The sequence below is a fragment of the Homo sapiens genome, chromosome 2 (assembly GCF_000001405.40).
Source record: "Homo sapiens chromosome 2, GRCh38.p14 Primary Assembly".
Lineage (NCBI taxonomy): Eukaryota > Metazoa > Chordata > Mammalia > Primates > Hominidae > Homo > Homo sapiens.
Genome location: NC_000002.12, coordinates 143927834 through 144383753, shown reverse-complemented (window position 1 = coordinate 144383753; position 455920 = coordinate 143927834). Strand labels below are relative to the sequence as shown.

At 37.3% G+C, this 455920-nt stretch overlaps 1 protein-coding gene and 1 long non-coding RNA gene across 68 annotated transcripts, besides 16 other annotated features; one reads left to right on the top strand and one right to left on the bottom strand.

Annotated features, from left to right (window-relative positions):
- Positions 9377 to 9426: an enhancer, noted in NCBI's record as "active region_16603". NCBI's record gives its function as "activates an Ori minimal core promoter by ATAC-STARR-seq in GM12878 lymphoblastoid cells {active_cell/tissue: GM12878}" and the evidence as "EXISTENCE:reporter gene assay evidence [ECO:0000049][PMID:35858748]".
- Positions 26269 to 26782: an enhancer, noted in NCBI's record as "H3K27ac-H3K4me1 hESC enhancer chr2:145114539-145115052 (GRCh37/hg19 assembly coordinates)". NCBI's record gives its function as "activates a minimal SCP1, AML or CMV promoter by ChIP-STARR-seq in naive H9 embryonic stem cells {active_cell/tissue: H9 hESC(naive)}" and the evidence as "EXISTENCE:reporter gene assay evidence [ECO:0000049][PMID:30033119]".
- Positions 50609 to 51186: an enhancer, noted in NCBI's record as "H3K27ac-H3K4me1 hESC enhancer chr2:145090135-145090712 (GRCh37/hg19 assembly coordinates)". NCBI's record gives its function as "activates a minimal SCP1, AML or CMV promoter by ChIP-STARR-seq in naive H9 embryonic stem cells {active_cell/tissue: H9 hESC(naive)}" and the evidence as "EXISTENCE:reporter gene assay evidence [ECO:0000049][PMID:30033119]".
- Positions 50609 to 51567: a biological region, named in NCBI's record as "H3K27ac-H3K4me1 hESC enhancer GRCh37_chr2:145090135-145090712".
- QTMAN (queuosine-tRNA mannosyltransferase) lies at positions 50685 to 445686 on the top strand. 67 transcript variants are annotated; one of them, XM_047445844.1, is made up of 20 exons: positions 51520 to 55225; positions 63052 to 63191; positions 63886 to 85925; positions 89262 to 89389; positions 148017 to 148078; positions 153432 to 153513; positions 153841 to 153905; positions 172175 to 172239; positions 172517 to 172740; positions 173018 to 173236; positions 174950 to 175151; positions 238015 to 238182; positions 241699 to 241872; positions 371940 to 372086; positions 376219 to 376572; positions 412992 to 413101; positions 426415 to 426559; positions 430911 to 430981; positions 431681 to 431772; positions 436619 to 445686. In XM_047445844.1, the coding sequence occupies exons 10-20, from the start codon at positions 173233 to 173235 to the stop codon at positions 436700 to 436702; spliced, it is 1551 nt and encodes a 516-aa protein (XP_047301800.1). In that variant the 5' UTR covers positions 51520 to 55225; positions 63052 to 63191; positions 63886 to 85925; positions 89262 to 89389; positions 148017 to 148078; positions 153432 to 153513; positions 153841 to 153905; positions 172175 to 172239; positions 172517 to 172740; positions 173018 to 173232; the 3' UTR covers positions 436703 to 445686. The 67 variants fall into 67 exon arrangements, 55 of the variants coding, with proteins under 55 accessions (NP_001363236.1, NP_001363237.1, NP_001341289.1 ...); NM_001354351.2 differs by lacking the exons at positions 51520 to 55225; positions 63052 to 63191; positions 89262 to 89389; ... (2 more) ...; positions 173018 to 173236; positions 371940 to 372086 and adding exons at positions 51242 to 51315; positions 204794 to 204919 and having other exon boundaries at positions 63886 to 64132; positions 66166 to 66275; NM_001354350.2 differs by lacking the exons at positions 51520 to 55225; positions 63052 to 63191; positions 63886 to 85925; ... (3 more) ...; positions 172517 to 172740; positions 173018 to 173236 and adding exons at positions 51242 to 51315; positions 255432 to 255508; positions 255710 to 255756.
- Positions 50968 to 51567: a silencer, noted in NCBI's record as "silent region_11993". NCBI's record gives its function as "represses an Ori minimal core promoter by ATAC-STARR-seq in GM12878 lymphoblastoid cells {active_cell/tissue: GM12878}" and the evidence as "EXISTENCE:reporter gene assay evidence [ECO:0000049][PMID:35858748]".
- Positions 59652 to 59701: a silencer, noted in NCBI's record as "silent region_11992". NCBI's record gives its function as "represses an Ori minimal core promoter by ATAC-STARR-seq in GM12878 lymphoblastoid cells {active_cell/tissue: GM12878}" and the evidence as "EXISTENCE:reporter gene assay evidence [ECO:0000049][PMID:35858748]".
- Positions 73224 to 73293: an enhancer, noted in NCBI's record as "active region_16602". NCBI's record gives its function as "activates an Ori minimal core promoter by ATAC-STARR-seq in GM12878 lymphoblastoid cells {active_cell/tissue: GM12878}" and the evidence as "EXISTENCE:reporter gene assay evidence [ECO:0000049][PMID:35858748]".
- Positions 92484 to 92984: an enhancer, noted in NCBI's record as "H3K27ac hESC enhancer chr2:145048337-145048837 (GRCh37/hg19 assembly coordinates)". NCBI's record gives its function as "activates a minimal SCP1, AML or CMV promoter by ChIP-STARR-seq in primed H9 embryonic stem cells {active_cell/tissue: H9 hESC(primed)}" and the evidence as "EXISTENCE:reporter gene assay evidence [ECO:0000049][PMID:30033119]".
- Positions 95631 to 96132: an enhancer, noted in NCBI's record as "H3K27ac hESC enhancer chr2:145045189-145045690 (GRCh37/hg19 assembly coordinates)". NCBI's record gives its function as "activates a minimal SCP1, AML or CMV promoter by ChIP-STARR-seq in naive H9 embryonic stem cells {active_cell/tissue: H9 hESC(naive)}" and the evidence as "EXISTENCE:reporter gene assay evidence [ECO:0000049][PMID:30033119]".
- Positions 105578 to 105872: a silencer, noted in NCBI's record as "tiled region #4867; HepG2 Repressive non-DNase unmatched - State 24:Quies". NCBI's record gives its function as "represses a minimal TATA promoter and a strong SV40 promoter by Sharpr-MPRA in HepG2 cells {active_cell/tissue: HepG2}" and the evidence as "EXISTENCE:reporter gene assay evidence [ECO:0000049][PMID:27701403]".
- Positions 115093 to 115875: an enhancer, noted in NCBI's record as "OCT4-NANOG-H3K27ac hESC enhancer chr2:145025446-145026228 (GRCh37/hg19 assembly coordinates)". NCBI's record gives its function as "activates a minimal SCP1, AML or CMV promoter by ChIP-STARR-seq in naive H9 embryonic stem cells {active_cell/tissue: H9 hESC(naive)}" and the evidence as "EXISTENCE:reporter gene assay evidence [ECO:0000049][PMID:30033119]".
- Positions 129106 to 129306: a silencer, noted in NCBI's record as "peak3893 fragment used in MPRA reporter construct". NCBI's record gives its function as "represses an SCP1 promoter by STARR-seq MPRAs in K562 erythroleukemia cells {active_cell/tissue: K562}" and the evidence as "EXISTENCE:reporter gene assay evidence [ECO:0000049][PMID:32103011]".
- Positions 142726 to 142805: an enhancer, noted in NCBI's record as "active region_16601". NCBI's record gives its function as "activates an Ori minimal core promoter by ATAC-STARR-seq in GM12878 lymphoblastoid cells {active_cell/tissue: GM12878}" and the evidence as "EXISTENCE:reporter gene assay evidence [ECO:0000049][PMID:35858748]".
- Positions 144253 to 144332: a silencer, noted in NCBI's record as "silent region_11991". NCBI's record gives its function as "represses an Ori minimal core promoter by ATAC-STARR-seq in GM12878 lymphoblastoid cells {active_cell/tissue: GM12878}" and the evidence as "EXISTENCE:reporter gene assay evidence [ECO:0000049][PMID:35858748]".
- On the bottom strand, positions 419598 to 446687 carry QTMAN-AS1 (QTMAN antisense RNA 1). Its single transcript, NR_110237.1, has 3 exons — positions 446118 to 446687; positions 442590 to 442740; positions 419598 to 419928 (listed from the first exon to the last, which is right to left on the bottom strand). It is a non-coding gene; the product is annotated as a QTMAN antisense RNA 1 (long non-coding RNA).
- Positions 446186 to 446385: a silencer, noted in NCBI's record as "silent region_11990". NCBI's record gives its function as "represses an Ori minimal core promoter by ATAC-STARR-seq in GM12878 lymphoblastoid cells {active_cell/tissue: GM12878}" and the evidence as "EXISTENCE:reporter gene assay evidence [ECO:0000049][PMID:35858748]".
- Positions 446580 to 447263: an enhancer, noted in NCBI's record as "H3K27ac hESC enhancer chr2:144694058-144694741 (GRCh37/hg19 assembly coordinates)". NCBI's record gives its function as "activates a minimal SCP1, AML or CMV promoter by ChIP-STARR-seq in naive H9 embryonic stem cells {active_cell/tissue: H9 hESC(naive)}" and the evidence as "EXISTENCE:reporter gene assay evidence [ECO:0000049][PMID:30033119]".

Sequence of the window (455920 nt, the reverse complement as noted above, 5' to 3'; positions counted from 1 at the left end):
TGCGCATGTGTGCGTGTGTGCAGGTTTGCTAAGTTTGTGTGTGTACATTTGAATAGCTGTGTTTCTTAAAAAAAATACTCAAGACATGGAAAAAGTCTGAAAAGAAGTGCTTTTCAGACATTTTACATTTTGTTATCTTACATCGAAGACATTTAAAATGTTGATACTGGAAAAATAAAAGGTTCCGAAGACAGCCTCACCAAAAAAAAACTATATAATTTATAAGATATGCCAACAACAAAATTGAGAAAATATTAAATTATCTTTACTCATTTTATGGGAAACTTAGATTTTAGTTAATGACCTTTCCTTAAACATGAAAAAATCACGTTTATTCATTCCTAAAACGGTATTATTATAGGGGGAAGAAGTACGGTTATACCCATTCTAGTTTTGTTTAAGAAAAGAGAAATACAGCCTTCAAATTACTTGAAAAAAATGTGGATGAATAAAAGAATGTAAATTTAGAAAGGAAACTCAAGAACAACCCTATGCTCACCGAAAACATTACGGTATATTTAGTGACCACAAGCAACCCAGACCTTGGTTTTTACATCTCTTCTGAAAGACACCACTTCCAACACAAACAACATTTCCCAACCCTGTAGTGCAGACCAGGATTGGTGCAGACATAAAGGGAGAACACCAACTATTGAATAACCCTCAACCACTTCCTGAGTCCTGAAACATTCTGTGGAGGTCTACCACTTCATTATTGAACATGCTTAGAAAGTGTGAGCTCATAGGTTTCCGGTTGAAGGTACATCTAAGCAAGAGGGGAAAAAGAGAAGTACTAACCACCCTGCCCAACTTGCTTTAACCCTTAACACACTAGTACTGGAGAGAAAAGTAGGCTTAGAAATAATCAGCCAAACACCCAAGTAGAGCCTTTTCTTTCCCTTTTCTGCAGAGTAAAGTGCTTTTGTATTATCAAAGACAATTCCATGACAAGGGAAGTTTCACTCACTTTAAAATAAATGTGGATGGAACCATCCACAAAATCTTCTGAGAACAAGAGTTCTAACCACAAGAGCTGCTTAATATGTACTTCCTTGACCTTTTAAATGAAAATCAGAATAATGATTTGTACAAAAACTTTCCCAGGAATTGTCATGGCCCCTCATGTCAGATACCTTCATTTACGAACTGGCCTGTGTTAACTCCTTTATGGCTTGACCAAATTATAACACACTTCGCGTCTACCTTAAAATTGTCAAAACTCATGTTCTCATTCTTCAGTAAAATTTTCATGTGAGTTTAGTAAGAAGAAAATCTTTATGTTTGTAACTTTTGGAAAAATAAAAGCAGTTAATTATTAATCTACTACCTGCATTTTATAGATGAGGAAACTGAAGTCTACAGATCCTTGAGACCACATAGGCTGTTTGTTTCCGTCCCACAATGGTCTCTAGAAAACAGTTAAGCATAGATTGTCAGAATCTCAGTCTTCTGCATCATTGTTTAGTGTTCTTTCCAACATGTCACAGTAAAACTCTTCTTCAAATGGCTATGGAAACATTAGAAGGAATGAGTTAGTTTCTCTACTTCCTACAAGAAGTTCGTTCTGGTCTACAAGAACTCTTCCATGCAAGAGTGCAATGAAAATAATCTACTTTAGAAACCCTTTGTTAACTCTAAGATGTCACATCATCATCTCAGGACTATTAATCGCTTGTGGGCTAGAGTCTGTTTTAACTAAGAGCCAGAGACATGCTCAGTTTTGAAAAATGCTCTTTAAAAATTACTAACTGCTGTTGCTACATGTTACCCACTCATTATGTTGAAGACTCTTGACAGTGCTCATGGCCATTGGAGAGTGGTGGCTCCATCCAACCTCTCTACCCACAGTTTTCAGCCTGAGCCCACTTTATGAGTCCTCAGTACCATTCTTTCTCTGCTCATGACCTTTCTGAACCCTGAATGCACTGAATGATCCTGACGTGGTCTGAGGAGGAAACAAGGCAGCAGGTGTACACAGTAAGAGGAGCAGTAGGAATTCATAAATCTGCAATGGGAAAATTGGAACAGACAGAAACAGACCAAAAGGTTAGAGTGTGAAGGAATCTTAGATGCTCTCTCATCCAAAGCCCTGGCTTTTCAAATTCTGGTGTTCTGAGGAAATAAAACCCTAGATCACTCCATAGTTACTGGCAGAGCTGGGACCAGAAGCCAGATCTCCAGTTATGGCATAGATGTTTTTATTGCTTCTATTGATACTTCTACTACTTGTATGATGCTTTCATTTTATTATATTTAGTGGGCCTACAAATAATACTAATAAATAACAATAGTTGCAACATCAATAATAGTTCAATGTACTGAGTACCTAGCGTGTGTAAGGCACAATACTAGGTACTATGGGCTACCCAAAAATGAACATGGCAGGATTACTGACCTCAGGCTTCTTACAATCTGGCAGAGGCAGACATACACAAATAAGGATAATACCAAGTTCCAAGTGCCTTAGGAAGGGACTAATGTGGAAGTCTCAACCATGTTCCCTTCTGTACCCTGCTGCTTCCTCTATTTAAACACAAAATGACACCTTTCTCTCAATAATATGTATATTAGTGAGTGATACTATATGAGAAGCACTTTGCATGTCCTGGGGATACAGCGGTGAATAGACAATATCCTCACCTTCAGGGATGTACATTCTAGTGGGGAAAGTAGAAAACAGAACCATTTTATGGATCACTTCAGATAGTGCTGTTTTGTTGCAGGTAAAAGAAGGTGATGTGATTGTAAATGAGATGGAAGTAGCGGACAGTCAGCTGGGGGTGGGTGCAGATCCACAAAAGCCCTTGAGGGCAGTGGTGATTGACTTGAGCCTGAAGGTTGTAAAGAGGTCAGCCATGGGAAGATTGTGCAGTGAGAGTTCCAGAAGAAGAAACAGCAGGTGCAAATACATGAGGCTGGAATGAGTTTGGCTTTTTTGGAGAATAAAAAGAAGGCCAGCCTAACAAAGCATGGTAGACAAGGGAGAAGGGTGGAAGATGATGTCAGAGAAGTAGAGAAAACAGTTCCCAGGTCATGGGAAGGGTTTATAGTGTGATCTAGTACTTAGGACCAACTCCACGGAATTCAGAGGATCTGGAGGAATAGAACCTCTTAGGTCCTTTGATCCAATGTCATGTTTCCATAGGCGAGAAAACAGTTTATAAATCTATGAGGTTCGCTCCGTGGGAGCCCGAGGCCTCCTGAGTTATTCTTCTCAGTGACTTGTCCAGAAATGAGCACAGCAACCTGTTTGTGGCCTATTCATAATTACCTCCCCTATAAAAAGAACAGTAACATGACATTCTATGCCCTTCTGATTTTAGAATGAGAGGAATCTCATTTTTCAGACTCACGCAAGACCACCTGCCTTGTGTCTGGTCACAGGCAGATCCGTCAGCCTGGAAAACAGAAATTGTTTGGCTCAAAGAAAGTTTGTATTTTGGAAACGAAAGCACTAGATACAGCAAACAGGACGCCACGGTGGTACGTTACCCTGGAAGCACCTTCCCCAATCAACATGTCCCAGCACTATCCCCGCAGTTGCCAGTTTGCTCCAAACAGCTGTGCTAGAATCAGGCATGAGCAAGAGCCTCGGCCATTTCCCCTTCCTCTGAACTCCTAAAAAATACAAAAACTCACAGAGCTGAGAGAGAAGCCAATAAGAAGTAAGGAACATGCAGCAGGTGGTACCATCTGTGCCCGGCTAATTCCAGCCAAAACAATCTGCTCCCTAGAGTTCCCAGTTGTGGAGAAGGGAAGAGAATCTGACAGCGGCGGAGCCAGGGGAGGGGGTGTGGGAGGGCAAGTGCCGAGGCTATTATTCTAACACTCAGCCAGTTGGAGGAAGTAGATTATTGATGCCAGTGTACTATTATCTCTCTCCTTTTCTCTTTACAACCACGGTGGGAGATTCCTCCAAAGTCTCGCTAAGCTGGCAAGTCTCAGAACCCACACCTGTGAGACAGACACGCAGGCATCACTGTGAGTCTGTCACCACTGAGGTGGGAGGGACAAACATTCTCCAGCAAGACTGGGAAGCACAGCCCACCCCAAAACGAAAAAAAACAAGAGGGAGGAAGATTATGTTTATTTTATTTTATTTTCCTAGCAACTGAATTCCCTTCCACGCTCGTGTTCACTCTTTGAAAATTATCCACTGTTTAAAATGGGCTTATAGTCCACATGCTTTCTCCCCAGGTTGGCATTTTCTGAAATAAAATTCTTTCGCTTGATGGACTTCTTTGTGAGGGACAAATCTCCTCCCGTAGTGCACTTAAAATCATGAAATGAATCAATGCGAGCAATTCAAAGATAGATCAAATTGTCTGTAGCAATAACTTTTCCTTAAAAGAGTAATAGATAGACAGGGCCCATCCTTTTCCCAGATTGAGGAGACAGCCATGATTACAGGGTCACAGACAGACCTATGTACTGAAAAAGAAAATGTTACCCAATGCAAAATTTCCACCAGCATCTTGAGGTTAAAGTGCTATCTCCATATAGTCATCTGTCAAATGCAAATACCTGGGAGGGGTGATATTTGCCTATTATCACCTATTATCATCTTCCCTTGGCTTAATTTATCAATTCTATAGCTGAGAGTTGAACCCTGAGGGAGTGGAGCATAAGCAAGTTTGCTTTTATCAGATGAAGAGAAAGGAAGGTCTGAATTTCAGATACTGTCCCAGAAAATGGTGCACTCAGAGGTCCCTGAAAAAATAAAGAGATAGAAACATTCAGGAATGAAAGACAGGTAGAGGTGGAGGGAAAAATGGGAAAGAAGGGGGGATGGTGATCTTAACCCTCTGTTTGGACTGACTTCTGTGCTCCACCAAAATATATGTTGAAGTTCTAACCCCTGATATCTGTGACATGACTTATCTGGAAATAGGGTTTTTGAAGATGTAATCAAGTTAATATGAGGTCATTAGGGTGGGCCCTAATCCAATATGACGGATGTCCTTATGAGAGGGAAATTTGGACACGGATATGCACAGGGAGATGGCCATGTGAAGACAGAGGCAGAAATTAGAGTGATTCATCTGCACACCAAAGAAGGCCAAGGATTGCCAGCTGTTACCAGAAGCTAGGAGTGAAAAACGGGACACATTCTTCCTCAGGTCCCCTGGAAGAAACTGTCCCCCGGAAGAAACTAACACCTTGATTTTGGACTTCTGGCTTCCGGAACTGTGAGAAAGGCTTGGTTGTTTCCAGCCAGCCCATTTGTGGGGCTCTGTTACAGCAACCCTAGGAAACTCACACACTCCCAAAACAACCCACAGCCAGGCCCTTTAGCATTCACTCTCTGGCTAGGTCAAAAACTCAAGATCAATTTCTGATCTCATCATTCTCTTGGTGCTGGGGCTTTAACAGATAGAACAAATATCAGCAGGAATATCCCTTTTGGTTTTGAGATGCATATCATCAGGAAAAAGACACACTGCCTGCTCTTTTCCCCAAATGTCCTCTATAAGGTAATCCTTTTAATTAGGATAATTAAATTCTTATTACAAAGGGCACCAAAGTGCAAGCATTATCGTCTGATTTCCTGTAAAGAGTATTTTCCTATCTCCTGTTCCACATGGTGTCCATGAACAGAAGAAGCACCCAGTGAGTCAGACATTATGGTTACAGGTTTGTGGCTCATGTCAGTGCTGAGAAGAGGGAAATGAGAAAGGAAAACATGAATTGGGAAACCATGTCAGAGGGCAGGCCAAGATAATGGAAGAACCAGAAGGCAAAGGAAAAGGGTGTTGTGTGGGAACCAAAACGTTGCTTCAGGTAGGAAATGTCAGAGAAAAATAGAATAACATTTAAAATTAAGGGGCAGGGAAGATCTAAGCAGATTTTTTTTTTTAAGTTTGAATTTGATCATAGAAACTAGTGGGATGTACCCATTCCTCTAGATTCATTACTTCAGTATGATCTTCAACTTTTTCAGCTCCAGGTTTCTGGTGAAATTGACTAATAATTCCCATAATATACTTAGGTCACCATGATTTGGGAAGGGTTTTGGGAGTTCCATGGGTAAGGCCAGAGGGGAGTAAGGCAAGTGATGTGCGTTTTGAAATATTGCTCTGGCAGCCAGGTGCTTAAAGGTGGGAAACGGTGAGACCAGGTGCTAGGACGAGTTCTCATGTGTGCCCATGAGCTCTTTTCTGCCCCATTAGTCCATGCCTGCCACTGCCCGCCCACCCATGAGTGGACAACAGAAAACACAGGTAAGAAAGCGAGGGGATGGTTCACTAAACATCTCTCATCTCTTTGCTAGAAAAACAAACCCAACCCTATGTCTTCTTCACAGAGGGCCGGCATGCCATCCTTTATATTTTCCTTCTAGAAGATAGTATACCGTCTTGAAAGCCTAGTTTAAATTGCTTTTTCTCTAAGCTTTGTGGTATTTTTTATATGCCATTAGTCAGTTATTACATGTTACTAGCAATAACAGTCCCACCTAATGTATTTAATTTGTTTTGAAACTCATAGCACATCTTTACACATAGAAGAGGCAGCTTTTAATTCCATTGATAACTTCCTCCTTAAAAGTACTCTTTTAAATTCCTAACCACATTCTTCTTGGTTTTCCTTCTACCCACTGACCAAGATCTACTTTTTCCACTCAGCCCTTAAATGGTAGCATTTGCCAGGGCCCCTCTGGGGATCTCTGCTCTCCTCATTCCAATCACTGACTTTTTCAACACCCACAGCTTCAGCTTCAACTCCTACCTATATGCCAAGACTCAAAAATGCAAAAATGCAAATGCATTGCCCCGGTCAGACTTCCTCCTGGCCACTAGACCTGCACATCCAAATGAATACTGAGCCTCGCTGCCCGATGGTCTCATAGGCACCTCAAGCCTGACCTTTACAAAATGGACATGGCAGTACCCTTCTCCCTTCCCCCTACAAAATCTGGTGAATGTCACCCACCAGGTCACTCAGGTGAAAGTCATGAGAGTCATCCTGCTGGATCTCTATGTGAGTTGCCGAGTTTTGTACATCAGGCTCCCTATTAGCTCTTCTTCCTGTCTTTCTTCCTCCATCACCATTGTCACTTCCTTATTTCAGGCAAGCATCACATCCCAGGAATTGCCTAATAGCCTCTTAACTCGCCACACTGGCTCTGATCTCACCCAAGGTGCTGCTTGGCTCTAATGTGGCAGGGAATGGAGCTAACACTGATAGTTGGTGGAGGGCTAGCAGACAAAAGCATGCCATCTTTTAGGTCCTTTAAAGATATTTCTTGATATTCTTTATACAGGCATTACTTTAACACTATTCCATCACAGTCTTAACAACTGTTATGTTTATGTATTTCCTTTAAAAAGATTAAAAATAATGTGCTCAAGAGAAACAACTGGTCTCCTCTCACCCCCTTGACACCCTTCACTATACTTTTGGTCTCATCACCTTCTAATTCATTCCACATTTTTACGTTAGCCCAAAGTGCTCTTTTGGTACTTTTTTTACCTTCATGTCTATCTTCTCCTACAGAAACCTCCTAAACCTGTAAGATCCTTAAAGTCAGGGAATGTGTTGTCTTTGTAGTCCCACTTCTGTGACTTACTGCCACCAAGTAGATATTCAATGAATGTTCACTGAATTAATTAACGAGTACAAATTTGATCATGCTGAAGCCCTACATCAAAATCACTGTGTGGTTCTCCATAGCATCCAAAATATAGTTCATATTCCTTAGTGTGGCCTTCAGGAGTTGACCCCTCCTTGCTTTCCTTTCCATCGTCTCTCACTGTTCTTCCAATTGCATCTGCCTGGGCATACCACCCTCTATTTTCTTTCTTTCTTTCTTTCTTTCTTTCTTTCTTTCTTTCTTTCTTTCTTTCTTTCTTTCTTTCTTTTTTTCTTTCTCTTTCTTTCTTTCTTCTTTCTTTCTTCTTTTTCTTTCTTTCTTTCTTTCTTCTCTTTCTTTCTTTTCTTTCTTTCTCTCTCTCTCTTCTCTCTCTCTCCTCTCTCTCTCTCTTTTTTTTTTTTGTTGAGATGGAGTCTCACTCTGTCACCCAGGCTGGAGTGCAGCGGAGCGGTGCAATTTCAGCTCACTGCAACCTCCGCCTCCAGGTTCAAGCGATTCTTCTGCCTCAGCCTCCTGAGTAGCTGGGACTATAGGTGCCTGCCACCATGCCTGGCTAATTTTTGTATTTTTAGTAGAGACGGGGTTCCAACATATTGGCCAGGCTGGTCTTGAACTCCTGACCTTGTGATCCACCTGCCTTGGCCTCCCAAAGTGCTGGGATTACAGGCGTGACCCACCACTCCCGGCCCCTCTCTCTCTCTTTTTAAGACAGAGTCTTGCTCTGTCACCCAGACTGGAGTTCACTGGTGCAATCATAGCTCATTTCAACCTTGACTTCCTGAGCTCAAGCAATCCTCCCACCTCAGCCTCCCAAGTAGCTGGGATTACAGGTGTGCACAACCACACCCAGCTAATTAAAAAAAAAAAAAAAGAGTAGAGATGGGGGTCTCCTTATGTTGTCCAGGATGGTCTTAAACTCCTGAGCTCAAGTGATCCTCCCACCTCAGCCTCCCAAAGTGCTGGGATGGCAGGTGTGAGCCACTGCACCCAGCTCTATTTTCTTTTTGTCCATCAGAACATACCTCAAGGGTCACATCCCTAAGATGATCCTCCCTAAAACCCTAATTTTAGAAATGCCCCTTCTCTGGGCTTCTGCAAAGATCCTCTACATGCTTCATTCATGCACTTCTCCAAGGGTTCGTTTCCCAAAGACAACGTGTTCCTGAAAGGAAGACACCACGAGCGTGCCGACTCCAGTGCCCAGCTCAAAGCCTGAAACCCTAGAAGAACCAAGATAATGTGTGGGTCCTCTGGAAACAGGCTGGCGGCAGCACCTAGTTCCCCACTGAATTAGGTCATTAGCCAAGTAGAAGGACAATTCAGTGACAAGACAGAAAATAGCATGGGGAGTGAGGGATGTAAACATAAGGGACTATGGGCACACCCCAATGTAAACCAGAAATTCATAATTTAATGCACCTGAAGATGTTTAAAATGATTTACAAGGCTAGAGTGAGGCACAACGTTAACCCACATAAATTAACAATTTCGTCTCTCACATAACCACTAACTGCGTGTAGCAGCATCAGCCTCCACTGCTGACATCCAGATGCTGATTGATTTGTAAAATTAGTGAGGCAAAGAGCACCACAATCTGAGTGAGGTAGGTTAAAGGGAAATGTGAATAAACAGGTCTTCTATGTAATACTGAGTTCGAGCATAGCCGTTAAGCTATTTAAGCAATGACTCAGATAAGGAACATGAACTGTATGAAAGAGGAAGAAGCCCAAAATAATCCGGGATGCCTTTTCTTCAAATTCTCTGGAGTTTTCAATTACCTCAGTTTCCTGACAAAGCTTTGCTGATGTCAGTAATTTACGGTAACAATCAGCAAGATAAGAGCAGGTTTGTGTGGGCCAGAGGTAAATTTGGGTCTGACATGAGTAATATATCCTGCAATGAAGGACAGTGGGAGGCCTGAGAAAAGGTATGGTTTTCTATTAGCAATTTTTAAACAAAACGAAAGGCATATGCATCTATTATATGGCAGGTGATTATGCTGTCCTCATCTGTTTTTTCTCATGAAATGTAACTACTTCCTTAAGTCCTAAGTGGCTTTTTAAATTAACGACTCCACCATAGATGCTACAGAAGTTCCGCATAAGAGATAGACTAGAAGATGCACTGTGTTTGTAACTGAAATGTTTATGCCAGAACATACTCTGAGTACCCTCTGTGTTTAGAGAACTGTGCATAATTACAAAAGAGGTAGCAGATACTATTCTTGCTTTGGACAGTGTACAATTATTTAAATGAAGTTAAGACAAACAAATGGAAGGTCATAGACACAATAGCCCTTTTGCCAACAGGAATCCTCTGTAAACTAAGATATACAAATAAACTGAACTTCTTAAGTCACAGACACAATTACCAAACTTTTTTCTCCAGCTGTTGTGACAGTACCTGGTAAATTTTATCAGCCTCCTTTGTCACAGAGCATGAAGTTTACAGATCCCAAAGGCCCTAGCTGGGTTGATGGAGAACTTTGCAGTTCCTCTGGGTCAGTATCACAAGCTTCACTTCTCACTGTACAGGATTGAGTGTGCACTGAACACAGGCTTTCCTTGGAAGCTGCTTTTCTCCACTCTTGCAAAATTGGTAAGATGGACTGGTACTCTCGTGATTTTGCTTTTTTCTCATAATGCCAAGTACACCAAAACCAGAACATTTAAACCGAGGATTCTGGTATAGTTTCCTTGTCAATCAAATGAGAGGTTGTAAAGGATTCTTAGATTCCTTCCCAAAAAGTCCATGATACGGGGCAGATTCTGTTTAAGAGCACTTTCTTTGTTTAACACAAAAGAAGTTCTTAGAGTTGTGAAGTAAGAGCCTAGGCTTTCTAGTGAAAAGACCTGGTTGGAGTCCCAGCTCTGTCCCTCCCTAGCTGTATGACCTTGGCTAAGTTACATCCTTAAACCTCAATTTACTTATCTTTAAAATAGGAGCAATATCAATAACTATTTCCCAAGATGGTTGTGAGAATCAAATGAGACAATATATGGCAAATAGTTTGCAAATAGCCAGCATCCCAGGCACTTGTTATGGGGCAAAAGTATTGAGAGTTCATTTATTTCATTGATTCTCCTCTGACTTCCTCCCACAGTTGTCCTTTCTTTCTTCCCTTTTGGGTTTGAGGGAAGCTGCCCTTTGATAACCTACTCCTATAGTTAGGTCCACAGAGAGTTCTCTAAAAGGAACACAATCATTTCAGTACATAGAAATTTTCCAGCATGTAATTTTTCGGGGGCCAGGACAGTCTCAATTTTCATCCTCAAAGAGACCCTTTGTTTCCTGGTGGGCGTTAGCCTAGGATTGCTCAAAGGGGAAGGAATGCTTGACAATTATCAGTCCAAGGAAGAGCCTCAGAGCATGAGAAATGAGGAGGTTGTTCTGCGTGATTCTAGGTATGTGGTTGCTGTACCACTCTAAGCAGATAATCCAGAGTGATAATGAAGTAGTCACAGGGTGAAGCTTCGTATGGGAGGCAGCCGAGGCAGGGCTCACAAATTGAACCTTCCGTTAGCCTTTTTGCATATTTTAAAGAGAGACTTTTAAATCGTGAGATAGCCTTGCCTGGCAGATTCATCGGCCCATATGGGGACCTGTTACGTAACTCGGGAGGCTCAGGAGGGGAAGCTGCTAGAGATGAAAGCTGAAGATCCAAATAGCAGGAAAAGGTTTTTAGTTTATGATTACTGTTTTCCTTCAGCTAATTTTAATTCTGATGAACACAAGGTTTTCTTTAGTACTTTTTGTTCCTCAAATCTTTTTTTTTTTCAGCTGTATTGTTCAGCCAAATATTTCTGAAGCCTCTGTGAAAACAACACTATGATAGCTCATGTAAACAAGTTTCCATGAAAATTGGCTTGAAAAATATATGTAGATGGCAACCTGAAAGACCATTCCCACTGTAAAAATGAAAAGATTTGATTGATTAACAGATAGATAGAAAGAATATTAAGGTTTACAGTTAATCAAAATGGATTAGAATTATGTTAACTCTTACCTTCCTGTTTACTTACTTTTTATTCCTCTAATAACCTAATAGGTGGTATGTCTTGATATATTTTTATACTCTAATGGCAGGATACATCTCCAGTCAAACTTTTTAAAAAGGTCATTTGTAAACAAATAATTACTGATTACCAGTAAATGCCAGTCATTGTGCTAGACAACAGGAATAGATGTGGAATAATATGTGGAAGTCCATATGCAAACAGATTATTACAGGAGGAGCAGAGAGGAAGCAGCCTTGAGTTGCTCTATGAGATCTCTGCCTAGGGGACCTAGGGCAGCTTTCAGAGAAAAGGGGTTATTTGAAGAAGAATCATGGGAGTTTATTTATCAGGTTGAAAACAGAGAGCAATGCTCAAAGGCGTGGAAACGTGAGGAGTGGGGCATGCTAAGAAAATGATGAGCTCACGAGATTCCTTGACTTTTAGCTATAAACGCCTTTGAAGGGGACCAAAAATTGACTTTATATTTAAACTATAAAATAAAAAATCCATACTATGATAAATTAAATTATATCTACACTCATCAGTATTAATTACTTATTTCTCACAATTGTTAATTAAGAACTCAGAGCAAATAGCAATATTAGGCATGACCTATGTTGCTAATGTACAGCCTCCTTGCATCATAGGGGGAAGAGGAAAGAAAACCACTTGAGTCGCCCTCTGCCCAATATAGGTAAATATGGCTGGAATGTAACCATACACGAGGCAAGTGCCTGATTGATAGGTCATTGCCACTTGGACTTTGACCTTTCACCTAAAAAAAACACCTTCTAGTGACATCCAGATGTAAATGCTTGACCATTAGCAAGCAGTTAAGACTGAATCCTTATTTCCCATAAGCTATGTATAAATGGGAAACTTATGAGGATATTTCATCTCATTATTGCAAACAACATGAAAGAAATTTGAGGAAATAATTTAAGCAATTTAATAAAGTTTTTATTCTATCTCCCATTCCTGAAAGTGGTATTTCAAAGTTAGCCTTTCTAACAGGAAATAGAATAGCTTGACAAAAGAAACCACAACTTTATCTAAACAGGCAGCATATTTGTGTGGTGTGGAGTGATACATATGTTCACTGCCCTTTACTGGTTAAACTGTATTTCATTATCGTCTCCTTATTTCCACTTCTAATTCTGGCAGAACTATTTCCTATAAACGGGTCAGCTCTCTAGCTGTTTTGAACATAAGCATTCTTTTAAAATGCCTGATCCCAACTTTATTAAGCAGTGTTTTCCCTCATTCTTAATTTTAGCCCCTCAGGCACACACTTAACAGGTCTTCTGCCATAAATGGGGAGAAAAATAAATTTATTACCAATTCCAATTGCATCATGTATAAGGATATTTATGCCATCTGTGGTTTAACAAAATAACTGCTTCGATTAGAAATATCTATTTTATATTATCGTAGTGTAATGATCCTGTAGAGTTGATCATTATAACATTGTATGAGACTACAGAATGAACACATCCTCCCAAATCAACATTATTTTTTAATCTAATTCATTTTATTAAAAGGTGCTATAATTGGTCAATGTAAAGAATGGATATTTGCATGTTCTTTCATATTACCTTATTTGGTTTTAGTTTAACCTTTACCGGAGTGTAATCTTCTCTGTATTGGCTTAGATCTGTTGAGGCTCCGTAGGTGTCATAGTGTTCCAGAGTGCTGAATCGCATGATGTGGATACTGAACAATTTTAGATAATGGACACCAGTGAAAGTGGCATTAGCCAGGAAACTATATCCAGATGCCTTTGGCAAAGTCCAAAGTCAAAGATAAAGCAATGCATTGTCCTCAGCTGCTTCTTCTCCTTCCTCTTCTTCTCTTTCCCCCTTCTCCTCCTTTGTTTTCTTTTCCTTTTCTTCAATATGGACTAAAGATGGACCAATTACTCTTTCAGGGTACTATTCTTTTCATCTGAAAACTTCAGCTAGGAAAAAGTACCATCAGGATACCTTTATATGATAAGGAAGTCCCCAGTACAGAAGGTTTTGAGAAAACCAGGCTTTGTATGCTTTGTTCTTAAGAAACCAACATCACCAGGACACAATGAGTAAGAGCTACTCTCCATCTCAAAGTTCTGTGTTCTCAAATTTAAGAATGTACCTGGCAGGAATATCCTGAGGGCTTAGGAATGTAAAGAATTATCTTACATTCTAAGACTGGATTAACATGTAACATCCAGCTTAGTTACTTCCTTAAAAAATAAAAAGCTATCCTTATTTTTAAAATAATTTTTTTCAATTTTCCTTCTCCTTCCAAATAAAGGTATAAATACTATTTCAGATTTTCTTTTAGATATAATTTGAGGCAGTAAAGATATACTAAAGTTATTAGAGGTGTCAGAGAATCAGTGTTTTGATGAAAGAGTGAGTTTAAAGTCAAGGTTAAAGAGTGTTCCTTTCAGATCCCTCTTAGAGCCAGACCTTTAGACCAAGGCCTAAAGTTAAAACAGAGAAAGGAGAGAAAGAGAGAGAGAGAGAGAGGGAGAGAGAGAGAGAGAGGGAGAGAGAGAGAGAGAGAGAGTTCAATTTCTTTAATTTTAACAGGGGTGGGTGCAGAGGTGTATAAATGGGCAGATACAGCACAGTGGGGCCACAGGATCCAACAGAGCTTGCAGGTGATCTATTCTCTGTGGGACTCAGATGCCTCAGTTGAGAACTGCAGCTAGTGAAGAACCAAGCTAGTGAAGAGGTCACTGGTCTGGAATCAGTGGTCTAGATCAGAGCTCTCAGATGACAAGAGAAGCCTAGGCCTCTTCCATTATATTAAAATTTGGACAAAATATGCCAAAACAGGATTTATACAAATTTTAATATTTTAAAATTGTTTATAAACTAATGTTTGTAACACTCACATATATAAAATGACTATATTATGATCTCATTTAGTTAAACGTGTGAAAGGTCTAAATTTAAGGAAGCAAAAGAATGATAAGCTCTGGCCAATCATGATTCACTCCCTGGAGTGGGATCCATCCCATTTTAACCATATGGCTGGGAATAGGGGTGAGATATTTTCTGGGAAAAATTAGGTTACTGTGAGGAGAAGTGGGGATAGACACTGAGGAGGCAATTACAGATTCATATGATTATACTTACGGTAGAACTATTTTGCTCCTTTCAAGAAAGAAACATTAAAAAATATAATATCCCAGCCTCCAGAAATAGCAGCTACAACCTGAGAAGATGTTCTTTCCAAAAATGTGAAGCCAGGAGTAGATTTATGGTATCTAATGATTCTCCACATTTGTGTGTGTGTGTGTGTCAGGACACCCATGTTGCACAGGATAACTATGTAGAAGGCATTTACCATACCCTAGTAAGTTAGGTTACAGGTCATATGAAATTGCTGGCATTTCTTTCGCACCCAAGGCTTTGCTTTATACTGGAAGGCAAGTGAGTCAAAGTGAGGATTTCCACCCCCTCCTTTATAAACTAAAAATAGTATTGTCAAACTCCAATATTTAACTCTTATAGATAATGGATACCTTTTGCTCTGGTTCATAATTGATTGAAACACATCAAGATGCTTCTCCACAGTGGTGAAGAACTGCTGCTCTAGAGTCAAGCTTCTCTAGGCCTGAGCAGGTTGTGGTATACTAGGATGTTTTTTGCTGGGTCACAGAACTTCAAGAATTGGTTAGGAGTTCTCTTAAGAGTAAAAATATCCCAAACTGAAAAGAAATTCTCCCTAAAACATGGAGAAAAGAGCATAGGTTTTAGAGTCACAAGGACATAGATCTCAATCTCAAGCCTGCCTCAAACTTATGTGCAGATTTGAGCAATTTTTTTGCCTTCTTGGGCCTTAGTATCCTCATCTAGATTGATGGTGCATGGATTAAATAATGTCAGATATGTTGGTAATAGGCACGCAATAAATAAACATGAGCTCTGACCCCTGTTTTGGGGTCTAAGTATCTCACAAACTAGCTCATATCTCTGGTAGAAACTGCTTGCAACAAATTATTTCACATAGGAGTTAACAGATGCTGCTGTTTTCCTCCCCAACAGCTCTTCCCCATTTCTTCCTATGGCCAGAATCCTGATGTTGTTCAAGTAGGAGACCGCAGGGAGCTAATTTAAGGAGACTTTTCAAAAGGTAGAACTCTGTTCTACTCCAAGTGGATGAACTGTGAGTGGTCTAAGCCAATCACAGTGCATGATAATTCCATTCGCCAGATGCCAGTGACATAGGGGTAACCCTTTCAAGCCATCAAAAGGAAAGGGAAAGTATTCTGAAAGACCTCTTGGAAAAATTTCCTCTCTGATAAAAGGAGAAAGATGTGTAACAAAACCCTCCCTAGCCTCTTTTTTCCTACCTTTGAAATAAGTTCTGGGAAGACAAGATTACTTAGATATGAAGCATCCATCTGGCAACCATGAGACACTCAGGAAGAAAGAACAAAGGATGCCAAGAGCCCACGTCCTTGATTATATTGTTTGGGCACCACACCAACTTTGAAACTATCTTCCCCCAGACCTCCTGTCATATCATCTCATTTAACCTTACTCTTGAAGCCACTTTTAGTTGGTTATTCTGTTACTTGCAGCCAAAAGCATCCTAAATGACACAGAGGCCTTTGCCAGTTTTGAATTAAACATTTCAAACTCATTTAGACTACAACAAAAGTTTTTAAACCATTGAGACATTGAGGTTACTTTCTTTGATGCTGGACGTATATAGAATTCCATTGCCTTTATCATCCATATGTATTTACATATGTATTTCAATAAGCATTTATTGAAGGCCTCCAATGTGCAAGACACCGGGATAAGCATCGCAGGGAGAAAGGAGGCTACAAAAATGAATGAAACCTGGATTCTGTCCTAAAGGAAACTTACAGCACAGTTGGATAGATAAGGAACAATAAAACAAAAGCAATATCCATAGTTCTGGCCTTAAAAGGAAGCTGGAATCCACCTCTGTAAATCACTAACACATGCACCTATCACATTTTACATTTTATTTTTATATGCCCAGAAACTTGAGCTAAAAGTGGAACAAAAAGGAAAAAAAAAGAATGAGGTAGTAGAATAAAATAAGAGACATTGAACAAAAGCGGCTGAATCACACTGTCACACTCAACTACTAAAGTTGGAATATGGGGGCAAATGTGATTGATGCCTTTAGCTTGGGGCCTCTGGAAAAAAGACAGTGAGAAAGGCAGTTTGCTCTACCTGGCTCTCTTTCAGCTCAGGAGTTGGAAAGCCAATACTGAACTGGATTTCTAGGTTCTCTGGCTTTAGTACAAAATAATAAATAAGACTCTGGCAAATTGTGTTAGATTCTTGTACTGGGTCAGCAATTACTATGTGTGAGAGTGCTTCAAAACGACAATCCTCTATACAACACTCCAAATGACTTTTCATATGTAGAAATATGATGCACTTTGTTCTTTGGTGTTTAAAGCTTAACTAGACAGAAATGATTCTTCATCATTTACAAAATAGCTAGAGTAAGCCCAAGACAACTCCCCAAAGTGGAATAAAATTCAGGATTAAAAGGCAGCATGTTGGCCGGGCGTGGTGGCTCACGCCTGTAATCCTATCACTGTGGGAGGCCGAGTTGGGTGGATCACCTGAGGTCAGGAGTTCGAGACCAGCCTGGCCAACACGGCGAAACCCTGTCTCTATGAAAAAAATATAAAAATTACTGGGTGTAGTGGTGCACACCTGTAATACCAGCTATTCAAATGACTGAGGCACAAGAAGCACTTCAACCCGGAAAGCAGAGATTGTAGTGAGCTGAGATTGCACCACTGCACTCCAGCCTGGGTGATGGAATAAGACTCCATCTCAAAAAAAAAAAAAAAAAGAAAAAGACAGCATGTCGTAGTGGTGAATAAAGATTACAGACTCGAGGGCCTGACAAATCTGAGTGCAAATCCTGGTTTTACTTTTTTTGTTCTTATGGCCTTGAGCAAGTTATTTATCACTCTGAGCCTCTGTTAGTTTTCTCATTCATAAAATGGGTTAGCAACATCTCATTTATAGGATTATTGCAAAAACAAATGAAGTGATACATGCAGACAGCAACTGTCCTTAGCATATATTAATGTTATTCTTCTTCCTCTATCTTGATTTTGATCTTAGATATAATTTAGATTTTTATTGGTACAGTCAACTCATAACTAGAGAGTAGCAATAGCAAAATAATACAAGGTGGCAGATAATCCTAGACTTCCTCATGTTTTCATATTTGAATGCTTATCTGTAATTATACTTGATTCAGGATAAGTTTTAAGAAAATTCACAAGACTTCAAAAAATTGATATAAAACCAATTTGGTGTTAGCTGGAAAACTTCATTTTTGTCTACTTTGTGGAATGACATTTAATAACCAACATGAAGTGCCTATCTACTATGTGTCTGATGTTTTACAAGGAAATGGGAAAACCTGGTGGGGATTTTTTTGCAAAAAAAGAAAAGGGCATCCTCAGTCTCCACAAAGAGCGCTGGTAAAATTGGAACTCTCTCCCTTTCTCTCTCCTCTTTCTCTTTTCTTCCAGTTTATGACTCACATGCCTCCAGAGAAGAAGAGCTAAGTGCTTGGTTCTGGAGCGGAACATGATCATTTTTGCCTTTCGGATTCCTGTGGTATTGTCCCCTGTGGAGGATTCAACAGGTCAGCTAATTGTCTGTAAGGAATGGGATGTTATTCAGCAGAATTTCAGGGAGAGGAAGAGATGCAGAGTCTCATAAGAAAAAAGACAGAGTAAAAAAACAGATGTCTCTTTCCAGAGTGTCAGGAGGGGCAGGCCCACCTGGGAAGTATGATGTATGAGGATGCATTGTGAGAAAGAGGTGGACCTAAGATAGCAAAACAGTGAGGGAGCTATATGGTGGAGAAATGGGAGAGACACGATTCCAGCAGGGGAAATTTTAGGGAGAAACAGAGAAGCCTAAATATTGTTCAGAAGCTTTCTGTGTGGTACATGTTACAAAACCCCTGTTTCACCTCTTTACTCATAGTAAATAGGTTCATTATTCTTCTGGACCCTGTGGCCAGACTGGAGTTTCCCTGAACATGACACTACACAGTGACCAGTCTGGGGAGGAGGGGTTACACATCACTGAAGTAGTTAGATAAATAGAAACAATATATAAGGAAAGACAATATTAGTAGATAAGGCCCCAATCCCCAACCCCATCAGTTTCTGCCTGCAGCCTGTCTGAACCCTCACTATTGCCTCCAAGAGTGTCATTGTGAAAAAATATAGAGCTTTCAGAGAAATGCTGGGCTCAGAAGTAGAGAAAAGAAGACATTTTGAAAACCATAATAAAAGGTTTTTAAAAAGTAAATATAGTACAGAGGATTAGCTTGTGTTCAAAAGGGCAGAAGGATTAGTGTGCCATTTGGTATTCCTCTCCTTAAAAATTTTCTTTCTTAGAAAGAAGGAAAGGCCAGGACCGGTGGCTCACACCTGTAACCCCAGCACACTGGGAGGCTGAGGCAGGTAGACTGCCTGAACCCAGGAGTTCAAGGCCAGCCTGGGTAACACGGCAAAACCCTGCCTCTACAAAAAATGAAAAAATTAGCTGGGTGTGGTGGCGCACGTCTGTAGTCCCAGCCACTCAGGATCCTTTGGTGGGAGGATCACCTGAGCCTGGGAAGGTCAAGGCTGTAGTGGAGTTGTAGTTATGTTCAGGCCACCACCATGCTCCAACCTGGGCAACAGAGTGAGACCCCGTGTCAAGAAAGAAAGAGAGAAAGAGAGAGGGAGGGAGAGAGGAAGGAAAGGAAGAAGGAAGGAAGGAAGGAAGGAAGGAAGGAAGGAAGGAAGGAAGGAAGGAAGGCCGGCCGCAGTGGCTCATGCCTGTAATCCCAGCACTTTGTGAGGCTGAGGTGGGTGGATCACTTGAGGCCAGGAGTTCGAGACCAGCTTGGCCAATGTAGTGAAACCTCATCACCACTAAAAATACAAAAATTAGTTGGATGTTGTGGTGCATGCCTGTAATCCCAGTTACTCAGGAGGCCGAGGCACAAGAATTGCTTGAACCCAGGAGGCAGAGGTTATAGTGAGCTGAGACCATGCCACTGCACTCCAGCCTGGGTGACAGAGTGAGACTTTGTCTCAAAAAAAAAAAAAAAAAAAAAAAGAAAGAAAGAAAAGAAAAGAAAAAGAAAAACTACATGGGAAGCTTGCTAAAAGCATACCTTCTGGGCATGATGCCTCCAAATCCTGATTTCAAAGGTTTGGGGTGGGACCTGGGAATGTGCATTTTTTCATGGATTCCAGGTGATTCTGATTCCAGTGTTACTCATACACTTAGAAACAATGGCGTGTACTACCTGGGGCCAATTGATTCATCAGTTGTGACAGTATAAATGTCCCATAGTACAGGGTACTGGACTTAGACTGCGTGCAGTCAAATGTCAGCCCTCTTCACATATCATTCTGTAGAGGTCTACCCATTTTGGTTTACACACTCTGAACAACATGACTCTGATTTTAAATGTTGGTTCAGGTTCAAATAACTCACTGTAGAATGGACTGGGGAGTTACAAAATACAGATGCGGCCGGGCGCAGTGGCTCACGCCTTTAATCCCAGCACTTTTGGAGGCTGAGGTAGGCAGATCACGAGGTCAGAAGATCGAGACTCTCCTGGCTAACATGGTGGAACCCCGTCTCTACTAAAAATACAAAAATTAGCTGGGCGTGGTGGCGGGCACCTGTAGTCCCAGCTGCTGGGGAGGCTGAGGCAGGAGAATGGCGTGAACCCGGGAGTCGGAGCTTGCAGTGAGCTGAGATTGCGCCACTGCACTCCCGCCTGGGCGACAGAGCGAGACTCCATCTCAAAAAAAAAAAAAAAAAAAAAAAACAGATACATACAGTGCGCTGGAAGTATATTGTACACTGCAATGACTAATAAAGTTCCGAGTTTCAGAAGTAGTTTTCAACAAGTATATCACAACACCTTTTTTTTTTTTTGAGACGTAGTCTCACTCTGTTGCCCAGGCTGGAATGCAATGACCAGATCTCGGCTCACTGCAACCTCCGCCTCTCGGGTTCAAGCAATTCTTCTGCCTCAGCCTCCTGAGTAGCTGGGATTACGGGTGTGTGCCACCACACCTGGCTAATTTTTGTGTTTTTAGTAGAGATGGGGTTTCTCCATGTTGGTGAGGCTGGTCTCAAACTCCTGTCCTTGTGATCCGCCCACCTCAGCCTCCCAAAGTGCTGGGATTACAGGCGTAAGCCGCTACACCCAGCCATCACGTCTTTTGATTGTGTGCTACCAAATTCAATGATCAATGGGTCATTTTTTATTTTTGCTACAATAAATGATTTTGCTGATTTTACTATATATTCCAGAAGCAATATTGAGCTAGGTAGGTTACATATTGCAGTGCAGAGCACTAGGTAAGCAACAGATAAAGTTTCAAAAGTAGCATGAGAGCAGCCTGTAATCTCTGAAAGTTACATATTTTCTGAAACACTCAAGGACCTTGCCTTGGAAATATTTTCAAGAATCCTGAAAAGACAACAAACAACTCTATGCAACCAGTGATGTAACACTGACAGGTTATTAAAGGTTATATTTATAGATGCAAAGGAATCTCTCTGAGTGAGCCACCAAATATTCTAGAATCCAAAGTGTCTGGGAACACTAAAGCTGCAAACCATTGCACTACAGTGGGATTTGGTGTTAACAAGCAATTGTGTCTCACTAGAGTATTGAATACAGCAGACTCCGCTTTCAATCCACAGAACCTGAGGACTGGGCTATGGGAAAGGGGAAGATGTAGAGAATGGACAGAGCCAGGGCCAAGAGAATGAAGTGCTGACTCCACAGGACCCTCTGTCAGTTCAGAATAACTTGGATGCTTTGGGGTCTGATGGGTAATAGGCATAATATCAAACGTCTCCAAGAAGTGATAATAGTTATAATCAATTGTAGCTAGCTTAAATTGGATTATCTGGGAATAGACTCTGAGTCTGACAGTGGTGTGCAAAATGTTCACTGGGATGTGATCTCAGCAGACAGACCTGCATGGAAGGAAGGAAGGAAGGAAGGAAGGAAGGAAGGAAGGAAGGAAGGAAGGAAGGAGGGAGGGAGGAAGGGAGGGAGGGAGGGAAGGAAAGAAGGAAGGAAGGAAGGAAGGAAGGAAAGAAGGAAGGAAGGAAGGAAGGAGAGACTAGGTGGAAGGAGAAACTGGTCTGCAATTTGGTTGCATTTGAGTCTACAGCTGATCCTACAGGGGGAGCTGAAATGGTCATTTAGAGTTTTCTCTATATGAGGAAAAGAAGCTGATTCCTTGTAGCTGCCCATTTGCCTCTCCACTGGAAAGGGCTATAACCTTGTTCTTTGCCACTATTTCCCTCAAAATAATTAACATTTTCCTGCTGAATTTGAGGTTTAGTAGTCAAATTAAAAAGTGTAGGCCAGGTGCAGTGGCTCACGCCGGCAATCCCAGCACTTTGGAAGGCCAAGCCAGGTGGATGGCCTGAGCTCAGGAGTTCGAGACCATCCTGACCAACACAGTGAAACCCCGTCTCCACTAAAAATACAAAAAATTTGCCTGGTGTGGCAGTGTGCGCCTGTAATCCCAGCTACTGAGGAGGCCAAGGCAGGAGAATCGCTGGAACCCAGGAGGCCGAGGTTGCAGTGAGCCAAGATCACACAACTGCACCCCAGCCTGGGTGACAGAGCAAGACTCAGTCTCCAAAAAAAAAGGTGTGGTCCCCTTTCTCCCCTTTTCAATCTACCTCCACTTCCCATTTAGGTTCCTTCAGAAACTTTCCATGAATTCAGTAACATTTGAATTTTGTAGTCAGAGCACAAGGGTTTATATCTTGGATATACAATTCATTCTTATGGTCTTTGCTTGTCGGTCTTGAAAAAGTCATACTAATCAATGCCAACCCTGAGTTATCACACCGAGAATTTGTGCTGCCAATTAACTCAAAATTTCCATTATATGTGAAGATTTATGATTACTCCAGTGACGTCTTGACTTGCTAAAAAGCAAGCCCCCAGATTGCTAACACAAGGTGTGTCTTCAAGGATGAAAGTAACTTCAGGAAAATGACATTAGCTCATCCTTTCCTGTGCTGATTATTTGAAAAGAAACCTTCTTTAACTGGAATATAATTCATGCATTCATTTCTTTTTATATCATTTATATGCTACAGTTTACACTCTTATTCTTTCAATAATTTATAAGCAAACATTCAAAGTAATTCTGATGTGCATTGGAAGTGTTATGTCAGTGTTTCTACTGACTAGAAAAAAAAAAAAAAAGCCCCACATGGCTTCAGTTATAATAATGGTATCTTTTACAGTGCAACAACAACAATATAATAAAGCTCATTATTTATAACACAATAATCATATATATGGAAATGTTCCTTTAAGTATTTATTTAAATTATACAATGCCGACCCAGTGTGGTGGCTCATGCCTATAATTTCAGCCCTTTGGGAGGCCAAGGCAGGAGGATCACTTGAGGTCAGGAGTTTGAGACCAGCCTAGCCAACATGGTGAAACCCTGTCTCTACTAAAAAGTACAAAAATTAGCCAGGTGAGGTGGCGGGCACCTGTAATCCCAGCAACTCAGGAGGCTGAGGCAGGAGAATCGCTTGAACCTGAGAGGCGGAGGTTGCAGTGAGCCAAGTTCACGCCTACTGCATTCCAACCCCGGTAACAGAGCGAGACTCCATCTCAAAATAAAAAATAAATAAATAAAATAAAATAAAAAATTACACAATGTATAAATTGCTAAAATATTGAACGACACATATGTGACTTCAATTTAACAACCTGTTCAGACTTTTCATATGAAAAATGAGGTAAATAAGAGTCTAATTCAGAAGAATGTTTGAGGTCTGTTTACCTTGACTAAATTCTCCAAAAAGATTAGGCATTCATCTAAAAGAATAAATAATTACTAAAAGAATTCAATTGTATCCCCATGGCTGAACTGCAGAATTCATGCAAGCAAAGTGACATTTCGCCCATGAAAAAGATTTTGTCAAGATCAGGTTTGTTCTTCCCTACATGTTTTCTCCATTTCACTCTTTTTGGAAGTGGACCAATAAATGTAATTCCTACAGTTGGCAATGTATCCCCACTTATCCTCATCAAAATTCAAGTCCTGGTGTAGGCCAAAATTCAATCCTGGTATAAAAGGAGGGAGCTGTTAACACCCCAGACTGACTCTGAGGATAATCCCACAGCTACTTTACCCAGAGGAAATGAACATTTATTGACCACTTACATTTATTGAGCCAGGCTCATACTTGCTAATGCATCAGTATATCATTTGTTCATTCATTAATTCAATCAATAAACACTGTTTGCCAAGCACCAGGAATACCAAGAAGAATGGGTCACGGTCTGTACCTGCAAGAAGCATGGTCTAGTTCTCTAATCCATATCATTCAATCTGACAATAACTGAAAGAGAAGAAACTGGAACTCAGTAAGTTTAAACAACTTGTCCCATGACAGAGGCAGCATTTATGCTGAAGTCTATGAGACTCCAAACTCTATTCTTGCTCCACTGTCTCCTTCTTGTTGCCGAATAAAACATTCTTACACTATTTAGAGTGTGATGGTGGGAACTGAAATGTCAGTAAAATACTCAATATTCAAATGCCATGATGGATAGTCTAAAATGCTTTTTTTTTTCTTTCTGTTTGTCTATTGCTTAAACAAAAGATGCCTACTGAGGGTTCTTTGCCTTCATCACAAACTAGGAAAAGAGACAAAACTATATTTTTTGCTGAGTAATGTCGTAGTCATTTGTTGTTGCTGGTTTTCACTGGAGTCCTAACTGAGCAAGCCGTAACACTGACACACAGATTCAGTCAGGGCTGATTGTCTTCAACACTGTGCTAGCTGATGTCCTTGAATGTAACGCAGCTCACATCTTCACAGTACATCTCTCCCCCTGAGGATTCTTAGTACTAACTCCTATTATCTATGCATAAATGCTGATGCTAGATCAGGACAAGCATTTAGTTATACTGCAGGGGCACTTTGAATGAATGACCTGGGGCTTGGCTGAAGACCAAGTCCATTGGAAACTCCCCTCTAAGCTGTGCATTTTTAGGCTGTGGTCATCGTTGGGATTTCCCCCCAAAAACTTCTCTGTCATGGCAGAAATGTAACAGCCCCCATTTTAGAATAGTATACAAGCCTGGATCTCAAAGTAAGTATGAAATGATTTGCTTTACATCTTGATGGTTCTATTCTTCTTAAATCCTTCCTCATTCTTAAATGTTTTTCTATTTGCATATTCTTAAATCTTTTCTTATTTGCATATTGAAGTCTTCTTGTAAAAGTGTCTGCTTTTCCCCAAAAATGATACACTCAACATTTCCTGACAGTCTATGTCCCATAGAATTCTAGGTACTTTTGGTTTATTATAACCAAGACTAAAGAGAAAGTTTCCAAATAGCATCTGACAGGCTTCTAAAGTCATAAGAGTTACAGACTAAATGTTTAGTCAAATACAATGATACAATTCATGTTTCTAGCAAGCTGTCTCTTGGTTAAAAAGCTGGACTAAATTTATATATAGAGAGAGAGCCACAAAAAAGCCATACTCAGAAACAACGGATCATGCATATTTAAGTTGTTGGTAGAAGCACTAGATGACTGGATTCTATCTGTTGCTCGGTATAATAAAATTTTAGGCCTTGGAAATGGTTCCAGGAATGGCAGACTGTTACGAAAAAGAAAAAGATCCTCACTGGTAGAAGTGTATCAAACTATCTAAATTATTCAAATTGTTTTATTTTTCCAAATAGACCTACTACCTCTAAGTATACTAGAAGACCAGAAGTATATTCAGAAATTACTGGTCAAAAACTATCTGTGACCCAGATACTGTTTGGATTTGCATGAGATGTTTCCAAAGCAGTCCGGGAAAGCCCACAAATTCAAAGCAGCCTCTTTATCCTCACCCCATTTCTGCTGAGTCCAAGAACCTTATTTCATTTCCTGCATGGTAGGCATTTTTTAGGGACTAGGTAAGCCATGACATCTGCACTGCTTTCTGAGTCATTGTCGTGAAATGATACATGCTTGGGTGTAGTGCGGCTACTTGGTTCCCAGAGAAAACAAACAAACAGAAGTCAGCTAGGAACTTGAGTCTTGCTAAAAACAAAGACAACATACAATTCCAAATTTTTAATTTATTTTTTAAAAACAGAGCCTTTGGCTTTCAAGTTTCCAAATGATATTTTCTAACCCTGGGAAAATATTTTAAATGAGATCTTTAGCTCTGCATGCCTCATTTCAGACCATTCCAATTTGTCAAAGGGGACTGGTCAGGCATCTTCTAAGCAGGTCTGTCTTTGGAAGATTAAGGCGTAAACCTCTGATTATGATAGACCAGGGGGGCACATATTCATGTAAAATTCCCTTCATTAGGATAGCTTGAAAAATAATTTCATCATTTTGTTATCTAGAAAAGGGTAAATATTTCATCTATTAACTGTCATACATAATTGTGAGCTAAGTCCTAAAGAGTTATAAAGATGAATAAGATATAGTCCCTGTCCTCACAAAAGTTAAGAGTATGGTGGCTGGGGGCAGGCGCTCACGCCTGTAATCCCAGCACTTTGGGAGGCCGAGGCAGGCGGATCACCTGAGGTCAGAAGTTCGAGACCAGCCTGGCTAACATGGTGAAACCCCATCTCCACTAAAAACACAAAAAAATCAGCTGGGCGTGGTGGCACGTGCCTGTAGTCTCAGCTACTCAGGAGGCTGAGGCAGGAGAATCACTTGAACCCGGGAGGCGGAGCTTGCAGTGAGCGGAGATCACGCCGTTGCACTGCAGCCTAGGTAACAAGAGCAAAACTCCATCTCAAAAAAAAAATAGTAAGGCGTATGAAGATGAGGATGAGGCATGAATACAGAAGTCCGTAACATTAGTAAATTATGAAATTGTAAATATAGTACATAGAGATTTCAGAGGTAGACAAAGAAAATAACGTAAGTTAAGTCTCCTATTAGAGGAGAGTAGAACGTATGTAAGGATCTTTTTCAGATTTCTTAAATCTTTGAAGGAAGAAATAGGAGCTAGAAGTATTACTGGGAAATTACTGAACAACAAGAACAAAAATTCAAGTAAATAACTAGTCCTTCATACCAACATCTCCTGTGAGGAACAAAATTTAGTAGAAAACTTTTATCAAGTGCTTATATTATGCTAGGCATTCATATCCTAGTACCATTTGCTTTATTTTTAAGATGAACTGATGAGAGATCAAGTGACTTACCCAAAGTAACACACGTAAAAAATGGTAGAGTCAGGATTAGAAGCAAAGCCCAGCTAGCTTTAACCATGCAGTCTTGCATAAGCAAAGGTTGAGGAGGAGAGGAAAACACGAGGCATGCAAAACGATTTAAGAATTAATAGCAATCTTAGGCTAGGTTATTCTGTGGTAACAAAAAGCCCTCAAGTCTTAGTGATTTATGAAAACAAAGGTCATTCCTTGTTCACATTGCATGTTGGCTGCAGGTCTGCTGGGGCTGTCTGGAGTTCTCTTCACTCTGGAGTCCAGGGTGAAGGAACTACTCCATCTTGGACACTGCTATGGCATGACAAAAGGGAAAGCCCCTTAAAGCTTCTGCTGGGAAGTGGAAAGTTATCACTTTTGCCCTCATTTTGTTAGCCAAAGTTAGTCACATGGGCAAGCCTGATGTCCATGGGGGAGGGCGTTTAGTTCCCCTTAGGGAGGAGTAACAAACATTCTGAACAAGAATGCAATCTGTCACCATCTGCCCTCTTGGTCACATAATACTACTCCCTACTTTTGCACAATTTATTCACTCTTTCCTCAAAAGAGATAATCCCAAATTCCTATTTACTCATGGGACTAAGCTTATAGTTCAGGATCTTGTGATAGTCTCTGGATTAGGTCTGGATAGTGGTTCATTTTGATCCAAATAACTGTAAATTAAATAACAAGCTATTAACCCCCTTCACAACCAATGTGCAATGACAGAATAGGAGCAAGATAACCTCACTAAACACTTCCACATGGGAAAGGATGAAGAGGAGACACACCACAATCTATGGGTCAGTGAAATCCTAAGACTCCACTCGTAAGCCACAGTGGGGGACCCCTGACCTGGGATGGGCCTCCAATTCAGGTCACTGCAGATCTGGAGGAAACCTGCACAATGGAATAAGGTCACACGCTTTGAACTGGAAACCAAAGAAAAGATTTGATTTTACCTGGACTAGACTTTTAAATAAACGAACATGAGTCTTAATCTGGACTACAGAAAGTAACTACAAGCTCTGTGATCTGCTGAAGATGTATTAAGGAACAGAGAGAGGAAATTCAACAGCACATGATTGAAAACAGTGATGGGGAGCTGCAAAATCATTACTTGTTTCTACCTTGCTGAGTTCAGGCTTTTTGTTAAAGCAGAATTGGTAGATAGAGGAGAACCAAAAAAATCAAAGATGACCACATTTTCTATCCTTGATGGCTGGAAAAACAATGATACTCTACATAGACATTGGGAAATATAGAAGAAAATATATTTCAGAAAGGAGATTTGGCATGAGGGCAGGAGTTCTAGACCAGCCTGGGTGACACAGACCCCGTCTCTATAAAAAATAAAAATAAAAATACAACAATTAGCTGAGCATGGTGGCATGTGCCTATAGTCCCAGCTACTCAGGAGGCTGAGGTGGGAGGATCACCTGAGCCTGGGGAGGTCGAGGCTGCAGTGATCCATGATTGTGCCACCACACTCCAGCCTGAGCAACAGAGTGAGACCTCATCTGAAAAACAAACAAACAAAGTGGAGTTTCAGGAAGTTAATTCCTCTTTTGTTCCTGATGGTGCAAATCCACACTCTCTCTGTCCTGATGCTGCATTTATTTATTGCTCCTAATGATGCCTGTCCAAGGTCTTTGGCTGGAGAACCCAAACGTCAGAGTTTGCAAGCAGTCCTTTCCTGGTTGCACAACATACAACCTTTATCACCGAGGAACATCCTTGGACAGGCAGTTCTCAAGGGCAGAGGGAGATTGGGGTAAAGTTGATGGCCTCAAGATCCCAAGCCACACATGGGCATATGTCTGACTGAACCATGCGTCATAGATGAGCATTCTAAAACCACTATTGTAAGAACATACTCACCATCATGGAATAGCTCATTTTCACTTTCTCCTTCTCCAAAGGTAAGTTAAAACTCAGGAAGCAATCATCTATTCTATACCATAACCATATAATTATTTTTCCAAAAAATATTTTTTATGTTAGCATGTTTATTCTTAATTTTAAACAAATGTTTTCCAAATTTCTCTGCTTTAATTTCAAATACAATTAACAATAGCTATAATGTATATTTTTAAAAGCTTGTTAGGATCCTCAATACCTTTTAAGAATGTAAAAGGATCCTGAGACCAAAAAGTTTGAGAACACCTGAGCTGTGATTTGCTCTACCTCTCCAAGCCTGCAAATCAGTTATTCTGCCACTGCCTACACTTTACCCCATAAATACAATGAATGTGATTAGTTTCTCATGTGCCAAGAACTGTCTCTTGAGATTGAGAATGACAGGACAGCCCATTGGACTCTAAGCACCTTGAGCACAGGGACTGTGTCATTTTCATCCCTGTGCCCCAATACTTAGCCCAGAGCCTTGGACATGGTAGTTGCTCAATTAAAAAAAAAAAAAGTGGGGCCGGGCACGGTGGCTCAGGCCTGTAATCCCAGCAATTTGGGACACCGAGGTGGCTGGATCACCTGAGGCCAGGAATTCGAGACCAGCCTGACCAACATGGTGAAACCCCATCTCTAATAAAAATACAAAAATTACCTGGGCGTGGTGGCAGGCATCTGTAATCCCAGCTACTCGGGGAGGCTGAGGCAGGAGAATCACTTGAATCCAGGAGGCAGAGGTTGCAGTGAGCCAAGATTGCGCTATTGCACTCCAGCCTGGGAGACAAGAACGAGACTTCGCCTCAAAAAAAAAAAGTGTACAAATGTACAGAAGTGACAGCTTGTTTTCTTGATATAAAATGGATTTCTTGGTTTGCTCAAAGTTCCAAGGAGAATCTGAAATTATATTAATTTGGCTAAAATAAGAGAGTGCTAGAGTGACTTACCACCAATAGACCTGAACACACACAAATATTTTATTTGAAAATATAGCAAGAAAAACAGTAACAACTATGAATGTTTTGTATGCCAAACACTGAGCTATAAGCATTTTACATTCATATCTTATTTATACCTGATAATAACCCCAGGAGTTAGGTGTTATTCTTCTTCTCATTGAGCAGATAAAGAAACATAATTACAGAGGCTGAAGCACACAGTTTGAACAAGGTCACACACCAGTAAGCGACAGAGCCTAGATTTTGACTTCTCTGAAATATACTCCTCCCTTAAAGTGGTTAAGAACTATTTAGTGCCCTTACATCCATTATGACATTCTATTCTCACAGCAAACCAGACTAAGATGAGAGACTCAAGTAATTATTCCTATTTACAAGTGTGGGGACAACTGCCCCCCAGAAAACCTACGAAGTCAACAAGCATTTCAACTGAACCACTGTTCACTGAGTGTGTCTCCCAGGAGCTGTCCTACTGCCCTAGATGGGGATAGACTCTGTCCTTCAAGGAGTAATTAATCCTATTCAGTACGACCATTAATAGAAGTTTTGAAAACCATTGACTGATGAGTGAAACATGTTTACATATTAGGTAAAGAGAAATGATAGCTGTGACAGGATAGGGAGAAAGAGAGTGAGAGATGATCTATGGTAAGGAAAATGGATGGCAGGCATTGTGGAAGACAGAAGCAAGAAAGATCGACTGCTTCTGCAAAGAGTTCTATCCATTGTGATTTTTCCCTGAGGTATGAAGAGAAACAAACAAGAGATTAAGAAACTGCCAGGCTGGCCAACATGGTGAAACCCCGCTTCTACTAAAAATACAAAAATTAGCTGGGCATGGTGGCCTGCGCCTGTAATCCCAGCTACTAGGGAGGCTGAGGCAGGAGAATCGCTTGAACCTGGGAGGCGGAGGTTGTAGTGAGCTGAGATCGTGCCACTGCACTCCAACCTGGGTAACAGAGCAAGACTCTGTCTCAAAAAAAAAAAAAAAAAAAAAACAGACTGGATTTGTGTTTCAGGTTTTTGGCTAATGCTAGCTACATGGCTTAGGGTAAGTCAGTCATATTATTCCTGAATCTCAGTTATCTGTCAATAAAATGAGAGGTTGGACTAGATCAGTAATTTCCCATTTCTTCCCTATACCACTCCTAGTCCCACTACCAAGAGAAAAAACACTTTCCAGAAATTGTATCCTTCCAGAAATAATAATTAATGTGTATATAAGCCATATACAAACACACATGCCCATGTAATACACACACATCCACTTTTTTTACATAAATGAGATTATGCTATGCACATTTTTTGCAGCTTACATTTTCCCCTTAATTATAGATCTTAAAGGTATTTCTCTAACAACACACACAGATTCATTTTTCCTTTAAAAAACAGCTATTTAATATTCCATTGTATGAAGGCCCCATAATTCATTTAGACAGGCCCCTGTTGAGAGACATTTAGGTTGTTTCTAAGTTTTTGTTATTACACACATTGTCTTGGTAAGTCTCCTGGATCAATTTAAATCGTCATTGTTTGGCAGAGAATACACTGATCTTTATAGAACTCCTGAAGCATTGTCACAGTTCCCAGGGTTCCAGAAAGCACAGTTTGAAAACTAGTAAACAAGATGACCTTAAATTTCTTTTTCTCTAAATTATATGAAACGCTGTTAATTTTTAAAATGTGTTTCTCTCACGTATTATTTTGCAGCATCTCCTAACAGCTTTGTGTGAGTAGATATGTCTTGTCTCTCAAACCAGATTATAATCCACTGGAAGCTACTGATTGCTTAGCATCTTTTTGCATTTCTCAAAGCCTAGCCTAGCATTTAGTGAGGCATAAGAAGTGCTCAATAAATACGTGTTGAATGACAATTAGAAGAGAATCAGGTTGGCAAAATGGAATACTTAGCTATATTTCTCTCTTGATTGTAGTTGTTCAAATAGGAGTGTGGATACTTATAGTTAACCTTGATTTCAGTGTAAAGAGCCTCAGTGGATTAGAGGCAGTTCACATTGTCACTCAGAGAAGAGGACATGAATGAAATGGGCAATTCCTCCACGCATGCTTTGCATTTTCAGGATTGCCAGCCATGCACTACTCCGGAGGTCCCTTTCATGTTGTGGTCTATATAAATGGTGCCTCCTAGAGTTGTACTCTGGGTGGCTAAATTCATGAGGAATGCAACATGAATTGGGCCCCCACGACTCATACAGGATGTTAGCAAAATACGTATTTCCCTCTTTATTATGAGGAATTTTGTTCCAACCGTCATTCTCTCCATTCCTTGAATCTCTAGTCCCTCCAATTCTACTTACTCTTTCCATATAAACATGCTTACATCTCTCTCATCATAATAGTAGTAGTCACAATGAAGAAGATGATGGTGTTAAGGTTTCTATACTATTCAATAGTATTAGTGATAGGTACCTTGACTTAGCTCAATAAGCGTTTCTTAGTTTTTGTCCCGTTTATCTCTCAGCTTCATTCTCCCACCCTCTCTTCCATCTCATCTTCCCTGTGTTTACACACTTAATTTCTTCTTCTTGAAATACCTGTCTCACCTTCCCCTACTTTTCCTACCTTTACACCTTCTTTGTAATACCAACTTTTATCATTCTTATACATCTACCTCAAGTATCATCTGCTCCAACATGGATTGATTTTTCTCCTCTCCCTAAATTGTAAACTTCTTGCTGTCTTTTTCTACTTTGTATTTTTAATATTTAGAACAAAGAACAAATATTAGTTAAATGAAAGAATAAATGAATAAACTGTATTTTGATGGGGTTGTCTTGAAGAAGAGTGCCTATTTTAAATCTGAAAGCCCAGATTTTGAAAATGTAGTAACTGTACCTTAATACTCTTTAAAGATTATTATGAAATGGTAGATTTAGTTATAACTGGTATAAAGTACTTTAAAGCAAATGAGAATTAATTTTTATAACATTTCTCCTTCTACTCAACCCTTCTTTATTATATTATTAGAACAAACATGGAAAATAAAACATTTGGATCCAGAAAAAACATGAAGCTGATGACCATATTTGTTAACAAGTTGTAACACTGCCAAACAAGAGTCAATAAAAATTGCTCAAGAGAAAATTGGGGGGAAACAGATCTTGTAATACCTTTTTTTCTAAAATGCAATGAAACAATTTTCCTTTTTTGTGTTTAGTCATCTATATATTCTTTCATTCTTGTTTTTCTGCATTCGAGTTTCTGCCTTGAACTCCTTATCTCTGCAAGCCCTTCTCCTTAATGTTCTTACTTTATCTCTCTTTCCACTGTTTTCCTCCAGGTTTTCTAAGTCCATCTCCTCCCTCTCCAGGCTTTACTTGCCCCCTGACCCCTTCTTCCTCTCCCAGGACTGTATTTCCCCTGCCTCTCATTTGCCTCCCAGCAACCTAAGCAGAACAATACTGGAAGTCGCACTGGCACTCTGACAAAAAGGAGAGCAGCTGGAAAGAAAACTTTACTCATAAAGAAGGAGACAAGTATCTTAAAAATATCTGTGGGAAGGTGTTTGCTAAATCATCTGCATCAGATACGGAACTTTCATCAATATGGTTTCCACTTGGGTGGAGGTGGGCCAGAAGCACCTTCTTGGGCTAGATGACTAAGCAGACACAAGGACTTACAGACCTCAGTAGCTTAGGCTTGAATAAAATTCAAGATCCCCCGTCCCCCAACCCCCCTTATTTGTGTTTTTTCTTTTTTTTCTGAAAGCCCCATCGCAGGAATTCAAAGGGCCAAATTCTGCCCTCGGTTGTGAGTCATGATTCCCTTGAAGCCAAGGAGCTCATATGTATGTACTCAAAGGAAGTATTGGGCCTTGGGGACACAGGTTAAATAACAACAGCCCGGTCGTTTGTTTGCTTATTTGCTTAAACCTTTATAAAAGAAGCACAAGGCCTGCTGTACCTGAATGCCTTTTAATAATCATTTTTAAAATACGCAGTAGAATTTAAATTCCCACAGTGGATCTCCTGCATTACAGGAGAAATAATAACAGTCTATCTTACCCTATGCCCATGTCCAGGAGAGAGCCGTAAGCAAGGAGGCAGGAATGAATTTCTAACGTGCCAGTCTTTCACTGAGAAAGTTCTGTTTTTATCCCCAGGGAACTCAACACAAGGGACTGAAATCCAGTGTTCCTTGTAAACTGCATGAAATACCTAAACAGCTTTTATTTTTTCTGAGCTAGGTTGGAGGTAACAAGGGCCACTCCACTGGCTTTAGGAAAAACAAAGATGTACAAGCTGGAATTCCACCCCCAGACTTCTCCCTTTAATGCCTTCCTCTCCTGATTCACGTGCCCTTTCCTCCTGTCTCCTGGAGTCTCCTCCCACAGAAAATCAAAATCGTATCAGGTCCCTCTCCCAGAGGGTTTTCTTTTTCCTACCAGTATAGAATCAATGTGTTCTATTTCATCAAGATAACAACTGTATCAGGTATTTTTTTTAAAACCAAGGTAATTTCTCTCACTTTTAAGATGTGTAAAAATTTTATACTCTGCCATTCCTGCTATAATGTATTTTTTATTTTAAAAACTTTTATTTATATTTTATTTGTTTAAAAGATGTAATACCCCAGTGATTATAAAACAGTAAAAATACAGAGACAAAGCAAAAAGTGAAAGCTTCCTCCAATTTTTTTTCTTAGAGGCAACTACCATTCACAGCTCCCAGAGTATTATTGAAAATTATTTTTATTTTTTAAATAAATTATCTTCTTTTATTTCTTTTTAGATGTTCTTATATTTTTTCTTTATTCCTTAATCTCTGCATTTGTTTCTGATATTTAAAATTTTAAATATAAAATGAAATATTGAAGATGTTGAGCAGATAGTATATACTGTTGTCTGTCTTCCAGACCCTTCTCAGTTCCCCACTCCCCAGGGAGTTTTTTAGGGGCAGACATGAGTGTCTAGACACCTCTGGGCTTTTTCTAATATCAGCCCTGGAATGTGGCACCTTCTCTGCCCAAGTATAGATCTGCCTGCTGGCAAATTCCTTCCCTCTAGCTTGTCCTTGTTTTTTGTTTTACAGGCTAAACACAAGTGAAAATGTCTTCCCCTTCGTGTTAACTCCAACTATTACTTAGATGCTCAAATGCCAGTCTTCAGAGTTCATTCTCATCCTCCGTCCTTTTTTTTTTTTTCCTTGGTCTGGGACTTTACATTTTGGGTCATACGGTGAAATTAGGCCCATGTTTGTTTCTGTGTATACAAAGGAGTAAGCTGAACCAGCATTAACCGAACAAGCAAACAAACAGAACTTAACAACATTGACATTGTTTACAGATACTAGAGAACTGAGAGGAAAAAAAAAACTTACTAGGGTTATGTAGTAGTAATATGAACTATATTATTTCTGTGAAACAGTTATTATTTATATCTAAATCCTAAGGTAGACGATATTAACAAACTCTGCCATTTGTTATGTGTTATTCATTTATCCCACAAGCAAACGTTTGTTGCCCAATGAACTTTAAATTTTGTTGTAAATATAATTTGATTATGCATGCATTAGACATTGTTTTATAGGTTCAGCGCCCTCCTTCTAGAAACATCATCTCCATTCTTTGGAATGATTTCTGTTTCAAATGTACACCATCCAGCTGACCAGCCAGTATGAGCTGCCATATTTAATTGACCCCCCAACACATGACCATTATCAGTGGATCCAGGGACAGGCACCAGACCCAACCTAAGCCAAAAAAATTCCTTCCCTGGGAATTTTTGAATGAGAACTGACAGTGAATCCATTTTTGTTCAGGCGGAAGCTATGAGGGTGGGACCTGAAACCGGAGCTTCTGGCTACTTTGTTTCCAACCCCATGGAACAGTAGATCTCTACCCCAGCTGCACAGTAGAATTACCTTGGGAACTTTTCAAAAAATGCCTTGGCACCAACCCCCAGAAATTCTAATCCGCTTGGTCTGGGATGGGACCCAGGTGTCAATATTTCTTTAAAACTCCCCCAGGTGATTCTAATGTGCAGCTAGTGATGAGAATTACTGAACTGGAAAAAAGTTTACAGTGAGAAAGAACAGGGTCATGCAGAAGAGAGGGCCAGAGGAGACACACAGAAACACACACTGGTGGCAAATTAACCCTTGTTTTAGGTATTCCACGGGGCGAACTGCTTCCAGACTTTTTTCTCATTGTTCTGTTGACGGAGTCTTTTTTCAATTACCTGAGATATTCCAGTGTCTTTCCAATAAATCCTCCTCTTTTATCCTAAGCTAATTTAAGTTGCATTTATGTGATTTGCAAACAGAAAAGTCCCTACTAGCTCTCTGTTTTTGTGTTCTCGGGCTTAATAGATTTTTACACTTGTAGAATAGTTTCTCTCCATTCATGTACTCACTAATTTAAGCAACAAGGCCCATAATATCCCAAGTTCTGTACTAGTTGCCAGGAATACTAAAGCAAAGATACTACAGTCCTTTTATGTGAGCAGCTTCTACTCCAGTGAGAAAAATGGGCATATCAGCAGAGAGCAATAGCAATATAAGAAGTGCTATAATAAATGTATTGACTGGTTACTACAAGAGCACCAAGGCAATGTATGGTCAGGTGAAATCATGGAAGCCTTTGCAAAGGAGGTGGCTCTGGTGTTGCTGGAGGAGTGACTTAGTGTCACCTGGTAGACAAGAGAGGGTCAACATGTGGAGCTACATAGCCAAGGGCTCATAATTATAAAACAGGAAGGCATATTAGGGACATTTAAGTATTTTTGTTACGCCTGGGCCTGAAGGTATATATGTGCTGCGGGAGAGAGATAGAGACAGAGGTCAGATAGGCTATTGACACCAGCATTTGCCATGTTAAATATTTGAAATTTTGTCCTGTGGGTACTACAGAGACTTTGGAATGGCTTAGCTAGAGCAGTGATCTGAACAGATTTATATCCTGGAAAGATTTCTCTGTAGAAGTAATAAGGCAAAGGCCTGATTTTCAGGAAGGAAACACATTAGGAGGCTGTTGCAATTGTGCAGGAGAGAAATGATGAGACCCTGAACAAAGACTCTGATGATAAGAACCTAGTAAGAAAAAAAAAAGAAGGTAGATTTCCCCGGATAAGATAACCAGTGGAGGTCAATTAAAGAGAATGTGTATGTGAAAGAAAGAGGGTAACAACCAAACCCTGAAGAAGGTGTGAAAGGAAAATAAATCTCAGGACCTCCAAAATCACTAAATCAAAAGGAAAAGTCAAGCTATGAACTGTGTCAGGAAAACCTGTCTCCCATTTTATTCCTGAATAAGATAGCTGCAAAAATAAAAATGCTACATACCTCCCTCACGATTTGCCCACAAGGAATTTCCTTGTGGGCCTCAAGATTTTGTATTTATTTTTATTTTTTATTTTGGAGACAGGGTCTTACTCTGTCACCCATGCTGGTGTGCAGTGGCCCAATCATGGCTCACTGCAGCCTTGACTTCCCAAGCTCAGGTGATCCAAAAACAGTTCTGTTGAATTTCACCTTGGCAACATAAATTGATAGCTTATCTCCACTGGTGCAGGAGAAAGGACAGAACTCAGTCATCCCTCTGCTCACTTGAGACAGATGCATATCTGATTGCTTCTTCTGTCCTATTGTTTTATGTAAAAATGCAGATTCACTGAGCCAGGCTAAGGTAAAAGTGACTATTCCTCTACCCACCCCCAACATGTAAATTGTGTATTCGGTGAAAGGCTGATCAAAGACTTAAAAGAATGCAACGCAACCTTTTGTCTCCTTTCTACCTACGAACCAGAAGCCTCCCAACCCCACCTTTGAGTTGTCCTTCCTTTCCAGACCGAACCAATGTACATCTTACTCATGTATATTGATGTCTCATGTCTCCCTAAAATGTATAAAACCAAGCTGTACCCCCACCACCTTGGGCACGTGTAATCAGGACTTCCTGAGGCTGTATCACAGCTTAACCTTGGCAAAATAAACTTTCTAAATTGGTCGAGGCCTCTCTCAGGCACTTCTGGGTTCAGAATATGAGAACGCAGTTAGCACTTTGTAGGTTCTGTGGCCACAGGTTCAACCAACCCCAGATCAAAATTATTCTGAAAACAAAAATAGCAATAAAACAAAAAAGTACATTTTTTTTTTTTTTTTTAGAGACAGGGTTCACCATGCTGTTGCCCAGGCTGGTCTTGAACTCCTGAGCTCAAGCGATCTGCCCTTCTCGACCTCCCAAAGTGCTGGGATTACAGGAATGAGCCACCGCACCCGGCCTTATATAGTATTTGTATTGTAAGTAATCTAGAGATGATTTGAAGTATAAAGGAGGGTGTATGTAGGTTATATTGCAAATACTATACCATTTTATAACAGAAACTTGAGCATCCATGAATCTTAGTATCCTTGGGGGTCCTGGAACCAATCACCCTTGGATACCGAGGGAGGAATGACTGTATACAGGTAGAAGAAAAATTGCTTGCAAAGGATAAGGAGAAGAAGTTAGAGAACTAGAAAATCGTGGTATTCTAACAAAGGGGACATGAAGAAAGGGGTTCTAGTAAACTAGTAGTTTCTAATAGTATTTAATATACATACAGATATATATACATGAACAAAGCCAGAGCTGTTGAGAAAGACTGGTTTTCTCAGTGACCCATCAGTAAGAGCTAAAGAACAGAGAGTCACGGATGAGAGCAAGAAGAGTTTCTACATTCTCATTCTGCCCTTCTGTGGAATTTGCCTACCATACACTCATTTTCTCTTTTTTGGTGTCCTCAGTTGATCTTCCTTTGGGAAACCACCTCTGCCTCACTGTGTGTGGTCTTGGTAAGACTGCACCAAGTTTGAAGGGGTCCTGCTATCCCTTCAAGGGTAGCACATGCCATTGACTAGCCATGAGCAGAGAAGGGTGATACAGTCAATGTTGGAGAATGCTTGGAGCCCGTATATCCTGATGGCAGTGTTCTCAAGAGACTGCCCACGAGTTTCTTTTCCATAGAACTCTCTTCAACCAGTGTGTTGGATTCCTGTCCTCTTTCAGGCTAGGATTTAAACCTTATCTTCCAGTCATTTACTTTTTAATTTTATGTGTTTGTTTACTGGCTTCATTTAGCCAAAATCGTCTTTCTATATTTGCAAAGGATCCCAGGAGAAACATCCTAGAAATTACCTAGCAGATTACTCAATGCAGTCACAGCTAGGTTATGGATTTGTTTCATTTAAAAAAATAAATTACAGTGTTTTTACACTCCATAAACTTTGAAATTTGAGCAATTTTTTTTGTTCGTTTGTTTTTTTTTGAGATGGAGACTTGCTCTGTTGTCAGGCTGGAGTGCAGTGGCACGATCTCAGCTCACTGTAGCCTCCACCTCCCGGGTTCAAGTGGTTCTCCTGCCTCAGCCTCCTGAGTAGCTAGGACTAGAGGTGCGCACCACCACGCCCAGCTAATTTTTGTATTTTTAGTAGAGACGGGGTCATACCATGTTGGCCAGGATGGTCTCAATCTCTTGACTTCATGATCCGCCCGCCTTGGCCTTCTAAAGTGCTGGGATTACAGGTGTGAGCCACTGTGCCTAGCTGAGCAAAATTTAAATTTAATTTTCTTGTGTCATGGCAATTGCAATGCAGAATTTGGAAATGGTATTAAGATTCTGAATACACATCACGCCAGAGAAAGGCATGGGAAGGGCCCAAGGAATATGGTAAAAATAATCTAATCAAGGTGTAGGATTTCTTTTGCTAATTGAGAAGGTGACTATAAAGGAGGAAGGAATAAAGTAAATATAAAAATCAAATAAGAAAATGTTAATCACTAGCAATGACTTAAGGATATGAAAATAGACATTTTGAACACACATAGGTGTGATAATTGCATTGCAATTAACATAAGATACTATTGTATTTAGGTGTAAAATAACATGATATAAGGATTTTCTTTAAAATATCCCAGTCATAAAAACAGCGTCAAAGAAGGGAATGGGACCTAAATCAAGTGTAACAAACATGGTGATAACTTCACGGGGACCCCTTTTAGTAATAACAGTCTTCTTACTTTGGTGCATGTTTGCGAATTTTCAAAATAACAAGTTTAAAAATACCTAGTGAAGCACCTTTAGGAAGTGAATTATTCTGTGTATGTGTACCATTGACATTTAGATCCTTTCATTAGCTTTGAAAACTCCTTGAAAATTGTGTCTTTTGGCAGCGGTTTTCATCCCTTCTTTTATAATCTACTCAGTCTCATGATTTATAAAATATTTGCTTATTATTGGCGACCTGCTGTCCGTAAATTACTTTATTAAGCTCTTTCTTTGAAATATACCCCTCCTTTAACATACCCATCTACATTCAAAGGAAAACCAAATGTTAGAAATGCAAAATAAAAAAAAGGTAAAAGACTATGCTTACCTAACTTGATTTTCATGGTCATTCTTTTTAAATGCTAAAATGATATGCCACTGAAATATACCTTACTAAATGTCCTTTATAAAAACGAAAAGAAACAATATTACTTTTCAAATATCCAAATTACTGTAAAGATGTAAGGGACCAGATTCCCTAAAAGTAGTCTTCTGCTTTACCCTTGATATTCAAGTATTTTTAAAAACCCAAAGCTAGCCTAGTAAAATCCTATTTTATTTTTATTGCTTCTATTTTCTATAGCAACCAATCCTGGAGAACAAAGGTCACATGGAACGAAATGAGTCACTGCCCAAACTATGAAAATGCTAGTATGAACAATTATTGTACATAAATTAGTACATAGTGTTTCATTCTCTAGCTTGGGTATGGCTAATATAGTCCATAATATGGCTAATATAGTCCATCCTCTTGATTTTTGCAATGTTTACTATAATAATGAACAATTTGGTTAATCTGCCTGTAAAAATTCATTTTGTTTGTCTTCCAATATTTTGTACTAATAAGAATTTTCCTTTAAAAATAGCTGGTTCTGCCTCATCAACCTCAGACTTTCATTTTAAAGTGAATCTTCTAATTATAAAAACATCCAGTGACGTTCTGAACAAAAATGGCATTCTGGTTAACATTCACCATGAAAGAATATGGGTGCCTGAGTTTAGGTTACTTATTTATTTATTTATTTATTTATTTATTTTTGAGAGGGAGTCTCACTCTGTCACCCAAGCTGGAGTGAAGTGGTGGGGTCTTGGCTCACTGCAGCCTCCACCTCCCGGGTTCAAGCAATTCTCCCACCTCAGCCTCTTGAGTAGCTGGGATTACAGGGGCACGCCACCATGCCTGGCTAATTTTTGCATTTTTAGTAGAGATGGGGTTTCACCACGTTGGCCAGGCTGGTCTTAAACTCCTGACCTTAGGTGATCCACCCGCCTTGACCTCCCAAAGTGCTGGGATTACAGGTGTGAGCCACTGTGCCCAGCAGAATGCCTGAGTTTATACCAATGCTTGCCCACCCCCAAAAAGGGAGAACATGATAGTTATGGCATCATTTCATCTAAAACATTTGATATGGTCTTACTCTTTCAGTACATAGAGACAAATGTGGGTGCAAATCTTTCAGAGGGGAATATAATATCTGTTAAAGAGGGTCAGATAGTTTTATGCAAGTTAATTTTCAAAAGCAATCAGATCTTGAAAAGTTCTGATGATAGCCTACACCAATTGGCATTTTCTCAAATATTCTACTAAAAGAAAAGAGGGAAGCTTGATAACATCAAGATCAGCTTCCCTTTTGTAAAGTTTTCTTAAATCATAACTTCTTTTCTATAGGAACAAAAGCAGCATGGCCTAATTTCAAAATGGGGACAAATAAATACTAAATAGAACTCAAAAAGATTTCAATGGGTGCATTTCATATGGTTCTTCCACCCGACTCCAGGAACGTTATGTGAATTTGTTCAGTGAATTATTGAAAAAGCAACAGGAAAAAGAATACAGTACATTATTTTTTTCTATTTGGTCTATGAATTAAGGGAAAGGTGATGTGTTAAAACATAAGAAATGTTATTAACTATACTCTACCCATGGGAGAAGCAAACTGTAGCTAGCTTATGTATTGTTTCTAAAAAAGATTTGAGGCCGCTATAAGATTGGTTAGTATGGACGTAGTAACTGACAAAACAGTCTCTGTAGTGCCTGAGAACCCATGAAAAGAAAATGTTCCCTGCCCTTTCTTTACATGCATATGTAGCTTTCAAACAGTGATTTTGAAATGGTTCAATAGCAAAAACTGGCCTTCTGCAGTCAGAGAGAATGCTTCAGGGGTAGACCAGCAAACAGTATAGATCAGTGACTTCTGCCAAGTGTACGGCCTCTACAGAAGTTGTTTTTCCATCACTCATCCCCTCCATCAAAGCTTTGTGATTCATCCTTCCCATAGGTGCTGGACTCAGGTGTGTGAGGGCAGAGCCCAAAGCACACAGAAGAGGAAATCTCTTTGTTTCAGCATTGCACACATCTGTGCAGTAACAAATGGAAAGAATTAGTGAATAATGTCACAGAAATTTAGTTGATGCACTTAAGAAGTACATTTTAAGCAACAAATAAAAATAAGTAATTAATCCACTTCTGATTGGCAATGGACATGGGAACCATATCCATCTGAGAACCCAGATGATGGAATGTTAATGATACACAGCCATGTTGGAGAAAAGAAGAGGATTTAGGCATGGCAAGGACAAAGATATTTTATCTAGATACAGTAGGCTAAAGATTTTACTAATTCTTTACTTTAAGCGAGGTTTGGAAAGTAAAGGCAGACCTGAACTACATAAAGAGCATTTCTTTTCGTATCATACAATATACTATTTGTGATTTCTGTATATCGATTTGTACTTAAATGATTTATTTAGTAAATTACATTGTTCCTTCTATTATCCTTTGCTACCTGTTTACACTGCAAAGTTAAAAAATGTTTCTGCAGTTGTGAAAGAGAAACAGCTAAATCAGGTTGTGTTTGCCAGGATAGGTTCCACAATGCTAGTGTAGCGAATGACACCTGAGCTCTTAAACTGTTAAAGGTTTACTTTTCACTCATCAGAAGTCTCTTGAGGGGTCTAGTTGCTCTCCAGGCCCACTCCCAGGGATGCAGGGCCACTTCTTTCTTACAGCTACACCATCTGGAAAATGGGGCTTCCAGGAACACAGAGGTGAGGAAAGGGGGAGTGCTCTTAAGAACCTACAGCTGGCCGGGCACTGTAGCTCATGCCTGCAATCCCAGCACTTTGTGAGGCCTGAGCAGGCGGATCTGTTGAGGTCCGGAGTTCAAGACCAACCTGGCCAACATGGCAAAACTGCGTATCTAGTAAATACACAAAAATTAGCCGGGCATGTGGTGTGCTCCTGTAGTTCCAGGTACTCGGGAGGCACTGAGAATGACTTGAACGTAGGAGGAGGAGGTTGCAGTGAGCTGAGATTGGGCCACTGCACGACTGTCTGGTTGATAGGGGGAGACTCTGTTTCAAAAAAAAAAAAAAAAAGAACATAGAGCTGGAGGCATCACTCTTCATTTTTCCACAAGCCCATTGGTTACTACTAGTTACATGGCCCCAAGCTAATGACATGAGAGGGTGGAAACTGTAAGGGAGCCACATAATATTTGGTGGACACCACTGTTCCTGTGGCATCTGATTACTACAAGTAAGATCTGTGCTGAGAATGGCCAGACATGGCAAGCAATACCTCCTCTAGAGTTCTTTCTTGAACTGTAGAAAGCATAAAATCATGGAGGAGCTTGTAGAAAGGGTACATTTCCAGGCCCGTATGTATAGTTCAGTTTAATAGGGTTGAGATGGGACTAGTGTTTTAATCAGCCATATCCTATTAAGATGTGTGTGCTGCATGGTACACACAGAAAGAAGATACCACATTGAGATGCAACATAAAAATTATCTTTAGGGGACTAGAATGTAAAGAAAATGAAACTAAAATTCAAAAACAAGTCTCCTGGGAAAGTCAGAGTCAACCTTCTGTTCCACAGGGAGTCCATTCTGCCCCATCGTCCTGGAAAGTTCAACAAATATCCCACCAGTCCTTTGCAGGTATGAATGCAATACTGCTAAAATCTCTATGTGGAAAATAATGATAGACCAGGGCCCTTGTCCAGGCTTCTTACTTTCTCATCAAGATGTCTTCTTCTTTTGCCATTTGCTCTTCTACTTGACTTGGAGAAAAAGCAATAATGGAAAACATGATGTCTGCTTCTTCTCAAAGCTGTAAAATAGGGTCTTTCCCTATTTTTCTTTTCCTCTCAGATTGTTACCAAGGCATCGTGCTCATTAGTAGTTATTCTTTGGAGAGAAAATTAGAAGAAAAAAATTAGATGATAATATGGGTAATTTTAAGTGTAGGCATGCACAAAAACTTCTTAAAAATCAGGTTGCGGTCTGTGTTCTTATTTTAGATGTGCCCCTGTTAACTTTTTCTCAATAAACAGGTGCATACACTTCCCCAAGCTGTCACTGGTGTTTATTTAGCCTGTATGCTTCAAAATCTACTGATGGATGATACCCAACCAGCTTGAAGCTTGACTTTCAAAAACCAGAGACTTGAAGTTTTAATGAGACTTTCTTTAAAGTGTGGTCCAATGAATTTGTTAGAATAGGAGCATCTCTCTCAAAGATACCATAAAAGTATCACATTTGTATGTTAATTTTAGTTCAACAAATAGGAAAAATGATTATGAGTAATAGCTCTCAGCTTTCAGATAGTTCTTTTCATGTTCAAAGTGCTTGACAAACACTAATTAAATCACTGGCAGTCAAATTAGATAAATATGTTCTCTGTATGTGCATAGCTGTACCTTCCATGCACACAGTCTTCTAAATCACATCACGGCAGATCAAACAATTTTTTTTTTTTTTTTGCCATCTGAACTTGGTTGGCTGACACTGATTCCAAGCAACAGATAATTGCTGGAAGGGCTAATCATGAGGAGAGATTATGTAAGCTTTCTCTGGTTTTAAACGAAAACATGAATTTATCCTTGATAAAAGGTACAGGATGAACCACAGTATGAAATGCTTCTGTCTCTAGGCCACAAGGTAACAATGACAAAGCAAATTCTCTTGCATTATAGTGTTGGAATAGCTAAACTCTAATTTAAAGAGATCATTTCATCAACAGAGAGTACATTTTATGCTTCCTGGGCTACTGATGTTTTTGGCCTCTTTCAGCACCAATAACAAGAAGGCTTTTAAGGCTAAATATGGTGTTGATTTCAGCAATATGGTAATTGTTCATTAATGCTAAGGATCCTTGGTCACTATGACTTGAGAAGCATTTGAGCCGGCAAATTAAACATAGTAAATTTCATGATTATTTTTAGAATCACTTACACTTATTTTTCCTTCATTGAATTTAATGAAGTTTTCCAAACCATCCCAAGAGATTAACTGGCCCCAATGGATCTTAAAATGAAGCATATTCCAAATAAAAAAGAGTGCTAATAGCATTTCATTTTTCAATAACACCTAACAAATTAACACACTCTACCCACCGACATCATACAATCGGGAGAAGGCATGCACATGCATGTGTGGACACAGCTTAGCCAGAGGCAGGCTTGCTTTCCTTGAGGTGCTCAATTGCATTGCTACAAATGGAGGGGCCTTAGGTTTCTCCTTTCACTCTGCCAAACTAGTTTCGTCTGTTTCTAGGAAAGAGAAGTACTCATTGTCTTGCAGTTTGCTGGGCAAAAGAACATCTAGTTCAACTGAGTTGTCTTCTTCCAGACTGCAAGAGTTGCACTTGGAGTCATGGTATCTGTATATGTGCATCTCACAGAATGGTATTAGTTTCTCTTTATAAGCCTAATGTCTGGGTGATTCCCCTTCTTTATTAATGAAAACCTGGAATTCAGTGACAATATATGATGTGTCCAAGGTCCAACCCACAGCCCACATGGTTTAGACTTAACAAATGGCAATAATGGAGCCATAACTGATATGGCTGATACTACCTTTGCCTCGGTGTTTCTATGGTTAGCTTCTTGCCATATCTCAGGAATAAAAGTAAACTTTCTGTAATTACATTTAGAGCAAGGAGTCATTGATGTGACTGCATTTTGGCCCAGAAAAGCATATCAGATACATCTGTAACACATTTGTTTTCCCCTCAGTATAGAGACAAAAAGTTAGACTTGATGGGAGCATTTAAATGGATTTAGAAATTCAACAGTATTTGGGCTGGGTGAGGTGGTTCACGCCTGTAATCCCAGCACTTCAGGAGGCCAAGGCAGGCAGATCATGAGGTCAGGAGATCAAGACCATCCTGGCTAGCATGGTGAAACCCCGTCTCTTTTTGTAAAAATACAAAAAAAAATTTAGACAGGCATGGTGGCACACACCTGTAGTCCCAGCTACTTGAGAGGCTGAGGCAGGAGAATCGCTTGAACCCAGGAGGCGGAGGTTGCAGTGAGCCGAGATTGCACCACTGCACTCCAGCCTGGGCAACAGAGCCAAACTCCAAAAAGAAAAAAAAAATTCAATAGTATTTCAAAATATAAATGGCCTTAAAAGGCAAATAAAATACGCATATCCTTTTGCACACTTTGAGTTGTACTGGTTTTTATAGTCAGAAAGTTCACTGCTTCCCTTTCCTCACTTCTTACCTCCTCATTCTATGGAAACTCTTCTCTTGGAGTTCACATGTGAACTTTGATACAAATTCTCCTTGACCTTTCTCCTACATTTGACACTATGGACTCTTTCCAACCAATACTGCCTACCACTCCTCTGAAATACCCAATACTCAATTTTGACATTTTTATCTTCCTTGCTAGCCTTGCCATCAACCTTGCCTACCTCACATCGCCACCTGCCTGGATTATTATGCAGGCTTCCATCTGGTCTTCCAGGTCCTAATTTCTCCTTCCTTGAATCCAGAATGCCAAAGTGACTAATCTTCCAAATATCTATATATCTATATATAGATATATAGAATTTTTTTTTTTTTTTGAGATGGAGTCTTGCTCTGTCGCCCAGGCTGGAGTGCAATGGCACAGTCTTGGCTCACTGCAAACTCAAGCGATTCTCCTGCCTCAGCCTCCTGAGTAGCTGGGATTACAGGCATGCGCCATCATGCCTGGTTAATTTTTGTGTTTTTGTAGAGACAGTTTCACCATGTAGGCCAGGCTGGTCTTGAACTCCTGACCTCAGGTGATCTGCCCACCTCGGCCTCCCAAAGTGCTGGGATTACAGGCGTGAATCACTGCGCCCGGCCCAAATATCCATATTTTAACCTGACCTCAAAATTCCTTCTTACCCAGAGGCCTTACTTACCTCCCCTGCTTCCTTTCCTTCACGTTCCTCCTAGCTCCGTACACTCCAGACACACTTGGCTTTGTTATAGTGTTAAATGCACAGAGTTTAACCCCTTCTTAGGGCTCTACACTGGCTTACTGTCTGCCTGAACTACTCCTCTCTGGATCATCCAAGACTGGTTGTTTCTTTCATTCAAGTGATAGTTTAAGTGTTCCTCAGAAAGGTCAGTCCTACTCCCTACACATGCATTCTGACACCTTTGCCCTTTATTTTCTTCAGAGCACCTTTTTTTTTTTTTTTTTGAGACAGAGTCTCGCTCTGTGTCACCCAGGCTAGAGTGCAGTGGTGTGATCTCGGCTCACTGCAAACTCCGCCTCCTGGGTTCACACCATTCTCCTGCCTCAGCCTCCCGAGTAGCTGGGACTACAGGCGCCCTCCACCACGCCCAGCTAATTTTTTGTATTTTTAGTAGAGATGGGGTTTCACCGTGTTAGCCAGGATGGTCTCGATCTTCTGACCTCGTGATCCGCCTGCCTCGGCCTCCCAAAGTGCTGGGATTACAGGTGTGAGCCACTGCGCCCGGCCCAGAGCACCTGTTACTCTTATAGTTGTATATCTACTTGTTCTTCTCTGTCCCTCCTGAACAGAATGTAACCTCAATAGGAATAGGAGCTTTTTATTTTACTACTTTATCTCCAATACCTAGAATGGTGCTTAAAGATTAACAAAAATGTGCTGAATAATGAACTTTATAGATCATATCACTTCCAATCCATTCAACAGTATTCCTCCCTGTTTCTATATAAACATACCTTCCAGTCCACATATGTTGTTCTTACCGTCCATGGAATTTACTCTCTATTGTGTCAGGTGCTTTGAACTTTTTTCTTCAACCAGATTGTAAGCTTCTGAAAGGCAGAGGCCCTTCCCTTTTTATACTTTTCTAGGCTTCCACACCTAGCAGAGTTCTGAGTAGAAACATACCAAAGTGCATTTGGTACTTATTTAACAAACACTTATTGATTTATTTCCTATTGTAATATTATATGCTGGATTACTGAGCACTTTTATATCAGTGGGGCTGAAGTAGAAATAAAAATTAGCTGACCATAAAACACCAGCAGGGACAGGAGCAGGGTGAGCATTTCCTTTTTTACCTTCTAATTCTATTTAAACAGTAAACTACAGTTTTCTGGAATGAGTTTGTGACGATGAGGGTCTACCTTGGGAAAATGTCTGGCTTCCTTGTCTATCAATTTAGAGGCTGTACCAGTGAGTGTTGATCATCTTCCAACTCTAAGGTGCCAAGTTCTGTATGTCCTGTTATTGACTCCTGCTACAATCCTAAAGTCATCTTGGACTTCATTCTCATCTTTGATTCTTACATATACTCAGTGAACCCAAGTCTTTCCTTAGTTGCATTTACGACCAACGATTCTTTTAAATTCTATTTGCTTCATCAGAACTGGACAAGGCTATGGTCCCCCTGTCTTGTCCTCCTTTCCCCATTGCAAGTCCACCCAGATGATTTCCTATTAGAATAAATATCTCAGGCTCAAATTTAGGCCCCTTATCAATGATCCTACTCTATTATTTCAGCTAGTTTTCTGTTGTTTCTAAAATGAATCTCCTGTTTTACCTCAGCTGATCTCCTATCTTTTTCTTGGTTATTGATGTGCTTATTTTCTTCTTAACTTCTTTATTTAAGCAATTTCCTTTACCTTTTTTCTCCATAAGGCAACCTAAATTCTAAATTTCACTTTTTGTCCTTTTTTGTTGTTATTGTTAAGAAGTCTTCCCTTAATTTACATGGATTATTTTCCATCTTAAAATTGGTAATTTACAATCGAATCCTTCGTTAGTAGTGTTGAATTATCATTTTGTGTTTCATATTTTACCTTCCCGGTGATGCTGTAATTTTCTTGGCAATAGGGTCTTAATAATTCTTACAATTAGGCAAAGACCTTGTCACCACCGAGGATGAATGCATTTGGTTGGTTCATGGCTCCGGAGGTCTGGCCAGAATTGCCTGGATCATGCAGATGAACCCTGACTGAGATGAAAGTTGTGCAACAGGAATCCTTGAAACCAGTGGGACAAAACAGCTTCGACAGAAATACCTTCCTAGCTAATGCCAAGTGCAATTTTATACATCACTCAGACCATGTAGGCAAAGCTGCAAAGTCAAGGAATTTTGATGTTGAATAGCTTTATATAAGTGTTAAATATTAACATGAGCCAGATGCTGGCAGGTATGTGAGACAGAAAGTCTGAGTTTGAACCCTGGCTTTGTTTCCAATTAAGCTGGGTAATATTGGGTAAACAACTTACCCTCTCTGGGCTTCAGTTCTTAATCAGATTAAAAAAGATTTAAAAATTTTTTTCATTTTAAAATGAAAGGATTAGACTCCCAATTATTTTAAGAACCAGTTTAATTATAAAATTATGTAATTCTATTTTTAAAACAATGAAATGGCAGCCATAAACTTTAGGATTTTTCAGATATTGTGGTTCGATTTAGAATTTTTCCATTTTACAATGGGTTTATCTGGATGTAACCCCATGGTAAGTTGAGCAGCTTCTTATGACTTATGATGGGGTTATGGTTTCTACTGAATGCACATACATTTCATACCATCCTAAAGTTGAAAATATTGGAAGTCGAGGACCATCTGCTGTGTTGCTAGCATTAAATGCAATTTTGGCTTACAATATTTTTAACCTACATTGTGTTTATTGGGAAGTAACCCCATCGTAAGTGGAGAAGCATTTTGTATTTTATTCTGTGTAATAGGATTTACTAGTTTCATGTGTAGTCAGAACACTCACTTTCAGGTTTTGGCATTTACTCTTTTCTGTTTCTCAATTTGTGTGAAAGTGGATGGACAGATGGTTTATTAGGCTTTCAAATGCTTACAATGCTGTTGTTCAATTCAACAATGGTTTTAAACTTTGAATGTCCACACAGAGCTGGATTTTGTTTGGAACGGAAGATAGTTTCGACGCTTCAATTTAAGGATAAGAATGTTTACTCACATAACTTAAAGCAACTTGTGGATATAAGTACAAAGACCTAATCGATTTCCTTTATTTTGGTATGTTTCCTAATTCATTTCCACATCACAGCCTAACTCTTCCGAGTTGCAGTTTTAAAAATGAAGTTACTTAATAAACCAGACATCCAGTTATATTTGCATGTTTTGCCTTCACCAGAGTCATTTAACCTACAACCTCCTTCCAGATACAAAAACCTTTACTTTAGAAAGGATCCTTTACTTCATAAAGGAATTTAACGAAGGGACACATTCCTCACTTTACAGTCAAGAACACCTGGGACTTCCTGGTACTCTTTCTACTATGTATTCTATAAATAAAAGAGCTAAAGTGAAATTAGGTCGCAGCGAAAAAACATCCAACATTTGTGAATTTTAAGCCCCAACAGAAAATCCCATTCCTTGAAATTCAAGTGGCAATGAGAATATTATTGCATAAGGAAAATATAGATGGAACTATGCAAGTCAAATGATGGTCTCCACTGCTGTCGCTTTGCTTTGTGATTTTTAATTACTCAATGTGACTCTCCTCGTGTAAATGGGACCGCGAATATGCAATTATTGAATACTCAAACTGCATCAGAAGTGTGTGGAGTAGTCAGAACCGAAAGGACGGGAAAAATGGAGATAAAGGAAAGCATGAGCCTTGCCAGGAGGGAATCGAGGAGGTCCAGAAGGAGGGATATTAAGAGGCATTGGCAAAGCAGCTGTGGAGGAGCTCCGGGCTGCAGAGCAGGTAGAGGTGTCGGCAAGGGAGCCAGGAACCCGCACAGGGGCCCTGAGGCTCTAGTAGGCCGGGGAGTGGACCAGGAAAGGAGATGCAACGGGCCGGCTGGAAAACTGCACGGGGAATCCGAGGTCGACCTAATGAACAGCACAGACCTTCCAGAAGGAAAGAGAAGGTGACTATGCGAGCTTAGAACAGGACTAGGAGGTTGGGGAAAGAGTACGAAAAAGCTGAAAGGGCGGACAGGGTGCTGACGAGATGGGAAAGGGCGCACAGGGAGGTGGGGAGCAGTGCGAGGCCGGGGGACAGTGGGCAGGTGCGAGGAGCCGAGCCCGCGGGCTGGGGCGGAGCGATTCGCGCGGGCGGGAGCGCCGCTGACTCAGGGACCTCGCGCCAGCGGAGTCCGGGCGGCGCAGAGAGGCGGAGCCTCGATTGCGCGGGCGGGCCGAGGGGCGGGACCAGCGCCTGACGCGCCCGGAGGCCGAGGCGGCCGCGGGCCGGGAGGGGCGGCGGCATCCGCGGCGGCCGCGGGGGAGGGGCACGGCGTCAGCGCGTCGCCGGCTGGGCCGCGCCGGTGGCCAGGAGGGAGAGACAAGGAGGAGGAGGAGGAGGAGGTGAGTAGGCTCCGGGCTGGGGAGCCGCGCGGGCCAGCGGGGAGGCGGGGAGCGCGGCCCCTCCCCTCCCCTCCCCGGCGCCCGCCTCGCGGGGCCGCGCTGCGCGGAGATCCCAGAGGGGCAGCAGCGGCGGCTGCGGCGCGGGGAGCCGGGGGCGGGGGGTGTGGGGGAGGCGGAGCTGAGAGCCGCGCGCTTCCCGGGCGCACGCGCTGCGCTCCCTGCGCCGCCGTCCGCACCGCGCTCGGAATGGGGCGTCACGCCGTGGCATTTTGTGCCTTCTGCAAACTGGTCGTGTTCGAATTGCGTTTTTTTGGTGCCTACATGTCGTGCGTGCTGGTTTTCTGCGGCCCGGCGCTCCGCTTCTTCCTCGCGCAGGCTGAGAGGACGGGTGGGGGCACGTCGCCCTCGCGCGGGAGAAGGGAGGCCGGGCGTCCGGGTTGGCCTGAGTTGGCTGGGGTGCTTCGCCGACCACCAGGCTGCCCGGCGCTTGGCCCCTTGCAGTGCGAGCCCCAGGCCTTCCTGACGGAAAGCTTCGCTTCTGGCTCCTAGTCGCCCTCAGTTACCAGACCTCCCCAGCGCCCCACTCCTCTCTGCCAGCCGAGTGTGAAGACCCTCACTGTGCCCCCCACCCCGGAATCCCTCGTCTGAGGATTAAGCACATAACTTCCCATTTTCATCGGGATCCAGACAATCCCATTCTGTCCAGGTGGAAAGATTCTCTGAATTTAAGTCTTGGGAATGCAGCAGCGAAATTTAACCTTTAGTCCCGAAGTAGTTTTTTTGCCTTCTCTCGCACATACAACTTTTAGAGTCTTCTGACAACTGTGCTGCTTTAGGTTATCTTGAGATTCTTAAGTTAATGCCTTGAGGCCGTGTGATGGGAGTTTCAAAGAGAAGGCTTTTACAGCTTTTCTTCCACCTGTATCGCAGTTTGAAATGGAAAACGTGAGTTGATGATGATTTTCCATACGAGATGGATTTCAGTTTGCAGCCCCGGCTGCCGTGGCTCACTTGGTTATTTGGTGCCTACCCCTGAAGTTGATTTTAAAGCTTAAAATAGTGGTTAGGTAAAGGAGCTGCTGAAAAAGAAGTTCAGTACAATTCAATAGAGCCATTCTATTGGCTTCTATTAACGTGTTTAACCTTAAGCTTTAACCATGACAGGAGTTTCATGTAGGAACCCACATACCAAGTGAAATATTGAATTTTAATTAGTGCGTTCCAGGTCTGACTTGGATTAGATTCTTCTCGGCTCCCACTCCCTTTTGGTATACATTTTCCTTAGGGTCCTGTACTGTATTTAATGAAACAGTTTTAGTATTGAGGATTAGAGGAGTACCTCTTGAATCACGAAACTTTCTTTGACATGCTTGAAAACAATGAATAGGTAAAATCTGAAGCATGATACTTGCAATAAGGTAGGAAATAGTAAATTTTTTAACATCACCAGTTTGCAAAGGTTAAGATGGCTTCTTTAGTCTTGATTTGAAAATTGTGTTGGCATTTTAATCTTATGCATCACAGAAATACAGAATTTTCGATGTTTAAGGAACATTAACAGTATAATCCAATCCCATTATTTTATAGAGAAATTAAGAATCGAAGACAGTTTCTTGATGAGATTTAGCAGGAGCTGAATAGAACTAGTAGTCTTCATTAACTAAACACTTAACTAGGTAATTCAGACCTCTTGTACTAAAGTTTGTTTGATTATGGTACTAAAGTTTGTTTGATTATGGTATCTTAAAAAGCCAAGTAATTAAATGAAATTTTTTTCCTTAATTTATGATTTGGACCCATTAGATTAAAATGCCATGAATTGTACATAGTTAGGAAGTATTTACATTCTGTGAGTTTAAACATTACTTTCCAGTGTTTTTGAATTAGCAATTATCTTGCGCTTCAAGAATCGATTCATATTTTTGATTCGGATAGCCTACGTCACTTCCAGCAGATTGGTATTTTAAGAGTCTTAGAGTTATGGTGTATATAAACCGTGGTTTAGTCATGTGTCATTTAATGACAGGTATGTTCTGAGAAATGTGTACTTGTGGGAGCATCATAGAATGTACTCACACAAACCTACATGGTATAGCCTACTTCACACCTAGGCTATATGGTATATAGCTTATTAGTCCTGGGCTACATCCCTGTTCAGCATGTTACCGTACTGAATACTGTGCCTAAACACACCTAAACTTAGAAAGGGTACAGTAAAAATACGGTATTATAATCTTATGGGACCACAGTTGTATATTCGATGTTTTGTTGACTGAAATGTCATGTGATGCATGACTATCACTTAGGAAGGGAAATCCTATCACATGTAATAATCTAATTCCAGCACGCCCAATCTCGCATTTCAAAGTGGACCTCAAGTGCATGAGTCCTGAAGTTCTTGCTGTGGTGCGATGAATTTTTTACATCCCAGAGTACAGTGTTTAGTGTAGACATTTAGTAAATACTTGTTGGCCTGTGCGCACTTTCCTGGTAGGCGCTTCGTGAAAGTTCGGCTATGTCCTACTCATCTGTGTATACCTGTTATCATGTGTAGTGGGTACTCTTTAAATGCTTATGATCTTGTTGGGCTTAATCTAATTTTTGAAGGTAGCAGAGTGCCTGGAAGTCCTGAATCATGATATAGTAAACTTGAACTAACTCAGTTCCTTTTTTGTGTTGAACCAGGTACGCTGTTAGGTTGAATTCCAATATTGAAAGAGGTAGCAGGTGTCAGATACTTTAGAAAAATTGGGAGAAGAAACTTCACACTGCTAATTTTGTTCTGTAACTTATGTTAGTCACTCTGATATTGGGAAAGAACATTATTTTAGTAATAGAACACCTTAGGTGAGCTAAAATAATACAATGTTTCCATGAGAGCAAAGTGTGACAACCTGAATTGAGTGACCCTCTGACTGTTACCATAGGCCACGTTTTACAATTTTGGTTTTATTTTATAAGGATATGTTTTTCAGCATATAGACCTTTATAAGGAACGTAACTTTACTTCAGAGTTTGGACTACCTTGGCAAATTGTCCCAAATGATATTTTAAATAGTTTTAGGTTGTATTTGATATGTTATGCTTCTTGTTGGTATTACATGAAGAACACTGTGTATTCTTTTACTTATATTCTTACCTCTTCTTTTTTTTTTAATATCAGAATAATAGCATGTTTTTTATTTTTATTTTTTTTTGAGGCAGAGTCACACTCTGTCACCCGGGCTGGATTGCAATGGTGTGATAGCAGCTCACTGCAGCCTCCGCCTCTCTGGTTCAAGTGGTTTCCTGCCTCAGCCTCCTGAGTAGCTGGGATTACAGGAATGCGCCACCATGCCTAGGTAATATTTTTTGTGTTTTTAGTACTGATGGGGTTTCACCATGTTGGCCAAGCTGGTCTCGATCGCCCGCCTTGGCTTCCCAAAGTGTTGGGATTATAAACGTGAGCCTCTGTGCCCTGCCTGGTTATTTTTTAAAAAAAAACTGAGGAAAATTTTCAAGTATTTCTCTTGGAAGTACAAACCAACACTCCATTCTTTGAATCTCCGGAGTAAAATTTGGGCTGAGCAGATGCAGAGCCAATTCCATAGGCTGATTCCTAGTTGAACATGTAGAGTCATAGAGGTAATAGCTTTCATAGGGACGTCTTTGAACTACTTTCTTTTTTTTTCTTTCTACTAATATTACTGAAAGCAGTTGTACGGTAGAGTAGGATGGTGTTTAATTTATAGGAAGCAAATCAGCTCACATCTGTAATTGCTGGTTCTGATGTCAGTCCTAGTCTGCCTGGCCTACTCACTGCCAGATCAGTTTCTTCTATTCAGACCGAAGATATTTTAAGACCTCTGTCACCTACAACGGGAAGGATCTGGAATTATTCTGGTGCCCTGAGCATCCATTGCTCACAAAGGTATGCTGTCTCACTATATCCTTTGGATGTACTCAGTTTGCCTGCAAGATTTTCATTTTTAAAGCACTTTTCTCATAAGGAGTTTTGAAATAATGACAAACACCTTAACTAAGTGTGTGTGAGGCATCTAGAATATTTCAAAATAGTTATAGATGGAGTTAGGATATAGAATCAGACAATTAGTAAGAATATCTAGTGCTTTTCCCCTATGCTGTGTAGGATCACACAAGTCATTTAAACAGACGATAATTTTTTTTGAGTGTTTAAAAAATAACCAGAGCCAGATGTGGTGGCTCATGCTTGTAATCTCAGCACTTTGGGAGGCCAAGACTGGTGGATCACCTGAGGTAAGGAGTTCGAGACCAACATGGCCAACATGGTGAAACCCCATCTCTACTAAAAATACAAAAATTAACCGGGCATGGTGGCACGTGCCTGCATTCCCAGCTACTCGGAGGCTGAGGCAGGAGAATGGCTTGAACCTGGGCGGTGGAGGTTGCAGTGAGCCGAGATGGCACCACTGCACGCCGGCCTGGGTGACAGAGTGGGACTCCATCTCCAAAATAAATAAATAAATAAATAACCAGAGAAGCAATTCCACAGTCTTTTCTTAGTAACTTATAAATAGTCCATAGAATTTATGTTTCTTGGGTGGTTTATTTTTGTATTCCAGGTCCTTTGTGGAACTGGAACCTTGTCTTAAGCATGTTTAGGCATCCTAACAGCTTGATCTCCCTCTCCTTGCTATCTCCCCTACCTTTAGGGGGCTGGGACCTATTCTTATCCATAGGTAGGTGGTTGGGGTCTTGCAGAGCCAAGATCCTGTGATACTGTTTTCTGGACTCACATCACCAGATTGACCCTTTAGATACTGAGATCTAGGCTCCATGGCTGCTATAATTTGAACTTTTTTGAGGGTCAGCTTTTCATTTGCATGAGGGACTCTAGGACACCCTGGATTCATCCAGTCATGAGTTAGAACGCCTTTCCTGACTAGCCAGCTGTTGGATTCTTTGCTTTCTTAGTGGAGACACTTAAGGATGTCTCCCATAAATCGGTGATTTTTATGCAGTTCAATGGTAGCTCGTTATTTTTCAAGTGTTTAATTTTCTGCCTTTTTCTTCTCTTAGTTTTGAGCTTTCATTTGTTCAGGTATTGGGGTTCTCACCACCCCGTGTTTAGGTTCTATTAATTTGCTGGAGTGACAGAACTCAGGGAAACACATTTACTTGTTTATTATAATGGATATTGCAAAGGCAAACAGATGAAGAGACGTGTGGGGTGGGGTATGGGGGAAGGGGTGCAGACCTTCCATGTGATCTCTGAGTGCATCTCTCTCCAGGAACCTCCATGTGTTCAGTTACCTGGAAGCTCTCTGAACTCAGTTCTTTTGGGTTTTTGTGAAAACTTTATGACAGCATTCCTTCCTCCAGGGTATAGAATGGGATCCTCTGTGGGTTGGGGGCAGGGCGTGTCTGTCTTGGGGCAGGAGAAGGTCAGAGGCTTTCCCTGAGGCCTAACACACCCACGTCGTAGCAAAAGACTGGATCAAGGGCTGTGGTAGTTATGAGCCAGGAACCATGCATGGAATCTTCCTCTCTCTCTCATCTTGCTCTCTCTCTGTGTGGTATATATAAAATAACATCACAGGTATCTATTACACATTCCTCAAGCAAGGTCATTATCTGTCTTTACATCTAGATCATGTGTACCCCAGGGTTGGAACTGAATCTGTCCAGTTCCCTGGAGGTGTCCTTAGCACTCAGTACATATAGCAGGTGATACATATAGATTAGATATAAATTTCTCCCAACAATAAGTTCTGTTATCAGTGTGGGAAGCCAGTGTTCATATAGAAGTTTAAAATTAATTCAAGAAGCTTAGACGTTTCATTGCCATCGTTAGTACTGGAGAGTCTGTGTTTTTTTTTTTTTTTTTTTTTGAGATGGAGTCTCACTCTGTTGCCCAGGCTGGAGTGCAGTGGCGCAATCTCGGCTCACTGCAAGCTCCACCTCCCGGGTTCACGCCATTCTCCTGCCTCAGCCTCCCGAGTAGCTGGGACTACAGGCACCCACCACCATGCCCGGCTTATTTTTTGTAGTTTTAGTAGAGACGGGGTTTCACCGTGTTAGCCAGGATGGTCTCAATCTACTGACCTCATGATCCGCCCGCCTCACCCTCCCAAAGTGCTGGGATTACAGGCGTGAGCCACCGTTCCTGGCTGAGTCTGTGTATTTTAAATTGTAGGCATATCCATGTAAAAAATGGCATCAGTCACCTGACAGGACATTTAATTAAGAAGAAAAGTTATATAATTTTCACTATGTTGCCTTGTAAGGCATTGGAGATTTCAGTTTTTCATGAATTTGATTAATATGTATATATTTCTTACAATTAGTTTTATTATGAAGAAGTGAGTTTAATGGCCCTATTTTTGTTCATTAGTAATTGTATACTAAAGAGTAAATTCTCATTAAAAGGCCTTTAAATGCCTGCTCATAAAGAAGACAGACCTCTGATTTTGTTCTCTATACAATCCCAGTTATTGTTTTGAGGCAAGTCATCAAACTCTTTAGTAGTCTAAACCTTTAATTTGGTTTCAGAACAGTAGTCATGTATTGAACACCCAAATTACCATGTCTGTAACAAGTAATGCAAACACTCCGTATTAAAAATGCAATGACTGCAACTGTTTTTGTAAAATTTCTTGTGCTAATTTTTTAAAGAGGACTTTTGAATTAAGTTTCTCATGAAGGCCAAAATCTTATACTTTTAATGGTAGTGGAGTGTGTGTATATGTGTAGAGGCGAGGGGGTGGTAATTTTTGCAGTGGTATTTTTAAGTGGACAGTTTACTAATTATGTTGAGGTAAACACTTTACAACTCTAAAAGGAAAACTTCAATTATCTGAATGAAATGAGGTACATGAAATTAATTCAGATAAGTGGGGGAATCTTTGGTGTAAATGATGCATGTCAAGGTACATGACCTCAATCTTGATTTTTTTTTTTTCCTTTTTTCTTTTTCTATATATCTGTTAGCTGCTTACGAGATTGTGATTCTTTTAGGTCATGTTAGGAATCATTGATGGGGGAGGCAAAGTTGCTCTATAGTTTTGTTTTTTCTTTGCTACACAGGAATCCAGAGTGTGGTATTCTGTGACGAGTATAATTGCTCATCTCTCCCCTGCACTGCCTGCTGTTTTAGGTGGTACACCACAGCCTTCCATTTTGTCACCTTCCTGTCAAAAGTGTGTGTGACTCCTTAAGAATACAAGTTGTTTGAAATTAAAGCCACACTCCTCTGTCCAATCTCAAGATGTTTATAATTCCTAAAAGTTGAGTTACAGCAGGTTATAAAAGATATGGGATTGAGGTAGATGAACCGTGATTCCTTCTCTGTCCTCCTTTGGGTTTAAATATTAAGCAGCTATCTTGTAGTGTAGGCCCTTAAAATAGAAACAAAGGGTTGGGGCATGATGCCTAGCCTTTATAGATCCTAACTTGAAATGAAAATTTTATGGATTGATTAGAGTTTTAGGAGAATGATTATCTGCTGCAAATTACTAAGGTTTGCAGCATTCCTGGGCTCCTGGCATCTGAAAGCTATTGTATAATCTGTGGAGAGCCTGTTAGGTGTGATGACGTTTGTCTTCTAGGCTTTTTTTTTTTTTTTAAATGGAAGCAAGCATGTCTCAGCCACAGAGATGTGTACTGACACCTTATAAGTGAATTTACTTTTTTCTTTACTCAAAGCACCTGAAAACATGGCTCTTTATTTTCAGTGTGCACCAGCTTCCTTTTCACCTCTTGGTCTTTAAGATACAAGGTGATTCATATCTTGATTACCTTGGGTAGGTGGGTATGATATCAGCAAGCTCTGTGTCCGGACCTTGTGAGCAATTCCTAGGTCATTGCCTGAGGCCTTCTTAAATATATGCAGGTAATGTGACTGCAGATTTTGGGTTTCACAGTCAGTCCAGATTGATTTTGACTCTGGGCCATTTATGAGCAGCAAGCCTTTGCGGGGAGTTAGTAACTGCTCCGAGTTTCAGTTTTCTCCTATCTGATGGGGGGGATTAGTCTTTTTTAGTGTTATCTTTTTTTTAGTAACTTAGTTGTATTAATCTGTTGTCGTATTCAAATGGTGTGAATTAATGAACTATCTAGAGCATATCATTTTAAAAGGAAGTAGGTTTTGTACTATTTAAAGACAGAGGTAATCAAATTAGTAAAAATCTTTCCAAATAGAGGTCTTACTCAATTGACTTTAAAACTGTATAAGACTCTTGTAGTTATCAGTTTATTTATATACAAATAATACACTCCTGCGTGGTATAGCAAGGCAGAGTATGTATTGTATTCTGTAGTCAGACAGACTTGTATTGGATGATTCATCACTTTCCACTTCGGTAACCTTGGGCAGGATACTTTACCTATTTGATTCAAAGTTTTAGTCTGTAAAACTACTAATGAAGATTTAAAGAATAGAGATGTAAAGAACAATAAAGGGTAATAAGGACAATAAAAAGGTGGTTGTGAAGACTTAAGAGGAAGGTATGCAAAATGCTTGGTTATGCCTGAACCCAATAAATACTGATAGTTGCTGTTGTGACCTTGGACAAGTAACTTCACCTTTCTTCATCACAGGTTTCCTTATCTGTAGCATAAGTATACAGCTAACTAATAGGTTTAGGGTGAGGATTAAATGAGATAATACATGTAAGTGCTCACTAAATATTAATTGCTGTTGTTATATAAACAAATTAGACCAATTTTTGAGTTCAAGAATTCATACACATATTTAGTATATTTATTATATGGGGGATATTCACTGTGGATTTGGGGATGGTGACTTATTCATAGCTTTTAGTGTTTCCTTAAGATAACAGTTCACAAATTGTGGCGTACAAATCCCTAGGGATCACTGAGACCCTTTCAGGAGTGTCCATGAGGTAAAAACCATTATCATAGTAACGCTAACTTTTTGCCTTTTCTACTGCTTTGACATTTGCCCTGCTGTTGTAAAAGCAATGATCGATGAAACTAAGCATTCTAGAAATTAAATGGCAGTAAGACCCAACTGTACCTAGTAATCATGGTATTCTTCACAGCTGTGCATTCACAGAAAAAAAGAAAAAGCCACTTTCACTTAAGAATGTCCTTGAAGAAGTGATAACAATTGCTAATTGATTAAATTTTGACCCTTAAGCATACTTTGTTTTAATATTTGCTGTGATGAGATACGAAATGTGCAAAAAGCATTTCTGCTGCATATCCAGAGTACATTGCCTGTCTAGAGGAAAAATCCATATGTGATTTTTCTTTTTGAGTTGCTAGTGAAACTAGCCAAATTTTGCATGAAGCATCATTTTTACTTGAAAGAATGAATACCAAACTGTGACTATTTAGACTTAGAAATTTGGCAGTCATTTTCTTGAAAATGAACAAAGTGAGCCTGTCACTTCAAGGAAAACAACTGACAGTTTGTTGCCAATGATAAAATTCAAACTTTCAAGTGAAAATTAAAATTTTAGAAAGCTTGTGTTACCTGCTGTGCTATTGTCAGCTTCCCAGTACTTAAAAGATTTTCCTGATGAGATGATGGGTGGTGATTTTTATGAATGTGAGTTTTTGCTATTATATGATGAATTGTGTCAAGATTTGTAATATCTGTATAACTCAGTGAGCCAATATTTTCAAAGGGACCAGTGTTACAAAATTATGGGTGAAAGATCTTTTCAAAAAGCAAGTAACAGAATACAAAGAGTTCATATATATGAGATTCCATATTTCGACTAACCCTTAAGAAACTCCTACTTGTCAAGTTTTGGTGTAGTATCAAAAAAGAACATCTACAATTATCTGAATGGGCTATTAATACATGTGCTTCCGTTTCACTACATATTTGTGTGAGGCCATTTTTTTTTTCATGTTGCTCAATCAAAACAACATAGCACAACAGATTGAATGTAGACACCAATATGAGAATCCAGCTGTTTTCTATTAAGCTAGGCATGAAAGAAATTTGCAAAGCTTTTATAACAACATAATTTTCACACAAAGCTTTTTTGTTTTTGAAAGCTTTTTTCTGTTTTGAAAACATTTTGTTTTCCTAAAATGTATTGTCTTATTACATATGTTATCTTACTAAGTTTTTAAAATAAATTGATAAATACTTAAACTTTTTCTCATTTAATTTCTAATACGGTGAATGTTGATCATTACAAGCCACATAAACAAAAGCTCTTGGGAGTATTCACTAATTTTTAAGAACACAAAGTGGTCCTGACTAAAGAGATTGAAAACTCTTTCTTTAAGGAAAGAAGGCCAGATTCATCAAATGAACAAAGTTCTGAAGTTTTAATCATTTGGGTATTCCTTTGGAATATGGACTTAACATGCCTCTAGTTTCTTTTTCTGGTTATAAGAATGTATCAGTGGACTACTGTGACATTTTCCAAATATTCAGAGGGTAAGAAGGTTTTTGTTTTTAAAATGGATGCTACCTATGTGGTTGCCATACCAAATTGAGATACAGTTAATGGTCATTCTTGTCAGCCTGTTCACACTTGATACCACTCTATTGGTTGTGAGGTATACCTGTGGTTTTGGAGCTGTTCACCATGGCAGATTACTTCAGGGTTGTAGTGACTCTCACTTTACAGAAGAGGCAGGAGGATTGCTTAAGCCCAGGAATTCGAGTCCAGCCTGGTCAACATAGCCAGACCCCATCTCTACAAAAAATTTAAAAAAAAAATTAGCCCGGTGTGGTAGTGTACACCTGTAGTCCCAGCTACTTGGGAGGTTGAAGTGGGAGGATTTCTTGAGCCCAGGAATTTGAGGCTGCAGTGAGCTATGATTGTGCTGCTGTATTCAGCCTGGGTGACAGAGTGAGACTCTGTCTCTTAATCAAATAAACAAATAATAAACCAATTTTCTTTGAAGTCCATACGCTAATCCGTCCTGACATTTTTAAAGCTATTTTCTAGTACCGTCAATCTACAATTTATGACTGCGTTTGTGAATTAACTATCTGCAACAATGTAATATGAATTACAGATGGGTTCTGTAGTGCCATTAATAGTATGAGTGTTTCAGCCTCATTATGGACTAATTAACATCTTTTTGTGTGGAATTATACTTTTGACTTCTAGAAATCTAGCCAAACACATTCCTCCATTGCAGTCCAGCAGTGGCAGGAAACTCTTCTTTTTCCCTCACAACAGAAACAGGGTTGTTAAAGCTTTAGTGACAGCAAGAGAGGCGTTTTGAAGCAATGCTCAAGAGACACAGATATCTTGGGCATCCCACGTGGGTGGTGGGTGATAGGTAACGCTTTCAGATGAAGCAAGTATAGAAACTTTGGGCCAACTAGCAGTGTTGGAGGGAAAAAACGGATATTCTGGATACTACTTGGTTGTGGGGGGTGATATATTCTCTTTTGGAGCAGATGCTAAAACATAAGAGATGTTTTAAGTTGGGTGTTTCTAAGTTGGGAAATCCATCTATATAGATAAAATTTTCTTGGTCTCTTGTTATATGAACTGAACTCAAATAACAAAAAGACAGGCCAGTTGGGAATGTTGAACAAGTCTTTGGCCAGAAGTTTCAATGTAAAATGAAAGTGATGAACTTCAGGGGCAATCATAACCAGGAGGAACAGTGGAAGCCAAGAGGAGTGTTGGAATATGCAGACTGTTCACAAGGTGCCCAAAACAAATCCACCATGCAGGATGGCTGTTAGAGCAGGCATAGAACTGATGATCAGCTGGCATAGTTCAAAGAATGCCGTGACTCAGCCCCTTGCCCACATGTCTTTGGCAGGAAATACTGCCAGACTAGACTGATGTCTAGTACAGGAAGTCCATTACAGAGAATGGTTGATATAAAGCAGAAATTCAGAACCAGGAGAGTTTGGGGACATGGAGCAGGCCAAAGTTGGAGAACTGGAATTTGACCTGAAGGTGAGCTCCTTGTCCTCTTCCTGCCCAAAGTCAATATTAACCCCTTGGATTGAGGCAAAACTGAGCCAAAAGGGAGACCAAAGTGACTAGAGCTGTCTGCATTGTAGTAACAGGTCTGGCCAAACAAATACTTGTTAGTTGAATGGATAGAAGTAAGACAGGGAAACATTATAGTCTTTCCACTTAGGTTCTTCATGTGACATACACTAGGTATCATGTTACCTACTCACCAAAAAAATAATTTAGGCCAGGGGTTTGCAAACTTCTCCTTGGAAGGACCAGGCAGTAACTATTTTAGTCTTTATGGACCCTATGGACTCTGTTGCACCTACTCAAGTTGGCCACTATAGCCTGAAAGTAGCTGTAGAAGCATACCTAAATGAAAGAATATAGCCATGTTCCAATAAAGCCTTATTTATGGAAGTGGAAATTTAGCTTCATATAATCTTCACATGTCACAAAATATTAGTCTTCTTAAAAAATCTGGTTTTTCAACCATTTACAAATATAAACCCATTCTTAGATCATAGATATACAAGAACAGGTTGCATGCCGGATTTTAGTGCCCAGGCAATAGTTTGTTGACCCTTTTCAGGCAAATAAATTACTATCAGTCATGATGCTGAAAGCTTAGCAGTGCTGAAATAGATGTTTTATAGGACGATGCTGTTGGTGACACTGTCTTATTTTATAGGTGACACTGATGATAAAAATCCATCCAAGAATTTATATGTGACATCTGCAGCAGGTTCAAATCTCTCAGCTATGAGACAAACTGGATACTTCCTAAGGATTGCCATCTATTATGCACAGAGAGCCAAAATCCGTTACTGAAATTGTCTGGGTGAGCCGCCTGCTGGGTCCAGTGATGCACTGGTAGACAAAGGAGTTGAAAAAGAAGTGTGGCATATTCTTTGGATGACTGGCAGAGTGTGACACCAGTATGGCACCAAGCCCTACTATGATTCCAAGGACTTCAGGACTAAAAATATATATATATATAAATGAAAAAAAATTTTGGTGGTATTGGTTGGTGTGGTTGAAGTAAATTTGAGCTTTACTTGGGGAATGTGTATTATATTATCATTCCATAATGTAATTCCTTTGGTAATCAAGCTTTAAAGATCTTATATCTATGAAACTCATATAGTTATCACCTTTTAGTATTGGGTTATCTCACTGTAAGGGAAATACAGTAAAGAAAAACATCTGTTGACTAAAAGGGTTAATTTCAGGACTATGATTTTCATGTGGAAGTGTTTGCCTGGAGGATTCTTGAAATTTTGCCTTCATCTAGAGTATTTAAAATGTTTCTATTTGCAAAAAGCTATTATACTCAGAATTTTCTAGGAAAACATCCTTTTCAGTGGACTCTTCAATAGTAAAGAGTCACACTGTATGGTGTTAGTGTCCATAGAACAGTTGAATTCATAAATTAATATTTTTAGACCTATCAACTAAATTAAATTCACTTAAAATGATTTGGCAAGCAGGTATGAACTGAAAATAAACCTATGTATTTTTGTTTTTTAGAAGTATTGAATCAGAAGAAATTGGAACATCAAAGTATTCTCTGAACCAAATTGATGTTTTATTTGGTTGAGAGTCCTTACTTTTGGTATACTATTTATACCAGTAATAGAGTATTTGAAAGCAGTGCTGGGAAATGAGGTGCATGGATTCTCTCAATGTTGAATCCCATTTTTTTCCCTCAGTGAATCTTCAACATTTTTAAATCTTAGCATTCAACAAAAACTCTACAGCCTAGATATAAACCATAGATTACTTTTTATATAGCATATACAGTTCATCAACAAACAGTAAAGTTTCCTTCATGACTTACCTTGAAATCTTTATTCAAAGGATATACTATTCAATTTTTCAGTGTGCCACTGCCACCACTGCATGTTTTTGGTCAGAGTGCAGTGCAACTAACATCGCCATCCTGCTAGGAAAAAGATCTGCAGGTTGCTGGATAGTGGAAGTTGCACACATCTAATTTACAAGTCAGATTAGAGATCAGAATCTTACAATAGCTTTATGTGGAATTGATTTCATTTCATGGTTTTTAAGCTGTTTTTTCATTGAAGCAATGCCTGTAACTGAAAGACAGGTGTGTTGTAGCATTTGAATACCTTAAACTCTTTTGAATCTGGAATGAAAGGGATGTTCTGGATTCTAAAACTCAGAGATTTTGAATTAAATGCCATCATTCATTTATTGTGCCATAATTGAACTACCTTGAGAACTGAATTTGGAATTACTGTGATTAATATTTGGAAAGCTTTGCCATTTTCAAATACAAGTCACTTTAGGAAGGACCACAATTTGTGTGTGTGTGTGTGTGTGTGTGTGTGTGTGTGTGTGTTTATTTAAATAGAGCAGCAGGCACCTTTTTACCTTATAGATAAGGTAAATTTAATAAGAAATACGTGGTTTTTAACATTGATATCCCATTCTATTTAAGAAGTCCATTGTGGCCTTTCTGGAGGCCTTCAATAAGGGGAAAGGGACGATGAATAGAACACTGTAGATTGCAGTTTATGTTTTTCCTTTTAAGGCAAACCATTTTCAAAATATAATAATGCCAATGAATACATAAATATAGATTGATAGTTTGAAGTTATTTTAAGTTTACCTGTCTATATTAAAATTGAGAGCCATCTCATAAGAGTGAGTATAAAAAAGTTGTTCATTTTAGAGTGCATAGTGCCATTTAATTGAATTAGAGAACACAGTTGCAAAAAAAAAGCATCTTTTAGATGGTTCTTGAGCCATTAATTGATTTATTGAATATAATCAAGAAGAAAAATCCAGATGTTTAAAACTAGTTTTGTATCAGGTCAGAAGAGTATTTAGCTTTATTCTCCTCCACTCCCTTGTCTGATGAGTTCTCATAAATTGCTTTCTGAAATGACAAAACATTGGGATTTGGAAAGCCTTGAGAATTCATCAGTTTTATCTTTTTCTCCAGTGTTTTTTACAAAGGACCCATTTAGTCGTGATATTTATAGGATATGAGGAAGGCAGTGATCCTGGCATTCGTGGACTCCAGAAAACATTTTGGAGAAAAATTAATGTAAGGTAAGGGTGTAGTAGGTATACATTGCTGTATTCATTTTATTGTCCCTTCCTTCCTTCCTTCCTTCCTTCCTTCCTTCCTTCCTTCCTTCCTTCCATCCTTCCTTCCTTCCTTCCCCTTGAAGATCTTGTTGCATACCAATTTATTCATTTTAGTATAGCAGTGACTATTTAAATGGGTCCCTTTCTAACCACCTTTCCCTCCAACCTCAAAATCCCTGGTTAAAATGCTTTTCTTTAAAGAGAGTCAGAGGTAATTTTTTGAATGGAGAAAGTGAGGCTATTCCAGACATTGGGAAATGAGTGGAGTATAAAAGGGAGAATGAGATCTAAATGTGTTGTGATAGATAGTAAGATCATAGATGAACACTCTATTTTTGGATTGAAAAGGGTGCTAGAGTAAGTATATCAATGGAATACAGTGGCTTGTTATCATTATGAACTGTTTAGTAAGTCTCCAGTATGCCAGACATTGAGTAAGACATTTTGCATAAATTCTGTCTTTCCAAAATCTTGAAACAGGTGCAACTATCCCAATTTCCTTATGAGGAAACAAGTTAAATGGTGTATACAAAGTCTTAGAGTAAGAATTGAAATAGAGAATCATACAGCTAGTGGCTCATTTTGTGCAGAGACCTTTTCTTTCTGGTGATTGTCTGATAAGTTATTAGTGAATAGAAAAGAAATCTGAAAGGCCAGCATACATGTAGGGAGATTTTAAGATTAACAGCTTTTAACACGAATGACTTCATGTTAGTGTTGTAGAATGACATTGGAGCCTTCTTGAGAAGCAGTGACATATTTGCGAATATTGTATCTGGACACTAGAACTCAACCATCTAATGGGTTGCCTTTATTATTAGTAAAGTATTGTATAGCTGCACTTTCAGGTGTAAGTGATGCCATGGTACAAAACTCATATACGGAGGGCAGGTGATCATGAGCTACCAAAGAAACTGCTATATATCATAAGCTGAATTGGATCACCTCCAAATAGAATCTGTAGAAAAGTACTTGAAAGAGGACTGGTTCAAGCAGTCATCTGATACAAAGCTGACTACCAAACATTTTGGGATGCAGGGATGATAACTGGATAATGGTATCATGAAGCTCATTAAAATAAGAACTGTAAATGTTTACAGGCTTTACAAGCAGATATATGCAGCTCTGTAACAAAATATCATCTTCTTGGAAAGGACCCATTTGGTTAGGAACAAGGCCTTAGCAGCAGCGTTTTTTTTTTTTGAGATAGGGTTTCACTCTGCCCAGGCTGGAGTGCAGTGATGTGAACATGGCTTACTGCAGCCTCAACCTCTGAGCTCAAGCAGTCCTCTCGTCCCAGCCTCATGAGAAGCTGGGACCACAGGCATGTGATAATACCCAGCTAATTTTTTTAGTTTCTGTAGAGATTAGGTCTCGCCATGTTGCCTAGGCTAGCATTTTTAAATACAAAAGGCAACTGTGCAGTAGGGTGTTGGAGTCAGATGATCTGGTTATGTTTTTTGAGATATAGAGCAAAATGATGTGGGATATTTGGCTTTGCTATTTGTCCCCCAGGGGGAGTGAAGTAAAGCACAGCCAAGGTGATAGTGTCATGGCAGAGCTTAAATGTGAGTACTGTGGCACCTTGGTGTGGGATGTGGTAATGAAGACAGGACAGGTAAAAATGAATGAAATCATGAACTCAAAATGTTAGAGTGAAAAATACTTTTCTAATTGTTTGAAAATACAGAAAAGTAAAAAGGCAAACAGATCATAGGCAAACAAATAAGACAGTTGGACAGAGGTGAGAAGTAGGAGGGCTATTCAAGAGTACAATAGTCCTAGAAAGTTTTTCTCAAAGAGGGAGACGACTTGGAAAGAGAGAGCAGAAAAGTGATTTAGAAATAGATGTTACTGAAATATGTGAGTGAGCTGCTCAAAGACTGCCAGGAGACAGAGAAAATACTGGATAAGAAGGAACAAGTGACCTTTAATATGAAGTTGTATTTCTATCTTATGGTGGTCAAAGGTGACCAGCTAGTTCAGGTAATGGCTTCCCAAGAAAAGACATGCTGATTGTTCCCATTTGTTCTGGGAACATTTATGGATATTTCTATAGGCTGGACTTATCCTTGTATCTTATGATACTGGGTGACTTGGATTTCTGATTTAGAATCTGACTTAGGCTATAAGTTTGTTATGATTATTATCCATATTATTTTCAGCTTTTGGGCAAGAGATTACACTTTAACTGGCTATCCTTGCCATCCTCGAGAAGTAAGGTATCAGATGTGACTTTAAAAATTAACTTTATGGGCCGGATGCGATGGCTCATGCCTGTAATCTCAGCCCTTTGGGAGGCTGAAGCGGGTGGATTACCTGAGGTCGGAGTTTGAGACCAGCCTGGCCAAAATGGTGAAACTCCATCTCTATTAAAAATACCAAAATTAGCCGGGGATGGTGGTGCGTGCCTGTAATTCCAGCTACTTGGGAAGCTGAGGCACAAGGATCGCTTGAACCCTGGAGGTGGAGGTTGCAGTGAGCCGAGATCACTCCACTGCACTCCAGCCTAGGCGACAGAGCAAGACCCTGTCTCAAAATAAATAAATACATAAAAATTAAAATTAACTTTATGGAGTATAATTTATGTCCAATAAAGTGAACCAATTTTTAAGTGAATTTTGACATGTGTGTACACCCATGTTAACTATCCCACTTTCAAAAAATAGAACAGTTTATCATCCCTAAAAGTTCCGTTACGCACTGTTTCTATTTATTTATTTATTTGAGACGGAGTCTTACTCTGTCACCCAGGCTGGAGTGCGGTGGCACTATCTCCACTCACTGCAAGCTTTGCCTCCCGGGTTCACGCCATTCTCCTGCCTCAGCCTCCTGAGTAGCTGGGATTACAGGTGCCCACCACCATGCCCGGCTAATTTTTTGTATTTTTTAGTAGAGACGGAGTTTCACTGTGTTAGCCAGGATGGTCTCGATCTCCTGACCTCATGATCCGCCAGCCTTGGCCTCCCAAAGTGCTAGGATTACAGGCTTCAGCCACTGCGTCTGGCCCCCTTAATGCACTGTTTCTATCAGGCCTTCCCTTTCCTCATCTCCCCACAGACAGCTAGTGTTCTGATTTCTATTTCCATAGATTAGGTTAGCCTGTTCTTGAGCTTCATATATATGAGATGATAGAGTATATACCCTTTTGTATCTGACTTCTTTTCCTCAACATAATGTTTTTGAGATTAATCCATGTTGTTGCATGTATTAGTGGTTCATTCTGTTTTGTTGCTGAGCAGTGTTTTATTTTATGTAATTTGTTTACCATTCTTCAGTTAATGAGCATTTGACTGTTTTTCTATTTATTGGCTCTTGCAAATCATATCACTATAAACAGAATTTTTGTATAAGTCATTTTATGAACATGTATTCCATTTTCTCTGTGTTAAATACCTGAGTGAAATTATTCTTTGATAGGATTGCTATGTTTTAATTTTATAATTATATATATAACTTTATATGTATAACTTTTCCTAAATGGTTATACCCATTTCTACCATGCATTGTTAGTTCAAGTTTGTAGATGTCTGTATTTTGTACCAAGAATATTGGTTTGTACTAAATGATTTTTACAAAGCCAGAGAGCCTGTAGGAGTATTCTTCATGTAATAGCTGAAATCTAGTATATTTTAAAGATATATCTATTTAAAAAAAAAAAACTCTAATGATAATAAGATTGATTAAGTATATATGAAATTATTGATAAGTAGATATGCAGTTATTGACCTGGTTGGTTGCACAGAATTTTTCATTTTCATTTTGCAGGTAGCATGTTTTAATCTAAATTCTAATGTGGACATTTTCCATTGTAAACAGTTGGCTCTTCATGAAATGTATATATAATTAAATATGAATAATACTAATCTTTAAGGTAAAATTTGTATGACCAGATGAAGAATCTCCTTTTTTCTTTTTCCTTGATATGTTTAGTCAGTAGCTTTCCCCCTCATTTTTTTGTAAATCTGTATTTCACATTGAGTTGCTTAAAATGAGAGGTCTCATAATAGGTAAGTGGTAAATGTAGGGGAATTATACACTTTTGATAATAGAATGATGACTAGGAATTGTTTGTTTCAGTATTTTTGCTAAAGCTCCAAAGCTGAAACCAAAGGGTAATAAGTAACCCTGCTTTCTAAAGAGGGATGTGGGGCTTAGTAAAAGAGAATAGACTTGGTTCACCCTCAACACCTGTTTCCCGCATATAGGAGAAATTAGAAGAGAGATTAAAAGTGTCATTCCGATGGAGCTGTTAATCTAGTGGGGAGTTAGTTTTGTGACATTTCCCTGTTTCTCCCCAAATGGACCTTTTTTTTCCAGCCCAGGATTTGGATTTGTCTGCCAGAAGTGTAAATTGATATGTAGTTTGTCTGGATGTTTAATGAGCTGCAGAATCTTGTTTCCTTGTGCTGCAGTGGCACCTTCCAGAGAGTTTTTGAGAAAACGTGATCATAGTCCCATTTTCACACTGCTATAAAGAAATACCTGAGACTGGGTAATTTATAAAGAAAAGAGGTTTAATTGACTCACAGTTCTGCATGGCTGGGGAGGCCTCAGGAAACTTACAGTTATGGTGGAAGGGGAAGTAGGCACATCTTACATGGTGGCTGGCGAGAGAGAAGGGTGAGTGAAGGAGGAACTTGCCAAACACTTGTAAACCATCAGATCTCAGGAGAACTCACTCACTATCATGAGAATAGCATGGGGGAAGCCACCCCAGTGATCCAGTTACCTCCCACTGGGTTCCTCCCTTGACACCTGGGGATTACAATTACAATGAGATTTGGGTGGGGACACAAAGCCTAACCATATCACGTAACATTTCTGAGAGTTGGGAGCACACTTGAACATAGACTTGTTCCTGGAGGGGAGGAGAATGACTGGCGTCAGTCGAGATGGCATGTTGAGTGAGAGAGCAGTAGGTAGAGGAGTCTGCATGTGTCCATCTTGTATGGTTAAGAAGGCATGACTTTTTTTGTCGTGCAAGTGGTCATGGTGGGAGGTAACCAGACTTGAGTTATCTGGATGGATCCTGCCAAGGAGGGCTGCTTGCCATGTGAAGGGACTGTGGGCGGGATAATGGGAGGTTAGCCTAAGAGTGTATTTCCCAGCTGGGTGTAGTGGCTCATGCCTGCATGCCTGTAATTCCAGCACTTTGGGAGGCTGAGGCAGGAGGATCACTTGAGCCCAGGAGTCTATGGCCAGCCTGGGCAACATAGTGAGACTCTTGTCTTTATTCAAAAAAAAAAAAAAAAAAAGAATGTAACTCCCACAATAGGGGACTATGAAAGATGGAAGGGTCACCTTTTTGCTTGCTGTAACTGATGACCCCTCTGCTGTGAAGTCACTTGAGAGTGACTGAGAAATAATGGAATTTATCTGGGGTTTTGAGAGATGGGGAAGTGAGATCCAGAGAAATATGTTTGAAAGCATATATTCCATTGAGTTCAGTTCACTTGACCAGTTTTTTAGTTCAATAGGATTTTTGTTCAGTTGAATAAACCTTTAGTAAGTGCTTAAACAGAATATGTAAGGTACTGTTCTAGGCATTTCATGAAAGGCAAAGATGGCTGTGGTGTTTTCTGTCCTCAGGGAGCTTCTGCTTTAGTGTAAATAGCTGAAGTTAATTCATGGCAGAATGACATAGGTACTTTAAATGTGTAAGTGGCAGTACTATGGGAATTTGGAAAGAACAGTGAATACCACTGGGGTTCAGAGGAGTCTGTGGAGGAGGCCAACTTTGGGCTGGATCTTGAAAGAACAAAAGGATATCAAGTAGGAAGAGAGGCATTCTGGCATGAGGGAATAAACAAAGCCATGGAAATGGGTGACTGAGAAGTAATTCTCATTCACACTGGAAAATGATAATTTTACTTTTTAAATAATGCTTTCAACCATCAATTAAGCTTGCTTGCCCATGTTATAATTCCAGTTGAATCTTGGTATTTTTATGTCATCTTTGCAGTTCTCTAGTGATGCGCAATGTGTCTTCCTTTATGAGCTATAGCGTGCATTATCAAGTTGGAAACGTTACTCACTTTAGTACCTGGATGGTTATAAGCATCAAAACCAAACTTCTAAGTCTAATCACAAAGCCTATTACTTTCCCTGATTTAAAACAGTAAAATGTAGAGAAGATGATGATTTTTACATATCCTAAGAAGCACTTGGCAGAGCAATTAGTTTCATAACAAGTGATTGTTTTTTAAAGCTCTCTCTAGAATAAGAATGAGTATCTTGATGCTAGTGTCACTTTTAAATAGCTATGGCTCCAGGAATGTGTCTGTTCATGTTATTATCTTAAATACACACCTTATCTATCCATATTGCTATACTTCAGATGTGAAAGTGAAAATAAAGGTGTGAAGTGCCTAGCAGACTTGTATGGATTTATGTAAATCAGAAAACACACAAACAATCCATTAGTCTCAGTGCTGAAGCCCTGATATATTAAAATCAAATATGGATTATTTCCTAAAAATTTCACGTACACACATACCATCATATCCAGTGATTTACTTGCCAAAAAAAAAATCTTTATTTCTTTGAACTCTAGACACATATCCAGCTGTCTTATGACATCTCCATATGGATATTTAAAGGAATATAAATCTTCAAATACTTAAAACTGAGCTGATCTTTTTACCCAAACTTGTTTCATCTTTAATCTTCGCCATCTAAGTCCATTGGTGTTACTCAAACCAAAAACGTTGGAGTCATCCCTGACTCTTCTTTTTCTTTCACATTCACAGTTTGTCTCAGTAGTTCATGTTAACTCTACCATGAAAATATATTTAGAATTTGAATCTTATCACCTTTCACTCCCTCTACTACTACCTGGCCAAAGCCACTGTCATTTCTTACTTGGATTATTTTAGTAGCCTCTTGACTGGTCTCTCAGCTTTTTCTCACAACCTGAAACCCAGCACATCAGTCTGGTCTCAATGCAGTATCCAGAATATTTAGGTTAAAACAAGTTAAATCCTGTCGTTCTTCAAAGCTTCATTTGTTTTCTTTCTCACTTAATGTAAAAGGTAAAGTCTTTGTAGTAGCTTATAAGGCTGTATATGATATTGCCCCCTTTGCAACCTCTTTTTTGGACTCTCTACCTAACCTTCATTCATACCTCAGTTTTTGACTCCATTTACTACCCCCCATTCCTGTTTGACACCATATTGTTTCTGGAATAGCTGGCCTTGGGGCTTTTGCGCTTGCTGTTCCCTCTGCCTGTAATGTTCATCCCCCAGGTGACTGCTTAACTTATTCCCTAATCTTTCTTGGGTCTTGAGATGTTGCATCTCTAGTGAGACCTTCTTTGGCCATCTTATTTAAAATGTCCCTCTCCCTGCAACTACTTTATGTTTCTCATTTGCTCTTTGCCAGATGAACTTACGTATATTTTGCTTTACTTTTTATGACCTTTTTCTTTCAGAATGAAAGCTTGATGAGTGCAAAGTATTTTATGTTTTGTTTACTCCTGTGCCATCAGACTTGGAGTCGTTTCTGGCACACAGTTGGCACTTAATGCATAATTGATTGAATGATAAAAGACAATGAAAGATTTATTACCTAGGGGTTAAACCTGTAGTTAGGTTGATTTGTCTTTTATTGTATCTTTGGGGAATGATGCTATTTCCAAATGGCTGAATGTTACTTCTTTTTAATTAAATCATATTTATTGGTATAATTTGCATATAGTAAAATGTGCTTATTTTAAATGTACAAGTTAATGTTTTGACAGATTTACACATTGATGTAACTACTACTACAATCAAGGTACAGAACATCTCCATCACTTCAAAAGTTTCCTTGTGTCTGTTTGTAGTCACTCCTCCCTCATTCTCATCTCCAGGCAACTAATGATCTGATTTTTGTCACTGTGAATTCGTTTTGCCTGCTCCAGAGTTTCAAATAAATAGAATTATACATTATATACTCTTTAGAGCATGATGTTTTTGAGGCTTATTATGTTATTGTATGTGTCATTAGTTTGTTCCTTTCAGTAAAGAATAGTGTTCTATTGTATAAATGTGCTCACAATTTGCTTATCCATGTATCTGTTCATGAACATTTGGGGCGTTTACAGGTTTTTTTGCCTATAGTGAATGACACTACCATGAGCATTCAAGGTGCGAGCCTTTGTGGAAATAGGCTTTAATTTTTCTGGGTTGATTACTCAATAGTAAAATTACTGTTTTATATGGTAAGTTTATGCTTAACTTTGTAAGAAATTGCTTTGAAGAACTATTTTCTTCAGTGATTGTATCATACTCACTAGCAATATATGAAAAAATTCTAGTTGCTCCACATTCTGGCCAGCACTTGGTATAATTCTTTTAAATTCAGACACTCTATTGGGTGTATACTGGTATCTCTTTGTGGTTTTAATTTGCATTTTTCTGATTACCAGTGATGTTGATATTTTCATTTATTCATTGGCCATTTATATAACTTCTTTTGTGAAATAGCTGATGAAATCTTTTGTCCATTAAAAAACGTTGGATTGTTTCTTGTCATTCAGTTACAATAGTTCTTTATATCTTTGTATATCTAGATACAAGTTCTTGTTAGATGTTTTCTCTTGGTCTGTAGAGTAAGTGTAGTTTATCAACATTTTCTTTGGTGGTCTGTGCTTTCTTTCTTTCTTTTTTTTTGGTAATATCTAAGAAATTGTTGTTGTTGTTTTTTTGAAATGAAGTCTCGCTCTGTTGCCCAGTCAGGACTGGGATTACAGGCGTGAGCCACCGCGTCCGGCAAATGTCTAAGAAATCTTTGATTAATACCAGGTTGTAAAAGATTTTCTGTGTTTTCTCCCAAGAGTTTTACAGTTTTGGCTTTTACATTAGGTCTCTGATTTGTTTTGAGTTAATTTTTATATATAGTGTGCGGTAAGGATCAAGGTTTGTTCTCTTCTATATCCACCTGTTCTTTTCCTTTGAATTACCTTGAAATTTTGTTAAAAATCAACTAATCATGGCCAGGCATGGTGGCTCACGCCTGTAATCCCAGCACTTTGGGAGGCTGAGGTGGGTGGATCACAAGGTCAGGAGTTAAGACCAACCTGGCTAACATAGTGAAACCCCGTCTGTACTAAAAATACAAAAAATTAGCCTGCTGTGGTGGCGGGCACCTGTAATCCCAGCTACTCGGGAGGCTGAGGCAGGAGAATCGCTTGAACCTGGGAGGCAGAGGCTGTGGTGAGCTGAGATTGTGCCACTGCACTCCAGCCCAGGTGACAGTGCGAGACTCTGTCTCAAAAAAAAAAAAAAAAAAAAAACAACCAATCATATATGTGTGGGTTTTTTCCTGGGTGCTGTTATATTGATCTATATGTCTATCATGCCAACATAACACTGTTTGTTCAGTAGTAAGTCTTGAAATCACATGGTTTAAGTTCTTTTTGTTCTTTTTTGAAATTGTTTTCACTATTCTAAGTCTTTTCTATTTCCATATCAATTAGAGAATCGGCTTGTACATTTCTACAAAATACTTCTGGGAATTTTAATTTCCATTGTGTGAATTCAGTGGATTGGTTGGGGAGCATTAACATCTAAATGATTGAATTATTCTAAACCATGAATATAGTATACCTCAATTTAGTTATTCTTTCATTTCTCTGAGTAATGTTTTGTAGTTTTCAGTGTGCTAATCTCTTGTGTCTTTTATTAAATTTGTCCTAGGTGAATAGGACGTGAATTATATTTCTGAATGCCATTGAAAATGCTATTTAAAAAATTTACAGTTTGTCATTGTTTCTATACAGAACTAGAATTGATTTTTACATATTGAACCTTGATAATGTAATCATTAATGCTTTTGACTTTTTTTGTGTGAATTCCTCAGGATGCTCTCTATATATGATCTTGTTAATCACAAATAAAGACAGTTACTCCTATCCAATATTAGTGTCTGTTACTTCTCTTTTTCTACAGCACAGATGAGGACAGTGTTAAAGCACAGAGTAGGACACTGTTTACATTGCACAGACTAGTGCAGTGTTAAATAGAAGCGGTGAGAGTGAACATCCTTGCCTTGTTTCTAATCCCAGGGAGGAAGCATTCAGACTTTCACTGTTACGTGTGATATTAGCTCTAAGTTTTTTGCAGATGTACCATATCAGGTAGAGCAAGTTCCCTTTTATTTTAAGTATACTGAAAGCTTTTATTATATTGCATGTGAATGTTGAATGTTTTCATATTTTTTTTTGCCATCTATAGGGTGAATCATTTGTATTTTCTTTTTTTTTTTTTTAATTGTTTTTTTTTTTTTTTTTTTTTTTTAAGACGGAGTCTCGCTCTGTCACCAGGCTGGAGTGCAGTGGCACGATCTCGGCTCACTGCAATCTCTGCCTTCCGGGTTCAAGTGATTCCCCTGCCTCAGCCTCCCCAGTAGCTGGGACTACAGGCGTGCACCACCACGCCCAGCTAATTTTTGTGTTTTTAGTAGAGACGGGGGTTTCACCATGTTGGTCAGGCTGGTCTCGAACTCCTGACCTGGTGATCCACCCGCCTCAGCCTCCCAAAGTGCTGGGATTACAGGCCTGAGCCACCGCGCCCAGCCATTTGTATTTTCTTTTAACACTTGTTAATATGGTGAATTGAATTGATTAGATTTTGAATCTTAAACCTGTCTTTGCATTTTTATGATAAACTCCATTTTTTCATGGAGTTTTATGTTATCTATGGAGGATATATTCTTTTACTATGCAAAATTTGATTTGCTTAATTGCGTTGTTGATTTGTGGATGTGTGTTTATGAGACCTATTAGCTTTTTTTTTCTGGGGGGCTCTTATGGACTGTGTGTGTTCCCTCAAAATTTTTAGGTTGACGTGCTAACTCACAATGGTATTCAGAACTGAGGCCTTTGAGAAGTAATTAAGTTTAGGTGAGGTCATGAGGGTGGGGCCCTCTTAGAAGAAGAAGGAAAAACTAGAGTTCACTCTTTCTCTTTGATGGGAGTACAGTGAGAAGGCAGCCATCTACAAGTGAGGAAGAAGGCCCTCACCAGCTAACTGAATAGGCTGGCATTTCGATCATCCCAGCCTCCAGAACTGTGAGAAATAAATTCCTGTTATTTGAGCCACCCAGTCTATATCGTATTTTGTTATAGAAACCTGAGCTGACTAACCCGGGAGTAGGGTTGTAATGTCTTTGTCAGATTTTGGTATAAAGGTCATGATTGTTTCAGTAGATGCAGAAAAAGCATTTGACAAAATCTGACACTTTTTTTAGTGATAAAATACTCTAAGAATAAAAAGGAAATTTCCTCAACATGGGAAAGGGCATCTATGTAAAAACCACAGCCAACATCTTAATGGTGAAAGAGGAACAGAGCAAGAATGTTGCTTTCACTATTCAGTTTTGTATTGGACATTCTAGCCAAGACAATTTGTCGAGAAAAAGAAATAAAGGCATCCAGATGGGAAAGAAGTAAAACTATCTCTATTTGTAGATGACATGATCTTCTATATAGAAAATCCTAAGGAATCACCAAAATGTATTAGAATTCATAAATGAGATCAACAAGCTTGCAAGGTATAATAGCAATATACAGAAATCAATTGTATTTCTATACATTAGCAGTGAACAAAAATGAAATTAAGAATTCCATTTATAATTGCATCTAGAAATTAAGAAAATAAGCGGTAAAAAAATGGTACTCTGAAACCTACCAAAAATTATTGAAAGAAATTAAAGAATTAGACATCCCATGTTCATGGATCTAGATGACTTAATATTGTTAAGATGTCAGTATTATCCCAAATGATCTACAGATTCAAGGCAATCTCAGCTGCCATTTTTCTTCTTCAGAAAAGGCAAAGCTGATCCTAAAAGTTACATGGAAATTCAGGGTAGTCAGAATTTTTAAAACAGCTTTGAAAAAGAACAACAAAAGTGAAGGAGTCACAGTTCTTGATTTCAAAACTTAATACAAAGCTACAGTACCCAAAACAGGGCGATACTGGTATAATGATAGACATATAGGTCACTGGAATATAATTGAAAGCCCAGAATTAAACCCTGACTTTTATGTTCAATTGATTTTTAAAGGGTGTCATGACAATTTAATAAAGAAAGAATAGTCTTTTCAACAGATGGTGCTGGGATAACTGTGTATCCACTAGCAAAAGAATAAAGTTGGACCCCTTTCATGTACTATATATTAAAATATTAATGCCAAATGGATTATGGACCCAAATGAAAGAACTAAAACTATAAACTCTTAAAAGAAAACATAAGAGTAAGTCTACTTGTTCTTGGGTTAGTCAAAGCCTTTTTACAAGACACCAAAAGCACAAGTGACAGTAGAAAAAATAAATATGTTGGACTTCATCAAAATTAAAAACTTTATACTTTAAAAGACACTATCAAAAATAAAGTGAAAAAAACCAACACACAACATGCAAGAACATATTTGTCAGTTATATTTGTGATAAGGGACTTGTATCCACAATATATAAAGAACTGTTACAATTCAATAATCAAGACAATTCAAAAATATGAAAAGTATCTGAATAGAAATTTTCCAACAGACAGTAGGCATATGCATAGATGCTCTCAGTGTCATTTACTGTTGTGAAATGCAAGTCAAATCAGAATTTCTCATCTGCGTCTTTGTATTTTAAATTATAAATAAAGTTTATATTTACCTCTGGAAGTTCTACTTTTTAAAATAGCTTTTATTTATTATTATGTTACATTTAGAAATAAATTCTTCTGTAATCCCAGCACTTTGGGAGGCTGAGGTGGGAGGCCTACTTGAGGCCAGGAGTACAAGACCAGCCTGGCGAATATAGTGAGATCCTGTTTCTATTAAAATAATTATTAAATACATTGTCAAGTACTGTTTTAGTATATTCATTGTTTAGTGTACTTGCTATCCTGGTATGTTTGTTCCATCATATCTGTTATTTCTGGATCTATTTTTTATTGACTGATTTTTGTCTTAGTTATGAGTCACATTTTTCTTCTTTGTATGTCTGGTAATTTTTGGTTTGCTGATGGGGATTGTAAATGTTGCATTATTGAATGTCTTGATTTTACTGTCTTTTAAAAAAGAGTTTCAGTTTTAGCAGGCAGTTTACGTTCTTTGTGAATCAGCTTGATCTTTTTGGGGCTAGTTTTGTTTGTTAGGATTGTTTTGAGTATCCTTTACTATAGAGGAGGTAAATTAATAGAGGAGGTAAACTATACAGAGGTAAATTAATCTTATTTCTAAGGTGTGATTCTTCTTTATCCTCTGCTGAATGCTGTGCATGGTCAACGAAGTCCGTCTACTCTTCTATTCCAAATCTGCCTGTCTTCCAGGCTTCTGTGACCTTTTGGAAGTGTTGTTATTGTTCTCTCATATTTGTTCTTTTACCAGTCTCATGGAATCTTAGAATATTCCTCAGAAGAGTACACATGGAACCCTTGTGTAGACATGTGGTGCTTTCCCTCTTCTTAGCTCCTTTTACGTATGTACTGTACACTTATAAACTTAAGCTACCTCAGGCTTCCTAAAACTCTGATATCTGTTCCCGCGATTCAGCTGAACCACCATGTACTTAGTGTCTCCCACCATGATGCAGAGAGTGCCTCCAGGCAGAAAGCTGGTGCAATCATAGGGTTTCCCTTTCTTTTAGGGATCATAGTTCATTGCTGCCATTATTGTCTACTGTCTGAAAATGATTGTTTTGTATGTTTATCAAATTTTCTGGTTGATTATGGTATGAAGTGGGCAAGCCTGGTGCTAGTTAATCAAAGCCAGTATTGGAAATGCCCTGTTACTCCCTTTTTAGTATTGAAATTTAAGAAAAAAATAAAAGTTTTTGCATGTATCTAAGTGTTTTATTTATACATATCTCATCACAAAAAATTGTTGAACATTTTCCACCCTTTTCTTGATGACTTCTCTTTTAATTATTTTATGATGCAGACTTATGTGCTTTAGACTTTTGAAAATACTCCTCTCCTAGTTTTCCTAATTTATCTTTTCCTCCTCCAGTATTTTGTCCATATTGAGGCCAATTTCAGTTTTCAGTGGCTCCCTTATTCCCTGAAACAACCTTTTTTTAAATAAATCATCTTCATTATTCACAAAAGGAGGTTTTAATATTTAACCTTGGTACTTAAGGGCCTGTCCAGTAAGTCTCCTGTCTGCATATTCTACGTTTTTATACTTAACATAGTACTTCACTGCCTTGGCCAGCATTACTTTACTAGCCTCTGTTTCTTTGGTAATACCGTTTCCTTTGCTGAAAGCCTATCTTCAGTGCTCTCTGTGAAAAGCTTCACCATTCTTCAAAGTCTCTCATTTCTTTATTGTGGTGCTTTTCTTTTCTTTTTTTTTGGAGATGAGTTTCGCTCTGTCTCTGTCACCCAGGCTGGAATGCAATGGTGCGATCTCTGCTCACTGCAACCTCCGCCTTCCGGGTTCAAGCAATTCTCCTTCCTCAGCCTCCTGAGTAGCTGGCATTACAGGTGTGCACAACCATGCCTGGCTAATTTTTGTATTTTTAGTACAGACAGGGTTTCACCATGGTGGCCAGGCTGGTCTCGAACTCCTGACCTCAAGTGATCCCCCCCGCCTCGGCCTCCCAAAGTGCTAGGATTACAGGCCTGAGCCACCATGCCCGGCACTGTGCTTTTCTTACTAGGATCTAGTTACTGGTTACAGATACTAGTTTTCTTACTAGGTTATAGTTCTTGAATATTTGTCAAATACTCCTTACTACTTTGTAAGCCCATCAAATGCTGTACTCATCTTTGATTCTGCCATAGGCCGGTGTTCTGACTGGCCTAGAAGTTGGCGCATAGTTGATGTTCTGTAAATACCTATTGAATATTGACTGAAACAGCCTTTAAAATAGAAATTATAGATAAATTTGGCAGGTGTATCCTGATCTTCCGTGTGGCTTTTTGAGGTAATAAGTTTATGGTACGAGTGCACTGTCTAAGTATCATGCTCTCCTAAGATACACCTTTCTGTATGGCTGTAATTCTAAGTTAGGGAACAGATAGAAATAAAGGGTCTGTTCATTTCATCTGTGTAGTGTTCAGTAAAGACAGGGAGATTGCTATGGGCAATCTATTGGTTACCCCACTTGTTCTCCAGTGTAATCGATATCTTTCTTTTTACTTATTTTATGACTCTTCTAGCTTAATATCTTTTAGTCCACAGACATATATGTGTGAGTATATATATGTATATAATTATATATATATATAATTGAGGAAAAGCAGTATTTGTGGTGGCATGGGGTAAACACAAGTAAGCCCTCAATGACTTTGGTAGACAGATATTTTCTGTATGCCCTAAGTGTGGAGATGAGTGCCATTGTAGGTAGAGGAGGAGCACTTGGATGTGTGGTGGCCCCTTAAGGTTCTCAGAGGCTTATAGCTAGGTGTGTAAGTCAGGGAGGGCCAAATGTGCTTTGCCTAGCACAACTTTCACTGACTGAGCAGTCTATTTTCAGATAGTCCTTCAGATAATGAAAGTTGTCATTGCTTAATTTTATACACTCTTCCACTTATTTATACCTACTGCCATTTACTGAGGTCATCCCTTCAAAAAATATTTCTTGAGGACCCATGATGTGCCCGTGCTGGCACTGAAAAGATAAAGAAGACATGCCTCCTGGAGGAGTGGCAGTGGCCTTCAGAGGTCTTGATTAGTGCTTTGAGGCCACTGTTTGTGGAACCTGGCGTTTAATACTTGCATTTCCTCCAGAAAGCATGTGGGCATTGGTAGTGGATGTGCTTTTAAAAAGAGCCTCTTATGGCTGTATTTTGTACATGATCCCGTGTTTAATAAGATGGATGATTCAGTTTCTTCTGTGAATTCAGGTTGTGATATTTGCATCTTTGGAAATGCTATTTAGGAAATAAATACCAGCATGGAAATTCATAGTTTGTTAATTTTCTTGAAGCTACAAGGCCTGGTGCGGTGGCTCATGCCTGTAATCCCAGCACTCTGGGAGGCCGAGATGGGTGAATCACCTGAGGTCAGGAGTTTGAGACCAGCCAGGCCAACTAGGCGAAACTCTGTCTCTACTAAAAGTACAAAAAGTAGCTGGGCGTGGTGGTGCGCATCTGTAGTCCCAGCTACTCAAGAGGCTGAGGCAGGAGAATCACTTGCATCTGGGAAGCGGAGGTTGCAGTAAGCTGAGATCATGCTACTGCACTCCAGCCTGGGTAACAGAGCGAGATTCTGTCTCAAAACAAACAAACAAACAAAAAAACAAGACAAAACAAAAAAGGTACATCTTTTTTACTAAGTTGCATAGCTGTGGTATTTTGTGTAATGGTAATTGAAATGTAAAAAATGGTTTATTGGAAGGATTTTTGGTTTTAATCAGATTTTTTTAAATAAAGATTAAAACATTGGCATTGCAATTGGCTAGGAAAAAAACCCATTTTCTTTCTTTTTTTCAATGTACTAGCCTTTGGTAAACAGATGGTCAGATTAAATGCTATATAATTGAAAGTGCCTCAGAGTAAAAACTTGCAGATATTTGGGAAAGGAAATATAGTTAATACCAAAAAATTTTGGGGGCTTCTGGTTCACAAATTTGCATTACTCATCCTCCTTAGCTGATAACATATAATCATCAAGAGGCTGGACAAGACCATTTTCTCGTTTTGAGTTATTATTTTTTTTCCTTTAACCCCTATCCCTACCCCTGTTTTCCACCCCTATCCCAGCTTCCCTTAGTAGACCTTGACTTGCATGTGTTTGGCATATTACCTTGGATTGGCACATATCTTTGAAAAATACAGAACAGTTCGTATATTATGTATATCTTAAATTCAGACCTCAAGCTTTCTTTTTTCACTTTTGACACTGTTTTTAGTTTAGACATGTTATGGTGTATATCTCTAGCTAAATACTTCTAAACATAGTTTGGTTCCTTTGTAAGTTATCCAGGTAATGGATGAATGGATTGCTTCTAAAACCACTTAGACATAATGCTGTGATAAACATCTGTACACAATTTTAATACTAGTTTTATGTGTAAGTTCTTTGGGCTGTGTATTTAGGAGTGGGATTGTTGGATATAGGATAGTGGCTTGCAATAGCATTTTTCCCCGCTTGTTCATTTATATTTTTCTCATACAATTTGTATATCATTTGGCCATTTAATTATAGATAATTAAAAAAAATAGTTTTTACTGTGGTAAAATGGACCTAACATAAAATTTACTATTTTTACCATTTTTAAGTGTATAGGTCAGTGGCATTAGGTACATTCCCATTGTTGTGCAGCCATCTCTACCATCTTTATCCAAAGCTTTTCACCTTCCTCAACTGAAACTGTACCCATTAGGCAGTGGGTACTCACTCCCCAGGCAACCTGGCAGTCCGTGGCAGACTTTGTCTTTATGAATGAGACTACTCTAGGTACCTCATATAAGTTGAATCATACGGCATTTGCCATTTTGATTGACTAGTTTATTTTACTTAGTATAATGTCTTCAAGGTTCATTCATGTTGTAGCATATGTCAGAATGTTTTTCCTTTTTAAGGCTGAATAATATTACATTGTATATACATATACCACATTTTATTTCTCCATTCGTCCACTGATGGACTCTTCTACTTTTTGGCTGTTGTGAGCAATGCTACTATGAATGTAGGTATACAAATAATCTGTTCAAGTCCCTGATTTCAATTCTTTTGAGATGTATACCCAGAAGTGGAATTGCTGGATCATAGTTTTATTTTTTGAAGAACTGCTATACTCTTTTCCATAGTGGCTGCACCATTTTGTATTCCCACCAGCAGTGTACACGGATTTCAATTTCTCCATATTCTTACCAACACTTGTTTTTAAATTTTTAAAAAATTAAAAAAGAGAACTCTATATTACAGTAGTAGCTAGCATTAAGTAAGGGCTTACTGTGAGCCCAAGTGCTGTTCTGTAAGTTTTACATGTGAGAAACTTTTAGCCTTCACAACAGGTTTCCAAAATATATATATAGAGAATACGCCATTAATAGAGTTCCTCGGATAACAGAGTGATACACTGGAACTTTGAATTGAGGCACCAGTATTCAACACATGCTTCTATATCCAAAGGAAGTGCTAGACCATATACAGAATTATAGAAAGCTGGTTTTGTGACATTTGAATCCCTTTACTCACATAGAGGCTATCAAAGTGGGGGTGTTGGGGGGGAAGATTTTGTTAGATGAATTTTTCTGCAGGTCATCAGAGTGCTGTATGTTTTACCCTTGTCTCCCACAAGTTAGGGGTCTCTGAATCTTTTGTCAAGTCTAGTGAGAGAAGTTTCAACTAAACTTTATCTTGGGGTCACAGGATATTGATGCTTGACTCATACCTGGGAAAGCTGAAGTGTTCTATAGCAGTAGTGCTGGGTTTGAGAAGTAATTGCACTCTTCTCTGTCAACAGGGAAATCAACCTGCTCTCATTTTTAAGGGGATCCTGCTGAAAAAAAAGTCTCCTGCCAGGGCAAGAAGATCCCAGCAGTAATGGGCTGTTTGTGTACCACCAGGGGTTAGAAGCTAAGGAGGCATTAAGAGCTTTTAGCAGAGAGAGAGAGCAGTGTCTCTGGCAGGATATTTGCAATTGGAGGAGTATACCATTGGAAGAGTGCACATAAGCTCCCCAAGAGAGGAAGAATTAGCGTTAAACACTCTGCCATATCCCCTCTGCCATAGCCCTAGATCATTTTGCTACAGATAGCAATCAAGAACTGTCTTATATGCCTGACCTCTCCTCCCTTTCCTGACCTTGATCCTGGTGGGCTCAGAAAACTCAGGAAGATGGTGGAAGAGAAATTTGGTGAGATGAGGAGGATCCTGTTCCTTCCTTCACTGACAGTGGCTGGTGCTGGGCAGGCCCCAGCTGAGTGAAGAACATAGATTTAATGTTACATGTACTTTGGAGTTTTGATTGTTATTTGGGTCTAGTCTTTTTATTTTGTAAAATTTCAAGCCTATTGGAATGTTGAAACAATACAATACAATAAACACCCCATACCTTTTACCAGTTATTAACATTTAGCCACGGTATATATTGTATTTATACTCTTTTGGGCAGTGGGATGGGGCTGAACCATTCAAAAGTGACGTTTTACCCCTTCAGCTTGTTTATCTTAAGAATTAAAATATTCTCTCTCTGGGCGCGGTGGCTCACGCCTGTAAATCCAGCACTTTGGGAGGCCAAGGCAGGCGGATCATGAGGTCAGGAGATCGAGACCATCCTGGCTAACACAGTGATACCCCATCTCTACTAAAAATACAAAAAATTAGCTGGGTGTGGTGGCAGGCGCCTGTAGTCCCAGCTACTCGGGAGGCTGAGGCAGGAGAATGGCGTGAACCTGGGAGGCGCAGCTTGAAGTGAGCCGAGATCGCGCCATTGCACTCCAGCCTGGGCGACAGAGCGAGACTCCATCTCAAAAAAAAAAAAAATTAAAATATTCTTCTATGTAGTCGTAATACTTTTACCACACCGAGGTCTTTACCATTGGTATAATAATGTATACTATACAGTCTATATTCAATTTTCCCTAATGATCTAAGACTTTTTTTTTCTTTTTTAAGAGATGGAATCCAGCCCGGCACTGTGGCTCACACCTGTAATCCCAGCACTTTGGGAGGCCGAGGTGGGTGGATCACGAGGTCAGGAGATGGAGACCATCCTGGCTAACATGGTGAAACCCCATCTATACTAAAAATACAAAAAATTAGCCAGGTGTGGTGGCACGCACCTGTAGTCCCAGCTACTTAGGAGGCTGAGGTAGGAGAATCGTTTGAACCCGGGAGGTGGAGATTGCAGTGAGCCAAGATTGCGCCACTGCACTCCAGTCTGGGAGACAGAGAGAGACTCTGTCTCAAAAAAAAAAAAAAAAAAAAAGACGGAATCCTGCTCCCAAAGGTCTGGGATTACAGGCATGAGACACCACGCCCAGCCAAGACTAGTAATTTTGAATTACTGAACCGAGACCTACCATTTAAATTGACTATATGATTTTCTCTTACTTATGAGGGACCAGAAAAGTCATGAGGATTATTTGAATTTTTACTATAGGCCAGGAGTTGATTTATTCTTGAGTAAGTGTAATAGACCAGAAAGAGACAAAAAGAAAGTTTTTGCGTGAAATCCATTGTTTCTCCGTGGTCAAGCTGGCAGGCACACTTTTAAAACAATGTCTGAATTCAGTATGCTCTTGGCATTATTCAAGAATAGATTTCTTGTAGGTAAAATTGACAGAGTAATGATAATTGTTGAAGCTGGGTGATGGTGGTTCACTAAACTTTTCTCCCTACTGTTGGGTATAATTGAAGATTTTCATGATGAAAAGTTAAATGATTTTTTTGACTCTTTGTGTTTTCTAATTTGTAGATTTGGAATGTTAGTAAATCACGTAATGCATTCCTTAGTATCAGAGGAAATCAATTTATAAAACTAAAACAGTAATAATAATAGTTTTCCATATGTAGGGCAAACTAAGCTAAGTCTTTTCCAAATTCACACCTCTCCAATATAAATTTTATTATTTCATTATAAAGCAATCATTCTTTGAAGTTTATACTCATTTTGAAGACTTCTCTTCATCTTTTTCTTGGTTTGTCATTTGTCTCTGAAGTGCAGGAGAGACCGAGTCCAGGGTTGGCCCTCATAGTGGTGAGGATGACCTGGGTGAAAGTGTAGTCTGGGTGAAAGTTCATGTTGGGACCAAAATTAAAGCTAAAGTTTATAAGAAATAGGATTGAGCCTGAGGGGTTTCAACATGGTACAGTGTTGGAGTGTGTCTCTGATTCAGAAATCGGGGTAATTTTTCCAAAATTGAAATAAAAATGAAGTAGTCCTGAAACAGTGTTGTTTAACTTTGTTAGAATTTATTTCTTTGGAATTTGAAATACTTTGTGTATTAGCTGTAAGTGATTGTTTTTGTGTGGATAGAATATTTTTTGTACTTTAATATTTTTTTCAGTCATAATTTTATAGCCAAAGGTAGAATCTTGTAACTTTGTCCTAAATGAACACTTTTGATGGAAGTCAATAAAATACTACACTAAATGTCCCTGTATACATTATATACATTAGTGATTTCTGAGTGTTAAAATTTTTGCCTTTCTTTTGGTTTAGTTTATCTTATAAAGGTTTTCTAAAGTGAATAATTATTAATCACATTGCACTGATAAATGACATGATTTTAGTTGGTTTTTGTAAGAGAGACAGTTTACTCATCAACCTTAGTGTTTCTTAGCAACACAAATTATTCCTATCTTGGGCATTTTCGTATCTTCCTTCAGACATACATGTGGAAATAGTTTATATGACCTGATGCTTGTCCATCTGTCCTGAGTCTCTCATTACTTCTTCGTTACCTAAACATCCTCATTAAACTTCATGTCCATACAATATATTCTTTCAGCTTAATAAACCACAGTTTGACCTCAGCATCATTTGGCTTGTCACAATCTTAAAAGTGTTCTGAAAAATAAATTTATTTTGTGTATTGTGTAGCTAAAAGTTACCGAAAATGTTATATTTTCATGTTAAAAAAAGTATAAAAATAATGCCTTGGGGCCAGGCTCAGTGGTTCATGCCCGTCATCCTAGCACTTTGGGAGGCTGAGGTGGGAGGATTGTTTGAGACCAGCCTGGGCAACATAGTGAGATCCCGTCTCTACAAAAAAATTTAAAAATTAGTCAGGAATGGTGCCACATACCTGTAGTCTCAGCTACTCGAGAGGCTGAGGTGGGAGGATTAGTTGAGCCATGGAGATTGAGGCTGCAGTGAGCCACAGTCTTGCCACTGCACTCCAGCCTGGGTGATGGAGCGAGACCCTGTCTCAAAATACAAAAACAAAAACAAAAAAGCTGCCTTGGGAGCTGGCTAACTGTTTTCTTATTGTTCTCATCCTCTAGGATGAGAGCTGAATCACTTCTGGTAGAGAAATAGGTTGACTATCTTTTGGCAAGTTGACATGTTCAGTTTAGATTATAATTTATGAAAATGCTGGATTCATAGGGAGTGTTGGCGTTCATACATCCATTCAACAAATATTTATTTAGCCCTTACAACATGCCAGGCTTTGTGACAGGCACTGGGGATACAGTGGTTAGTGAAAATATGGCATCTGTGCTCTCTATCTCTAGCAGAGGGATATGGTTGTCTGAGAGCATCAGAAAAGAACCTGCTCTGGTCAGGTAGGAAAGGCTTCCCTTAGGAAGTGAGCCTTAGCTGCTATCTGAAGAGCATACCAGTGGGAGCAGCATGTGCAAAGGCCACGTGGCAGGATGCAACAGGGCGCATTGAGAGAAGCTGGAGTGCAGAGTGAACACCTGCAAGATAAAGCTTTCAGGGAGATTGGTTTTAAGTAAAAACTTCATTCTTTATAGATGCTTTATATGAAATATGAAATCAATATTTTTATATTGACTTCTGTGTGTCATATTGACTTCTATATATCTATTTTAAGACAATAAACTTTGTTTTCAGATACTCAAAAGATTTGAAGATTTCTTCAAGTTCATTTTTCCCATTTGGTCCTTTAATCCCCTAACTAGGAATCCACTGATTATCCAACTGCTTGAGTATAACTACCCAAGTGGCAGGGTCCTCCCTTTCTTCTTTGGAACCAGCTTTATTTCCAGACACTTTTAAGCAATGGAGAGTTCTTTCTTATGTGAAGCCAAAATTCTGGATTTTACTCATTGATACTAGTTCTCAGTGGCAAAACTGAACAAGTCCAATTTGTTTATAGACTCTTTTACTTATTGAAGATTACTTATATATAGCTATAAGTCTCTTCCACAAAGAGTTTTTCACCCAATGTTAAACAAATTTCAAGTATACACACACACATACACACACACAAAATGAAACATCCTCCCTCCCCTACTCTGCGTGTACCAGTTGCCTGGCTTCAATAATTATCAACCTATGGTTTTGATTGATGGATACTTAATGAATACCATTTTTGCCCTAGGACTTGCTGGAGATATAGAAAGGGACCTGACACAGTTTCTGGCCTTAAGGAGCTCTCATTCCAGTGGGGAAGAAAAAAACTAAAATAATGATGTCCGAGAGCATCAGAAAAGAACCTGCTCTGGTCAGGTAGGAAAGGCTTCCCTTAGGAAGTGAGCCTTAGCTGCTGTCTGAAGGGCACACCAGTGGGAGCAGCATGTGCAAAGGCCTTGTGGCAGGATGCAACAGGGCGCTTCTGCAAAAGAGTTCAGAGTGAACACTTCTGGTTGATAGGAAATCAACTAAAATAATACAGCATAATGCATACAGTCATTTAACTTGTAAGAGAATTATGGGATTATAAAGAAATAGCGCAGGGAGGGCATTTTACCCTGCTAAGTGGTGGAAATGGGAGGAATTAGTATACAAACTTAGGATCTAGAAATAGATTTCCAGAGGGTTTTGGAGAAAGTAAGCAAGGTAAGCCAAAGTTCAGACATTAGGTCAGCTTCTGAGACAAAAATTCTCCATTGGCATGTAAAATCTTATGTTTATATGTACTTATAAAATAGAGCCATTGTGTAGTCCATTAAGAGATGAAGCATTGAGAATTGGACTTGGTAGCAAAGTCTTAATGGTCAGCTCAAACATTCTTGGGAGTTAAAAAGCCAAAAGAGACAGATACTCAGTAAACTTGCCTGCATGTAGTCTTTATTATTGTACATAGAAAATATTTGTACTCTTCTTTTAGCTTAAATCTGTTTATGTATATATATGCATTGATTATGTATTTTAAAATATGAGATAATTAGTTATTACGCTAAGAGGTCAGGGATTCAATACCTGGAGAGATGATATCCCCACAGCAAAAACACTGCTTTTCTCTCTAGACAGTGTTGGAGTCTTTACTTAGTTCAGTTTGAAATGCATGCTGTGTGGACACAGGGAGGACTTAATGTTTAGAGTTATGTTCAAATCTATCCTTGTCTTTAGAGCCTTACCATGGATAGGTTATTAGTGTGATCTTGTTACTGAGATTTGCCCTACCTGAATTTTGAGACCCATATAATATCTTTCAGTACAGCTACATGAGAGTATAAGCATATATATGCATGCATTCTAATGCAGTGGAGCAATTTTTCTCTTAGAGCTTTTCCAATCAAGGAAGCAGGTACTATTTACAGTGTATATTAGACAAATTGGAAGCAGGTGCTTCCCACTCTCTCTCATCTTTGTAGCCATTCTTTCTCTATGGCCTTGCTTGTATCTGTATACTACATGCATCTCTATGGTTTTTCTCTTTTTGTATGTTCTAAAATAGATGTGTGACAAAAAATCCATAATGCAGTCTTTTTTATGCACTCAATGTTAATTTATGTTTGAATACTAGAGTCGACTATTTGGTCATTCTTTTTTAGTTTATGATTTGCTTGTTTATTTCTTCTCCTGTTTACTATTTAAGAATTACATATATACTCCAGTCTGGCAGAAGTGATCAAATATTATTATTTTTTACAAAATATCTTCAAAATTTTATTGGTATGTAGCTTGGTGCCACATTTTGAACATGTATATGATCATTTGTTATGTTTGAGTGTTTCTGAAATTGAATTACTTGATAATTTGTGAGTATTATCTTTTAAAATGAAATAAAGTGACAAGGTTTATCCTTTTGAATTGATAGGACCTGTTATTAAAATCATATTATTCCCCATAAATCAGACATAAAAGTCTTATTTCTTCTTTCTGTTTCAATTATATAATTTAAGTAAGTTATAGCTTCCTTTAGACATGTCCCAGTTTATTGAACATACTCAATTTCCATTGTAAGCATGTAGATAGGATTGGTGACTCTATAAATTTTTTGGGATAAATTTTATAAATAGTATTGGAAATTAATCTTAGAATTCTAAGTGTCACTATTATTTTTCTTTAATGCTTCTGTTTGTAGTACAGGGTACCGAGTAATATAGTGGATAAAACACATAGTCCTAGCCCTAATAAGAAAGAAAGACTAGTGTGTAAGTAACTTGAATAAATGGTGTAAGAGAAGCACAAATAAAACTCAGCTGGAAAAAAAAAATTGTATTAGTTCTTAAAAGATATGATACTTGAGCTGGGCCTTAAGTAACTGTTAGAAAAATGATGGGGGAAGATTTGGGAAAAGGGTATTTTAGGCTGAGCAGATAACACAAGAAAAGAGAGTCTTAAATGCCTTGTATGATTGAAGAGTCTGTAGTGGTCTCACATAGGAGCAGAGGGGGAGCTGTTGGTGATTAGACTGGACTGTCCCAAACTGGGTTTGATGATCTTGTAAGGGTGTGCAGATCTTACTTGTTAGGCAGTGGACAGCCTTAGAAGGTAATAGACCATCTTTAATGTGTCCTCTGATATATTGATAACTACTCTTGTTGTTTGTAGTAGATATTACAGTACTCATTTTGGAGAAAAACTAACACTCAGAGGAGCTAAATGACTTGCCCAAGGTCTTGTGACAACTAGTTGTCAGAGCTAGAATTCAAACCAAATGTTCATTTGAACCCGCATGTTTCATCTCTTTTAAGTGGGGGAACAAGGCAATCAGGCTAAATTTCAGGAATGTTTCCAAAGCAGTTGGTTTCTTGGATTAGAAAGTAATACTGTAGAGGCATGGTAGCCAACTGGGAGACTATTTTAATGATTCAGACAAGTGGTAGTATGAACTTGAATTTGTGGTAGTAAAAATAGGACTGAAAAGAAGGGTTTGCATATGAGATTAAGGTAGGAGAATTGTCAAGACTGGGTCATTAAGTACGGGTAATAAGAATGCATTATTTCAAACCTATGTGGTAGAAAAATGATGTCCCCAGTGGCTGGCTTACCTGAGCTAAGAGCCAGCTGGTTTAAAAGAGAGACTGGGGCTTGCCAGGGATCCAGAATTAAGTGATATAATGTTAAAGTGATTTGATTGTGAAGAGTTAAAGGGTGAGCTATAAAAGTCACATTCTAGCTTCAGGTTAAACATATGAGCACAGAGCTGAAAACTAGAGGCAAAGCCTAACATTTTGGGTAGACTGTGAACTGAGTATGGAAGGAGTACCTGAATAAAGGGTGAGGGTGCAAAACAATTATCATGGGCTGAGACTGTGCTGACTGTTGTCCATTTGTACAAAGTTTTGCTCCCTCTCAGCTTCCTCTGTGGTTGTACTAGCTGTTATGGGTTGAACTGTATCCCCTTCCAAAAAGAAATGTAGAAGTCCTAACTCCTAGTACCCCAAAATGTGAACTTATTTGGAGATGAGATTTTCACAGACTTTAACTTAGTTTTGGAGATAATCAAATTAGCATTAGATTGTTAGGGTGGGCCCTAATCTAATATGACTGGTGTCCTTATAAAAAGGGGAAATGTAGACACAGATATTTACAGAGGGAAGACTATGTGAAGATTAACTAGAGAACAGTATTTACAAGTCAAGGATTGCCTGAGGCTACTAGAAGATGAGAGAGAGACTTGAAACAGATTCTCCCTCACAGCCCTTCTAAGGAATCAACCCTGCCGACACCTTGATCTTTGACTTCCAGCCTTCAGAATTATGAGATAACACATTTCTGTTGTATCAGCCACCCAGTTTGTGGTACATTGTTATAGCAGCCCTAGGAAATTAATAAAGCAATATATAGGGGATTGGGAGAGGTATAGGGGTCTGGTTGCAGTATTAAATAGGGTGGTCAGGAAAGGCCTCACTAAGAAGCAGATAAAATGAGGAAAGAATTGAAGGAGGTGAGGGAATAAGCCATGAGGATATTTGCCAGGAGAGCATTCCTGACAAAGGCATGTGCCTCTGATGTATTTAGGTGGAAAAAGAGGACAGTGTGTCTGTAATGGGGTGACCTGGGAAATGAGGTCTGAGAGGACATACAGTGAACATGGGCAGATTGGGTAGGGCCTTCTAAACCATTGACAGCCTTCTGACTTATATGCATTGATATGGAAAGCCAGAGGATTTTAAGCAGAGTGATCTTATCTACACTTTAAAAGGATTATCTTGGTCTTTGGGATGAAAATAGACAATGGGGATAAGGTAGAGAGACCAGAAAGGAGGATTGTGGAATGGTCCAGGCATTAGCCAGAGCTGATAGAAGTTTCGATAGGAGGGTGGCAGTATATGTGAGAAGAAATGGCTAGTACTGGATATATATGTTATTAGTAGAACATTGGGATATTATGACAGATTGAATATGGGGTATGAGAGAAAGTTTGGACTAAGCAACTGGAATATAACAGAGTTTGATTGAGCAAAGAATGATTCCTGAATAGAGCAGGACCCTCTGTTCCATCCCCTTAGCCCCCAGCCAGAATAGGTTCAGAGTGACTCTGTGCTGCTGAATTGGAGAAAATTTATGAACAGAAAAAAAAAAAAGTAACATAAAAGAAAACGGAAGTGAGGTACAGAAACAGCTGGATTGGTTACAGCTTGGCGTGCCTTATTTGAACACAGTTTGAACAGTTGGCTGTCTTTGATTGGCTGAAACTTGGTGATTGGTGCAAGAGTAGGTTACAGTCTGTTTACACATCCAGTTGAGTTACAGTTCACTACGTATGGAGAAACCTTTAGGCTGAACTTAATATATGTGAGGAGGTAGCTTTAGGCTATACTTTTTAACAGAACAATTTTTTTTCCCATTCTTTTACTTTCAGCTTATTGTGTCTTTGAAAATAAAGTGTGTCTCTTGTAGATAGCACATAGTTGGATCGTGTTTTCTTATTCATTCTGCCAATATGTGCCTTTTGGTTATAGTGTTTAATCCATTAGCCTTTAATGTAATTACTGATAAGGTAAGATTTACAATTGCCATTTTGCTACTTATAATCTGTGTGTCTTATTTCTTTTGTCTTTCTTTATTCCTCCATCACTGCTGACTTTTGGGTTAAACAGCTATTTTCTCCCCCGGCCCTCACTATCCCCACTGGATGCTTCTTACACCAGTAAATAGCTATTTTCTAGTGTACCATTTTAATTTTCTTGTTTCATTTACTATATTTTTTGTTCTTAGTTGTTTTATGCACATGTTCTCATGTTCTACACTTTGAGCTTCTAGCAGCACTTTGAGCCTATGCTCAGTGTTTTCTAGATGAGTTTCATAGGGAAATAATGCCAGGGTTCTGACTTACTAATGGTCAGGAAATATGACTGAAAATAATTTTCTTGGCTGGGCACAGTGGCTCACGCCTGTAATTCCAGCACTTTGTGAGGCCGAGGCGGGCGGATCACGAGGTTAGATCGAGACCATCCTGGCTAACACAGTGAAACCCCGTCTCTATTAAACCCTGTCTCTAGCTGGGTATGGTGGCAGGTGCCTGGAGTCCCAGGTACTCAGGAGGCTGAGGCAGGAGAATGGCGTGAACCCGGGAGGCGGAGCTTGCAGTGAGTGGAGATCGCACCACTGCGCTCCAGACTGGGCGACAGAGCGAGACTCCATGTCAAAAAAAAAAAAAAAAAAAAAAGAATTTTCTTGTCCAACAATTATATTTTCTTAATATAGTTTGAATCTTCTGTTTACTCATGTTTACAGCAGGGCATCTGTTCTCTTTCTTCCTTCCTTTTTGTTTCTCCCTATCTGTTTCCCTCCCTCTAATTCATTCAACAAACATATTTTGTATGTATGTAGTTGCACCAGGGGCTTGGGGTGTAGTAGTGTATAGAACAGATGGTCTCTTCTTCAGTCTTTGGTCAGCAGTAGATTTCGCTAACTCAAATTCTTCATAGAACATTGAAATAGCCAAGTAGTATACAGTAGGGTGTGGTGGGATCTGTAGACAATTCCAGGGATATTCTCATTCAGATTAACAAAAAAGAGAAGTTTGCAGGCCTTGGAAGACCTCTGTTTTAATGTAAACATTTCTCTGTAGTAGGAATTGTTGGAATTTCTTTAACCAGCTCTCACTTGCCACTCCCTTGTTGAGATTTGAGTAGTGTAGTTTTCCCTGTCTTGAAAATATGCTCCTGGAACCAGTGTGCTTTAACGTTTTTAGTGTTTTCAACTGTTTATTTCATATTAATTCAAATGAGCTCTGAAAACGTATTAGATTCCATAGTGTTTATACAACAGATATGAATTGTAAAGGATAGAATCACCCTAACATTTAATCGTAAAAAGTATATTTTTAAGCCTTTACTTGGGTTTCCATTGTTCTTTAAATTTATATAGAAAGATTGTCATTTTTGTGGTACAGTTTTTTTGTTCCCCTTCAAAGAAGGGGGGATAACAGATAAACTTTTGGATTCATTTTCCATTTTTTAATCTGAAGTTGATGTATTTCAAGAATATTATTTTCATCAAAGGATTGGATATAAATTGTGTTGGCTGCTGGACTCGGTGGCTCACGCCTGTAATCCCAGCACTTTGGGAGGCCGAGGTGGGCAGATGATGAGGTCAAGAGATCGAGACCATCCTGGCCAACATAGTGAAACCCCAATATGGTGAAACCCCGTCTCTACTAAAAATACAAAAATTATCTGGGTGTGGTGGTGTGCGCCTGTAATCCCAGCTACTTGGGAGGCTGAGGCAGGAGAATCTCTTGAACCCGGTAAGTGGAGGTTGCAGTGAGCCGAGATCGCACCACTGCACTCCAGCCTGGCGACAGAGCGAGACTCCATGTCAAAGATAAATAAATAAAAATAAAATGAATACATAAATAAATTGTGTTGTCAATTAACTGTATAATAAATGACATCAATTTTAGCAAATAACCTAGTGTACATATACTATATGTTCAAAAAGTTAAGGAGAATATAGGAATTTTACTTTGCTAATGATGAGGACACTACTCTCTTCTATCCTGTGTGACCCTGAATAAGGCTTTATTGGGAGGTTAAAGCTGAGATAGATCTAGGTTTAGTAGGAAGGAACAGATTGGTCTTCATTATGCTGTCAAAAAGGTCTTACACTAATGCAAACCATGCCTAAGAAACAAAGTGTTTTTTTCCTCTAATCTTTATATAATTTCTATTTGATTACCAGCCTGAGGTATTTTACAATCAAAGAACATATTATGTTCATACAATACCATTTTATAAGGTTTTTTTTTTTTTTTTGAGACAGAGTCTTGCTCTGTCGCCCAGGCTGGAGTGCAGTGGCGCGATCTTGGCTCACTCACTGCAAGCTCTGCCTCCCGGGTTCACGCCATTCTCCTGCCTCAGCCTCCCCAGTAGCTGGGACTACAGGCGCACGCCACCACGCCCAGCTAATTTTTGTATTTTTAGTAGAGACGGGGTTTCACTTTGTTAGCCAGGATGGTCTTGATCTCCTGACCTTGTGATCCGCCCGCTTTGGCCTCCCAAAGTGCTGGGATTACAGGCGTGAGCCACCGTGCCCGGCCAATACCATTTTATCATTAATCTCTGCAGTCAACCTTGGCTAACTTTTAATATGACATTGGCCACTACCACCTTAAAACTCCTTCCTGAAAGCTATAAAGTGAACTATTTTCAGTTTTTCTGTTCTATTTGCATTTAAGTTGGCTTCATGCAAACCTCATCATCGAAATGTTTTCTAGAGGGGAAAATTGTTACATTTGTATGAAAAAGGAGAATTTGTCACTTCTTTCAGCTAAGTTGATTAGAAATTACATGTGAAGCTATAAAAAAATAATGAAAGTCAAAGCAATCAGTAAACAGTACACTGGCCTAAACCAGTGGACAAATCTGCAGAGTACAGATGTCTGCATTAGGAGTGCAGTGTGATACCATTTTTTTTCTTTCTTCACTCAAATCTGTGGAGTTGTCCCCCACATTTACTCTGCATTCTCTGTTAAAATATTTTGTGGAAATATATTCTGGGGGAACACTGGTAACTGCACATCTTTCCACAAGTGTCTTTTATAGTATAAACCAAAACATAGATGCCATGACTTTGTCTTTTAGAAGGGAGTTTCTTGGCATCCTTGCTTAGAACTCACCCTTGAAAAGATGTTAACGCTAATCTTTAAATTTCAACAAGGTGTGTAGTTTGACTCTAAAAGGGGAATGAAGTAGCTCAGAATGCTTAAATCTTTAGAGAGCAACCCAAAGTCAAAGGCATTATAAGCTGTGGTTCAGCTAATTTACAAGGAGGATAATTGCAGAAAAATTATCATATAAGTTTACTGGAAATAACCACTAAATTCTTTAACTTACTGTGAGTATAGCCTAAGATACCTGCTTTAGTTATTTACTGCTATTTGACAAACTGCTGCAAAACAGTGGCTTAAAACTAGGACAACATATATTTTGCTCATGAGTCTCTAATTTGGAAGGGTTCATTTGGCATAATTTGTTTTTGCTACACTTTGTGTTAGATGATGTGGCTCAAAGGTGAGGGCCAGAATCATTTGAGTGCTACTCATGCACACCTACGGTGGTTGGATACTGGTTAGAACATTTATATGTGGCCTGAGCATCTTCTTAGTGTGTTGGCTGTCTTCTAAGGGTGAGAGGAAGGAGAGGGAGAAGCTGCGAAGACCTGTATTGTCTATTTATAATTTACTTTTGGAAGTCACACAGTACTACTTCCAAGACATTTTATTACTTGATAGAAAGGCCTGCTAAATTCAAGCTGGAGGGAAAATTGTCTCCACCTCTGGATGAGAGAGTAACAAGCTACTAGAAGGGCACGAGGGACTGGGAATATTGCTGTGGTTGTTTTTGGAAAATAGTTGGCTACATCATTTTACCTGATTATCTATATTCTCTTATTTCCGGCCTCAGATTGATTCAGTTTTCTGGGGCCAAAATGCTCAATAGTTAAGTGTAGAAAGTAGGAGACAGATTAAAATATTTTCCTATGATTAATGTAAAGCTCCTTCAATTACATTTTCTTTGTAATTGTATCTTTTTCTGGAACTCTGGAACCCTTAGGGGGCAGGGTTAAAATGGCAAAACCCAGCATTTTATGTTACATTAGGTGTACTGAAAAATGGTGTGATGTATTACAGTTGAATCATCAGAGTTCAAGTCACAGTTCTGCCACTTTCTAGCTGTGTGACAGAGGGACAGTTACTTAACCTCTCTGAGTTCACTCATCTACAAAGTCAAGGTGATGATCCCTTCCTTATAGATATGTTTTGTAAAACAGAGATACATTTAAAGGGACCCTTTCAGTGAATGGGAGGTCCTGGGGTCTCAGATATTATCATTAGGCAGGTTGATGAAAGTGTATGAGTTAAGATGTTAAATTTATAATGACCCAGAATGATAAAATTAAGAAACTTTTTTAGGATATTTAGATACTTAGAAGTTAGACCAAATATAGGTGCATGTGACTGGAAGGATTTAGAGTAGAGAAAAACCTAAGAAGGAATTCTGGAAGAATATGTTTCCATTTTGAAAGGTACATTATATCTTACCAGCTACCAATCAACTTTTTTTTTTCCTTTGTTTTCTTTATTTTTTGAGACAGGGTCTCGCTCTTTTGCCTAGGTTGAAGTGCAGTGGCATGATCATGGCTTACTGCAGCCTTGACCTCTTGGGCTCAAGTGATCCTACCACCTCAGCTCCTGAGTATCTGGGACTACGGGAGTGCTCCACTACATCCAGCTAATTAAAAAAAAAAAAAAAAAAAAAGTTTGGCCTCCCAAAGTGCCGGGATTATAGGTGTGAGCCTCTGTGCTTGGCCTAAAATTTTTTTATAGAGATGAGGTCTTGCCGTGTTGCCCAGGCTAATCTTGAACTCCTGGGCTCAAGCAGTCCTCACTCCACGGCGTCCTAAAGTGTTGGCATTACAGCCATGAACCACTGTGTCTGGCCCTTAACACCTTTTTACGGAAATGAATGTTTCAAAGATTTATTAAAATAATGAACAGTTAGTTAAGGTACTTTAATAAATGCCTTAATACCTTAGTTTTAAATGTTTTATATTTAGTGGAAAATGCTAATTTTCTTTTATTTTTATTTTTCTATAATAATTGTAGAAGTGACATACATGTTATAGAAAAGAAATTGAGGAAACAAATCACCATGATTCCATTACTCAGAGGCAGACTGTTAATGTTTTGTCATTTTCCTTTCAGTTTTTTTTAATATTATAGCCATCCATGGTCAAGATCATAATGTATAACTTAATAACTTTCCTTTTTTACTTAATTATCATAATAATTTCTCACATGTCATTAAATTTTATATATCATGTAGGTGTATCATACCATTTTAAGATTTTTATGATTTTTTTCTGCTAGACATAATGTTGTGATGAATATATATTTGCACATGAATATTATTTGTCTTTATTTTGATTTTTTTCCATGGGAGGTATTTCTAGAAAGATAATTACTGGATAAAAGTATGTGAATATTTTTAAGGTCTTTGATTAATTTGTTATATTTCTTTCCACAAAGTATTACCATTTTATATCTCTACTAAAGTAGAACAGCAGTATGATTATTTGTTTTTGTAAACAAAGTTGCCTAATTTGACAGTTAAAAGTATCCTTTGTAAAATTTGCATTTATGCTATCTTAGATTAAAATTTTCTTTCTAATATTTAGTATTTATTTCTTTCATTTTAATTCAAATAGACTTTCTATATGTTAGGGACATAATTTTTTCCATATATTTTCTCCAGGTTTGGAGAAATTTCATCACCCAGTATATTTTGTTCCTTTATAAACAGTTTAAAATTTATTTTTTTCATTTTGTATGAAAGACATACTAGAGTCACACTAACCTGCATGGTACAGTTATTCTTTTCAATGGATGGTAGTTCTCATTTTTAGTAACTTAGTTTTCTTCATCTTTTAGTTATTTTTAGAGTGTGTTGTGCATTTAAAGTGGATATACACTTAGTTTTTAATATTATGTTTGTCAAACTTCAAGTAACTATATTTTGGTTATTCTGAAGGGACTTTTTCATAAATAGAATTTATGAAATTCTTCTCACTGGCAAAATTTTAATTTCAAATGGACTATTTTACTAGGCCTTATTCAGGTTATATAAAAATTAAGATTTATTTATTTCCCTTTAAAATTTTTTTCAAGTGTTTTAAATTCACAGAAAAGTACAATACAATGTCACTCCCTCCGAGGTCTGTCAGATCTGAACCTTTTTTGCCGTGTGTATAATAGGAGAAAACAACTGTTTTTTCTTCTATGTTCAAACTCAGCACAGAATACTTCACCTCTGGTCATCAAAATGTTTATGGGGTTTTTTCCTCACTGACTGGTTGTCTGACACCAACTGGTTATCCTACAATTTAACTTAGCTCTGACATTATCTGCCTGGAGATAGTGACAGATCCTGCAGGTTAAGAGCTTGATCCCACAAGATTGTCCCCCACTTCAGACACCAATCTCAAGTAGTAGGCTATCCTCAATTTCTGTCCAACTTAGCTACAAATTGGAGGTGCCCACCAGCACCTTCTTGGGATCAGCTCACAGAACTCAGGGAAATACTTTTACCAGTTTATTAAAAAAGGATATGATAAAGGATACAAATGAACGGCCAGATCAGCCAGATGAAGAGATGTGTAGGGTGAGGTCTGGAAGGGTCCTGGGCGCAGCAACTTCTTTCCCTCTGGACTGGGGGTGTGCCACTCTGAGCACGTGGATGTATTCACCAACTCAGAAGCTCTCTGAACCCCTTAGTTCAGGTATCTTTCTGGAGGCTTCATCAGGTAGGCATGATTGATTATTAACTCATTATCTATTCCCTTTCCCCTCCGCATAGGATGGGAGTTGGGTGGAACTGAAGGTTCCAAGCTTCTAATCACGGCTTGGTCTTTCTGGTGATCATCCAGGAGCCCACCAAGAGTTGCCTCATTAGAAAAAAAGATGCTCCTATCACCCAGGAAATTCCAAGGGATTTAGAAGTTCTGTGTGAGGAACCAGGGACAGAGACCAATACACATATTTCCTATTAATTCACACCATGTTTAGTTCAGTTTTTAACTGTTTATTTCTTAAATAGAACTTTATAGATGGAAGTGAGGATCTCTGTGATGCTGATGCCTAATTCCATTCTCCTTTCCCTAGCCTCAGAGGTTTTTATACATTTATTTAATATGCATGTATCAATAATAAAAAGCCCATATAAATGATATCTGTACCTATCCCTCTGAAATTTATTCTTTTTTCACCAATATATAATTCACCAATATATTACATATATATAATATATAAATATTATATATGGGTGAAATATATAATATTTCACCAATATTATATTTTTAAACTTATTTAGGTTAAAATAAGTGTTGCTCTAGTTTAGTGGTTTTCAGAATTTGGTCCCCGACCAGCAATCTTAGTATCACTTGGGAACTTATTAAAAATACAGCTTCTCAGGCCAGGACTGAATAAATAAATTGTGCTACCCAGTACAAAATGAGAATGCTGGGCCCCATGTTTAGAAACTATTAATAATGTCAAGATGGTGACAGCAGAGCATTAAACCAGGTGCAGGGTCCTTCCGTGCTTGGTAGCTGTGAAGCTAGCCCTGTCTAGACCTCACTCCTGACCTAGTGAATAGAAACTCAGAGTAAGGACCAGCAATCTGTGTTTTAACAAGCCTTCCGGGTGATTCTTTTGAATGTTTAAGTTGTGTTAGTTTTCTACAGCTGCCATAACAAAATACCACAGATGAGGTGGTTTAAAGAACAGAAATTACAAACCTGCACATGTACCCCTGAACCTAAAATAAAAGTTAAGAAAAAAAAATTATTTTCTGAGTTCTGGAGGCTGAAATTCTAAGATCAATGTGTTGGCAGGTTTGCTTTCTTCTGAGGTCTCTTTCCTGGCTATGCAGTTGTTCACCTTGCTCATATGGTCCTCTCTGGTCTATATGCAAGCATGCTAAGTTCCTCTCATAAGGACATTTCCTCTTATAAGGACACTAGTCAGATTAGATTAGGACCCACCCACTCTAATAGCCTCATTTTGACTTAATCACCTCTTTAAAGGCCCTGCCTCCAAATACAGTTATTCTGAGGTGCTAGAGGTTAGGGCTTCAACATATGAATTTTGGAGGGACACAGTTCAGCCCATAACACCACTACTATAGTTCAGTGAAATTTTAGGGCTATATTATATTCAGTTGTATGATTATACTGTATCTTTTGTGCTGTTGCTGGACATTTAGGTTATTTTCCGTTTTTTTTTTTTTTTTTTTTTTTGCTATAACAATGCTGCTATGGAGAGTCTTGTATAAATATTTTGTATATCTTGTGAATTTCTCTAATTCTGATGATATATAATGGGATAGAATTATTGGATTGTAGCAAGTAGAATCTCTGAGCTTTAGCTGATATTGCCAAGTTGCTCAGCAATTTGGAAGTGAAGAGAATTCTTCGCTTCTCTGAAAGTGTAAGAGAATTCTTGTTTCACTCTCTCCCAGGCAACATTGATATTGTTAGACTTTAAAAAAATATTCTGGGTGGGAATTGAACAATGAGAACACATGGACACAGGAAGGGGAACATCACACACCGGGGACTGTTGTGGGGTGGGGGCGGGGGGAGGGATAGCATTAGGAGATATACCTAATGCTAAATGACGAGTTAATGGGTGCAGCACATCAACATGGCACATGTATACGTATGTAACAAACCTGCACGTTGTGCACATGTACCCTAAAACTTAAAGTATAATAATAATAAAATTAAAAAAAAAAGTTCTGATAGGCATGAATTTCATAGGGTTGTTTTAATATGCATTTTTCTGCTCATTGTTAACATTGAGCATCTTTTTATGTATTTATTGATCATTTAAGGTTTTCCTTCTCTGTGGATTACATGTTCATGTTTTTTACCTGTTTCTTTTGGGTCATTTGTCCTTTTCTTATTGATTTGTAGACTTTTTCTCCCTAGCATCTGCATTTACACCATTATTGGTTATGTGTGGGCGAAATACATTTTTCCAGTTTGTAGAGTTATTCACTTTATGAGGTCTTCTTTTCTGTATAAGTTCTGAATTTTAATGGCAAATTTATCAGTTTCTTTTTCTTTATGATTTCTTTTCCTGTTTTTATTTTTGATATGGTTTCTTAGTGTAGACTTCAAGTGCCCTGATGTCAATCGAATTACAACAAAAAAACCCCCAAAATCCTGCACTGCCTTTTGTTTAATGGAAGGCTGCATCTATGCTGTTGATTTTGCTAGTGTGTAATTTTAAATGGTGGTGTTTTGGCTTTAGGAGACAACTTTTTCTGTAACGCAGCACATGTGGTTTGGAACCATATTTTGAGCTGTTTAACAACACAAGCTTCTATTTCTGTATATGGGTGGATTTGTCATAATGATATTTAAATAAGTAAGTTTAATTGTCTGTTAGTAAATAAAAGAGAACAGTGACTCCATCTTTGGGTATGTGTTGTCTTGGGTTTTCTTGGCCTTTTGTAGCTCAGTATCATCATCTAGAAATACACTGAATACTTTTTATGCTGCTAACAGTACTAGTGTTTATTTGGGAAATATTTGTTAATGTCATTTTACTAAAAATTTCGGCCATTTATTACCAAAAAGTAAGGTTTTGTACCAGTCCAAGGCAACATTTTCTCTTTGTGCTGAGTTCCCACATACACTTAGTACATTTTTTCAAATTTTATTACCTTCTCCCAGCCCCACCCCCTTGCCACAACTTCTAACAAATGCATATAATTGTGTCACTGATAGTTGTAAATGTCTACTTGACTCATTGAGGGCCCATTGATTATTTGGATATAGACTATGTATACTCCCTAGCCCCTGCTCTGGGAACATTTTGGCTGTTTTCAGACTTGCTTATATCTCCATTACAAAGCGATGGTATATACCAAGGAGGAGGTGAATACCATCTTCCTAATTGTCATGAGTTACTTTTTGGTGGCCGAACTTGGTGGACAAAGTTCAAAAAGTTTTAGGATGATGATAATTGAAACTAGTGTGGTCCAGTGTTAGTATCAGAGCTTGTTAGATTTGCAAATTTCTCAAGCCCCAGCGCAAACCTGCTGAATTGGAATTCCTAAGGATGAGGCCAGGGAATGTTTTAACAAGCTCTCCAGATGATCTGAGGCAGGTATCTGAAGGGCTGTTCCGCAGCATTTCCTTGCTTTCATACAGTTCTCTAAGGACAGCATGGTATGAAATTTCTAACAGTGTAGTAGTGTTGATAGAGCAACTTATAGTACTTGCTTGTAGCTCTTTTTTTTTTTTTTTTTTCTTGCGGTGAGGAGATGCAGTAGAGGGTGGGCAGGCTAGAAGAGTGTGAGGGAAGCGGGGTGGGTCTGATCCTTTCACTCTTCCTGGAAAACATTGGCCTTTATGTCTTTTCACTGTCTGCCTGGACTGCTGAAGTTATATAAGCTTTTTGATGTGCATCTGATGTCCCTAATTTCAAAGTAAAATCACTGACTTATTGAATATTTATTTGCATAACGTCGTTGTTTGGCCCTGTAGAAGATAAGAGGAAATATATATAAGGTGTGATCCTCACCCACATGCTGGAACATCATAGAGACTTGGGTTCAAATTGTGCCACTGAACTTGACTTGAGCAGTAATCTTTGGCAGAGTTCTTAATCTCCCTACATCTCATTTTCTTCTATTGTAAAATGAAAGCAGCACCTACTGTGCATTTGTTACTGGGATGTTCAAAGGATTAAATGAAATAATGTATATGAAGCACTTTAAACATAATAGGCACTCAGTAAATGGTAGTTGGATGCTATTATCATTATAATCATCATCTAGTTATTTCTGTATTTGAACATCACACTTGACTCTACAGGGCATACTATATTAACGGTCTAGGTGACACTTTTCAGGAATTGCTTTCCTGGCTCTGTGATGATTCCATCACGGTGGATAATTTAATTAGCCCATGCATGCTGAGCACTGTGGTTGTGGTGCTCAGTAAAAGATGTGGTATAGAAAGAACCAGGGCTTTGGAGTCAGACAGATCTTGATCTGTCATTACTCCAGAAGTCACGAGGTGTGCATCTTGGGCAAGTTTCTCTTCTTCCATTTCTCATCAGCTAAAAAAAAAAAAAAAAGAAGGAAAACACTCACTTTGATGGATTATTGTGGAGATTAAGTGAGACTACATGTAAAGCTCTTGGCCCGTAGTAGGTGCATGGTAATTTTTGTAATAAATGTTGCCTTGTCCCCTTCCTTCCTTTCATACTACAGAATTTTAGTGTCTGTTATCCCTAATATATGTTGAGTATTCTTCCACTCTTTGCACTTAGAAATCATGAGGCTAAACCAAGAGTCTAAGTAACTTACTTGCAAGAGAAATGTTAGAGCTAGCTTAAGCAGAAGGGGATTTATTAAGGTGTAATCGTTTACTAGGTCTTTGAGGGAGCAAAAGCAAAAGACTGTAGGCTGAGCTTCTAGATGCAACTCCTGCTAGAACCACACTTTTCAGCTGTCTTACTAAGTGAGCTGCAGCCAGTTCTGGTCTCAGAACCCTAATGCTCTGCTCAAATTTGGAAGCTACTGAATGAAGAGCTTCAGTTTTTGCTGCTGGCCCCAGAAGAATCATTACCTCGCCTGCCATCATTGGTGGATCTGCCTGTGTTTGATGCTATCTTTCCTTGTTTTCTTTCTCCCTTTGGCTTCCTAGGAGTGCTTCTCCTTGGGAAACTCAGGGCATATGCAGATCCTAATTGCAAGGAGGTCTAGCAAAAGTATACTTTAGCTTTCTAGCCATTTTGGTATTGTATGACATGCTAGAATGGGATTGGGTGGGTGGTGAGGACAAATCTTCTATATCTGCCACAGCTTTCAAAAAGGAAAGGGGCATGAGACATATTGATTTAGCACCTTTGCTGTCTTAAAATCTTATCTTAAAATAGATGATAGTTTCAAGAGAGGAAAGGGAAAATGTCAATCCAGTAATGTTGATAGGAGGTAAGTTCTATAGTAAAGAAAAAAAAAATTTTGTAGGTGAAGCCCAATTATTAAAGCAGTGTAAGAATCTAAATAGATCCTGTTGTGTTTATTTAGCTTATAGTATATAAATTTTATTTTTAAGAATGTCTTGTAACTCTTTTTTAACTTCACAGTTTTGCATTAGGGTATGTGGATACAGCATTCCTGTCAGGCTATCAGGTTTGCTCATTTTTGCCAATCAGAAGAAAAGTATATATTCTTGTTGAATTGATATCTTAAAACCTAGACCCATGCAAAAATTTTGTAAATGTAAATAATTTATATTACTTTGAACACATTTATGGTGGGGGTGGAGTTGGGATTAAGGTAAAGTTTTCATAAAGTATAGCGTCTAATTTATTTTACTGTTCTGTAGACTAGTACTGCCTAATAGAAATATAATGCAAGCCATGTGTATAATTTTAAATTTTCTAGTAGCCACATTAAAAAAAGTAAAAATAAATATATGAAATAAATTTTAATATGATTAATTTAACCCATTATATCCAGAATATCATTTAAACATGTGGTACTAGCCACATTTCATATACTCAAGCTACATGTGGCTAGTGGGCACCTATTGTCTGCCTTACTTCATACTAGAACTTTTCTGATTTGAGAAGTACTGAAATATACAATATGCATGTTTATAAAATGTTCACTGTGTGCCACATCTTGATAATACCTTACTGCTTACACTTTAAAAAATAACAATATGATTGTAAATCAGTGCCACTCCCCAAATTATAAGTATTGATATAATGACTTGCTGTATTTTATGAAAGTTCTGTAAGTGTATGAACTATTAAGAGTTTAGGGGTGTGAAGTATGATACTGAGGTACACTGTTACAGGCATGGTTTTGATGGGAGGTATTAGGCCATGCGAGTGTAGACCATTGCAGTTAATCCCTACCACTTAACCAGTTCTTGATGGTGTATCCAGAGCACTGTTTATCATTGTCGTTTCCCTGAAGAAGTATCTAAATTTTTGATGAGTAAATTTTTTTAAAGCACATACAATATATATTTTTATTTACCTATAAACAATGTACATGTATGATTGTAATAATATGTCAATTCTGAAACAAATAGAAGTATTAGAAACAAAAAAAGGATTAGGTTAGATTAGGTCTGACGTGTAAGAGGACACTGACAAAATCTCAAATATAGAGGCCTGGTATGGTGGCTCATGCCTGTAATCCTAGCACTTTGGGAGCCTGAGGTGGGAGGATCACTTGAGTTCCAGACCAGCCTTGGCAACATAGCAAGACCCTGTCTCTACAAAAATAAAAATAAAAATAATACTGAGTTTTAGGCTGGGTGTGGTGGCTCATGCCTGTATCCCATGCACTTTGGGAGGCTGAGGGGAGAAGATTGCTTGAGGTCAGAAGTTGGAGACAAGCCTGGGCAACATCGTAAGACCCCATTTCTATAACTTTTTTTTTTAAAAAAAACCAGAATTTTAATATTTTCCACGCACTCCAAATAATTGCCTTGAGTAGACACCTTTCTTTGTAGACCGGTGCTCTAAATCTATGGAGCATTGACTCTCAAACTTGATTGATCACCAGGACCCCTTGGGGACATACACAAAAAGAATAATAAAAACAATGAAAAAAGTATGTCTTTACATATCACTATAGACATAAATAAAATTTCACGTGTGCATGTGTGTCTGTGTATGTGTGTGTGAGGAATATGTATTTAAGTTTTTAAATATGAGAATCCCTGTTATAGTTAGCGAGAGTTCTTAGGATTCATGGGAACTCTGTGAAATTATTTACAACATTATATATATATATATTCAGGCCTTCTTCAGAGGAGAAGATCTGTAGTTTTTATCAGAATCTCAGGTGGTCTTGTGTCTTGATAAAATAACAGCCAAGTAAACGCTAGTGTAGATACGTGAATTGGAATAGGTTGTTGGACTTGTGAGGCCAGGATGGATTCCTTCAGCATTAAGCTTCCCTGCAATCATGGGGCTGTTAAGACTGAGCAGTAGGCAGAGTTGGGAATGGTGGTATTTGTGCTGTTTCATAGATGAGGGCAGATGGATCTGGGAACTGACCTGAGGTGGTAACAGACTAGGGTCATAATTATATTTAGAAGGTCTGACATGTAAGAGGACACTTAAGAGTCTAGTGGACAAAGTCAAAGTCTGAGTCTGATGGCATAGGTCAGATTTTGAAGTCTAAGTAGACAGGCCAATGTCCCTGACAGGGAAGAGGGCTTAGGCAGAAATAGCATACTAATATTCAAGGCTTTTTTTTTTTTTTTGAGACCTAGTCTCACTCTGTTGCCCAGGCTGGAGTGCAGTGGTGCAATCTCGGCTTACTGCAACCTCCACCTCCCGGGTTCAAGCGATTCCCCTGCCTCAGCCTCCCGAGTAGCTGGGATTACAGGCACCTGCCACCACGCCTGGCTAATTTTTTGTATTTTTAGTAGAGACAGGGTTTCACCGTATTAGCCAGGATGGTCTCAATCTCTGGATCTGGTGATCTGCCTGCCTCGGCCTCCCAAAGTGCTGGGATTACAGACGTGAGCCACTGCACCATCATGGTAAGTTTTCCCAGATTCTGAGTGTAAAGGAAAAAACAAACTTTTTTTTCTTATTCTCATATAGCACTCAACACTGTTAACACCAGATTTTCCAGTAGACACCAACTGGGTGTCCTATAATTAAATTCAATTCTGACAACATCCACCTGGAGATAGGGTCAGATTCTACAGCTAAGGGCTCAGTCCCGCAGTACTGCTCCCTACAACCCACCTTCAGATGCCAATTGCAAGTCCCTGGTTGTGATCTGTGCTTCTGATTGACTGGGTGTAAGGTATAAATCAGGGTTCCCATGACCTCCTCCTCAGGTTTAATTTGCTAGGAGGGCTTACAGAACTCAGGGAAACACTTATGTTTCCTGGGTTATTATAAAGGATATTACAAAAGGTACAGACAGGCAGCCAGAGGAAAGAGATGCATAGGACAAGTCTGGTGGGGTGCAGAGCTTGCATTCCTTCTCTGGGCGTACCACCTTCCCAGTACCTCTATGCATTCAGCAACCTGGAAGCTCCTCGAACTGAACCCCTTTGGGGTTTTTATGGAGGTTCATTATATGTCATGATTGATTACATCATTGGTCATTGGTGATCAACTCAATCAACGTTCAGACCCTGTCACCTCCCAAAAGGTCAGGGATGGGGCTGAAAGTTCCAGCCCACTAATTACATGATTTGTATCCTGGCAACCAGCCCCCATCCTGAGGGTATCCAGGAGCCTAGTAAGAATCACCTCATTAGAACAATAGATGCTCCTATCACACAGGAAATTCCAAGAGATTTAGAAACTGTGTCAGATTCTCCTATCACTCAGGAAATTACAAACGTCTTAGGAGCTCTGTCAGGAACTGAGGTTGAAGACCAAATAGAACAAGATTCTCCTAGTGCCCCTATTGCTTAGGAAATCACAAGGGCTCTAGGAGCTCTATGCCAGGAACCATGGTTAGAGAACAAATATATATTTCTTTTTTTTTTGAGACGGAGTCTCGCTGTGTTGCCAGGCTGGAGTGTAGTGGCGTGATCTCGGCCTACTGCAACCTCTGCCTCCCGGGTTCAAGCGATTCTCCTGCCTCAGCCTCCTGAGTAGCTAGGTCTACAGGTGCGTGCCATCACGCCCAGCTCATTTTTGTATTTTTAGTAGAGATGGGGTTTCACCATGTTGGCCAGGCTGGTCTGGATCTCTTGACCTTGTGATCCGCCCACCTTGGCCTCCCAAAGTGCTGGGATTACAGGCGTGAGCCACCGCGCCCGGCCATATATTTCTTATCACAATGTCACACTGGGCCATTGTCCCTAAGAAGAAAGTTATATGAAGTCTTCTGTTTGGAGAGGGTTGTGACCCTCAAATTCCTGCCAACTCCAGAATTCTATAATTTAAATTCAGTAAATCCTCTTCCAATAAATGGTTACATCCAGTAATTTATGTCCTTGTCATATGTTTTACTTAGAGGCACAACTATTATGTTTCAGCATTGGTGTGTGTTCTTGATCATGAATTTACTCCATATAAGACCAGTCCTTAGAGTACTCCTCCAAACCTTCTGAACTTGAGTTCTTTTCCCTCCCCTGCCTGGTGGTGTTGATTGGGCTTTTTGAGTCCTGGGATAATGGTCAGACCGTCCTATGAAAGGTTAGTACTTGAACCAGCAGCCTTGTTTCCTGTTTTTTATTTGTTGCCGTCACAACTTAGAGGAGACTAGGAATTGTCATACCCCTTTTGTACATAAGCCAGCTTGTTAAAAGGAGTCTTGTTCCCTGAGGATTAATTGAGATCATGTTGGAATAACATCTTAGGGAGGAGTCCCCTGGAGAAGTTTTCTAGAAAAAAAAGAGAATGCATTTGTCTTGATCTAATTGAGCGTTTCCTATAATATCAGTATTTACAGACTTTTTTTTTTTAGCTTTTTGTTAATCATTTCATTTCAGCATTCATATTTTATAAGAAAATATTTCATGTGGTGAATTTGAATATACATGCGATGAAAGCGCTGGAGCTTTCTGAAGTAGAAAGGTACATAAATACTGGATTATTTATCAATTTATTAGGTATGTATATTTCTGATTGTTGCTTCAATGTTCCATTGTTTTCCTTTCCTTTTAGTGTTTTTAAATAATTATTACTAAGAATTCTTGCTGTCATTATTTTCTACCAGTCAGATCTTTGAATTGATCATATTAACAATATAAAAAATATGCGGCTTTCTGTTTCTCAAATTTCATGCAGTTCAGATGTCAGAACCTTCTATGTCTTTATAGCTAAAATGGGGATTTTAAAGAATCAAATAATGAAATTGTGATTTTAATGCAAGTTTTTAATGCCCCAGAGTATATCTGTGCCTGTATTTGCACACATACACACACGCATGCATGCACACACACACATACACACACACACATAATGTAGATTTCCATTTGCCTCAATCTTAAAATTAGCATTTGTAACAGTTCTGGTAGTATAGTTTGCCTTGTGAAGAACCCAGAGGCCTGATACTGTGTCAGTAAAACTGTCTCTTAGGTATGATTCAAACAGTTTTATTAGCAACATATGGGGTATGAAGGAGCCACAGAGGGGAGTGTGGAGTGTGAGGGTGCTGGTCTGTCTTTTTTGGCATGTAATTAGATCAGTCCTCATGCATAGTGTTATTTGTTGCTGCTTAGGGAATATGGAAAAATAACATCTAATGTAGTGAAACAAAAATCAGAATAAATTATAATTGTTGAGTTTATAGGGAATTGTTTGGATGAAAGATGTATTTTTTTCAAACCTAAATTTTGTTTGGTATTTTAAATTTTATTCAATCAGTATTTTAAATTAAAACCCACATTTTCAACAATTTTAATTTTTGGATTAACTTTATACAATAGATGCATAACTGAGTTTGATAGATGGGGAAGAAATTTGTTTTTTTCCCCCTATTGTGACAATATATGGTTCTGTTTAATTAGTTTCACTAAATATTAATTTTTCTTTGGAGTTATTTGTAGCATTTAAATGATTACAGTACGCTGATTACTAGATGCTACACAGAGAACAATATCAGACACAGCCTGTGGGCTTATGGAGTTTCATTCTATAAAAGCAATCACATATAGAGGATGTTTAAATAGTGGTAGAAGTGATACACATGTCAGCAAAGTGGTTACCTTTGGGAAAGAAGGAGGGAAATGGGATCAGGGAGGAGTATGTAGGAGCTTCATTTATAAGTTTTTTAGACTTCTCTTTCAACTAAGATTATTGATTGTCAGAGACTTTAAACAAGAGATTCAGGTTGAGGCAAAGGTAGTGGAATAGTTCGTTTCATTTTCCTTCCCTATAGATATTACCTGACTTGCTCAGTACAGTTTTTTAAAGGGAGGAGGGTAAACTGGTAGAGATTGAGGGAGAAGCCATAGTGGTGGGGGAGCAGGGAGCATTCTGGAAAGAGCCCTGTAGAAAAAGGTACTGAAATGTTTTTTAAACTTCTTCCCAGTTTTGCTCACTACCTTCAGCCTTAGGTTACATGTAATTATTTATATTATTGTCTACTCTGAATTTCACAGGTGATTTCTCAGTCTTTATGTAGGAAAGTTACTGAGAGGTAAAATTTCTTTACTCTAGATTTACATTTGGCTTTAAGACTGTTCTCTGAGACCCAGTCCTCTGAAATGGATAATTCGTAAACTAATTCTCAAATGGCTAGTCTGGTTCCTTCTGTATGCTGGTGAAAGAATATCAGAAGCCAAGCTGTTCAATATTTAGATTGTAGTGATTAAGAAAGCAGCATGGATTATATGTTTATTTCTAGAGTGTGAGCAAATAGGGTCACACTTCAAGTGCTTTTCAAATGCTTGTGACTGCTGTCATGTTTTATGACATGATGATTTTATGTAACAGCTATTTCCATGGAATTACTTTATTTGAGGAATAGACCAAACTTCTGCTTAAAAACATAAAGAAATCTTTACACTTACCCTTCCTATGAAAATTTAGTTGAAAGACCAAAAAGAGAAGTACATTTATGTAGTTTTGTTTTACTGGGGGAAAAAACTAATAAGAATTAGTTGTGTAATAGATGGGAGTGATTTTAGACATAAGAAGAGAAAATATTAAGTACTTGTAATCTTTACTTAGAGAAAGTGAACCCCGCTCAAGGAAATATAAGTAAATAGTAGTAATCTTAAGTTTATTATTTAAACCTCTCTTTCCTACCAGATCTTTTAAGAGTAGCTAAGAAATATCTTTCATCCAATTTGCATTTAAGTGTTATTATCTTTTCTTGGAAGACCACCTTCTTTTTATTTTTTTGTTTTACTTTAAGTTCTGGGATACATGGGCAGAACGTGCAGGTTTGTTACAAAGGTATACATGTGCCATGGTGGTTTGTTGCCCTATATCAACCCATCATCTAGGTTTTAAGCCCCATATGCATTAGGTATTTCTCCCAGTGCTATCCCTCCCCTTGCCCCCCCACCCCCGGCAGGCCCCAGTATGTGATGTTCCCCTTCCTGTGTCCATGTGTTTTCATTGTTCAACTTCCACTTATGAGTGAGAACATGCAGTGTTTGGTTTTCTGTTCCTGTGTTAGTTTGCTGAGAACGATAGTTTCCAGCTTCATCCATGTCCCTGCAAAGGACATTAACGCATTCTTTTTATGGCTGCAAAGTATTCCATGGTTTATATGTGCCGCGTTTTCTTTATCCAGTCTATCATTGATGGGCATTTGGGTTGGTTCCAAGTCTTTGCTATTGTAAATAATGCTGCAATAAACATACGTGTGCATGTATCTTTACGGTTGGATGATTTCAAATCCATTGGGTATATACCCAGTAATGGGATTGCTGGGTCAAATGGTATTTCTGGTTCTAGATCCTTGAGGAATTGCCACACTGTCTTCCACAGTGGTTGAACTAATTTACACTCCCACCAACAGTGTAAAAGCATTCCTATTTCTGGTAGACCACCTTCTAAACAATGTAGAAATCCTAACTGACTGGATAATCAACATTTTACTATATAGACATTCACAACTAAATATGTCCATTAGAGTTCAGAGAATAATTGAAATAATAAAATGTGGTATTATAATATTAAAAAATCTGTTAAGCTTATAGTATATAGATTAATTAAAATAACCCATCTAAACTATAAAATAATGATCAATAGTTATTGCCTTATATTTGTGAAGCTCTCTTAGTATTATAATGCGTTACAAATGTAATTTATATTTCTTATATATGCTGTTATATTTTATGATTATAACGGTTTTGGAAGTAGGTGGAATAGGTGAGTTTTTTTTTTTTACTAAATGAGGAAGTTGGATAGCATAGTAATTAAATGGGGTTTTTCCATGTGGACTGGACTAAAACTAGAGCTTCTAATTTCTAGTTTAGTGTTCTTTCCTTCTGGATCTTAGTCAGAATCAGGGAAATTTGGATTTTTCTGGCCCGTTGTATTTTTTTCTTAGGTCATTTTATTTTGGAATGTTTCATTAGAACCCCTTCCATATCTTGGAAAGCAAAAAAGAACCAACTGTATAAAATCAGTTATAATTGGTATCTTTGACCATAGATTTTTGGGGTGAGAAGGATAAAACTTGACCCAAATGATATTTTTGGATTATGTCTGTATTTATATATTATTTCTTTGGTGTAACATTTTACTATGCAAAAAATAAAAAAAGTTAAAAATTAACGATATCATTCACAGTTGTGAAATTAGGACAAAAGTTTTGGCAATTGAGGTACAAGCAGAATCTCTTTCTCTCCTCTTTTCTTTTGAAGAACTGCATCAAGCAACATCCTAGGACCCTTAAGATTCTTGGGGGAGTTTTACTCAGCTTCTCCCATTATGGTTTTTAGAATTATTATTATTTAAAAATGATTTTTTGGGATTATATTTTACTTTTAAATGAATTAAAAGTAACGGTGAATACTTATTTAAATCAAATATCAGTTAGCGTATATTATGAATGGAATCTCAAAAAGACATTTGTAACATCTTACGTAGATTTATATAGGCTTTAAGAAATGGAAACTTGGGGGCCGAGTGCAGTGGCTCCTGCCTGTGATCCCAGCACTTGGGGAGGCTGAGGCGGGCAGATCACCTGAGGTCAGGAGATCGGGACCACCCTGGCCAACATGATGAAACCTCATCTCTACAAAAATACAAAAATTAGGTGGGCATGATGGCAGGTGCCTGTAATCCCAGCTACTCGGGAGGCTGGGGCAGAAGGATCGCTTGAACCTGGGAGGTGGAGGTTGCAGTGAGCCGAGATCGTGCCATTGCACTCCAGCCTGGGTGACAGAGCGAGAGTCAAAAAACAAAAAAAAATGGAAATTTGGGGCCATTAGAAAGGAATGTTTACTTAATAATTATAACATAGCAATGTTATTTAACTGCTCTTTTTAGTAATATGTAATTTATTCACACAAAGGATACCTTGGTTTGCCTGTATTTTTTGGTCAGTTTAGGCTGTTATAACAAATACATCCTCAACTGGGTGGTTTAAACAACAGATATTTATTTCTTACAGTTCTGGAGACTGGGAAATCCAAGATCAAAGTGCTAGCAGATCCTTTGTCTGGTGAGGGCTTGCTTCCTGGTTAGCAGATGGCCACCTTCTCATTGTATTGCCACATAGAGAGCAGAGAGGAAGGAAATTCTTTGGCATCTTTTATAAGGGCACTAGCCCCATTCATGAGGGCTCCTCCCTCAAATCTTAAATACTCCTGCCTTAGTCTATTGTGCATTGCTATAAGGGAATACCTGAGCCTGGGTAATTTAGAAAGAAATGAGGTTTATTTGGCCCACGGTTCTGCAGGCTGTACAAGAAACATGGCACCAGCATCTGCTTCTGGTGAGGGCTTCAGGGAACTACCATTCATGGCAGAAGAAAGGGAGCAGGCATTAGAGGGAGGAAGAGAGAAGGGAGGAAACCATTAGGCTGTTTGTAACAATCAGTTCTTGTGGGGAATTTATAGAATGAGAACTCACTCATTACCATGAGAATGGCCACCCCCAAGCCATTCATGAGGGATCTGATTTCCTGATCCAAACTCCTCCCATCAGGCCCCACCTGCAACACCTCCAATACTACCAATATTGGAAATCAAATTTCAACATGATGTTTAGAGGGAACTAATATTCAAACTGTATCACCTCCCATTGGCCCCACCTTCAAATACCATCACACTGGGGATAAGGCTTTAACATAGGAATTTTGGGAGACAGAAACACTCAGTCCATAGCACTACAGTTGTTATTAAGTATAATGTATTGAAATACCTATTTAGAGCATGTGAATGAATTGTAATCAAAAGTTTAGATCGCTATTAGGGCTAACTCACCTCTCTCTCTTTTTGTCTTTCAGTTGCAGGAAAATTTTCATCTGTTTTACTACTTAAATATAACTTTCAGGAGATTTTTAAAAACCTAAGTCCTATTTCTCCTGTGGAAGTGTTAAAAATCCTAAGAAGCTTTCTTGAGATAAAGTTTGTCCCCTTTCAATTATTAAATGTGCTTTTCTCTTATCTGTGAATTTCACCTTCAGTTTACTGGCAACTGCTTTTTTGTGTTAGGATCATAGAATTATGATTAACTCCTTGCAATCTGGCTTTTGTCCCACCTCTGTACTGGAACTGCACTCGTGAAGGTCACTGGTGACCACATCTAGCCAAATGTAGAGGGTTATTTTTCTCAGTTCTCAATCTCCTTGACATGCTAATGTCACATGACCTTGGCTTTTCAGCTACATGAGCACTTTCCTTTGAAGTCTCTGCTGCCTACTCTTCTTCCTGTAATACCTGTCTCTGAGGTGTTAGGGTGGGTTTGTACTTTTCCTTTGCTAGGCGTTTACTTATTCCATTTTGAATCTTATAATAACTTTAGTTCTTCTTGTTTAGCATTTGTATCACAGATAAATCATAATTCTCACACTCTGATGGGTATTGCCGGTGATTCTCAGAGTTCTATTTCACATCATTGCCTATCACCTAAACTCTAGTCCTGCACTTTCATCTTAGAATAGATCCCAAATCATCTCCTTCAGATTATTTTTTTTTCCTCTAAATATCTGCATTTCTTTTAAAGAAGCATTCTCTTAATACCTTGACATTTTTAGTGTGGTGTCCTTTATGCTGTGTCCCTTACCTTCCAATACCTCTAATGTCCTTGAGCCTTTCCTGAAAATGTTTCCTAAAATTGCCCCATGTTCTTCATTTCTTTCTTTTCCCCAAAGTACTTTATAGTTTGTGAAACACTTACAAATGTATTTTTTTCTTGATTTAAAATAACCCATACAACAAATTTGTGAAGTAGGAAGGTCAGAGTTTATTAAATAAGTCTGCAGATGGGGACATATGTACCGAAAGTAGTAGTGACTTGCCTGAGTTATCATTGCTGGTTAAGGGTAAAGCCATTACTAAGGCCAAGGTAAAGTGAATTTAAGATTATACCTGTGCCCAAAGCAAGTGACTGTTGCAGTTTCCTCTTAAGAGATGTTTCAACTTCCAGTCCTCCTTTAATTCACTTTACTTACATTGCTAGATTAATGTTTGTAAAACCAATCACAGTAGCAGCTACTATCGATTGGTACAATGTCTCAGTCACTGATCTAGATATCATCTAATCTTCAAAACTACCATGCAAAGTAGATATTGTTGTATCTATAGGTAAAGAAAATTTTATGGATAAGGAAATTGAGGCTTACAGAAGTTAAATAACTTGCTAGTCATTAAGTGTGATGGGGCTGTGGGGTAGTGATTTCCACCCTGGCTCCCAAGCTCTGATTCTTTTTTACAACCACTTTTTGCCATTTTTCAAATTCTGGATGTTACCCCTCTTTCTAAGAACTTACTATTTCTTCATTTTGCTACTTAATCCTATTTACACCCCTTTATTAACCTTCTAGTATCTTCAGTAATTTGTTCATAAGTTTCCTTTCCATCATTTTCTCCAGTAACCCTCCACAGTGAACTCTGCTCTTGACCTTGTTCTCTTCTCACAATGACCTCATCTAGTCCTACTTTCTCACTTTCTTAGCTGGTTATTTTCTCCCTTTATAGAATTATTTCACCTCAAATTCTTTACGTATTCCAGCTCTTTACCTTCTACTTCTCAACTCTTAGTGAGCACTTAGAGCATACAGGGTGCCATGGTAGGAGCTGTGAATATAGATGAATGTGTGGGCCTTGTTGGAGAGGTGAGCAGTTGATGGAAGGAGTCAAACTGGATTCTCCACTCTGATTTGAGAGTGCTGGCAGAGGGTGGTGTGCCTAGGTTGCTAGGGATGTGATTAATTTTACCTGAGTAACTGAGGAAGATGTGAGTAAGAATGGACATTTGAGCTGTAACCTTAAAGGAAGAGGAGGAGGTCCTCAGTTAGAGAAGGGGTGGGAGGAGGGCATTCTTATTTTTTTATTTTTATTTTTTTGTTGAGACGGAGTCTCGCCCTGTTGCCAGGCTGGAGTGCAATGGTGTGATCTCGGCTCACTGCAACCTCCGCCTCCCGGGTTCAAGGGATTCTCTTGCTCAGCCTCCCGAGTAGCTGGAATTACAGGTGCGTGCCACCACCCCCGGCTAATTTTTTGTATTTTTATTAGAGACAGAGTTTCACCGTATTAGCGAGGATGGTCTCAATCTCCTGACCTCGTGATCTGCCCCCCTCAGCCTCCCAAAGTGCTGGGATTACAGGTGTGAGCCACCGCGCCTGACCGAGGGTATTCTTGAAAGAGGAAATATTGTATGAATACAGGAATGAAGTTACAGATATGTTTCCCATATTTTGTAATGTGAATGTTAAAGGCATTTGTTGCAAGGCCATGCAAAGTGGTGTATTGCTGCCAACAGGCCTCAAGTGACTGGACTTCCCTTGGTTGAATCATCCCAGTTCAAGGTCTGGTCTTTGACCTTATACTTTCAGACACCTGATTTGCTGAGCCCACTGGGAGTGGGTCTGTCTTAGGAGTGGGCTTGCATTAACCAAGATCTTGGAAACTGATACATGGATATCTATATATTTATATATGTTTGTCAGTGTGTCAGTTTATTAATTTCCAATGAGAAATACAACTGTCAAGTAGATTGGATTGCTTATCTTGACAAATCAGTACACTGCCTCCCTGTCTTCCTGTAGACAGGATTCTTGGGAAGCCAAGTTATTAATATGGAGGTCAATTGATTGAGAAATACAGCTGTCAAGTTTACCCAGCATTTCTGACCATTGCGCTCCTTCTCTCCTGGCAAGATACATGGGAAGTCACATTACTGGAAGACCACATTTGGAGCATGGAAAGAGATCCAGGAAGGATATTTGTTTTAAGAAGTATCTCTCACCTGAGTTAGCTTGAGGCAGTCTTACCCACTATAGGAATATCTTTGCCAAGGAAACCGTTATTGGAGTCAAGTCAGCCACCACTTTCCCTCTCATGGTAGCTTAGCTTGACCTTGTCAGCATTTGCCTAGGTGACTTCTTGGATTTCGTTCCTGACTAGCCTCACCCGTATTTCCCATAGCTTCTGGATGGGTGCATTCTCCTTTTAGATATGTTTAAATATTCTGTCAAGTTACAGGGAAGTCTCAAGAGCTAAGGAAGCAGGGGAATTTTCGTATCTCTGTTTTGATCCATGTGGTTTTAATTTTAAGTCACATTTCCTTATTTTCAGTTACTTGGGACCAAAATCAGGGCATGATAAATAGCCCCCTGAAAATATGAGATTTGGTGGTGGTGGGATGTGGGAAATAGGCTAGAAAGGAAAGTTGGAACCAGATGGTGAAGGATTTTGGGTGCCATACTAAAAGTTTCAAAGTATTCTCAATTCAATTCTCCTCCTCACCTCTCTAATTAGTTTTTTTTCCCCACAATAAGATTGTCTTTTCAGCTTTTAAGTTTTTGTTATCTGTATCCTACTATAGAATATGTGATATTGGCTCTCAGTGGACCCTTAGGAGATCATATAATTTATCCGCTTTGTGTTTTGACAAATAAATATTAGGTGTTATTATCTGCATTTTAAACATGAGGTACGAAGGCTTGCAGACTTAAGTTCTGCTTCTCTTCTTAGTTCAGGCTATTTCTACAGCTTCTTTTATCCCTCATTTGTTTTAGAAAAGGTATTTTTATTTTATTATATAGTGTATCTTTTTATATTATTATATAATGTTTCTATCATAGTGCTTATGTTCTATACATGAATAGCTCCCATTAATTAATTGTCATGTATCTGTCTCTTTTCTCTCTAGGTAGCTTGTCAGTTTTTTATATTTAGGTGGACCTCATACTTACTCTTTTTGCCTCTTATAGTGCCTAGCCCAGTTGAATTTCAAGCAATACTTAAGACAATAGAATAAAATTTTAAAGCTGGAAAGTATCTTGGTCTAGTGCAGTATTCTGATTTTCTCTTTTTTTGGAGACAAAGTCTCACTCTGTCACCCAGGCAGGAGTGCAATGGCACAATCTCGGCTCACTGCAACCTCTTCCTCTTGGTTCAAACAATTCTCCTGCCTCAGCCTCCCAAGTAGCTGGGATTACAGGCGTCTGCCATCAGATGCCTAGCTAATTTTTGTATTTTTAGTAGAGACAGGGTTTCACCATGTTGGCCAGGCTGGTCTTGAACTCCAGACCTCAGGTGATCCACCCACATGAAGCCAAGATTCAGAGCAGCTGTAATTTGCCATAGAGCACATGATTGGTAGAGCCATGACCAGGACCCAAATATAGTGACAACATGTCCAGACATCTTTGCACTATGGTACACTGTTTCTCTATTCACCTGAACGATGTTTTCCATAGGTGTAAAAGAGACCATCAGAGGTCACCCATATCAGTGTACAGTATCCAAAACCACTGTATTAAAACTTAAATTGGCAGCCTTTCTTGTTAGTCCTAGGAACAGTATAGTTTTAAATGTCTTAGATCTTATTGTGTTAGGTAAAAATTTGAGTGAAAAAAAAAAAAATGAAAGAGGGACATAGGGAAGGGAGCACATATCCTGAAAACTTGCTGTGTACCTGCCAAGCAGTAAGTGCTTTACATGTGTCAACTCGACTATGGAGATATGGGTCGTGAGCCATGGTCTACAGGCCTATGAAGACCATATTCTTCCCTCCCCTCCCCTCCCCTCCTCTGTCCTCCCTTCCCCTCCCCTCCCCTCTCCTCCCTTCCCCTCTCCTCCCTTCCCCTATCCCCTCCCCTCTTCCCTCTCCCCTCTCCCCTCTCCTCCCATCTCACCTGTCCTCCCATCTCCCCTCCCCTCCCTTCTCCTCTCCCCTCCCCTCTTCCCTTTCCCCGCTCCCCTCTCCCTGCTCCCCTCTCCCCTCTCCTCCCATCTCACCTCTCCTCCCATCTCCCCTCCCATTCCATCTCTGCTCTCCTCCCCTCCCCTCCCCTCTCCTCCCATCCCCTCCCCTCCCCTCCCTCTTCCCTCCCCTACCTTTCCCTTCCCCTCTCACCTCTCCTCCCATCTCCCCTCCCATTCCATCTCCCCTCCCCTCTCCCTCCCCTCCCTTCCTCTCCTATCTCCCCTCCCCTCCTCTCTCCCCTTTCATTTTTTTTTTTTTTTTGAGACAGCATCTTGCTCTGTCACCCAGGCTGGAGTGCAGTGGCATGATTGTAGCTCACTGCAGCCTCAAACTCCTGGGCTCAAGCTATCCTCCTGCCTCAGCCTCTTGAGTAGCTGAGGCTATAGGTGTGACCCATCACCCCCAGCTTATTTTTTAATTTTTAATTTTTAATTTTTTAGAGATAGTGTTTTGCTATGTTGCCCAGGCTGGTTTGGAACTCTTTGAATTGTGCTTCATTGTTACAGCCCTTGACCAAAGCCGGTAAGAACAGCATCTTGAATAGCAGGTACTACACTGGACTTCCTAATGAGGAGCACTCCAGCAGCCATCTTCCATTGTCTGTGGTAATGGTGGTAAATGTTGGTGCTGGAGCTGGGTGGCAGTGCCTGACTCACTAAATAACCTTACATTTTCTAACCATAGTTCATGGCTCATTTTTTTGACCTTTTATGTATATATCATTGTTGCCATTTCCATTCTGTGGGAGAAGAGCCATATTATAAGCCCACGTGTTTCTTCTGTCTACAATCTTACTTTCCATTTTGTTAATGCTCCTCCTTTCTTCTCTTTCTGCCTCCACCCTTTTTACTCTGGGTGTGGAGAGAAAATTGGATATGCTTGTATCAAAGTTACTTAAATGGATCAGTTTTAATTTTTTCCCCTCTGAATTCTTCTATGTTGATATGAAGAATCATAGGGCAAAAAATAAATAAATAAATAAATAAAAAGAAGGTGATACATAATCACATTGTCTTCCAGCAAAACAATTTTCAAAAATGGCAAGATATATGCAATTCATAACTTATATAAAGTTTATCATTCATATTTATGAAATCTGTGTTTTGGTGCTAAATGCACTTCAAGTTTCAAAGAATGGTTTTAAAAATACTTTTGAGTCGTCTCCCTGAGAACTTTCAACACTGTATAAATACTACACTTTTTAGCATTTCCTGTTGCATACCTGCAGTTTGCATCACCTTTGAGAATGCTTACCACTTTTTTGCAGGGCATATGTGGAGACTCAGCTAACAAATGTCATTATGTATGTGGGTTTCAAAAAGCAACTGGAGGAAATTATATTTAACGTTTTTGAAGAGTTGTTATCTGGGCTTTCCCCCATTTCAGAGCAAAACCAGGTGTAAACCAAGGACATGCATTGATATACATATTTTTGAAAAAAAAAATCTTTTTAGGTTTTGCTGGTTATTATTTTTGCTTAAATATCATCCCCCCCTCCCCGAAATTTAGAATGTTTCTGGTAAATAATTTAATCTGGTGGTTCCCATCACTTTATTCATTCAGTTAATTCTTAAAGATTGTTTCTTAAAAAGAGCAACACAGTTATGAGATGAGGAATTAGAAATAAGGCATTTGATTAAATGTGTTCTTAGGGAAAAATATGCTAAGAAGGCATTAGACTTTCCCCTTTATGCCAAAAAGCTTATTAGATTGGTAGGCTGTACAGAGGGAGGTAACTCAGGAGAATAGCGTGAAGTAGAAGATATTGAATAACAATAAAGCAGAGTGAGAGAAAACAGTTTTTTCTAGAATGGGAAGTATGGTTCCTTTTTCTCACTAGAAAGGCTCAAAACCTATGCCACTATGTTGAGATGCCATTTTTATTTATTTAGATTTTGCTTTAGTTTAAAGGTTGGAATAAGATGACCTCCTTTTTCTTTTTTTTTTAAATCTTATATCTACTGTATTACAAAAAAATTTATAGCATTCACTAAGTATGAATTAAATGTTTAAATTCTGTTAGTTGTATTTATGTTGTATTTATTCTTCCAGGTTTTATATTTTATGAGAACAATGCTTTTCATTTAGAACATAACATGTTTCATGTATGGTTTATAATTATCTAGTATAAGCTTTCTCTTATTAAGTGCCTAATGGCACTCACCTAAGTTTAATACAGTTTAATGTCTATTTTACTTCTACATAGTGGGCATTAGTTACTGATTGAATAAATGAGTGAATGAATGAATAAGTACAGAAATATGTGGGGGCATGTATGATTTGCTCTTCTGAGTCAGATTTATGATTTAAATAATATTGCCCTATCAAGCTCTTAAAATAAAGATTTGCATTAAATGATTATGTACTCACTATAAAAATTACAACCATTAAGGATAAAAAATTAAACAAATTCTACTACACATAAATAATCATTATATCTTGGAACATCACTTCAGATGTTTTCCCTCTTCTGCATACCCACACCCACAAATACCCACACACATACATATATTTATAGAGGGAGAACTAAGAAAAAAATGAAGGTGAAGCAGGAGTATCCTACATACTATTTTTGTTTAAATAAAAATGATGTTATTTCATTTGAACAGAAATGAAAGAAAATTAAAAGAATTACAGTAATTAAATAAGTGATTTTTTTACAATAAGGAATTCGCATTAAGTGTTTTCACTAAAGTTGAAAAAAACAATTATGAAAAAAGAGACTAGGATCATTTCATTTTAAAAGTTAACTACATATTATCTCATCAGTTTATTTCCTGCTGTGAAAAGTTAAAAATTAGCAGACTTTCTTTCTCCCACCTCCAAATTTTTATTAGTTATATTAAATTTGTAACTTGTCACGCTGTGCAACATTTGCATTCTATTTTATAATTAATTTTCACAGTTATTTAGTTTTAGTTTTATATTTAAAAGCATTCAGTGCTTACTAACTACTCTTTTATAATGGAAAATTGTCCTAAAATCCTGAGAGGTGTGGTCACTTAGAAAATTCCAGTCTGGGGAACCAATGCTCCCAAATAAATACCACTTTATTTTTGTTTTTTAAAAATAAATTTCTTTTCTTAGACCCTGAATTCCTGTAGAGTAAAATCAAATTGGCCTGTGCAGCTTAATTATAAAATAACAATTTTGTGTTTTAGTTTAAGTGTAATCCTTCAGATGTAAGAGTTTTATTTTCTTTTAGTTGTATATTTTTTAAAAGATTGGCGGATTATTTGTTCCTGAATAGCAAAACCCCAGAATGCTTGGTCGCTCGCCAAAAGAGTCATTACTGTTAGGTTGGTGCAAAAGTCATTGCGGTTTTTGCCATGGAAGTAATAAATCCAGTTGGCTTCATAAAAGCAGAGATCCTACTGGGCGGGGTGGCTCATGCCTGTAATCCCAGCACTTTGAGAGGCTGAGGTGGGTGGATCACTTGAGATCAGAAGTTTGAGACCAGCCTGGCTAACATGATGAAACCCCGTCTCTACCAAAAGTACAAAAATTAGCAAGGTGAGGTGACGTGTGTCTGTAATCCCAGCTTCTGAGGAGGCTGAGGCGAGAGGATTACTTGAACCCAGGAGGTAGAGGCTGCAGTGAGCTGAGATTGTGCCACTGCACTCCAGCCTGGGCGACACAGTGAGACTCTGTCTCAAAACAAAATACAAACAAAAAAGCAAGAGGTCTAGTTGCTATTTCACAGGACATTCAGAGACTATTGGAAATGTCACTTCTGGTGTACCTGCTGACATCCACTGACTGTCCTATCTCTGGATGATCAGAAAAGGAATAACTTGTTTCTTTGGGGTACCTGTGGCTGTAGGAACAATTCTCCCTAAATTATTCTGTTAGAATTTAGTATACCTTTTTATTCTTCTTTTCTTTTTACTTGATAATGGGAGGTAGCATTAAAGCAGCCTTGTTTATTATTCATACCCTGTCATGATTACTTTCTGTAAAAACCATTCATTCTGAGGACAAACAAGCTATTCTATGTCCATCCTGCAAAAATAAATTTAGTCTTTATACTAACACATATCTCCATTTCTTTATTTTTTTTTACTCTTTAGTTTGATTCATTTCTTAGCTGGCTGAATTTGATAGTTCTCCCTTTTGGTTATGTCTATATCTATATACTTATATGTCTGTCCTTATGTGTATACACTTCTTAAGAAGAGCTTATGGATGTTGTATTTTCTGAGTAATTGGATGCTTGAAAGTGTTTGTAGGTTGCTTTTAAGCTTTATGGTCAATTTGGCTGGGTATCACATAACTGGATTTCATATCTTTGCCTTACAACTCTGAAAGACGTTGCCTGACCATCTCCAGATAATGGTGACTGATGGTAATATAGAGAAGTCTAAGGCCAGAATTGATTTTCTTACCTTGATAACCTAAGGAATTCATGTTTATGTTTTATCTCTCTTGAATTCCGTAACATCAGAAAAATTTGTTTTAGTGTTAATTACTTTGAATTCAGTTTTTCTGGAATGGTTTCTTTTGTTAGTATTTCCTTTCTTCTCCCTAAGTAAAAGTTTTCTTTTATTATATCTTTCCTTTTTTTTCCTCTTTCATTTGTTCTGCTGTTTTTTGTTTTTGTTTTTTTTTTGCAAGAATGTTAAGTATGTATTAACTGGGTATCTTTTTACCTTCTATACTTATCTCTTATATATCTTTGTATTTCCATTTCATCATTTTTTTAATGCCTGTCCCTTCTTTTTCTGACTGTTTCAGTACTGAATATTCTGTTTTGTTGTTGTCACTTCATTGGTGGCTTTAATCTATGATTTTTCCTCCCAGTCTTCACCCTTAGCCTGCCAACTCGCTTTTCATCTCCTTTAGTTGTCTTATCTTTTCTTAGATATTTCATAATTTTCTTTGAACCCCTTTACTTTGAAGTAGCTTATATTCTTTATCACTTCTTTTAGACTGGAAATTATTTGTATGATTTTTCTGTCTCTGTTGACAGTTTTTTTCTTAATCTGCCATTTGCCTATGTTTCTCCACCCCAGTTTTTGGTAGTTCTGTGTAATTTCTTTGCTGATTTATTTCTGGTTGTTACTCATTTTTGAATAGGATCAATTTCATTAAGGACAGATATTGCCTGAAAAAAGTGTGATGTTAGATGCATGTATTGAGTATTAGGGAGAGGGGTTAAATGAAGTGCAAGTGATAAATTTGCACTTCTATTTGGGTTATCTCAAATACTCCATCACCCAAGATATTTCTTTTCTTTGAGGGACATGTCTCACCTCAGTTTGTAGTACTGTAAAGGTCACTGTGCCATTGAGGCCCACGAGTCATAGGAGCCTATGTAGTAAGTAGTCTAGTGATAGCTGTGTCCCTCTCTTTGACCCCTTTTGGCAGTCATTCTGAGCTAGGAAGCTAGGTCATTGACAATAAGAATGTCTTGTTTTGTTTTTTTTTTCTCTCTCCTTCTGTGGTATAGACATGTTTTCTGGAGAAACCTTTCCTATTCTCTCCTAGGTAGAAACTTAATATCATAACTCCAATTAGAGTTTACTGGAATGGGCTTTAGAACCATTCAAATTTTAGGGAAATCTTTATTCTGCTTGAGTTCTTAGGGAGTGCAGATAGGCTCTCAGGATTATTTCTCATTTTGATTCCAGATATTGCATAATTTGGCAGATTTTTAAAAATAGTTTGTGGTTTGTGGTTATGGCTGTGTCTTTGTTTTATTGATGAAGTGCTCATTACTTTTGTTCTGGTTTTTTTTTTTTTTCAGTTTGTTTCTGGAGTAGAGACTGTCTTCTGCTCATCTTTAAAAAATTTTTTTAGTTTATTTGCTATCACTGTATTCTTAAGAACATAGTAGTAAAATATCCTGATATTAGACTTTACTTTTTGTTTTTGAAACAAGATGTCTGTATTAAGCTCATTTAATATTTAGTGTATTTACAACTTGGCAACTCCTTTTAAAGAGATTTTTTTTTTTAACTTTAAGTTCTGGGATACATGTGCTGAATGTGTGGGTTTGTTACATAGGTGTACATGTGCCATGGTGGTTTGCTGCATCTGTCAACCCGTCATCTAGGTTTTAAGCCCTGCATGCATTAGGTATTTTTCCTAATGCCTTTCCCTCCCTTTTCCTCCCCTTTCCCTCCACCCGCCGATGGGCCCCTGTGTGTGATGTTCCCCTCCCTGTGTCTATGTGTTCTTTTTGTTCAACTCCCACTAATGAGTGAGAACATGCAACGTTTGGTTTTCTATTCCTGTGTTAGTTTGCTGAGGATGATGGTTTCCAGCTTCATTCATGTCCCTGCAAAGGACATGAACTCATTCTTTTTTATGGCAGCTCTTAATAATTTTTTATATTGAGAGGTCTTTATGCATGAATTTTTAAAATATATTCGGAGAGAAAAGCAATAAATATCAAGAGATTGAATGAAGAAATCAATTATATGTAATATGGTAAAACTGCAGAGTTAATACATATTGGTGAACATTGGCTGCTTGGTGTATAAGTATCTTTATTGGCATTGGGGACATAATCTTTTGAAACCGTCATTGTAAAAGTGAAGTGACATTGTAAAACTTCATATTTTGACAATAAGAACTGCTTCTCAACATGGGAAGCCTGTCGAATTTCTCATAAAATCACATATGATCAGCTTCTCTTGGAGAACTATATTTTTCAAAGAATCTGATATGTTTTAAGGAAAAGGTGCATTTTTTTTTGTTGTTGTTATATGAGCAGGAGAACCATTGCATTACATTTAGTATTAAACTGCACACACCAGAACCTGGACTTTATTTTAGAAATAACTTATCATATGTAATTAATTTAAAAATAATTAATAGACTTTATTTTTTAAGAACTGTTTTAGGTCCAGAGCAAAACTGAATAGGAAATATAGAGGATAGTCCCCTTCAGCCTTCCCCCAACCATCAACCTCCCCCACCCCAGTGGTGTGTGTTTGTTACAATAGACGAACCAATATTTATACATCATTATCAACCAAAGGCCTAAAATTCAGTTTTGCTCTTTGTGTTACACCTTCTATGCATTTTGACAAACAGTATAATGACATGTATTCACCCTTGTGGTATCATACAACATAGTTTTAATGCCCTAAAAATCCTCTGTGGTTTACCTGTTCATCCCTTCTTCTCTCCCTCCTTCAGAATCCCTGGTAACAACTGATCCTGTCTGTATACTTTTATCTTTTCCAGAATGTTTTGTAGTTGCAATCTTACAACTTTTGCAACCTTGTCAGATTAACTTCTTTCACTTAGCAATATATGTTTCTTGTATTAGTTCACTCTCATGCTGCTATGAAGAAATACCCGAGACTGGGTAATTTATAAAGGAAAGAGGTTTAATTGACTCACAGTTCCATATGGCTGGAGAGGCGTCAGGAAAACAACCATGGCGGAAACCAAAGCAAACTTGTCCTTCACATCACGGCCAAAGAGAGAAGTGCCAAGCAAAGGGGGAAAAGCTCCTTATAAAACCATCAGATCTTTTGAGAACTCACTCACTATCATAAGAACAGCATGGGGGTAACTGCCCTCATGATTCAATTACCTCCCACCAGGCCCCTCCCATGGCACATAGGGATAATGAGAACTACAATTCAAGATGAGATTTGGGTGGGGATACAGCCAAATCATATCATTTTGCCCCTGGCCCCTCCCAAATCTTCTATCCTCACATTTCAAAACACAATCATGCCTTTCCAACAGTCCACCAAAGTCTTAGCTCATTCCATCATTAACTCAGAAGTCCAAGTCCAAAGTCTCATCTGAGACAAAGCAAGTCCTGTCTGCCTATGAGCCCATGAAATTAAAAGCAAGTTAGTTACTTCCTAGTTACAGTGGGGTTACAGGCATTGGGTAAATACACCCATTCCAAATGGGTGAAACTGGCCAAAACAAAGGGGCTACAGGCCCCATGCAAGTCTGAAATGCAATAGAGCAGTCATTAAACCTTAAAGTTGCAAAATGATTCTCTTTGACTCCATGTCTCACATCCAGGTCACACTGATGCAAGAGCTGGGCTTCTGTGGCCTTGGGCAGCTCTGCCCCTGTGGCTTTGCAGGGTACAGCTTCCCTCCCGACTGCTTCCATGGGCTCGTGTTTAGTGTCTGTGGCTTTTCTAGGTACACAGTGCAAGCTGTTGCTAGATCTCCCATTTTGGGGTGGGGTCTGGAGGATGGTGGTGCTCTTCTTACAGCTCCACTAGGCAGTGCCCCAGTGGGGACTTTGTGTGGGCCTCCAATTCCATATTTCTCTTCCCCACTGCCAAAGCAGAAGTTCTCCATGAGTGCTCCACCCCTGCAGCAATCTTCTGCCTGGACATCCAGGTGTTTCCATGCATCTTCTGAAATATAGGTGGAGGTTCCCAAACCTTAATTCCTTTTTGTATTTTATTTATTTATTTATTTAGAGACAGAGTCTCACCCTGTCACCCAGGCTGGAGTGCAATGGCATGATCTCAGCTCACTGCAACCTCTGCCTCCTGGATTCAAACGATTCTCCTGCCTCAGCCTCCCAAGTAGCTGGGATTACAGGCGCCCACAACCACACCCAACTAATTTTTGTATTTTTAGTAGAGATGGGGTTTCACCACTTTGGCCAGGCTGGTCTTGAACTCCTGACCTCAGGTGATCTGCTCGTCTTGGCCTCCCAAAGTGCTGGGATTACAGGCATGAGCCACTGCACCTGGCCTCAAACGTTAATTCTTGACTTTTGTGCACCCATGGGACCAACATTACGTGGAAGCTACCAAGGCTGGGGCTTGCACCCTGTGAAGCAACAGCCTGAGCTGTGCATTGGCCCCTTTTAGCCATGGCTGGAGCAGCTGGGACACAGGCCGCCAATTCTTGAGGCTGCACACAGCAGGGAGCAGGAGTTTGGACCCAGCCCAGGAAACCATTTTTCCCTCCTAGGCCTCTGGGCCTGTGATGGAAGGGGCTATTGAGAAGGTCTCTAACATGCCCTGGAGACATTTTCCCCTGTCTTGGTTATTAGCATTTGGCTCCTTGTTACTTACGAAAATTTCTGCAGCTGGTTTGAATTTTTCCCTAGAAAATGTTTTTTTTTTTTTCTACTTCATTGTTAGGCTGCAAATTTTCCAAACTTTTATGCTCTGTCACCTCTTGAATGCTTTGGTGCTTAGAAATTTCTTCTGCCAGATACCCAGATCATCTCACTCAAGTTCTAAGTCTCACAGATGTCTAGGGCAGGGACAAAATGCTACCAGTCTCTTGGCATGGCAAGAGTGAACTTTACTCTATTTCCCAACAAGTTCCTCATCTCCATCTGAGACCACCTCAACCTGGACTTCATTGTCTGTATCGCTATCAGCATTTTGGCCAAAGACATTCAACAAGTCTCTAGGAAGTTCCAAACTTTCCCACATTTTCCTGTCTTCTTCTGAGCCCTCCAAACTGTTCCAACCTCTGCTTGTTACCCAATTCCAAAGTCGTTTCCACATTTTCTGCTGTCTTTATAGCAGCACCCCACTATCCTGGTACTAATTTACTGCATTAGTTTGCTTTCATGCTGCTATGAAGAAATACCCAAGACTGGGTAATTTATAAAGGAAAGAGATTTAATTGACTCACTGTTCTGCATGGCTGGGGAGGCCTCAGGAGAACCATTATGGCGGAAGGCGAAACAAATATGTCCTTCACATGGCAGCAGGAGAGAGAAGTGCCAAGCAAAGGGGGAAAAGCTCCTTATAAAACCATTAGATCTTTTGACAACTCACTATCATGAGAACAGCATGGGGGTGACCACTCCCATGATTCAATTACCTCCCACCAGGCTCCTCCCACAACATGTGGGGATTATGGGAACTATAATTCAAGATGAGATTTAGTTGAGAGCACAGCCAAACCATATCATTTCTCCGTGTCTTTTTGTGGTTTGAGAGCTCATTTCTTTTTAGCACTAAGTAATATTCCATTGTATGGATATACCACAGTTTGTTTATCCATTCACTTTTTGGAGGACATTTTGGCCACTTCCAAGTTTTGGCAGTTCTGAGTAAAACTGATATAAACATTTGCATGCAGGTTTTTGCATGTATGTAAGTTTTCTACTCATTTGGATAAATATCAAGAAGCACAGTTGCTGGATTGCATGGTAAGAGCATGTTAAATTTTGTAGGAACTGCAAAACTGTTATCCAAAGTGGCTATACCATTTTGTAGTTTCAACAAAAAGGAGCAGTGGTGAGCAATGTTCTTTTTGCTCTACATTGTCTTTAGTAATTGGTGTTGTCAGTTGTTATTGTTTTGGATTTTAGCTATTCTGATAAGTATGTAGTGCTATCTCAGTGTTTCATTTTGTGATTTCCTATTAACGTGATATTTGGGCATCTTTTCATATGCTTATTTGTCATTTGTGTATCATCTTTGGTGAAGTGTTTGTTCAGAGCTTTTGCCCCCCCTTACTTTTTATTTTATTTTATTTTATTTTAAAAGACACAGGGTCTTGCTCTTTCACCCAGGCTGGACTGAGTGCAGTGTCATGATTCTAGCTCACTGCAGCCTCAAATTCCTGGGCTCCAGTGATTCTTTTGCCTCTGCTTCCCCAATAACTGGGACTACAGGTGTGTGTCATTGTGCTTGGCTAATCTTTTTTCAAATTTATTCTTTGTAGAGACAGGGTCTTGCTTTGTTGCCCAGGCTTGTCTTAGACTTCTCACTTCAAGCATTCCTCCTGCCTTGGCCTCCCAAAATTCTGGGATTACAAGTCTGAGCCACTGTGGCCTGCTTATATGTCCATTAAATAATTGTATTTTTAATGTTACACATTAAAAAAAAAACATAGAGGCAGGTTCTCACTGTGTTGCCTAGGCTGGTCTCCAACTCCTGCCCTCAAGCAGTCCTTCCACCTCCACCTCCCAAAGTGCTGGGATTACAAGTGTGAGCCAGTGCACCTGGCCTTGCCCATTTTTAATTGCTTGTTTACTTATTATTGAGTTTTAAGAGTTTTAAAAAATATATTTTAGCTAACAGTCCTTTATCAGATATGTATTTTGAAAATATTTTCTCTCAGTCTGTGACTTGTCTTCTTATTCTCTTGAGAGTGTCTTTCACAGAGCAGAAGTTTTTCATTTTAATGAAGTTGAGCTTAACAACTTTTTTTTTGTCATGGATCATGTTTTTGGTGTTATATCTAAAAAGTCACTGCAAAACCCAAGATCATCTAATTTCTTTTATTTCTCTTCTAGTAGGTTTATAGTTTTATGTTTTATGTTTAGGTTTATGATCTATTTTGAGTTAATTTCTGTAAAGTATATTGTAAGGTCTTCATTATGATCTATTTTTTGTTAATTTTTGTAAAGTATATTGTAAGGTCTTCATCTAGATTCATTTTTTTCTACATGTAGATGTCCAGTTGTTCCAACATCATTTATTGGAGACTCTCCTTTCTCCATTGAATTGCCTTTGCTCCTTTGTCAAGTATCAGTTGACTATATTTGTGTGCGTCTATTTCTGAGCTCTCTCTTCTGTTCCATTGATCTATTTGTCTGTTTCACCATACCCACTGTCTTGATTACTGTGTAATTAATTTTTAAAATAATAATTAGTAAACTAAGTGTTAAGATTTGAGAAACAAGTTATCTCAAGCCAATTTCTGTTAAGTATGAGATAATGTGATGTTTTTTAAAAAATACATTATTTGTAATTATTTTAGCAAAATTTGTATGCAGCGGAAACAGTGTCACAATGGAAATAAAGAAAATGGTAATATTTCCACTTTAAAAGAACTACTTTTATACAAAGTGGCTCATTTTGGGTTCAAAATGGCTCATTATAAGTTCATTTTAAACTTATAATGTTTTAACTTATAAAATTTTAACTTTTAAAATTTTACATTTTTAAAACTTAAATGACAGTTTAAAAAGTTTCTTTTAATCTTCTAAAATAATATTGTTTGGAACTTGCTGCTTTTTTTTACTAAGAAAGAAAAGATAACTACTTTTCTGAAGTGTTGCGTGGTGTAAGTCAGTGTCTAATAAGCACATTTGTGAAATGAATTGAGCTAGATATTGGGGAATGCTAATAAATACATGGCACAGGTTTTTTTTTTTTTTTTTTTTTCGGCCTTAAAGAGCAATTCAGGAAAATTAACCAGTAATATAAAGTAATGTGTAGTAAGCATAGTGTGGATGGCAGTGTGTTGATCTCACTAAGAGGTTAGTATGTCTGGTAAGTGTAAAGTAATACTTTCACACAGCTGGTTTTTACTCATGGTATGTTTAACCTTGTGTCAGAAACGTAACAAATTTACATAAAAGTTTTTAGGAAATTATAATGATTATCAGATATAATCAACTGTTATGATATATTTTTATATCAATTTTATCCAGGTCTAAATTACTTAAACTACCCATTTTAAATGGCAGTGTGGGCTAGGCATGGTGGCTCGTGCTTGTAATCTCAGCACTTTGGGAGGCTGAGGTGGGCAGGCACATGAGTTCAGGAGTGCAAGACCAGCCTGGTCAACATGGTAAAACCCTGTCTCTACTAAAAATACAAAAATTAGCTGGGCATGATGGTGCATGCCTGTAAACCCAGCTACTTGGGAGGCTGAGGCAGGAGAATCGCTGGAACCTGGGAGGTGGAGGCTGCGGTGAGCCAAGATACCAATATGGCTCCATTCCACTCCAGCCTGGGCGACAGAGCGAGACTCCATCTCACAAAAACAAAAACAAACAAAAAAAAAAAACACAAAAACCACGGCAGTGTGATAAGTTTTGATAAAAGAATACAGCTTTACAACCACCACCACATTTATGATTTGTTTATTGCTGTCACCCCAGAGAGATCTCTTGTGTCCTCTTGAAATCAGTCTCCCATCTCTGTTCCCAGACAATTGCTGATCTGCTTTCTATATTTTAGATTGGTTTACATTTTCTAGAATTCTTAAGAATGTATTTTGCTTACTGTAGAGGATATATTTTTCGAAAATTGATGGTAAAGTGAATTTTTGTAAAATAAACCTTATGTTTTATTATCTTAAAATTTCTAAGATGCTCATATAAAGTTCAGTTGGTATTATCCCTGACATTTTTGGTTTTGAGTTTTCTGCGTTGTCCACTCTCTGTAATAATTTAAATCTGGATTACATATAACAATATGTAAAACCAACTGATGGCACATTATATTGTAAAGCAAGGTATCCTTTTGCAGTTACCTCCCTCCTTGTTTATTTTTAATGTTGATTAACAATTTGAAGAATAAAAGTGTACAGATCCTATTGTATTCATAGACTTTAATTCAGTCCTTTTTCCATATAATTGTCACTCAGTAGACAGTGTAACCTCAATCTGTAAAAGGCCATTTGCCTTGTCCTTATGCCCTCCTGCTCAGACCTCTGGGGATGGGAAAGTGAGGGTGGATAAATAGCTCTTTACTTCATAACATTCTGTTCTCTGTGACTCCTCTTACACATGCATGGTCTATTCTGAAAGCGTGCTGAAAAGTAGCTGTTGATCTCATGGATAAAACAGCCCCACTAGGATGGGATAGTAGAATCTTTTTATGATTTTTAAAATAAAATGTACTGATTGTTCATACCTTCATACAGAAAAGAGTTAATCCTTTGCATACAAAAATGAGCGTTTTCTGGTTTTGCCCAGAAAAGTTCTGTTTCTAGAATTTGTGCTGCGTCATTTATTAATCATTTTGAAACTAGATCTAAATAAAAACCAAACATTATGAAAGTCATGTTTGCTCCACTAAACATTTAAATTTCGACTTCATTTGGAAATCCTACACTCACATAAAGAGAAATAATCCTAATCCAAATTTATCTATAGTCAAACTGTGGGTAAGTAATGTTCTAAAAACTGAATTCTTAAGTAAATGTCATTTTGGGGTGATAAACATGGATCTGTTAAGAAATCCTGAAGGTCTACATTTGAACACTGCCCCACTGAAGGCTTCAGACAAAGGACAAAATGTTTCAGGAGTCAGTTTGAGAGACAGTATATGTGAGATGAGACTGAAGAACAATCAGAGCGACCAACCTGAGATCTTATATTTTATATGACTATTATCCCTCTCAAAACTAATCAGTCAATACTCTGTTTTTTTTTTTTAAGTTAAAAAAAGACTTTACTCAGATTGTTTTTGGAATTTCCTCATTTTAGGGGATTGTCTTCAGAAGCACAGACATATCCCATTCAGCCTACACTGAATGGTGGGTTAGACACTGTCCTGTCTTCAGCAGGGTAAGTCAGATGCAAGAACAGACATAAACAGTTACCTGCGATACAAAGCAGGTTGTGCAGCTGTGCTGATAGTGGCATGTGTAAACTGCATTGGGAGGGAGGAGTTAATTCTAGCTTGGCCATCATTAGGTGACGCTATTTAAATAGCGCCATGAGTGATGAGTTGCATTACAATTTTAATTTATTTTCTTTGTGTTTCTGAAGCTGCATTTACTTTAGAAAATTCAGCAAACCAGAAAAGCACAGAGAGAAAAAAATTCTAAAATTACCATTCATATTTTCATGTATATTTCATTGTTTTGTTCTTAGCTGTTTTTGACCTGTCATTTTTTTATTTTATAATATGAACATTTCTCCATGTCCACTAAATATTTTTCTACAGCATCATTTAAAATGACTACATAGTCTTTTTAACTATCACAGATAAAATGTAATTTATTTAACTAGTCACCTATTGCTGACCGTTTAGATTGTTTCTGTGTTTTACTATTACGTAAAACACTGTCAGAAACATCTTCATGAACATGACTGTTTCTTTTAAATTAAAACTTATTTTGCCAAAGTAATACATTCACCTAGTTTAACATTTGAATAGTTGTTAAAGGCCTATTAGAAAATACAGTGGTGGCTGGGCTCAGTGGTGCACATCTGTAATCCTGTTACTTTGGGAGGCCAAGGCCGGTGGATCATTTGAGCCTAAGAGTGCGAGACCAGCCTGGGCAGTATGGTGAAACCCCATCTCTACCAAGAAACAAAAACAAAAAACAAAAAATTAGTCAGGTGTGGTGGCGTGTGCCTGTAGTCCCAACTACTTAGGGTGGGGGCTGAGGTGGGAGAATCTCCTGAGCCCGGGAAGTCAAGGCTGCAGTGAACTGAAATTGTGCCACTGCTCTCCAGCCTGGGATATGAAAATGAGACCCTGTCAAAAAAAAGAAAGGAAAATACTGTGGTCCTTTCTCTAGAGGCAGCCTTTTATCTGTTTCCTCTAGTCATTATATATCTCCACATTGCTAAATTACATATATACACATTGCTATCTTTTGAGTTAATTTATTTTAGACATTGTTGACTTTATGTTATGGTCTTTGAAGATTTTTCACTATTACACAGCCATCTCTTTCCCTCACATTCCCAGTATAGTTAGATTCCAATTTTTGGCTTAGTGTTGCATTATTATATTATGTAGCTATTATTCATAGATGAGCATATTGTAATTAATTCTGATGAAAAGTTTGCTTCTGACTTTTCGTATTTCATGAAATTAATAATGCCTTGTTTTTTCATTTGCTTTGCTTTTTGTCCCTCTTAATAATTCTTCCTATACCTTCTATGAACTACTTATAATTTTCCATAAAGGGAATTGCATCAGATAATACATTTCAATTTTTTTCTTGAAGACATTCTTCCAGCACACTTCCATTCTCCTCCCATTACATTCTCTAGACCTGCCTCTTCTGGGATTTTTCCTTGCTCTTAACCTAGGAACTTCCTTTGCCTTTTCTTGGATCTCATAGTGTTTTCCTTCTTGTCTTACTCTTACATTTTTGTTTATGTTTCCTGTAGTATTCCTGAGAAAGGTTTTGTGACAGAAAAAATATCTTTATTCAGTTTTCTCACTTGATTGATAATTTGCTTGAATAATTAAATTCTAAGTTGGAAGTAACTTTCCTATAGGTTTTTGGAAGGAAATGCTTATGTTCCATTGTCTTCCAGCTTGCTCTTGCAAAGTCCAAGCATTTTTGATTCCTTTAACTGTAGAAGAAAACTGAGTAGAAGAATGTCTGGGTATAAGGATGTCATATTTTAAAAACTGTAAAGATGAGGAGGATGAAGAGGAGATTCAAGGCAGAGGGACTCGAAAAGCCAGGTGACAGCAGGTTGTCCACTGTGGTAAGAGAATGAAGGCATCTATGTCCATGTGAGGAGAGTGTGGGATATAGTTGGAACACAGTAAATTGAGACTCTATATTGGAGACCCATATATGGAGCTTTAAATTTGTTTTCTTTTCTTTTCTTTTTTTTTTTTTTTTTTTTTTTGAGACGGAGTCTCGCTCTGTCGCCCAGGCCGGACTGCGGACTGCAGTGGCGCAATCTCGGCTCACGGCAAGCTCCGCTTCCCGGGTTCACGCCATTCTCCTGCCTCAGCCTCCCGAGTAGCTGGGACTACAGGCGCCCGCCACCGCGCCCGGCTAATTTTTTGTATTTTTAGTAGAGACGGGGTTTCACCTTGTTAGCCAGGATGGTCTCGATCTCCTGACCTCATGATCCACCCGCCTCGGCCTCCCAAAGTGCTGGGATTACAGGCGTGAGCCACCGCGCCCGGCCTTTAAATTTGTTTTCTAGGCATTATTTCACCTAGCTATCATCAGCTATGTGAAACTTTCTTTGGCTTATGGCAGGCAAAATGAATTGGCTTCTGATTTATCCTCCCTTAGTATTAATACTTTACATGTGCCCATGTGCATATGTACTCATATATGTACACACACATTTTTATGTATCTATATGCCTGTCTCCCCCATTAGACTACATCTTTGGGGTTGGAGGAAGTGACATAATTAGGTCTGTGTTAAGGGAAGTACAGTAGATCAGTTCTTAACATTCCTGGTGGTTGAGGTGCCATTGAAAACTGCAGAATGGATACCAGGAAGAAAGGATTAAAAGGAGAGAGAACAGAAGGTTATTTCAATGCCTAGGTTTGAAGAAATGAGCATATGATGAACTAATCTACTGGGAGAGGGAGGGATACTACTTCAAATAATTATATTCCGATTATTCCCATGAGTCTAATTATTTTTAATTTTGGAAATGCTATGTTATTTTTATATATTTATTACACTTCTTACTTTAAATTTTTTCCCTTCTTGGTCCATTCCAGAATAGTCTGAAACAATTTTAACTCTTGCTTTATTGATTTTTTAAAAGTTGAATGATGTTTTGTTTACACAGCTGATGATTAATAGTAATGATGATCTGAATGAAATACCATCTTAATTCTATTTGGTTAAAGAAAAACACAAATAGAGAATTGTAGATGAAAATAATTTGTATATATCTTATATTGTCATTTCCTAGCATTTTCTTATTCTGAGCAGATTCGTTGCCTGAAAATGTTAACTTTGATTTTACCAGAGTCTTTCTTAAGTAGATAAAGTTTGAAATAGTATGATACTTTTCATTATTGTTTGAAAACAATGAACTTTTCCACAAATTTTCAACATTACAAACAGAGACTTTTCACCAAGATGAATGATCACTCAGAAAAAGTAAAGAACTAGTTAAAGGTTTTGTTGCATGTTTGTCACTGATGGATTTCTCAAAAGCCAGGCTATGTATTTATACTTAAAAAGATGTACCATATGACATATCACATATTTTGAAAATAACATCCCACTGATGAGTCTTTACTTTCCAAGATGCTTTTAGACAGGCTGATGCTCCACTAATGATAGGAGACTAATGTCTTTTGGAAACTTTCATGATGCTAATTACAATTTATTAAGCACTTACTCATGCCAAGCCCTGTGCCAAATAGTGAAGGGACACTGTCTCATTTAATAATAACCCTATTGGGGTGGGTGTTGTTTATTATTAGATGAGAAAATTGAAGCATAAAGAGGTTACATTTCTTGTCTGAGATCATGCATGTAGCAGGCAGCAAAGCAGGGAATGTTTATCTTTGCTTTGTGTATCTCTTCATTCTTAAGCTTGCTTCTTTCCACGTTATAGGAAAGATCTTAAGGAATATTAATCCTGTAGTGGCATCACATATGAACGGTATTTCTCACCTGTCCTATCATCAGATGACCATCTAATTTACTAATTTCTTATAGTGAGTAATTTCTCAGATTTTTTTTTGATCCTTATAAAACTGAACACCGTGCATTGTCTACTGTGCTTTCACAAATGAAAATGATGGTCCACTATAAGATTATTATTTGCGTTTAAAAAAAATTCTTGTTTAATGAGAATAGCCGAATTTTCTTTGAAAAACTTTCTGTACTTACTAAGACAATATTAGTATCCTAGTTTAATGTGTGTGACTGATATAGTTTTATGTTACTTACTTTTTATATTATTCTTTCACAAAAAATACAAAGCCTCCCCCAACTGTTGTTTCTCCTTAGTGCTAACTTTAAGAAGTCACACATGTTTCTTCCTGAACACCCAACAGTTTGGTATTCTGTCAGATGTTTTGCAGGGCTTTAGCAAGTTGTTACAGTGAATGTCTCCAAGAAGCAATACATTAGGCAGAGCACTGCAGAGACACCTGTAGAGATCAGCACACCTGCCCTCAAGCAAAAGACAGTAATTAGTTGCTCATCTTCCCTTGCAAACTTCCCCAATGTTGTTGTACATGAAACACGTAGATCACAGCAGTGCTGTCATGAGCTCCGCACTGTTGGAGTTGTTTATGCCCATTCAATTTTTAATGTTTCTATAAGACATTTTGATGGGAACCCTGAGCCCAAAGGGATTTGCATGCTTGATCAAACTTGTGATGATTTGAATATAGAAATAAAGAGAAACCTTTGAATTACTTTGACTGTTAACTTTTAGGACCGCCTTAGTGGAAAACATTCACATGATACTTGAGGCAAAGATGTGTTTGATCACCCTTTACAACTTTTTTGTTTCTTGACAGCAGGTATAGCGCCAGTAAATCTAAACAAGTTCTTTAATGCTTATAGATCCAAGTGCATGTGAATATCTGTATAGCATGGTCTGAATATTTTAAAAGATGATTTTGTACCAATCACTTTTATTGAAATTAAACCAGTCAAGTACCAATCTTTTAGTCCTGCCACATTGTCATATATAGTTTATATTATTAAAGAATGAGATGATAGGCGATTGAACTTTAGTAAAATACAGTAGTATATATGAGTTGGATATATTGGGGCCAGATAAATTATCACTTAAAGTACTTGGATGCCTTTTGATATCATTGTTTTAATTTTAACACTATATATGGTCTAGATACCATAAGGGATAAAAGCTAGTATTTTACCAAGTGACCTTTCAAGTCGTTTCTAACAGCTGGGATTCAGTTCTTTGATTATATTTGTGTAGGTTATTAATAAACAGCTTCAATAGAGTTTCATTACTGTTTCTTAAATTATATTGTTTGCAAAATGCTATCATTCCTAATATCATAGCAAATTCCATTCACATTTATTCTGAGAAAAAATAACCCTAGTAGTGCCTTGTTATTCAAGCATAGTCTGATGGCCATACATACATGCATCTTAAATTGGTTCTTGGAGATAAATGGGCATTATGGAGTTGTCAGATTACAGTAAAACTAAAGAAGAAGATGTTATACAGCATTGGACTGTCATTGACAGAGTTAGAAACCTTAGATGCTAATAAATGCAGTCATCCCATTGTACCTTGCAGTTTTTCCTCAATACATAGGTAGAATCTTCCTGTGAGTTTCTGAGCGTAGTTTTTGATTAGCTCTTCAGCACAAAATGGAATGAGTGATGTGAATATTTAAAGCTTACCTCTAGATTTTATGTTTGCCTGCCTTTTTTAGCCATATGTAAGCCTAAATGTGGATTAACTGGGGTTACTCCATTTGTGAGGTGATGATTATGATGCTAGTACGGTAGTATAGGCAGAATACTCTTTTTTTTTTTTTTTTTTTTTTTTTAAGTAGAGTCTTGCTCTGTCGCCCAGGCTGGAGTGCAGTGGTGCAATTTCGGCTCACTGCAACCTCTGCCACCTGCGTTCAGGTGATTCTCATGTCTCAGCCTCCCAAAGTGCTGGGACTGCAGCCATATGCCACCAAGCCCAGCTAATTTTTATATTTTTAATAGAGACGGGGTTTTGCCATCTTGGCCAGGCTGGTCTCGAACTCCTGACCTCAAGTGATCCACCTGCCTCGGCCTCCCAAAGTGCTGGGATTACAGGCGTGAGCCACCACGCCTGGCCTCTTATATTTTATATGCATAACATTTTGGCTAGCTTATACTTCATTGACTTTCGGGAATTTCACAACAGTCATTGCTAACAATTGGTCTGTCTATAGTGGCCTTTGGAATTCCTAATAACTTTATGTTAATGTTGCATAAAACATTTGGCAGTCTGTTTCTTATGTAAAGCTGCTCCATGTGCCCTGAGTCAGAAGCTTACTTTTTATCCTTGATACCTAGCTTAATGTGATCAGTCAGTGTTGGTTGGATTAGTGGATGATTGAAAATATTATGTAATGGATATGAATAGCCCATGGAAACAGTAAAGAGTGGATCACACTTAACACTTTTAATAATAGAAGTAACTTTTTCTCCTGCTTGTTTTTTTTTCAGCATAACCCTTGGTTCATATTTTTTCTAGGATAAGTTCCTATGACTTGATTTTAACTTTATCTCTTTACTATCAGTTCATCAAAAATATTCTGTGAAAAAACATTTTATACTTTTACTGTACTAAAGTTAAGCTCTTCTTATTCTGAGTCACAATCTGGACCCATTTAACTACTTTAGCTTTATTTTCTATTGTGCTATATTCTCTAGCTGTTTTTTCTCCTCCTGTGCTGGAGAAACTTTTTACTCCTTGTTTCAGAGCAAGTCAAACTTCCACTTCCTGGTGTCATGCCTTGGTCTCTGAGCTCCAATCTCATGAATTTCTGAGTTATTTCTGTTTTCCACCTGCCAGTTAAGAATGAAATCATATGTGTCCCTATGTTTTGCAAAATGGATCTATCTCCAGCTAGCTCATAGCTTCGTTACTATGATTTCTTTCTTTCTTTTCATTTTTTTTTTTGTATTTTAATTCTTTTCTTTCTGGCATGTGGTAGAATGCTAAGTACTTTGTAGTCACATAGTAAATACTGTACACACTTACACACTAGGTAATATCTAGCTTTATAGTAACAAGATAAGCTTCCTCCTAAAGAAAGGAAGACAGAAAGAAAGATGGACAGAAAGAAAGGAAGACAAAACAGAAGAAAAGAAAGGAAAGAAGAATAAAAAAGAAAGATCAGCAAGAATATTTTGAGGAATAGGGAAAGAGCAGTAATTGTGGAATTTTAAAAACTTGAGTTTAAATTCTGATTCTGCTTACTAGTTTGTGATATTGGATGAGGTTCATCATCTTTTGGTGTAAAATGGTAATGATATCTATCTGACAAACCTGTAAGGGTTAAATTATATAATGTATATAAAGTGCTTATTGGCATACCCTGGCACACATTCGACGTTAAAGAAATGGTAGCTAACTCTTTTATTTTGCATGTGAGGGAAGAAGTTTAGAGAGCTGACCAAGGGTCATATAGCTAGTAAATTGTGGAGAGAAAATTGAAAACCAGGCCATTCTTACTCTAAAGCAGTGTTTTTCAAACATAGTGCATCTGAGAATTATCTGAAAGACTTGTTAAAACACTGGGCCCCACTCCAGAGTTTCTGGTTCACTAGGTCTGGGGTGAGGCCTGAGAATTTGCATTTCAAACATGTTTCCTGTTGCTGTTGCTGCTGCTACTGGTCCAGGGACCACACTTCGAGAACCAGTGCTTTCTGGCATATTTCTCAACCCTAGTTGCACCTAAGAAATCAAGAAATCACCCTGAGTAGTGTCTATAAATTATTGATGAAACCAGAATCTCTGGTTATGGGGCCTAAGTGTGGATTTTTAGGTTTTTGTTTTAAGCTATCCAGGGGATTCTAACGTGCAGCCAGGGTAGGAAGCACCACTCTGCTTAAGTGAGGCTCTTTGCAGTTTTTTTCTTAGAACTGGGTATTAAGTGAAGCAGCTGACCCTGCACCCTCCTGGGTGCTCAGTGAGGCAAGGCCTCAGTAGTGTGTCGTTTTTATGCTGTTATGTTTTAAAACAATTGCTTTGGCCTAGAATCCTTTTACTGTTTTAACCTGTTCTACTTGTTTGTGTGGACTGTTTGCATTTCTCCATCTTCACCCTCAGTGTATCCTGAATGCCTTCATCAATCTCTAGGGTGGATTTTATGTTAATATTTGGCAAAAGCCAGTATTTAGCAATAGTAGACTTGAAGTATAAAGTAAATAAAGGAATATATCTAGTTTTTAAAAAAGCAGTCACATTACAATTTAATGTACTTTCAGAATTCTGATTTTGTTCTTTTTTCTGAGATGCTTTGGAAACCTTACATTGTGTTTTAGAGGACCCAGTTATTGGTTAGAATAGGTAATGATAATTGTGCACCCAGAAGTGTATAAGTAAAAATGTCGTAGATTAATTGATAAAGGAGTCATTTTTTCTTTATAGGATTCAGTTGGTAAATATATACAAATCAAGGCATGAAATCATTTACTGGATAAGAGTGGGCAAAATACCACATAATTTCATTAACCTTTAAGCAATGAAATTATAAATCCCTATGCAAATGTTTAAGGTTATCATTGCCTATCACCCCTTTTGATTCCTACAGACTGTTAATTCTTCTCTGTCCTGCTGAGTCTTATTAAAACTTCTGACTGATGTACTTTTATTAAAAGGTTTAGAATTTACCAATTTAAAACACTTGCTTTACACTATTACCTCTAATTTAACTAGGCCCATTAAACTGCATTTTGCAAAGGGAAGAAGTCAATTGCTGTTTCTTTAAAAAATAATAAATTGAAATGAATTTTAAACTCTGCTTAGCGGTGAGCAACTGCTATATACTACTAGGCCTTTTGATAGCTGATTTGTTCCTTTAGTATGCAAATTTTAGGTTTACAGAGATCTAATGCTTTTATTTAGGAAATATGCCCAGAGGCTAGATTGGTAGGCTTTAGGGAGATAACTAGTTTGGTGTGAAATAAATAGTTGTTAAAGGATCACATGAATTGGGTCCCAGAAGATGAAGAGTAGACTGAGACAGATTGAGGAAAACTGACTGTACTTCATTTCATTTGGCTATAAATATCACTGAATTAAAAATGAAGACAATGAATGATGGCAATACAAAGCAAATTAATGAAAATAAGCCATTTTTTTGTGGGTTTTCTGAAAAGTTCTGTCTTCTGAGCAGTTTAAAGAAAAGGGCTGGGTACACCCCTAACCAAAGAAGCTTAGTTCACATCATTCTGGGAGGCCAGCCTTTTGAGAGATTGTAGCTTTAGCAGGGAGGAAGGAATGGGTCAACTCCCCTCCCACCCCCCACCAGTCAAAGTCAGCAGCATCACTTCTGGTTAGTGAGATGACAGATGTCATAGAAAACCTTACATTCAAAACAAGAGGACTCACGGATGCTAGCTTAGGTTGGCAATTGTAGATATTCTGGCTTGCAAGTGTTAAACAAATAATAATGAACTTTTAGCTTTGGGAAGTTAGTTTTAAGAGGTTATACACTTGTTTTGTAGCATTGCTCTTTTGGAATCTCTGACTTCCAAACATTTATTTTTCCTTAAATAACTGAAAATAATGAAATACGTTTCTATATTGATAGCTTGTAGCATCCACTTTTCTTTTTTTTTTCTTTTTTTTCTTTTCTTTTTTTTAACAGTGCGTATATCTGTCTTTTTGGTTGTCTAAGCAGTTAGGCCCTCAAGAAATAGAATATTCGAATAGCCTTAGCATTTGAAATGGTCTCTGTATGCCTATTTGTTGTATGTCTCTGGTGGCAGAAGTGCAGAGGGCATGGGTGATGATGATGTGTGAAGGTGGGATGCTAGATTCTTTCATTGAGGCTGGAGGTTTATAATCTTGTTATCATTAAAGTTTCAAAGAGGTGTGGTGGGTAGGAGTGCCAATGCCACAGTCTAGTAGAGTGAGGAATGAGAATAAGTAATTGGTTCTTGCCAGCCTTAGCAATAGTGGTTTTGGTAGAGTGATGGCTAAGGAAGCCAAGTTATGGTAATTCAAGCATTGAATGGAAGTTGAAGCAAAAACAACGAGCTTATATTATTATTTTTTCATGGGGATAGTTGGTAGGGTTGGAAGAACTGTGTTATTGATGAAGGAGAAGAAAGCAGTGGAGAAGAAAGGGAGAAACCAGATAGTGCACGTTCCTAGAAACAGCATAAATGAATAGGATTCATTGTACAGGTAGAGGGTTTCATAATGGAAAAGAGGGTCAACCATGAGATAGGAATGAAAGTGTTATGAGACAGGAGAATTTTCATATGTAGAGTGGGTTCTTAGTTGCAGGCAACAGCTAGTTTGAGTTGCATACAGAGATGTATCACATGCTACTTAATTTGCAGAAGTGCCAAGGAACCAAAGTTGACTGTGAATAGCTAGGAACAGCACAAGCCATGAGAAACACCCCATGATACTATTCTAGTAGAAAACTCCACTGCCATTTGCTACTTAGAGTCTATGAGACTAGGGATCATTTAGTAGCATATCTACATAGTTGTTTCAGAAGAACAAAATGCCTTCACTACAAAATTTGATCTCATTTGTAGTTGGCTACTTCCTTGATTTGCTCATTTCTGCTTTCTAAATTTTGAATGGATTTGGTTGAACCTGGGTTCCCTGTGGAAGGCGTGATGCAAGAGCATCTGAGAAATGTTTTTAGCTTGAGCTTTGTGAATACAGGAAGTTAGAGTGCATGCTAGAAAGGGATTGGAGTGCAGCCTGGGTAATTCTGGCTCTTGGTCTTTCATAAGCTGCAATCAAGATGTCAGCCAGAGTGACAGTCATTTGAAAGTTAGACTAGCCTGGAGGATCTGCTTAGAAAATGGCTCTCTCACATGGCTGTTATGTTGATTCTGGCTATTTGGCAAGATGCCTTGTGTACCTTTCCCTAGGATGGCTTGAGTGTCCTCACAACGTGGCAGCTGGCAGCTGGCTTCCCCCAGGAAGATCCAAGAGAGTAAGGAAGAAGCTGTAATATCTTTTAGGACAGACACTGTCACTTTCACTGCATTCTGTTGATCACTCAGACCAACCCTGGTATGAGCAAAGGGATTACACAAAGGCATGAATTCCTTGAGGTGAGGATTATTGGGGGCTGTCTTGGAGGCTGGCTACCTGTACCCTCTTCTCCCCTTTCTTTGACAGCACAAGTTGATCGGATTTATCTGTGGAAGCAAAAAATGAAATTCTTTTAATAGAATGGAACTTGACAAGAATTTGGATAGAACGTGGTTCTTTATATTAAGGGTACACAGTGTGCAGTATTGTCAGCCAGGTTTTAAAGAGATAACGAAACGCTGTTCATTTACTTGTTGTCAGGTTTATATTCTACAAGCAGAGCTTGTATCGTAACATTATCATTCAATCTAGGTATATGTATTTTGAAGTGTAGAGATAATGAGGTAGTGATACTGTCTTCTAGAATAGCTACTCTGTCTTCATCTCTGAAATTCACAGGTCTGGCTAGCTGTCCCTAACGTCATTTCCTGGTCTCAACTCTTTAAGACCCTGACATACTCTGAGATTGGAGTGAAGATTTCTGTGACATGCTGGGTGGGTATAGGCTGCTGTCTCATGTCTTGGTCACATCTTATTGTTTATTTTTTCATATCATGTATCACAAATTGAAATATTGCTGATATACTTGTTTGTCACCCTGCATCCTTCTCCCATTCCCCAAAGTAAAGCTTCAGCAGAATAGGGCTTTGTTGACCTGTTCACTGCTGAGTCCTCAGCACTGAGTGCAGTGCGTGGTAAATGCCCAGAAGGTGATTGTCTAAATATGTTATTTTTTGAGAATATATACGACATGATTATTATTTGAAACAGGACACCACAAAAGGTAATTTTTCCCTTCTTCTACTTGATTTCTGTCTTTTCAGCCTTTTTCTTATACCCCACCCCTTTTTTTTGGTGGCATCTCAGTTCAGGATGTTCTCTGTGGCTGTGAATGCTTTCCCATCTTGTTCACAGTTGGTACCTGGAAGGTTCTCTAACCTTGTTTCTTTCTGATGTAGCCTATTCTGACTCTGGGATTACTATTTAAAGTAATTCTTTTAAGAGATATGTTTGGCTAATTCTGTAATTTTTTTGTTATGTAGACTGTTTGGGAGCCACATTTCCTATTGATTTGATCACACCTTATTTTTTCCTTGTCATAAATGGTCCTTTTTGGATGAGTTACTGTGTGAGTTCTGACCCTGTCAGAATTGATATTCTTAGGAATCCTGACTTTAATATACACAGAACAGGAAAAGTTTCCTTGTCATAAATGGTCCTTTTTGGATGAGTTACTGTGTGAGTTCTGACCCTGTCAGAATTGATATTCTTAGGAATCCTGACTTTAATATACACAGAACAGGAAAAGTCATGATAGGCACCCTTGGGTATATATGGTAACATGTTAGTTCTCTTCAAGACTGTGCATGGCTTACAGGGATCACAGGACTGTGTGAGTTAAGCAACAGTTTAAACCTGATGTATTGCTCTCCCAGAAAGTAGTATTCTTAAGGTATTTACCCCAGATCTGCAAGTGTCTGTGTTTCTCTGGGAGGGAACCCCCAAACCTGGAATGCTCATCCATATGCATTCCAACCTGCCTCTGAGATGTTAGGCAAGCCTCAGCAGAGGTTCTTGACAGTTTTTTGGACTATAGACCTTTTGGCAAATCTGACAAACTATTGACCTTCTCCCAGAGATACTTATTTACATAAACCCACAAATTTTACATATATCATTCAGGAGTGCATAGATTCCTGAAGGCCATCCAGTGACCAAGGTTAAACACCTCTAATCTGAATAGTAATAATAATAATAATTATTATTATTACTGAGTTACAGATGATTTGGAAAATCTCTGGAGAGACTGAAAATCTCTTATTAATTAAGAATAACCTTAGAAGCACTCAGAAAATTTCTGTTCTTGCACGTTCTTCTCCCATCTTGGAATATCCAAGAGCCAGACTAGATCATCCGAATCAGCTCTTGACCAGCTCAAGATTGAGAATTCAGGCTGGGTTTATTTTGAAGTTACTAACTATGTCTTTTGTGATCTTACAGGTATCTCTGCATTAGCCAGATTGGACATATGTAAAGGGACATCAGTATATCTGGATCATCAGGTAAGCAGATGGGACTTCATTTTTATATCTCCATCAATTCCGTCCTGTGGCAATATGCGGGCATTTTCTATCATGTCTTGTTTACTGCAGTGTGGGTCAGTAAGATGATTGATATTTCTAAAGAGAAGGAAGCAGCCTTTTTTAAGTTTCACCAGATTATTTCCCTGCTGCTTAAAGTCAGATTTCTTCATTTTTATCTCATTATTATTTCATGTATTCATACATCTATAGTAGATAATAATTCTCTACTTTTCTTTTAATGTATATTCTTTGGAGAGTTGTGGACAGCTCTCATATTGTTCCTTGGTTGTCAGCCAAGTTATAGACATTTAACTCCTTTAATCTTTCTTTGTAATTGAGTTAGCTTGGCTGCCTTTTCCAGATTTTCCCCTCGTTTTATGGTACCATTAATAAACAGAAAATCAGTCTATTGCCTGGCTTCTTCTACACCTTTCATTCTTTTTGTTTTCTGTTTTTGCCTCATATTCCTTGTTGAACTAAGGCCAGCCAGACATCATTCTCTGGACTACTTTGGCACTACATGAATGCCTTGCCTGCAACTATCAGTGTCCCATGCAGTAATACCATCAGCAGTATGTCCTAGAGAAAAAAGAAATATAAAAGGCGAGCAGCGAGGAGCAAAATAATGCATTCTTTAATTACATGGCAGACTTACCCTTACCAGCCAAAGTAAATCATTGTACCTGAGCCCTTTAACACAGCTTTTGTCATCCTAAAGTGCTGTGCATGGGCACTAATTTGAATAATAAGAGAAGCGTGTATATTGTTTGAAGTTTGCCCACTGTTCTCACTTGATTCCTTCCCCATGTTCTCACTCCCCCACTGCCTTTCTCAACACAGATCGTGACTTGTTATCAGATTCTGTGGCCGTGAACAAAACTGGGCAGGGGATCCTTTTGCCGGAAATTAGATAGGCTCAGGTGGTAAATGCTCCATGTCTCCATGTATAACATCTGAGGCAAGTGCTTCAGTTCTTGCTATTTCTATAACAGCTATTGGTCTTCTTTTAACAGCTGATTCAATGGCATTGTGCAGGAGGAAAGGACTAGTAGACGTTTGGTTCTATTTATCAACACTGTATTAGTTGCACAACTTTTTTCCCTTCTGATTGGCAGGGAGAAGCATACTGCTTCTAGATGATGCTGAGCTTAGTGTAAAATATGCCAGCATGGGATCTGAGCTGACACAGTTCATTCTTTCTTTTCATTTGGTTTGTAGAAAATAGACCTCTCCCTTTACTTATCTTGTGCATTAGAAAGAAAAAAGGTCATACATCTAGGAGCTAATGGCTTATTGGTGTCTTTTAGTCACCAGATTCAGATAGTATATTTAGTTGAAGGTTGCAGCAGCACACACTTGGCTTTCTCATTTGTGTTAGCTTCACTTCTAGTACAGAATTGAATAGGATTGAAGAGACGGTTTTCCTGTTTGTGTCTGTGGCAACTTTTTCGATGATTTGTGGTTTAATTCTTTAAACATTTTTGATCACTTATCACCTCTTTCTCTGTGAAGGCTTAAAGTATTCAGATTCTAATGTTATAATCTTTTCATCAGATTATTTAATTTTGGAGAAATCAAGGTCAGAATAGCAGCTGACACAGTTGTCTCTGAATAGTGACCTAAAAATTATAATACTTCTTTTTTTTTGGCCTGGATTTTATGGTCTGCCTTTGTGGCATCAGATTTTTAAATAAGATTATGTGATTGTGAATCATGTATTTCTTGGTCTCTGGCCTCTTAAACAGGTAACTATATGACTTGGACCCTTTTTAAGTCTGTTTTTTAAAAAATGTTAATCTCTCACATGGTTTTTAAACTGTTGACAGTATTGTACTTGACATTAATTTTGTTAGGCAGTTAATGCATTCTTCGGCATAACTTTGTTTCTTGGGTCTTTTCAAGACCTGTCAAAGAAAACAAAATGCTAACCTGACTTTAAAGGGGCAAGAAAATCCCCCCCAAACTATATCATTCTTTGTTCTCTATGTGCATCAAAGTGACAATCCTACACTGTCTCAATTGAGCGAGTCTAGCACAAAAATGAAAAACAGCCTGGCACTGTTATAGGCTTGCAGCCAAAATGTTTTGTGTAGCTTGGTTCTGGCAGTGGTTTTTGTAAGGCAGAGGGTCTACCCTCACAGCATCACCGAAGGAAGGCAGGCAGCCTTAGTCTTTCCCACTTACACCATTATTTCCCCCTCTTCTCTTCCTCTTTCTTCACACAGACCACCATTGTGAAAAGAAATATTTTTTTCTGAAATAGAAATATCATTCCCCTTACAACTTCCACATTTAGTAAGTGGCTTTGTTCCTTATAGAAGTTGGTGCTAAATTTGCCTTTTCCACTCTCTTAGATATTTTCTTTACAGTTGCATTTTTGCTACTATTGCTAACTTTGGTCATGTTGACACAGTATTTTTTATTGGTTGGAATCTTGTCTGCTTCAGAATTTATTATTTGAATGGAAACTTTTGAGTGATATTTGCCTTTATTATATGGATTTTTATGCCAAGGTATCTCTTGTTGAGACCAAAATGTCTGCCATTGTTTTCTATTTTTGTCTAAAATTCAGGGTCAGTTCATGTCTTTTACAAATTGAATACTCACTTTTAGAGTGTCTGATAAGTCTTGGTAGATAAGCAAGTGAACTTCCATTAAAATAAAGGATGTGCATTTAAAATATTTTTCCTTTGAAATAAAAAATGCAAGGTAAAACACAGAAGTGTTTTTAAGTTTACCAATTCTTGCAAAATTATAGTTAGTGCCCTACCATTAGGAGTGTGAAAATGTGGCATAATGAATTTTAAAGAGATGATTTGAGCAGGAGACTAGATTTTCACTATGAGCAAGCATTCGATGAAATTTCGTAGAATGTTCCTCACAATGTAAATATGTTTTCTGTTGTATTAAGCAAAACAAATGATTTACTTTCAGGTGATCTATTTTTAAAATTAGATTTTTTAGAGTGATCTATTTTAAAAATTAGTTTTGCAATCAAGATAAGAACAGTTAATAGTCAGAATATGTTTTTATAGAAGGAGATTGATATTATTTTGACTGATCTTTATTTTAAAAATTGTCAATGATTTTTGGCAATAAGAAAATTACTTTGAGAAGAAAAACTCATGTATTTTTGTAACAGTGTAACAAATGTGACTGAAAAGGAAGTAAACAGTGGCTCATGTTTGAATTATTAATGTGAAACATTTTTATATGCCATATATACTGGGAAATACATCTATTATGGGTACTTTAAGATAAAATTGTGCAATCTAACAGTTGTTTCTTTTGCGGGGATTTATTTTTAATTTAGAAAACACTTTAAAATTATTAAAAGGATTTGTAAAACAGAGGTGTATCAGCAGTATGCATTAAATAAACTCACCTGTTATTTTCTCTCATTCAGAACAGGCTCAGCAACATATTGGTTCACTACTTTAGCAAAACAAACAAATATTCAAATTGCTTTGTATGCATAATACACATGTAATAAATGCTACAGTTCCCCATTGCTCCCAATGCTATCTTTTTAAACTTGCAAAGTGGCTTTTTTTATGCAGAGCTACTAAAATGAATCTGGGTGGGATGCCTGTTAAGTTATATGAATTAAATCTTTAGGTCAACATTTTAAACTTCTGAATTCTGACAGTTTTGCGAAGGCATGCCAGCGAAACTTTTTTCACTTGATCCAGTTAAGTTCATGACTGTCTTGAATCCCCTGTGCCAAGGTCTGATAATGTTAACATTAGCGAGTAAAGATAACACACACACACACACACACACACACACACACACACACACACACACACACCTCTTTCATTCTGTGTATAGTGAATAATGTTTATTGCATATTAACCACTATTCAGTGACTTTAAATACACTTTCTGCAGTGGTTTAATTTTTATTTGCAGTGAAACCCTTTATTTTTTCTGTGGTAAGAATATATCTTTTAGTGATTTAGGACAATGTGAATTGTCCTATTTATTTATTCTAACTACACACAGAGGCATAGGAGAAATATTTAAGAGCCATAATGTTTAAGCAGTTTTTTGGTAAATACGGTTGAGTTTTTCATTTTTGTAGAATAGAATTTATAGACAATAAATTGTATAGTTTTAATTCAGAACACATAGCAAAGCTATTATCTTTTTAGTTTGACATTATATATTTTTTAGGAATATAATATAGTAACTTAATCATTATATTTGTAAAAACATGGAGAAAAATTTATTAAGAGATAACAGCAAAATTGAATAAACACTGTTGATTATTTTAACTAGGATTTTACTATATTAAGTATCAAGTTTATAATTATAACTAGTACTTCATTTCATTTGAATGTCAATATAGGTTTCAAACATGACTCTTGGGGAGATGATTTGAATGTCTTGTTTGATATCAAATATTGGTAATGTAATAACAAATAGTGATTTTTAAGTTTATGTGGTCAAAATGAGTAATCTTCCCTTAACCATATGGTACATACTTTAGTGTCAAAATTCAATAGATAGTATTGCATGAAAGAGTACATGTTAATTCAGTTGTTTGATTTTTCCTCTTAATTTTTGATACGTTTTAATTTCTCCCACCCTCTGACATATTATTCTGTAGAATACTTTTACAAGTATTTCATATGTTTTCTATGGCATCTCACACTGCTCACTTTTTATCTATAGTACCATATGAGTTCCTCTTTTTTAGGTTTACACTGCATATTTTAAGCTGCTGATAGTGTAAGTAGATTGCAAGGTAAAGTGACATTTAGCTTTTTGAGTTAGCTTCATTTTTAGCATGAGAACAGGTTTTTTTTCCCTGTCCTAAATCTTCTCATATTTCCCATTAAAACAATCTTACTAACATTGAACAAAGAAATTCAGGGATTTGGCTAAAGCAGCAATTGAAATGCATCAAAAAGTGGCTACTACAATACAATTTTATTAATGAATGATCTACATTGGTTCCAGCTGTGTCCATGTGATTAGGCCTTCACCAGGCAACAATGGGTATTTCCCTATTGCTTTTATTTGATTTCCAAGAATGTGTCATCTGTTACATCAGCCTCTGCCAATATGCCCCTGTAAAAGTGTTTTTTTTTCCTTCTAAATTTCTGAAGCATAAGTTGAATACCCACACATAGCCCTGCTGAAATATTGTTTCTATTGAATGGTGGCCTAGGTTTGTATGCCTGGTGTTGCATACCAAAATCTCAGAATGTAAATTAAAGTAAATGTTTATTAAGTTTATCAGTAAATTTTTGGAAGTGTGGTTGCCTGGTAATGCTAAAGATAGACTATTTTAGCTTTTACATTTTCATCTTAATATTTTATTACAGTGGTATAATGTGTTATAGAGGTGGACAAGCCTGCAGATTGAAGTGGGGATCGTCCAGATTGTTCCCTTCCCTGGACCATATGGTATAGTTCTAAAAGCCTTTTGTACGCTGTCTGTTCAGTTTATTGTAAACTCAATCTTTAGTGCGCCTAAAAAGATAACCAAATAAAAGTGAGCCTGAGAAAACGGACTTCATATCATATAGGGACCCCAGATATATATTTTTGAAAGGAGATAACTGAAAATGAAATTGAAGTTGAGATGATATTATAAACAAGGGAGATTTGTCATTCTCTGAATTTTTTTTATATCACATGGATTTTCATAGATTGTCTTTGAATACTGCTTTTAAAATGAAAGCATTTATGTTATGTGACTATAGTTATTATGCTTATTTATCCCATTCTTAGGGTTTCAGGAAAAAGAATGTAGCATTGTTCTGTTTTACAGAGGAAGCCTCTACCTGTGACTGATGGTAAGGAATATATAAACTACAGGTTTTATGAATATGTGGATTTTTTGACTTACCTTCGTGACAATTTAGGCTAGATAACTCAGTAATTTCATTCTGTGAGGAATTACCTATACCCAGAGTTGAAAGGTTTCTAATTCTTATTTGTTTTCCTTTCTTCCCCCCACGCCTAACTTAATATGTTTCTATAATTCTATTTTAGGAAAATAGAGTAAGAGATTGCTTATCCTATATGCTAAGATCCTTTAGAAGCAGGAATGAGTGATTGCTCCTGACTCTCACTCTCCTTCCCTCCAAAGTAAGCCACTGTTTGAGAAGAGCATTAGACATTACCCACTGCTTTTTGGCATAAGAGATTTGAAGTTGAAATCCTACCAAACTGGGGGATAAAAAGGAAAGCCTGTGAAGAACATGGTTCTTTACTCTATCATTACCCTGAACCACTGAAAGGGTAACTGAGAGGAACTCAAATGTTTTTGGAATGTGTAATTTTCCTTTGAATTGCCACAGTGAAATATATTTCAACAAAAAAGGCAGAACAAGTATATGTAGTGTACGGAGTTGATGGTGATTGAAATTAATGAATCTTTTCAGCACTATACAATAGGAATTATCCCAAGAATAGTACACATTTAAAATTTGTCTGAGAGAAACATACATAGAGAATGATTATTGTGTTATTATTACCTTAGGGAGATGACTAGAGATAGATGGAATATTAAATAATACAATAATGCTAGTGGTAAATTAGACACAAAGTATTTGTTGGGATATACACTTTTCAAATTCAAAAAGTTTTCTAAAACAGAACCATTGATTTCAAGTGTATGTGTGGAGTCTTCCCTATTTAAAAAATACTGTTGTTTTGTAATCTCTCATTTATTCTTTTTTTTTTGGATGGAGTCTTGCTTTGTCACCAAAGCTGGAGTGCAGTGGCGCGATCTTGGCTCACCACAACCTCCGCCTCCCGGGTTCAAGCAATTCTCTTGACTCAGCCTCATGAGTAGCTGGGATTACAGGCACATGCCATCACGCCCGGCTAATTTTGTATTTTTAGTAGAGACAGGGTTTCTCCATGTTGATCAGGCTCATCTCGAACTCCTGACCTCAGGTGATCCGCCTGCCTCAGCCTCCCAAAGTGCTGGGATTGCAGGCATGAGCCACTGCGCCTGGCCTTTCATTTATTCTTAAGCCACTTTCTAAGGTGCCCACAAAATTGAAAAGCATAGTTTACACTTTCACACAAATTAGATCCCTCCCGTTTTCTCTCCCCCCATTCTCCTTCTTTTCTCCTTTCTTCCTAACCTTCAGCTATTTACTTATATGTGTGTATTATATATATGAATGTTATATACCATACTATAGAAAAATGTTATTTTAATAGATTTGAGGGATTGAAGGTTCCACTTAAAATAAAAATCTTGTAATAACTATGCAACAAATGGATTTATATGGAGGAATTTGACCATGTTTATAGAAGTAATTCAGATTACAGAAAATTGTAAAAGTGTACATTCAAAATTCTTTTTTTTCTAGCTAGTAAGGACTGGATTATAGCTTAAGAAAGGAGGAACCATAAAGAGTCTAACTCAAGTATCTCTGTTTTAACGGTAAAAATGCCTCTGGCTCCAAGTAGTAGAAAATCTTACTGACATTAATTTAAATGAGTTAGTGTTTTATTTGTCTCATAAGAATCAGAAGGCAGTTAGTTCACAGGTAACTGATACTATCAGGGATCCAGGTAATGTCTTGCTTCCCCACCATCCTTAGCATGTTACTTTTGCCTCTTATTTCACTTTCAAGCAGGAAGAACAAAGGGAGAGCTCAGAAACTTCCTTCCCATGGATACTTTCTCTTTTTCTTTAGAAAGGGATGTTTACTCACAGGGACTTCTGTCTAATTCTCATTGGTCAAAAGTATGTCCCATATAACCACCTCTAGAATGAGGTAACAAATGTTTTCGCTTTCTAGCCCCTAGAGTGAGATAATGAGTGTTTTAGCTTTGTAGCCTCTTTTGGAGGAAGGCAAGGAGAATGGGAATTAGAATGAGTGTTGAATGAGCCATTCTAAAGTTATCTGCTGTACTTCCTTAATTCCTATGTACAGTTAGTTGTTTGGACTTTTGAAACTCTCTGGATACTTGGTTTATATAGTAACTTGCTATTGGTTGTCTTTTGAACAGTTAGTGCATATGTGTTGGTATTGTTATGTTTCCATGTCTGAGGACAGGAACTGTAATTGGGTCATCTTGGTGTCTTTACGCTTAGCACAGTGCCTACATGTTGAACCTCAATAATCCCTTCTTGAATGAATGAATGGATATTAAGAAATATATTTGTTAATATTATGGGTATAAATCATTTATACATTTAAAATATTTTTAATTTGTGAGGGTTTGTGGACTAAATTTTGTGGAATTGTTTGTTATTGCTAAGGGGACATCAGTGTAATAATGTCCAAGTTGTTTTGAAAAAAAGGTAAGTCCTCAAAATGGTTTAGTACCAATGTTTGTTGGGGGCTGGGTATTCCATGAGTAAATAAGAAATGTGATTGCTTTTAACTCTATGCATAGACTATTGTTTAAACAAAGATATTTTGTAGTACTTATATGTTAAGATCTCAGTTTTTAAAGAAATAGGCAATCGGAATTTATTTATTCAAAAGGCAAACAGGTCATTTGATAATTTATATTGCTGATGCTGATTTACAGGTCCTTGGAAGCGTCATATGGCTAAAGACATATTAAAGCAGATTTTGCATTAGTTGACATTTGAGTATATATGTTTTTAAATTCTTAGACGGGCAGCTTTATACTTTTTAATACACAAGCAAACAATTATGTACTATAGAATTTCATGTCCAAAAGAAATCTTAAGAGGTCATCTTTACATCTGCTTGTTTTGCCCTTGACTGTCTTAGAAGGATGGAGACTACCTCTTCATTTAAAATCTGCAGAAGGAATGGCTCAGACTTGGTAGGAATCAGTATCTTACAACTCCTCCAGTGTCTAAGTTAAATTCTCTTTATTGTATTTCCATTCAGTTTCTGTTATTTTAACCTCAGAGGACAAAATGAACAACTGTCTACTATCTCCCATACAACATCCCCTATATAACCCTATTTTAATAAATTCCTCTCTTTTCATTGATGATGGCAGGGTTGTTTGTACCTTAATTACTAAAACAGTCTGTGCATGGATAGAACTTAATTCAAAGCAGGGAATGTATTCAAGTGTCTGGAACTCAAATTTTCTATCTGAGCAGTTTATAGTCACTAAGAATAAAGGAAGCCCTTTTAATATTCAAAAGCAGTACTAGGAGAAGGGTTCTTACATAATCACAATGTAGGCAAAATAATTTCCTAAATTTGAACTCAGAATTGGGTATTGGTAGTTTTATTTGGCCCTTAAGCAGACCTTTTGGTCATACTTTTGGAAGTAATGAAGGTCAACACTTTGCACTTAAAAAAGTGCATGTAAAATATTAGCCCTCCCTCATTATTTTTACCTTTATTCTCAGTGATCAGTATAGTATCTGGCTCACAGTATGCACTTGATAAATGTTTGTTAAATAAATTGTAAGTATCCCTTGATAATGCTTCTAACATGGGTAGCTTTATGCTTTGCATTTCTCCATTCCTCTGTATTTCATGCTGTCCAATAAACACTCACACTTTATTTTTTACTGTCTTTATCTTTCTATTCAATGATATTGACCATGATTTAGGATTTATTTGAAGATCTGAATACCATAGTAATACCTGAACAATTCATTTTGTGATGACACTGTAATTTTCAAATTCAGGAATACCTCTTTTGTTTTATTCCTCATAAGATAGTGATCTAATTATAGCCTATTGATGAGAATTCAGAATACATTAACTGAATATTGTGTACAAAGCACTTTGCTGGGTTATGAGTAGTTACAAACATGAATTGTACATAAACTTTGCTGCCAAGGAATTGAGATCTGATTGGGAGACACACACACACATATACTGTATAACTATAGTATAAGAGGGATTGTGGTGACTGCTGTAAATGGGGTAAAAGCAAAATTTAGGGCACTACAGAGGAAAGCGTAATTACTTCCGACTAGCTGAATATGGGTGAGTAATTGACTAAGTCTTCACGGATGAGATGAAATTTGAATAGAGTCTTGAACTATATGTCTATATGTAGGAATTTGACAGGTCATGAAGGCAAAAGGTTTCAGAGAGGAGAAACAGCAGGAGCAGTATTTGCAGGTAGGAATGTGTATGGAGTGTTTGATAAAATAGAATGGTTTTAGTATTTCGAGTAATAGTGTGTCTGTGGGAGTGACAGAAATTGAGGCTAGAATGGAGCTTGGAACCAAATTGTAAGGGGTCTTATTTCTTGTTAAATAATTTTCTTTATTTCTTAGAAAAAGTATAGGTTTTTGAGTGGAAAAGTGACATCAAGATATCTATAAATTTCAGAGGAAGAATGGAAGATGTTAAATGTAGCTATAGGTAGGGAGATGAGTTAGAAGGCTGATGAATAGCTCATGTTGAAGATGATAAGGGAGGCTGGAGGCAGCAGAGCTTGGAAAGAAGGTCTGATACCAGAGGCCTGGGGTGGGTCAGATGCCCTGTGGCCTGTTGATTTGCTTAGAGGTGTGCAGCAGTGTACTGGCTCCCAGTAGAAGGTGCTTTCCAATTTTGAGTCTTCCTTCTACCTATACCATTTTGGTGGTCTGTGGAACATGCTCCCACTTGCTGCACCTGGGAGATCAAATATTGCAAATATTTTAGCTTGAATTCTAGAAGGAAGCAAAAGGAGAATTTGAATAGTTATGTGAGCTAATGATGTCTGCCACATTTCCTCAACTCTGTATTTCCTGGGCTCTTGGTTCACCTTCTTGAACTATTCGTATAACTTGCTATTGGTCCCTCTTTGAGACCCTGCTCAAATGTTCTACATTTATCATTCTGTATTAAAGTTATATCCAGGCCTGAGACCCGAGACTATATTTGGGTCATGATAATATCACAAAACAGTTACTTTAATTTTTAGAATGTAATAATTAATAAATGCTTGTTGAATAAAGCAAATTTGTTTATGTTTTGTGGTCGCACAGAGCTTCCTACTTTTTGCACATACCAAGCATGTGTCTTATCAGGGTCTTGCTGTGCCTGTTGCTTAGATCCAGATCTACATACTCCCCAATCCCCTCGCCCCTTCTTCTGATTTCTGTTTAGATGTCATCTCATTATCAGCAAGGTGTTTCCTCACAACCCTGTATAAAATAACCTCCTCACACCAGCCCTCAGTAGCTCCTATCCTCTGTTACCATGTGTTATTTTTCTTTATAGGTGCCCTCATCTGACATACATTTAATTTGATGCTGGTCTTTTTACTCCAATTAGAAAGAAATTGTTTGTGATAAGAGTCCCATTTGCTTTGTTACCTAATTTATCCCCAAGCATGCGGAACAATGATGAGCAGACACTTAGTAGGCACAATAAGTATTTGTTGAATGAATGAATGGTAGAGATTAGGCTGAAAAGGATACAAAACATTCACGTACAGGTTTGTTTATAAGTTTATCCAAGCCATGGCATTGTTGTTATAACTTTTATGATATCAAATCATTAATATTTCTCTCAGAAAATAAAAAAGAATTCTATTTTCTATAGCTTGTGCCTGTGAAATCTAATTAAGGATTAGTATTTGTTTTAAAAACATTTGAATGCCAAGCATATCCAGTCAGAAAACACTTTTATTATCCATGCCAGCTTAATTTTTAAGGCAGTGAAATGGAAGACTGTCATTCCAGTAAGCAACTTATTTTCATTTGTGAAAATAGAATATTTTGAGTATTCTAATTGATTTTTGAAGATGGTTTTACAAGAAAATAATCCTTGTTGCTGTACGTTGTACATTTGCCTTTAGGATGGAAGGAAACTAGAAACAGGCCTGGAAATTATTTGCTCAGAAAGGTACAAGCTATAACTGAATTGATTTTTGACAAAAGTATCAGGAGGAGGGTCAGTCAGGCCCAAGGTGAAAGGTAAATCTTGGGATTCTCAACACTTTAAAGAAGACCTGATTTTAAAAATCGTTTTATATGTATATTTAAAGTTTGTAAAGAGATTCCAGACTGTCATGAGCTCAAGACTATTTTTTACTGTATTTTATGTCAAGTTTCACTTGGATATTTTTCTAGAAATCTTAAGTCTATAATTGGGCAGTAAAAAAGTTGGTTATCAAATCAATATTGTTATATGGCTTTTAGTGTCATAAGAATTCCCTTTTGGAAACCCATAAAAGCTCATTTTTTCTCACTATAAACTTTATCTGTCAGTTTTCTAGAAGGTCAGAGTACTAATGTTGGAGGTGATCTGCTCTGGGACAAAGAGTCAACAAAGTGGTAGTAAAGTTAAAAAATGCCACATGGTGCTTTCCTAAGAGGAGGATTTCTTTTTCATATCAAGTTTGTGCTTATTTTAAAATATGGGAAATTATATGTCGATAAGCATAGTCTTCATACCCATCTAAATAGATAAAATAAGATTGTGTCTAGTTTTTGTATTTATATATTTCATATTTTATTAGTTTTTTTTTGTTTTCTAGAAATAACTTCTTAATTATTTGTATACTTTTAGTAGTTTGATTTCTTGCTAGATTTGTAAGTTAGGTTTTTTGGAATGGGTGGTTTAAAAATGAAATGTGATGAAATGGTTGTGTTGGAAAACAATTCCAGGAACAGAGTGATTTCATATTATTTGAAAATGAAACATGTTGTTTAGATTGTAAAAAGTACTAGAGCTTGGAGATTCCCTTTAAAAATATTTCTCTACTAAGTCTGAGTTGCCATTGGTTAATATTTATTGATTTTCCATTCACATATTACGTGTATATAAATATAGGACAAATCTGAGTGGTTATGAGAAGTCTTTTAAAATGCAAATCTCTCTCTCTTTTAGTTGACTATCCAATCAGTCCTCGCTCCGTTTTTTAACATGTGCAATACATATGGATGATTATACAATAACATTTTCCAGCTTTCTTTTCTTTTTTCTGTGACAGAGTCTCGCTCTGTCGCCTAGGCTGGAATGCAGTGGCGCCATCTCAGCTCACTGCAAGCTCTGCCTCCTGGGTTCACTCCATTCTCCTGCCTCAGCCTCCCGAGCAGCTGGGACTACAGGTGCCTGCCACCATGCCTGGCTAATTTTTTTTGTATTTTTAGTAGGGACGGGATTTCACCGTGTTAGCCAAGATGGTCTTGATCTCCTGACCTTGTGATCCGCCCGCCTCGGCCTCTCAAAGTGCTGGGATTACAGGTGTGAGCCACCACGCCCAGCCTCCAGCTTTCTTAATACAAGACACTTCAGAAATTAAGTGTGCAACTAGAAGTCCTTTTCAATTTCCTTCACCTTAATTAAATATTTCCCCTTATTTCAAGACCCATACCTAATTATCAAAGCATAACATTTTGGCATTTTACTTGAAGTTTAAAACTTTGAGTTTAGGTTGGGCGTGGTGGCTCATGCCTGTAATCCCAGCACTTTGGGAGGCCGAGGCAGGCGGACCATGAGGTCAGGAGATCGAGACCATCCTGGCTGACGTGGTGAAACCTCGTCTCTACTAAAAATACAAAAAATTAGCCGGGCGTGGTGGCGGGCGCCTGTTGTCCCAGCTACTTGGGAGGCTGAGGCAGGAGAATGGTGTAAACCCGGGAGGCGGAGTTTGCAGTGAGCCGAGATCACGCCACTGCACTCCAGCCTGGGTGACAGAGCAAGACTCCGTCTCAAAAAAAAAACAAAAAACTTTGAGTTTATATTTTACTTCTTCATGTTCCATTTCAAAACTGTAAGTACCAAAATAATTATTTTAGTTTCTAACATACTGTCAAAGTACAGCCTCAGATTCCTTATATGTAAGTAGAGACTTTGATCAGTTTACAACTATTTAATAAACAAGTACATTTTAAGATTGAGAATTACTTTTAGTTCATATATTACTTAAACAAGCAGTATTTGCAAACTAAATGATGCTGTTTTGAATCGCTATAGCACTATTAGTTTTAACCCTTGTCGATTAGTTTTTAAATGAATTTCCTTATAGCAATAGTAGTTATAATAATTTGAAAAACACTTGCAAGCTCCTGGAAGGGAGGACGCCTTCAGTAATTGGGAAGTAGTTTGTTATATCAAACAATTTGGCCTCCTTCCCTAAAGTTAAGAAAAATGTTGTAGCTTCTTTTAATTGAAGTTGAAACATATTCAATGAAGATAACTTGAAGAATAAAATGAAGCACAAAGAGGAAAACAAAATGATTCCCAGTTTTACCTCAAATGATCATTTATGTTTGCGTGTGTGCATGTACTCTTTCTCTCGTATTATGATATATTCATTTCATAATATGTTTTTATATATTCATTTCATGCAGTCATGCAATAGTGTAAACATTTTCCCATGGCAATATATATTCATTATATTTTTTGATCATTAATCATTTAATCATGAGATCCCTTTTTGTAGGATATTTTGATTGTTTTTAATTGGGGGAAAGACTGCAGTAAAGATTTTTGGTAACTTCCAGGGTTAATCCTTAAAAGTGGTATTGCTGAATCAAAAGATATGCATAGTTTTCAAGCTTTTTGTATTATGATGAAAAGTGATAGAATATTCTAATACTTTAAAGCAAAGCTAACCATATGTATTAGTCGATTGGGTAGCAGCTTTCAGTCTACATTTTGGAGACATGAGAACAGTCCTTTTTTAATTCACAAACTATTCTTTGCATCTACTGTACAGATGGTTGAAATTTCACTATCACCTGTTGTTCTCTTGTAACATACAAGTACTCCTGGGAGAGGTAACACATTGTACCCCAGCAGGCATTTACTCCAAAAAATATGATGTGGTTTATCTGATATTTTAAATTTAATTCTTGCAAGTGAAGTTTGGAAACAAGGTGGGTACATTGAACAAGGGTAATGCAAGAGGATAATAGGATACTTCAATTCTATCAAGATCAATTCAACAACTATTATAGAAAATAGAGGATATTATATGCCTAGTTTTAGTAGTTTGAGTTATAAATTCTCTCTAAAATAATTCAGGCTGTTTGTTAACTGTGAATGCTGATTAATCCAGTAGACAGACTAATGATCCCATATATGGTGTATATATGTGCTGGAGAGAGATGCAAGGGGGAATTAACTAACTCCTAAGTAACTTTACTCTGTTTGAAAACACTGTTTGCAAAGTGTGAAATTACTTTAAGAGATGGTGAGGATGCAGTGTGCAGCTTTGGGTAGTTTGTAAGGAATACTCTGGCTATAGGGTCTCTGCTTCATTAGACAAAATATTTGTATCATTGGAATGTCTCCTTGAAAAACCAGTTGATAAAGAGATAGGCAAGGCCACTAAATAGATAAAAGTCACAGTGCTTGTTCCAGTCAGGAAACTTCAAGCTGTTGATATGGGAAAGCCCGTGCTTCCTCTGCAGAAACTTTGGACAATAGTAGACCTTCTAGAAATTATACACAGTTGTCTATGTATACCTTTTCTTTATTTAATAGTTTCAATCCTAAATATCTTCAGGATTAAAAAAAAATCCCAATCTATTATTAACAGACTGACTCTTTTTCTTATAATAGTGGGTAGCTAATAATATGCCTCTTGTGATATTTAAAAATAGTGATACAGCTCTCATTACCACATCTATTAGTCCCAGATTTACTCAGCCCTGGTCTAAACTGGGTTTCTGAGCTTTTTAAACTTTAGCATTAAAGATCTCTAGACTCTGTCCAGTTTTTCTGGTGTTGCCTTTGTAAACTGTCAGCACGTGTCTTAAACTATTAGCAAATCAGAAGATTATTAAAAATATATATAGTGACTAGAAAAAGAACTCCTTCAAAAAATAAATAGAAGAAAATGTACTTTTACTGAATACTTTGAATACCTATCTGTATTCATGTAGAATGTTGGAGATGAGAGCAGTATCAATAAATATGTTAACTGATGCAGCTTTTATTTTATTGTAAATTTATTTTTTCTGAGACAGGGTCTCACTCTGTCACCCAGGCTGGAGTGCAGTGGCATGATTTCGGCTCACTGCAACCTCCACCTCCCAGGCTCAAGAGATCCTCCTACCTCAGCCTTCCAAGTAGCTGGGACAACAGGCATGTGCCACCACACCCAGCTAATTATTTGTATTTTTGTAGAGACGGGGGTTTTGCTATGTTGCCCAGGCTGCTCTCAAACTCCTGGACTCAAGCAATCCGCCTACCTTGGCCTCCCAAAGTGCTGGGATTACAGGCATGAGCCATTGTGCCTGGTCTGATACAGCTTTAAAACATGGTTTTGTTGATTTGGATGTTAAAGGACAGTTTCTAATACTGGCTTCACCTCACACTTCCTAACACTATTTAAAAAGTCTGTTACTGTAGGCCGGGCACAGTGGCTTACGCCTGTAATCCCAGCACTTTGGGAGGCCGAGATGGGTGGATCACCTGAGGTCAGGAGTTCGAGACCAGCCTGGCCAACATGGTGAAATCCCGTCTCTACTAAAAACACAAAAATTAGCCAAGCATGGTGGTGCGTGCCTGCAATCCCAGCTACTTGGGAGGGTGAGGCAGCAGAATCACTTGAACCTAGTAGGTGGAGGTTGCAGTGAGCCGAGATGGTGCCATTGCACTCCAGCCTGGGCAACAAGAGTGAAACTCCATCTCAAAAGAAGAAGAAGAATTAAAAAAAAGGTCTGTTACTGCAAAGTGATTTTTCACTGATATAAAATGAATATTAAAAACATCAAATGTGTCTAAGGTTGATCCATTTAAGGATATCTATTTCTAGTTCTTCAGTCTCTTATGGAAATTCCTCTTTCTTCTCCCAAATGTTTACCTGATATTCTTTCACCTCCTGAGATGCTAGGATTTTGCTTTTTTTTTTTTTTTTTTTTTTAGATACTTTCCCTCATAGATAAATCAAATTGAATTGTGAGATTATGGCCTTTTCATTTTTCATTAGAAGTGACTAAATCCAGTCTAAATCCAGTACCTTATACTCAGTGACATTTATTTCATCTCATCAAGGGAATGCCACCCATGTTTGCTTGTGTTACTGTACTTCAAATAGGACGTTGAGAATATTTGTATGTTAGAGTAACACTGCTATTTCTGTTTCAAAATTAACTGAAAATGTGTCTCCCACTTGGGGAGGGAAACTTCTCAATAACTTTTGTAGTTAATATGGATTAAGTTATTAAAACATGTTTGAGTATTCTTAATCAGTATAGTTAAGAATATGTTAGTCATCTTATTTTAAACTCATTTGGTGTGTATATTTATAATTACCCTGCACAAACTCAGTCTGAGTTAAATGTTGGCATAGAAGCCAGTGTAGGGTAGCAAGATAATGTTTCTGTCCAATAAAAAATGCCAGTGTAATGATTAAGCCAGTGGACTCCTTCCAGGTCATAGACATGATTATTTTTGAATTAAACATTCTTGTAGACTCCAGTCAGGTTGGGGAAGATGCTTTGCCATGGCATGGAACATAGTTTCTAAATCCCTCAGCAGGGCAGACAATTTTCCTTAGATTGAGGGGTGAAATTTTAAATAGAATTAGATGCCACCTATTATATTTACATGGTAATACAATCTGTACATAAAATTCTGCCTATGAGAGTAAATAGTAATGAGTGATAGGAAGAAGTAATTTTTTATGTCTGATAATAGTACAACTCTTGAATGAATTAGGAAGAAATCGTCACGGCCATTGCTAAAGGGTTTTACGGTTCATTGACTCAACACACATTTATTGAACACTTTCTGTTTGCTGAGTGCTAGAGATAACAATGGTAAGCAAAACAGACCTAGTCAAGTGTCTCCGTGGAACTTAATGTCCAGTGGAGATATTGACATTAAATAATTACTTGTATAAATATATCCTACGTGTGATAAGTACACAGAAATACTACAGATTGTTTTGTCAAGAGAACCTTGACTTTGCTTGATGGTAACAGTAGTAAATTTTTGAGCTAGACTGAATGCGGCTACGTGGCTGACTTCTTCACCTTCTACTCCAAACCTTTATTGGCATGTGAATCTTCAGTATTGTTTTTTTTTCCCCCTCCAGTCCTAGTTCTTAAGACCTATTATTCTATCAAAAAGGTGACTGTCCAGTGCTGAGGGGTAAAGAATAAGGGTTATATCTTCAGAGGAGTTATGATTATGTTGGACTCTGGGAGGAATCCCAAGAGATTCTAACAAAAAAATTGAAGTATTTCACTATATGATATTCAGTTACTTATATTATTGATGTCTTGGTTTTACAAGTGAGGAGGCATTATTAAATATTGTATGCAATTAATATATTAATTTATAGTGACATTTATATTCCACAAGCATATAAAACATATACCGTGTTATATATATATCATTTAAATATTAATAATTATTAAACATTTTTATTTAATCCTAAAACTCAAAGACTAGAAAATGGAGGGTTTTTTTTAACTTATATTGTATCCTGTGCCTGCAGTGAAGTATAATGGGATGCCATGTGAATATGGAGTTGGAAGACCTGGATTTTAGTCTTGCTGTCACTTACTCTATGATGCCGATATTCTTTATATTTTGTATTCTGTAAAAGAAAAGTGGTTCAACAATGGTATCAGCACTCCTTGCACCTATTATTCTGAACACACCTTGACTTCTCTGCTTGGGCATTCGTATCCGAATGGGTCAGGGAGCCCAGTTTTCTCCCACTGAGCTGGTTTACAGCCCATTTCAAGAAGGTGGAAGACTTCTGGAGAAAAGCCATCTTTGAGAAGGAAATACATTATTCATCTTGTCAAACTTTTATAAAAAGAATAATTGTTGGCAGAAAGTATTTAAAAATGTCTTTTTTTCTTCTCTGTTAAATAAAAGCCTAATTACTAAATGTGGAATGGGCTCTCTAGATTGATGGTGAGGGAATTGGCTTCTTATCCTACTTCCACTTCTCAAATTAAACTAGGATGATAATAGATCAAACAGAATAAGAAACTGCAGATGATTTTCAAAATTTATGAAATTTACAAATATTCTCTTAGGCCATTAAATGCACTTTGGCCTAGAATTCAATTGCTTATTCTGTTTCTCCCATCTCTTTAATCGGTGTTACTTCTCTTGTATTGGTAGGTTAAAATAAACACATATCTATATGGAAAAAATTATTATTTCCCATAAATTCTGCTTCTGTCAACAATAAAAAAGAATCAGTATTTGAAAGAGAACATAATAAAATGTGTCCAGATATACTTGCTGCTTGATTTAGTTTAGACTTCAGGAATAATAGGAAATCATTAGTATCAAGTACAGTGCTGTCTGACACTTGTTGCTGAGAACCTGTGTTAAGTGAAACCAGTGTTACTTTCAAGGCAGAAGAAAGCAACTTCCTGTGTCCCCCTGATTTTCACTTCAGCTCCAGAAAAACCTAGTTTGTCTGCTGTGTGTCAGGTCCTGAGACAACTTTCAGGAAAATAATAGCATAGCTCCCAGTTTTCAGATTTTCACAGCTGCATGCAGAAGCAGAACGTGTGACTACAGTGAAACAAGTATAATTCTACTATACAGAGTATAAAGGAAGTCATATTTAGGAGGAGTTCAGGGAAAGGCTTCATAGAAATGGTGATTCATGAGCAGAAATTTTAACAAAAGTTCATTAGTTGAACAGAGAGAGAAGGCTGATGGAGGTGAGATAAATGTGTGAAGTTATAAGAGTCTAAAACAGCTCTGGGAGTGTGGGTGTTTGGTATTGCTACCAAGTAGAGTCTGGGGAAGTTGGGGAAAAGGAATTGAAGTGGGAGAAGGCCAAATGTGGCTGTAGTGAAGAGAAAGGAAGGGGCCAGGAAATGAGTCTTAATTGCCATGTGTTGGGCCTTGGATTTTACCCTTAGGTGATTTAAGGTTTTTGAGCATGTCATTTTATGGTCACATTTCCATTTTGGAAAGATTATTTGTGATTAGCTTAAGGAGAATGGTGTGGTGGGAACAAGATTGTATGGTAGCATGGAGACCTACTTAAAAGGGCAATGCGATACTTTAAATGAGTGGTGAGATGATATTCCAGTGCAAAACTTTCTATTGATTCATAAATATGCTGCCACATTTGTGAATGTTGGCAAATTAAAAATATTTGTAGTATTCAGTAGAACGAATTCATTGCTGCTTTTATAGTTTGAAATCATTCATGGAATTAATAGCATTAAAAAATTGAAAGAGGGTTAATATTTTGTCAGTGGAATTAAACCACTCAGCTTCTCACAGAAAGAAAAATCTTGTAATTTTTTAATATAATGTGGAATATAACCTCACAATAATATATTGAACTTTTAATATATACTTATCCAGTTATTTGTGGAAATTGTGCATATTTGAAAACAAGTACATGACGTGCTTAGTACATGCTAAGTACTCAGTAACTATTTGCTGAGTTTGCATTTGATGCTTGTGGAGTTTTAACCAAGACACTTTACTAATTCAAGTCCTGGAATAAGTTACTAATATATGTGTGTGTGTGTGTATATATATATATGTGTGTGTGTGTGTGTGTGTGTGTATATATATATATTTTTTTTTTTTTAAAAAATAAAGACAGGACCTCACTCTGTCACTCAGGCTGGAATACAGTAGCACAATCATGGCTCACTGTAACTTCAAACTCCTGGGCTCAAGTGATTCTCTTGCCTTAGCCTCTGGAGAAGCTAGCATTATAGGCACACACTACCACACTCAGCTAATTTTTAAAATTTTTTGTAGAGATGGAGCCTCACAACAGCCCAGGCTGGTTTCAAACTCCTTGGTTCAAGCAGTTCTCCTACCTCAGCCTCCCAAAGTGCTAGGATTACAGGCATGAGCCAGTGCACCCAGCCATGACTGATACTTTTAAGCAGAAAGTTGAATTCCAAACCAACAAAAAAAGAAATGTTTTTTAGGGAAAATTAAATTATCACAAATACATATAAGATGCTAACTTTGCAAAGAGCATATATTTAAAAGATCATTGCAATTCATATAATTGGAAAAGCACATTTGAAAATAGCTTTAAATTTTCTCACAGAAAGTATGGCGTATGAGTTTTCCTACCAAATCTTGGTTTCGATGCATGAATTCTCAGTTCTTAGTCTCTACAACAAGACACAAAAATCAGAGGAAGAGATTAGCATATCCATGGCATTGAGGGGGGTATACATTATTAGCTTACCACATCTTTGTCAGTTTGAACCCAGAATTAAAGCGAAATGTTGCTATTTAAGTACATATGGTAGTACACAACTACAACATAAATATTAGACTGTATGTCTCCTAACCAAATAATGGAATAATGATCAGTATCCATCAAGTGTTAGTTATCTGCAGTTCAGACTAATGCTCCGGAAGCAGATTCATTTCTATTAGCCAAACTTTGTTTAAATTTATGTAGAATATTTTCAGTGCATAGAGTTTTATGACTGCAAAATTATTACTTTGCATTTGATACCAGATTATATTTCAGTTTTTAGAGGTTATATTCAGGTTTTAGAGGTTAAGATGAATTTGCTATGCCTGATTTTTATAGAAGAATTTAAAAAAATAACTTTTTTGTAGAATATATTTATCTTGTCTCTTTTTTCCCATATGATAATTGATTGTAGTACATTACTTTGAGGAAAGTTGTTTAGCAAAATGTATTTTTACTTCACACTCTTAATAGATTCTGTTAGGGGAATCACTGGTCACATGTTTTAAAGCAGAGATCTTTTCATGCTTATTTTTACTATTTAATGAGATTTCAGGTATATTTTAACAACTTGGGGTTTCCGTGATGAATCATTAAAATAAGTGAGTGGGCTGGAAGGTAATACTAACTTTTCTCACCCCTGCCCTATTTTACTCTGCTGGGTTGTTGGTTGCTTTTTATATAGAACCTGGGTGTGTTGGTGGGTGGAGGTGCAGAAGGGAAGGAAGAGAAAGGGTCAGTAAGAAAATACCAGGTAAACTTGTGATGACCTACTGAGAAATACCGCTCAAGTTTCACTTTCCCCAAAGTAAACCATTTAGTGTTTAAGCCCATTGTTTTTTGCTTTAACAAGCTTAAGTTTCCAAATATTGCATATAGGTAAATCAAAACTATATTTTCAACAATTGATTGAAGTTTTAAGGTATCAAGCCATATGTGGATTAGCCTGTGGAATCAATTTCTCATGTGTGTGGGATCAAAACCGTTAAAACCATCATCACTGAAACTATACCTTCCTACAACTAACTAATAACAGAAAGGTGTCTATGGAATATATTAATACAACAATTCCTCTGATTTAAAATTATTACTGGGTGTTTGGTTGGAAAATGATTTGAATATTATAGGTAACTAAATTGACGTCATATATGAAAGCTAATTATAGGTTTCAGTGTGACTAAAATTTATTTTTTTAATTGACATGATATACTTAATATTTAGCATATACTTTTCAGTAAATCACTGGCATATTGCAGATTTTTAATATCTATACTGTTAAAAACATTTCAACTACCACAGCAGTTCTAAATGCTAAAGGAGGTAGACAAAAATGTAGTTCACCTTGAAAATGATCATGGCTTAGGGAATAAAGAAATTGGGTCAAGTCTAAAATAATTGCAGGTACAGTGACAAAAAGTTTTAATAAAAATTTAAAAATATTCATAGCGTTGGTTTCAGGCTACTTTTGTTCTCTGTGATCTTATCAATGCATTATTAGTTTTTAATTGGGATGATGCTAATGGTGATTTTTCATTTTGGTCAAAATGTTTGTATGAAATACTATTGATATTTTCACATTGTATCCCCTTTCGATTATGAATATGCATTTTTGAAAAGGTAGACAATTTTTAAATAGATCATTTTGACTTCTGGTGATCTTAAATAGAATTTGAAGTGGTATGAAATTTCTATGTCACAGCTATCACTTTGACTTATTTTATATTGCCAAATTTGATGTTTAGCATTTAACCATGTATCATTAAATCATAGTATTGATAATGAATTAAACTTTCAAAAAGCTTTAATAGTATAGTAGGTTTTCATTCATCTGGTGTCATTGGGGAATAAATTGTGCTGAAGAAGTGAGTTTTTCTTTAACTGAAGCTTGTTTAAGCAGAAAAACTTAAAAATTGATTAAAATTTATCTGAAATATTTTATATGCTCTTTCAGGGAGCAAGCATGGAGTGGCCATTTACTCTTTTCTTAATGTCATATAATACTATTCTGAGCGCCATGCAGAAAGGACATGGGTTTTCTGTTTGGTATTTGTTTTCCAAACTAAGTTTTTTGTTGTTTCTTCCTTTTAAAGTGCCACATCCCTAATTCGGGTATTCTTTCGTTGTTGTTTTTGTTGTTCTTGTTGTTGTTTTGAGATGGAGTTTTGCTCTTGTTGCTCAGGCTGGAGTGCAATGGTGTCATCTCGGCTCACTGCAACCTCTGCCTCCCAGGTTCAAGCAATTCTCCTGCTTCAGCCTCCCAAGTAGCTGGGATTACGGGCATGCCTCACCATGCCTGGCTAATTTTGTATTTTTCATAGAGACAGGCTTTCACCGTGTTGGCCAATCTGGTTTCGAACTCCTGACCTCAGGTGATCCACCTACCTCAACCTCCCAGCGTGCTGGGATTACAGGCGTGAGCCACCGTACCCAGCCTAATTCTGGTATTCGTGATCAGTTTAAATGTTTCATAATTTAAGGTTTCTGGTAGTACTTGTGATAATGCTTTAAGAGGTTCATAAACTCAGGCACCAATAGGAGACATTTGGCTCTCTGCCATCTTCTAGCAAACACTTGACCACAGCCTCCTTCTACAAAGGAAACCCTGTCCTTGGTTTGGAGTTAGCACTTTCAACAGTGAGGCCCTATTACTGCTGCTTCCAAGTACTCACTCCTTATTAGCCTTTGCTAGTGGTGCAAAAATGTCTGTATTCACCCTACATGCTTCTTCTGAACATCTGTAGTATCAAGGTGACCACTTGTAGCTTTCTTTGACTATTGCTGAAATGGGCAACTAGTATATTCCCTTTATATTTTAGCAAATTCCACCATAGCAGTGAAGTGGTTTTTTTTTTCTTTTTCTTTTTTCAACCTCATGCTTATTTGTTTCAAGCAGTTTTCTAAAACAAAACTCAAGCTCAGCCAAAGTATTTGAACTGTTCTTTAATGTGCTATATGCCATTTGGTTTGAATCATATATTTAAATACCAGCTTCTCCCCATTTACTTGTATCTAATAGGAATCATCTTTCTTCCAGATTGTGCTTCAAGAAGACCATAGGGAAGAACGCATTTTCATCTTGCTGCAAAAGTTGCAATAGAAGTAAGTGGGGGAACTGCCAGGATATGTCTGTCTCCACAAAACAAGCAGAACAAATTTCCGTGAATCAAAGCCACTAAGTATAGTTTTCAGAGATGGTAGGACATAGTTATTTTCCCTAGAAAAACACCCCAAATGCAGGCACACCCATTGGCCAGCAGAAAAAATGCTCACGTAAATGCTAGTTCAAACCTGTACATTTCACTCTTCTTACTGAGCTGTCAGAGGGGTGGAAATCTACTATAGCTATAATCTTTTTTTCCCCTTTTCTGTTTTTCAGCCTCCCACATGCTTAGTGTTCAGTTCTGCCTACTGAGCGTCTTGAATCTATAGGAGCATCTACATGTACTGCCTCCATAGTGGCTGATAATTTGCAGATAACTCGTGAACCAGACCCATAAGAAACATCATGATATGTACTTTAGATTAATCATGGAAAAGGACAAGATGATGAAGAATCAGAAAGCAGTTTTCTTTTCCAATATTTATATTGCTTTCTTTGAGGTTAGATGAGTGAGATATTCTTTAGAGTGGTTTATATCACATTTCATCACTTGGGGAAATAGGTCATTTTTACAAGAGCCTTTTAGAGACCTTTTAAGTACATACAGGGCATATATTTAATACACCTTAGCATTTCCTCTGAGTAAGTCAGAGGAAATAAAGCAAGATGGTAGATATCTACGATGTGATCAAGTAAGCAAATTAATGTTAAACTGCTTATATTCTGTCTTGAAACCCTTGGTATAATTTTCAAAATTGCCTTTTATTGTTCTTTCAGTTACTTTCTAGCAATTTCCATCATTTGAAGGATTAATGGCTACCACTTTGTTGAACCTAGAGGGTGTCTGTGAACTTATTGAACACTACCTTATTAGAGCAGAAGTCTCCAGTGGACCATGAACTCTGCATGGCTGGGACTCTGAACTTACCTCTTACTCACAAAACCTGCAGGGCTCTCAAATTAATGTTTAAAATGCAAGCTACTGACAAGGAATGGGTAAACATCCACTGCAATTTCAAACACATATGTATATCCACTTTCCTCATCTATTCCTGGTGGGTAGGGGATCATGATTGAAAATTACTGAACTTAAAATGGTAGAAAATTTGAAGCGATCCTTTCTACTTAAGTAGAGTGATTTATACTAATGGTGGGATGGGCTAAATACCTTCTTGCTATTTGTAGTCTACTGTGCTTCACATGCATTTTCTAATTTTATCTTAACACATGTCTGAGGTTAGTACTGTTGTCTCTATTTTGGAGATGATGAGACTAAGTCCTACAAAATTAGGTAACTTGTCCAAGGTCATACAGCTTGGAAGTGACAGAGCTGAGGTTCAAACATGTATGTCCTTGATCCTAGGATTCATGCCTTTTCCATCTGAGGACGACCACTGATTCTTATTTTGCATATAAATGAAATATACACACACAGTCCCCCACAGCCCCCCCCCGCCCACATAATATATAGATTTATATTCCCCCATCCTCCCAAATGCTCATTGGAAAATTTAGACATCAAAAGGAAGCCTTTTTGCTTTGAAATGCAATTTAAGTAGCCATTACTTTGAACAAAGTGTAGTTTTATTAGTGAAGAACATCATTGAGTCATTGAGACTAATAATTTTGTGGAACAACATTATTAAGAAAAGCATTATGCTATTTAATGAGTGATATTTACTTAAGTCATAAAGGAAAATTCAAACATCTGGAATATTTTTTAAGCAATATAGCATTTATGCATGGAATGATGTTTTTCCCCTATGTCTTACAGGAAATAACATATAATTTGAGATGTATATTAGAGATTTTATGTTCATAGATATCTTTTTATTTCACTGAGCACATTAACAAAAATTATATTCAAATGAAAAATGGCTTGATAGCTAATTCTCTGTGATGAAATTTTATCATGTCTTTAGTAACCCCATTATTGCTACTTTATCCCTCTTAATAGGTTGCTTGTCTAAAGAAAGGTTGTAGAAACCTTACTGGTTCACACACATACAACTTTACCACATTGTTTTGGTGTTCCATTTTGGGGTGATACATTGACAAGTGTGGGGAAGTGATCAAAGTATGTGTAGTGTCTCAAGAAATTGCTTCCTAAAGTTTTTAACACTAGAAAATAGAGATTTGCATTTGGTTGATATGCCTTCTTTTAAATACGTATTCACTAGGGGCAGTTATACCTGATGAATTTAAAGATGGAGTAATACAAGAGTTACAGAATCACAGAATTTCTGAACCAGAAAGGGCCTTATAAATGAAGGACTCTTGAAGTGAAAGTCGTCATTAGAAGATGAGTTCAGTGACTGTCCAAGACTAGAGCTCTAAGTCAAGTAGTTTCTGAGATTACTGAGTTAGGCTTACAGCCGAACAAACCAGGAAGTGAGTGATCACAGCAGGTGAGGGCTTTCAGCTTTCTGATGTTGGAGAAAAAACTAAGAGTCATAGTGGAGACAATCTTATGACATGAGGAAAACAAATCAGAAAAATAAAGACACCTTTATTTCTTCTTATTAACACAAATGATATAAAACTTTAAGTGTTATATACTTATTTAAATAATGGGATAAGCCTATTTTGAAAAATAACACATTGCTAAATTATTTGTATTTTCTGAGTATGAAATTTGAACTTATTTTTATTAAAAATTTTATACATGTATGTAATGGAAAAAATATACATTTTTTGGTTGTTATTTAGGATCTGAAGGTTTGAATGGGCCAATGAGTATCCTCATCATTGAAGCATTCTATGGAGGCTCCCATAAACAGCTGGTGGATCTTCTTCAAGAAGAGTTAGGAGACTGTGTCGTTTATACCCTTCCTGCAAAGAAATGGCATTGGAGAGCCCGGACATCTGCTTTATATTTCTCTCAGACCATTCCCATCAGTGAGCATTACAGGTAATTAGAGCTCAGGATGCATTTTCAGCGTTTTTTAAAAAGTACCTGTTATGAGGATGTTGCTTCTCCATCAGTATCTTTGAGAATTTCTCCAACTATGGAATTGGTTATTATGACTATAGTAGATATTTCTTTAGAGAGAGCAGAGCAGTGGAGTATACTCATCCTCTAAGGACACCTGGTCAGTAGGAAAGAAGCTTCATTTAGAACCAACCATATGTGTTTTCTCATTGTCTTGTGATTTCATTATGTATAGGGGTATGGGTATGGGTAACAATTTTTGGCCTGAGAGAACAGTAGATCTTCTAGTTTGGTTCATTGTATCTGCTCTGTACTAGGAACCAGAGTTGAAAGGTGGATACGTCCAAGGCTTTAAAGTCTGTTGAGGTAGAGATAGGCAAGTGCAATGAGAGGTGAAAGATGGAGAGGTTGATTTGGATTGTGACAAACTGGAAGTGGCTTTGTAGAGTTGGTAACCTTTGACTTATTCTTGAAGGGTGAGTAGATTTGAGGGGCACAGAACTCAATTCTGAATTCTGGTTTGTTAGGAAGTAGGAACTAGGAGGACCTATTAGAAAGCGTCTCATGAGCTGGGCCAGTGGCATGTGCCTCTGGTCTCAGTTACTCAGGAGGCTGAGGTGGGAGGATTGCTTGAGCCTGGGAGTTCAAGGCTGCAGTGAGCCAGCCACTGCACTCCAGCCTGGGCAATAGAGTGAGACCCCCATCCCTAATAATAATAACAATAATAATAATAATAATTTAGAAAATAAAAGAGTCTTATGGGACACACTGAAAAGATGGAGGTAAATACTCATTACATTTTTACTGAGGGAACAGGTAGGATGGAATCCCCTTGAACATCTCTTCCTCCTTATTCTCCATTTGTATGTATTCCTGTGTATTCTCCTGATGGTTAAATCGTGGAAGACTATCCTATGGTGGTTAACATAGCTGATGTTCTTGCCGTTTATTAACACAAATGATATAAAACTTTAAGTGTTATATACTTTTTTAAATAATGGGATAAGCCTGTGTGTAGGACTGCATTGGTTTGGGCAGGAATGAACAGTTCTGGGCTGATAATGAATGGAGTTAGAGCAGATAGGTTCTTAGAGGAAGGGCATGTTGGAAGCTCCAATGCCCATCTTGCCTCCAGTACCTCTACCCATCTGCTGCTTCTAAAGTGGCCACAGGAGACATAGCAGCTTGTGACTTAAATGTAGCTTGCTGTTCCTAGTAGGAACTTGAGGGATTCAGAGAGTAACGATTTTCTGTATGAAAATTATGTATCGTCTCTGAGAATGCATAGTGTCAGATGGAATAGCAGTGAGCATTCCAGTTACATGGCTTAGGATTTTAAAGGTAAAATGCTGTTTTAGTGCGTATTCAGAATTTTGTATTTTTTTCGAATTTAAAGTGTATCCTTCTTTACATGATTTAATGTTTTATATTCCGATATCACTAAGTGAATATTGTTGATTCACTAATAGTATGAGGAATTTCAATGAACATGATGATATAAAAGTTGTAAAGGCAATGATAAGACTATTGCTGTGTTAAAATATGACTGTTTATGGTTGCTTTCACATCTCATTTAATTGTGTTTTTGCAGCACCAATTGTATTATATTACTTAAGGTCAAGTAATCCAGTTGACTTTATGGCACTTTTTCATTTAACAGTGCCATTCAGTATAATAAATTTCTACAGTGATTTGAACATTAAAATGAGCCATTTCTATATCTGTTGTTTGATTTCATTTTGATTATGCAGTTTTTCAGAATTACATTATTGTATCACAAATATATGTGTGTGATAGCATGCAAACACTTCTGTGCATATGGCTTCCCTACTCTCTTTGAAGCCTGAAGCATTTGAGGGTAAGTGTCACAGCATTTGAGGATAAGTTATTTGGGAGGTGGATATCTGAAAGATGGTGATATAAAGCCTTACTCTGCGATAGCCATAACCTCCACCGCCTAACAATGGTATCTGTCATCTCTCAAGGTATGCCATTTAGCCTTTGCAGTTAACTATACTAATCTAATCAGTCTTTAACCCAAAGACATGCCTCACCAGTTTAACTTATATTTGAGCAATGATAACTTCTCTACTCTTTACCAAGTAACTTTTTTGAATACTTTTAGAAAAATAGCAGTAGCATGAAAACTTGATAGCATGATACTAAGTTTACAAATGCGTGCATTCAATCCTAGATTGAAGTGCAAGAGTAACCTTTTGCTACACTAAATAAGTCTGAGCTCTGTGGAGATTTTTAAAGATATGAAAAATTTTTGCTTTCCAGTTGTTACTCTTTTTGTATATTTAGTGCATGAAATCATTAAACTCATAAAGGTAAAATGATTAAGCACCAATATTGCCTACTATGCAAAATACTCTGAACAAATACGAGTGTGTCTGATGAGAAAGACTTTGAATGTAGATACATATTGGTGTTTTTCTCAGCTTCTGAACATGTATTGTTGCTATTATAAGCTTACTCTCTGAAAAGTATTTTATTATTAAAAGAATAAATGCTTCAGCCTAATTAATCAGTTTGATTCTGCTTTATCTTGACAACTAAAAGAATATATCATGATTCATGTTAGAGCTGTTTAGTTTTATTATAGATTACGAAAGCTCAACAAGTTATTTTGTCAAAAGTAGTCAATAGTTATTGTTATTCTTAGATTATATTATAGCTTTGCCTTAGAAACTTCACAGGATACAGAAAAAAGTTTTGAATGTGGAGCTTGAGGGAAGGCATTAACTTTTGGGTTATGAAATGTTAATCATTCGTTCCAGGATGAAGCATTTCTACTTTCTTAGACTGCACCCTAAACTAGGTATCGAGGATATTTTATTCACTTTTCATTCTGTAGTGTCTTTAGTGAAGTGAAAGAATCTCTGTTATTTAGAAATCATTTTTTCACCCTCAGGTGCTTACAATTACATTTTTTGTTTCATCTGAGGTATTGTGACAGATACTGATCATTGCCCACTTAACGGCCCTTCTTCCTTGTTAACAGAATCACAGTTTTCTTTAGGATGGATAGGTATCCAGCCCTTGGGAGTGAAGCAACATTGACTTAAATTAGTTAGGATGATCCCATTCTCCTTTGCCAAATTTTCCCTACTCTCCTTGCAGCTTGGGTTGATCAGTCTCCAAGTTGTGGCAAATTAGAGTTAAGTGGGTGACTTCTGGGAGTTCTTCCAGCAAAGTGGTTTGATTTTAAATTTTACTTATAAAAGAAGAAGGCCAACTCCCCTTTCCTACATTTGACTGGTTGTGATGTCCGCAACCATGAAGTACAAGCATGAGGACAGAACCCCTGGATTGCCATAAATGGCTGATGGGAGGCTGCAAAGTGCCTGGATTAGTGGTGGATATGTGATTTGAGTTCAAGTCTGGCCACCTGCAAAGACTATATACTATTCGTTCTTCTTCTTCTTTTTTTAATTATACTTTTAAGTTTTAGGGTACATGTGCACAATGTGCAGGTTTGTTACATATGTATACATGTGCCATGTTGGTGTGCTGTACCCATTAACTCGTCGTTTAACATTAGGTATATCTCTTAATGCTATCCCTCCCCCCTCCCCCCACCCCACAACAGGCCCCGGTGTGTGATGTTCCCCTTCCTGTGTCCATGTGTTCTCATTGTTCAATTCCCACCTATGAGTGAGAACATGCAGTGTTTGATTTTTTGTCCTTGCAATAGTTTGCTGAGAATGATGGTTTCCAGCTTCATCCATGTCCCTACAAAGGACATGAACTCATCATTTTTTATGGCTGCATAGTATTCCATGGTGTATGTGTGCCACATTTTCTTAATCCAGTCTATCGTTTTTGGACATTTGGGCTGGTTCCAAGTCTTTGCTATTGTGAATAGTGCCACAATAAACATACGTGTGCATGTGTCTTTATACCAGCATGATTTATAATCCTTTGGGCATATACCCAGTAATGAGATGGCTGGGTCAAATGGTATTTCTAGTTCTAGATCCTTGAGGAATTGCCACGCTGACTTCCACAATGGTTGAACTAGCTTACAGTCCCAACAACAGTGTAAAAGTGTTCCTATTTCTCCACATCCTCTCCAGCACCTGTTGTTTTCTGACTTTTTAATGATCATCATTCTAACTGGTGTGAGATGGTATCTCATTGTGGTTTTGATTTGCATTTCTCTGATGGCCAGTGATGATGAGAATTTTTTCACGTGTCTGTTGGCTGCATAAATGTCTTCTTTTAAGAAGTGTCTGTTCATATCCTTCGCCTACTTGTTGATGGGGTTGTTTTTTTCTTGTAAATTTGTTTGAGTTCATTGTAGATTCTGGTTATTAGCTCTTTGTCAGATGACCAGATTGCAAAAATTTTCTCCCATTCTTTAGGTTGCCTGTTCACTCTGATGGTGATTTCTTTTGCTGTGCAGAAGCTCTTTAGTTTAATTAGATCCCATTTGTCAATTTTGGCTTTTGTTGCCATTGCTTTTGGTGTTTTAGACATGAAGTCCTTGCCCATGCCTATGTCCTGAATGGTATTGCCTAGGTTTTCTTCTGGGGTTTTTATGGTTTTAGGTCTAACATTTAAGTCTTTAATCCATCTTGAATTAATTTTTGTATAAGGTGTAAGGAAGGGATCCAGTTTCAGCTTTCTACATATGGCTAGCCAGTTTTCCCAGCACCATTTATTAAATAGGGAATCCTTTCCCCATTTCTTGTTTTTGTCAGGTTTGTCTATTCGTTCTTCTTAAGCCCATTGTCTTAACAACTATTCTGTCTTCATTCCAGTTAAAACATGGTAAATTATTTAATTAAATTAAACCTAAATATGTCTTGATTAAAATATATATTATTATATTTTACAATTAGAAGTAGGTATGGTACTTCTCCCAGTCTTGAGACATATTACAGTTCTTGATTCTTGTTGGAGGCTGGAGGGCCAGACACCAGGTGCTTTTCTGGGTCTGTGAATCTGTGATGTTCTCTTAATCTTCAGAAGTCACAGTTCATTTGAATTTTCCTCTTTTGAGGTCTTTGTATCATTCAGCCTACTAGCTTCGCCATCCTGTACTGCCTTGTTGTGGGTCTTCTTTTGGTTTGTTTCTGTACCAGTCTTGCTGTCCTGTCTAGCCAGCACACACCGCGGCCTAGTTCTAGACTTGCATGGCCCTTAGGGCTTCTTCCACAGTATTTCATCTCACTGGAGTTTCTTCTGATTGACAGGATTGTTTAATTTAGGCATGCTGACTTTATGTTGAAAATGTAGCTGACCACAAATCTACTGAAATAGGATAATCCTGCAAACCAAATAACCAACCATTTGGTCAGTCCCTGCCTCTTTCTGTCTCTTTGCTCTCTCCCCCACTCTTCTGTTTCTCATATGCGCATACATGTGTGCGTGCGCACGTGCACACACACACACACACACACACACACACACACACACACACTCTTCATTGTAAAACTAGAACTTAAACCTGTCATCATTGTCCCTAAAGGATGGTTTCTAGGCTTCATCTTTTCCATGTTTCTTTGTGTTCCTTTGTCAGTGTTTTCAAGATGAAAATATTCCAGTTAGAAGGGGAACAAAGTTTTCTTGTTATGGAGTTTATAGTTTATTCTTACCACAGGTTGCCAATTCAAAAGTGTTTGTGTAGTTAGTAGCATGCACTGTGAAACCACTGTTTCCCAGGAGTTAAGCGCTTCAGTGCAACTTCAAGTAGACACTTTTAATATCCTTTCTAGCTTATTTTAAAAAATAAAATATTACACGTAAGGTTCTATATGGCTCCCTGGATACAAGACATTATTCCTAACAGACTCTGCTTTAAAGACCTCTAGGATAAATCTCCTGTATATTTGCCCTTTAAAGTTCGACAACTGTGTTTTAAAAGACAAGCTGGATGTTTATTATACTTTTACAGAGGGAAGACAATCATTATTTTTAATGAATGGAATGGAAAATAAACGGGGAAAAAAACTCATCCCCAAATGGATGCAAAATATGCTATATAAAAGACCTCTGACTATAGAATAAGGAGCATCATAGTTTTGCTTTTGTAATTAATGTGCTTGTTTTTAACATAATGATTGAGACTATTAGTCTGATTTTAGAGCACTTCTTACCTAGTTGCTTTTAAGTGTTTAGTGTCTTCATGGTTAGTTCTCCATATGACAGGAAAAAAATTAGAAAAATAAAAGATGTATTTAATTCTACTTTCATCTCCAACATTTATTTGTTTATAGGAGAAAGATTTTCTGCTTTTATTAAGGTCTTAGTCAATATGTTTACTTTTGCTACTGTCTCTGATTTCCTGTACATGGGGCCTCTAGAGCTACGATGCAGATACTCTGTTGCCCTTTCCTTTCCTTATCCTTTCTTTAGGCAGCTTTCATGCTTTCTTGTTTTCTTGGGGTCACATTTGGCCAACTACCCTCTTTGGGGCACATTGTCCTTTCCATTAATGACTAATTCTTGTTCATCTTTCCTTTATTTATACTATTCTGTTGTTCAGGCCCTGGTGTTTGTTCACATCATGGACCTGCTGGTCTTCTGAGCTGCCATCCCACAAAGATGACTGCAAGGGGAGAGTAGGAGCTGAGTCACAGATGCTGCTCACAAAAGTGCAGTCATTTCATCCTTATGTCTTTCTAAAGAACTTAATTCTGTATTTCAGTGAATTTTTTCCTAAAGTCTCTGCTATGTTTTCCTTTGTTCACCATCTCATGCTGATAATAAAAATGTAACACTCCCCTTCTTTAGGAGAAATTCCTGGTTGAATATGTGTAGTTGAGAGAGCATTGAGGGGTGGGATGGCTTGGTCAAAATTCCTCCAGACTAGTTATCTTTTGGTTCTTTTCTAAGCTTGTTTTCATTATTCTTTTCCATCATTAGTATTTATTAAGAGCTTTTATGTTAAAAGCCAGTGCCTATGCTAGCACTGGTGATACAAAGCCAAACTTGACAAACATGGACATATGGCGCTAGCACACAGCAAGCACTTAGTGAACCCTTTGTTGATTGAAAGAAAGCTTAGTGCCTATATCCATTTGCTGATACTTGTAACCTTGATTAAATAATCCCTGATTGAAAGCCATCCGTGATTTCCTATTGCCTATGTAAAATCCAGAGTATGCACAGGGTTGCTGTGGTCCACGCAATCTGGGCGCTGTCTGCCTCTGCAACATCATCTCCTCCCCTGTCTTCTCGTTAATGTGCTGTGGCAGCACTGGCCTTGTTTACTCACTTTGAAACATCAAGCTTTTTCCTGCCTCAAGTCCTATTACTGCTTGCTGGTCCCTTTGTTGGCAATACTTACTCATGCCCCCAACCCACACCCCTTGTTCTTCATGGCTTTCTCAAGTCAGCTAAAGTTTCGTCATTTCAGAGAGTCCTTTCCTGAGCACCCGATCTAAAATGAGACCTCTATTTTAGCACTCTTTTTCTGCCTCTGTAATAACATTTTATATAACCTGTAATAATTTTGTTTGCTTGATTTTTTTCTCCCCATTTTATTCTAAGCTTTATGATGACAAGAGTCATATCTATCTTGTTTATCGTTTTATCCCTAATACCTAGTATGCCACCTAGCAGATAATAGCTGCTTAGAAAATGTGGTCGAAGGAATGAGTTATTAGAGTTTGAAAAATATGGTTGCCATTCACTTTGTTAATTTACTTACTTTTTTCCTGCTCTGCGCACTACCGGTATCCTCTGCCTAAAGATATCATCTCTTCTACATAGAAACACAGAAACAAGTCACTTAAGGGCTGGTGTTACTCAGTTTTACTGGATTAAACCAAAGAATTCCATACACATTTTTTTCACTTTCATGGGTTATATTAATCAGACTATGAAAGCTGCCATTTTCTGTTATGTAAATTTTGACAAAAGAAAATATGATTTTCTGGAATTTCCCTTGTATAAAAGTATTTCTAGAAAAAAAGTTTCTTAGTTCAGGAAACATTAGTCTAGAACAAGCTTGTCTAGCCTTTGGCCCAGGACAGCTTTGAATGCGGCCCAACACAAATTCTTACATTTTCTAACTTTCTTAAAACATTATGAGATTTCTTTTTAAGCTCATCAGCTATTGTTATTGTTCGTGTATTTTATGTGTGGCCCAAGACAACTGTTTTTCCAACATGGCTGAGAGAAGCCAAAGATTGGACACCACTGGTCTAGAACATGCCTGTGATATTGTGTAAAATTTCATGTGATTGTATTTTAAGGCTTTTTAGTTTTGACAGTGGCCACCCATGAACAATGACTTTTAAATTTATGGAAGAGACACTATCAGAATAAATGACAGATTAGAATTTGGCCCAAAGAGGTATTTTGCTTGGATACTGCAATTGTTTAAACTTTTTTTTAAATTAATGCTTTTAGACAGATAGACATTCTTCATTTTGGTCACAAATACTACTGGTCACCATTATTTTATAACAGCCTACTTTTCACATTTATGTTGCTTAACTGGCCCATTTAGGCCTTTGTGTTTGTAGCCCCTGGCTTAGAATCTGCCCCACAAAAATGAATCTTTAACTGATCTTTAATAAAATATTTTAAATTGTATATATACATAAAAGAGTTTACCAAAAGAATAATAATCACTTGTGTTTGAAAGAAACAACATACTATGGTAGGAGAATCAGCAGTCCTGGGTTTTAATCTCAGCTCTGCCATTAATTATTTGGCCTGAAAAAAATCACTTTGGAGTATTAGTATTAACTTTTGAGTATGTAATATTATTTTTTTCATTTGTAACTGAAGGTTTATGATTTATCTGTTCCTAAGTTTTATGATGTCATGAACAAAGAATTAACATCAAGATCAAGATTTAAGGAATTTGTCATGTCTCTCATTCAACTTTGTCAGCTCATTCACTGCTTCATTTAACTTAACTTTTTCCTAGGCTTATTTGTACATCTCCTTGAATTAAAATATATATATATTCAACTTTAATTTTTAGAGCTAGAGATTTTTGGGGAATAAGTGTTAACAGTGCTTCTATCTTCAGAGTCACTCTAATATGACTTCTTATTTGTTCAGATTTCCTTTTTCAGCCTCAGCCCTTCATGATTATTTGCCTTTTCAAAGAGAAGGCATTTGACTGTCATGTTAGCTATCTCTCTCTACAGGACATGGGACATAGGACATGTATGTATACTATATACTCATGATATTACTGTAGAACTCACACAGAATACTCAGTTCTACAGGAGGGCAGTATTCACTAAAGAAGTTCAGTAGAAGGCTGAGCACGGTGGCTCACGCCTGTAATCCCAATACTTTGGGAATCCGAGGCGGGCGGATCACCTGGGGTCAGGAGTTCGAGACCAGCCTGGCCAACATGGTGAAACCCTGCCTGTACTAAAAATACCAAAAATTAGCCGGGCGTAGTGGTGGGCACCTGTAATCCCAGCTACTGAGGAGGCTGAGATAGGAGAATCGTTTGAACCTGGGAGGTGGAAGTTGCAGTGAGTCGAGCTTGTGTCATTGCACTCTAGCCTGCGCAACAAGAGTGAAACTCCATCTCAAAAAAAAAAAAAAAGTACAGTACAGAGAAGTGGGTTTAATTCTTGCTTAGCAAATTCTGACATAGATCTAAGGGGATGTTAAAGATTTTGGTAAATAGAGATGAAATGGAAGAGCACTGTAGGAAAAGGAAGTATTGTGAACAAAAGTTCACAGGAAAAATAGAGAAATGTTTGGAAACTTTAAAAGCTTAGTTTAGCATGAACATATTCTGAGTTAGGAGGAGTTATGGGAGATCAGGTTGAGTGACAGACAAATTTTTTTCTAGTTCATATGCATTCTTAAATTCAAGATTAAGAATTTGTAGAGCTTTTACTATAGGTGATGGGCAGCATTGGAAAGCTCTGTTGCTCTGGACTCTTTTGTGCGATACAAACTCAATTCAAAATCACATAAACATGAAAGCAAATGTAATTGAGTCGTGTAACTGAAAGTTTTAGGGTGGTTGGCTATTGGCAAGCTGGATCCCGAGATGTCATTTGTTCTCCTGCGTCCTTGACTCTTCTTTCCTGTGTTTTGGCTGTATGCTGGAACAGGCTCTTACCATATGGATCACTCCCAGAGCTAAGCTTATATTCCACCAGCTTAGTTGCATTATCTGCGAGTACCTCTTTTTTCAGAAGCTCTAACAAAGTCTTGAGATGAACCAACTGTACCTTTTTGTATCATGTGGCCTTTGGACTTGTTAATGAAGCAAAAGGCATCTGATATCATGTTTGGCAAGGCCTATATTACATCATCACTTTGGAATCAGGAAGTGGAGTCAACCCCATTCAAACCACGTGAATTGAGTACAAGAGAGCAAAAGGAAAATTACATTACATTGCTGGTATTTTGTTTTTTTTTTTTAAACAAAGTCTTGCTCTATTGGAGTATAGTAGTACAGTCATAGCTCACTGCAGTCTTGAACTCCTCAGCTCAAATGATCCTCCCACCTCAGCCTCCCGTACTAGCTAGTACAGGTGTGTGCAACCATGCCCAGATACTTTTTAGTTTTATTTTGCAGAGACAGTGTCTTGCTGTGTTGCCCAGATTGGCCTTGAACTCTTAGCCTCAAGTTATCCTCCCACCTTGGCCTCCTGAAGTTCAGGAATTACAGGCATGAGCCACTGTGTGTGACCCATTGCTGGGATTTAAATAAGGGGAAATGATGCTTTTTCAGACAAAAACACCAACGAGTGCTATAATAGAACATGAGAGTGAGGCAAGGAAAACTGGATAGGATGATTATTACAGCAGTATTGGATGGAGACTATTGATGAGTATAGGAGATGATCATTGGATTCTAAATATCTAATAGAAAAATAGTGAGATTCTAAATGAGAACATTAATAGTAGGAATGGAAGGCAGGAAAGGAACTAGCAATATGGATGAAAGTTGTGTTATTTGCTTTTTACTAGTTAAGAAATTTGTCTGGAACGGAACTGAAATTTAACTTTGTCCTATCTATGTGAAAAGGATTTGGGATATAAATTAATTTAGTCAAAATTACAGAGGTCACAATTAAACTACTTTAGTGGTTATAATTATTTTAAAAACTAGATAATGCTAATAATAAATTTTTCATATTTACTCATTACATTGGCTCAGTAAGTTTGTTTTGGCAGCATTTTAAGTTACTCCATGCACGTAAATGTTCTAAAATTTTTCTTTAAAAATCTAATGTAATACTGCTTTCTTCCACTTAAATACAATTACATATATACATATACACACATACATATATCTACATATATATATATATACACACACACACACACACACACACAAATATACAGTCATGTGCCACATAACATTTTGGTCAACGATAGATTGCATGTGCAATGGTGGTCCCATAAGATTATAATTGCCTGTTTTTACTACAGAATTTACCTTTTCTGTGCTTAGATACACAAATACCATTGTGTTATAGTTGCCTACGATATTAAATACAGTAACATGCTGTACAGATTTGTAACCTAGGAGCAATAGGCTATGCAAATATAGCATGGGGGTGTAGTAGGCTATACTGTCTAGATTTGGGTAAGTACACTCTGTGATGCTCACACAATAAGAAAATTGCCTAATGGCACCTTTCTCAGAAGGTATCATCATCAAGCAATGTATGACTGTATATATAAATACACACAATCAATAAGTGATCCATTATTTGGCATTAACTTGTCAAACTTATCACTATCCCCCCTGCCAAAAAGTAAAGTATTAAGTGCATCTGTAGAGTTCATGTATTATGCTAGATCTCAGAGTGAAAATGAATGAGTAAAGTTTCTGCTCGTCACTATACTTGATATATAGTTCAGAAAAGCCAGTTTCCTCCTCAGTGATCTGGAATAGCAGGCATACATTTGATGAACACTCATTACGTGCTAGGCACAAATGATATAAAGGTGAATAAGGCAATATGCTTTAGGAAGTAAATGTCTTCTTTTGAATATAGTTTCGAGGTTTTTTTGTTTGTTGACTTTGGTACCATTTGAACAATGTTCACTTGAGTCAGCATTCTGAAAGGGTCATTTACTAATATGTTTCTAAGAAAATTTCCCATACTTGGTAACCTATCTTTCACTATAGTAGGGATCTAAAATGTAGGGCATGGGGGGATTTTAGCTCATAGTTTCTCTGTATATCCAGTATTGATACAGATATTTATTTGTATTCAGACTGTTTTGGTGGTTCCAAGATTTTTATAAAATTAAAGTAGATAAGAATGTGAATTAGTTTTTGTCATTATTTTTTCCTTTATCGTAAATTTAAATACAATGAGAAATATTTTCATAAAAGCCAATATAATTCAAAGCATATATTATATATATATTTCGTGTGTGTGTGTGTGTGTGTGTGTGTGTGTGTGGCTATGTGTGCATGCACGTGCACATGTGACAATTGTATTATGGAGTTTCTCATTCAAATGTAATGATTCTTAGCTTTCATTTTGTATCATTGCTTAGTATTAGAAAAAGCCTCAGGATTTTCAAAGGGAATTTTTAATTTTTTAAAACAGAAAAAATGAACTCACTTTTAATGAAAAGTATTTTTCTATACTATTTTGTAAGAGGATCACTGCTAGGAAACCAAGCAATAGCTCAATGCCATTACTGCAAAGATTTAAGAATCCTTGACTTACTATTTTATTATAATTGATGGGAATGAAGAGATGATAACTTTTAAGTTTATAAAGAGTGATTTTAGGATTATGCAGTTATTTTAGTAGCAATATTATTATTTTTCCAAGTCTTCAAAGATATTTAATGACATTCATATTTTATTTGCAGTCTTTTTTGAAAGAGAAGCAGAGGTTAAGAATTGAGGTCTTATTTGCTCTGAAATTTGAATCCTGTTTAATATGTCAGTAGACTTTACGAAAGTAACCATTTCTTTGATTTTGGTATTTAGAACTAGGAGTAGAAAAAGGAAAATGCACATACGTACACATACACATAAGACATAGAAACAGTGGCAGTTTTAGAATTGAACTGCCTGAGAAACCTTCAGGCTTTTGGAAACATGAACTTAATATTTGTCTTCTTTCAATCAGTTTTATTTTAGATAAAATGCTGGCAGATGGTAGTGATCTACTTGAACACAGTTGAGTTTTCTTTATTTTTTCCATGGAAAAAAGCTCCCAGAAACTTTTGTTCTTTAATATGTTCAGCATGCATATGTTTTACATCTATTAATGAGTATTAAAAATGCAGGTCCTAATTAGATGTCTAAATCTGAGAGGAGTTGTGGTGAGTACCAGCCTCTTAGAATTATTAAAAAATACAGTTTTGATGAACAGGAGTTTCTTTTTTGCTGTGACATCTTTCAGCCTTCTCCTGTTCCAGAAACGAAGGAATTTGCATTATCAATGCTTCTCAGCTATTGTGTTCTAGGGTTTCTACTAGATATTGTGAGTTTTGATGATAAACCTTCAGATGTTGATGATGTCAAAACTTGGGAGAATTCAGGATATTTATGTTCTATTATCACCTGTTTTACAGGAAAAAAGGTAATACCTTTTTTTACTTGTTTAAATATTTAGGCTTTAGATGGGGCATGAATAGTTACAAACTTTTGATATGCCTTATATTTTAGAAAGCTGGTAGAAAAATCTGAAATATTATGTTGCAACCTGGTTTTGTTTGGTACTTTAGTTTTACTTTTTAAAATGTGGAGGGGTAGTGGTGGGGAAATCCCTTCACTCCAGATTTATCTATGAGTCACCTGAAGTCTTTCTTCTAATAGAGTATAATGAAATGGTGCCATCTGAATCAGTATTTCCATATTTGCAATTTTGGATATTCAGTTTGTACTCATCAACATTTATCTACATTTCTGTTTTATTTTTAAATTTGCCATATAATCCTCTTTTAGCTAATAAGCACATCTAACCAAGAATGCCTTCCGTTTTTCATAGACATTGATTGTTAATTGTTCTCTCACTTATTTTGTCTTACCGACTAATGTATTTGTTCTTATTTTGTCTTACCGACTGATGTATTTGTTCACAACTCCAAACCACAAATTAGGCACATATGTACTGACTAATCCCAACTTACAAATATTAGCCCACGCAGTGTGAATTTCTTCAATGTTTGGGCATTCCTAGGAACATATGATGGTTTTTGATGTTCTCTCTTGTACCTATTAGGCATTTTATTACATAGGAGCCCAGAGGGACGAGGAAAGGGCCTTGGACTAGAAGTCAGGGGAGCTAAATGCAAGCCCAATTCAGCCACTCACCTTTAAAAGTACAAATCACTGTCATTCTGTATCTTCATCTGCTAAATGGTGAAAATAAAAATAATACTCTTCCCTTTTATCTTCAAGATTTGTGAGGATCAAATGAGATAATAATCTTCCAGGAGTATTTTGTAAACTGGATTAAATAATGTTTTAAAGTTGGAAATGTTTTAGTTAGAATTTGTACTGTTCCCCTAAGTGACTGATTTGCTCTGAATTTTTTTAAAAAAATTATTTAATCTCTAGTCTCTGTTTATTTTAAAATGTGAGTAGGAGAGATGACATAGAATTAATACTTTTTAAAAAACGTAGTGCTTAAAGAGTGTTTGGCCCGAAACCATAATGTACTTCTTTTATTCCTCAGATATAGGTGGTTTGATAGGCACAGTGATAGAGCGGGAAGAAATAATAGAGGGAATATTATTTGCAGATTTTTATTCTCTCTTTTAACTATTTCAGTTCTGGTATCAATTTTGAATTGTAGCTAAATATCAGCAATCAAATATTTGGGGGTGCTGGGCACAGTAGCTCATGTCTCTAATAACAGTGTTTTGGGAGGCTGAGGCAGAAGGATTGCTTGAGGCCAGGAGTTTGAGACCTTTCTTGGCAACATAGCAAGACTCTGTTGTTACAAAAAAATTTAAAAAAATTATTAGCCAGGTGTTGTGGTGTGCACCTGTAGTTCCAGTTACTTGGGAGGCTGTGGTGGGACGATCACTTGAGCCCAGGAATTTGAGGTTATAATGAGCTACGATCCTGTCATTGCACTCCAGCCTAGGTGACAGAGCGAGACCTTCTCTCTTTACACACACACATACACACACACACACACACGTAATATATATTATGTGTATATATAACATAATATATACATAACATATATATGCATTATATATACATAATATATATTATATATAACATAATATATAATGTAATGTATATATAATAGGTGTAGTAATGGATTAAAATAGGGGTCATTTTATGTCATTTTATGTTTTTGTAATTAGAAAAATAAATTAAGAATAATTCATTTTCTTCAGTTAACATTTATCTAATGCCTCCTATTTTATAAGACACTTTGCTACTAGGTACTTGATTCAGAAATGTCTGTAAGAATTATCAGTATGAAAAAGATAATATGGAAAGTGGTTGAATTGCTCTCTTATCTAGTAAACACTGAAGAATTCTTAAAGAAATAAAAGGTGTATAGTTGTCTCATATCTGAAGGTTTGATGATGTCTGTAGCCTTTTTAAGGAAAAGCAATATTTCATACCTGTGGTGGAATGAGACTGACTTTCTAATACAAAGTAGTTATTTCACATTTATACATCATCTCTTTGCTTAAGCCCCAAGGAAAAGAATTATGTGAATGTCTGCACATGATGATATTTCTCACATTAATTTTAATAAAAGAATAACAGCTGAACATCATAGCTGCCAAAAAAAATTAGATAAATGAAAATAAATGTTCTAATGTACATTCTTCAAATTGATACCGGCTTTAGTAAACATAATAAACGTTTCTTGTTCACAAGAGAAATTGTGAATCGAATAGTAATTGGTCATTTCAGGTCAGCTGTGTCACTGGTCATCCATTAGTGCAAATTATCTAGCTTGAACATATCTTTGAAACTTACAAATATGCTGAAAGCATTGTCTTAGTAGGTAAAACTTACAAAGAGATCTTATGTAAATTAGTTTTGCATTTTTTTCCTATAGAAATAAATTTTCCTTTTTATTTCTTTCAAAAGTCTTGGAACACATTTTTACTTTTGCTACTTGAGACTGAAGGTAAATATGCTGCAGGAGAGATGGAGAAATATATTTGACCAACTTGTTGCAGCAGGTGATACCTAACCTGCTCATTGGACCTCCCTACTTTTTTGACAGTCTATTTAACTCTTTCTTATAACTGGTTAAAGAGTTAAACTAGGCCAGGTGCATTGGCTTATGTTTGTAATCCCAGTACTTTGGGAGGCTGAGGCAGGTGGATCACTGGAGGTCAGGAGTTCGAAACCAGCCTGGCCAACATGACAAAACCCTGTCTCTACTAAAAATATAAAAATTAGCCAGGCATGGTGTTAGGTTCCTGTTATCCCAGCTACTTGGGAGGCTGAGGCAGGAGAATCACTTGAACCTGAGAGGCAGAGGTTGCAATGAGCTGAGATTGCACCACTGTACTTCAGTCTGGGCAACAGAGGGAGACTCACTCAAAAAGAAAAAAAAAAAGGAGTTAAGATAAACACCTCTAACTTTTCACAACCCTATCTCCTCCAAAATATTTCTAAATCTTTTCATTCATTTCTTTCACCCTTTACTTCAAGTATTTTACCAGAGAAGCTCACTAGCAAACAGTTTTGAATAGCTGTTAATAATGTTTTTACGTTTGTCATTGCAAAACAGTATTCTATTATTTTTGTACAATATTAGTTGTGGTAGAGGAGTGGTCAGTCAGTAGAGGAAAAGAGAAAGTTATAAAGTATTAGATAATTAACTTATGGATTCTTGAGCAATTGAAATTCAAAAGCAAATATACAAAGTATACTTTAGGGTTATTTTGGTATTTTATATTTAATACTGCCCTTTTCTTGAACTTTTATAAGCAAAGATCATCATAGATTTGCCTCAGAAATATTTTATTATATCTAAGTTCCGTGAGGGCAGAGACTTTGTCTTTCTTACCACCATTCTCAGGGTCTAATTCTTAGTGTTCAGTAAATATTTGTTGGATGAATGAATAAATAATGATTATACTAAGAAATATCAATCAAAATTTATAATGTATTCTTTTGCTGTATCCAGTATTCTAATTGTGTTTATATCCAGATAAGACCTAAATAGGAAAACAATGATAGGCGATTTTCTAATACTCCATTATTCAGCAATTGCTTTGCAAGATTCTACTTTCTATTTTCCTTTTCTTTCTTCCTTGTTCTGCACATTGCACAACCCTGCCCGCATATAGTAATGGCTTAATACTTTTTAAAATGCTTGCACAAATAGTATGCTTTATTTTAGTAGAAATACTTTTTTCTTGTTGTATAATTAGTTACCTGTTCAGTACAGAGAATAAGGTGGCTATTGGTGGTTTTCACTTTTCTCGTTTGGATTCTTTTTCAAGCAGCAAAAGATAGATATAATGAATTTAAAGCACATTAGGTAGAATTTAAAGTGACAAATAGGATCTACAAGACAGAGTGCTGAGACTTCTCTTTTTCCATGACACAGTGGCAATATGCATAAAACTGTTACCATTTGTTAGTTCATTGGCAGAGAAGCTCTGGTTTGAGGAATATAAATGCAGCAGGAAAAATGGTTTCATTAGACACGAACTTTCTATGCAGTGTTAAAACTCAGTGCCTTTCTGGAAATGTAAGGATTTTGATGTGAAAAGAGGACAGTGGAGGAACATAGTGGTTTTATAATGGGGGTCTAGCTGTTGACTTGCCAATGATGCAAATTTACATGGTCTGCTTTGTAGGAACAGTGTATCACAGTTTCTTTTCAGGTTGTATTGCTTGACCTTTGTAGCGCTTTTGAAGGTTTTCCACCATCCCTTAGAATCATACCCTCCTAAGTCTTCCTTTGTAACTTAGATTTTTACTATACTCCTTCTACATCATTAAAAATTTTGCTTTTATCATTGAATATTTCTTGGAAATGATATCGATTTTACCGAATTGTTATTTAGGCATCAGTGATTATTAGAGACTTATTGTATAATCCCAGCTAAGATAAAGTCCCCTTTTTTGTTGTTGTTTGATATGTTATAAAAGGCACTTGGTTTCCTTTGCTTCAGCCATCTCCCAGCAATTTTCATGAGTAAAAGCATTTTAGATATCACCTTGATTCAGTTATCAAAAGATTTCAGTGACAGCCAGTTATTTTTCTAATAAATAAATTCTTATTCACATAGTTAAAGCATGACTACCTGGTCCTTTCCTCAGGATAGTCCTATCCATTGTAAGTATATTTTTTTATTTTCTGGTTAATATAACTTGCTTATTGGAGGTACATCAAGTTTCCTGTTGTGATTTGAACGAGTGAGCAAGGACATTATGGGAAACTTTAACCATATACAAAATAGAGGGAACAGATAATGAACCTTTTTACCTTTTAACAAGTGTAAATAAATAGCCAATCTTGATTTATCAGAACTCTGCCTAGTTGTTTTCCACCCCAGATTAGATTGAAGCAAATTCTAGACATTCCATTCATGGCTCTATATATTATATTGAATACCAATAAAAGATAAAATTTCTTTAAAAATAAAACATAATTGTAATATCATTACCACCCTGATAAAACCCCAAGTAATTCCTTAATGTTATGAAGTATATCCAATGTTAAAATACATTTACTATAAAATACTAAATGAATAATAAGACCCTATTATGCAGTGAAGAAAAGAGAAGGTGGCCAGGCATGGTGGCTCACACCTGTAATCCCAGCACTTTGGGAGGCTGAGTTGGGTGGATCACCTGAGGTCAGGAGTTCATGACCAGCATGGCCAACATGGTGAAACCCCATCTCTACTAAAAATACAAAAAAATTAGCCAGACCTGGTGGCGAGTGCCTGTAATCCCAGCTACTTGGGAGGCTGAGGCGGGAGAATTGCTTGAACCCGGGAGGCGGAGGTTGCAGGGAGCCGAGATCGCACCGCTGGACTCCAGCAGCCTCGGTGACAGAGTGAAACTCTGTCTCAGAGAAAAAAAAAAGAAAAAGAAAAGAGAAGGCAGTCTCCCAGGGAACAGAACATACTTATAATGTCCTGTAGGCAACGGTTGCTCAATAAAAGCGACCAATTGCCCAGAGCTGAAGTATGGTGCTGCTTATTTGAGAAATTATTAATCAGTGTTCTTTTAGTGGCTCAATATCTTTAATGCTCTGTAGTCACTTAGTTGTTATTCTTCCATCTTACAGATTGCACTGTATTGAGTGAATGGTGGCCACTGAATGGCACAGAGCAAACCCTGTGTACTGCCTTAGGGGATAGCCCTGCCCTGCAGGAGGGCCTTGGGCATCAGTATTTATATTTAAATACTCTGCATAAGTGGGGCACAGTGGTGCACACTTGTAATCCCAGTTACTTGGGAGGCTCAGACTAGGGGATTGCTTGAGCTCAGGAGTCTAGACCAGCCTGGGCAACATATCCAGACCTTGTCTCAAAATGCATATATGTATGCATACACACATATATGTACCCTGCAGGTCTTTCTAATGTGCATCCAAGGTTGAGAATATTGTCTAAAGTGTACAGTCTGGGCCTAGTACAAATAATAGTATTATCTGTTTCATTTTACCTTCACCAGTTGTAGATTGTAAGTATAAATATAACTAATAATTCTGTTTGTTTTGTTTTACTTGCCGGCTATTTCCTTTCCTCTTGTTTTGCTACTTTGAAGGGATAATTATAGTAGTATGAAACATTTTGTCCACATAGAAGCTTATTGAAGAGGTTAAATGTTCTTGCTAATTAAAGAAAACACTAATTGGACAGATTGTTGTTTTATATTAGTAATTTTCATTATTTTTTAATCAGAGCTAAAAATATTTTTAAAAGAATGCTATTTTATACTTATTTTTCTCATTATTTGAGGGATTTAAATATTCAGATGAAATTTATTTTTGAGATAGTTGATCATGCTTTGGTCTCTAGGTGCGACAGAGACAAGATATAATTATTTTTTTGAAGTGTCAGAAAGTTTTATAATTCTCAATCCCTATCCATGCCTTACCTATCACTAAAATGTCCATCACCCATCCATCCATCCATCCTTCCATCAGTCCATCCATCCATCCATCCATCCATCCATCCATCCATCCATCCGATTGCAAAAGGACTCAGCATAATGTCATTAATTTTCTTTGCACTCTTGCATGGCTGATTAGTTTGTTAAATCTCACTTTTTAGGAAAAGAAACTGATATGTTCAAAAGTCAGTTGGTTTCTCTATTTTCAAAGGGGAAATTAGTGGTAGATGGTTAAGATGTAGTCTGTGTTTTATCCCGTTCAAAGGCACTACTTTTCAATGTTGTGAAAGCTTAAATTAAAAAAAAAAATTGGTGCTACTTGTCTTTTAGTTTCACTAAGAGAACATATTTCTTGGAGTTCTTCTAATAATTTTTTTATTTGCCTGGCTATCTCTTCTTGCACTGATTTGACCATCTGTATTAGTTTCCTAAGGGTGCTGTAACACCAGAATTTATTCTCTCACAGTTCTGAGGCCAGAAGTCCAATATCAGGGCCAGCAGGGCCACACTCCCTCTGAGGCTCTAGGGATGAATCCTTCCTTGCCTCTTTCTGGCTTCTTGTGGCTCCTCCAAATCCTTGACATTCTTTTTGGCTTGTAAGCTGCATCACTCCAGTCTCTACCTCTGTTGTCACATGACCTTCCTCTGTGTGTGTGTGTCCTTTTTTATAAGGAAAAACATCATTGGATTTAGGGCCCACACTAATCTAGCATGACCTCATCTAAATTTGATTAAATCAGCACAGACATTTTGAATGGGGTCACATTCACAGGTACTATGGGTTAGGACTTGCATGTATCTTTTTGGGGGATACATTTCAACCCACTACATCATCATCATCCCAGAATTCAGTGTAATATGCCTGTCATTTTCTGTGCCTTCAGTTTTTGTTGTTACCGTTAAATAAAGGACTCTGTCTGGTATCATCATGTATAAATAATAAGCTGTAAAATAGTCATTAATTCTGAAACCAGAAGACGCTGTAAGATATTTTATCTTCAGTTTGTCAATAAGGCAATTGTTAGGGTTTGAGTTTGTACCCATCAAAACTCATGTTGAAATTAGATCCCCAATGTGGTAGCGTGGAAAGTGGGCCTCAGTGGGAGGTGTTTAGGTCATGGGGCTGGATGGCTCATGAGTAGCTTGGTGCCATATTGGAGTAAGTGAGTTCTGGCTCTCGCAAGACTGGATTAGTTCCTGTGGAAATGAATTAGTTTTGGAAAGAGCAGGTTGTTAAAAGGCCAGGATGCTTCTTCGGTTTTATTTCTTCACTCGTGTCTGATTCTTCTTTGACCTCAGCCATGTTATGTCACCAGAAGCCAGGGCCATGCCCTTATATTTTCTAGCTTGCAGAACCATGAGCTAAATAAACTTCTGTTCTTTAAAAATTATTCAGTCTCAGGTATTCTGTTACAGCAACAAAAAACAGACAAGACAACCACAAAGTGGTATCAGTGACTTGACAATAATCACGTAGATGATTGTCCACAGAGTAGTATGAATAAGGTGTTATTTGTCTGCTATTATATAATATTTTCTGTGATGTCACTTTGTTTTTTCTTATTAAGATTAAGCATCTTAAGATATTAATACCTGACACTAAGATGACATGACAAATATTAACACAGTTATGGCTTTAGAGTTATTCTAATCAAACTGCTGTCATTTTGCAGCTGAGGAAAGGGAGGTCTTGAGAGGTTAAGTGAGTTACTGAAAAGGAGAGTTAGGTGATGACATTTCTGGGTGGATTTTGAGTGTTTGGTATTGAATTCTATAACATGAACCTAATGTGGCAAATTTGATATTACCTAGAGGACACTGAAGAAAATCAATAACAGGTTTGAAAATAAATACTGAAAGAATTTGAAATAATTTAAACACAAAAGTAAAGGATGACTAAATTAATAATATTTTTCTCTTACCACTGAAGGCAAATAGAAACAGGCTCAATCATCAAGCAGATTCTGCTTTGTTTTTCAGCTAGAAAGTGTGACAGTGGGACTGTTGAGAATTGTCATGGAGAATTTGAAGAGGAATGAACTCTTATCCAAAACAAAACGAAAATAAAACCCACATACATCTATGTATTAGTTTTGTCTTACCTGGAAATTTCAAATTTTAAAAAACCCATTAGTTTGCATATTTATTTCCAGTCTACATTATTACTTCCTCCTCAGAATGCAAATCTAATTTACAGGGAGGGACTTCCACCCTCTACAACATAATCTCTGAAATCTTTGAACTTGTGGCTCTTCAGTGCCTGATTTTTATATCTGTTTCTCTTATAAAACAGGGCATGATGTAACTAATGGCTTTCAAATCTCTGACCTTCAGATTGTAGCATAATATTCCTACCTCAGACTTCCTATAGATGGATTAAGGTGTGTACCTCTAATAGGATCCTTGATATCTTTCAAGAGATGAAGGCAGAAGGAGAAACTCAGTATTCCTAGTAGATATATTGACCCATACTCTTCTGGGCATTGTCCTGGCTTCAGTTACCTGATGGACTGTCTAGCTGTAAATGAATACCATGTCTCAACTGATCTGAATCATCCTGTTGGGTAGCTTCTGCACTGACTTTTCTTCATTTGCCAGTTGCTCTGTTATTATACAGGCAAACATACATTGCCTGCCTGCCATTTGTGTACGACTTTATAATCTTTTCTACAAACTATCTTTCCTATGTCTATAGCTTTCCTTTTTGACAAATTTAAGCAATTTCTGCTCATTGATTTTTGTTTTATTTTGTTTAAAAATAATCTAACTTCTTTTCTCCTACAGACTTTTACAAGCTATCTAAAAACAAAACAGAAAACAGCTAACTCCTGCTTGCTAGTGGCTGTACATCCAATTGCCTTCCTTGGCTTGGAAAGGAAGACAGTTGTCACTCAGAAAGTCCTGTTGCATCTCGTCAGAAATTCTTAACCAGCCCTTGTTTAAAATTTCAAGGCAGTAGCTCTCGAGACTTCAAAGAAGATTATGGTTACTAGTACTCTTTCTGGTTATCAAACATGGTAATCTTTGCCTATATTTAGGATAAATTAAGGAAGAAGTAGACGTTGATGAATTAATATGGGCCAATTCAAAATAACAAGTGCATCAGCTTTCCAGCTGGTGCGTCCAATGGAACGTTAGAGAACCTCTGCATTACTGAAATCTACTTCTTAGAGGGTAGCATTGAGTTGCTGTTAAAATCATAACTAACTAAGAGTTATGCAGACCCACAGTAGATGACTGTGAAACATAGGAGAACAGATCCTTGTATGGCCTAATGTAGTTACCCTCAGTGTTGCCATTTAGTAGCTATAAGGTTTTGGAGAAATTGCTTAACTTTTCTGAGCTTCAGTTTTCTTGTCTTTTAAAATGGGACTAATAATACCTACCTTACAGTATTATTGTGAAGGTGAAGTTAATCCAAATGAGATAATATATTTTTGGAGCCTGACATAGTGGCTGGCACAATGTGAGTGCCTCATAAATAGTGCAATATTTTTTCTGTTTGTATAGCACTGTGTAATTTTCTCACATACCGTATCATTTGATCTTTCAAATTAAGAAGTGGTCAGGAAAGATGGTAAGAGTTTGGTAATAGCACCTTTTTTACAGTTGAAAAAGCTAAGTTTCAGAGTGGTAAGTCCCGTATCATATAGCTATTTACGGTTAGGTTTTCTGATTCCTCATCTAGAGCATTAGACTTTTCCCTCCTTTATTTAAACTCTTATTTTTAAAATTTACTTATTTAAGCTTCTAACTATATAGGTATATGGAGTTATACCTATATAGGGAGCCAGTGCTTTAATAGAATTCCTGATGCCCTCATCCCTGTATGCAAATGAAATAACAGATACTTAAAGGGCTTTGGAAAATAATTTTAAGTGCTAAGGAAACATAAAATTGAATGATTTTTTTGGTTAATTTATTATATTTAGTCCCTTCTGTAATTGGTAGTAAATTGGAAGCATCTAAAAAAAATCATTTCCAAAAAGGAAAAGAAATACTTCCTATAGCCATTTTTCCACTCTCATTACTGTATTAACCGTGTTCAAATATTCTTTTAATAGAAAATTCCATATTGTTTCTAAGCCTTTTGTTGAAGAATTCCTAAGCATTATAGCTCCTTATTTTTTTGTTGGAGGAACTAATTTTATTAACGTGGCAATGAAACTGACACTTAAGGAATTATGAGCAAATATTGTAGCATTTGCTAGATTATCTTTCTTTTAAGCTCTCTAAAAGAAAATATTTCTCATAATTGTTAACACTTGTAGAAAATCTTGTGAAAAAAATAGATGGAAAGTATTCCACTCTTCTGCCATACCTGGCTATTAAAAAAAGAAGGATTGGCCCACTTATATTCAGTATAGTGCATGTTTGACTTGCTCTACCTCCATGTACTTCCCTCAGTGTAAAGAACTTAGGCAGGTGTTATTAATAAAAAAAAATAATAAAAAACTCCTATTTTAAATAAGGATGCTATTCTCCCAGCTTTGAAGCTCACACATACTCTCTAACTTATCCCAGCTTTTGCTCATCTGGTCTTTAAATGTCTCCTTTCATGTGGTCAGCCCACGAGCCGTGCGTATTGCCGCTCAATCACGCCACTGTACGTAGCCATCATGAGGGTGGTTTGCATGATTTGCATTTCCTGTACTGTTTGAGCTTCAATGAGCTCTAAGCGCCACGTATGAGGAAACCACTGCCAAGTAATGCAATGATTTTAGTCAAACCAGATGAGTGTGTGCTAGAGTCAGGCTACCAAGTTGGTTGGGGGTGGGGAGGTGTTGTTAGGATATCCTGTTAAAAAAGGATTCTTCAAGATGTCCGCACATGCAGGATGTGAATTCCTTAACAAATCTGGCCATGTAATGTAAGAAAGTTACATTTGGGAAGATAAGACTAAAAGGCTAGATGAATAACCGTGTATATGTTGCTCTTAAAAAATTCAGCCCTATAGATTTTAGTATGATGCTTTAATGTGATTATTTATTGTGACAATAATAGATTTTGATGACATTAAATTTCTAGCCATATAGAATGAAATTTAGTCAGAATTAAATTAAATACATTGATTACATGTCCCCTTGTCCTGTAAAAGAAAGCTTGTATTTTATTAAAAAATGATTGATGAAAACTGTTGGACAAGTATTACAGAAATGGCATAGTAGTGGGCCAATGAATAGCTACTAAAGTGGAGAAGGAAAAAAAACATGTACCAGATACTAGTCTTCATGAAAAACATAGACAGATGGGGAGACAGACCTATATGATGCCACAAATAGATGAATATCTTGTAAGGATTTCAAACAAATGTTGAAAGATCCAGTGAAATTTTAAAAGTTGGTTTAAAAGTATATCTTATGCTTATAAACATAGTGTATTTATTCTGCTCACCTGAAACCCAACCTCTAAATTGTTAATAAAATATTGTATCAATATTAACCAAAAAGAGTGTAGGCTGAAACTATATCTAAACTCAGAAATATTAAAATGAATCTCACTAATAAGAGGGACTAATTTTTCTTAGGCTTCTTAGACTCAGATATGATATTATAATGCTTACAAGAAAACCTTCTATAGAAATCTTTTAAAGTATTGCTTAATAATTGTTTCAAATATTTCCTGTTCTTATGTATGGACAATTGAAGAATATTCTCTTTTCTCATATTTTATATATATATATAATATATATATATATAAAATATATATATAATATATATATATTATATATAAAATATATATATAATATATATATATTATATATATAATATATATATTATATATATAATATATATATATAATGTACCTGATAACTTGCTGTGGATGCTACTCAATAGTCTTTAGTACTAGTTCACCTGATTACAGCCTACTAACTAATCAGTGCCTATCAGGCATGCCCTGCAGCACTTTTAAGGTATTCCTTTTTTTTTTTTTTTTTTTTTGAGACGGAGTCTCACTGTGTTGTCCAGCCTGGAGTGCAATGGTGCGATCTTGGCTCACTGCAAACTCCGCCTCCCTGGTTCAAGTGATTCTCCTGCCTCAGCCTCCCAAGTAGGTGGGATTACAGATGTGCACCGCCATGCCTGACTAATTTCTTTTGTATTTTTAGTAGAGACAGAGTTTCACCATGTTGGCCAGGCTGGTCTTGTACTCTTGACCTCAGATGATCCACACACTTCGGCCTCCCAAAGTGCTGGGATTACAGGCTTGAGCCACAATGCCCGTCCACTTCTAAGGTATTCTAAAGAGGAAGCTTTTAAGTCACACATACCTACTGAGGAAATTGTTCTATAATTATCTATTTTAAGAAAAGGTAGACAATTTATATGGATTAAAAAACTATGTATTATTATATCTACACTAAAATGGTTTTGCATGTTGAATGTACCATGTAGTCAATTTAAGTCTGAGAATATTTTTCATTGTGCTGTGGACTGAAATGTTAAAGGCCAGTTTTTACTTTTTTTTTATTCTCTTTTATTTCCTAGTTTCCACTTTTAACATTTATTGAATTTTAATGTATGACTTAACCCTTACATAATGCTAAGTTTGGCACTTTTGGGTTGTTGCTAGCTTATCTGCCATGGGAGATCTTGGGCCACAGAGCGCTTTTTTCAGAGTCTGAATTTGAAGGAGGGCATATTTGACCCACAGAGCTCTTCATGTGTTTAATTGGATATGTTCACTAATGCTATTAGAATGTTGCATTTTAAATAATGTAATGTCATAACTGTCACATAAGTTATTTTTTATTTATTGATTGATTTTTATTTTTGAGATAGGGTGTCACTCTGTTGCCCAGGCTAGAGTGCAGTGGCATGATCTAAGCTCACTGCGGCCTCCATCTCCCGGGCTCAACTGATCCTCCTTCCTCAGCCTCCCAAGAAGCTGACACTACAGGCATGCACCACCACACCCAGCTCATTTTTGTATTTTTAGCGGAGATGAAGTTTCACCATGTTGCCCAGGTTCTCGAACTCCTGGGCTCAAAGTGATTCACACACCTCAGTATTTCAAAGTGCTGAGATTACAGGCATGAGACACCATGCCTGGCCAAGTTATTAAAATTATTATTTCTTACCAGTTAAATTAGTTTTAAGAACATTGAGCTTATTAGTGATCTTAGTTTTATGTAAATACATTTGAATAATGAATAATATTGTACCAACTTTTCTTTGAACATTTTTCTTGGTTACTTAGTTCCTAAAAAACTAGTATTTGAATCTAAAACTAAATTGTATTTTTAGATGCTTAATCCCGTGGGGGAAAGGAACACATTTTGCATTAGTTGTCTTTAATTTATTAAATAATTCTGTAATGCACTGTGTGCATAGATCATGAAAACCACTGGCACATATTTTTCTGACTTCACAACATAAGCTGGACTCCTGTTGCAGTCCCAGCAAATGTGTTTATAAAGATTCCAGCAGTAATAGTCTTGTGACTAAATAAGAAACAGAAGCTAAAGCTTAGAGCCAAACAGATACCTATCTGTTTCCTTGAGTTTAATCTGATTAAAACATGGGTCTCAAAAACATTAAATACAATGTCATGTCAGAGAGGTGGTATATGATAAATATAGCTCATGACAGGAAATGGTTATTAAATCAGTATTACTAGTGAATCTGTTATGGAAATTTCCCTTTAATTTAGTTTAAGTTCCCCCATTTGTCACCTCCAGTACATCACTATAGTTTTCTGTTTTAATGATAAATATGTTATTTTCTGTTGAATGAAAGACAATTTTTCTACTTTATCATACATTTGCTATCACTGATCAAACACTTCATACATGAACTACCTCCTCACTTTAACTAGGAAAACCAATATACGGACTAAAAGAGAATCCATACTAGTCATTGGCCAATGGGACCTAAATACAACAAACTTAAAGGCAGCAGCCACCTGGCCCTTATCAAAGGTACAAGCAGTTTTTTAAAAATGTGAAACACATCAACTTGATCAAACTTAAAATTATTGGATTTAAAATTGTAATTATTTGACACAAAAATTTTGAGAACTTCCTATTTAGCTTCATCAAAAATACCATCTTTACTGTTTGAGGAAATAGGGAAAAAGTGTTAGTAAGTATAATACACATATATTGGTAGCTAAACTCTGAATACTCTAATTTTTTTTAACAGTTCAGAAAGCATTTTTTAAAGGAGAAATATTTTTACAAAGCAAGAAGATTATTTGGCTGACTTACATTAATGAAACATTTTGGCACATGTGAAAGATTTCATCGAGCTATTACAACCACTCCCAAAAAATCTTGGTTTCCATTTAAAATGTCACCAATGTGGAAAAAATACCATCAATCAAATTGCGTATCTTTTAACTGAAGAGGAAAAAAAAAGTAAAGAAAAAATGAAACAAACAGTGAGCGTTCAGTGCATTTTTGGCTTCCCTTAAGGAATTCTGACTTAGGTATGGTCATTTATCTGTGGCCTTAAGATTACCTGTTTTTTCTGTTTGTTCCACTGTATGTTTTCATCTTCATTGGAATACATCTACTGAGTAATGTTCCTAACTTCATGCTCCACTAGCCAAACACTGGGAATGTTACAGTTCTTGTGAATGAGAACAGTAAAAGAAATTATTTTCCCAAAGAAACATAGGGATACACCTTTACAACAACAAACTACAAAATTCCATATGACATTATTCTTCTTGCTTTAAAATTATTCTTAAGAACTTGGTAGAAACAAAGACCTTCTTCACAGGAAACTTAAGTACTAAGTCCATCTTAGGAGTTTTATCCAGGAAACCTGTATGCAAGTTGCAGAAACAGCACTGAGACCCTTATTTATTAAAATTTAGCCCTTTCAATAAATGTGGAAAACTAAGTAGCTGTGACCTAACTATACTTCTTGAGTTTTGTAGGCAACTCTTGTCTAGTGGATCTTAGGCCTTTCTGTTTGCATCAGGACTACTTCACCTTTGAGGTGAGCCCGGTATCATAGTCCCAACTTATGAAGACGTTCAGAACCAGTTTCCTCTGTGCTCCTAAATGCACAGAGTGAAGGATGGTTCATGTTTCTACTATTGGCTACTTTTAGGAACATTGGGCTTAATTGTATCATGCACTCGGTGTTGAAAAATATATCTAAATCACATTAGGAAATCAAGGTTGAACATGAAAATATCTGGAGGGTTGGCATTCAATGTTTTAGCCTGCATAGAAAGTGGCAGTGAATATTTTCAAAACAATTGAGCAAGCAAAGCATAATTATTTTCAATTAACATGTGGAAATATACTGAGAGATTAAGTTATTTGTGCAAAGTTTGGCCACTTTTCAGTGTTAGGCAGTAGAAAAACCCAGGTTTATGCTCCTTCTACTCTACTGTCAGTAAAGGAATATCCCATTTCATCTGCAGATGAGAGAATTGTTTCACTCAGAAATTACACAAGTACTCTTGCTGTCTAAGTGACCTCAATCAAGGAGGTTTTTATTTTATCTCAGGGACTCAATTCTAGTTGAGGGTAATCTGAAAGACTTGACTATATGTAAGTATTCCTATTTTTTAACTCACATACTCAAAATGCTAGCCGTAATAATTTAAATAATCAAAGAAGTTTTATGGGAAAGTAACGAGTTTCTCTAACTCTCGTTTTTACCAGGCAATCAGAAATTACAAATTAGGAAACAGGAGAGATGAGAATGGAATGTTAACCTTTTGGTATGAAGCAGGTCAACATTGAAAATGCAAGAAGCCTGGATCCAGCTTCCTGAAAAGAAGCTCCTTGGTGACTCTTTTTCTTCCGGCATCAGTTGATTATTTCTAGTATCCAACCCTTTTTACTTTCTCTAAATCTCTCTGAGGAACATCCTGGAGTTTCTTTTCTGGCTTTCGTTGTAACTAGTTCCTGGCCTACCTGAGGGGATGAATAGCATTATGGTATAGGGTAGGTGCTGCAGACCATATGGAGACCAGCAGGATACAAGAGTGTGAGATGCCTAGGGAAAGCCTCCCTTTGTCAAGTTAAAGGAGAGAGGTTTCCATTTGGAGGCAGCTGAAATAGAGAAAGAAGTATTGAGCACAAATTTACAAATCAAAATAACAGTCTTCCAGGGATAGGATAGAGCATGGACCAACATGATACAGTGTCAACCTGCATTTTCATGGGTGAAGGATGGATGGACTATAGTAATCAAAACAGAAACATAGCATCCTCTGGAAATAGTGACCACAGAGACAGAGATCTTTGTATTAGTAATGACAGGTAACGTTTATAAAGTGCCTCACTGATTGCTTATGTGTGTGTCATCTCATTTGATCCTGATAGCAACCCAAAATGGTGGATAAGCGTGAAGAATCTCCTTTTACGGATCAGGTTCAGAAAAATGATTTGACCAAGTTACCCACTAGGAAATTTTAGAGTCAAAACTTGAACCCTAGGCTTCTAATATAGGAAATGGCTTTGTTTCTCAAACAGGATGCATTCCTCACTTCTTTCCTCCTCGCTGTCATGAAAATATATCCAGGAACTGTACGAGCACTGGATAAACGGTGGTGAACAACATAGCCCTGTTCCCTACCTTTGTGGAACTTAGTCTGCACTTCTTAGGACTGTGCTGATTAGTATGGGGTTATTGGGCACACTTGAAATGGGGCTAGTCTGAACTAGATGTATTATAATTGTAAAATATATCCTAAATTTAAAAGATTTCAAATAAAGAATGTAAAACATTATTTTTATATTATGTTGATAATGTTAAAATTCTAATCTTACCTGTTTCAGTTTTATTTTTTAATGGCTACTAGAAAATTTCACTGGCTACCAGAAAATTGAAAATTGCATATATTGTTCACATTTGTGGCTCACTCATTTGCATTGGATAGCAAGCTATGACATATATGGAACTGATTTTCTAGGGCACATTAATCCTTTTAGTACTTCTTTGGTTATATTTTTTACATTGAAGCATTTGGATAATTTGAAATTTGCCTGGGTGCATGCCTGCTTAGATCCCAGTTTGTTTTTCCTCCAGATGTCTACCAAGTTGACTCAACAACTCAGTTGAGTTGTTCATCTCTGATTTGGGAGGCCACCTTTACCATATGCCAACTCCTCGTATGCATTTGTATCTATTTCTAGACTTTGCTGTCGTATAGGCATGTTAATATTTGAACTAGTATTATACTTTATATTTTTGAGATTTTAAAATATTCTTTAATGTCTAGTAGGGTTGGTCTTCATCTCCAATTGACTACCCCCAAACCCCACAGAGTTTACTTGGCTATTGTTTTTCATAGTCTTCGGCTATGAAAATTAGAATCAGTTTGTCTAGTTTAAAATAAACAAAAACAATGTTTTTTTTTTTTTTATTGGGATCAAGATAAAGAGGATTGATGTCTTCACATGTTGACTCTTCATGTCTGGATATGGTTTGGATTTATGCCTTGCCCAAATCTCATGCAGAATTATAATCACCAATGTTGCAGGTGAGGCCTGGTGGGAGGTGATTGGATCATGGAGGTGGATTTCCCCTTTGGTGCTGTCCTTGTGATAGAATTCTTATGAAATCTGGCTGTTTTAAAGTGTCTGGCACCTCCCACCACTCTCTCTCTTTGTCCTGCTCTGACCATGTAAGACATACCTGCTTCCCCTTTACCGTCTGCGGTGATTGTAAGTTTCCTGAGGCCTCCCCAGCCATGCTTCCTGTATAGCCTGTGGAACTGTGAGCCAATTAAACCACTTTTCTTTATAAATTACCCAGTCTTGGGTATTTCTTTATAGCAATGTGAGAACAGACTAGTACAGTGTCCAAGGAGATGGTACAGCTTTCCATTTAGTCAAGTCATCTTTGTGATTCCTTCAGTAGTAGTTTAACATTTTCTTCATACAGGCCTTGTCCATTTTAAAAATTTATTTATGTAATCTTTCTTTAAATGCTGACATACATACATAAATATATATAACATATTAATTGTGTGCACTATCAGCCTACCAAATTCTCTAATTGTAATAAATGATTTTTTTGGATGATGGTGTTGAGCTTTCTAATATTATCTAAAAATACTGATAATTTTACATATTTCTTTCCAGTTTTTATACCTTTGGTTTTTTTCACTTGCCTAATTTTGTTGTCTAGTAATTGCAGTACAATGCTGAATTATAGTGGTGATAGACTTTTTGTCTTGTAGCTGACTTTAATATTTCTTCCCAAGTATGATACTGGCTTTTGAGTTGAACTGTACATATTTTATTAGAGTAAAAAAAGTTCATCTTCATATTTTAAGAATAAAAATTTTGTTCACTTAAAAAATCATGAGTAGCTGTTACATTTGGTTAAATGCCTTCTCATGATCATGTGATTGTTTTTCTCTTCAGAGCTATTAAAATGATGAAATTTATAAATTGTTTTATTAATAATGAACCGTAATTGTATTTTTGAGAAAAGGATAACTTGTTTATGATGTCTTACTCTGTTTTCATTTCCTGCTAGATTCTGTTTGATAATATTTATTTAAGATTTTGGCATCTAATTATAAGTGAGATTATCTTGTTGTGTATTGGTCTTGTTATACTTACTTTATAACAATAAAATAATATTGAAGTTCTCATCACCCCATATTTCACTATACCAGTTTAAGTAGAAATGTACTTATCTAGGCCGAGCATGGTGGCTCACACCTGTAATCTCAGCACTTTCAGAGCTGAGGCAGGTGGATCACTTGAGGTCAGGAGTTCCAAGACCAGCCTGGCCAACCTGGTGAAACCACGTTTCTGCTAAAAATGCAAAAACTAGCCGAACATGGTGGTGGGCCTCTGTGATCCCAGCTACTTGGGAGGCTGAGGCAGGAGAATTGCTTGAACCCAGGAGGTGGAGGTTGCAGTGAGCCGAGATCACTGCCACTGCACTCCAGCATGGATGACAGAGCAAGTCTCTCTCTCTCTCTCTCTCTGTAAATATATATATATAGATAAATAGATACAGATAAATATCTCTCTATATATATCTTTATATAGAAAGGAAGGAAGGAAGGAGACTTATCTGCCCTTTAAACATTTGGTAGAATTCCTTTGTGATGCCATGTGAATTTAGTGCCTTATTTGGAGGGTAGGGATAGTGGTGGTGATGGTAGTTCCCTTTGTGGGCAGAAGCATTCTCTGTATCTGTTATGGAACTCTACTGTTTTAGATTCTCTACTTCCTCTGAGATAGGCATGTAAAAAAATTTTTTTTGGCAGACTTTTGTGTGTCTAAGTATAGTTCTTTTGATGTTAGGAAGGTTTACTTTTTCCCCCTATTGATTACTTCTATAGTTACAACCTAGGTTCTCTATTGCTTGAGGTAGTATCTATTAGTTCTATCTAATGAACAGAGTGGTAAGATTAATGTGTTCTCACTTTCTTGTTCTTTGTTCCTTTGCTGCCATCTTATTTTAATCAACATTATCTTTCATATATTTTTTTCTTACCTGTATTCTCTTTAAATATGAGTATACTTCTCTTCCTTGATTTGTTCAGTTTTAAATTGTATCCAAAGACTCCCACCTATATTATATGGTTAATGCCATAGGTAAGTCTACTCTGTCTCCAAAATTTATTTTACTTCCTGGTCCCCTACCCAGTTGGATTATATCTACATGGTCACAGCAAATACCTTTTATGTTGTCTTTTATTATCCTGATTCCCTCACTGTTTTTGGTTTTACTGCTGTGGTTGTATTAGTCCATTTTCATACTCCTATGAAGAAATACCTGAGACTGGGTAATTTATAAAGAAAAAGAGGTTTAATGGACTCACAGTTCCACATGGCTGGGGAGGCCACATAATCATGACGGAAGGTGAAGGAAGAGGAGTAAAGACACGCCTTACATGGCACCAGGCAAGAGAGTGTGTGTTAGGGAACTGCCCTTTATAAGACCATCAGATCTCATGAGACTTATTCACTGTCATGAGAATAGCATGGGAAAATCCTGCCCCAGTGATTTGGTTACCTCCCACTGGGTCCCTCCCACAACACGTGGGGATTATAGGAGCTACAATTGAAGATGAAATTTGGGTAGGGACACAGCCAAAGCATATCAGTGGTTAAATGCATTTGTTGGAAGCCTTCTGGTTCCAACCAATATGAAGTAACAGGAACTGAATTTACATTTTCATCTGAAACAGACAAAAAAAATGGACAAAATCTATGAAAATATGATTTTCGAGACACTGGACATTTAGCAATGAGGGACATCGATTCCTGACAGAAGGGAACCAAATGAGGGGGGAGGCTATGACATCCCCAGCTTAAATCCTTGAAATAGTTTCTAGATCTTGGTGCAAGGAGGAGGAATCCAGAGTGGTCTGGCAGACCTCTTGATTTGCGGAGATGGAGGTAAGCATCTGGGTACATAAAGGACAGAATACTGGAATGAAGAAAGCTGCTCCAAGAGAGAATTCTGGATGTCTGTAGAGGGTTTCACCTGATTATTCAGATTAACACATGCTGGAGAAAGAACCATCTAAGAAGGTTTGAAGGTATCTTTGTTAGTGTTGCTATTAAGGTATACCTGAGGCTGGGTAATTTCTGTATAAAAGGGTTTTATTTGGGTCATGGTTCTGAAGGCAGTATAAGAAGTATTCCCCCAACATCTGCTTCTGGTGAGGGACTTGGGTTCCTTCCACTCATGGTGAAAAGTGAAGTGAGCTGGACTATGGAGATCACATGTTGAGAGAAGAGCAAGAGAAGGAGGGGAGGAAGGTGACAGGCTCTTTCAACAGCCAGTTCTTGTGAGAACTAAGAGTGAAAACTCCTTCACTCCCATGCGAGTAGCTTGGTGCCATTCATGAAGGATTTGCCACACAATCCAAACACCTCTCACGAGAACCCCCATCCAACATTGGGGATCAGATATCAATGTGAGACTTAGTGGAGTCAAATAAACCATATCCAAATTGTAACAAAGGAAATCATGCCCATTGCTCACAAAAGGCCAGAAATAGTACCTGTTCCCACCAGCCTACTGGAGAAACATCATGATTATGTCAGGGCTGTGGTCTTAACTGAGGGTCAGTTGGGGAGGAATTTGCTGTCAAGCTCACACGGTTGTTAGTAGCATGTTGTTCTTTATGGGCTGTTGGACTAAAGGCTTTAGTTTCTGACTTGTTGTTGCCCAGAGGCCACCCTCATTTCTTGCCACGTGAACCTTTCCAATATGTCTGCCTACATCCTCAAAGCCAGCAAAGGGAGAGAATCTCCTTGCTTGGCAAGGTGATATAATCTTATGTAATGTAATCACATACATTTTGTCACCTTTTCTGTATTCTACAGTTTAGAAGCAAGGACCTATTCTTGTCCACACTCAAAGGGAGGGATTACACAGGGCATGAATACAAGGAGATGGAAGCATGGGGCTACCTTAGGGTTTCTTTTTTACACCAGAGATGAGGAGAGTATCTTAAAAACAGCTGGATTTTTTAAAATAAGAAGAAAACATTCACCAGAAGAACAGAGTTAAGCACAGCAACAGATTTCTCTTAGGAAACATTTTAAGGGGTAGTGAAGCAACACCTTCAAAACGCTGAAAGAAAAAAGCTATCCACCTAGAATTCTGTGTCTAGCAAAAATATTACTCAAAAACAAAAGTAAAATGGGGCTTTTGACTGAAAGAAGAAAAAAAACACAAGAAGATAGAGTTGAAAAGAAGCAAGAAGCTTCATTTGGCTTCATTTGGAGCATTAGGTTACCCCCCACCCCGCAACGCCACTACCTTCATTAATTCTGTGATTCTTCCTTGGTCATAATCTTAGGTGAGGCATATATCTTAGGTAAGGCATAATCTTAGGTGAGGCATCTCTACTAGTAGGTGGTGGCAATTAGAATCAAGTGAAAATATTTATCTTAGTATTTTTGAATAATTTTATCTACTGTGTTTTTCTTTATAAAATAACTTTCTAAAAGGGCAGTGAGCTTCCTAAGTTAAGCTTCTTAAGAAGTCTTTTTTTTTTTTTTTTTTTTTTTGACAGAGTCTTGTTCTGTCACCCAGGCTGGAGTGTAGTGGCACAATCTTGCCTCACTGCAACTTACGGCTCCCAGGTTAAAGCAATTCTCTTGCCTCAGCCATCTGAGTAGCTGGGATAATAGGTGTGTGCCACTATGCCCTGCTAATTTTTTTTGTATTTTTAGTAGATACAGGGTTTTGCCATGTTGGCCAGGCTGGTCTCAAACTCCTGGGCTCAAGTGATCTGCCCATCTCAGCCTCCCAAAGTGTTGAGATTATGGGTGTGAACTTCCGTGCCTGGCCCTTAAGAAATCTTTTATCCAGATAGTTATTTGAGGTTTGATATTTAATTGAGAGTAGTATGTTAAAATATTTAAGTCGTTTAAATCTTAATAATTGAAACAAATTATTTAAATTCAATTTAAGCAATTTAAATTATTTAAAATAATATTTAGCATGCTTTTAAAAAATCTAAATACTGCTATGTTTTAGCAACAAAAATATTTTTATTTTGCTATGGCGGATCTCAACTCCAATTTCCTTATCTGTAAGTGGAACAAAAAATATCTATACTTTTTATGTCATAAGATTTTTATAATATTTAATTTCATATTATGTCATGAAAATACTTTGAAAACTCTGAGAACACATAAAATGTGAAGCGTATTTTTTAGAATTACAGCATAATTTTCATTTTGTGTCAAAAATAACTATACTTCTGATTTTCAAAATGCCCACTACAGTGAAGATATTTTTTTGAAGTACATGTGTGTATTTTAGGAAATTCCAAGTTTTCTCTATTTGTAACCTGGTTATTATTCTAGTCTAATGGCTTCGTTCCATAAATTATTTGGGCTTCTATTTTATTTATTTTAGTCCTGGATCAGTTTGGTGCTACCTTTATCATGGTGAATTCCGTTATTGCTCTAGGGGTTTGAGAGTCTGTGGTTTCTACTCTTTTGGTGTATAATTTATAATTTACAGTTTGTTAAAAAATATTTCCTCCAAATATTGAAATGTCCAGTACTGTTTCATTGACTCTTATCAACCCACAGAAAATTATTGATTTACTTCTTAAAAAATCACTTCAGTTTTTCACATAATTAAAATATAAAGATTTTCATTTACAGTAATTTGAATTTGGGCAGCATTATTTTGACACCAGTAGGATCAAGGAAGTTAAAAAATTTTTGTAGATGCTAGAAAGCCTTTTAATACTGTCACGGAGGTGAAAGTTGTGAAGCATTAGAAACAAAAGACATATGGTCATTTCAGACCTCTTTACACAGTATATAATGAAAAGGTAAAAGGTCCAGAGTACAATTGGGATTTCGGAGCAGGAGAAGTCTGTCTTCATTGAAGCTGTGGTATCTGACATAGCTTTGAAGTATGGGTAGGATTGGGTTGGACATAGAGGAGCAGCCAGACGTGATAATAATAGCATATAGTTACATAGCATTTACTATTTGCCAGACATGGTTTTAAGCTCTCTTCATATATCAGCACATTTCATTATTATATTAATTAATAAGGTGATTATCTTCACTTTCAAGATGAAGAAACTGGGATGAAAATTTGTTGAGTGACTGCCTCCAGGTCTCACAGCTAGTGAACAGTGGTACTGCTATTTAATTCAGCCCTTTCAGCCTCAGTCTCTGTCACTGTGTTTTCTTCCTCTAGTTACTGTGCTATATTTTGGGAGGACAGTAGGACAGATGAAGTTAAGGAAAGTTGAAGTCATGGAAACTTTTGAAAGGGAGGCAGAAGCATTCATATGTTATCAATGTGAATATCAAGTAGTTCAGTCTTTCTAGGACGTAATTTGGTACTATATTGTATCAAGAATCTCAGTAATCACACTGTATGTATTTGTCCTAAAGAATGTAGGGAGATAGTTATCCATAGGTCTCTTGAATCTGTATGTCTCGCAAGCAGAGAGGCATCAAACACCTTTTTGTTCTGGACTACTTGCTCAAGGAGGTTTGGGTAACACACAACATTGGAATATAGAGATAGTATCTCCCTTCCTGTCAGATAGCCCATTTATTTGCTATCCAGTATACTACAGATAATATCTCCCTTTGGAGTAAAGGTTTGGCAAGTTTGCTTGCAGCTACTATAAAAGATCTGAGTTTCTTAGAGCGCAGGGTTCCTCAGCTATGATGCAAACCCACTCCCTTTGCATCATCCATCTGGGCCACTCCACATCACCTCTGTGGGCCTTGGAGACCAAGGGGAACTAGCATGAAAATGATGCTCATGCTGCTTACTGTGTTCTGAGTAATAAGTGCTTTGTCTTTGACCTTGAAATGTTATGTCTGCTGCCAGCATCCAGGACACTGTGGCAGGCTAACTTGCTTGTAAGTAGGGCAGAATCTCAGACTCTTCACAGTTATTGACAAAGGAATGTTTAGAATTATTAATAAAGCATTATATATGGTAATTGGAAAGTAACACCACTGGCCAATAATAAGGGACTAGTTTTGTAAATGATAGTATATTCATATAGTGAAATATTAATTCTGCAGACCTTAAATATTATGTTTGTAAAAATTTAAAGACTTGGAAATTTACTTACAAAAGTGTTAAATCAAAATTATATTATGAAAATAATGTATATAGTACAATCTCAGTTGTATAAAATATGTTTGCATGTATAGGAAAAAAACTGGGGTAAGATATTCAAAATGAACAAATTGTTGCATATCATTTGTAGAATTATAAGTGATTTTTTCTTTTCTATTTCTGTATTTCCAAATTATCCTATAATGAAAATACATTACTTTTATAAGAAGGAAAAGTACACATTATTAATGAAGTCAAGCTGAGGGATTTGATATAGTGTAATGGGCAGAGTAGATATTGTATATAATCTTGAGAGGACAGTAATATAAGGATACATTTAAAACCCATGCAATCAAAGATCTATTTTTTATTAAAATGTACATACACAATATAACTGAAGACCATTGAAGCAAAAACAAAAATAAGAAATCCAAGTTATAACAGAAGTATAAGAACACAGATATTTTAGAAATTCTAATGTAAGGAAAATCCATTTGAATAACAATAAAAAAGCTAAGCAAAGCCTCTCATTGTCTAATAAAAAAGAATTAAATCCATGATCCATAAGAGGTAATATTTAGATACTGAAGTACTGAAAGATGAAATGATCTGATATCTGGAATTTGCTTTAAAATATTACAGCAAAAAAATATTTTTTAATTAAGTGGGAGAGACAGGTGAACCAACTTTGGCAAAACTATTGATAGATGTTGAAGTTGTGTATATTATGCTGTCAGTTTTTGTATATACTTGAAAATTTCCATAGTAGAAAATAAACAAATTGTCTCTGATTTATATAGTTCTAAGACTATGCCTCTCAACCATGGCTGCACATAGATATCTCTTGGGAGCTTTAAGAACTACTGATGCTTGGACCATTAAATGGTCTTGGGTGTGCCTTAGGCATTAGGATTTTCTAAATCTCTCAGGTGATTATAATGTGTAGCTTACATTGAAAACTAAAGTTCTAAGAGGAAACTGCTAGGTATATCTTTATTATAAGGGACATTGAACCTAATGGATATTTTTTATAGCATTTCTTTAAAAAAATAAGGTTTACATTATGTTGGCTCATGGATCATCCCTCAGTAAAAAGTGAGACTAGCCTATTTTTTTAATAAAAATAATTCTACGGAGAACGATAATAAAATAATGTTAGATACATAGCTTAATGGTTTTTTTACTTAATGATGAAGTTTCAGTGATTCTAAGGGATGAATAACTAAGATATTCCTTTCACATGTGAGTTAACAAGAAGCCTAAGATGTACAGATGGGATAGTTTTTAAAAATAATTTAACATTTTATAACTTTCTTAAAGTAATTCTTGCTCATTTTAGACAACTAAAAAGGATGTATAGAGAAAAAAGAAAATAATCAGCCAAGGGTCCATTATTCATGGTAAATACTAATAACCTTTTACAGTACTTGATTTCAAATTTATTTAAATTTTTATTGTAAAAATTTCAAACATATACAAGTATCGTAGTCTCTATGTACTGATTATTTATCTTCAGTAATTATCAACCTATGACCAATCTTATTTCTTCTGTATCCTCGTCCCATTTTAACCCCCCTCTACCGGATTATTTTGAAGCAAATCTTCTATCATTTCATCTATAAATATTTTAGTACATATTAGAGAAAATAATCTTCAGGTCATTAACACATATCTGAAGTATCAGTATTCTGTGTTGACTGAAAGGAGATCCATATGCTATAGCTCCCAATTCTCTAGTTGCCAAAGATGGTGTTGTTTTATAAAAGTAAAGAGTCTGGCTTATATCCTTGAGCTGCAGAAGGATCTGCTGGCAGGGCCAAGACATTTCTCGTAAAGTAACTCCATCAGTTTAGATGATGAAATAAGTAGACTGAAGTCTAAGAAACCCAGAGTTCTACCCATTAAACAGGCCGTAATTTGGAAGATATGGAGGATTAGAATTACCCATTGTTTTGCTTTTGATTAACCTACATTAGTCTCCATTGTCATTTTGTTTAGAGCCAGTTAGTTTCCGTAAGGATTTGGCATTAATCATAGCAGTTTTGGTAAAATTATCATGAAGGCAATATGTTAGAAAGGAGTTGAAGACAGGAAAGTTTTTTAAGAAGATACTCAATCTTTGTGGCCCGAGCTGATAAAAATCCAGGGTTGGAGGGTAAGAGAAAAGACAAACTTTAGCATTTTTGCTATAGTAAAAATTTGCATGACTTATCTCTAACATATGGCAGAGGGTGAAGTTGAAAAGGGAAGAAAATGAATTTGTCCAATATTAGTGTATTAGTCTGTTCTCACACTGCTATGAAGAAATACCGAAGGCTGGGTAATTTAGAAGGGAAAGCAGTATAATTGACTCACAGTTCCACATTGCTAGGGAGACCTCAGGAAACTTACAATTATGGCAGAAGGCAAAGGAGAAACAGTCACCTTCTTCACAGGGCGGCAGGAAGGAGTAAGTGCAAGCAGAGGAAATGGCCAGATACTCATAAAACCATCAGATCTCCTTGGACTCACTCATTATCACGAGAACAGCATGGGGGAAACCATCCCCGTGATTCAATTACCTCCACCTGGTCCCACCCTTGACATGTGGGGATTATGAAGATTACAATTCAAGGTGAGATTTGGGTGGGGACAGGGAGCCAAACCGTATCAATTAGTGTACTGGGTTAAAAGTAATAGCATGGCATCCAAGTAGTTACTTCTGGTTGGCCACTGGAAATAGAGGACTAGTATTCGGGTGATGCATAGAAGCTGGAGATCTACATTTGAAGATTTTTCATGAAGCTGTGAGGATGATTGAGTTTTCATAAGGAATATTTGTTTAAGGAGAAGAGTGTGTGGCTAAAGACAAACCCTTCTGATAGTTGGATGGGAACAGGAATATAAAAGCATCAATCTATAATACATTAAATTAATACTTATCAAACATCTATGTCACAGGCATTTTGCATGGAAAAGGGAATGAGAGCATACTGAATTGAATGGGAGACCTACTTTAACACAAAGGGAATGCTAAGCAGAGATAATGTACAAAGATTCATGAAAGTAGAAACTTGAAAAAATGACTCATGGTACCCAGGGCAGGAGGCCTGAAGTTTTTTGGTACTATGAGTTTCCCCAGAGAATAGGATGGAGTGGTATTTCATGCAGAGGAAGAGGCACAGTCACATGTGCTTGGGGCATTGGTGAGAGTCTGGTGTGGCTGAAGCATAGGTTATAGAGTGAAGAGAATAACAGGGGATTTGGTTCAGATATGTGGGAACTAGGAACTCATTTGTGGAGTCTGAAGAATGTTAGAGTCATTATTGAAATAGAAGACAAAATCAACAGTTTGACTTTAACATGAATAAATAGAACAGGAAATAATGGAAAATTCTTAGGTTTTCTATTCTGTCAAGCAAATACTATCACAATAATGTGGGGTATATTTTACTGGTATGAATTTATATTCATTTTTATTTTGGGATTTGATAAATGACAATGTGACCAAAGTTAAGTTGCCAAAGATTGCATATATATATGTGTATGTGTGTGTATATGCATTCATTTGCTCAACATATTAATTGTTAAGAGCCAGGTATTGGGGTTACAAAGATGAGTGAGTAAGATAATGCTCTACCTTCAATACCTTTGTCGATTAATTGAAAATGGACAATAAGTGTTTATGTATACTAGTAGGGTAAGTACAAAGATATGGGGACACCCAAGAGAATATGTAATCCAACTTGGATGTTAGTGGAGGGACCTGGAAAGCCTTCTTGCAGGGGTAATGACAACCGATTCTTAAATGATGCAGACAAGTTTGTGGTTGGGTTGATTTGAGGGAAGGGAGCATGGAATAGTGGCATACAATGCAAATTAGATAGCAGTAGCATGGAGATAAAAGGCAACCTGGTGTGTATACCATATTGGAATCATAGTCATAGTCATTTCATTATACTTGAAGCTCCAATTGTGAAATAGATGAGGCAGGAGATGAGCTTGTAGAGCTGGGTGGAGACCAGCACAGGTTGACATTTCACATACTTAAGGGACTTGGTTTTATGCAGGAGAGTGACCTGGCCAGATCTGCATTCTAGATGCATGATTCTGTAGCTAGATGTGGGATAAACTTGTTGGGAAGGTAGACTTTGAAATAAGATTAGTTAGGTGTTTTTTGCAGCAGTCCAGCCTTCACTATGTAAAAGTTTATGAATAAGGATGACGTTGAAGGGACATATTTGAGAAATATTTAGGAAGTAAAGTGCACAGGATTCATTAATAGGTTCTTAATGGAAATTCAGGGAGAGTGAGTCAAAGGAGATGACTCTCAGGTTTCTGGTTTGGTAAGTGGTTGTGCCTGCAGCTACAACAATAAATTCAGCATAAGAGCATATTTATTGAATTAGATGAAGAATTCTGTTTTAGGCCTTTTGTATTTAAGCTGCCAGTAGGCTATCCAAGTGAAGGTTTCCAACAGGGAATGTCTGAAGGTTGGGTGAGAAGTCTAGGTTTGAAATCCAGATACAGGAGCCATGAGCATGTAAATAATACTGAAAGCCTAAGAGTGAGCATCTCTTTAGTGTCAGAATTATGTTCATAATGGTAGTGAATATGCCAAGTATGTACTGAGAAAACTTGACCCAAGAACCAAAATTTGAAATGAACTCTGCTTAGCCTTGCCTATTTATTTATTTATTTATTTATATTTATTTATTTATTTTTTTGAGACGGAGTCTCACTCTGTCACCCGGAGCGAGAGTGCAGTGGCGCGATCTTGGTTCAGTGCAACCTCTGCCTCCTGGGTTCAAGCGATTCTCCAGCCTCAGCCTCCTGAGTAGCTGGGACTACAGGCATATGCTACCATGCCTGGCTAATGTTTGTATTTTTAGTAGAGATAGTGTTTCATCATGTTGGCCAGTATGGTCTCAATCTCCTGACCTCGTGATCCACCCGCCTCGGCCTACCAAAGTGCTGGGATTACAGTCGTGAGCCACCGCACCTGGCCAGCCTTCCCTAACTTGCTTAATTTTGAACAGGAACCTTCTTTAACAAAGTGAGCTATGAACCCAACCAAAGTCTTTTTAAAACATCATGTGTTTTTCCAAAAAATTTAATTGTAGCACCAAAGCAGCATATCAAAATATCATTTGCACTGAATTGATAGATCATCTATTTGGATTCTTAGAATTGGGTGACTAGTGTATACAGGACACTGTAGTCAGTTCAGGACTTCAAAGGCAGTCTGTATAATTTTGGCAATAATAATAATTTCATTTTTTCTTCTCTCAGCTCAAGCACAAGTGATCTAGGGAGAAAAATTACTTCCAAATGAGCTTACAATTGCCAACAACCCAAAATTTAACCAAATTGGATCATTGCACACTGCACTGTGTTTGGAAAAAAGACTGACAGAATGTTCTTTCAGTAGATTCTAAGGTATAGGAATTACTTAAGTGCAGTGGCTCTGGAAAATGGTTATTGCGTAAAGATCTGGAGTAATTAAGTCACATACTGTTCATGTGTAGAAGAATTTTCTAATAATTTTGATAAGTAACATTTTGTATGATGAAAACAAGAATAGTAAGAGTAGAAACTATAGAATGGCAAATAAAACAATTCTCAGATATTGCAACATTTTGAAATTTGATTCATCATTTAATTTGGATTTCATTGCCAAAACAATTTAATAATAATAATGGTAAACAGTCTCAAAATGCTTACATCATGCCTACAATGTACCAAGCAGTGGTCTAAGCACCTTACACATCTCACACCACCCTATAAGAGGAGTACTCTCATAGGCCCATTTATCACATGAGGAAATAGAAACAAACAGAAGACCAAAAACAAAAAATGCAAAAAACAAAACTTGGCCAGGTGCAGTGGCTCACAGCTGTAATCCCAGCACTTTGGGAGGCAGAGGTGGTTGGATCACCTGAGGTCATGAGTTCGAGACCAGCCTGGCCAATATGGTGAAACCCCCATCTCTAATAAAAATACAAAAATTAGCCAGGCATAGTGGCGCACACCTGTGGTCCCAGCTACTTGGGTGGCTGAGGCAGGAGAATCGCTTGAACTCAGGAGGCGGAGGTGCAGTGAGCCCAGATTGTGTCACTGCACTCCAGCCTGGTGACAGAGCAATACTCTGTCTCAAACAAACAAACAAACAAACAAACTTTCCCTAAATCGCATAGCTAGTAGTTAGCAAAGCAGGCAGTCTTCCCTTAGAATCCATGGTAGACCTGGGTAGTCTGCCTTCATAGTCCATGGTACACCCAGGTGGCCCACCTTTGGAGTACATGACCTTAACCACAGTTCTAGTTTAAACATTAATGAATGCAGTTGTTAAATAGTGTATCTATGCATTGTGGGGTTTTAAACAAATATGGAGATGACATGATTTTTTGCCCTTTAAAACCAGTCTCTGGCACTGTTTGCCATATAATTTGCATTGCACGCACACCACAATGATTCCTTTGATTTAACCTTTTCCTACTACTGTGAAAAGGCAATGTTAGCATATATTCCTTATGTATTTACAAATAAAGGGATTTTTATAAAAAGAAAACTTGAGATGATCTCCTTAGTTTAAACTGTACCTTATAGTTATGGATAAATTAGATGTAGGGATTACTAACTTTAGGAGATTTTATAAGGACTTCAATAGGTAAAAGCCTATGTACATACCTTGCTCTTTACCTAAGAATATTTTATAAGTAGAAATTACTTTAAATCAAATAATTCAAAAGGTAATAGGCATGCTTACTATTACAAGTTTTATTGTTAATATTTTTTATTTTTTAAATTTTAAAAGTAATATATAATTGTATAATAGAACTTTGGAGATAAAATATGAAAATTCATAAACCCAGAATCTGTAATAACCTGTTTTACTTCCTTATGGTCTTTTCCTATGTATCTAGTCTTACATTGCTTTAATAATAGTATATTTATAATTTTGTACTTTAGGAAGTTTTAAATTTATTGTTAATATTATTAGGGATCTTTTTTGGGTAAAAATACAATAAAATTTTGTCTTTTGGATAAATCCACATTTTCATATTCCGGGTTTGTTTTGTAGTCTCTACCAAGTACACATATTATAATTCAGAAACAGTTTTGTGTTATTCTATTTACTGCTGTCTCTTCACCCTCTTTTTGTTTCTGTGCCTTTGGCTTTCCCTAGCTGGGCACAGTCAGGTCCACTGATGCCCCCTATCTGCAAACTCAGTCTTGCACAGTACCTGAGCCATTCTTACCTGAGTCAGCTGATAGACACATCCTTAGCTTCAGATGCACACCTGCTCGTTGATGTGACTTATAGTTTTATCCATCCAAGACCTGGAATTCGTCCGCACAGCTGTTTGGGCTCCTACGTTCTTCCAGCTGACATTCACCCCTAGGTCTCTCTTGTTGCCAGTTGCCATGAGATCAGCCCTAGGCCTTTACTTTGCTGCTCTTTCCCTTATCTCTCCTCACCTTTCAACTGCCACCTTTAGCTAACTTGGCCAGATTTTTCTCTCTTTGTTTTTTTCCCCTGATATATTCTGCTTTATTCTATAGGCACCTTCTGGGGCTTTGATACTTCTTCCTTAGTTCCTGCCAGTTCTGTCCGCTGCATAATCCCAGTCAAGCTTGACATCTGTACAAGATTTTCCAGAGTCACTTCCTAAATTCTGAGCAAGACTTCTCCTTGAAATCTTTACTCTTCTGCTTTATTCATTGAATTTAACCAGCATCTTGCCCAAGTTATGCTCTTTTGACCTAGGTTTTTTGATTGGCCCACTGTCTTTTTTGATGACAGGTGTTGTAGGTGGTACTGTTTCCTTTGAAGTATATTCGTTCCTGGAACCAGGTCTCAGCCTCATTTGCAAAGGCCTGAAAACACCCAGGACAGTGTCAGCATGGTTTCTCCTGAAGGCAAATTACCGTGTAAAAATCAGGAGAGCAAAATAAAAATTTTAATGCATGTAGTTACTCTTCTAAATTCACTCACTGATTTTTGTTAGGTCTATTCAGATCCTTTTTACAGCTGAACCATTTATCACTTGAAGCAAAAGGAGCAACTGTCTATGCCACGTCCAAATGTCTTTGTACTATGAAAACTTGAGATGCAAGGCATGTTGTGTCTAGGTTTAACATCACTGTAACACATGAAATAAGAGTCCATCAATGCAAACTAAATTAAAACTGTAGTTGCATAAATAGAATCTATGGTAAGCTCTCTTTGCCTTACCCCATTTATTCTACTTATTGATGAATTTTCATAACTTACTCCTTGAATAAATTATCCAAGAATTAGCCTGTGATTTTCTTTACATATTTCTTCATATTTGTACACAGGTATTGCCATAATAAAATCTTATAGTGATTACTGTTTTTTACTACTTACTTGGGCTGGATTTTAAAATAATGATTACTGTTTTTACTCTCCATTTGGACTGGATTTTTCATTTACAATTTATATTAAAATGGAACAACATTGTCAAGTCTACTGTTAGAAAGGACTCAATCATTCTTTCGTTTTTTTCAACTGTAGGGACATTCATATCCTTTCCTCCCTAGTCATACATGTAACTGGTCCTATCAGTAACATGATTAGATCACAAAACTTCTTTCTGGTAAGATATGAAATTTGGGCATTCACATTTAATTTTAACCTTCTGACATTATGCTGTTCTTTTCCTCTCTGGCTTCTATGTGGAATAATGTGGCATGGCCAGTTTCTTACAAGATGTAAGTGGGTGGGGAGGTTCTGCAACAGGGTACTGGAACAAGACAGCCACAGGGAATTGACTCGATTAAATATATCATTTCCATTGTATACAGTTGTGATGTCCAAGTGATCTGATGATATGAGTCATAATCATAGGAAGCTTTTGGTCATAAATAAATACAAGAAAGAAGTAATGAAGGATCCCAGCTAGTAGAACATGACAATGGAGTGTCTGTTTAACCATCAAGTGTAGACAGGCTGGTACTCGATTTCAGTATGATCTCTTCAGACCACATGTTACCTTTTCTTTCGTGCCATACTCAGATGTCCCAAATTATTATCACTCTTATGACTGACTAACATAGAGGATTTCCAGCATTTTCTTGGGTTGCGTGGAGTTGTCTCAGAGATTTCTATATATTAATATATACAAAGGACATGTTGTCAAAGGAAGTGAAAAAAGGTTGAGTTAGGTGAATTTCCAGACCATCTATTCCTGCTTTACTCAAAGGTGTTTTTGTGTATTTTACGTACCAGTTGTGTGTAAGAATTCATTTGAGAAAGTGGCTGCCTTAAATTAGTCTGAGAGCTATTTCCTCTGTCCATCACAGATAGAAAGACACGATTTGGTGCTGTCTCCCCTCTAACCGTTGATGTGACAGCTATTCATTGAATACCTGTTGACTGCCAGGCCCTGTAATGCTTTGTTAGGCATCTTGATCATCTACTGAGGTATTGAATGATCACTGCGTTACAGTCTTAAGTTTTCCCTCTGGTTCTGCGCATAAGTTACCATGTTTTCTTTCCACATTTTCTTGATAATCTTACAACTTCAAAGTGACTTCTATACCAAAAGTTCCAAAATCTGTCTCCAGTCTCACTTTGCCATGTAATACTCATGTGAGATTTGATAAGTCATCCTTTCTGAGCCTCAGTTTTCTTATTTGTACAACTGATGTAATTACCAACACTAGAAGGATAAAAAGACAGTGAAAGGTACAAGCTTATATAAGTATAAAGGATAATATTATTTTTATTGCTGTAATCAGTAACTTTAGGACCATATCTCAACATTTTTGTAGGAAATGCTTGTTTGTACAGACCCTGACACCTTAAACTTAAGATTTACTAAATAGTGTTCAGTCACTCTTTTTTCTTGCATGAGACACTGTCCTTGATTTTATATTTTTATGATGGCATGATCTTTCCGATAGTCATTACATTTCAAAATCTTGAAGGTACATTTTTAGTGCCTTCTCCTCCTTTAGAGGAGAAATGTTACTACATTTCTTCAGACTTTCTTTGCAACTTGTCTGTATTGCTCTAATCATCTCATAACTGGTCCCTTTTTCTTTAGTCTTTACGTGTACTGTTATGGAATTTTTATTTTTTTGTTTTTGTTTTGTTATTTTTGCCTTTTGTTTCTCTACTCCTAAAAAAATATAGCCTGAAACTTCAGCATCCCCGCACTGTGTACACATTGGCTCACTTGTAAGCCTTGCATTCAAGGTCCTCTACAATATATACTTAATCTGCATTTGCAGCTTTTCTTATTACAACTTTTTCATGAGCCAACCCCTTCAGCCAACCTTTTTGTTTTCAAATTGAGTATTGACCACTTTTATTTCTGTAAGCTCTCTGTCTGGAATGTCTTCTCTTTGTTGAAAAACTACAGATCCAGTCTGGCCTATTGAAAATGCCACCTCCATGAAAGTATTTGTAATATTCCTCAAACACATGTGATTATGGCTCTTCTCTTCTGAACTCACTATCTCACTGTTCTTTACTTCATCTCAGCTATTCCATGCTTGTATAATACCTAAGTAACGGCATAAAATACACTTAACTATTTCTTTAGTTGAACTTGATCACTGTGTATCTGTTTCTTTCCATTTGTGAACCATATTTGAATCAGCCTCGGCCCCATGATGAGAAAGTGGTTGGTGACGGTAATGCAGTTTCATCTTACAGTTTATGTCCTACCATGTTGCAAGTACAAGAAGGAAAAGTGGCTCCCAACCAGCTTTACACTATTGAAAATATGGGGGACCGTTTTAACACTATTTTTTTTCTTGATAACATGCAGGAATATGTGTTGAAAGAATTATTTCAGGCATTTTTATTTATATCCATGTTAAAATATAGTTAAATGAAAGTATCTTCCAATCAGAAACTAAAATTTTATAGAACAAGTAAATTTACTTACTCCTAGAAAGATGTCTCACCTGTTCTTGTCTTGATTAATCTTCAAAGGGATTATTTTTTATGATCTGCAGTTTGTGCATCCCTATTTTAAGGCATTAAGCTCTGTATCAAATCCTTTTTGTATTATTGCAAATCAACCAATCTTTTGCTACTTTAATGTTGTCAGCCATTCACTCTTTATTGTTATTTTAAATGCCAGAAAGTAAAATGCAAAAACCCCACCCTATATTAATGTAATTTTATGGTTAAGATTTTACATTCAAAAAAGTCCAGAAATTCAAAGTTATAGTTCCCAGAAGAATCCTAATTCAGTCACATTGCATAAACTGATATTAAGGCTGAAATGTATCATCATTACAGTAATGCACAATACCTCTATATGCATGAGGACACAGTTATAGTTGCTGAGGGAACCATAATTTTGGATTTTCTGACTTTTTTTGCACATACAATTTCAAACATAATGTTGTTAATGCAGGCTTTTTTCATTGACTCTGAAGTAATGTATCTGTTGCAATGTTTATCTTAAAAATAAGTTTTCATTGGCTCAATTTTTTTCCTTCTTTATATCAATAAACCTATGCTTGTAAAGATCTGATGTCCCTACAGCGAACTACCTAGGAATATTTCTGTATAAAAATAGTTTTTAGCCTCATGTATGCTGATATTCTCTCTGCCTTTCTTTCTCACACACACATCCACACACAGCCTCACACACTTATGTTACATTCTGGCACATTATAGAAGCAGGTAGCATATCCACTACCTGCTGTTGAAAGTGTTGACGATACTGAATTATTTATTCTATCTTCTACACTATCCAAAATCATTTTGGGTACTTTGACACATTTTGGTCTCTTCCATATGGATACTTCATGGTGGCAGAGTTGCCAGATGCTCAGGTTTTGTGACAGTCTTAGTTTTTCAAGGACTGTTGGAATATTCTTGGGAGAATCTCGCCTTGTTACTGATTCCTATGGAGTGGTAAAATACTAACATTTCTTTGAAAGTGTTTTTCAAGACAAGGAGTTGTTATAAAAAAGTTACTAGAATGTCCCATCTGAGTGTTTTTAACTTTGGGAACCTAGTAAGGGAGGAATTTATCATGAAATTCATTTACAATGAGTTGGCATCATCTTAAAAAGGAATAATAATAGCAGTATATGTAAATATGGGGATTAAACAAACATGGTGATATTTCAACATTTGAAATATTAGATATTTGACTCTCATAGAACGTCAGCCATTTATATTTCAACTGCCAAAATGCAAAGGAGCAGGATGCCATCTAGTTTATTTTTTTACTCCTTATCAACTAGACAGAATCTTGCATGTACTATATAGATACCATATAGATATCATATATATACACCATACATATATATAGTTATATATGTGTTATACATATATGTTTATATGTTAAATATTTGCTTAATTGAATAGAATGTGGATATTTGTGGTCTCAAGTATTTACCTTTCCTGTTCAGTATGAATAGAAACTCCATAATCTCTTCCCTTTCCAATCCCTGCCTTCAACACAAAAATAATTGGACATTCTGCTCATCTTTTAATAGCCATCGCAAGTGTTTTCTCCTTTTCTAAAGCCTTTTTTCTGGCTTTCCTGGGCCATATCTGAGGTTCCCTTCTCACTTCGCTTATGGCATTCTATGTATTTCTTGGCATTTCTAGACCATTGTTATGTACAAGCAGAGAAAAAGGAAGAAGGGACAGCTCTGAGTCAGAAGGGAAGCCTCCATTCCATGGCCTATGTGTAAATGTCTTTTATGGCTGAGAGAGGCTTTTGACTGCCATTATGTGATCTATGACATGTGATCTTCAGATATGTGACCCTCAGACATGTGACCCTCAAATGTAGGCAATAGAAAATTCGGATATCATTAAGAGTCAGGTGGATATCTGTATTAGTCTCTACTGCATATTTATACCAAAAGTTCAAGTACTTTGTCTACGTTGTGTGGAGAGAAGGGATGAAACAGAAAATAAACAAACACTGTAAATAAAGTTTTTCAAACTTTTTTTCTTGGTGAGTAAACTTTCCCCCATGTAACTAGAGAGCATTTTCATTGAAACGTCTAACTTGAAAAAGTTGCTTTTACTATTGGAATCATGAGTCCAGGCTCACAAGCAGCAACTGTGACTTTCTTTTTATTACTGATTTCACACTGGTTCTATTTTTGCCTCTTACTGGCTAACGTGGGGCAGATGACCTCATTTTCTGCTCTTCAGTCACCTGGTAAAGAAGTGTGGCCTAGGAAATTTTAAGGTCCTTCTTTCTGTAGTGTTAGATGAGTCCTACATATCATGTTTCATGCTAGGTGAGACCCAGAAAAGTGTGTCTCAGAAAGTTAGCATGTGATGTAGGTTGTGTTGAATGACTCCAGTACTTCATTTTAGATAATCTAATATATAACTTAAAGAGGGCAGTTGTGATCAACGGAAGCATTTTTTTTGTTTGTTTTTTGAAAACCAATGTTTTTGTTTGTTAAATTTAGCTGTGTACAGAATTTTTAATTTTTGTTTTACTCCATTTGATCTTTAAAAAAGTGGCTTTTAAATGTTTCCCCTCTGTGATATATGGGGTAATTAATATTAAAATGAGAATTCTCACACACAGGATTTAGCAAATCAGTGTTTGTGAAAAGTCTTACCTTTAAAATAAGTGTATAAAGGACCAGGACTCAGTCCTAAGACTCACCTTTGATTCTTTTTCTGTTGCAGATGTACAACATTATTAAACATTTCACTCTCTCTCAAACATTTCTTGAATGCCTACTGTACATAGTACAGTTTGCTAGTTTTGATGTTTATAATTAATTATTCAGTGGTACCCTTGTAATTAAATAGCAAAACATTGGGGATACTAAGTTATTTGTGGGGAGGTATTTCTCCAAATGGTATATTAAGCACCAAATTTAAGGAGGATTTCAAAGAACTGTCGTGAACTTGCCAAAACAAACATTGGAGGAATAATCAAAACACAGACATAATTTCTATGAGAAGCATAACAAATCAAATGATAAAACGAGTAACTCAATAGAGTAAAGCAAACTGGGAAGCAAACTTGAAGCAAATACTCATAAGCACCAAAAAAATTAGATGTTATTACTGATTACTGAAAGACTGAATATTTAGGATATATTTTATTTTGATAGTTTTATCAGTAGATAGGACTCAGTAGAAATAGCAAGTCCCTATATTTTTCCTGGTTAGCTTATTTGTTATTTGGGCACAAAATACTTTTTTTTTTTTCATGGTTGTCAGGAACAGCTTAGTTGTCACGAAGCAGATATTATTATTGTTATTGTCATGATTACTTTAATTATTATAGTGTCATAATATTCAAGCCTAAATCATGATACTGTCCAAAAGCCACTCTGTACTTGCCTGTGGTTTGTTTCTCAGGCTTGCGCCTCAAGAGAGTTTTCTGAATTTACTTGTGGATAGTGCTCTGGCTTGACTGGTCAGTAGGTCCTTAAATGTGTATAATTTTAGACTACACTGATAGGGTCGGATTGCAGTGATGATAGAACTTACATCCATTACCTTGGGTCTCCAGTCTTCAAACTTTATAGTATTTAGAAGGGAACTCCAGAGACTCATGAGTGGCATGAAATAAAGGGCAAAGAACATTCCAATGTAAAATGATATGCTGCTTTTAAGGAATAGTCTTGTACGATAGATTAATCATGAGATGAATTATAAATATTTCACATACTAATTATATTAGTTTATGGTGATAAAACACCATATGAAGTGTTCCCAGCACACTCAGCAAGTTAGATGCTCTTTGCATGTTAATTGACTTACTTCTTCAAGGCTAATGATCATGAATCCCTGAAGGTGACAAAAATTATTATCAAGATATTGTACATTGCTGATCTTTGTACCAGGTTGACATCTACCTTTCCTCTTGAGTTCCTTTTGTTTGGATCCTGTCTTGAATACTTTACGATGGTGAAGCAGAGAACAGTGCCTGAAATACTATTAGGGACCCCAGGAAAAACTAATGAGCTCAATAAAAAATGACATCAAATAACACATCATAGAATCGTGTTGGGTGTTCACATCCATGGGGCATGGGGAATGTAAGCACCCATGGGCATGGATGCTTCCCAGCTTGTTTTAATGGTAGGAGTGAATATTGTATTGAACACTTCTGTATAAATGGAAAGTTAACCAGTTTTATTTTCTCACAGTCGTTGAGGGAATGAATGATCCATTCACTCCATTTATTCATTCACTTATTTGAAAATATTTGTTAAGCACGTGGCTAGGATGGGGAATAAGACAGATGTAGGACCTGTCCTAATGGAACTTTAAAATCCAGAGTGATAGCTGCCAAGTTAGGAAAACTCTAGGATACTAAAGAAAAGAACAGCAGATCTAATTTATCTTATCAAGGAATATATACTTCAGTGTGAAGAAACGGGATAATATATTAAATATTGGAGAACCACATAGAATAGTTATGTAAAATTATATAACAGACTAGATCCCACATTTTTAACAAACATATTTGGTGATCAGGCAAGTTCTTTATTTAAATCAACTCTCCAGTGTATTTCCTCTCATTACCCTATTATCTGTAATCTTCAGTTACCTACTGGGCACTCTACTTATATTCAGTATTTGCAAAACATGTCTCTTTATTTCTCCTCCAAACCAGGATTTTTTTCCTCTTGTGTTAAGGAGTATTACACCATCACTATCTGATTATGTAAGCTAGAAACCTTTAGCCTCTTACTTTTAATAACCAAGCCGGACATTTCTTTCATCACCCTTAATGTTAGCCACTCTCTCTATTCCAGTGCCCTGACCTCCTCCTTGTTATTCCAGGAGGCTCGCTCCTGCATGTTATTTAGGATGCTTCCTAGAGTGCATCTCCTTAGGAAAGCCTTTACTGATGGTCATTACCTCTCCACAATTTGTATAGCCAGAGCAGTCTGGCCACTCAGTAAATATGTGATGGATAAAGGGTTGAAATAAAACTATTCACTTTTGTATAGTTCTTCTTTGTACCACTTATATTCTTTTATATTTCCAACACAGATTCTAATAAGTACAATTAACACAAAAACACTGAGTCACATACTAATCTTAAGATGATTCAAAATCAGTGTGGAGTAAGTGAAAAAGTAGAGGCTTTAGGCCCAGATCAACTTGAATTTGAAACTCATCTTTACCTCTTAGTAACTGCTGTTGTCTCAGCATTTAACCAAACCTCTTGTGCTTTAATTTCTTAACCAGTAAAATGAGGATAATAAGTCGTATCTCTTAGGGGTGGTGGTAGTGATGTGTGTAGAGAACCTTGCACGATACGTGGTTTTCTATCTTCCTTTAAAATATTACCATCAACATTACAATATTATGGTGATTAAAGGATTCCATTATCAAAAAGTGATCATGGAAAGCCATGGATTTAAATGAACTGTTTTGTTTTTGTTTTTGTTTTTGTTTTCTTTGAGACGGAGTCTCTCTCTGTCGCCCAGGCTGGAGTGCAGTGGTGCGATCTCGGCTCACTGCAAGCTGTGCCTCCTGGGTTCACGCCATTCTCCTGCCTCAGCCTCCCAAGTAACTGGGACTACAGGCACCTGCCACCATGCCTGGCAAATTTTTTCGTATTTTTAGTGTTAGCCAAGATGGTCTCGATCTCCTGACCTCGTGATCCGCCCGCCTCAGCCTCCCAGAGTGCTGGGATTACAGGCATGAGCCACCGTGCCCAGCCTAAAGGAACTGGTTTTATATCTTCTGTATTTGGTTATATTTAGAGTAATCTTCCTTATTTTGAGAATAATAGTGATTTATAGTGGTACTTTATTTATTTCTTTATCTTCTCACTTTACAACCATCTTTTTCTTGGCCAATAAGCATTAAAAACTGAGTTAATTAAGAATAAGAAAAAATAAAAGATTGTTAGTATAATAATGAACATGCAGTGAGTCACCAAATTGCTGAAAGATAAAGTACAAACTTCTTATCCTGCATCTGGATACTTCTGGGTCTGAGGAGGGCCACCGTTTCAGTTTTATCTGATTATTCATTTTTTTCCAAACGCTAACTGCTAGCCCTCTCTGACTAATTCAAATAGCACTGATCCTTTTAGTCCCGAGAACTCAGGACCTGGGCCTCTTCTGCCACCCCTGATAATTCTGAGACTTCCTGGTTTTTCACTGCTCTTAGTTCTCTTTTCTTCCACTGAGTGGCCATAGCACTTAGTGCCTCTGCCTTCATTCGTAATCAATCTCACACTGCTTTGTGACATTTCTTGTGCAGGAGAGAGCAGTTACTTATCTTTTTTATTGTTATTTAATGTTTCCTGTATTTACGGCTTATTTCACCAATTATATTGTCAGTTCTTTTAGAACGGGGTGATATCTTATACTTCTTAAATTGCCAAGTCAAAAGATTTTACAGTGTTCTGATTTGTTGACTTATTGATAGAATGTCTAAAAACAGATATATCTACAAATGTTCTGGTTCATATTACCTTGGACCTTGTAAGAATACTCTTAATAATGAACTCCAGTCCCAAAAGAAATAAACACATACATGAAAAAATGTTTAAATGTATGCAATAAAAATTTCAATGTATTTATAGATTTTTTAAAATAGTAGGCTCACCCTCTCTTCTTGTATCTTCCTTTCTTGTTAGAAACATAATTACAAAGTGTCTTTTATGGATTAAGCACTGTGCCAGATACCAAGAGTTAAAAGACTCAGCGTTTGCAGGAATAATTTAAGAGACACCTGAATTTAAGTGACACCTTTAGCTAAAGAAGCTCAATAGGCATTATGGAATTTGTTTCCTTAAACATCCGTAAGACAGTTCAGAGTGCTGATGATGGCAGCAAGGATAGATGTTAAGAAAACAGCCTTATGTTGGAGATACTGCTCAGTGGCAGGTTGTGCCTACAGTCTTTGATTCCCTACCTTCTTGACAGGTGTTCTGTATATAGTGCTTTTTTGTATACAGTGCTCTCCTGGCCATCGTGATAAGCACAGGAAAGGAAAATTACATGATGGAAGAAAGTAAAACTGTCCGATTGATGCCACATGATGAGACAGCTTTTGGGAAACTGGCTACTCTATTTATAAACAGCCTGTAAATTACCACCACAAGAACCTGGGAGATTAAATGACTGTGTTTCCTTTTCCTTCAGATAAGACTTCCATCTTGTATTTTTAATTGTTTCAGCAAAGGGAAACATTTTGTTAGGCAGTGTTCTTGTAAGTTTTTGAATATCCATAGCATTTAAACATGCAGTAGAAATGGTCCAATTAAGATTAAGTAGCTGACAACTAAAGCAAATTGTGTTAAAATGAATTTTGTATATTGATGATTAATGAATATTAGAACTCAGTTATCTCTCTACACAAGTTTTATGAATTAAAAAATATGTTGAAACCAAAGACTTTTGAAATGCTTGGGAGTAATTTTCATTTATGTGTGTATGTATCATTGAGTTTCTGTTGTAATTAAAACTCTGTCAAGGTGCTTTGGAAGTGATAAAGGGAAGAAAGCAATAGCTGTCCTCTCTTTCGCTTCTCATATCCAGTTTTATCAGCAAACCCTGACAGTTATCAGTACACCCAGTCAGGCCACTTGGTAACACTCTCACAATATTAGCATCTTAGCCCAAGACAGTGTCATTTTTTTTCTTCTTGCTGTCTTCTTCCACTCATGACTCCTTGCAGTCTGCTTTCCATATGGTAGTCAGAGTAAAGTTTTCTGGTATTAAAAAGTAATTTAAATATGCATGAATTACATAAACAAAAGAAATATAAGAGATTAATACAGAGAAGATTTCAAAACTTTATGGACATGAGTATAAAAATCATGCCCTAGTTGGAGATATTATGACTTACCATATCATGAAGCGTAATAAAAAATCATACCTTTTAGAAATAATTTTTAACATGGCAAAACAACATGGTGTTAAAAGCAAGAAATGAAAGTATGCAATAATGTATTTCTGTTACAAAGTGGAAAGAATAAAATAAAATATACCTAATGTACATATAAGATTTTGTCACTTCCCTGCTTAAAATCCTTCCAGCTCTTCCTATTGTTCTTACCACAAAACCAAGATTATTTTCATGTCTTACCTTTGAATCTTCACCCTTATTTTTGGCCACTCTCCCATTGGCTCCAACCTCCTTGGTCTTCGTTCAGTTCCTCAACCTGTCATTCTTCTTCTTGCCTCAGCTACTTTGTTTTCCATTTTATGTCTGTAATTTAGCATAGTGCCTTGCAAATAATAGGTGCTCAGCACATGCTTAGAGCACCAAAATGCAAATAGTAGCTATCTCTCTTTGGAATAGTTATGGGTGATATTCACTTTATTTGTATTTTTTGTGCTTAAAACATTTTCCATAGTGAATGTGTATTTTCTAATTCTCAGAAGGAAAAGAAAAAATAATGCCATTCCAGAACTGGAGAGCTGGGTAGGTGAAATTCATCTAGGCAGGAGGAACATGGAAATTAGGTTATCACAAGCGGGTCAAGGGTCTGTTCAGGAAAATCAGTTAAGCAGGTAATTGTATTCAGGAAACATGGGTGTCAGGTTAGGGAAAGCTGGTTCATCCAGAACTGTGCTTTCCAATACAGTAGCCACTAACCACATATGGCTAGTCGATTTAAATTTAAATTTAATCAAATTAAATTTAAAAGTTAGTTCCTCAGGAGTACTAGCTACATTTCAAGTGCTCGATAGCCATATGTAGCTAGTCATATGTGGACAGTACAGATATAGAACATTTTCATCATCATAGAAAATACTGCATCACAGAAAATACAGGATCCTAGAGAGTAGATATCAAGGAACAGGAATGCATGAGAGGGAAGAAAAGAACCAAGGCTTAGGTAATGAGTCTTAGCAACATGAATCTAGACCAGGAGTTTAGGTATTGAGCAAAGTGACACAGCTAGAAGAATTTACTCTTTTGTCAAAGGCCTCCTGAAGCCATGCAAGAAATTGTGTATGAGTGGTAACACAGCCCAAACTGGTGTCTGTGTTAAATTGTATACACTATCTCATTATGTCATAAATAGCTTCAGGAGAGGAGAGGGGCCTACTGAAAAGATTTCATGGGGCAAGAGTGAGGTGACCTAGCCCATGAAGAATCATTACTAAAATGTATGGGCAGTGGCTGGAATATTGAATGCCTGCCTTCTGTTACTCATTTCACTTCCCTTCTGTACCATTTAAGATATAAAAGTGTGCATCTTAATGGTAATGGTCACACTACTACTGCCCTTAGGTATATTTCAGCTTTTCTTTTTACATATTAAGTAAATAGGGTAAAAGGCAAACAACTGATTTATTTAAATTGAGCAGAAAATAATAAAATCTTTAATCTCGAATTTCATTGTGTTTAACTGTTTCGGATTCTTTAAACATATATGACTTGAAATGTAGATACAATGTGTATTGGAAACAATCGAAACGTGTACAGGTCCTTTTCCCAAATACATGGAATGGTGTTAATGTGCTTGCAGCATAGAGCCGTTTTGGTTAGATGATTATAGTAGCAGCTTACTTGTACTTTTGGTGAAATGGTAAGCTAATGATGTAGCTGTTAATTTGAATTTAGCAGACATTTTAAATATAGGTTTCTCTTACAGAGACAAAAGTTGCAATTTAAAGCTCTTTGGTGGTCTAAAAACAGCTTAATTCTGTAGTAGCATGGTAATAAGTACTAATCCAGCTTATACAGTGATTGTAGTATGTCATGTTTGTGAAAGATTGCTCAACTGCTTTCTCTGGGTTTTATGTTAATTTAAAAATATTAAACATAAAACCTTATAACATCTTCATGCTGAGATAAACTGTTCAATTTAACTTGTGCTCAAGCAGCAGCTGTCAGGAATTATCTTGTTCCTAGTGGTTTTTGCTATCACCTTGTGTCCTTTCCTGCTAGAGACACACTGTGGGATGATAAAATGCACCTTGTTAGGATTTATTGGTTAAATAATACCTGAGGCAGGATGAGCATTTGTAGCCCAGGGATTAGCTGCTGATCAAGTGATGTCATTCATTGTATTATTATCAATTTTTAAAAATTGATAGTAGGGAGCAGAGTAAAAATTGCCTATGGATCACCTGCATTCCTTTTGTGGGCATATTCATTACTTCTTTTTGGGTGTTGTTGAGCTAAATATTTGAGAAATTGCTTATTGACCACTTTACCGTTTTACGAGCAAGAAAAGCAAAGAGATGATGGAGATAATTTCCACTATTTAAAACTAGTGAGGGCTATTTCAAGATTAATTATACAAATACAGTGAATTTTCTTTTAATGATTAAACAAACTGAAAGAAGTGTTGGCGTGGGCAGTCTCAAATGGGGAATATTATGAAAATTATTGTTGTTTCTCATATGAATATATTGCCTTCTTTTATTTGGGAGGTTTTCTTTGGAAGGCTGAACTTTAGGGTTGAATTCTTTGGTTACGGATAAGCTGGTGGGTAGGGGGACATGTGGTAGAAATAGAGTGAAGGGCTCCTTTCGGTTAAACATTAGCTATAGATAGTCCACCCTGAGGATAATCCTCATGTAGAAATTAACAGTTGGAATATGGCTAGAAATACAGATATGATGGGTTTATTGTTTATGGAATATAGAATTTTTTCTTCTACTTACTGCCATTTAATGCCTGTTACTTCAAATGTATAGTTTTATAAATGTATAACTTACCCAAAATTTGCAGTACGACAATGCCTTGCTCCATGAAATCTGTTTGATAGACTCTCCCCATCCCCTGAAGCTATGAATTACTACACACCTGTTCACATAGATTAATCAACTGTTAATGTGTTTGCACATTTTTTATTTTTCTCTCTCTGTAAATATATACATATTAATATTTATTATTAGTAGTAGCATTTGGCTGAACTATTTAATAATTTATTGCAGACATCATGGCATTTCACATCTAAATAATTTGACATGAATCTCCTAACAATAGGAATATTCTCCTACATAACTGCAATAAAATTATTGTATTTAAGAAATTAAAGATTGATAAAAACTTGCAGTCTTATAATTAGCCCATATTCAAATTTTTCCTATTGTCCTAATAATGTCCTTAATAGGTGTTCTTTTCCCTTCCAGTGTCCACTAAAGGATCATATACTGGATTTTGTTTTGAGTGTCTTTATTTCCTTTAGTCTAGATTTTTTTCTTTTATGACATGACATTTTTGGAGATCCAGCAAATTATTTTGCAGAATATTTGTCTGGTTATTCCTTACCAAATTCAGCTTAGGCATTTTTGGCAGGAATACTATACTGATGATTTGTATCTTTCTCAGTGTATCACATTTGGAAATACATAATATCACTTTGTCCCATTATTGGTCACAGTAAGTTTGATCACTTGATTACATTGGTTTCTACCAGATTTCCCCATCATAAAAGGTATATTTTTTGTAATTAATAACTCATATGAAGGCTACTTTTAATGCATTTTTCTGCCTTGTGTGTGAAAAACATTATGCTTGCCCAGGTGATAATGATTAAGAATGGGCGTCATTGCTTGCAATAGTATGTATGGTCAGGGATGGGCATAGTAAGAAAGAATAGAAGGAGAGGAGGATTACGCAATAACTAGACCTAGAAGTTGCCATGTATTCCCTTTTAAGGAAAATATTGTTTGAAATTAATATTTTGTTGTTTCCTCTGCTAAAGATCAGATTTTTAGGTAAACAAATATCTTCATGTTTCAGAATTTTCAGTGTAAGTTTTAGAGAGGCTTATATGTGGTAGTGGTGTGGGGAATATGTTTGGACAAAATGGGGCATTGTTTGGTCATAATTTTTTTTTTATTTGGGTATAGACAGACAGGTTTAAAAAATAAGTGCATCTCCTTGGTAAGATTTTTTTTTTTTAACCTTAAAGAGATAAATTATAACATTAATATAGCAATGTAGGTTTGAAGAGGGATTGCTGGCTTTTGGTCTTGTGTGCCTCTTTTAGCCCGTGAAGAAGACACTTGAATTCCTACTTGTGATATATGCACTTATTATGTAATCCTTCTTATGTGAAAGGCTAGTGCGGCAGATCATATAAACACCTGAAGTTAGCCATTTGGCTTGTCAGCAAGGGAGGATTTATAGTAGTTGTAATCATGGTAATAACAAGGATGATATTTTGTATTTATTAAGTACAGAAAAAAGCACTTGCAATGTAAGTGGTCTGCAACCAATTCATATCTGTGGTGTAATGAAAAGCAGTTTGAGCCCTTAGAAGACCAGCAGTCTCTCTGCTTTGCAACTTTCTACCAGTGTGATCCTAGAAAAACTCTTAACCTTCTTGAACCTGATTTTTTAGAAAGGGAATTAAAGCCATAAAGGTAAAATGATGTTACATTATGTTATAAAGGTGGCATTCTATCAAAATTGTGTCATCTAAATGTCCTCAGCTGCTCAAGTCCTGTACTTTGTCCCTCTTTTGTGTCCGTATGTAATAGGCACCTTATTAGGGAAACATTTCCAGGTTGTCCCAGACAATTAGTATTGCTTTCTGTTTGTTTCTCTAATGTTTTGTGTATGTCTCTATTACAGGCAGCATTTATCCTGCTGAGCTGTCTTGTTCATCTTTTCTGTTCTTCCTGGTTAGACCCTGGCACATAGTAGGCATTTAGTAAATGTATGTGGAATGAGAGAGTAAATTGACACTTTTTTCATTTATAAACATGGATAGGCAAGCTTTCAGTTTCCCTTTTTCCCTTAAAAATGAGGAATCAGCCTTTCATAAAATTTTTATATTTGTGCTTTTTAAGGGATTTTACAGATGATGCATCTGGTACCATTAGCAGTCCAGTAATGGAGAAGAAAAGATGTTTTTAAAAATACAAGTATTGTAAGATACTTTACAAGTGAGGGGAGGGTAAGAAAACATGCCAAGAGAAAAAGACCATACTAGATAAGTCTATTGCATAAATCAAAAGAGTTTATGTCATAACATGAACATGTGCCATTCCTGCTCATACATTGAATTTCAGTAGTTGGTTGCATAAAGAAGGAAAGTGTAATGAAACTGGCAAGCAAAGTATTCCGCAGTCAGTCTTATCTTTGTTCCATTTGTCCTTCAGATAGAGCTTTTCTTGCCTTTTTCAATAAAATCCATCCGGCTTTTTTTTTTTTTTTTTTTTTTTTTTTTTTTTTTTAACATTTCTCAGTAACTGCACTGAGAAGACCAGTGAGATTCGGGGACTTTATAGTTCTAAGCAGCTGCTTTTTAAGAGATCAAAACTTAGAATGCTGCTACATGGTATTAAGCCTCAACTATTGATGTGTCCCTATAGGGGATGTGTTTTTCTTGGGGTGGGAAGAGGAAAGAGGAGAGAAGAGCAAAGCATGATCCCTTCAAACATACTTGGGACAGTAAACCCCAATTTTCTTGTTTCCTAGGACCCTCTTTGCAAGTTCAGTGCTTAACCTGACCGAACTGGCTGCCCTTCGGCCTGACCTTGGGAAACTGAAAAAGATTCTGTATTTTCACGAGAACCAGTTGATATATCCTGTCAAGAAATGTCAGGAGAGGGATTTCCAATATGGATACAACCAAATTCTTTCATGGTAGGTATGGATTGTATCATTATATTTGGCCCTTTGCTACCTTTTTCTTTGTAGGTGGTTACGTTTTAAATCTGGAGACCTACTATTGTACACCTTTTTTTAAAACACCATAAGGTAGGTGCAAATATTTAAACAATTCTTCCTTCTGCAGTATATGTAAGATCACAACTAATCATTTTATAAAAATACATATATGTAACAATCTAATTATATGTTGAGCTAATTATCTATTTTTCACAACATTCAAAATAGAATTAAAAGGTTGGCAGGGACCTTCACCCCTTGATTTCATGATCTATTGCTTAAGGCATTTAGAAAGTGCAGTTAGTCAACTCTTACTTATTAATCACGATCACTGTATTCAGCTAAAATCAAAATAGAGTTTTACAGAGAAGTAAAAATTAAAGCATAATGGAGCAACTTGGGGTTTTGTCTCCCCCGCCTTTTTTTTTTTTTTTTTTTTAAATTGTAAGACAGAGAAGACTATGGACAATGAATCCTTAGGTAGTGTTTTCTTTTTTCCTTCGTTGAGTCTTCTGAAATGGCACAGCCTTAAAATACCATGACATTTTAAAGGTGATGGTCCTCTATTGTTACTTCGACAAAGTGTATCTCCTGAAGCTTAGTTAATGAAAGAAGTTAATAACAATTCTGAAATGGCTTTGCTATTGGATCCTATTCACATAACTGCAACAGTCAAACGGAATCTGTTTGTCAGTGATTTTGTACATTTTATTTATCTTTATTAACAGCTATTAGCAACTGGGTTTGATGATGTATTTGAACAGACCCGCAATTCTTGCAAGAATGTTTCATAGTTTAGTTGACATAGAAAAATGGCTATATAGTAATAATTCTGTGTTGTGTGCATTTTGTGAATGTTTTCCTACAATCATTTTTACAAGCTGCTTCAATTGTGAAGTAGCAGTGCTATCAAAATAGAGTGCAACTGCTTCACGTCAAATGTCTCATAAAAAAAGCAGCCGTTTTAAAATTTCATAATAAAATTAAAATACTTTATATTGAAACAGAGAAGGAAAATATGTTTTAAAAATGAAAATAAAATCATTTTGTGCTTTATCAATATGGAAAACATTTGTAATATTCTTTTGATTTCTTGAATTAGCATCATTCTTTTCCTCAGATAGTGTGTTTATTACCCCTGAGAAATCATTGGGAAAAAAACTAAGTCTATTTTTTCCTTTATGGGTGGCTTTAAAGTTAATGGAAGTTACATCCACTCATATCAGGGAGGAAATGTACCAAAAAGGATATTTCTGTAAACTATCTTGGATCTTTAATTTAGCATAGACTGGATTTTTAAGAATGTAAGTCATTGGGTCACATGCCGTTTGAGGGAAGCTATCTAAAAACAATTCAGCTCTCGATTCCTCCTCACTTTCATAAAACATTGTTTTTGCTGATAGGGAATGAGACTATAAAAGTTTTGTACATGATTTTTCAGCATTGCTTTTCTCAAGAGGGTAAACTTATAGACAAGCTTGGAGAGAGAGAAGTGTACTTCATCATCAGTTGGCTTCTTAATGGGGAAAAAATGGTTCACAGTTGTCCAGAGGAAAAATAAGAGTGTCAAAAGGCAGTCCTGTTCAGATTCTCTTTGAAAAGTATGACTCCTGCTTCCTCAAATGTTTCTTTAGTTTTCTTGCTGACTTCTGCTTTTTTTGGCACTGTCAGATTTCTTTCTGGACTGTGTGGCAGTTAAGGACTTTAAAGATGACTGACATAAGCACTCACCTTAAACAGTGATTTCACTAACCCTCTGACTTATGAACACATGTCACAACTATATATTATGACCTGTAGGTCACTATTACAATATGTGACATATGGTGAAAACAAGACTAGCTGTAAAACATCCTTCAACTTTTGGTATATTATTATATTAGCTTCCTTATTGCTTAGTGTTGTGTCAGCACTTCTGTGACATTCCTTTGTATTGTTCGTGTTGTAATCACCCACACCCCCCAAATTTGCACTAGGTAGCAACTAATAAACAATACTTGTATAGAAAATCAGTTTTTTTCAAGGGATGCACGGAAGTAGCAGGCCAACACTCTTTTTGTTCATTTTTTATTCTGCTAGATATTAACATTGTAATAGTAAATTTGGCTGTCTCAGCAAATATGACTTAAACTAAACTGACGTTTGGCTACGGCATTCCTATTCTATAAGCTCTACTTATTCTGTGGTGTTCTGCAGTCCTGTGGACATAACATGTCTTCTTTCCAGTAGTATTGATCTATCATTTTTAGGGTGGAATAAAACCAATTGCTTTATCCCTTTAATCTTGTATACAGATGTTCCTCAACTTACGATAGGATTACAGCCTGGTAAACCCATTATTGTGAGTTGAGAATATGATAAGTTGAAATGCATTTAATACAACTAACCTATCAGACATCATAGCTTAGCCTAACCTACCTTCAACATATTCAGAATACTTACATTAGCCTACAGTTGGGCAAAATCATCTGGCAGCACAGGCCACTGTAGAGTATTGGTTGTTTACCCTTGTGATCATGTGGCTGACTGAGATTTGTGCCTCACTGCTGCTGCCTAGCATCGTGAGAGAATATTGTGCACATACCATTAGCCCAGGAAAAGATCAAAATTCAGTATTCGAAGTATGGTTTCAATTGAATATATATTACATTTTCACCATTGTGAAATTTAAAAAATCTTAAGTTTGAACCATTGTTGTTGCGGACTGGTATTACCACATTTATTTCATTGAATTCGAAGATCATGGTGTTGCGGCGCTTTATAATTTATATGTACCTTTATGTAATCAGTTAGGACCTAGTGATCTGGATTTCCGGATGCATTTCTACCAGTTTCTTCTATTTCTCTGGCTAGCCCAATATAATATAATATGATAGTGAAACAAGTTATTTTGGGATACCATAATCCTTTCTGTGTAGTCCCAGAACTTTTAAAAACTTAACACAGTTTCTTGAAGTAAAAGCTACAGCAAGAAGTAGACTTTAACCAAATAGTGCCGAAGGTATCGTGCCTTAGTATGAAAGTAGTTTTATCTGAATTAGTCTTCTTGAAGTTAGTGAGAAGTGTGACAGATGCTCTGTTCTCGGTAGTATGGTGTAAAATGATGCACATCACTGACAGAAATTCAACATGGGTAGCTGGGCCACGAAGAAAAAGGAATTGCTGTACGTAGTGTTGTTGATAATATAGAAAGTTCCTGGCATTGTGGAAAAATATGCTTTGGTTTGGAGTCTCATGCGATCCCATTAAATCATTCTATTTCCCTGTTGCCTTTCAAATCTGATGCCACCAATCAACTCCCTGTGATATAACACTAATGAAACCAACTTAGCTCTTAGAGACATTTTGGTAGATACTGATATGAAGTGAAGAGTTCTTTGCAAACCTAAGGTGTAGTATAAACTCTGATTAATCCATAGAGGTCTTAGGTTGATAAAAATTACTCTGAATGAGTCTGGGCTCATCATTTGCATTTGTCTTTTACCTTTACAGCCTGGTGGCTGATGTGGTTGTATTCAACTCAGTTTTTAATATGGAATCATTTCTCACTTCCATGGGAAAATTTATGAAGCTGATTCCTGATCACAGACCCAAGGATCTGGAAAGCATCATCAGACCCAAGTGCCAAGTTATTTACTTTCCCATCAGGTTTCCTGATGTGAGCAGGTCAGTATGTTTGACTCTGTTCTCAATATTGTGTCATAAATTATTCCTCAAATGTATAAAAATTGATGTTCTTCATGCCAGTTTTAACTTTTTAGCATAAGTATGGTTAGTTAGAGAATTAAGTTCTATCTCACCATGCTGTGATTTACAAAGATTTTAAATCATCATGTGTCTAACCCATCACTAGTTAGTTCAGATATTGAGTCCTTCTTTTCTTTTCTTTTCTTTTATTTATTTGTTTGCCAAAGCAGCCCGGTGTTTTGTTTCTTTCTTTCTTTCTTTTTTTTTTTTTTGTTACAGAAGTCATTGTCAAGCATATTTCTCAACCTTTGCATTCAGCTTATGCCCATTGATTTATATATACAATAAGAACTGGTCTAGATAAGTCAATGTTAAGTCTCACTGCTTGGATTAGTTCATTTCTCATGCTATTTTCTTTTATTTTTTCTTTATTTTTAATTATTTATATTATCTTAATAAAGAGTTAAGTCTTCTATATTGGTTTACAAATGTACCTAATTGCCATTTCTCTTTCTTAGTTACTAAGGACATTTTTTTTATTACCCTTGCTGCTGGGCCCACCTTGAATTAGCAATGGATGATGTGGCTCAAAGGGAACATTCTGGAATTCCTTTTCACTTTTGATTAAACCTAGCAAAACTGTTTTTACTACCACTAGGAATATTTCTCCCTTGTGAACAGAAAGTGTACTTCAGTGGGACTCACACTAGCAGGAGACGCTGCTGTTTTTTACTGACTGCTTTCTTAAAAGAGTTCAGGAACAGCTGTTTCTTCCTCATCCCTGAAATGAAGGCAGGAAATGATTTAATATCCATACATGCTATGCAAGAGGTCAGCATTAACTTCTGTGTTCTACACTTACTGAGTTCACCCATATTTTGCTGTAGAAACGGTAGTCCTCATCTGCACCCCATTGCTGATTTATTTGAGTGTCTTATTTGTTAATATTTCATCGAAGAAAAATCTGCCCCATACAAAATCAAGTTAGTGAATCATAAAATTTAAGTTAGACCATCTTGCCCAATCTTTATATAAAGTGCAGAAAACAGAGGCCCAGAGAAGTAGAGACTGGCTTGTATTCACCTTGTCGTTGTCACAGACTGGATTAATATTTAGGCCTTATGACTTCTGATTTCAATTTCTACTTACCATTCAAGCATCCTGTCATTACAGGTCATTTGTCAAAAACAGTTAATGATTTATTTGCTGTTTTGAAAACTATAAAGCTAAGTGGAGCCACGATCACAAAGCAATTTTCAGAATATATATGTAATTACGTATATTATCTATGTATTTGTAGACATAGTTTTCTTATGTGTGATGAGAGAACTACAACTTTTGAAAAATGTGATAGTTATACTTTGCCTGTGATTAACTAGAACAGTTATATATCTGAATTTTTCAAAATATGAACCTTATATTTTGACGTTTTAAGTTTTTTTAATATCACATATAGGCAAAATGTATATCTCTAAGTGAGTAGATGGTTATAGCTCCTCTTAATTATTACTGCTATAGAATTCTAAATAAATGTTTTAAAATTCATTTACATCCGATGTATTTCTGCAACATCATATGTTTAATATACCTGTGGCAGTTGAGTAGTTTATTAATTTGGATGATATTACCATAAAGGAATCTAGCTAAATAGAAAAAGGTTAAGAAATATTGTGGCCAAGATAACATTCATAAGCAAGGTCTTAGCCTAGAATGTTATTTGAATTATTTTCAAATGGTAATTTGCTTTATGCAACCCAAACTCATATAGTGTAAGTAAGTGATTATTTGCATGAATGACAATCATTCTAACGCCTGCAGTTTCAAAACTGTATTATTTTGTTGAGATGTTGAAAAGTATTTAGTAATTCCAAAGGCAAAATAACCAAGGTGATTAAAAAATATTTTTGAATGCTTGTATCTTTCTCCCAATCCAAATATTATTTGGTCATGGGAAAAATGAATTTAACTGAAAACAAAGCAGAAGATACAGTTAAATTATTAGTCATTGCGCTATATAATATAATGGATATTAATTAGGGAGGGGAGAAAAGCCATATTTCCAACAAAATAAATGAAGATTTTTAGAGTTTCTATCTGTTAAAACTCAGAGCATGTCTGTCACCTCAGCAGTTTCGCTAATATTAGACTCACAGCACCTACTGCTACCTCTTGCCTTCCTCACTTATCTCCTGCCTCACTCGCAATGACCAGATAAATAGTAGCATGAGAGTGTATTCTCTTGAAAACATTTCATTATATGTATTGAATATTTTGGGATGGGAAAGCTCTTAGACGCCGTAGTCATGTATACATGTATTTGAGTTTTGACCACCACTTACTAGTTCTGTGATCTGTACTTGTGGAATGACCTTGCACTTAAGTTTGTTAATGGTTGTGATTAAACCATCTCATAGGGATGATGCAGTGATTAAATGAAATAATGTATACCATGTACCTAGGATAGTGCTTAGCATACAGTAGACCCACAACAAAAGGTTATTTTATCTTGTTACCCGCCCCGCTCCCATTAATTTATAACCTAGCATATTTATTGGCATCTGAATATAGAGGACTATCTTCCCTCTGCCTCTCACAGTCCTATAATCGACACATGAAAATAGAGAACTACTCTCCTAAAAGCTGAATCTAATATAAATAAGGAGATTGGTTTTATTTATTTACTTTATCACCTTGAGTCAAACAATCCTTTGGCCTTACCAGACCCTACCATCCATTGATTGAGCCAACTTAATTTCACTCTTGTCCTATTTTCTCTTTCTTTGTCCAGCTTAACTTTCTTATTCCGTCATTATGTTTACTCTCTTGCATATCCTCTCAAATCATTTACACCTTTTGTTTCATATTTGATTGGCAAAACCCCTCGTCTGTTTAAATCTATTTGTTCATATACTGTCTTCCTATAATCATGGACTAAACATAACTGGAGAAAAGCATGTCATACTTATTAGCATGTTCTAAATGTGTGATTCATAAGATTCAGATGGGCCCTTTGACTACCTGGCAAGCATTTCCCTTCTTCTAGATAATTATGCCTTCTCCTTTTTTTAGAACACTCCAATACCAAATCTTCTATCTTCATTCTCAGCTGATGAGTGAGGAAATAGGAGCAATCAGAAGACAACTTTAATTTATTGATACTACCAGGTCCACCCAATTATGTGCTTCTTCTGGGTGCATATTCTCCATCTTCTCACCTGTTACTGGGGATGAACAACCTTGCTTCTGTGTAAGGCCCCATCTACACTTCTTTTCCAGAACTCATCCATCCCACATACTCAAGGACTATTGTCCTAACAATTTTTTCTGGTCTATTCTACATCATCAATTTTCCTTTCTTCTGAATTATTCCTATTTTCCTTTTATCTGAATTATTTCTATTAACATAAAAAAATTATTTCTTACATCTTAAAATTTTTTTTTCTCCTTATTCCACTTCCCCCTTCTACTACCTCATTTCTCTCCTTCTCTTAGTAGCAAAACCTTAAAAGAGTTGTTTATACTTGTTCCTTCTAAGTTCCTTCCTCCTGTTCTGAGTTAAAACTATTCCACTGAAATAGTTTTAGTCAGGGTCACCACTGCCTCTAAATCCTGTGGTCAGTTCGTAGTCCACATCTTATTTACCATAGCAGCAGCATTTGACACACCATGACACATTCTTCAGTTGTCTAGGGCACATAGTCCCCTGATTTTCACACAGACTGCTGCTTCTCAGGCTCCTTTGCTGGGTTCCTCATCATCATCCTGACCTTTTAACATTGGAGCCACTTTGGCATTCTTGACACTTAAGGGGTTGGTGGAGGAAGAGCCCAAGATTGAAGTGAGAAGACAAAGTAAGAGTCAGGAGGTCAACACTGAGATAATTATCCTGTGGAACAAAGGGGAGAGAGTTCTAAGGAGATAATCATTAGTGAATTCACAGCAGCGAGGTTAAGTAAAGTGATGACTAAAAAGCGTCCTTGAATTTGACCATTAAAAGGTCAGTGGCATCCACCCTGCATTCTATTAAGTCACAAAAAAGTTTCATGTGTATTGTCATAGCCAAAGAAACTTAGGATTCAGGTCTGGATGAGATCTCTCTCTGTCTGTCTCTGACGCGCATGTACTCTCTCTCTCTCTTTCTCTCTCTCCTCTTCTTATTTTATGGATAAAGGCGCCAAGGCCCAGAGAAGTTATATGTCTTCTGGTAATCACACAGCTAGATATAGGCAGAGCAGGAACTAGAACTGGTATCTCAAAATCTTCATCCAGTGTTCAGCCCACCACTTATTGTAAATGCAATTTCGGAAGTCTTGATTATCTGATTTTTCAGCTGACAGCAGATTAGCAGCATCAAATTGGGGGTGTGATAAAGGCAGTCTCACTGACAGCAGTAAAAAGTGACAGCTGACTGACAGCTTGACAACAGGGGAGGAGAGAGATAAACCATTTTGAAAAAAATATATGGGAAGTTAAAAAAAAAAGAAACATAGCAGCCTGGAGCCATTCTATGGCAGGGCAGGCAACTCTGCACATCAAATAACCCCTGCAGACATTTCTCCATGATTGTACAGCTTGTACATCAAAAGGATGACTGTGATTTATTAAGAGAGATTAAATGGTAATCAGTAAGTTTCATTTTAAGAATGTAGGAAAATGCATAATCCACTTTTGGCAGAAGTTATAAATGACAGCAAATGGAATTAAACATTATACCTTACTTTAAGATGTGCATGAGCTGTGTTCCCCTAAAGGAAGACAATAAACATCTAAAGCCTTTCTTGTGCAGTTGTAATATCCTTCAGTTTTCAGTGACCAGGAGACATGTTATTAAGCTATCTTTTTAAAATCTCCCTGATTACAGCTTTGCCATTGACCAAATTTCCCATTTCTGCTGGGTTGCAAACACTGGCTCCTTCCATACTGAAGGCTTCCAGGCCTGCAAGATGATTGGTGGTCAACAAAACAGATTTTGTAATATTAATACCAGAAGATAAATATGATCCTGAGACTTGGTGAGATGAGAATTACTACTGGAATGTATTGCAAAAGACTATTTTGTGTTAAAGGATATAGATTAGATTGAAAAGTCAAGCAATTTTGCAGTGTGTTTCAAGAAGACAGATTTCCCGTGGAACTCCATGGTGCTGAGTATGTGATGGAGAGGCAGAGAAAAAAGGGAGTAATCTTGCAACCTACTAAACTAGATGCTAAAGGAAGCCAATATTTTCATACTTTAGGTCATGTAATTGTCATAAAGGCAAGGCCTAGCAGAAGTAGGGAAATTTTAAATATCCAGACCTTTCTGCAAGTCTCAGTCTTATGAAATCCAAACATCTGAAGAATTACATCTTCCTTTCCCGTCTCTTTTCCTTTCTCTTTTCTCTTTTCTCCTTTCTCCTTCCTCCTTTCTCCTTTCCTTTCTTTTCCTTTCCTTTCCTTTCCTTTCCTTTCCTTTCCTTTCCTTTTCCTTTTCCTTTTCCTTTTCCTTTTCCTTTTCTCTGTTCCCTCCCCTCCGCTCCCCTCCCCTCCCCTCTTTTGACAGGGTCTCTCTCTGTCGCCCAGGCTGGAGTGCAATGATGTGATCATGACCCATTTCATCCTTGACCTCCTGGGCTCAAGTGACTCTCCCATCTTACCCTACTGATAGCTGGGACTGCAGGTGGGTATCTCCACATCCAGCTAATTTTTTAATTTTTTTGTAGAGATGGCGTTTCACCATGTTGCCCAGGCTGGTTTCCAACTCCTGGGCTCAAGCAGTCTGCCCACCTTGACCTCCCAAAGTGCTGGGTTTACAACCATGAGCCACCTTGCCTGGCCTCACATCTTGCTTTCTGACAGTGTCATCTTTAGATGGTAGAACTAGCCATAACAACTAACCCTTATTGATTATTACTCTATGCTCTGTATTGTACTAAATGCATTTATCATACATATCTTATCATTTAATATCTTTACAACTCTGAAAGACATTTCTTGTTGAAGAAACTCAGGCATAGAAAACGTAAGTAACTTTTTGCCAGTGATCACACATATAGATAGTAAAGGTATACCTGGAAACCAGATACTTTTTAATACTGTTTTAGAACCCAAACTCTTAACAATTTTGTTGTAACTACCTGTCTCACAAAGAGAAACTCTGGTCTCTAGTACTTGACTTTGACCAGTAAAGAACAAATGATTTATAAAAATGAACTGACAGAAAATTTGAATGAAAGTGAGTATGTCATGGTAACATTATAAGAGAAAGCGCTCAAGGCTTTTGAAAGCATATTTTTAAAAGGTTGAAGTTCTGAAAAAGAAGATACATCAACAGGAATGAGAAATTTTAAGAAAGAATTTTGATAGAAAAAATGAAAATGGTCCTAAAGAAGCAGAATAGGAGGAATACTTCAAAGAAACAGCTGTGGGCTCAGGCTGTGATTTCATGTGTAAGAAAACATCTTTTTTTTAATTTTATTTCTGAAGTTATGTCTCATTTATACAAACTCTCTTGCCTCACAACTTAGCTTATAGCATGAAACATGTCTTATAGGGCAGTGCCCAGCCCATCACATTAGATGTTAAGGATGGAGCAGGCTGCATCTGCGCAGCATCCAACTTCTTCCGTCTGTCCCCCTACAAGATTCTCTACTGAAGGAGTATCCATGATTTTCATGTCAGTAGATTGTCTTCACTTCCAACAAATTGGATCATATAAGAATGTGTTATAGACTTACAGCAAATTACAAAGTAGCATTTCTCATCCTTGAAAAAGACCAACTCCTCCCAAGGAATTCCATGAGGGAGTCATGAATAGAGTGTATCAAAATGGGTATCATCTTCTTCAAATCATATTCAGCTGGATTAAACGTGAAGCGAGACAAATGCTCAGGTTGTCAGGCTGATATTTGTATATATTTATCAATTGTCTGCTTTCTCTGTCCCATTATGGAAAAAGTTAAAATTTTTTTCATTATGGTTGCATATAATTAATATAAAAAGATCAAATGTTTATGTTTCCTGTGGAGATCTTAAAAAAACACCCACTTGTTTATTTTTTAATGAGGAGATGAATGGATGCTATATCCTTAGGAGTTTAAGTTTAGATTTTGAGTAAATTAAAGCAAATATACTTTAGATTCAGAAATATATACTTTATCTGGGTTTCAGGTCCAACTTAGTTGTCACAGAGTATATCCAATGTCAACCTTGCTATGATCACTACAACAGAATTTCATATATTTTCACGATCATTTCACTGTCTGTTCCTATTTCCCACCACATTGGATTGTCAGAGTTGCCACAGAGTAAACAACAGTGGGTTTTTCCTGTGAATTTCCTCAATTTGTAGTAGATTTTACATCCCTGGAATAGGGATTATATAAAGAGCATTTCTGCTTTCCTACTTCCTACATTTTTGACATTGAAGAGGGAAAAAGGATGTTGGTCATTTGGGGTAATCTCATTTATCAAAACCTTACAAATTTCTCTGCACATTTCTCTTCATCATTTCTATGTAGCTGAAATGAGAACCCAAAACAGAGGTTTGTGGACTTTGCCTAACTAATTTAGAAACAGAAATAGGGAATTTTAAAAACAGTGTGAAAACTTTAAATGAAAACTCCCAGGCTGTGCAAACAAAGGCGAGGCGCCTAAGGGCTTTTTGAAGAATTCTTATTAAAAAAAAACACTATTTTACATTGCAAAGCAGATGTGTCAGAAAACAACAGCAGATTTGTAATTCGAGAATTTGTGGATTGATAGGACAGAAGGCAGCCCCCGTGGCTCCCCACGGAAAACTTTTTGTTTTCTGCCATCAAGAGTTCTGCTTTTAGGGAAGTTGCCGGAAAACACCTTAATCTTCTTACCACATGTGGTCATACTTCTCAGATATTTTGAGACAGTATTAATGTTGGACATACTAGTAAAACTACTGCCTTTGCTCTGTGAAATAATGAAATGGGCACTGTCTTCTTGAATATTAATCTGAAGCTAAAGTAGAAGAAAAGCTTTAACTTTACAAATTTAAACTTAACCATATTTGCTAACAATTATTTTGGCTCTTCAGAATAATTGCAAAAACGTGTTTCTTTTGAATGTCATTAAAAAATTTATAGAATTATTGTGTAAAAAAACTTTTGATAGATTATTCTAATGTATAACACTACTCACTGTCAAGAAATCTCCTTTATATCTAATATAAATCTTTCATGCTGTGTTAGGTTGTAACCATTTTCCTCTTAATTATCTTTGTTAAAAGAGAGTTTGGTTGTCAGTCATATATATATATATTTGTATTTATATTTATTTTTATTATAATATTTATATTTATATCTTTATATCTTTATATATATTTATTTATATATATTATGTATATATATTATATAATATATATTTTATATATTATATAATATATAATATATATTATATATTATATATTATATATTATATATTATATATATTATATATAATATATTATATTTATATAATATATATTATATTATTATTATATATTATATTATATATATACATATATAATATATATTTATATATGTATATATACATATATATTTATATGAACATATATATTTATATATGTATATATAAATATATATTTATATATATTTATATATATTTATATATAAATATAAATATATATTTATATATGTATATATAAATATATATATATAAATTTATATTATATATATTTATATATATATTATATTATATTATATATATATATATATATATATATATATATATATTACCAGTCATTCCATTTTGGGTAATGCTGTATTAAAAGATGTAAATCAGTAGTACAGTATACAGGGTTTCCAGTTTGCGTTCTACCTCTAACTACCACTGTTCAGCCTAGGGCAAATCACTAAACCTTCCAGAGCCTCAGTTTTCTCATTTGTAAACTGAAAATTGAATATTGAATTTGTAAACTGAAAATTGAAATAGCAGCCCCCCACCTTAGGTGTGTTATGAGGATTGAGATGATTTTTGTAATGTGCTGACTACAACCTACAACTTTTTGGCAGATTTTAGTAGCTTTATTAGTACTTTCATTATCACCATTTTTGTTATCTATTGATCGGCTTTTTGGCAAGTTTGTCCATTCAACATGACTCCAACCTGAAAAGCAAAGGGGAACAAAATTCTGAAAACTCTAGTAATTCTGTAGATCTAAAGTTTATCACTAATTCAAGTAAATAAAAAGATAGAGACTGTCTTATATTCTACCAACCCATATGACGGCAGCCAAATGTTGTAACTTAGCAATGTGAGTACTGTGTCATGTGACATGAAAGGTCACATGTACAGCTGTTCTGTGACATCTGCCCAGCGGCTATGATATTCATACATTCCACATGGGTGATGAATGATGATGAGTGGATTGATCAGTACAGAAGTAATTCTAGTTGTTTAGTATTCTATTTTAGAATGCTGGGAAATGTTCTGTGAAGTTTTCCATTAAAAAATAAACAATTTGGAACATACCATTGAAAAGTAAGCTACCAGAATAATCTCTTAGCCAGAGTGGCTCATTCCCTAATAAATTCCTGATAAAAGATTTTGTTATGTAGAAAATTCTTTTAAAATATGCCTCAAAAAATTAGGTGTAATGAAATTTACTTCCCAGTAATTTAATTCTTTGAGGTTTTATATATGCCCTTGTTCACCCAACATCTATTAAAAGTTTGTTATTTATGTGCTAAATACAAGATATTCTGGGATATAAGGATAAATAAGACAGAGTTTTTAATCTTCAGGTTAAGATCTTTGTAGAAATAATAGGCATATTCAGGTGAATATTCACCTGAATATATTCACCTGAATATTCAGGCATGTTCAGATAGTAAAAACGATGTGATTTTTATGGCATTTGAGCTGGGCACTAAGACTCACCAAGCTTTGGGCATAATCATAATGGATATCCTTTATCAAGTGCCTTTTCTGGGCACACACTTTATGTACATTACTTTTCATCTTTACCAATCCCCTGGAAGCTAGGTAGTATTAACCTCATTTTGCAAGTGAGGAAACCGAGGTTCAGAAGGTTAAGCTTGCCTGAAATTGCTTAGCTACCCAAACTGTCTTACTCTAATACTTACTTCTATTAATGCCATGTTATTTCTTGCTGTTAGGGAATGGAGGTGAGTTAGAGTGAGTGAGAGGGCACATTATGAAGACAGAATATAGGTACACAGAATTGTGAAAGTAAATGGTCATTGGATCTAGAGAAGATTAATTATCTTTGACTTAGTTGTGTGAGGAGGTGGTAAGACTATAGATGGGATTAAGACTAAGGAATTTAGACTTTGGCCTATAGTCATTTGGTAGCCACTGTTACACTACAGCATGGATAACTTGGTATCCATGAGTAGAATATTGATGGAAAAGGAGATAAGAAACAGAGAAACAAGTGAAAAAACTACTAGAATAGGTTATTGGAGATGAACTGGAGAACTGGCATAACAATGAAAAGGAGGAAGCACACAAATAAACTGGTCATACACTTGGCAAGTTGATGTGACAACTTGATGGAGGAGTGTCCGGGAGATTTCGAAGTATTGATTATAGTGACTGGGGGAAGATCTGTGCTATTGGAATTGAGAAACAGATTTGCTGATATAAAGATGGTGAATTCAACGTTGTATATATTGAGTCAGAGATGAGTCAGAGCCTCGTTTAGATGGAGCTGACCTGCAGGAAGTGTGATTTGTTATATTGACCTGCATTTGCAGAAGGTTTGGTTGGATTTGCCCTTTCGTTTGACATACTTGATACTGCTCAAATTATTTTTTTCAAATAAATATAATTGTTTCTTATCATTTATTACTGATTGATAAAAACTGAGTGCAAAATTTGTAAAACCATCAGATCTTTTCAACTCTTTATTTCTGGGTAAGCAGGAGTATATTGAATTACTCTTCTCTTTGTCTTCTCAGAGTTCAATAACATAATTGCTTTTGGTCACTTTGGATAGAGAATCATGAGATGAAGTACTGTATGTTGATAAGACAGTGTGGTGTAGTGCCTAAGAAAACTGACTTTGATGTCAGACAGAGCTGTTTCAATACCATGTCTTCTGATAACCAGTGGCTGCTGTTAATAAAGTTGCTTGACCTTTGCCACCTCATTTTTTTCTCTTACTGGTCAAGTAGGGGGAGTAATTTCAGTCATGTTACATTGTTGTGAGAATTAAATGAGGTATTGTGTGTAAGATACTTGGCAAAATTCTTGAGCTATAGTAAGCACTAAATAAATGATTGTTGTTATTATTTTTAATTTGTGTGTTCACAAAATGATATTGTTCTTTCATTAACCTATATGTAATGTCTTTAATTTTCTGTAGAGCCAGAGCTCTGCCACAAATTGTAATCCAGCTCAACTTCAGTATTTTTAGGAGTATCATATGATGTTTACTTTATGTCAACTTAGTGTTTTGTGTTTTTTGATTAACAGTTGCTTTCTCTAGTACTAACTACCTTACTATGCTGTACTGAGTGCCAAAATTCTTCTTAGAAACATTGCTAAGAATATTAGATCCAAGTACTTTTCTATGTGTGCACTTCTGTTGTATGTTTTGAGGGTCTTCTGCACTTTTGGCCTAATAGGAGGTGAATTACAGAACTTTCTTACCTCTGTAAGGTTTATATCATTACCAGCTATCTATAGAGGTGCTTCTGTGAGTGATTAGAAAAGATAGGCTTTCCCCTGTGGGGGTGGCTGGGAAAAGTGTAAATTACTATTACAGGTTTATTCTTTTTTTTTTTTTTTTTCCAGAAATTAGTCAGCCCTGTATCATGAGATTCAAAAAATTAACTTTGAAGATATTGAAAAAGAAAGCCTTCCTACTATGTTATTTTTCAATAAATGATGTCTCAAATCCATTTACAAAAAGAAATGATATGCTTTCCTTAAGTTTGGTTGTTTTGTTCTTACTATATTTGACTCAATGTTGTCTACGAATTTATTTTTATTAGTAAGTGTTCTCATGAAACTAGTTATAAAATATTTTTCTCTGTGTTTGGAAGATTTCTGTTTATCAGTACTATTAAATGTGGTACTTTAAAACATTTTGTAAAAATAACAGTGAGAACTTCATATAGGATATCTAGTTATAATTCTTTTTAATTAAGGTGAGCTCACTAGCTGCACAAATGATATTCATACATTCCACATGGGTGATGAATGATGGTAAGTGGATTGATCAGTACAGAATTAATTCTGATTGTTTAGTGTTGTATTTTAGAATGCTGGGAAATGTTTAAATACTTGGCCCTCCTTCAGTAAATTCATATTTTCTTGCCTGTTGTTCCAAACTGGAATCTTGGTCCTGTTTCTTAAATAGCCATGAAATGAAAATTGTAGAAGTTCTTCCTTATTTCTTCCTTGGTCACACACTAAAATTTACCTATAATTAGTGGGCATCAAGAGAAGAAATAACATTTTAGCACCTCTTCTCTCCTGTATATTTTCATGTGTCCATGGAAATATAGTCCTCATTTGAAATTCAGTCCCTAGTTGGGAATGTGCTTCCTGTTCCTGTCATCAGCTCTTGAGTTCATGAGTCTGGCCTGTACCTCTAAATTTATTTACATTTAGAGAGCTGATTTATCTGTTTTGGACACCCACCTATTTCAAATCCAGTGCAAATCTGCCTTATTGACTAACTACTGACACCTTGAGCAGACCAAGTCATCTATGAGTAAAAGATGGGTCTATTCAAAGCTACTATATTTCATTTTTATAATATCAAAACTTATTTTATAATACGGAATCCTTAAGTGCATATTATAATTATTTTCCATTAATTGAAGAGGGAACTTCTGTCTCATGCTGTGAGAATGGAATTAAAAGAGACAGTGGGACAGTAGAATGCCCAGGATTGAGTGATAAATTCTGTTGGAAACAAAAGACAAGGAGAAGACAAGGGGTGGGGGGTGAGTGAACTCAAAACAATTCATAAGTTTTTGAAAATTCTTGTATTATTAACTAAAATAGAAAAATCAGACAAAAATGTCAACTACATTTCCACTGTAGACAGGTTCATTCTCTTTTCAGTTTTAGACAGTCGATTTTGTTTTAATGAAAGAATAGAATTAGAACTTTTCAGAACTGGAAGGGTATCTATGAAATAAAAACTTTAGAAATCTTCCCATCCAAATCTGTTATCTGATAGCTGGGGAAACTACAGTAGAGAGGTGTTTACCTGAGATTGTTAGAGCACTATGGCAGCAGAATCAGAATTTAGAAGCAAAGAGAAAAAACTTCATGAAATTGTTAGAAATGTGGTACTAGAGTCATTCACTGCATTAGTAGTTAGTAGAATAGGATTAGTCAACATTGACAAAATAGATCCATTTCTTCAGGAATAGATGGTATTCAGAAATTTCTTAGAAGAGTCTCAAATATTTCAGTTGCATCACAACTTGTGGCTATTTTTCACTGAAAATAATTTTATTTCTCTGATCTGTAACTCATTTTGAGATGAAAATGCATATGACTCAGTGAACTCCACTTGCTGATAGCGTATTTTGTTCTTCCAGTAAACACTGGGCTACTCATATAAAACTTATTTGAAGAGTGAGGAATAAGAGTTTCCAGCATTTGAAACTCAGAACCTGTAAGTTATTTTCTTGTCTCTCTTTTCTGAGATTTGATACCACAGATCCTGAGTGAATCAGTATTATGTACAACCATCAAAATTTTTAATGCTTTCTCTTTGCAAGTTTTATATAAATTATTTATCTTTTATGAATAAATTTTTTTCCTAAGCTCTCCCTCCAGGTTTGTCTTCAGAGCCTATTTAAATTTTCCATTGCAGGGTGGCTGTAGCAACACTCCTGTTCTGCCTCTTCCTGTGGCTATCAGGTGAATCCTTCTTTTTATCCCTGAGTCCTGTTGGGATAGCTGGCTGACGTCATGAGGCGTGGGCTGATGTTCTGGTCAGTTCAGAGTATGGGATAGGGTAAGGGAGAGTTTCATGTGTTATAATGTGGTACAGGGGGAAGAACATAAACTTAGGAGTCAGACTTGGGTTCCAGTCTTAGCCACTTTCTAGATGTGTATCTTGGTCAACTTATGTCACCTGTTCAGACTCTTAGATTCTCTAACATTAAGTCCTAGAGATCAAGTGAGGATCATGTGAGAGAGAACATAGGTAAAGTGTGGAATATATTCCCTGCACATCTCTCTGCCCTTCCCATGTATAAGGTCACACCTACTCCTCTGTTTCACTTTATCAACTTTAATCGCCACTCACAGGCATCTAAACTGACCTCTTTTTGTTGCTACCTCAATTTCTGATGCTTTGAGGGATTATTAAAGTATATGACTCAATTTGCTATTGTATGGATAATCCACATACCACTACCATGTTTTGTCAGTGTGTTCTTCCATCTCTTCCCTCATGACTAACTTAATTCAATTCAATAACTTTTTACAATGTAAGTCCTAGTCATTTTCAGCAACTTTTTGCAATGTAAGTCTAGTCCTTTTATAGAACTTGGGATACTCATGACCCTTTCCTGCTGCTTATGGGTAGGTTTCACCTGCTCTGTTTTGTTTACATTTTTTTTGTGTGTGTTTGTTATGTTTTATTTAGTGGCTGTTATTCAGCATTAGCACTGTGGAAGAGGGCTGTTATGATCAATAACAATCAGCTATTCATATCATTATATGTAATCTTTGAGTACTTGACTCTGATTGAAAACCTGTTTCTCTTCATGCTTGTAAGTATTTCTTTTATATGTCCTGAATGTGCGGGTTGGGTTGAGGGTGCATTACTTCTAACTGTAGGTAGATGATTAATATGCAGGTAAGCGTTAATGTGTTAATAGATTTTTTGTGTGTGTTCTAAAAAGAGAGAGTATGTCTTAGATGTATTTGTCAGAAAAAAAGTTAGTATAAGATTTTACAGTTTAGCACAAATAATATACCCAGAGCTAACTTGTGTCGGGTTCAAAAAGCCTTCTAGTTATTACCAAAAAGATTACATTAGAATTTTGACCCTTCAAAAATATAGTCCTTAGGTGATAGAGCCTTTCTCCTCCCAGTTGATGAAGTATCACTCCACGAAACATGCCTTTGGGGTCTAGTTGTGTGGCCTGTATTAATGAAGTACAGTAAACCCCCACTTAACATTATCAGTAGGTTCTTGGAAACTGTGACTTTAAGTGAAACAACATACAGCTGGTCCTCAAATAATACCATTTTATTCAATGTTGTTTTGTTTTAAAGTTGATGAGGGAAAAAAATGATTTTGTGTATTGTTTCACTTAAAATTGTACTTTCCAAGAACCTATTGAAGCCGTTAAGTGAGGACTTAGTGTATGACTGTATGCATCCCCTCAAATACATACTGTGATTGGTTTTTCTGCCTTAAGTAAAAGCCAGTCAAACCACAATCATAACCAGGTTGGTAAAATATAGCTCATAGCAGTGGTTTTTCTATGTTAAGTGGACATCATAATCACCTGGAGAGCTTTAAAAAGTCCTGATCTCTGAGTCTGTTAAGTCAGAATATCTGGGGTTGGAACCAGGTGTTTGTTTGTTTGTTTCTTGTTGTTATTGTTTTTTTTTTTAAGTTCACAAGTTATTCTACTGTGAAACCAAGGTTGAGAGCCACTGACTGAAAGCAGTTCTACCAAATTACAAACTGTGGAAGGTCCACATACCTTCAGTAGCCTCTCTTGGTTGCATCATGACACCATTTTCAGTATTGCCAAAATTATATTCCTGTCTGCAAGTGTCCTCAGGCAATCTATAGTAAAAAATTATGTCTCCAAGAAAATGAATTTGTATAATTTTCTGGCTATCCTGATGAAAAATAAGAAAATGTTAAAAATTGTATTTATCCTTGATCTCTTTCTCCATACGTGTTGGCATTCCTCCATTTCCCATTGACTTAACGTTCAATTTTTCTCTTCACTGTTTTTCTTGGGTGACATTGGGAATTTTTACCATCTGATAAGGCAGATGTATTTTCAAATAAAAATGTCTTAAGCATTTGTTCTTCCTACTATTCCTTTCTTTGGCAGAATATTCATATAGTTGATAAATAGTTTGCTTTCTTTAAATACCTTTTCATATAATCTTTGTAGCATGTTTCATGGGTATTTTAACCTAGTTTTATGGTTTTTCATGAAATAAGGTATTTTCTAAATATGTTATGCTGAATTTAACTGAAATAAGCAGTTGTACTGTATGTCTTTAAAATGATGATGATATCTTGCATTTTAGGGTAACACTTTCATCCTGAAAGATTCCAAAGCACACTGAGAATGGTTACAAATTATACAGTGCAGCACAGTCACCATTGTAGAGTGAAGCATGGCAGCTGTTTAACAGCTCATCACAACACTACACAGCAGGTTAGGGTACGAAGTGAAGGATAATAGTGGATTCACTTGAAAAAATTGCTAGGGGGTTGAGGTAAGCAGAATGTAATTACCTAAGTTGGAATTTATCCAGGACATAAGGCTAACACCTCCAGTCTTAGAAGAGAAGCTCTGATTCTTTAATAACCATGTATTACATGCTATGTAACTAAAATGTAAGGGTGCTTCTAGCCTCTTCAAATCATAAATGTATGCTCAGTGTTCCAGTTGAGACTTAAAAAGAAAAAAAAAAGCCTTCTTTTAAAAAAACTCACATGTTCATACTAACTCGGGGATGATAGGCTTCTATTTGCATGGCATTTTTGGCTCTTAATGGCTGGAGCTTGTCGAGGATTCTAAGATGTTCAGAATTAAAAACGAATTCTATGATAGATTAGTAATGTCTGCCATGGGCATGGCAAAAGTAGTGCTTATACCTGTGCTATATTTTCTAGCTCCAAGACTTGGCTGCTAGTTTCCTGGGATGACTTAGCAATACTCTGAATTCTTTTCAAACCTTTGGATTAATTTTAATTACTCTTCCAGACATATGTAAGTTTTCCTAAGAAAAGTTTAGGGGAAAAGAACATTGACCGTTTTTTAGTAACTGTCATTGTTGGGGTTAGAGATAAAAAGATATAACCTTATGTCAAAAATTTCAATGCAAAAATGTCTAGCAAAGGAAGCAAATGGTGTCAGATTGGGTTTTCATTTGGAAAAATAAATCAACATCTGAGAGAAGCAAATGGTAATTAAGTTTAGGAACACAAGGTAGCAGAAACCTGTTACTAAATCAAGGTGAGAACTGAACACCGGAATTTGGTTTGTTTGAGGAATAAACTTTGGTACATAGAATAATAGGGCCCTGGCTCTGAAACCTGCACCAGGGATAGCTCCCAGTGATGGTGGCTTCTCCATGGCTCTTCAGTTCTTTCCCATTCAGACTGACCCTCTATCTAGAGCTTCCACTCTGTGGCTTAGTAATGCCTATAAAATCAGGAAAATGGACCCTTTCATCCTGCTAATGTTAATATTAGAAATAAGTTTATAAGCGAGGTACTGTAAAATTCATTTTGCATATCTTATTTAATTCGTATGACCTAATATGTTAGGTATTATAACTCACATTTACATATGAGAAGATAAAGTTAAGTAATTTGCCTGTAGTCCCATTTCAAATGAATGATGACACCATAAGTTAAACTTTGATGTGTCTGGCTTCAAAGCGTGTGTTCTTAATAACTGTACCACAAAGTTACATGAGACTGAGATCACTGGTATGGCACTTGCTTCTTATAAACTAAAGTGGCTATAGGAACATTCTGGGGGTTTAAAGCATAGTTGAGGAGGAAATTTAGAACGCTTCTACTAGCAGTCTAGGGTGTGGATAATTTGTATGTTCTTCTGTCTTCCAGAATCATTATGGATAGAGTTGTTAGAACTCAGAGACAGTTTCTTGTAGTCCTTTTGATAGGATCCAAGTTATTTGACTAGAAAACAATGTTTTAGTTTGTTTAGAGGGAATTCCTGTATTCTTACAAGTTTGGTTAAAGTAATCTGTAAATTACTTTAAACTTGTGATATTTTGATTCTAGATCCTATATCTTTGTCTTATTCCCTATTTTATTTCCTCTTATTACGCACTGGTATCAATGGGTGTAAAAGATCTTCTTGCACTCTAATTTAGAGAATATGAAACCATAAGCTTGCTTTTAGTTGGATCTATGACTCTAAGATTAAAAAGACAAGGACTGAAAAATTATGGATCATATTTCAATCTATAGTGCTGTGTTCTTACTTTTCTGAGAAGTTGGTTTTCCTTATATTCTTAGATATATCCAAAGAGGAACTCTAAACCAAAAAAGATTAGTTGTCCGACTTAAAACAGCCTTGGTCTAAGTAATCATCTAAAGTTCTAAGTAGGATGATAAAATCATCTTTTCATTTGATGATGGGCCATGTGGAAAAAACAAACTTTATTTAGTTATCTGTGTTATAAAATAATTTTCATACCTATATATCAGGAATAGATACTCAAGTTTACACCTGTGGTCTGGTAAGTCAAGTTTATGCCTGAAGCACGCTCAAATGTTCAGGTTATAAGACTCCAAAAAATGCCTTAGAGTGAAAAAGGACTGACAGACTTTTAATCATGGTAATGCTACTGTCACTTTTGAAGTCTGTGTAAGTTATCTATTACTGTACCTTTATGACAGAAAAAGTAATATTCTAAGAACAATATGTGATAATATGATTGGGAAAATTTGGTATAGTATGGTATGGTGAGTAGCTGGACACTGTTTTTCCATGGCTTGTAGTTAAGATATAATGATAGTGTATCAAATTCTACTTATATGGCTTTTAAATCCTTATAGATAGGTAATTTAACAATTTTTAAAAAGTAATTGATAAGTAATCTAATTATATGGTGTGTAAAAAGACATATAAATCATTTATTATGCAGGTCATATTTGTCTTTCTTTTATAGGATATTATTGTTAAGAGGGGTGCGTGTGTGTATGTGTGTGTCCATGTGTCTGCACGTGTGTGCACCTTCATTTTGGGTACTTTGAGGCAGTTCTATTGCCTTTCACATTGGGCTTGCAACCCCAGCTGCATATGAGAATCTTGTGGAAGTTTCAAAAATCTTTATGCCCAGGTAGCAACCTAGACAAAATAAATCTGAATTTCCAATAATAGAACTGAGATATCAATACATCTTTAAGCTTCCCAGGTTAAGGACCACTGATAAAATACGTGAATACTTAGTAAAGTATTTACAGCTTGTACACATGTAGATAATTGCATGGAGAAGATGAACGAAAATTTTCCTTCTCCTAATACAGAGGAGAGTTTTTTGGAGGGTTGTGGTAGGTTGCTTATTGAAATAGGATGACCAGATAGAACATAATACTGTAAAACTTTAGGCTGAAAGAGACTTTCATTTAGTATCCTTTCCATTAGCAGTGACTTAAGTGAAACACCTGAAGAAAGATGTAAAACACCCGCAATTCACCTGGCCATTTGTGCAGTGTTTTTTCTTGACTCCAGCTGCTAGCCAACTTATGACCTGAATCTTGATGATTAATAGCTCTTATAATATTTTCTTAGCTAGTGTAACTTCAATAGCAATACTTTTTCTTCTAATGTCTTACCCTTATAAAATAGCACTAAACTATTTTTCTCAATAAATTCTACTGACACATGGTCCCATAGATTAATTATAAATTGCATAGAAGTACTGCCCTTTGTCAGTTTTAAATGTGTAGCTTTATCTTCTCTTTCTCCTTGTCTTTCCAAGCTAAATGGAATTAGAAGCTTAAAGAAACCTGATTTACATGGAATCTATTTCTGTTCTCTTATTTTAAACAATAGTGCCATTAATTTTAATTCTAGGCTCTTTGGTTCCTCTACTATTTTCATTATTATTGTAATTAAAAAAGAGTCATCTCTATTTTTACAAATCCCTTTATTTTACAACACTGTATAAACATATTTTTAGGGAATAATTTTTTCCTCAAATGCTGTTATTTTTTACCTACTGGGCTCTCTCCATAAATTGAATTAGGAATACCAAATAACTTTTATTCATCACCATCATCTTTTTTTTAAAGGTGAAGATGAAGGGGGAATGAGTATCAAAAAGGACTTAGACAATTATGGAAATAAATATTGGGCCTCTTTGGCATGGGTATTTGAAAACACCCCAAAGTAGATGGAATGAGTAACTTTAGGGCTTCATGCTGGCACAGCCCCGCAAATATTTCCTTACAGGATTTTATAGACATTTCACAATAAATGTATTTTGTTAAAATGGTCTTAGGTCCTATAAAGCAGAGTCTGTATTCTAGGAGGAATTCTTTTGGAGTTATTTAATAGTATTCCTTTCACAGTGCCTCCCTTCTTCATACTTTTGTTCCCATTGCAATGGTAGTGTCTTTGACCAGAGGGTAGTGTATGGTAGATGCACCTGACAGCAACAACTTAAGCATACCCTGAGAATGACTGTATGGCAGACATACTGAATGTGTTCAGCGTTCTGAGCTAAGGAGTCTGGGAGTGGCCAACCCAGAAATTCATTCCTTATCAGTGAAGAACATCTGAGCCCCTGGTCTGTCCCTCATGTACAGGGGATCAAGGCCCTTTGTCTTGGGTTAAATGAAGTTTGCCAGGTGGAGGTAGTTAGTGGGAAGATGCTAAATGAAAATGCTATATAAACTGCATACTGTGCGAGGGTAGTGATTCTCCTGACCAGTGTGCCGCCACCAGACCAGTGCTTCTCCTGCCCAGTCCACTATCCCTAGACTCTCCCCTCTGTATGTAAGCCCCTGGTAAAACCCCATGTCTCATTCAATGGCTCTGAGTCTCTTCTTCAACCCCTTGAACATAGTGCCATCCCCATTGGCCTTGATAGGGGTTTGGCACAACAGGTAAAGACAGCTTACACTGAGTCTTAGCTGTTCCCTTTAAATGATTGAAAGGAAAGAAAATATGGTCTTCAATGGTTATATTTAAATATGGAAACTATTATTACTGAGATGCTGATCCCGTTACCCTTTGAAACAGGGCAAGGTAGTATCAGAAAATGTAGAGAAAGTGAGTTGGTTTGGATGTAACGAAGATGAAACACTATTATAATCAATAAAAGGCAGAGCCAGTTTTGTTTGTTTTTTTGTTTTGTTTTGTTTTCGGTTTAGGCAGCTCTTGAAATGGTATGATTTAAGGGGTAGCTCAGAAGTTTCAAACTCTCCTCCAAGCATCTCCCTAATACTTCCTGAAGTTCTGTCACCAGTTAAGAAGCAGTTCTTACCGAAATCCCTTTTTATAGTTGAAGGTTGCCAGATAACTCCTGAAATTATATATAAAATTTCGTGGGAATGTGTGTAAATGTGTGTGCTTTTTGAGAAGATTCATAACTGTCATCATAGCTTTATGTATCCATAAAGATATTCTTAAAAGCAGATGTCCATCATATAATTTTAGCTTATAATTTATTCATAGTTATTTCCTTCTGGTTATCTTACAAAGATGAGGAATTAACCTCTAGATCCAAAACTATAACTTGGATGTTCTGACCCCCAAATCTTTTGTTCTTTCCCAGGAACCCAGAAGGTGAGGGAGTTTAGAGTAAAGGGTAATACAGATATTGGGGCAGTTGGACTTGAGTGAGGCACTACAGATTTTAAGTACCTACCTAGAGGCTAGCATGATGGTAGTAGGTATGGAAGGCTCAGCAAGTGAGGTGGGTCAGAAGATAGAAAAGGTGACGTGCATAAGAAGGTTGAAAGGCAGCAAAGTCTTAAGATATTTTTCACAACTTTTAGATCATCTCATACTAGGGGAAATTGGAATTGCATTCCCAATAGATATTTATTATATACCACAAATCTCATATTTTTTCTTTTGCATTCTTTCATAAAATTTCTGAAGATTTATCATGACTTCTTTCCAACCCTTCACTATCTCTGCTCTCTAATATCCTAATGATATATAATAACAGTAACTTTGTCACATTACTGCCTTTAAAACTATTCAATACCACTTCAGTTTATGAATTAATTTTATATTTTAACACTGTAGTTTCTAGGGCAGGTGTTAGTTTTTTTTGTTTTTTGTTTTGTTTTGTTTTGTTTTTAATATGGGCAAACGCAGGGTGCTTATATTCTAGAGGCACAGGATCTAGTGAAGAAAAAAGAAGAGAAGAGTATGAACAGCAAGAGCACTCAGCTTTAGACAGTAGACTCCTTATATTTGTGATTTTCTTTGTTTCTTGAGACAGCCCCATGAAGCAGGTACTCTGTCTTATTTTACAGTAGAAAATCCAAAGTGTAGAAATCCTAAGCACCTTGCCAGAGGTCCTACAGGCAGTCAGATGGCAAGGCTGGCCTCTGGCCTTGGCCCTTGGATTGGAGAACCTTCACATTTCACCAGTCTTCTGGTTTTGCTTCCCTGGTCATTGTACCATGTAATGTGCACAATCTGTATGAGGTACACCAGAAGTAGAGTTAGGACAGGGATTGCAGAGAAGACGACATTGGAGCTGTGCCTTGGAGGATGGAAAAGAGTTCCTTTGCCTATCTAACAGGAGCAGGAAGGTATTTTCATCTCAGGGAATACTCTAAGACATGGCCTGACTTGTATTTTAGAAAGGCAATAGTTCCTCATAGCAGTAGCTTGGGGTGTGACTATCTCAGGGTTTGTGCACATGGTTAGTGCAAAGTTAGAAATCAGATTCACGTAATCTGAATTCCTTGCTGCCTCTCAATACCTCTTAATTTTAATTCTTTGTAGTTATGTAAACAAATGAACTCTGGGAATTAATCCTGCATTAATTAGGAATTAATTTTCTTCCTGAACCCTAAACCTAACCCATAGTTCCTACTATTCATCTATCTGGTCTCTTGCCCAGACATTACCAGCCCTGTATTTAAACATTAAGATTCTTACCTAGTGTATAATTGCAAGGATTAATCTGTGAAACCTTTATTTGGGCCAACAAGGCATCCAGACCCTGAGTAAGTTCTGGGGACCCAAAGTTGCTGAGTCCTTTGCTACCCAGGAATTTTCACGATCCATATTTTTAAATTTTATTTATTTATTTATTTATTTTGAGATGAAGTCTTGCTCTGTCGCCCAGGCTGGAGTGCAGTGGTGCGATCTCGGCTCACTGCAAGCTTCGCCTCCCAGGTTCACACCATTCTCCTGCCTCAGCCTCCCAAGTAGCTGGGACTACAGGCATCCGCCACCATGCCCGGCTAATTTTTTGTATTTTTAGCAGAGACGGGGTTTCCATGTTAGCCAGGATGGTCTTGATCTCGTGACCTCGTGATCCACCCACCTCGGCCTCCCAAAGTGCTGGGATTACAGGCGTGAGCCACTGCGCCTGGCCCACAATCCGTATTTCTATGGCTAATGCAAATTCAACATCATAGAGCATAGTTTTTGCCAAACTTGAAAAATTGATATTTGTGTTTTTATGAATGTTTGTTTACAGCCGGAACTGGTATAAGACATATCCTGTGTTTTAAAAATATTTTTAGTTTTTAATCTCGGTAATAGCCAGAGAGATACTTAGCTTTTTGGAATATGGATAAATCTTTACATTCAACAGTTCATAGTTGAATTTTAAGGTGGAACTCATAAGGGGAACTGATTGATGTAGTAGTTGCTTACTGTAACTTTTCAGATGCCATGGCATTTTTATAGCATGCTACAGAGTTGAAGACAGATGAGAAAATATTAGTTGATACTACTTGCTGATACAAATGTTGAAAGACAATAACACATTTCAAGTCATATGAAATACCAGATTGTTAGGAGACAGGTGTTGTTTTAAAAATGTTAGTGTACTGCACGGTGGCTCATGCTTGTAATCCCAGCACTTTGGGAGGCCGAGGTGGGCAGATCACAAGGTCAGGAGATTGAGACCATCCTGGCTAACACGTTGAAACCCCCTCTCTACTAAAAATACAAAAAAATTAGCCGGGCGTGGTGGCGGGCACCTGTAGTCCCAGCTACTTGGGAGGCTGAGGCAGGAGAATGGTGTGAACCCAGGAGGTGGAGCTTATAGCGAGCCAAGAGGGCGCCACTGCACTCCAGCCTGGGCAACAGAGTGAGACTCTGTCTCAAAAATAAATAAATAAATAAATGAATAAATAAATTAGTATACTATAGGTTTTAGATAAATCTCAAGTACTTTAAAATACTTCACATTATATATGCATTAACATTTTATGTATATGCATGGAAAATTGACATTTGAAACTCACATTTTACACAGAAAACACTAACTTATCAACCTGTCAAATAAAAACTCAGCTCACACTGACCTATTTAAAAGTCAAAGTCAGTTATTTATCATAAGGCAAACAAGACACTAGCAAAAGAATTACAATGTTTATCACTCAAACTTTAGTATTTTATGCTATTTAATGATGTAATTATTTATTATTGTTAGAAACTTAATGTGCTTAGAAAATTATGCATTGCCGTGTTAATTTCGGAGTCTGAAAGTTTTTATGTTTTATAATTTTTTCCTAGAGGAGTTATATGGGCTGAGTTATGAAGATTAAAAAATAAGAAAAGGGACTCACAGATAAGAGAGCTAGGAAATGGCTAGAGTTGACAGACTGAGGAAGTGGAAATGGAAAAATGAGGTATTGATGATTTCACTTGGTGCTTCTGTGAGGTTGAATTTGAAAAAAGGAGAGGATATGAGCTGTGTGGATCAGGTGCTAGCTGATTACATGAAAGTGGAAAATGCTAATCTACTGTCAGCGTGAAAACAGTGCAGATCGGAGTGAAGAACATTTGCTGGAGAGTCAGGATAGGTAGGCCCTGCTCACCTGTTAAATATATAGAAGGAAGGAATGGGCATTTATTACTGACTGTCAGGTGGTATGCGGGGTGCTGTCCATAGGAGAACTTCTTTTAAATAGAGACCGGTATTCACCAGGCTTCACTTTTTTGACATTTACTCACTGACTGCTTCACATGAGATCTTGAAAACTATTCTAGAGTGTGCTGGTAGTCCCTAGAGTGACAAAACCCCAAAAACCCAGGACCCTCAATAGCATAGACCATTTGGGAATAAACTTTGAAGGCAGCCCTGAATCTCAAGTAAGACCTGAGCTCTTGTTCTGACTCGCTGCTCTAAACTACAGTTGGGCTCCCTTTTCTTATCTGTAAAACGGAAACAATAATGTTTTCCCTATTAGCCTCATGGGATTGTAATTTGTATGAAAGGGATTTAAAAATTATGAAGAAATGCACAATCTACAGTGATATGAAGATACAAAAAATCAGGAGTAGATTGCTCGAGTATATTTCTCTTGCATGTGCTCTCTCTCTCAGGTTGAGTGGAACAGCTGAAATGGTTCTGTTTTAGCTCATTTGAACCCACTTCATAGACATAGGGTATGGCAGTCCACTGGTCCTTGAAGGCATTGTGTACGGGAGTTCTATTTTTGTAATCTATTGCCTGTGAATAAGCCCCACATTTTAAGATGTGCACAGATTACATAAATTTACTAATGGAAAAACATTTTTAGAAGGGTAGAAACAAACCATGATCTGGAACTACATCTGAATGGTGGAATTAGGATGATTAAAAAATGTGTTTTCTACCACACACACACACACATGCACACACACACACCCCTCACATAAATCTACTCCCCCCCACCCCCCCACCCCAACACACACATAAAAATCTCATATGGAAACTTTATTTTGGCAACTCACAGTTTGCCTTACTTGCTGGGTTAAGGTTGACTAATATATAAGCAAATACAGATTTTTTTTTAAATTTACTAGTAGATAAAACACTTGGCAGAAATTGCTGACACCATAGAATGTTATGGTGTACATATTTATGTAAAGAGCTGTGTTTTGCATGGATATATTTTACTAATTCAACGTACTACTCATACAACTTATTACTCACTCTCCCTGGACAGTTACTCAGGAGATTTCTGCTCTTCCCTGCTTGGTAGTAGCAACTAGAAGAAACAGACTTGCAGGGTAATACATTTTATCTCCCTGCCTGTGAGTTACTGCAGTTCCTGATTTCTTTTGCCCTGCCCTGGAGCAGTTTGCCCTGCCATCTCTAGTGAAAGAATTTCTCTGAATACCATTTGCTTGCATTTATTATTAAACTTTTGCTCAACTTTGACCATGTAGTATTGTAACACACAAATCCTGGAGAAAGACATGATAGCCACTCAGTTATGACCTGTGTATAACAGAGAAGACAAATAAGACAAAAGTGCTGCAGAAAGGAATGGCACAGGTAAGAAATTATTGGTCCCATGTTTCTGTTGTTTTCATTATTTTTTCCAGTGACATTGCCACCAAGCACTTTGAATGAACAAAAAAGTGCTTGGAGAAAACAAAAATAGTGATAATGACCAAAACATAGGTGTGTGAAACCACAGGGAGCGATGTCCTGGTGGATCATCACTCTTCCAACTGCCAAACTGGCCCTTGCCTACATTTAGTAGTAAGTGTGAAAGAAGTAGAAACAAATGATGCCACAGTTAATTTTTTGGGAGGCAACCTCACTAGGAAAGAGGAGCCTTGAATGGTTTTACAGAGAATCAAGATTGGCCAACTTTCATATAAATTTGTATGCAATTTTGGCTGTACAAAACCTTGCTTAAACTTAGCCAGAGCATTCTTACTTTGAATCACTAAGAAAGAGACAACCACCGTAGAGATTTCAGTTTTTGTTGTTGTTGTTGTTGTTGTTGTTGTTGTTTTTAGACAGGGTCTCGCTCTGTCACCCAGGCTGGAGTTCCGTGGTGTGATCTCGGCTTACTGCAACCTCCGCCTCCTGGGTTCAAGCAATTCTTGTGCCTCAGCCTCCAGAGTAGCTGGGAGTACAGTTGTGTGCCACCACAGCTGGCTAATTTTTTTGTATTTTTAGTAGAGAGGGGGTTTCACAATGTTGGCCAGGCTAGTCTCAAACTCCTGACTTAAAGTGATCCACCCACCTTGACCTCCCAAAGTGCTGGGATTACAATCATGAGTCACCATGCCTGGCCTGAATTTTCAGATTTTTAAAACTGCTGTGAATTCCAATGATTGATTCTGCCTTAACATATGCCTGCAGTATGTTCTGGTGTATTTTGATTCAGAGACCTCTGGGATACAAATGCCATTTTATTAACCTATCTTCTAGTTGCTCATCTAAGCTTTGTTCTAATAACAAGTCCGTTATACAATATCTCAGAAGGATATTTAAGCTGAAATCTAAGTGCAACCTCTTGTTTTGTTTTGTTTTGTTTTGTTTTGTTTTGTTTTGTAGTGTGGGCACTACTCATGTGCATACAACACACTCCCATAAAACTCAAATTTTGTATTTATAGGGAAATTTCTCCTGAGAGTTAAGGTCTTGTAAAACACGCTCTTGTTCTACAGCATGAGCAAATTATTATACTCAAGGGCATTGAAAGTGAAGTGTACTGAAGAAAAGAATTTTTTCATTAAATTACAGTTTATATTGATAAAACAGATTACTAGCATTTGATGAAATGTGTAACTTGGAGCACCCCATATCACTAAATCGCCAGTAGGTTTATTTTGGCAAGTGGAGCCAGCATGTATGTGACATATAAGGGGCCAGACAGTATACCTGATAGCACTGCATTAGATTAAATTGTCTTTTGGTAAAGTCGTTTAAAAACGGAAAAAAAGTATGGTGTCTGTGCCTTGACAAGCAGGCTGTAGTAACTAAGATTATTAGAAAATAAAAGCTGTTGTGTTATCAGTTTTGGCACAGTCATTTATCAATCAGTATTTTAAACATTGACAAGTGGTAATTTAATAGGGAATGACCCAGTTGGCAGGAAGTTCTAATGACAGATGATGCAAACTCATTTATCATTAAGGGGCTCTGCTGAGCTTCTTACCTTTCTCTGTATCACAGCTCATATTTTCTAAGTCTGGGATGTGAGAAGCCACAAAGGGCAAATCCTGTGGCACCAAGCCTGAAACCCTCTCCCAAGTAGAGAAGAACATTAACACTTTAGGGGCACTCATCTTTGAAAATACTACTCCACATTGATGTTTTTCAATTTAAAACATAGGTGAGAACTATGTGTTGTGGTCTACTATTTACCTAGATTTTTATTTAAAGAAAAAGTGAGGCAGATAAAATTTTGAATGAAGTGCAGACAGAGGTGCTTTAGAAATTATTAAGGCAATGAAAAAGGCAAACAGATTCTGATGAGAAATCCACTGTTCAAACTGTTTTCCTCTCTGCAGTTAATAAATCTTGTCTCTGCCTGCTTTCAAGAATTTTTCTGTCTTTAGTTTTCAGAAGTCTGAATATGATGTGTGTTGGCATGGATTCTGGGGGATTTACCTGGTTTAGAGTTTTCTCAGTTTCTTCAATCTACAGATCTTGGCTTTTGCCAAATTTGGGAAATTTTCAGCCAGCATTTCTTTGAATATTTTTTCATCATCACCTTCTTCTGTTCTTCTGGGAGTGTAATGACACAAATGTTAGAGCTTTTGTTATAGTCCCATACATTTCTGAAACATTGGTCATTTTTCCCCCATCTTTTTTTTTTTCCACTGTTGTTCAAATTGGCTAATTTTTCTTGTTCTCTGTTCAGGGTCACCGATTCTTTTTGTTATCTCCTCCATTCTACAGTTGAGCTCATTCATTGTGTATATTCTACTTTTTAGTTCTAAAATTTCTATTTGGTTTGTCTTTACTTATCCTTTCTTATTTTTTTTCCCTCTTTTTTTCTGAAACTTTCTGTTTCACTTGTTTCAGATATGTTTATTTCTTGAATCATTTTATGTTGGCTGCTTGAATTCGTTGTGATTCTCTCATCTAGGTAATCTTAGTTGGCATCTGTCGATTGCCTTTTCTAATTCAGTTTGGTATTGTGGTTCTTCGTATGATGAGTGATTGTCTATTGAAATCTGGACATTTGGGATCTTATGTTATGAGACTCTGGATCCTACTTAAATCTTGGGTTTTGAGGGTTTTTTTACAGGCCTCCTTTGATATGTATTGCTCTGATGTGTGAAGGGGGTGCTGCCTTATTATTGTGAGATGGGGGTGGACGTCTGAGTTCTTCTGTAGGCCTTTACTGACCAGAGTCAAGGGGTTGGCTCCTTGGGAACTTATTACCACTGAGCTATGGTAAAAGTCTCAACTCTCCATTAAGTCCTCTCTGACATCGCCCACTGGAAAAAGGGAGGGATACCTCATTACTGCCTGGTTGGAATGGAAGTCCCAGTTCTCAGTCTGTGCCTTCTTTGGCACTGGTGGGGGTGGAGAAATACCTTGATACAGCACGGCAAAGCTGGAAATCTAGGTTCTCTGCTTAGGCCTTTGCTGGAAGGGTTAGGGCGTGGTTTTCGCCATGGTGTTGGGCAGAGTAGAAGTGTTTAGATAATAACTAAAGCTTTCTGTCTTGCTGTTACCATCCCTTTGCTTGTCCTTTGGCTAGAGAGAATAGATTTTTCTAGGGGCTGTTCTTTGGCTTTGCCCATTGATGTTTCCAGGTTGCTGACTTCTTTAATATCCAGCCTGGGCTGTATCAGTCAGAAAGAAAGCCAGGGAACTAATTACTGTATCATTCCTTAGGTTCAAAGTTCTCTAGCTAATCTGCCTTCTTGTCTCCACTTATTAGAATTTTCTCATGTTTGATTTTTATAGATAATGTCCAGTGTTTTTCGTTGTTACTTAGTGGGAGAAAGAGAGACAAGTACATCTGTATTATTTCCCTCAGTTAGATTCTGTAGTTGGAGCTCTTGGTACTTGTGTCTCAAAATATAGCAGACTTTCTAGATATTTTGTGTCATTTGTTAAATTGCTTAACTATTTTGAACTGGAAAGCTTTGTGCAAGAATCCTAGGGATTATTCTTTTCAACCTAGTGCAATATTATACCAATGTAATACTTTCTAGGAATAAAGAACCAATTAGGTTATTCTTCATTTAAACATAATTGACAAATAGTAAGCTTTTCATGTGTTGACCTCTTTAAGATGGAAAGTGTATTAACAAACCCGAGTAAAATACTTCACTCCTTAGTGATGAATATTTGGGTAGTTTAGAAGATATCCATCATGATTATTTTGCTTATTGGTACTTATCATTTTGAAAACATTTCATTGTTTTTTAAGCAGGCCGAGCATCTGAATTCCAGTAGAATTAATAGAAACTATATAAGAGCGGTTCCTCTGTCCAGTATTATATAGCAGGGATCCAACTGTATAACATGCTGAGAACTCTTAATGTTGGAAGAGAGTCAGGAGAGAGAGCAAGAAAGAGATTTAAAGATAACAAATGCTGGCCTGCCCAGAGAATGTCTGGCAGTCTGAATCACCAGCTTCCGGAGATGTAGGGAACTCACATCTGATCAGGCACTCTGTCTGAAGCTGGACAGATGCAGTTATAAGGCTTCCAAGTGTCAGTGTTCAGACCAGTGGAGTCTAGCAGAGTTCCCATAGGTCTGTGTCAGAAGGAAATTCAGTCCTAGGAAAGGGGTCTCAAAAGATCCATATGTGAACATCAGTGCTATCACTACCTTACCTATGTTTTAGAGCCCAATTTACTGCTATAGTTGTATTTGGAAATGAGTTGGAGCCAGAGATCCATGGAAAAGGCCTGTTGGGTGGAATGGCCCCAGAGGTGTGAACCCGGTGAAATAAGGGTACAGGGGAAGAAACAGCAGTTAGGATGGTTATAGCCAGGGCTTCTCATGGACATGCTCTAGATGTGGGAATCAAAGCCTACCTTCTTACCTTATTCACTTCACAGATATATCTCACTTGGGCTCTCCATGGGCCTGCCGTGGTTTTGGGTATGACAGGCTCTCAGTACGAAGCTGTAGATGAGCCAGGCCATAGAGGGTGCAAATTTATGCCAAGAATCAATTTGGTACATAACACAGTAGGGTGAAGAAACTGCTCTTGGCTGATTTTCTTTGGATTTTTTGCACTTTTCCTATATTAATAGAGTCAAAAGACAACTGGGAATTTTAGGGAATTTTCTTAATGTAGGAAATAGTTCCCCTAGGAATCCAAGCAATTGTATTCACAATAATGCGAGTGCACTGGAAAGGCCCTGATGTGAGAATCAGAGACTTAAGATCAGGTGCCAGAGGGAGACTGCAGGCAAGTGTCCCTACTTCATCTAAGTAAGATGGGAAAGATGATATCACTCCTGCTGCCTTACATGATGGTTTTGAATGGAAATAAGTTGCAAAGAGTTTAAAAGTGCTACATAATTTCGTAATGTAAGATTTCATTATATATTTGCACAAGGTTTTTTTTTTTTGGGGGGGGGTCGATTTTTCTCTTCTGTTATGTGGAGAAGAATAGTCCTTCCTTATTAGGAAACTGAATATAGGAGAACAAGTCCATGAATATTGGGACAGTCCTATTATGTAGTTTTATATTATTTATTTATTTATTTTTTATTTTTTATAACACTTTAAGTTCTAGGGTGCATGTGCACAACGTGCAGGTTTGTTACATATGTATACATGTGCCATGTTGGTGTGCTGCACCTATTAACTCGCCATTTACATTAGGTATATCTCCTAATGCTATCCTTCCCCCCTCCCCTCACCCTATGACAGGCCCCATTGTGTGATGTTCCCCTTCCTGTGTCCAAGTGTTCTCATTGTTCAGTTCCCACCTATGAGTGAGAACATGCGGTGTTCGGTTTTTTGTCCTTGCAATAGTTTGCTGAGAATGATGGTTTCCAGCTTCATCCATGTCCCTACAAAGGACATGAACTCATCCTTTTTTATGGCTGCATAGTATTCCATGGTATATATGTGCCACATTTTCTTAATCCAGTCTATCATTGTTGGACATCTGGGTTGGTTCCAAGTCTTTGCTATTGTGAATAGTGCCTCAATAAACATACGTGTGCATGTGTCTTTATAGCAGCGTGATTTATAATCCTCTGGGTATATACCCAGTAATGGGATGGCTGGGTCAAATGCTATTTCTAGTTCTAGATCCTTGAGGAATCGCCACACTGTCTTCCACAATGGTTGAACTAGTTTACAGTCCCACCAACAGTGTAAAAGTGTTCCTATTTCTCCACATCCTCTCCAGCACCAGTTGTTTCCTGACCTTTTAATGATCACCATTCTAACTGGTGTGAGATGGTATCTCACTGTGGTTTTGATTTGCATTTCTCTGATGGCCAGTGATGATGATCATTTTTTCATGTGTCTTTTGGCTGCATAAATGTCTTCTTTTGAGAAGTGTCTGTTCATATCCTTTGCCTACTTTTTGGTGGGGTTGTTTTTTTTTTCTTGTAAATTTGAGTTATTGTAGATTCTGGATATTAGCCCTTTGTCAGATGAGTAGATTGCAAAAATTTTCTCCCATTCTGTAGGTTGCCTGTTCACTCTGATGGTGATTTCTTTTGCTGTGCAGAAGCTCTTTAGTTTAATTAGATCCCATTTGTCAATTTTGGCTTTTGTTGCCATTGCTTTTGGTGTTCTGAACATGAAGTCCTTGCCCATGCCTATGTCCTGAATGGTATTGCCTAGGTTTTCTTCTAGGGTTTTTATGGTTTTTAGGTCTAACATTTAAGTCTTTAATCCATCTTGAATTAATTTTTGTGTAAGGTATAAGGAAGGGATCCAGTTTCAGCTTTCTACATATGGCTAGCCAGTTTTCCCAGCACCATTTATTAAATAGGGAATCCTTTCCCCATTTCTTGTTTTTGTCAGGTTTGTCAAAGATCAGATGGTTGTAGATGTGTGGTATTATTTCTGAGGGCTCTGTTCTATTACATTGGTCTATTTCTCTGTTTTGGTACCAGTACCATGCTGTTTTGGTTACTGTAGCCTTGTAGTATAGTTTGAAGTCAGGTAGCATGATGCCTCCAGATTTGTTCTTTTGGCATAGGATTGTCTTTTGGTTCCATACGAACTTTAAAGTAGTTTTTTCCAATTCTGTGAAGAAAGTCATTGGTAGCTTGATGGGGATGGCATTGAATCTATAAATTACCTTGGGCAGTACGACCATTTTCATGATGTTGATTCTTCCTATCCATGAGCATGGAATGTTCTTCCATTAGTTTTTGTCCTCTTTTATTTCTTTGAGTAGTGGTTTGTAGTTTTTCTTGAAGAGGTCCTTCACATCCCTTGTAAGTTGGATTCCTAGGTATTTTATTCTCTTTGAAGCAATTGTGAATAGGAGTTCACTCATGATTTGGCTCTCTGTTAGTCTGTTATTGGTGTATAAGCATGCTTGTGATTTTTGCACATTGATTTTGTATCCTGAGACTTTGCTGAAGTTGCTTATCAGCTTAAGGAGATTTTCGGCTGAGATGATGGGGTTTTCTTTTTTTTTTTTTTAATTGAGACAGAGTCTTGCTCTGTCGCCCAGGCTGGAGGGCAGTGGCGAGATCTCGGCTCACTCCAAGCTCCGCCTCCCAGGTTCATGCTATTCTCCTGCCTCAGCCTCTCCAGTAGCTGGGACTACAGGCACCTGCCACCACTCTGGCTAATTTTTTGTATTTTTAGTAGAGACAGGGTTTCACCATGTTAGCCAAGGTGGTCTCCATTTCCTGACCTCGGGATCTGCCCGCCTTGGTCTCCCAAAGTGCTGGGATTACAGGCATGAGCAACTGTGCCTGGCCGGGGTTTTCTAAATATACAATCATGTCATCTGCAAACAGGAACAATTTGACTTCCTCTTTTCCTAATTGAATACCCTTTATTTCTTTCTCCTGCCTGATTGCCCTGGCCAGAACTTCCAACACTATGTTGAATAGGAGTGGTGAGAGAGGGTATCCCTATCTTGTGCCAGTTTTCAAAGGGAATGCTTCCAGTTTTTGCCCATTCAGTATGATATTGGCTGTGGGTTTGTCATAAATAGCTCTTATGATTTTGATATACATCCCGTCAATACCTAATTTATCGAGAGTTTTTAGCATGAAGGGCTGTTGAATTTTGTCAAAGGCCTTTTCTGCATCTATTGAGATAATCATGTGGTTTGTGTCTTTGGTTCTGTTTATATGCTGGATTACGTTTATTGATTTGCGTATGTTGAACCAGCTTTGCATCCCAGGGATGAAGCCCACTTGATCATGGGGGATAAGACTTTTGATGTGCTGCTGGATTCGGTTTGCCAGTATTTTATTGAGGATTTTTGCATCAATGTTCATCAGGGATATTGACCTAAAATTCTCTTTTTTTGTTGTGTCTCTGTCAGGCTTTGGTATCAGGATGATGCTGGCCTCATAAAATGAGTTAGGGAGGAATACCTCTTTTTCTATTGCTTAGAATAGTTTCAGAAGGAATGGTACCAGCTCCTCCTTGTACCTCTGGTAGAATTCGGCTGTGAATCCATCTGGTCCTGGACTTTTTTGGGTTGGTAAGCTATGAATTATTGCCTCAATTTCAGAGCCTGTTATTGGTCTATTCAGAGATTCAACTTCTTCTGGTTTAGTCTTGAGGGGGTGTATGTGTCCAGGAATTTATCCATTTCTTCTAGATTTTCTAGTTTATTTTCATAGAGTTGTTTGTAGTATTCTCTGATGGTAGTTTGTATTTCTGTGGGATCGGTGGTGATATCCCCTTTATCATTTTTTATTGTGTCTATTTGATTCTTCTCTCTTCTTCTTTATTAGTCTTGCTAGCAGTATATCAATTTTGTTGATGTTTTCAAAAAACCATCTCCTGCATTCATTGATTTTTTGAAGGGTTTTTTGTGTCTCTATTTCCTTCAGTTCTGCTCTGATCTTAGTTATTTCTTGCCTTCTGCCAGCTTTTGAACGTGTTTGCTCTTGCTTCTCTCGTTATTTTAATTGTGATGTTAGGGTGTCAATTTTAGATCTTTCCTGCTTTCTCTTGTGGGCATTTAGTGCTATAAGTTTCCCTTTACACACTGCTTTAAATGTGTCCCAGAGATTCTGGTATGTTGTGTCTTTGTTCTCATTGGTTTCAAAGAACATCTTTATTTCTGCCTTCATTTTGTTATGTACCCAGTAGTCATTCAGGAGCAGGTTGTTCAGTTTCCATGTAGTAGAGAGGTTTTGAGTGAGTTTCTTAATCCTGATTTCTAGTTTGATTGCACTGTGGTCTGAGAGACAGTTTGTTATAATTTCTGTTCTTTTACATTTGCTGAGGAGAGCTTTACTTCCAACTCTGTGGTCAATTTTGGAATAAGTGTGATATGGTGCTGAGAAGAATGTATATTCTGTTGATTTGGGGTGGAGAGTTCTGTAGATGTCTATTAGGTCCACTTGGTGCAGAGCTGAGTTCAATTGCTGGATATCCTTGTTAACTTTCTGTCTCGTTGATCTGTCTAATGTTGACAGTGGGGTGTTAATGTCTTCCATTATTATTGTGTGGGAGTCTAAGTCTCTTTGTAGGTCTGTAAGGATTTGCTTTATGAATCTGGGTGCTCCTGTATTGGGTGCATATATGTTTAGGATAGTTAGCTCTTCTTGTTGAATTGATCCCTTTACCATTATGTAATAGCCTTCTTTGTCTCTTTTGATCTTTGTAGGTTTAAAGTCTGTTTTATCAGAGACTAGGATTGCAACCCCTGCCTTTTTTTGTTTTCCATTTGCTTGGTAGATCTTCCTCCATCCCTTTATTTTGAGCCTATGTGTGTCTCTGCATGTGAGATGGGTCTCCTGAATGCAGCACACTGATGGGTCTTGACTCTTTGTCCGATTTGCCAGTCTGTGTCTTTTAATTGGAGCATTTAGCCCATTTACATTTAAGGTTAATATTGTTATGTGTGAATTTGATCCTGTCATTATGATGTTAGCTGGTGATTTTGCTTGTTAGTTGATGCAGTTTCTTCCTAGCATCGATGGTCTTTACAATTTGGCATGTTTTTGCAGTGGCTGATACCGGTTGTTCCTTTCCATGTATAGTGCTTCCTTCAGGAGCTCTTTTAGGGCAGGCCTGGTGGTGACAAAATCTCTCAGCATTTGCTTGTCTGTAAAGGATTTTATTTCTCCTTCACTTATGAAGCTTAGTTTGGCTGGATATGAAATTCTGGGTTGAAAATTATTTTCTTTAAAAATGTTGAATATTGGCCCCCCACTCTCTTCTGGATTGTAGAGTTTCTGCCAAGAGATTCACTGTTAGTCTAATGGGCTTCCCTTTGTGGTTAACCTGACCTTTCTCTCTGGCTGCCCTTAACATTTTTTCCTTCATTTCAACTTTGGTGAATCTGACAATTATGTGTCTTGGAGTTACTCTTCTCGAGGAGTATCTTTGTGGCATTCTCTATATTTCCTGAATTTGAATGTTGCCCTGTCTTGCTAGATTGGGGAAGTTCTCCTGGATAATATCCTGCAGAGTGTTTTCCAACTTGGTTCCATTCTCCCTGTCACTTCCAGGTACACCAATCAGATGTCGATTTGGTCTTTTCACATAGTCTTATATTTCTTGGAGGCTTTGCTCATTTCTTTTGATTCATTTTTCTCTGAACTTCTCTTCTCTCTTCATTTCATTCATTTGATCTTCAATCACTGATACCCTTTCTTCCAGTTGATTGAATCGGCTACTGAAACGTGTGCATTCATCACGTAGTTCTCGTGCCATGGTTTTTAGCTGCATCAGGTCATTTAAGGACTTCTCTACACTGGTTATTCTAGTTAGCCATTCGTCTAATCTTTTTTCAAGTTTTTAGCTTCTTTGCAATGGGTTTGAACTTCCTCCTTTAGCTCGGAGAAGTTTGATCATCTGAAGCCTTCTTCTCTCAGCTCTTCAAAGTCATTCTCCGTCCAGCTTTGCTCTGTTGCTGGCGAGGAGCTGCGTTCCTTTGGAGGGGGAGAGGCGCTCTGATTTTTAGAATTTTCAGCTTTTCTGCTCTGTTTTTCCCATCTCTGTGGTTTTATCTACCTTCGATCTTTGATGATGGTAATGTACAGGTGGTGTTTTGCTGTGGATGTCCTTTCTGTTTGTTAGTTTTCCTTCTAACAGTCAGGACCCTCAGCTGCAGGTCGGTTGGAGTTTGCTGGAGGTCCACTCCAGACTCTGTTTGCCTTGGTATCAGCAGTGGAGGCTGCAGAGCAGCGAATATTGCTGAACAGCAAAGGTTGCTGCCTGATCGTTCCCCTGGAAGCTTCGTCTCAGAGGGTTACCTGGCCATGTGAGGTGTCAGTCTGCCCCTACTGGGGGGTGCCTCCCAGTTAGGCTACTCGGGGATCAGGGACCCACTTGAGGAGGCAGTCTGTCCGTTCTCAGATCTCAAACTCCATGGTTGGAGAACCACTACTCTCTTCAAAGCTGTTAGACAGGGACATTTATGTCTGCAGAGGTTTCTTCTGCCTTTTGTTTGGCTATGCCCTGCCCCCAGAGGTGGAGTCTACAGAGGCAGGCAGGCCTCCTTGAGCTGCCTTGGGCTCCACCCAGTTCGAGCTTCCTGGCTGCTTTGTTTACCTTGTCAAGCCTCAGCAATTGTGGGCGCCCCTCCCCCAGCCTCACTGCCACCTTACAGTTTGATCTCAGACTGCTGTGCTAGCAATGAGCAAGGCTCCGTGAGCGTGGGACCCTCCAAGCCAGGCGCAGGATATAATCTCCTGGTGTGCCGTTTGCTAAGACCTTTGGAAAAGTGCAGCGTTAGGGTGGGAGTGACCCGATTTTCCAGGTGCCATCCATCACCGCTTCCCTTGGCTAGGAAAGGGAATTCCCTGACCCCTTGCACTTCCCAGGTGAGGGGATGCCTCGCCCTGCTTCGGCTCATGCTTGGTGGGCTGCACCCACTGTTCTGCCCCCACTGTCCGACAAGCCCCAGTTAGATGAACCCAGTACCTCAGTTGGAAATGCAGAAATCACCCATCTTCTGCATTGCTCACGCTGGGAGCTGTAGACTGGACCTATTCCTATTTGGCCATCTTGGAACCGCCACCGCCCCTCCCCCGGCTTTATTTATTTATTTTTTGAGATGGAGTCTTGCTCTGTTGCCCAGACTGGAGTGCAGTGGTGCTGTCTTGGCTCACTGCAACCCCTGCTTCCCAGGTTCAAGCATTTCTCGTGCCTCAGCCTCCTGAGTCACTGGGATTACAGGTGTGCACCACCACACCTGGCTAATTTTTTAATTTTTAGTAGAGACAGGGTTTTGCCATGTTGGCCAGGCTGCTCTTGAGCTCCTGACCTCAAGTGATCCACCCACCTCCACCTCCCAAAGTGCTGGGATTACAGGTGTGAGCCACCCTGCCTGGCCCTATTATGTAGTTTTAATAAGACCTAACTGTATATTAATAGAATTTTTGGACAGTGACAAAATTTGTATTTTTGATATTTTCCTTCAGATTACCATTTCTAAATTGTTTCTACAAATTGAGTATCAGCATTTCAAGGTTTTATTTTATTTTGTTTTATTTTATTTTATTTTAATTTTGGTAGCTATAAATACCATTTACTGATAATGATGTCCTTACAACTAAGGGAACTTAGAAAAATTACTGTAGCCCTCACTAACCAGTTTTTACTGTAGCAGTGTGGCTAGAATTCTAAAAATTGTTATGTAAATAGAGTTGGTCTGTGATACATTTCATTCTCCTTTTCCTCTTGCTGCACCTCAGATGTTCTATTAGAAGGTAAGCTCTATGCAGGGCACCTAGAAGGCACTCCAGAATTATTTGTTGCATGAATGCATGAACAGATGAACAGATACTCACTGTCCTTTGAGTCAGTTTCACATGGCGATCCTCCCTCTTGTGCTCCAGTGGCCCCCGGCCTCCAGTTTTACATAGCATTGTATTCCCCACGTCTCCATCTACTAACAAAATGGCAGCCAGTTATCTAATACACTAGTTTGTGTAAACCTGTTATGTCCAATGGGGAACCTATCAAAAATGTGTTAGTAAGGGGTTTCTATATTAGCCTTATGGTAAGCATTCAGTAAATGCTAGTTGTTATTATTGTCATCATCTTCATCATCACCACCATCCAATATATTCCCCTATAACGACTGGTTTTCAGATTTTCTTCCAAAGGATCATTAGGACTCTCAGAATTTTCTCAGGTGATAGTGAAAGTTTGGTGGGGTTTGGGGAAAAGTGGTGGGAGGGAGGGACAGATATGGAGAGATAATGAAGCTGCACTCCCCTCATGGTTTTCCTTACCTCTTTTGCCAAATAAGCTGTGCCTTTATTTGTTTTATATATTTGTATTTCGGGTAAATTTTATTTTCAAAAGGATTCTACTGCTTAATTTTGTTTTTCGAAAGAAACACTGTAAGCAATGTGCTGGGTGCTAGAGAGTACAAGATGAATATAGCTCTTTTCTTGTAAATGCACAGATGACAGTGACAAGGAAAAGAAGAGAAAAATCACTGACCACATTTCAGAGTGTATTCTTAAGCAGATAATTTGTACAGTCCTTAAAATGAATGTGCTGCTGTCTGGAAGCCAGCATATCCAACAGTGCACATGTCATGACATGTCAAAGCAACCTCAGCATCCTTTGTAACAGAGCTGCTAGGTTAGTGGATAGGGTGGGGCTGGATCACTTACCAGCTATTTGACCTGGAACAGTCACTTGAGTGCTGTGGGCGTCAGTGTCCTCAGCTGTAAAACGTCAAAAGTAAAACAACCCCATAAAGTTACTTAAATAAAACTTTTTTTAAACACAAAATGCCTAGTATACCTGTAAGCCTCAAACATGCATATACACTGTATCTATTTACTTTATAGAAAGTATTTGATGACATCAGCAGGGCATTTCACAAACCAACTTCGTAATAGCCTTACAACGAAGATGGGTAGGTAGATTTGTAATTAGCTAACCATCTTTCCCGGACTGATAGGTACTCAGGAATTGCTTTTATCCTAAAGACAGATCCCATATTGTAATGGAAAAAACATAGCTCTGGATTCAGAGAAACTTTATTTAAAGACCAAGCTCTGTCATTTACCAGACCATTGAGCCAGTTACTCAGTTGTTTAAGTCTCACTTAGTATTGTTTATTTCCTCAGTTATAAACTAGGTGATCACAAGGGGTTTTGTGAGAATTAAATTATGGGAAACAGTAAGTGTGAGGTACTAATCAAGGTGCTTCACATATGGTAGATGCTCAAGAAACTTTCCTTCTTTCAGTCTGGTGGGGTGCCATAAACAAAAACCTGAAGCAAATGTCCTAGAATTTTGAATGACACAGAACAAAAGATGATTGAAAGAATAATGAGTGATAAGCATGACATTTCAAAACCAAAATGTTTATTTTGACAGACCAAGGTAGTGGCTGAAATGTATAAAATGGTATTTGACAGAATAATGTTAATTTTTACATTCAAAAAGGGAATATATATATAACATTTATTGATATTATATATATTTATTTATATGTGTAAAACAAAACTTCTAAACATACTTGAAGAGTCTTGAGGTACTTAACCTGGAGAATTCTGTGGGGAGGCAGAATAGCTGTATTCACATTATAGAATCATAGAACCTTGGAGTTTGAAAGATTGTTATGTGCCAGTGTGAGTATAAATGTGTGGTCTTGTTCCCAAGTAAAGAATCCTAACATGAACATGAGAAGCGTGGGGTAAGCATATCATTTCACTATAAGGCTATCTTTTTAACAATTAGATACATTTCACAGTAAAGTAGTGTGTGTGTGTGTGTGTGTGAGAGAGAGATAGACATGATTTGAATAAATATGTTGGATATTACTGATCAAGTTGTAGAGATTCTTGTGTCAGAGGTGGCTAAGGTACAAAGGTCCATGGGATTTAGAGGTGGGGGAGATGTCACATTTCACCTGATTTGGCAACTCCTGAATAAAACTTTGGAAAATGTCTTGAACTCCCCTGTTGCAAATATTCTTTGCACCCTTTCACAGAAAGAAGACTAAATGGGCCGGGCACGGTGGCTCAAGCCTGTAATCCCAGCACTGTGGGAGGCCAAGGCGGGCGGATCACGAGGTCAGGAGATCGAGACCATCCTGGCTAACATGGTGAAACCCCATCTGTACTAAAAATACAAAAAATTAGCCAGCGTGGTGGCAGGTGCCTGTAGTCCCAGCTACTGGGGAGGCTGAGGCAGGAGAATGGCATCAACCCGGGAGGCGGAGCTTGCAGTGAGCTGAGATTGTGCCACTGCAGTCCAGCCTGGGCGACAGAGCAGGACTCCATCTCAAAAAAAAAAAAAAAAAAAAAAAAAAAAGAAAGAAAGACTAAATGAAAGTGAATTAGCAATCAGTATGTGAAATATTGTAGCCAAGTCTTTTCAAGGAATTCCTGAATAGATGAGACATTAAGCAAGTTAATTTCTAAGTTCATGTCTAATTAATTCTCTGATAGCCTACCTGTATAAGTAAGTCAACACGATGTGCATATAGAAATCAGTAAGATTAATACTGGATGTCTCCAAGTATAAATTCAGAATATATTGATAACATTGGATATTATCCTGTTTCTAAAATGTGTATTTTAGAGGAGGAGGAATTTCAGGAACTTCCTGTATAAGGAAGAAAATTTAAGTTCCAATGGTTATTTTAGCCCCAATTCAATTCAATTATTAGTTGAATAACAGCCAAAGTGATTTGGTGATGTATATGACTTACAAGAATCAAGAATAAATCATTTTTCTATGCTTATTCTAGTGTTACTTAATTTACTGTGAACAGGGCTGTATTTAATCTTTCTTATTTGAGTGGCATACACAAGCAAGAAAACTTGGTGAGTCATTTGAATAATCTGGCTGGTGTAACTGTGAATATTCTTGGGAATGATGGAAAGGTTAAATGCTTTGAAACACGTGTATTCTGAGGGGAGCACTGAGCTGCTGCTCTCTAGTTTCACTGAGAGCAGAACTTGGGCCAGAAGTACTAGCTGTGTTTTATAGAGCTTAATACACTCCCATTTCAAGGTGATTGCCAGTTATTATGTGATCATGAGAAGATAGACTTTAATTTCAGGGAGCATTAGCGTCATCAGCAACAAGCCTTTTTGCATGTGGTGTACCAGGTGCTGCATAAAATATGTTAAACTCGCATTCCACTTGCTCTCTACACACGACGTTAAGAGTGAGACAGACTATTTTAGATATAAGCAACTCTGAAGGGTAAAGTGACTAATAACAGCAGCTGAGTCACGGCTTACACTTGTATACCATGTTCTAGTTTACAAAGCTCTTAAGAGAGCAGAACATTCCTACCTGTAGGTGATAGATTCTGTGAGGCAGAAATGTTTCTGGTACCAGTTTCCTTGAAGGGAATTGAGTCTATTTTTATTGAAGAATCATAAGATGCAGCTTAAAAGATGTGGTCACAGAAGTGTACCCCAACCAGAGAGGAAATTCCAACTGGAAATAAGGAGCTAGACCATTTTGGTGAGTTTTGATGTGGAAAGGGCTTGAGGAAGATCAAGGTACAGGATACATGGAAGATTTAATGAAGCATACAATGTGGAAAGAAGGAGACGTACACAATTACGGCTTGAAATGCAGTCTGCCAAGTTTATTCAGGTGTCCAGTGCGTTATCAGTAGTGGAAAAAACAACCCACATTTCCTTGCTTGAATACTTGTTTTTCCCTCATACCCTAGTCCTTTCGTTACTCTGGACAGAGAGTACATGACTCTCCTTTTTGATTATAAGACTTTGCATCTTTTATCCCTGTTGTTTTCCAACTCTCTTCCTACTTAGATCTAGAATAACATTCTGTCTTCTATTTACTACATTTGCATCTTTAAGAAAAACAGTACTTACTGGTTTTTGAAAAGTACCATACTCTTCAAAAAGTGTTGTGAATAATATCACTTGTATTAGACTACTGAGTCATTTATTTTATATGATACATTGTGGTGAGATACTGTCTTTGTTTTATGTCTCCATTGCTTACTTTACTGCTGTCCCAGACAGATGTATAGGGGAAGCTTTTAAATTAAATATAGAATTATAAATGCAGATGCATATGTCATGTATATGCATGCCTATTGTCAGTTGACTTATGTATATTCAGCCATTTGATTGTTAGGTGCTTATATATGGAGATTCTGTCTTTGATGCCTTTTTAACACTCTACAGCATCAACATCACTCCTTTCTTGATTTTCAGTAAATATTATTAGGGAGCAAGCAATGTGTAAAACACTGGAAAGGGAAATCAGTGCGGAGCTGTAGCACCATCACTAAGCTTGGCTTAGCACTCAGCTTAAGTCAGTTTTTTTTTTTTTTTCTAAGAGAAATAGGTTGTAATTTCTCCTCATCATCTATCTTGTTTATGTTAAGTGCCGTTTACCTTAGGGAATAATTTCTCTAAAGTGAGAAAGTCAGAGTTACATTTTGACTCCTTACTTTTTTTTTTTTTTGAGACAGAGTCTTGCTCTGTTGCCCAGGCTGGAGTGCAGTGGTGCGATCTCGGCTCACTGCAACGTCCGCCTCCCAGGTTCAAGCGATTCTCCTGCCTCAGCCTCCCGAGTAGCTGGGACTACAGGTGCATGCCGCCACATCTGGCTAATTTTTTGTATTTTAGTAGAGATGGGGTTTCACCGTGTTGCCCAGGCTGGTCTCGAATTTCTGAGCTTAGACAATCTGCCCGCCTCGGCCTCCCAAAATGCTAGGATTACAGGCATGAGCCACTGCACCCGGCCTTGACTCCTTACTGTTAAAGGAACTTTAAAAAACAGTTGGCAAATGTATGGTTAGATTGAACCTGGATAGAATCAGCGTCCTTCTATGTACTTTACTCACATTGTTGAGCTATGTTAGCACATTAACAAATGAGGTTTATCTCTTCGAAAGGTGACATGGAAGTATTGGGTGTGGCTTATGTAATTACTGTCTAAACTTTTGAAAACCTAGCTTGGACCCTTAACTGAAAATTTTGACGTATTGGTTGTGAGCCTTGCTTACAGAATGCCTCAGAATAAACTTGGAACTTGAAGGTCAGTGTAGAAACTCATTGTCAATTCAGTGTGGAGAAGCTTACATAGCACCTCCGCAGCCAGGTCTGGCTCACATTAGTGCTACTAGAGCCTCAGCCTTGTGAGTGCTGCAGCTTCTTGTCAGAGAGGAAGGAAACTGAAGTGCAGAGAGACAGAGTATACAGATGACAAGGCAAGCCTTCAGACCGCATGGAGGACTTAGAGATGCTTGAGAGAAAACTAGAGAGTCTTGAAATATAAGCTTCAGTGTAAACATCCCCAAAGACCAAGTGGATGAAATTGAAGGAAAAGATGAGGAACTTGGAAGAGGTAGACAGACAAATTTGAAACAAGTGTTTCTGTGACTGGAGGAGCAAGCATAAAGTGGTTTAAAAGCATTGCTGAGGAAGCCAGATATGTCAAAATCAGAGTTTCTTGACAGAGGACTTAAAGCTGGGGGCAGTGGGGAGAGTATTTTTAAAACCAGAAGGAAGTTGCACTCATCACCCTATTGAGAGTATTCAGCACCTATATTATTGCAGTGGTTGCACATGTGTATGACATCAAGATCGTTCCCTCCCCTTCCCACCCTCCAGCCCTCAGTGATGGGAGGAATTCCGAATAGGTTTGAAAACAAGTGCGTGAGTTGGAACTTCAAACTCAAACAGACACACTGGGGACAAGAAACCACAGAGACAGTTAAGCAGAAAGAGGGTGATGAAGTGAAAACCCCCACTGAGTGGTCAGTAACTGCAGTAGCTGAACCTGTCAACTCCTCATGGAGTAGGAGTCAAGTATTTCTATGGTTAAAGAATACCAGAGGTCAAGTGAAGAGAATCTGTAGAAGAACAAGGGTGGATGAATGGGAATAAATATTTTTGAAATGCTTTAAGTAGTAAGTAATTTGAGTATTGGAATTCGAAGTAAATGTGTTAGCAGATAGAACATAATACTGTGAACAGAGAAAGGAAAATCCTGTGAGCATAGAATTAGGAATCATTGCATTAGAAATCTCAAGTAATGTGTGGATTGTATGTGTGTATAGGGCTAAAATAAGAACAAGTGGCATATTTCCTTATCAATTCACACTTAAAAGCATGTAAAAGGTAATTCATATTCCTAGGATAAAATAATACAACTTTAGATGTTGGCTGTATTGGAAATTATATAGATGATTATGTATCTGTATGAACAAAACTGATTTTGAATTCGTTTATTCTCTCTAAAGAAACTTACTATTCTCTGCACATCACTTCATTTTGGCTGACAATAAGTCCAACTCAGTCAGTGCACTGCTGTGGAATGTTTTAAACTGAAATGTGCATTGGAATCTGTTTGTTTACAGCAGATGATTTGACTAAGCTTTGATGCGCAGTCACTCTCTGACATTTGTGTATTTCAGCAGTGAACAATGTAAACTCATTTTCTGAGCACTTTGATTGCTTGCACATAGCAGTGCCCATGGCATGTGACAGAGAAGAGCACTCTCTCCACTAATCAGATAGATATGCTTCAAGCGTATTTACACAAAATAATGAAAACAGCTGTTAGATACCTTTAAACTTGAGTGTGTTTTGTTATTAATCTACTAGCCTGTACACATGACACTATAATTCTTCACTCACTCAAGTTGCCTTTAATGACACAGTAATAAAACTGAGAGGGATGAAAGTAATGGAATTGTAGAATGTAATGCCTCAATTGTTCTACAGTGTCTTCCTTTTTGCCAAAATAAACCACAATTAGGTCCATATGGTGTTTTGAAGTTTTCAAGCAATGACCCTAATAAAAAGTAATGAATTTCTGACAAAAGAAAGCGTGGCTCTCTTTTAAGTGGATATCTTCACTATTGATCTAGATATGATTGTAGACCAATATGCTAATAGAAGAAAAAGGATTCAGTGTGCTTAGTACAAGTACTTTCATTTGTGGTTTGTTTTACTCATAAGAAATTCAAATTTTAAAGGTAGAAATATTATAATCCATTAGTTATGACTCCTCTGTTCAAAAGATCTGTTATTTAAAGCAAAGAAATATTCTTCAAGAATGGGAAATTTTACAAACATCTATAATAATGGAGTTTGTCACAAAGAAAGGGCTGAGAGAGTTTGTTTTAGAGAGTATCTTGTTCTTGTGTAGATTGAGCTTTTGAGGTTCTGGTTTTGCTTGTATAAGATTTTTATGTATTTCAGACTGCTTCAAGGGAGAGTGACATTTTATTCCAAGTACTTCTACCACATTCTGAAACTTGTGTATGTAACACAAGTTATTTGGTTGGAGATTGGTTTAAAAATATCAGAGTAGGCAAAATCCTTAGACTATCTTTAATATTAATAAAGCATTATAGGTAGCCTAGAATCTTGAAAATAGATTAAATTAGAAAAACCATAAAACCGAGCAATAGATTGATTTCATAATTGCAATGCTGGCGGAAGTGGGAGGGAAAGAAATTAAAAGGAAAATATATAAGGAATCAGATTTAAGATCTTTTTAACCAGGAATACCTAGATTTGAATCTATGCTCAAAAGCATACCAGCGTTTTCCCTCTGGGTATTATACCTAATTTTTCTGAGTCTTGATTTCCTCATTTTCAAGAGATAGGAGTTATGACAAGGATTAAAATGATGTCATGATGCATCTAACAGATTGTGTGGCAGGTGCTAGGCACTCAATAAATATGGTTTAACTTTATTATTGTTTATTATTATTGAGACCAACCTCCTAAAGTAGCTCATTAGAATGACTTAGAGTGTGCTGTGTGTGAGAATATAGGTGTGCAAATAAGTATGTGTTGAATTCAGTTAGACAATTCAGTGCATACTTACAGAGTCCCTACTATGTGCCAAGAATGTTCATGGTATTATAAAAAATGCAATACTAAATAAAATTCTGTTTTAAGAATTTCTAATGTAATGGACATATAAAAGTGAGACTGGGCAAGACAAGTGTAGAGAAACAAACAAGTTTCATTGGAAATATAGGAGAAGGTGAAAATAATTCACCCTGAGTAGGACATGGGAAAGCTAGATAGGGAAGGATAGGGGAGAATGACAAGCATCTGAAGTAAAGGGGCTGGGGCTTTTAAAAAGGAGTTTAACTTTTGGGAGTATGGAAGGTAGTGTTGTGGGAGAGTGGGGAAAGCCACATGCACAGCATCATTGGATGACTGTTGTGCTGTGTCATACTAGGTGCTAGGTTTACAAAGTGAATAAGATGTGATCCTGTCCTCAAGGGTAAAAAATTTCCACCAAAATATTATGAGAACGAGACTGCCCCACTATGTCTCATGCACCCAGTTCATCTTGCCAAGGGGCAACTTTGACTCTTAAAATTATGAATAATTCATTGACATTCTGTTTGCTGTTCATTTGTTTCGATATATACTTTGGGTTAATATGGTGAATGATATGGTTTGGCTGTGTGTCCCCACCCAAATCTCACCTTGAACTGTAATCTCCATAATCTTCACATGTCAAGGGCAGGACCAGGTGAAGATCATTGAATCACGGGGGTGGTTTCACTCATGCTGTTCTTGTGATAATGAGTGAGTTTCATGAGATCTGATGGTTATATATGTGTCTGGTATTTCCCCTGCTTGCACTTATTCTCCCTCCTGCTGTGCTGTGAAGAAGTGCCTTCTGCCATGATTATAAGTTTCCTGAGGCCTCCCCGGTTAAGTGGAACTGTGAGTCAATTAAACCTCTTCTTAAAAGAAATTACTCAGTCTTGGATATTTCTTCGTAGCAGTATGAGAACGGACTAATACCAGTGAGTGAATGAATGACAAATATATTTGCTTAGTATTTTCCCATTTTAATGTAAATACCGAGAAGATAAATTTCAACCTATTATCAGGCTACATTATCTGAAATTCCAAATTAGTTAACTGAATTTGTAATGTTTAATTGTTTGATTATTGATCAAAAAGTATTTCCTTACTTGCAAAGCTCTTCTCACTTCTCTAATATTTTCTTAATCTGTTTTTTGAAAAACTAAACCAAAATCACATCTTGACATTTAATGCGCAGTTTATTGTATAATTGATCAAAAGTTACCATTGTACAGTCCCGATGTTTCTTAACTCATTGAGATATGAATTACAACGTAGATCATCACCATTTCTTACTAACATTTTAGGATATTTTGAGAGATTATGGCTCTACACTTGAAATGGGAAACATCCTTTAAACCTTGTTTGGAGATTGGTCATGCCTTCTCAAATAAGATAATTACATTGCATTCTAAAATAATATCCTGCTTATAAATGTGTATATATATTCACCATTTCAAAGATTAGTAGAGTGTAGGTTGTGTACCAAGCACTGGGTAGGGTACTGGATATAAAGGATGGACAGTAACACACACACCAACATATCCACATAAATATTGCTTCCCTTAGAGCAATCCACTGACTTTCTTCATCCATGATAACAACTCCCCTGACCCTTCTGCAGCTCTTGTTTACTAACTACTTTCAGGTCCATGTAACTTATTTTTATGTCAGTAGTTATTAGCAGAACTTTGTTCTTTAAAAAGTATATTTAATTTTGAGAATTAGCCAAATATACCATGTGTAGCCAAGTTTTGGATTCTGAAGGACAGGATATTCTACGATTATAATACAGTCGTATGATTTGTTTGTTTGTTTGTTTTTTAACTTTAGTTATTACTTGGTTGCACTTAACTTGGTAGTGAAGCCCATTTTGGAAACAATAAGAACACCAATTCCCAAGATGATTGATTGCTTTGCAAATGTCAGCCCTTCATGGGGTATACACCTTCAAGTTTGCTACCTTTTTAAAAAAGTTCATTTGATTTTAAAAATTTGCTACTCTTTTATGTCACAGCAGGTGTATTCATGTCAAGAGTATTTGTGGGTATCTCGGCTTTAGCCAGGCAGTTCCCTTTGCTGCTCTTGATTGTATGCATTATTCCTTCATCTTAGAACTTTAGAACTCTTTCTAAAGTAATCATATAGATAAAAATCATCTCTGAAAACACGAGATTTCAGAGTCCTGTAAATCCATTATGACCAGCATGCTTTCTCATCAATCTCTTCATGTTGTCTAGTGTTGAATGTGTTAAAGAAAAATGCGGTCATGTAATTTTTTCCACCATATAAATAACTTGATTTTTTTCCTTGCTGTCCCAAATAATTTTTCTTCACTTTATGTCCAATAGCTACTAGAATAGGACTTTCATATGTTGTTTATTCCTGGTGGTTTTCCCCAGATACTCAGTGTTTCCTACACACACACACACACACACACACACACACACACACACACCCCAAAAGTTTATTTATTCAACTTGTCTTTTATTTATAGATAGTGTTCTTTAAGTACCATAAAGCCCTATGATATATAATATGTTTGTGATAAGAATTTGTATGACCTATGAGTGGCTAAAATTAGGATCTTGTGGCAGATATGGGTTTTGGTTAGGAAACTACTACCTCAAGATCACTTAGACTCCCTTCTCCTTCCCCAGTATATGGTTAGTTGTGTGAAAAATAACTTGTACTCTCAACTTTTCTGTTTTTCCAACAGTTCAAAATGACTAAAACTATTGCTTTTGTTAACCTCATACAATGTAAAACCACATTCTTTTGTTAGATTATGTTTTTAACAGCTTTATTGAGGTAAATTGGTAGACAGTAAACTACATATAAGATGTACAGTTTTGGCCAGGCGTGGTGGCTCATGCCTGTAATCCCAGCACTTTGGGAGGCCGAGGTGGGCGGATCACAAGGTCAGGAGATCAAGACCATCCTGGTTAACACAGTGAAACCCTGTCTCTACTAAAAGTACAAAAAATTAGCCAGGCACGGTGGTGGGCGCCTGTAGTCCCAGCTACTTGAGAGGCTGAGGCAGGAGAATGGCGTGAACCTGGGAGGCGGAGCTTGCAGTGAGCCGAGATCATGCCACTGCACTCCAGCCTGGGTGACAGAGTAAGACTCTGTCTCAGAAAAAAAAAAAAAAGATGTACAATTTTATAAATGTTGACGTATGTATACACCTGTGTAACCATCACCACAGACAAGATAATGAACATATCCATCACTCTAAAAGCTTCCTTATGATTCCTGTAATTGTTCTCCATCAATCCTCACTTCCCTACTTCTATCCCAATTCACATTCTCTGGCACTGCTGATAAGCTTTCTGTCACTATCAGTTAGTTTTTTTTATATATAACTTCATCTAAACAAAAACATATAGTATGCACTTCTTTTTATCTGACTTCTTTCACTCAGCATAATTATTTTAGATCCAGTTTTGTTTGGTGTCTAATAGTCCATTCTTTTTTTTATTGCTGATTAGTATGTCGTTGTATGGATATACCACAATTTGTTTATCCACGTGTTGATGAGCATTTGAGTCAGTTTTAGTTTTTAAATATTACCAATTAAGTTACTGTGAACATTTGCATGCAAGTCTTTGTATGGTCATAATGCCTTCATTCCCCTTGGGTAAATACCTAGGAGTGGAATAGCGGGATCATATGGTAGATTTGTGTCTTTATTTTTTAAATAAATCACCAAAGTCTGCCAAAGCAGTTCTATTACTTTGCATTCCCACCTGCAGTACATGAGAGTTCTAGTTTCTCCACATCCTCACCAGCACTTGATAAGGTCAATCTTTTCTAATTTTAGATAGATGTGTATAACATTTTCCTCTATTCTTTGCCTTGTCTTTAATAGTACCTTTTGAAGAAAATAAGTTCTTAATTCTGATGAAGTTCAATTCATTCATTCATTTTATTTTATACATCACATTATTGTATCTGAGTAACCTTTATATAACCCAAGGCCATACACATTTTCTCCCAGGTTTTTCCTAGATGTTTTACATTTAGATTTTCACAATTTAGAATTAGGTTTTACATTTAGATTTAGGTTTTACAATTTAGAATTAGGTTTTACATTTAGATTTATGATCCATTTTGAATTCATTTTTATATATGGTGGGAGGTATGAATCCAAATTTTTTTTTTTAACATATAGATATCCAATTGTTCCAGCACCATATGTTGGAACAAAACTATATTTTCTCAGGCTAGTCGCCTCTACTTAATTACCTTTAGAACTTTGTTGAAAATCAATGGAGTGTGTGTGTGTGTGTCTGTTTCTCAACTCTTTATTCTGTTCCGTTGATCTATTTGTCTTTTTTGATGTCAATACTACACTGATGATGATTATTCTAGTTATAATAAGTCTTGAAGGCAGGTAGTGTGAGTCCCCCAAATTTTTTCTTTTTAACTTTGCTTTGGCTATTCTAAGTTCTTTGCATTTCCAGCTGAATTTTAGAATAAGGTTGTCAGTTTCCTAGGGGAAAAAAAAGCCCTCTGAGATTTTGAATGGGATTGGTTTGAAATGGTAACTCAATTGAAGAGACACGACGTATTAACAGTATTGAATCTTCTGATCCATGAATATACTATATATTTCCATTAACATATACATCAATATATACAAAAGATGTATAAGATATATTTAATACATCTTTTGTTTGATGTATACTTCAATATTTACCTTTTTTTGATGCTGTTATGGTTTCCTTTGATACTTTCAGTTTCTGACTGTTCCTTGCCCGGACAGGGAAATACAATTAACTTTTATATTTTTATCTTGTATCCATCAGTTTCGCATTTTTAAAGTAACTTAAAAATAACTTTTTTTTGTAGATTTTATCAGATTTTCTACATAGTTAATAATGTCATGCCAAAATAGAAATAGTTTTACTTCTTCCTTTCCAATATCAATGCCTTTTATTTATTTTAATTTTCTTATTACATGGGGTAATTCCTCTAGTATCACGTTGAATAGAAATAGTAAGAGCAGACGTTTTTGCCTTTTCCTGATTTTAGAGGGAAAGCATTTAGTCTTTCACTGTTAAGCATGACATTAGGGCTTAGATTTTTCTTATGTGTCCCTTACCGGATTGAGGAAATTCCCTTTTATGCCTAGTGCACTGAGAGTTTTATCAGGAGTGGATATTGGATGTCATCAAATCCTTTTTTTTGCATCTAGAGATAATCTTACCTTTGCTTGTTTGTTTCTCTATTAGATGGTGATGATGGTGGATTACATCGATTGCTTTTTTAATGTTAACTATCCTTTCATTCCCGAAATAAGTCACACTTGGACATATATTTTTTAAATTTTTTATTTGTACAAATTTACGGGGTATATGTGAAATTTTGTTACATGTATATACTGCGTAGTGATCAAGTCATTGTATTTAGTGTGTCCATGAACTGACTACAGTATATTCTTGTTAAGTATATAGCCCTACTCTGGTTTCAAACATTGAATTTATTCCTTCTATCTTACCATATGTTTGTACTCTGTAACCCACTTCTGTTCATCCTCCCCTCTCCCCCACTCTCCCTTCCCAGTCTTTGTTATCTTTCAACTGTCCACCTCCATGTGATCAAACTTTTTACTTCCCACATATAAGTAAAAACATGCAATATTTGTCTTTTTGTGCCTGGAGAGAGACCTCCAGTTCCATGTATGTTGTTGCAAATGACATATTCTTTTTTTATGACCAAATAGTATCTCATTGTGAATATACACCACATTTTCTTTATATATTCATCTCTTGATGAACACTTAAGTTGACTCCGTATCTTTGCCATGGTGAAGTAGTGCTGCAATAAACCTGCCAGTACAGTTATTGCTTTGATATTGAGTTTTTACTCTAGGTAGATACCTAGTAGTGGGAATGCTCAATTAAATGGTAATTCTATGTTTAGTTTTTTGAGAAATCTCCATAGGGCTTTCTTTAGTGGCTGTACTAGTTTACATTCCTACCAATAGTGTATAGGAGTTCCCTTTTCTCTGCTTCCTTGCCAACTTCACTTATTTTTTGTCTTTTTAATAATAGCCATTCTGACTGGGGTAGGTAGCTTTTTGCATTCCTCTGATGCTTGATGATGTTCATCATTTTTCACATACCTGTTGACCTGTTGCATGTCTTCTTTTGAGAAATGTCTACTCATGTCCTTTGCCTACTTTTTAATAGGATTATTACTTTTTTCCTGTTGAGTTGCTTGAGTTCCTTGTATATTCTGGATATTAGTCTCCTGTCAGATGAATAGGTTGCAGATATTTTCTCTCATTCAACAGGTTGTCTCTTCACACTGTTGAATATTTCTTTTGCTGTGTAGAAGTTTTTTAGTTTAAGTAAGTCCTATTTTTGTTTTAATTGCTTGTGCTTTTTAGGTCTTAGCCATAAATTTTTGCCTTGGCCAGTGTCCAGGAGAGTTTTTCCTAGGCTTACTCCTAATATTTTTATAGTTTCAGGTCTTATGTTTAAATCTTTAATCCATTTTGTCTTGATTTTTGTGTATGTTGAGAGATAGTCATCTAGTTTTATTTTTCTGCCTGTAGCTATCCAGTTTTCTCAGCATCATTTATTGAAGAGAATGTCCTTTCCCCAATGTAAGTTCTTGTCAGCTTTGTTGAAGACCAGTTGGCTATGAATATGTGGCTTTATTTCTGGGTTCTCAATTCTATTCCATTGATCTATATGCCAATTTTTATACCAATACCATGCTGTTCTGTTTACTGTAGACTTGTAATATGTATTGAAATCAGATAGTGTGATGCCACCAGCTTTATTGTTTTTGCCTAGGAATGTTTTGGCTATTTAGGCTCTTTTTTAGTTCCATATAAATTTAGAATTGTTTTTTCTAATTCTGTGAAGAATGACATTGGTATTTGGATAGGGATTGCATTTAATATGTAGACTGCTTTGGGCTATGTGGTCATTTTATCAATATTAATTCTTCCAATCCATAAGTGTGGGATGTTTTTCCATCTGTCTGTTTTATCTTCACACCTCTTTTATCAGTGTTTTGTAGTTATCCTTGTAGAGATCTTTCACTTCCTTGGTCAAATAGTTAAATTTATTCTTAGGGTTTTTTGTTTGTTTGTTTGTTTTTGTAGCAGTTATAAATGGGATTGCTTTCTTGATTTTTTTTCTTGGCTAGATAATTCTTGGTGTAAAGAAAGACTACTAATTTTGGTACATTGATTTTGTGTCCTGCAACTTTACTGAATTCATTTATCTAATAGAGGTTTTTGGTAAAGTCTTTAGGTTTTCTACACATAAGATCATATCAGCAAAGAGGGACAATTTCACTGCCTCTTTCTGGTTTGGATGCCTTTTATTTTTTCCTATTGTCTGACTGCTCTGGCTGGAACTTCCAGGACTAGTACTATGTTGAATAAGAATGGAGAAATTGGGTGTCCTTGTCTTGTTCCAGTTATTAAAGGAAAGGCTTTCTTTCAGCTTTTCTCTATTCACTATGAAGTGAGCTGTGGATTTGTTGTATATGACTTTATTATTTTGGGGGTATGTCCCTTCTATGCCTAGATTGGTGAGTTTTTATAATGAAAGGACTTTGAATTTTATTAAATGTATCTTCTGCGTCTGTCGAGGTGATTATATAGTTTTTTGTTGTTGTTGATGTGATATATGATGTTTATTGATTTCTGGTATAAATCCTTCTTGATTGTATAAATCCTTCTTGAAGGTATAAATCCTTTTTGATGTGCTGTTGGATTCAGTTTGCTAGTATTTTGTTGAGGATTTTTGCATCTATCTGTGTTCATCAGGGATATTGTCCTGTAGTTTTTTTGTTGTTGTCATTGTGTCTTTGTCTGGTTTTGGTATCATGGGGATGCTGGCCTCATAGAATGAGTTAGGAAGTTTCCTTTCTCTTCAGTTTTGTGGAAGAGTTTGTATAGAATTGTTATTATTTATCCCTTAAATGTTTGATAGAATTAACAGTTAAACTATCTAGGCCTAATGATTTATTTGTGGGAATGTTTTTAACTACAAACTAATTTTGAATATTGGATATTCAAGTGTTGCTTGCTGAGTAAGCTTTGAGTTGGTTTTTCTCAAGAAATTTGTCTACTTCATTTCAGTCATTACATTTATGGAAAGCTGTTCATAGTATTTCCTCATTGTCCTTTAGTTTGTTTTGCATTTGAGGTTATAATGACTCATTCTTGATACTCATAATTTGGTACTTCTCTCTTTTTTACTACTCATACTCAGTAAAATTTTATCAATTTTATTGATCTTATTAAAGAACCAGCTTTTATGTTATAAGGTTACTGTTGTCACTTAATGATTTAAATGATAGGATCTCAAATTAGGATGGTTTATTAGAACAAATAGAAATGAAAGTGATCTGGTGCTTCCTGGAGAGCACAGACACAGGGAGATTCTGGGAATCAGGGAATTTTCCCATAGATATAGTGTCTGGGTAGATAAAAGGACTCCAAAAAGGAGAAAAGGAACAAATGAGGAACCAAGAAGCATTCTTTCTATTCCACCATTTGAATGACTGTTCCCACAGTGTTTGAATCCAGTCTTATCTTGATGTTTGATAATCTGAACAACAAATTATTTCAGTAAAGAAAATGTATGAATAAATTTCAAATCCTATTTTATCCAGCTGACTTCTTTACTCAAAATGAGCCTCGTAGTAGTTTGGAAACTTTGAGTTTTTCTTGGAAGTCAGTATGGTAAGGTAAAATTGGGCCTTTGAAATGAGAGGGTTCTTAATTTAAACCCAAGAATTATGGCTGTCAGGCAACTTACTCAGCTTCACTGAATCAAGGTCCTTACCTGTAAAATGGAAATATCAATACTCATATTGTGAGAATTTGAATGAAGTAGCATACATAAAATTATTGAGGGTGGGAATGGTGTCTCACACTTGTAATCACGACACTTGCCAAGGCGGGAAGATTACTTGAGCCCCAGAGTTCGAGACCAGCCTGAGTAACACAGCGAGACCCTATCTCAAAAAATAAAACATTAAAAAATTATTGGTACATAGTAGACTCTCATCCAATTCCAGCTACATCTCCATTACCACTCACCCTGTCATTCCTACTCCCTGGCTGCCCTGTACTCAAAATGCTAAGAGCAAAATGTTAGCCAGTGGCAGGAGAAGCAAAGAGAACTAGGAGCTCTTTAACCTCAGCTCTGCTATAGTTCTTTTTTTAACAGCAAGAAAACCAATAAACTTGCATGCCTGTTGAGGTGATTTTTAGCAAAAATATATAGAGTTATGGGGCCTTTGTAAATGTATGTGATGCTCAGTCAATAAATAATATATAGTAGAGCCACAAATTATGTTGGAAATTAGGTTCTCAAGTCAATGAATTTGAGTTGGAAATCTCATGGTATTAAATTACTTGTGAAAACCCCCATTGGAAGGTACTGAAATGGAGACTTCTTAGGTCCTTTTATCTAATACATCTCAAAAACTAGTTGTTTTCCTTCAGTTTTGAAATTATTTTTCTCTGAGCACCTGAAGATGTAGCTGTCTTGAGTTAAAAACTGGTGTCATACAAAATTTATAAGTGTGTCTTTAAGTACTAGGCTCCGATTCAAAGCCTCACTGAATAAGAAACACCTGAGAACTGAGCCATTCTGGAGCAGTACCTGGTTCACATCCCCCTCATCTCTTGGGTGTATTGGATGAAATGGTTGGTGGAAGTGTTCTCACTGTCTAGATTCTCAATTTTCCCTCTAGTAGGACATGTATAGTTGAATTACATAACAAGATTATAAGCTACTCCACTTTTGGATTCTCTGAACAAAAGTGCTGCTTCTTCCTTTTCTTACCCTCTAAGCTAAGCCTTGAAGGTCAAAATAAAAGCTCACATCTACCACTCTCCCATTTAGCACTCTTGTTGATGTTACTGACTAGCAAAAGCACACTATTCCAAAGAGCCTGGTTGTGACTTCAGTCTACTTGTCATCCCGTTTGACAAGGCATCCAGTACCAATGAATCTTATTATGCTGCTTACATAATAAAACTGACTTTTAGTGCATGTCCTAGGACAGAGTTCGGAAAACTATGGCCAGGGGCTGGCCACTTGTTTTTTGTAAATAACATTTTATTGAAACACAGCCACACCCATTTATTTTCTGTAAATGCTTTCACACTACAAAGAAAGAGTTGAGTAGTTACAATACAGAACCTTTGACTCACAAGTCTAAAATATTTATAATCTAGTTCTTTACAGAAAAAGTTTGCTGACCCCTGTTCTCAGCCTTTTAAGCTTTAGAGCAGAAACTCAAAGAGCGGTCAAATGTTCATACAGGTCAAAATTCACTAAGGAGATTGTTTAAAAATGTAGATTCCTGGAGGCTACCAGGGACCCACTTAGTCAAAATCTCTTGGGATGGAACCTGAGAATCTGAATGTTTAACACATGTTTTAGGTGATGTTTAATGCACACTAAAGTTTTGCTTCCAATGGCTTAGTGAAAAGAAAAATTGACCTGAAAGCAATACTATGTATAAATGTCATGTTTACCACAAATAAACTAGCCTTATGTCCCATCTAGAAAATAGAGTGCCAAGAGAAGAAACTTTATGTTTGCTTTTCTTGTTTAATGCTTCAAATTTTTTGTAAGACAATATGTTACTGTCATGTAGGAAGTTATCATTTACTTGGGGGAGACATAGGATGTTTGAAGAACAATTAAAAAGGTGAATTCCAGAGAAATAGTTGTAAAATCTGAGAAGGAGATGACTTTTGCGGACAAGCATCATGGGTTCTGATTCATTCCTGAGTCTTGAACTGTATTTGGTGAGTCACAACCAACATTTAGGAGGAATAAAAACAAACTATTTTAAATTTTTATAAAATAATGCATAAATGTACATACATGGTAAGTGTCTATTTTCCAGATCCACTGTGAGGAATTAAAGGAATTCCATAATTCTGTATTGGAAGAGCCTTCAAAACTATTGCTTTTACTTCCCAATTTTATAAGAAGGGAAACTCAGATGAAAAATAGTTAAACAATTTGCTTAAGGTCACATGGCTAACCAAAGCAAAAGAAAGATAGCTTAAGAGAGCTAGCTTCTGGATGATATCCTGGATATACCAGCTGGTTGCCCATGGGCTGAACCTTTCTGGTTCTCAGGAATGTTAGAAGATCAAAGAATACTGGTCCTCGTGGCACATGGCATAAGTTGGCTTTGAGGTCAGTGTTGTTTGGACCTTTGACTGGAATAAGTTCTCTCTAGTTCACACAATTTCCCGCTGCTCTATTTTGACCCTTGAATTGTTTTGCGATTCTCTTATAGTTGAGAAATATTTCTCTTCACATGTATTATTATCAGAAGTAAAAAATAAAAGCATAACAAGCAGACCACATGTTTATTCAAAGGTAGAAATTATATTTCTATGTGAAATTGAAAAATATGCTTATGAGTTTTGTGTTTTAAAATTGTTTGAAATACCACATAAGCTTCTCTCTTACTTCAGTCTTTTCACTCATTTTGCCTTTTGTGCCTGTATAGAAACTTCGGGCTGGGTGAGGCGAGGTTCCTTGATGTATCCAGAGTACACAGCTCACCAGTGGCGGAACCATAGCTTCCATCATCTGATGTCCACCTGGGATAGGCACAATGTCTTCAATGTTGGAAAAAGATTTCAGAATCATCATTATTATATTGTTGGTAGCTCTCCTTTATGGATCACTGCATACATTTTCATTTAATCCTTCCTATCCTCCTCCAGTAATATTTCTTCAGTTTTACAGCTGAGAAAATTAAGGCTTTGTTCTATTGCATAACAAACTACTCCAAAATTGAGTGTTCTTAAACAATTATATTTTTATACTTCAGGAATTCTGTGAGTCAAGAATTTGGGTAGGACTGGCTGAGTGACTCTTCCCTGTGGCACTGGCAGTGGTGACTCAGTGCTCCTCAGCTGGTGGATGAGGAGGTCTGGAGAGTCCCAGAGGCTCTTCTTACATGGCTGGTCCCTCAGCAGGAATGGCTAAAGTCTAGGCATAGCTGGGACTGTTAGCCAGAATACTTTTTTACATGATGGCTTAAGATCCCAAAGAAGGTATTTCAAGAGAGGCAGATGGAAGCTGCGTGGCCTTTTCTAACCAAGCCAGTAGGCAACCAGTCTTTGGGTCCATGTCCGCAGACCACATTCCTAGTTGGGTCTGTGGGGATAGGTCTTGCCATTCTTGTCATTTAGTCAGGTTCTGTGTGTAGATCCAAGCCTAAGGCATTATTCTACACTTCTTTTTACCTAGTGCTTACTTTGTAAGGCAACTGCCGGCCTCTAGAGAGGGAGAGTGAGAACTTCCCACCTTCTTTGCCAATCCATACTTAGAAACTCCTTAAAAACCAAAGGCAAACATAGCTGTCTCCAACCTGAGGAGTGTGATCATGTGCCTGTGCATGTGTGTGTGTGTGTGTGTGCGTGTGTATTTTAATTCCTTTTAGATGATAACCCCTCAAGCTTGATGAATGTCATAGAAAATTCAGATAAAAATGTTTTGTGACTAAAGGTTAGATGGCACAGTCTACAGAGCCCGTGACTGAGAGCAAGAAACCTGGGTTCAGTTCCCTACTCTGCCACTTCCTTGCTATGTGACATCATTGGCAGGTCAATTTATCTGAGCCTTAATTTCTTCATCTGTAACATAAGAGGGTTATACAAAATCACTGCTAAGGGCTATGGTATATGTGCCTATAATCATCATTTTTTTTTTAACTATATGGGTATGTTCAACCTTTTTGTACTTCTGCTTTACTTTCTACCACCCTGAAACCAAGAAAATGGTAGAGATAGAGGAAGGATTCAGTGTGGTTAGAAATCTTAACAAAATGGTATACACCCCCTTCCCCCCAGTGCTTTGATTTTAATACAGTTCTTCAGAGCAAATATTTGCTGATTTACCTAATGGCAGTGTTAGTATTGCTTTTTGTTTACTACCTTTCTTTGAATGACATCAGGCTTTTGGTAGCCAAATGTTGTGCTGGGCTAAGAATGCATCCACACGAGCACTGAGCTCCCTTATATGTTTGCTCTTTTTTCTTTGTAAGTCTTCTTCCATAAAGAAATATAATATCAGCAGAAGGGGCTTTTTGTTGTGTTTTAAAAATCCATCTTTGGCTGAGTGAGTGACTCACGCCTGTAATCCCAGCATTTTGGGAGGCCAAGGCAGTGATGGGAGGGATCCTAAGCCCAGGAGTTCAAGACCAGCCCAGGCAACATGGCAAAACCTCGTCCTTACAAAAAATTTTCTAAAAAATTAGCGAGGTGTGGTGATGTGAGCCTCTAGTTCCAGGTACTCGGGAGGCTGAGGTGGGAGAATCACCAGAGCCTAGGAAGTCAAGGCTGCAGTGAGCCCAGATTGTGCCACTGCACTTTAGCCTGGGTGACAGGAGTGAGACTCTGTCTTAAAAAAAAATCCATCTTTGAATAACCCCTAAAGTATGTTAACAGTATATACCCGTAAATGATAGTGATAGGCTCTCTCTGGACCTCTTGAATCCCCAGTCAAGAATAATGTTGCCACAATGACCCAGGCTTCTTTCAGAGAAATTGTTTTGCGAAGGTATGGAGATGTGTGACAAGAACAGATTCCCAACAGTAGCTGTCTCCCTCCTGTTCCCCGCAGGTCTTCCCTCTTCCCTTTCCCTCCTCTTTCCTCCCCACCTTCCCTTTTCCTTTCCCCACTTCGTCCTTCCCTTTTCCTTCAAGGTTTATTAGGGGGAGGAGAGAGGTAGAGGCTGAGTATTTCCATAGTGTACAAGCCCTGTGAACTGTTCTGTGTTTTTCCCTGAAGGTTTTCTCCAGCGCTCCTGTCAGATTTCCCTAGTTTCAACCTAACCCAACAAAATGCAGCTGTACTCAAGTCAGCTACTGCCTTTTCCAGAACTTATTTGGACCTTTTTGATGCCCTGCCAAATCATACAGTTAACTTTGGACTCTTGTGGAAGAAGGAGAAAAAGTTAAGCAATTGCCACAGAATTAGGTGTTGGAAAAAGCTTTGTTTCCCCACCTATATTTCTGATTTTTGTTCCTTTCCCCCTTCCCACGCCTTACCTTATCTTAACCCTCAGGACAACCTCTCTAGAAAGCTCAACTTTTCCTTCAGTACCCACCTGAAAGATGGAAGAAATGGGAAGAAATGCACTCACAGATACTCCCCTCTGCAGATTTTACAAAAGCCTGACTTGATAGAGAAGGAGACTAAATGAATATTAAACATAATTGGCAATAGTAAGCAGTTAAAGGTTTTTCAATAGAGGTATTTTTTCTTTTAAAGCAAAATATTTAGTAATTTCAGTAACTTGAGGCTGCAAAATTTGCTAACAACAGGCAATCCCCTGATAAATATGAGGTTGTAAAATTAGAGTAAATTTGTTTATATGTGGGACAAAAATATTTTCAGTTGTAACAGAAAATTATTTTTGAAAAAGAGGTGATACTGCTTAGTGTTTGATCCAACATGACAATTTTCCTTCAAGATTCTTATGAAAGTTTCTCTGCCAGAATTTCACACATATATATTCAGAGATAAATGTTTTTAAAAGGAAGAGCTTCCTTTAACAGAATCACAGCATCACTTTACTCAAATTAAGTACTGGTGACTTGCAAAAAGTAGTTTTTAGTCTATGTTCACCCACAAATCTGAAATCAGTATGCATTTTTATATATTTTTCTCCAAATAGATTTCTTTAATTCAGTGAGCAACATTTTAATCTGTGTGAGGCTTTGATTGTTCTATTTTGAAACCTTACGGAGACATAATAACAATGCTGATAAAGTATACATATGGTTTAGTTAACATTGTTATGTTATTACTTTAAAAATGAATATGATGTTATATATTGCTGAAGCTCCAGGTAATAGACAGCCATGGTATATAGCTAATCTGAGAGATTGCTCAGGTTCTCAGAGGACAGAATTAATGGATCTTCTTTGGAGTTATGCCTCCTAAAATACACTTTTAAACTGTGCTTAAACGCATTCATGGAAATACCCCTTTCTTAAAATGTTAAGGATGTCATTCTTTCCAGAAATGTGTATTTAATTGTACACTCTAAAAATATAGAGACATTTTGCTTGTGTTTTTTCAGTAGAGGAGATTGTTTGGTAATTAGAGATTATTGTTAAAGAGGCAAATTATTTTGAAAATATACATTTATTGAGAGGAGATCTGGGAATGTAAACTAGACAGAGAGGTTACATCTAAAATTGTGTATTACCAATACAGCAGCAGTTTAGTAAATTGGTATATAAACAAGCATCTGTTGCAGGAATGTAAGAATGACATCATAAAGGATGTATGGAAAATTTTAATTGAGAAAGAGTGATGCACAATTGAAGCATGACTTTAAGTCTAAATTGATTTTGCCAACAGAGTAAAAGTGGAATTCTTTTAAAACATTCCAATAATGTAAAGTATTTAAAATGTAATGTCCTGTTAATGTACCTAAAAATTAGACTCTAGGTCATCCAATAAGAGTACTGCTTACAGTAATACAGTCTATGTAATATGCAATTATCTTGACCATAGTTTTATTTTTCAACAATTTTGTCATAAAACAGCAGTAAGATACAATGAACTTGATTCATTTTTTTGTGTGAATCATTTAATAGGCCATTACATCTACTATATTAGACTCCATTCTCCTTTCAGAGCTTTTCATTATAAGGCTGTCTTTAATGGAAAGAAGTTTAACCTTTCCTCCCAGATAGAGTGAACCCCATAACAGTGTAAACATTCTCATTATAAAATAAAATCCCCTTCCCCAAGGGCAGTGCTATAATTATGTTGCAGAGCATTGTAGGAATGTTTTTCTTCAGAAATGCTGTCTCATTCTTGCTCTCAAGTTTTTATCATTTTCAAACAATCTATAATATTTTTAAATTATAGTTTAATAAAATGCATATGATCTAGTTTAACATATTTTGAAGTTATTTTAATCAACTTTGCAAAGAAATCATCAGTAAAATTGCTGTTGATTTATAAATAGGATAATTAGAGGCTTTCCTCCTAAGTACTGTTCACTGGCATTGTGGCTGTTTTTATTGCCTAGTCAAACCTCTTCATTCAATTTTAAAATTGCCTTTTGAATGAACTGCACTATGTGCTTGCCAAATAATGTCACCGTTAATACTTTGCCTCCTCTATTTCATTGTCCAGTCTGCAAATGCACAATAAATTGTTTGATAAGGGGGTCAATGAGGTTTGCTAGTTTTTTAAGTGAATTATAACCAAACAGTTCAGATTATGTCACACTCTTATTGTTATGGTAGAGCTGTGTTTAAAAGATAGCAGTACAGTACTTTGGTTCACTTTGCACTGTTACATCAAGAATATATCCTGTACAAATCAGGATAGTGTGGTTCTTCAACAAATCGCCAATCTTTATATCGAGAAAAAAGAAAAATGCCACTTTGAGATGTATAGACTTCACCCCTTGGGAAGGGGGTTGCTGAAATTGACAGGTTCTTGGTTTGCAGAGACAGCCTGGTTTCTATGTAAATGTGTTAGAACAAAGATTTAATAGGATTATTTCAAGATAATATTTTTATGAAGATGCCAAAGGAAGTATTCATTGGAAGGCCTAAGGACTATATGTTGTTAGTATGAAAATGCTCAGCTGGTCAATATTATCTGTTCCATAGATAGCAATTATATTTCCCTAGGTGTGTGGACTCATTGGCTATTTACTATGAATTGTAAGAGGTGGTTTTTCTACCCTTTGACTTGCAGATAAAATCATAATGTCTTTTTGGGTTTACTTTCATGAGAAGGAAGTTGAGATTTTCTTAAATGCATATCTTTCTGCTTATGCAGAATTGCTGAGTGTTTTTGAGAAATTTAAAAGGCAAAAGTAAGAAACTTTGTGCTTGTTGCATCTAAAAGCAAGTCTGTTTGTGTGTGTCTCTCCCTTTGTAACAGAAGGAATGTTTCTTATGTTTCTGTCTTCAGACAGTTGGCACACATTTCATCTCAGCAGCTGCTTTCTCTTAAAGTGCAGTAGAGTGTAGGACTATAGTGACACCAGCATTAATACTTCACATTCTGCTATCATATGCTGTCACTGGGAAATATGGATCTAGGTTACATGTGTTTGCAGACTTTGTACTGCTGAATTATGAAAGCTGACTCTGTTGGTGGATTGTGTTGTATTCAGAGACTGTGAACTGAACAATAAATGAATGCAGTAGGCTGTTTAGAGTGCTATAGCATGCTTTCCTTTCAGGGACTAATTGAGCCTGAGCTTTAAAATTTAAAGTGCCAAATTGTGCTGGAAAATACCTTAAAATAAACATTAAATAATTTTTGTCAAATGGCATTTTTATATGCTATCTTTGACTTTAAAAATTTTTTAGATCCTCATTTTTTCTACTGTTGCATAAATCCTTGCACTTCAGATACGTAAAACAATAAGCATATTGCAGACGATCAAAGAAAACTTTTTTCCCATTCAGATAAAAATTTGCAAAGAAAATCATTGTTAAAATTGCTTACTATGGTTGTAAAAATTAAAATAATGTTTCAGACTTTGTGTCTTTTTATAAACAGTTTAAAATACAACAGCCAGGACAGAGCTAGTAAGATAACAATCATTCTTTTGCCTTTGTGTCTGAGCTATGCCTACACACACAACACACAGGCACATACATATATATTTGTGTAGATAGACACAACCATACATATATATTAATTTTTTAGTTAATACAATTTCTGAAAAAGCAATTGCTGATTTATAAACAGAATGAGGATAGCACATAGGATAATATAATATCAAAATAATAGAGCATGAAATGTGCACATGGGAGAAATGTTTAGGTAAAAACAGATTTATAGATCAGTATCTGGAGGTATAGATAATGGATGCTAAGTGGCTAGTAGCCTGTTATAAAGGATGGATGGTGAGTATTTTCATGTCTTTTGCATTTTACCACAGATGAAATTTATGTGGCTTATTTGTAAGTTTGATTTGGGTCTATCTAACTTTTGGAGTTTAATTGAAATTTTATTGTAAACTTTGCTTTGCAATGTGCAGAATGGGTACTGGGACAGAGACTTTTTCTGACCTATATTTTTTCAGTTGAAAACTGCCTTGGGAGTCATTGTGTATCACAAAAGCCACCCACTTATTTCCATCTTGCCCTACATGGCACTGGTTTGAAGTAGTGAAATACATTTAGTGAGGTAACATAAAGGTCTCAAGTTGTGAAAGTGCAAATTTGTAAATATATAGGATTCTTAATCTCTCTTTTTTTTTTTTTTGGCTTTTTGAATTCTAAGATTCTTAGTTTTTTAATCTATTGTTTATATTACCTGGTTTTTATTTTATTTTATTTTTGTAGTTTATTATTTTTTTTTAATAGACCGAGTCTCACCTTGCTGCCCAGGTTGGTCTTGAACTCCTCGGCCCAAGTGATCCTCCTGCCTCAGCATCTCAAAGTGCTGGGATTAGTGGCCTGAGCCACTGTGCCCGGCCTGTGGTTTTGCTATGTGAGAAAGAAAAAACTTCCTACCTTGATAGCACAGTATAAAACAGTGGTTGTGACAGTGCTGCTAACTTGTATAAAGTTTAGGATTATGATTGGTTTTAAATTTTATAATTCCTGTTTTTCTCTTTTTCTAAGAATTGGTGTCAAAAAAGATACACTTTTTTCCCCAAAGTAATGTGAAAAATTTGCATTGTCCCGTGTTGTTTTCACCTATTAAGTGAGCAGACTGTTTGCCTTTACCCAGAGGGGTTCTGAACACTCTCGAGTCTGCAGAAATCATGTTGGTAGCCTGGAATGATATTAATAATTTTCTGTCTGTCCTGTGGCATCAATTTATCATTCCATATGTCCTTAATGTGACCAGGTATGTGGCATTTGCTTGCTCTTTTTCCTTGTGGAAGTTTATTTCTAAGTGACCCATTTAAAAATCCCTTCAGTTTGGGACTGTGCACCTCAGGTGAACACCACTTGCCTATCTCAAGAAGGCACAGCCTAGGAGTTTGTTTTCCAGTGCAGTGATTTGTGTAGTGCCCTGATGTGGTGTTCATAAGGCATTCTTTCTTTTCTTTTTTCTTTTGAGGTGGAGTCTCACTCTGTTGCCCAGCCTGGAGTGCAGTGGCGCAATCTTGGCTCACTGCAACCTCCACCTCCCAGGTTCAAGCGATTCTCCTGCCTCAGCCTCCCAAGTAGCTGGGACTACAGGCACGCGCCACCACGCCCAGCTAATTTTTGTATTTTTAGTAGAGACGGGGTTTCACCATGTTGGCCAGGATGGTCTTGATCTCCTGACCTCGTGATCCACCCGCCTCATCCTCCCAAAGTGCTGGGATTACAGGCGTGAGCCACTGCACCCGGCATACATAAGACATTCAATTGAACAGTGCATTATTTGACAGAGCAGTTGCCTATCATTTATGTTCAAGAAGTGCACACAATATATTCAGGACTGACACAACTGTCCAGTAGCACTTCATTTCTGGTTCTGTCTCAAATCACTGCTACCTATGGACATTTGGCTATGTTTGTTGAAAAGATGAGCTCTTGCCGAAAACAGTACTGTCTGAGGTTGGAAATCTAAAATGCTGCTGTTAGCTGATTGCAAAAACATAAAACACATCAACAGTTTTGGCAGTAGAATTAAATGTGTGAATGAATTGAATAAAAGGTGAAAACAGCACTTCTCTCTTAGCCATGGTTCTATGCAATTGGGGCCATTAAACACAGTTTATAGAGTCCTATCACTACTTCTTTGTAAGGGCTACAGTGACCTCAAGTTCCCTTTGTGTTTCTCTTTCTTTTCCACAAACATCTATATTAAAAAAGGAATCCATTAAATAAAACTTCTGAAAGTGCCTTATAAGATCAAAACACATCCAAGGAGCCAATACTTGAGACCTTGAAAAGAAATTAAACATTAAATTTGGGTTATTCCCATGCTTAATTAAAGTAGAATGAGTTGGATATAGAAGTATATCTTGTCATGTAATCAGAAAAAGTGACGCTTTTAACATGTGAGTGCGTGTTACGACCCAGATTAGCTATGTAGCATTCTCTTAAAAATTCACCCTTTCTTATTCTCGATTTCTCCTAATATGTACACATGTTCTGACTTCCCATACATCCAGCATCTTTGGTGACTTCATTTCCCGTAAACTTTATTACCTTTCACAAGTTTCATGTAGAATTTTTTCTGCTTAGATGAGTAAGGTAGAATCAGTGAGAAAGCTCTAGATTGTAACTATCAATTATAATACTAATTACAAAACTTATTCCGTATTGCTTACCTCCTCAAAAGTTAATTGCGCTTTCCAACCTCAAATGTTGGCAAAACTTGAGCTTTTCACTCTTTGCAACATAGCATATGTCAAAAATAGCTGTACTTCAAGGAGGAAACTAAGGCAGAAGTGATTGGATAATTTAGTTGTGTCACAGAGAGTTAAACGTCTTTTTTATTGAGGTAATGATCATCATTTATGATGGCTGGTTCTGTGCTCATCTGTAGCCTCTGACACATTTTTGGAGAACATTACTAATACTCTGGATATAATCTAAAGTGTTTGCTATAGTGAAAAGATCTCCAGCCTGGTGGTTGGAGTTGCAGCAGTGTTACTAACTGTCTGCGTGTGGTCAAGCCCCTCATTTAACCTTTTACGGCCTTAGTGTCTGAATCTGTAAAATGAAATCATTGAGCTGGATTATATCTCAAGTTCCTCTAAGTTTCAAAATTCTGTCATTTTATATTTCTAATTAGAAGCTTGGCTTTATCACAGTTACGCAAGATTAGAAAATATATGAAGTCCAAAAGTTATTGTTTATCTTTAATCATCCCAAGTAGTAAAGCTCAAATATTTTTCAGTTTTAGAAAAATGATTTTTAAATGAGCTTGGAAAGTGCTCTGTGTTCTTTAGTTTGCATAGCTAGAACAGAAGAGAGAGGAAAGTAGATTTAATAAAATCAGTCACAGGTTAATATGATTTTTAACTTTTGCTTTTCAAAAAATCTTCATGTAAATTACATATTTCAGTGTGTTATTATGTAACATTAGTTTTGTAATTAGTTATCTGTAGCCAAAATTAAAAATAGGTGTGACCCCTCCTTCTCAACCCTGCTCCTAAATTCTTAAAATCAATCATGTCAGTATTTTAACTCATGCAATTTTATAATTGTTTATATTTACATTGAAATAAGAGATTCATATCCCCTTTTGGCTCATAATTCATCATTGTGTGGTTGGTTGTTCAACAAATCAAATAGGAGCATGTTCTCTTTATTGCTATTTGGTATACTCAAGAGTGAGTCCTGGACTAGGTGGCAGGGACCTGGTTACTTCCCAGCTCTGCTATTAACTACCCATGTGACTGGATAAAGTATTTAATCAGTAATGGAGCTTCAGCCTCCTCATTTGTAGAATGGGATGATATACCCTCTTCCTGCATAGGGCACAATGCCTTGCGGAGTCCATGAGTTTAATAAATGTACGTTTCACTCAACACAACTGAGTTGTGGAATTTTTGTCCTAAGTTCTCCCCATCAAGGTTGGGAGTTGGGGGATATGATTCGAAGGAAATAATTGTTTGGCAGTCTTTTTTGTATGTTAACTTTAATTTCTCCCTCCAAATAAGATGGTAGCTTTTGAACCGTTATTTAGCTAAGCAAACATTTTTTCAAACGTTATGTTATCAGAAGTAGAGCTGATTTTGTTGGAGCAGGAGGGGAGACCCTACCAGGTTGCTTTCTCCTGCCCACTCATGTCTTTCTGTAAACCCAGAAAGGGCTATGCAGAACTTCTTGGGCTCTGTAAACAAACTTTTTGAAAACGATCGTGGATCCATAATTGCACAAAATTATTTGTTCAAAAGGACATAATGAATATTTAGAATGACTCCCTTGAAGTTGATCCAAAACTTCTTGTCATGATATGACTTGGGCTGGAATATAATTCCATTGCATCACCTTTCTTTCACAGGAGAGTAAAACAGATTGCTTGCCAAATCTATGTTAATCAGCATTTTTGTTATAATTGCCAGGATATTCAGTTTACAGAAATAAATAAATATATATGATATATATATAAATATATAAAATATATATATGTTTAATCCTTAAAGGTCTTAGTTCACATTTTTATAGTGAGTGAGAAGTATGTTGGGTGACAATATATAGCTGTCCATTTTGATTGGCTATGTTGTTATCAAGTTGCAATTTCCAATTAGCTTAAAAAGATCAGATAATTTATGCATACAGTGCTGTTTGACGTGAATAAAGGTTATCCCTCTCACAGACCTCACCCAGGGAAATCAGTTTTAATGGCTACTCATTTGAGTCTAAGCAAAGGTAGAGAAATATGGCCACAGAGCAAAACTTGTAACATAAAATCCCCCTGTGTCTGCTTCAAGATGTCCCAACTAAGTTTTAAGCTCCTTAGGAGTCAAGATCTTTGCAGGAATAATAAAGTGTAAGTGTAGTCTATGCTCACTAAATTTAAGTCTTGTCTTTAACTCTTTTAAACTCTACGAAAGTATTTTCTAGAATGAAAAGCCTGTTATTAAGCCAGACAAAGACCCTAAGCCTGTCATGTACATGCTGAGCACTCTCAAGTTAAAGGAACCTTGTGAAGGCGTTTGGCCTGGCTCTCTGTTGTCTGATTCTGTGTTGTGGATTTCTGTCAAGGTTTTGAGGACAGGCCCCTTTCTCAAGGAGTGGTGCAATTCCTGCTTAGCTTCTAAACAGACTTGCTTCTTGCTGCCCTGCCTGACTTAGAACTGTGTTCTGCCTTGCAGTTGACATCAACTGGTTGAATGACCTTGGACAAGTCAAGTTACTAAAACTCTCTGAGTCTTAGTAAATGAGAAGACGGACTAAGTGCTCGAATCTAGTTTTAAAATTCTGTGAGTCTTCAAGATAGCCTATGTAACTGAAAATATGTATCCTATCTTTTGAATTGTGCTGGTAAGAAAGTAAGATTGTCTTTACACAGACACATACACTCTGACACTCCTTTACACTGGGATTTGCTACAGTGAAACCAAAAAAATTAGAGATATAAGTTATAGGGAAAATGTGAAATACACCTCTTTTCTGCTTTTTTTCTGGGCATCGGATTCCTATTTTTCCTCCACATAAAACTGACTGAGCATAAGCAAAGTAAATACTAAGTCTCATTCTTGATCATTCACAGCTTGAACTTGGATTGAAGTTGCTTGCTCTCTGATCCAGAGTTTTTGGATGCATGGCTTTTCGTGTGAGCAAAGAAATAAACATACTAAAAAGGTTGTAGAAAATTGTAGATTTAGTAGAATCTCTGAGATGATTTACTCTGGGGCTAGGTTTAGAATGGCAAACAGATGCAAAGCTTTTTCTGGCCTTAATTTTTGAGTTGGCTTTATTCTTGTCTACAAGAGGCCTAGATTCTTGCTGTTCTCCTCACCCCTCCCTTTTTTGTGCACTTCTAAGATTTAAGAGTGTGATATGTCTGAAAAAGATTTGTTTGATTAGAAGAAAGTATGCCCAGAGAATATTGCCATATTATCTTGTATGATTCATTTTATTAACTTGCCACCATCCAAGGCAGGAGGACAGAGTATAGAATTTGACATAGGCAACATTCAGCCTCCCAGAAATTTAGAGAAGATGTTGGGCCTTTCATCTCCGCTAGATGGCCATTGAGATGAAGGCTTTTCCTGGGAGGAGGTCCAAAATCATCTCAGATGTGTAGGTTTTGGAGATGATTCAAAAGGGCTGCTTCGTGGAACGTGAGACATTCCCAAGGTCAAATCAGTTTATTTAGGCATGATTATCAGTAAACTACATGAAAAGAAAAGCGAGTATCCATTTCTGTTAACTTTAGCCTTTTCTGAAACCATGTGCCCAATCTAAAAAAGGGTAGTGGTTGTGAAATATAAAATTCCATGTGTTTTTGCATAATCGGGATTAATTTTAAATAATTCATCACATAATTTACACAATAAAAAAACCAAGTTTTCTTTTAAAAATTAGCGTATTGTTGAGATAAACATCCCCAACCCCTATCCCCCTCGAAACTCTATTTTGTTCCTAAGACTGATATTCCTTCAAAGGGCAAAATGTTCCCATGTTATTTATTCCAATGGAGTAAGAAAAAAAAAAAAAACAGTGGCAGTATGTTTATTTTAGTAAGGTTTTTTAAAGCATTTTATGTCCTTTTAACAATGTTTTATTTGTTTTATTGTAGATTTTTGATCCTCTGTCCCATACCTGCTATTAAATGAAACTATATAGCTTTAAGCTAAGCACTTTCACAAAGCCCTGTAAATAACAACCCTCTTTTCTCATTTAAAGCCAGCAGGACATCCCATCATGACTACCTCTTAATTAGATGATATTTTGATCTGTGTTCCTATTCATTAATGCTTTGTTTTCTAGTGTCATGTCATGGTACGGTTTACTCACTAATACAGTTTTGTGACATATTCCTACAAGAGCTGGACCAGAGGAGTCCCGGTTTGGCTCAGGGTTTCTGATATATTGCTTGACATAATTTCCAGATTGATATATGGGTTAAATTACATAATACTGGAAACGTATAATTTTAAGAAATAATCTTTAACAAAAGTCATGTTATATAGTAGAAAAAGATTGACTTTAATACATTGATTATCTAACTTCCAAAACATTTTTACTCCATTTGCTCTCCCTGAGATGGTCTATTGTGTTAACACAGCTCACTGTGCTGCTGGTTCTGCAGTTTTGTGCTTGGTATTTTTTTGCTAATATTTAATGCAGTGCATTTTATGTTCTTCCTTTTATTTCATTTTATGTTGTATTGTGTTATGTATTTCACTGCTGGATCTAAATTGGGGAAGGGAATCCTGCTTTGTCCTTGTACTATAATGAAGATAGAGTTTGTTAATATAAATGTAAACTGCTGTCTTAGGTGCATCATCACATGAAGACTGTTTCATAATTGAATATGTTGGTACTAGATACATTTAGAAAATTAGAGTCCCTAAACACCTACTCACAGAGAGAGATGAACTTAATGGTTTGTTGTATACAGTTTCATTTAAAAATATTTTAGAAGAATGACTTATTTGTAAGAATATGTAGAGTGCAAAGTAATGATGGTAACAGTGGAACAGTTAAAGGAAAAATATATGTAGCAATTACATTCAACATTTATTAGGATCTTTGTTCTTAGAAAGTTAGATATTTTTGAGAATTTCAAAATATGGGTGGTAAAATTAGATTAGATTGAGAGGGAGAAATAAGTTTCCAGAAGCACGTTAAGGACACATTACCTACTTTAGTAAACATAACTATAAAGTGTATTGCTTTTTATTAAATTATCTGCCTTCACAGAGCAATAATATTTTTTAATGTATAGCGTTAAAAATGATGGGATGACAGCAATTTCAAATCCATTTTCCTCATTTTTCTAAGTGAAATGGGGAAATATATATGAATATATCTTCAATTAAGAATGGAAAAGATTATTTTAAATAATGCAGCTGCAAAAAATAAGTGTCCAATGAGAAATGTGTGCAAAATGCTAATGATTAATGCTGTGTTGCTGAAGTTCTTATTTGTCAATATCTAAATGTTTAACGTTGGAAAGAATATTTCAAAAGCATGAAATATTTGGAGCATAAAGGTACTGTACCCAAATATCTTCTTATAATCATTTCAAAATTTATTTGAGCAGCTCTGGCTTCTTCAGGCTTGAAAAAAGGAAATCAGTCACATTTGCACAAAAACAGTATGATCAAACCTGTTATTCTTAATGTTTTTCTGACATAAATGTGTTATGTGATCACTCATGGATATTTCATCAAGAACAAAGCTTTGAGATTATTTTTTTCCCTAGGATATGACATAATGTGACTGGGATTTTTAGGTCACACTATTTCTTTTTCAAAAAATGACCCTGTTTCTTCATCTCTGCAAGATATACATTTCAGAAATGTATTTATTTCAGAAAATAGAGATGTGTTTGAGAATGGAGAAGTCATTGGTTAGAAGGAAGTTGTAGGTGTTTTTTTTTTTTTTTTGTAAAAGATTCCCATAAGACTGACCACAAATTTAAGAAACCAAATCCTGTCGAAGGTAAGCATATGCCCTTTTTAAAACAGTGTTCCCGCAGCCAGTTTTTCTTCAGAAAAATTTTGTCATCAGTACCATCTATGCAATAACAGGAGAAAAGAAAGAGGAAAGAATTGGATGTCAGGATGTGTTGAGCATTTCTATACTTAAACTGTGGTGGTCACTTGGATTTTAGCCGTACTTTCCATATTTAAAACTTGTGAAAAAGAGGGGTTAAAAAGGCTGAATATCTTTGTACCCTAATGAGAGAACGGTTGCAGTAACAGTATCAAAGATAAACCGCTATATTAGGAATACTAAATGATAAAGGGCGATAATATGCCATTCTTGAGACTTCTTGGCTCTTACCTAACACATCAGAAAGTGATTGTTGAATTTTAAATAGCCATACAAATGGATGACATAGAAATTTAACTTTGCTTTGACCTTATTCTAATTCACAAGATGACTGCAAAATGACTTTGTTGCATCTGAATGTATGCTGGATGCTAAATCACTCCAGAGTATAAAATCTTTGTTTTGGCATAATGTTGATGCATAAACATTTGTACCCCATACTAACCCTATAAACATCACAATCCATCAGTACAATTACAAAAAAGATTGTTTGTTTTCACACTTAAAGCAGACATGAAATAGAGTGTCCTTAACTTAATCACCACCTTGATTTACCACATTTGCATATATTTGCATATTAATTGGACTACAGATTAAAATTGGTTTTGTAATTTTAATTAAGTGTCCACAAAGGTAAATGATTAGAACTGTTTAAAATACATTCTGACATAAATAGCAGTAAAAGCTTTTGTGATGATGTTTTTGTGGAATTACATTCAGAAAGTGGCCTTTTTATGATAGTAATTTTAATCTTAAATAGAATTATACAGTCAAACAGAACTGTGGATTCATAATCATTTTTTTCAAGTTTCATTTAATATTTTGCTGATTTGCAGCACTTGATGAAAATGTACTGTAGGTTTAGCTGATTGCAAAATTAGGCCTTTAGAGCTGATAAAGTGAGGGTTTAAACCCGCAGTCTTTAGATGCCTGTCATACATACTTGAAGTAGATGTCTCATTTCATGTGTGCGTGCACAAGTATGTGTGTGTGTATGTGTGTATGTTTTAGTGGAATCAACTCATATAACCCTTTTAATGATATACCCTTTAAAAAGAGAATCATCTTAAGGGACCATCATATTCCCAGTTTAAATTAGGGAACATATAAAATGTTTAAAGGTCTCTTTGGCATATTATCCTGGTACCCAGAAGAACTGTCCTAATGTTGACATAGGCCAAAATGTGCTGACTTAATAACAGGTCATCCTCCCTGGTGCTTTCCCTTTGGGGGTGGCACTCACCACATGAACAAGATAATTGTTGGGGAAAAAGCACTTCCCCCACCTCAAAACCTGAGATACTAACGTGTGGCATGTGCTTTCTGTTATACCAGACAGAAAATTGGTTTTACCAGAAGGTTACTGGATGCCTAGCACCCCCTTCTTCCAGCTGGCATTTTCCTGTTTGAATCATTTTAAATGTTGGATGCTGAAACCCTCCCCACTCCCAGCTGCCACCTTCTTCTCTGGCGGTACCCTAGACACAGCTCCCTAATGCTTCCTTGCACCCAGCTGCTTCTCTGCCTGGCTCCTGGCTATTTATAATGTGATGGGATAAATAATCCTTTTTCTACTAGTCACCTCCAAACAACTCTTAATTGGATTTCTTTTATATGCTATGATGTCCCTAAGTGTGCAGTGAGTGGCATAACCATCAAATTTCTTATTGTCCTCGCTAAATGCTATAGAAGTATGTGTGCATGCACACACCTCCTTGTAAAGCTTATGAAGAGCAAACCAGGTAAACCTTTTGATTCTCCTAAATCAGATGAGGGGAAATAATTTCTTAGAAACAAATCATTATATATTAATTTTTAAGAGCCAATTTAAAAAACCTTAAATTTTGTCCTGATGTACTGTATTAGAAATAGCAAAAGCTTGGAATTTGCCAGGCATAGTTTTAAATCCTAGTCCTTCCATTTCCTAAGCATGCCATTTTGGCAAGATATTATGTCTTTCTGAAGCCTCAGTTTCCTCATCTGTTAAATGGAGATTAAAAAGACCATCAAGAGGTTGTGAGACATAAATAAAATAATGAGTGTAAAAGCATCTAGCCAAGGTGGTAGCAGTGGAATTAGTGAAAAGTGGTCGAATTCAGGATATATTTTGAAGGTAGAACAGACCGAATATGCTGATGAATTAGTTGTGGGGTGTGAGAAAATAAATAGGCGTCAAAGACGAGAGCCAAAGTTTTGGCCTGAGCAACTTGAAGGATAGAGAAGACCATGGTAGAAACAGATTTGGAGGGATTGGATTCAGGCATACTGAGTTTAAAGTACTTTTTAGACATAGAGAAAGCAGTTTGCTCTGATTGGAAACTATTTTGTGCAGTCACCTAGGCTGGAGTGCAGTGGCGAGATCTCAGCTCACTGCAACTTCCGCCTCCCAGGTTCAAGCAATTCTCCTGCCTCAGCCTCCCAAGTAGCTGGAATTACAGGCATGTGCCACCACACCTGGCTCATTTTTGTATTTTTAGTACAGACAGGGTTTCATTATGTTGACCAGGCTGGTCTCGAACTCCTGACCTCAGGTGGTCCACCCACCTCGGCCTCCCAAAGTGCTGGGATTACAGGCGTAAGCCGCTGCGCCTGGCCAGTGCTTGGTCATTTCTTAGGCAGGCTAGATGGACTCAGAATTCCCAAATTGCATTTGAAGAATAGGGGACACCATTTTGAAGTGCTGAAAAATTGGCTAAATGTAATGTTTTGTTGCTGACATTACTTTAAAGGTTTGTGGAGGAGAGATTTAAATGTATTTTATTATCCTCAGTGTTTCTAGTTCTGTTTTCAGGTTCATTTCACTAGTTGAAGCAAAGTTTTTATATGAACATTTTTATTGAGCAATATGATATCCTAGTATGTAGTCCAGAAAGTACAGTAAAAAGCAGAAAGGAAGTACCAAACACTTCCCCTAGCTTTATTGGTTCAAAGATCCTGAATGAAATGCTTATAATAAAAAAAGAAAAAAAAAGAAAAGGAAGAAAGAATGAGAGGAAAGAAAAAGGGAAAAAAAGAACCTTGAAAGGAGTCTACAAGAATCCACAGCATGCAGAAGATATTTTTTTCAACTTTTAAGATTACCATTACCCAATACTCTTCCCAGAACTTACCTCCCCTAACTTTAAACTTGAGAAATCATGCATTAGAGAAGCTGGTCTTCTCAACACCCTGCTCTCATGGCCACCGCCTTTTAAGCTTTGGTTATCTTTGATTCCTGGGACATCTCAACCACTACCCACTCTGACATGTCTCTCTTTCTGGATTGGAGTCTAATGGACAGTATTATTTTATACCACTCTTGAATATTCACACTACACACTAGTATTTTAAGGACTCTGAGAAGTCTTGCAAAAAAAAAAAAAAAAAGTTATTTTCTTTTACCCAATGTCAGAGACATGGCAAGAAACATACAGCACACTTAAACTTATAACTTGAGGAAACTTTAATAGGAGGACTTCTTACAAAGATATGGGCAAAGTTTAAGGAAGGTACCAAGGGATAGTACAATGCTCTGGATCTAGTAACAGTGTTACCACCCCTGGGTCTGAAAGGGCAAGTGGAAGGAGTGGCTACTAGAACTTAAAGAGAGCCAACTGAGTATGCCCATTGTTAGAAAGATACAGCCAACTTATTTGCAAGAAGGAGCAGCAGAATGAATACCTAAAAAATCTCCTACATGTATCTGCAGTTGGCTGAAACCAACCAGAACCAGAGGACAAGGGAGCCCTTTAATGCAGTCCATTTGGGTCAACCTGCTAGGGCACAGAGCAGGGCCAAGAAAGGTAGAGAGTGAATCTATAGAGGCAGACAGAAGATACTCCAGTGTACTTTATGTTTCCCAAATGTTTTTCTCATTAGACCTCACTTTTGGTTTGTTTGTAGGTTTGTTTGGTCTTGATTTGATTTGACACCTGAGAACATCTTCAGGGACATTAGTGTTCGGTAGAGCACAGGTCATAAAATGGGGGCCACTGCAGCTATTGTGCTTGCCTAGCCAAGCAGTTTTGCTTTTCTAAAAATTAAGCTTTGAATGCCTTTGGATGGGACATAAGCTCCCAGCTTTGGCCTTAGCCCACCACATTCTGATATGTTCGGCCATCATGTCAGTGCATTCTTGTTATCTTCCTCACCCCAAGGTCATTTCATGTGTTGGCCCTTGCTCTGGACTCTGCCCCCCTCTCCTCCTCAGTCCCTTATCACATTTGATCTATTCTGGGCTCCCATTTTCATAGGAGCCAGTTTTCCTTGAGGGAATGTAGTCAATCTATGTTGTTAGGAAAATGATTGTTAAAGGCTTAATGTGTCATTTTCCTTGGGGTAACATAGTAACATGGTAGAATTTTAAAAGAATCTTTATGGAATTTTTGCCACAGTTCTCTCTGCCCCTGACAAATTTCAAATGATATGACTTTGTTTTTTGCCTCTCAAACAACATACATGGCATTTTTTATATAAAGCTTGCCCTAATCATTTCTATTTGGCCATTGCTGTGAGCATTCCCTACTTCTATATTGCTAAATAAAGAGAATATGTTCATCTTCCCAGAGCACAGCACACTTTGAGTTCTCCTCAAACGCAGGTTCCTGTGGATAACTAGCCAGAAGAGAAGAGAAACGGCAGGCAGAGCTCACAGGTGAAATCCCAGTACAGGGACCTCCAGGGAGGCTGTATATTATCTTATAATACTCAAATGTCATTCTAGAGAGTAATTTTCTAAATAAGTTTAAGACACAATAATAATTTGAAAGAAATATTCTTTCCATGCAGATTGAATGTAATCAATCTGACTTCTAATGTACAGACCACAGCCCCTGAGCTTCTCAGAATGTAGGTAATGTAGAATGAATGAAATCGAATGCTTCCACCATTTCTCCTTTATCTTTTGCCAGAATCAGCTAGATCTACTGCTTTTATTCTTTCTTCTATAAAATGTGTCTGTTTTTATTTTCTTGCCTTCCTGTTCACTGTGGCTTTGGAATTTGGTTTCCTTCTTAACTAGTCAGTGACTTTGCATTGCTTCTTATGCTTCAATGAAAAATCAGGTGCTGATTTTTCCTTTATTATTTATGCTCGAAGACTGAAAAAGGGACTCTTTTACTGAATTAGTAATGAAAAATTATTTCTATAATAAGGTCAACAAAGCATTATTACTGTAGGTCATTGACCAGGACTCAGAAACGTTTTAATTATAGTATTTTTCTTACAACAATAATGACACTTGGCCTGTGTTAAATTTCCCATTAGCTTCTCTGCCTGATTTTCATTAGGCACACCCAGAATTTGGAGCTTAGATGCTAATTTTCATGGCACTTGAATGTTTTATTCAGATTACTAAAGCACACTGATTCTCTTCCTTGAAGAATTTTGTTGTTAGGGAGTGGTGAGTTCAAGGGATTTTTTGAAAGTATAGAAATAGTTTCAACTCCTCAAGAACTGTCAAGTATTTTTCTTTGTTTTATTTTGTTACTTAGCTTCTAAAATAGCAGTTCTTTAGCTTTTGATGGGCCTTTAAAGCAAAAATGACCTACTCTTAGATATTTTTAATATTCAGAAACAATTTTTTAAGCAACATAAATTGTACACTTACTCATCTTAGACATAAGAATTCCATTGATAAAATTCCAAAGAACTTTATTAATCCATGTTTTCTCTTGATAAGTCAAGTTGATTTTTAAGTAATTGAGGCATTTGTTATATAATGTTTTTAAAAACACAAAGACCATGAAGAAAAATAACAAGAGTCTTTGATGATAGAAAGTTGCAAGTGACAGAAACCTAATTTCAACTGACTCAATCAGTTGAATCAGTTGACTCAATCAATTGACTCAGATCAATCGAATTTTTAAGTGGAGGGAGCTGTAATTTATGATATGAGCTACCTAGGGTTATCATTGGGTCATACATAGCTGGATTAAGGGACTTAATCCAGCCCTGTCATCAGAACTGTGTTTCTCCATTTCTCTCAGGGTTAGTTTTTCTGCATGCTAGACAAGATGGCCTCTTGTTCCAGTCTTACATCGTAACAGCAGGGTAGCCTCATAAATAGAGAGTTTTTTCCCATAGACCTGCCTGACAAAAATATCTCAAAATGACTCTAATTGGCCAAACATCTCTGAATCAATTACTCTAGCCTGGGGCTGGATGGTTACTTGTTTGGCCTCACATGACCTTTCTGAGCCTTTCTCATCCCCTTCTTGAAGGGGAGGGTACAGGAACTGGTTCTGGTCAGGTAGTCCTGAGCCACAAAGAATGAATTTCTCGTACAAAGGAGAGATTCTGTTATTAAGAGTAGAACCATGAAAAAGTTACTCAGCTTTCTTCTAACTTCAGGTCTTCTATGGAAATTGAGGCTACTGATCTCTACCTATCTCAAAACGAAAAATAATACCTAGTTATTGCATTGAAATGTAATTTTTTCATGGTAGTTATAATAAATAAAGTCTGTTGTTAATAAAGTCGACAGAATGATACCATAGTAGTTTATATTTCGGTTTCATAGAGACAAATTAGAAAGCCCTTAGTAAAATGCAGGTTTTTTGTGATCTAATGGTAGAATTGATGAGTAAGCTTAGAAACAGCGTAATAGCTGCTAACATTAAGAACTCACCCATGTCAGGCTCTATTTTAAAAGCTTCTCATGTATTTATTCACTTACTAAAGGTAATATTTATGAGCAAGGGTTCTAGAGTCACACTGCCTGGGTTTGGACCCAGACCTGAGACCTAGGGCAACTACTTAACCCCTTTATGCCTCAGTTTCCTCATCTGTCCAATGGCAGTGAGACAGGAGAATTCCCTGGACCTCTTTGTGGGTATTGTGATGGGTGTCTTGTTTACTCGGCCACTGTGTGCTCAAACGCCTTACGGGAAGGGGAGCACACAGATGAACAGGTGCAGGAGGCGGGGTGAGTGCTTTTGGGCTCCAGCCCCATGGCAGGGTCTAGGGGTGTTACAGTGCTCTTTTAGTCCTAACATCTGGGGATGGCTTAAGTGTTAAACAGCTAGTGAAGAGTCAGTGTGACAGCCTTTTTGGGTTCCTCCACCTAGTGCATCCCAAATTCTTGTCTGGCATCCAGGAAGAATCAGGTCACATGGACTTCAAGGATGGTGAACGCGGGGATTTTACTGAATGATGGAGGTGGCTCTCAGCAGGATGGAAAGCTGGAGAGGGGATGGGGTGGGAAGATAATCTTCCCCTGGAGTTCGGCAATCCCGCAGCCAATCTCCTCTCTAACTGTCCCCAGTCGAACTCCTCTCGATGTTCAGACGCTTCCTCTCTTCCCTCCTTCTCTGCTCTGCCACTCTGCCACTCTTCTGCTCTTGGAGCCTGGGGTTTGGGGTTTATATGGGCACAGGATGGGGGGTGTGGCAGGCCAAATGGTAACATTTGGGCACAAAAACAGGAATGCCTGTTCTCATTTAGGGCCACGGGTCCAGGCTTGAGGGTGGGGTTTAGCCAGGAGCCCAGCCCTTCTGTATCAGCAGCATTAATAGTACCTACTTCATACAATTTACTTTACAGTGAAGGTAAAACATGTCAGCACCTAGGTCATAAGTACTCAATAAATGTTAGTAGAGGAGGAAGAGTTTTTGTTACATATTATTATCTTCATCAGCCATTATTACCTGCTAATAAAGTCAACAGAGTGATGCCACAGTAATTTATATTTAGGTTTCAATTATATATAGTTTTACAAATTGGAGACTTATTTTCCATGCTATCTAATTAATAAAGCAATTCAAAGAAAATGCAATAATGGAGGGAACTTGTAAGCTGTAAAAGTAGCTTTGCCCAGAAGAGAACCACAGTGAATGTTCAGTCAAATTTTCATACATTGATGGAAATCTTATTCCTTATCAAATATTAATTATAAGAGGAGAGGAGAGTTCCTGGACAAAATAAATATTTTGTTTTCTCGAACTTCCAAGCTATAAAAAAATGAAGTCATGATTTCAGAAGATATTTTGGTCCTGTTTTTTCAGGTTACACAAATATTTATTTGTGTTTATTTTCCCTACTTTTCCTGAGCCATAGACTACAAATATTTAAATTCAAAATATTCATACTTAACAAGGACACTGTATTGGGAACTATAATTTCAAGGTGATAAAAAGAACAGTTCACTAAAAAAAAAATTATATGATGACATGATTCTCTAAAATTATTTTTCCATAATGATTTACCTAAAGTTAGTTCAGACCATTATTAAAATGAAAAAAGGAAACTCGATATTCATACTTTTAGAAAGAAGTAGGCTTTATGTTTATAAACATTTGGAGGGCTGTGAAATGGTAATTGTTAATTTCTGTTTACATGCTTGGACATTAACAGTTATTTTGGAGTCAGTATTTTTGAAAGCTTAATTTTCAATAATTTTCTTTGAAGACAAGTCATACAATTTCTCCATGCAGATATATGCATTTGAGAATGATGTAAAAATTATAGCCTAGCAAAATAGCTCCTGCCTACAAGAGGAGACTACAAATTTTGGTTGTAGAGAAAGCCATGATTATGAGGATATAAAGATCTGATAGCAGTTTATCCTTTTGTTTAAGATTAAGATGCTTGGGCTGGGCACGATGTCTCACACCTGTAATTTTAGCACTTTGGTTGGCCGAGGTGAGTGGATCACCTGAGGTCAGGAGTTTGAGACCAGCCTGGCCAACATGGCGAAACCCTGTCTCTACTAAAAATACAAAAATTAGCTGGGCGTGGTGCCAGGCGCCTATAATCCCAGCTACTCAGGAGGCTGAGGCAGGAGAATCGCTTGAACCAGGGAGGCGGAGGTTGCAGTGAGCCGAGATCGTGCCATTGCACTCTAGCCTGGGCGAAAGAGCAAAACTCGGTCTCAAAAAAAAGAAAAAAAAAAATTAAGATGCTTGGATTAGGTTATCCTACATAGGATAGATTATGTAGGTTAACCTACATAATCTGTATTTGTATGGTACATATATTCATTGTACTCAGACTTTTTTTTTTAGTGGAGCCAAACTCTATACATCAAAAGTTTGATGGGATTCTTTCCTAGAACTTCTTAAGAACTGACCAGAGAAGGTAGATATTATTCCAGGAAAAACAAAGACAAGCACAGAGAGGTGAATGAAATTTACATTCTGGTGGTGGAGACTGCAAATAAGTTAAAATAATTTCAGATATAGTTAAGAGCTGTGAAGTAAAGAAGATAAGGTAATGAAAAAAGAGGGGTGAGTAGGAGGAAGGTGGTGTGGTAGCTAGATGAGGTGACCTGGGAAGGCGTCCCTGAGAGATGAAATTTTGGCTAACACCTGATTGACAAGAAGTGAAGGCCAATAGGGGGACGAGCATTCCAGCAGAAGTAACATGTGGCACATTCTAAGAGTGGAAATAAGCCCAGGGAAGAAGGGGAGAGGTATAGGAGGCAAAGCTGTTAAGGTGGGGATGGCCTTGTCTTAGTGATGAGTTTGCATTTGTTCATTCTGAGTTCAATAGGAAGCCATTGGAGGGTTGGATAGGGGTGAGGCATGATTTGATTAATTCGTAGACTAGGTAGAAGGCTCTGGCAGTAGTCTATACCAGAGATCATTCAAATCCAAATCCCTCATTTCTTTCTTTCTTTTCCCCAACTGTGCATTCTTTCTTCTGAAAACCCACAGCTCACTCATCCTTTATTTAACAGATATTTATGAAGCCAACACAGTGTGCCAGATGGTGTACTAAATGCTCTGTTATAAGGATGAATGATGCTATCCTTTTCCTATCCTTAATGATTAGTCTGTGTTTGCTTGGGTACAGTTGTATTCAAAAGAGAGCCTAAATCTTCACAGGGAAGAAAGGAATGGCTTGAACTGAGGCTTAAAGGATGTGTAGGAGTTGACTGTATGGAGAAGGGGACTAGCATGAGAGTATATCAGGCAAAGAGAAGAGAAAATATAAAAAACTAGAGGCACAAAAACTATGGCATGTTCTGGAATAAAACAAGTAGTTCTGCAAAGCTATGATATATGTTTGGAATGAGTGGAGATGAGGCTGGATGAGCAGTCAGAGGCCAGAATCTGAGGGCTATGCTTGCTGCACTAAAGAGGCAAATGTTATCCTGTAGGATACTGGGAGCCAGCAAAGACATTTGAGCAGAGTAGAAACAATACCAGCTTTCCTTGTTATATATTTAACTGTGATGGAGTTCATAACATTAAATTGGAGAAAACTATCAGGTTATTGTAATCATTGAAATGAGGCACTAATTGTCTGGACTGAATGAGCTAAAGGGACAAGGACAAGGAATTGAGGAGACTCTTTGAAACTTGGGGGTTGATTAGATGGGGATGGCTAAGAAGAAGGGAAGAAGGCAGAACCCAGTGTAACAGATGGTACCATTCAACAGGATAAAAAAGTCCAGAGAAATGAGCAGGATTATAGGACACAGTTTTGAGCTCAAGAATTGGAACTAGGAGTTTGGAGCGTCCCTGGATATATCCTGTTGGAAGTTTAATACATGTCTCTAGAACTCCTGAGAGTGTTAGATCTAAAGATAAAGATTTTAAACTTGATACAGTATAAATTAGAAGCCAGAAATTGGTATTCCTTAGGCTATATCAGTCTCTAAAATTTGCTTCATTTATTTTGCTTTTTAAAAAATTCATGGATTTTATATAATAACCTATTAATAGACCTAGTGATATTATGCCTAAATTCCAAGAAAGTGACAATATGCTGGGTTAAGAAAAAGGCAGTACCAATAGATTGGGCACTCTTAAATTTATTTTATTTTATTTTTTGCCAGAGTACCAACCAACTCACTTCATCTGCTTATATTACTTAGTTCCTATTGATATTTGAGTTTGCAGCCCTTAGCAGAATGCATAGAGTGAAAGCAGAAAAGGATCAAGCCTTGTGGAACATCAGAGTTCAAGGAAAGATTGGACAGGGGAAGAGGAAAATCCCAAAGAGAAAGAGAGAAAGCACATCTCCAAAAGTTTCTTTGTGTGTGTGTGTGTGTGTGTGTGTGTGTGTGTGTGTTTAGCGGGGTGGGGGAGGGGGGTTCTTTCTTTCTTTTTTTTTTCCTTCTGGTTTTTCTCTGCAGACTTTTTGCAATCTTCGCAATGACTTTTGTTACCTTGCTTTCTCTGGACTAACCAATCTATGTTGTTTATGTTAGAAAAGTTCTCCCATATAGCCAGCTGTGGTGATGCACAACTGTAGTCCCAGCAGCTACTTGGGAGACTGAGGTGGGAAGATTTGAGCCCAGGAGTTCAAGGCCAGCCTGTGCAACATAAGTGAGACCCTTACTCTGAAAAGTGAAAAAGAAAAGATCTTTCTAAACCCTGGATCCTGGTTATTCATACCATGGTCCGTGGATAATGTTTCCATGTGGGAGTTTCTTCACATTATTTCTTGGGAAATTTGGAGGTTTTTCAAATACTGAATCTTGAAAAAAGAGATTCAGTTGAGAAATCATAAATACTTGGAAGAGGTATTATAATTCTCCTGCAATAATTAAAGCTTTAAAAATCAACATAGACACATGATTAGAAGAAACCCACTATGGTCAAATTGAAAATCAGAGCAGGAAACATTAGCACACATAGTTGAAGGTCAGATTGCCATTTCTGGGGACCGAGACCAGGTCATATGAGAGATAAGTGGTCAGGATCATCATGATTTTTTGAGGATTTATTTAATGATTGGTACCCATAAGAGACTGGGAGCTTCATGAAGGCAAGAATTGCATGTCTTCACCTTTAGCACTTTACCTCTTGCATATATATCTTGGTCTCTCAGTAACTTGATAAATAACAAGTTTAAACCATCAAGGATAGTAGTTTTGAGAGCATATAATGGATGAATAAATGGATGGTTGGATGGAAGGAGATAGAGTTGTTCAAGAAAGTTTTCCAATGTATTAAAAGTGAGTTTTATAATTTATTATTGTCTACCAGCTTAGTTGCCATGGAGCCAATTAATTTGCCTTAAGTGACAACATACACACATTTTATCTTTTTCTGGTCATACAGGGAAGTTCAACGTCTTGGCCACCTTGATATTTCAAAATAATTTGTAGGCAGTGTGGGTACTTTAGAGCCATTATTAGAAATTAACTCTGATTGCCTTTGTTCAGGTATTACACAAAGGTGCAATTTTGGATGGATCTCCAAATGGAAGTAAAATTATCTTAATATACAGAGATTCACACTGTCAAAAATTTTTTGAGAGAGATAGTTTTGCTATCGCAAAATGTTTTATTGGAATACATTTGTGATAGTTTTGTTAAGTATTTCGAAAAGTTCTTGGATTCTTCAGCACCACTACCTCTTGGACATTTTACTTGGCTTGTTTTTTATAGATTCTCAAAGCCAGGTTCACGGAGCTCCTTCCAGAAAAGCTTCGATTCACTCTAGTCCCCAACATGTAGACTTCACTCTCCTTATTCTTGTGTGACTCAGTCTGCTAGAAGGAAGGGATTTGTGTAGACTGGGGCAGTCCTAGAAGGAGAGAGTGAAGATTGAGTATGACTATTCATTCAGCACCTTTTGAGTGTTTACTGTATCCCATGCCCTGTTCTGGGATATAGGAATATCGCAGTATGCAAAACAAAAATCTTTGCCCCCAAGAAGCTTCATTCTTGTGTGGTGATTGGAGGGAGGAAAGACAGATGACAAACAAGTACAGTGTGTGTCAGATGGTGAGAAGTGCTGGAGCAAAGAATGAAGCAAGAGAGGGGCTCGTGACCCTGAAGTTTTAGTCAAAGGTTTGATTGCCACAATCATAAACTTCAACCTTCAGGGTGCATTCATCCTGCAGACATGTTTTGTTCAGACCACACATAGTTCTTTAAAAATAAACCAGACCTGAGTTAGTTCATTTAATTTAGTCATGACATTTCACATTTAAAAGTCTTGACATTTCACATAAATTCTCAATTTCTAGATTTTACTGAAAAACCTAAATATGTGGCAGCATTCCAGCATTGGCTAAAGTTTAGTACTGGCTGCTTCTTTAAATATGACATCATAAAGCTAGAGTACAGTAAAGTATACCTATATATAGTAAAATATAGCATAGCTCACTGTGTATCAGAAGTCATACTAAGAACTTGACATGTATTAGCTAATATAATCTTCAAAATAACCATCCGAAGCAGGTGCTACATTGAGTCACAGAGAGGTGAGGTAAGGTCACCAAGGTCACAAAACTAGTAAGTGGTGCGGCCAATATTTAATCCTAGAAGGTCTAGGTTCCAAGTCCAATTCTAACCATTGTATATATACCTTCTTCCACTTTGCCGCTTGATGAACTTCATTTGTTTCTACCTGATGGTCAGGTTCTAGGTCTCTGTCATGATCCAGGCATGACTGCCCCAGGATCTAGAGGGAGCCTAAACTTGTAGATGGACCTTCTTAGTGGATCCTTCTCTGGAACTCGAGGGGACAGGGAAATAGGGTACTTGCCACCTCCCACTATTGTGCCCTTCTAGCTGCACTCAGTGACTCCTGCCCCCTCTAGCTAAATCCATTTCTGTAATGCTGCCCACCCGTGTGAGCAGTTCTGGTGGATGCCTCAGTTCTGCCTCCTCTTTCCTTCTTTGCACCACGCGATTACCTTCATGCCTTCACAAATCCTGAGATAAGAACAAAAAGCCTCAAAAAACCATGCATTTGACTGAATTGAATATTCATCATAGGGTGAAATATGAAGGCTAATGATCTTTTCCTTCTTCCTTTTTTAATTACCTAAAAAAAAAAACTCCACTTGAATCCGTTTTAGAAGGTAAAACTCTCAGAGGGGTGTGTGTGTGTGTGTGTGTGTGTGTGTGTGTGTCTGTGTGTCTGTGTGTGTGTGTGTTCCATTTCAGGGAGGTGAATACTTGTCACCACTTAAGTGGTGGTATTTGACTTCAAAGGACAAAAAGTAATCCATTACCTGAATATTAACAGCAATAAAACTTAGCAACAATAAATATTTAGGAGTGCATGAGTCTCCTTCAACTCATTTACAGACTGATTGGAAGGTTTTTCCAGCTCAAGGGACTGAAATTTGGCATCTACTCCGCTAGCCTAAGTTCATTTTTTATCTTCTTCTTCCTTTTCAAAAATTGTTTCTTAGTTACAGAGCATCAAACATAAGTTGGATGTGCTTTCAAGCTTTTAGGGGCCAATTTTGGATTTTGCAATCTTATTAAACAACAGCCCCCAGAGTCAGATACATATTATAAAACCATATCTTTAAAGTGCATATTATTTTCAACCTGTTTGATCAGTGGATATCACACTTGTCAACATTAGGAGCTAATGAAAGAATTTTGCTTCAGAAAAAAGCCAAGCAAGGAAGGGGAAAAGAAAGGCATTACTAGCATTATAGTAAGGAGTTGCATTCTGTCTCTGGAGGGCATCTCGGGCAGGGATTAGGAGTGCTGATCCCAGAACAGTTGGCCTCAGAGCAGTGCTGGTGGGCAGGAGTCAGGCCTAGTTGAAGTTCAAAGGCTATGTCAGCCCCATCATCCAGGCCAGGTCAGGGGTTCATCATCCTTCATGTAACCCAAGGCAGAACCCTTACAACCAACTCCTTTTTGACACTAAATCACATCTCTTTAACATTTCTTGAGTAAACTGTGATTTATCTAAAAATATACATGTTAACAAGATTTTGTCTTTAGGGGTTCTGCTACTCATGTGACTTCAGGCTCACCCACTTAACCTCTGTGGGCTTCCGTTACCTCTTCTACAAATGAGAAGCTGGGCTAAATGATCCGCAAGGTATCTACCAGCTCTTACATTCTGGGGGCTACAGAGGTCTATGGGAAAGTAGAATTCTGTTTGTAGTTCTCTTTTTATAATCATTTTTATTAGAGTGAGCAAAGAACCTTTGTTGTGCTGTCTTCAGATTATTATTCAGTCTTTCTCTTTTGTTCTAAGGACCTGAACCTGTGTGGGAAGGTTTTGTTTTTTTGGTTTTTAAATTTTTTTTTGAGACAGAGTCTCACTCTGTCGCCCAGGCTAGAGTGCAGTGGCTCAATCTCTGCTCACTGCCAGCTCCGCCTCCCAGGTTCGAGCCATTCTCCTGCCTCAGCCTCCCGAGTAGCTGGGACTACAGGCGCCCACCACCCCGCCCGGCTAATTTTTTGTATTTTTTAGTAGAGACGGGGTTTCACCGTGTTAGCCAGGATGATCTCGATCTCCTGACCTCATGATCTGCCTGCCTCGGCCTCCCAAAGTGCTGGGATTACAGGCGTGAGCCACCACGCCCGGCCAGGTTTTGTTTTAACATTGTTTTTTGGTGGAGTGGCTAGGGTACAGATCTGCCTAACATTGTTTGTTTGTTTCTAATTCCTTGATGCAGAGTGGGGTGACTTAAGGCTCCTGAATATGCTGAAAGGCGAAATGTTTGTAGACCCTCAATCTGGCCTTGGCTAAATGACGTCCAGAAGCAGCAGGTCTGCTGTGCTGGAAGGAGGAGAGTGGAGTTGGAGGCAGAAACTCTGGTTTCAAGTCCTGTCTCTGCCACTCTGAACCACAAATGATTTATTCTGAGAATAAGCATGGAAACAATATCAGGATGTTATAAGGATGTGATTTGTGAAGTACTTGATAAACTCACTGATGCTTCATTCAGGTAGAAGGTACTGTTACTAAGTTTCTAAGCGTTCAACAAAACATGCTTATTATTGTCATAGCAGCTGAGGATATAATAATATACTGAATAATAAAAAGTGTGTGTATATAGGTTTGTGCCATTATTTTACCAAACCTAAGAGTATCTTATGATTTTATGTTCTAGTCCTCTACCCCTTTGCAGATAACCAGCTAAATTTTTATTTTTACATAAGATTGGCAATAGATGATCTGGCACAGTGACTTTCAAAGTTTGTTTTTTTACTCCAACCCACAGTACATTTAACACTGTGATCTGGTACATATATGTACATTTATCTGAAACAAAAGTTTCATGAAATAGTACTATGGGTAGTTCTTTTTAATGTTTTCTTTTCCTCTTATTTATTTCATTTCTTTTTAAAATGCTGATCATGACTCACTAAATTGATTTTATGATCCATTAATTGGTCATGAAAACACTGACCTAGCACATGCTTGATCATTTTCTTTTTTCTTGGGAATACCAGTTTGGACATCGATATGTATGTGGAGTATCAGTGCATGACCAGGATCACCTCCTGTGTATCCATAACCCAAAATATTCCTTTAAAATAGGCCGGGCGTGGTGGCTCACGCCTGTAATCCCAGCACTTTGGGAGGCCAAGGTGGATGGATCACCTGAGGTCTGGAGTTTGAGACCAGCCTGACCAATGGAGAAACCCTGTCTCTACTAAAAATATAAAATTAGTCGGGTGTGGTGGCGCATGCCTGTAATCCCAGCTACTTAGGAGATTGAGACAGGAGAATCGCTTGAACCCAGGAGGCAGAGGTTGCGGTGAGCTAAGATCGTGCCACCGCACTCCAGTCTGGGCAACAAAAGCGAAACTCCATCTCAAAAAAATAAAAAATAAATAAATGAAGGAAAGCACACAGACTTTACAGACACAGAATCAAAAATGATTCCTGCTGGATGATTTACTAGCTATGTGGCTTTAGGTGAGTTACTTAACCTTTCTGTGTCTCAGTTTCCTCATTTTAAAAACTGGAATGATAATACCTATCTCACAAGACTAAATAAATGTATGTGCAGTACTTGTTACAAAGCAAGCACATATTAAGGACTAATTTATGCTAACTACTATTAGTCAATTAGTTACCAGGTCTTTTTGCTCGTCTCTTCACTTAGTTTTCTTAACCCCGCAATATTGCAGTAATCTCCTTGCTGGCCTTCTGGTTTTGCCAGTAGATTACTTCATCCTGCATAGCACAACCAGACTAAATTCTCACAAACACCCTTGTATTTCATCACCTCACAGCCCCAGTTTTATCCTGTTATCATTTCCAAGTTTCCATATAAATTCCATAAATCCAGACTCTTTAACATTTCTGACTCCTGAGCGTCCTCAGAATAACATTCATTTCTTCAGCAAACCCTTTACTGGGGGCCTACAATGTGCTGGCACTGTTCGGTTTCTGGAGTTACAGCAGTGAACAAGACAACTCAGTCGCCCCATTTGGGGCAGTAAGAACACAGGCAATAAACAAGGAAATGTGTACCCATATAATGTATAAGTATAATTATATAATTTGGGGTTAATTAAAAGTGATCTGAAGAAAAATAAAGCAATGTAAGAGAGAGTAAAGTTGAACCTGTTTCTCCTACTTCCATCTTCCACTTTAGCAAAACTGCTCTAGCACCAGCATGGTAGCCATTCCTTCCCATCTAGACTGCCCCTCCGCCTTTTCTTTGCCCTTCAGTGTCTTGCCCATTCTTGTAGTTTCGTTCAGATCCTTCCTGCTCTCCCAAATCTGCAGCCATTTCAGCTCACAGTGCTTTCTACTTCTTCATGAAGCATTTTCTCTCTCAATTCGACTCTTACTCTGCTTTGTATCATCCACCCTCTTTTTATGTGTATTTTTAATCTCATCAACTGGATTATCAGGAGTAACGTATGTTCTCTTTTGCAACTCTCATGCTCTATTCGTGATACCTTGTACATAGTAGCGATCAGGAAAATGCAAAGTTGTTGTTGTTATTGTTGTTAGAGACAAAGTCTCACTGTCACTCAGGCTGGAGTTTAGTAGCATGATCATCGTTCACTACAGCCTTGAACTCCTGGGCTCAAGCCATCCAGAGTAGCTGGTAGTAAAGATGCGTACAACCATACCTGGCTTATTTAAAAAAAAAAATGTTTGTAGAGATGAGGTCTCACCATAATGACCAGGTTGGTCTCAAACTCTTGGCCTCAAGTAGTCCTCCTACTTTGGCCTCCCGAAGTGCTAGGGTTATAGGTATGAGCCAACACACCTGGCTACAAAGCTTATATATATGTGCATACACACACACACACACACCCCAAAAACTATATAAACCGTATGTAAGTAATATGCATATATATCTTAACTATTAGATCAATAAAATAATAAGAGCAATAACACCTAATGTTGGTAAGGTCATGAGGAAATAAATGGGTATTTTCATACTCAATATAATGATACAACTATCATTGGACAACTAGGCAGCTTCTAACAAAATTTGTAATGTGCATGTTCTACAACTTAATAATCACATTTACAGTTGACTTTCCTAAAGATATAGTTAACCCTTTATATTTGTGTGTTCTGCATTCATGATTCAACCAACTACAGATCAAAAATATTCCATTAAAAAAGTGCGTCTGTACTGAACATGTACAGACTTTTTTCTTGTCATAATTCCCTAAAAAATATAGTATAACAACTATTTACATAGCAATAAATGTGTGTGTGTGTGTGTGTGTGCTGACTGAAAGGAAAATAAACCAACTTCACCAACACAGCTGACTACTGACAAAAGGTTTAAATCTATTTTTGGAAAGACTTACAGATTTCTATAAGAATTAGGTAAACTGTTAAGCCTCAGTTATTGTCATTTAAAACAAGAATGAAGGAAAAAATGAATTTAGAAAAAAATCAATTGCCCTTTTTGTGTCTGATTTCAAATTGTATGCCTTATAAATCTGTTACCATTACTGTTATCATTATTGCTAACATTTAATCCATTGTATCATAAAAGCAACTCCTCTCAACTCTTTTAATACTCTCTACACCAGCCCCACCAAGTAGATGCCCAGCTAAAACTTGCCTCATTTAGTAGTTGGAAACTCATTACCTAGTAAGGCAGCTGATTTATTTTTGGGCAACTCTGATTATTAGAATTCATTTTTCCCTGGAGCCAAAATCTCTCTTTTTATTGTTTTTTTTTTCACCGTTCCTGCCGCTGCCCTTTGGCAACATATAGGACATTTTTCTTTTGACATCCCATCTAAAATTTCAAGGTAGTTGTCATGCTCTAACAATTTACCTTATTGTCTACATAGAGTTAATTTAATGAAAGATCTCTTAGTTCTGTTTTGTCAGCAGAGAAACAAAAATACGACAATGGAAGAAATACAAAGCCTTTGGAATTAATTTGTATTAATTTTGAGGAGGACTTAATTTGAAATCTAGGTATTATTATTTGATAATAAAATATATAGATTTGTTGTTCTATGTAAATGCTCTAGATTGTGGGCTTCCGGAAGACAGAAATTTGTTTTATAACTCTTTATTTCTTCCTTCTTTCCCACGTCTGCAATACCAATTATAAACTTACTATGTGCCTGCTATATCTTTACTAAATAGGTGGCTTAATTATATCTAGAAATGTAAACATAATAGATTTATCTTAGTAAAACTAATATAGTATTTAGCTCAGACATTCCAAATCTAAGAAATATTGGTCTCTGATGTTTACATGAGACATTATTAGGCTGCTGACATTATGTATGACTCTATTCTGAATGGGAACCCCGCAATAATTCTTCAGCCTAACAAAAAAGAGCCATTTTGACAAGTAATGGGTTTGTATAGACTATGTCTATTAGTACTAGGAAGCAAAGTTTAAAATCTCAGAAAGTTGCTGTTGAATGTGTATGTAAAGTTTTTCAAAGACATGCCAAGTTTGGATTTTGCTCACTAAAGGTTAGGGTTCTATTAGTAGATAATGCTCATTATTTTATTCCATTTCCTTATTTTTACCAATTATTTACATATCTTTTTCTGGCCATTGCATTTTATTGATAATAGTGAAAATTAAAATAAATATATTGCTCTAAAAGTAGTTTCCACAACTCGTATCAGTAACTTCAGTTTTTGTTCTATTTTTAAGCTGCTTGCCACAATATTGACAGGCATCCGATTGTGTGAGGCTTAGTTCTAATTATAGATATAGGCTACTTCACATGGAGTTAGATATTTCTATGAGACTAAACAAAACGTGTAATGCTGTGAACAAGGAAAACAGCAGCATGTTTTTGGTGTAAATTGACTTGTCATAAACAGTAATTATCAACACAGTATTGGTATCATGATACTGTTTTGGGCCTCATCATTCAAACTATTTCTCTTTGTATTGTATAGTGATTTTTTTAGGGGAGAAAAACCCAACAACTGTCAATCTAATCATTATATTCAGCATACATTACCAAGCAAAACATATTTACAGCTAGATCTACACTGTTTTTACAAGTTTATTAAAAACATGTGTTGCCCAATGCCAGGAATAGCTACAGCAAATGCTATCACCAGTAGGCAAACTGTCTCTCCACTTTCTTCTGAAGATTTAGCTACCTCATCACTTTAACTATGAGCTATACCATAGATGTTCCTATGTGAAAATGTTTATCACAGATAAGACCTCTGTGTGTGTGTGTGTGTGTGTGTATGCATGTGTGTGCGCACACAAGCATGTGCATGCGGGGGAGCAGGGTTGGTGGGGGTTGGGGAGATAAGGTAGTGGGAGGGAGTAGATGAAGGGAGTTCAGGGCCGTGGCACTCCTTTGTACCACTGATCTAGGATCATAGGTCGATACCTAATGAAGTAAAGTTAAATCATAGTAGGACTTTTCAACCATTTGGTTTATTTTATAGGAGCATGATGTTATCCATGATATATACATTAAAGCTGCATTTTTTCTCTCTACAAATGTGATACTCTTTTTATATAATCTCAATTTTAATAATTTATTTGTGTAATTATTGTTTTAATCACCATCCACACAGCCCCACCACTCTCTGATAGCCTATAGACACTGTAGAGACCTTTCTACCTGTTTTACCTCTGCTCCTAGCTTGTAGTATGATCTCAGTAAATATTTGTTAAGTGGGTGAATATCTGAAAGAAAAAGGACAGAGGAAAGCCTGTTTTCTACATTTGGCATGTAATTGTCACGAGCTACTCCATCCTACATTGTTCTTTCCCTTCTCTGAATTCCTATAGTCCATGTATATTAATTGCTGAGCTGATCACTTGGCTGTATTATGTATAATGTTACTCCCTAGTTGTTTGAGGTATGGGCATCTAGCTCCACATGAATTTGTTGACCACCCCCACCCTGGGTCCTCTGTATTATTTCTTTTCAGCAGCTAATCTGGTGAGGCAATCCACTGGACACTTAGTACGTACTTTGTGTCTTCACTCTGTTAAAACAGATTTCAAACCAATGTGAGAAATAGCATTCTATCATCTGGTTTGGAACACTAGCCTATTTCTTTCTTCAAAGACTCAGTGAGCTTCCCAGCAATTAATCAAATGGCAAAGAATGATTTGGTAATTTCTTCAATAGTTAAATAATAACTTTTTGCAAGTTACAATTGCTTTACATTGTTGTGTGGTTGATAATGGGTTGTTTTTCCATCTCTTGATGGCACATCAGGTTAACTTCAACAATGTGAAGTATGTTTTCAAAATGAAAAGCAAATGTCAATTTCCTTATAATTGTCTCTTTCTAACCATAATAGTAATGTACTGGTAAGAATAGATAAGAATAATAAACTCTTGAAGGGCGCTACCATAAAATATGATTAGATAGCAGCAAATATCCACTTGCACGTGTTGCTGTCATAGTTAATAGTTACTTTAGAAAGCATGTTAATCTGGTCTGACTGCTTGATTTCTCATCTGAATTAGAGAGGTAGGTAGGTAGGTAGAGAGAGCTTCATTTAGGTATACACAGAGATAGGGTCAGCTGTACAGTATATATGCAAAAGGAATCCTGATGCCTTGTCACTAAAATTTTCTAAGTTAACCAAGAACTACAATTTTCAGTTAAGTAGTTAACTTTTTTCTTTTTATCTTATTACTTTCATGTTGTGTTTTGAGTAAAAGGATTAGATGCCTTACCGTGTCTCTACCAAGAAAGTTAGTTTGGGACAAATAGATGGATAGCTTCACAAATGGCGAATAGTCTTTTTTTATTTTTTTATCTCTTTTGAGATGGAGCCTTACTCTGTCACCCAGGCTGGAGGACAGTGGTGCAATCTCAGCTCACTGCAACCTCCACCTCTTGGGCTCAAGCAATTCTCCTGCCTCAGCCTCCTGAGTAGCTGGGATTACAGGCACACACCACCGTGCCTGGCTAATTTTTGTATTTTTAGTAGAGATAGGGTTTTGCCATGTTGGCCAGGCTGGTTTGGAACTCCCAACCTCAGGTGAAGTCCCTGCCTCAGACTCCCAAAGTGCTGGGATTACAGGTGTGAGCCACCACGCCCGGTCCAAAATCTTAATCTATATAGGGTGACAGAAAGCCACTTTAGTGTTCAATTAGCTAATGTGATATGCATAAGCAAGATGAGTCCAGATTATCCAATACTCCACATGTGGTTTTCTGAACAAATTATCCTTTCTTCATAAGTACCGTTAATCTTCATAATGAAATAAATATTAAATATTTGACAAAAAATAATGCTGGAAATTATGTGAGATCATAGAATATTTTGTTAGAAATGTAAAGAGACAACAATGACACTAGTTATCAGAAAACTGCTCTACTCAATGTGGAATTAAGTAGTCACTGAACTTGTTTTAGATGACTTCTTAAAATCATACTGTATCATATTATATAATCTTAATATACTTATTTAGAAAAATGGTTTTATGTTGTATCTCATTTAATAGTGCTGCAGAAGTAGATGTAGATTTTTGATACAATAGTGGATCCTATATGAGCCAGCCATGGTGGCATGCGCCCATAGTTCCAGCTATTCAAGAGGATTGCTTGAGCCCAGGGGTTTGAGGCTGCAGTGAGCTCTGATCACACCACTGCGCTTATGGTCTGTATGACAGAACAAAGCCCCATCTCAAACAAAAACAAAATAGTGGATCATATCTAACCTTTTATTAAAAACAATAATGAAAAACATAACAAAAAAGTCCTTAGTTTATTAACCTTTACTATTTCTTATTTAGCTATTTCCTTTTGTCCAAATATGAAACTGTCATCTCTCTGTAAAATTAACGTGGCCTTTTGATCTGATAATATTAGCATCATTTCTCATTATTCAATATCAAATCTATTCATCCTGAGTCTTAAATGTTGTTATTTGATAGTGTTAGTAAGTTGCCTGTTTATTTATGTTCCTGCAGAGAGCCTGATAGTAGAAATTGGTTATGATTCTCCTTATGTAACTCTAGAGGACAGGCCTTCACTTATTTCTGTGTTTGGGAGATAGTCTCCTTTAGCTTGTATGAAGTTGTTAAATCTAATAGTTCATAGCAGCATCAGATTTGATTATTTCAAAGTTCTAAGATCAACAGCAACTATATATTGTAGCCATGTAGAAAATGGAACTCACATTTGGCTCTCTCTTCAATTTTTGCTGGAGCTAACATGACAAAAACCCCCTTTGCCTTACTTTTGGAGTAGTGTAAGGATCTTCTCTGTTTGCTGTTTCCAGCCTTGACCTCCTTCCTCTCTCTTCCTGCACACTTAGTCCTTCCTATGCATTATGGCTAAATCAACCTTCTGAAAACACCACTTAGTATAGCCCTGTTACATTAAGTTGTTTGTTAGTTACAACTAATACTTATAAATGAAAGCCACACTACTCGGTCAGCCAGGAAAAGTGGTAGTCCCTCCCTGCCTGCCTCCTCTCTCATATTCCCCCAACCCCCAAACTCCAGTGGATACATTCATGACTCTCCAAGTATGTTATCCACATTTCTTTCTAACTTTCTGCTTTGCTCCCTGCATTATGCCTTCTAGTTGATGCACCGGGATATTGTGGAAAGAACATGAACTTAAATGGACTACATCTGGATTCAAATCTTGCATCTTCTGCTTCGTTAGATGTGTGGTGTTAAACAGGTTATTTAATCTCCTTGAGCCTTAATTTTCTTATTGGCAAAATAAAAGTCAAAGACATTTCCTGCGAAGGTTAAATGTAGGTAATTTGATTTCATACCACACACACACTTCCGATGTAGACATTCAACATTCTATTTTTCCTGAAATGCCATCCTCTCCTCAGTTCTTACTTAAGACCAGACTGTACTTTAAGTGTGAATTCAACTTCTCCCATCTCCATAAAATAAGTCCATTTTTCCCTAGTGCTGAAGTGGAACTTCGTCTTTAAAATTTCTCTAGCATTTGTGGGTTGTGCCCCTCTTTAGCAGTAAGCATGGGTTACTTTTATATATGTTCAAGTATTTGAGTATAACTACAGTCTGACTTGCCTGTGGAGGAGTCATGAAGGCACAGTTGCTGTCTCATACATATATAACTCCTTGTATCTCCACAGACTAATGACAAATGCAATGCAAGTGTTAGAAACCTAATAAACATTTGTACTTGCTCTAGTGTCTTGATGATAATTATGTCACCAGGAAATCTCAAGTCAACCACCACATACTTCCACAAAACCAGCTTTATTTCATTTAAGAATTTTGGACATTCTTAAAGCCAGGACTGTACACCAGTACATCTGTATCATTTATTTTGCCTTTGTTCATTCTGATTATCTGGTGCCTGGGTTATCTAGTTATTAGATATTTTTGATATCTCTACTGCATATGGTATGTTTTCTAATGCAAAATCTTTATGAATTACTTTACATACTTAGATTTAGTTCCTCTTAGAAAAAGAATTCAGAACTGTAACTTTTATTACCTGGCTTGGGGAAAAAAATACATGATTTTTGATGAATTGTGTGCTATTTTGTGAGAATTTCTCCACTGACACGTCTTTTGAACAGAAGGGATTTGCTCCCCAAGTTCTTACTCATGAGCTTTCAATAGACTTCAGATGTGGGGAAGCATGGCCCTCCTCAAATAAGATTTGCAACTGCATTTGATTCACTTTCCTCCCTTTTATGAAATTGAGATGGACGGCTGAGCCAACTGAAAAAAAAAGTATATGTGAATTACATTTTATTCTAATAATATTAGATTGTCCTACAAAAGTATGCTTGCATGCTATAGGGCAAAATCACATATCTTATGTGTATATATATATGTATGTATTTTTTTTAAGCATGGTAAAAATTAAAATACAGTAGAGAGTAATATTGACTCTGAGCAACACAAATGTGGTCTGTTTCAAAGTGAGGTAGCTATCTGGAAGAGATTTTCAACTTTAGAATATGTTGATGCTAATGGTTAAACCTGCCCACCTTGTCTTTGATGTTCTGTCTGAGCTCATGTGAAGTAATAGGATTAAAAATAAAGTGTACACCTTTCTTTTGATCTAAGTAGCCAAAAAGGAGGGAAAAATAATAACCTGTCTCCTGCTCCAATTTAGCAAATACCACTGCTCTAACAAAACCGATATGATACTGTGGCTGGGTTCACAGATGTAACACATAGGGTACACTAAGGTTTTCACAGCCATTTTCCTTTTTTCTGAAGCAGCATAATTCCAGATATTGCTGCATAAATGTGGCTTTTTACCATCTACAAAAATCAAGGCAAGTTCAGTTAATTTTAAGCAACCTCTCTCAAATGACTTGCTTTTCTGTTCACTAATAACTTAATAGATTATTTAGGACTGTTGGTCAGTTAGCCAAAAGTGACAGTGAAAAGATGTTGGCATGAGTTTACCTTACCAACAGAGCTAAACTGCTTTTTTTTTTTTTGCGACGGAGTCTTATTCTATTGCCCAGACTGGAGTGCAGTGGCGTGATCTCAGCTCACTCCAACCTCTGCCTCCCGGGTTCAAGGAATTCTCTGCCTCAGCCTCCCTAGTAGGTGGGATTACAGGCACCCGTCACCACGCTGGGCTAATTTTTGTATTTTTAATAGAGATGGGGTTTCACCATGCTGACCAAGCTGATCTTGAACTCCTGACCTGGTGATCCACCCACCTCAGCCTCCTAAAGTGCTGGGATTACAGGCGTGAGCCACTGTGCCCAGCCTAAGCTACATTTTTAAAGGACCTGTTTGTTTTATATTTTTGGGTGGAAATTTCCCAACACATATATATATATATGTTTAACCAACCCCTACTTGGTTAAACACACACACACACACACACACACACAAATTCACACATATACATATTCGTCTGCTGTAAAAACTCTGATCAATATAGAAATTAACTACTCCAAACTGCGGTCATTTCAGAATGAATGACTATGGTGTTCAGATGTTTCCCATTGCGGGGAAAAAAAGGTGTTGTGAGGAGGGTTGTGGGGACAGATGCTGTCTTCCTCAGGTGATGTAAGAAGGCTTAGCTTGGGTTGATTGTGCTTGGAAGCTGATAACCCAAATTAGCCTTTATGAAACTCTTTGGTGCTCTGAATAGATCTCTTAGTGGACAGATGGCTTTTTCTACAAACTGGCAGGCATGCAAAACACATCAAAAGGAGGTGGTAAGCTAGCATTACGTTTTCAGTACTTACCATCCTAGTACCTGTGGTCATGAATCCTAGTACCTGTGGACAAGACCACAAATGAACTCTTCATTGTTTATTTATTTGTATTATCTTTTTTTTTTTTTTTTTTTGAGACAGAGTCTCACTCTGTCGCCCAGGCTGGAGTGCAGTGGTGCAGTCTCGGCTCACTGCAAGCTCCGCCTTCCGGGTTCACGCCATTCTCCTGCCTCAGCCTCCTGAGTAGCTGGGATTGATTACAGGCGTGTACCACCACGCCAGCTAATTTTTTGTTTGTTTGTTTTTTGTAGAAACTGGGTTTCATGGTGTTAGCCAGGATGGTCTGGATCTCCTGACCTCGTGATCTGCCCGCCTCAGCCTCCCAAAGTGCTGGGATTATAGGTGTGAACCACCACGCCCGGCCTTCATTGTTCTTTCTAAAGGGAGCTTTTATTCCTCTCCTCTTTCTTATCTCTGCTTTTGTCATTTTTGTGTTTGTTTTCTGTTTTATTTTGTTTTTCCTGTCAGTGACGCTACTAGTTTTCTGTTCTTCCAGGTTCAAGCTCTCTTAATTGACAATGGAATAACTTTTAGCCCCTTAGCCTGCCTGCCCATAATCTCTTGCTTTCTCTCACTTCTTTCCAACCAGTTACTACCTTTAGTTTCTGTGCCTAAATGCAGCCTAGTCCTTTGTGTTTTTTCCCTCTGCACCCAGCAGGCCTGCCTATCTTAAAGTTAAATATCAATCATACTGGCAAAAGTTCCCCTAAAACAAAAAGAACCCACAGCAACTGAAAGTCATTCCTCTGTGGAACTCCCATAGAGAATTGTCTATAGCATTTTTGCCAGCCTGACAAAGGCTGGACTCCACATCAGGGCCTGTGGGACCTTCATGACTTGGTACCTGGTTATCTCTGCAGTCTCTCCTCTTCTCTCCTAGTGCTTTTGTCCCCTCTCCACATATACACACAAAATAGTAAAATCCTGCCCCTGCTATACCAGCTCCTCAAACAGACCTTCCTCTCTACTCCTTTATTCACTCATCTGCCTGAAATGTGCCCTTCCTACCACAGGGCTTGCTCTCATTCTCTTTCAGAGCTCCTCTAAGAAGCTTCCCCTGGACTGGCTCCTGTTCCTCTCCTACAAGCTTGCAGCATGCTCTGAACTGGCCCTCAACACACAGCATGGAGATTGTGTTTTTTACTTTTTTGTGCCTTCACTATAGTATGAGTTCCTTGAAGTCACAGGACACATTTTATCAGTGCGTCCACAGAACAATGCCAGAAACAAACTACTTAATGAGATTTGCTAATAGTAAGAATAGATGTGGTGCTTAAATTTGTCCTATATTATGATTAACTATAATTATTTTCTATTAGGACATAAGTTTCCTAACAGCAAAGGCTGCACTTCATACATATTGACCCTGAGAGTGTATTGTACATTACAGGTACTGGTATGTGACAGATATTCACTGGGTATTTTTCCCTTGAATTATTCACTCAGAAGAGGATTGGCCTTTAAACAGTGCTTTCATAAAATTACACTGATTTCAGTGATGACGCCATTTCTTAAAATATTTTGGTACATTTCCTTCCCCGATTGTGTAGGAACCAGCAAAGAAAAGTCAATTTTATTACTTATTGTGACCCAAGATGTTGTTATTCAGCTTGGTTATCACAGTTTTCCTCTTTTGAACTCTTAACTTCTGGTTATGTGTTAAAAATCGCTTGACCCCAAAATTTAGAAATTTTGAATATATTTAGCATATAGGATTGTGAAATTCTCAAGCGCAATGAAAGTGTCTGACATGCAATCTGACATAGTAAATTTTCCTTAAAGACATAGTGAGTGAATGAATGAATGGATGAATGAATGAATGAACTATTTGACAAACTCTGAAGATAAATCCAAAAATATACTAAAATATTTTCAATGATATTAGTATAATTGGAGTACACTCTGGAAGAGAAGTTATTTCAGTGTCTTTCTTTAAGCAAAATGAAAAAATAATGATAATAAATCCACCTCTTTGTCTAATAGACATGCCCTGCATTTTCTGTGTTGAGTAAGAAGCTTTGAGTCATTGACAGGTGTGTCAGTATTTGGGTTTGAGTTCTTCTCATCATCTGATAACTGAGTTATTTCTTTGAAGTCTCCCTTTTTAGTCTCCCACCCTTGGGATTCTAGACTTTCACCTACTTAAGCTCCTTTCCTCATAAACTGTTATTTTGTTCCATCCCATCTTCCTTTCTGTTTCTTTTCTTTCGTTCCAGTTATTGGATTTTCTGACACCTTACTGCAAGATCCTCTTATCTTCATGGCCATGAACTTTTAGGGTCTTAGCGACGTATATAGCTCACTAGCATAGATCCCTTTCGTGTGCACAGTAGGCAAGAGAAGAATGTCCTTAAAAAACAAACTTATAGTCCTAGACCTCCAAGTAGGGCAAACAGAGAAAAACAATTTTGAGCATTTTTTATTCTTTTAGAAGATGATATAGATCTGGTGAAATAAATTAAGAGAGTCAAGCACAAGTTAACTCAAGCAGAAGCAAGTGATAATAAAGTAAGACAATCATGAGGGTACAGTTTCTTTAAAACAACAGTCATGAGGTTTTGTTGTATGCTAAGCGTGGTAGAGATCTTATTGTCTGCTCTCACGCTCATATTCATGTATGCTTCTACAAGCAAGCATATAAAAATTAAAACTAAATACTGGGCATTTTCTGCTTTGAATTTTAAAGATAATTTAAAAGTATTAAAGTCAACTTCCATTGCTTTCTTTTGTGGAACATTTAAAGAAAAAGACAGTCAATGGAAGCAAAGGGGCACATTACTTGCATGACCCTTTGCTATTAAAAACTGAGAATACATAGCCCCTGTTTTTATTACTCTGACAAAGTGACACATATTTCTTAAAGCAGAGTAGGTTCTTAGCAAGCTGGCTGTAGCTTTTCACAAGTATACAAATAGCTTCAATGACATTTTGTCAAGCAATTTCCAGTGTACAGGTTCCTAAACCTTCAGCCCACTGGATCACCTTTAAAAAGAAACAGTGTCAATTGAAAGAAATTTAAGAAAGCCAAGGCCAGGGCTGGTCAGTGTGTTGGAGATGGATGGTACAGCTTTCACTGTTGCCCTTGTGCCTTTCTGGTCCCTGTAAACCTCTACTTAAAAATAGGAGTGACTCAAACAGAAGTCAGGAAAAGGTTGTGCCTATGTGAGATGATATCAAAGCGATGGCATTACTCCCAGGGACCCTAAGTGAATGGCATGTTCAATTTGTGGATATTGCTCAGAAAATGCATTTTTATCTTCCATTACTGAACAAAATAAAGGATTTGCCACAGAATATAGTTCACCAAAGTTGTTTATTTTGGAGGAAACCTCAAACTTGTTTTTATCCTTTCAAGGGGTTTTCAGTAAATTTTAGTAGAAAACTCCCCCGCCTAGAAACCAGAAGACATGGTTCTCATCCTAACGTTCACCAAGTGAGAGCTCACTTGGTCATATCTGTGAGTTAAGTTTCCTAGAGCAGTGTTCCCTAAAATGGGTTCTATACATGTAGTCCCATGGAATGCCCTCTTTAATAAAAGGAGCAGGGGGGAGGGGGAGACGCATCACACACTTTATCTCCCTGTGAATGAATATTCACAAAGCACGTTCGCATATTCAAGTCTTTGAGAATTCTGCAGTAAGTGAGCCTGTCAAATTTCATTTAATGTAGTATGTCTAAAACTTATTTAAGGGAAGAATTTTTTTTAATGGAATGCTTATTAAAATCCTGCAGAAGTATTTTTGAGAACACACTTTGGGAAATGGTGCTTTCTAGACCTTTGACTCCACACCTGAAAAATGGGCTAAAACTAAGTAATTTCCCTGGTCCCTAGCAGGTCTCAAATTCTATGGTTGGTATAAAATCTCAGTTGTGTATTCGCCAGTCACAAAATGTACATAAAAGCCAGCAAAAAGGATGTTTTTTCTGACAGAAAGTAGGAAAAAACAAAGGTTCTTCTACATGTTGTGTTTAATATTATAAACTATTTCATGCTTCTTCATAAAATAACTTAAAATCCACATGCCATCCCTTAATTTTAATCTTAAATTTAAATTTAATCTCTATTGAGGGGTAGGATCCACATTAAATTTCATATACAACATCAATTTAATACAACTGTGTATGTGGTAAGTCCACAGGAAAAAAATAAGATTTTGTTTCACAAGATTTCATGATTGCTGCTATTGTTGTTATTCCCCTTTCCTACTCACATTGTAAGCTCCTCAGACAGCAGGAACAATTCTCTGAGTTATTTTGGAATGTTTTATTGCATACAATATTGGGTATACCGTAGTTGCTTCTTGTTTTTGTGAAAGTACTCAATAGTGAATAAACTGTTTAAAAGGAAACCACATTTGTTCTCATGTCTTTTGAAGATTCTACAGGGATAGAATTGTATCATTGTTTTTCAACAGTTCAAAAAGCAAAACTTTTTAGAATTGGCATTAAGATATGAGACAAACGTATATATAACACACATATGTAATATATGTATATGTATGTGTAATGTATATGTAATATATATGTTATATATATGTCTGTATGTCTCAAACACTGTGAAGTAAGTCCCAAAGTATGTACAACTTAATGAAGACACTCAACACAGGAAAAACATTCTTGGTTAGTGATTTTATATGGACATTCACAGCAATGAATGATTATGAATAAATTTTTTTTATCAGGGAAAAGAGGCAAGTGGAGTTAAGGAAAAACATTTCTCGAGCACTTGCCCTGACAGGCATAGCCATTATAATTTAATTCATTAAATTGCAAGCACTATTATCAGCATTCTCTTGATGAAGATACAGAGGCTCAGAGAGATTGATATTTTGATCAAAGTCACACAATAAGTGGCAGAGCTGAGATTTGAACCAAGTGCTTGTAATTTCATGTCTACCTTCTTTCTAAAATGTAACCAAAGGAATTATTTTTCTCCTATAATCATCTAGCTATTGAAATGCTATATTGCAAAAAGAGTTTTAATGAGATCGTACTATTGAGTTGTTATGAGGAGCTTTTTATATCCATTTTCTCAAATTCTAGAATTCCAGAGTCCGTTTTCTTTTTCTGCCTGCATATTTATATGTATCTAAAGAGTTTGATCATAAAATAGAAAATTGTTTTTCTTAGGCATTGATGAGTACTTTACTATATTTTGAGATAATTATCTGAAAGATGTTTCTTTGTAGAAATGTTTTACATCACATTTAAGAAGGATTATTATTTAAATTTCAAAATAGAACAGAGCGTTCTCAGGTTATTTATTTGTTTGTTTTCTGTCCCTGCCCCCATGCCCTTCAGCATCTCCTCTGGCTTTTGTGACACACGTGCTCATGAGCTGCCACAACTAGGTCCCTCTGCTTAGGGTGTACATCCCTCCTCCCAAGTCTGGATACAAGGTGGCATTAGGTGAGGGTTGATGGAGACTACAGCACATGAAGTTCATCCATGTTCTTAGTCAGTACTAAATGACATCTCATTATGGGTGGACAGTAAAATATTTACCACTTAATTGTTGTACAAAAATGTATTGAAGTGAAATCCACCTAGTGTAAAATTAACCATTTTAAAGTAAAGAATTCAGTGGTGTTTAGTTCATTCACGTTGTTGTTCAAGCACTATTTCTATTTAGTTCTAAAACACTTCTATTTAGTTCTAAAACATAAAATATTTCCATCACTCCAAAGGAAAACTGCTTACCTATTAAATAGTGTCTCCTCATTCCTACTTCTCCCTACCCCTGGCAACCATCAGTCTGTGTTCTATCTCCTTGGATTTATGTATTCGTATAAATTGAATCATAAAATATGTGACTGTTTGCATCTTGTTTCTTTGCCTTAGCATAATTTTTCAAGGTTCATTCATATTTTAGCATGTAGCAGTAGTTCATTCCTTTTTATGGCTGAATAATCTATAGTATGTATATGCCACAATTGGTTTATTCATTTATCTATGAAGGGACATTTGGGCTATTTCTATCTTCAGACTATTTATTGAACATACTACCTTTGATTACCCCCAAAAAAATTCCTGTTGCAAAAGCACTTGAAATGAGACACTTAAAGTTGCAACAGGAGCACCACAGGAATGAATCCAATGCCAACCTGCCATTAAGGTTCTTTTTGAAACTGGATCCTTTAAAATATAATGTTACTGTAAATGGACTTTAATGATACAGAGTGTATATGGGTTATGTATATGGTACCAAATATGTAGGTACCTTCTTTTTAAAAAAATAAATTGTATCAGGTCTATTTAAGGTGTACAACATGGTGTTACAGACACACAGATAGTAAGGAAGTGTTTTTAAATGTAATATGATATATAATCTTGTTTGTGTTCAGTATTAAATTTAATAGAATTACACAAAGCCTACTTAGATAGCTTAGTTTAGAGACAAAAAATATTAGTTCTCTCCAAAAGCTTCAGTAACCAAAAGCTTTAAATATATTCTTTTGTCAATTAATAAAGAAGAACTATTGAAAACAAATTATCTGGCATCTCTACATATGTAATAATTATGCAGCCAAGGCTTTTCCTTTGGAAACAATTTATACATTATATAAACCTAACTTTCTCATCCAAGTATCATTTCAAGAGAGGCAAGCTTAAATAATGGAGGCAATAGGGAAACATAATATTACAATAATGGTCTTTGGTGCGGTTTGGAAGGTTTTAGGAAACATTTGGAACTATTTTTCTCATAAAGTCAGTTAACTATTGAAGTGTTATGATAGCATTTCCCTCTGTATTGTATACAGTACAAAAGGAGCCCAGTTAAAGGAGACATCAATTCTGAATATCCTGATTAGAGGGATTTCCACCAACCAGGAAATTACATGCTCTGGTATCCTGGGATTAGTTTAATAGAAAGATACAGTGAAATAAGGAAGGGATAGGTGATTTAGGGTGCCCTGTTTGCTTTCAAATGCCCATTTCTTTGCAGCTTCATCTAGCAACACCACACTGAAAAAGCCTAAAAGGATAGGAAAGGACCTGAATTTTCAGAGTAAATATGCTCTAACTAAATTGATGTGATATTTCATTTTTTGAGGTATATTTCTAACTAGATTATAAGCCAATTCTGTTCTCAAAACTGTTGAAATGGAAAAAATGTTTAAACTTTTCTTTTGCTTACACCATTATTATTTGACTGTTTGAAACTTGACAGATGTGTGCCTCAAAGTTTCTACACATCTGTCAAATGTTAAATTCCCTTGTGAATTGATAACCATTTTTTTTTGCATTTGACATACAGATTCTGTGATGATAGTTACTTTTATAAAATAACTATGGTCTTTTTATAAATTTAAATTGTAACACTGATTAAAAATATAATGCTTTCTCAAAGCACATAGCCTGTTGAATAAGGAAATGAGTGCTATCTCATGCATGCTTTTAAGAAGAGTACAATATTTTTGTTATACTTGAGCTTAAAAACCATTTCTGTTGAAGGTTGCTCTATTAGTTCATTCTTGCATTGCTGTAAAGAACTACCTGAGACTGGGTAGTTTATAAAGAAAAGAGGTTTCATTGGCTCATGGTTCCATAGACTGTACAGGAAGCATGGCTGGGGAGGCCTCAGGAAACTTACAATCATGGCAGAAGTAGAAGGGGAAGCAGGCACATCCTACATGACTGAAGCAGGAAGAAGAGGGCAGGGGAGACGACACACACTTTTAAATGACCAAGTAGGACAAGAACTCATTATCACAAAGACAGCACCAGGCCATGACAGATTTGCCCCCATAACCCAAACATCTTCCACCAGGCTCTACCTCCAGCATTTGGGATTACAATTCAACATGAGATTTGGGCGGGGACAAATTTCCAAACTATATTAGTTGCCATGCTATCTGTTTTCTCAGATTACTAGAGGATATGGCTAAGCAATACATCAAGATGGTTAAGTTTTCTTTTCCATGAGTGTTGGGAACCTGCCTGAGAGACTAAACCTTGAGAAAATTTAATGTGTTTTGGGCTGTCACTAAAGTGGTCATTCCCAACCCTCCACTCCTTAAAACAAGATAAAACATGACAAAATAAAACAGAAGATCAGGCACCAGGTAATTTGAAGGAGATGGAGAAATTTTCAAACTGACATTGACTTTAATTGAACTCCACTCAAGAATGAAACGTATATACTGTAATACTTCTAGTAATGTGGAAGGAGGAACATTGGCAAATTCAGTTTAAAAACTTAAGATTTTTTTTTTTCATTTTCAAATGGAATATCCTGAGAAAATAAACTAGAGATGGATTGTAAATCCAAGTGTGGTAACTGGCAACCCTCCATCTCTCATTCTCTTGCAATCTCATTTTTTAAATGAAGCCTAAGACACTAACGTGTCTAAATTCCAATATAAAGCAAACAAATAAGTGTTTTAGTGCCAGGATTAGTGCTAGGTGTTGCAGTACGAAAGCGAATAGGATAGAATCATCCCTATGGCATAAAGGCTGGGATAGCAGGCAGACAAATAATAACAAGTGCGAGAGGATTGTGTGGTGGTGTGTGTACACATGGATGAAACACCTAGCTTTCCTGGTGGTGGCTATTAAGCTGAAGCCTGGAAGCTAGTCTTGCATTACTATGTCCAGGACTCTGTTCTAACCTAGAGATCTAAAAAAATTATCCCAGAATTTTGTATTAGCTGGTATCTTACTGGTCATTCAGGGGAATGGCTCTGATTGTTCATACGTTTTACCTCCAAAATGTGATTCCCTCACTTACACCCATTCACCCTAGTTGGTTCTCCTCGAACAGAGAACAAACAGCAGAGAACAAGGGGACTCCTTGACAGTGTAAGAATCCTGGATATTCGAAGACTTACTCTTCTCAGCTTTATTCTGCACCCACATTGCTGCATCCACTCATCCCATGCAGCCCCACTGCTTTCTTGTGTGTTTGTGATACAATGATATAATACGAAATACGTATTTGATCTTTGCTTCAGGTTCCTGATACAGAATTCCTAAAATGCATGGAGTTTCCTGAGTGATAGGAGCTATAAAGTTGAAAGGAGTGTCTTTTGTTGTTCATAGTAAGTCTCTTTCAACCACACCTGAGTTTAGGTTCATGCCCATGTGACTTTTGGAAAGCCCCTAAGGAGGAGGGGCTGGTTGACCGAGGGACCAACCATGTGATTAGAGGGTTGGAACTTTTGGCCCCACCCACACTCTGACCTTATGATAAGAAAGAGGGACTGGATAGAGATTGAGTTCAGTCAGCAATGGCCAATGATGTAATCAGTCATACCTACATAATGGAACCTCCCTATAAACCCAAAAGGACAGGGTTTGGAAAGCTTTCAGGTTGATGACCACATGAAGGTGTTGGGAGGGGGGTGCACCTGGAGAGGGCATAGATGCTCCATGCCCCTTTCCCTGTGGTTTGTCCTATGCATCTCTTCCATTGGACTGTTCCTGAGATGTATCCTTTTACAATAAACCAGTCATCTAGTAAGTAAACTATTTTCCTGAGTTCTGTGAGCTGTTCTAGCAAATTATCAAACCCAAAGAGGGGTTGTGGGAATACCAATTTATAGCTGTTGGTCAGAAGTATTTAAGGCTCAGACTTGGCATCTAAAGTAGGACACTCTTGTAGTACTTAACCCTTAACTGCAGTACATAGTCTCAGAATTAAACTGAATTGTAGAATACCTTGTTGGTGTTAGAGAATTGGTCATTGTGGAGAAAAAACACACATTTGGTGTCAGAAGTGTTGAAAGTGTATAGTAAAACAGTGTTTGTTTTTCTTTTAGTATTTCTCTGGAAGTAGCCATTATTTTATAAGCCAAAATATTTTTTATACTTTTCACATCATCTTTTCCATGGGATAATAGTTACCTTCTGTCTCTTGTTTTTGAAATTTTTCTGTAATCTAAACATATACCAAATTCTATCTAGTCCCTATTTTTTTCCCCCTTGAGTTTCACAATGCTAAGTGGCCACTTTTCTTTCAAGTTCCTGATCATTTCCACATCCTGCACTCACCCTTTATCCCAGTTTGTCTGATTTAAGTCCAGAAAAGTAGTTTCTCTACTTGCATCATCTGCCTTCTTTGAGCTTAAACTCTTAGGAAAGTAAGTCAAGAATTTATCCAATGTTGTGTTTTTGCCAAGCAACACTTCCAGATGGTGTCCTCATGGTTGAAGTCCCCCACCACCACTTTATGTACTTCTTCTCCAGTTTTGCAATGTCTGTTACCAAACCACATCCTCTACCTGGTCTGGTAGTCCAGAGTGCATTTTCCAACAAATACCACCACCACTTTCTCTCTTTTTCCCAAGATGTCTCCACCCTTGGGCTTATAATATGCAAGACGGATACTATGATTTTCATGACGTACATGGCTCTTTCTTTTGAGCAAATCTTTTATCCTTTGGAACAAAGTTTTCATTTTGGCTAGGGTTTATTCTTAACAATAGCACTACTATTCAAAAGCAAATATTTATTAAGTAAAGACTATGTTCCACATTTGGTGCTGGGTTATTAACATCTTCAAGTTCATTTGGCACTAACTATATTAATGCTAACGGTAATTCCTATGATGTAGATATAATTCTCCCCATTTTGCCTATGAGGAAACTGAGGCTTGGGGAAGTTAAGTAGCTTACCAAAACCTACACCATTAGTAAGTGATAAGGTTAGGATTTGAACCCAGAACTGTCACATTCCAAAGCTTGCACTTTTAATCATTACAGTGCTTCCTATCTCTCATTGCCTTGCAACATCTTAAAAATAATCATACCCCCAGGCCCGGAGCGGTGGCTCATGCCTGTAATCCCAGCACTTTGGGAGGCTGAGGTGGGCAGATCATGAGGTCAGGAATTTGAGACCAGCCTGGCCAATGTGATGAAACCCCGTCGCCACTAAAAATACAAAAAAAGTAGCCGGCGCTAATGTTTTTAGCCACACACCTAAACGTGTGGCGCATGCCTGTAGTCCCAGCTGCTCGGGAGGCTGAGGCAGGAGACTCGCTTGAACCCAGGAGGCAGAGGTTGCAGTGAGCCAAGATCGCACCTCTGACTCCAGCCTGGGTGACAGAGTGAGATTCTGTCTCAAGAAAAAAAGAAGAAGAAGAAGTAATCATACCCCCTAAGAGCATAAAAATTTCATAAACTGCATAAAAATTCCAAAGTAAATTGGCTGCTTATTCAAACTTTGATGTACAGACTTAGGCTTAAAGTTTTCATCACTGCTGGCTTCCCTTTAATTTTTTCCTAAAATTCTTTGGGTACTTTTACCACTTGCTGCTTTGTTTTATCCTCCATGGCTTCAGGTTTTATGATTGTATCTGAGTATTTTTCTCCCGCTCTTCCTTCCAAAATTCAGTTTAAAAGCTTCTTGGTGATGTTGGCAAATTAGGGACATTCTTTCCTGGCTTCATGAAAAACACTTTTTCTGTGTACTTTTTCTTGTTCGAGTCTACAAGAGCAACTCTTAGCACTATCTATGTAGCCACCTGTTTGCTCTTTATATCCAATTTTCTCTTCTGAGGTTATGGCCTTCACTTTTGAAAAGGATTAGTACCAAAGGGTATCCTGTCACTATACCCAAGCCCTTGAATTTTCGTCCTAGATGGCAATTAGAGCAGTTTTCAATTCTGGTGGCAACTTAGAACCACCTGGTATTAAAAAAAAAAAATAACAGTTGTCAGGCCCCATCCCAGATCAATTGTGAATCAGTCTTTGGAAATAGGTTTTAGACATCAATAGTATCTTCAAATTCCCCAGTATTTTAAAACTTCTGATGTGCAACTATAGTAAGATCCATTAGCATTATGAGCTTTGTCTGGCAGGAACGTTTGTTCCCACTCGAACGAACAGAAGTGGGTACATTTTATGAGTCTTGGCAAGCTCCATCTCACACCAAGATTCATGCTGTAGGAAGACAACATGCCTCTTAGCTTGGCTACAGCTTCGTTCACAGAAATGAACAAGTTCCATGAGGTTTCTTTTCTGACTGCAATTATTAACAGCATTGTGCCTCCCTCCGCAGGTCTGAGAATACTCCCAGAGCTTTGTAGTGCCCCTGTAATCACCCTCGATAGAGAGCCCAGCACCTCTTGTATACTTCCAATTGCATATCTTTCTCCCTGTCTCTCTTGACACATATTATTTTACTGACTCTTCTCTTGTCATTTATTTTCCTCTACACTCTCCACATCTTTTTTTTTAAATTTCCTTCTAAGAAGACTTCCTTCTTCCTTCGTTTGAATCTAGGTTAGAGAACCAGCCTTAAGTCTATTCATCTTCTTTAGCAGGAAACAATCATTTAGAGTAGGCCCAAGCTAGGCAGGAACACAAACAAAAATATTATATGTAAGACATGATTCCTGCTTCCTAGAGCTTACTTTTAGTTAGGAAGAAAAAACAAAGGGACATGAAACCAGCAGTCATGGTTGATAAGTAGTCAACAATATTCAGGAGTTTCAGAAAAAGTGTCTTAGGGAAGGTAGACATTGAACTGAACCTTTCAGGATAAAGTAGAGAGGCCACTGCAGGTTGCTTGAACAACATCAATGAAGCTGATTATTAAGCACTATATTAATACTGCTTAATATGGAGAATTTGTCCCAAGGAGATTGTGAGACTTGGGAAAGAAGATTTAGATGGGGTAGGGTGGAATTAGGAGAGAAGAGTAATTAGTAAGGTGGTAAGATTAATACTTTCACCTCACCCCAACCCCCTTATTCAAATCATTTGCTACACTCTAAACTGCAAAGGCCAAACACTGTCTTCCGTGTGTTCCTTTGCTTACCATAGTACCTAACAAAGTATTTGTACAAAATATATTCATGGAATGAATGAATTCTTCTCAACCTCATAGAGATGTCATGAATCTCTTTAGAAATTAGGTGAAATCTATGAGCTCCTTTCTAGAAAAATGCAAATAAATGCAGATGGGTACACACACACTCACACTCACGCTATGCTGTATAATTATATACAGGTTATAGAATTGAACCTTTAACATAATATAATTGTAATAACACATTAGGAAGATAATATCTGCCTACCTATTTGAAAGCTTTTCAGTACTCTTAGTATAAGTTATGACTTGATAGTGTTTTGACTAAGAGAAAGTGAAAAAAAAGGAAAGCAATCTTAAGAATGAAAATTTTGATACTGGTGTCTAGTTATAGATTTTTTCTTTTTCTTGTCTCCCCTCCCTGAGCTTTGCTAGCATGTTTTTTTAAAGCTGGTTCTCAAGCATCTGCACTTAACCAATTTGAATAATATTCCTCAAACAAGTCTTTCCTATTTATTCATTATTTTCTTTGAGTTCTTAGTGCAACTAAACCAATCAGAAATAATGGAAGAAGAGAACAAATTACAAGGGAAGGCGGGTAGTGGTTGTCATCATTGTTGTTTGCCATCCTCACAACTCAGGTGTCTGGAAAGTTTTTAGAACCCTACCATGAACAGTAGCCAACAGTGCAAGGTGAGAAATTCAATGGGGCTATTTAGAGCAGACATAAAAATAAATATAAGAAAATATATAAATTCATCAAACAATTCTGGGACTTTTCCAGGAGTCTCCCTCTAATAATGATAACCCAAAACATCAGCAACCACTTTGTCTAGGCTAAGCAGGTGTACTGTCTTTCTGGGGAAGTTAGTCTCAGTGTGAAATGAATTTATTGAGACATAGTCTCCCTCTAATAAGAGATGCATTCATTAGCCATACAACGTTTCAACTAATCCTTAAAACATCCTTAGGAAGTTGTTCTCATTTGATAAGTGAAAAATAAAAGGCTCAGCTAGGTTATCATATTGGCCCAGGGTTACTTACCTATTAGATGGTGACCCTGAAATTTTAGTCCAAGGCAATTTGATTCTAAAGGTATTTTGCTACTCTCACTCTCCTACTGATGAATTTTTACACAGACACCCTACAAATCCCCTCCCAGTCCTGTTTCTCAGACATATGTGACCACTTTAGTGAGAGGGAAATTTAACTGGCATAGTTACCAACCACTCTAGTGTTGCAAGCAAAATACAAGTAAAACAAAATGAAAGGGCCATTCTTTTGCAAACAAGTTTCTTTGCCATTAACACCAACAGATTCATTTATCCTAGCAGACAGGAATGATCACGTATATCTCTTTCAAAGAGTATATCCACATTGTTTTCCAGTAGAAGAACAATATATATTTTTTAGAAGATGACCTAATTGATCTATTCTTTAGTAATCCAGGAAAATTGGATTGTTCTGCTCATCGGTGGAAGCGTGGTCTCATCAACATGGCTCCAGGAGGCCAGGAATGACCTTGTGTTCTCTTGCATGTGGCTTGGGTTAAGGAATGTAAGGCCAGTAGGAAGCAGCCTCATTTGTTCTTTGGGACTTTAATGTGACTGTAACTTTAAAAATCTCCAATAGCAGAAATATTTTTCCAATATAACATCTATAGGTTGAGAGTTTGATATTTAAGTCTTGTGAAAATAAAATTTGGACTTGTAAAAATAAGTGCATGTTTATTATAACTCTCTAGGTTCACTTTCTCTGGCAATAACCTTCATTTTGCAACACTAAACTTTGTTAAGCAAGTATTTGTGCCAACCACTATGCTGAACACTTTCCTATACGTTGTTATACTTTACCCTCTCAACAGTCTATGTTCTTTTTAGAAAGGATCATGCCAGTAATCAGAGCAGAGTGGTGTGGTTGCTCTGTTAATGACAAATGATTTCTTTTCTATGAAAATAGGTTTTATAATATTACATTTATGACTTTTGTTATCCTTCCTTCCAAGGAAGGATAAGTGCTATTTATAAGAAGCTCTGTTTAATAATATGAGGTAAACAGAATTCTGTTTTTAAAACTGTTAGAAGTGGTCGAAGGAGTTTAGATACTAACGGCCCCCACACTAAGCCAATTCTACAGCACGAGAGCAAGTCCAAAGTGCATCTTAACATTTAAATCTAGATTGAAATTTAAATTCCACCAACCAGAACTCGAGCTGATATCAGTGTTGATCATAGAAAAAGAAATGTTTCTAATTAACTAACTTTAAAGCCCTATCTTAATCACTTAGAGCATTCTTGTGCACATCTGTGCTGCAGGAGTAACTGGATTACCTCCATGGTGTGTGTCTCTGGGTGTGCGTGTGTGTTTAAAGCAATGCTATAACTCTATCCAAATGCAATTCAGCACTGCTTTAAAGTTTAGAAGCAAATGTGTACTTAGTAACATAGTTTAAAACTTGAAACCCTCCTCTACCTTATGTGTGCTTCTCTTGTAAATTGAGCTTGTTTGCGGAAGGCAGCCATTTCAAATACTGTGACACATACATCCCAGAACTTCTTCCCTCTTACTTCAACCTAACCTAAATGAGCACCAGAGCCAGGGCCTCTCATGTGGTTTTGCTTCATCTGACAAGTGACATCAGTATCTTTCCATTTGCCTTATTTTTATAAAATTGTGCCCAGAATGAATGGTGAGGCCAGTAAAGGAACCTGAGTCCGAGGAGTAATTTTTCATTAGGGTAAATGAGGTGATATGATATACAAGTAAAACCCGATGTGACAACGTAATATAATGCTGTGATACAAAATGTTTGATTCTATTCCTGTGACTGTTTTCTAAGGCCCTTATATCTTTTGCTTGTCTTGTGTGTATATATACTGATCAGTGGAAACGTAATTGGTAATCAGATATTTATTTCTGTCAATGAATGACCAGATGGCTCTTGCCTCCATTGGAGGAGAACCATCTTGCCTATCCAATAGCTCAGGGACATTATGTATAACAAACTGAACAGGAGGATCATCTCTAGCCCAAGTAAGAAACTGCAGCTGCTTTTCTCTACTTTGTAAAGTTGGCAGAGGATCACAAATGACTTTATTCTTATTTTTTAATTGAAATAGTTTGTGTATTTTCCCTACCAAAGTAACACATGCTTATTCTGGAATACTATGCTGATACAGACAAAATAGGGGAAGAATGCTTACAAATCAATTTTTACTACCCATCACTTGCCGCTTGGAAATTTGATGATGGTAATGAGGATAAAAGGCTGAAGTTTATTTGAGTACATATTCTTGCCTGGATGCTGTGCTAAGTGCTTTACATAAATTAGCTTATTTAATCCTCCCCACAACCCAGTAATGTCAGTAATGGTATTAATCCCCCTTTGTAGAAGAGGAAACTGAAGCCCAGAGATGTTAAGTGAATCATCTGAAGTCACACAGCTACTAGGTCATCTAGTAGAGGGAACTAATTGAACCTGACAGTGAGCCCCCACTGATTTCCAAGCATTAACTGATTAACTCTGTTGTATATGTTACAAATATTTCTTACAGTCTTGTGGGTTGTCTTTCAGTTGTATTTATGAAATTTGTGATACTTTATTTACACAGATGACAGATGAGTCCATTCTTTTTTATTTATTTATTTATTTTTGAGATGGAATTTCTGTCACCCAGGCTGGAGTGCAGTGGTGCAGTCTCGGCTCACTGCAACCTCCACCTCCTGGGTTCAAGCGATTCTTCTGCTTCAGCCTGCCAAGTAGCTGGGATTACAGGTATGTGCCACCATGCCTGGCTAATTTTTTGTATTTTTAGTAGAGACGGGGTTTCACCATGTTGGCCAGGCTGGTCTCAAACTCCTGACCTCAGGTGATTCACCTGCCTCGGCCTCCCAAAGTGCTGGGATTGCAGGTGTGAGCCACCGCTCCCAACCAAGTCCGTTCTTTTCTTTTGTGGTTTCTACCTTTAGCACCATGTTTGAAAAGGCCTCTTCTAACCCTAGATTATAATGTAGGAAGGAGAAAAATATGCTAACAGTACCAGAAGAAATTAGCCACAAGCCAGAAAGCCATAGTATCTTCCCAAGTTGTCACCCACAAGAAGAAGATCTGAGAATGTGATTGAAGGCAATGGTGGAAGGGAAACTAAAACGACTCCCTCATTATACCCTATAAAGTCCAACCTGTTCAATAGACCGGTTACTTATACATCTGTTCATGCCTTCTCCCCTCTCCTTCAGGCTCCTGAAGTAGGGACTGGACTGGGAGGAGGGATGAGAGAAAAGGGGAGTACGCTAGTTACATAGCTGGTACTGTTTGAGGGCCTCTCTTAGGTGTCAGATGCCTGTGGTTGGGTCTTTTGTGTGGCACTTAGTTATGTTCTTTTGAGACATACCTGTGGAGACCTCATACACAGAGGTAGTACACCTGTCATGGATAAGACCGTATCTGGGTGACTTCTAATCACCTCCTATTCTCAGGTCATACCCTACTTGCATGTACCTTGCCCTACAGGCCCAGTCTTCTTAAGCATAGTCCTTTCAATACTGTGTAAGCCTAGCTCCCTCCCCGCACCACTAGGCCCACAGGAAAACACATCAGGCATCTTCTTCCTTACAAACGGTAAAAATAGACACTACTTCCATTGCTTGCCTTTCTCCTTGACCTGCCATGTTGACAACTTTGGTCAGTATCCTACCTTCAGAATCTCAAATCAGGGCCATCACCATGATCTATGCCCCATATTTTAGGGGGCATGCAGTAGGTTCTCCCAAGAATTCTGTGCTCTGTACTAGGAGTAGAAGGAGGCAGGTGTTGAGTTTTGGCTGTTTGGCAGCCATCCAGCTTGGGGAAAGAGATGCCAGCCCCTCTCCTGGCAGATATCCCAGTCTCTACCCTTTTCTTATATAGGCTGTTAGAGAGTGATGGGGTAAGAGTATTTTACAGATAATATTTCTGTCTTTAGCAAGTCCTGCAGAGGTGTGCCTAGCACCTCTGTTTAGCGTTTGCAGGTATTAATCCTCAGCATTAGAGCCTCAGCTGAAATGCCAGGATGATAGGAAAAGTCCCATTCCACATCCTACGATAATGGAGTTATTTCGTGTGATGGGGATATCATGTGATAGAAGGATTCTAATTTTTTTCTTTCAAAATAGATTGTTAGTTATCACAGATGCTTTCTAATTGGCATATTACTTTTTAAATAGTAGTCCAAGTCATCAATAAATTGATATTCATTTCTTCTAGAAGTATAACCCCATTACAATAAAATGAAAAAAAATTATATCAAAGGAGTGTTCTATGTAGCAAAGCTATTTCTGTGTCACAGTGTGTAGTCCTTCAAAGCAGTATTTTGTTGATCTTAGTGACAACAAATTCAATATATCTAATAATACTGCATAGCAGGTCTTCATTCTCTTCCCTGTTGATGTGACAGTCACTCTTTAATGAAACCTTATTTTGTATACCATTTGCATTGTAGATCAGGAATGAAGAGCTGAGTTTGCTTAAGCAATAGCTGATCTGTTTATACTTTTTATATTCTTCCATCAAGAAATAATTACCCTTCAACCAACCTTACCTCTTTCCACTTCACATATGCAAACCACCTAAATAAAACATACTCAAACTCCCAAACCACACAGCAGTATACAGAAGCATCCAGGACCCAGAAAAGCATAGAATAGTGTATACATAACCTTTTCCACTTCATCATACCAAGGCATTCATTCATTCAGCAACTGTATAGCGAGCATGTACTGTGGGCCATAAACCTGCTAGACAACAGAGTTGATTTTGCTCATTTATTTACCACAGGGAAGTAAAGAATAAGATTTGTTTTAATTCGAGTCCTATAAAATTGGAATGTTATTTCTGGCTTAACAAAGATATTGTAACACAATTTTTGGTATCTCATTGATTTGTTGCCCATAATTCTCTGTTGGAATACATCTACACATGGATTGGTTTTAAATGGCCTTCAGCAGTTTACTGCAGGGCCATCTGGCCATTTGCTGTCTGTATTCCCAAACTAATATCTAGTTCTAGAATAATCTGGCTTTTGACACTATGAGGACTCAGTTATACCCTGGCATACATTACTGAAGTGTTAAATGTGTATAAAGTACAGCATGTATTGACAGTTCAGATGATATACACTATACTTTAAGATAGCCCATGCAGACTCTCAATACATCTAAATAATGGAATAATTACCTTTTTCAGTTACAAGAAATTTTTTTTTATTTTCTATGAGAACTCCATTGAATAATACCTTTTCTAGAATATTTATTATATGATTAAAGGTATACAGTTTTCATTTATATCTGTTTTAGTATTTATAGAGATGTTTGTGCATCTTTGTGGCTATGACCCACAATAATATTAACACAAACTCTGAATTCATATTAAGTCTCTACTGAGAGTATTTGCCCATTTTCATGAACTTACTTTTCAAAGAAAAAATATTTCAAGGTGGAAAGTAAAAAACTCTTCTGCAAATAATGTTGAACCTCACAATAATGTTCACTATATTCTGAAAGAAGACCATGGATTGTTGTGATCTGTAAACAACCAATGTGCAAAATTTTTTTAAAGCTCAGAAGAGGGGAATTTGGCCATAGAATGTTAAAAGGTCTGATTTTTCTTCTAATTATTTTTCCCATAAGAGCAGAGATTTGAGTTTGCATGGGCACTCTGTAAATACCTCAGGTTGCCTAAGAGCTTAAGTAAATATCTTAGACTTTAGAAAACTACTTCTTTTCTTTTCTTTTTTTTTCCTTTTTAAGGAAGAATAAAACCTGGATTCAAACCTCTTTCCATTGGCTCACTTTGGTGCATCAATAGCTCTTCCAAGTCATGCTGAGTAATGCCTAAAAGTGAACTTGTCACCTTCCTCACCTATTCACAAAACCTTCTGTTCTGATGTGTCCTATCCATTTTCTAGTCCAAAAGTTTCTGACTTTTAGCAGGTCAGAAACTGGCTCTAACAACTTCCTATAGGATTAGATTCTCACGAACTTCAGATACTAGGACTTCTGGATAGAGAAGATAAAGTAGGTTTTAAAATAATGGTATAAGAAATAAATTGAAAACATGAGAAATAAAAAATAGACCATAAAAAATGCATATTTTTTGAAGGACTAAATAGGATTTTTATATATTTATCAAAATTAACTCAGTGGACATGCTAAGTATTACACATTGATAAAGAGAGAATTGATAAAGAGAGGATTACATTCTCATGCCTGTAATCCCAACACTTTGGGAGGCCGAGGAGGGCAGATCACAAGGTCAGGAGATCAAGACCATCGTGGCCAACATGGTGAAATCCCGTTTCTACTAAAAATAAAAAAATTAGCTGGACGCAGTGGCGTGCGTCTGTAGTCCCAGCTACTTGGGAGGCTGAGGCAGGAGAATTGCTTATACCTGGGAGGCGGAAGTTGCAATGAGCCGAGATCGTGCCACTGCACTCCAGCGTGGCGACAGAGCAAGACTACATCTCAAAAAAAAAAAAAAAAAAAAAAGAGAGAGAGAGAGAGAGATAGAATGAGAATTGGCAACCTAGAAGCTAGATAGTAAAAACTTAAAAGAATGTAGCAAAATGGAGAAAGAAATTGAAAATAGGAAAGATGTTGGGCATAGTGGCATGAATCTGCAGTCCCAGCTACTTGGGAGACTGAGGTGAGAGAATTGCTTGTGCCTAGAAATTGGAGGCTTCATTGAGCTGTGATCATACCACTGCACTCCAGCCCGGGCAACAGAGTAAGACCCCATCATATATATATACAAATTAAAAAAAAAGAAAATAGGAAAGAGATATTAAGATCTTAAAAGATGAGAATCCAACATATGTCTAATAGGAGTTCCAGATGGAAAAATTAGAAAAAATTTTAAGAGGCAATATTCAGAGAGATTTTTGCACAATATTTCCAGAGATTACAAAAATAATGAATCCCCAAGATAATTCATGTATTTAGTTTTAAAACATGAGAGAGTACAACAAAAGGTTTATAATAAAAAGCAAAATCTTCTTCCTCAGTCCTCCCTACCCCCCTGCCCCATACCTTCCTCAGAGGCTACACTCTGACAAAATTGTAGTAATTTCTTATCTTGCTATTTCTTGATTTTTTTTTAAATGTGAGAGATCTGTTGACTTTCCTGCCTTTGGAAATGATTGTGTTAGCTCTCTTTTATAAGCATGGACGCACACGCACATTTTCCCTCACCCTATTTTTCCAATATGAGTATATCTCAACTTTTGGTTAAATAAATATTCTGTGTTTACAGCATTATTACTATGTAAAAAGTGTTCCCTGCTGAGCCTCATTGTGTTCTATGATTAGATTTCCTTTCCCAAATAACTCTTCATTTTTTCCTGGAGCTAATTATTACATTGGGTTTATTTGCTTAGTTTCTGTGTCACTATCAACAAATCCATTCTCAAGCTCTGTCACTGTCACTAATTCATCTGCTCAGTGTTGGCCACATTAGGAAACCTATCATTTCCATTTTTTTCTTGGATGCTACCTTCCTGGAGGCCTCAATTCTCTTGCTCCCGTTTGTTCTATTTGCTCTTTGGGCCCTTGGGTCAACTATGTCCTGGATTCTGTGTCTTTCTCTTCCTTGGTTTACTTTTTTCTTATAGGGAGCACATCCACCAGTATCTTCTCAAGAAAAAGGGTACGTAAGAGACTTGATTGCCTGAAAATGCCTCTAGCCTACCTCACATTTGATTGATATTGGACCAAGTATTGAACTCTTATTTAAAAATCATTTATTTCAAAAGCTTGAGGTCATGTTCCATTGTTTTCTGCTTTTTAGACTTTTCTGACTCCTTGCATGTGACTTCCCTTGCTCTCTCACCTGAAAGGTATTAGGACTTTCTGGTTTACCTCTGGTATTCTGAAATTCTATAATGATTCTACTTGGATTGAATTTTGGTTCCTTTATTATTCTAGGAACTCAATACATCAGTACAAATAAATTTCTTATATTTTTTTCTTTGATTTTCTTCCCACACTATTTTCTCGGTGTTCACTTTCTTCAACTCCTAAATTGACCTTATTTTATCTCTTTTCCCATCCTCCTTATTTTTGTTTTTGTTTTTGTTCTGCTTTCTACAAGATTTTCTCCACTTTATCATTCAGCCCTTCCATCGATTATTTATTTATTTTTTTTTTAGTTATATTTTTAATTGCAAGCACTCTTTATTGTTCTTGGATGTCCTTTCTTACTGCATTTGTCTTTTCTGCCATGGATGCAATTATCAATGTGAATATTTCTTATAGGTTTTTTTTTAAGTTTTTTCCTGTTCTCTACATTGTCTCAGTTTCTTCCAAGTGAAACAGGAAAAGTTCCCTTGTTCCCCTCCCAGGGTGTGTGATGGGGGTGTGACTTGCTGCTTCAGCGCCCCACTGCTCAAACCTCTAGGGGAGCATACAGACAGGGAGACTGTGGGGGTCTGACCCCATGGCAGTATCTAGGCATGAATGTTTACAGCTGAAGCCCCAATGGGCATGTGTTACAGGGTGCTCTTTTAGTTTTGCTGTCTATAGGTGCCTTGTTTTAACCAGCTCAATTAAACCTCTACCTTGTCACAAGGACAGAGGGTTTTCTGTATCCTGGGTTCTTTCCTTGGTGTACCGGAAGAATCGGATCATACCCAGTGCCTGTCAGTACATTCCTCTGGATGTCCAGCCACCCGTGTGTTCCTCCCCTGATGTGCTTCTTTCAATATTCAGCCGCCTGTGTGTCTGCCTGCTGGGGTCTCAGGGTTTTTATAGGCCCAGGATAGGGGCGTGGCAGGCCAGGGTGTCTTGGGAAATGCAGCATTTAGGCAGGAAATGCCTGTCTTCACCTAGGTCCATGGGGGTGGAGCCCTAGCCAGGGACCCCACCCTCCCCTACCCAGCACTTCCCTTCCCCCATTCCCTATCATTTAAAGGGACCATGCTCTTCCCTTTCCAGCACTTGCATATCACAAGTTCCTTTCTTATGCTTTGTCTTGTTTATTTCATGTTACGAGTTTTCCTCAAATGTCTGCTGGTTCCTGGCTGTCCATTCATATCAGAGAGCAAGAACTGCGACGGATGATTAGAAGTTCTCTGTTCAGAGACAGCGCTTGTTGACTGGTGACCTTTCTCATGGAATGAACAAACAAATTCAATTATTTTGTTGTGGCATCCCCACATTTCAGTTTCACTAAGTCAGTTTAGTTAGTTTCCAGAGAAAGGCTCTTATAATTTCCTAGAAGGTGAATCTCCAGCTCTCTGGGAGCCAAATAGGTGAAAGGTTCTGGAGAAACATCACCAATGAATGGGTGTACTTTCACTTCACTCACCCTTGCCTTTGGCCTCCCCTGGTCTCTGGTTTAACCCCTCAAGTTAGGAAGCATCCTTTCTGGTGTTGAAGTGGGAGCTGCATAGGCTTAGAGAAGTTATCAAGGGGGTTGATTTCTCTCTATGTAAAATCACTATCAATTCTTCTGTTTTCAGTTTCGCTCCACAAGTGTACCTCTATATAGAGGAACCTGGACTGATAAATTCCTGAGCCTTTCCGAGTTTCTGTGGAACACGCAACCTTCTTCTTGTCTAAAACTACATACACACACACACACACACACACACACACACACACACACACACACACACCTGCATGCTTATGGACACATTCTGCCTCCCCCTCTCTGCTCAACCACCGCTCATCCATCTGCTTTCCATCTTCTGAAATTTGGTTCACATTCTTTTCCATTGCAGTCCTTCCCAGTTTTTCATTTTATCCTTGTATGCCTATGCCTTTTAAATAAATTCCCTACCATTATTTTAGTAGGAATTGAAAAGGCAAGGGAGGATTGAACATTGGTGTTTGCTCTAGCATGTTTGCCCCAGTCCATTCAAGCCGTATCTGGAATGTTTATTCAGACCCAATCTGACCCCTCACTTGTGTCATTAAGGGCAGAAAGGCCTCTCCCTGCTTATTTTTCAGGCCTCATCTTTTGTCCCTCCCCTCCCCACACCTTCCCATCTATCTCTGCCCAGTCAATGCTCTGGCCATGTTTTGATTTTTATCTCTGGACCATATTCTCTCTTGCCCTGGGCTTTATGCACATGCTGTTACTCTTAGCACATCCCAGCTCTTGCTCCCATACCTGGCTAACTTGTAGTTATCATGGAGGTCACAGCTGAAGATCAGCTTCTCTAGAGAGCCTTCCCTGGCACTAACTCCCTTTCTAGGGCTGGGTTCTCATCTTGTATCACCTAATTCTTTCCTGATTGAAGCACCTACCACATTATATGTTCCATGAGGACATCTTAGCTAATTTACCTGGCACATAATAGGCACTCTAATTTTTGTTGAATGAGGAATGACTGTTTCTTTCTCTGAACCTTTTTCACTCAGTGTTTTCACTGAGTATTTGCTGTCTTTGCCTTCAAGCCTTGCTTATATTGTAGTAATGAGTAATGGCCCAGCAAGTCAGATATTTCAAATTTATCCATCTGTTTTATTTTTACTCCCTTTTTCTGAACTAAGAAATACTAAAATGTGTAGAAAAGCTGAAGTAAGTAGAAGTGTTTATACCTCATTTTGTATACTTACAGGTTTTATTTCAAATGTAAAATTAACAAAATTATGTCTTCCAATATTAATTCTGGATGAGGTCAGTTTCTGTGGCTTAAAAATTAGATAGCAATATAATCAATTTGAATTGAATCAATACTTACTGTCCGAACATTTAATATGGGAGCCAAAAGAAAAAAAAAAGTGGTTATGTTGAAAGTTGGCTTTGCTGGTAATTTTGATATATTCAGGTTGTGGATAGGCAAATGAAAAAGAAAAAAAGACTAGATTTTTTATGTCCATCTGTTCATGCTTCAGAGATCTGGAAACTGAAGTTTTAAATTTCCTGGTTTTATTTTCCTGGTTTATGCAGTTTTAAGAAGGAAAATGACAGAATCTCTCAGAAAAATGAAGGAATATAAGTAAAGACAAGGAAAAGTAAAAGGTGGAAAACAGTATCATAGGAAAGACATAATAGAAATGGAGGAATATATTAATTTAATTAATAACATTGGACCTTTTTACAGTTAATGTATCTCTAGGCGTGAATACAATTCTTTGATTAGTATACAAAAGAAAAGAAGATAACATTAAAAGTACCTGCCTTAAGTGGATGGCTAAAGTATAAGAACTAATAAGAAAAATATGTCTTGAAGAAAGCATGGGTCTCTAGTTTATAAAATAGGCTCAATTATGAAAGGGCCAATGGAGTCTTGGACTAGAGTTTTTAGAATGTTGAATGTTTCTCTAGTAACGATTAAATGCCATGATGACCTTCACCACTATTATCAATATAAAAAATAATGGCCAGTAATAACTGAGTTCTTAATATGTGCCAAGCAACATGGAAACATAATTCTGCAAGGCATTGTTACTATTATCCCCATTTTACAGATGACATAATTGATTCTTATAGAAAAGACTTTTCTCAGGTCAGCTAAAAAGTGACAGAGCCCTTAATTTACAACCAGTCAATATGCCTAGACCCCTTTATGCCATTTTGCCTCATAACAATAAGATAATCATTAGACTTGATTAGATGCTTAATCCTTACCTCTGTGAGAAGTCCAGGACTAGCCTCATTCTTACTGTACAGATGAGAAAACTCAGGTTTAGAAAAATTAAATGACTTTATTCACAACCAAATTTTAAAGAAAAACTCCTTTCCTGAAACACAAATCTTTAAATTTTTTTATTCATTTTAATTTTTTAAAAAGTAACATTTGGGCCAGGCACAGTGGCTCACACCTGTAATCCCAGCACTTTGGGAGGCCGAGGTGGGTGGATCACAAGGTCAAGAGATCGAGACCATCCTGGCCAACATGGTGAAACCCCGTCTCTACTAAAAATACAAAAATTAGCTGGACGTGGTGGTGCATGCCTGTAATCCCAGCTACTCAGGAGGCTGAGGCAGGAGAATTGCTTGAACCCGGGAGGCAGAAGTTGCAGTGAGCTGGGATCGTGCCACTGTGCTCCAGCCTGGCGACAGAGTGAGACTCTGTCTCAAAAAAAAAAAAGTAACATTTGGCTTTAGAATAAAGTTCACATACATTTTCTCCTTTTTATTCCCCAAATTTTCTCGTCAGTTTTGATAGCTTGTTCATCTTTCAAAATAGTATATTTTTGTCACTATCAACATAAATATAGTATCTCCTTCTCTGTTACTTTTCTGATACTCTGTTCAGGAAATTTGACCCATCATAGTGTTGTCCCATTGCCCTTTTTCCGCCATAGTATTCAGTAAAATCATGTCATATTCCAAAGGAGACTCTGTAATTGGAAACACTGTCCTAGGGGAATTCTTATATTTGTTTGGAAAGAAGAAAGTAATCCTTTCTTCAACAGCAGTACGTTTTCCCATCCTATTTTCAACCTGCAAATGATGGCTTCCCCTAAAATATCTTGGAATAGAACACATGATTAGAGACCATTTTTAGGGTTTCCATCAATGCTTTATTGATACTATAGGAGACATTTAATTCCAAAGGTAATGAGAACACTTGTGAACAAGGTAAATTCTTACACAGAAAGAGCAAATGTACGTGGGAAACAGCTATTTCCTCTTGCTTGGAAGAGATAACTTCTGATCCATATTGGGAAAATATTTTATTGTCCTATACTATCATCATATTAAGTGAGGTGAATAAATAGAAGCTTTTGAAACTTGGCTTCTGAGTTTCAAATTGAAAAAATGATGAACAAATTATTAAGTTTGAAAAAAGTTAGGTCATTTGAGTGATAGAGATAACATACTTTAGTAAACACAGTTTAGTTTAAAGATTATATGGGTAATTTACAATTTGGGGGGTTAACAGACCAAAATCAGTATGTATGAAATGTCACTATACGTACTGAAAGCTTCATTGTGCAGATACAACCTCTTGCACATAGAAGGATCTTAAATATTTTTTGAATGAATATTTGCTAACTGAGTCAACACAGTGAATCGTTCACTGACTGACTAGGGAATGTAGTGTTACTCAACGTGGCTTAAATATGGACATCATGTAGGGGAGCAAGGAATGGCAAGTTTACTTAGATTTAGTCAGCTCCTACTACACGTCACGCCCGACACATGTTCTCCTTTTTAATGCTCTCAAGAAATTTACAAGCACAGATATTACTATCCTATTTTACAGATTAGAAAACTGAGGTTCAGAGAAATTAACTGATTTGAATAAACTCCAAAATTGAGGAAGTGCCAGTACAGTCTCTGTACCAACACAGCCTGGATTCTCACCACTTCAACATAACCTGTTGCTTGAGTGGAGTAACTTGAGGTGCTTCACAGAGATTTCTTTACCTGTCCCCCAAAATAATCTTCTTCACAGGCTTACTGTGGTACCTGAACATACCCCATTTGTGATTACTTCCATTGAATTAAGGTATTGCCTCTGTTGAAAGGTATAATGCATTGAGCACAAAATATGATGAGTGCATTGTAACAATTTAAGATTAGTTTCCAACAAGACCAATAACAGAGAGCCCAGCATGATTCAGAGCTGGATCCAAAATGGGACATAGTTTCAAGGTAGGCTGCAAGGAGACCCATAGTGGCAGTGGTGGGTGAGGGGAGGGTGGGTATGGGGAGTTACCTGGGCACTGAGAAAGTAGTATAAAGACCTTAGGAAATTGACCACCAGTGGGCAGAGAATGCTTTAAAGTGGAGGTAGGAAAATAAAGATTTCCTGTTTTCAGTTTAGCCTAGGGCTCTGCCAAACTGTGTTGAATTACTAGAGTAAACCTTGTGTAAACGAGAGAGTTTTGTTGTTGTTCTTAGAGAGCTCTTTTTAGGGGGGAGTGGGGATCGTGAGAAGTGAGTGTACATATGTTAGCAAGGATGGCTCTGGGTTTGATAAACATTTGTTCTGGCAACATGTAAGGTAGCTTTTCTTATTCTCATACATTCATAAGGACCTTAAATTTTCTGCGTGGGAGGAATATATCCTAAAGGGATTTTATAAAATTGAATAAGACAAACTGCTCATACTAGTAGGCAGTTAAATTAGCAATGTATACAATCTAAACACTTTGAAATTAAAAGAGAATGGGGAATTTAGGCATAATTATTTAAGTTAAATAATGCTAATCACATAAGTGGTGTTGCCAGAAGAGGCCATATAAGCAAATGGTATAAATAAGGTTATCTGGAAAGTGTTAGATTTTCAGAAATGACTCATAGAAATGGTAGTGGGAAATAAAAATATAAAAGAATAGGCTGCTGGAAATAGAACCATCTTTTCCTTATAACAGCCCATATATATCCCAGCTATTGAAAGGACAGACATCAGGAAATGATGCACCTTTTAAAGCAGAGAAGAGAAAGCTAAAGCTTCTCTTTTTAACAATGGAAGATTCTCTTTTCAATGGAAGATGCTGTCTTTGCTGAGTGTCATATCCCTGGGACCAGACATGGCTAATGAGGTCAGTCTGATAACTAGAAATTTTCTTTCCATTTCAGCATGTATTACTCAGGCCAATAAGTAGGGTTTGCTTGTTAATTTTGACTTATAGCTAGTCTCTGTGGATCCTGTTTTTCCTATCTTATCGCAGATTCCTCATAGTTCAAGCAAGACAGTCTTGCTCAGTATCCTCTCACAGAATGCTGTATTTCATGTTGGCTTTAAAAGTTTGTACCATGAGAAGCAAAATTTCAGGCATCAAGCATTGAATACTTAACAACATAGCCTCACAGCCACGGTTGGGCTAGCGGGTATTCCCCCAGAGCATTTGTGCAGTGTGCATCATGATTGGCTCATCTGTGATTCAAGTTTATTTAAATAATGTTCTGCCAGAGTTCCTTACTGAAACATCCTTCATAGACATGTGCCACCTATTTTATGAATATTAGCTGTTAGCCATTACCGGTAAAGAAGAGCATGCAGCCATACTGCAGCCGACCAGCCAAGGATAAGTGTGTCTTTCTGTTTAATGTTGTGGTCTCCAAACATCTCATTTTAAATTGGGATGGGTTTCCTTGCTTTTGATTCCATTATTTAGTGAAGATAGTGTGACGGAGGAATGGGGGTGTCTGTGTACGCATGAGAATGCCATATCAAAATTTTTACTTTTATACTTTACAGGTTATATAAATCTGCTCATCATATAAGTGATATATTGGACACATGTAGGGTAGCATGATTTTTTAATTATCTTTGATATTTGCTTATGTGGCTAGATTCTAAAAATGTTAATTTTATAATTAATTTCCACCACATTGTTTGGCAACAAGGAATAGTTTTTGTTGTAAATCACCCAAGGCCTTAGATCGCTGAACTGCCTCAATGTGCCTTCCCAATTAGTTTTGGAAAACTTATTTATTTTAATTTCTATTTTCCTTCTCCTCAATTTGGTTTCTATCCAGGGATCTACAGAAATCATTTTGATAAAAACTGTTGATATTTTTTCTGCTGTCATCCATATTAGCCTTGAACCATATCTTCTGTCACTTTTTCACTGATTCTCCTGCTTTCTTTTAGACGTCCTTTTGTCTACTGATATGTCACATTGGTGTATGGCTTCAAGTTTGGATTTCATCATTTTCCCACATAAATGTATTTCTCATTCTTTTTGCAATCTCTATTATATAAAATATGCCACCGCCCATCTGGCTGCCCCATGCTTCTCAGACTCTGGCTGTGCACCTCCTAGGGCCTCAAGTAGTATTTCCCAGAGTATCCTTTGTTGACCATTAATTCTTAAGCTGTGTCCTGCAGGGGTAGGTGAGGAGGAGGTGGACAGGTTTCTTACTCCAGTAAGCTTGGGAAACAATTATCACATCCCCATCACATATTAGGTACTCAATAGGTACTTACTGAATGAATGAGTTAATGAATGAACATATTTATAATATATAGTAACATGTACTTTGGGAAGTTAATAGTAAAGAAATGTTTAACTTTATTTAACTTAGCATTTTCCAAACTTGTTTTCCCACAAAACCATCTCTGGTGCAACATCTACATGTGTCCCATGGAATCAGTGTTGCACAAAACACACCTGTGAAACACCAGCCTGAGGGATACAACGCTGTGGCTCTACTACTCCTCCCTCCCCCAAACCCGAGCTAGAATGTGAGACACGCTGAACTTCATCAACTCCCTCTCTCCTTGTCTGCCCCATATGTAGGCCAGTTTCCTTATTCCACTTACTAACACCCTCATATCTCTTCACTGGCTCAAATATGGAATAATCTTGTATCAGTTATACACGCTCTCTCTTTCTCTTTAATCATACACTAATTAATTAATTTTCACCTGCTATCTTCCAAATGTGTTTTGAGAAACAGGATGACTAATAATCTCTGTCATATGGACTTTTACCCTTGGGCATTTATTTATGAGATTCTGTAGGTTGAACTTACCATAGTAAGTACTTTTTATTAAAATCTCTCAAAAAGACAGTTGTGAGGAGTGTATTCCACCATGGCATGTGTTTCAGCCATGATATTCTATTCAACGGCACATGAATCAACATGAATGTCCAAAGTTGACTTGTTTTGTGTTAACCTTATTGCCTGCCTTCTGACTACCTCTGTGAGTCAACTGCAAGTACTCTAGCCTCTCGACTATAGCAGAAATAAGCTAAGGTGCCCAGAGCACTTCTTTTGCTTACCATCAATCTTAGTGGCATTTAAAACTGCTCTCAAATCTAGTCTTTTCCCGGCTGATATGAAAAAGGCAAAGGCCTTTGGTTATTCCTACAGGTCGATCTTAGGTTTGTGTTTGGACATGGGGACTGTGGTGAGGGGTATACATTTAGATCTAGAAAGTGCTTGTTCCAGCTGTGTCTTTAAACATTGCCCAACATAGTACTGGGGTTTTGTGGCAATGCTTCTGGAACCATACTGGCGGACAGAGGTGGGAAGGAAAGGAGTCTGAGGGGATGGGCAGCAGGAGAGGGGCTCTGTTTCTGTTTCACATATTGGCTATTGGTTGGAAAGGAGTTGGGGGTGGAGATCCCATGGCTAATAACAGATTGGAAATGATTATGGCAATCCGAATATTTCTAAAGTTAGAAATAGGTTCTGATGGAGTTTCTAAGAGATTTGGAAACAGGAAGAAGCATTCTGTAAGATGGGCAGTAGAATTTACTTAAGAAAAATGGGGAAATTATTAAATGGGAAACCTGACATATGTGGATTACTGTTTTTCTTCTGACCCTTTCTTTTCTCTCTTTCACTTCTTACCTCGGGACCTTTTCTCTTCTCATTAGCACCTCCACCAGAGTTGGAACTGGGAAAGAGAAAGGAAGTGTTCAGACATGTGCCTATTTGCATAGTCACGTCATTGAATTAATGCCAGGACAGCACAAACATTCTGTCCAGTTCTATAGAAAAGCCAGTTTCACCCCATCAGTAAGGTATTATTTCCTTTTTTTTTTTTTTTTACTAGCATAGAACAGTTTATTGCCAGGCTTCTCTTAACTGTACATTATAAATAGTGTCTGATTAAGAATGTTCTGGATGGGTTAATTAGTGTGGTGACTATTATTAAGCAAACTGCTTGTTAGTATTATGCCTATTTGATCTTGGTATTGATGTGAAGTAATTGACCATAGAGCTACATTTAGAAAAGCTGAAATAAAGTTTTTTTGATTTCTATTATAGCAATAAATTGTTTATATTAAACATGTCTATGAAAATATGAGTTTCATGACACAGAATCAGAATAGATTGTGTGGGATGGTGGATGTGGTTGGTTTTGTTTTGTTTTTAGTATTATTAATACATTTGTTCAGCCTAATTCAAGACTAGCTTTATTGTAACAAAGTAGTACAAAAGTGTTTCAGCTTCTGCCTTCATTCTTACCACAGAGTGTATGAAAACTAAAGTGTTTTTAACTTTCCCCAACTAAAGGATATATCCTGTTAGATTTGGCTAATTGCCTAAATACTTCTTTTGGTGACAATCACTATAATGAATAGATTATAAGAAAAATTTGAAAAGATACTATAAACAAGGAAACCGTAGCTTGTAACTACCTTCTTTCAAGTACCGGATTGTTATCTATATTATTTATTGGTAGCTTGTCCAGTTCTATTATTAAGGTTTCCTAGCTGTAGCATTTCCATAGGGAATTGATTCCATGAGCTAATAAATTACACCGTCAGGGAGTTTTTCTTGAAATTCAGCTTAAATTTTCCCATTCTTAATTTCATCCCGTTACTCCTGGTTATACCCCCTTGTACCAAGCTAAATAATTATTCTTTTTCCTTAGAGACTCTTATTATGTACCCTTCTGTTTGTCACTTAACCAGGCTATTCATAGTTAGCTCCTTTAATCTGTCCTCATAAATCAATTCTTCCATTGCCTTAATTATTATTATTGCTCTTCTAAACACTCTCTAATTTTCAAACATATACAGTTCTCAGGTGCCCCAGATGACATCAGCATTTGCACAGGGTTCTATCCTGACAGACTTAGTGTCTTCCTTCCCTGTACAACAAGATCCAGAACTAAATGGCATCAGTTCGCTGAATCAAATCAGCTCTTGCTCATCTTGTCCAATTCAGCATGGTCTAAATGGTGTTTTCTATGTGCCCTACCTCCATTCAAGGTTTATTTTGATTTGTTTCAATTTTGTGAGATTTGTAAGCTGTTTTGATTGCTGCCCCTATTTATATTCTGCATCTTTCCATGTCCCTATTCACTATGACCTATCAAGTCAGTCATCTGCAACTTGTCTTAACATGGGATTCTATTCATCCTTGAGAACATTTAGGGAAGGTGTTGAATAAAAGTAGGCCTCACACCCTTGCCCACAGCTAAATTCCTTGTCAGTTACCAATTCCTGTTGTTTACAACCCTTTAGCCAATCTCCCATCTCTTTTAATTTGCAATTTTGCTCACATGCTGGCCAATATAAATGAATTTTATGAGTAAGATGGGTCATGATACTGTTTTCTAAAATGAAAATATGTTGTTTGAATCCCATAGATTTTTTTTTTCTTTTTTTTTTTTTTTTGGTGAATCCTTCATGAGCTAAGTTTGTGATTCTGTTAAAATCCTTATTAAGCTTGCCTGGCACTCTTTATCTGACATAAACAAATAGGTTACTTCAATTGCTTTATTGTTCTCCAGATATGTACAGATGTTCCTTCTCTTACCATTTGTTCCATTTCTTTAGGAGAATTGAAGATAGTGTCATAGTCATTCTATTTTTTTACCTTTTCTGGTGATCAATGGCAATTTTTTATGTTGTGTTTTAGTTTCTAGAATCTCTTCAGTATTTTGAATTTGTTTCCAGAAGAAGTTGATTGGTTCCCACCATAATTTGGGGCCTATGCAGTTTGAAACTATAGTCTGTAAATGCCCAGGTTTCTTTCCATTTTAAATCAAGGACTAAATTTACTATTTTATTAGGGCATATTTAAGGGGTTAGTACCATTCTTTGTGTTTTGTCTTTCTGTATACAATCATCTCTTTATTACTTGGGGAGTTCTTATGTATTTGTTTGAGTTTCCTCAAGGCATTTGAAATTAGAATAGAAATTTAAAGATCTTTATGAAACAAACATAGAAGCCCCCAAAACAAGCTTTCTGGTTCTGGAATGTACATAGGGTCCTACAGCCAAAGACCTTGTTTCTAGCTCCTGTGACTCCTCCATTGTTTCTTAGTGTTGCCTATCAGCCCTTGCTTTCAGCCCTATTTAACGCCCTCTCCCTGTCTCCACAGTGACTGTCCTGAGGCCTCAGTGAGTTTCTGAAAGCCTATCTCCACCTCTGTTCACCTCACTGAAATAGATGAACTGACCTAGTGCTTTAATGAGGCAACTCCTTAGATTCTACACCTGCCACCTAAAGCTGTTTTGTTTTTTCAGCTTCATTTCTCTCTTTTTCCCTCAGCTTTGCAAGAAAGCGAGGTTCACTATCTTTACAAGACCCTGCTTGCTTTTCCCCTACACTATGATCACCATGTTATAATGTTTTTCTCCTTCCATCTTATAAGATTTTTCTGTTTCTTCAGGATCCCGCTTCCTTCCCTAGCAAGTATTCCCAAGTGAATAACACTGTGCCCATGTGCCTCATTTTTAAAAGTCCAACCTTGCCTTCCCCTCCCTTCTCTCTACCTCCTTTTCTCTGCCTCTCTCTTTCATACACAAACCCTAGCCTCCTGCAGTCTGATTTCTGCCCACACCACTCTTTCAGCAGGAGCAGAGAGTGGCCTGTCGAAGTAGCCAGTGACCTATGATGTGACAAGGCCAAAAGCTTCTTGTTTCTGCTTTGTAGCACCTCTGCAGTGTTTTATGCCCCATTTTACACGTTCTTTGAGGGTTCTTGATTCATTTCAATAATGTGATATTACTCTCTTGGATTCTCTTCCTACTCTTCCAGATGTTCCCTTCTGCTCTCCTTCCATGGTTTTTCTTTTTCACCTACCTCTGAAACCCATTTCTTCCCCTACACAACAATTCAGGGAGGCCAAGTTTCTGGATGGGGCTCAGGAACTCTGAGAAAGGACTTGGTAGTCTGGCCCAGTCTACCCCTCTAGACCTTACATCCAGACCTGCATCCCAGTCTCTTTGGGTTGCATGTTATTTCCTGAGGAGTTGTATTTCTTCACCCCTTTTTCCTTTGATCTCATATTCTCTGACTCCAGAGCTTCCCTGACTCTGTCTTGCAAAATGCTTTACCTAAAGCCTTCTTTAAGCCTTTATTGAGCCCCAAGTCAGCATTAATCTCTTCCCCTCCATTAAAAAAAAACTGGAATGGCCATTGTATGTATAGTATGTTCCAGCGTAGGTTAGTTGGCTGTTCTTGTGTCTGTCTCCTACTCTTCTCTAAGCACTAATGGTTTGCTTTCCAATAGACGGTGAGCTCCTTGAGGATAGCCCCTCTATTTGTATTATGTGGCTTACAGGTTTTAAGCTATAATTTTTTAAGGTTTCATTTTATTTTGATTCTCTATCGATAAGTAACAGACATTGAACTCTTTGTGATAAAGTGTCCTGGAAAGATAGGAGAGAAATGATAATAAAAAAGATATTAAAATATACTTCAGGAAACATTAGCCAAGTCAATTTAATACAAAGTATATTCAGATGCCCAGGAATACAGAACAGTCATGAGCAGAAATGACCAGTGTTAATCAAGGAAGTTTCAAACATTTTTGTAGGTTAATGAACAAGTATGGCCTGAAAATAAGCACTGGGCCATGTGGTGATTGGAAAACACAAAATGGAAATCCAGAAGGATGAGTGAGGGAAGAGTGATAAACCATCTCTGTAATCTTATGTTTTATGGTATGTGCAGTGCAAGTTTTATAGCCATAGAAACTCTTTGGAAACTATTCAAAGACAGCCCAGTCCAATTTCAAACTTTTGAACTTCTCTTAGTGGCTACTACTTTTTACACTTTTTCTGGAATTTTTGTATAACATCTTTATTTTTTCTCAGTTTTATATATAATCATTATGTACTTACAGGAAGGTAAAGGACAAATTTTACATATTTTTTTCCACTAAAAGTATATTGCATTCTTTTTTTGTAACAGATTCATGCCCAAGCACAAAACAACCCATTTAAAGAAGATGCTCGGCCTTAAAGGAAATGGCGGTGCGGTTCTGTCCATGGCCCTTCCTTTTCAGCCAGAGCAGAGAGATTCAGAGGATTTATTGAAGAATTTTAATTCAGAGTGTGATACACACTGTGGCCTTGATACTGCACGACAAGAATATTTGGGTAACTCATTAAGACAGGAATCAGACTTGAAAAAATCCACCTCGTCAGATAATTCAAGCTCTCATCATGGTGAAAATAAACAAAATCTGACTGTTGATCCCTGTGACATTTTGGGTGGAGTTGATAATCAGCAAAGACTGCTACACATTGTCTGGCCTCACAGGTGGTAAGTCAAGGCATGCCAATTTAGTAAGAGTTGTAGAACTGGTAAAAGAAAATATATTCTGTTGATTGACATAATAATTTGTTCTTCTTATTGCTTTAGAAAAAGATTATTTTAATGTGGTGGTATTACTAATGATCTGCCAAGGTGGTACTACTAAATATCTTCACATGAATGGTCATGTGCTTAGATTAAATTTGAATTACAGGTAATTATTTGCTGCAATTTGCTCAACTAACAGTAGTGGGTAGGCACTTCTAGCATATCAAGTCTTGTTCAGAAAGTTTCAAAATATAAGAATCAGATTCCATTTTATGCACACACACACACAGTTATCACAAAACTATTTCATATATACACACTGATACAGCAATATTACCATTAAAGCAAGAATAATTTCCATTATTTACTACCTTGACCAGTTTCAACAGGGTGGCTTCATTTTACTTGTCATAAGATGTATATCAGTACATTTGAAACCATTCCCTTCACTCAGATGCCTCTGTATTGTGCTAAGCAAAATACTTTCTAGCCAAGTCTTTTCTAAACAGAGGAAAATCAACTGCAGTATGTGATCTCACCAAATAAAAACTCAAACTTAACCCTGGCTCCTATAAATTAGGATTTAAAGAAGTAAAATGTCCTGATAATCTTCTGGTATTAGGCATGAACATTTTAATCTAGTTTTTATTCCTCCCAGTTAGTTTAATCTGCATGTGGCCTGATTAGAGTACACTTCCCCCACAGATTATGGTCTCTTTATTGCAGAGATGCTAGGCTGATCATTAGGTCCGATTTTCTGAGAGCAACCGTTTGCAGGTGAAGTAATAAGAGCACCACACCGGCCGGGCAAAGCGCCTTTGCCGAGGATTTGCCTTCCAGCACATTAAAACTCTAGAAGCTCTCCCAGTTGATCTGCAGCATCTGGTACCTAAAGGGATTTTCATCTTTAATTCTAAATGTATGAACGTAAAATGTAGGGATTGAAAGTTGATGTGGAATGTGTTTTTGAATTTGTTTGTGCAACTTCATACTTCCAGCATAGCCTTTCTAAGGTAGTGACAGGTATATTTAAATCATATTTTACTTCGAATGTGACAGAGTTCAATATTATTTAATGTGATTTTAAAATGCAGTGGGTCTAGATGAGATTAACCTGTTTCAAGGTAAAATAGATGTCATCATTTACTCCCTTCTGAAAAGCTTTTTCTTTTATTCCATTAACCTTTGGTTGTCTCTGAAGTACTATTTATTGCAGGAAAATCAGTTCTAAAAGTTGGTTCCAGGGTATCATGAAAATGTTAAATTAAATAATTTCTAGTCTGCTTTTACAAAACAGCAATATGGAGGAAAGAGTGAAAACCATGTTATTCAATACTTTGCACAAAATAAGACAGAGCTATGTTAATAAAATTAACAATACTAAATTGAATAATTCCCTGTCTTCCTTTGTATATTTTTGCTTTAATTTAATTTAATTGCCTAAAGTTAGTTGCTTAAAGAGATGCAGCATTATGTTTGTGCATATTCTTATTGTTAAAGCTAAATTATTTTTAATTTGGAGAAGAGGGAAAAAAGCCGCATCAACAAGAGTAAATGCCAAAATATAAAAGTAACACATTCATCCTTACGGGTAATATAGTAGAACATTGGAAACTTGGAGGTTGCCAGACACATAGCTAACATTAGGGCTAATTTTGAAAATCTAGCGTGCAGTCAATTTTACTGATGCCTGGGGACATACAAGGTAGAAGCTGACAAGAGAACTAATTTTGTTTGGGTTATTTACTGCTATGCATCATCCGCAGGTTCCCGCCTGACACACAGCTATATGAAGGGGGATATTATCACACACTAAAAATTTATGTTGACATTCGATATTTGTTCAATATGTCAGGAGTATTACTTTCATAATCAAAAGAGTAAGAAAAAGAGAAAAGAAAAGCACTTTATGCTCATATAGATATATCTTTTTAATAACAGTCTATAAGGTTAATATAGTTTACCTTTGAGAGTATACAATGAAAACAAGCAGGGTTAGGAGGGGAAATGACAGAAAGCATCAACCCGAGCTGTTTGTTTGCCATTACCTAAGCGAGCCATGTCAGCTCTCTGGCCCGCGTCTGATAGCTATTTGTTGTACAGAGAGCACAGCATAAAAAAAATATCAAACTCTTAATACTATTGTGTGCCCATAACCATCTGTCACTGCTAGCCTGGAGATGAGAGGAAGATTACGAGGAATAAACACTGAGCCGCCGAGCATTGGTAAAGCCTTCGGGCAAAAAACTCTTGTGGGGACATCAAAGACATTCTAATTCCGAGGCAGTCAAGGATTACAGTGTGTAACCTGTGCTGACAACAGATAAATGACTGGCAATATTGTGCCAGAGCTGTTGGGTCCTGCATGGAGTACTGATGATGATGATGATGATGTTATCTTGCAGAATGGACTCTGCTGGGATAATTTTATGATAAAACACTTTTTTCAAATGCCACTGGGTCTAGGCAGACATTTACTAGCTACAGGGGTAGCAATCAGTTTCTTCAAAATTTACTGTTCTAAGCCCATTAGAGTTCCATCGCAGCAAGACTCTTCAATGAAAATCTAAAACGCCTATATTTTCTTTAGGAGAATTTATGCAAATGTTGTGAGCTGAACTCCTACCCTTTAGTGGTAGATGCTTTATCATCTGATTTATGTAAATTTGCTCATAAAAATACAGTTTATTTTTAATTGGTGAATATGAATTAGAAAATTAAGATTCTGGTTCAGCATTCATCAAACATCCCCAGCTACAAGCACACATTTATTTAGACCCCTGATCGTATGGGTGGAAATCGTATAATTGACCAGTCAAAATGAATGGTATTCAGAAGGAAACTATGGTTTCTACTACAAATGACCAGGGTTGTGTTTCTTGTTCAACCCCCTTAGTTTGAGCCTCCCCCATCCTTGTACTTTACATATTCTTGTCAGTATTTTGAGCTGCTTTAACTCCCTGCTTGAAAAGGGGGGTTTTCTTTACAGTAGCCTGCAGGAAGCTCTTTAGAAGCAGGAAGTCTGTTGCATTTTCACCTTGGCCATGTATCTTTACCAGAGAGAAGGCATTGATGATTGTTTCCATGTAAACCTAAAGGAGAAAGGAACACTGGAGAGGGCAATTTGGATTCTTAGATCTTGTCATTACCTTGCCTAACAAAACAAAAATAAAACCCTCCTCTATCATAAAAAAATATGCCCATGAAATCATGCAGTTGCAGTAGCCAACTCTAAAAATGAAGTGATGCTGACCTCATTGTGTTAGTTCCACACTGGGATCATGAATGGTCTAAAATATAGTGTCAGCCTCTAACATATCTCGTACTAAGCCAACCAAATGTAGAGCCTACTTGCTAGAATATGTATCAAAATCAAAAGTGACATTTTCTAGAAGACACATTCTGGCTTTAAATCTGTGTTAAAATGTCTGTGCATGAGAACAGGCCCTTAAATGCAATGCTTGCCCCTCTCCTCATTCTTTCTCAAACTGAGCTTGTCAAGGATTATAGTGTGCAACATCTGCTGACAGTAGATAAATAACTGACAGTATTTTAGCAGAGTTGCTGGGTTCTCTGCAGAGTAATTTGTTTTCTCCTTTCTACCCAGTCTTTAATGTTTTGTTATAAACATCTATAGCAAGGCACGGTTAGTAGAAATAACTTATAGAGAAAGACCTGTAAAAAACAGGCTGCAATTGGCACTGCTTGGTTTTTTTTTTTTTAACTATTTTCTTTCCAAATACTATACAAATGTTGTAATATTAATCCAGGTTCCAACCTTTATGTAAGCATTCTCTAATAATTATTATAAAGGGCATAAAAGACACACTGCTGGAAGGACCAAAAAAAACAAGTTTAGACTATATTGAAAGATCACTCTCTCAAGGCCACAGTTCTCAAACTCTTTGGTCTCAAGACTCCTTCATACTCTTAAAAATTATTGGGATACCAAAGAGCTCTTGTTTGTTGGGATTATACCTATCAATGTTTACTGTATTAGAAATTAAAACTGAGGAAAAAGTTTTAAAATCTACATTATAGCCTTTAAAATAACAAAGAACCAAATATATGTTAACATAAATAATGTATTTTTATGAAAATTAACTATATTCTCCCAAAAAAATCAGTGAGAATAGCAACATTACATTTTAAAAAATCTATAATGTCTAAGTAGAAGATATTTGGATTCTTATAACTGCTTAAGTGTTTAATTTGTTGCAATATCTTCTTTTGGTAGAAGTTTATGAAGAAATTCTGCCTCACAAAGAAATATAGCTGGAAAAGTTGAATGTTTAATGATTTCTTCAGATTATTGTAGATATTCTTCTTTGATACTATACCAAAACTTGACAAGTAGGAGTTCCTTAAAGGTTTGCTGTAATGTGGAATATGAAACCACATAAATGATTTCTTCATGCTCCATTACCTGCAGTTTGAATGGATTTTGTAGCATCATGCATTGGTGATTTGGGAAACACAGGTTCACCAAATTGAAGATCTTCTAAATGTTGACACAGTTCATTATACAATTTTAAAAAATCATATTTGTTAATATCACCATTGATCTCATAGACATTTTTGAATAATGAGAAGCTGTCAAGCTAAGATTTTAAATGCAATTTTTCAAAATTCTAATGTTCCCTTAAAAGCTTAAATTTATCTTTGCAACAAATATTATCACTTGTTTCTCCTTGAGTGACAAGTTCACATGGTTCATGTTTGAGAAAATGTCTGCCAAATAGTGAAGTCTGATTAACTGTGGTTTATCTGTCAGTTGTTCTTTGAAATAAACTCACTGTTTCATGAAAAGACAACTAGTTTAGCTTACAACTCAAACAAGCATACAAATACTTTTCCTCAGGACAGCTATTGTATCTTGGTATGCATGTGTGTTTCTCATTTTATTACACAGATTATTAAAAGATATCTATCGAGGGGATGAACTTAAATAAAATTAATAAATTTTACTGCTTCTTCAATGACATGCTTAAGTAAAACAGACTTGTTTGTGCCATTGCCTTGAATTGTGTTAAGGCAACAGCAGCTTTATTCACCATTGTTCTTGCACTATCAGGGCCTATGTCAACACAGTGAAAAAGGCAAATTACATCTTTAGTTATCCTTATGAAAATAGTTTTACTTTGCAGCCTCCTTGAAAAAGTCTTGAATACACCCAGGAATTCAGACTACTCTTTGAAAACTACTGTCAAATGGAATCGATGTGACGTAGGTAAATATGGCTGCCACCAGCCATTGGAATTGCCTAATTTGTAGTTCTCATAGACTAAATTTTTTTCCCCTGAATATTAATTTTTTTTTTTTGGCTTAAAACTTGACAGTGAACAAGTGTTTATCTTATATAAGTCAACTCTCTCAGACCAAACACAATTTGCCTCAACATGGGCTAAGTAGCTAGGAAGCCCTAGGATACAGATCTATGATATAAGAAATTCTGCTCTGATCATAAAACCCCTGTAATTGGCCCATAATTGGATGCATTCTTGTTAAGAAGAATAAGGAGTGGGCCATGAGGCATGTTAAAAAGTTTGAAATTATTAGAGTAGCTACAGTTATAAGTTCTACCATGACCTCATCATTTGGGATATAGGGAAATTATCAAAGCTCTTCACTTAAAGTAGAATGACTTTTTATGAGCTATACGGTATTTGCAGCATTTTCCATAAAATAATGATAAATCAGCTTATGCAAAGTTGATATAAAGAGTGTGAATTCAGAAAGGAAAAAGTCCAATCATTGAGAACTAAAAGCAGTTTTGAAACATACTTAGGTGAGTCACTGAAGTAAAACATGTACCATAAGATTGAACGACTTTGACATCTATATTTCAAGAAACTTTGGCAATTTCTAACAAAATATATGATTGATATAAAATGGAAAATTATGCTTTATTACTTGGTACTAAAATAAATTACTCTGTTTCACCCTTTGACTCTCTGAGGTTTAAAAATATAACTTCAAAAACACAATCAATGACTAGTCTTCTGAAAAGATGTGTTTTGGATGATTAGAATGATATGCTTTTCAGGTCAGAATAAACTTACCTTTGTTTTCTCATTGCTGAAATAACTTAGGAAAAGTATGGTGAGTAAGCCATCTTAAATCTTTCAGCCTTTACTGGTCATTACCTTATAATAGAATACTTTGGGAAGGACAGAGGATGGTGTGGGGTGAATAGTACTTTTGGAAATCAGTCTTCAGGTGCCATGCTAGGCTGTGAACAGAAGGGCAAAGTGCTAATTTTTGGACACTAATGTTCTTTGTTCTATTTCAATGTTATGTGTAAATCTGTTTTTCTAAGAGAAGAATGATCGTCACAGAATAATGGTTCTGGAAAAGATGTTCACGTGCTCTGGCCATCTGCTTTTCAGCATACTCCACCAAAACTTCCTCATGCCTGTGAGAATCCATCTTACGTGTTCTGATCTCTAAAAAAGATGATTCCATAGATGCTTTCCATTAGCACTATTCGTTTTCACAGTTAAGTAACCCTTATAAGGTTATAAGACAAATATTCCTTATAATTATTGTAAGTAGCTAGTTCTCAGATTGAGTAGGAATAATGACCAATAGCTCTTTGAAAGGGATCATTCAACCAGTTCTGTGTTTATCCATCAATTAGTCAAAGCTCACATGAAATAATAAGGTTCTAATTATTTATAGTCATTCTCAATTTGGTGATAAGTTTTCTTTAGTTACATTTTTCATGCCTAGAGTGTTTGGGGAAATTTGTTGGTTAGTTTGTTTGGTTGGTTTTTGTCTTTAAAGAATTTTGTCTTTAAAGAAAATGAATTCTGACATTTAAAAAACAAAAAGCTCTCTAAAGAATTTTACTAGAATTTTAGGGAAAAATTATAATCAAATATCTGGCTAAAATTACCATGTGCTATATGACTTACAGTTTTATTTTATCCTCTGACATAGCACTATTAGATTAATCTATGGGAATCTATTTCAGGATTTTGAATTAGTGGTAAGAAAATAGATACTAAGAAATCCATGGCCAAAGAAAGAGCCTCACCAGAATCCCATTTATGATTTCCAAAATTCCATTTTTGGTGCCTTGTTGACTGTTTTCCAAATCATTGAACATATGGAAAATAAATATAGATTCAACATTTAGTTTCTCATTGCCTCTTGGATTGTTTTTAACATTTTAACACACCATGTCAGCATAAAGAACTTCTACCTATAGCAGTCACAATCTTGGTACTGTTATAATAGAATATCATAAACTAAAGCTCTTGTTGCCCTTTTCCTGCCCAACATGGTTAAAAAGTTCACTAAGCATGATTTGTTTTGTAAACATACTAATTGTTGCAAAAGACGCTGTTTCATTATGGTATGCTTATGACAGTCATCTTCAACTGCTCAGGACCCACATCTGCCTTTGCATCCTCTGTCACCATTCTTTTGATCAGATTCTTACAGTGGACTTCACTTAACATCATAGTCAGGGGTGGGTGAGTTGGGAAGTAGATAGCTAGGTGATATGGATGGAGGGATGAATGGATGGATGGACAGGTGGATAGGTGGATTGGTAGATCATCTGTTTCTTTGCTATATATTTTTATGTTATATACATGATTGTGTGTGAATTTAAATATATTTCTCCTTTCCGGTCACTAAGCCTTTTTCCACACCATCCTAGTAGACCTAACTTCTCTTTAATTAGCCTACTCCTTTCTACTTTTTTTTTTAAGGCTAATATTCCTCCTGTTTCTCTTAATGTGTGGTGTTACCTGCCTTTCCATGATGGTAGTCATCATTATATTTCTCTAGTGATGCCTTGTAGTCCTCTGCCTTCCACAGACATCTTCCCTGATTTAAATTCTGGTGAAGTGTTAATCCCCCTGACTGTGAATGTCCACGCACCGAAGGCACTGTGCGGTGCAGTGTACCACATAAACATGTAACAGAACTTTGCACTTTCCACATGCCTCCTAGCCCTACTCATTTCATGTTTTCAATGGTGGCATTTGTTTTAGGTTCTAAGGTTTTTCAGGACAGAGACAGAAACTTTTTTGTTTAGGGGGAATTTTTTCCATGCATCTAACCAGAGTGCCTGGCAATTAGGGGTACTTAGTCAATGTTACTTAATGTTAATGAATTATAGGGTGACTGTTTGGTAATTGACCTTCACCTGCTCAGTAAGTCCAGTTGAGGTTATGTCTCTCTTCGTGGGAAGAATTCAGTTTATCGAATGACAGATAGACACGGTCATGTGATCAGCATTGCTTTTACAAAGCCTATGGTTTCTTGGTTTGTTTTCTTTTATGAAATGCATTTATAGGCGTTGTAAATACAAAGCCTTCAAGATTTTGTTAAAATAGAATAATGCATTTTAACAGAAGAGTGGTAATGGTTAGGAAGAAAAGCTCAAACTGGTTAAAACCAAAGTAATTTCTAAGTTATTATGGAAAAATAAATCCAGAAGTGAAGATCCCTGTAGATTATTTTTTAACCTACCCCTCCACCATAATCCAGGTGTTAAGTCGTTTTGAAACAATCCATTGAAATCACTTTTTAAACTCTTATGTGAAATCCTAAGTGAATGAGATCCAATAGCTTTTCTAGATTACCCAGGAAGGTTTTCATTTATTTTTTTTTTTTTTACTCGGTCAGTCATACCAAAAAATTCCAAGGTAGCACAGCAGTAACTACTACAAATTATGTAAGCTTTCCCCCCCCTTCTGTCGTCTTTATTGGCTATGCAACTCATTAGCTATTTCAGCATTATTTGGCCTAGCATCATTTGTTGGTTAAACAAAAGAAGGGAAAATTCAGAAACAGAGAAACAAAATGTTTAAGGTTTGTTCTTACTCAGATGTATACTCATAGTCCCTGTGTCCTGTTGAAGGAAATAATTTATTGTGATCTTAGTCAAAAGCATTTCTCTTTTTGCTGTCCTTTTTTATTAATTTAGATATGTTTCTGAGATGAGAATTGATGTTACTTCTAATTATGGTTACATGTAGTTAATTTCCTTCTTTTTTCTTAAGCTTGGTGTGAAAGGCAGTTTCCTCCAAAAGAGGCGGTGGGGAGCTGGTTACAGGGAGGGAAGAATACTGATATAGCTGATCTTCCTGTTGCCTTAGCAACAGATTTATTTATTAGGGGTTGAAATGACATGAGTTGATATACCGCATACCTGCTGATCGGCAAACTCCCCTATTTCAGCTGCAGTTGACAATTAAGTCCTGGACAGCTACAGCCAGGGGTTAATGTTCCTCATTAGGAGAACTAGGTCATTACTGGGAAATCAAGGCACTTAAGGTAGCATGGGTAAAATACAAAATTCAGCATCTAGATGAGTGAGGCTTTTTTATGTTAATTAACCTTATTTTCCTAGGTTTAAAAAAATCTTATATGCACATGACAGTGGATCAATTAATTGAAAAAAGAGCTAGTTTACTTTACTCTCTGAGTTGTCTTCATTTCCTTTGCAAGGATTTCATTATTTTATGGAAAATTCTTATGTCTATATGATGAGTAAAAAGGGTATTAAAATTAAGAAGGGAATCATCATGGAAATCAGCTTTACCACAAGGGAATGAGCAAATAAAAGCCTTGGAAATGAAAATAAATAAGCTTTGCTAATACCTCACCTAAGGAGCGGAGTATAAGCCCATCAGAGCTGAGAGACATTTAGAGGTATTTCTTTGCTTCTTTATTAAGCAGTTACATAGTTATTTGACCTTCAGAAACTGAAACTTTGGAAAAGTGATTCCAAGTGATTTGTAAACATTCTATTTGCAGAAAGCCGTATAGCAGTTTAACAAACAATAACTTTCCACTTCATAATTGGCTTTTAAAAATACCAATAAAATTAGATACATTCGTTGAAAGTTTTTATTAAAATGTCTGAGTGGGTGCTTTTTTCACTTGATAAGTTCATAAATAATGTATCAAGCCCCTTCTGAAAGCTTTGTTTTCTTACTTCTTTAAAGAGCCTTTATGTTGAAAGGGGGGTATTTACAGAGTAGAAAAAGATTTATTGCCCAGAATCCTGTTTTATCTTCATTACTGTACTGCCTCCATTGAAACCACTTCTTACCAGTTTTTTCACTTGTGGTAACTTTGTAAACATGAACAAAAGCAAAAAGGTGCTCTTACCAACTTCATCCCCTAAAATACTGTGTCTCTTCAACTGAAAAACTAAATCATTAAAATTTTCCTCCCTCCACCTACATGCTATATAAACTATTCCTAATCATGTAAAATTAATTGATTGACCCCAGAGACTTAGTATGGAACTCTTGTCATTTCTTTCCCCACCAAAAGAAATGTGCAACTCTCCTTTAACTGATTAGTGGTTCGGTGTATATGTTTTCACCCCTCAAAAATCATTGTCCTGTTATATAAGTGAAACCAGGCCCTCTGATACTTCCTTAGAAAATGCAACTCTAGTAAACCTCTGTTAGTATCATATATATTGCCACTTACCCTCAAACTTGGCAGAAAATTACTGTATTAGGTGGCACCACTCACCTTCCTTAGAGAAGCATTTGTTTCCAGTCTAAAATTAGACGTGAGCCTTATGTAACTGCCCCTCTTCACCTACCATAGTCAATTCTTGATTTTAACAAGAACAGTTTTAATGGAGAAATTGTTTCCCCAGTTTCAGAATCATTGCCCAAGAGCCAGAGTCCTAGCATGAGGAGATATGGAAGAAACTGTTAGCTATCCCCCCAAATTTCTCTCTTTTTCTTAGGAACACAGACCACATTTTCCAGCCTGTATTGCTGTTTGCTTGGGGTGGCTGCGTGACTGGTTCTTAGCCAATAAATGTAATAGAAAAAAGTGATGTGGGCCACTTCCAGGCCTGGTCCATAAGAATTTCTCACCCACTTTCTCCCATGTTCTTTCTTCCTCCTCGCTGGACAGACATAGAATGCACTTGTTGAAGATGACAGTTTCTCCTTTGGCTTGGGACCTTAAACAGCTATGTGGAAGAGGACTGCCCTTCTGATCTCCCCACCTGCCTAGTACTCTTACATGAGCCTTTTACATTTTTTTAACCCATTTAATGTAGTGAACCTACCTTAGTGGATGTGGAAAGCTGCTATTATAATCCAGACAATATAGTGGTGGTTTGACTGGGGTAGTAGCAGTGGTGATCATAAGTGGTCAGGATATATTTTGAAGATTTTGGCCTGAGTAAGTGGATAAATGAAGGTGCTGTTTACTGAGATGGAGAACACTTGGGGAGTTCGATTTTTAAAGTTTGCATTTGGACATACTAAGTTAGAGATCTTCTAGACACGTGGAGATTTCAAGTTGGAAGCTGATATTCAAGTCTGTTATTTAGATGAGCAGTCAACACTAAAGACAGAAATTTGGGAGTTATCAGCGTAGATATGTACAATTCCTTTAAAACAGGTTTAAAATATATTTTAAGCTTCCTGATTTTAAACATTATATTTCTACTAATTCTATAGGCAGCAATTATAGCCTAGTTATAGTTATAGCATAGTAGGTTCTGAGTCTCTGTGTAAGTCCTGGCTGTCACAGTTACCAGCCTTGTGCCTTCAGTCAAGTTATCTACTCTCTAACTTCAGTTTTCTTCTTTATATGATGGGAATAATGTTAACTACATTACAGAATTGTTCTGAGGATTAAAGAAGATGATATATGTAATTGCGTTAGCACAGTTCCTGGCACAGAGTAAGCACTTACTAAACATTAGCTATTCTTAGTAGCAAATAATATAGAGTACTTCATTAGCTCACACGGGACTCTCACTTTTGCCCACTGTCTCTTATTGGTTAAAATCAATTTTTTCTTAACTCTCCTAGAAAAAAAGAAAAGAAATAGCTAAATAAAGTCATCTTTTTTCATCTTCATTTTCAGCCTACCCAAAACAAGTACATACTGTACAGAAAAATGGAATTAAACTACAGAGCAAACACTTCTAAGGAGCAGCATCTGCCTTGTAAATGAAGTCTATAAAAGGCTACCAAATGTCCCTTCACATTTTTATGATTGTTAGTTAGAGTATTACTAAACCTGGATGGAATTTTTTTTGAGGCTCTTACATCAAGCACCCACACTGTAAATATCACAAATTATTTCCGTTTTTAACAAGATGGCTGCCATGAGCCTTCACTAAAGATTTTAGCAGGAGTGATATAGTTTTAAAGATATGATTTGGTAAAAAGCACTTTCTGCCTGTATAATTGTCATATTTTTAAGCACATTACTGTTTTAAAAACAGCTTTAATGGGGTATAATTTATATGTCAAAAAATTTACCCACTTTAAATATACAATTCAGCGATTTTTAGTAAATTTACAGAGTTGCACAACTATCCCACAGTCCAGTTTTAGAACATTTCCATCACCTTAGAAGGAATTCTCCTGCCCTATTAAGGTCAAACCCTGTTTTCACCCCTGACCCAGGAAACCACTAATCTACTTGCTTTCACTATAGATTTGCCTTTTCTGAATATTCATGTAAATTGATTCATACAATATGTGGTCTTTTACGTCTGGTTTCTATCACTTAGAATAGTGTTTTTGAGGATCTTCCATGTTGTAGCAGGTATCAGTAGTCCTTTCCTTTCTAATGCTGAATAATATTCCATTATATGGGTATAACACCTATTGCTTATTCATTTGTCATATGATGGACATTTGGATTGTTTTCACTTTTTTAGCTGTTAAGAATAATGCTCTTGGTACATTTGCATATAAGTCTTTATGTGGACATATATTTTCACTTTGGGGGGGTTAGATACCTAGCAGTGGAATCACTGAGTTATCTAATAAATACATGTTTAAGTTTTTTAAAAACAGGCAGATCACATTTTAAATACCTACTAATTTTTTCTTAGATTCATTCATTCATTTAAAAATGTTTATTGAGCTACTTCTTCTAAAGCCAGGCACCGTACTGTGTACTAGATATAGTCAACTCTTGATTATCCACCATAATCAGAATTAAATGTAGTCTGGATGTGTAAAATCTCCTTGTTATCCATAAACCTGATATAGGGCATTCTTTCAAGTGTCTTCAGCATAAAAAGTCAATCTTAATTGGCCTGTTATCCCAAACATGTATTGAATGGCTCTATGTTGGGGAGCTACCAGGAATTCAAAGATAAAATGTATAACCTTTAGGAGCCCATAGTACAGGAAGAGAGATGGGTATATGGCCTCCATATACTTCCAGTGTCCTTGCCATTTTCTAAAATAAAACACATCTAAATGCAAACCCCTGCTTTTTTTCCCCTAAACTCTTTTATACTCCTGTTTATGAGTGGTACATTTATTCCCTCACATTCAGCTCCAAATTATTACCTTGTTTGATTCCTCTTCACTTGAACACTATATTTGCTTCCTATGGCTGCTGTAACAAATTACCACCAACTTGGCAGCCTAAAACAACAGAAATTTGTTCTCTTACAGTTCTGGAGGCCAGAAGTCAGAATTCAGTATCCCCAGGCTGAAATCAAGGTGTTAGCTTGGCCTCACTCCTTCCAGAGGCTCAGTTTCTGATAGCTGCCACCAATCAATCTGCAGTTTGTGACTGCATCACTCCATTCACTGCCTCCAGTCACATTGCTTTCTCCTCTTTGGTCTGTGTCAAATCTCCCTGTGCTTCCCTCTTATAAGAATACATGCAATTGGATTGAGGGCCCACCCAGATGTTCGAAGATAATCTCCCTGTGTCAGGATGCTTAATCATATCTGCAAAGTCCCCCCCCCTTTTTTTTTTTGCTTGCCATGTAATAGGTAACATTCATGAGTTCCAAGGATTAAGATGCAGATGTCTTTTGGGGGGCCATTTTTCAAGCTTATGCAAGCACCATGTGCAATCACTATGAAGTTATTCATTTGTTCGTTCATTCATTTTATACTTTTTGAGTATATACTACCATCAGGAAGTGAATCAAGCACTGAAGATGTAATGATGAGGAAAAATCACACACACAGTCTCTGTTCACTTGGAGCTTACAGTACCTATTAATCAAATAAAAATTTGCCGTGATAAATGTTATGAAGGAGAAATAGAATAAGTAACTTTTCACATAAACATTAATAATGTTCATTATCAAGGCTTTTAAAAATACAGAAAAGTTCACATAAAGAAATTTTTAAAACTCACTGCAGGTATCTACCATGCATAAGTAATTACTATTCTGTTGTTGTTGTTGTTAATATCTTTTCATTTTTTTCTTTTTTCCAGTTAGGAATTCAAGGTGGAAATCATTACTATTCTTGATAAATAATTACCGTGTGTTTCATTCCATATTCCTGTTTGGAACTTAAACACTATTTTGATTTTTTAAGTAATTACCCAAATGATTTTAATATACAAACTTACCCACATATCTACCTCTTTCTTTGGTTATGATTGCCTCTTACATATTAGGCCTTTTCTTCTGCCCGAAGAACATCCTTAAGAATTGCTTTTAGTGAGGGATTGTTGGTGGCAGTCTCATCTGAAAGTATCTTTTATCTCCCAGTTATTGTTTGAGTATATTTTTGCTGAGTTTATAGCTGTAGGTTGAGACTATAGTCTCTCAGCTTTGTTTTGCTATTGAGAAGTTATTTATTTTATTTTTATTTATTTATTTATTTATTTTTTTATTGATCATTCTTGGGTGTTTCTCACAGAGGGGGATTTGGCAGGGTCATAGGACAATAGTGGAGGGAAGGTCAGCAGATAAACAAGTGAACAAAGGTCTCTGGTTTTCCTAGGCAGAGGACCCTGAGGCCTTCCGCAGTGTTTGTGTCCCTGGGTACTTGAGATTAGGGAGTGGTGATGACTCTTAACGAGCATGCTGCCTTCAAGCATCTGTTTAACAAAGCACATCTTGCACTGCCCTTAATCCATTTAACCCTGAGTGGGCACAGCACATGTTTCAGAGAGCACAGGGTTGCGGGGTAAGGTCACAGATCAACAGGATCCCCAGGCAGAAGAATTTTTCTTAGTACAGAACAAAATGAAAAGTCTCCCATGTCTACTTCTTTCCACACAGACACGGCAACCATCCGATTTCTCAATCTTTTCCCCACCTTTCCCCGCTTTCTATTCCACAAAACCACCATTGTCATCATGGCCCGTTCTCAATGAGCTGTTGGGCACACCTTCCAGACGGGGTGGTGGCTGGGCAGAGGGGCTCCTCACTTCCCAGTAGGGGCGGCCGGGCAGAGGCGCCCCTCACCTCCCGGAAGAGGTGGCTGGCCGGGCGGGGGGCTGACCCCCCCACCTCCCTCCCGGACGGGGTGGCTGGCCAGGCAGAGGGTCTCCTCACTTCCCAGTAGGGGCGGCCGGGCAGAGGTGCCCCTCACCTCCCGGACGAGGCGGCTGGCCGGGCAGGGGGCTGACCCCCCACCTCCCTCCCAGACGGGGCGGCTGGCGGGGCGGGGGGCTGACCCCCCCACCTCCCTCCCGGACGGGGCGACTGGCCGGGCGGCGGGCTGACCCCCCACCTCCCTCCCAGACGGGGCGGCTGGCTGGGCAGAGGGGCTCCTCACTTCCCAGTAGGGGCGGCCGGGCAGAGGCGCCCCTCACCTCCCGGACGAGGCGGCTGGTCGGGCGGGGGGCTGACCCCCCCACCTCCCTCCCGGACGGGGCGGCTGGCCGGGCAGAGGGGCTCCTCACTTCCCAGTAGGGGTGGCCGGGCAGAGGCGCCCCTCACCTCCCGGACGGGGCGGCTGGCCGGGTGGGGGGCTGACCCCCCCACCTCCCTCCCGGACGGGGCAGCTGGCCGGGCGGGGGGCTGACCCCCCACCGAGAAGTTATTTAAAAAGGGTTTTCTCTCTAGCTACTTTAAAGATCTTGTCTTTGTCTTTGGTGTTCTTCACCTTCACTGTGATAATGTTTAGAAATCCACTTCTTTTAATCTTACTTGGAATTTGTCAGACTTCTTAAATCTTTAAGTTGGATCTTTCATCCATCCTGGAAAACATTTACCATAATATCTTCAGGTATTTCCTCTGCCTCATTCGCTCTCTTCTCTCCTTTTGGAATCTGGATCTGGATATTTCTTATTATCATATTTTTAAGCTTTTTTTCATATTTTTCATGTCTTTTTATAATATATTCTGGATTCTGGATAATTTTTTCAGGTTTATCTTTGAGTTTACTAATCCTCTCTTAAGCTTTGTTGAACCTGCTTTTAATTGTATCCCTTGACTTTAATGATTTTTTTAAATTTCTCAAATTTCTTTCTGTGACTTTTTCAGAACTTTTCGGTCACTTTTAATAGTGCCTTGCTCTTTACATATTTAGTCTCTTATTTCTTTAAACACTTAAAACATACTACTTTTGTATCCCATGTTTGATAATTTTAGTATTCGAGAGCTTTGTGGGTCTGCTGCCTTGTTTCTCTTTGCTTATGGGACTTTATTTCCTATGTGTTTTTTAAATTTTGATCACGAGCCTATATTTTTTGGAATTTTATCATGGGAAATTCTTTGAGACCTGCCTGAATTGTATCTGGATTTCTCCTGAGGGGATGTGTGGTTGCCTCTGTCAGGTGCTTAAGGAAGCTACCAGCCCAGTGTGAGATTAGGAAATTACAGGAGAATTTTATTAATCTGTAGCAATAACAGCCATCCTCACATCTCTCCCATGCATTCTTTTCTTTCCATCCTACTGATGCCCCATTCTCCTGGTTCCAGTCTTTCTCAGTGCAAACTTAAACTACTTAATAGCCTTCTAATTTTCTCTTCTCTGACCTTGGCACCCTCTAATTCATATCTAGGGTAACTATCCCAACCCATTACCTTCTTCATGTCATTTTGTTCAGAGTCCTTCTGTGGCCTTCACTCTCTTTATCAGTGGTCTCAACCCTGGCTGCCCATTAATATGTAGAATTTTTCCCAAATTAAGAATGTCTGTCTACCTTATACCAATTAAACTAGAACTTCTGAGAGCAGGCTCTTGCATCCTTTTTTAAAAAACATCCTGAACAACTCTACTGTGCAGCCAGGATTGAGAACTACTGGTCAGCAGGAGAATTTTTTTTTTTTTAAGGAATTACCGTAATCTAGCAGATAAGACTTTATAGGACAGTGGTGCGTAACCCTGGCTGCACATAGTAAATACCCATGTGCAAGCCCCCCACACTGAGAGATTCTGATTCATTTGGTCTGAAATGAAACCCAGTGTGTATTGGTATTTTTAACAGTTTTGTAAGATTTGCAACACACAGGGTTGAGAATAAGGATAATCGATTCAGGGATAATAGATTCACAGGCTTCCAGGAACCAGGCTGGTAGTGAGAGAAGGGGGCTAGATGGGAACTATGGTAAACTGGAGAGCACCACCACTCCATGAGGGGCATGCAGCCCTACTGAACTTTTACTGATTATGAAACATGACCATCACTTGGCAACTCCTGCTCTGCAGTATAGCCACATCTCACTCTTCTAGTCAAATCTCAAGAATTCTTGAAAAATATTCATATATGTGTACGTGTGTGTATGTGTGTGTATATATATGTATATATGCATGTATATGTGTGGGTATCTCCAGCCAGGAAGTATGAGGGTATGTTTACCTTTTTCTTCCCCAGCTCAGTGCGTTTATTCACGTTCTGCTCCTTACCTGCAATGCCGTCCCTCCTCCATGTCTGCCTAATCATCCTCATTCTTTAAGGACCACTCATGCTTTCTCTGCCATGACATTTGAGGGCTGGTGATTGGAGGAGATGGATGTTTTGGGAAGGGGACTTACCCTGTATGTCCCTTTCTGTCTTACGTAAACCTGCTTCCTTGAGTATCTGTTTATCTTGACCATACTTCTTTGGGAGTTAAATAAAACAAAGCTTTATATAATCAAATTTTTTAGTATTTTAGCTTTATGATTATCACCACTCAGTTCTATGAATGGATTTATTACATTTAAAAAATTATATTAAATTATATTACATTAAAATTTTTATATAATATAGGAGATAGAGTCGGAACTAGAAAGTCTTAAGTATGTGGATTTAGATATGTAAGGATTAAAAACACCAAGGTTGACTAAGATAATTATAGTAAATGATGTAAATAAGAGGTAAAGAAAAATAAAACAGAATATCTCAAAATCAGATTTGGGCTGGGGAGAGGTGAATCAGTAGGAATGTCTTAAGTTAAATTATAGCAAAAGCAAGCCACACTCATTCCCTAAGATATTTTATATACAAGTCATTTATTTCAAAACATGTTCAAGTACTGTGACCCTAAAAGGGCATCTGAAAGATGAAAGAATTAATATTTTTAATTTAGCATAAGAACCATGGTAAATGAATTTCAACTATAGTACCAAATACAAGGAACCCAAGCCATAACCATTCACTCATTCAGTTGTTCACAACACATATTTACAAGGGGTAAGGAGGTTGGCCTCCCCAGTGCCCATATATGCCAGATTGTAGTGTTTGAGCACATTCTGTGCAGCTAGACTGCCCAGTTTGAATCCCAGTTCCGTCCTTTACCACTGAACACCTTAAGCAATCAGTGTAGGCAAGTTGCTCACCCTCACTAAGCTTTAGTTTCTTCTTCTATAAATTAAGTAGAAGAATGATATCTACCTCGTAGAGTTGTTGTAAAGATGAAATGATTTAATCTAACCACTGGTCTTAGAGCAGTTCCTGATTCATATCAGAGCTATCCTGTATACATATTTGCTGCTATTATTAATCTGTGTTTCTTTAACTCAACTTAAGTTCTAAGAATGCTTAGGAGCATCAAGGAAGATGTCTTGGTCTCAAATGGCATATGGCCACATTGGTATCCTCTAAAAAGAATATTGCCCTGCCTGATTCTTGGTGATCACCTCATAGTGTTGGTGTCTTCTTGTAAGTTCCCATCTGCCCACAGGTTGCATGATTCATGCCAGTGTGCACTGCAGGGACTCCTCAGCATGACGCAGCACCACCTATGTCATGCTGGCTCTATCAGGTAACTCCTTTATCTCACCCAAGGGCTTGGAAAATGTGGTTCCTCTCCTGTTTCCATAGACCTGAGAAAACAGCAAGCTTGCTTTTAGTACTCCCTGACCCAGGCTATTTATGTTCCTCAATTGTTCCCATGCCTTGGTGGCCACAGGAGTGCCTGCAAAGCTGCTACCTCCTTGGGTTCTAGAGGAAAAGATACAAGCCATGGTCACTCTTCCATCAAACTGATTCTCCGCCACCCTGTTTTTCCCAGTTTTCAGCCTTGGGTGTCCAATCAAGAGTATCGATAACCTCTCCAACTCACCTTTCCCAGCCCACAGATTTTTTGTGTTTTTTGGGGTTGCGGGAAGTTGGGAGGGTTAGGAAGAGTGTTGAGAAAAAACCTATTTGGTATTACTCTTCAAAACTGTTGTTTAGAACTCAGCCTCAGGATTTTAAAGTAGAAATAAATAATTGTTTGTCTTCTCATTGCATTTCTGTTTAATAACCCTACCTTAAGCGCAGAGACTATACAATATCCTTGCCCTTATTGCTGGGAAGCAAGGGAGGAATGGATGTGCAAAGTAGGAAATACCAAGAGAGGAAGCACATTAAACAAATTAATACTTCAAATATTATCCTTCTACACATGTATTGATATAACTTCTTTTGAGACTTCTGCCTCAGAGAACTCCCCAGTCATTGCAGTACAACATAATAAGTGAAAACCCAGAAGAGGAAGAACTAATTCTGCCTGGAAAAGTCAGGCAACGCTTCACTGAGGAAGTGAGGATAATTGAAAGAGGGATTCCATTAGACATGTTACTTCCCAGTTCCTGAGCCACATATGTTGCAAAGGAGAATAGTGATTTAATCTGAATGTGAACCTGTATTCACGGAGTCTAGAAAGACTCAGCTAGAAATGGAAATAGTGTTTGTCTTTATGTTTCCATTTGCAACTCTAAAATCGAGATGAATAGTCTGGTGTACATGATCCCTGGTGTTTGGGGCTACACTTGGGCTGCAGTGAAGTTGGTGGCACCTTGATATCCCTAGACCCTACTTGAGGTCATAGAAAGAGCTCTCATCTCTTGTGCCAGAGCCCAGGACTCACAACTGGAGGCCATTTTAAATGTGTAACCTGTTGCAGACCTAATCCTCATTTTAAGAACCAGCCTTCAGCAAATGTGAAATGGAGGAAGTTTTTCCATAGCAGGCACTGCCCAGTTGCACTTTTATTTATTATTTACCCTCTTTTTGGTGTGAGCCCTTTACCTCTAGTCCAGGTGCCCAAAACTTCCTTTTGTTTGATATTTCACACAATTCTTACCCTCCATATACACTCATCGCTTTGCAAAATTTTCCCCTCCTGATCTTCCTTTAACCATCTGAACTTACATTCTCTTAGTGGTCTGTTAATTAGTCCCAAAAGAATAGGAGATACACACATACATGTGTATATTTTTAGATTAAAGCACAGTAATGTGTAAATTTTTGCTAATATCTTAATGTGTTATGTCCCCAAGGGTTTATGCATTTTGAAAGAGGTCCTGCTTTTCCAAAATGAAACCCAAAAAGGGAATTTTCACCTATCCATCTAACCATCTATCCATCAAATAATATTTAGGATGAACCTGCTTTGAACTAAGTACCTTGCTAAGATGGTACTACTTATACCTAGAAAAGGCTCCAGACTGAAAGAATTTCAGACACTGTAAATAGTAATAGATGTGATTTGGTGAACAATTGACTTTCCTTAGCTCTAACATCATAGAAGGTGGTGGAAGAGGGGAGCAGCCTCTCTCCTTGATTAGAATTTAGATTCCTTGAGGGGAGCGTCTCCTGTTCTCATTAATTATGAACGTATTCCAATATCTTGTACAAAGCCTGTCTGGCACATGAGGTGCTCAGCTCTCCTCCATCGAATGAATTCCTGACTTCAGGTAAGAATATATTTTTTTGAGGCCAAAAATTCTGACGAGGTAAGAGATTTTTGTGTTGTCCTGAATTTTTACATTTTAAATAATACACTGTAAAAAATAATTCCAATTAAATGGACCCTTGAGCTATACCATAATGTTTTGTTAGAGATTGTTTTGAATATAAAATTGGTCTGCCTGGCATCCTTCCTAAAGGTAATTGATACTCAAGTAAAGAGGAGACCCCTTAAAACCTCTAGTTGGTGTGGATTTATTACTGAGAACCCAATTAGCAGATGAAAACACTCAATATGAGGCATTTAATACTTACTGGTACTATAAATGCAACAAAGATATTAAACTACTAATTTCTTTAATTTAAATGGTTAAAATTGTACCTCATTTAAATACTTCCCAAATCTAAAATGTACTAACCTATGCACTAGCTTTTAAGTTTAAATAACTTTTTAAAAATATTAAAACTATGAAGATATAAAGGAAAAGTAGAATAAATACTGAAGAAACTCTATGCTTAAAAAATGAACAATTAATTTCTTAGTTCTGCTCCTTAAATACATACTGCTCTCTATATGTGAGCATTTCGCTAAAGAAAATAGCATTGTAAATTAATATAATATACACATGATACTGAATCTTGGAATAAAGTTTCTCATTTAGAAAGCATGGTACAGTTTCCATTTTTAAAAAAGAAAATATATTGTCATGAAATTTGAGTTAAACCCTTCTGGTTTCTAAAACCTTTTAAAAGATTACTTTTATTTTAAGATTTATATGGGAAATTCAACTTCCAGTGCCACTTTATTCCATGAACATGAATGAACTGCATAGTCAAAAGAAAATTATTTCTTGTACCAGCCAATGTACTTGTGTAATGCTCCTGGAAAACATGATTATTACTTCTTGCAAAAAATGGCTTATCTTTCTGATTATTTCCTTAGTACTTCATGCTCTGTTCCTCAAGACTGAAACAGGTAAAATGGGAGAGTTCCCTTGACCCTTTTGTGGGACTTGCAACAGGGCTGGCTCATTTACTCAGCCGCTGTGCTCAGTCCCTTATGGGAGGGAGCACACAAGCCAGGGGGTGTGGGAACTGGAGTGAATGAACACTGGAACCAGCCGGTTGCTTCTTTCTTGGGGAGTCAGGCTCTGTTCAGGCCCCATGGCAGCATCCAAGCATGTTACAATGCTCTTTTAGCTCTGCTGTCCAGGAGGAGGTGTCTGTGACCCCCAGAGCACCAGAGGGCATGTGTTACAATCAGTGCTCTTTTAGCATTTGCCATCTGCAGATGGCTAAGGTTAACCAGCTCAATAGAGAGTCAGGGTGACAGCCTTTTACACCCTGCCCTCTTGGTACCCAAGTTCTTGTCCAGCGTCCAGGAAGAATCAGGTAACCTGAATGAATTAAAGAGTGGTAAATGTGGAGGACTTTATTGAGTTGTGGAAGTGGCTCTCAGTGGGAAGGGGAGCTGGAAAGTGGGTGGAAAAGGAAGGTAATCTCTCCCTGGAGCTCAGCCATCCCCAGCCAAACTCCTCTCTGACCATAGTCTCCAACGTCCAGCTGCTGCTTCTCCTCTCGATGTTCAGACACTTCTCCCTTCTGTGTGTGTGTGTCCACTGAGTTTAGGGTCTGGGGTTCTTAGGGGCACAGGATAGGGAGCAGGGTGAGCCAAAAGGCAACATTCAGGTGGGAAAACAGGGGTAGTTCTTACTTTGGGCCACAGGTCCAGGCTTGAGGGTGGAGCCCTTGACAGGGACACCATCCTATTCTACCCAGTATTTCCCTGCCTCCTGTCCATATCACAGGCACAGGGAAACTCTTAGCACCAGCAACCTGCAATCCCTGTTGATTCTCTGCTAAGGAAGGATTTTTGGTCTTGCACTCAAGGAGTACCCTTCCCCTTAGAGAACCATCTGCTGACCTTCTCTGAAAATCTAAGGGTATCATCTCTCCACTTCCACCTGCACATCTATTTGTTCTTCATTATCTTTGGCAGCTTTTTCACCTCTTGTGTGATTTAGGGTTTTTGATATCTTAGTGTTCTGAAAGATGATGTTTGTACTTCTATTTCTAGTTTTTGTTGCTTCGAGGTAAGTCCTAAGAGAAGGGGAAAATAACAGTTTACTCCCCCAATTTCAGTTGTCACTTTTCTATGAAGGTGACTTGGTACAATGTTATAAATATCATGAGAAGGAATAATGAACATCCTTATCAGGAAAAGAAAGACATATTTGGTGGTAATTAACATTTGGGTCAAGTATTGATGATTAATATGAGGGTGACTGCGTTAATCATGGCTTGGTGGCTGGATTAATGGTGGCATTTGACAAGATTAGAGGTGCAATCCTGAGAAGAAAAATTCAGTTATGGACATATGTATGTTTTTACACAAATAAAAGTTTTACTTTAAATGATATTTGTAACTGTGTTATAAATAAAAATGGCGATTTACTGAGTGTTCACTACGTAATTTGCATATGTAACTCTTGATACTTTAGATGCCAGTATGTATAATTCAAGGTAAACATTAAAACCTCGGCTGGGCGTGGTGGCTCACGCCTGTAATCCTAGCACTTTGGGAGGCCGAGGCAGGCGGATCACGAGGTCAGGAGATCCAGACCATCATGGCTAACACGGTGAAACCCCGTCTCTACTAAAAATACAAAAAATTAGCCGGGCATGGTGGCAGGGGACCTGTAGTCCCAGCTACTAGGGAGGCTGAGGCAGGAGAATGGCGTGAACCCGGGAGGCGAAGCTTGCAGTGAGCCGAGATCACGCCACTGCACTCCAGCCTGGGCGACAGAGCAAGACTCCATCTCAAAAAAAAAAAAAAAAAAAAAACCTCAAAAATGACACATTTCAGTTTATTATAGATAACTGATTATAAAGTATAGCAAACTTTACTTTTTAACCAGTTATCGTGGCTATAAAACTCACTAGAAGATTCTTAAATTTCCAATTCAGTAAATGAAGAATAAAATAACAATTATGATAATAATAATAACAGCCTTTCTTTATTGTATATTTACTGTTTGCCTGGCACTGCAAATTGTTTCACATACATCATTTCACTTAATCCCCTCAACTGTTCCTTGAAGTGAATGTTATTAGATTGCTACAGATGAGGAAATTAAGTCTCAGACTGATTTGGTAGTTTGCCCTCAAGTACAGATACTAAATATGAGAACTAGGATTTGAACCCTCTTTCAACTAAGCTTTATTGTTCATGTAAACTATTTTACTTCAATTATTCTGATTTAAAAATATACATTTAAAATTGTCATATGTGAATTTATTATTGGTTTTGAATAGCTTCTTTTCTACCTGTTGGTTTATATACATCTCTAAAGCAAGCCAATTTTGTTAAAATGATCTCTCACTAAATACACTATCTAAAGTAATTGGTTATTCTCTATTATCTATTATTATCTATTCTTTTTTTTTTTTTTTTTTTTTGAGACAGAGTCTTGCTCAGCCCCACAGGCTGGAGTGCGATAGCATGATCTCAGCTCGCTGCAACCTCCACCACACGGAGGTTCTCCTGTGTCAGCCTCCTGAGTAGCTAGGATTACAGGAGCATAATACCATGCCCAGCTAATTTTTATATTTTTAGAGGTGAGGGCGTTTCACCATGTTGGCCAGGCTGCTCTCGAACTCGTGACCTCAAGTAATCCACCTGCCTCAGCCTGCCAAAGTACTGGGATTACAGGCATGAGCCACCGCACTCAGCCTCTGCTATCTATTCTTTTCTTTGCTATAAATAAATTGTTCTGGTGGCCAGGCATGGTGGCTCATGCCTGTAATCCCAGCACTTTGGGAGGCCAAGGCAGGTGGATCACCTGAGGTGGTCAGGAGTTCGAAACCAGCCTGGCCAACATGGTGAAACCCCGTCTCTACTAAAAATACAAAAAATTAGCTGGGCGTAGTGGTGCATGCCTGTAATCCCAGATACTTGGTAAGCTGAGACAGGAGAATTGCTTGAACCTGGGAGGCAGAGGTTGTAGTGAGCTGAGATCACGCCATTGCACTCCAGTCTGGGCAACAAGAGTGAAACACTGTCTCAAAAAAAAAAAGAGAAAGAAAGAAAAAAGAAAAGAAATTGTTCGATACTCACTAGCAGTAAGTATATTTAATTAATTAAGACTTTGTTTCATGAGGCTTCTCATTCTGGAGAACCTTTTCTCGAGCAGTGTAGTTAATTTATAGCACGTGATGTTATTAGAATATTCAGAATTCCTTATTCTTTTCCATGTAAGTATTTAGTCTACCTTCAGAACCTAATGTGATTAGTTCTTAATAACCTGAAATAAGGAGCCACAAAAAAACTGGGGTAACAAGGTTTGGGGCTGAACTTTTTCTTTTTGATATCATGAAAGGGACTCAGTAGAGTAATAGAGATTTATCCCATTTGTAAGAATACAGAAGAGAGGAGACATGTAATTAATTCTGTTTATAAAATGAAAAAAAATACAACATATGTAGCAACAAGAACATGTCATTCTGAGCAGGTCTTTATAGAACAGACATTCCATATTGTGTTCACCCTTGTCCACAATCATTTGCCATGACAATCTGGTATACTTAGCAGTTGCTGCTGAGTAAGGGAGACTGTCTCTTCTATGAGATCTCTGTGTCAGCCAAAAAAACACAGCAGTCTCATATGGGTCTAGAAACAAGACATAAAACATAAACAGAATGTCAGCATTTTTCTTTACGTTGGAGGGATTTCTTATTAATGACTTTGTCCATTTCTATTTTAACATTTTTAAAATCAGAAACAAGTTTCGGAATGGGTTTTTCTTCTCAAATTAAGATTCTTTCCCATCTGATTGAAGACCTTGTCATTTCTAGACATGACAAAATGTCCACAACTGAATATGAAAACCTGTTATTAAGAATTGAAATGCATTTTGATGAACGGCATATCATAATTCCAAACCATGTTTAATTCTCCATTTAAGAAAAAAAAAAACATGGTTCTTCATGTCATTTCATAGACCTATCCTACTATAGTTTTAAAAATATAAATGTCTCTATTCAGCTATCATTCATTCATTCATTCTAAAGCCGTATTTTGAATACCTGCCAACTTCTGGAGTCAGAGGGTTTCTCTGATGTGTCGGTCTTTCAGACGAATTATAAAGAGACAGCATACAAATAAATATGAAATAATATACAAGAACACATTCATGAAATCATCAGTAGTATATGAATGTTAGTGCAGGAGCAAATCAGAGTGATATGGGATTTCTCAGGGATGACTGCAAGTAACAAATTTAAAGTAAGTAGTGGACAAGGAGTGGCAGAGAAGAAAAGAGAATGTGTTTCAAACACAAGAATTGTGGGCAAAGGAGCATGGGGTTGCAAACAGCACAGAGGGAGAGGATGAGAATGATGGAAATACTTCAAGTTGGATAGGGCAGCTTAATTTCACTTTAATGGTTTCTAGTTAGTGTAGAGTTAAGAGATATCGAAGGAAAATCATGTTGGAAAGGATAATGTAACAGTCTTTTGGAAGCTGGATTGGCAGAGGGAGTCGTAAGCTCAGCGATGTTAAGATATGACGTGAAAACATTGTACTATAAAAATGGAGTTGAGCAAACAAATCTTTATTTATGAAAGAAGAAATGGCTAGGTTGGTGATAAATTGATTAGGGACAGCAGTTTAGTTTTTAAGTGTTATAAATGAGTTGTCATTGACATCAAGTGAAGATTCTCTATATTCATCTGATTACACAAATAGCAAAATACACACAGGAGGAAGGAATACAAAGATGAGACCCACAGAGACTTGATCTAGATTTAGAGTCAATTCAATTTACTAACTTTTTAGACTATGTGATAGGGGAACCAGAGGTTAAACAACAACATGACCTCTGCCCTCGAGGAACTTACAATGTAACAGACATGAATAGGTAAAACTTTAAAAATGGGTTAGTTCCAAGAGATCATGTCCTTTGCACAGACATGGATGGAGCTGGAGGCCATTTTCCTCAGCAAACTAAGGCAGGAACAGAAAACCAGACATTGCATGTTCTCACTTACAAGTGAGAGCTGAACAATGAGAACACATGGACACGGGGGGAAACAACACACACTGGGGCCTGTCAGAGGGTTGGTGGGGGAGGAGGGAGAGCATCAGGTAGAATAGCTAATGGATGCCGGGATTAATACCTAGGTGATGGGATGATCTGTGTAGCAGAACACCATGGCAACACGTTAACCTATGTGACAAACCTGTACATCCTGCACACGTACCCCTGAACTTAAAATTTGAAAAACAAAGCACCTTGTTTTGCTGAAAAAAAAGAAGAAAGAAAATGGATTAGTTCCAGAGGAGGATCAACACAATAGGAATGGAAAAAAGAGGCCTCGCTAAGAGATTTGGAATGGCTATATTTATTAGATAACAGGAAAAACAGAAACTCCAGAAAAGAGAAGTCTGAATGTTACAGAAAGAGCTAGATGTCACTTTTAGTATTGTTTGAAACATCAAAAAATTGGAAACAATTTAAATGTCCATTAGTAGGATAATTACTTTATATAAAAACTGTGAAATGTATTAGAACTATTTTAAAATGAGATATCTATATGTGCTGATGTAGATAGATGTTCTGTTATATATTTGGTGAAAATGCAATTTACATGACTGACGTTGATCTCGTTTATAAAATGAGGAAGGTATTGTAAAAATATGCTTATACAAATCTATATGTTTGCATATGCATAGAAATAGGTCTGGAAGCCTACTCGCCAAACAGTAGTTGGCAGCGGTTACACTTGAGGAATGGGATCAGGTAGGGTGAGGAGTGAGAGCTTTGAGTGCTTATTTCATGTATTTCTCAATTATTTGGATTTTATTACAATGGACACGCATTTTGTTAAAATTGAAATATTTATTAAATAATTATAGATTCACGTGCAGCTGTAAAAATGAGAGTCCCCTCTGGTACTCTGATAATACATATATTGGGTCTTCTGTTTTTATCCCATAGGTCCCTGAAGTTTGGTTCTTCTTTTTTTAAAGTCTGTTTTCTTTCTGTTGATCACATTGTATAAATTCTATTACTCTCAAGATCACTGATTCTATCCTGTATAATCCTTTCTCTACCACTGAGCCCATCCAGTGAGGGTTTTGTTTTTTTTTTTAATTCTGTTACATTACTGTATTTTTCAGAGCTGTGATTTCCATGTAATACTTGCTGAGATTGAACACTTTAGAACATGGTTTTAAGCTCCCTGGTTGTCAGAGTAAAGCAGGAAATAAGAATTATACATCTTTCTATCCAAGAGGTAGAAATACAACAATTCTTGCAAACATCAAAGAGTCTCTTAAACTGGACCTTGGGGAAATTTCTAACTAGAGGAGGTGGACTGGACTGCTGGGGCAGCTCTCAGGATAACTAGTAAGCGTTTTGAATGTATTTCCTACATGTTTCTTGGAGGAAAACAATGTTAAATCCAAATGATTAGTCAGTTTGAATTTACAGCCCCAATTACCACATTTGACAAGAAGAAACTTGATTACAGAAAATGGAAAGACTTAATAATGAACTTGGAGAGAGGAAAGTTTAGTTCCATAGAGTCTCCCCAGTCTGAGAGGAAGTAATTACATACATTGTGCTGTTTTTAAATTATGTGGGATGGTGACTGCTGCTTAAGTAACATCCCAGGAGTAGGGAAGACTCAATTCGTCTTAAGACACTTCATGGCCCACCAGTTCTTTGAGGCATGGGTTTCTACAGGCTTACTGGCCAGAGTTGCAGAGAAAGGGAATTCATTGGCAAGTTAGACAGCTGAATAAAAATGACTGTGTACAATATCCAGTGAGATTGGAAATCACTGCTGAAAAGAAACAACCTGGGGAGTCTAAGCTTTTAGCAGTGGAGGGATTTAGAAGAAATCTGTTGTGGAGTGGACCTAGTGGGAAAAAATGATTTAGTGAATATGGTTCTCACTGGGTGGCCTTCAGGATGGAATGAGTGGGAAGATTTAACTGGGGAAAAGGTCATTAGGATGTCATTGTAATACAGTATTTGGAAACCAAGCAAGGATCACATCTAAGCAAACATTACAGTCAGTGTTGTCAAAAGTAGGAGAGAGCATAACAAGCATGAGAATGAAGCAGGGCAAAGGTGGGAATTGGTTTTATTAGAGAGCACTTTCATCCAAGAAAATGAGAATGGGAATAGCAAAGCTGTAGAGAAAACCAGATGAGGAAAGAGGAACATAGCTAAGGTGAAATGATTTGTGAAAAGTCACCCAGAAACAGTACATTATTGAAAACTTTCTTGTCAATAAGTATTATCAGGTAAAGGAGTATTTTGAAGATGCCAAATACATGAATGGCGAATTGTGGAGTAAGAGTAGGATCACAGACTTTAGGAAGGAAACTGAATATGAGAAAAAAGCAAAATGGAAGATCTTAGAGTGCTCATGGACTTTGAGTTTTGAAAGACAGACACCTCTCCTTCTATTAAAAAGAAAGTTGAGAATATGAATGTGCAGATGGCATGAAACCCTGATACACATAGAATTTAATTTTTTGATAACTTAATTTCTGTATCATGGCCCATTTCAATATGATGATAGAAATCTCAAGCAGTTCAAATTCTCCGTCTTCCATTTTCCTGGTCCCCATTCCTCATGGGCCATTGCTGATGGATCCCTTGCTTCTGTCTGTCTGCCTACAGCTCTATGATCCTTCTGTGACACTCACAGAAGCCACACTTCCGCTTTTATGCCTACCATGGCTCAGGAATCTCTCGAGGCTCTTTCCAGTACTGTCTGCCTAGTAGTGACATAGACTCAGACATTCACTCTGTGGAGTCGTGCTTCTTTCTCCAGAAGCATAGTGCATGGCCTCTGGGACTCTCAGAGCTCTGTTCTCCTCTGCTCCTCTCCATCAGTCTCTTGCGTTTCTTGCCTGGAAGTGGAGTGGAGACACGGTGTAGGAGGGTGTATGCTACACTCTCATAGCATTTTGCCTACTTATTTGTACCTGTTTGAAGGGGTTTTAGCTTCTGTAAACACCAAGAAGACTGCTCCTTTTTTTTGGTTGAGGGACTTCCTCCCCCTCTCCTCCAGCCCATGTCTTTCCTGAAGCAATGAAAATAAAACATCTTACCATCTTGAATGTCTTTGGATTCACGGGAGTAGACTTGGAATAAATTGATTAAAATTTATAACATTAAAATAACTACAAATACAAAAGATGGAGAGAATGAGAGCGTATTGTATTCAGGGTGCCAGACATTTCTTCATTCCTCACAACAGACTCTTTAAATGTAGTTACTGTTACCCCATTTTAAGGATGAAGAAACTGAGGTTGCACACGGTTATATAATGTATCTGCTGGTCTTACTGGCCTACTGCTAGACAGAGGCAGAGCCAGTTCTTTCTGGACTGTCCTTTCCACCCTCCCTCAAAAAGCAAAGTTAAAGGGTGGAATGCAGTGTGAGCATTTGCAGAAAGCCACATGGATGTTGTTGGTCTTTGTCAACTCTTAAGTAAATGATGGTGAGGAGCACCTGTAGGGTTAGAGAAAGCACTGGTAGTAGCCAAAAGAGAGAAAAGAAGAGCAGGAGCAAAACAGACAGAGAAGTTGAGAAATCAGTGGCTAATGAGACTACTGTCTGAATTAACGTTCAAAGCACTATGACACACCACGTGGGAAGTAGAAGCTGCAGGCGTGGAGGGAAACCAAAGCTGATCCCTTGTGTGTCAGGCATGCAGAGAGGAGTGAAGAGTGTGTGGCCCTCGAAAGCATAGTGGAGAAGTCGGTAATTCTAACAGCTAGGACAGGGTGGTAAATAGAAGCCTCATGTTTTTGAATAAGGAGCACATCACTGGATTTGGAAGTGAAGTGCTATTTCATAATGGGAAGTAAAGATGAAGGTTAGCAGAATATTAGAAAGGTGAAGAAATTTGATACCATTGTTTTGGAGAGACCATAATTCCTTATTGCTTCTCCATATCCTTATTGCCATCTATTATCCGATGAGTTTGAACCCCAAGTAACAAGAAACTAAGGAATGTTTATGATTTAATGATCTGGAAATGTTACTATGGGCTGAAGGCACCAACTCTGTTTTTCCTCTGATTATATGTGGGAAGGAAAAAAAAAAGTCAAAAACTGCCTAAAAGAAAATGACTTCATAGGATTAGATGTAATTTCAGATGCAGACCCAGTCTCTTCTGTGTGATCTTGAAGGAATAGTTATATTTGTATGACCACTTGGTTGAGAGGCTTAAGTAAGATTATGATCAGGTGCTTAACATGGAATCTGGAATGTAACAGGAGCTCTATAAATGTAACTTGCTTTTCCTACACCTTCATTTATTCAACAAATATTTATAGAGGAGCTAATTTTATGCCACAGATAATGTGTTAGGATAGGCCACATTATGCTGCAGTAATGAAGACACTCCCCCACCCCAAATCTCAGTTGCTTAAACCCAACCCAACTATATTTCTCTCACCTACTCAAAGTCTGCTGCATGTTTAGGTGGCTTTACAGGGCAACTCTCCTCCATGTGGCAACCCAGACTGCATCACTCTTTAAAATTAATCCTCTTAACACAAGACATCTTAAGGTCCACCACAGCAGAGAAAGATGTAGCCAGAATTGCTTTTAGATACTTTCGTCTGAAAGTGGCATACATCACTCCATTGGCCAGAAGTAGTCCAATGTCCTTATACTACTGGAAGAAGATGAAGATGGAGTCTTCTGTGTGCTCAGAAAGAGAGGATGAGTGGATATTGATGAACACAAATATTATCTACCACTGCTTGGCTAGGTACTGGGTCCTTAGTAGTAAACAAAACAAGTAACATTTATCCTTTCCTGATGGAGCCCTCAGGCCAGAGTGACATGCTCCTGGGAACACTATAGCATTCATAAAGAACTAGTGTTCTGCCCAAGCAAGGGAAGAGACTAAGGAGATTGTATTCAATATGTATGAAGTTATGTGGAAAAATAGGAAAGGATAACAGTTCAGTGTAAGTGACAAGTATGGAGATCTTAGAAATCCTCAATAAATATTTACTGAATGAATGTTAAGTGACGAATAAGAAGAAATTTAGCTCTAAGAAACTAAACTGGAAAGGCAACAGAGAGAGAGAACAGATATAGGAATAAAAAACACATGGAAACAGTTTATGCTTTTCAAATGTTCTGAATAATATTTGGGAATAAAAGCTGTTCTTGCTGTATCTACTGCTTCCAGTAAGCTTGAAATATTTCTGCGTTGGTCTCTTCTGCCATAGTGGTGGTGCAGAGGAATGAATTCCCAGCCAGACTGTTTCATTCTTACCTACTCAAGAGTATGGAAATTTGTTGGGAAGCTTGGACCCTGACTTATCTTCTGGAATATTTTGTGAAGACTTAAGTTGTCTTGATTGGCAGCTGTCAAATGTATAGGGATTATAGGAAAGAAGGAATTATGCTGCTGTAAATACTGAAAATGTTACAGGGCTAAGCAAAAAAATCTAGTAATTTTATGGTAGAATATTAGTGATGGATAATTTCTTAAAAGCATTAAAGTGATTTCTATAAAAATGTTTATTAAAGAAACAATAGAAAACATGCAAAAAAAAACAAAAAGAAAGAAAGAAACATAACAACCCCTAAAGATAATTTCCATTAACTTTCGGTATACCTATGCCAAACTTTCCTAGACATACACATTCATTTGTCTTAGAAAAACAGATTACACAGATCATGCCACTCTGTCATCTCTCTTTTACTTTACAGTATTTCTTGAATATTTTTCTACTTCAAGAAGTATATTTATGCAACATTTTTTTAATGGCTGCATGGTATTGCATCATATATGTGTGTCAGAATACATTTACTTATCATTCCATTAGGTCATTTACAGATGGTTGCCATTATAAACAATGCTGCTATGAACATACTCTAGCTGAATTTCTGTGCACATCTTTAATTATTTTATAGAATAACTTTCCTAAATTGCAATACTTGGGTAAAAGTTATTTATATTTTAAGGCTTATTATTTACATTATCAAATTACCCTTTAAAAGATTGTTTCAATTTATATTCCTACCAGCAGTGGATGAGAATAAGAGTGTTTAGGAGCCCATAAATCTGCAAATATGGTTGTAGCAAATTGGGCATACTACCGTACATATGTTTAATATTGATAGCTGTTAGCAGAAAGGGGCACTCAGTATATTATCTTTAAATCCTACATTCTATGTATTTAATGCTTTATTCTAAAATCATATGTATGAGAGTTTCACATTAAATTTTCTAGAAAGGAATTTAAGACAGATTCACATAGTATGCTAAATGGGTTCATTAATGTCATAGGCTCTGGGGTAAAATCTATGGATGATCCATTAGATAGCTAGAATGAGTTCTTTACTAAACAAAATATATTGAGCTCTGCCATTGAATGTCATCCGTGCCTTGATATGTGGCTGTAGCCAAATATTTGTGTACATCTTTAATAATTGAATATTAGGCAATTTCTCATTTTTCTTTTTTTTTTTTTTGAGACGGAGTTTCGCTCTGTCGCCCAGGCTGGAGTGCAGTGGCGCGATCTCGACTCACTGCAAGCTCCGCCTCCCGGGTTCATGCCATTCTCCTGCCTCAGCCTCCCGTGTAGCTGGGACTACAAGCGTGCGCCACCATGCCCGGCTAATTTTTATATTTTTAGTAGAGACGGGGTTTCACCGTGTTAGCCAGGATGGTCTCGATTTCCTGACCTCGTGATCCGCCCGTCTCGGCCTCCCAAAGTGCTGGGATTACAGGCGTGAGCCACCGCGCCCGGCCAATTTCTCATTTTTCTAAAAAGAAAACCCCAAATTTTTTCAACTAAATTGATTATATTAAAGTTTGCATGACATAGATGAAATAAACTTGTATATTTATAATATGTAATTTACTAATTTAGACATAAATAATACTTTAAAAGCATACTATAAGTAATAATTTTTAGAAGTATTGCTCTTTTCCCACTCTTAAATTTCATGAGGGAGTTTTGGTCCAATTCCCCCTTCCATGCATTCTTGAGTTCATAATGGTGGCACCTCTTCAGGCAGCTGGCCTGTTTTCACTACCTGTCATCTGGAATCGAGTTTAAGTAGCTTGGGGTGCAGGACTTTGTGAAACTGTGTATGATGGAAATCTTTTCCCCAACTACAAAAAAAGAAAAAAAAACCCACTTACTACTTATCTCCAGTAACCACTTAACTGTTACTTTTTTGAGTGATCTTTAAAATACTTGTTTTCAGCAACATCCAGCACTTAGAATTGTTAGGTCATGTCTCCTAAAATAATTACCAACTCAATATTAAATTCGTTTGCTTCTGTTTTTACCAGTCCCAGCAAGTGAATGATTGCTAAAACCATCCAAAACTCTCATCAGTTGTTTCAGGCTAATCTATGTTCCCTAAACAGTACTTTGTTTAAAATAAAATAATTGAGACAGTGCCTGGTATTAATAAGAGAGACTTTATAAGGACTTTAGTATAAAATGCCTCTTTTTCTGACAGATAACTTTGGGAATGAAAAAATCTCACCTTACATTTGGCCATATATTACAGTTTAAACAAAAAGAGGGGATTCACACAAATCTCTTTTGTGTTCTTATGCAAAGTAACTATTGAATATGAAAGCTTTTGTCCACCTATAGGAAATAGCTAAAGAATACGGCAGGATTGTAATGCATTTATCTTGTATAAAAACACTGAGAATTGAGGTTTATAAAGCCTGCTGCTTTGAAAATATTCACATTGGAATCTTTTAAGAACTACAGCTCTACCCGATTAAACCTCCTCCCAACTCCAAACCTCATCTACTTTTACTTTAATACCAAAAATAAAAATTAAAAAAAAAACCCAGCCATATTTAAAATATAAGATCTCTTAGGTATCCATAGCCAAAATTTTGGAACTCAAAATGAAAAATTTAGAGAACTGAATGGCTAGATTTCCCTATGGTGATACTATCACTTTAAGATATATTATATTGTTTCCAATCTTTTCATCTAAGTATTTCCTAGAGAATCAGACTAAAAGAACATTGTATAGATTAGGTGGCAGCTATTTGATTGATATGGTTGAAGATGGCATATGGCATATTCTTTACTTTCAAACTGTTTTGAGTCTTTGTTCTTGCCTGTAGCAGTAGTACCTGTGAGAACTATCCAGAAACTTCCCAATGGTACATGTATGTAAAATACATCATCTTAAAAAGCAATGAACATTTCACCATTGCATTCTTTATTATTTGAACTAAATCAAACTGAGAGATATAGAACTTAAATGGCTATAGAACTCTAATTCTGTAAGATATTACAATTTCATAAGATTATAAATGCTGTTTTAAAATGTTAATTAGAAGATACATTTGTTTTAATTCATGATACTGAAAATATTGACTGAATTGTGAATTAACACATTTAGGGTTGCAGATGTCATTTTTCATGAGATTTCCTGAATGATGTAATTTTCATATTTCATATAGCAGTTTGATCAATTTACAGATTTATTTTACATAATTAGTAAATGAGAAATTCAATTGCTGATATATAACTATTTTTTCATAATGTAAAAAAGAAGCTAAAATTCTGAATTATAAATAAAAAACAAATATTTTGAAGACATCTGGTCCACATCTGTCTGAAATAAGATAATTTAAAACAGTGTAATTAAATGCAAGAAATACTGAAATATTCACACCTTAGGATGTTAAAAAAAACTCATTTCATTTTGATGTGATTTGTTTAATTGTAGAGTTTTTAAAAATGTTAGTGTCCTTTAGCCTCTCATTCTATCATTTACAAAGAAGACTGACAAGCTAAACAAAAAAAAATAATCCATGTGTTCCAAAGCCTCTACTAAATGAAAGAATTATCTTTATTACTATTCTTTTATATGGGCATAACTCCACTCCTAAGTTAATACTCAGCGGACATAGACCCAGACCTACCTCCTTTTGATGTATTTATAATTCTCCATTCAATTACTTAAAATGAGAGATTAGTGAGAGGGTCTCTAATCTCCCTAAATTGTGCGTTCCTTGTGGGCACAAAGGAGCTCAGTAAATGTGAGAGGAAGGTATTCAGACCTATGGAAATGAAAAGCATCTTTGGTACATTCTCATGATCATTGGAGAGTCAGCCTTTGAAGATTGGTCTTTTCTTACATTAAAAAAAAAAAAAAGTTTATTTTTAACCTTTGTTAAGTAGAAAATTAACCATTTTAGGGAAGAGTAAATACACTATACTTTCTGTAGTCCAGCCTTAAGATGTGAAAAGACAGATTTGTCCTTTAAGGCTGCAGAGCCTTAAAACTTCAATAGGACTAGGTTCTGATCATAAGAGACAAGTTTGTGGACATGAAAATATTGCTGATGCTATAGTGTGAAGTTATAGGAAGAAATCTCCACTTGGATACCAGAGGCTCCCCAACCAGCAGTAGACCATGAAAAAAATTGATACTGTAGGAAGTGAAACCACTTTTCCTAACACATGCCCTAAGGTAACACAAGTTATATTTTGTGTGTTTATTTCCAGGGAGCATGATAAAGATCCAGAAAGCTTTTTTAAGGTATTAATGCATCTTAAAGACTTAGGACTCAATTTCCACGTGTCTGTACTTGGAGAAACCTTCACAGATGTCCCAGGTACCTCTGTTGAATTTTCTAATGTGTATTTTTATAGATGACATAAGCTCTACAACGTAAGTATTAATTTCCATGTTTCCCTTTGTTAGAATAATCAAGATGAGCACTGTTAACCAAAAGATTATACGATGGCATTAAAGTCTGATTCAATTAAAAAAATACTTAAGTAAGCATTCTTTGATTTAAGTTGAGAACGTGAAGTCATCTCTTTGATCAAATATAGTTTATACAGTGCATCTTGATGTAAATAAAATATATTGCTTTAGGCATCTTAACACTTAAGGAAAGTGGGAATTTGTAATTGGATATACAACCTCTCACCTCTGGGGTCACTGGTTTGAATCCTGCTCACATTGGTATTGGCTGAAATATATTACCATCTGTTAGGTGGCCTATGTAAAGCATTTTGGCATCTAACTTGTAATGTGGAATGGACTATAGTCCATGTCATAGTTGTCGTTGGTCCATGCCTTGTTTATTGAACTTGAGAAAGACAAAAATCGGAAGCTGATAGCAGCAGATCCTCTCTTTATTAATGCCACACGGAGCCTTTTCAAAGAGCCATTTCCTTCACCCTGCATCCTCACAGTTCACATTTGGGTCAGTAAAATGAGGATTCATAAGCACACAAGTTATACAAGTATTCATGTCTTTTAAGCTTTGGGTGTTCAGCATTATTTGAAAAATCAAATGTACAAGCAACAATATTTCAGAAATAACCTTTGCCATTGTGCATTATGACTCCTAAGGAACACCTAAAGTTTACTTTCACTTAGCAAGTGCTTCTTGATTCTAGTACAGTGTCAAGAACTACACCCAGCCTGCATCTCAGTAGCCTTGTCTCATATGGCTCATCTTTTGCCCGCTGCAGCTGTGGATACTGACCTTTTCCCAGTTCTCCTAAGACACCAGGCTTCTTGAGACCTTTGGACGTTTGCCTGTTTATTTCTATTTTATCCTTTTGATCTCAGCTCAGGGGCATTTTCTTTCGCTGTAAAGCTTTGTCATGATTTCTCAGCACCCCATACTTCATCTTCATGGTACTTACCTCAGTTTTTAATTTATCTATGTGTAAATTTTTTCATCTCTTTCACGCGTATGCACACAAGCACACATGGCCCATACACACTGGAATGTAAATGCTATGAGGACAGGTACTGTATCTGTTGTGTTCATCATTGTACCCCAAAGCCCATTGCAGTGCTTGACACAATGATGGAGCTCAGTGAATATTTATTGGACAAATAAGTAAAAATAATGCAAACTCCCTGCTCTCAAGAAATTTATAATTTTTTTTTGAGAAGGGAACACTTATGTCTACACATAGGCAACAGAGGGTGAAACACAAGATAATATAATTATACATTATCTAAGCCACACAGGTGGTTTCGAGTGTTAATTGAAGGGCTGGTACTTGAATAGCCAGAAAAGAAGGATTAAGTTATTCCAAAAGGGGAAACAACATGGGCAAAGCACAAGAAGCCAACATTTTAGAAAATGTGATTAAATGAGAGAAAAACCTCAATGATGAGTGCTGTGAGGTCATTAAACAGAACAGGACATTCTACATGCAGACTTAGTAAGTAAGTTGGTATGTGCATTACACAGGTAGGGTAGGGCCCAAATATGGAGGAGCTTGATAACCAAAGTAGATTGGGTAAAGATAAGGAATAGGGAGCCTAGATCTTGAACAGGAAAGAAATATGATGAAACCTGTATTTTAGGAAGCTGTGTCTCGCAACGATATGTAGACAGAATCACAGTAAGACCCTCTGGTAGTAATCCCAGTGTGATCCTGTAAGGTGCTGGCAGAGAGATTAGTGAGAGGGCTGTATGAGAGGGATGTTCTCAAGGAAAGCACAGAAGAGAATTTGATAGATGGGTGGCTATACAGAAGGAAGGAAAGAAAAGATCAGCTCATTTGCAAAGCTCATAAGTTCAGTTTTGTTTGTACCAGCCTTGAGGTGTTTGTGGATGGATTGAGAAACGATGCTGGAGGAAATTCCCCCCATCAGAAGGCTTCTTAGCTGGTCTTACCACTGCGTACTTTCAGGCCACCACTACAAAGAAGACTCGGTTTTTACTCAAAAGCCTAAGTTCTGGGATTACATCTCTCCTCTCCCACACATTGACCTTGAGTTATTTAGAGCAATATGGAGGGTTGAAAATAGGGTGTGGAGCAGTTAGGGGTCCAAGTACTTAGTGCTCAGTAATTACAGGTGAGTAATTATTGCTCACTTTGGCTTCGCTTCCACACATACTTACTGAGCACTGTGGAGGGGGGATTCCACAGTGAACAGCACTCAGTTTCCCCCTCAGGGATCTCTGTCTAACTGGGATGCTGTGAAATACACAGAGAGTACTGTGGAAGCCCACAGGAAGGGATAGCATATTGTCTATACACGTGCTTCTGTTACTCCTAGTAGCAACAGAGATTTTTTTCTGCCTCAGCCACTGGTTCATCTCTACCATTTCAAATGTGAATTGAGTCTTCACGGCCATGGCACTTCATCTTGCACAGAGGAGGAGCCCAGGTGTGGAATGGATGAAAGAGCTGGTAACTTTCCAGGTTGTGCCCTTAGAAGGCCGCTTTGCTGGTCTCTACAACAAAGGCTTCCTAACAGGCCATTCTGTATCACTTCAGCCATTATTGTCACCCCTCTAGTTTATGTAACAGGTTCTTAGATAGCATTTACTGTATTCCAGGTGTTCTAAGCTGTTCATGAATATTAACTCTGTAATCCTTTATAACAATCCTGTTCAGTATTGCTACCTCCATTTTTTCCCAGGTGGAGAAACAAATAGGCCACTCAGCTAGGTAGTGCTTTAGCCACTGAGGTATACTGCTTTTTCATGTTCTTTTTTTCTGACCCAACTGTTTCTCTAACTTTAAACATTAATTTTTCCCCAGCTCACCATTCAGCATTCGTAATCTCTTATCTAGCGCTTCCACAAAAAGGATTACCTAGCTGGCATGCATTTCTTTGTCTGATGTCTCTTTGGGTACTACATTATCATTTCTGGCCAGGTGCAGTGGCTCACACCTGTAATCCCAGCACCTTGGGAGGCCGAGGTGGGTGGATCACCTGAGGTCAGGAGCTCAAGACCAGCCTGGCCAACATGGTGAAACCCCATCTTTACTGAAAATACAAAAATTAGCCAGGCATGGTAGTGCACGCGGGTAATCCCAGCAACTTGGGAGGCTGAGGCTGGAGAATCACTTGAACCTGGGAGGCACAGGTTGCAGTGAGCCAAGATCATGCCATTGCACTCCAGCCTGGACAACAGAGTGAGACTCTGTCTCAAAAAAAAAAAAAAATTATATACTATGTGATACCTAGCCAGAAGAATTACTCTTAACGCTGTTAACATTTGTAGGGATATGGTTCTCTTGCAAATAATTGCAATTATTATTATGCTATTAATAACTTCCATTAATTGAAAGTGTGCTTCTTTCTTGGCCATTTGCCTGATTATTTTATGTAATGCTCATGATACTCCCATTGAGGGTAGGTATTACCCTATCCCATTTTATAGGTAGGGAAACAGACTCTGAAAGCTTAAGTCACTTTGATTACATTGCCTATAAGTGAGTCAAGCATTTCTCTTTCACATACAAGCCAGAAGGATTGGAAAACCAAGAAAGGCTTAATGTATCACTGCAGGACCATTGATTACTCTGTTTTCAGCTTTGTTTTCTTTCCCTCTCTACAGAACTCTTGGGAGGAAAGTGGCACACCACTGAGTGATGGCATTAGTGCCAAGTTTTACTGCCCTTTCTGATGAAGCAAACAATCATCACTAAATTTCTTTTGAAAACTATAACTCAGCAACTTTGTAGAGTCTCTATACTGTTGATTGTTTTCAAGCAAAAATTATGTTGTTACAAAGTTTTTGTAATCTTTTTCCTAAAATGTATAGTAGAATTAAGAGTGTCAGTTACAATTTATAGTGCTACAGTTTATAGATCTTTTGCATCATCCCTTCATTTTACAGGAGATGAGAGATCTAGAATCAGTGACTTTCCCAAGGCCTCACTGCTGGGCGCAGTGGGTGAGATGGGCAGTAGATAGTGGCAGGGTTTGGAGTAGAACCTGGGAGTCCGTTTTCCTCAGCCCTAGTCACTGCTACATTTTTTCAATAAATGTTTTTAAAATACGTTCTTTGTTCCAGGCACTGTTGAACATTTAGGATGCAATGGTGAATGAAGTAGACATGTTCTGTGACATTTGAAACTTATAGTCCCACTCCAGTGCTTTGTTCATCACTTAATAGAACATTCCTTAAAAATGATAGAACTGACATTTCTTGAGCACATAGCATGTGCTAGATGCCGTTCTCAGCCCTTTATGCATTGCCTTATGTAGTCTTCACAATAGCCCTGTGAATTGGCACTGTTGGAATTACCATTTACAGCTGAAAAAAGTAAGGCACAGGGAGGTTAAGTCACTCGCCTGAAACCACCCAATCAGTCTACCTCAAAGGCAAGTGCTCAGCCTGTGCTCTACAGGGAAATTCACAGAATCATCCCTGTTTTACAGGTAAGAAAGCAGGAGTTGATAACGGTGAGAAATTCCTGGCCACTCATGTGAAATGAATAGGAAAAAAAAACAGTAAATATAGGGTTCAGTACTACCTACAGTTTCAGGCATGCAATAGAGGTCTTGCAATTCATCCCCTGTGGATAAGGGACAACTATTTCATTGCCTGTAATCTTCTTGCTGGAAACAACCCAGCTGGTATCTGAAGACGCATCTAGCAACTATGTCCTGGAAAGCACAGCAGATATGAAGTGGAGGTAGTCTCTGTAGAAATGGAGTTACTTATCACTTGCAGGTGACTTGGCATTTTGAAAAGCTTTTAGTGGTTTTCAACCAGAGATTCCCACCTCCACCTCCAGGGACATTTGGCAATGTCTGGAGACATTTTTGGCTGTCACAACTGTTGTGCAATGGGGTGGTGCTCCTGGCGTCTAGTAGGTAGAGGCCAGAGGTGCTGCTAAACATTCTGTGGTACACCAGACAGCCCCCACGGCAAATAATTATCCAACCTAAAATGTCAATAGTGCCTAGATTGAGAAACTCTGATTTGTGGGAATTGAACTCAGCAAACCAGGCTTGGGACTGGGTCTCTTGAAGCTTTCTAAGTTAATTCATGTTCATCCATCTGTGCAATGAAAAGGAGGAGATGGGAAAGGGAAATAATAATAAAATCACCTGCCCTATCAACTTCAGTGAGTTATAATGAGGATTTCAGCACAATTAGATAATTTGAGGGAAAGTGCTATCTAAACTACTATGCAGATTTTATTATAGGACTCATGGACTTGCCTCCAGAGTTTGTACATGGAATGAGTTTTTAATACATTTTGGATCCATAGGAGACATGAATGATCCTGTACCTTAAAAGTTCATTTTGTTTTTATTCAGAAAATTGGAAAGGTCATTCTGCTACATAAAGCATCTGCATCAGACTCCATATTACAAATGAACCAAAAAGCCTAGAAGCTCCTCAATGCAAATATTTGAGTTTTGGCCAATTCTCATGATAAGGTCACATTGTTAGCCCTTGAGATTATTAAAAAAAAAAAAAGAAGAAGAACAAAATGCTTAAGATATCAAATAAGTGGAATGTGTTTGTGTACTTAATAATTTCCCACAAATGGTAATTCTAAACAAAATATTATTTTCTGTGAACTGCCAAAGACTTAAACAAGCGTTCTTCTTTCCATGCTGCAGACATGGTGGGAAAAGGAGTTTTAGCTTTAGACATTAGGGCAGCCAGAAAGGTTACAAGGAAACCAAAAACCTGAACTATGGTTTTCGCAGACAGAAGTCTTTCTGTTTCACCTTTAATTTGAGGTTAAGAACAGTATATGGAAAGCTTCTGGTTAGTATCTGGTATGACAATGGTTATTACTATGATCTTGGCATATTTCTGGTTCTTGGCTCTGGAGTCAAATGTTGGATAATTATATAACATTTCCCTCCACTTCCATCTTCTCCTTCACTCAGCTCCCAGCTCCTGTCTCATTTTCATCAGAGCAGCTATACTAAGGGGGAAATACTAGAAAGGTTCTAGGACACAAATAACATACATCACACTAATATAAAGTTGTAAAATTTTGTCACAAGGAGAGCCTAGCAAAAGGAAAGCTACTAATGTATTGATAAATGTTGAATTATAAGAAGATTAGGCCAGGCACAGTGGCAGAGAGAGACCTTGTTGTCTCAAAAAAACAACAAAAGATAAATACATTGAGATGAAGTTAATGTACTAGTAAGATTGAATAAACTCATTTTTCTCCAGACCATACCATTCCCTAAACCTATTCCTTTTCCTTATAATTTTTTTATCATTATTCATTCCCTAACATATAATTACTTACTGAGTTCCTGTTATGGTCTAGCACCATGTAAAGTATTGTGGATACCAAGAGATGAAGACATGGTTCCTCCCCTCTGGAATCTTACTGGCTCATTAGAAAACAAAAATGTTTATATAATTACATTTTATTATATCACATTCTTGTTTATATTGTAACATTTTAATAATTTTGAATACATTATTTACAATGTTTATGGGCAAACCTTATAGCAGTCTAGTGATTTAACAAGTATTAACCTCCCCAAATTATAGCTGAGGAAATGACGCATATTAGCTCCATTTTAGTAGCATGCATTTGAAGTCGATTCTCAGTAGACAGAGCCATCTTCACATGATTCTTAGAAATGAACACATAGTTACTTTCCCGAGAATATGATTGAGAAAGTTAGTCTTCAAGAATCTGAAATTCAAACTGAAGGCTTCTGTCTCCCAGTCCTTTGCTGAAATAAAGAAAACAACAAAACATAATGGGAAAAGTAAGGAAGATTCAATTAAAGGTAGGCATATAAGCTCCTGACAGAAAAAGAATACATGCTAAATAGAAATGATGGTATCTCTTAAGATAATTTATGAATTTAACAAGACTCCAATTAGGGTGCCAGAATATTACTTTACATATCCTCACAAAGTGGTTCTAAAATCTGAACAAAATAAGTAAATGAAAGGGCAAACTAGCAAAGGAATCATGAAGGAAAACATGTCCTACCAAATTCAGAACATGTATGAAGTGAGAACTTTTCAAAGAGTACCATAGAGATTTAAAATATGAAAGTAAAAAAAAAAAACTAGGCAGAAATGGAGAAGCAGAAATACAACTTGTATATACATTTAAGAGCCCACAAACTTATGATAACACAATTTACTAATACACTTATCCCAGCTCAAAAACAGAGTATTTTTTCTTAGTGAAATCAGTTAATTGAATAAAATAAATGTTTATATGATAAAACAACAAATTATACATTTATAAGTAAAGGTTTGCAATAGCATCAACACATTATTATAAGTACAGTAATCTACTGAATTCTTACTCTGCACCAAGCCAGGGCTAGGCTTTTACTCTGATATCTCATTTTGTATGACAACAATCCCCTTAATAAGTATAATTACTTTCCCCTATGTATAGGTGAGGACACTAAGGCTTTAGTTAAATAACTTGCCTGAGGTCACACAGCTAATAAACAAAAGAGGTGATAATATCAGAAGAAATAAATACTAAATCAAATTTTAGGGGGGAAAACTCTCTAATTTTACCAGTAATGAAGTACATATAAATACAAAAAAAATTATGACCGAGCAGTTGCATTGAACAAAACAATAAAAGTAAAGACTTGTAACTAAGACTAGCCCACTTGTGGGGCAACATCTGCATGTATGGTGATGGTGATGCACATTATTTTTCCTGAACTATATTACTCTACCCTTTGTTTAACTCAGACATTTCACAGGAAATGTATCCCATGGAAATAATTCCAAGAAGGAAAAAAACAAATGACAAAAGTTGTTCTTGCCTCTTTCTCTTCTCTACTGTCCCATAGTGAACAGGTAACTAAGATCCTATTCTTTCTTGATCCCATGCCTCCTTCTGATTCTGTTGGCTCTTTTCCAGTTCTTGCCCTTTTCTTCTGGGCCCTTGACTCCTACAAAGGCTTCAGATTAGTCTCCCAGACTCTGGATACCTTGACACTGAGTTCATCCACTTGCTATTATCAGTGTTCTTTCTAAACCTAGAACATCCAAGAAGATAATCATAATAGTATAACAATAATAAGTGTTTGTGTCAGATTTTCTGCAGGATGAACTTAATTTCCTTTATAGCGGGGGAGGTTCTTCAAAATCTCACCCTAGGCTAGTTCCTCATGAATTCCAGTTATCTTTGCCATTTCCTGAATACAGCTGTGCCCTTACCCACCTCTATGTCTTGTGTTATTTGTTGCTTAAATTCCTTTCTTCCTCCCCATGTAGACACAGTCAAACCCTTTCTCCACCTGGCAAAATCCCAACTCTATACCTTCCTCTTCTCTTTCCTTCCTATTGTTTCATGGCATCTATACTCATTCCATCAGTTGCAAAGCATGTATCACACTGCACCATAGTGATATATATATCACTTATCACTTGGCTGCCATAATAGGGCCATGGTATAACTGACTGGAAGGCACTTTGTAGGTGAAGAGTAGAACTTTTGAAACAGCCCCACAGAAGAGGAGTCTGCAGCACTCCTGGTGGGAGTGCTATCCTGGCCCAGCTTTTATTGATACCCTAACAAGGATGAGGTTCCCATTCAGTACCTGTGAAGCTATCTTTTCCTTTCTCAGGAAAGGCTTATTAACTGGGCTGATACCCTTCCCTCCCAAATGCTCAGAACATTCACCAGCTGCAAGTAACTGGTAACAACTCACTCTCATTCCTCAATGTGTCCTGTGAGAATCCATTTTTTTCTAGGATCACTCCCAGGCATGCCAGTCCCTGGGCTTAAAGTCTACTCCTGCAGCTTCTGTAAGTAGAATAATCTTTTCTACTGAAACCAGAAGATCCATTGCCACTCTTAAGGCAAGATCATTTATCCATCCTACCAGGGAAGACCATGAAGATAATGAGTTCTGGAATACAGCTCCCAAAACATCTCTCAAGAAATTGTTCTCAAAAATTATAAATATGAAAACATCACTGAGGGAAAATGCTCTGTCATTTTCATAAGCTGTCCTCAAAGTTTGAGAAATGTGTACTTGGGAAAGACACAGGAAAATAAATTAATTAATGGAAAAGATCGACATTACTAGACAAATAGGAAATTGGAAACAGACCTTAATTTTGAAAGCCTGTAAAGGCATATGAGATTTAGGGTTGATGGGAGCTCTTAGGATGTAGTTGCTATACTTGGTTTTCAGTTCCTATAGTTGTATATGGTCATGATTTGGAGTGTGGTATGGTCAAAATAATATTTCCCCAGTAAAAGACTATGGGGGAAGGCCTGCTTGTTTTAATATTCCTGTTTCCTGCAATGCCTATCAGAACAGGAGTCTCTGACAGAAAGCAGCACAACAGGGAATGAGTATGAATATCTGGATCCAACTAGTGAGTTTTTCCAGCTATATCTCTCCTTGGCTAAATTGTTACATTTGTGAAATGGAAACCATCAGATATATGCTGCCATGAAATGAACACTGTCCTGGAATTTATAAGGCTCAGGGTCTAGTTCCAGCTCTGCCATTGATTAGCCATGTCACCTCTTTCAGCCTTACTTTACTCATCTGTAAAATAAAGTCATTCCAAAGAAGATAGAACTAGAAGGGACCTTGGAGATTTCTCAGCTTTTAAAATGCAGACTTAAAATTCCCACCCGCAAGGGGATTTTACTTAGTGACGCTTTCTGAAATGTGTATTATGAAACCCGTAAGCATAATAATTATACTTTTTCAATACACTTTGTTTTCTACCTGTATTTTTTTTTTCACTTTTATCATAGGTTCAGGGGGTTACATGTGCAGATTTGTTAAAAAGGTATATTGAAAACACTTTTTATTCCTCACCGTTCTGATGTCTACCTGTGCTGCCAACAGCAATTATTCCAGCTACCCTGGTGTGTGTTTTTTATCCTGTCATTGCCTCTCACTCGTTCTTCACCTTCAAGTATCCTATGGGAGCTTTTATTCTTTCTTGTTGAGTTTATCTTTAGGTCTTTGTGAGGCTGACTAAAAACACTCCTAAAGATGAGCCCATGTATCTCACCTTCTCTTCTGATCTTATCACATTAAGTACAGCCTCATTGTTCTGACTTTCCTGATATGGTTTCAGCTACCTTCCTAGCCTTACTTCAATCCTTGAACATTATATCCTGGACTGTAGCCTAGATTAGTCAGTGTTCCCTGAAGATGGCTCATATCTCACCATCCAGTGCCCCTCCCTCCTCCTTTATTTGTCAAAGCTCAACCCATCTTCCAAGAGTCATCTCACCCACTTTCCCAGGCCTCTCAAACACATGTACTACCTCCTCTCTTTGAATGTCCATGAGATTTTGTTGGCATTTTGCAGTGTACTTATCATACATACTTCAATAATAGAAGGCTCTTGAGAATAATGGCAGTTGTATCTGACACAACCTGATATGACCCAAAGATCCTAGTACAGCTGTGTTTTCAAACTTTTGACCATGATCCACATCAAGATATATATTTACATTGTGGCTCAGTATACCTATTAATGTAGACATATTTATAATTGAAACAAGGCTTTTATAATACATATTCTTACTACATTTGACGCACTCTGATGTTTTCTTTTTCTGATTTAATTTCTTTTTATGCTGCTCTAAATTGATTTCACAACCATTAGCCACAATTGTAAAAAACACCATAATATAGCACACTGCACAAAGTAGGTATACTGTTGTACACATTTAATTAAATTGACTCGGCTTTTTCCAAAATCATTATAGAAATATTACTGATTTGTGAATATATAAAATATATCCATTTTGATATATTTATTTAGATTTTAACTTTACCAAAAAAATATTTTATAACCTCAAAGTATTGCTGCTTTGGTTTTAATTTTACATGATCTGAAAAAGCAAATGCAGTTCATTTTTATGTATTTTTAAAGTAAGAAGATGAAGATATTTAGCTGTACGATAATTATCACTGTAATGACAAAACTCCTGAGATTAATGTATTTGACATACCATAAAATTGCTGTTTATTGAATGCTGAGTATGTTCCACACATTGTGCTAGGTGCTTCATATACATTTCCTTTAACTCTGTGACATTCCTCCAGGATCAGATATTATCTCCACTTTATAAGAATGCCAAATCAAACTGTACCATTTTACTCAGTGAAAATTCTTAGCAATAAACTAAAATCAGGAATTCTGATTTGGTTTTATTATCTTTCTTCCCACAAAGCTCCTTGTAATTTAGCAAGTGTTTTTTTTTTCCACAGTACATTTTAACTGTGTTCAGTGCTTATAAAAAATGTCAGACTGATGGTGTTGAGAATGAAAGTTGTACCAACTGATGAGTTAAGTTTCTTGATGTTCATTTTATGAACTTCATTAACTGAAAAATATAACAGAAAATAATGCTTTACAGTTCATTTTATCATATCTTAAAAGTTACATTGATTCTAGAAAAATAGAACGTTTAGTGTCTAGCTAGATACTAAGGACATAGTTGGTGTTCGATAATTGCTTATTGATTGATTAAACTAGTAAAGGGATATTAACCCTAAATGTTGGATTTAGATGAGGAAACTACTACTTAAAGGGGAAAAAAGATTTCCCTTGGCTTTGTTATTCTCATAGCCTCTTTCCACTGCACAATTGATGATAAGGTGTTGCCCAGACAGACCTGATTTAAGAATTGGTATTTAACTTTATCCCATTGATTATAAAGTGAGTCAGCAAGATTTAAGTGTTGAATAGATTCAAGATACAGTCACCTTTGAGTCAGGTGGAAACGTAAAAAAAAAAAAAAAAAAAAAGAAAGAAAGAAATAAAAATCACCCAAACTCTCTCTCTATAAAATGTTTTTGTCATAAAAGTTCTGTGTATGGAAGAATGTCCACACTCCTGTAGGATGAGAGGGCTCAACCATAGCACAAAGAAGGTTAAAGGGGCATTTACTGAAAGTGACAGTACTCTTTAGGTTCTAGCAACTATTTAAGGGGGGAATTTATCTGGTAATTACATTTCCCCCATAATTGCTGCTTTTACACTATAGATGACTGCACTCAATTTAGGTTGAATTATCTTACCCAAGACCTTGTCGACTGGTGAGTCTCACAAAAATGAGTGTCTTTCTCTATGGTTTTACACGCATGCATACACCTTCCTTCCTAGTTGTAATTTCATGTTTTCATATCTTGAAAACTTTGTATTTTACAATTTCTAAAATTAACCAGGACCAAGCTCTTCTTAACTGCTGCTTGCCTTTATTTCTTCTAGGCTTGTTAGCTTTTCTTGGATTTATTGCCTAAACTCTCATTTTCAGGATATGAAAAAATAAATCCCCGTTGATAGTTATGTCTACATTACTTAGAAAGTGGAAATTATAGATGACACATGAAATATTTATTTCAGATTTCCTTTGAACTAAGCCAATTAGAGCCCCCAAAAGGAACTCTAAATAGTAGTCTGCCCAAAATACTATCTTCTAAATATTTGAACTTTGCCCTTGGGTAGGAATTTCACCTTATCCTTGAAAATTAGATTAAGAAGGAATATTAAGATTTGCTTAAGTGAAATTACATTACTGGTGCATTTATTTTCATTCAAAGGGCTGATGAGCAGGTATCATTTTGACAGTGAGGGGCTTTCTCTCTCTTCTTTCAGAAGACCTCCCGTGGCATTGTCTAAACCTCCCTTCACTCAGCGACACATATTTCTTTGTTATTTCAGAACACTTTGCTTTTTTCACTCCTTCTAAGTGCCTGGAGTGAGCATCATTCATGGATCATTACTTTCCAAAGAAATTTAAGCACGGAATGCCATTTAATTTTTCCGAATGCAGTCCGTCATTAGGAATCTTAGCTGTCACTGCAATGCCATTTTTGGTGTGATGTGTTTGTTGCCTCATTTCTTTTAATTTTATCTCCATTAGCTTAATTCTTTTTTAATATTTTCATCTAACGAACTTTACAGTCCATTTTGTTTCAGTGTCTGCTAAGCGAGTTTTATGAAGCAGACAGTTGGCTTTTCATTTAGGGGGAGGGTGGCGAGGCGGGCCTTTGCTTTTGTCAGCTTTTTTTGGCACCTTAACATTTGGTTCTGCTTCTGTGCCTTGATTATAAAAGCAAACAACTCCAAGAAGTTCGTTAAAATAAGCAGCAGCTAATTAACCTGAACTTCAGATGAGACACTGCTGACATCTCATATCATTTTACACTATATTAAATAGATGAATATCTTTTTCTTGTTTTTAAAAGATATTTTTTCAGAGGCCAAAAAGGCATTGGGATCTTCTGTCTTACACTGGGGCTACTTACCCAGCAAAGATGACTATTTCCAAGTACTGTGCATGGCTGATGTTGTCATCTCAACAGCTAAGCATGAATTCTTTGGAGTGGCAATGTAAGTTCTTTCTGTTTGTGATATGTGATAAAGCAATCTCTAATCAGTTTTACTATGTGTGTTCGCTGTTATTTCAAATAATACATTAAAATTCAGTGATCAAAAGGAATTCAATTGACTATCACCTATTTTGTCTGTACTATACTTTTTGGTGATTGTTAAGGTAATCCAAAGAACTTGTTTCATTTTTCCCCCCACATACAATCGTATAAAGGCATAAGGGCCAGCCTTTCAGATGTCTTCTCAAGAGCCTGAATTAAACTTTCTGTTGTGGAGATGTGAATGAATTCATAATTTTTATTAGAACCTCCTCCCTTGGAACATACTGTGTGGATTCTTATAACTCCCATATATATTACCTGCCAATCAAGACAAAATCCTGAATCTAATATGGTTTTGGGAAAAAAAAATGATTAAATTAATGCATGATGGATGTTAATGTCTTGTGCACATGAACAGTCGATCATGTCCTCCCTATCATCATGGAGGAGGACATGAGGAATAGCAAGGCCCCAGATAAATGAATAAAATGAGCACTGTCTAATGGACTTCAGGTGGATGGGAGTAGCTGCTAAAAAATTTCTGAATGTAAAGCATAATAACATAATGGTCTTTTTCCTTACTGAATCTGACAAAAATTGAATCATTTCTAATAATTTTAAATAGATTGACATAAAACAAGCACATATATATTAAAAATAGGCCTCCATTTTCCTAGCAAATATGTGTATATGTGTAATATATATATAGCATATAATATACATATACAGATATATCTAAGTGTTTCTGTATATGTTTGAGAGAAAGCAGAACACCTCTAAGTCTTTGTCTTCTGACTTTAAAGCATGCATCATTGAGTCAAAGCCATTTGACTTACTCTATACCCTTTAGAAATAAATTTCACAAAGGATTACTTTAAAATCTCCTTCAGAATATCACCAAAAATTGTTAGAATCTTGTCAGCCAAACTATTCAAGATAATTTCTAAAGAGGCCTTATTAAAATGTATCCAAAGAACTTTCAAAAAGAGATGAATTCCATTAACTTGCTCTAGAAGAATACTCATCAGATACACAGAAGTTATCCAGGAAAATGCAGATAAATTGGGTATTGTAAATGGAGACACTTAGAAATGTGGCTAATTTTCTTTCTTATCCACTGAAGCAAACACAGGCTCTGAAAAGGACCAGGTACCAGGGTCCCTCCCCACAGCCCTGGGCAGATGGACCACTACCACTCGGCTTCACGCTGGCTCATTTACTTAGTGTTTTGCAATCCTTAATGTGCACAGCTGGCAGCTGAATGCAGGTTTGATACTAACAGTTTAGACATCTTTAGATGTAGCAGATGGAAAATTTTACACAAATAAAGTAGGAGAAAGTGTGCAATTAGGTTTTTATCTGCAGTTATGTGATGCATCCTCTGTTTTAGTTTAGAACATCACCTTAGTGGGTGGTCATGATCTTTTCTTGTATCCAGGCCCTACCTTCTTGACACCACATTTGATGTTGGCTAAATGCCCAAGTACCAAACTTTTGTTTTTGTTGAGTGTGATTGAAATAGGGAATGCAACAATCAGCAAAGCAAAAGGCATACCATCAGTGAGATTGTAACAGTCCAGTACATTATGGTTACATTCCTTGCTAGTTAAGTCACTATGGTAAAATCCTTGGCAGGATTTTTTTCAATAGTTTATTCATGATGTTCATTATTATGAGTTGTAAAGAGTATGAGAATTTCATTTTTAAAATGTCTTATGGAATGTATCACTTTCTTAGATCTTGTAGACATGCTGTGGAAACCATAACATAAAATATGAGTTACTTACAATAACTAATTTTAATCCCATCTGCTAAGTATGACAACATTAGCATTTCCACTTAATTAAAAACACCCTTAAAGCAGCAATGTTTTAATCACTCCATTTTATTTACTCTCCTCCGGTGTCACTTATAATTGTAACTTTTTATTTTTTAATAATGAGGGATTTTTTTTCTCCTTGCATCACACAAAAAAGTGCTGTCGATAATTAGCAGTCTTCTGTTATTAGTAGACTCAGGTGTCACAACTGTGTCTCATCCTCATTACAGTAAAAAATTTCACCTATCAGATTCATTATTGCTAGATAATGCGACTGAGAGCCTTTGCAGGCCCTCCAGAAAAGTAATTCAGCCAAGCAAAATTATCAGCTAATTATATTTAGAATCAAAAGCCCAACAACTATTTGCAGATAAATTGTATGAATTGAAGTGAATAGATCTGAATATTAAGATTCATAGATTTGGCAGATGATTTGTTAATTGGAATAAAAAGGTCATTTACTAGTCTTTTTAACAATAGATCAGTTGGAACTCTGTTATTTAACTGGTAGTGCCTAAGAATTGAAGTGATGAATAATTGTATTATTGTCATGAGATAATTTAAAAAAAATAAAATGAGAAACTTATGGAAATGAATTTTATAAATTGGTTTTAAAATACTATGGCCTATTTAATATATTTTAAAACATAGTCCTCATCTAAGTAATGTATATCATAACAAGTCAAAAATAGAACCAAAAGAGATGGTGGTTTTTTCCTTGATGAATTAGAAATATAACCATGACTAACATAATTTACAAATAGAAGTTGAAATCCAAAATTTGTAAATTTTTTCTTCCTAAATCAAATAATGCCATTTCTATCTTACTGTATTTTAATTAGCAGAGGTTTTTTGGAAACGGCATGGTACATATTCATACGATGACTCAAAATGTAACTTGGCCTGCAATTTTCTTTCGGGGAACAGAATACTCTAATTCAAATCCATTATTAAAAAGCAGATAACATGTGCACTCTCTGAAATGCCTATGACTTCACTCTTTTGATTTTATGTAATTATAAGAGAATGTTCATATGTATTTGCTTTTCGATTGGCACAGCATTTAAAAACTGAATGTCTTTAGATAAAGTGCATATTTTCTTTTGGTCCATAAAGAGTATCACTGGTTTATAAACTCAGAACTTTTGTAAGTGTTTTATAATACAGTCACAGTGTAGTTTATAGCTGTGCTTATAATAAGAATTTCTGTGTGTACCCTATGTATCAAAAAATATGAGGTATTAGTTTGCATTCTGAAATTAATAATTGGTAACCAGAACCTGTGCCTTCCCACTAGATTATTTTGTAACTTCTATCAGTTCTCAAGCAAAACTTTGAACTAAGTATTTTTCCAAAATTTGCAGCTCAAAGTAAATACTTTTCATTTAATTTCACTTAACATAGGAAAATAGGGAAAACATCAGCCACTTAAAAACAGCTTAAGTTTCATGTACTTCGTCACTGTAAATAAACAAGGTAAACACTGACATGACTTCAGAGTACTCTTGGGTTGAAAAAAATCTGCAGTTCAAAATAAATTTCCCCTTTGGTCAACATTTTGGATGCAATTCAAAGTTTCTCATAAAATAAACATATTTTAAAGAGTGTTTTGAATTTCACTGCATAATTTCTAGCCAACAGAAATGACAGTGGTATCTTTAAAGTTGATTATATGTCAGATCAATAGCTATTATGCAGGGCTAACACAGAAGGAAGATGCAATACCTTCCTTCTGCTTAACCCTTCTACTGTGACGTAAAGAAAAACTTCCCATAGGTGGGTCAATGGGGAAATCCTCTCACAAAGTGAAACTTTCATGTTTGTTTGTTTAATAATACAAGCATTCTTTGCTGATAAAATGGAAAGTGAGCTGAATTTTTAGTCAAGAAAGCAAAATGTTCATTAAAGTAATCTTCATGAGAGTTTTTCAACAAAAGGGGGAAGAGTTTTACATTCTGCATAATAACAAATTGTTTTGAAGCATGAGCTTAAAATGAAAATGCCCCATTACAACAGATTGTAAATTTTTTTCTGATGCTTTTAAAAGTTCCTCAATCTTTTCTACAGCGACAGTGCTAAAGTTAAGTATTTGCTATTTTATTTAAACATTTTTGAAAAATGAACATTCTGAGGCTTTGCAGCATTATTAAGAAAAGCTGTCCATACTTTACCATGTTGTTACATGTGTTTATCTGCTGATTATAAAATGTGTTAAACAGTATTTTAAAAACAAAAAAAAATGCAGAGCTGCGCTTTGATTAATTCAGTGAACAAAACATATGCTGTTGGTTCTGTTCTATGAAATTCATATATGATCAATAAAATCTTTTAAAAGAGCAACTTTGGCTTTTAGAATTATACTGCCGACCATGTTTTTTGTCCCAGTTAACTCTGGGCTCATTCAGTTAACTTAGGCAAACAAAACCACTTTCTGGCTATGATGGTAATGTCTTTTTAATATATTCTTACCCTCTTTCTAAAATTTTTCTAGGTTGGAAGCTGTGTACTGTGGGTGTTACCCACTTTGTCCTAAAGATTTGGTTTATCCCGAAATATTTCCAGGTAGCTGCTTTAATGTACATTCATCTTTATTGAGATTTAATATATGATTCATGCTAAATTAGAAAGTTTGAAAATAAACTTAGGCAGGAGCAATTGTTTATTTGGCAAGTCAACATGTTAGTGTTAAGGAAAATTTTATGTGTTTTAATACATTAGAGTAAGCTTATATTTACCATCTGTTCTTTTAAGATAACAAAAAAGCAAGTTTTCAAATAACATTCTTCATTGTTAGCATACACATCCCATAATGATGGATTTTTATAAGCAGGTCAGTGTTGCTGCAATTGCTTACAGATTTTTTTTAATGATACACACAGAAAAATCAGGGACTGAAAGTCACACCAAATTATTTAAACAATTGACTAGTTAATAATATGCAACTGTTGTACGGGTACATAAGGCTATAGTACCAGTTCTTTGAAAAAAATCTCATCACTAAGTATATCACATATGCATTGTGTTACATTAGAATAATGTATTTTAATCACCCAAAGGAGATGTCTAAACAGCACAACTACACAGTCTTATTTAGCATTAAACATCCTTGTGAGCTGAGGTAACCTTATAAAATCATGCTTAAATAATGTAAAACACGAGGCGGCACAGAGCAATATGCATTTTTAATTAGTAAAGTGACTAATATCGAGTGTGTGCTTTGAGGTTTTTGTTTCATTAAAAATGTATCTGTTTTTCCTGCAGCTGAATATCTGTATTCTACACCTGAACAGCTTTCAAAAAGGCTCCAGAATTTCTGCAAGAGACCAGATATTATAAGAAAACATCTCTATAAGGTAGTTATTGAGAAGAGATTTACATGGTATAAATGCCATATTGAAGTACAAAGAAAAATCTTAAAAAAAAACATTTAATTAACATACTAATGTTTAAAGGAAACATGCTAGGGAGGGATATTAGTTGTTACACTAACAAGGATTAATTAAACTGGATGCCAGTTGTATTAACCTAGGTCTTATGAAATACGTGCACTTAATGCACAGTACATGCTTTTTTAAAATTTACTGTTTTCTAAGATGACTGTCCTTTACATTTAGCCCCTAGAGGCTTATAAAAATGAACCTGAATTAATGTAACTCATTAGTTTAAAAGGAAGTAAAGGAAAGATTCTACAATTATACTAATGAGGATAAGCCTTTCTTCCCATCATAATGAAATCTTTAGTCCTCAAAAATTCAGGTGAATGACATTAGTGAAGTTTGGTGTTCATTTTTGAACTACTTGAAAGGTGATTTTTAAGAATTGAATATTTCTCGCGTCCAGTTTAATAAAAATGACATAAAAAATCCTCAGTTTCTTTAGAATAAGAATGTCAGTCTCATCTCTGAATGGCAAAGGGAAAATAGTGTAAACAGCATCATCATTCACTACCCTCATTCGTTATCTTCTTTTCTTTATTTGAATCAAGAATTTTACATTGTTGAAATAACAACACAAAGAGGCCCTACTAAAAGTCTAAGTAATTGAACTAGGATAAATCTGCTTTATGAGTTTTGAAGGTGGCTCTAGGCCATAAGTAATATACCTTTTTATATTCTTCGAATGTAGCATCTTCATTTTACATAACTCCAGTATAGTTTACATCTAGCAGTTTTATAATCTAACATATTTTAATTTTCCTATGTTAATATATAACCTTCTACATGAAATACAGTTCTCTGCCTTTTTTTTTCTCCCTTCCCTGTTCGTAGCCTAAAATACATATTTACATAGTGATACATCAAAACATGACTTTGTTTCTACAGGAAACAGTTAAACTTCAAGAAAAAGAGAGAGAACCAAAAATGCAATTTAACACCCAATTTCAAGCTCATTATCTTTCATTGTCTATTAACTTGGCAATGGTTCAGAAGGTAGCTCATAATAGTTTAAAATGCTGACTGAACAGTTCCAGCTTCAGTATTACTCCTTGAGTCAATAGTATTGTATTGTATACATGGGAAGCTCCACAGAGAAAACAGTCGTTCAAGATTTACCTCAATATTTCCTAATTTTTAAAGTTCAGTAGTAGTTTTGTTTGTATGAAATATCAATCAAATAGTTTCCCATGTGATAGACTGTCAAAATATGCAGATAATGAAAATTGAGGAAATATAAGTATTAGTACAAATGAATTAATTTTTTATATATGACACAAAGCTATTTTCAGTGAGTTCTCTGTCAGATTATTGATTTTTTCCCTCTTTGGATGAATTTTTGGTAAAGTATTTGTAAATGTGTTTCCACCATCAAAATTTATCAGTTTGTAACATTGCTTAACCCTGTTATTCTGCATCTGCAAATTTTAAACCTCTGCAAATTTTTAACCATTTCAAAAGTCACTGCAAAAAGTTGCCTCTAGTAAGAAAAGAAAGCAGATGTCCAGTTGAAATATTTTCATTCAGCTACTGCCATAACATAGCTATAATTATTTATTTTACAAACAGCTTCTGAAAAAAAGAATGGCAGCTTAGTGGTATGTTGTTAATATACCAAATTGTTCCTCACACAGTTTAAATGATAACCTATATCTTAAATGTTATTTCATTGAGCTGTTACATGTTAGTACTTAAATATATTTTAGTTCATACACCATAAAAACCTGCATCTCAAAGTTTTATAAATTAGTAATTCATGCAAAAGCATTTATAAGAGCTTATTTATATAATTCATTTTTAAGCATCGTCTACCATGGATTTTTCTCTTATAAATCTGTAACACATTTTCACATTTGCCTTCATCCATAGTGCTTAGTGATATTGTCTAAAAATTAATTTCAAAAATTAATAAATTAGTCAAATTTTAAGTAATCAAGAGCTTTATGATACAATTATTAGGAAAAACTGGCATGTTGCAAGGTATAGAGTTAAAAGCACAGGAAGGACCACAGATTTAGTTTGTGTGTTGTTATAGGATTTAAAGCTAAAACAGAAAAAAAAATGCCTTCTAAACCTTTATAATAATGATACAACAAGTTATTGTAATTTTTTATCTTGTGTTTTATAAATAGACACATTTTCAGGTAACATTTGCTTTTACTAAATACTAGAGAATTAGCATTTTAGCTTTTACCTACTTTTCTTATGCAGTCGGAGAGGATCTTTTGTGAGTACTGTGAAAAGAATGTTGGGAGTTATTTTTAGATTTATTTCATTGGACAGTGCTGTTTTGCTTTTATAAAACATATGCTTCTAAGATCTAAAAGGATAGAATGTCACTGAATTCTTTAATTTGTTCCTTTTACATTTTTACACCTTACTCTTTTTTTGTTGTTAAAAGTTTACATTTTAAAATCATTTCAACTTCTTATCATATAGAGTTCACTTTAGGATAGGATTTTTCATATGGATTCACACTTAGAAATTTAATGACTAGAATAAGGCTACTAACACTTGGCTTTCTTCTCACATCAGACATTATACTTTCAATATGAGTGAGAGTTTGGGGTATAACTTGAAGCAGGATTTGAAACAGAATGCTAGTAAGTGAAAAGCAGAAACAGAATTTACTTTTTTTCTTAAAGTGACTCCTTCTATCGCAGAACACTTGTGTCCATGACTTCCCACCTGAAATAGTTTCAGACCTGAAATGTTTAAATTCCTCATTTGCATGTATGTGTGTACTCGCTCAGTCTCTTTCTCTCTTATACACACACACACACACACGTACACTTGGCTTAGGATTGTTAGAGAAATCCAATACATGCAAAAATTAAATGTTTCTTAATAATTTTAAAAAACCTAAAACCATTTTTCTTAATTTAAGGAAATATAAAATCACTTCTTACAAAGTTTATGTCTACAGTTGAGTCATTGACTATAAACTTGTATTGTCGAGACATGTACTTTTTCAGGTCAGGCAGATGCACTGGACACATACTTCTCACAGAGATAAAACAGGGAGCTCTTCGATGACTCCTAAGCCTAACTTGAACACAAGTTTCTAGAAGTAATCATAAAAGAATCAGCTAAGGATTGACTCCTTAAACTAACAATAGTTCTTCCTTTCTAACCCAAGCAAGTCTAATACTGTGAAGTTGTATTTTTTTGGCCTCACTTTTATTATATTATGTGAATTTACTTATGGAAAATTCTCAACAATTATTTGAGATTAGTATTTCATGCTTTTAGAGAACCCTGATCATTATATTTTTAAATGCTGTTGAAAGACATTTTATAGCTATTCCCTCATTACCAGTATAGAAATGAATATAAGAGTACAAATAGGGCAGTTGTGTAAGGTAGACATTATCCAGACTGACAGAAGAGATTTTCATTCCCATCCTATTTTTCATTTAGTTTTATTTATAAATTGAATGGTATTCTCTGGTTTAAAAAGAGAGAGAGATGCCATTCTTGCTTTTTGAGAGTGACTTGTAGTTTCTTAAGATTTTTCAGGTGATAGCTCCTGATTTTTTTGTTTTCCTCTTCAAGTTCTTCAACATTGACAAAACTTTTATAATCTTCTATTATTTGGAAGGGAGAAGAATTTTAGAGTTCTGCCGGAAACTAATTCCAAACAATAATTAAGCTTACAATTCACACTCATTGCCCAGAAAAGCCATTTGTGGTTATCTTGATTATGTCAAGCTATATGTACCTGAACCACAGACAAGCTACTTTGTTTCCTTCAAGAAACTGGTCACCTTATAGTCCCCTTTTAATTTGAGCTTAAACTCTAGATTTGAATAAGGTGTTGCTCACTAGTTTTAATACTGCTCCAGAGTCCTTACTTTTTCCTTAAACATGAAATGTTTGTGATGTTCTAAGAACTTCTAAAAGCTCTCAACTGCACCAGCACAATTAAGGCAAATTCTCAGTCTCAGTCTCAGTCTCTCACTCTTTCTCTCTCTCCCTCCTCTGCCTTTCCCTCCCTTCCCTTTCTTCTTCCCTCTCTTCCTTCCTTCCTTCCTTCTTCACCTCCTCCTGCAATTTTATTTGGTCTGGCTTTCCTCTGATTTGTCTAAATAAAATAAAAGGAAAAAACCTTTTAGCATCACAGATATGCTTTGGCTGATTAAGATCAGTTAGAGGTTTTGTCCTTCTCTGCTACTCATTTGCAACCTGATTCTAGGTGATCTTCTTGGCCTCTATGTGATTCATCTGTAAACCTGGAAGAATATTTTTTTAAATATCAATGTACCCCTGAAGTACTGGTATAATGAAATAATGAATATAAACCTGTTATAAATATGAAGCACTTTTTAAATTTCACATAATAGTAATGGCATTTATCTTTGTGTCTTCATCATTTAAAAGTAAAATTCACGGCAGAAACTTGTATGTACAGTGTTACGTGTCTTGTGTTTATATAAGTTAAAAGTTGGATGATGAACTTTCATCATCCAACTATGAATGGTTGTCATTCATAACATAAACCAAGAAATATGTGTGCAGCAGAATATACCCATTTGCAGAAAACAGTAGCCTTCTTCTCTGGTTGGAAATACAACGACACTTTAGACCAATCAGAAACTGAGATTTCCTGAGGTGATGAAACTCAAGAACCATTTACTTGGTGGCTTTTTGAAATGTAATTGACGTAAGTGATGCAAATTTGCAATATAAATTTTCAGCATACTTTCATCTTTTAGTCATTAATGCTCTTCACTTCTTTCTCTTCTCTCCCTCCTCCTCGTTGCAGGGTGAAATCGCTCCGTTTTCTTGGGCAGCCCTACATGGTAAATTCAGGTCTCTGCTTACAACAGAACCTAGGGAAGATTTGTGACAGATGGGGCTAAGTCACAAACTTGCAGCCTAAGGCAGAATCTGAAGAACTTTCCAGAGTGTGCCCATATTTACCTGATCAGAGAGAAAAGAAAATCTGCAGAGGAAGCTGAGCCTGGCTGCTTGTCATAGCTGACACAGAGCCATCTGCCACAAACCTGTGGCGGCTTCAGATCTCCAATCCCTGCCACCACCCCAACTCAAATTAAATACAGATTCCTAGAGACGTTATGATGGTTACACATGTCCTCGGCATCACATGTAGGAGACTGTTCAAAAAAAATATGTGGCCTGTTGTATAACCGCACTCATGTATCCCATATGTGGTGCCACATTGAATTTCCGGTTGAATCCGTTTTTATCCTTTGTACTGGATGACATGGTGCCTGAATTCTTTCTTTTCGCCGACACGATGGCAGCCAAACTGCAGCTTCAAACGCTCACACTTGGCTGGGTTTCTACCTAGGTTGCCAGGTTATCATCGGAGCCTTCTTGTGTCCTCAAAGGGCCACGAGGCCTGAAAGGAGGATCAGAATGCTTTGGGATTAATTGGGCAGCCATCGCAGAATTGTTTGTGGGCAAAGGGCTGCTTTAGCACTTTTCTTTTAGCAAATTAATGACTCTCAGGCACAGGGGGTTTTAAGTGAAGGTATTAATAAGAGGTCTGGCAGGTATTCCCATGATTCACAGAGTTACATTTGCATTTAATTAATCTTAAAGTTGCAAGATAAACAGCTGTAATTCGGACAAACATGACAAACACAGTGAAGCCAACTATCCCATAAAATGAACACTGACATACTTGTTTTAATTTTTTTCCCAGCGTAAAAATAGAAAAATCAAAATACTCCTAACAAAACCAGTGATTTTGATAGAAATATTTCTCCAATATACTTGCATCCACCTACAAATATAACCTTTTCAAGATAAATCGCTTATGATTTCAATAGTCAAACTGCTGTGTTTGTTGATGTAAAGATGTTTTGAATGGCTAGATGGTAAAATAAATTCTTAATAAAGTACCCACTGCAATTTTTAATTAGCATATTCATTTACATATAGATGTATACATCTACCTATGTGTTTCTCACTGAACGTTTTCCTTGTGACAGAGACAACAAATACAATTGTTTCTTTTCCGGATGAACAAGGATCTGTTTTGCAAATGTTTGTAAGATATTATGACATTTCCAAGATTTTCTTTGCATTCTGGAAAGCAGGAGGTAAACATTTGTAGTCATTAAGGTAAAGTCTGTTGATAAACCATCTTCTGTTTACTGACAGGTAAATTGTAACTTTCCCTAGCTTTTGAAATGAGTAACTTCTATACACCACAAAGTGAGGCACAGCCTGGGAAAGGTGGCTAGACAAGGGGCAAGCCAGGCTTTCTAGCTTCTGGAAGGATCGAGTGGCCTAGCAGGCATCTAAGATAAAGAAAGCAATGATTCGGAAGTCCAGTAGGGCCCATTTGACCGGTAGCAAAATCGAAAGCACGAAATAGATCAAGGTTAGGGAGCCAGACAAAGCCCTTGGAAGAGAGGCAGTATTGCAGATCGAAGCAAGCAGTTCAGAGTCTATGAGGCCTGGGAATTTAAAAGCAGGAAGAGTAAGAAGCAGAAACAAGAAGCTCCATCTGAACAGACTCCTCTCTCCAACCTTCATGAGACCCACAGTGTGTGATGGGCCACCACAGCACTGGCTTCTAGACTTTTACAGGGAAGCCAGTGAACAAATTACCTCGTCACCCAGAAAACAAAGAGCTCAGGAACTATTTTGGAAGTTCCTTCCAGTCTAAGACTATGGAACTCAGAATCTAGCAGGTGTGTTCCTTTGGATAGCAAAACTAAAGATATAAATATGAATAAGAAATTCTTTGCCACTTCTCCTGGGCAAGGTTATACTTTATGCCATCTACTGAGATAAACCAGATGAGTCAGTTTGCTTCTGTCAGTTGCTGTGTCACAGATGACATCTTCTCAAAATAATATTATCTCACAGCCAAGAAATAGCGCTTCGTTTACTGTGTTTTTCTATCCTGAAACTAAATGGGCTTACGCTTCATAGTGGCTAAGATACTCCACACACAACTAGTACCCATAGATCTTTTCTCACTGATAGGAAAAAAAAAAAAAAAGCATTAAACACCTTTCAGAGAGTACATCTGAAACATTTACGTATTTTCCTGATTTAGGCAAATATAATATTGAAAGTTACCTGTATGTGGGCATTTTTTTCTACACTCATAAATGCAAATCAAATTTTGCCATTAGCTGTGGCCAACATTCCTTCCAGGACAAAAGCTTACATTAGGCCGGGTGCGGTGGCGCACGCCTGTAATCCCAGCACTTTGGGAGGCCGAGACGGGTGGATCATGAGGTCAGGAGATCGAGACCATCCTGGCTAACACGGTGAAACCCCATCTCTACTAAAAATACAAAAAAAATTAGCCAGGCATGGTGGCGGGTGCCTGTAGTCCCAGCTACTGGGGAGGCTGAGGCAGGAGAATGGCGTGAACCCAGGAGGCGGAGCTTGCAGTGAGCCGAGATCGTGCCACTGCACTCCAGCCTGGGCGACAGAGCGAGACTCTGTCTCAAAAAATAAATAAATAAATAAATTTAAAATAAATTTTAAAAAAATTACATTAAAGGTGTCACTTATTTGCATGATACCGAGATTTGGAGTTTAAAGAAAAACCTTATAAAGACTGTAATGTCAGAGTTGCTACTAGTTCACATAAGCAATAAAAAGTTTTGTAAATGTGTAATTCTTAACATTTAAAAATATGTAGGAGTGTGTGTGTGTGTGTGTGTGTGCACACGCACATTCATGCTTCTCAACACCCACGACCTAGTGGAATGGAGTGTTATTAAATAAGTTAATCAGTATTTTGTTGAAATCTCAGCAGATAATTAGTACTACACGTTGACTCATTAATTCAGTTTCCCTTATCAACCACCCCCATCATTTATTGTTTTGAGTATGTTTGATGGAAAACTTAGTCTTCCTCTTTTTTTTTAACACTCGATTGTTTTTTTCTTTTAAAATAAAGTCAATTTTAATTTTAAATGTCTTTAAAAGTCCATCCATTATCAAGACTTTGACACAGTGTCTTGAAATACAGCTTGCCCTAAACTTAATCTATGCTTCTGGCTAGGTGTTTCTATAACAAATATCAGGGCACCTGGTTCTTAACCTTCTCATTTATACTGTGTTGACAGAAATAGATGCAAATACCTTTTTAAAAATGCTCCTGGTTTAATAAGCATCCTTCAAATACAGTTAAGTTTAAATGCCCTGCTCCTGTTCTCAGTCCTTCAGACATCAATATGGCAGGCAGAATCCATAAGTCAATGGAAACTCTTAGCCATAGAGGGCTGCAGAGATTAATTTCAACACCTTGAAATGCATCTGGAAGCAAAGATTTCATTTTATGTTGAAGGTGTTAATTATATTTGATATTTTTAAAAGTAAAATCTGTTTTTGAGAAAGCATCTGCTACCCAGAAATATTATGAGCCACAAAAGAAATTTTACTGAAGTCTCAAGATACTTTCTGTGGATGATAGAATCAGTTTTCAAATGATAGTCCATGCTGTCTTTTAATGCTGACATACACTGTGGGTCTTATTCTTCTATTGACTATTGACCCAACTGCCTTTCTTTTTCAGTGGAAAATTTGGGACTATTTAATATTAGATCTTATGTTTAACAATGAAGAGAGTATATTATAAACCACTGACTTGAACATGTTTCATTTTAAAATTTGAGTTGTGATACAGACAACTAATGCTCCTATCCTATGCCCTCTCTTCAAAGCTATTCATTAAAATATAACTGGGGAAGTTTGAAAAACATGCGAGCAATTCTACATGCTGCTCAAAGATACAGACATGTGTGATTAAAGTACAGTATTACAGAAAACCTGGGAATTAACCAAACTTACAATAATGGTTATGTCAGAGGGGCCATGGTAGAGAAAAAAAAGGACATAGAAGTAGGGAAAGGTGCATTCGTTGCATGATGAGAAGTCTGTTTCTTAAGCTGAGTCGTGATACACAAAGGCTTCTTGCCACTCTTTGTGACATTTCATGTGTCTTCAGTGTATTTATTGCATATATCTTTTGATAGGAGATATAAATACTTCAGGAAGCATGTTACTAGTTTTGCTATCAGGCTATCCTTAACATTTCTTGGTTTTCTCAATTATTGATTGAGTCAGAAAACTGCTTGCCTCAGACAGTGATACAAACTACTCTACTGCCAATGTTGCTTGAGAAGACTTTCCTCTGCTTAACAGGAGCCAGGGGCTTCACCTCAACCCTCATGCTGTGGAGAAAGTCAGACTCAACTGGCCACAGGTTCCTGTTTCTTGGGGCTGCTAATCACCATTTCTAACAGATGCCTGTGGCATTGCAAACACAAGATGGAAAACTATAGCTCTAAACTCCCTTCTGAAGGGTAAGGAAAGGAAGAGGAAGGCAGATGTTAAATGAGCCCAGTCTTTCTCATCTCAAAAAATTCAGAGCTGCCTGTTAGAGCACAAGAGCTCTCAGAGCTCCCAACCACACTGCCCACTCCCCATAGTGTTGCCTCTCCCCTTTCCTCTTTAAGACGCAGGAGCGAATCGTGGTCTTTGTGCTTTCACTGCAATCTATCCCAGGGGAAGAGTTCTCCCGGGTATCTGTGGGATGCCCTTGCTGCATGTGAGGCACAAATGGCTTCAGGGACCAGGATCCTCACTCACTCTGCAGTCCATTTTTCTAAATTGGAATTTGCGATCGGTTTCTTCAGGTGTCCCACCATCATCTATCATTATCTGAGTTATTCCTTATCCTCTCCCAACCCCAAGGAGAGGATCTTAATTGTTTTTATAAACTGACAGAAGGAATTGGTGATTCTTGGAAGATAATTTTAAATGGTTATATTACTTTCCTATTACTGCATTTACTGCATTTAAATAGCAGGTCTAAGGTGGGGTGCGAGAAGATGTGACCCCTAGGAATATTGGTATGACCTTTCTCAAGCAATTTGAAGTCCTTTAGATCTGAAAATTTAATGTCTTCAATATCATTTCACAGATGAGAAAATTAAGGCACATATAGTGACATATTTAGGAGCTGAAGTGTGTTACAGAAACAAAGTTTTTTTGTATAAGCCTTTCCCTACATGGGATGTTATCATTGTCACCTATGTGCCTTTCAGGAAGCACCAAGTGCAGTATGCGTGACTCAGTTGGACCCCTAGTTCCCTTCTATTTCTCCAGCTGGCAGGAGACAGCAAAGGACAGTGGAGGTGGTTATTTTGTGGCCCACATTTCTGCCATTAAAAGGGACATAAGAGACTATGTAGTGTGGCCAATTTTTTTTTTTTTTTTTTTGAGAGAGAGAGTCTGGCTCTGTCGCCCAGGCTGGAGTGCAGTGGCACCATCTCGGCTCACTGCAAGCTCCACCTCCCGGGTTCACGCCATTCTCCTGCCTCAGCCTCCCGAGTAGCTGGGACTACAGGTGCCCACCACCACGCCCGGCTAATTTTTTTGTATTTTTAGTAGAGACGGGGTTTCACCATGTTAGCCAGGGTGGTCTCAATCTCCTGACCTCGTGATCCACCTGTCTCGGCCTCCCAAAGTGCTGGGATTACAGGTGTAAGCCACCATGCCCGGAATATGGCCATTATTTTAAGTGTTTTTATTATTGCTCTGGTTCTCCCTTTAGGGAGGCATTCAGTGAGTATACCCCATCTGTCACAGGCCCCCACCACTCCCTGTGGTCTTACACTCTGCTGAATTCATACATTTAGGTAACTTCCCTGGCCCTCCTGAGAATCACTTATTTTTGTAACCTCCTGTATTTGAGATGTAGGAAACTGGGGCCTGAGGAGAAGTTGACTTGCCTTGGGTCCCACAGTGGTACAGGCAGATCTAGAACTCAGATTTTCCAGGGCTCTTTCAGTAGGCTGTGGTTGAGCAGTAGTCAAGACCACCTCTTCAAGAAGGGAAAAACATTTGTCTTCTCTTTCTCCTCTTTCTTCCTTCTGCCTCTCACTGTAAGAAGAAACGTGTTAATAAGTTGCTAATACCTTACTCTAGGTGTATTTCATGTTACACCAGCCAGTGCTTGTATTCTCAATGACCATAAGGAGAGGAATGCGGAAGAATTGATTTCTGTACTAAAAGTTCAGACTCTGTGGCACTTGTGATATTTCTGGACAACTGACTCTTCTCTATTGCCTTTCGAATCATACAGTGGCAAAGCTGCTCACCCATGTGTGTATAAAGCTGACCCTTCATCAGAAAGGCAGCCCCCAGTGTCTCCCCACACAGGGCAGAAGAGCAGAGGGAGCAGGTGGCAATGTGGCAGCACCTTGAACTGTGCATCACTGGGCCTGCTCCCCCTCATCCCAAAGCAATAACCCAGAAATTACATCCTGAGACTTACTTCCTCAGAAAGAAAAGGAAGGGGAGGGATAACTTAAAAAGGAGAAACTTCTAATATGGTATTAGACTGTAATTCATAGGGAAATTTATGCCTGAGATATGAATTTCTGAAAATAAGGGGCTTTTTTGGAAGGGAAACACTGACACATCCTTAATTATAGAGTAATAAATACCAATGGTATATTATCTTTCGATATTTCCTTACACAGATATCAAAGCATGCAGCTGTTTTTGAAAACTGATAATCAAGTACAATATAAGTATATTACATCTTGCACTTACAACACACCCTTCAACTAAGCAGCATCATGGAGCACTTAACGGTGAGAAACAGAGCTGCTCATAGTAGAAACCTAACTGAACAAATTAGCTTTGAATTGTAACTTAAGAATCGTAGTCAAACCAAAGCGTCTGTCCTTGCCAGGAAAGGCATTCCAAAGGCAGAGAGCATGCCAAGTAAAAAGGCTTTGCTTCAGGATTATGGAGACAGTTCTGAAAAGCCAGCATAACTTAATGATCAATCAGAAAAATATAGAGCAGTAACTACACAACTGAAGGATGCATAAAAATTGTACAAAACGTTAATAGTGGAATGGGGAGGTAGGATGGGATTTTACGGGCAAGTATTAAGCTCTTGGAAAGCTTCATTTGTTGCCCTCAATCCACACAGCAGAAAGAAAGAGAAAGAGACAAACATGGTCAAAGAAAAGTATGTGGACAAATGTGGGGGGTAGAAAAGGAAATGAAGGTTAAGCAAGGCCAATATAATTCAGAATAAAAGGGAGGGAGGGAAGTATAAGGAGCCAGCTGTAATTACTGAATGTTACATTAAGAAGAGCTGAAATTGAGAGGGGGAGGTCTTGAGTATTTTACTAAGTGGATTAATGTCCTCTTCCTCGGGTGTCTGAAGTTGCAGATTTTAATTTATTTGGTGCAGGGATTTATTACAGAATTCTTAATGGGTGGGGAGATAAACAGGGACAATTATAAGCTCTTAAGAAGAAGAAAAGAGGACCATATAATACTTTCTATAAATTTAACTGTAATAAACAGGGTTTCAAGCTATGGACAAAGATAGTCAAAAAAAGCATTTATTCCATGATATAGGACTAAAAGGGAAATAAGAGGTGTGTCCAAAAAACTTAAAGACCAAAACAAAGAAAGAAAAACCCACATAGATGTGTGATGCCAGGATTTTGAATGACTTGGGAGCTAGTTATTGCCGCTCTCCTTTCTCCACCCATTTAAAAAAATAAATCATAACTCTGGCATTTAAAAACCTACTCATGAACATCATTTATTAATATAAACTTAATCCTGTGCTATTCTTTGGTGGGTGGTAAGAACATGAATTAACAACAACTGGACTAAAACGATGGCAACAGGATGATCCACTCAAACACAGGAAAGCTGTAAGAAAAAGAAAAACTCCTAATCTGCTCTTTCACCTTACTTATTTTACAGAAGGAGAAAGCCAAAAAGGGGAGAGCATGTGGCTAAACCACAGAAAGACTAGATGCCTAAAGGAAAAATTTTAAAGTGTTCCTAAATAGGTATTAGAAGGGGAAGGGGGATGTAAAGCTTATGTGATTTACATCATTTTGTTAATCTGCTAATCTACTTCCCTGGAAGGTGAGAAAGAGTGTTGTCTGCCTTCTGCAATTGAAGAGACTAGGGCAGAAACTTAATTATGTTCTTACCCTGTGTATACCTGGCTGTCATCTGGCTGGCAACTAGTCCACAAACTATTGGTTCAGGCATTTGCCTGGCAATAATGTTAGCCATCATTTAAATTGTTAAATATGGATCAGAAGATCTCTAAGAATTACTGATATGCAGCTATTAATACTGGATGTAAATAATATTATTTGGGGTGTGGGTAAATCATTTGACTGGAACCACATTTAAAAAAAGGACTTGGAAATTTTATTTTTGAAATGCTGTTGGGGAGATGGCATTGATGAAAAAAAAAATTGAAAATGGAAAAAAACATCATCTACAAAGAGATGGGTAAAAATGACTAAGCAAAGAAGCCTTGTCACCTTCGACCTGATGCTTCATTGTATCAGAAGAAAGTAAACAGATTGCTAACAAAGAGACCACCCCTTCTAATTTCCAAAACCGGCCCAGCAACAAGAGGGAGAAAATAGAGAAGAGTGCACTGCGTGGTGGCTCAGGGTGATCCTTTAATTTGAGTGTTAAAAATGAGGGCACAGACCTAGAGGTTTTTAATGGTCCGCGGGTGGACTTCAGATTCTGAACACTCCTCCACCTTCTGTGGAGAATTCGGGACACGGTGGAGTTTAACCAGTATCTTAAATCCCAGGGACAGGGTGGAGATTGCTTTGTGATCCTGATTAATTAAAAGGAAAGAAATCAAAGCAGACATCTCTCCTTTTTCCATTTGAGCCGCAGAGCCATGGAGGGGAACTTGTGCTCTCTGGTGCTTGCAGCTATGTTCCCTGGCTTTCATCGTCTTGGCTTTTCCCCTTGTATTTCTAATGCTGTGATACCAGGCCAATAAAATGGAATCTACAAAACTGCAAAACAAAATTGTGTGTATGTGTGTGTGTATTAGAATTTTACTGAAGATAATTGCAACACTTTAAGCACAAAATTTTTAACTTAAAATGTATGAGTAATGAAGTTTTAAGAAGCAAAATGTGCTCAAGCGGAGTATTTGTAGTCCCTTTTTTGTAAGAGGTTCCCCAGACCTCTGGGTGCATCAGCAAACTGTCCTACACGATGGAGCGTGCAGCTGCAATTTGGCCCCGGGCACCACCTATCCAGAGTTACTACCTAATGCATTTTACATTTGCACACATTGTCAAGGGGTGGGGGGCAGCTAAGAAGGGGCCTCCCCCCCACCCCCCAGCGTTCTGTTTCCTTTTGTCGCGGCCGTCAGCTGACACGTGGAAAATGTGGTGTACGGTTTTGTTTGCCTTTTATCTGTAATTAAGGATCCCTTGTCTGGGGCTTGCTACCTCTTTTCTTTCTGCCTCCCTGCCGCTCGGGTCTTCCGCCCTCGGTCAGGTCTGGCCTGGCGCACCGCAGCCTGGGGACTCCGGGTCGCCGGGCGGAGAAGCAGGCAGTGGGCGCAGGGACCTCCGCGGAGCCCGGCGCTCGCCTGCCGAGAGAGCGCACGCCCCGGCACGCCGGCCCCGGCTCGCCCGAGCCCCCGACCAGCTAGTGCCTTGCGTCGGGGCAGCTGCGCCCGCGTTGCCCAGAGCGGGTCGCCTTGCCGCGCGTCCGTTCCCTCCACACCGCTGCGCCTGAGCGGCCAGCGAGCCCGAGCTCCGGTCTGCGGCGGCGCCCGCCCTCGACGCCTAGCTCAGTCTCGTCCAGAGCGGTGGGGGGAGTTTTCTGCACCTTTCAGGCGCGGGAACATGTCGAGGGACGGGGGAGGACGTTGAGGTCACGAAGTCATCACCCACTCCTCTCGGCTGCGTGGGCGCTGCGGGAGCGCAGAGCCGGAGCACGAGGGGCTCGTCCCAGGGCGCGGGCCCCGCCAGCCCCTGGCGCTCCCACCCGCGCGCACTCCCTCGCACACCCGCGCTGGCACGCGCACCCTGGCGCGCGAACTCCCTGCCACGCGCGCGCTGTCACGCACACACACCGGCACGCACCCGCCACGCTCGCGCCGACACTCCCAGGCTGGCACACGCACACGCGGTGGGGACCCACCCCTGCCCGGGTTTGGCTGCGCCGGGCTCGCGTGCTCTCTCTCGGGCACCCCCGGGAAGGGAGCGCAGCTCGGTGGGCCGGCACCCTGTGCTTTATGCGTCTGAGGATTTCATTGAACTCGGTTCCCTGAGTCGGCCAGGCTCAGTCCTCAGCGAGGGAATACGATGAAGACGCACTAAGCAAAACCAGAAACACCGATGCCTACTACCTTTTCAAAAAACATAACTTGCCCTCAGCAATCCCGCGAAGGGGAGTGGGGATGGGCACGGGGACTCTCCGAAAGGGATTTTATCTACACAGTTTAGAATAACTCCTGTCTCTGGTATGTTCGGATATGTGATTTAAATCTCACCCCCCGGACGCTTTCTTTTTCACTTCACACCTGTATATTGAAATACAAACCTCATTTCTCCTCCTCACCACCAACTGGTTATTTAGGAGGAGTGGAGAAGAGGAGTTAAGCAATATTGGGGCAGGAGAATATTTAGAAGCATTACATTGATTTGTCACTCATTTGCTCTGATTAGCTTTTTGAAAACTTGTGAAGATATTCCTATTTTGAAGCTTGTATTTTGTTAAAAGCCTCCCTCACACTGCCGTGATTTATCATTATTTATCTGAGTATACACACGTATGTATAGGAGAAAAGGAATGCTGATCCTTCCTGATTTCAGCAGTGCCGTTTTCCTTTCTATCCATGTGGTTTTAGCATAATTTTCTCCCTCTTTCTCACCAATAGAGATATTATAGTACGCAAAAGCAGGGCACACCTGTGACCAAATACAAGCAACATTAGCCTGGAGTGTTTGCGAATACTCCTTGTCATCTGTCGCTCAAGATTTCCCCCCTCAGATTTGAAATATTCCCCAAACTGGTTTAAAGGTGTGAGCGGGTGGGTTAACACGTGAGAGCAGTCCAAAAGTAAAGCGAGGTTGGGAGAGGGTGGCCTACATAAACCAACTCTTGGAAGGCTGAACAAGAACGCATGGGAAGTGCATTAAGAAGAGACTGTAAACAATGATAATCAGGGCTTTCAAAAATCATAAAACGGATTGAAATATCTGATTCATTATTTATTCATCACAGCGCAACTTTGCGAATCTGAGAATAGTGTTTGGAAACCAAGTGCCTTCTATTTAGTACATCAAATCAGCAGATGGGTCTCCCTTCCAAACTGCGGCTAAAGGGTTAAAGCTATAATTTTAGAAAAGAATCTTAGGAAATGACACTCAGATCTAATATATTTCCTTTTCTTTCTGGCAATAATATCCCCCAAAGAATAAATATATACTTATTGATATCATGATAATGTTTCTCATTCTGAGTACAAGTGTCAGACTGATTCCCGTTTGTGTAAGTGTTTTTAAAACTGCGAGGACACTTTCGCTACTCTGAAAGCTGACGAGCCAATGAAGGGGAGCTTCTTTTAACTCCATAATAGCAGGTTACATAGTAAATGAACACTGATGGTCAAATAGCCAATTATGGTATAAATATCCGTTGTTTACAGAGAGGTGTTAAATGAGCCTTGGAGTACAAGGGATTAGGCCGATCTATGCTACAATTTGTTCTTCAACCCATTATGTCTTCCCTTTAAAAGGCCAGTGCCATTGTAGGTAGTACGCACACAGAACATACTTCTCTATGTTGATTTTAGTTTGCTTTATTTCGATGCACACTGTTGTTTACTTTTTAAAATTTAAATAAATGTCAGCATTGTATAATTTCTATGTTAACAAAGCAGTGAGCAAAATCCCTTGTATGTTTATAAAATATTATTGTTTAATTCACATAGTTTAGAAATTCCAAATGTTGAGAATAGGAAGGAGGCCAAATACCATCTGTTTATAACTATGATGCATCGTAATATGTGTACTTTTAAAAGGAGTTTGGTCAATCATGCCACTATTTTATCTGCTCGGAATATGTTGGAGATTTAAAATGTAATTTACAGGATTACTTTTAGTGCGTTGCATCCAACTGTGAGTTGTAAAGAAATCGGTCTCTTCTGTTTTTCTCAAATTAATCATGTAACAGCCCCAATTAATGGGGGCTGTTAAACGTGTCGCTTTTTGCTTAGCTCCAGAATTCTTCTAACTTTGGCTCAGTCCACCTTCTTGATGCTGATAAAAACTCCAAGGACAAATGAAACAAAACACTCCTAGCTGTGTCTTTCTGCCAGGAGATAGTCACTAAGAATGGCAGGCAGGATATGGTAGCTAATAATTAGCTAACATCAGCCCTGAGAAATTACCTGTGAAATACCCTTTGGTACTGAATTGAAAAACATCTGACACTCCCTGTTTTAAAATAGTATTTTCTTGTCCCCGAGACTTCTGATTTAACTTACCTTTTATTTCAAAGGCATCTAATTGCATACCATGTAACAAAGGGAGTATACTTACTTGCAATAGATGAGCAGGTTTTTGTTTTTGTTTTTAGTTACAAACTCAAGTTATTCAGTTAGGAACTCTCCCTTGCTTTGCAAATCAGGGAATCTCAGCAACTGGGCCTTCAATTCCAGGCAGCCATAGTTTTAAATCCAGAGGTGGTTTTAGAGTGTCACACCATGGGGTCTCTTTTTCAAGAAGGAGGAAGTGAAGATGAGCTCAGATGTCTTGAAAAAGGTTTGAAAGCTGTGATAAAAACATTTATTAGCAAATGATGGTTGCTTGATTGATTTTTTAACAAGGTAGAATCAGTAAAAAGCTACATCTTGAAATGCTTTTATAAACACATGCAGAAATATGAAAACAAACTCCCAATAAACTGGGCATGTTCTGGATGTTTTACTTCTCAGTTGAGTGTTCAATGAAAAAATGGTGCTGTATAAAGTGGTTTCTCTGTACTATTTAGCAATATCTGTTTTCTCAAACATTTTAGTTTTAGCAGCTTCATCTAAAATTGTACCAACCTAGATTATGTACTCATACATAATTAAGAACATTAAGAATACCTTCTCTAAGTAAACAAACTGACCCATTATACTTTTTTTTTTTCAATCTAAATGTTATATTTTGAAAGTCTATTTGTTTTCTTTCTGGTCAGATTTTTTTCCCCCAAAAATGAATCCATTGGCTTTTTATGTTATCAAGATATGCTTAAGCTTGTTTTTCTTTGGGTTACAATAAGAAAATGCCAGACTCCTTTTTCCTACGTAATTGCTCAAGTGTGTACAGAGTATAAGAGTGAATCCAAAAAATAATAATAATGTTAGGGATAAAGAGGAAGGAGATTGGAAAAAGTGGAGGGGGAAGGGAGGTAAGAATAGCAGAAGATAGAACTGGGATAAAAGAGGTTTATCAGACAAAGCTTTCCAAATTGCTTGGAGGAGATAAGACATAATCATTACAAGCATCATCATTTCCAAATCAAACCTAGATTTTTGCATTCAGATATTAAACAACTAGGGGAAACTTTTAAGTAAACCTTTGTGATACATGTGAACTAGTTTTTTTATTCAAGCCCAGCATTCTTAAGTGAAGCAAGTACTAAAAGATATCCATATTCCCATTGTGGGAGACAGAGAAGTAGAGGCATTTTCTGTGTTTAAGGCATTTACAATATAGAAATAAGCCATAAATACATAAAATGAACAAGACTATGTATAATGCACTCTTATATTTTGCCTATTGTAAGTGCAAAAATAATGATGATTTTCAGTGGAGGAATTATTCGACATGCTTTCCTACTGATACTTTATCTAGCAGTTCATTTCTAGGCAAGTTAAACAAGGCTTAAAATGAATAAACTCTTCGGAACTCCTCTAGTCTAATAAATTGCAGTAGATAATCAAGATTGAAATTGGCATGTAGGTGTGCATATCATGTTCCCTTTAGAACCGACTTAGAGCCATAGCAGTGACCCACAGTGTGCACATAAGTCATTGCTATAGTCCCGTTATCTTGACAGCCAAATCATTTTATAAAATATACTTTAATAAGTTACTATTGAGCCCTGAAGTAAAACCATATAACTTAACCATTACTGAGTGGCCATTTATAGGTATTATATTTAAATCGGATAAAAGATAAAAGAAAGGAATTAAGAATAAGAAAAATGTATGGGAAACTATTTGCTTCTTGCGATTAATCTAAAGCATGCCAGAAGTATCTTTTCATTTTGCTTTTTATGAAGAATTATTGACCCTAAGAAAAGTCATTTGAGGACTGCAGGTAAACAAACAATAAAAACAACAACAACAAAAATATTGCTTTTTTAAGGAGAGAATACAGAAAGTAGTAAACTCATGCATTTTAAACATTAAGAAGAAAAGACATAAAATTTAACACACACAATAAATAATAAATATTCTTCAGTTTCATCTGATGGCTAATGAAGGGAAAAGCTCCTGGAAAATTTGGAAGGAGAGATGAATGTAACAAGGTAATTAACTCTTTGCTCCTTTAGCCATAGAAAAGAGCGAGTAGAGTAAGATTTCTTTTAAGTTTAGATCTGCAGCAACCACAGAGATCAAATCGGCCTCTACAAAATAAATAAAAGGATTCCCACTAGCTCTCCAACTCAAGCTCCAGTCTTGTTGTTGGCCCCCCACCCCCCCGACCTTGGGGCCCCAAAAATCTCAGGCCCTGGAGTCTTTGCTCTTTGATGGAATTCTTGCCTCTATTAAGAGATCAGCAGCAGCTGGGTTCTTGCCTCGTTCTCTTGGACCTTCTACTGATGGAATCTGCCATCTGGTATTCACTCTATTATACTTGGGTAGCTCTTTATAATTTAAGATGCGCTTCTTCATCTGTCCTCTGATTTAGTCTTTAGAACGCCCTTGTGACATAGATAAACCATAGCTTTCGTCACAAATGTCAGAAGGAGCAACTCAAAATCATACTGCTAGGACATTGCAGAACTGGGACTACAGGTGATAGCACATGGCACCCAGTGTGCTCCTTCCCCTTAGACTGGGTTTCATACTTTGCTCTTCATTTGGATTGTGAGTATGTGAATACATTACAATTACCATCTTTGTATTGGGTGGGGAGAAGAAGGAAAAGAGGAGGAGCTGAAGGGAAAAAGAAAGGAAAGAAAATAAATCTCTTCGGGCTTTTCTGTGAACTGGAGAAGGATAAGTCTTAAGTTTTTAAATAACTCCCTCTCTGCTTACCAAGATTAGTCAGGAGGGAAGCACTTCCTAAAATTTGTAACCAGGAAAGGAAAAATGAATTCCAAAGCTATCATGGAGCAGTGTGCTTTAACAGATAGAAATCTGAAGTCGATAATCCATTGCCAGAGCTCCTTAATGGATTCTGGGATATGCATGAGTTGGCCACAAGCTGGATTTGGAATAAAAGGTGAAGAACAACTCTGCTTAAGAAATGAATAGGAATTTGGGAAGACTGAAGAAAAAAAAAAACCTTGTAGAGAGGAAAAGAAAATGGTCACAGAATAGAAGGACATAAGCAAGGACTTAAAAGTAACATATCCAGCAGCAACCTGTAGTGGGATAGAATGGATTACTATATTCTTTTTATTCAAGGGATGGATTACACTGTTTTAAGCATGTGGCCCAATGTCATCTCTACCTGTAATCCCAAGCTTCCACTGAAAGCCAGCTACACTAAAACTCGCTTGCTTTAGTTCCACATTTGGGGAATGAAGGTACAAGGAGGGTGGACAAAGGTGACACTGTGGAAGAAATTATTTAAAATAAAGACAAGGCCAGGTGTGGTGGCTGACTCCTGTAATCCTAGCACTTTGAGAGGCCGGGGTGGGAGGATCACTTGAGGCCAGAAGTTTGAGACCAGCCTGGGCAACATAGTGAGACCCTATCTGTACAAAAATCTTTACAAATTAGCTGTGGTGGCACGTGCCTGTCATTCCAGCTACTTGGGAGGCTGAAGTGGGAGGATCACTTGAGTCCAGGAATTCAAGATTGCATTGAGCTATGATTGCACCACTGCATTCTAGCCAAGGCAACAGAGCAAGACCCTATCTCTAAAAAATGAAATATACTAAAGACAGAGAATGTTATGGAAGTGGAAAATAGGGACAGGAGATAATTAGGAGAAATGGAAGCCCTCTGAGGATGAACGCTAAGACACAAGGAAACCCATAATGCAGGAGGTCTTGGAGAAAACCAGGCAGCTGATTGTTGATGTTGTGGACACTTGGACATTTTTGGCTATTCAGTATCTACCTATCCTTCTGTCAGAATCTGAAATTCTATGTGAGGAAATAATTATTTCTTTTTTTTTTTTTTTTTTTTTTTTTTTTGAGACGGAGTCTCGCTCTGTTGCCCAGACTGGAGTGCAGTGGCGCGATCTCAGCTCACTGCAAGCTCCGCCTCCCGGGTTCATGCCATTCTCCTGCCTCAGCCTCCCGAGTAGCTGGGACTACAGGCGCCCGCAACCGCGCCTAATTTTTTGTATTTTTTGTAATTTTTTGTAATTTTGTATAATTTTTGTATTTTTAATAGAGACGGGGTTTCACCGTGTTAGCCAAGATGGTCTTGATCTCCTGACCTCGTGATCCACCCCCCTCGGCCTCCCAAAGTGCTGGGATTACAGGCGTGAGCCACCACGCCTGGCCCCGGAAATAATTATTTCTGATATTATCAATCCTGGAAATGGAATCTTGACTTGAAGAGAGGAACAAAAAGATAACGTCTGTATTCCAGTCCTTCCTGCGTGGAGGAACCCACTCAGACTATTTCCACCAAAAGATGGCGGGTGGGGTCTGTTTCCTAACCTCCGCAGCTGCTGGGGTTTCTACGAGTCCCAAGCTCAAAAGTCCAGCCTCCCTCCCTTTGATATTGTTCTCTATCCACTAGGATTCTGTCAGGTGCAGAAAACCGAAGGCCCTGGTTCAACTGACTTGTTCAGCAAGGAAAAATTATTTCAGATAGCAAGAAGGGTGGATGTAGAGTGGCTACATCTTTCCACTCTCCCATCCTGACGTGTTAGCCTTTCTTCAGCTGACCCCTTATGGTCACAAGAAGGCTGCAGCAATGCAGCCATCACGTCCTCACCATGTGTCTATTTCCAGATGCAGGAGAGGGTTTTTTTGTTTTTGTTTTTATTTTCTTGTCTCTCTTTCTGCAGTCAAGAAGAGTTTGCCAGAAGCCCACTAAGAGAATCCCCCACATAACCTCATTGCATCATATATGCATAAACTGCAGGGGGAATGGGAATTGGATCTATCAATTAGACCCTAACCCTGAGCCATATAGGAGTAGAGGGATGAATAGACCATTAAAAAAATTAGAATGAAGTACACAAAGACAAAAGAGAGGAAATGACTATTTGGTAGCTAATCCATACTGCAACTTCTCCCAATAAATACATTCGTGTCTAGTTTAGTCAGATTGAGTTTTTGTTGTTTGCAGATAATCCAGATTAATATCCTCAGTTATAGCTACTACTGAGATAACTGACATTACTGAGATTATTTAAATTTTAGATAACTTTTGATAAATAGAGATATAATTTGCTTTTACTGTCAAAGTTATTTTTTACTTTTTTTATTTATTCATTTAATGTATGTGAAAAGATGACTTGGGTTTTAGAAATATTATTTTTTTACTCTTCTAGATGTGCAGCATATATTGGCCATAACAAATTTTTTCAATAATAAGTTTCTAAATATGTTTAATGTCTTACTTTGACATTTATTCATGTGTCCCTTTTTTGTTCATTCTGTAATTCATATAGTCATTAACTTCTTCTTTGTTTATTCAAAAATTATTATTAGGAACCTGATATGTATGTGGAAGACATTGGATTAGAAAGAAAAAAAATGTTAAAACATTTGTAGAACCTCAAATGAAGGTACATTTATTTTCACTTTGTAACATTTTTAAAAGGGGAGCAATGGGACAAAAAGGAGGAACCTGTGGATGTTCCCAGCCTTCTCTTCTTGCTAACAAATTTCCCTGCTTTGCCTCCTTGGCTTTCTCCATTCTTTTTGTTCTGAGGTGAGTCTTGCCTTGACAGACAAGTTCTTTTTGGGCTTTAGGGATGAGAATAGGGAGGAAAGGGAGAAAGAACAAAAGTTCAAAAGATTAAATTTGGAGGAGGAGGTTATCTTGACGTGAGAGTGGAATTTGAAGACAGATATAAAGGAGAAGCAGCAGCTGCTGTGTGTGAACCACTAGATGGGGGAGGCAGAGGGGGATTTTTAAGAATAGCTATGGACTCTGTGCCCTTCATAGTGTTCAAGAAAATAAATGAAGAACTTGAGTCACTTTGAAATTATTTTTAGTTGCTGCACTGTGGTGGGGTTTTTTTTATTTGTTGTTTTAATCATGATGTTGTTCATATGGGTTATTACTTTGTAGTATCCAGGGCTCTATTGAATTGCAAGTGACAGAAATTAACTCACACTATTCAGGCATTAAATTTGGCTTATGTGTTGAAAAGTCCTAGGAGATGATCTTTGGGAATATGAGGACCCAGTGCTCAAGCACCACCATACTCTCTGTCCCTTTTTCTCTCACCCTTTCTGTCTCTCTCTCCCTTTCTCTCTGTCCATTTTTCTTTCTCTCTCCATTTTTCTCTCTCTCTCCCTTTCTCTCTCTCTCCATTTCTCTCTCTCTTTCTCTCTCCTTTTCTCTCTCTCTCCCTTTTTTCTCTCTCTCTCTTTCTCTCTCTCTCCCCTTCTCCCCCGCTACTTTCCCTCCCTCTCCCTCCCTCCTTCTCTCTCCTTTCTCCCCTCTATATTGATTTCTTTCTCTAGAAGGCTATGTTGATGTGGTAGGAAAGTTAACTTGTGTGTGTTACCTATGATTCTTACAGACTCAGAAAAGAGAAACTCTCACATCCAGCATCCAAATCAGACTCTGGCAAAAGGGCATTTATTCACCCTGCTTGGGTCACTTTTTTACACTTGTGGTGGGGGATTAGGGAAACTAAGGAAGACATAATTTCAGATGACCACTTCAGTGTTACATTGGAATGGATCCTTCAATCCAGGTTAAAAGAAACTTTCCAGCTGTAGACAGAGGAATAAGTTGTGCTGTAGTTCACATTGTATCTCTTGTTAAACAAGTCTCTCTTCTTCACTGAGTTATTTCCACTACTATCACCATATGGGGTTGAATTTTAACTTAAATATAGATCTGTAGTGGTCTTTCTAAATGTCTTCCAAAGGA

Coding starts and splice junctions, on each gene's coding strand:
- QTMAN (XM_047445841.1), top strand. Junction 175,152..238,014: donor CCCATCAGTGAGCATTACAG/GTAATTAGAGCT, acceptor CTTGTTTCCTAG/GACCCTCTTTGCAAGTTCAG. Junction 430,982..431,680: donor TTATCCCGAAATATTTCCAG/GTAGCTGCTTTA, acceptor TTTTTCCTGCAG/CTGAATATCTGTATTCTACA.